The sequence below is a fragment of the Leucoraja erinacea genome, chromosome 3 (assembly GCF_028641065.1).
Source record: "Leucoraja erinacea ecotype New England chromosome 3, Leri_hhj_1, whole genome shotgun sequence".
Classification (NCBI taxonomy): domain Eukaryota; kingdom Metazoa; phylum Chordata; class Chondrichthyes; order Rajiformes; family Rajidae; genus Leucoraja; species Leucoraja erinaceus.
In genome coordinates this window covers 65,198,972-65,775,687 of record NC_073379.1, presented here as the reverse complement: position 1 = coordinate 65,775,687, position 576,716 = coordinate 65,198,972, and the positions used below count along the sequence as shown (strand labels likewise).

At 42.3% G+C, this 576,716-nt stretch overlaps 1 protein-coding gene across 1 annotated transcript; it reads left to right on the top strand.

The window, feature by feature from the left end:
• The first annotated feature begins 223,639 nt into the window (after positions 1 to 223,639).
• LOC129695673 (fibrillin-2-like) lies at positions 223,640 to 519,985 on the top strand. The gene is made up of 65 exons (XM_055632838.1): positions 223,640 to 224,385; positions 225,486 to 225,568; positions 237,593 to 237,691; positions 237,965 to 238,060; positions 243,181 to 243,276; positions 288,619 to 288,816; positions 310,893 to 311,018; positions 343,722 to 343,847; positions 361,485 to 361,637; positions 365,222 to 365,446; positions 367,407 to 367,553; positions 370,214 to 370,333; positions 373,872 to 373,997; positions 378,659 to 378,781; positions 380,890 to 381,012; positions 387,832 to 387,984; positions 391,353 to 391,406; positions 393,706 to 393,831; positions 396,266 to 396,391; positions 399,423 to 399,542; positions 402,019 to 402,156; positions 408,159 to 408,209; positions 411,366 to 411,491; positions 414,119 to 414,346; positions 414,677 to 414,802; positions 417,560 to 417,688; positions 420,713 to 420,838; positions 420,969 to 421,094; positions 424,264 to 424,386; positions 425,676 to 425,801; positions 425,988 to 426,113; positions 427,543 to 427,665; positions 430,597 to 430,719; positions 434,422 to 434,547; positions 439,586 to 439,708; positions 442,858 to 442,980; positions 445,003 to 445,164; positions 447,682 to 447,750; positions 451,269 to 451,394; positions 453,899 to 454,024; positions 455,364 to 455,513; positions 463,352 to 463,423; positions 468,207 to 468,332; positions 469,486 to 469,611; positions 471,279 to 471,404; positions 471,717 to 471,833; positions 472,733 to 472,861; positions 472,953 to 473,072; positions 473,906 to 474,031; positions 475,431 to 475,583; positions 476,593 to 476,658; positions 480,454 to 480,579; positions 480,978 to 481,097; positions 483,248 to 483,370; positions 484,161 to 484,292; positions 485,682 to 485,807; positions 488,768 to 488,974; positions 489,279 to 489,404; positions 495,731 to 495,853; positions 497,420 to 497,536; positions 499,267 to 499,395; positions 503,681 to 503,800; positions 511,162 to 511,393; positions 517,185 to 517,356; positions 518,435 to 519,985. The coding sequence occupies exons 1-65, from the start codon at positions 224,204 to 224,206 to the stop codon at positions 518,807 to 518,809; spliced, it is 8,667 nt and encodes a 2,888-aa protein (XP_055488813.1). The 5' UTR covers positions 223,640 to 224,203; the 3' UTR covers positions 518,810 to 519,985.
• Positions 519,986 to 576,716: the final 56,731 nt, after the last annotated feature.

The window sequence follows — 576,716 nt, the reverse complement described above, 5'->3', positions numbered from 1 at the left end:
CCACAGTCTGTTAGGGTCAATAACCTCACCTCCTCCACTATAACACTGAACACCGGAGTGCCACAGGGCTGTGTGCTCAGCCCTCTCCTCTACTCCCTCTTCACCCACGACTGCATCCCAAAGTACGGATCCAACGCCATTATTAAGTTTGCTGACGATACCACGGTAGTAGGACTGATCAGCGACAACGATGAGTCAGCCTACAGGGATGAGATCCAGCACCTGACCACCTGGTGTGCCGACAATAACCTCATCCTCAACTCCAAAAAGACGAAGGAGATTATTGTCGACTTCAGGCAGACCAGAGGAGGCAGTCATACCGCCATCCATATCAACGGGACTGAGGTGGAGCGCGTCTCCAGCTATAAATTCCTCGGAGTGCATATCTCGGAGGACTTGTCCTGGTCCCTCAACACCTCCAAGCTGATCAAGAAGGCACAGCAGCGCCTTTACTTCCTTAGGAGGCTCAAGAAAGCCCACCTGTCCCCCCAGATCCTGACCAAGTTTTACCGCTGTACCATAGAGAGTATCCTGACCACCTGCTTCACGGTATGGTACAGCAGCTGCACTGCTGCGGACAGGAAGGCACTACAACGGGTGGTGAAAACCGCGCAGCACATCATCGGTGCCCCGCTCCCTGCCATGGATGCCCTCCACCGAAAACGGTGTCTGAGACGGGCTGGGAAGATCATCAAGGACCCCTCACACCCCAACCATGGACTGTTTGCCCTCCTCCCATCAGGGAGGCGGTACAGGAGCCTCAGGTCACGTACCAGCAGGATGAGGAAAAGCTTCTATAACAACACAATCACACTGCTGAACTCGGAGTCCCGATGATAGATTTCTCTGGTCCCTCCGTCCCCCTTTGTTTAATCATTCTGTATTTCCTGATTATTCTGTATCTTCTCTCTTTCTATTTTTTTCTTGTTTTTTTTTTTCTCTTTATGTACAACTACTAGGACTGACGCAAAACTGCATTTCGTTGTACTGATACTTGTATTTGTGCGATGACATTAAAGTTGAATTGAATTGAATTGAAAAAAAAAAAAAACCTCCCTGCACGGATATTTCTTCCCTTCCAAATTAGGTGCAACATGTACTTCTTGTACAAGTCCCACTTACCACTGAGCCAATCCCCATGATCCAAGTAGCTAAAGCCTCCTTCCTGCACCTACTCATTAGCCACACTATCTCTATCCTATCCTCCTATTTCTTTCTTTGGTAGCAAATGGCATTGGGGATTATCCTGAGATTAAGCTTCAGTGGTATCTATATTACTAAAAGTCTGATCTTGACCACATCCTGTTGTTCTGTATATTGATTTTAGAAAAAACATTGCCACTTACTGCTGTGATTTTTGGCCATCTTACTCAGTCCCCCTCCGCTGCGCAGGACAAGAGGATTTTTCCCGTCAATGAAAAATAAGAGTTATTAGTGTTAAAAAAATGTTGAGATTCTCTCTCCTGAAGGCCACGCCTCTTCCGGAGGGACTATAAAACCCGGAAGTGTTGAGTGACTCAGTCAGTCTCTGCAAGATGGGGGAGCGCAAGGGTCATGTCTCTCAGTCTGAGCTGTGAATAACACTGAACACATGTCTACTAAACTGTGCATGGTTTCACTGACCTGTCAGTGCCCTTAATGTGGTTTGAAAATATAGTGTGGAAATACTAAAGCTGTGTTGCCTTTGGTTTGGAAATGCTAAAGTTGTGTTGCCTTATTAAAGTTGCCTTGCCTAATTAAAGTTCCCTTGCCTTCTATATAATTAAAAGTCTAATCTTGACCACTTCCTGTTTGCGCTTTATATTGATTTTAGAAAAAACACTACCACGAACGGCTGTGGTTTTTGGCCATCTTATTCAGAGTCCCCCTCCGCTCATCAGGTGTCAAGGAGTTTTCTCCATCAATGAAAAATAAAAGAGTTATTAATGTTTAAAAAATGTTGAGATTCTCTCTCCTGTCAATCACACCATGAAGACCACGCCCCTTCTGGTGGGAGGGGGAGGGATTATAAAACCCAGAAGTGTGGGCATGGCTCAGTCTGTAAGATGCAGGAGGGAGAGGTCATGACTCGCTGTCTTTAGTTGCCTTGCACCCTGCTTGAAATGGTATGAAACTGCACTTGAATTGGGTGGCCTTGCACCCTGCTTGAAGTGGTAAGAAACTGCACTTGAATTTGATGGCCTTGCACCCTGTTTGAAATGGAATTTCAAGGAATAGCTGTGAGTCAACTGCCAGCCCACCAGCCATGAGTGAGTGAGCTGCCAGCACAATGGGCTTGAGTGACTGAGCCGCTCTTGAAACCAGTCCCTTCAGCCCACAACACCCATAGTAGCGCTCCAGAACCTCCCCCTCCCCCCCAGCCCCCCCACTGGCCACCAACATTGGAATTAGTGGAGATGTGGAATATTGCATTGGGGGACCAGCTGGGGACCAGTTGTGTGATGCTGGGACCCAATGTGTCCCACTTAGTCAAGTACAGTATACATTTATACAGACAGTGAAACTAAACAGGGCGACAGTGAAACTAGTACAAGGACTAGGGTGGGGGAGGGACGGAGAGAGGAGGGATGCAAGGGTTACTTAAAGTTAGAGAAATCAATATTCATACCGCTGGGTCCAGGGCCTCTTCCATTGTCAGAGTGGGCTAGATGCAAATTGGAGGAACAACACCTCATATTTCGCTTGGGCAGCTTACAACCCAGCAGTATGAATCTTGATTTCTCTAACTTCAAGTAACCCTTGCATCCTCTGTCTCTCCGTCCCTCCCCCACCCGAGTGATCAAACTAGTTTCACTGGCTGTGTAACTTACTATATTATCAACTAGCTCACAGCCAACAATGGACCATTGTGGGCTTCACCTTTCGTTGATCATCATTGCTTTTTACGTAGCTTTCATTGATTTGTTTAGTTTAATTTCGAGATACAACGTGGAAACAGGCCCTTCGGCCCATAAAAGGTTCTATTTTTCCCTTCTTTATCTCTCGTTTCCCTTTCACTGAATCTCAGTCTGAAGAAGGGTCTCGACCCGAAACGTCACCTATTTCTTTTCCTCCAGAGATGTTGCCTGATCCGCTGTTACTCCAGCTTTTTATATCTATCCCCTGCAGAAAGAGTTTGAAGGTAATTAAGTGAGAGTAAGCAAAATGCAGATAAAAAATTTTCAAGCTGAAATGTAATCGCTGTTTCTCCTTCCACAAATACAGCCTCACCCGCTGAGCATTTTCTGTTTCATTTCAGATTTCCAACATTTACAGTTGACACAAAAAAATGATGACTCACTGGGTCAGGTTTGGCCAAGACCGTTCTATCCACAAGACAGCTCCTCCTCCGAGTTCCACAGATGAGCAGATCACTAACACACCAGGATGGCATGGTGGCGCAGTGGTAGAGTTACTGCATTACAACACCAGAGACCCGGGTACGATCCTGACTACGGGCGCTGTCTGTATGGAGTTTGTATGTTCTCCCTGTGACCACATGGGTTTTCTCTGGGTGGGTGCTCCGGATCCCTCCCACACTCCAAAGACATACAGGTTTGTAGGTTAATTAGCTTTGGTAAAAATTGTAAAGTTCCCTCTTAAACACAGGTTTGTAGGTTAATTGGCTTTGGTAAAAATTGTAAATTGACACAAGTGTGTAGGATAGTGCCTGGGGATCGCTGGTCGGTGAGCCAAAGGGCCTTTTTCTGTGCTGTATCTCTAAACTAAAATAAACTAAACTAAATTAAACTAAACAATCCCTCACCCCACCCTTTTCTGAGTAGCAGAGCTAGAGAATGATCTTTGGAGTTGGAATCAGATTACTTCCTTTCTTGCTTCAGCCTTCTGCAAATTCTAAATTTGGGCAAATTATTTAGTTGATACAACAGCAGATGTAGCTTTATATTGCCTGTTGTTTCACAAATATCTTCAATCCAGAACTACAATGTTAACAAGGCCTTTAACAAAAACATCAGCAGATTTACTGTCTCCCACACGTTAGTGTAAAGTCACTGCTTCCTATGTTTCAGCTAGTTATTTAAAGTAACTATGTGAAATTGATCCTACACTTGCTGGTATCCACACACCTGAATTCAATGGTCGTATTCAATAGAGAGGGATCAGGAATGGAATTAGAATGGATTTTGTTCTCTCTTTTATCCAGGTGGCACGGGAATTAATTATAGACTTACTAACATACATCCAGCTAAGATCACTTTAATTTAGCGAGAATGGGCAAAAAAGTTGTACTCCAGACACAGTTTAATCAAGACTTATAGACTGAGTCATTCGGGGGATTTATTTAGTACAAAAGTCAAGATTTATTTGGTACAAATAGTACAAAAGGCAAGATTTTCCATGCTTAACCTTTAAGTTGTTATCTGTAGCTAAGTGTTCAGATCATGTCAGTTGTGGGACGATGCCAACAGGACACATTGAGAATGTTGAGCAACTTATTCATGAATAGCAACAAATATAATAACTTGATTATCTCTGCAGGAAAGCTTTGTGCATGGGAAATCAGGTGACACCATTTTTTTCAAGAGACTATGACCACCACCATGCTCACCAAGTGGTGCTGGAACACAAATGTCATCAAAGCTGCCATTGTCACTTCATGATCGCCAATTTTATACTAAATTAGAATAACCACATTTAATATCATAAAGCACTGCTTCTTAAAATGACTGGAACAATGTTTTATAGAAAATACTGAAAAAAAACAAAAGAACATTGTTTACTTTCCCAGTGGTCTAGGAACACCTACGAATACATTGTTTACCAGCTGATTCCTATTTGATGTTTGCACAATGAACATTCCATTCTTTCCTTCTCCATTTTAGCTGTTTTATTATTTAAAGAATAACTGCCAATAATATCAATCATGTATTCACTTGGAAGATTATTCGAGACTTCAACTGCAAGGCAGCTGAAATAATATACTCTAGAAGGCCGAAGATAAAGTACTCTGAGATGTGTAGGGAGGAACTGCAGATGCTGGTTTAAACTGAAGATAGACAAAAAAAGCTGGAGTAACTCAGCAGGACAAGCAGCATCTCTGGAGTGTAATGGGTCAGACTGAAGAAGGGTCTTGACCCGAAATGTCACCCATTCCTTCTCTCCAGAGATGCTGCCTGTCCCGCTGAGTTACTCCAGCTTTTTGTGTCTATCTTCAGTACAAATTTTTAACTTGATCAAACAGGACACTTAAGCATTTTACATTACAGGATTTACTTTCTCTGATGGTTTAATTGTATGAAAAGTAATCTCTTGTGTGGTGTAACTTTATTATACGCTGTTATGTATGTATAATTTTTGATCCATTTCCTTCTTTTACAGTTTAGAATTAACTTTTATGCAAATCATAGAAACAAAGTCATGTTATCCATCTCAGAACACCAGAATTTTAAAGCAATGCACAAGCGATCAGAGACTAAAGTCCCATTTTTAACAATGAAAGTCACCATGATGCTGCTCACGTGAGGATTAGGCCTCATTAATTTGAAGAATGGGTTGTGAGCCATGAACAATTTACTGCACATTTACTGATATTTAACTACCATTGGATTTAGCAGTCTTGCTGATGGTCTGATGGATGAATAAAGTGGTAAGAAAGAGGGACTATTCTCCAGAGCCTGCCAGAACATCTCCAAGGCCACTGACAGGTCGGTCAACATTGATGAACAGTGGGGTTGTTAACAGGACATCTGTCCTGGCCAAAATTTATGTTTCAATGTACATTACAATACAAATTATCTGACATTTATGGTAGCTAGTTATGTATAAATTGGCTTCCAGCTCTCCTATAACAGACCATACAATAGAGTAGTATGGAACGCTCTTCAACCTAAAGCGACAACTCTGTTTCTCATCCCATAGATGCAGCCTGACCTAATGGGCAATTTTAGCATTTCCTGTGTTTTGTTTCAATTTCAGTGTAGAAAAGAGGAGGATAGGACTCAATGTTAGCTCTGCATCGCCAATAACAGCATATTGGAACCTAACGCCTAATCTCGAAACAAGGAACTGCAAATGCCAGTGTGCAAACAAAGGCACAAAATAATTGCAAATGGTGCCAAATTGGCGACTGTATACTGTCTCAGTGTACTCCTGCTATACACTTGTTCTGCATCTGAGATGCTTATCTAAGATGTATCAAACTGCTTATGTATAGTGTGTAAGAAGGAACTGCAGATGCTGGTTCAAACCGAAGATAGACAAAAAAAAGCTGGAGTAACTCAGGCAGCACCTCTGGAGAGAAGGAATGGGTAACGTTTCGGGTTGAGACCCTTCATAGACTCATGTATAGTGATACGTACTGAACTGTATACAAAAATGAATTTCACTGTAACCAGGCACGGAAATTGCTATCAAAATATGGAGGGGACAGGGGGGACACAATTTCTTGGCGGCCGCGCGCGCATGCGCACACTCACACACACACGCGAGGCTTCGGAGGCTCAATCCAGCACTAAATGCAATTCAAATCTGCCTGTATCACCGGGTTAACCTTCAGCCCTGCCTGGACTGATGGGACACCAGCGATGCTTCTCCGCGCTGGCTGTAAACCTGGGCCATATTTCCCGCAAGTCCAGGCAGGGCTGTAGGTTAACCTGGCGGGACAGGCAGAGTTGAGCTGGGTTTTGCACTGCTTCTCTGCGCTGGCTGTGGGCCTGGGGCCGGGCACAGCTCCCGTCTGACTCCCAATGTCTCTGGCCACCCGTGGGGGGTGGGGGCACTCAGGTGGGGACGGGACACACCGGAGAGCCGGGATCGATCCTGGCTGCGGATGAGGCGCAGGTCTGTGCCGAGAGTGTCTTGGCACCTCTCCCTTCTCCAATCCCCGCACTATCCTCAGTCCCAGCCCGCTACTTTTGTCTCTGACCGACACCTCCCTCCTCCAATCATCGCGCTGATTCATCATGTCCCGCCCCCATTGCCTGCTGATCGATGTCCCTCTCGTCCAATCGGCGCCCTCGATCAGTAGTCCCACCCCCACTGTCTCGCAGAAAGCGGAGATTTCACCGGGTTTTAAAATCCTGATTACAAAAAATGGGGGGGATCGTCCCCCACCTCTCAAAACAGGGGGAGGACTCGTCCCCCCTGACCCTCCCAGGATTTCTGCCCCTGACTGTACCTCGGTACATGTGACAAATAAAGTACCACCCCATAGTTTAATTTCCTTCAGTTTTGTTCCATCAGGTGGAATATGTTCAGATCAATATTATATACCTTCAAGAGTCCATATTAAAGATCCTGAGATGTAAATTAATTTCCCACCATGACAGCTGAGGAGTTTAATTTTAATAAAGGCCAGCAGTAGCAACATGCTGGCAGCAGCACCAAATGTGTCTGAACATGATATGCTAACAAGGCAAAACTGCAACAGAAAACCACATGTGAAAAGAACCATTGAACCATTGAATATGTGTGCTAAACAGCACAATCAGCACAAAAGTAGTATCACACACAGTGGTCCGACTACATCTGGTTATGGGTGATGTTAAATAATTAAACAGCTGAGAGGCAGAAGAGAACATCTCCATCTTCAATGAATGTGAAATTCAATGCCAAAGACAGAGCTGACACGAATATGGACACCTTCAATGGTTCATGAAACATTTGCCACCGTCTTCTCAAGAAGTTGGGAGGGCTATAAATGCCAGCTCTCATCTCATAAATGATAATATAGAGTTGTTAGTCCATCAAGCTGAATTGGCCAATCCGATCATTCATGAAAAGCAGTTTTCATTAGGGGTCAATAGACCAGGATCAGATACAAAATTGTTGATTGACCTTCTGTTCTCAAATCCAATTGTGCTGATGTCATTTGCGGAGTCTTGTAGTTTATCCCACACAGAACTGTGCTGATGGGATATTTCCTGTGTTTGAATTGGAAGCTCATTGCTATGCCTGATGTGACCAAGGATTATGTATATTTTACTGAAGATTATTTATTAATCACATAAACATTTTATGCTTGGTGATTAATTTTCCCATATTTAGGATAATCCTTAATTTCAAATAAATAAAAGGTCTCCGATTACTTCTTTCCAATTCATGACACTGCACGCAAGAATTTTAAGCGTTTCCAACATTAACCATTTGCAGAAATTAACAGAAAAATATAAATGATCTCTTTTGTTAATATTTTTAGTACTATTGTATCAAAACTTCACCATTTGTTAGGAATTGTATTTGAAATTCAATGTCGTTAATCAATTTATATTTTAACCAGAACTGTTTATAAATCTGAATCCTATTAAAATAGCAATGTTTAAACAGGTTTGGAAATTCACAACATATTTTCTGATTAAATATTATTATTTAATTATTATAATACTAAACAGGATGAGCATCTGCAAAATGTATTATATTGCATTTTCGTGTTTTAAGAAAAAAAGTTGCCATGGAGTCATTCGGCACCAAAACAGACCCTTTGACACTGCATCCACATTAATCCATTTTTTCTCTTGCATCCCCATTAATTCCTTCCACTCCCAATTCTCCTGCTGCCACCTATTTTAGGTGCCTAGGGGCAATGTATGGTCACCAATTAAGCTATTAACCAGCTAGTGCTTGACATGTCATAGAAAACCAGAACACTGGGAGTAAACGCACAGTCACGGGTTGTAAGTGTGAACTCTGCACATATAGACAATAGGTGCAGGAGTAAGCCATTTGGCCCTTCGAGCCAGCACCGCCAATCAATGTGATCATGGCTGATCATCCCCAATCAGTACCCCGTTCCTGCCTTCTCCCCATATACTTGACCGCTATCTTTAAGAGCCCTATCTAGCTCCCAACAGCAGCACTGATCCCTGTCTCTGGAAATATATAGCAGCAACACACTGTACCACTATCCTGCCATTTTGTCTTTCAACAAGCAAGAAGGTGCTTGGCTTTATTCTCACTCAAAACATTCCAAAAATGAAAGTTTTTCTTAAAATCTGAAGAATCATTTGCAATTCCTCTTAATAGTTCTGTTTATGAGTATAAAGTTGAACACAATTATAACAACAGTCAAAATAGCCATTCCTTTAGCTAGATTGATACTTCTTGGCACATCATCATCACTTAACTTCCTCTATGTTTTACCCTTCCACTCAGGCACCAAACTCAACTTTCCTACTGGCCCCTCTTTTTCCATTGACAACATTCAAGTAGTTGGAGCTGCTAACATAACATAACAGATCAAAAAACAAGTTAAGAATTTATCATTAGTGCAGACTCCTGACCAAACAGATGGAAAAAAGTTGACTACATTTTTTTTCTCCTTAGAGGAATATCCATCATGTTAAGATGGGCGAGAATGTTAGTGGGAAACAGGGGAGATATGAAGTGGTTTTCTAAAGTGAGCTGGGAATATCGAAAGGTATCCAAGTCAAAACTGATGCTGATATTCCACCACATTTGTTCAAGCCAAGGTCGGGGCTTTGTGAAATGCCACCAAAATGGTGGAAGAAATTGACAGGAAATACATCTCAGAGAGACAATAATCGAACCCATTAAATATTCACAGGCAACATTGTGTCAGTGCTAAAACATGATTGGTCCATTTGGAATAATGAAGCTGAATGAATCGATTCTCATTTCAGAAATACTATTTCATTCATAGAAATAGAAGACTTACTTCACTTGCAATTTTGTTTGAAGGCCCAAGGAACTGCAGATGTCTAGTTTAGTTTAGTTTAGTTTAGAGATACAGCATGGAAACAGGCCCTTCAGCCCACCGAGTCCGCACTGACCAGTGATCCCCACATGTTAACACTATCCTATATACTCAAGGGGCAATTTTACATTTAGACCAAATCAGTTAACCTACAAACCTGTACGTCTTTGGAGTGTGGGAGGGAACCAAAGATCTCGGAGGAAACACACGCGGTCCCGGGGAGAATGGACAAACGCAGTACAGACAGCATCTGTAGTCGGGATCATTGCAAAAGGATTTGAGTATAGGAGCAGAGAGGTTCTAGTGCAGTTGTACAGGGTCTTGGTGAGACCACACCTGGAGTATTGCGTACAGTTTTGGTCTCCAAATCTGAGGAAGGACATTACTGCCATAGAGGGAGTGCAGAGACGGCTCACCAGACTGATTCCTGGGCTGCAGGACTGTCTTATGAAGAAAGACTGGATAGACTTGGTTTATACTCTCTAGAATTTAGAAGATTGAGAGGGGATCTTATAGAAACTTACAAAAATTCTTAAGGGGTTGGACAGGCTAGATGCAGGAAGATTGTTCCCGATGTTGGGGAAGTCCAGGACAAGGGGTCAGTCACAGCTTAAGGATAAAGGGGAAATCCTTTAAAACCGAGATGAGAAGAACTTTTTTCACGCAGAGAGTGGTGAATCTCTGGAACTCTCTGCCACAGAGGGTAGTTGAGGCCACTTCATTGGCTATATTTAAGAGGGAGTTAGATGTGGCCCTTGTGGCTAAGGGGATCAGGGGGTATGGAGAGAAGGCAGGTACGGGATACTGAGTTGGATGATCAGCCATGATCATATTGAATGGCGGTGCAGGACGCCGAATCCTGCACCTAATCCATCAAACCCGGTCTCTATGCAAGCTCTGTAAGGCAGCAACTCTATCGCTGCGCCACCGTGCCACCCTTATGCTTGTTTACAAAAAAAGACACAAAATGCTGAGGTCACTCAGCAGGTCAGGCAACATTTCTGGAGAACATGGATAGGTGACGTTAGACGATATGATCCAAAATGTCACATATCCATGTTCTCCACCTGACCTGTTGAGTTACTCCAGCACTGTATCTTTTGTTGTTTGATGGCCAACAGCTCACTAATGTGGATATGACTCGTGCATATCAACAAAAAGTGTCACAGGATCAGCCTAAGAAATGTTTGACTGACTCCACATACAAGGACTTGTTCACAAATGTTCGATTACCTTTTGGAGTCTCAACTGCATCTGCTTTCCACCAGAAAATCATCGAGGGTTTGCTGCAAGACATTCTCGGGGTTGCTGTAAACTTGGGTGATTTCCTACCTAGAGAATCCTCAAGAAATAAATACTCATGTATTCTGTGTATTTCTTGCGCACACAGGAAAAATACACACAACAAGCTACTTTTGTGGCTAATGAAGTACAGTGTAAGGACTAAAGTGTTGCAGCAAGTCAAGAGAAGGTAAAATCAAATGTAACTGAGTTTAAAGAACATTTAGGATTGTAAAATTATTATGGCAAATTCCTGCCAAGTCTAGCAATGTTTTTAGCTTTATTGCACCGATTGTTTTGAAAGGATGTGAAGTAGAGGTAGTTTGAATTTCAAGAAAAAGCAGAATTTGCTTCCATCTGTTGATGTCCATTCGTCATGGAGCGTTAATGTAGCCTTGTGATGCATCGTCGTATGGTGCTGGGACTGTGTTGGCCCTTTGAATGTTATGAGTACTGACAGCATCAGATAAAAAGCACTCTTTGTTGGTACAGAAGTCTCAGCCCCTATATTTGGAGTGTAAGAGTTCAATAATGACATGTGTGGACATCATTTCATCATTTCCACTGATCACAAATCTTTGGTTTCTCTGTTCCATGAAATAAAACCAGAGCCTCATATGGTTTCTCCAGAGTTCAAAGGCGGGCTTTGACCAGGCTGCATAAATATCCTATTGTTTTCAAAGCAAGCAAACACCATGGAAACACAAATTCTCTCTAATTTTCTGATGCCAGAGACGACCGCTGATTAAGGCAAACAGGGCTAAGTGCCAATGCTGAATCATCTGGAGACTTTATCTACGAATGCTGTGCAAAGTAGACAATGGACAGCAACAAATCCTGTTGTGCCTTTGGCAGAGGTCAGACACTACCTGATAGAGGTGACCTCTAGCATAGTTGAAAAATGTTGTTAAATTATGTTGACTTATCTTGGATGGGGATCGCATAGTTCAAGAAACAAAATACTGGAGGAACTCAGCAGGTCGAGTCGACCAGCATCTGTGTGGAGAAAGGAATTGTCAGTGATTTAAGTCAAAACCCAGCAGTGAGTAGAGAGGGAAGATTGGAGCCATCTCCCCATCACCACTCACCTCTTCCTGGTCTACCCATCACCTACTGGCCCATCTCACCCTTCCCTCGCTCCTGTTTATATCAGCTATCTTCCATCCTCACTGTTAGTACCAGGTCTCAGCCTGAAACATGAACAATTCCTTTCCCTCACTGATGCTGCCTGACCCACCAAGTTCCCCAGTAGTTAGTTTTTGCCTCCATATTCCAGCGTCTGCAGTTTAGTTTAGTTTAGTTTAGAGATACAACGCAGAAAAAGGCCCTTTGGCTCAGTGAGTACGCACTGACCAGCGATCCAGTACACTAGCACTGTCCTACACATGAGGGAGAATTTACAATTTTTACCAAAGCCAAATTTCTCACAATCTCACTTTGACATATGTATCCTGTGTTGGCACAACCAAGAGTAATGTCTAAAGTAAAGGGCAGACAAAAATGCTGGAGAAATTCAGCGGGTGAGGCAGCATCTATGGAGCGAAGGAAATAGGCGATGTTTCGGGTCGAGACCCTTCTTCAGACTGATGTGAGGGTGGGGGGTGGGAAGAAGAAAGGAAGAGGCGGAGACATTGGGCTGTGAGAGAGCTGGGAAGGGGAGGAGAAGGAGGAGAAAGCAGGGACTACCTGAAATTGGGGAAGTCAATGTTCATACTGCTAGGGTGTAAAGTACCCAAGCAAAATATGAGGTTCTGCTCCTCCGATTTATGGCGGGCCTCACCCTGGCCATGGAGGAGGCCCAGGACAGAAAGGTCAGATTCGGAATGGCAGGGGGAGTTGAATTGCTGAGCCACCAGGAGATCAGGTTGGTTTTTACGAACCGAGCGGAGGTGGTGGGCGAAGCGATCGCAAGCCTATGTTTGGTCTCACCGATGTAGAGCAGCGGATGCAATAAATGAGATTGGAGGAGGTGAATGTGAACCTCTGCAGCACCTGGAAAGACTGCTTGGGTCCTTGAATGGAATCAAGGGAGAAGGTAAAGCGACAAGTGTTGCATTTCCTGCGGTTGCAAGGGAAAGTGCCAGGAGAGGGGGTGGTTTCGATGGGAAGGGACGAATTGACCAGGGAGTTACGGAGTGAGCGGTCTCTGCGGAAAGCCGAAAGTGGAGAAGATGGGAAGATTTGGCCAGTGGTGGGATCCGGTTGGAGGTGGCGAAAATGTCGGAGGATTATTTGTTATATGTGACAGCTGGTAGGGTGGGAGGTGAGGACAAGGGGGACTCTGCCCTTGTATGAGTGGGAGGGGGATGGGGACTGAGAGTAGAGTTAACCAGTATAGAAGAGACTCTGGTGAGAGCCTCATCTAGAGTAGAAGAGGGGAACCCCCATTCCCTGAAGAATGAGGACATCTCCGATGCCCTGGTTTGGAACACCTCATTCTGGGCGCAGATGCAGCGTAGATGGAGGAATTGGGAGTAGGGGATGGAGTCCTTACAGGAAGCAGGGTGGGAAGAAGTGTAGTCCAGATAGCCATGGGAGTCAGTGGGTTTATAGTGGATGTTGTTCAGTAGTCTGTCACCCACAGCCCACTGTCTTCTTCCCGCCCCACCCCCCCCTCCCCCACCCTCACATCAGTCTGAAGAAGGGTCTCGACCCGAAACGTCGCCTATTTCCTTCACTCCATAGATGCTGCCTCACCCGCTGAGTTTCTCCAGCATTTTTCTACCTTCGGTTTTCCAGCATCTGCAGTTCCCTCTTAAACATCTAAAGTTAAGGCATTTGTTCACTTTCATCACACACTTAACTTGGAGATGGTTGCTCCTTCTATTGCTCCGTCTTGCAGAGATCTTGTTGGCTGTGAACTTATCATATTTTCAGTCGTAGTGTTAAGGCCAGTTTTAGGATGGTTGCATATGGAATTATGTCCAATAACATGTCTCTAAGATGAAGCATTCATAGAAACATAGAAAATAGGTCCAGGAGGAGGCCATTCGGCCCTTCGCGCCAGCACCGCCATTCATTGTGATCATGGCTGATCATCCCCAATCAATAACCAGTGCCTGCCTTCTCCCCATATTTCTTGGTTCCACTAGCCCCTAGAGCTCTATCGAACTCTCTCTTAAATCCATCCAGTGACTTGGCCTCCACTGCCCTCTGTGGGAGGGAATTCCACAAATTCACAACTCTCTGGGTGAAAAAGTTTTTTCTCACCTCAGTCTTAAATGGCTTCCCCTTTATTCTAAGACTGTGGCCCCTGGTTCTGGACTCACCCACATTGGGGACATTTTTCCTGCATCTAGCTTGTCCCGTCCTTTTATAATTTTATATGTTTCTATAAGATCCCCCTCATCCTTCTAAACTCCAGTGAATACCAGCCTAGTTTTTTCAATCATTCATTTCTTCAAATCTTCTGGCAGTCAATTTGGAGCCATTTTTTATATTGCGTTCCATTTTTTAAAATCTAGAAATGCCATTACATCCAGCCAACAGTGCTCGTCAAAACTTTGGTCGGGCATACCCGTTCTCAATTTTAGCCAAACCTGGGTGAAGTACAGCAACCATAAGAGTTGCTCTGCTTTGTGGGACTTCAGAGGTCAAGTAAATTTATGGAGGTTAGGAATATTTAGGGGATTAGAGGGCCTAATGGCACTGGGAGGATTGGAGAGGTTGGCGGACTGGAGGATTGATGGATTGGTGGTTTGTCAGAGGAGGGGAGGGAGGAATGTTTGGTGAATCAAGGGTGGGAGTGGGTACCCCGAGAAACAATGGTAAATAATGACCTTTTCTTTTAAACAAGGGATCCATCCAATAATGTGTCACTAAAATTTGCTATCTTGAGAACATTAAATTATAATAGTTCCCAGGACAATTTAGCCCAAATTTCTCTTAGAACTCTCCAAAAAGAAACTGCCTTCCAAATGATATGGAAATCGCACAAAAAACTGTGAGTGTTGTCATCAAATTTCCCTCTGGGAAATAAAACAAATAATTGCACACGAGCAAGAAACGGCTTTATATAAATGAATTTCCAAGCATCTACAAAAACCCAGTGCACGGTACTTTATCAGAGTTTCTACACGTCCAAGCAAATATTTCACACATTTCTTTCTCAAGCAAGTACCTCCTTAAAAGGTCATATTAAATTTGTTAGACATCATACATTGTTCAAAACCCATGTAGAAAATAAGTAAGAAAATTTGATTTGCAATTGACAAGAAGCCTAGTATCCCCCAAGCTGATGTCAAGAGCAGATTCCCTCCTTAACATTCCCATCAGATTTTTAACAAATACTAGTTCCATTTGAAAACTTTAAGCATGGTCTTATTAACAAATATAGACACCACTGAAGATAATCAATAGTGAACATATATTTCTTGGATCATTTAGCAGGCAAGTGATATCTGAACATAATCATAATAAAAAAAAATTAAATTGAAATTTAAATTCTCTCTGCTTTATTGCCGACTGTTTTGAAAAAGGCTAAATTCTGTATCTCTACTGACCTGTGTGGCAGATATATTTGACTTTCTCTACGTAAACAAGTTCCTTCTAATGCCTGATCCAAATTTATATTCCACTGGTTTATATTTAAGACCTTTGGTCTGACTACCCTGTTCTATTTTGCCTAATGTATTCAGAATGCACATTTTCAAAACTATATAATATTTTGTATACTTCAAAGGTATCCGTGTAACCAATTTTATTTCCAGGCTGTTGAGCCTGGAATTTCTGCAGGGCTGTTCTGGGGGTGAATGGCAGATCTTTCTTTGAAGTTATGGTGAGAGGAAAGAAACATGCCATAAAGATTCAGTGTTTGAGTTTAAAAACAAATTCTTGTGGTTTATTTCTCTTGCATGTTCTACATGTTTTTTTTAATCATCTTCAGTATCTATGTATGCATTTTGTGGTGCGATGAGAACTATATCAGCTCCAGTTTGACCAATGCTTTGCCCAGTCGCCACATAATATCAGTCAATGTGCACTGTTCCTTAATGTTATATATTCCACCGGGTGGCACCAGCAATGGAAGAGCTCCGTGAGTTGACCCCGTGCATCAGTTGTTTCAGGTCACAATGTGCCCTCATGTTGGGGAGGAAAGTGCCATCATTTCCCACACAATATCTCCATGTGGTGAGCTCAAGAGAAAAGATCATCCAGTTTGAATAAAAGTTTGCTTTGTCATTCAGAAGGGGGAGGCTACAATTAGCATTGGCATTTGGCATTTACAATAATATATAGACTAAAATTTCAAAATGAAACCAGATCGTACAGAATTCCATTTCTAAGTAATGAACATTTTGTGGTTCTGTCGGATCTAATTGCCATAAAATCAATAAAAGTTGAAAAAAATCTGCAGAAAATGATTTACAGCTGGCTCTGATCTGAATGATATATGTAAGGCACATTATTAACCATCAAAGAATCCTCAAGTGGTTGACAAGAAAGCACCTACAAATGCTGCATGAATGTGGAATCATTCAATTGAATATAAACTTGTGGCTAGAAATGTATCCTTAGTTCATAATCAAACATATTATCAGTGTATTTCATATTTCAGTGCATATAATGTGGCTCAATTGAAGTCACAATTATTTATCCCTCGGTGGGGCTGGGTAGGGAATGAGAAAGGTGCAGGAGAGAGCGTGTAGGGGGAGAGAATAGAATAGAATAGAATAGAATGCTATTTATTGTCATTCAAACCTAGGTTTGAATGAAATTTCATTTAGAAATTTCAGTAGAAAGAGAGAGAGAAAGAATAGAAAGTGAGTACAAAGAGAGGAGATAGAGAGGAGGTAGAGAGAGGAGAGAGAGGTAAGAGTAAAGGAAAAGAGTAGAGGGGGAGAGTAGAAAGTAGGAGGAGAGAGAGAGAGACAATAGACAATAGTAGGATATTCGGCCCTTCGATCCAACACTGCCATTCAATGTGATGGCTGATCATTCACAATCAGTACCCCGTTCCTGCCTTCTCCCCATATCTCCTGACTCCGCTATTTTTTTTTTTTTTTTTTTTTTTTTTTTTTGTTTATTTTATTAGAAGTTAATACAGCACAAAACAGTACAGTGGCACCTAATTTTAGGTGCCAACTATGTAATACCGTAATCCATTCTATGTACAACCTCTAGTTTTATGTTATAAGAAAGAAGTAAGCAGAACAAGAAAAAGAAAGCAATAGAAAGGGGAAAAAGTGGAAAAATAGATAGTAGAGAGTAGAAAAACGTGAAGTGTGTATATAAAAAATAAAAAAAGGAAGAGAGAAAGAGGAAAGTAGAAATAGAAGAGAAGGCCCCTTAAAAGAGAATTTTTCAAATCTGTATTCGGAGATGTAGCTCTATCCGCGTCATGAACTGAAATCGGCAATCCTTATGGCACCGCTGCATCACATGATTCCAAAAAGTCGATGAAAGGAGACCAACTCTTTAAGAATTGGTCATATTTATCTATTAGTCGGAGTCTCATTTCTTCAAGGCGTGCTATGTCCATCATATTCCTAATCCACATTTTAACAGTTGGTGTGGTTGTATTTTTCCAAAATTTAAGTATCAATTTCTTTCCAATTATTAACCCATAATTAAAAAAAACATTTTGATCTTTATTTAAATTGGTATCTTCTCCTATTATTCCAAATATAATCCATTCCGTTTTGGGTTCTATTCTTGACTTGAAAATCTTTGTAAATATATCAAATATATCACTCCAAAATGTATTCAACTTTGTACATCCAACAAATGAGTGTGTTATATTAGCGTTGTGAAACAAACATTTATCGCATCTGGGAGAGACATTTGGATAAAATTTATTCAACCTCGTTTTTGAATAATATAGTCTATGTAATAATTTGAATTGAATTAAATTATGTCTTGCATTGATAGAGCAGTTATGTGTATTCATCAAATATTTTTCCCATCTATCCTTCGAGATCTTTGTCATTAGCTCTTGTTCCCAATCTTCCCTTAATGCTTCTGTTGAGGGTGATTCTCTATTTAATATATTATTATAAAAGTATGATATTAATTTTTGTGAATCAGCCTTGATATTCATTGCTTCTTCTAAAGGATCTAAAAATATAGTTTGACATCTATGTGTATGTTTCTTCATAAAGTCACATACCTGTATATATTTAAAATATTGATTATCCTTCAATTTAAATTTTAATTTTAATTGTTGAAATGATAACAGTTTGCCCACTTCATACATGTCCCCTACTTTCCTAATCCCCAGTCTATCCCATTGTTGATATGTGTTGTCGATGAGAGAAGGTTTGAATGCGGGGTTGTTCAATAGTGGGGTTAGTACTGATAAATTATTTAATTTCAAGGATGCTTTTATTTGTTTCCAAATTCTTATTATATTGTGAATAATTGGGTTCTTCTTATATATTATACTATTCAATTTTATCGGTGAGAGCAGGATCGTTCCTATATCGTGCGGATAGCACTCCTCTTTCTCCATTCTTATCCACTCCAACTGCTGAGTGGAACTATCTAGCCAGTATATTATGTTCTTAATATGCACTGCCCAGTAGTAATATATAAAGTTAGGTAATGATAAACCCCCCACTTCTTTAGATTTGCACAAATGCTTTCGTTGAATTCTATGTGTTCTGTAGTCCCATATAAAATTAGTGATAGTGGAATCTAATTTTTTGAAAAAATATTTTGGAATATATATTGGGATTGCTTGAAACAAATATATTAATTGTGGTAAGAAAGTCATTTTTATAGCGTTAATTCTACCTATCAATGAGAGTGGAAGCGTTTTCCAAAATTTAATCGTATCATTCAGTTTATTTAATAGTGGTATAAAATTGGCACTAAATAATGATTTGTGTCTTCTCGTAATTTGAATACCCAGGTACTTGAATTTTTCTGTTGCAATTTTGAAGGGGAATTTTAGTAAATGTCTCGAATCCTGTGGTTTTAAAGACATAATTTCGCTTTTATTCCAATTTATTCTGTATCCTGAAAAAGAGCCGAATTCCTCAATTAGTGTTAATAAGGTGGGTATACTCGTTTGTGTATTAGTAATATATAAAAGGATATCATCAGCGTATAATGAAATTTTATTCTTTGAGTCCTTGCTGTTATATCCGTGAATATTCGGGTGATTTCTAATCCTTTCGGCCAGCGGTTCTATCATAAGGGCAAATAGCAATGGTGATAAGGCACACCCTTGCCTATTACCCCTTGATAAGTAAAATTTTGGAGATAGCGTATTGTTAGTTAATATTCTTGCCGTAGGTCTATCATAAAGTAGTTTAATCCATCTGATAAAATTCTCTCCCATATTAAATTTTTGGAGTACCTTGTATAAATACTGCCATTCTACTTGATCAAATGCCTTCTCTGCATCCAACGTGACCACTGAGATATCTTCATTGTCCTTCTTATGAGAGTACATTATATTAAAAAGCCTTCTCAAATTATTAAATGATTGTCTTTTGGGTATAAATCCCGTTTGATCCGTATTTATTAAATTGTTAATATAATTATTTAGCCTTCTAGCTAGAATCTTTGCTAAAATTTTCTGATCCGTATTTAGAAGTGATATAGCTCTATAAGAACCAGGCTCATCTAAATCTTTATCTTTTTTTGGTATAAGCGTTATTGTTGCTTCTGCTAGGGTTTCTGGTAGTAGTTTATTTTCAGTATAAGCCTGCGTGTATAAATTAAATAATCTTGGTACAATAGACTCCTGAAATCTTTTATAAAATTCATTACTAAAGCCATCTGGTCCTGGGGTCTTCCCATTTTTCAATGAGTTTATTATTTGTTTTATTTCTTCACTAGTAATCCGTGCTCCTAATTGCTCTTGTTCTAAACTATCCAATTTTGGGAGCTTGCAATTATCTAAAAAATTTGTAATTTTACTTACATCTGTCTTTATTTTGGATGTGTATAAATTATGATAAAATGGGCAAACCTCTTATTAATATCCTTAGGCAATGTTAGCAACTCACCATTGTCCGCTTTTAATTTTTTTGTAATAGTTTTTTCCTTTTCTCGTTGCTGCAGTTGCCTCGCAAGCAGTTTATGTGGCTTATCCCCATATTCGAAGTGTGCTTGTTTTGTAATTTGGAATAATCTTATTACTCTAGCCGATAATATTCTATTGACTTTATATTTCAGTAAAGTTATCTTATTATGTTTATTTATGGTTGGGTCAGTTGCATTGTCCCGTTCTAGTAATTTTTATCTTCTGTTTCTATCCGCTGAAGTTCTCTTTTTTTTTCCTTTTTTTGAAATCTTTGGTAAGCGATTATGACACCGCGAATATATGCCTTAAAGGTTTCCCATAATAGCGGTGCACAAATACCCGGTGTGTCATTTATTTCGAAAAAAAGTTTTGTTTGTTCTTTTATATACTCATAGCTATTTAATATGTGTGCATTGAACCTCCAAAAAGGCTTTATACTCGGCATTCCCTCAATTTTAAGTATAAAAGTCAATGGTGAGTGATCAGAAATAATACTATTATGATATGATGGTTTATTCGTATACGGGATCAATTTTGTGTCCAGTAAGAAATAGTCAATTCGCGAATAAGTTTTGTGAACTGATGAGTAAAATGAGTATTCCCTACCACTTGGATTTGCTATTCTCCAAACATCAGCTATGTTATTATTTTTTATATAAGTATTTAAAAATTCACAGGTCTTGGTTTTAACAAGACGCTTCCCTAGCTTTATTGATTTATCTAAATATGGATCTATAACACAATTGAAATCTCCCCCCATTATTATATTTTGAAAATTATGCTCTGCGATTAAATCTATTATTTTCCTAAAAAATTGTGGGTTATCAAAATTAGTCGCGTAAATATTTATCATAGTTAATGGTGTATTGTAAATTTCTCCTGTGACTATAACATATCTTCCCTCTTTATCAGATATGGAATTCTTTAATTTAAAAGGTATGCCCTTCCGAATTATAATGGCCGTGCCTCTTGCTTTAGAGGTGAATGAGGAGTAATAGGTTTGACCTATCCAATTTGCCCTTAATCTGATCTGAGTTTGTTGTTTCAAATGTGTCTCTTGTAGGAACGCAATATCCATATTTAATGATTTTAATTGTGCCATAATTTTACCTCTTTTAATTGGCTCATTCGCACCTCTGATGTTCCAACTACAGAAGGTGAGACCTCCGGTATTTATTCGACTATTATCTTGCATTGGCTATTATTACCAGACTGTATGCTTCATGTGATGCAGCCAAGTACCTCAGAATCCCGAATCCAGAGTTGTCTTTCATAATTTCTACAGTAGTTCTACATCTCCTGACATTATTAAACATACTTGAGGGGAAGAGAAAAACATAAAATAAAGTGTACATAAAAATGATTAAATCATGCAACACATAATTGTGAATAAACAAAAAAAGTGAATGTGATTTATCAAAAAAGCGATAAATTACAAAAAAGCCACCTAAGGTAGCTAGATTTGGTTTAAATTTGACCTCCGTCGATGAGATTATGCACTGGGCCCTATCCCCCTGTTAGAATTTGACCCAACGTTAGTCGGTTCCCTCTAATTGTTACCAAATTATCATATCAGGTCATCGCGCTGAAGCAGTTTCCAAATACCTGAATGTTGCCCTCGTCGCTTTTTGGCGTGCTGAATTTAGTCGCTAAAATGCAAAATGAATGATCGTTTCTTTTCGAGTGCTGAAATTTTCGCAACATTTCTCGTTCTGAAATTTCGTCGCTTTATGCGTCCTGATGTTTCATCACTTTACGCATGCAGATGTTTCGTTGATTTTAGTGTGCTGAAATTTCGCCACTTTTCGCATGCTGAATTTCGTTGCTTTTTTTGTGATGAAATTTTGACGCTTTTTGTGAACTGGAATTTCGTCGCTTTTCATGTCCTCAAATTTCGTTGCTCCTTATGTATTCCTGTAATATTCGTCGGTCCATTTTCACAAGCTGAAAATCGCACAAAAAACTGTGAATGTTGACATCAAATTTCCCTCTGGGAAATAAAATGTCGTTGCACAAACGAGCAAGAAACGGCTTTTTTAAATGAATTTCCAAGCATCTACAAAACCCAGTGCACGGTACTTTATCAGAGTTTCTACACGTCCAAGCAAATATTTTCACACATTCTTCTCAAGCAAGTACCTCCTTAAAAGGTCATATTAAATGTGTTAGACATCATACATTGTTCAAAACCCATGTAGAAAATAACTAAGAAAATTTGATTTGCAATTGACAAGAAGCCTAGTATCCCCCAAGCTGATGTCAAGAGCAGATTCCCTCCTTAACATTCCATCAGATTTTAAGCGAATACTAGTTCCATTTGAAAACTTTAAGCATGGTCTTATTAACAAATATAGACACCACTGAAGATAATCAATAGGGAACATATATTTCTTGGATCTCTTTTAGCAGGCAAGTGATATCTGAACATAATAATAATAATAAAAATTTAAATTGAAAATTTAAACTCTCTCTGCGTATTGCCGACTCTGTTTTGAAAAAGGCTCTGAAATCTGTATCTCTACTGACGTGTGTGGCAGATATATTTGACTTTTCTCTACGTAAACAAGTTCCTTCTAATGCCTGATCCAAAATTATATTCCACTGGTTTATATTTAAGACCTTTGGTCTGACTACCCTTTTTTTCTATTTTGCCTAATGTATTCAGAATGCACATTTTCAAAAATATATAATATTTTGTATACTTCAAAGGTATCCGTGTAACAAATTTTATTTCCAGGCTGTTGAGCCTGGAATTTCTGCAGGGCTGTTTCTGGGGGTGAATGGCAGATCTTTCTTTGAAGTTATGGTGAGAGGAAAGAAACATGCCATAAAGATTCAGTGTTTGAGTTTAAAAACAAATTCTTGTGGTTTATTTCTCTTGCATGTTCTACATGTTTTTTTTAATCATCTTCAGTATCTATGTATGCATTTTGTGGTGCGATGAGAACTATATCAGCTCCAGTTTGACCAATGCTTTGCCCAGTCGCCACATAATATCAGTCAATGTGCACTGTTCCTTAATGTTATATATTCCACCGGGTGGCACCAGCAATGGAAGAGCTCCGTGAGTTGACCCCGTGCATCAGTTGTTTCAGGTCACAATGTGCCCTCATGTTGGGGAGGAAAGTGGCATCATTTCCCACACAATATCTCCATGTGGTGAGCTCAAGAGAAAAGATCATCCAGTTTGAATAAAAGTTTGCTTTGTCATTCAGAAGGAGGAGGCTACAATTAGCATTGGCATTCGGCATTTACAATAATATATAGACTAAAATTTCAAAATGAAACCAGATCGTACAGAATTCCATTTCTAAGTAATGAACATTTTGTGGTTCTGTCGGATCTAATTGCCATAAAATCAATAAAACTTGAAAAAAATCTGCAGAAAATGATTTACAGCTGGCTCTGATCTGAATGATATATGTAAGGCACATTATTAACCATCAAAGAATCCTCAAGTGGTTGACAAGAAAGCACCTACAAATGCTGCATGAATGTGGAATCATTCAATTGAATATAAACTTGTGGCTAGAAATGTATCCTTAGATCATAATCAAACATATTATGCATTTTCAGTGCGTATAATGTGGCTCAATTGAAGTCACAATTATTTATCCCTCGGTGGGGCTGGGTAGGGAATGAGAAAGGTGCAGGAGAGAGCGAGTAGGGGGAGAGAATAGAATAGAATAGAATAGAATAGAATGCTATTTATTGTCATTCAAACCTAGGTTTGAATGAAATTTCATTTAGAAATTTCAGTAGAAAGAGAGAGAGAAAGAATAGAAAGTGAGTACAAAGAGAGGAGATAGAGAGGAGGTAGAGAGAGAGAGAGAGAGGTAAGAGTAAAGGAAAAAGAGTAGAGGGGGAGAGTAGAAAGTAGGAGGAGAGGAGAGAGAGAGAATAGACAATAGTAGGATATTCGGCCTTCGATCCAAACACCGCCATTCAATGTGATGGCTGATCATTCACAACAGTACAGTGGCCTTCTCCCCAACCTAATTTTAGGTGCACAAAACTATGTAAATACCGTAATCCATTCTATGTACAACCTCTAGTTTTATGTTATAAGAAAGAAGTAAGCAGAACAAGAAAAAGAAAGCAATAGAAAGGGGAAAAAGTGGAAAAATAGATGGTAGGAGAGTAGAAAAACGTGAAGTGTGTATATAAAAAATAAAAAAAGGAAGAGAGAAAGAGGAAAGTAGAAATAGAAGAGAAGGCCCCTTAAAAGAGAATTTTTCAAATCTGTATTCGGAGATGTAGCTCTATCCGCGTCATGAACTGAAATCGGCAATCCTTACGGCACCGCTGCATCACATGATTCCAAAAAGTCGATGAAAGGAGACCAACTCTTTAAGAATTGGTCATATTTATCTATTAGTCGGAGTCTCATTTCTTCAAGGCGTGCTATGTCCATCATATTCCTAATCCACATTTTAACAGTTGGTGTGGTTGTATTTTTCCAAAATTTAAGTATCAATTTCTTTCCAATTATTAACCCATAATTAAAAAAAAACATTTTGATCTTTATTTAAATTGGTATCTTCTCCTATTATTCCAAATATAATCCATTCCGTTTTGGGTTCTATTCTTGACTTGAAAATCTTTGTAAATATATCAAATATATCACTCCAAAATTTATTCAACTTTGTACATCCAACAAATGAGTGTGTTATATTAGCGTTTTGAAACAAACATTTATCGCATCTGGGAGAGACATTTGGATAAAATTTATTCAACCTCGTTTTTGAATAATATAGTCTATGTAATAATTTGAATTGAATTAAATTATGTCTTGCATTGATAGAACAGTTATGTGTATTCATCAAATATTTTTCCCATCTATCCTTCGAGATCTTTGTCATTAGCTCTTGTTCCCAATCTTCCCTTAATGCTTCTGTTGAGGGTGATTCTCTATTTAATATATTATTATAAAAGTATGATATTAATTTTTGTGAATCAGCCTTGATATTCATTGCTTCTTCTAAAGGATCTAAAAATATAGTTTGAAATCTATGTGTATGTTTCTTCATAAAGTCACATACCTGTATATATTTAAAATATTGATTATCCTTCAATTTAAATTTTAATTTTAATTGTTGAAATGATAACAGTTTGCCCACTTCATACATGTCCCCTACTTTCCTAATCCCCAGTCTATCCCATTGTTGATATGTGTTGTCGATGAGAGAAGGTTTGAATGCGGGGTTGTTCAATAGTGGGGTTAGTACTGATAAATTATTTAATTTCAAGGATGCTTTTATTTGTTTCCAAATTCTTATTATATTGTGAATAATTGGCTTCTTCTTATATATTATACTATTCAATTTTATCGGTGAGAGCAGGATCGTTCCTATATCGTGCGGATAGCACTCCTCTTTCTCCATTCTTATCCACTCCAACTGCTGAGTGGAACTATCTAGCCAGTATATTATGTTCTTAATATGCACTGCCCAGTAGTAATATATAAAGTTAGGTAATGATAAACCCCCCACTTCTTTAGATTTGCACAAATGCTTTCGTTGAATTCTATGTGTTCTGTAGTCCCATATAAAATTAGTGATAGTGGAATCTAATTTTTTGAAAAAATATTTTGGAATATATATTGGGATTGCTTGAAACAAATATATTAATTGTGGTAAGAAAGTCATTTTTATAGCGTTAATTCTACCTATCAATGAGAGTGGAAGCGTTTTCCAAAATTTAATCGTATCATTCAGTTTATTTAATAGTGGTATAAAATTGGCACTAAATAATGATTTGTGTCTTCTCGTAATTTGAATACCCAGGTACTTGAATTTTTCTGTTGCAATTTTGAAGGGGAATTTTAGTAAATGTCTCGAATCCTGTGGTTTTAAAGACATAATTTCGCTTTTATTCCAATTTATTCTGTATCCTGAAAAAGAGCCGAATTCCTCAATTAGTGTTAATAAGGTGGGTATACTCGTTTGTGTATTAGTAATATATAAAAGGATATCATCAGCGTATAATGAAATTTTATTCTTTGAGTCCTTGCTGTTATATCCGTGAATATTCGGGTGATTTCTAATCCTTTCGGCCAGCGGTTCTATCATAAGGGCAAATAGCAATGGTGATAAGGCACACCCTTGCCTATTACCCCTTGATAAGTAAAAATTTGGAGATAGCGTATTGTTAGTTAATATTCTTGCCGTAGGTCTATCATAAAGTAGTTTAATCCATCTGATAAAATTCTCTCCCATATTAAATTTTTGGAGTACCTTGTATAAATACTGCCATTCTACTTGATCAAATGCCTTCTCTGCATCCAACGTGACCACTGAGATATCTTCATTGTCCTTCTTATGAGAGTACATTATATTAAAAAGCCTTCTCAAATTATTAAATGATTGTCTTTTGGGTATAAATCCCGTTTGATCCGTATTTATTAAATTGTTAATATAATTATTTAGCCTTCTAGCTAGAATCTTTGCTAAAATTTTCTGATCCGTATTTAGAAGTGATATAGCTCTATAAGAACCAGGCTCATCTAAATCTTTATCTTTTTTTGGTATAAGCGTTATTGTTGCTTCTGCTAGGGTTTCTGGTAGTTTATTTTCAGTATAAGCCTGCGTGTATAAATTAAATAATCTTGGTACAATAGACTCCTGAAATCTTTTATAAAATTCATTACTAAAGCCATCTGGTCCTGGGGTCTTCCCATTTTTCAATGAGTTTATTATTTGTTTTATTTCTTCACTAGTAATCCGTGCTCCTAATTGCTCTTGTTCTAAACTATCCAATTTTGGGAGCTTGCAATTATCTAAAAAATTTGTAATTTTACTTACATCTGTCTTTATTTTGGATGTGTATAAATTATGATAAAATTGGGCAAACCTCTTATTAATATCCTTAGGCAATGTTAGCAACTCACCATTGTCCGATTTAATTTTTGTAATAGTTTTTTCCTTTTCTCGTTGCTTCAGTTGCCTCGCAAGCAGTTTATGTGGCTTATCCCCAAATTCGAAGTGTTCTTGTTTTGTAATTTGGAATAATCTTATTACTCTAGCCGATAATATTCTATTGACTTTATATTTCAGTAAAGTTATCTTATTATGTTTATTTATGGTTGGGTCAGTTGCATTGTCCCGTTCTAGTAATTTTATCTTCTGTTCTATCCGCTGAAGTTCTCTTTTATTTTCCTTATTTTGAAAACTTTGGTAAGAGATTATGACACCGCGAATATATGCCTTAAAGGTTTCCCATAATAGCGGTGCAGAAATACCCGGTGTGTCATTTATTTCGAAAAAAAAGTTTTGTTTGTTCTTTTATATACTCATAACCCTGCGGGTTATTTAATATGTGTGCATTGAACCTCCAAAAAGGCTTTATACTCGGCATTCCCTCAATTTTAAGTATAAAAGTCAATGGTGAGTGATCAGAAATAATACTATTATGATATGATGGTTTATTCGTATACGGGATCAATTTTGTGTCCAGTAAGAAATAGTCAATTCGCGAATAAGTTTTGTGAACTGATGAATAAAATGAGTATTCCCTACCACTTGGATTTGCTATTCTCCAAACATCAGCTATGTTATTATTTTTTATATAAGTATTTAAAAATTCACAGGTCTTGGTTTTAACAAGACGCTTCCCTAGCTTTATTGATTTATCTAAATATGGATCTATAACACAATTGAAATCTCCCCCCATTATTATATTTTGAAAATTATGCTCTGCGATTAAATCTATTATTTTCCTAAAAAATTGTGGGTTATCAAAATTAGGCGCGTAAATATTTATCATAGTTAATGGTGTATTGTAAATTTCTCCTGTGACTATAACATATCTTCCCTCTTTATCAGATATGGAATTCTTTAATTTAAAAGGTATGCCCTTCCGAATTATAATGGCCGTGCCTCTTGCTTTAGAGGTGAATGAGGAGTAATAGGTTTGACCTATCCAATTTGCCCTTAATCTGATCTGAGTTTGTTGTTTCAAATGTGTCTCTTGTAGGAACGCAATATCCATATTTAATGATTTTAATTGTGCCAGAATTTTACCTCTTTTAATTGGCTCATTCGCACCTCTGATGTTCCAACTACAGAAGGTGAGACCTCCGGTATTTATTCGACTATTATCTTGCATTGGCTATTATTACCAGACTGTATGCTTCATGTGATGCAGCCAAGTACCTCAGAATCCCGAATCCAGAGTTGTCCTTCATAATTTCTACAGTAGTTCTACATCTCCTGACATTATTAAACATAATTGAGGGGAAGAGAAAAACATAAAATAAAGTGTACATAAAAATGATTAAATCATGCAACACATAATTGTGAATAAACAAAAAAAGTGAATGTAATTTATCAAAAAAGCGATAAATTACAAAAAAGCCACCTAAGGTAGCTAGATTTGTTTTAAATTTGACCTCCGTCGATGAAATTATGCACTGGGCCCTATCCCCCTGTTAGAATTTGACCCAACGTTAGTCGGTTCCCTCTAATTGTTACCAAAATTATCATATCAGGTCATCGCTGAGCAGTTTAAAATAGAATAAAATAAAAGGGAAGGTAGAATATTTAGCTTAAAATAAAAATAATGATGGGTAAAAATACCTCATCAAAAATTACACTTTTCATTTACCTGTATGTTAGTTAATTCATTATTAGTATTTAGTAATTAAAATATATGTCTAACCTCCCCCACCCTTCTTGCTATATAGTTAATCGTGTTAGTATAGGACATTACGCCTTTAACGTTGGTTGAGTATATTGTGCGTAATTGGTTAATTAGTTAGTTAGTTATATGTGTAAATAATAGGTCATATAGTGTGAAACAGATGCCTCTTATCATAGCCATTTCAAAAGGCGACAGTCTCATAGTTCTCCGTGCCGTGCTTGCAACCTTGAGAGTTCCTATGTGCTTTCAGTTCAGAAGATTAGTGCCCGTGTTATTAAATAGCACATTCTTTGCAGATAAGACTGTCTGGTAATTGTCTGAAGGTTTCGAGTGGTTTAATTTGAACAGAAAAAACGGTTTCCAGACAAAATGTCAATTCATCTGATCCTGATTGAATTTTGTTTAAAATCTCCTCGGCGTATTTGCAGGCAGCGTCCGGGTCGGTAAATGAGCGTTGCTTGCCCTTAAAAGTAATTAGCATTTTTGCTGGATAGATCACGCCATAACGAACTTCAGAATGTCCATATAAAACACTGCATGCAGTTTTAAACTCGCGTCTTTTTGCCAGAATTTCCCGAGGGTAATCCCTGTAGAATCTTACGATATTATCAGCGAATGTAAGATTTTCTCCACATTTTATCTTCTTTAATAGAGTTTCCACAGTTGAAATATCTAGAAACTTTACAATAATTTGCCTTGGTTTAGCATTATCGTGTTTTTGGAGGCGACCCACTCGATGAGCCAGATCTATCTTTGGTTTTTCAGGAAGTTTGAAAACATCTTTAAGTAGATTAGTAATAAAATCACGCATTTGAAGGCCGTGTTCGGCACCCTCTTTAATTCCTACAAGTCTCAGATTTTGTCTCCTAGACCTGGCCTCTAAATCTTGACATTTCTCATTCAATTTATTTGTTAACTGCCAATTCGTATCGTGTTGTTTTTTCAGACCTGTTATCTCTTGGCTCATCTGTTCCATCTCACCCTCCATTTCTTCCATCAATTTTTCCGTGTCTGTTAATTGCTTCAGCAGGATGTCATGTTTGTTGTTGTACTCTCTCCGCATACTTTCCATTTCCTTCGCTGTGCTGGACTCCAAATCTTTAAACTGTTGCTTCAGAGCTACATAAAGCTCTTTTACTTCACCACAGCTCTTATCAATTTTCATAGAAAGATTGCCCTCCATAGTGGAGAAGTTATTCTGAATTGTAGAATTCATTTTGGCAAATTGCTGCTGAAGATCTTTACTAATCTCTTTAAGAATATTAGCTCTTACCGTTTCTTCCCAGCTTTTCATTTCTTTCTCCTTTGTATCACTTCTCGCAGCCATATCGCTTGTAGGTTGTTGAGGTTCCAGCTCCTCTTCCAAACTTTCAGACGAGAGTTCATGGGAGTCGACTTTAAACGCGATTTGTCTGGAGGAGAGCTCAGTGCAGCTGCCTTCACTGCTTCATAGCAGCCACCGGAAGCCTGACTCTGCTATCTTTAAGAGCCCTATCAAGCTCTCTCTTAAAAGTATCCAGAGAACCGGCCTCCACCGCCCTCGGAGGCAGAGAATTCCACAGACTCACAACTCTCTGTGTGAAAAAAATGTTTCCTCGTCTCTATTCTAAACGCCTTCCCCCTTATTCTTAAACAGTGGCCCCTAGTTTTGGACTCCCCCAACATCAGTAACATGTTTCCTGCCTCTAGCGTGTCCAAACCCTTAATAAATTTATATGTTTCAATAAGATCCCTCTCATGCTAAATTCCAGAGTATACAAGCCCAGCCGCTACATTCTCTCAGCATATGACAGTCCTGCCATCCCGGGAATTAACCTTGTGAACTTACGTTGCACTCCCTCATTAGCAAGAATGTCCTTCCTGAAATTAGGGGACCAAAACTGCGCACAATACTCCAGGTGGGGTCTCACTAGGGCTCTGTACAACTGCAAAAGGATCTCTTTGCTCCTATACTCAACTCCTCTTGTTATGAAGGCCAACATGTCATTCACTTTCTTCACTGCCTGCTGTACCTGCATACTTACTTTCATTGACTGATGAACAAGGACCCCCAGATCCCATTGTACTTCCCCTTTTCCCAACTTTACACCGTTTAGATAATAATCTGCCTTCCTGTTTTTGCTAACAAAGTGGATAACCTCACATTTATCCACATTAAAATGCATCTGCCATGCATCTGCCCACTCCCCCAACCTGTTCAAGTCACCCTGCATTCTCATAGCATCCCCCTCACAGTTCACACTACCACCCAGCTTTGTGTCATCTGCAAATTTGCTAATGTTACTTTGAATCCCTTCATCTAAATAATTGATGTATATTGTAAATAGCTACAGTCTGCCATTCTGAAAGGGACCTGTTAATCCCTACTCTTTGTTTCCTGTCTCCCAACCAATTTTCTATCCATGTCAACACTCTACCCCCAATACCATGTGCCCTAATTTTGACAACTAAGCTCCTAAGTGGGACCTTATCAAATGCTTTCTGAAAGTCCAGGTACACTACATCCACTGGCTCCCCTTTGTCCATTTTCCAAGTTACATCCTCAAAAAATTCCAGAAGATTAGTCAAGCATGATTTCCCCTTCGTAAATCCATGCTGACTCGGACTGATCCTGTTACTGCTATCCAAATGTGCCGTTATTTCATATTTTATGATTGACTACAGCATCTTCCCCACCACCGATGTCAGGCTAACTGGCCTATAATTCCCTGTTTTCTCTCTCCCGCCTTTCTTAAAAAGTGGGATAACATTAGCTACCCTCCAATCCACAGGAACTGATCCTGAATTTATAGAACATTGGAAAATGAACACCAATACGTGCACGATTTCTAGAGCCACTTCCTTAAGTACCCTGGGATGCAGACCATCAGGCCCTGGTGATTTGTCAGCCTTCAGTCCCATCGGTCTACCCAACACCTTTTCCTGCCAAATGTGGATTTCCATCAGTTCCTCCGCCACCCCAGATCCTCTGGCCACTAGTACATTAAGAAGATTGTTTGTCTCCTCCTTAGTGAAGACAGATCCAAAATACTTGTTCAACTCATCTGCCAGAGAGACAGAGAGAGAGCGAGAGAGAGAGAGAGAAGAGAGAGAGAGCGAGAGAGAGAGAGAGAGAGAGAGAGTGACAGAGAGCGAGATAAATAGAGAGTGAGAGCAGATAGATGGATGGACAGATAGAGATGGAAGAACAGACAGAGAGATTCACAGACACAGCGTGGGATAGAGAAACAGAGGTTTAGGTTTATTATTGTTATGTGTAGCGAGGTATAGTTAAAATGTGGATTTCCCCCATCTGTCATAGGTGGATCCCTCTATAGGTTCCTCTGTAGCATAATTTAGTTTACTTTAGATAAACAGTGTGGAAACAGGCCCTTCGGCCCACTGGGATCCCCGCATATTAACAATATCCTACACACACACACACACTAGAGATAATTTTTACATTTTACCATGCCAATTTACCTACATACCTGTACGTCTGGAGTGTGGGAGGAAACCAAAGATCTCGGAGAAAACCCACACGGTCACGGGGAGAACGTTCAAACTCCATACAGACAACACCCGTAGTCAGGATCGAACCTGGGTCTCCGGCGCTGCAAGCGCTGTAAGACTGCAACTACCGCTGTGCCAATGTGCCACCCTGAAAATTATAATTCTTATTTACTCCCAGATCAACAAAATTCCTCTAAACCCACCATTTCATTTGAAACTTTGCTGTTTAAAGATCAGCACTCAGACTGCTCATTGATATCTCTGATCATAAATACAAACTCTCATGTGTCTTGATGCTCTTCCCATTGAGATCTTTGTCACTCACAGATTCATTGCATCATTTCAGTTTGGCGCTAATCCTTGTCACATCGCACACTGCTCCTTAGGGAGATCACCCACACTCAATTTACTTTTCCTTTGGATTCCTGACAATCTAGAAGCAGTGCTGGAAATGATTAGGAACCAACAAATCCATTCCCAATAACTGCATATTGGGGCCTCAGTGTTGAAGCTCTATACCTCCAACACTTACCTAATTACAATCTCTATCACTTGCCTAATGAACGTACTCCATCATGAATATACACATACATTATTATTGAAATTATTATTATCTGAAGAAAGGTCTCGACCCGAAACATCACCCATTCCTTCTTTTCAGAGATGCTGCTTGGCCTGCTGAGTCACTCCAGCATTTTGTGTCTACCTTTAATTTAAACCAGCATTTGCAGTTCTTTCACACACATACTTTATTAGTCGACCATCCAGCAGTCCATGCAGCCTCCCTGCTTGTCAACCATAGTAGAGGCACCATCCACAAATACTTGAAGGTTCATTTCAGTAGTGTAGGTGGTGGGCACCCTTTAGAAAGTCCAAGTGACTGATTGACTTCACTGCTGAATGCTCAATCCTCCATGAATCCTTAACGATTGGCATTAATTGCGCTGCTGAACTCTGGTTTGGTAACCCGGTTTGAACTGGTTTGAACTCTGATTTGGTCAGCTCATGTCAATTGACACTGAGATTTCCCTACGTTTTCATATTTTTGATAGACTGTACTGCCATGTAGTGCCATTCATAAATTGAAACCTGGCAAAACTGGGGTTAAAACATACGGTACCACAGCACTGGACTCCTTAGTGGAAGTAACTTGGCATAAGCCGATCAACCTCAGCCCCCAATCAAAGGGTGAAGCCCAACTTTGTGACTTAAATCATTTAACATCAATAGATAAATATGGCATTTGGCCAATCAGAACATGTCTGCAATAATGGTTGTTTCATTTTTCTCCAGTAAATCACCTCCCAAATTAAACAGTATGAGGTATGAATAATTTTAATGATTGTGCAGTAGCCAAACCTTAGAGGAAATGAGTGAAGTAGTACTGAAGTATGTTTTGAATTTGACAACATTTATAATATCCTGTGAATTTAATTTAGCATTCCGTCTGAAGAGGTGACTACAAAATTCCCTCCAGATTTCAAAAGCTTGGCAATACATCACAGGCAAGGTCAACCAATGTCAGGGCCCAGAAGAAATTAGGAAGGAGTCACAGATTGTGTGATTATTTTTATATTTTCAATATAAATTCCTATGTTCATGTTTGTAGTAGAAACCTCCAGTGCAAACTCGGCAAACTAATTACATTGCTCTGTTTATGCTGGCACTCTAGTTCTTCCACTGAAGAGTGTGTGAGTACAGGGCATAGGGGGAGATGTAATTTCAATGTGTAATTTCAATGTGATAACTTTACATAGGCAGTTTCCATTATCGATATGGAAGCTCTATACAGATCTTGTGCATAAGTTGATGTGCTTTTCCAAGAGTAAACTGGCTTCCCTATCTGCTACTAGCTACAGCTATATTACCTACTTAGGTAATAGTCATTCTCCTGTAAAGCTATTGTAAAAATTCAACCCTTGATCGTTCTTTCAATCCAAATTATAAATCCATCTCCAATTTTGCTTACCTTTCCAAAGCCCTGGTTTGCTTGCTACAGCTTCACAAATTTGACCTTGTTTGAATCCATCCAATCAAGTTATTACCATTTTCATAGGTCTGAGATCATCACCAATAATATCCGATGTGATCGTGGCATAGGAAAAACCATTGTCCTTGATCTGTCTACAGGCTTGGATATAGTTGATTACATCATTGCACTTCATTGCTACACCACCTTTAATCTACTGGGTAAGGCTGCACAGATTGGCTCCACATTTAATCAAAATCACAGCATTACCCAAAATAAATTTCTCACGCCCACACCAATACCTCTGATACTCCCCCAAGCATCTATCTTAGAAACTCTCCTATATTACAACTGCTCATCCTGACTATCGCATCTTCCAAATAAAGCAACAGATTCTATATGAATTCTAATGACTCCCATTGATATTTCATGACTTACAACCAATAAACGAAAGCTGCTTGTTTGATTTCAAGTACTGGATGACATCTCCTGTAACCGAATATAATTTGTCTGAGACCATTTTCCACAGTTTTCTTCTAAAATGTTATTACCTAGTAACAAGGTCCTTATAACCCCGTGGCAACTGTGTTAAACTCACTACACATCTGTGTCAGTACCCAGGCTGTGCATCTACTGTATACTATTGAAAGTCTCATCTTGTATGTATGTGTGTGTGCGTGTGTATGTACGTGTTTTTCTACCTTTGTCAAAACGCTACGTGGTAGCGCTTAAATTTTTAAATATTCTGACTCACATTTTCCCCCTCCACGCAGTAATGAGGTTCACTTAAGATTTCATCCTATATTTCAGAAATTGTTGACAATTCAAGTTTTTAAAAAAGGCAAAAAACTGTTCTCACACACAGCCTTTTTCCAGGACTTTCCACTGACGATGTCACAATGCCACTCACAGTGCACCAATCACAATGGGCTCTCAAGCTGCCGAGTGCCACACACCCCGCCCCCCCCCCCCCCCGGTTATTCACCCCCCCGGTTATTTACACCACCCCCGCCTCCTCCACCCCATGAGTTATCCACACACCCCCGTCCCCCGGGTTATTCACACCCCCCTCCCCCTCCCCCCCAGGGTTATTCACACCCCCCCCCCCCCCCGCAGGGTTATTCACATGCCCCGCCCCTCCCCCCCGGATTTATTCAACCCCCTGCCAACCCCCCCCCCCCAGATTATAAACCCCCCGCTTCCAGTGATGTTTCAAAAAAAAAGTCCAAACCCCTTTTAAAACACCAGCTTCCAGTGATGTTGCAATGCCCCCCCATCCCACCCCACCCCCAATGGTACAGTAAACAGAATATTCCACCACCTTCCAGTGACTGCCTCAGGAGGAGGGCCTCATTTCAAAAAAAGCTTCATCAGCTCCAACGCCCAATGGGTCTGCACACTTAGCCTGGTTGCTACTATAATTGTCTGGCCTGGCCTCTGGCTCCGTTCATCTGCTGCTGAAAGCTTCATCAAGTGCTTTTTTATATCTTTGCTCACTCTTGGTTGGCCTCCCTCAAACCACTCTTCACAAACTTGACCAATCAAAATGCTGATTTACATTTGCTCTCATAAAAGTGAGCTTTGATTTCATACCCTGCAACCTTGTTGTCAAATCCCTCCTGACATTGGCTTGCCTTCTTTCAGCCCTCCATCTTGGAGAAATTTGGAATTCTTAAATTTAGACCCACTGATCGCTCGGACTTTAATCCATGAATCAGGCCTTCTGTGTCTTCAACGGCCAAGGAACCAAGCCCAGGAATCACCCGACAAAAACATTTCCACCTCACCTCCACTTCCTCCTTTGGGATGTTCCTAAGTTTGAGCTCTTTGACCAAAATTCTGGTCATTTTGCTTAAATATCTCATTTGGTGGCGCAGTACTCACTTGGTTTGATAACACCTTGGAACTCGAAGCTGCATTAATAGTATTGAAATATATACAAGGTGCTGGTGGTTTTTTTGGCGAAAGGCAATGAATACTTGGCTTAACAGCAACACACACATCTTGAGGCTGAACTATATTAAAGATCACAAGGCTGATTTTCCGCTAACTAAAATGATGTTACTGGAAAAGAATCTTAGAGAGCCAAAAATGTATCAGGAGATATAGGTCCAACAGTAATAGATAATCATGGCAGAAATGTTTTTTTTTCTGCTTTTGGAAGTGAAAGCCAGACATTTGTGGTTCATTTAGATGTGATAATGGGCAGACCTTAGTTATTTTTGCCAGCTGCATGTGAAGCTGAGCTAAATGTTTTAGTTTGACAATAATTTTTTTGTTTTCATATTATTTATTTGCAGATGTATTAATTGTTGCTAAGGTCAGCATATTTATTTTCAATAATAACAGCAAGTGCTTAAAATATTTAATAAATCAGGCAGCATTTGTGGAGAGAAATAAATTTCAAGAATGTTTTTTTGTGTTAATTAACTTTTATTTAAAACTGGATGTTCTGCCGAAAGATCATTAATCTGCAAATATATGCATAAATACCTAGACAATAGATGCAGGTGTAGGCCATTCGGCCCTTCGAGCTAGCACCGCCATTCAATGTGATCAAAGCTGATCATCCACAATCAGTACCCCGTTCCTGACTTCTCCCCATACCCCATGATTCCTCTAGCCCGAAGAGCGTTATCTAACTCTCTCTCCACAGATGCTTGGTAACTTGCTGTACCATTCTTAGTGGTATAGTTTGGAGTCATAGTCAGAGAGTCCTACAGCAGGGTCTTTGACCCAACTTGCCCATGCCGACCAACATACCTCATCTACAATAGTTCCACCCAAAGATACTTGATCTTTGGTCCCACCTGCTTGCTTTTGTTCCATATCCCTCTAAACATATACAATTAATGTATCTGGAGCCATGGGTGTCAAAGTATCCTTGGTGAATAACTGCAGTATATTATGTAAATAATACACACTGCTGCCAAAGTGAACCAGTGGGAGATGATATGGATTTTAAGGCAGGTGATGGGGTGTCGATCAAGTTGGATGTATTGTTCTGGGTGGCATTGTTGGGTCTGAACATATTTAAGCAGTGGATGCATCACAATTCTGACATATATTGTAGATATCAGAAAACCTTTGGATTCAGTTAGAAATACCGGTAGGCGGCGCGGCTCTGGCCAGCAGCGGCCTCTGCAGCCTGTCCGCGTTTTTATTATTTTTTGTCTGTGTTTTTTTGTAGTTTTTGTTATTTTATGTTGGGGTGTGTGTGTGGGGGGGTGGGGGGTGGGGTGGGAGGGGGGGGGGAAACTTTTTGAATCTCTCCCTGCACTGAGAACCGACCTTTTCTCGTCGGGTCTCAGTCGTCGTTGAGGCCGCAACGAGGAGCGGCCTCCAACAGGAAGAGACCGGGGACTCAGGTGTCGACTCACCGTTGCCGTCGCGGAGCTGGCCGAGTCCGGAGCGGTGGAGGAGCGCTGCTGCTGCTGACGCTGTTGCTGCTGCTGCTGCTGCTGCTGCCGGAGAGTCGGAGGCTCTCTACAGGTCTGCGGACGACGGCGCCGAGCCCATGGCCCCCTGGAGGGAGACCGCTTTTCGGGGCTTCTGCGGCGGCGACTTCTCCCGCCCGAGTTGCGGGGTCGAAGAGCTCCTGGAGCGGGGCCTAGCACCACTGCCCCGCACGGCTGGAATGGCCGCGGACTCTGCGAGCGCACACCGGGGGCTCCAACATCAAGACCCGGTGTGCGACCTCGCACCACCCGGCGTGGCTTTAATGGCCGCGGGACAATCGCCATCGCCAGCCGGGGGCTATGACTTTGACTCTGACATCGGGGGGGGGAGAGTGCAGTGGAGAGATAAGTCTATTTGGCCTTCCATCACAGTTATGTGATGGATGTTTATGTTAAATGTAATTGTGTTGTGTCTGGGGTCTATTTGTGTGTAATGTATGGCTGCAGAAACGGCATTTCGTTTGGACCTCCAGGGGTCCAAATGACAAATAAATTGACTCTGACTCTGACTCTGAAATACCATGATGAATAGACTAAATTTAGCTAATGTATGAGATTCCTTCATAAACTCAATTGTTATCACTCACCACCTTCCAAAGATGCTAATGACTGTTGACGTTTTTCATGCTAATTATTGTAATTCTGCAATCATGAAGCTTCATCTCATTTGCACATCACACAGAATAAATTATGTAATTAAACAATGGGAAACATGATTCTGCTTCCATGGAGCCAGTCTCTAACATTCCTGCCAGTATGTAATGTCTATAGATTGAAGATACATTTGGCTTGAAGCTAAATCATTCTGTCCAAATGCTTGTTGAAAACAAATTGCTTTGACAGTAAGTTGTGTGAAAAAATGGCAGGCTATGATTCAATACAGCTCTATTTATTTTATTTTCTACCTGAGAGATGAATGCTGTTCTATAAAGTCACATAATCACAACAAAACTAGGAATGATTGCATTTCACAATTAACTGAAAGGTCAGCTACTTGCCTTTAAACTTTTGGAATTACATTATTATCCTGGAATCGTAAATTTCAGCATTGCACTGATTCCACTTAGAGCTTTTTATTTGATTGTAAATATTGTCATTAATTGAACATTCATGGTAATGTATTTACCCTTCCAACACATTAATAATGTACATTATTCATGTTACATAAAATAATATGTTTTAAAGCAAAAATCTGTTTATTTTATTTATTTATTTTATGCATCATATGTGCCCACCCCAGAGTATACTTATTGAAGATTAGTCTAAACAGCTCCACAGCCTTGGTGTATGAGTCCAGCCTGGTATAAAGCTAGAAACAAGGAACTGCAAATGCTGCTTCCATTATTCCTTTGTTAAACATTCAAAAAAATGGTTCCCAGTTTATTGCATCAAATGTTTTTCAATCTTTGTATGCTTATATCAAACACCTTTACGATAAAGTGATGACAATTCCAGTATTTTCAGGTTTTTCAAAGTAATTATATCCTCTTTTTCACTGATATGCATATTTTCCAAAGTAACTACGGTACATTTACATGAACCTACCATTAAGACTTCCTCCAGGTTACAAACATTCAATTTATCGAACATACATTATATATAACCTGTATATGAACGTACATACGAGTCAGCAGCAACAATTGTGGGCTGGGTGAAGCTGAGCAGAGCTGGGAGCACTGAGCGAACTCACTCGCTCATTCACTGACGGCGGCTGCTCTGCCCATGGCTGCTCGCTCTCACATTACAGGTGTTTCTGTGATTCTTTCCCTCGCACAGTTTTTAGTACATTTCCGAACAATTTGGGTTACAATCAGTTGTGAGGAACAGAAGCAGATTAGTTTTGGTCTAATTTTGTTCAGTTTAGTTTTGAGATACAGCATGGAAACAGGCCCTTTGGCCCAACGTGTCCATGCCGACCATCAATCACCCATTCATAACCTAAACCAAAACACATTAGTTCTGTCATCCCACATTAATATTCATTCCTGAAATATTGGGGCAATTTACAGCGACCAATTAGTCTACAGACCTGCATGTTTTTGGGATGTGGGATGAAACTGGAGCACGTGGAGGAAACACATGTGCAAACGCACAAAACAAATGTGCAAACTCCACACAGAGAACATCCAAGGTCAGGATTGAACCCGGATCGCTGGCACTCTGAGGCAACTGCTCTACCAACTCAACCACTGTGGCCTATACCCTAATATTTTGATTTGTTATTACATAAACTGGAATAAACTTTCCCTCCAATGTAACACCTTAATTATATACATTATTAATATTACATTAAATAATTTCTGTTTAAAATCAAAGATATGTTAATTATTTTATACACCTTTAGTGGCCAACACAGAGTAAACATATTGAAGATTAGCCCAACTCATCTCCCCAATCTTGATGTATGAATTAAGCAAGGCACAAAGCTAGAGACAAGGAATTGCAGATGTTGGTTTACAAAGAAAGACGCAAAGTATTGGAGTAGCTTAGTGGTCAGGCAACATTTCTGGAGAAAATGGACAGGTGATGTTTTGGGTCGGGACCCTTCTTGAGACGGAAGACCCAAAATATCACCTATCCATGTTCTCCAGAGATGCTGCCAGATCCACTGAGCTACGCCAGCAATTGTATTTTTTACTGGCATAAAACTATACAGATCCGAAGGCTCAAATCCTAGACTGAATTAGCTGGTCCCAACTGGAACATCGTAGTGCATACATAAGTCAAAAAGGAAAGAAAAAAACTAAAATTTATAGCCCCAATCAACATGACCAAGGACTACCACATGAAGCAGTAATCTCTCTTACTTTGTGCAAGCCAATTTGCATTTTCAGAGCCTGACCAATTTATTTTACAAAGTAGTAATAGGAAAACAGGTTGTCTGAAATCAAACTGTAATCCAGAGAGGATATAAAAGTTTCCATTATGAAATGCTGCTGACTATATTCTTAAAATATTATACCCAAGAACAAGGTTTCCAGTTTTTTCTGCTTGCAGCTGTGCTTTTGCAGTATCAATAAAGAACAGAGCATTATTTTTGGCTCCCTGAATATTTACTTAACCACATTTTGAAATGCTGACAAAGTTTCCAATAATCAGAAGGAAAAAAATGGTAGAAGGTATGGTGAAATTATTCTTTGCATATATGAAGTATATTTAACGCAATCAACTATTTCCTATTTGTATAGCATCTTAATCATAGTAAAATATCTCAACATGTACCTATCACTGGCATTACCTATAAAACTTGCTTCCAAGTCACAAGGAGATGTGACTGTATATGACATAAAGTTTGGCTAAAGCAACAAGCTAAAGGAGTAGAATTAGATCCAAAGGTGAAGACGTTTAGGGAGGAAACTCCGGATCCTGGAATCTAGATCATTTAAGGCGTAGCTGCCAGAGGTTAACAAATTACACTTGCAGACACAAGGCCACAATTGGAGCAGATAACCCAAATGGTTGCAGGCTCGGAGGAAATCGTTGAGATAGGGTGAACCCAGAATAGTTTTATATGTTTGTAATTTTATGAGGCATATTGGATTTTAATTCAAACAGCAACAGTATATTATTTAAACTTCAGAAAATAAAATATTGCTATTTTTCACAACAGCTATAATTACATAAAATGCTTTCAGAAATACCTTAGTAGCAGCCTTAGATAAGTCATCCACACGGCCATTCTTTGCATTGTGTAGCATATTGAACACAATTCTACACAAAACCAGGCCAGTAACCTTAAGGATTAAGTGTTTAAGAAGGAGCTGCAGATGCTGGAAAATCGAAGGTGGACAAAAATGCTGGAGAAACTCAGCAGGTGAGGCAGCATCTATGGAGCGAAGTTAATAGGCAACGTTTCGGGTCGAGACCCTTCTTCAGACTGATGCGAGGTTGGGGGGGAGAAGAAAGGAAGAGGTGGAGCCAGTGGGCTGTGGGAGAGCTGAGAAGGGGAGGAGAAAGTAGGGATTACCTGAAATTAGAGAAGTCAATGTTCATACCGCTGGGGTACAAACTGCCCAAGCGAAATATGAAGAGCTGCTCCTCCAATTTACGGTGGTTCTCACTCTGGCCATGGAGGAGGCCCAGGACAGAAAGGTCGGATTCAGAATGGGAGGGGTAGTTGAAGTGCTGAGTCACCAGGAGATCAGGTTGGTTATTGCGAACCGAGCGGAGGTGTTTAGCGAAGCGATCGCCAAGCCTACGCTTGGTCTCAACGATGTAGAACAGCTGACATCTAGAGCAGCGGATGCATTAGATGAGGTTGGAGGAGGTGCAGGTGAACATCTGTCGCACCTGGAAAGACTGCTTGGGTCCTTGGATGGAGTCAGGGGGGGGAGTTAAAGCAACAAGTGTAGCATTTCCTGCAGTTGCAAGGGAAAGTGCCCGGAGAGGGGGTCGTTCGGGAAGGGACAAATTGACCAGGGAGTTACAGAGGGAGCGGGCTCTGCGGAAAGCAGACAGGGGAGGAGATGAGAAGATGTGGCAAGTGGTGGGATCACGTTGGAGGTGGCGAAAATGCCAGAGGATTATCTGTTATATGAGACGGCTGGTGGGGTGGAAGGTGAGGACAAGGGGTCTCTGTCCTTGTTACAAGTGGGGAAATGGGGAGTGAGAGCAGAGTCACGGGGTATAGAAGAGACCCTGGTGCGAGCCTCATCCATAGTGGAAGAGGGGAACCCCCGTTCCCTGAAGAATGAGGACATCTCCGATGCCCTGGTGTGGAACACCTCATCCTGGGTGTAGACGGAGGCGTAGACGGAGGAATTGGGAGTCCTTTCAGGAAGCAGGGTGGGAAGAAGTGTAGTCCAGATAGCCATGAGAGTCAGTGGGTTTATAGTGGATGTTGGTCAGTAGTCTATCACCTGCAATGGAGATAGTGGGGTCAAGAAATGGTAGGGAAATGTCGGAAATGGTCCAGGTGTATTTGAGTGCCGGATGGAAGTTATTTTCTAATTGCACAGTCGATTTCCTTTTCTGATTGATGCATGACCCACAGTAATGCAGCACAAGTACCATAGGACTTTTATTAAGTTCAAAGACTCCTAGTTAATTTTCAAACACACTCATTGAGCCCTGCTTCACTCAGCTGTTTGATGCAGCAATAATGGGAGCTGGACTTAATGAATATAACACCATTGTAATCTGTGTTAATACTTGCATTTATGTTAATGGCACTTGAAAAAGCTAAACAGATCGAGGGAGGACAAGCCTTGTGAATAGAACATAGAACAGTGCAGCACAAAAACAGACCCTTTGGCCTACAATGTCTGTGCTGAACACGATGCCAAGACCATCTCTTATCTACCTGCACATAATCCATATCCCTCCATTCCCTGCATATCCATATGCCTCTGGACATCCGGTGGTGCTGTTGCTAGCTGCCTCTGCCCACGGTCTTGCTGTCTTTTTTTTATTTTTTATGGGTTTTTTTGGTATTTTATGTGGGAGGAAGCAGGTAGGTTAAGGGGGAAACCGTCCTTCAGTCGCTTCCTGGCGAGGGTGCGGCTATTATCCGAGTCGCGCCCACGCCCCCTTGCAGCCTACCAACTGGATTGGCACGGCCTTTCCTGCCGGGACCAGACCAGTGATTCAGCAGCGGCGGCGAAGCGCTGGAAACATCGCGGAGCGGGCGAGACCTTCCTGGGATCACCGCTTTGAGCTCCGGAGTGCTGATTGCGGAGCTGTGGGTGCGGAGCTCCCAACGCAGGCGGCGCTGACTTTAAGAGTCCTGGGACCCTTTGCCGGCGGTCGCCAGTGCGAATCTCCGCCCAGCGTGGCCTGTGGACATGGGGAACCGCTGGTCTCCGCTGGAATGGTGGCGGACGATAGGTTCCCGGCGAGAGGGCCTGAACATCGGGCCACCCGTGGCGGCGACTACGGGGTGCTCGGGAGGCCCCGACCACGGGTGAACATTGGGGAACATCGGCAAGGAAGTTGACTGGACTTTGGTTCCTTCCCTCACAGTGGGGCACTTTGGTGCTGCTGTGGGGATGGATAATTTTGTTGTCTCTTCATTGAAGACAATGACAATAAATTAAATCAAATCAAATCAAAATCAAATCAAATGCCTAGTCACGTCAATAAATCCCACTATTGTATATCTGCCTTAACCACCATCCCCGGCAGCGCGTTCCAGGCGCTCACCACCATCTGAGTAAATTGCTGCCCTACACAGCTCCTTTAAAGTTTGTCCCTCTCACTTTAAGGCTATGCCTCTAGTATTTGATTTCTGTGTCCTAGGAAACATGTTTTCACTGTCTACCCTATCTATGCCTCTCTTAATTTTATATACTGTACTTCTATCAAGTTGTCCCACAAGGTCCAGCGTTCCAGAACAAAACAATCCAAGTCCGTCCAACCTCTTCCTGCACCTAATCCATTCATCATTCTGATAAATCTCCTCTGTACCCTCTTCAAAGACTGCAGATCTTTCCTGAAATGGGGCAACTAGAACTGCACGTAATACTCCAATACAGCCTAACCAAAATCCTATAAAGTGAAATTGTGATTTTCTGTCGCTTATACTCAATGTCCCGAACTATGAAAACCTATGCCTTCTTTATCACTACCTACTTGTGTTGCCACTTTCAAAGAGTTATGGACTTGGACCCCAAGATTCCTCTGTACATCAAAGCAGTTAAAAATCATGCCATTAATTGTATCATTTCCTCTTACATTTGACCTCAGTGCAACACCTCATACTTGCCATCATTGAACTCCATCTGCCATTTCTCCACCCATTTATGTGGCAGATCTATATCCTGCAGATATGCCATGACAACCTTCCTCACAATCTGCAACCCCAGCAATCCTGGTGTCATCTGCAAAACTTACAAACCAACCCGTCTACATTTACATCCAAGACATTTATTTCACAAATCCCTGTGGAACTTCACTGGTCACAGACCACCACTCTGAATTTTGTCCTTCCACCCTCAGTGTTCTATCAGTAAGGCCAGTTCTGATTCCATATGAACAAGTCGGGTTAATCCTGTACATCTTAATCTTCAGGGTCAGCCTACCATGGGGGACTTTATCAAATGCTTTACTAATATCCACATAGACACCATCCACTGCTCCACCCTCATCGATCACCTTTGTCACCTCCTTAAAAAATAATCAAGTTAGTAAAATAAGATCTACCATGTACGAAGGCATGCTGACCATCCCTATTTATCCCATTCTCATCCAAATGGGTGTGAATCCTATCCCAATGAATCTTCTCCAATAGCTTCCTGACCACTGATGTGAATCTCATTGGCCTATAATTCCCAGGATTTTCTCTACTTCCCTTCTTAAAGAAAGAACATCATTAGAAAGTCTCCAGTCCTACAGGACGTTGCCAGTGGCCAGATAAGACCCTTTGCCAAAGCTCCCGCAATCTACTCTTTGCCTCCCCCAATAACCTGGGATAAATCCCATCAGATCGTGGGGGTTTATCCACATTAATGCTCCACAAGAGCACCAACACGTCATTCTTCATTTCAAACTGCCCTTGCCATTAGTGTTGTCCACACTGATCTCATTGTCCTTCATGTTCTTCTCCATCGTGAAAACAGAGGCTAATTATGCATATACTGCCTCACCTACTTTCCTCATGGTTATGCTTGTAACACAGGTATAAAATGCTCTGTTTTCAAACTGATCATCTTCAAATAATTCACAGTAAAAGGAGCTAAGTTTAGTAACATGATAGAGGACTATATCAAGGCTTGATCAAGTGCTAGTGATGAGCTGAGTTGCTAACCTAATATGTTGCTAACCTAAAATTCAGTGAAATGGGGCTATGTGTTGAGGGTTATCTTCCCAATGCAACAGTTTTAAATTACTTTCACAGCAAAGGATCAAATACTGCAGATTATGGATTTTTTTAATACTCACTTTATTCACACCCCATTCATAAATATGTCACCAAATTGTGTAAAACATGACATTTTAATTGGCGATAAGCAGAAATTGTAAAGGGGTCAGGCCGCCTAAGAACTGTGTCTATTCAGTTCCACCATGCTGGGATACAAGGTCATTTCTGGTGCGGTCCCCTTACCAAGGTCTAGAATTAACAATAGAAAACTAAGAAAGGAGGTCAGGAGTGGCACCTGATCTATTTTATGCCAATTATACTACTCAGTAAATTCCACTTTGACTTTAAAAACGTTTCAAAGATTTGGGTTAACATAAAGGCGGTGGATTCACATTTTAGATTTGCATTCACATCCAAATGTCTTCCTTTTTCCTGCCTTTTGCTCCCAAACACCTTGTTTCGTCTTGGGGACAAAAGTCAGGGATAATGGTGCTCCATTGACCCCCAGATTGGTCAATTGGGTTAGACTCCATATTGGAAAGTGTTAACTAAAGGTGAGATTCATGGCACTAAAGCTGTCATTGGCCTGATGATGATTGATAATGTGGTAGAAGATAGAAAGAAAGAACAATGTCCATTTTAAATAGAAGGAAGTGACTTATGGTGTCCCAAAGAGTGTTGTGCTATTTAGCTATTCATTGTATTTGTAGGATGATACCAGTGCGAATATAAATATAAATATAAATTATTAAAATAGAACACTCAGATGCAGAAAAAAAGTGGAAAGGTAGCCTTTATAACTGGAAAGCTAGATTATAAGGGCAACTATAAAGTTTGAAATCTCAATTATCTCTCATTCGGATTGCAAAATGGAAAGAGCTGTTATTATTTTCTGGCATTCTTCACACACTCTTCCCGGCCTGTGTGTTTGATGGGAACTGCAGGGTATATTGACATTCAGTGTTTTCTCAACTCTAACACAGATGAAGTAAACACTGACAAAGTATCCTTATTTGTGTAAAAGCCTTCTCATTTAGGTGTTTGTAGATATAGTCTTCCATTCTATTCCAGGTCAGTATTTGGAGTTTCAATAGAGGCGAGGCATTCTAAGTTTAACAGGTTATTGTGGACTCCACCTCAACATGGTTAAATGGGATTTACCTCAGTTGCTAAAAAATAATACCGATAGGTTATTCTTTAATTTGGTTAATGGTGCTCAAAATTGAACTTGTATATCTTTGATAGGAATTTGATCAGTCTGAAGAAGGGTCTCGACCCGAAACATTACCCATTCCTTCTCGCCAGAGATGCTGCCTGTCTCGCTGAGTTACTCCAGCATTCTGTATCTACCTATCTTTGATAGACATTCTATTTGGAAGCCTATAAAATGAATATTGTCAACAAGAGGCCAACAATCTTGCAACAAGAGGACAAAATAACCATAATGCCTTGCACCAGTGATCATATTCTGTTGCAACATTAAAGAAGAGCCACTGAATGGATTCAATTTTGCTGAAAGAGCATAGTTCAATCCTGACTTCCAGTATCATGTGTGTTGAGTTTGCACATATTCCTCACAGCCTCATGAGTTTCTCCAAGTGCTCCTGTTTCTCCCACATCCCAATGACATGCAGGTTGGCCTGTACATTGGCCACTGTACAGGTCAACCTAGGATTAATGTAGGATTAATGTACTTTGGTGGATGATGGACCTGTAGGGCTGAAGGGTCAGTTTGCATGCTGTATCTCTTCATGACTACAACACTCTCATCCATCGCTTCCTCTCCTAATTGTGTGCCATTCGATATCTTCGATGTATTCAAGAGAGAGTTAGATATACTGTAGTTCTTAGGGCTAACGGAATCAAGGGGTATGGGGAGACAGCCGGAACAGGGTACTGATTTTGGATGATCAGCCATGATCTTATTGAATGGCGGTGCTGGCTCCAATTTCTGAATCCTCTCTCCATTTAGAAAATAGCCTATGCCTTTATTTCTACGACCAAAGTGCGTGGATGCACATTTTGCTATGGAGAATGGCAAAAATGGTCCAGACTTATCTCAATTTAAGATTTAAAAAAAAAATTATGCTAACTCTTTTATACATAATTTTACACATCTACCAAAATGAATGGTTCGCCACTCTCTGCCCAAAGGAATACACTATACCAAGATACCAATAATGCAATTCACTCACCCATTCCAGTTTACAACATTTCAAAGACCTCAACATTTTCCAGGAATGCATCCCTTTCATGACTAGAGGAAAGCATGTATACTCACAGATGTGGTACCTGGAATTCTGAAGTCCCATCTGCAAATGGGTTATTAGAATTTCTATAACCATAAATTTAGGTCCGAGTTAACAACACAAAGAGTGAAAATATAACATGTCTCAACTGAGCTCAAGAAATGTATAATGAAATAACTCCTTTGACAAGTGATAACTGCCAGTGCCAAATAACATTCCCCAGCAGGCTTCATGGCACACACTCAAAGGAGTAGACTTTCAAATTTATACATCTGCCACACAATAAATTATTTTCAGGCAAAACGTCTTGTGTGAGTTCACGTGGGCCAGATCTTCAGGGAACGATAACGTTCCTGTTTTGGAATATGGTAATTTCTCTTTATAACTATAAACGCAATCGCGATAAGATTTATGAACTTCGCGGGTTTTCCTTTGTAAATCTCAACTATAAGCAATTTTGCATCACTCCTCGCATCCAGGCCCCACCCCACGTGGTTCTCACAGTATCATTAATGCCTTGAGGGAAAATGGAGCTCAGCCTTTCCGCTGCATGGAGCTGTCTGTGAGTGGCAATAAGGCACAGGATCCTGAAGCTGTGTAATCTGAGAAATTTAAAACAACAGACGTGGATATAAATTTGCACAATTTATTGGAACTCTTTTGAGAAATAACTTGCACTGTGCAAAAACTGTGAACTGGTGGACATTACATTACTAAGATTTCCAGAGGCAGGTTGGCTATCAGGAAACCGAGAACAGGCATTGAGTGGAGAGGGTTCTCTTTGGCAAGATAAAATGGTTAATACATCACAGGGATCAGTTCTGAAGCCTAACATTTTAGAAGAGTCGGAGGCTTTAACTGCAGGTCTGTTTACTTTTGAAGACTTGAGTTGCGGGGTTAGATGAAGGAACTAAAGACTCTGCGAGCGGGTTGCTCTAATTTTGCTGAATTCACAACTGGGGGCTTTGTAGCTGGAGTGCAGTGGGGATAAATTTCAAAGTGAAGAGAAGGTAGGGGATGGCTGCTACAAAAGGGGAATAATAGATGATTTAAAATCAATGACCAAGAGATTTTGGCAAAATTGTGAATATCGTGAGAATAAAAATCTAACATTATCTATTTTGATAGTAAAAGTTTAAAAAAAAAGGAAATTTAAATAATCTAAATAACTCTATCAGACCATAAGACATAGGAATAGAATTAGGCCATTCAGCCCATCATGTCTACACTGCCATTCATTCACAGCTGATCTATTTTTCCCTCGAAGCCCTATTCCTCTGCCTTTTCCCCTGTAACCTTTGATGCCCTTCCAAATGAAGAGCTATTAATCCCTGCTTTAAAATTACTCAATGTCTTTTCCTCCATAGCTTGTTATGGCAATGAACTCCACGGATTCACCACCCTCTGGCTAAAGAAATTTCTCCTCATCTCCATTCGAAAGTTATGTCCTTTTATTTTGAGGCTGTAACCTCTGTTTCTAGGCTCTCCCATTACTGGGAACATCCTTTCCATGCCCACTCTATCTATGCCTTTAATTATCTGGTAGGTTTGAATGAGATTACCCCCTCATCCTTTATAAACTCCAGCAAGTAGAGTTCTAAGGCCTTCAAATGATCTTCATTCATTAACCCAATCGGTGAGAGGCTGCAGAATTCTGAGCTACAGAGGTATAAAAGTGTTCCCTTGAATGATTCACAAAATGCACTTCCAACTACTAATTAGGAAAGGAAACAGAAACATCATTGTTTATTGCTGGGGAAATGATACAAAAACAGAAAGCCTACACTTCAGATATATGGAGAATTGTTGAGACCACATCGAGAGTACTATCACAGTATTTGTTTCCTCATCCAACAAAGGTAGTTAACATATCAGGGCGGCACAGCGGTAGGCTGGTGCTGGTTTGATACTGACTAGGGGTTTTTACTTTCTCTGCTTGACCTGCATCTGTTTTCTCTGGGAGCTCCAGTTTCCTCTCACCTGCTAAAGACGTGCAGGTTTGTAGGTTAATTGGCTTTGGTAATATTGTAAATTGTCCCAAGTCTAGGATAGTGTTAGTATACAGGATGCTCACTGATCGGCGAGGACCCAGTGGGTTAAAGGGCTTGTTTCCATGCTGCATCTCTAAACTAAACTAAACAATAAGGGTTGTTCAGGAATGTTTACCACAGTAACATCTGGAATAGGCAAGTTATTACACGAGGAAAGGTTGGCAGGTCTATTCTTGCATCTGTTGAAATTTATAAGAGGATTGGAGACTTGACTGAAACTTCCAAGATTCTGAGGGATTGAATGTGGAGTGGATGTTTACTTTCGTGGAAGAATCTAGAACTAGGATTAATGATATAAAATAAAGGATTCCCATTAAAACAGGGGTGAGGCAAAACATCTTCTAATTGACAGCTTTGTGAGCAGTGGTAGACAGCTTCATAACCAGCCAGAGGGTAAAGGAACACGTTGATAGAGGAGTTGGTCGAGCTGTGGATACCACCAATCCGTCACCATTTAATTAAATGGCAGAGCAAGCTTGAAGAGTTGTGATTTCCTACTGTACCCAGTTTGTTATTCATCCCCAAGTTATTTTTTTACATTGGAGGACCTGTTGTTTAAGTGTAAAATAATATTGGGGATGAATTTCAAGTATATCCTGTCCTCGATAACTTCTGTACAACTGTAGGATTCTAGGTTAGTTTCAGCAGTTTTGGTACACTTGCCTCTAAGCATCAGAAGCCTCATTAAAGTAAATCAATAGCAATTTGAAGAATGCATGGAGACCCCATTCTTTTTTGAACAAACACACCCAATTAATAATTAGTTTAAATTTAAGATTTCCCCTTCATCAAGGGATATGGAGATAGGGATATTATCCTCTTGGATATTAGACATAAGGGATATTATCCTCTTAGAATAAAGGAGAGGTCATTTAAGACTGAGGTGAGATAAAACGTTTTCACCCAGAGAGTTGTGAATTTATGGAATTCCCTGCCACAAAGGGCAGTGAAGGCCAAATCACTTGATGGATTTAAGAGAGAGTTAGATAGAGCTCTAGGGGCTAGTGGAGTCAAGGGATATGGGGAGAAGGTAGGCACGGGTTATTGATAGGGGACGATCAGCTATGATCACAATGAATGGTGGTGCTGGCTCGAAGGGCCGAATGGCCTCCTTCTGCACCTATTTTCTATGTTTCTATGAGAGAAAGCAGGAGCAGGTTACTGAATTTGGATGACCAGCTGTGATCATATTGAATGGCGGTGCTGGCTCAAAGGGCCGAACGGCCTACTCCTACACCTATTTTCAATGTTTCTATGTTTTCAAAGAATTTTGGAAAATAAGAAATCAAATAAATTAAATTTGTGGCATTTTGGAAAAAATATGATCCTCCAGAATTTTTTTTAAAGATCATCACTGATTGAACAATAATGTAGCAACCAGCATCATCAAAATAATTTGGCAATTGTAATTTAAAAGATAATAGGGTCATAGAGTTATACAAAATGGCAACAGGCCCTTTTGCCCAATGCATCTATAAATATAATATTCATTGACAAAGAGAGAAATATCATTACAGGTGCACAACCTTTTATCCGAAGATCCAAATAACGAAAACCTCCGAATAGCGGACATTTTTTCGGTCCTTGAAGAAAGGTCCTTGAAAACGTTCACCGGGGGCGGCCCGCAGAGGTGACAGCGGAACCTCCGGTCGGTCCTCGAAGAAAGGGGAACTAAATCCCCATTCATAAAAGAGAAGGTGAGGGTATATTGCGCGGGAGGGTTAATAATTGACAATATGCTGCTACCTGCCCGCTGAGTTAAAAAGTTCCCACGGTAGACTCACGATACACAGTGTATCGTGAGTCTTGCGTGGGAACTTTTTAACTCAGCGTGCAGGCAGCAGCAGATTGTCGCTCCCTTCAGTTTCACCCTACCTACACCCCTCTGCTTCCCGGCCATGTGTGTGACCCCTTCCCTCCCCTCTCCAGCTCCCCGCTCATTGCACCGGTGCGGGGGCTTTGCACTGTCTTCAAGTCGGCGATGCTAGCAGCACAGTGCCAGTCACCGGAGACGTCAGGACCAACGGGACACCGACTCCCAGGCCCACTGCAAGCACGGAGATCCCAGAGACCCACAGCCAGCAGCAGCCCAGCCCCGTTCCAACTCCAGAGGAAAACTGCAAACTGGCCGGAGATGTCAGGACCACCAGAAGCCGTTCCCCGAGCTGCGCCCCCTCATCAGGACACCGACCCCCAGGCCCACTGCAAGCACAGAGATCCCAGATCAGCAACTCCAGCCCAGCCCCGTTCCAACTCCAGAGGAACACGCTGGAGTTGGAACGTTTTCTGGTGTCCACCGTATGGGCAGAAGCTGATGGTGTGCAAGGGGCACGTCTTGTTCTTGGGGTGGCGCAGCTCGGGCTGTGGGTGAACTGCCACTTGTCGCCGTAGCGGCCCATCGGGGAGCGGATTCCTCTGGAGTTGGAGGGGGAGGGGGGTATTGTGCTGTTTGATCGCCCCCTACTATCCCAGGGACAGGGAGACAGGACGTTCACCGAGGGCGGTCCGCAGAGGTGACAGCTGAACCTCCGGTCGGTCCTCGAAGAAAGGGGAACTAAATCCCCATTCATAAAAGAGAAGGTGAGGGTATATTGCGCGGGAGGGTTAATAATTGACAATATGCTGCTACCTGCCCGCTGAGTTAAAAAGTTCCCACGGTAGACTCACGATACACAGTGTATCGTGAGTCTTGCGTGGGAACTTTTTAACTCAGCGTGCAGGCAGCAGCAGATTGTCGCTCCCTTCAGTTTCACCCCACCTACACCCCTCTGCTTCCCGGCCATGTGTGTGACCCCATCCCTCCCCTCTCCAGCTCCCTGCTCATTGCACCGGCGTGGGGCCTTTGCACTGTCTTCAAGTCGGCGATGGCAGCAGGTCAGTGCAGTCACCGGAGACGTCAGGACCAATTGGACGTCGACCACCAGGCCCACCGCAAGCACGGAGAACCCAGAGACCCACAGCCAACAGCAGCCCAGCCCAGCCCCGCTCCAACTACAGAGGAACCTGGGTTGCGGATGACGGGGCGCAGCTCGGGGCGTCGTAGGGGCCCATCGGGGAGCGGGTTCCTGTTGGTCCTGACGTCTCCGGCCACCTGCTATCCTCCGGGAACTGTACCGCCCTTGCAGGAGAGTGGGGTTGTTTGCAGTTGCAGAGGGAGGGGGCAAGGGCGGTACAGTTCCCAGTCTCAGCTCCAGTCCAGGGGGGTGGCCGGAGACGTCAGGACCAACGGGACAGCGACCCCCAGGCCCACTGCAAGCACAGAGATCCCAGAGACCCACAGCCAGCAGCAACTCCAGCCCAGCCCCGCTCCAACTCTAGAAGAACACGTAGGGGCACAAGCTGATGTTGTGCAAGGTACGTCTTGTTCTTGGGGTGGCGCAGCTCGGGCTGTGGGCAAACTGCCACTTGTCGCCGTAGCGGCCCATCGGGGAGAGGATTCTGGAGTTGGAGGGGGAGGGGGGTATTGTGCTGTTTGATCGCCCCCTGCTATCCCAGGGACAGGGAGACACAGCGGCTTTTTAGACTGGTGGGCAATCACTTCCAAAGTTCTGCCCACACAGTCAGTACACCTCTCCTACACTGCATTTCATACAAACATTTATTCTGCAAGAAAAAACTCGATTGAAGACTCAAACTCGCGACTGAGTAACTGCCAGGATCGTGGCGCAAACTCGCGACCTTGCGGATATGAGTCGAGCACTCTACCACTGAGCCAGCCATTAAAATCTACGCTAAAAAATTTCCATTCCGAAGACCGACAAATTCTGAATTACGAAAAGTGTCTGGTCCCAAGGCTTTCGGATAAAAGGTTGTGCACCTGTACTTTCAAAGTAAACTGTAACGCAGTTGTTAGCTGGAAGGTCATGTTTTTGATGGTCACATTTGTGCAATAATACCCAGATAAACATCCTAATGTGTGGAGGAGGTTCTGCACAGAAAGAGGTTCCTCTTTTTACATGCATTACTGGAGAAATGCAATGTCTTTTCTTGGGTGGCTGCAAAAAATACCACAGGAATCTTTCAATGCAGTGAGATATCTTTATGCTCCAGCCAAAATTATCGCCCAATCAACATCATTAAAACTAAACTATCTGTTTATTTGTACATTATTGTTTGTGGAAGTCTGCTGGGTGGAAGCCAGCTGCTGAGCTTCCTGCATTGCACCTCAAAATAAATATTTAAAGCATGAAGGAATCCTGAGATTGTAAAAGGCACTGTAAACGCCTATTCTCACTATCACAAAAAAGTCTGTTACCCTAAACCGCATTTTATATCACTTTTCATTGTTTTGTGCAGAAACAGACTTTTTCAAGGGAACTTTACATGAGCCTATCTTTCTTACAAAAGTTGAAAGTTCTTAGGAAAGTAGAGACATTGGAATGCCTGTGCCAAGACCTGATGTACCTGGCCTTTTCTCCAATGACTGGAATTAATTTGACTAGGCACCAATGAAACACCAGTGCTCTGTATTATCATTGAAACCACACTCAGGTTTAGCTGGATGATTTACTTCCCACAGTGTTGTGACCTGCTCTATAAATAGATAATTGAAGAAAAAAAAAATTGGAAAAAGTCATTGTTATTTTGCAGAGTACATTTTGGGGTCACTAAAGAAAGTATGTTTAACATTCTATTTTGAATATGCATTCCACAGGATATCGCCAATCTGCAATGCGAGACAAGGTGGAATATATATAGTGAGTGTGTGTGTGTGCGAGTGTATGTGCGAGTGTGTGCGTGTGCGCGTGTGTGTGTGTGTGCGTGTGTGTGTGCGTGTGTGTGTGCGTGTGTGTGTGTGTCCTCATGGGTGCAAATTCCTACCCATATGGTAAGAAATGGCATTATTGTTGTATAATGTGCATAAACCATAATTATTAACATTCTCTATCCCACATTGCATATATTACCATACCTTTCTTTGAACTCTCGGGAGCAAACAGTTCTGTTTTATTCATTCATTTTTCACAACTTTGTTAAACGGTTATCTAGGGATCGTCTTTATCCACCAACACTCCAATAGCTCAGTATATTTATCAAAAAGGAACTTTGAATATAAATAATTATGTGCCTTAGAAACATCCTTATGTGATTCAGATGCAATGAGTCATTTTGAAGTGGAATGGTATTTGTTTAATATTATTCTATTCAATCCATTGCCTAAAATGGACACAATAATATTCAACTTTGTAAAGTTGAACCCTACATTAACTCTGCATGGGAATTCAGGCCACTGGTTAAAGGTAGCACTGGCAGTTGCAAGAAAAGAGCACCAAATTTCAATTTAGAAATAAGCATACATTAAAAAAATATTTAGTATGATTAGTTCAGTTTGCTATTTAGTATACATATACAGTTACTCTATAACTCAAGATGGGCTGAGTGACATGATGGAAAGTTGGTAGTTGATTAGAAAAGTTGAGACAGATAATTGTGCATGACCCTGAACATGTCCCTGAACTCCATCAAAATGCTCTGCAGCTTTGTGGTGGGTTAATAAGGTGGGAGAGAGAATAAAACCAAAATATATAGGAAGAAACAAAATTACTGTCAAGGTAATAATAAGGAACTGCAGATACTGGTTTATACCAGCGATAGACACAAAATTATGGAGTAATTCCACGGGTTAGGCAGCATCTCTAGAAAAACAATATTGGGAGATGACGTTGAAGGACTGGACCCAAAACGTCAGCTACCCATTTTCTCTGGAGATACTGCCTGATCCATTGGGTTATTCCAGCATTTGTGTGTATCCTGTCAAGGTAATCCCACTTATTAGCTGTTCTTTTCATAACCTTCGTGCTTGTGAGATTCCAACCACAGGTAACCAAGGCAGGGGTGAAAATGGATGCTGTTACATAGATAAAAACAGGTAGCTTCAGCAAATGGCTAGTTACAAGATCAAAACCTCAGCCTAATTTCAAATGCTAACTGGAAAGATGGCTGGAATTTATGTCAAAGGGATGGTGCTTGAGATTAAAATAGGTGGCTCCAATGGTTGGTGAAATGACGTTGCAGCTCATCCCGCACTCCATGTTTGGTGGGCAGTAGAAGAAGAAAGAGAGGTGGTGGTGGGGACCAAAAGAAAGCCCTGTCACAACTGTAGGATGTCCCAAAGTGACAATAAAGTTTCTTTTGAAGAGTAGGTGCTTTTGTCTTTAGCTCGTCACAGTGCACAGAAATCCTGATGTCATGTTTTCAGGCCATGTAGCCAAGGAACAGCAAGCAAATGAGTAGCAGGGAACAGTGAATAAATCCTTGGAGTACTGCCTTTGTTTTTTTATCCAATAAATTTTGATGGCATAATTTCCTGCACATTCTGATTAATCTTAAGAGAGTGGTGTGGAACTACCTTCTTCAGCTCCAGAATTCAGCTTCTTCAGCTCCAGAATTCACACTGTGCCAATGCCTGCATTGTTAACACAATGGCAATAAAGAATCAGTGATATCTTTCCACTTTGTGGTGGCTTGCAACTTGGAGAGGGACTTGCACCTAGAGCATTCCAACATACTTGCCACTCTTGTTCTGCTCATTTATAATGGCCACAGGTATGAGAAATGTTGTCAGGGAAATCTTGAATGGTGGTTTTTGAGCTTTTCTTAAATGTCACACATTGCAGGGACTGAAACTAATGGTGGAGGGAAGGACGTTTAGGGTCTTGGATGGGGTAGCAACTAAAAAGATTGGTTTGTTTTAGTTGGTGTCAAGTTTCTTTGGTCTTTTGGGAATTGCATTTGTCCAAGCTATCACAATCCTGTCTTATCTATTATAAGTATGGGTAGACTGAGGGGAGTCATGAGGTACAAGTAAACAGTGAGACTCATGCAGGAGAAAGGTCGTCTCCAAAGCTTTAACAAATGAAAGGGGAATGTCTAAGAAATAGAAAAGTCTTTATTTTGGCTTTAGTCAAGCAAAGCGTAAACTAATTAAAGTAGAAGAAATAAGAAGTGTACGAGTAAAACATTAGATCAGAAGATAGATTGGAGTGCATAACCAAATGAACATTCTTCATTTAATGCACAAAATGCATGGAATAATCTCAATAAATTGTAGGCACAGATTTGACTTGACTTCGATGAGAAGCTATTATAAAATATGGTTGCAAGGTTGTGAGGACCAGTGCAATGATTATAAGTGTAAACTTACCATTAATAACTAGTTGTATCACATAACATGCCTTTAATACATTATAATCCCATGTCACAGGCAGTACAAAATTAGTGTTGCCTTCAATAAAAGATGTTTCATTAATAGCTCTGCCTCATTTTATTTTCTTATACCTAAATATTTAACCTCAAAATCTTTTCTTTGAGCTCTACATTTCTGGAGTAAGTTTAGAATAGCATTTGGCAACATATAGCTGGTCGTATTGAGAAGGCAGATTTAGTTAACAATATTATGGTGCATGGCACTTATCTACCAGTGATTATATCATTATATTTAAAGACTTCAAAGCTAGAAATGTAAAATAACTACTATGATTCTAAAATGAAATGTTTGGAGTTTAGAGCACACGGCCCACCAAGTCCACGCCGACCAGCAATCCCCCTACATTAGTGCTATCCTACACACTAGGAACAAATTACAATTCTTACTGAAGGCATTTAACCTACAAACCTGTACGTCTTTGAAACGTGGGAGAAAACCGGAACTCCCAGAAAAATACCATGTGGTCACAGGGAGAATGTAGAAACTTCGTACAGACAGTGCCCACAGGCAGTCGGGAATGAACCTGGGTCTCGGGCACCGTAAAGGCAGCAACTCTACTGCTGTGCCACCCTGCTGCAGGGAAATGAAACAAACATGTTTCTACCCCTCAGATGCAAGAGCTCTTGTTGCCATAAAAGAGCTAACTAGCTATTCTTAATTCATTGAAATAATTCTTCTTTACCCAGCAATGCTCAGTTTATTATGCTGGCAGAATTGATGCTTACATTTATTTTCACACAGACAGCTTTTGCAATGCTTCTTGTAAATGAATTAAAATCAAACATAAATATATCATAAATCCATGAATAATATAATTACATAATATAGTTCACCTTAAATAGGTATGTACCTATGCACGTTGTGTAAATTTACCTGATTGTAATAAAGAATGCTTCAGAATACATTACATTTCTTTCATTTGAATCTGGTGTATTAATCTATAGATTAGTTTTATTCCCAACTCGGCCAACATACAACGGACTTTTGGAAAAGCATTGCTTTTCGAGATTGCGAACAATTTACACTGGTTGTGACTTGTGCCTGGCAAAACTAAGTTAAATGTGGAGCTGAAGACACTTGAAGTGAAAAGATAGGTCAGATTGGATGATTGAATTCTGAGGGATGTAGACATTTGCCCTACAGCAGTACCAGTCATTATTGTAGCCCCGTTTACATATGGAGGTAATTTTTGAACGCATATTCCTGTGCCATTGCATAGTATTCAACATGAAAATTTCCAGCCTCATCAATCTCTGACACACTTTCAGTAGATTTTTATTATTACAGGTTGTTCAGGAAGCTTTGAAAGAAATATTTTATGGCCTGCTTGATATAATTTTTTAATGCTAAAATTGCTCTTTCATGCAACCATTGGTAATTCAAATGATGTCAAGAGTTAAGAGTGTTTAATTGGCATATGTACCGGCAATGGAACAATGAGCTTCTTACTTGCTGCAGCTTAACAGGCCCTAACCTCAATAACACACAGATAAATATATGATAATTATTCCATATTAGTGCAAAACCAAAGTCTGTAGTGCAACCAAAGACACGGTCCATAGAAGATCTTAGTTGTTGAGATTAGTGTGGTGTAGGGTTCAAGAGGCTGATCAGTGTTGTGAAAAAGCTGGGGTGGCAAAGTAGTACAGCAGTCGAGCTAGATATCGGGTTCAAACCTGACTACGGGTGCTGTCTGTACGGAGTTTGTTCATTTTCCCTGTAACGACGTTGGGTTTCTCCGGGTGCTCTCGTTTCCTCCCAAATTCCACATATGTGGTGGTTGGTCAGTTAATCGGTTTCTTTAAATTGTCCCTAGAGTGTAGGATAGAATTAGTGTATGGAATGATTATTGATCAACATGGACCTGGTAGGCTGAAGGGCCTGTTTACACATCAAACCTCTTTTAAAAAAAAATTAAAAACTCATTCTTGAACCCATTTTCTTGTTGATCCTTCATCACCATCTTCAGACTCCTGTACCTTCTTCTTGATTGTAGTAGCGAAATGAGAGTGCGGGAAGGGGGAAGAGAAAGCTGGTAAATCATTGGGACAGGACAAAGCCTGGTAAGTGATAGGTGGATACTGGTGAGGGGGGTTTTGATGGCAGATGGTTGGACAAAGGATAGAAATTAAAAGACAAAAAGTGTGTGATAAGGATAGAAGATGTGTAAATTGTCAAGAAGCGGAAGGAACAGAGGTCATTGGGGAGGGGAGAAATGGATTTGAATCCAGGTGGATCACGGGGAAGGAGAACGGAATGGGGGGGGGGGGGGGTGTTGTAGATTAGTTACATAAAATTGGGGAATTTAAAGTTCATATTATTAGGTGGTAAGCTACCTAAGTTTTGCAAAACTTTATTTTTTCTTATCCAACAGCTGCAGTTCCTTGTGTCTCATCATCAAGGACCCACACCAATCTGGCCACACACTCATCTCCCCGCTACCTTCAGGTAGAAGGTACAGGAGCCTGAAGACTGCAACATCCAGGTTCAGAAACGGCTTCTTCCCCACAGCCATCAGCTATTAAACTCAACTGAAACCAAACTATGAAAAGTAATAGCCCATTATCTGTTTATTTGCACTTTATCTGTTTTATTTATTCATATGTGTATATATTTATACAATGGTATATGAACACACTGATCTGTTCTGTATTCATGCCGTCTATATTCTGTTGTGCTGAAGCAAATCAAGAATTTCATTGTCCTATCTGGGACACCTTGCAATAAACTCTCTTGAATCTTGAAAAGAAAATCATTGGGATGTTTGCATGCTGGTAACACAGCCACCTGATTTTCTTTCCAGTTAATGAATGAAGGGCCGACTGATAATTTTGGTTAGAAAATATTAATTCTTGTCAATAAATGATGTGCTTTGCATAGGTATGTTACAAAACCTACCTGAATCGTCATTGGGAATCTGCCCACAGCCAGGCATGTCCGCGATTTTGGCGCTGTTTGGAGGGGGCGGGTTTAAAACGCGATTTTTACTAGGCTGTACTAATCGCAGATGTTCAGCCTAGTAAATCATTAACGAAAAATCGCTGCAAGACCCGGTCGCAAAAGGTATTATTAGTTTTATAGGCCTCGAATAATAGTTATAATAATTTTAAAATGACTATCTCACTCCGCAACCTCTCGCAGCCCCAGGGTTTTATAAAGCAAACAATTAAAGGTATGTACCTTATTTTTTCATTAAATGGGGCATATATATATAACCCTGAAATTAAAGTTATCTATAGCGAGTAGTTCATTTTGGGCTTTTTATATCCCGCAGTATTTTTCTCGGCATTTGAGGGCACTAATCCAGCGCGATGTCAACGTTCTAAACCAGCGCGTTCACATGAACCCACTAGAAAGCCGATTTAAATGGGCATTTATTTACAGCAATTGAACACTAAATTCCTTCCATTTGGCCTATAAATTAATGTAAATTAGATATAAAAATCATGTTATATTGTGAATTATTTGTGAATAATCTTTGGACACTTAGGCTATTTAAAAATGTTAATCTTTCCTTAAGAAATGGGCTTTTGACTATCCAAGATCACAGCTTTTTTGTAATGTCCATTGAAAATCAATAGGGAACAAGATGCTAATTTCCGAGTATGAAAATGGCCATAACTTTTTTAATACTTGAGATATGAAAGTGAATTTGGTGTCAAATTAAACTTATTGTTATGCTTTATCTGATGGGATAAATTGCAGACTTGATTTTTAAAATCTCAAAATTTTGTAACATTGCTACTTTGCACAGGTTGCAAAAAATTAAGTTCTATTCCTGTCAAACAAATCTACAGTAGATGAGCTTGGATTTCACCCCATTTCCCCCTTCATTAATTTTTTTTTAAAACCACTGTTAGTGGTTCAGTTAAAAACTAACCATGTTAACATAAATACAATACCTTCCTCAGGAGTGTATGACCCAGGTATCACTCAGCAGCCATTAAAGGATAAAGAAGAAAAATAACCAGCTCAGTGCTGATGTCAGTAATACAAAAACATCCTCTGACCTGTAAATATGTCCATGTGCCTGAAAAGTTACATAACATTCCCTGTGGAAATAAACATTTATATTAACCAGAAATATGTACAATGAATGAATATGGTTGGCAACATCTTTGATAAATTACTTAATGTCTAGATTACTAAAGAACTTGTGTTCTAACTGATGGTATGTTCAATGAACCAGATAGTCTTTTAAATGTCACTCCAGCTTAAGTCCTAATGGACAGCTGCAATCATAGTGATTAAAATTAAGGCTGGAATTTTCCTTTCAAAAGCCTCAAGCAATTTCTGCTATTAAATAATTTAAGATGTTTAATTTTGTTTATTTAACAGATTACTGGCTGATATAGAATTGTAATTTAAATACCTGTGCTTTTAAAATTGTTTTCTTTTTATTAAAGTCCATTTGTTGGACTAAAAATCAGACAAAAATTGAATTCTTCAGCACTGAAGCGAGATCATTTAGTGGAATGTGCCGATAGTAATTCTTTGAATTTCCAATTATACACACACTCATAGACGACTCCACAGCCTCTCTCATGTAAACATATTTGGTGATGAAAATTTATTCCTCACAATTTGAAAACACTATTAGTTTGAAAAGAAAATAATATCTGCATCTTTGACCTTTAAAACTGCTGCAAAGGCCAAGATCTAGGTAGTTATAGGCATACTGTGTGGAAATAGGTCCTTTGCCCCAACTTGCCCACTCCAGCCAACATGCCCAATCTACACTCGTCCCACCTGCCTGTGTTTGGCCTATATCCCTCAAAACCTGTCCTATCCCAAAGTTTCTTAAAAGTTGTGATAGTACCTGCCTCACCTGCCTCCTCTGGCAGCTCGTTCCATGTACCCATGTTATACAGTGCCCTCCATACTGTTTGGGACCAAGACCCATCATTTATTTATTTTCCTCCGTGTTCCACAATACATAGCTCGTACATAGTTTGTAATAGCTCAGGTGTATTTAATTGCCTCCTTAATGCAAGTATAAGAGAGCTCTCAGCACCTAGTTTTTCTCCAGTCATTCCATCACCTTTGGAAACTTATATTGCTGTTTATCAACACAAGGACTAAAGTTGTGCCAATGAATGTCAAAGAAGCCATTATGAGACTGAGAAACAAGAATAAAACTGTTAAGAGACATCAGCCAAACCTTAGGCTTACCAAAATCAACAGTTTGGAACACCATTAAGAAGAAAGAGAGCACTGGTGAGCTTATTAATCACAAAGGGACTGGCAGGCCAAGGAAGACCTCCACAGCTGATGTCAGAAGAATTCTCTCTATTATAAAGAAAAATCCCCAAACGCCTGTCCGACAGATCAGAAACACTCTTCAGGCGTCAGGTGTGGGTTTGTCAATATCCACTGTCTGCAGAAGACTTCATGAACAGAAATACAGAGGCTACACTGCAAGATGCAAACCACTGGTTAGCTGGAAAAATAGGATGGCCAGGTTACAGTTTGCCAAAAAGTACCTAAAAGAGCAACCACAGTTCTGGAAAAGGGTATTGTGGACAGATGAGACAAAGATTAACATATCAGATTGATGGCAAGAGCAAAGTTTGGAGGAGAGAAGGAATTGCCCAAAATCTAAAGTATACCACCTCATATGTGAGACACGGTGGCGGGGGTGTTATGGCCTGGGCATGTATGGCTGCTGAAGGTACTGGCTCACTTATCTTCATTGATGATACAACTGCTGATGTATCATAATGAATTCTGAAGTATAAAGACATATCCTATCTGCTCAAGTTCAAACAAGTGCCGCAAAACACATTGGCCGGTGGTTCATTCTACAGCAAGACAATGAGCCCAAACATACTGCTAAAGCAACAAAGGAGTTTTTCAAAGCTAAAAAATTGTCAATTCTTGAGTGGCCAAGTCAATCACCCGATCTGAACCCAATTGAGCATGCCTTTTATATGGTGAAGAGAAAACTGAAGGGGACTAGCCCCCAAAACAACCATTAGCTAAAGATAGCTGCAATACAGGCCTGGCAGAGCATCACCAGAGAAGACACCCAGCAACTGGTGATGTCCATGAATCGCAGACTAAGCGGTCATTGCATGCAAAGGATATGCAACAAAATACAAAACATGACTATTTTCATTTACATGACATTGCTGTGTCCCAAACATTATGGTGCCCTGAAATGGGGAGGACTATGTATAAACACAGCTGTAATTTCTACATGTTGAAACCAAAATGTATAAAAATGGCCTTTATTAAAATATGGCAATGTGCACTTTACCCACATGAGATTTGTTTCTATTACAAATCTCAAATTGTGGAGTAGAGACAAATAAATAAATGATGGGTCTTTGTCCCAAACATTATGGAAGGCAATGTATATGGTACCACATACGTTGAAAACCAATCTACCCTTTATGTACTTATAAAATCCTGAAAGATTATTTTTAGTGCCATCTGACAGAGATATCTCCTGTCCCCTTTTTTCCTTTCGTATTTCCTTTTTTACTTTGCTCCTTAGTTCCAAAGACTCCAGCAGGATCCACTTGATCCCAGCTACCTATATCTGTCCCATACTACCTCCCTATTCCTAACTGAAGCCTCAATTTCCCTTGTCATCCATACTTGCGTTTGCCTGCCTTGCCCTCCACTATAATGGGGACGTGTGTGTTCTGAACTATTGTCAGCACAATTTTAGAAACATCACATTTACCCAATGTCCCTTCCCCTTCAAACAACATACTCCAAATCAACTTAAACAAGCTCCTGCCTCATTCCTTCAAAGTTGGTCTTGCCCCAAATTAGCATTTCAACTCATGGGTCCACTGTGTCATTATCTATAACTACCTTAAACCTGGTCCCAAAAGGTTCATCCACAAACTCTTCATCGCCTTGCCCCTCCCAATTTCCCAAGACAAGATCAAGCGTTGCCCCCTTTCATGTGGGGCCCTCTACATATTGTCGGCAGAAACTCTTGAGCACATTTAACAAATTCCACCCCATCTAAACCTTTCACACTGTGATATTTCCAGTCAATATTGGGAAAGTTAAAATGCCCTACTACAACAAACATAATTAAACCTGCAATTGTCTGCAATCTCCTGGCACATTTGCTCTTTTAATTTCCATTGACTATTTGAGGGTCTCTAATACACGTGCCAAGCTCATCTGCCTTGCCTCTTGCCTGGTAAAATAACCAACATTCCTTTCTCACTCTCTGCCTATTTTGTTCTCTACATTTTTTCTCATCATCCTCTATACCAAATTCTAACTTCTTTCCCGCCTTGGACCCGCCCTGGCTCGAAGGGCCAAATGGCCTACTCCTGCACCTATTGTCTATTAACCTTCACATATCACTTCCTCTCTAGACAGTCTGTCCCAATACAGCTGCTCTTCTATTCCTTGCCTTTTTCGGGGGCTCAATTACTCAAATTGGATGCTGCAATCAATCCAGTTTCAATTGTCTGCCTCTCAGTTTAAATGCCTTCAGATGGCTGGACTAATTTGACTCCTTTCAAACTCTCCTGCTCTTTTCACACTGTGGGGGAAAGGCTTATATCACTTGCCTACCAAAGCACTTCTGCTTTGCTCTTACTTCTCACCTTAACTGCCTTCAGCTGACTGGGCTAATTGGACTCCTTTCAAACTCTCCCACTCTTTTCACACTGAAGTGAAAAGCTTTGCGAGTCAATGTAGATGTCTAACAGACATCATCATCATCATCTTCTTCATGTTAGCCTTTGCTAATATATTTTTTTTAATCCATTTCATTTTTCATTCTTTTTAAGTTTATTATTAAAACCTATTACACCAAGAGCACGCATCCATTTTCATGGGCATGGACATGTGCTGATACTCTTCTTTACAGTCCTCCCCTGGGGTAGGAGATTGCAACCTTCACGTGGTCCATCCTGTTTCGACCAATGCAATCAACCCTGCGTGCACAATCAAATAAGATCAAATAGAACACGTGGTGTCCTGCAACTTTAGGCTGTGCACACCATACGCAAGAAAAAGACAGTCCTCCCCTCACAGCACATTTTCGTCAAACCATGGTGGAACTTCCCCTTTCACAGGTGCAAGAAAGGCATGAATTTACATAGGTTAGTTGGGCTCGCATACAGGACTTCTTATAATCCTGCCCTTAATATGTGCTAATAGAGATTCTGCATGAACACAAAATACATGTGCAAATAACACCTGCCTCCAACTAAACAGGGATGGATTCCTGTACATGCCTCACTCAATGTGATAATTGGAAGTACGTTGAATAATTTTGCTGAACTGGTGTCAAATGCATGTTACAAGAGTTGTGCACTCAGACCTTCATGTGAGTGTATTGTACACACAGACCCACACATCCATAAACTGAAAGGTTCCAGTCACATTCAGGGATCAATTTTATGTTGCAATTCAGTCACGTGGCATAATATAGTATGGAAAAAAATGTCATCATAAATTAGACATCTGAATCCAGGGATCAAGCACATAGTTCTTCACAGCAGAAATTAGGAACATAGTAAAAATAAAACAGTTTTTATGTGAGTTGTTTTTTGTTTTTTTTTGTTAAGTGCCCTGATGTAACTGGAAACTAATTACGGCTTCCAAGTATTGGTTGATTGCCAGATGAGATGTCTCATAACCACTGCTATGTGTCTGCTGGAAATTTTATATTCAAACAAAAGTTGAAATATATATTTTTTAAAACAGAGAGTAGAAACAAGCAACTGCAGATGCTGGTTTACAAAAAAAAGACACAAAGTGCTGGAGTAACTCAGCGGGTTAGGCAGGTCAGGGTGGTGTAACTTAGAAACCCATTGATTTACTTCAGCAGTTTGTATCAATGCTGCCTGACCCATTGAGTTACTTCAGCACCTTATGTCGGAAATATGTAACATTAATAGTGTTCATGGCCATGATCAGCCTTCCCAAATAGTAATTATCTGTGCAAAAGTGCTGCATGGTGGCAAGGTGGCATAGCAGTCGAGCGACTGCCTTACAGCGTCAGAGACCCGGGTCCGATCCTGACTATGATCAGGCAGCATCTGTGAAGATAAAAACAGAGTTAACATTTCAAGTTGATGACATAGAAACATAGAAAATAGGTGCAGGATGAGGTCATTTGGCCCTTCGAGCCATGCACCACCATTCATTGTGATCAAGGCTGATCACCTTTTATTAGAACTCCAGGGATGTTCGAAAACTGCAGGATCCTAGATGGGAGCTGACCAAATATCTGTACAAGCTAAAATTCACAACCTTATATAAATTATAACTTTGTAGGGATAATGTCTAATATTTGATTACTTTTGGTATTCATATACATATATAAAACCACCTAAATAGCAATGCCCCTTTAAATAAATTCTCATGCTGCCTCCTGAGCCTTGGCTTTCCAATTATTGTGGCCTCATTTACTTTTCCACCTCTTCTGAAGGCCATTACCATCCTCCAAGTTTGGCCATTGACACATACCCTATTTTCATCACTTCATCATCGGCTAAATGTTCAGCATAGGTTCTGAAATTCTTCACCTCTCAACCTGTGTTTTTGTTAAAATGTTCTTTCAAACATCTTTATTTGTGCAAATCATTGAATATTCATACCTTATGTTGTATGGTGTCACATTTTGTTTGATATACTATCACATTAAAGATGCTAATTTAAAAAAAGTTATTATTGTAAATATATTAGTTTCTCCTCACTTGTGTAAAATTATGACACCTCTTCCTGACTTGCTATTAGGGAAATGTTTCATAATGAGACACTTCACCTATTGATAGCATCTTTTGCAGATCCAGAGTTTTTCCCCATTAAAGTCATATACCATAATTTTACACACTTGCTTAGTTCGTCCATGTCAGTACTCTCTTCCTGACCCTTCTTATTAACTACCATATCAATGTGCAACATCAACTAGTTTGGACATTAAGCCTCTATTTCTCCATCCATGTTATTTCCATATATGGTGAGATATGCAGACCGCAGCACAAATCCCTGGGAAGATCACTTGTTCCACTGGCCAGTCAGAGAATAATCCCTGTTCTTTGTTTCTTTGTCTGCAACAATGAGAAAACATGTCATAGGTCCACCTTCCTTGAGCTTTCCTATTTGGTAATAATGCTTTGCTAAATGTTAATAGTGTTGTATTAGCAAATACATTCTGAAAAAGCACACAGACAACTGCTTCTTCATAGAGTAACAACCTCATTGCATCATTACATTGCCTACAAAGGATTACCAACATGGTGATATTGAAAGCGCATTATGATTCTCTAAAGTAGAACATAAAAATAGTGTAGTCAAATTATTTAGCTTCTGAAAAAGGTCAATAGTTAGGGTAAAACACTTACCAAGTTTCCTGAATTTCTTATTTCTTTTTGTCCCAACATCATTCTAGTTTGAAAGAAAATGCACTTCCTTTAAATTATGCCTTGGAGTTAATGGAATGGTCATTACTCTGGACTGTAATGAGGATTGGGTTTCTGTTGTGCTAATTCAAATGCTATTTGTGTGTTATCGATTTATCCTTGGGCTGTTTACATTGCTGGAATTCAATCAGATTGGTTCTTTACTGATCCTATGTGATAAGCAGAATGTATTTCTCATTCGTTGGCACATTTCATTGTGTTCCTTAGTTCTTTACTGATACAGGCATAACAGGCATCATTTAAAAAAAACACAAAGTGCTGGAGTAACTCAGAGTCTCAAGCAGCAATTCTGGAGATCATAGATAGGTTTAGTTTAGTTCAAGTTCAAGTGAGTTTATTGTCATGTGTCCCTGTATAGGACAATGAAATTCTTGCTTTGCTTAAGCACACAGAAAAAATAGTAGGCATTTACTACAAAGCGGATAAATGTGTCCATATACCATGATATAAATTTATACACACATGAATAAATAAACTGGTAAAGTGCAAATAACAGAAAGTGGTTATTAATAATCAGAGTTTTGTCCGAGCCAGGTTTAATAGCCTGATGGCTGAGGGGAAGTAGCTATTCCTGAACCTGGTTGCTGCAGTCTTCAGGCTCCTGTACCTTCTACCTGAAGGTAGCAGGGAGATGAGTGTGTGGCCAGGATGGTGTGGGTCTTTGATGATACTGCCAGCTTTTTGAGGCAGCGACTGCGATAAATCCCCTCGATGGAAGGAAGGTCAGAGCCGATGATGGACTGGGCAGTGTTTACTACTTTTTGTAGTCTTTTCCTCTCCAGGGCGCTCAAATTGCCAAACCAAGCCACGATGCAACCGGTCAGCATGCTCTCGACTGTGCACCTGTAGAAGTTAGAGAGAGTCTTCCTTGACAATCCGACTCTCCGTAATCTTCTCAGGAAGTAGAGGCTCTGATGAGCTTTTTTGATAATTACGCTAGTGTTCTCGGACCAGGAAATATCTTCAGAGATGTGCACGCCCAGGAATTTGAAGCTCTTGACCCTTTCAACCATCGACCCGTTGATATAAATGGGGCTGTGGGTCCCCTTCCTTCTCCTTTCAAAGTCCACAATCAGTTCCTTGGTTTTGCTGGTGTTGAGGGCCAGGTTATTGCGCTGGCACCATATGGACAGTTGCTCGATCTCTCTTCTGTACTCTGACTCATCCCCATCAGTGATACGTCCCACAACAGTGGTGTCGTCAGCTAACTTGATGATGGAGTTCGCACTGTGGTTCGCTACGCAGTCATGGGTATAGAGTGAGTACAGCAGGGGGCTGAGCACGCAGCCTTGAGGTGCTCCCGTGCTGATTGTTATCGAGGCTGACACATTTCCACCAATACGAACAGACTGTGGTCTGTGGACGAGGAAGTCGAGGATCCAGTTGCAGAGGGATGCGCAGAGACCCAGTTCTGCGAGTTTGGTAAGCAGTTTGGAAGGGATGATTGTGTTAAATGCCAAGCTGTAATCAATGAATAACAGCCTGACATATGAGTTTTTGTTGTCCAAGTAGTCCAGTGCGGAGTGGAGGGCCAGCGAGATCGCATCCACCGTTGATCTGTTGTGGCAGTATGCGAATTGCAGTGGGTCCAGGTTTTTGTCGAGGTAGGAGTTGATTTGCTCCATGATCAACCTCTCAAAGCACTTCATCACCACCGGCGTTAGTGCCACTGGTCGATAGTCATTGAGGCACGTCACCTTACTCTTCTTGGGCACCGGTATAATTGATGCCCTTTTAAAGCAGGTGGGGACCTCAGACCTCAGAAGTGAGAGGTTGAAAATGTCCGCAAAAACTCCCGCCAGTTGGTCCGCACAGGTTTTTAGAACATGACAAGGTATACCATCAGGACCAGGTGCTTTTCGGGGGTTCACCCCTCTGAAGGATTTCCTGACATCGGCCTCTGTGACTGAGACTGAAATGCCATCACAACGAATGGGGGATCGGGAAGGCACATCAGTATTCTCCCTGTCAAAGCGTGCGTAAAACGCATTGAGCTCGTCAGGGAGTGATGTTACACCGGCATTCGAGCTGCCTCCTGGTTTTGCCTTGTAGGAGGTGGTTGCATTCAGACCCTGCCACAGTTGCCGAACAAACAAAGTTTAGTTTAGTTTAGAGATATAGCATGGAAAGAGGCCTTTCAGCCCATCCAGTCTGCGCCAACCCATACATTAGCACTATCCAATACACCAGGGACAATTTACAATGTTTTAACTGAAGCCAATTAACCTACAAACCTGTACGTCTATGGAGTGTGGGAAGAAACTGGAGTACCGGGAGAAAACCCATGCGGTCACAGGGAGAGTGTACAAACTCTGTACAGACAGCACGCTAGTCTGAATTAAACCCGGGTATCTTGCGTTGTAAGGTAGAAACTCTACCACTGCGCCACCATGCCGCTGTGCCACTATGATGCTTGGGGTGACTAGGGTGGGGGAAGAATGGAAAGAGAAGAAATGCGAGGGTTACTTGAAGTTGGAGAAATCAATATTCATACCGCTGGGTTGTAAGCTGCCTCCTCCACCCTAGCCATCCTACTAGATTCACTGCCATCCTGCTTAGTTTTATTGTTTGTATCCTCTCATTTGCATCTGTTCCAGAGCCAACAATGGACCATTGTGGGCTCCACCTTTCCTTAATAATTTTGCTGGCTTTGATCTGTTCTTTTCATTCCTTTCAATCACTTGTTATTTGAAGGTACACATAACAAATGAATGAAAGGTATGAAAAGAACAGATCAAAGCCAGCCAAATGATATCTCTAGTTTCCCTCTCCCCTGACTCTCGGTCTGAAGAAGGGTCTCCACCCAAAATGTCACCTATTCCCTTTCTCCAGAGATGCTGCCCGACCCGCTGAGTTACTCCAGTATTTTGTGTCTATCTTCTGTGTAAAACAACATCTACAGTTCTTTCCTACACATTATGTTGGACTATCTCAGATTATAAAGGGTTGGTCACCAGTCCTAAAGAAAATGGTGTGGTGTTACTTGCTAAGTATATCCATGATGTCCTATATTATACAATTACAATATCCATCGTATTCCCAGCTTACAACAACACTGTACGTTTCACAAGATCCCAAGTTGCAAACCTCAGCGGGAGACCTGGTGCCCCTACATATATTGTAACAAATTATTATCATGTAAACATCTTATTGTGACTTTCTGCAAACTTTTCTGTGAACTGAGTCAACTGAAATTTAGCGCGGATTTACAGAAAGAATATTCAGCAGCAGAAGGAAAATTTAATACAACTCCAAATCAAAAATGGAATTCGTCCAAACATAATCCAAGCAAAGCTCAAACTAAATGACTGGCATTTATTTAGAAATGGCTTCATATTTTCTTTTGTTAATTTGTCATTGTATGTAAACTACTGACGTGCAAGGCAAAGTGGAAACACTTGTTGCTGAGAGTTCAGTATAAACATTATAAATGAAGGTAATTTAAAGTTCTCCCCATAATTAATCCCAAAGGGTATGGTTAGCACACCAGCAAAGCAATAACATCTGGCAACATCTGTAGAAAGTTGTGTTATTTTCATTATTTGGCAAGATAACCACTGTACTTGATTCAAAATAATTTAGTTTGCAATGAAATCAGTTAATGCAAAAGGGAAGAAGAAATTTAGTTCAGAGGATGCCATTTTATCTGAACACATTCTCAAAAAATTGCCTTTCTCAAGATGTGAAGCATAATTAGTTTGAAATAGATCTCAATGGGATAGCCTGGTAAAATACTTGGAATGGTTTGAGTCAAACTTTGCAGAAACACTTAGCTGCAGGGCACAGTACACCTGAGATCATTTGTTTTATCATAAGAAAGCCAAGATTTGTTACTCACAAAGAGTAGGAAAGCCAACTTGGTGTTGCCAAGAATCTATGGGTATTCATTCCTAAAAGTTATGTTGAAGCCCTGTAGCATGATATAGAGAACGACACTCGGGTGTGGTGCTGATGAAGTGCTCCATTGTGAGAGGTACAGTCCTTCATAGGAAATGCTGCATAAAATCTCAGTTTTCTTTTAATATAAATGCAAAGCACACCATGACATTTAAAGATAAGAGAGGCAATTCCCTTCCCAAGTTTAATATGAAATAGTACTCAGTTAACATAAGGTCTATAGGTCATAAGCGATAGGAACAGAATTAGGCCAGTCGGCACTTCAAGTCTACTCCACCATTCAATCATAGTTGATCTATCTCTCCCACCTCTCCATTCTCCTGCCTTCTCCCCATAATCCCAGTCAAGATAGCAAGGAAAAACACAAAATGCTGGATTAGCTCAGCGGATCAGGCATCATCCCTGAAGAACATGTAGAGGTGACATTTCGGGTCAGGACCCTTCGTCTGAAAGGGCTAACTATGTGTGATTGGTTAACGTCATCGGGGGTTAGAGGAGGTGCAGGTGAACCTCTGTTGCACCTGGAACGATTACTTGGGTCCTTGAATTGAGTCAAGGGGGGAGGTAAAACGACAAGTGTAGCATCTCTTGCGGCTGCAAGGGAAAGTGCCCGGGGAGGGGATGGTTCGGGTGGGAAGGGATGAATTGACCAGGGAGTTACGGAGGGAGCGGTCTCTGCGGAAAGCAGACAGGGGGGGAGATGGGAAGATGTGGCGAGTGGTGGGGTCACGCTGGAGGTGGCGAAAATGACGGAGGATTATTTGTTGTATGTGACAGCTGGCAGGGTGGAAGGTGAGGACTAGGAGGACTCTGCCCTTGTTACGAGTGGGGGGATGGGGAGAGAGAGCAGTGTTACTGGGTATCGAAGAAACCCTGGTGAGAGCCTCATCTATGTTAGGAGAGGGGAACTCCCGTTCCTTGAAGAATTAGGACATTTCTGATGCGCTGGTGTTGAACACCTTATCCTGAGAGCAGATGCGGCGAAGACGGAGGAATTGGGAGTAGGGGATTGAGTCCTTACAGGAAGCAGGGTGGGAAGAAGTGCAGTCCAGATAGCCATGGGAGTCAGTGGGTTTATAGTGGATGTCGGTCATATGTCTATCATCTCCGATGGAGATAGTGAGGTCAAGAAATGGTAGGGAAGTGGCAGAAAAGGTCCAGGTGCATTTGAGTGCCGGATGAAAGTTAGTGATGAAATGGATGAAGTCCGTGAGTTGTGTGTGGGTGCAGGAGGTAGTCCCAATGCAGTCGTCGATGTAGTGGAGGTAGAGGTCGGGGATGGGGCCCTGGTACGCTTCGAACAAGGATTGTTCTACATTCCCTACAAAGAGGCAGGCATAGCTAGGGCCCATGCGTGTGCACATAGCTACGCCTTGTATTTGGAGGAAATGGGAGGAGTCAAACAAAAAGTTATTAAGGGTAAGGACCAGCTCCGCTAGGCGGAGGAGTGTATCTGTAGACGGGGATAGGTTGGTTCTCTGGTCGAGGATGAAACAGAGGGCTTTGAGACCCTCCTGGTGGGGGATGGAGGTGTAGAGTGACTGGACGCCCATGGTGAAGATGAGGGAATGGAGGCCTAGAAAACGGAATTCCCGGAGACGTCCTGTCACCTTATCAATGGAAGAATATAGTGGCAATGCAATAAAGATTAACGAGACAAAACAGTGATAAAAGAAAGTTGCTCTATATGGAGAGGCTGAAAAGGATATATTTTCTGTATTATGTTTTAGTGAGAGGTGAGTTAATTGAAATTCTTGTAGGGTTCATAGCTGGTCAGGTTGCCTTTCCTGGTTGAAAAATCAGAGAGAAGGTGGATGATGTGGATGTAGTTTTGTGTAAAGAGTTGACCATTTAGAACTGTGCTGTGAAGAAAGATTGTGAATCTTCGAAATGTTCTGCATCAGATGATAATGGATGCTCAAACATCAATAGAATTCTGGACCATGTGTGTGGAGATCAGATGTGAAACTGTACCAGATGCAGAAAATAAGTTTTGATCGGAAAGCAGAATAGGATTAAATCCCATACGGTAGACTCCAAATTCGAATTCTGTTGTTCTGCTATGATTACAAGGCCAGGCACAGAAACAAGCCATGCAACTGACATATCCCTGTAGTATGATGCTTAACTAGTGCCTTCTCTCACATCTGTCTGTCTGTCTGTCTGTCTGTCTGTCTGTCTGTCTGTCTGTCTGTCTGTCTGTCTGTCTGTCTGTCTGTCTGTCTGTCTGTCTGTCTGTCTCTGTCTGTCTGTCTGTCTCTCTGTCTGTCTGTCTTTCTATCTATCTATCTATCTATCTATCTATCTATCTAATCAAACTCTGAGCTTGTGCTCCTCCGCCCTGCTGTCTGCCTGTTGGCGAGGAACACTGCGGGTCCTGGGACGGGCAGCACTTCAGCAGCTCCTGCCCGCGGGCGTAGACACCGGGAGGGGCCCTAACGCATGGAGAGAGGGAGTGCTGCAGCCCGGCCCACAGCACAGGGAGAGTGGGGAGAGAAGATGGCAGGGGGGGAGAGAGGGGAGGGGGAGGAGGGGAGGGGGAGAGAGGGGTCAGGGGAGGGGGGGGGGAGAGAGGGAGGGAGGGAGGGAGTGATGAGGGAGAATGGGGAGAGAAGGATGAGGGAGGGAGAGAGAGGGGAGGGAGAGAAGGATGAGGGAGGGAGGGAGGGGTGAGAGGGATGAGGGAGGGAGAGGGGAGAGATGAGGGAGGGAGGGGGTGAGAGGGATGAGGGAGGGAGGGGGAGAGATGAGGGAGGGAGTGGGAGAGATGAAAGAGGGGGCGGAAGGGAGAGGAGAGAGAAATGGGGAGGGAGGGGGGAGAGGGAGGGAGGGAGGGGGGGGGAAAGTGAGGGAGGGAGGGTGGGGTAGAAGGGTAGTGGAGTGCAAGGGGGTAGGGAAGGGGGTAGAAGGGGTCCGGGATGATGGGCAAGGTGGGATAGAGAGGGTAGAGGGATAGGGGGACAGGGAGGGGTGGATTTGGTGGGAGGGGGATAGGCATGAGTGGTGCAATATTGCGTTGGGGGAATGCGTTGCGTTGGGGGAACAGGTTGCGTTGGGGGGGGCAGGCCTCCCGTGTGACAAGAGTCTCGTCCAACAGTAACCTTATCAACATAAACATCTATTCTCTTCTCCATCATGTATTTATAATACATCTATTCCCCTCAAAAACGTTAGTGGTAGCAAGTTTCACATGTTAACCATTCTTTGGGTAAGCAATACTATCAATGATAATTTTGGGGAATTAAATCATGCCTGTTTATTAGTATCAGCGGTCATTTTGAAATAAAAATTCCCAATACAATAGGTGTAAATGGATGGGTTATGATAACGTGACCATTATCAGGTTGGAAATGGTGCATTATTTCTCCACTGACAAATAATTTGAGTGAATTGATTTGGGAATTAAGGATTTAGTTTGATTTATTCTGTTGGACACTAACATGTGCTAAACAGAATTATGCTATAGGATGTTTCCCTATAATGAACGGAACTTTTTTTTGGCTAGAAAATGCATTTCTGTAATAGTAGTGACTATATAGTATCTAGCACATATAATAAAGTTGCTTTTAAAAATGCTTGGGTCATAATATTGTTTAATATGATATTAGTCAGTAAATGTGCAAACTGATCAAAGGGGTTAACATTTGCCTTTGGGAATGACCAGCAAAGCTGAATAAATATTCAGCACAATAACAGAACATGATTGAATAGAAATACAACAATCCTAACAATTCTACATAAAGGGAGATCACAAGATTAGTTATTATGTTGAAGATTATATTGGTGGAAATTGTAGCATAGAAACTCAATATCCCTCTTTCCAACTACAAAGCACAAAATAAATAGGCTGGCATTTCAAAGTAGCATTGATGCAATGCAATCCAGATGGTGTTGCCATCTTTTGGAAAAGAAGAGGTCCTAGGTTTAGGATTATGACTGTCACATGCACCAAGGTAAAGCAACAAGTTGTTTTTTTAATGCAATCTAAACCGATCTGATATATCATACATAAACACAATCAACTCAAACTCAAGTACACTACATAGAGCAAAGGAGAAGATACAGAGTGTAAAATATAGTTCTCAGCATTGTACCACATTGAATCACATCAGTTTAGTGTTTAGTTTAGAAATACAGCATAGAAACCATCCCTTTGGCCTACCAGGTTTGCACTGACCAGGGACCCCCACACACTAACACACACTGTGGACAATTCATAATTTAACCAAGTCAATTAACCTACAAACTTGTACGTCTTTGGTGTGTGGGAGGAAACCAGATATCCAGGGGGAAACCCACGCAGGTCACAGGGAGAACATACAAACTCCATACAGACACACACTCGTCGTCAGGATCAAACCCAGGTCTCTGATGCTGTGAGGCAGTAACTCCACCGCTGTGCCACCATGCTGAGTTCTATAGATAAAGTCTAATGTCCACAGTGGGGCAAGGATGAATCACACAGAACCCTAGCTTATGGAAGGACCATTCATAAGTCTGATAACAGAGGGGAAGAAGCTGTTCCTGAGTCTGGCGGTACCCGCTTTCAAGCTTCTCCACCTTTTGGCCAGACAGGAGTAGGGAGAAGAAGGAATGACTGGATTGGGACAAGTGTTTGGTCACGTTGGCTACTTTTGCTAGACAGCATGAAGTGTGGATGAAGTCAATGATAGACTGGGCTACATCGACAATTCTCTGCAATTTCTTGCGTCTTTGGCAGAGCTGTTCCCAAATGAAGCTGTGATGCAATCCAACACCAAGTGTTATTTTTCCCACTGCGTGGGTTTTCCCTGGGCCTGTGTGGGTTTTCTCTAGGATCTCCGGGTTCAGACACTGCAAATATTTACAGGTTTGCAGGTTAATTGGCTTAGTATAATTGTAAATTGTCCCTAGTGTGTGTGAGATAGTGTTGGTGTGTGGGGGTCGCTGGTCGGCGCAGGATCGGTAGGACAAGTGGCCTGTTTCCATGCTATATCTCTAAACTAACCTAAAAATCTAAACTATTCACTGAGAAAACCAACTCCACAATGTCTGCCACGGGAAGGATTTGTGATTTTGGTAGATAGACTGCAAAGATGAAAATCTGGTCATTTCAAATTGCAGTCGTGAGAACTTCCTATGCATTTGCTGTCTCACATATTACAATAGTAATTACACACCAAAGCGTTTCTTCTGACAGAGTGCCCTGAATGACTCAAGGCTGCAAAAGGTGTCATAGAAAAACAAGACTTTCCCTCCCGGTAAATGAAGAGAATTAACACAGATTCCAAACAGATATTTTGCATCCAAAGCTCACGTATTTCTAGAGATTGAATGATCTTTGCTGAACTAGTACAAATAACTATTCTTTCTAGGCTATCTAACTTTGTATTGCTGATAAAGGCAAATTAATTTACAAATAAATCTTCTACCAACCCTGTTTCTGCACCATAACTTTCAGTTTCATAAATTACCCCACAATTAGATCCAGATCCATAGATGCAACTTCAAAACTATGTTCTCACAGAAAGTACTGGCAACTGGGTGAAAGATAAAATTCCAGGAATTGTACTTTATTATAAACCCAAAGGAATTCAAACCCAATGAGAGTGTTTATCGTTTAACAATCTGCAACCAGAATACCGTTCTTCATCGATGAAAATGACCAAACAAGGAATTCCCATAGTCCTGAAGTGGTTGAAGAAAAACAAATAATATACAGTAAATGTGTAGAAAGGAACTGCAGATGCTGGTTTACACTGAAGATAGACACAAAATGCTGGAGTAACTCAGCGGGACAGGCCGCACCTCTGGGTGACGTTTCGGCTTGAGACCCTTCCTCAGACTTGAAGGACAGTCAATGCCAATCTTTTCATTCATTTTAGTGCTGTTATTAATTTGCAAAAATATGTGAATGACTTGCTTTTTACAGTATTTCTTGCATTATTTTGGTGATACTTTGAAAAATTAGTTGATACTTGATAACTGCAAATCTACTAAAGAACACCCAGTGTTAATAATATTAACATTGATAGTTGACTCTCAATGTTAATATTGTTATCATCAAATCTAATGGCCGCTGTGAACTGGGTGGAGAGAATAATCCCTGCACAGGAACACGAGGACCTGAGGTTTTATACTATTCCGCATGTCCATTCTTTAACAGTGACATGGCATTTAGATTTTAATCATTGCAACCATCATGTGGAAAGTGGGTGAATGATCAGCAATCAGGAATGGTCTTTGGTGTTATATCAAAGTGCCTGAGTCACCCCGGCTCTATTTTCAAATGTGATGGCCTAGAATGCAAAACAGGAGCATTTAGCTTAGCTTAGGGCGATACAGCATGGAAACAGGCTCTTCAGCCCATCGAGTCCACACCGACCATCGATCACCCCTTCACACTCGTTCTACATTATCGCACGTTCTCGTCGACTTCCGACACATTAGCGGGCAATTTACAGAGCCCAATGAACCTGAAAACACGCATGTCTTTGGGATGTGTGAAGAAACCAGAGCACCCGGAGGAAACCCACATGGTCACAGGGAGAATGTGCGAAATTGACACAGACAGCACGTGAGGTCAGGGATCAAACCCGGATCTCTGGTGCTGTGTGGCAGCAGCTCTATCAGCTACACCACTGCGCTACTTACATAAAAACAGCATTGTCTTTTCTCTGAGCACTGATTGAAAAAGTCATTGAAGGACCACACATCAGAAGTATTTGCGTGGTTTTAACACTTTCTTTTCTGGCGGATAGTACAGTGTCATAAAAAGCCTCCAATTAGTTTTATACAGCTGCCAGCACTTGAGTCTGCAGCTGTGACTTGAGCATCCCAGCCCATGACATGCAAGTGACTCAAACCATTGCTACTGCCAGTAAATGATCCTCAATGCCTGAACGAGTGAGTGATTCATTCATTCTGGTATTTTATTGAAGGAGATTCACACGAGGAGAGAAGTCCTTTGTATTGGAAGGTTTAAGTGAATGGGAAGTGGGAGGGGGAGGAGATAAATAGGTTTAGTTTCATTTAGTTTAGAGACAGACCATTCGACCCACCAAGTCTGCGCTGACCAGCAATCCCCGTACACTAACACTATTCTCCCCACCAGGGATAATTTACAATGTTTACCAAAGCCAATTAGCCTACATAGCTGTACGTCTTTGGAATGTGGGAGGAAACTGGAGCCCCTGGAGAAAAACCCACGCAATCATGGGGAGTAAATACAAATTCCGCACATACAGTACCCGTAGTAAGGATTGAACCCAGGTCTCTGACACTGTAAGGCAGCAACTCTACCGCTGCACCACCATGCCATCCCTGGCTATGGCTGAAATGACCTTAGAGTACAAGGTATGTACCACAACATGGAGTAATGCAGGAAGCAGCCTCTTGCTCATGCATGTTTTGTGCAGCTGAAAGTGTCAGGAAAGTAGAATTTTCGGCTTCACGGGTATGGGTCTGAGTCTGAAGAAGGATCCTGGCCTGAATCTTCACCTATCCATGATATCCACGATCATGCCTGACATACAAAGTTCATAAGTGATTGGAGCTGAATTCGTCCATTTGGCCCATCAAGTCTACTCCGCCATTTAACCATGGCTGATCTATCTCTCCCTCCTAACTCCATTCTCCTGCCTTCTCACGATAAACCCTGACACCTGTACTAATCAATAATCTATCTCTGCCATAAAAATATTAATTGACGGTCTCCTCAGCCTTTTGACTTTCTTGTGTCCTTTTTTGTTCGACTTTCCACACGTGTTTCTGAGATGTATCAGCTTAGGCCACGTGGTTTTGACTATTCAGGCACTATGTCGCGCTTCCCACATGCAGACATAGTGAGAAAGAGGCTTCTCTCTGTCTTTCACACTCAGAGTCAGACAGAGACCCATCCACCGTCTCCACAGGCAATGGCACGAACATTGATCAAATACATGGGAAATGCTTTAAAAAGGTCACTTCAGATAGGAAGGTACTTCTTCTTTGGGCTCAGTCTAACCAACTTGGAGTAGGAGGTCTTTGCAGTAACCATTACTGAACCTGAACAATGTAAGATTATAAAAGCAGGAGTAAGCCTTGTGGCTTCCTGTGTCTGTTCAGTCATTCAATAAGATCATGACTCATATTCTATCTCAGTATCTCTTTCCTGCACCAGCCTCAGATTTCTGTAGTGTCTTAATATCCAACCATCTATCCATCTTCATCTTGAATCTACCCTGTGAATGAACTGTACAGTCTTCCTGGGTAGAGAGTTCCGAAGACACAAGAGAATGCAGATGCTGGAATCTGAAGCAAAAAGCAGACTGTGGGAGGAAATTTACAGGTCAAGCAACATCTTAGTTTAGTTTAGTTCAATTTAGAGATACAGCATGGAAACCAGGCACTTCGGCCCACCAAGTCCATACCGATCAGCGATCCCCATACACTAGTACTATCCTACACATTAGGAACAATTTTTACAATTTTGCCGAACAATATTAACCTACAAACATGTACGTCTTTGGTGGAAACCGGAGCACCTGGAAAAAACGCACGTGGTCACGGGGAGTACATACGTCTGGTTGATGAAGTTTCGTTTCATGTCTGTCTTGAATTGCCAAATCCTTACTTGAGATGATGATCTCTGATTGTAATTCTCTGAGATTTGGTCGATGCACAGAATCTCTTGTCCAGAGTAGGGAAATCAAGGACCACAGGACATGGGTTCAAGGTGAAGGGGAAAAGATTTAATCGGAATCTGAGGGGTAACTTTTTCACACAAAGGGTGGTGGGTGTGTGGAACAAGCTGCCAGAGGAGATAGTTGAGGCTGGGACTATCCCAACGTTTAAGAAACAGTTAGACAGGTACAATAAATAGGACAAGTTTGGAGGGATATGGACCAAGCGCAGGCAGGTGGGACTAGTGTAGATGGGACATGTTGGCCGGTGTGGGCAAGTTGGGCCGAAGGGCATGTTTCCACACTGTATCACTCTATGACTCTATGACTCTATAAACATGCCACCCTTGGAAAACAACACCCCCGTATCCCTCCTGGCAAACCCCCTAAGACATTTGCATAATATAATAAGATCAGTTTGCTTGCTTCCAAAATCTGTAAAGTGGAAGTTATTTCAACTCCCTCCATAGGCCACACCCCATAACCCAACCTTAACACCACAATCCAACCCAAAAATCAACCCAGTGAACCTTTGTTGCACTATCCCTTTTGCAAGAATATCCTTCCTTGTGGTAGGAAGACCAAACTTACGTGTGACATTCCAGGTGCATTCTCACTATGCCCACATTTCGATGAAGGTCAACATATTAGTGGCCTTTCTAGTCTCACTTGATGTACCTGTTAACTTCATGTTAGTAATTCATACATACACCAGGGAGCATAGTGCAGTTCAGCACAGGAGCAGGCCCTCCAACCCACAATGTCCATGCCAAACATGATGCCCGGTTCAACAAATCTCTCTACCTGCACACAATCCATATCCTTCTATATCCATGTGTCTGTTTAGAAGCCTTTTAAATGTCAGTAACAGATCTACCTCCACCACCACTCCTGGCAGCACATTACAAGCAACCACCAGTGTAAAAAAGTTGCCCCGCCATCACCTTTAAACTTTGTCTCACTCACATCAAAGCTATGCCCTCTAGTCAACTCAAACAAGCAACCATTTCAACCATGAGAAAAATGTTTGAACTGAATATCATATCTGTGCCTCTCATAATTTTGTATACTGCTATCAGATCTCCCCTCAAACTCAGAAGTTCCAGAGAAAACATTCCAAGTTAGTCCAACTTATTCAAATAGGTATGCCCTCTAATTCGGGCGGAATTCTGGTAAAGCTCTTCTGCACTCTGATCAAAGCCTCCACATCCTTCCTATAATGGGACAACCAGAACTGCACACAATGCTCAAAATGTGGCCTAACCATTATTTTACTCAATGCCCCATTGGATGAAGACAAGCATACCATACACAAGTCTTCTTTACCAATCTATTTGTGTTGCCACTTTCAGGAAGCTATGGACTTGGACCTCAACTTCCACCTGTACATCAATATTGTTCATTGTCTTTCTATTAACTGCATATACAAGGATACCCAGTAAATCTCTCTACATACCAATTCCTTTTGGCCCCTCACCACTTAAAAGTGCTATTTGTTTACCAAAATGAATGACCTCATAATTTTTTCAAATTATATTTCAAATGCCATATCTACGTACATTCTACTTCAATCTTCCTGAAACCTTTATCCATCTTCCTTGTAATCCACACTACCACACTACCACACAACCGAGTATTATCAGCAAACTTGGGTACATTCCACTTGATCTCCTCATCCAAATCAATTATCTTTTATCAGGCTGCAGGTTACTGTCATGATTCTGTTGGTAAATGTCCAGAGAGATTGCTGCTCAGAGAGGCTGTGATTTGTCACAGTAAATCCTGGTATTCATTGAACTACTCTGTGCCTTGGGATACCCATTCATGCTCCTAGATTAATGCTTCAATGGTTCAATGGTTTCTTTAGGTACACTTAAATACTTTTCTTTGCACACAGCTCAAGAGTATCAAGAGAGTCAAGAGAGTCAAGAATGTTTTATTGTCATATGCCCCGGATAGAACAATTAAATTATTAAGCACCATACACAAGCCTAATACCTGGTTAGTACAGAATGTACAGAACAATCCATGTCTATATCCAAGGGTCATCATTTTGGCTGCATTTCGATCCCATTTTACTGTCCTCGCAGCAGCTTGCCACAAAGGATCGTAGCAGCTGTGACCTCCACTCCGGTGATAGACACAAAATGTTGGAGTAACTCAGTGGGACAGGCAGCATTCCTGGAGAGAAGGAATGAGTGACATTTCATGTCGAGACCCTTCTCCATTCCGGTCGTTGCACGAACCGCCATCTCTGTCCCTGCATAACTCTCTTCAGCCTTTGCTACTTTAATTTATGCTACAAAAATAGATCAGAGCAGAAAATAATTTGCTGGATGCCGTGCAGGGAAACCACATGATCATTCAGATATAGCTGAATTCGGAGGAAACCCAGGCTGCAATGGCGGCGGCCCTTGCAGTCCGTCTGTCCTTTTTTAATTTAGTGTAGTTTGCTGTGGTTTTTATATTGTTTTTAATTGGGTATATGTGGGGGGGGGGTGGGGGGGGGGGGGGTTGGGGGAAACTTTTAATCTCTTCCCTGCACGGGAGACCCGACATTTCCCTGTCGGGTCTCCATTGTCGCTGAGGCCTAGTGCCGTGGAGCGGCCTCCAGCCAGAATAGCCTGTGGAGCCTGAAGACTTACCATCCAGCCTTGGAGCATGGGGAGCTGTGGTGGCGCGTGGCTGTGACCAGACTTCGGAACTTCGGAGGCTCCAGCTGCAGGCCCGTGGACGGTGACATCGGGAGCTCGCGGGTCCCTGGTGGGGGACCGCTTTTCGGAGCTCCAATGGCGGCAGATTCTCCTGCCCGAGTTGCAGGGCTGAAAATGACCCGGAGCGGGGCCTGACATCGCCCGGCGCAGCGGGGCCTGACATCGCCCGGCGCAGCTTTAGGAGCAGGGCCTCACATCGCCGGCACGGCCTTATCGGCCGCGGGACTTACCATCGCCCGCCGGGGGCTATAACATCAGTAGAGGATGGAGAGCAGGGGAGAGACAAGACTTTGCCTTCCATCACAGTTAGGAGGAGATTCACTGTGATGGATGTCTGTGTGAATTGAATTGGTCTTGTAAAATTGTTTCTTTTTGTTGTATGGCTGCAGAAACCAAAGTTTAACTTGTTTATTTAACATCAACCTGCCAAAGGAACTAAAGATGGAAATTAGCCACAGGCTATAATCTTGCAAATTTACATGTAAATGGTCATCAGTATGCACTGTCCCTGTTTAAAAAAACCAAAAAAACAAATAAACAAAATTCATCGTGGGAGGAGATGAAAGAAGTCAAATGTATGTATTTTTTTCTTAACTGTATATGGGTTATATACAGGAATACATTCAGAGAAACATAGAAACATATAAAATAGGCGCAGGAGTAGGCTATTCAGCCCTTCAATATGGTCGTGGCTGATCATCCAACTCAGTATCCTGTACCTGCCTTCTCTCCATATCCCCTGATTACTTTTGCTACAAGGGCCACATCTAACTCCCTCTTAAATATAGCCAATGAACTGGCCTCAACTACCTTCTGTGGCAGAGAATTCCAGAGATTCACCACTCTCTGTGTGAAAAATGTTTTTCTCTCCTAAAAGATTTCCCTCTTATCCTTAAACTGTGACCACTTGTTCTGGACTTGTTCTGGACTTCCCCAACATAGGGAACAATCTTCCTGCATCTAGCCTGTCCAACCCCTTAAGAATTTTGTAAGTTTCTATAAGATCCCCCCTCTTCTAAATTCTAGCGTGTACAAGCAAGTTTTTCCAGTCTTTCTTCATATGAAAGTCCTGCCATCCCAGGAATCAGTCTGGTGAACCTTCTCTGTACTCCCTCTATGGCAAGAATGTCTTTCCTTAGATTAGGAGACCAAAACTGTACGCAATACTCCAGGTGTGGTCTCACCAAGACCCTGTACAACTGCAGTAGAACCTCCCTTCTCCTATACTCAAATCCTTTTGCTATGAATGCTAACATACCATTCGCTTTCTTCACTGCCTGCTGCACCTGTACAACTGCAGAAGGACCTCTTTGCTCCGATACCCAACTTCTCTTGTTATGAAGGCCAACATGCCATTTGCTCTCTTCACTGCCTGCTGCACCTGCATGCCCACTTTCAATGACTGGTGCACCATGACACCCAGGTCTTGTTGCATCTCCTCTTTTCCTAATCGGCCACCATTCAAATAATAGTCTACTTTCCTGTTCTTGCCACCAAAGTGGATAACCTCACATTTATCCACATTATACTGCATCTGCCATGCATTTGCCCACTCACCCAACCTATCCAAGTCACCTTGCAGCCTCCTAGCATCCTCCTCACAGTTAACACTGCCCCCCCAGCTTCGTGTCATCCGCAAACTTGGAGATGTTGCATTCAATTCCCTCGTCCAGATCATTAATATATATTGTAAATAGCTGGGGTCCCAGCACTGAGCCTTGCGGTACCCCACTAGTCACTGCCTGCCATTGTGAAAAGGACCCGTTTACTCCTAGTCTTTGCTATCCATTCCTTCTCGCCAAAGAGTTACTCCAGCAATTTGAGCCGTGGATAGACCCCTGTGTAGCTGTGGATAGACCCCTGTGTCTCCCCTTTCCAGGTTTCTCACATCTGGGCGACTGGCTAAAGGTGGCCTATCCACTACTACACAGGGGTCTATCCATTGCTACACAGGGGTCTATCCATTACTACACAGGGGTCTATCCATTGCTACACAGGGGTCTATCCACTGCTACACAGGTGGCCTATCACCCCTGTGAAGCCCTGGATAGACCGCTGTGTAGCCGTGGATAGACCCCTGTGTAGCAGTGTAGCGTAAGGCTGCTGGCCCTGACGGCATCCCCGGGTGCGTCCTCAGGGCCTGTGCTGCGCAGCTGACAGACGTCTGGACTGACACCTTCAACCTGTCACTTGCCCAAGCAGTTGTCCCCACGTGCCTTAAAACCACCTCCATCGTGCCGGTGCCAAAACACTCCACTGCGGCAAGCCTCAACGACTTCCGCCCAGTTGCACTTACCCCCATCATCACCAAGTGCTTCGAGAGGCTGGTCCTGGCACACCCTATCAGTTTGCCTACCGCAAGAACAGGAGTACGGAGGATGCCATCTCAACGGCACTTCACTCCGCCCTCTCCCACCTCGACAACAGAGACACTTATGTAAGAATGCTGTTCATCGATTACAGCTCAGCATTCAACACCATTATACCCTCTAAACTGATCACCAAACTCGGTAACCTGGGCATCGACCCCTCCCTCAGCAACTGGATACTGGACTTTCTAACCAACAGACCCCAGTCTGTTAGGTTAGACAAGCACACCTCTTCAACCCTCACCCTGAACACCGGCGTTCCACAGGGGTGTGTGCTGAGCCCCCTCCTCTACTCCCTCTTCACCTACGACTGCACACCTGTACATAGTACTAACACCATCATCAAGAATGCAGATGATACAACGGTGATTGGCCTCATCAGCAACAACGATGAGTCGGCCTATAGGGCGGAGGTCCAGCTCCTAGCAGCATGGTGCACTGACAACAACCTGGCCCTTAACTCCAAGAAGACCAAGGAGCTCATTGTAGACTTCAGGAAGTCTAGGGGCGGCACGCACACCCCCATCCACATCAACGGGACAGAGGTGGAACGTGTTTCCAGCTTCAGGTTCCTGGGGGTCAACATCTCCGATGACCTCTCTTGGACCCACAATACCTCAATTCACGTCAAGAAGGCTCACCAGCGTCTCTTCTTCCTTAGGAGACTGAAGAAGGTCCATCTGTCTCCTCAGATCCTGGTGAACTTCTACCGCTGCACCATCGAGAGCATCCTTATCAACTGTATCACAGTATGGTATGGCAACTGCTCAGTCTCCGACCGGAAAGCACTGCAGAGGGTGGTGAAAATTGCCCAACGCATCACCGGTTCCTCGCTCCCCTCCAATGAGTCTGTCCAAAGCAAGCGTTGTCTGCGGAGGGCGCTCAGCATCGCCAAGGACTGCTCTCACCCCAACCATGGACTGTTTACCCTCCTACCATCCGGGAGGCGCTACAGGTCTCTCCGTTGCCGGACCAGCAGGTCCAGGAACAGCTTCTTCACTGCGGCTGTCACACTACTCAACTATGTACCTCGGTGACTGCCAATCCACCCCCCCCCCCCCCCCCCCCCCCCCCCCCCCCCCCCCCCCCCCCCCCCCCCCCCCCCCCCCCCCCCCCCCCCCCCCCCCCCCCAACCCTCCCCCGGACACTCCTCCCACTCCTCCCAGGAAAAACACTATGTCTGTATGCATGTAAATAGATTTATTTATTGAAATCATATTCTATGTCGCTCTTCCAGGGAGATGCTAACTGCATTTTGTTGTCTCTGTACTGTACACTGACAATGACAATTAAAGTTGAATCTGAATCTGAATCTGAATCTGATATACCCCTGTGTAGTTGGAGCTAGACCCCATGTGTAGCCGTGGATAGGCCCCTGTGTAACCGTGGATAGGCCCCTGTGTAACCATGGATAGGCCACCTGTAGCCAGTCGCCCAGATGTGAGAAACCTGGATAGAGGAGCCAGTCTCCCAGAAGCGAGAAATAATCTCCCCGAAGGGGCAAGTCCCCAGAAGTCACGATGCGCCGAGATGCAGTGAGAGGCAGGAGCCAGTCTCCTAGTCGCAGCAAAAGGCATCGAGACAAGTCCTTTGTTAGAGTTTCTAGAGTTTGAGGTTAAAGTGAAAAAACTCTTAGTTAACTCCTTATGTGGATATTAGGGGGAGATGTGCTGTAATTAAAGTTAGGGGGAGATGTGATGTAATTAAAGTGAAGGGGGAGATGTATTTGTAATGTACTATCATTGAATGTATTAGAATGGAATTTGTGATGTATTTGTAATGTAATATCTAATGTAAATGCCACTGCCCCTTGAGGCCAAAAGCAGAAGCTGGCAAATGTACCTGTGCCTCATGACTGAGGTCAAGTGACCTTCTGATAAGTAGCAGTCATTGCAGATTAAACTTATCTTACAAGACAGTGGACGTGTAATCATTGTGCTAGTCACAACAGGGCCTTACAGAGAACAATACAGTTGCCTTGCCTAATTAAAATTGCCTTGCCTAATTAAAATTGCCTTGCCTTCTATATAATTAAAAGTCTAATCTTGACCACTTCCTGTTTGTGCTTTATATTGATTTTAGGAAAAATGCTACCACATATGGCTGTGATTTTTGGCCATCTTACTCAGAGTCCCGCTCCACTCATCAGGTGCTGAGGAATTTTCCCATCGATGAAAAATAAAAGAGTTATTAGTGTTTACAAAATGTTGAGATTCTCTCTCCTGCCAATCACGCCATGAAGGCCACGCCACTTCTGGTGGGAGGGGGGAGGGACTATAAAACCCGGAAGTGTGGGTGTGGCTCAGTCTCTGCAAGATGGAGGAGGGAGAGGTCACGACTCGCTGTCTTTAGTGGCCTTGCACCCTGCTTGAAATGGTATGAAACTGCACTTGAATTTGGTGGCCTTGCACTCTGCTTGGTGGTAAGAAACTGCACTTGAATTTGGTGGACTTGCACCCTGCTTGAAATGGAATTTCAAGGAATAGCCGTGAGTCAACTGCCAGCCTACCAGCCATGAGTGAGTGAGCTGCCAGCACAACAGGCGTGAGTGACTGAGCCGCCAGCCCAAGAATCCATTCGGCCCACATTGTCCATACAAGCCCTCTTGAAACCAGTCCCCTCAGCCCACAACATCCATACCAGCGCTCCAGAAAGCTCCACCCCCCCCCCTCCACTGACCACCAACATTGGAATTGGTGGAGAGGTGGGATATTGCGTTGGGGGACCAGCCCTCCTGAGTGATGCTGGGACCCAATGAGTCCCACTTAGTCTAGTAATAATATAAAATTATGATGAACTGAGAAAATACCTTGATGCGAGGAAAGACCTTTTATTAATCCATGCCTGTTATCTTCTTTGCTCCCTCCTGCTTCTCACTTCTATTTTTAGACTCAAATTGCTGGAGTAACTCAGCAGCATCTTTGGAGAGAAGGAATGGGTAGTGTTTCAGGTCAAGACTATTCTTCAGTCTGAGTCTGAGCATTTTGTGTCTATCTTCGTTGTAAACCAGCATCTGCATTTCCTTCCCACACATTTCTATTTTGTTGCCAGTCTATGCTCAGAACATAATCTAAGTAAGAGAATCCTGAACTTTCTTTAGATTTTAGAGACTTTAAAGTAGTTTTATGACTGTGACAATTGTTAATGGAAAACGGAATTACTGTCCCTTTGGGTATCAGGTTTACAACAAATTGCGTGATTTTGGCATTATTGGACCAGTTAACTAGGAAGTACTCAAGATTCCTATGACGGCTGAATATATAAACTTCCAGAACTATCCTGTTGGCCAGCTTCTGAATGAGTAAAGTGCCTAATATTTTCACATCTGGTAAAACTCTTGGTCAAAAATAAATACAATAGATACTTTGTATGTTTGTGTTCAAAACAAACAGAAATGTAATTAGACTGAGGAAAAACAATGTTAATCATTTTCTGCATGAGTGGTTGATATTTATTAGTCTGAAGATTGCTGGGAATTTGCTCGTTGGCATAGATGAGCAGCGTTCACTTGCGCCAAATCTAAAGCAGGCTGCCCCTGTCATATGGCACTGAGTTCTTTGTCCCAGAAGCAAAGTCACTTGGCAGCTCTCTGTTAAAATGCTTTGCTTCCTGAAATGCATCCAAATACACTGAAGTCTTACAGTCTAGACCTTTGATCCCATATGAATCCTTTCTTTGAATCCTGACTGAGTGTGAGTGCAAAATATGGAAACTGCAGCAAGCAATTTCCACAATGCATTTCTCCTGTAGGACAAGGCAGGAGACATTGCCAGGTTATGTCAATATGCACAAGGATAATATGTCAACATCTGGATTTTGACACCAAGTGAAGAAGTATGCCCATAATTAACTCACTGGGCCATGAACAGTGGATATGGAGAAATTCTATGTTAGTGCAAGAGGAGGACCAGAGTGTATTATATAGAAGTGTAGATGCTGGTTTATCCCAAAGACAAGGACAAAGTGCTGGAGTAACTTAGCGGGTCAGGCAGCATCTCTGGGGCAAAAAGGATGGGTAACGTTTTGGGTCATAACCCTTCTTCAGATGGATAATAACATGGTGTTAGTGATTATGTTGTGTAGGTTATTCAAGAACCTGATAGCTGTTGGGAAGTTGCCGTTCCTAAACCTGATGGTGTAAACCTTCTGGCTTCTGGTTGCAGTGAGAAGAGGGCATGGCCCAGATGGTGGGGATTCTTGATGAAAGGCGCTGGCTTCTTGGGGCACATGCAAATACTTTTAATGGAGGGGAGGGTCCGTCTCAACAACATATTGCTTTGTTCTGCGTTAGACTCTTCCTGATCTTCATGGAGAATTTAAGAGAGGAACCACCACTCTCCCAAGATATTTGCAATATTTTCATGTTCTAAATATCACAACCTAGGAATTCTAGTATCTGATACATAGAGGCTGTTTTAAAATAGGGTGGACGAAAATTCACAAATGGTGTCACAATTTATATTATATTTTGAACCCTAACTTGAATCAACAACAAGTAATTTTTAATATATATACAGCCTATTTCAAATTTGGTGTTTGTCCATATCTTAAGATCAACGTTGATCCAAACACTGGCTACGAGAAGTAAGATTAGATCACAGTCGAAGAGACTGATCTTTAATGAGCTTAGATTTTCACGTAATAAAAGTTGTGAAGATGAACCAATTGAATCATCTCTTCGCTGTTCAGCATTTATTGCCGCTGGGCCTGGTTCCTGTTCTTCATCTTGCTTTCTGGAATTCTCTGAGATATCTGGCATTCTTCATCATGTTCACTGGAATTCACTGAGATATCTGACATTAATTATTTTTTGATTGCAGTGTTTCAAAACCAAAATCACATGCAGCACAGATAGTTCCACACAAAGGCATCATGAGCCAAAGGAGTATCCCCCATCCCAACTTAAACTAGTGCACTTATTTAGTCTGGAGCACACGTTAGTTGTTCAAATATTGGCAAAGTATTGTGGTTACCAGCCAACCATGAAAGAACAAACCTAATTATAATGTTCGCGCATTGATTATCATCTGCTGCAGAACATGTGGCACGGTGGCGTAGCGGTAGAGTTGCTGCCTTACAGGTCCAGAGACCCAGGTTCGATCTTGACTACAGGTGCTGTCTGCATGGAGTTTGTACGTTCTCCCCATGTCCTGCGTGGGTTTTCTCCGGGAGCTCCGGTTTCCTCCCACACGCCAAGCACGTACAGGTTTGTAGGTTAATTGGCTTGGCAAAATAGTAAATTGTCCCTAGTATGTGTTGGATAGTGTTAATGTGCGGGGATTGTTGATCGGCAGGGACTTGGTGGGCTGAAGAGCCTGTTTCCGCGCTCCATCTCTAAACTAAACTAAACTAAAATAAAATAAATGAAACAGGCCTAATAGAATCAAAAATGTTTAATTTTATTGCTTCAGGGAAACTCTTCTCAATCGACGTAATAAGTGCAACCATTCTACGTCATTATTTGATGATGAAATGTAACTGGATAAATTGAACTTACATATTGATAAAAGTATCAAAACAACCACTAGTTCCTCATGTAATTACAAAGAAACATAGAAAATAGGTGCAGGAGTAGGCCTTTTGGCCCTTCGAGCCTGCACCGCCATTCAACATGATCATGGCTGATCATCCAACTCAGTATCCTGTACCTGCCTGTATCTCCATGCCCCCTGATCCCTTTAACCACAAGGGCCACATCTAACTCCCTCTTAAATATAGCCAATTAACTGGCCTCAACTACATTCTGTGGCAGAGAATTCCACAGATTCACCACTCTCTGTGTAAAAAATGATTTTCTCATTGGTCCTAAAAGACTTCCCCCTTATCCTTAAACTGTGACCCCTTGTTCTGGACTTCCCCAACATCGGGAACAATCTTCCTGCATCTAGCCTGTCCAACCCCTTAGGAATTTTGTAAGTTTCTATAAGATCCCCCCTCAATCTTCTAGCGAGTACAAGTCGAGTCTGGGATCCTTCGCCGGGAATCGCCGATGAAGAGTGGCGACCGCCAGCATGCGGCCTATAACATTGTGAAGCCACGGTCTCCGGTAGGAAGCGACCGATTCGGGACCTGCTAGCCGCGGAGTGTCTGTCCGATCCGACGTCGGAGTTTCGAGTATCCTGACGAGAGGGCCTGTACATCGGGCCATCCGTAGTGGCGACTGCAGAGGGTTCAAAGGCCCCAACCACAGATGAACAAAGGAGGAGGACTGACTGAACGTTATTGCATTCCGCCACAGTGAAGAATGTTGATTCCACTGTAGTGGATGTTCATGTTATATTCTATTGTGTATTGTGCTCTTTTTGATTGTGTGACTGCACAGTAAATCAAATTCCACTGTACCTTAATTGTGCATGTGGCAATAAATGTGAACCTGAACAAACTTAAATTGAAGCTAAGGATGACATTTTGAGACTTCTGGCTATTGTTAGAGATAACGTTTTGTAGTCCTTGTTTTAAATTCTGACTGAAATCTCATAACTGCCCATTAATTACAAAAGAACAAAAGAAAAATACCGTGCCTGCCGGAAATCAGAAATTAAAATAGAGAATACCAGAAATACTCTGCAAGTCAGGGAGCATCTGAAGAGTAAGAAACACAGCCATTCATCATTATAGGTCAATGATTCATCATCCAAATTTAGATCAATATCTTTCATCAGAAATTAGAAATGTGAAATTAAAAAATAAATATTTAGATGCAGAGAAAATGGGAGGGGTGGAAAGAAAAAAGGGGAAAATAAATAGATGAATGAACAGTAACCTCTTAAAAAAGAACCACTGGAGAAGGCCATGGAAAAATGTGGCTGAATTTATAGATGCTGCTGGATCGCCATTGCTGAGATAATGTGTCTCTCTTCTAGCATTGCCCAATTCATCACATTTCCCTTACAACCTCCTTCTGCGTCTTTTCCTCCAGAATATATATATAACATCTTTTGTATCCAGGGATTGCAGAATGTACAGGCATTTTGTGAGGACGAGTGACTATTTTAATAGAAATATGGTAACAATATCCGTAAGTAACTTCAGTTAGCATCAGTTAACCAAAGATACCCACGTTGATGAACAGCCTATGGATAACGGCACCTTTAAAATAGAGAGGAATGGAACAGGAAGGCCAGAGGACATAGGAGGAGTAACATTGCTCTGCCCAAACTCTACCATATGAACTGGTGGTTTTTGTGTTGCTGGATATTTTTTCAATTGCTTCCAGGCTCCATGTCCTACCTCATAAACTATGAGCTAAATTTTTGTTCCAAAGGCAAAACACCCAAGTTATGCTCTGCTGACCCTTGGACTGGACGAGCAGGATTTCACTGTGACTTATCCATTCAACACTGAAGCTAATTGTTTAAACAATTTTTTATCAAACTAACCAAGTAATATTTGTGACTAATGAACTAAAGCCTACAAGTTCAACGACTGGCTGTCAGGAATTATATGAGGGGTATTGGGCATGTACTTTTGTCTGTTCCTCATTAAACTCAATGGGTTTGGCACCATTAACCTAATGTAAGAACAGAATGTGAGGAGTTCCAGATTTCAAAGGTTTTGTGCGTTGTAACATTTTGTTTGCTTGCAATGAACTAATGTAAATCATGAAGTCCATACTTATAGACAGCTCCTCCAATCCTAATCCCACAACGTACTGTAATTTCAGAGAGTGTGGACCACACTTGGCTGGTTGCTCTGTCAGCTACATCTGTACCTGTCAATATTTTCAATCTGTAAGCTCACAAAATCTAAAGTATGAAGACTAGACTTAAGGATGGACTTGAACGTGGCATATAATTCACTGTGACATTCATAAATACTAAAATTCATCCAAATAAACGTGTCATGCTTCATTTAAACTGAAATCACTGCCAAGGATCAATGATGAGAGAGTTATTTAATGCTGGATTTTTAATATTCAAATAGTTGCTTTTTCAGTTTATTTTTTTCCCCCACCGGAATTTCTGAAACATATTGAAACATACTGGTTGAACAAAAGTGAAATGGAGTGACTTGTACCCCCATTTCTATATTGAGCACATTTTTAACCAGATCTGCAGTGGTTGCAATGGGTTCTTGGCTCAACTCCCATTCCCTTAGTCAATATACTGATTAGCGCCTTCACCAAAATATCTGAGTTCTGCCATTAGCTAACCACAAAGACTGTGATGATCATAAAAGTGTCACAGTCTGATAATTAATTAAGGCCTGAGATATTTTTTCAACTTCAGACGTGTGAGTACCAGATGAGAACAGCATTACTCATGGTTCACAAATAGTAGCTTGTTGAAGCTCAGTGTCAACATTTCAATATTAAATGTAAATGTAAAAATGTAAGATGAGGCTGTCAGAAGTTATAGAGCTGAACTCCAGGATAAATCAGTAACATCAAGAGGAATGAGGAAAGGGATGGGAACTAGAGGTATGAAACTATGGGTCATGTACCACCTTTTGTTAATGCTTACATTCAGTGATGGAAATGGGTTTTAGGAACTAGGGGTACTCTAAGGTCCGTAAAGCTGAGGTTGGGAAGCAGGGGCGGGGGGGAAGGGGGGATTTTTTGTGTGTGGTCATACCCATGTAAGAGTACAAGAATGCATAACTTGTTTATTGTGTATTTATAATATAGTTTATTGTGTATTATATGTCATAGCTGCTTTTGTGCATCTCTCTCTCTCAGACAGACGAAAGCAATGATCATAGAGTGGAATAGATGACATTTCAGGTCGAGACCCTTCTTCAGACTGACAGTCAAGGGAAGGGGAAATGGGAGGTATAGGCATATCTTCCATTCATTTGTCCTTAGTACCGTCTATATCTCTTGTTCCTCTTTCCCCTGACTCAGTCTGAAGAAGGGTCTCGACCCGAAATGTCATCTATTCCACTCCATGATCGTTGCTTTCGGCCGTCTGTCCGCACGTACGCTCGCCCTTGGATTAAGTAGCGCAGGATAAAGCTGTGAATTCACGCCATTCCCCTCCCATTCCCAATCTGACCTTTCTGTCCTGGGTCTCCTCCATTGTCAGAGTGAGGCCCAGCGCAAATTGGAGGATCAGCACCTCATATTTCGCTTGGGTAGCTTACACCCCAGCAGTATGAACATTGACTTCTCTAACTTCAAATAGCCCTTGCTTTCCCTCTCTCTCCATCTCCTCCCCCTTCCCAGTTCTCCCACCAGTCTTACTGTCTCCGACTGCATGCTATCTCTGTCCCACTCATCCCCGACATCAGTATGAAAAAGGATCTTGACCCGAAACTTCACCCATTCCTTCTCTCCAGAGATGCTGCCTGTTCTGTTGAGTTATTCCAGCATTTTACATAGATGCATAGAAAATAGGTGCAGGAGTAGGCCATTCGGCCCTTCGAGCCATTCAATGTGATCATGGCTGATCATCCACAATCAGTACCCCATTCCTGCCTTCTCCCCACATCCCTTGATTCCACTAGACATAAGAGCTCTATCTAACTCTTTTGAATGCATCCAATGAGTCGGCCTCCACTGCCTTTTGAGGCAGATAATTTCACAAATTCACAACACTCTGGGTGAAAAGGTTTTTCCTCTACTCAGTTCTAAATGGCCTACCCCTTATTCTTAAACTGTGGCCCTTGGTTCTGGACTCCTCCAACATCGGGAAAATGTTTCCTGCATCTAGCGTGTCCAATCCCTTAATAATGTTATGCTTCTATAAGATAGATAGATAGTTAGAGATAGATAGATAGATAGATAGATAGATAGATAGATAGATAGATAGATAGATAGATAGATAGATAGATAGATAGATAGATAGATAGATAGATAAATCCTTTATTGTCATTCAGACCTTTTGGTCTGAACCAAATTATGTTGCCTGCAGTCATACACAGAATCAATAATAACAAAACATACAATAAACACAAATTAAACATCCACCACAGTGAGTTCACCAAGCACATCCTCACTGTGATGGAGGCAAAGTCTTAGTCTCCGTCTCTTCCCTCCTTGTTCTCCCTCTGCGCTGAGGCAATCGATCCAGGCCGAAGATGCCGCTCTCCAGTCCAGCGTATCTCTGTAGTGATGTCACCGCCGCCGAAAGCCGGAACGCCGTCTCCGCTCCGAGATGGCCCGCCACAGCATCAGCTCCGGGCAGCCGCCCCAGCTCCAAGTCCCGCAGTCTCCGCTCCGGGCCGCCGCTTCAGCTCCGAGCCCCGCAGTCTCCGCTCCGGGCCACCGCCCCAGCTCCAGGTCCCGCAGTCTCCGCTCCGGGTCCCGCAGTCTCTGCTCCGGGCCGCCGCCCCAGCTCCAGGTCCCGCAGTCTCAGCTCCGAGCCCCGCTGCATCAGCTCCAGGCCGCCGCCGAAAGCCAGAACGCTGCACCAGCAAGTCGGGCCACCGCTGCCTTAGCCCCGAAGATGGCCAGCCTCTCGTTGGTGAGTTCTGGCTGGCTCTGCCTCCGGAGCCTCGTGGTCGGTCGCAGGTTGGAGGCCGCCAACTCCGCCATTAGGCCTCAGCGCAGGCGGAGGCAGAGAAGGGGGATACAACACGAAAAAGTCACATTCCCCCGAAGGAAGAGACAGAGGACATGTTTCACCCCCTCTAATACAACCCAACAAACTAAAACTTAACCAAAACAAGACAAAAAAAACCAACAGAAAAAAGTAAAGACAGACGGACTGCAGGCGAGCCGCAGCTGTTAACAGCGCCGCCACTTCCGGACCCTCTCATCCTTCAAAATTCCAGTGGATACAAGCCCAGTCGTTCCATTCTTTCATCATATGACATTTCAGCCATCCCGGGAATTAACCTCATGAACCGACGTTGCACTCCCTCAATAGCAAGAATGTCCTTCCTCAAATTAGGAGACCAATACTGCACACAATACTCCAGGTGTGGTCTCATCAGGGCACTGTACAACTGCAGAAGGACCTCTTTGCTCCTATATTCAAATCCTATCATTATGAAGACCAGCATGCCATTAGTTTTCTTCACTGGCTGCTGTTTCTTGCAGTAACTGATGTACAAGTACACCCAGGTCTCGTTGCACTTCCCCTTTTCCTAATCTGCCACCATATAGAAGAAGGGTTTCGACCCAAAACATCACCATTCCTTTGCTCCAGAGATGCTGCCTGACCCGCTGAGTTACTCCAGCATTGTGTCTACCTGCCATTCAGATGATAATCTGCCTCTTGTTCTTGCCACTAAAGTGGATAACCTCACATTTATCCACATTATACTGCATCTGCCATGCATCTTCCCACTCACCCAACCTATCCAAGTCACCCTGCATCCTCATAGCATCCTCTTCACAGTTCACACTGCCATCCAGTTTTGCGTCATGTGCAAATTTGCTAATGTTACTTTTAATTCCTTCATCTAAATCGTTAATACATATTGTGAATAGCTGCGGTCCCAGCACCGAGCCTTGAGGCACCCCACTAGTCACTACCTGCCATTATGAAAGGGAACCGTTAATTCCTACTCTTTGTTTCCTGTCTGCCAGCCAATTTTCAATCCATGTCAATAGCCTACCACCAATAGCATATGCTCTAATTTTGCCCACTAATCTCCTGTGTGGGACCTTATCAAAGGCTTTCAATTACACTACATCCACTGGCTCTCCCTATTCCATGTTACTGTCTACCTGAACTTAGTTGTTAGGGATAACATTCATTTCTTTTCATTCAATTTTGAATGACAAATAATTTCAATTCAATTCAAAATGTACAGGTCTATTACCAAGAAGATCTTGGAACATTTCACATTGTTTATCAATGCTCTGCATAGTCTACGCTTCTGCCTCACTTTCCCAGAGTTTACTTAAATTTAGAGCCTTATTTTCTGACTCATCCTTCTTCCTCTTAACTAGTATATCGAATACCCTTCAACGGTGACTGCTAGCCAAGCGTTACTGCACCATGAACTAATTGACTAACTCAGACTAATCATTCATTATTTTTGTTAGCTGAAGGAAATATCGTTCCAGAAAAATTGAACACAATATTCTAACTGTGGCACAACCAATGATTTATACAAGTTTTCTATTACCTTCTTGAGCATTATTTCCCATTTGAAAATGTAGCATATCATTTGCTTTTGAAGATTTGCATATCTGAACCCTGATTTTTTAAATGTGCACATTTTATGCATCTCCTTTCTCCAAAATACCTCCCAAAATACATCATCGAGTTTTTGAGAGCAGGCAGAGCGGGTGAGAGAGCAGAGAGCGGCGGGGAGAGCGCAGAGTGGGGGAGAGGCAGGGAGGCACGGAGGCAGGGAGGCAAATAAAATAAAGTGGAATAATAAAATAACATGACTTTACCTGAGCCCACGGTCCAGTAGCCCCGACAGTGAGTTTAAGAAATTCTCCCTTTAATTTTATTCAAAGGAACGCGGTGTTAAAACACAATTACATTTACTGAGGAATGTGGATCAATGTATTGATAACACATTGTTTAACTACTGTTAACTACTGGCTGTTAACAAGTGCCAACAGTGGCAGTTAACAAATTGTTTTCATCTGAGTTGAATAAAGTGAGAAACAGCTCAAATCTTTCTGCAGTACTCATTAAACCTGACCTGGAAATTGAAAACTAGGGGAACGCCGTACCCATGCGTACCCCCCCATTTCCATCGCTGCTTCCATTAAAGATCCAATAAAGAACTTCTGAAACTTAGTCAGTGTTGCAAGGTGAGAAACACAACAGTAAATCCGTATAAGTATTTGGATGAAAATGACCAGATGATCGGTTTTCCCATGTCAGCTGAGAGAGAGGTAATAGTCAGAACAAAGCAGATAAGGGCCTGTCCCACTGCGATTTTTTTCAGCGACTGCGAACGTCAGTGACTGACACCCGGAGTCACCCTAAAAACTGTAAAGTTATACAACACTCCACGTCACCGTCACGTCAAGCTATAACACTCCACGTCAGCCGCCTTCACAACACAAGAAGGTTACACCAAAGTATAATAATCACATTGGAAATGAACTTATCTACTGTAAATCTAAGGACCAATAACTTTTTAATGGGTAAGTTGGTGTTTTATATACCCGCGTCACCGGCCGTCACCCGCAGGAGAGCATACGTCAGCGTGTGACTGGTGCATGTAAAGAGGAGTCATAACACACTGTGTCTTTACTACTGTTTATTCATGATATATATATGTTGCTGCCCTAGCTGTTCGTGGTCTGTCACCGGAACTAGAGAGAGAGATCAATGGGTGGGAAGGTTGTAATTATACTTGTGATGTGGGGAGTGGTTAGTAGTGGTGAGGTCACTATGTTAAAGATGCACATGTCATCTACATCCTTCCCCTTGGAAATGAAAAGCAATACAGTAGTGACAGGGCGACCACGTGTCATACGCTACGAGCAGGTAAGCAAACAGTTAAGCAAAATCACCATAACGGACAGGCGGCTTGACCACCCGCCCATCTCCTCCCTCTGCAGGAAGAACAGGAGTAGGAGCAGGTGCGGGTGAGCGAACCGGGACCCGGGAGGATAAGGAGAAGACGGAGACGGAGGAGGGGAAGCAGGCGCAACAGCGGGAAGACAGGCAGGCGAGGGAGGACTGGCTGTTGGAGAGCGGGGCTGATAGAGCTGAGAAGGCAGGGACCGAGGTATGCGTGGAGGGGCAGGCAACGTGGCAGACAGCGGGGGGGCAAAGGGGTCGGCAGGCGGTGGTGGGGGCTCGTTGACAAGCCGCAGATGTTGGCGGGACCGGCGGTAAATGGTACCGTCATGGCCGACTAGATAGGACCGCGGCGAACCAGCATCACCGACGACGATGGCAAGCCTGGAATGACCAGAGGGGGGCTGCATCCGGACGACTTGGCCGGGGAATAGACGCGAGAGGGGACGGCAGAACTTGTCGTGGGAGCGCTTTTGGATTTCTTGCTTGAGGGCAATGCGCTCCTGGACGGCAGCGGGCTGGAGAACAGAGGGCACGAGGGACCGCTGGGTCACCGGGATCAGAGGTCTCGTAGTGCGAGACATCAGCCGCTGTACTGGCGAGCCCAAGGCAGGGTCGCGGGAGATGTTTCGAAGGTTGAGGAGGACCAGATAAAAGTCAGAATGGGACAGTCTACAATGTTCCAGCAAGTCCTTAGCACTGCGGACAGCGCGCTCTGCCAGGCCGTTGCTTTGCGGGTACTCTGGGCTGCTGGTATAGTGTCGGAACTTCCAGCTGGCAGCGAAACTCCAAAATTCGGCACTTGAGAACTGGCTGCTGTTGTCCGATTGAAGACTTGCCGGGGAGCCAAAGGTTGCAAAGTGGCGGCGCAGCTTCCCGATAATGGCCGAAGAGGTGAGGGAGTGCAGCTGGTCAACCTCGAACCAGCTGGAGTACGAGTCAACAAGGACCAGGAAGTGCTTGCCACGCCACTCGAAAATGTCAGTGGCGACGGCCATCTAGGGCAGCTCAGGGGCAGGCTGTTGCAGAAGTGGCTGCCGTTGCTGATGGGGAGCGAGGCTATTGCAGATAGAGCAGGCGGAGACCCTCTCCTGGATGTCATGGGCCATGCCGGGCCAGTAGAACAGACTCTGTGCCTGAGACAGAGTGGCCTCGGCCCCAGGATGACCGCGGTGGGCGGTCTGAAAGTATTGATCCCGCAGCGCGGCGGGCACAACGACCTTGTGTCCCTTCACCACCACACCGTCGTGCAGGACAAGCTCGTCATGGACCAGGAAGTAGGGCACGGCACCGGCCGGCAAGGATGAACGACGGTCGGGCCAGCCCCGCCGGATGACGTCGGCAAGCTGCTGCAGGGCAGGATCCTTGGCAGTGTTGCTGACCAGGGACTGCATCTGCTGGGAAGGCACAATGTTAACGTTAAGCACCATCAGGTCAGACGATTCATATGGATGGCGGTTGGTGGACATTAGCGGTGCGCGGGACAGCATGTCGGCCATGAACATGTCCTTGCCCTTGCGATATACAATTCTGAATGTAGAACGCTGGAGCTGCAGCATCATGCGCTGCAAACGGGACAAGGCAACATGGATCGGCTTCTTGAGGATGGAGACTAGCGGCTGGTGGTCGGTCTCGATCGTGAAGCTGTTGCCCAGAATATAGTCCTTGTACTTGGAGCAGGCAAACACCACAGCAAGCAGCTCCTTCTCTATCTGAGCGTAGCGCTGCTCGGCAGGGGTCATGGTGCGGGACGCGTAGGAAACAGGCAGCTGCAGGCCATCGTGGAGCTGCAGGCAAGCAGCACCGAGACCGAACTTGGAGGCATCGCAGGTAAGAACAATGGGACGCTGCAGATCGAAGAATTGGAGAGTGGGGGTACTGGCCAGCCTGGACTTCAGGACGTCAAAAGCTTTCTGGTGATGCGGGAACCAGGCCCAGGCAGTGTCCTTCTTGATCAACTCCCTCAGGGGCGCACTCAGCTCGCTGAGGTCGGGGATGAACTTCCCCAGGTAATTAACCATGCCCAGGAAACGCTGCAGGCTGGGCACGTTGGAGGGTGAAGACATCCCGGAGACCGCAGCCGTCTTCTGCCGGTCAGGCTTCAGCCCCGAGGCAGTAAAGACGTGGCCCACATTGGTGACCTCCAGGACGCGGAAACGGCACTTCTTTGGGTTGAGTTTGAGGTTGATTTCACGGGCCCGATCCAGGACTTGACGGAGGTGGAGGTCGTGCTCAGCAACTTCCTTACCGTAGACCAGGATGTCGTCAACGATGATGGCACACGACAGACCGGCAAACAGCTGCTCCATCGTCCGCTGGAAGACCTCGTTGGCAGAGTTGATCCCGAATGGCATGCGGAGGAATCGAAACCTGCCGAAGGGCGTGCTGAAGGTAGTCAGGTAGGAGGACCGCTCGTTCAGCGGTATCTGCCAGAAGGAGCTCTTGGCATCGAGAACCGAGAAGACAGTGGCCGGGCCAACCTGTGCAGCGATGTCCTCCACTGTTCGCATTGGGTAGTGCGGGCGTCTGATGGCAAGGTTCAGGTCTTTGGGGTTGATGCAAATGCAAATTTCACTTTTGTCCTTTTTCGCAGCAACAACCATGGTGGAGACCCACCGGGTGGGTTCGCTCACCTCCTTCAGGATGCCCATGGTAACCATGTTGAGCAGCGTTGACTCCACCTTGTCCTTCATGGCGAAGGAGACGCGGTGTGGTGGACGGATCACAGGTTCAACACCGAGGTCGACAACGATCTTGTAGCTGCAGGGCAGCTTGCCCAGCTTGTCGTCAAAGCGGTCAGGGTATCCGTGCAGGGGGTCCATAAGGGTCCGCACCTGGTGGATATCACGGTGGAAAGAGACCAAGCCGAGGTCCTGGCACGCCCGGGTGCCCAACAGGGTGATGCTGCTCGTATCCAGTAGATAAAAAGTGAGGGGCCAAGAGGCCTGCAGTACCTTGCAGTGCAGGGTAGCCCTCCCCACCGGAACGAGCACGCCTCCCCGTAGGCATGCAACAGGGAGTTGTCGGGAGTAACTTTCTCATCAGTCCTTATCTTCCTGAAGAGGCTTGTTGACATTACATTGGCCACGGCCCCCGTGTCGAGTTTGGCGGTGAAGGTCGAGCCGTTGACAGTAACGCGAACCGAAGGGTCCGTTATCAGTGCAGGTGCATCCAACAGTGAAAATATGCTGGTCTCCCCTTGGGAGGTACTTGTATCAGACAAAGGGAGTTCGTCAGGCTGGTACTGTGAACCAAGTGCGCTATCAGCTTGAGCAAGGTTGTTTAACATTCGCCGTGGAGCAGGAACTGGTTTCCCACGGGAGCGGCAAGCGGCAGAGAAATGGTTTAATTTCCTGCAAAAGTTACACATTTTGCCCAGTGCAGGGCACACATTAAACTGATGGGAGACAAAGTTGCAGTTGGGGCAACGCTGTGGGTTGCTACCCCCGGGTGCAGGGGAACCCCGTTGCCGTTGCGGGTCAGCGTACCGCCGGCGGCCAGCAACACTGGTAAAGTTAATGTCATGATCAGCAGACGACACCGCCGAGGCGACAGCCTCAGCCATGCGGGAGGCGTGCAGAGCCTCGTCCAAAGACAGGTCTTGCTTCCGCAGAAGTTCAGCCCTTAGTTTTTCATCCTGAAGGCCATACACTAGAATGTCCCGGGTCAGTTGATCGGGGGTCAGCGCGTCCAGGCAGCAACGCCTGGCCAGGTGCCGCAACGCGGCGATATAGTTATCGATTGACTCTCCATTAATCTGACGTCGTTTGAACATTTTAAAATGCTCTAGAATGCAGTTAGTGGGGATGTCGCACATTGCGGTAAACTTAGCCATAAGCCATAAGCCCGAGCATCTTCACCTGCACCATAGACAGACCGTTCCAGGGCATCGGGACCAGCCAGGTTGAGGAGCAGAGAAGCCTGTGTCGCAGGGGTGGCAGCAGGATGGGCGATCGTGACGTAGTGTTGGAAGTCACGTCTAAAGCCACCCCACCGATGGGCAATGTCTGAGTCGAAGACAAGCATATCGGGTTTGCGGCAAGAAGTAGCCATGGCACGGGAGATACAAAAAAAAAACACAATGGAACTGGGTCAAAAGTAAAGAAAACCCGACAAACGGGAGGCACAAAGGTACGATTGTGACACCATGTAAAGAGGAGTCATAACACACTGTGTCTTTACTACTGTTTATTCATGATACACATACGTTGCTGCCCTAGCTGTTCGTGGTCTGTCACCGGAACTAGAGAGAGAGATCAATGGGTGGGAAGGTTGTAATTATACTTGTGATGTGGGGAGTGGTTAGTAGTGGTGAGGTCACTATGTTAAAGGTACATGCACACCCAGATGTCGCCTGAATAAGACACCCAGATGTCGCCTGAAGATTTTGAACATTCCAAAATCCAGGGGTGACAGGGAGACACCGCGCGTTACTACATCCGTCACCCCGTGTCACGACCCGTCCACGCCGCTACAACCTATTTTCAGGCTGTCACCGAAAATGTCACCCAAGTGGGACAGGCCCTTTAATCTGTCTGTTTCCATCATACAATGATGCGGAACGTTTTACACATAGCAAAAGAGAGCAAATGAGGCTTTATTTTAACTGCTCCTTCTTACAAAAGTGCCCCCACAGATGTTATCATTTGCTCCATATTAAACAGGAATGTCACTCTAGATTTTCTGTGTTCAAGTCTGTGAAGTGGGAGATGACTCCACCATCCTTTGACTCAGAGGCAAGAATACTATCAAATGAAGCACAGCTGAGTCAAATTTTCAGATGGAAATGATTAAACCATGAATTGAAACTGAACAATGACAAATTCATGAGAAGAAAAGCAACTGTTTAAAAAATAATACCACAGGATACAGTGTTGGATAAACACTTTTAAGCTTGGCTCACCCAATTTCTGGGCAGCAGGAAGAATATCTACTGAACATGTCTTCAGGAAGTAAAGGGCAATATCAATTGGAAATTATGTGCTTTGGGAATAAGTGAATCCAAAGTAGGAGTACAGTTTTGGCGTTTTGATGCCGATTGGAGCAAATTAAGAAAATACGCAAACTTCTGAAACTGAAAATAAGTCATCTCCTGTCAGCAGTTTTGACAGAAACTGTAATTTCAGGTTTCATCACCATTTGACAATCATATAGCTAGATTTAAACAAGACAGTTGAGCAATCTCTTGACTAAGCAACAAAACAGAAGGCAGACCATCAGCATGCACGAATACAGCCAGCTGATAAAACTATTTACTTTGGCAGCAGAAGACCAGGTTTAAAATGTTTACAACTTCCTCTGGCTTTTGATAAAATTTATAAACATCCTTATAACCGAGGGACTTTCCCAAGGTCTCCATTTTGCTGTTCTCCGCACTATATTATATGTCAGGGACCTTCAGAGACTGCGCAAAAAAGAAATCTCATATAAATCACTTGTTTTCTCGTGTACCTTCCTCATAAACAATGGTTGAATTTCATTTCTGGGAGAAGTTTTCATCTATCTACAGCAATATCTGTGACCTTCCTTTGGGCTTATCTAATGTCTTTTTGCTGTCCAGATCAATAAAGCCACCAGTTTCTAAATGGACCTTAATGGTTTACACGTGGCCTTGCAGCACCGAGTGCTCATTCTGTCTACCTTTATTGAGATTAAAGAGGTCCCCAGACAAAAGACACAAAGATCAGTTATTTGTATCTGCACCACTTCTGCTGAAATTTGAGCAGATGATTTAACCGTCTCGAGGGAGACCATTGGCCAGTTCTCCCAGTTTTCAGTCAGAAAGTGACTTACAATATGTTGATAAAGTTTGGGCTTAAAGGTTGAAGCTTGAACTGAAACTACTGAGACCAGAGCTCTCTGACACTCACCTCAATTTTGGCCCCGTCACGTTTTACAAGACGCGATTTTACTTAATTCAGACCTGTACTTGTTAATATCTTTCTATGTGTCTTAGCTCAAAACGTTCACCAACAAACAAACCAAAACAAATTGGTTTGCCTGTAGCTAATGGCTTATCCTTGTGTTACTTTTCCATTTCCTGAGCTAATGAGAGAATGTGGTCGGTAGCTCTTGCATTATCCAGTAGCATACCGCACTTCTGTGTTCATTTCCACAAAAAGGCCATACTAACACATATCAAGCAGAAAATATAGCCACAGGTTTTGATTAATTAATTAATGGAATTTGCTTTTCTCATAGAAACATTAGTCTAGCTGTGAACATGATTTATTGTCAGAATTGTCTGGTCAAACTCTAGCAGAAGAGCTGCAGAAATAAACAACTGATATTTATATATTTCCTCTGGGGACCACTATAATCTCGATAAATGTAGACAGAATGAGGTAAGGTCACATACAAATCAATGAGATCAGTTACTTCACTGTCAATATCGGTATAAAATGTCCATTTATTTATTCTGCTCAGATTCATGTCGTCTTCACCCCCACACTATTGAACACAGGCTCTCATATAATTTTGACTTTTTATTAGGTTTCTAATAAAATGGTAACTTACTGAATTGGGAAAGATGTTCATTCCTGAATACAGTATATTTTTTCCCCTCCAAATCAAATGCCTGTTATACTACCTTGTCTATCCTGCATCAAATTTCACTTTTTTAGCACTGGTATTGCGGTATTTAAGTTCTCGCGAGTTTGTTTATTATACATTGTCCATGTGTATTGTGTTACAGGTTTGTTAAGCTGTGACAAGTAAGAATTTCATTATTCTGCTTGCCATTGGTTTGTATTTAAACACTCTTGACTCTTGACTTGTTAAGCAATGGTGAGGCAATACAACTGATCATTATTATACTTGAAATCAAAGGGGAACGTTCATAGTGCATGTGCATTGTGTAGTTGAATGCATAGAGATGCCAGTATGCCACACTGCCACAAAAACAGCACGAGATGTGATACTGAATGCTGCATCATGGTAAGAAGTTGTGATACTTATCCACCAGATAAACAATAGACCTATTTATTTATTTTTTAATCTACCTCTAAATGTTGGCTGTTAAAGTGATTGGTACCTTGACTAGTCTGCATTGACATTTCATTGACACTCCCGCAGTTATCTGCATCCAATCCACCTTCCCTGCAACTTATAACTTACTTGCCTTCTCCCTTGTCCAATTTTGATGAAGGGTCCGTAATCCAAAATATCATCTGTTTCTCTGTTTTTGTTGGCCCTTTATTTCCATAGACTGGATGTTACCATTAAAATTACTTAGTTTGCCTCTCAATAAAAGAAAGGCTAATTAGAACGCAGACTAATGTGGAAGATTGGCATCCATACCAAGCACTGAAATACTCTTTGTAAAGGTGCTGTCATGATTCCTGCCCTCTCACAAGAAAATAGAAACTTCAAAACAGGCATACATTAGTTGCATCTTTTTATTTTGTCTTTTAATGAGGGGATCTATGAAGGGATTCTCAAAGTTTGACTATGATTGTAAGGAATGTTTAGTGAAGCAACATGAATGGAAGCACATTCCTGGCTGAGACAGAAAATTCCTCAATAGTGCAGTTAGTTAACCCTCTGTAACATAGATAAATGCAAACATAAAATTGTCTGTCAAAGCTCACAGTCTGCAGTGTAAATCAAAAGCTGGCTTTTTCATTTATGGACACTTTACTGAGCATGAGACCCTGGGGCTTTACTCCAGACATTGTGTGCTTTTTCAGGTGGTCTAAGATCCACAAATATATGACACTAACAAATGCTATTCAGTATTCATTCCAAATATCAGCAAACCTCATTATCACAAACTCTGGATTCCTATTATAAAACCAAACTTAGGGTTCAATCTATGTTTATATTAGTTGATATGCAAACTAAGTGAATTAAAGGTCGATTTGTCAGATTGTATGTTTAGATAAATGAACAAAACACTGGACTGATCAAATTAACAACTATTTCATTAATATGTGTGACTAGTTGAAGAGCATCAATAATGACTGCAACAATTATCTAATTACACCAGCTTAAGAAATGTGTAGACTTTGTTCTTAAGGTGAGCTAGAATTCCACTGTGTGCATAAATATACACATAATGTACTGCCTATTAATCAAGAACTGTTAAAATGGACTGAATTTGACTGCACCAAAACAGTGGTGACATAGGTGGGGACTGCTCAAGGACCTAGAATGTTTTGGAAACCTGGAGATTTGAGAAGCATATTTGTGAGTGAGCTTTGAGCAGAGCCAATGCATTTGATGCATCAATTCTGGATCATTGCAAGCAATGCTCTCACATGGATGTAATGCTGATCCAAAGGAAATTAGTGTTGGAAAGGGGAGGAAGTCCCAGAATGGTTCTTTTGCTTCAGTGATACCTTCCTGGATATGTTTCTGGAGGCTGTGGAAACGAACGCTGGAGGAAGAAACTAGCTGGAGAGACTGTGAGGGCATGTTTTGAGCATGGGGAGGAAAGATATAGCAGGGACATGGTGGATTCAGTGTAGACAGTGTTGCAATGACATGGCAGGAGCATTAAAGGTGCTAGAAATGGTGTACCCTTTTTCAGCTACAGGGAGAGTTTGGATAGACTTGGATTGATTTCTCTGGAATTTAGAGGTTGAGAGAGACTTGATAGAAGTATACAAAATTGTGAGAGGGATAGATAGGGTACATAGGCAGACCCTTTCTCCCAGGATAAAGATGTTCAACACTAGAGGGCATAGCTATAAGAGGGGGAAAGTTTAATGAAATTGTGCGGGTAGGTTTTATACAGAGAGTAGTGTGGGCCTGGAACTCACTGGCAGGGGTGTTGGTGGAGGCTGATACTACAATGTCCTTTAAGAGACTTTTGAATAAGTACATCGAAGTACTGGGAATAAAGAAATATAAATCATGCACAGATGGATGAGATCAGTTTAACTTGGCATCATGTTCGGCACAAACATTGTGAGCCGAAGGGCCCCTTTACTGTGGTGTACTGTTCTATGTTCTACGTCTATGGTCATTTCAATCCTGACGTACATATCACAAGTCTGCTCTTGTACATTAAAATATTTCAGCACACCTCTGTCTATCTATCTATCCCTCACTAACAGCCATGCTCATCCTTAAACAATAAACAATGACATGTCTCGACCTCAACTCTTTGAATCACTTCCCCCTGGAAGGCGACTCCGGACTGTCAAAGCCGCCACAGCCAGACATAAAAACAGCTTTTTTCCACGAGCAGTAGCTCTACTCAACAACCAAAAGTCTGTAGCCTCCTTGTGCTCTGGTATTTTATTTCATTCTTCACATGTTTAAATTATAATGTTTTATTCTTAATTGTTTACTGTATATGGTGTTGTTACTTGCGAGCAAGGAACCAAGGCAAATTCCTTGTATGTATACATACTTGGCTAATAACATTTATTAAATTCAATGCAATTCAAGTCACCACGGCAATGACTCTCCCGCCATCCCTTAACTATTTCCAACATTCTCATTTATAGAACTTCCCTTTTCTTCATTAAGGGAGAAAAAAGTTCAGGACACAAGTGAACCGGAATTCTCCCTCCAGCCATCTCACGATCTCCAAATGCTAAAGAACAGGCAGTGGGAGATGGTGGAGTCTTGGCATGCATGGTCATCGGAAATTGGGAGATAGGGGCCTCTCAACCATCTGGTGACAAAATTAAATATCAGCACTCACAGCCTTTTAACAGTGATTGAAATGTAATCATGTGAAAATTGTTAACTGATGTTTTTTGTCTTGACTGTAATCATTCGTGACTTTTATCTCCCACAGGGCCTTTATGCAGTAAGAGCTGAGCTGTCAATGGTGAAGACAATCCTGAGAAAAGGTCAATCCCTCTGAAGGTGCAATGTGCAGACCATCCAATCTGATACTCGTGCTTCACTGGTCCAGTCAGCCACACAGTTGCTTTTCACCTGGCTGATTCACAGATCTCAGAGCTGGAGCAGGAGCGGGGAGTGGGTCAGCAGTGGAAGGTGCACTCAGCTGTGCAGTGACAGAATGAAGAACTAGTTCAGTTTAGTTTAGAGATACAGCGTGGAAACAGGCTTTTCAGCCCACCGAGTCCGCGCCCACCAAGGTTCGATGTAATCCCACTTTTGCATCCTACACACTCAGAGCAATTTACACAAGCCAACAAACCGGAATGCCTTTGGAATGCGGATGAAAGCGAAGCACCCAGAGAAAACCCGGGTGGTCACAGGCAGAACGTGCAAACTCCATACAGACAACACCCATAGTGAGGAACGGTCCTGGGTCTTTGGCACTGTGAGGCAGCAGCTCTACCATTGCGCGATTGTGCCTCCCATTATGGATCGGAACCCTTGAGAGAGAACCTTTCTTGTTTTTACATAAGAGAACTTTTACTCTCTGTCTGTGACAATATACAATAGGTGCAGGAGGAGGCCATTTGGCCCTTCGAGCCTGCACCGCCATTCAATGTGATCATGGCTGATCATCCCAATCAGTACCCAATTCCTGCCTTCTCCCCATATCCCCTGACTCCACTATCTTTAAGAGCTCTATCTAACTCGCTCTTGAAAGCATCCAGAGAACTGGCCTCCACCGCCTTCTGAGGCATAGAAGTCCACAAACTCACAACTCTCTGTGTGAAAAGGTTTTTCCTCATCTACGTGCTAAATGGCCTACCCGTTATTATTAAACTGTGGCCCCTGGTTCTGGACTCCCCCAACATCGGGAACATGTTTCTTGCATCTAGCGTGTCCAAACCCCTAATAATCTTATATGTTTCAATAAGATTCCCTCTCATCCTTCTAAATTCCAAAGTATACAACCCAGCCACTCCATTCTATCAACATATGACCGTCCCACCATCTCGGGAATTAACCTTGCAAACTTACATTGCACTCCCTCAATAGCAAGAACGTCCTTCCTCAAATTTGGAGACCAAAAATGCACACAATACTCCAGGTGACGCAGAGGTGAACATTAAATCACACCCTGGCACTGCTGCCACTAACAGTGTTCACAGCCTTATTAGTTGAGCACAAATATAGAAAATGGTGGAAAGATTTAGTTGGTCAGCAGCCTCCGTGGAAAGAAAAAGAGAGTTAACATTTCCGATCAAACACCTTCTGTAAGAGCTTGGAAAGAGAGAAAAACTTTAGTTTTAACTAACAGAAATGGAGGGGAGAGGAATGAATCCAGAGTAGTTATGGTGATAAATTGCAGATGTCTTCTAGTCAATGGGCCATTAGGGGTTGGTTAGAAGATGACAAGACAGACAAGAAATTGTAACATGTGAAATGCTGGACTGTGGAATACAGCCGACATGCCAGCTGCTTAATGGACACAGCAGCAACATAGAAACATAGAAACATAGAAATTAGGTGCAGGAGTAGGCCATTCAGCCCTTCGAGCCTGCACCGCCATTCAATATGATCATGGCTGATCATCCAACTCAGTATCCCGTACCTGCCTTCTCTCCATACCCTCTGATCCCCTTAGCCACCAAGACCACATCTAACTCCCTCTTAAATATAGCCAATGAACTGGCCTCAACTACCCTCTGTGGCAGAGAGTTCCAGAGATTCACCACTCTCTGTGTGAAAAAAGTTCTTCTCATCTCGGTTTTAAAGGACTTCCCCCTTATCCTTAAGCTGTGACCCCTTGTCCTGGACTTCCCCAACATCGGGAGCAATCTTCCTGCATCTAGCCTGTCCAACCCCTTAAGAATTTTGTAAGTTTCTATAAGATCCCCTCTCAATCTCCTAAATTCTAGAGAGTATAAACCAAGTCTATCCAGTCTGTCTTCATAAGACAGTCCTGACATCCCAGGAATCAGTCTGGTGAACCTTCTCTGCACACCCTCTATGGCAATAATGTCCTTCCTCAGATTTGGAGACCAAAACTGTACGCAATATTCCAAGTGTGGTCTCACCAAGACCCTGTACAACTGCAGTAGAACCTCCTTGCTCCTATACTCAAATCCTTTTGCTATGAAAGATAACATACCATTCGCTTTCTTCACTGCCTGCTGCACCTGCATGCCTACTTTCAATGACTGGTGTACCATGACACCCAGGTCTCGCTGCATCTCCTCTTTTCCTAGTCGGCCACCATTTAGATAATAGTCTGCTTTCCTGTTTTTGCCACCAAAATGGATAACCTCACATTTATCCACATTATACTGCATCTGCCAAACATTTGCCCACTCACCCAGCCTATCCAAGTCACCTTGCAGTCTCCTAGCATCCTCCTCACAGCTAACACTGCCCCCCAGCTTAGTGTCATCCGCAAACTTGGAGGTAAATTAAACATCCATAGAGGAATGACATGATGGCCAGTTCTGATACAGAGAAAGAAAGCACGTTATCTGAAATTGTAGAATCTGGTACGACCAAAAGGCTGCAAGGTACCCAGGCATGAGATGAGGTGCAATTGCTCAAGCTTGCCTCATAATGTAAAAGGCCACAATCAGATAGGTTGGAGTGAGGGTGGAAAGGTGAATGAAAGTCACAGGTAACAGGAAACTCAGGGTTGCCCAACAGAATAAATGTCGATATTCCACAAAGCAGGTCAGCGAATAGGCACTTGGTTCCTCCAAAGTAGAGGAAACTACATTGTGGCTATTAAATGCAGTAAACTAAATTAGAATAAGAGATGTTTAGAGCAAGATTGTTGTTTTGACGTAGAAACAAAGAACTGCAGCTGCTGGTTTACCAAGGAAAGCCTCAAGGAAAGAGAATCTCAGCAGATCAAGCAGGTTCCCTAGAGAAAATGAATAGGTGAAGTTTCAGGTCAAGACCCTTCTTCAGACACCATTCAACCAGATTTTCTCACTCCTATTCGCTGAGTGGGGAGCAACAGAATGGGCTCTGAAATACTGAAAGGGATGAGGAGGAGAAACATTCCTGGTGGTGAAATCTTGCCGTCGGAAATTACAATCACTGTTCGTTTGAATGCAGAAGCTGTGGGATTGTAAGGTGGGGTTGGCAGGATTCTATTTCTAGCATCTGCAGTTGTTTTTGGTTTTCATTCATTGGATGGATGACTGAGATGCCTATTTACATTCACATACCTCACTCGACCCAGATTTTGAAGCGGTCCATATAAGAAGACTCCAAACTCTGCAAATTTATGAGTTCCGGTATAATCATAAACTTTTTCTTGGTATTATACTGGTGGAAAAAAACAACTAATTTTAATGGAAACTAGATTGGATCATCACATAGATGGTGTTTTCAATTAATTTCTTTGAAAGGAGAGGCTAGTAGATGTTGCTGGTCAAGGGTAGTTGTGAAACAAAACAGGATACAGATGACATCATTCCCTATGTTTCAGTGCATGTTGGGCGGAACTTGGCTACTAGGAAAGGAGCGCTACATTGTGGTTAAAGTGGATGTTGATGAGAATGTAAATTAAAGATTCATTAGGAAAGAAGTTGAGGTGGAAAAAGGGAAAGTGAAATTGCCCGTTGAAGTAATAATATTTCAACAAGAGATGTCTGTTGTCATTGGCACATGCAATACGAATAGTAATGAATATCAATGTCTTTATACATAAAACTGATCTTGGATGTATGTGTATGTGTGTGTGTGTGTGTGTGTATGATGTTCGTGTGCGTTTCACATCTCCTCGAAAACACGACGCACTAACGGTGACATTTTTACATGTTCCGATACCGATTTATGCCATGATGTCAACAATTGCCTTACCTGAAAATTTCATGCATTATTTCTCGAGTTATTTATGAAAATGTTCACAAATCTCAAATAACTTGGAAAATGGATGAGATGGTCTCGCTGATGACGTCACAAACGATCTGCCTGCCTCTGCTCGCACTGCAAGTGACGTCACACCTGTTCTGTCTTCTGTACGTCTTGGCTTCTTAACTTTCACTTCTTTAAATTTGTCACATAGCTTTTTTAAACTGCTGCTTAGGTCATGATGCGCGCTCCACTGAGCTCCTTGAAGTTATAGAACATGGCGGCAGTGGTTGTTATCGCTGCGCAGACACGGGTGAGGGTGCGGGGCAGCATGCTGGGAAGGTGGCCCTGGCGGCCATTACTCCCTCTTGGAGAGGCCGTCTATGGAGACCTGCGATTCCTCCATCGATCACAGGGACACGGGGAATAGTGATGCCTTTACCTCGCTGGTGATCCCGATCCCACCTGGTGATCTTTGGCCATCATGGGGGACGACCCCCTCTCTGTCTGCCCCGCCCGATCGTCTGACACGCGGTGGTTGGGCTTCCCCACGTGGAAGCCATGATCGGCTGGCCCTCCGCTGCATGGAGAGTGGTCCCACCCGCTTAGCGTCTGGTGGAGAGGCTGCTGCCATGGGCCGAGCCCAGCTCGACGCCTGCCCGCAGCCTCGCTCGGGTCCGGTGCCTGGTCAGGATGCTGCTGCTCTACGACCTGGGTAGGTGCTACCTCTACCCCCTCCCCCTCCCTCTCTACCCCCTATCCCTCCCTCTCTACCCCCATCACCCTCTCCCTCTCTACCCCTCCCCCCTCTCTAGCCATGCCTGCGCTGTTGGGGGTTATGCGTGGGTGGATGGGACGGTGAATGGGGTAAAAGGAGCAAATAATTATTAATATAATATCAAGGGGCGGTTAGTGTGTGCGTGACGCCGAAGGCAGTCCATCTCCCTCCACAAGCTGCGTTGAGGGGACGGGACCCAACGGGACCCACTTGGTCTAATAAAATGTAAAGTTTATGTCTCTGTCTTCAGAAGTGGCGGTGGTGCCCTACAGCTGCTGCTCGCCTGCAGTCCGCTTGTCTTTTCTTCTTTTTTTTGTTTTCTTTTTATCCTGTTTTAGTTAATTTTAGTTTACTTAGGTTGTGTATATGTGGGGGGAGAAACATGTTTGTTGTCTCTTCCTTCGGGGGGATGCAACCTTTTCTTGTCATATCCCCATCTCTATCTGCGCTGAGGCCTAATGGCGGAGCTGGCGGCCTCCAACTGGGACCGACCTCAAGGTTCCGGAGGCAGAGCCAGGACTTTCCAACGCAAGGCTGGCCAACTTTGGGGCTGTGGTGGCGTTGCGGCGACCCGACCGGAGCCTCGGAGAGGCTTGGCCGCGGGCCCAGTGGACGACATCGTCAGGAGCTCGCAGGTTCCAGTTTGGTGACCTGTTTTCTGGAGCTGTGTTTATTGTTTGTTTTGTTATTTTATTCTATGTTATGACTGCAAGGCACAAAATTTCATTCAGACTGAAAAGTCTGAATGACAATAAAGGATAGTTTACTTTACTTTACTTTATTCCAAAATTATCTGGTTTCTTTTATATTTCCAGCATCAGAATTCCTTTTTCACCCTTGAACTTTGTCTCAGGAGCTGGTGCGCTACAATGCTGAGAACTGTATTATGCACTTTGTAACTTCCTGTTTATTCTACCTGTTGTATTTAAATTTTCAGTTTATTATGTCTAGTTTTACAATTGCCGTGTGTAGCGAGGTTCAGTGTAAAGCTTTGTTTTGCATAAGATCAAAAGATCATAAGAATTAGGCCATCAAATCTACTCTGTTATTCAATCATGGTTGATCCATCTCTCCCTCTGAACCCCATTCTCCTGCTCTCTCCCCATAACCTCTGGCGCCCATACTAATCAAGAATCTATCTATTTCTGCCTTCAATATACCACTGCTTTTGAATCAAATCAAATAATACTGTACATAAATACAATCAAGCCAAACTCAAGTAGAATATTTAGAGCAGGCATGTGCCATCATGATAGGCAAAGTAGACACTGCCTACCCTGACTAAAATTGTGAAATGGCAATTATTAAATAGAAATAGTAAAGGCATGGGAGAATTATGCCCATCTAAGGGATCGATCTCTTAGGTAGGCATAATTCTCCGTGCCTTTCATCCATAGCACTTGCAACACGCGAAGGTGTTGCAAGTGCTGTCAGCGCTGCTTCAAGCCGTCAATGACACGTGGGGCTGAAGGCAGCTGAAATTCTGCCTTTGCAGTACTGCGCATGCGCAGCAGCCTACTGCACATGCACGGCGCGAGTTTCTTGGCGGGTTTTTCAAATATGGATTGTCATTATTTTAAGAGTGTCTTAGGAAACAAAGAGTGAAGAATGGAGTTTGTGTACCAATAATGTGGTATGTACATTTCTAGGTGCTTTATTTTTTTAAATACCGTATTTCTCGGGGTAGGGGGGGGGGAGAACCTTTCACAGTGTTTGGGGAGTCTGGCCCGGTGTAAAGTTGCGGGGAGAGCAGGAGCGTTGTGAAGGAAGGGATCAGAGCCAGTAACCCACTTGCGACGCTCCGGGCAAGGAGCCACCGCAGTGTGGCTGGGGAGTGAATTAGCTCGGGTGGCTGCGAACAGCCCCTTCTGCCAGTCCCCGCTCACCTCTGGCAGTGCTCTCCGTCTGAAAACCTCTCTCCTGCCGCTCGACGGCCTCACTCATGTCAGCCGCTTCCCGCAAATCCTTAAATTCCAACAGCGCGCTCAAGGGACCAATTGAGGTTACTCGGCTGTGGGAATTTAAGGATTTGCGGGAAGCAGCTGACATGAGCGAAGCCAGCTAGCGGCAGGTGAGACGTGTTCAGACGGAGAGCACTCCCACAGGTGAGCGGGCCGGCAGAAGGCACTGAAATGGCAGCCGGTTCTACTGTCGGTCCCGGCGGCCGCTCACAGTCACCGAAGCTGCTTCCTTCCCCGGAAGTGGCAGCCAGTTCTGCTCTCCGTGCCAGGAGCGCTGCGGCAGCAGTGAGTGAGTCTGACATGATCTCCGACCCCCTCCTTCTCAACACTCCTGCCCTCCCCTCAACTTTACCCCTGGCACAGACTCTGTGAAAGGAACTCTCCCTCCAATTGGTCCCGGGAATTAGTATTGTCATTCAATAAGATGACAACTGATTCAACGTTCCGGTGTGCTCCCGTTTTTCCCACCATCTCTCCACCTGCCTTCATCCTCCATTCCCCACCCATTCAGTAATTAAAAAATGAAGGAGATTTAGAAGCCTTGGGAAAATTGAATTGTTACTTATTTTTATTTTTTACGGAGAGAACAATCTGCGCGTGCACGGTTTAAGATTTTTTTTAAAAGCCGACTGACTGCCTACCTTGAGTAATTACTCACGGCACGTGCCTGATTTAGAGGAAAGGGAAAGATACAAAGTGCATAATATAGTTCTCAGCATTGTAGTACACCAGCTTCAGAGACAACGTCCAAGGGTGAAGAAGTGTCCCAACCCGAAACTTCACCCATCCATTGTCTCCAGAGATAGTACCTGGCCCGCTGGATTACTCCAGCACTTTGTGTCTCTGTGTCATACAATACCCAACCTTATGGAGGGACCATGCAGAAGCCTGATAACAAAGAGGAAGAAACTGTTCCTGAGACTAGTGGTGGATGCTTTCAAGTTTCTGCACCTTTTGGTTGATGGGACCATGGAGAAGAGGGAGTGGTTGGGGTGGAACAAGATTCTGTGCTGGCTCCTTTTCTGTGGCAGCGTGAAATGTAGATGGAGCAGATGGTGGGTTATCTGGTCTGAGTTATGTACTGGGCAACGCCCATAACTCTGCAATTCCTCCAACAAAAATACATGACCTTCCTTCATCCTTGAGGTTTTTGGTAAGGATGTGGCGACTACTGCTAGCCAAACCCCTTGTTTGATAGCCGAACACCCAACTGGGCTCACTGAGCAATAGTTTCAAGTCCAGGATACTTGTTTGACCCCCATCCAACTGTTAGTCCACTCAGCACACAGGCTACCACAGAAACAGTGGCTCCTGACTGGGGTAAACTGACAGGCTCCCAATTCCCCATTACCCCAATCATATTTTTATCTTAGAAGACCAACCAGAAGTTCAGATCACATACAGAGAATTGAAAGATACCCGGCATAATTAATTCACATGACTTTCCTCAACGCCTCATTCACATCACGACTGGTAAAGCTTCTGCAGAAATACAGCCCAATAAACATCACCTCAAATCCATGGACTATTTTTAATTACATGATTTTAGCATCATTTCCCTGCATTATTCTATTGAACATTTAAGGGAAAAGCAGAAATAAAGATATAAACTGTGCTTCTCGCTAACCCAGTTGAATCCTGGCTGCTGCCCCATTTGTTGCCTGTAACTTATGAGAGATGGGCAGCTCCTGGAAGATGGATCAGTGCTCCAGACTTTCATGACTATTACAACTGAATCCAGAACTGATGGCTGTGATAGCTGGTGATAATTCCTGCATCAGTGGCACCTGTAAGTGAAGGCTCAAGTTCTTACCTATTGTTTTAAACCAAAGGCCTGAAAGCCAGTGCTCCTCTGCCGCTTTTAAGTGGTCCCACCTCCGCTGGTGCTTCAGTGTTGGTTCAGCTGCTGCAATGTTAATTTTTTTTCTCTCCCTTCAGCAAAGGGAGGCTATCTCACAGTGGTGGGGATCCTGAAAGCTGTCTCCCTTTCACATCAAATAAAACCTTCCCAAGGAAATCTATCAGGGCGGTGTGAATTTGGAGGGCTAGGTCCTGTCCTGTTAGGAGTATAGGAAAACTGGCCCACACATCTTGAAATTTGTTTATTTGCAATTGCAGAGTTTATAATTTCTAATTATAAACTTGGCAACTGGCATCACACAGCATGCTTTGGTTCAACCCAGGCAACGTTGATTGATTGATGCAAGGCTTGCATATTTAAGCATACATATTGCGATAAACTTTCAGGAATCATTTGTTTATGACGTGTAGAGAAATTCATGTTGTGGAACAAGTTCCTTTTATATTTCGGCAGAGAACCATTCAAGTAATCATGTTGTAGGTGGGGAAAGAAAACTGGGGGAATTCTTTCAGTCCAGCAAGTTTAAATACGGATCTGACTGAATGGCTCTCTCAATAAACAGACCTAATTAAAAACATAATGAACCAGAAAGGTGGAAATCGTGGTGAATGAGAGACAAACCAAAATTGTGCGCCTTTAGTTATGAAGGGAGGATTCAGCCGTAGTCTCCAATTCTAATAGAATCTGGAGAGCCCAGCTGGAATGAGTGTGTGTGGGCCTTGAAATGGGACGGGGTCTGGACTGGCCTCTCAGCACTGTCTGTCTGGTTCACACACAAATCTTTGTATTTTAAGCTAAAATAAAAATAGAGCCACAAGCAAATTAAAAATTGGATTGCCAAAGACTATTCAAGAGTGATGAATGCTGATGTCATCCACTGTCTACTGTCTAACACTGGGACCAGAAGTGCCCATCAGTATCCATTATCTTTAAAGCTATCCTTGTAACATTTTACCACTGAATTCTGAAATGTACATAATTGGACAGCCAAGAAATATTTTGCTTGGATCAGCCTCATGTTTGCATTTGGCTTTCTATAAAGTGCGCCTGGACGATTACTGAGGAATTTTGGGTCCAGATGCAAGGTATGTCTCAACAGGTCCCTATTCACACACTGGAAAAAGAAAGTGACTCTAACTTTTATCTAAACATTCCTTATTTTAATTTGAAACAGGTTAAACAGTATAAACTAAACTTAGAACAGCCCAGTAGCTCAGACAATGAGACACTGGATTCTGTTTGGGGAAACTTGAATCGAATCACAGCTTGATGTATCAACCTTTGAACTCCAGCACTCTTGGTCTCGGAGCTCCGATTGCTACTTTTTCTGCTTTGTGAAATAACATACATGTATAGGCATTATGGAAAGAAGGGTTGTGAACACTGAACATTTGAAATATATTTTAAAAGTTGCTGAAAACGTGGAAGGCAAGTTAGTGCTTCAAGTATAATCTTCCACTAGCGCTGTGGGGAGTCCGAGTACTGAGTCCACGCCGACCAGCGATCCCCAACCATTAACACTATCCTATACACACTAGGGACAATTTGCAAGCTTTACCAAGCCAATTAACCTACCAACCTGTATGTCTTTGGAGTGTGGGAGGAAAACAGGGAACCCAGAGAAAATGCAGATCACAGAAAAAACCTACAAACTCCATACAGACAGCACCCGTAGTCAGGATCGAACCCGGATCGCTGGTGCTGTAAGGCAGCAACTCTACCGCTGCACCACTGTGCTGCCCATAGGCTCAATAGGCATAAATAGCAAATAATAGGCTTAAATAACAAACAAATAAACATCATAGTAACATATTTTACTTCGGAGTCACGTGAGTGACTACATGAAGACCCCGTCCAGTACGCATGCGTGTCATATCGTCTATCGCATTGCGTGACGACTGGCAGGGTGAACGTGATTCTCCTGCCAGCAACAGACACGAGGTAAGTTTTTTTTTAAACTTTCAGGTTTTAAATCTTCTTGCAGGAACCTCTACTTAGAGGTCCTGCTAAAAGTCCGGGGCTAAGTCGGGACGGAGGGGAAACCCCAGTCTCGAACTTCCAGGGAACCCCAGTCACGGGGAATCCCGCCCATGGACCTAGGCACTCGGAACCTTGGAATGTGGATAGCGAGTGGCGGCAAATTCACCTTTGAGCCGCTGTCAGTAGAACCAGCGGCTTCATATTGGTGGAGAACCCGCTCGGAAGACCGCGGGAAGCAGGGAGCGGACGGCGGCGAATTCGCCTTCAAGCCGCTGGTGGTGGTGCCAACGGCTTCATATTGGTGACGGGCAACTGGATAGCCGCTCCGGAGACCGCGGGAAGCGGACAATGGTGGATTCACCTTCGAGCCGCTGGCAGTGGAGCCAGCGGCTTCATATTGGTGCCGGTGGCAACTGAATAGCCACTCCGGAGACCGTGGAATACGGGGAGCGACCTGATATTCCGCTCCATAGACTGCGGGATGCGAGGAGCGGATGGCAGTAAGTACTGTGCCGCTGGCTTAAAACCTGGCATATAAAACCAGATACCCCCCCGGACTTTGTAAATCGCGGGTATATAGGGATATCCCGGCTGCAGTTAAGGCGGGGATACCCAGATCGCGAGTGCGGGAGTTGGAGGGGGGAAGAAAGCCCCGACTGGAGAACACCGTGGAGAAGCCCTGTTATAAGGGACCGTGGAGAAAAAGCTTGGGGGAGAAATGTAAGTGTTTCTACAAGGACCACAGAACCCCACGACCCACCACGAGACAAGGCTCGGGAGGAGCGTTGCCCCACAGCAGAAGGTTTAAAATGGACATGCAGGTAAATTCCTTACTCGAAGGTCGTTTTGTGCTATTTTGTGAGAATATGTTACAGGAATGGACGCCGGCGGGAGCAACTGTGATCGCATATCCCTCATGGAGCGGTTGATGGATCAGAAGCTCCAATGTGACATGCTCCGGTATATGGAGCCTAGTCACCAGGGGGTCCTGGGACGCCCATGGCAGCACCTTATTGAGGGCTGCATAATGCATCTCCCTCGACAGAGGGGAGCATTAGGAGTCACTTCTGGGCTGACTCTGAAGACAGGGGTTTGGCTGAAGAAACCACAAGTGTGCAGGGGGTGCAGGAACAACACTACCAGCAGCAGGAGCTCGACGAGTGGCCGTCGGGTTCAGGAAGGCCACATCATCACGCAAGACCTCACATCTTCGACGGCAGCACCCCTACGCACCCACCAGCAAACCACGATGAACTGAAGCTGGTGAAAGCTTGAAGGCCGTACAACCAGGACAAAGGTCTTTTTTAGGCCACAGCCCAGAACAGCCTTCCTGGAAGATGCGCCAACCTCGTACTCGAGCTCCTCTACCTCCCAGGAGCAGATGTAAAATCATGCACACATGTTTGAGGCAGCTCCTGGGTCGGGTCGCATAAGTCCTCCCATTCAGATGAAGGTATGGAACCTTATAGAAACATAGACATAGAAACATAGAAAATAGGTGCAGGACTAGGCCATTTGGCCCTTCGAGCCTGCAACGCCATTCAATATGATCATGGCTGATCATCCAACTCAGTATCCTGTACCTGCCTTCTCTCCATACCCCCTGATCCCTTTAGCCACAAGGGCCACATCTAACTCCCTCTTAAATATAGCCAATGAACTGGCCTCAACTACCTTCTGTGGGAGAGAATTCCAGAGATTCACCACTCTCCGTGTGAAAAAAGTTTTCCTCATCTCGGCCCTAAAAGATTTCCTCCTTATCCTTAAACTGTGACCCCTTGTTCTGGACTTCCCCAACATCGGGAACAATCTTCCAGCATCTAGCCTATCCAACCCCTTAAGAATTTTGTAAGTTTCTATAAGATCCGCCCTCAATCTTCTAAATTCTAACGAGTACAAACCAAGTCTATCCAGTCTTTCTTCATATGAAAGTCCTGACATCCCAGGAATCAGTCTGGTGAAACTTCTCTGTACTCCCTCTATGGCAAGAATGTCTTTCCTCAGATTAGGAGACCAAAACTGTACGCAATACTCCAGGTGTGGTCTCACCAAGACCCTGTACAACTGCAGTAGAACCTCCCTGCTCCTATACTCAAATCCTTTTGCTATGAATGCTAACATACCATTCGCCTTCTTCACTGCCTGCTGCACCTGCATGCCTACTTTTAATGACTGGTGTACCATGACACCCAGGTCTCGTTGCATCTTCCCCTTTCCTAATCGGCCACCATTCAGATAATAATCTACTTTCCTGTTTTTGCCACCAAAGTGGATAACCTCACATTTATCCACATTATACTGCATCTGCCATGCATTTTCCCACTCACCCAGCCTATCTAAGCCACCTTGCAGCCTCCTAGCATCCTCCTCACAACTAACACTGCCCCCCAGCTTCGTGTCATCCGCAAACTTGGAGATGTTGCATTCAATTCCCTCGTCCAAATCATTAATATATATCGTAAATAGCTGGGGTCCCAGAACTGAGCCTTGCGGTACCCCACTAGTCACTGCCTGCCATTGTGAAAAGGACCCATTTATTCCTACTCTTTGCTTCCTGTCTGCCAGCCAGTTTTCTATCCACATCAATACTGAACCCCCAATACCGTGTGCTTTAAGTTTGTATACTAATCTCTTATGTGGGACCTTGTCGAAAGCCTTCTGAAAGTCCAGATGTAACACATCCACTGGTTCTCCCTTATCCACTCTACTAGTTACATCCTCGAATAATTCTATAAGATTCGTCAGACATGATTTACCCTTCATAAATCCATGCTGACTTTGTCCAATGATTTCACCACTTTCCAAATGTGCTGCTATCCCATCTTTAATAACTGATTCCAGCAGTTTCCCCACTACCGACGTTAGACTAACTGGTCTGTAATTCCCCGTTTTCTCTCTCCCTCCCTTTTTAAAAAGTGGTGTTACATTAGCTACCCTCCAATCCTCAGGAACTACTCCAGAATCTAAAGAGTTTTGAAAAATTATCACTAATGCATCCACTATTTCTGGGGCTACTTCCTTAAGTACTCTGGGATGCAGCCTATCTGGCCCTGGGGATTTATCGGCCTTTAATCCATTCAATTTACCTAACACCACTTCCCGGCTAACCTGGATTTCACTCAGTTCCTCCATCTCATTTGACCCCCGGTCCCCTGCTATTTCCGGCAGATTATTTATGTCTTCCTTAGTGAAGACAGAACCAAAGTAGTTATTCAATTGGTCTGCCATGTCCTTGATCCCCATGATCAATTCAACCGTTTCTGACTGCAAGGGACCTACATTTGTTTTAACTAATCTTTTTCTCTTCACATATCTATAAAAGCTTTTGCAGTCAGTTTTTATGTTCCCTGCCAGTTTTCTTTCATAATCTATTTTCCCTTTCCTAATTAAACCCTTTGTCCTCCTCTGCTGGTCTCTGAATTTCTCCCAGTCCTCTGGTAGGTTGCTTTTTCTGGCTAATTTGTACGCTTTATCGATGATGTCTCCTGTCACGGATACAAGTTGGTAATATTAAACTGGTTTGAATATTTACACTGGTTTGGGATAACACTAGATTAGTTTATACTGCACACAGGTATGGTTGTAGTTGCCTTTCAAAACAAGGCTCACAAGAATGGGATGTGGACTGATCATTGTCAACAGCCTCAACCCGCATGTGCAGTATAGAACTTTTCTGAATAACTTCCATGTGATCATTTCCGCTCACAGAGTTGAAGATATTTGAAATGTAACTGGATGAGGCAACGATACACTCAGAAGCATTACAAAATGGGCTAACTCCAGTTTCCAGATTATTTACCAAATCACTACTATCACCAAACACCTCCCTTCCCCCAAATGCCCTCACCACCTGTCTTCAAGCTATCAGCAACTGGATGTCACTCAACCTTCTAAAACTCAATGGAAATAAAACAGAAATCATGTTAATTGGCTCAAAGTCCACACTCTCCAAAACCCACCCGTTCACCATTTCAGTTGATGGCTCACCCATACCCACCTCCTCCCATGTCAAAAGTCTCGGCGTCATTCTGGACAGTACACTTTCCTTTGGCCCCCACATCAGCAATATCACACGCTCTGCATACTTTAATCTCCGCAACATCTCCAGACTCAGCCCCTCCAAAGACAATACAAAAGTCCTCATCCACACTCTGGTCGATTACTGCAACGCCCTCCTCACTTGCACCTCCAATAAACTTCTTCATCGCCTCCAATGCATTCAGAACTCTGCAGCCCGGATCATCACCCGCACCAGATCATCGGACCACATCACACCCATCCTCACTCAGCTCCACTGGCTCCCTGTGCACCACCGGATTAACTACAAGATTTTACTGCTGACCTTCAAAGCCCTACACCACCTTGCTCCCCAATACCTCTCTGACCTGCTGCTACCATACACTCCTTCCCGGTCACTTCATTCCTCCTCAGCTGCAATTTTATCTGTCCCCACATTTAGACTCAGCACCATGGGTGCCAGAGCCTTCAGCTGCTCTGCCCCACGTCTCTGGAACACTCTCCCACCTCCCATCCGTCACCTGGACACTATCGATCAATTCAAATCACAACTCAAAACACACCTGTTTAGATTAGCATACCCGACATAACTTCCACCATGTTCACCCTAATTTTAATGACTTAAAATGTTTTGTGTATTTTTTGTTATATTTTGTTTTTTGTTTTTAATCAACTTGATTTTAATATTGATAAATGTATTGTGATTTTATGTCCTGTAAGATGTCCTTGGGTGTCCAGATAGGCACCAGCAAATAAAATGCATTATTATTATTATTATTTGTGCTTCGGCTGCACAGAGCTAACAAATAAGTAGCATGGCCAATCTGGATGATATTGAACATACTGTATTTTACTAAATTAGCCTTATCAGCCACATAGCTATATTTGAGGAATTGGTTCTCACCCGTCCAGTTAAATTTAAATTAAGTTGATACCAACTGAAACTATTGATTGTTGGGATACAATCATCCATTTATTGGTCTGGGATCAGCTCTGAGACAAAAAATTAGACCTCTGCTATTTTTTAGCTGAAACAATCAAAGTCACAATGATGGACAACTTTGCTCCACTAAAACCTCTTATCCGTAAATCTTCAGTAATTTCCAAACTGATGATATTGCCCAAAGATGGGTAATTTACTAATACCATCTCTAGTTACGGAGGCAGATGGGATTAGCATGAGTTATCTAGTGTTCAGTCATAGTATCAACTGCCAATGGACACCAGGTGCATTCTGTGCATTAAAGGGTGTATGGATATGCATATACGGCATGCACAAGTCCAAGGTGATACACTTTGGTGGTGGTATATGTTAATCACAAAGGTACAATCAAATCAAAGTATCCGGTGATAGTTTTACCAAACTGCATTTAGCATTGGTGTATTATTATGCAAAATCAATGACAACACAGAATGAATGTGTGATCACAAAGTATTAAATGACAATGTGGATTGATAGAACACTAACTATTGAGTTGCTTGCATCCAGTTTCAATCAACAGTGAACGAGGCATACAGTGGCGAAGGGTGCATTCTCGCTACACTAGGAAGGAATGTTCTTTTATGTCTTCCTCCATTTGGCCTCAATAGACGGGTCTTGCAAAATTCAGCAAGATTCCCGCTTCCGGGTTCACAGTGCCTGCCTGGGTTATACACCTATGGCTCCTGCTGAGGCGAAGAATGAACATAAAACCTTACATGGTTAATTCCGGATAAAAAGATGCTGGTTCAGTTGTGATGTTGAAACCATCCTCTGCATGATATAATCAATCATAGACTTACAGACTCTGAGAGATCGTTTCTGCGGCTTGGGTTGTCAAACCATAAGCGTTAAGAGTGCTCACTACAGATTGCAGGGATAGCATCAAATAGCAGGAATCTGCATAGGAGATGGGAAGCATTGTTTATGCTTCCTTACGTTAACTCGGCACGGATGACTGACACATTAAAATTCAGTTTTATGGGATTCTAACATTAAGTTATTCCATTACTGTGCCTTAAGTACCTCCTAATCATTTGGCTGATGAGTACATAAACCACTCTGTCCGGTCTCACCCTCTGATATCCAGAGAATGAAGGTATCGTCAGCTTAAAACCTCCCAGGCTTAGGGACGCAGAGATATGGGTTGTTAACATTGTACTACGTCACTTCACCGATGGGCACCAGCAACATCCCTGTCCATGGTCATACTCACGTACTAGTGATTATGCCATGGCACTGAGTACAGCGCGATGGGTCCAGTCATTGCAACACTGGATAGGATGATCATATCTGCGGGCTATAATAACATGTTTTGTTTATGATTAATCAAGCAGACTAGACAGGGACACAAGACCAAACTAGAGTTGCATATCCCATGGACCTTGGGTTGCGTGTGATCACGCTTTTACACTAGTATGTCAAGGTTCCTAAGAGCCTTATAGACTGACAGCAATATTATTAGTTACATAAAGTCTTGTTAGAAGGAATCACTACAAACCTTCTCCAGATGGTTATATGGGTCTGGCATATACAGGAGTGTACATTGACATTGAGTCTCACTCCACCAGGACCGCTATACCTCAGCAGCAGGGATGGACCACATCCTAGCGGTTGCAGGATGGTCAAACTATTGATCTGTCCAAATATTCAGAATAAACCTATTGCCAGATCAGGGGTATTTGCCAACTCTATGATGGGTATGGTTCATACTTCCTCCAGGTTGAGGGAGGTTACTATTGCCACTATTATTCATTAATAGCATCAACATGTCTATATCTATGTCATGTCTGAATGCATTCTTAATGTTCACTCATCATTGGCCTACTGATGCAATGTATGACGCCTGGACTCAGTTCCACGGCATGAAATCACAGAGCTTTAAAATCTTCACGTAGTCACTCACGTGACTCTGAAGTAAAATGGTAAGATTAAACAAGAATTTACCAGTTTGAAGTTTGATCTTTATTTTATGAGGAGTAACGTGAGGGATTACGCTCCCAGCCCTCTATCATAAAAGTCAACTGGTATTATGGTTCTCTTATCTTACTATGTTCAGTTCAACAACTGTTTTCTGTGATTTCATACCGCTGCTTTGAAGATTGACACGCATGCGTACTGGACGGGGTCTTCATGTAATCCCTCAACGTTACTCCTCATAAAATAAAGATCAAACTTCAAACTGATAAGTTCTCATTTAATCTTACTATTAAACATCGATCTGTTAATTCTACAACAGGATATCCTACCCATGTTAATAGGGGATTTACATTCTCCTTACCTTTGCACAGAGAGCACATAATGGGAAATTACAATACCTGTCAGTCAATTCACAAACACTGAATGAATAGGTGGAAACATGAGAAGAGATATTTCATTTCCTGATATCAGCTCCTGGCAAACACTAGAAGCATTAAAGCAGCCAATCCTTCACCCCCAACCCCGTACCCACTATGTGGTGACAGTTGTTTGAGGGCAGCACGGTGGCGCAGCGGTAGAACTGCTGCTTTACAGCATTTGCAGCGCCGGAGACCCGGGTTCAATCCCAACAACGGGTGCTGTTTTTGCGGAGTTTGTACGTCCTCCCCATGACCATATAATCATGTAACCATATACCAATTACAGCACGGAAACAGGCCATCTCGGCCCTTCTAGTCCTGTGTTGAACACTTACTATCACCTAGTCCCATCTACCTGCACTCAGACCATAGCCCTCCATTCCTTTCCCGTCCATATACCTATCCAATTTATTTTTAAATGATAAAAATGAACCTGCCTCCACCACTTCCACTGGAAGCTCATTCCACACAGCTACCACTCTCCTAGTAAAGAAGTTCCCCCATGTTGCCCCTAAACTATTGTCCCTTCATACTCAAATCATGTCCTTTTGTTTGAATCTTCCCTACTCTCAATGGAAAAAGCTTATCCACGTCAACTCTGTCTATTCCTCTCATAATTTTAAAGACCCCTATCAAGTTCCCCCCTTAACCTTCTGCACTCCAAAGAATAAAGACCTATCTTGTTCAACCTTTCTCTGTAACTTAGTTGCTGAAACCCAGGCAACATTCTAGTAAATCTCCTCTGTACTCTCTATTTTGTTGACATCTTTCCTATAATTTGGCGACCAAAATTGTACACCATACTCCAGAATTGGCCTCACAAATGCCTTGTACAATTTTAACATTACATCCTAACTTCTATACTCAATGCTCTGATTTATAAAGGCCAACACACCAAAAGCTTTCTTTACCACCCTATCTACATGAGATTCCACCTTCAGGGAACTATGCACAGTTATTCCTAGATCCCTCTGTTCAACTGCATTCCTCAATTCGCTACCATTTACCATATACGTCCTATTTTGATTTGTCCTGCCAAGATGTGGCACCTCACACTTATCAGTATTAAACTCCATCTGCCATCTTTCAGCCCACTCTTCCAAATGGCCTAAATCTCTCTGTAGACTTTGAAAGTCTACTTTATTATCCACAACACCACCTATCTTAGTATCATCTGCATACTTAATAATCCAATTTACCACTTTATCATCCAGATCATTGATGTATATGACAAACAACAGTGGACCCAACAGATCCCTAAGGCACCCCACTAGTCACCGGCCTCCAACCTGACAAACAGTTATCCACCATTACTCTTTGGTATCTCCTATTCAGCCACTGTTGGATCCATCTTGCTACTCAACTATTAATACCCAACAATTGAACCTTCTTAACCAACCTTCCATGTGGAACCTTGTCAAAGGCCTTACTGAAGTCCATATAGACAACATTCACTGATTTACCCTCATCAATTTCCCTAGTAACCTCTTCAAAAAATTCAAGAAGATTAGTCAAACATGACCTTCCAGGCACAAATCCATGTTGATTGTTCCTAATCAGACCCTGTTTATCCAGATGATTATATATATTATTTCTAAGTATCCTTTCCATTAATTTGCCTACCACTGATGTCAATCTACCAGGTCTATAATTGCTAGGTTTACTCTTAGAACCCTTTTTAAACAATGGAACAACATGCGCAATACGCCAATCCTCCGGCACCATTCCAGTTTCTAATGACATTTGAAATATTTCTGTCATAGCCCCGGTTATTTCTACACTAACTTCCCTCAATGTCCTAGGGAATATTCTGTCAGGACCAGGAGACTTATCCACATTTATATTTTTCAAAAGTGTCAGTACTTCCTCTTCTTTGATCCTCATAGTTTCCATAGCTACCCTACTTGTTTCACTGACCTCGCATAATTCAATATCCTTCTCCTTGGTGAATACCGCAGAAAATAAATTGTTCAATATCTCCCCCATCTCTTTTGGCTCTGCAGATAACTGTCCACTCTGACTCTCTAATGGAGCAATTTTATCCCTCGTTATCCTTTTGCTATTAATCTAGCTGTAGAAACCCTTTGGATTTACTTTCACCTTACTTGCCAAAGCAACCTCATATCTTCTTTTAGCTTTTCTAATTTCTTACTTAAGGTTCTTTTTACATTCTTTATACTCCTCAAGCCCCTCATTTACTCCATGCTGCCTATTATTATTGTAGATCTCTCTCTTTTTCCTAGTGTCCAATTTCCCTTGAAAACCATGGCTCTTTCCTTTTTTTTACTCTTTCCTTTCAATCGAACAGGGACATAAATATTCTGTACTCTTGTACTCTTGTCCTCCATTCTTTCAGCCTTTCTCCAATCAAAAATCTCAACCCTTGGTCCAGTTCTGACCTTCTCCATAATTATATTGAAACTAATGGTATGGTGATCACTGGACCCGAAGTGCTCCCCAACACATACCTCTGTCAACTGACCTGTCTCATTTCCTAACAGGAGGTCCAGCACTGCCCCTTCTGTAGTAGGTACCTCTATGTATGATCAGGTTTTCTCCGAGATCTTTGGTTTTCCCCCACACTCCAAAGATGTACAGATATGTAGGTTAATTGGCTTGGTGTAGGTGTAAATAGCCCCTAGTGTGTGTAGGATAGTGTTAGTAGGTTGGCGGCGCGACTCACCCGTTGCAGCGGCCCCTACAGCCTGTCTGTCTTTTTTTTATTTTTTGTCTAGTTAAATGTAGTGTTTTTTAATAGTATTTCTATGTGTATGAACAGTTAAATCTTTCCCTCCGGGAGACCCCGATCTTTCGGGTCTCGTTTTCCCCCACCAGCAGCCTCCAACCTGAAGGATGTCCAGTCCCGGAGATGCGGATGTAGGTTAATTGGCTTGCCTCGGAGCGTGTGTAAACTCGCTGCTGCCCCTAGACTCCTGGGGTGCGGAGGCTCCAGCAACGCAGCCGCAGGTCCGCTGGTCTGGGAGTGCGGAGCTCTCGGTGGGCCAGAAGGGCCTGTTTCCGCAACGCGTATCTGTAAACAACCCGGACCGGGACAAAACTATAGCTTCATGGCCGTGGGACTCACCATCGCCCGTGGGGGTTACCTTGGACTTTCAGACCGTGAGCTAGAGTTAACAACACCATAAAATCATCACCCGCCTGGGGGCTTGGACATCGGCTGGAGCACCAGACTTGCCTTCACCACAGTGGGTCCACTGTGATGGATGTTTGCTGATTGCAATGGCTGTGGCAAACAACATTTCGAGAAGCTCCTCATCTCCAACTTGGCTGTATTACTCTTCTTTCGGTGGGCCAAAGGGCCTGTTTCCACACTGTATCTCTAAACTAAACTAAAACTACAGCTACATAACCAGGGGCTGCTGATTGCAATCCAGGCAAGGAGAAGCTCCTCATCTTCCAACTTGGCTCAACTCTTCTTTACATCTACCTCCATCTATCTCCTGCAGGCAAACGTTTAACTTGAGCCTGTCAGCCACTTATGTCCTTTAATTGCTCATAGTTTTCCCAATTTTTATGAAATGTCTTCGACATGAACTATCAACTTTGTTTTTCTTTCTTCATAGATGATACCTAACCCCCTAACTGTTTCCAACATTTTCTCTTTTTTAAATTTCAGATTTCCAGTCTTTTCAGCCTTGCCTTTGAATAACACTGATGTTGCTTGCTGGTCACATCAGCCAATGCCAGGAATAGCCCACGAGGCTTATATTTAGCCTGTACTACAACCACAGTAGCACTAGCCTGGCCTTCATAGAGGAAGTCCATTGTGATGGGAACAAGCACTGTCTACGATGCAGGAAGTGAATTTGATCAGGACAACAGTATATTGTGGGAGGAACTTTAACCACACCAGATGTTTTACAGGAGAAGGTACAAAATAAGAGTGATAATCCGCACTTACAGAGAGACAAGAAATATGGTCAGAAAGTAGCAGGATTACAGGATTCAAGAGATCAAAGTTAAAAATCAACTCCCACAACTTGAATACAGTGCTACAGTAAGTTGAGTAACTTTAGGTGAGTTGTCAAGATATATCTTCAAGCACTTCTTTCAACTAAATTACCAGCCTCAGATATTGCACAATTCATCTTATCGCACATCTAACAACATCTAACATTCAGGATTTGCACATATTATTCATCTACTCCCACACACCCTCAAACCCCTAACATCACTACAAACATCACAACCTGTTCTGGTGGATTGAAAAATATTGCCAGTTATTTAATAATAACAGCCACAACACCTGATCAGAATCCTCAATGTTCATTGACACACTTCCTCTAACTTGCAGAACAGGATAATGGGAACAGCTAGATGAAGTAAAAACTAGTTGGGAGTAACAAGCACATCTGCATGTCCTAACTCCATGAGAGGAGCTTCTGCTTCCCAGATGTTAGATAGGCCAGATGTTGCTGAGGCCGAGACAAGACGATGATTAATAGCATTGACGATGACAGGGTCATAAAACGTGATCTCTTGCACAATCCCCTTATCCTTAGTTTGCAGGAAGCCTGTTTTAACTTCAATTTCTCCAGTATACTTCCAATGGCGATTGAAAACACATACCAATTCCTCATTAATATGATGACTGTGGATATCACTTTGAAACGTTGAGCACCCTCGCCATCATAGCACCCTAAATGGGCACTGGTAATGACAAAGTCTGGAATATTAGTATATTTATTAATTTATTAGTTTAAGATTGTCACTTGTGCCAAGGTGCAGTAAAAAGCTTTTGTTTGCATGCTATGCTTAATATTTTATCCTTTTCGCCCATGCGTTCAATGTTCCCTGCATATGATGTAAGAAATAGAATGGTGAACATAATTATATGTGTTCATACATAAAGAGAAAGAAGGAACATTATAAAGAATAAGCAAAAAATAACATGCTGAAGGCGGGTTAGGTGGCAGCTGTGGAAGGAATAGACTGATGGTGTTTCAGGTCAGGACCCTTCTGCAGACTGATGATGTAGGGGGAGAGAGCTGGAAAACAGAGGTGGAGGTGTGGCAACATCTGGCAGGTTATAGGTGAACACAGTTGTACTATAGATGAAAAGGTTAAGAGAAGGTTTGGGGAAACTCAGGGGGTTAGGGGCGTCAGGGGAAACTCAGGATGAGAGGTAGTATGGAAAGGAGTGGTCTTCGTGGTGGAGGAGGAGGAGGGGGGATGGGGGTGACAAGGACACCTGGCCAGAAAAACACACTTGACAACATTTGTATTTACATTGCTTGCACCATTCCTCACCACCCAAGCCACCCTCCAGGTCTCCCCGTCTCCATATGTTCATCTCCCATTCCCGAGTCCCAGATTTCATTTTTATCCTCACTCTTTCCTCTTCCCCATCCCTTTCCACTCATATAACTCCCTCAGACTTTAAATCTCACTCCTCCTCTTCCTTCCTCAGCTGACACTCATTTGTCCCCCTTTCACCGCCAGCCTTTGTCACTTACTCCACCCATCTGCCAATCAATTCCCCATCACCTGTATCCACCTATCACTTGTCTGGTTTTGCTCCCCAAACTCACCACCCCACTCATTCTCCCGCGCTCTCTTATACAGCTTCCTCCCCATACTCTGCCAGTCTAAAGAAATCTCCTGAACCTAAATGTTATCTGTATACACCCTCCACAGATGCTGCCTGACCCATTGAATTCCTCTGGCACTTTGGAGCTACTGTTTCTTGTGCCACCATTACAAAGAATTACATTATTATTGTATCCATTTGGCCACATGTTATTTTGCACCTACAAGATTTATATTTCAGGGGACTACCAAATTCAAAGTTAGTAACAGCATTCTTAGTATAGCAGTTCATATTTCCAAAAATATAAACAGTTGTACTCATTGTATTCTATTGAAAAAGCAGATTGTTAACTCTTTGGCTGATAGTTTGCATGGGTTGGATTACTAAAGGAAAAATGACTTAATGGATTATAACTTGTACAACTCCCACAACTGCCATTTACATTCTGGCAAACTGAAAATGCCACATTGTTCCTTTCCATTCTGTCGAATTAAAACAGTTATTTCATTGAGAATGTACAAACATCCTGTAGATAATATTCCTTCTCTCCAGAGGTGCAGCCTGTCCCGCTGAGTTACTCCAGCATTTTGTGTCCACCCTGTAGATAATATGTGTGCATAGAACAGAAATCAATCCCAATGTCCACTAACCTAATGACCTAGAAAGAGCCAAAACAACTTAAAAAAACCCGTTAACTCTTCAAGACAAAATAATTGGATATTTAAACATTGAAGATGGATTAGTACAGCACAGGAACATGCCCTTTGGCCCATGATGTTTATGCCAACCATAATGCAAATTTTAACTCATTCCATCTAGCTGCACTTGCTCTATATCCATCCATTCACGATTCTTTCACATGTCCATCTAAATGAGTCTTAGACAGATACATGAGCATCGCTACCCTGACCCCTTCTACCACTTCACCTGGCAACATGTTCCAGGCACCTCATACCCTCAGTGTAAAAAAAAAAAAACATCCCCTGTAAATCTTCTTTAAACTTATCCTCCCCATTTCCCACCATAAAGGTATGTTCGCCAGTATTTCACATACAGTATCTACACTGTATAGGGAAAAGGCTCTAACTGTTTATCTTAGCTATGCCTTTCATAATTGTATTCACTTATATCATGTCTCTCCAGAGAAGACAATGCACATTTATCGATCCCCTCCCTTAAGTTGACACTCTAATCCAAGCAACATCCTAGCAAACCTCTTCTGCATGGTTCCCAAACCCTCCTCATCTCCCCTTTAATGTGGAGATCTGAACTCTACACAATCCTCCAAATGTGGCCTAATCAATGGTTACACAAAAATGCTGGAGAAACTCAGCGGGTGCAGCAGCATTTATGGAACGAAGGAAATAGGCAACGTTTCGGGCCGAAACCCTTCTTCAGATAAAAGCACCAGCGTGGCCTAATCAATGTTGCATATAGTTAAAACAGTGTGAGGGCAGATGGTAAGTTATTAAATTGGAGCGATCCACTTCAGTAGGGCTCTCAGATCTTTTTAATATCTGATTATTTTGGGAGTGTCGATTGTCAGATGCACCTCGGAACAGAGATCTAATTTCTTCAGCAATGCTGCAAAGGATCAATGCCAACAATTTTCACATTTACCAAGCCAATGAACCTACAAACCTGTACATCTTTGGAATATGGGAGGAAACTGAAGATCTCGGAGAAAATCCATGCAGGTCACAGGGAAAACGTACAAACCCCAAACAGACAGCACCCATAGTCGGGATCGAAAGTAAGTCTCCGGCGCTGCAAGCCGTTGTAAGGCAGCAACTCTACCGCTGCGACATTTCATTCTGCACGCAAAAATATTTCAGCAATGAATGCCTTCTTTTACAGAATGAAACCATGATGTTCACACATTTGTTCGGTTGGTTATATGCGTCATTATATCCTTATGGGATCAGGAATTCCTGAGTTTGCGCAAGCAAAAATCAGCACAATTGGAATTTCTCAATATTGGTCCAAAGACCAACATATTGGAACAGTTTCAATCTCTGGTTTTAATATCAGAGTTTATCCTGTGAGTCAAAGGGAAAGGTAGTTCCACAATGGGATATATTGTAGTGATTTATCCAATTTAAGGTTATGTACCAGAGGATTAAAAGTGTAGTCTTTTTGTAAGAATAAAACCGTTTAATTGCTAGAAATCAAAAATAAATCAGGCTTTGGCTTCCCTGGGTATATTTCTAGGAATCAAGTTGCTTGTGATCTCAGTGTGCCTGTTCGTGAGATGATAACGCTGGGATTAATTTTAACAGAACTTTCCCATTGGGAATGTGATGGGGTCAAGCAAAACGCTGAATGTTGTCCCATTTCAGTCAATTCAGAGTAATTTTGGGCAGTGAAAATAAATATTCAGCCAAATCCCATTACATTCTGCCCACAACTTTTGTTAAAATAGTTTCCAGTCTTCCAAAATCAATAAATTTGAGTATTTGTAAAGACTAAAGTATAACATTATGTGGTTTACGTATTTTTGGGCGTGGAGCCCTTTGAGGATTACATCATATGGTCAACAGGATTCTATCTCAACAATGCTCAGGCATGGAGAATGGACAGGAAATCTCTCTGAACATATAGAAACTAACTGCTGTTTTCAGTGCAGCAGTACACACAACAGAGAAAGGGTCCGTGGCTCTTGGTAATCTCTTTTAGAATCGTAATGTAATGAATGAAGTCATACAGCCGGGAAACAGGCCATTCAGCCCAATGAGCCAACCACAACCAACTATCTAGACTAATCCTACACAAATCACATTTTTTATTCTCCTCACATTCTCATCTACTCTTCCAGATTCGACCGCTCATCTACATGCGAGGGGAAATTTACAGAGGCCAATTAACCTACCAATGTGCATTTCTTTGGTGTGTGGGAGGAAATCAGAACACCCAAAGAAAATCCACATGGATGTAGGGAGAATGTGCAATTCCATACAGAATTCCATACAATTCCAAGGTCAGGATTAAACCTGATTCTTTACATTCTTTGCGAAAAAGTGACTACCAGCTGCACTGCTGTGTCACCATTTATTATAGTGTAACTATGAGCATGCTATCCTAATAGAATCATGCAGTGCAGAAATAGGCCTTTCAAACCACGAGATCACACCAGCTAGCAAGCACCCATTTACAACAATCGTACACTTTTCTCATTTTATTCTTAACAGGTTGTCATCAACTCGCCTCAGATTCTACCACTCACCTACATTAGAGGCAATTTAGAGTGGCTAATTAATTTTGCAACCTGCTGATCATTGGGATGTGGAAGAAAACTGGAGCACCCAGAGGAATCTCATGTGGTCACAGGATGTATGTCCAAACTCAATATTGACAGCAATAGAGGTCAGGATTGAACACAGGTGGCTGGAGATGTGAAGCAGTAGCTCTTTAATCTTGTCGGGAAAAATACAAAGCTTTCCACGCTGCTGTGAAATACTTTCACTCAGCTGAAACAAAAGGAACAAATGGTGAAAGTATGCAGTGCCTGCAAAGAGAAGTGGAAAATTGGTGTGCAATGAATATCTATCAATCTAAAATGACTACGACATTTGTTTGTTGGAATCACTCAGAAAAATAAACACATGATTTACCATTGTCAGGAATTAGACCTCACTCCAAATAGGCCACCAATGAAATCAGACATATTCTACATGGGAAAGTGTTTGGAGACAGAGAAAACATAGAAAATAAGTGCAGAAAGAATGGCTGATCATCCACAATCAGTAATCCGTGCCTGCCTTCTCCCCACATCCCTTGATTCCACTAGTCCCAAGAGCTCTAACTCTCTTTTAAATTCATCCAGTGAATTGGCCTCTACTGCTTTCTGTGACAGAGAATTCCAAGAATTCAAAATTCTCTGGGCGAAAACGTTTTTTTCTCATCTCAGTTTTAAATGGCCTGCCCTTTATTCTTAGACTGTGGCCCCTGGTTCTGGACTCCCTCAACATTGGGAACATTTTTCCTGCATCTAACTTGTCCAGTCCTTTTATAAGTTTCTATGTGCCACTACAGTCCTGCACAGTAGATAAAAGTTATTTTCAAACCTAACACCAAAGTATATTAACTTTTTATTAGTGGAACTACGGCAATGCAACACAGCTGTTTCTTTCAACATCTGGCATGATGCTGTGTATAAGAAATCTGCTCTAGTTGCGCAGATGGACATTTTTTAAAGTGGCATGTGAAGTTAATGAATAGAATAATGCAAATTGACCAGACTAACTATTTACAAATCAATGTATAATGATGCTGCTCAGGTGGTTAAGGAATAAGAATTAATATTCTGTCTGCTTTCTATTCCATGGTTTCAAGTTAAAAGCTCGAGTCACTATTTTACCTCCTCTCAGTTGCCTATTTCACTGAAAGCTTAATGTCTTTTTTGCAAATATTGGAGATGATCGATCTAGTTCTTTAATAAGACTGGAAAGGGTAGTAGATGGGAAAAGGGAAAACTGAGTGAAAAAAAAAAATTGTAATTAGCTAAGATCACACAGGTGTTATATTGTGTAGTAAACGATACATCTTGACATCTGAACTATCAGCTATTCATCACCTTTGTGTCAATTTTACGCATCAAGTTGTGCGAGTTAACTTTGCTGCTTATATTAAACCAATTCAAGAAACCAAGGGATTGAGTGTAACATCACCTTTACACCCAAACGTAGAAAAGTCCTAACTGACTTGAGAATAAAATAGGGTGGGTTGTAAAACATACAATTTCTAGGTTATAAACAACTGACCAATTTAATTCAAAATTTCCAACAGATTAAATTGTTGGAAAAAATCTCGTAGGGTATAATTGTAATGTGATCCAATTATTAACGTTTAAGGTCTGGAGGCAACAGCTGGTCACACGATAGGGTGTAGTGGTAGTTAGGATAATGTTGACATCTGATGTTTAAATATTTGTCAACCAGTGTGTTTATATATATGTGTCTTTGAACCATGTGTTTATACGGCTAGAACAACAGTGAAAACCTCCAGTAATCTTGCTAAACTTCACCCTCTGTGCAACATTTTGTGCCAGCTTGCTAGGTGAATGGAAGGCCACGGGATTATATTCAAGAGTTGCATTGTCCGCAATAGTAAATCTGAGAAAGAGAAAAGGTCCCTCAAACAGGATGAATATCTATCAAGACATTATTGTGTTTATCAAAAGAATGTAATTCTAGACTAACAATCCTGTGAGTGATTAAGAATTTTGATACGAGCACTGACAGAAATCTCCAAAGATAAGGTTTCAGATTGTATTAATGCTGAAAAGATGTGTCTTACAAAATGGAATAATTATCACATTCAAAATTATTTTCATTCCCTACTCAACATGACTGGAAATTTCAATTAATTAACCAGTATTCAAACGTTTAATGAGTTCACATGACAATCGGTGTCATTTTAACATTAGCATACATCTATTACTTTTAAAACAAGTTAATGCTTTTCTTAAATTAATGTTTGGAAAACATATCCTATGTATAATGAAATGGTAATTTCCAAATTTAAACAACATTTATAAATGATAACAAACGTTCATAAAGATCAGAGATTAAATTTGATTGCCTAACTTCTGTAAATAAGCCTATTATCACATTTGGATACATTTTTTTTGTCAATATTCCAATGCAGTCAATGTTTCATAAATAACGCAAAGACGATGAGTGTTCAGTCATCTTTCAAGAACAAATTCCCCCTTCAATCTTTTTCAGTTGTGAGTTCCAATTGTCAAAATCATTACTCAGTACAAAATTTTAACGAAGTCAGTGCAAAAGGTTTTTATTATCAATAAACATATGCATCATATAATATTGCTGGTGTAATTGACTACATAAAAACAAGAAAACTGCAGGGACCCGGTCACTAATGGTGCTTAAGAATTGTTTAAACAATATTAGCAGCACTGACCAACCAAGTTTGCTATTGCTCGATGAAACCGTTCCAACAGAATGTAATGGCTTGCAGCTGAAGTTGGAAGCAAGAAGAAATGCTGTTTTAAGAAATAGTCATGGCTTTGATCAGAGCAATCAGAATCAATTGGTGCCATCATGCCCCTTTCTGAGACGAGTCGCGAATATAGAAAACAACTTAGTTTACTTTAAACAGTGTCTACCTTCAGTTTACATTAGTTTAGTTTAGAGGTACATTGTGGAAACAGACACTTTGGCCCACCGAATCCGTGCCAACCAGTGATCCCCGCACACTACCTTACACACTTGGGACAATTTACAATTACCAAGTCAATTAGCCTACAAACATGTACATCTTTGGAGCATGGGAGGAAACCGGAGCACGCGGGGAAAACCAGGCAGGTCTCGGGGGGAACATATAAACTCCATACAGATAGCACCCGTAGTCATGATCAAACCTGGTCTCTGGCGCTGTAAGGCACAAATGTGCCATCATGCTGCCCAACTCAATTGAATGGAAAGAAGCCGTTCTTAACTGGATATCCGGGCTTCCTGGAACTTCTCCCAAAAAGTAGATGTGCAAAAAGGGAATGGCCTGGGTGTCAGGCATCTTTGACAAGCCTTCCTGATGCAATGCATTGTAAAGATGAACTGGACAGAAGGAAATGATGAGCCTCTGATAGACTGGGCTGTGCTCACCACTCTCTGTAGATTAAGGTGGTCAAGAGCAGAGCAGTTGCCATACCAGGTTGAGATATATCCAATCTGAATACTTTCTTCAGTGCAAAGTTTGAGACAATGCTTGTGGATATGCCTAATCTTCTTAGCCACCCAAGAAAGTAAATATGTCTATGTGTTTTCCTGTTCACTGTATCAGTGAAGGGACTTGGTTGGATAGCTGGTGATATGAATACCTTGGCTCGTGAAGCTGTTGCCCATCTCTGCAGCAGCTCCATCGATGAGGAGAGGGTTGTGTTTGCCATTGCACCTCAACCCACCTCCTTCGCTTCCTCAGATTAACAACCAACTCTTTCATCTTGCTGCCATTAAAGGCTGTGTTGCTTTTCTGATACCATGACACAAGGCTCTTGATCTCTTTCCGGTAATGAGTCTCATCAATGTTGTTGATTGGGCTGCCTGCATTAGTTGGCAGACAATTATCAAATTGGCACTTAGGCCACACGAGCACAGGTGTACAGGGTGTCGAGCTGGGGACTGAGTACACACCATGAGGTGCACCAGTGTTGACGATTAGGTTGGAACAAATGTTATGACCAGTTCAAGTCCAGTCAGGAAGACCTGAAACCAATTACTGATGGAGGCCCCAAGACCAAGGTCCAGAAGTTCATGTTTGAGTTTATTCTGTATAATGCTGTTTAAGACAGAGCTGTAGTCAGTGAATAGCATTCTGATATAGGCGTTCTTATTGTCAATGTGATGCAAAGCTAAACATATTGCAAGAGAGACGGCAACCTTTTTATTCTGTATGTAAATTGTAAAGGATCTAAGTTGTCCAAGTGACTGATGTTGATATGGGCCATCACCAAATGTCCAAAGCACATCATCATGGTCCACATTCTACTATTGGGTTGTGGTCATTGAGCTTACTTGGGGACTGGAATAATGGAGACTTTGTTAAAACAGATGGGGGCAGTAGACTGGAAGTAAGAGTTTGCAGATGTCAGCGAAAACCGTGGCCAATTGATTGGTGGACAATTTCAGAAGCCTTCCAAAGATTCCATCCGGACCAGCAGCTTTCCTAGAGTTGACCCTCACAAAAGCAGATCTGATTTCTGCTACTGAGATATCCGGCACAGAACCGGCAGGGGATGGAATACACGCCTCAGTAGAGCTTAGTTTGTCTGTTTGAAACGGGCGTAAAAGGCATCAAGCTCATCCAGCAGAGGTGTTCATTGCCAGAGATAGCCCCCGTTTTCATCTTTCTGCCTGTGATGGTATTCAGGCCCTGCCACATTTACCTGGCATTTGTTTGATTGCGTTGTGCCTCCAGCTTATTCTAGACATCTCTCGGCATCCTTGACAGTCTTACAAAGATCACACTTAGCCTTCTTGTACATCCATCTTGAAGACCTCAGGTTTGGCATTTGACCTGCTCATCCAAGGTCTCTGGTTAGGGTAGACTTTAATTATCTTTGCAGGAATGCAGTTTCTTTGTGAACACGTTTCTTTGTGAAACTGGTGATGACTGAGGAATATTTATTAAGGCTGGATGAAATGATCCTGAACATGCTCCAATCTATTGCCTCCAGTGGTAGACCTTGGGCCTCCTCAGATCCTTGCTGTACTATTCTCTTCATCGGCACCTCATGCTTCAGTCTCTGTCAGTAAGCCACCAGGAGCAGCACCAACAGATGATCAGTGGCTGAAATGAGAGCGTGGGATGAAACGATGGGCGGACTTGATGGTGTTGTAGCAATGGTTTAATGTGTTAACATCCCAACTGGGGCAGGAAACACGTTGATGATATTCCTGACGTATGCCCCTGGTATGCTTGATTGATGTCACTGGCAATGATGAATAGAGCATCAAGGTTTGCTGACTCTCGAGAGGTGACAACCAAGTAAAATTTAACCATTTTGGCATTTGGCTGGGGCCGTATGTGCAAGATAGCAGTGGTGAATTCCTCTTGTAGACATAAGGAATGGTACTTTATGATCAGGTATTCCAGGATAGAGGAGCAGATTTGACCTATGACCATGGTATCCAGGCACCCTGAAGCATTGATCAAAGAGTAGACACCACCATCTTTACCCTTGCCGATGGATACTGTATGTCCGTACTATCAAAGGAGTAACCTTCAGGTTGTACAGCAGGGTCAGGTGAGTCAGGGGTGGGCCAGTGAAACAAAGAAGACCACAGTCCCTGATCTTCCTTTGAAACAGAAGCTTTGTTCCAAGCTCCTTGTTTGTTTTCGTGTGATTGAATGTTCACTAGACGTCTGCAGGGGAGGGTGGGGCTTAATAAATATGCCCATCATTCCAGCCACAGCTTGAGTCCCCTTCCCACTGACTACCACACTTCTGTGGTTTGTTTGTACTCAGACCTCAGTGGTTGTGAGAGATACTTTGATTTAGCGATGATTAGCAGGAGACATTCTGCGCTGGGACTAATGACTTCCTCAACACTGGATTAAAAAGATAACAAGGGGAAACTATCATAGAAGGCTGTTTCATGAGGACCTTTACGTAAAATGTCACCACTCTCTGGTATCACATCGAGTTGGTAACCACCAACAAGATGGTAGAGATGAAGTTCCATGTGTCCACATTGGAGAAACAATAATTGAAACATACATACCATTTAGTTTAATTTCCTTTATCCAAACATCGTATGATAGTGCCGCTGGCAAAATCAACAATTTTCTTAATTGTCTGAGAAGAAGGTGATGTTCAGGAGTACAGGATATTCAAAGATGAGAGCAAATTAGTGACGTGGGATGCCGTAAGGCTGGATGCTGGGACCCCATTTATTTACAATATATATTAATGATTTAAACAAGGGAAAATGTGACCTCCAAGTTTGCAGATGACACAAAGCTGGGTGGCAGTGTGAGCTGCGAGGAGGATGCTATGAGGCTACAGGATGACTTGGATAGGTTGGATGAGGGGGCAGATGCATGGCCGATACAATATAATGTGGATAAACGCAGTGGTTATCCACTTTGGTCACAAGAACAGGAAGTCAGATTATTATCTGAATGGTGTCAGATGAGGAAAAAGGGGGTGCAACGAGACCTGGGTGTGCTTATACATCAGTCACTGAAAGTAAGCATGCAGGTGCAGCAGGCAGTGAAGAAGGCTAATGACATGTTGGCCTTCATTATGAGAGGATTAATTTCAGGGATGGTGGGACTGACATATGATGAAGGAATGAGTCGACTGGGCTTGTATTCACTGGAATTTAAAAGGATGAGAGGAAATCGTATAGAAACATATAAAATTCTAAAGGATTGGAAGGCTAGTTGCAGGAAAAATGGTCCCGATGTTGGGGGAGTCCAGAACCAGGGGTAACAGTTTAAGAATAAGGGGTAGGCCATTTATGACTGAGATGAGGAAAAATATTTTCACCCAGTGAGTTGTGAATCTGTGGAATTCTCTGCCACAGAAGACAGTGAAGGCCAATTCACTAGATGTTTTCAAGAGAGAGTTAGATTTATCTCTTATGGCTAAAGGAATCAAGGGATATGGGGAAAAACCAGGAACGGGTTACTAATTTTAGATGATCAGCCATCATAGCAAGGCCGGGTCCAGTCGCCTTTGTGGTAGCTCCACGGAGACTGTGCGTATTTCTAACTTGTTTGTTCATTTTTAATTTATTTCTAAGTACTAACACTCTAGCACCAACAACGTATGACTGGGAAACTCTCATAAAACTAAACCTCAACGTAACCGGAGACTTTTTAAACACTATACTCACCGATCCAGCATGGCCAGCAGAGATCAACGGAGCGCACCACGGCAACAACAATGGGAGCACGGCTCTGAGAAAAAGCCCGAGAAAACATCGGGGTAAGCGGGAGCGGGGGGGGGGGGGGGGGGGGGGGGGGGGGGGGGGGGGGGGGGGGGGATTCGGAATAGGCCTTCCGTCCACCTCTGCCCAGCATTCTTCTGTCAAACGTCCAATCCCTGGAGAACAAGCTAGATGACCTCAGGGCGAGGATCAGATTCCAGTGGGATACAAGAGACTGCAACATCCTCTGTCTGACCGAGACATGGCTGACCTCGCTGGTGCCGGATCAGGTAATCTGCCCAACAGAGTCCTTCACTGTTTACCGTGCTGACAGAACAGAAGAGTCTGGGAAATCCAAGAGTGGAGGAGTCTGCTTCATGACCAATAATAACTGGTGCAACCCTGGAAATATTAAGACGCTTTCTGGTTCCTGCTCGCCGGACTTGGAGCACCTGACGATCTCATGCCGTCCATTCTACCTTCCCCATGAGTTCAGCTCAGTGATCGTCACAGCCGTCTACATTCCACCGCATGCAAACACAGAAGTGGCACTATCGGCCCCACACAATGTGCTATGTCGACACCAAAACAAGAACCCTGATGTAGCTATGGTGGTGGCTGAAGATTTTAATAAATCAAATCTCAAAAAGGTCATGCCTAACTTCTGCCAACACATCACGTGTGCCACCGGGGAAAGAACTTTGGACCACTGCTCACGCAGTTCAGGAAAGGCTACAAGGCCGTTTCACTGCCTTCTTTTGGAAAATCTGACCACGCTGCCATTTTCCTGCTGCCAGAGTATAAGCAACGGATAGTACGGGAAGCGGCAGTGACGAGGGACGTAAAGCGTTGATCCGACCAGTCAGAGGCCATGCTACTGGATGCACTGACCGATGTCGACTGGAATATGTTCCAAGCACGTTTCAGTGACGTCAGTAAGTTGGCGGAAGCGGTCAAGGGCTTCATTGCAACAATAGCCGATAACGTCGTCCCCATGGTAAGGGTTAGCATCTTTCCTAATCAAAAACCCTGGGTGGACAGGTCCATTCGCATTGCCTTGAATGCTCGCCATGCTGCTTACAACTCTGGCCTGGCATCCGGAAATATGGACGAATACAAGGTAGAGTCCTACCGACTGCGAAGGGCGGTGAAGGACGCAAAAAGGAGGTACAGGAACAGGATGGAGTCGCAGATGGAGCAGCAGCACACTAGACGCCTGTGGCAGGGGCTACGGACTATAACTAACTACCAGAGCAGCCCCCCCTCAACCGGAGCTGCCGGCACCTCCCTGGCTGATGACCTGAACTCTTTCTATGCACGATTCGAGTCGGGCAACATCACCCCTAGCTTGTCGACTAACGACAACACTGCCAGCGTGCTGGCTAGTGAGGCTGGAGGGATGTACTCCGCTGGGGATGTGCACACATTCTCATTGTCCGAGCACGACGTGAGGAGGGCTCTGACACGTGTGAACACGAGGAAAGCTGTAGGCCCAGATGGTATGGCTGGGCGAGTACTTAAGTCTTGTGCTACGCAGCTGGCTTCAGTGCTCACAACTCTCCCTGGCCAAGTCTGTGGCCCCTGCCTGCTTCAAAAGATCCATCATTGTACCTGTACCAAAGAATGCCTCTCCAGCTTGTTTGAATGACTACTGACCGGTGGCCCTCACCTGAAATGCTTGAAATATCCAGTCATGAGATGCTTTGAGAGGCTGATCAAGAACCACTTCTGCGCCTTCCTCCCTCGCAACATGGACCCGCCACAGTTCGCATACCGTCCAAACAGATCCATGGACGATGCGGTTTCCCAGGTTCTACACACCGCTCTCTCTCACCTTGACACCCATAAGTGGGGCTATGTGAGGATGCTGTTCATTGACTTCAGTTCACCGTTCAATACGATAGTCCCCACCAGACTTGCTGAGAAGCTGCTGGAACTGGGGCTTAACACTCCCCTGTGTGCCTGGGTCCTGGACTTTCTCATTGCCAGGCCCCAGGTAGTCAAGATGGGATGAAATACATTGAGCACCCTCACCCTGAACACGGGATCCCCCCAGGGTTGCGTCCTCAGCCCCTACTGTACTCCCTGTACACGCACGTGACTGTGTGGCCAGGTTCAGCTCCAACTCTATAATCAAGTTTGCTGATGACACTGTGGTGGTGGGCCTGATCTCCGATAACAATGAGAGGGCCTACCGGGAGGAGGTGGCTGATCTGGCACTCTGGTGTCAGGACAACAGCCTCCTCCTGAATGTCACAAAAACGAAAGAGCTGATTGTGGACTTTAGAAGGGCACATCATCCGAGGACGTATATGCCACTGGAGATAAATGGGACTACTGTGGACTGGGTGAGCTGCTTTAAATACCTGGGAGTCCACATCACAGAAGATCTGACATGGACATCACACTCTGCTGCACTGGTGAGTAAGGCAAGGCAGCGCCTTTACCACCTCAGGCAGCTGAGGAAATTCATAGTCTCTCTGAGGAACCTTCAGTGCTTCTACTCTGGGGCTGTAGAAAGCAACATGTCACAAACTGGTTTGGGAACTACTCTGACCAGGACAAGAAGGCTCTGCTGAGAGTAGTGCGTTCAGCCGAACGCACTATGGGAACTACACTCGCTCCCTATACAGGACCCTATACACCAGGAGGTGCAGATCCAGAGCCAGCAAGATAATAAAGGACCCCTACCACCCCAGCAACGGACTGTTCCAGCTGCTACGGTCAGCCAAACGCCTCCGCTGTCATGCTGTGAAAATCGAGAGGATAAGACGGAGTTTCTTCCCACAGGCCATTAGGACTGTAAACTCTTATCTCACCAGGGATTAATTTACTATTGTGTTGTGTCTTTTTAAAATTACTGGGTTTTTTCTAATATGTAAATACTGCCTGTTCTATTCTGTTCTGTAGTTTTTTGCACAATCCGCAGGCATTGCCACTTCATTTCATTGCACATCTTGTATGTGTATGTGACAAATCAACTTGACGACGACCTTATTGAATGGTGGTGCTGTCTCGAGGGGTCCAATGGCCTACTCCTGCACCTATTTTTCAATGTTTCTAAAATAGGAAACAAGGAAGGGCAGGGAAAATAATATCAGGAAATAGCCCATGTGCAGAAGTGGTAGATATTTGTTTGGCATTAAATTAATAATTTGCAACTGTCTTAACAAGAAAGAGGAAAAAGTACAGACATTATTAATTAAATGGAAAGAATATAAAATAGCAGAAAGGATAAAGATAGTGTGAGGAGAATCGTTAAGGACTTGAGCATCTGTTAAGATGAATAAACCACCAGATGAAATATATCACAGATTGCAAAGAGAAAGAAGGGAGGAAATAGCAGAGGCGCTGAGCATTATTTTCCAATCTTCACTGGCTGCAGATACAGTATGGCGTTGGTGACAGGAGCACTGCTAACATTCTGCTATTTAAAAAGGGAGGAAGGGCTGGATCAAGTAATTACTCACCAATCACCCCTAATTTGCATGGTGGGTAAATCAGTGAAAACAATCTGGGAAAACATATTAATCATCATTAGAAAAGGTATACATTTATCAACGACAGTTTTGGTTTTCCATGGAAAAAATGGTCTCAGGGTAACTTAAAGTTTTTGAGGAAGTTAAAAGGAGCATTTACGGGGGCAGCACTTTTGATGCAGTCATTGTGAATTTTAGCTCGGCTTTTTACAAGATTTAACATGGCAAACTGATCAGTAAATCAAAAGCACATGGGATCCAAGGAAAAGTGGCAAGCTCGATCCACAACTGGCTTAGGACCAGGAAACGAGGAATAAAGCTTGACGGGCGTTTATGTATCTGTAAGGCTGTTTCCAGGGTGGGTCTGTGGAGCTCAGCACTTTTTGTGAATAAAGTAAGATAGAGCCTTCAGGAATATATCAATGGAGTACTTACTAGATGAGCGGAAAGCAGCAAGGCAATATATAATGAAAACGGTTTGATACTGAGAAGTCTAGAGGTACAGAGGGAGTTTGATGCCTGCAGATCCCTGAGGATAAACGACCTTGAGATAATTGCGTAAATTGGATAATTTCCATTATTACACAAGGCATAAAATATAAGAGCAGGGAGGTTCTGGTATAACTAAACAAAATATTAGTTATAAAACAACTAGAGTTTTGTATTCGGCTTAGATCACCATTTTATAGGAAGGATGTGATTGCACTCACGAGAACACGGGGGAATCTTGCAAGAATGTTACCAGGACTGGAGAATGAATGTTAGCCAAAATGAAAGATTGAATAGTTTGAACTTGCTTTATCATTGGACAAAAGAAGGTCTGAAGGGACATTTAATTGTAGTGGGTAAAATTGCAAAGTGTCGAAATGTTCAGAAAATAGATTAACAACCAGGTGACGTTGATTAAGCATGATTTAAGGTGATTCAAGTTGATTGACAAAAATATAAAGATAAACTTTTCACCCTCAGCATGGAACGCTCTTTCGGAAAGAATTGCAGAGGCAGAAAAAATTGTGGAATTAAAATCACTTTACTAGCATTTGAAATAACCTACAAGGCTGTGAACCAAGAATAGGCTCAATCACTCCATTGGCACATGCATGAAGGTCATATAATTGCTGTGTTGTAAATGTTCATTTGTCTTTAAAAATATGTAGTAAACCTCATTTGGAGTATTGTGTCCAATTCATGAAGGATATTACGACATTGTAGGGGTTACAGTTGAGATTTACTAAAATGGTATAAGCAACGAGAAACTAAAGATAAATAGGGAAATTCTATTCCCGAGATTAACGGGAGATTAAAGTTCAACATTTAAAATCATTCAAACCAACAAAAATTTGCAAAAAGTGAAATTAAGCAGCAAGTTATTATAACCTATGCCTCACCCCTTCTGTCATCTTTCTGTGTAGCCACAGTCAATGCAATGTCCATTATTTTCTGCCTTATCATCTTCCATAACATAAATTGTCTTCATAAATTAAACAGCAATTTAGTTTACTGCTTAACAACCAAATATACTACATACTGGGTAACTGAAATGCAGACGGTGATCAATACCATCCAGTCCACTGTACGAGCTTGAATTTCTGCTTCCCGTCATTTTAATATTCCATCCCATTTCTCCTCTGAACTTTCTCTTCTCGGTTTTCCACACTCTCACAGTGCCTTGCAGAACAGGTAAAACAGGAAGTTTGCTGTACATGGGCATCACAACAGCAGTAGTGAAACATAGAAACATAGAAATTAGGTGCAGGAGTAGGCCATTCGGCCCTTCGAGCCTGCACCTCCATTCAATATGATCATGGCTGATCATCCAACTCAGTATCCCGTACCTGCCTTCTCTCCATACCCCCTGATCCCCTTAGCCACAAGGGCCACATCTAACTCCCACTTAAATATAGCCAATGAACTGGCCTCAACTACCCTCTGTGGCAGAGAGTTCCAGAGATTCACCACTCTCCGTGTGAAAAAAGTTCTTCTCATCTCGGTTTTAAAGGATTTCCCCCTTATCCTTAAGCTGTGACCCCTTGTTCTGAACTTCCCTAACATCAGGAACAATCTTCCTGCATCTAGCCTGTCCAACCCCTTAAGAATTTTGTAAGTTTCTATAAGATCCCCTCTCAATCTCCTAAATTCTAGAGAGTCTATCCAGCCTTTCTTCATAAGACAGTCCTGACATCCCAGGAATCAGTCTGGTGAACTTAAGGAGGTGGAAGTGGAAAAGAAGAAAAAGCAGTCAAAACTCACCCATTTCTGGCCATTCAGTCAGAGAGCAACAATCTAGACTGTACATTCTATGGATAGTATTCCCGATTCCAGTACATTTCCCAACTTATTTGATGATTATTGCAGGATCCATTTACAGGGAGAGAATAAAACCATTGTGAACACAAACGATACATCTACATTTTATCAATACTAGAGGGCACTGTTTTAGGGTAAGGTGTAAGATTATTAAAGGTGATCTGAGGAAGAACATTTTTCAACCAGAGGATGGTTGCAATCTGCAATGCACTGCCTGAGTGAGTGATGTTTAGTTTAGTTTGGAGATACAGTGTACTAACCTGCACGTCTTTTGAATGTGGGAGGAAACCCAAGCACCAGGAGAAAACCCGTGCAGTCACAGGGAGAAGATACAAACTCCGACAGACAGCATCCATAGTCAGGATCGAACCTGTGCCTCTGGCGCTGTAAGGCAGCAACTCTAATGCTGCGCCATTGTGGAGGCAGGACCTCTCACAACTTTTAATTAGTATCAAGACAAGTACTTGAATGATTAAGGCACAGAGGCTATGGACCTGGGAAATGGGACTCCAATTTCTATGTATCTTTGCTATTTCTAGAGCAGCTGCATACTGTTTCACCAGTGCTGTTATAAGGTTAGTGAGTTAATGGAGGTGGCCGCATATGACCTTAGATGATGACCACAAGCAGCATGGGTCTTAGAAAGCCTTTTTTTTTATTTATTTACTCTTGTCACGAGGAACAGCAGTGTAGGCTGGCTGTCTGACAGACAACAGTGAAGAAATTGTTTTTGTGACTTTAATGAAGAGAGAGGGCAAAAGATTGAAACTCACGGACATATTTCACCGGCTTGGGGCAGTGCCTTCTGCATTATTTGTCATTTGTTGGAGAACAGATTGCTGGAGTTCTAAGAAGTACCATGACAGCCTGAGGCCTCTTTCAGGATTAGTCCACATGATGCCAGCAATACTATACTGACCAGGGTGACTGTGCTTATATGCAGGGATAGTTTTGCTGAACTGTATGCAAAAAGTGTGTGTCATTGTACCTGGTACATGTGACAATAAAGAAACCATTGAACAATGGAACAATATTAACTCTTGCAAACTGATCTCAAATAAGTACAAGAAAGAACTGCAGATGCTGGAAAAATCGAAGGTAGACAAAAATACTGGAGAAACTCAGCGGGTGAGGCAGGATCTCGACCCGAAACGTCGCCTATCCCTTCTCTCCATCGATGCTGCCTCACTCGCTGAGTTTCTCCAACAGTTTTGTCTACCATCAAATAAGTACAATCTCAGTTTGCCTGAAAGCAGTCTGACCTCTCACCACACCACCCAAACATTGTATAACATTTCTCTCTGCTGCAAAGAAAATCAAATCATCAGACATTAAAATAGCTGCACGATTCTTGGATCCAGAACCCTTGAAAAATGTGCTTGTTCTGTCCTGAGACGTTTTGAGGGCTCCTGGTCTGAGAAGAATGAGCCCAGGTTCTGTGCAGTGCCCCATGCAAGGGTGGAAAAGGGCACTTGTCTTCCGAAGGACTGCCTTTGTGGTTCCTTCACACAAAATTTCACGACCTTTTTTCCATGCACACCAGAGCTTTTCTGTTAACCAGCCAAAGTAGTTCTGAAATGTTTGCAGCAGAACCTGTGTGTGACATTCCCCTCCAAGGAGCTCTCTTGGTAAAGTTGGCACTTGGGCTCTTGTAGTACTCCCCCTCCCCCCCCCCCCCCCCCCCCCCCCCCCCCGACACCTCCTCCTTCCCCCCAGAAAAATTGCACTACTTACTACTGTTTGTACATATATATAGATTTTACTGCTCATTATTCTATGTTCGCTCTTCTGGGTGAGATGCTAACTGCATTTCGTTGTCTCTGTACTGTACACTGCACAATGACAATAAAGATTGAATCTGAATCTGAATCGGATATTACTAAAATTATGATAGTGAGCAGGCAGTTCGGAGTTTTAAGACATAAATTCTGCAGATTCTGGAGCAAAACAGCAAGTGCTGGAGAAACTCAGTGCGTCAGGCAGCATCTGTGGAGGGAATGGATAGGTAATTGTTCAGGTCAGGACCTTTTTACAAATATGGAGTTTGTATGCATCTCCTGCATCGTTAAGTGAGCATGAGTTAAACATACGTATGTCACAATCCCAGACCAGGTTTTCCAGACCGATCGTTTATGACTCCAATCTCTAAAATGTGTTCTGAGTGTGAAAAATGTGTACTCGATCAATGTAGAAGAAATCTGAGGTGGAATTCTATTCCAGTATGATTCACTCCCTCCGGAACAGGAGATGTAAGAGAAGAAAATAGGAAGGTGGTGGAAAAGACAAAAATACTTTTTTTACATATTCAGCTGGGTTGTGTCATTTTAAAATGTTCCTACAGGCAACTAAAAGAAAAATAACATTACTTCAACATTCCCAGAAATAATTTGGTTTCATTTAAATTGCATATCATTTTTCTTTTCTGTAACAAGCTGTCTGTAACATATGCTGACGTAATTTTTTCCAGAACATGTGAAGGTAACAAAGGTTCCTTGGAAAAGGATTGTATAACCATATACCAATTACAGCACGGAAACAGGCCATCTCGGCCCTTCTAGTCCGGGCCGAACACTTATTCTCCCCTAGTCCCATCTACCTGCACTCAGACAATAACCCTCCATTCCTTTCCCGTCCATATCTATTCAATTTATTTTTAAATGATAAAATCGAACCTGCCTCCACCACTTCCACTGGAAGCTCATTCTACACAGCCACTACTCTCTGAGTAAAGAAGTTCCCCCTCATGTTACCCCTAAACTTCTGTCCCTTAATTCTCAAATCATGTCCTCTTGTTTGAATCTTCCCTACTCTCTATGGAAAAAGCTTATCCACGTCAACTCTGTCTATCCCTCTCAAAATTTTAAAGACCTCTATCAAGTCCTCCCTTAACCTTCTGCGCTCCAAAGAATAAAGACCTAACTTGTTCAACTTTCTCTGTAACTTAGTTGCTGAAACCCAGGCAACATTCTAGTAAATCTCCTCTGTACTCTCTCTATTTTGTTGACATCTTTCCTATAATTTGGCGACCAAAATTGTACACCATACTCCAGAATTGGCCTCACCAATGACTTGTACAATTTTAACGTTACATCCCAACTTCTATACTTAATGCTCTGATGTATAAAGGCCAGCACGCCAAAAGCTTTCTTTACCACCCTATCTACATGAGATTTCACCTTCAGGGAACTATGCACAGTTATTCCTACATCCCTCTGTTCAACTGCATTCCTCAATTCGCTACCATTTATCATGTACGTCCTATTTTGATTTGTCCTGCCAAAATGTAGCACCTCACACTTATCAGCATTAAACTCCATCTGCCATCTTTCAGCCCAATCTTCCAAATGGCCTAAATCTCTCTGTAAACTTTGAAGATCTACCTCATTATCCACAACACCACCTATCTTGTATGAAAAAGCAGATCATTTTGATGGTCTTTTTCATTAGTTTTCATCATTTTTGTTGGTTTCTAGAACAATTTAATTCAAAGCCAACCTCCGTCAATAATGGCACATGGCACAAACGAGGATAATTAATATCCATCTGTCAATCTATATGTATTACTTCAGAACAGAGGAGCCTCGGTTACCTGGCGGATACCGGAAACTTGCAAATGTTTAATGCTCCAGTGTTCAGACTATCTGGAGCTGACTTTCAATTTTATTCACATAGTAGGTTCATCTCCATAGTGGTTTCAAAGGTTCAGAAATAGTTTACTTCTGAAAATGAATCTTAATTTGTTACAATGTCAGAACATCAAAACAAAACTTGACGTAAAATCATCAAATCCCTATTCTGATCTCAATTTTACTTTTAAGGTAATTTAAGATCTACTTCTTACCCTCTTAAATCATAACACAACTAATCAAATCACTGACTATTGTTTTATTCTCCTTAAAGATTAATTATTCATTTGATAGATTTTAATATTTCATCACGTAAATGAAGTACATTTAAGGAACTGTTTGGGTTATGTAATTGATCATGAGTAGAGTTCTTTCAAACTAGCGATCTTTTACTAAGTGGTGCCAACTGCATTACACAGAAATTAGCTGCAGACTTGATAATGGATTTATACATATAAGCAATCTATATAAAGTATGGATTTATTTTTAACTTTACATCTGATCTTTATTTGGTTAGCTTTCATTGTCAATATCACATATTTCCATTATTGAAGTGTCACCAAATGGCAAGGTCAGTGAGGATTAAACAAAATGTCCTTTCCTCTGAGTCAGTCCCTCAGCATTAAGAATGACTCGCGTCCTCACAGGTTAGACACAAAAAAAGCTGGAGTAACACAGTTACCCTGGAGTTGCAGCATCTCTGGACAAAATGAATAGATGACATTTCGGGTCGAGACCCTTCTTCAGACTGAGTCAGGGGAAAGGGAAACGAGAGATGTAGATGGTGATATTGAAAGATATAAAACAAATGAATGAATGATAGCAAAAAGTAGCATTGATCAAGAAAGTTGTAGCCAACAATGGTCCAATGGTCCAATGGCCCACAATGGTCCAATGGATAAAGAGTTATACAGATTGTGAAATACAACAGGGTGACATGGAAATTAGTATGCTGACGTGCAGGAGGAATGGAAAGAGAGGGGATGCAAGGTTCACTTGAAGTTAGAGAGATCAAAAGTCATACTGCTGGGTTGTAAGCTGCCCAAGCGAAATATGAGGTGCTGTTCCTCCAATTTGCATTTGGCCTCACTCTGACAATGGAGGCCAGGCCCAAGATTGAAAGATCAGTATGAGAATGGGAGGGGAAGTTAAGGTGTTTGGCAACTGGGAGATCACGAAGGCCAAAGGACTAAGCAAAGTTGTTCAGCGAAACGATCGCCTAGACTGCAATTGGTCTCACTGGGTTTGTGGGTCTCAATGTGAATTTGAACTCACAAACACTGGGTTTGTGTTTGTGAATTCCCCTACTCCCAATTCCTCTGTCTACGCCACATCTGCGCCCGGAGACGTCCTCATTCTTTAGGAAACGGGTGTTTCCCTCTTCCATTATAGATGAGGTTCTCACTGGGGTCTCCTCAATATCCCACAGCTCCGCTCTTGCTTCCCCTCCCCCCATTCATAAAAAGTCCCCCTTGCCCTCACCTTCCACCCCATCAGCTGTTGCATACAGCATATAATCCTCTAACATTTTCGCCACCTTCAATGGGATCCCACGACTAGCCTCATCTTCCCATCTCCACCCCTTTCTGCTTTCCGCAGAGACAGTTCCCTCAGCAACTCTCTGGTCAACTCGTCCCTTCCCACCCAAACCACCCCCTCCCCAGGTACTTTCGCTTGTAACCGCAGGAGATGCAACACCTGTCCCTTTACCTCCCCCCTTGCCTCCATCCAAGGACCACGACAGTCTTTCCAGGTGAGGCAGAGGTTCACTTGCACCTCCTCCAACCTCATCTACTGTATTTGCTGTTCCAGGTGTCAACTCCTGTACATCGGCAAGACCAAGCACAGGCTCGGTGATCGTTTCCCTGAACACCTCCGCTCAGTCTGCCTTAACCTACCTGATCTCCCAGTTGCTCAGCACTAACTCCTCCTCCCATTTCCAATCTGATCTTTCTCTCCTGGGCCTCCTCTGTCAGAAGGAGGCCCAGCTAAAATTGGAGGAACAGCACCTCATATTTCGCTTGGGTAGCTTACACCCTAGCGATATGAACATTGACTTCTCTAACTTCAAATAGCCCTTGCTTTCCCTGTCTCTCCATCGCCTCCCCCTTCCCAGTTTTCCCACCAGTCTTACTGTCTCCAACTACATTCTATCTCTGTCCCGCCCACTCCCCTGACATCAGTCTGAAGAAGTGTCTCGACCTGAAACTTCACCCATTCCTTCTCTCCAGAGATGCTGCCTGGCCCGCTGAGTTACTCCAGCATTTTAAGGCTGGAGTAATGCCTGTCTGAAGAAGCTAATTCTGTGTAACATGTACCTTTAGGCTGAGGATACTTGTCTGGTGGGGATGCTGACATGACTTCACATCCACCCAGTGAATTTGGAGGATTTTGCTGGGACAGTATTGATGGCATTGTTCCAGTGCCTGGATATGTGGCCAGTTCAACCATAATGGACCATTGTTGACATTTGTGAATAAAGTCAGTTAGATGTTTCACTCCTCCCCTGCTTACTGATTCACTTGACCGGTCCTGTAGAAAACATATAATCATTCTGTGTCTAATTACACATTTATCTTTCCCACTTTAAGCCAGTGCCAATCTATCAAAAGTGCTTTATTGCCTGCAGATATTATTAAGTCCTTTAAAAAAAAACACTTGGATTTAGGTATCACAATATTTTGTTAAGATACTTTTGCCTGCCATCCTTCTCCCCTTCCCTTCCAAACAAAAAGTTTTGACACCTTGTTAGTTTACAGATCTTTGATTATTCTTTATGGAGAAGCCAATGCAGTGCATGTGGACAGTCTATTCAAATATACAAGGGGTCAGTTATGAGTGCTATCCTGTTCTCACCCAATAGTTGGGTGTACATATTTTTCCACTGAGAGCCTCTGGATAATAATCAGGAATAGGAACCATGAAAATGTTTACCCCTGGAGCACTAATACTAATTGTAACATTCCTGTTGTCATCTCGTCTAAAATCAACTAACTCAACAGAGGCCAAGAATTGAACCTGGGGCCCTCCAGCCTGTATGGCTCAGCTACGTTGTACCTTTGCCAACCAAACCAGCTATAATTTGTTTAGTTGAAATGACCTCTTTGAACCCAAAATAGTCTCAAGAGGCAAAGAACCAAATGCTTGTAAAAACAAAACTTATGGAATTCAAAGGGTGTTCATTGAATCTAGACACGAGGAGTTTTCTGGTCAGAATGGCTGAATATTTCACTGTGCTAGGCTGTTATCGGATAAATCATTAGCTGAGGATTCAAATTTCTTCAGGTTTTCACCTTCCCCTTTATGGAAATCTCTCTAAGCTGCAATTGTCCAAGATACCTGAATTCTTTCAAATCTAGCCTCCAACACTTTCTGGATTTCAATAATTGCATCATTGGTCCCTATCCATTCCTTTAGTTGCTAAGCCCATAAGCTCTGAAACCCCTTCCCTCAGCCTCTCCCCTTTTCTAGATTTATTTTAAGATACATTCTAAAACCTGCTCTATTGACCCAAGTTGTTGGTCATCTACCTCAGACATCCATTTGTGGCTCAGTGCCAAATTTGGTCTGTAAGGATCTCATGAAATATGTTGGAATATATGTAAAATGCCTAATTAAAAAAAAAAATTGCTATTGTTGTTTTATGGGAAGTTAGACACAAAGGAATTTATGGTTTCATAGATATATAGATACATAGACGATAGGTGCAAGAGTAGGCCATTCAGCACTTCGAGCCAGCACCACTTTTCAATGGCTGATCATCCACAATCCGTACCCCGTTCCTGACTTCTCCCCATACCCCTTGATTCCATTAGCCCTAAGAGCTCTATCTAATTCTCTTTAAAATGTAAGGGTAGATGAAGTAAATGTATTCAATAACTAATATGAGAACTGAATGATAAATGTTGACAAAAGTCTAATTTATTTATTTAGCGAATGCAAAGTCCTTTAGCCTCTTGATTTGCTGTATGAAGGGTGACAAGTCATCCTTTGAGTCTTTGTTGAGGGCATGCTTCAATGATGTGTTGCATTGTTTGCTGCTCTCCACAAGCACACCATGGGGTTGGACTGCTGCCCCATTTGTGAAGGCTGGCCAAGCAGGGGCCATGTCCAGTCCTGAATCTATTCAGCGTCGTCCACTGCTTCCTTGGGAGATTGGTGCCAGGGACCGGTAGGGTGGGGTCTGACACCAGATGTTTATTTGGGACGTCCTTGGACTCACATTCCTTTTTCCAAGCTGATTGGATGGTGAAATCAGCTGGTGGTGGGTTCTTCCAAATTGGTCGTCTAGATGTAAGTCGAGCAGTGGGTGGGTTGTAGATGTCCATGTGAATTGGCAGGTGAGGGGAGTTTTTGGTCTTTTGGAGCATCCTTTAAGTGAGGACTACTCGCCGGATGTGTGGAGGGGCTATGTTGGATAGGACAGGGAGCCAGGGGAGTGGTGTTGAGCGGATTGTTCCTGTGATGATCCTCATTGTTGAGTTCAATTGGGTGTCCACATGGTGTGTGTGGGATGACCTGGACCAAACAGGGGCACAATATTCGGTTGAAGAAAATGCAAGGGCTAGTGCTGAAATGCACAGTGTGGGGGCTGCTGCACCCCACTTTGAGCCAGCAAGCTTACTGAGGAGATTGTTTCTGGACTTCACCTTAACTGCTGTTCTTTTGAGATGTTCCTTGAAGAATAGGGTCCTGTCAAAGGTCACTCCGAGGTAGGTTGGAGTGTGGGCATACTTCAGTTTGGTCCTGCTCAGATAGATGTTTGGTTCTCTTGTGGCTTCTGCATTATGGAGGTGGAACACACTGGAGACCGTTTTTTCTGGGCTTGGTTTTAGGCGCCAGGTTTTGCAGTACTTGTCCAGTTTAGCAAGGTCTTCATTGAGCACCTGTTCCAATGTACCAAAATCTGGTGCTTGGAAGGCCAAACAGATGTCATCTGCATAGATGAATTTGCGGGATTTGGTGGTGGGTAGGTCATTTGTGTAAAGGTTGAACAGGGTTGGGGCTGGGCTTGCGGGAGCCCATTCTTCTGCGTTCTCCATGCACTCTTGTTCTGACCAAGGTGAACTCTGAACCTGCGATTGGAGAGCAGAGGTTTGATGGTTTCTGATGCCCAGGCAGGGAGTGCTTTGGTGAGTTTTAGGAGGAGGCCTTTGTGCCACACAGTGTCATAGGCTGCGGTGAGATCAAGGAACACTGCCCCGGTCTTCAGTTTGTTCTCGAAGCCGTTTTCAATGCAGGTGGTTAGGGCCAGAACTTGTTCTCCTGTGCTGCGGTCCTTGCGGAAACCTGCCTGATCCACACTAAGGATCTCTTCTACTCCTGGAGATATACGTTGTAGTATAAGGCGTTCTAAGATTTTGAGTGGGACGCAGAGTAGAGTGATTGGGCGGTAGCTTGCTGGTAGTTTTTCGTCTTTGCCAGGTTTTGGTATAGCAATGACTTTTGCTGTCCGCCATATCTTTGGGATGGAGTTAGTCTGCATGGCCCTAGTGTAGAGTTGGGTCAGCCAGGTTAGAGCTCGGGGGCCCAGGTGTTTCATGAACTCTGGAGAGATGTTATCATAACCTGCTGCCTTTCCACATTTCAGGCCATGCAGGACCTTCTCCAGTTCAGCCACCTCGAAGGGCTCAGGGTTTCTTTCCTTTCCAGATGTTCGTCAAAGTGTCCTTAGCTCTGTTGCGACAGCTCTTCTGGTGGACTTGTCTTGGGATGCTTTTGCAATATTCAGTAGGTGGGATGCAACCTGGTTGGGTGTGACAGAAGGTTGGCTTTGGGTAGGGGGTTTCTGTGCAGCTCCTAGGCGGTGGATGAGGCTCCAGCATTTTCTGCTAGAGTGGGTGAAGTTTAGCTCTGTTACTGTCTCCTCCCATTTCCTTTGCCGGGCTGAAGATAGTGATTCAATGAGATGTTCTGCTATCTCAGGGTCCCCTGATGTTTTGTAGGTTTGTAGGAGGGCAGCGCTTTCTCCATCCAGGCATGGGACGTAGAGGGGATGGTAGCCTCTTGGAATTGTTTTGTGGGCAGCTTTATTGATGGCGCTGCAGAAAAGGTTGTATGCTTCATCTATAGTGATGGTGTGGAGTGGGATGGTAACAACACTCTGGTCTAGAGTTTCACTGTATTTCTTCCAGTTAGCTTTGCGGAAATTCCAGCGCATCTTTCTTGGACTGTTTATGACGGGGAGGTGTAGGCCGATGTGCATGAGTGAGGGGCGGTGTTGACTGTGTGGGAAATCTTCCAGGATGAGGGTCTGGGCAGGGTAATGGGTTCCATTCAAAGAGCACAAGTCAGGAGAGTAGTCCTTGTTCCACCTGGCAGAGTGGAATGTTCCTCTTTGTTTTGGGTCGTGTATGAGAGCAAGGTCATTTCTGGATGCCCAGTCTGAAAGTGCCTCCCATCATGATCTGCTGCTGGGTAACCCCAGTCAGGGTGGTGGCTGTTAAAATCTCCCACATAGATGGCAGGGTGGGGTAGGGTGGGTAGGACTTGCAGATCCCAGTTGGCACTTGGTGGCTTGTACACATTGACAATGTGGAAACCACCAATAGTTATGGTATCCGAGAAACTTGCTATGGTCAGGTGACTTGCTTCAGCTATCTCAGAGCGCACATAGATGGCACGGCCATGTTTGGCATGGGGAGCGTAGCAAAGAAGGTCAAAGCCATTGATGGTGTAACGACCCGCTTCCTCTGTGCCAACGTGAGTCTCTTGGAGACAGATGACGTCAATGGAGTGTTGGTGGGCAAGGACTTCGATGAGGCGTCGCTTGGCTGCAGAGAGGCCTTCAACATTCAGTTGTAGTATTCGGAGAGCAGGTCCAACTGCTAGGTGCTCTTGTGGCTGGTCGTTGTTGCTGCTTTCGGCTTTGGGATAATGACTAGGATTCTTTGACTTGGCTCTCAGGCGTCGTCTTGTAGAATTTAGTCTGCTGGAAGGATCATTGGCTTCCCCAGGCAAGCCTGGGTACTGACGGGGGGCGCGACGAGAACGCTGATCCATTGTCCCCCAAAGTCTAATGTATTGATAGGATCACAGTCTTGATGCACGTGCCCCTGCACATTTGTGTTCTAGGATATAGCAGTAAGATCCAGACATCACGAGGGAGTCAATTCTCTCAGAACATTTGGTAGAAAAGCATGCATGTACATGGGGAAAGACATACTTAAATTCTATTCACCCATCATTAACACAGTAAAGTTCACCATCATAAAGGATGCTTGGATAATTTCTATCCTTTTGGAATAGCAGATATGAGTTAATAAACTTAACGGCAGCTGAGGTTAAGGAGTTGGAATTTTAATTGATTATGGTTGCCCGTGACTAACCCAGAAAAGATCTACAAATAGATTTACATATACGTTTATTTCAAATTGTATAGTCAGCAAATGGAAATGCCTGCTTCCTATTAATTGTGATATTGTGAGGTCAAAGACATTTATATGCATAATCCTCACGTATGCAGCATCTGCAGGCTTCCAGCATTAAGAGGTGCTCTAAAGGACCAACCGTCAGGGCATTGGAGAGAGAGGAAGGATGGCAAAGCCAGAGCGTCACAAATATACAGGCTGCCTTATTACAAACAGGTTACATTTTTACAGACATCCATAAGTTGGTTTTGTCCACGTCAGAGAATATACAAAAACGCTCAATATTGTAACCATTCATCCACATTATTATAATGAATGGCACCAAAACATAAGATTGATTAAAATAAAAAGAACAATTACAAATAGTGGAGGGAGAGGAATCTAATTCCACCACCTGTTAGAACAATGTATGTGTGTTCATCACACTTTTGAATCTAATAATATTATGGAAGGTCATAGGTATGTACAGGTGCCCATAGATGTTACCTAGGGGAGGCCAGTATTTGTATTTACATGATCCTAGAAATTCTACATTAACATTGTAGACACAGAAGTCGATACGAAGATTCACCACGGCTAATGTGCATATATGATAAAGCTATTCATTTAATGTCGTATTCTAGAATCGTTTTCAAGTCATTTCTTAACTAAATATCAATTCCTATGCTTTCTATGAAAGATTGACTACTACATGAAATGTAATGGAAAATTGCCAATGCTTGAGATTGGCTGATATCTTAATTATGAAGAACTGTGAAAACTGATTTGGGCATCCATGCAAGAGAAGAACAAAAGGCCCACTGGAATAAAATAAGAGCAGGTTATGGTTTAGTTCCAAAGAGCCTTGGTCAGAGACAACTCCACATCTGCATTCATTCATCACTTCGGTAAGATTAAATTGATTTTGGAAGGATTCCACTAACTTTTATCAAAATAATGCCCAGTTTAAAGGGTTAAAATATTGAAAAGTTGGTTTATAGCCCCCTTACGTAATAATAATAATAATAATAATAATAATAATACATTTTATTTGTATAGCGTTTTTCAAGGACTCAAAGTCGCTTTACATGGTGAGTCAAGAACAAAACAAAATAGAGCAGTAAGACAGAGATGCAAAGGGGAGGGGGACATGGGACTAAGGGTGTGCAGAGGTGAAGAGATGGGTCTTGAGGCGGGACTGGAAGAGGGACTCAGAAGTTCGGATCAATTGTGGCAGGGAGTTCCAGAGCCTGGGAGCTGCCCTGGAGAAGGCTCTGTCTCCAAAAGTGCAGAGGTTGGATTTCAGAATGGGGAGGAGACCGGCTGAAATGGATCTGAGGGACCGTGAGGGTTGGTAGGGGGAGAGGAGGTCAGTGAGATAAGGGGGGCCCAAGTGGTTGAGGGCTTTGTAGGTGAGGATCAGGATTTTGTAGATGATCCGGTGGGAAATGGGAAGCCAGTGAAGTTCTTTGAGGACTGGGGTGATGTGGTGCCAGGATTTGGTGTGGGTAATGAGTCGGGCGGCTGCATTCTGGACCAGTTGGAGTCGGTTGATGTTGCTGGAATTAATGCCAAAGAGAAGAGAGTTACAGTAGTCCAGTCGGGAGGAGATGAAGGCATGGATGAGTCTTTCAGCAGGGGGTATGAGAGAGAGGGTCTGATTTTGGCAATGTTGCGGAGGTGAAAAAATGATGTTTTGACAACATGGCGCATGTGAGGCTCAAGGGAGAGCGTTGAGTCAAAGATCACGCCAAGGTTGCGGGCCTGAGGTGATGAGGAGACAGTGGTGCCATCAATAGTGAGAGTGGGGTTGTTAATTTTGGTAAGTGTTGATGTGGAGCCAATGAGGAGAAATTCTGTTTTGTTACGTTTAAAAAGTTAAGTGATGATCTAACCAAGATGTTGCAAAAGATTAAAGGATTCAACAGGTTACACACAAAAAAAAATTCCTTCTGGGGGGAGACAGAACAGGGAAGCATAACAAAGTTAGGTCTAAGCCATGTCAAAGGGAAATCAGAAGCTTCTTTTCTCAAAAGATGGTGAAAATCTAGAACTTTTACCCTGTCAGGCTTGTAGATATCTGAGTTAATAAAATTTGAAGACAAAATTCAACATTTTTGTGAGGTACTTTTTCAACACAAATGTAGCAAATAGAGTTAATTAGAATTAGGTATCAGGTAGGTAATGGTTCTTCACCTAACACTAATTATATTAAAATTACCATCAATCTATTTTAAGTAAAGGACAGAAACATTGATTCATTTCTCAACGCCAAAACAGAAATGCTGTGCAAGTCTCTGTCATTGGTCCCTTCAATTTGCATTCAAGACTTTCTGAACAGGATCAGACTTCAGTTTGCCATGACATCAGGCCCCCTGCATGAAAGAGTTACAATGCCAGCAATCCATCTTACGCCTACTAACGATTGCAGAAGTCAGAGGGGCCAGCAAATGATGAATGACCCTTTTATGACTTTGACATTTTCTGACTTTGACATGCCTGTCTGCGCAGGGAAGCACTTCAATCAATCTTCGGGGCGGTACGATGGCGCAGCGGCAGAGTTGCTGTCTTGCAGTGCTTGCAGCACCGGAAACTCGGGTTCGATCCTGACTATGGGTCAATCCCGACTAATATGGGTACTACCTGTACAGAGTTTATATGTTCTCCCCGTGACCGCGTAGGTTTTCTCCGAGATAATAATAATAATAATAATAATGCATTTCAGAACACTCAAAGACGCCTTACAATTAAAACAAGCAAATTACAAATATATAAATAAAATGAAACAAAAACAACATATACAACAATAATACATAATTCGGAGAAAAGTCAGCGGCACGTCACGCCAGCGTTCACTCTCACTTCCGGCAGCCATCTTTTCTGAGCCATTTGCAGCACACCAATAAAAATAAAGAGATTATTGGTTTCTTCCAAACTCCAAAGACGTACAAGTTTGTAAGTTAATTGGCTTGGTATAAGTGTAAATTTTCCATAGTGTGTGTAGGATAGCGTTAATGTGCGGGGATTGCTGGTCGGTGCGGACCCGGTGGGCCGAAGGGCCTGTTTCCGCACTGTGTCTTTAAGCTAAACACTAAACTAGTCAATGATGTTAGGAAGACGAACAGCACCAATATGAGCAATTACTTGGATTAGATTATGACTTTGGCAGGGTGGATGTCAATTGAATGATTTGAAAGTAATTGTCTCAAGCAAGTAAAATAAATGTGGGCTTTAGAAGATGAATTCGGTTGGATAGATCCATGTTTAATATCATTGTTCTAGGTTACAGGTGTTGATTGTGGATGTATCATTGTGCTTTAACTCATCGTGGGCTACCCATTTTATTCTCAATTTATATTTAGTTTGTATTCATCAAGCTCTTTTGATTTTTTTTCATACCACCTGCTGCGGTGAAATTTTATGGATGTTGAATGAGAACATGGTTACAATAACCGCCGTGTTCTCTTCCTGACCCAGACTAATAAATTGATATTTTGGCTGAGGTGAAATATAGTAATTTTAACATTATGTCAAAAAAACTGATAGCACCTGATATTCTAGATAAAATATGAATCCAAGTCATACGGTCTAATCATGCACCAACATTAGAAAAGCACAGGTGAAAAAAAAACACAGTCCATTTTCCTAATTTGGGATTGATGCATAAATAGAAAAAGATCCAATCTATTTAATTTTGGTAGTAGTGCATATCATACACTGTTGGATTTACACCTTAACCTTTAGGTCAGTCCAAAGGACTAAGCTTTTAACCATGTGTATGCATATGTGCATGATGTTACAAATGAATGTGACATTGCGTCCACACTAATATTACAGCCAGAATGTTTAAGAAGGAACTGCAGATGCTGGAAAAATTGAAGGTAGATCAAAATGCTGGAGAAACTCAGCAGGTGAGGCAGCACCTATGGAGCGAAAGAATAGGTGAAGTTTCTGGTCGAGCTAAATCAAGCTAAAAACATAACAAAAAACATGATAATGCAGATAAAATTTTCACCATAATCTTATTTTGACAACAGAGTGGGAGCATCTTAGAGGAAATTTCTTCCGCTAATATGAAGCAAAAGGAGTCTGAATAGAATGTTGCAGCCAGCTCCCATAAATGCTATTAGCCTGGGACTTCCTTTGTGCACAATATGGAGTAAAACTTTAATCCTATAATTTAGCAATGAGGTTCTAACTATATTATGTAGAACAAATACTTCACTTACACGGTGAAAATGTATCAGATGTTTCCCTCTGACATTCTGCGCTGGGTGTTTACAATGTAGTCAAAGCAAATACATTGAAGGAAGTAACAATAAAGGTCTGTACGAAGAATGACTGCTACTAGTACTTGGTCTTTGTTCACTGTCAACATAGCTTTCTTCAGAATGTGATGAAGTGTGACACTTTACAACTAGGGCATTGAGTAACTTACAGCAGTAAATGAAGATACGGTTAGATCAAAATGTCACAATTTATTTGGTCCGAACAGATCCTGACCTCCTGTCAAATCATTTTATTTTGCTAGTTTCCAATTACATTTGCTGCTTCGACTATCAATTTGGAGATTTTTAAACATTTCATAATTGTTTATAGAAACAGATGTCTACAGTCTAAACAGTATTTTGAGAAGAGCTGTTCTGAAACGAGACTTGAGATTGCTTCTTATTTTCACGAATGTGTTACACTAAAGGATAGCATATTAGAACTGATAAGAAAGCTGCAGTTTCAATTCTATCATTTTTAAATATGAAGTTGAATGAAGTCAAATGAAGATCTCCTGTTGAATGAATTGATTAATGCAGTATCTAATCCATTAACTCCACAATGTTTTTTGTTGTATCACTTTCTTCATCGGACTCTATTTCCAACCAATCCAACAAAGTCAACATATCTCCTTGAGTAGCGTCACGCCTCAAACCCACACAATTCATTCTTGACATGTCAGAAAGTTGCAAACATTTCCTTGGCAACATCATATGTGAGCACAAGGTCAACTATTACTTTTATGCTAATGTATCAAATTGTTATAATTAAATAAATACTCAAATTTAGTTAAAAGCTAGTTTTTACTGCCGGACATTTGAAAACGTGCTTGTTGATGATGAGGGGAGGAGTGGGTCAAAACCAAGTTCTTTGGAATTCTGGTACATGACGTGATCAAATTCAGCAAGAGCTAACAGTAGGCCTTTGAAATTGATATATTATTTCTGTGTATTGGGAATAAATTGGCTCCACATTCATTACTTTCTGGCACATGGTCTTGTATCTAATTGGTGCCAACAGTATGATTGCTTCTACAGTGGTGCCTATTATTAATATGTGATTGCATAAAACCAATCTTGGGACAATCAGGATATGTGTCCAGTGCCTGTTTCAAGACTTTCAACCATATGTATAAAAAATCATAGATGGAAATTACTCTGTGCACATTGCGCTTGCCAGTTCCACACTAGCTAAAACTGTAATAGTAAAATGTCTACTACAAGACATTGCATGAAATAGTAGAGAAATTTGGCTTGAAATGAAAACGGGTACTGTCTGATTTTTTAGGTGTTAGCAAGCTCAAATAAATTTTACTTAGAGTAGATTGAATTAGTTATCAATAATTGATGTAATTGTGACAATTGCAAACATTTGATGTGACACTTCCACATGATTCGTTTTTATGCATCTGAACCTTTTCTGACAAGAAGTTAACAACTAATTATGCTGTTCATTCCTCACTGTATATTCTACTAAAAGTGACATAAACTAGAGTTCAAAGCTCCATGCATGATCACAATGGTCTCAGCACAACTAGCAATCTATCATATTAATTTGTGAGATACACTTTTTTAGGCAGTTTCACAGCTGACTGCAGGCTTCTCAGAAACCATTCAAAGATCACAGAGTAATCTTAAGCTAGTAGAGAGCATTCCCTCCAGTAACTAACTGCTAAGATACTCATTACATGCATACTTCAATAGTGATGCTCCATTATCAGAGAAACTGTCATGGCAACATCTAGCTACTTTGGGGTAGATTGGGGACCTTGGGAGAAGAGGCCGAAACCTGACCATCAGTGAAGTGCCTATTCACAGAGAGCCTTCAGTGACACCACATCCTAGTTGAACCTCTCAGTTGAAGAAGGTATTTCCTGCAAATATACTCAAAATGCTGGAATAAATCAGCGAGACTGAAGAAGGGTCTCGAATTATGGTTTTCAGCAGGGAAACACTCCAGATCTTGGGGTTTGCCAACATTGCTGGATTTCAATGATAGTAGGCAGGTACTGACCTCAATAATATGCTCATAGGATTAGAGACTGGCCCTTTGCATTGAAGGACAATTTCCTCCTAATGAATGCCATGCTTCCAAGAAGCACACAGGATAGTGCACAGCCAGACAACTCAGCAGCCCCCTGCTGCCCAACCAATGCATCCTGTTGGTCGTGAACGATCATCGACTTCCCAGGCTCTGCTCACCAGTCACCTCCCCAATCACAGGAGTTGAACATCCATCTCAATCAGAGCAAGTACCAGTTACTAAAATAGAAGCAGAAAATAACATTGCTGTCATACAGGTGAGGTCGACCTGGGGTTTGGGGCCTGGAGAAAACACCTGCAGAGATTTCATTCATCAATGTTCAACATGTTACACACAATCTTGCAAACCACAGGCAGCAGACGGTACCAGAGGAAGAGCCACGGGGAGAATATGTGCTCTGTGATTTACGTGGCAGAACCGGGACAGCAGTAAGTCAAAGAGTAGTAGAAGAAAAACTTTCAAAAAGGGCTACCCAGGGAGGTGTCCCTGCTCAGATTTCATTCACTAATTTTCCAACTCAGCACAGCCATAAGTGGCTTCCTGAATATGTTGTCTCTCCCTCTCCCCCCCTCTCCCCCTCTCCCCCTCTCCCCCCCTTTCCTCCCCTCTCTCCCCCTCCCCTCCCCTCTCCCCCTCTCCCTCTCCCCCTCTCCCCCCTCTCCCTCTCCCTCTCCCTCTCCCTCTCCCTCTCCCTCTCCCTCTCTCCTCTCCCTCCTCTCCCCTCCCCCCTCCCTCCCCCCCTCCCCCTCCTCCCCCTCTCCCCTCTCTTCTCCTCTCCCCTCTCCCTCTCCCTCTCCCTCTCCCTCTCCCCTCCCTTCCCTCGCTCTTTTGGGGCTGGCATAGAGAGCATGATTTTGAAGACTAACACTTTCTCAGATTGCATGGTGTAACTTGTTGGGAAGCCACTGTCTACTTATTTTGAAACTGAAGGAGACCATTCCGTCTATCAAGGCCATGCTGGCTCCCAACAGAGCCATCAATCCCACTCCCCATCTCAACAGAATTTTGTTGCCCTACATTATTCTATCTCAATTTGTTGGTTATTTTTGCGACTTGACTATATGATGGCGCAAAGTACAGTTGTCAATACACCTACCGGCAGCCCAGATACCAAAGCACCTACAAATAAAAACAAAGTGATCACAGGGACAGCACAGGATCAGAGGTGGGTCATTGGAGCCGTGTTGAGGCTTTGACCATCATGCTGAATTGAGTGAAGTTGGTTCAGGAACCAAATACTGCAGACTCTGACTGCTTACGTATTCACCTGCATTGAGTTTAACAACTCAATCGCCCTGAACAGAGGCTATTTTGACAAGAGATCTGAGCTATGTTGATATTCACTGGTCATCAAAATCTATTCGCCAAATTCTATGCTTGAAAAAATGTATTAAATTTATGTACAGAGGGATTTTGGGGCCCAAGTCTGCAGCTCCCTGAAAGTGGCTATACAAGTAGATAAAGTGGTAAAGAAAGTGAATGAGGTATTGGTTTGGTTGAAGTATTGGATATAAGAGGTACAGTTGAGGTATTGGATGTAAGAGTCAGGAAGTCATGTTGCAGCCTTATAGGACGTTGGTTAGGCCGCATTTGAAGTACTGTGTGCAGTTCCGGTTGTCCCATTACAAGAAGGATGTGAAGGCTCTGGAGAGGGTTTACCAAAATGCTGATTGAATTAAAAGGTGTTAGCTATCTGGAGAGGTTGGACAAACTTGTATTGTTTTCTTTGGAGTGTCAGAGGTTGAGTGGAGATGAATAGAAAGTTTCTAAAATTATGAGAGGCATGAATAGGAAAGGGTCAGAATCCATGGAAAGAAATGCTAAGGTAGAACATAAAAATGTTAAAGAGTAGAAGGCAAAGCTGTAAGGTGAGAGTGGAAACGTTTAAAGGCAGGGCCAGTTCTTTGCACAGTGTGGGGCCTGCAACGGGCTGCAACATATGGTGTTGGAAGCAGATACAATAGTGGCATTTTAGAGGCTGTTGAATAGGCGCACGGATATGCAGGGAATCACGTACAGGCAGAACAGTTTATTTTAATCTGGTATCATGTTTGGTTTGAACATTGTGAGCTGAAGGGCCTGTGCTGCACTGTTCTATGTTCTTTGTTCCATGTTATATGTGTAGCATTTCAATCAGTTAAAACCAAATTAATAAATAGAAGAATGAAGAATTCTTCAAAAAGTTACCAAAAATACGTTACTCATATATGTGGAAATAATTCTCGCACCAAACAAGCTGCTCTATCCTCAAAACCTATTGTTTATCTGGTCATGTTATTGTTGATTGGAACCCTAAAGGGCCTGTCCCACTTAGCCGGCATTTGCGCGTAATTTACGTGACATCATTCACGCGTCACGACGCACGACACGCGCGTCGTAACATGCACGTGATGCGCGCATGGTATTACGTGCTCATGGTGTGTGGTGACATAGGCAGTGACGCGCAGTCGCACGCGGGTCCCCAGGATTTTGGTATGTACAAAATCTTCGTGCGCCATCTGCGTGATGCGCAAATGACGGCCAAGTGGGACAGGCCCTTAAGTCAAGCTCTGTTTGTGTAGGAAGGAACTGCAGATGCTGGTGTACACTGAAGATAGACACAAAATGCTGGAGTAACTCAGCGGGTCAGACAGCATCTCTGGACGTTTTGGGTCAAGTCTGAAGCAGAGTCTCGACCTGAAACATCACCTGTTCCTTTTCTCCAGAGATGCTACCTGACCCTGTGAATCACTCCAGCATTTTGTGTCAAGCTCTGATTATCCGTTTTGTCCAATGAAGCTGAATTGGGGCAGGTGGCTATGGGAGGGGATTTTTACCCTCCAAGGGTGTGATCCAGAGAGAGTTTCACACTGAGAGTTGTGAGTCTGTGGAATTCTCTGCGTCAGAGGGCGGTGGAGTTCAGTTCCCTGGATACTCTCAAGAGAGAGCTAGATTGTGCTCTTAAAGATAGCGGAGTCGGGGGATATGGGGAGAAGGCAGGAACGGGTACTGATTTGGAATGATCAGCCATGATCACATTGAATGGTGGTGCTGGTTCAAAGGGCCGAATGGCCTACTCCTGCACCTATTGTCTATTGTCTATTATCTGCATCATGTATTAAATTTGTTCTCTCCAGGGCCATCAGATCCCTGAGAATCCTCAGTAATAGCCTTTGCATTTTTTCCCAATTTATATATCAATCACCATTTATGCTCGGTAAGGTCCGCAGGGTTCTTACAGTTCAGTCATTCGTCCCACTTACTGTGTATCCTACACATCATACAGCTGTTATCACAGCTGCTCCCAGCTCTGCATACCATGCTGGGGAGAAAATTAACTCGCTCCTGAAAACGGGAAAAGGGTTATGACTGTGTGATTAATCCAGTCTTTGCTTTCAATGGAGGCAGCATGGCAATATTCTATTGCCTGCTCATTTCTGTGGTTGCTGAGGGTAGCCAATGCTAACCACATTCTTCATAGACTACACAGTTTGGAAAGCTGCCTGGTTTTGTGGGTGGCTTGCATCACTTAAAAAAAAAAGCCTGCATTACTAAAATCCAGCCTGCATTGGATGCCTTCAGTAACTAACTGCTGAGATTCTCATTACATGCATCCGTCATTAGCGACACTCCACCATCAAAGACAACATCTGGCTACTTCGGGTAGATTGGGGACCTTGTGGCAGAGACCTGACCCTCAGTGAAGTGCCTATTCACAGAGAGCCTTCAGTGACACCACATTCTAGTTGAACCTCTCAGCTGAAGAAGGTAGTTGCTGTTCAGGATTTACAAGGTTATAGTCTCTGAGACATAGCACTGATTAAAGGAGAGGTGCACTGTGGTTGTGGGAGCCTCTGGCAGCTGTTCTGACCTGGGAGAGGGATGTGAATGGCACAAATAGCCAATTGTAAATTCACACATTCACATTTTTTTTTAAGTGAAAACAGTCAAAAGACAAACAGATTAAAATCCAAAAGATGTTTAAATGATATTCCCTTTTGACCAATTTTTATATTGAGCAGAAAAAATAAAGTATACAAAGTGACCCATATTGACTTGGTTGGAGGGTAAACATCAGCAAAAAGTTGCCTTCCATGTTGATTGATCTGATGCATGTATGGTACAATTTTATACCCAATTTTCTGGAATGCACCGTGTTTTCCAGATTTGCATCGATTATTTTGGAAATAAACAAAAATTGATGAGAACAATCAGTCTGCCAGGCAGCATCCACAGAACAAGAGACAGATCTGAATCCCTTCATCAATTCATAATCATATATCAAACCTTGTACATACCTAGAGCTGTGGTCACACAGCACAGAAACAGGCCCTTTGGCCCACCAAGCCCTATTTATAGTAAAATGTAGACATCCCACCCAGCCTGTGATTGTTCCTAATACTTCAGCATCACTCATTAGTCTGGAATGTGTGCTCAGTCCAGAGTGTAAACAGGGTTTGCAGCCAAACCTGGGGATCCAGAATGTAGCCAGGACCAGGACTGGGATCCAGAGCACCAGGGGTCAGGATCATACTGGTCGACACGAAATGCTGGAGTAACTCAGCGGGACAGGCAGCATCTCTGGAGAGAAGGAATGCGTGACGTTTCGGGTCGAGACCCTTCTTCAGACATTCTCTCTTTCTCTCCAGAGATGCTGCCTGTCCCGCTGAGTTACTCCAGTATTTTGTGTCTACCTTCGATTTAAAGCAGCATCTGCAGCTCTTTCCTGCATCATGATCATGCATGGGTTTGTGGCTAGAGCAAGGGTCTGGATTCTCCCATTAGGAGAAGAGTCTGCCAATGATCGTGCAAGGTTCATAGCCAGTGGATTAGGAATAATTGAAAGTAGTCCCATATCCTGTGAACAGCAATGAGCTACACACTGTGACATATGGCAGTGATTAGTCTGCAGTGATCCCGAAGCTAAGAAATGCCCATTTTAAGGACAAGCAATCCAGATGTGAGGGTGTGGTTGGAGCTCACCTTACAGGTTTAGCTTAGGTTGATTATTGTCACGTGTACCGAAGTACAGTGAAAAGCTTTGTTTTGCTTACTATCTAAACTGACCACATAATACTATACATAAACATAATCATGTCAAGATCAAGTACAATAGATAAAGCAAAGGGAAAGATACAGAGTGTAGAATATAGTTCACAGCATTGTAGCATATCATTTCCATAGACAAAGTCCATTTGTACAATGGGGGAAAGGGTGAATCGGAGCCTATTTCTATTATGTGGGGGTGGATGGATGGGGGGGAGGGGTTGGGGGGAAACTTTTTTATCTCTTTCCTCGACGGAGATGCAACCTTTTCATTGTATCTCCATCTGCACTGCGGCTTTAACCCTGGGGCTGGCGGTCCCTTTGTTTGGGATCGACTGCGGGAGCTCCAGCCACAGGAGCTTTGACCGGCCCGATCGCGGGAGCTTCGATCGCCCCAACTGCGGAAGTTTCGATTGTCCCGACCGCGGTAGCAAAGGAGCAAAGAAGGTATAAGTTATTTGTCTTCCATCACAGAATGTGAGGTCGTCAAAAAAACAAGATAGACGTGCTGGCTGCACTGGACTCGGAGGGAGTGCCATGATTGCAGTGATCTTGGTGTTTTGTGGGAACATGGCTCAATGAGGACATCCCGGAGTCCGGTGCGAGTGCAAACGGCTTTCTGACTGTTTGGGCAGACAGGGACTGCAGAGAGAGTGACAGCGGTCAGTACAACTTTGGTCACATAACGGTGAAGGAGCGTGTGTGTGGCCCGGACATTGAACTGATGGCTGTGCGTCTCCACTTACGCTATGTGCCCTGGAGATTCTCACATGCCGTTGCGGTGGCTGTTTAAGTCTATGTTTGATTTTTATGTGGTTATGTATCTTGTTGCTTTGCGTATGACTGTTGGCAAATCAAATTCCTTGTATGTTTGCATACTTGGATAATAAATTAATTACAATTACAATTTTATGGAAGGATCATTCAGAAGACTGATATAACAGTTGATGAAGCAGTTCCCAAGTGCAGAGATGCATGATTTCAAGCTTCTGTACCTTCTGCTGGATGAGGGCGGTGAGAAGAAGGAATGGTTGGGGTGGGACAAGTCTTTATGTTGGTTGCTTTCCAGAGGAATTGTGAAGTGTAGATGGAGTCAATGGTGGGACATCTGGTCTGTTTGATGGACTGCGCTACATCTACTACTCCGCAATTTATTGCAGTCTTGGGCAAAGCTGTTCCTAAACCAAGCTGTGATGCAATCCAACAGTAGGCTTTCAATGGTGCATCTGTAGACATTTGTAACAGTCTTTGGAGACATGCTGAATTTCCCTAGTCGCCTGACGAAGTATACGCATTGAGGTGCCTTCTTGGCTGTTGCATCAATGTTTCGTTTTAGTCTAGTTTAGAGATACAGCACAGAAACAGAGCCTTCGGCCCAGCGAGTCAGCACCAACCAGTGATCCCCACATATTAACACGCCTACACACACTAGGGACAATTTTCACATACCCAAGCCAATTAACCTACAAACCTGCACATCTTTGGAGTGCGGGGGGAAATCGAAGATCTCGGAGAAAACCCGCGTGTTCATGGGGAGAACGTACAAATTCCATACAGCAGCACATGTAGTCGGGATCGAACATGGGTTCTGGTGCTGCAATGACAGTGAAAGGCAGCAACTCAACCGCTGCACCACCGTCCAAATGTGGTTGATCCACATATAGATCATAGACCATAGACCATAGAACAATACAGCAGAAGAACAGGCCATTCCGTTACAAAGTCTGTGCGGAAAAAAGTGACAACACTAAGTCTTTTTTTTTTATTTAATTTTTATTAGAAGTACGGTAAATTACAATAATACACAACACATATGTCTTACTACATTTTTTGTACCGCTTCATTTTTTGAGCTTTGAGAAAAAGATAGAAGTAAAGGAAGTAAGGAAAGTGCGCAAGAGTCGTGAAGGTGTAGGAGAGTGTTGAGAAAAGAAAGCCCCTTAGAAAAGAAGTTAGAGAAGGAAGTAAAGAAAGAAAGTAGACCCTAGAAAAGAAGGAAAAAGAAAGGAGAAACAATCGCTCTATTATAACATTAAACTCAGCAGAAAGGGGACTACCAACCAAGTCTGTTGTTGTTGTTTTGTTTTTTATTACCAGATCCTGGAACCTTTTATTTATTTATTTATTTATTTATTTATTTTTAAAATTACTATTGCACCTTATGCTTGTAATAATTCCAAAAACGTAGACCACGTCTTTTAGAAGTGGTCTGCTTTGCCTGCTAAGAGGAATCTCATCTCTTCCAGATGTAGTGTTTCAGACATATTTGATATCCACATTTTTATTGTTGGTGTAGGCGCATTTTTCCAGAATTTAAGTATAAGCTTTTTTCCCGTTATTAGCCTGTAATTGAGTAAATTCTTCTGAAACACATTTAGTTCAGGGTTACCTTCCGACAACACTAAGTCTTATCTGCCTGCACATAATCCATGTCCCTCCATATCCATATGCCTAACCAAACGTCTCTTAGCTGCCGCTATCATATCTGCCTTGACCATTGACCCCAGCAGGGTGTTCCAGCAATCACCAACTCTTTGTGCAAAAACCATGCCCCACATATTTCCTTTAAACTTTTCCCCTCTCTCCTTAAAGCTCTGGCCTCTGGTATTTGATTGTTCCATCCTGGGAAAAAGGTTCTAATGCCCTGTCCCACTTAGGAAACCTGAACGGAAACCTCTGGATACTTTGCGCCCCACCCAAGGTTTCCGTGCGCTTCCCAGAAGTTCCCGGAGGTTTTTGTCATTCTCCCTACCTGCTTCCACTACCTGCAACTTCCGGCAACCACCTGCAACCTCCGGGAACCGCACAGAAACCTTGGGTGGGGCGCAAAGTCTCCAGAGGTTTCGGTTCAGGTTTCCTAAGTGGGACAAGGGCATAATGTCTGTCCTTTCTATGCCTCTTATTTTATGTACTTCTATTGGGTCTCCTCACAACCTCTGTCATTCCAGAGTAAACAATCCAAGTCTGTCCAATATCCCCCTGAAGGTAATACCCTCTAATCCAGGCATCATTCTGGTAAACCTCCTCCACATCCTTTCCAAAGCCTTCACATCCTTCCTGTAATGGGGTGACCAGAACTACAAACATTACTCCAAATGCCGCCCAACCATAGTCCGGTAAAGATGCATCATAACTTTCTGACTCTAAAACTCAATGCCCTGACATATAAAGGCAACCATACCATATGCCTCCTTTACTACTATATATTCTCGTGCTGCCACTTTCAAGGAGTTATGGACATGGGCCCCAAGATCCCTCTGTCCATCCTTCTGTAAATCATTGGTAATATCATCACCAAGGAACAGAAGGTGAAAGGTTTTGTCACCAATGCCTCAGAATCATTGTCGTTCGTAATGTTGAAAGGAGAAGTTTAACTCCTGGAAGTCTCTTTTCAAGCTGGAGCCATTATAACCTCTGCAAGCAACCAAACAGCAGTTGTTATTCCTATAAAATGAAGTGAACTTTCCTCCAACACAACCTTTGCAAATTTGTTAATTTCTGATACCTCTAAAATGTGCATGCCTAAGGTATTAGGACCTGCTTTGCAGTATGTAATCCATACTCAATGTTAACTGTGTATCCTTGAATCAGCGTCACAGGGGAGCAGTCAATTGAACATTACACATTGACTAAGATCATTCCTGCACGTTCCATGAGGTTAGTGTATTGATATATTAAGCACTTGGCAATATACATCTGAAAACGTGGAGCACTATAAGATTGTGATCAGGTTTCATGATCAACTTTGCATTGGAAATTAACCATGGAATGCTTAAAAAAAAAGATATGTGGTATGTGACTGAATTTCTGTGCCCAGGACTTTTGAGAGTTCTCCTTTCTTCTAAAAATGCACACCTGAATCCCCTAAAGAAACACTAAAATGCAGGTCAGTCTCACAATCATCATCATATCACCCATCAGAAGATTATTTTTGTTTTAATCTGATGCAGCTGGACATTTAAAAGAAAGGACAAAATGCTGAATCCACCTTATTTCTATAGGATGATTTTATTAAAATCTTTGGAAACGATTTGACCAGAAAATCACAAAGAAATAGCAAATATTTTAAATATTAATTAATTGAATCAACTAAATTTTGCTGCACAAAATTATTGTAACCACAACAGAATTTACAGAATTAGAGAAAAAATATCATATTTTCTAACCAGTTGATTTTTCATATTGGAATGATATAAAGCTAGTATCATGTGCCTACTTTGTCAATAAACAAACAAAACAAAGTTGAAAAGGATTACTGCAATACAGATAAACACATCATAGACCCGTTATGACCCTTTACTTCTCTAATATAAAAAAAGGGAGGATTTGCACCATGCAAATTTGATTTTTCTCAGAAGTGCCAAATGCTGTAAAACACACAGATTCACACAGCGCACTTGTGTAAATACTGTGTACTGCCCAAAATTGATTCACACTAGTCTGGCTATTTGTTGCCTTGTGAAAATGCTTTAACTATACACAAAGCACATATGGTTCCCTCTCACATCAGACACATGTGCATTTTTGTCTGAAATATAATTACTGACACGAAAGGGAATTCTTACATTCACATGAACAATCAACTTTGAAGAGCTTCAATTCACTCGCATAACGGGTATTTTTTTTTTGTTTATTTGTGATATTTGTTGCTCGTTTATTATTATTGAGTGAGGATTTAGCTACTGCAGCATACCTAAACATGATTTGGGGTGCAAAACAGATACATGTTGAATGTCCTGACATTATCTAAATGTTTTGGACTTTGCCAAAGACTAACATAATGTGTGATGCCCACGAATAAGGATCTACAAGGTTTAACTATGAGTCCAGAAGTAATTTGAAGCAGTTTTTGAACTTAAGCAATGTTTTTGTTGGTGTTTTTCTGTATAACCTGAAACAATTTAATAGAGTAACTATAGAGTGGGTGGCTGTATATCTGAACATTGCAATAAGCATGCGTTTCCCAAAGAAGTGATCCAATAAGATTGTTGCAAGAAGAGACTTAAGCAGAGCAAGAGAGATAAGATAGATGAGAGAGAGATGAGAGACAGAATGAGAGAGAGAGAGAGATAGAGAAAGAGAGAGAGAGGACTAATGTTGAGGACTTGTGTTGAGGACTCATGTTGACTACTCATTCTGCTCTCTAAGAGTAGTAGGTAAAGGCAATTTGCAATGATGCCACATCATTCACAAGCTCAGGAATCCCCAAATAGTTCACAACCAATTAATTATTTTTGAAGTGTGGTCACAGTTTTGTTGGCAAACTGGGCAGGTAATTGCACTCGAGGTCAGGCAAACAGTAATTGAAGCAAATGACCACTGTGCCGCGTGTCCAGGAGACTGGTGCAGAGACCTACAGCCCACAGAGCCAAGACTGTCTCATGACCCAACGCTTTGCCTGTGTTCTATGTACTCAGCTACTTTTACTGTCACATGACATGAACCAAACTAGTTGAAAGGTTCAAAGGTTTATTTATTAGTCACATACACCTAGGTGTAGTGAAATTCTTGTTGCCAATGCAGCACATAAAAAAAGAATACAAACATGACAATAATAAAGAACATTAACATAAAAAACATCCCCCCACAATGGTTTCCATTATGAGGGAAGGCACTAAGTCCAGTCCCATCCCCATGTCCACCCATAGTCCGGCCTATTGAGGCCTCCGCAGTCGCCGCTACGGAGGCCCGATGTTCCAGGACGTTCTCGCCGGGTGATGGTGCTCCGGCGTCGGGAGAATCCTCTCAGCCGCATGGGACACCTGGAACGGCCGCCTCCTTACTCGAGACCACGGCTTCCGAAGCCAACAAGGCAGCGCCGGATGGAGCTCCACTACTGGCGATCTCATCGAGAGATCCCAGGCTCCCATTGAAAAGTTCAGCGCCGCCGCCCGCAGCTGGCTGCTCCACAGAACCGCAGCTCCGCGATGTTTATCTCGGCAATCTTCAGCTCACCGGAGCTCCAGCGCGGCGACACAGGCAAGGCATCGCCCACTCCGCTCCGCGACAGCGCTCCAGCGCTGTGCCGCCGCCGAAGCTAAGATTCGGGGCGGTCCCGTCAGGAAACGCCGCTCCAGGCCCGTTGGTAGGCCGCAAGGAGGGGTCGAAAGTGCATCTCCGACCAGGTAGTGACCCTGAAAGGTAGTTCCCCCCACCCCCCCCCCCCCCCCCCCCCCCCCCCCCCCCCCCCCCCCCCACACACACATTAGAAAAGGCTAGAACTCCTAAAAAAAAACACTCAACTAACTAAAAATAAGAAAAAAGATAAAAAACAGACAGCAGCAGGCTGGGCAGCCATACTCCACAGGACGGCGCCCCCTTAGTTGACATCTATCTTGAAAGGATCAGTGATTGGTTGAAAGTCCCTGAAAACAATCCAACCCTCTGTATTGTATCAATATGCTGGACAAAACATGGTAGAGGGGTTCACAAAGTCTGATTCTCCATCTCCCTTTTACCTGTGGGATAGTTGTGATTTATCAATTTTGATGTTTAGCGTGAAGATTGATTTCCATGGTAATCACATTAGTGCCAAAAAATGGGGGAGCAACATGAGTAATCTAAAAGTAGGTTGAAACTTGGGAGAGGTTCTATTTTCATTCAGCTGCCATACATCCTGATGAAAGATTCACTTCATTTTTAGTTCAGAGTTGCAGATCTTTCAAGACTGCTTTATAGTCTGATAGTTATCATCGGGCAAGCCTCACAATCTCCAACACTACAACACTCATTCAGTACTACATCGGAATGGCAGACTAGATGTTGCACTCAGGTCTGTGATGTGGACATGAATCCATAACCTTTCAGGAGTCTTTTCTTTAAAGATCCTACAATACTTACATTAGTACCTGTACAATGTCTGATGTCTGTGTTATTATCTGAAATGCAAAGTTGTGGTAGCTAAATTTAATTCACATCAGATACAGTAAGATATTTTGGTTTACATCAGCTAATGACTTCCATTTGTTTTACATTCATTCTCATCAGTGCTCCTAAAGTTGCTCAGTTTCTCATCAGTGCTCAGCTTTCCTTTTTACAGCAGACTTATCAGTAACAGTCCTTTGATGTGAGCAATTCTTCTCTCAACACTGACTACAAACTTATCTCAACACTAACTATGCACATCTTTTGATTCAAACCTGGTCTAGAAATTCGATAGTGGGAGCAAGTTGAGTGAAGAGAATATTTCTGCAAAAGAATGAGTGGGTTCAATGTTGTTACTTTTTCTACCTTTACTTTAGACTTTAGAGATACAGCGTGGAAACAGGCCCTTCGGCCCATTGAGCCCGTGCCACACTAGGAACAATTTACAATTTTACGAAACCCAATTAATGTACAAACATCTTTGGAGTGTGGGAGGAAACTGGAGTACCCGGCCACGAAATCACAGGGAGAACATACAAACTCTGTACATACAGAACCTGTAGTCAGGATCGAACCTGGGTCTCTGGCGCTGTAAGGCAGCAGCTCTACCGCTATGCCACTGTGCCACCCTGTGCAGATATTTTTAATATTTCCGGAATATATCCAGAAAAGTATGCAGCTTCAAAAATTGGTAGATTTGTTTTTGGGTGCACTCGCAATTCAGCATGAAGGGACAGTGCATCTGATGTATGATATTAGTAAAGTAGGAAACTCCTCACCACATTCAATAGACAGAACCTAGGACCAGAATTTTCTTAATTGTTTTATAGAATAAAAAAATGTGGAATATTTATAAACGTGCCAATACATGTAAATACTGATCACGGGTGATGTCTGCATGGAGGTTGCGTATTCTCCCTGTGGCCACCTGGCTTTCTGTTGGAAGCTCCAGTCTCCTGCCACATCACAAATGCATGTGGGTTTGTGGTTTAATTGACCTCTGTAAATTGCCCCTTGTGTGCAGGGAGTGGATACGAAAGTGGGATAACACAGAACTAGTGTGAATGGGGATTGATGTTCAGCATGGACTTGGTCAGTAGAAGGGTCTGTTTCCATGCTGTATATCTACGCTAAACCAAACTAAACGAACATTGATTTTCTGTCTGACTATCATGTTAAATGTCAGGCACACTAAGACTCTGGAGCTTGAAAGGAGATTATTTAATCAGAAGGCTCCTGCTATACAGAGAGCAGAAAGCAGCTGACACTGTACTTTAAAAAGTAGCAATCTTAAAGCAACAAAATAAAGCAACAATGCCTCACTTCATCCATAAGAGTATGGAATGGCCGCAATTGGGTAGGTTGGGAGATTGGGGTTATCCCCCTTATCATACGTCAGGTCTGTTCAGTAGACTGATAATGGCAGGAAAGAAGCTGGTTCTGAATCTGATGTGTGCTTCCAAGCTCCTGAATCTGCTGCCAGAAGGGAGAAGAGGGATTGACGGGTGTAAGTGGTCCTTGATTATGTCGGCTGCGTTTCCAAGGCAGCGTTAAGTGTAGATGGAGTCAAAAGGGGGGAGGAAACTGGTTTGTGTGATGGACTAGATTGCATCCATAATTCTCTGCAACTTCAGGTAGTTAGATGTTAAACCAAGTTGTGATGCATCCTGATAGGATGTTTTCTATGGTGCATTGCGTAGAAATAGGTAAGTGTCATTGGAGATATGCCAAATTTTCCTTTGTTCTCTGAGGGTGTAGAAGCATTCGAGTGCTTTCTTGACTAGTGTCAATATAGTTGGACCCAGACTAATTATTGGAAGTTAAAGTAGATTACTGCCACCTTTTCAATGATAATGATAATAAAGCACACACACCAAAATCCTATACTTCCAGCGGCGGAAGTCCGCAGGAACTGGAGGACAGAGAGTTATGGTGAGTCCGTCACCGTTCTTGTCGGAAACCATCACCACTGCGTCGCTAATGTTTTCAACGATGATGAATTTTCAAAGCCAATTAGGAATGGCAATAAATGCTGACATTATCAGGGATTTCGAGATCCCAGTTTCAGTTAGTTCATAGAAACATAGAAAATAGGTGCAGGAGAATCCAACTCGGTATCCCATCCCTGCCTTCTCTCGATATCCCCTGATCCCTTTAGCCACAAGGGCCACATCTAACTCCCTCTTAAATCTAGCCAATGAACTGGTCTCAACTACCTTCTGCGGCAGAGAATTCCACAGATTCACCACTCTCTGTGTAAAAAATGATTTTCTCATCTCGGTCCTAAAAGACTTCCCTCTTATCCTTAAACTGTGACCCCTAGTTCTGGATTTCCCCAACATCGGGAATAATCTTCCTGCATCTAGCCTGTCCAACCGCTTAAGAATTTTGTAAGTTTCTATAAGATCCCCCCTCAATCTTCTAAATTCTAGCGTGTACAAGCCGAGTCTATCTAGCCTTTCTTCATATGAAAGTCCTCGGGGAAGGCCTTGCTGCCTAGTTCATGCTGGTTCACCTGTGCTTGGCTGTCTAATAATATGATTCTCAGGTTTACAAGGGAGAATGCATTAGCAAAATTGGTCTAATCAAATTGGTATTTGACCCATATTATGTGCATGGAAGCAAATCCTATATAAAATCAAAGCTGAGAACAAATCAAGGTGGGATCAGAATTGTTGTAGAAAGCCATACAATATAATCAAAATGAGTGCTGAAGAGATTTAAAAATGGGGGTGATCATTTTATATTCGCCATGGAATTAGATATCTGAATTGAAGAACTGAGCTAAAAACAATTACTTAATCAGGTCTTAACGTGAAGCAGAATGAAAGTGGGTGCATATTGGATAAGTTTGTGGAAGAAAAAGAGGCATCAAAAGAAAGCATTTAAGAAAGCAAGTCTACAGATGGCTTATATTGTGGTGGCAGCTGCACAGTTCTACAGGAATGTTCTACAGGAACGAAAATTCAATTGGTGGTTTTAGCTGAAACCTATTGCTTGAATATTCATTTGGAAGAAATTTTAACATTCGTGAAACGAGAGATCATCAACTGGGATAATTAGCACAATAATATAAAAACCTATGATGAGACAAGAGTGTATGTATACACTGCCAAAGGCAGACCAGTTTGTGTAATTGAGCTTGAATGTTCATTAGTGCAAATAAGGACAAATCACCTACTGAAATATTGTCTTGAAGATAACCTCTCGTAACTGGAGGCCACAGAATTACAACATTCTTTCTAATGATTCCATGGTAATTAGAAGCATGATCAGCACAGGACATGTTGAAACAGGAGGTGGAGATAGATAGGAAAGACCTATCTAATTGACATATTGTCTCAGGTAGGCAGGCTTCCCCAGCATGCAATAGCTCAGTAAACACCTTTGTAAATATTATGTTGATGACCAAACACGCAACAAACAGGGCTTGACTGATGGAGAAATTATAAAGAAGGATGGCATGTTGGTAAATCAAAACCATGTCAAGGTCGGGGAATATATTTTTCATGTCCATGAATATTTTGGTGCTGTTAATAGAGTGTAAGCTGGACTGGGAATTGAGGCTGGTACTAATGGTTAGTTTTGGGACAGATGGTCCGAATATTTGAAGGCTGGAATTTGTTTAAGGATGTCAAAGAAGAAGGAATAATTAGAGATCACATTGTTTATAGATGACACAGAAAACTAGGCTCTGTTATTTTGACGTTTGGTTGTGTTGTGGTTTTATGTCTGAGAATATTCAACAATAATAACCAATTGGCATGACATCCAGGAAGAATTGTTGAGAATTGTGGAGATTAAAGGAATAGAAAATGTTGTGAAATGGATTTGGTGAAAGTGTGTGGGAAATGCAAAATGAACCGGATTAAATGGAATCAGAGCAGATGTGGATGGATGAATGTGGCAACGGGTGTGGCGAGGAATTCAGATGCAATGAATGGGGAAGCAATTGCATAAATATTCACAACTGAGATTGAATAAATAAATAATTTATTGTGCTTTTATATTGCTGCATTTTATGTTTTGTTGTGGTTTCATGTTGTACTGTATTGTACAGCAAACAATATAACACTACATGTGCATTATCATTTCTTCTGAATGCCCACCAGATCCTACAAATCTAAAATTCACTCCTGTCTTGCAAACATTATGCAACCTTTGTATAACCGGGATTGTTTATCACCCACTAATGTTCCAACCAAGTGAGGTACAGATATTCTAGCATTGTTACAAAATTTTGAGATTTAAAAAATCAAGTTTGCAATTTATCCCATCAGATAAAGCATAAAAATAAGTTTAATTTGACACCTAATTCACTTTCATATCTGCAGTATTAAAAACATTATGGCCATTTTCATACTCGGAAATTAGCATATTGTTCCCTATTGCTTTTCAATTGACTTAACACAAAAGCTGTGATCGAGGACAGTCAAAAACACATAACTTTCTTAAAAATTAAGAGAAGTGAATGAAATTTTCAGTTATTATAGATTGAAGCATTCTGAAACAAATATAAAACATCTTACTTGGAACAAATATAAAACATCTTACTTGGATGACCTGAAATTAAAGCATATAATTAGTTAATTACCTAATTGTAGTTAATTGACATATTGTCTCAGATAGGCAGGCTTCCCCAGCATGCAATAGATCAATCAATGAATACTTCTTTGGTTGATCTCAGTAAACACTTTTGTAAATATTATGTTGATGACCGGAAGTGGCGGCGCTGGTGAACGGCTGCGACTCGCCTGCAGTCCGTTTTTTACTTTTTTGTGTTGTTTTTTTCGTTTTGTCTAGTTAAGTTTTTGGTTTTTAGGTTGTGTTTATGTGGGGGGGGGGGGGGTGGGGGGTTGAAACGGGGCTTGCTGTCTCTCCCTTCGGGGGAATACGACTTTTTTGTCGTATCCTCCTTCTCTGCCTCCGTCTGCGCTGAGGCCTAATGGCGGAGCTGGCGACCTCGAGACTCCGGAGGCAGAGCCAGTCAGGACTTGCCCTGGGCTCGCTCCCGTGAGGGCGGTCCGGCTCGGGGCTGGAACGGCGCTCCCGTGAGGGGCTGTGATGCTCCCGTGAGGGCGGCCTGGCATGGGGCTGAGACTCTCCCGTGAGGGGCTGTGGCGCTCCCGTCGGGGCGGCCCAGCTCGAGGGTGGAACGGCGCTCCCATCGGAGTGGCCCAGCTCGAGGGAGGAACGGCACTCACGTGAGGGCGATCCGGCTCGGGGCTGGAACGGTGCTCCGGTGGCTGGGACGGCGTTCTGGCGGCGGTGACCTGAGTCCGGGGTTCAGCCGCGGGCCAGCGGCTGTGTCCGCTGGACTGGAAGGCGGCAGCTTCGACCACCCCGGGCCGCGGTGTTTGAGCCGGGCCATTTGCGGGGTTCGGTGAGCCGCGGGACTGTTTGTGCCATCACCCAGTGGGGTATCGCCTCAGCGCAGAGGGAGAAGAGGAGGGAAGAGACTGCAGCCCCAAGATTTTTGCCTCCACCACAGTGAGGAGGTGCTTGGAGGATACACTGTGGTGGATGTTAAGTTGTGTTTATTGTTGTTTATTATTGTATTATTGTATGTATGACTGCAGGCACAAAATTTCGTTCAGACCGTTGGGTCTGAATGATAAAAAAGGTAATTCTATTCTATTCTATTCTATTCTATTACAAAATTGACCGTTGTGACGGAAATAGTAGTAAACACCCAGACTGCCTTGAAAATTCAAAAATGTGATATTCTCAAGATCAGAACTTTAATATTATTGTATTATATGCTGTAAGCGTAATAGATTGGTAAATAAATCACAATTTCTAGCAATAGACCAAGTCTTTATGGAGAAAATCAGTTGCTAGCTGGTACAGCTGGTACAGATCAGTTGCTAGCAGATATCATAATCAGTAGCATCATCATACTCCTCAGATTGTAACCAATTTAGATTAAATTAGATTCAACTTTATTGTCATTGCACATAGTACAAGTACAGGTACAACAAAATGCAGTTTTGCATCTAATCAGAGTGCAAAGTAGTAAAGTGCTGATTAAGACGATATATACAAATGAGGATATATTGGTGTAGTGCCGGCCTGTGATTTCAGCAGGTAATTGTGTTGGGGAAGAAGCTGTTCCTTAGCCTGCTGGTGCGAGACCTGAGGCTCCTGTACCGCCTCCCTGATGGGAGGAGGGCAAACAGTCCATGGTTGGGTGTGAAGGGTCCTTAATGATTTTGCCAGCCCATCTCAGACACCCTGTGCGGTGAAGGACAGCCATGGCAGGGAGCGGGGCACCGATGATGCGATGGGCGGTTTTCACCACCCGTTGCAGTGCCTTCCTGTCAGCTGTGGTGCAGCCGCTGTACCATCCCGTGAAGCAGGTGGTCAGGATGTTTTCGATGGTACAGCGGTAGAAGTTGGACATGATCTGAGGGTACAGGTGAGTTTTCTTAAGCCTCCTCAGAAAGTAGAGGCGCTGCTGCGCCTTTATAATCAGCAACTCTGTACACCTTGTTTTCCTCAACTTTTCAATTTTGGCGTTGTAAACTACAAATTTTTGCTCTTCAAACCACGCAACGACATGCCTTTCTGGCCATTAATTTCCAATTAAGAATGTCCTGTAGGATCCATTTCTTAAAAAAAAAGGATATATTTTTTAAATAGCCTAAGTATCCAAATAACAAACTAATCCCATTCACACAAGAATTCACAATATAACATGATTTTTAAATCTCACTGTCATTAATTTATATGCCAGATGGAAGGAATTTAATTCCCATAAATTAATCTAGAAACATCCACTCAATATAATCAAAATTATTATTTTTTTGCGCAATACATGGGACGAAAACTGATATTTAGTATAAAAATATTGACTATGGATAGACAATAACACAAAATGTAGACGATTTAGATGCTCTTATGACATGATTGTCCAAAATAAAAGCATTTAAAATCATCTTGCGAGTGTTTTTTTCTTGAACGCGATCAATTGGAACGTTGCATTTGCGGTGAATTTGAACCCCATATCTGCAGGAGAAACATTGCCAGTTCGTATGGGGCCCAAATCCCATTTTTGCAATGTAAAATTAGATTAAAGCCTTCTCAAGAAGCAAGATTATATGTAAAATAAACGACTTACCCTTTGTTTTGTCCCGTTCTTGCGATCCGTCACATTGTAGGCATTGTGGGCGTTAGAAGTTGCTTTTTATTTTAATCTAATTATTAAATTGTCTCGCGATTAAAAATAAAACGGAAGACGGATCGATTTTTCTTCAGCAGCTAGCAGCCCGAGGAAATCCGCATCCAACAGGCAGTAGAAAACTGGATTTTAATCCCCCCCCCCCCCCCCCTCAAAGGCGCCAAAGTCGCGCACACGGCCAGTCGCAGAACTGCAGCGCTGCTGAAGGTAAGTTTTGTAACATCGCTAGATATTCAGGGTCTAATTTGAAATTTGGCTCGTAATTTATGACATCTATATTACTAAAAGTCTGATCTTGACCACTTCCTGTTGTACTGTATATTGATTTTAGAAAACACGCTGCCACTTACGGCTGTGATTTTTGGCCACCTTACTCAGAGTTCCCCTCCGCTGCGCACGACACGAGGATTTTTCCCATCGATGAAAAATAAAAGAGTTATCAGTGTTTAGAAAATGTTGCGATTCTCTCTCCTGAAGGCCACACCCCTTCCAGAGGGACTATAAAACCCAGAAGTGTTGAATGCCTCCATCAGTCTCTGCAAGATGGGGGAGCGAGAGGATCACGTCTCTCATTCTAAGTTGTGAATAACACTGAACACATGTCTACTAAACTGTGAGTGGTTTTACTGACCTGTCAGTGCTGTTAATGTGGTTTGGAAATGCTAAAGCTGTGTTGCCTTTGCTTTCGAAATGCTAGAGTTGCCTTGCCTAATTAAAGTTGTCTTGCCTAATTAAAGTTGGCTGCCTTGCCTAATTAAAGTTGGCTAGCCTTCTATATAATTAAAAGTCTAATCTTGACCACTTCTGTTTGCGCTTTATATTGATTTTAGAAAAAACGCTACCACTTTTTGGCTGTGATTGTTGGCCATCTTAGTCAGAGTCCCCCTCTGCTCCTCAGGTGCCGAGGATTTTCCCAGCGATGAAAAATAAAAGTTATTAGTGTTTAAAAAATGTTGGGATTCTCTCTCCTGTCAATCGCGCCATGAAGGCCACGCCCCTTCTGGTGGGAGGGGAGAGGGACATTAAAATGCAGAAGTGTGGGCATGGCTCAGTCTCTGCAAGATGCAGGAGAGAGAGGTCACGACTCGCTGTCTTTAGTGGCCTTGCACCCTGTTTGAAGTGGTATGAAACTGCACTTGAATTTGGTGGCCTTGCACCCTGCTTGAAATGGTAAGAAACTGCACTTGAATTTGGTGGCCTTGCACCCTGCTTGAAATGGAATTTCAAGGAATAGCCGTGTCAACTGCCAGTCCACCAGCCGTGAGTGAGTGAGCTGCCAGCATATCAGGCTTGAGTGATTGAGCTGCCAGCCCAAGAATCCATTCGACCCACAATGTCCATACTAGCCCTCTGGAAACCAGTCCCTTCAGCCCACAACACCCAAACTAGCGCTCCAGAATGCCCCCCCACCTCACTGGCCATCAATATTGGAATTGGTGGAGAGGTGGAATATTGCATTTGGTGACCAGCCCTCCCATGTGATGCTTAGTATGGTGTTTTATAAAATTTGGTCAATCTATTTTTGGACAAATATCATCAGTTTCAAAAAATGAATCATTAGTTCCCTGCACTATTAATTATCCACACGACTGACACTTTATGGGTAATGGCCAGTTTAATTACTACTAAGATATAAAACTTCCCATTCATGATATTTCATTTGCAGAGTAAAAAATCGCTGACATTCATGACAGACAGCTCTTCCAACAGATATCCCTGTAACTGGGCAATTCCCAAGAGAAAGCTACATTGTAGACTTCCACTCAGCAGACGGATAGTTGTGGGACATCTCAGCTGCCACGTTAGACCTCATTTGGATGCTGCAAAATCGGTATGGGTAGAACTGCGAAATAGCCAAGGGCAGAAAACGGCTGTTGGAGTTGTATAAAGACTATCAAACAGTAGTAGGGAGGTTGGGGATACCATCAAGCAGGAAATTAAGGATGCGTGCAGCAAAGGTACAGCAGTTATCATGGGTGACTTTAATCTACATATAGATTGGGCCAACCCAATTGGTGGCACCGCTGAGGAGGAAGATTTCCTGGAACGGGATGGTTGTTTAAACCAATATTGTATTTAGAAGAACCGACTAAAGGGCAAGCCATCCTGGACTGGGTATTGTGTACTGAGGATGGATTAGATAGCGATCTTGTTGTGCAGAGCCCCTTGGGCAACAGTGATCATAATATGGTGGAATTCTGCATTAGCATGAGAGTGATATGGTTAATTCAGAGACTAGGGTCCTGAACTTAAAGAAAGGAGACTTCGAAAGTATGAGATGGGAATTGGCTAAGATAGACTGGAAAATTATACTTAAACGGTTGATGGTAGAGATGCAATGGAAAAGATTTAAAGGGCTGCATGGATTTCGGCCCGAAAAATTGCCTATTTCCTGTCGCTGAAAAAATACGGGATGCTGCTGCACCGTGGCTAACGAGTTTCTCAAGCTTTAGTGTCAAACAAGTGATCATAATATGGAAGGAAACCTGAAAAAATTAGAACTCAACAGAGAGGACAAAGGGGTTAATTCAGAGGGGGGGGGGGTCCTGAACTTAACGAAAGAAAGCTTCGGGAATATAAAAACTGACTCTAAAAGCTTGGCTAGGTAGACTAAAAAGGAAAAGATTATACTTAAATGTAGGACCCTTACAATCAGAGTAGAGATTTATAATGGAAAACATTTAAATACAGAGCATGGATGAACTCCAAAAATTGTTCTGTCTTCACTAAGGGTGACAAAAAAAAATCCCGGGGAAATACAAGGGGCTCAGGACTAGTGGTAGGGAGGAACTGAGGGAATTCACATTAGTCAGGAAATGGTGTTAGGTAAATCTGTTGGGAAAAGGCATATAAATGTCCATGGCCTGATGGTCTGAATCCCAGTAAACCGGAAGAAGTGGGAAGAAATTAGAACTCAACAGAGTGATTAATTTCCAATGTTCCCACGACTCTGGAGAGGGGGGGGGGGGGGGGAAAGAAAACCACTTTTTAAGCTTGCGGGGAGATATAAATTATGACTCTAAAAGCTTACATTTAGATATGCTTGAGTTGTTTAAAAGATGAAAAGATTAGTGAAGACAAATGTAGGTCAGTTACAGTCAGTAGAGCATGGGAAGTGAATTTACTAATGGGATCTTTTTGAGGATGAAATGGCAGAACAGTTAAAGGAGAGTCAGTGGGTGTGGTGTATCTGAACTTTCAAAAAGCCTTTCCACAAAATAATCACCCAGTGTGCAAAATACTAGGGCACCAAGGTATCTAGGGTAGGGTATTGACATGGATAGAGAAATTCACATTAGTCAGGAAAGAGTGTTAGGTAAACTTTTGGGATTGAAGGCAGGATAAATGTCCATGGCTGATGGTCTGGGACCCAGTTATTTACTGAATACATTAACGCCCTATACGAGGGAATGGATGCATTGGTGATTAATTTCCAATGTTCCCTCGACTCTGGATCAGTTCCTGTGGAGGGTAGCTAAAACTCCACTTTTTAAGAAAGGAGGGAGAGAGAAAATGGGGAATTATAGACAAGTTAGCCTTACATTGGTAGTAGGGAAGATGCTTGAGTTGTTTATTAAAGATGTTATGAGCAGCGCATTTGGAAAGTAGTGACAGGATTGGTCAAAGTCAGTATGGATAGCAATGGGAAATCATCCTTGACTAATCTTCTGGATTTTTTTGAGGATGAAACAAGTAGAATGCATAAAGGAGTGTCAGTGGGTGTGGTGTATCTGAACTTTCAAAAAGCCTTTGACAAGGTCCCACACAAGGGATTAGTGTGCAAAATTAGCGCACATGGTATTGGGGGTAGGGTATTGACATGGATAGAGAACTGGTTGGCAGGCAGCACGCAAAGAGTAGGAATTAACGGGTCCTTTTCAGAATGGCAGGCAGGGTGCCGCAAGGCTCAGTGCTGGGACCCCAGTTATTTACAATATACATTAACGATTTAGATGAGGGAATTAAATGTAACATCTGTAAGTTTACAGATGCCACACAGCAGGGTGGGAGCGGGAGCTGCGAGGTGGATGCTATGAGGCTGCAGGGTGACTTGGATAGGTTAGGTGAATGGGCAGATGCATGGCAGATGCCGTATAATGTGGATAAATGTGAGATTATTATCAGAATGGTGTCAGATTATGGAAAGCGGGTAGTGCAACGAGACCATGGTGTGCTTGTATATCAGCCACTGAAAGTAAGCATGCAGGTACAACAGGCAATGAAGAAAGCTAATGGCATGTTGGCCTTCATTGCAAGAAGATTTGAGTTTAGGAGCAAGGAGGTCCTACTGCAGTTGTTCAGGGCCCTGGTGAGATCACACCTGGAGAATTGTGTGCAAATTTGGTTTGCTAATTTGAAGAAGGACATTATTGCTATTGAGGGAGTGCAACGTAAGTTCACCAGGTTAATTACCGGGATGGCGGGACTGACATATGATGAAAGAATGGGTCAACTGGGCTTGTATTCACTGGAATTTAGAAGGATGAGAGGGAATTTGATAGAAACATATAACATTCTTAAAGGATTGGACAGGTTAGATGCAGGAAAAATGTTCCCGATGTTGGGGGAGTCCAGAACCAGAGATCACAGTTTAGGAATAAGGGGTAGGCCATTTAGGACAGATGAGGAAAATAAAATTCACCCAGAGAGTTGTGAATCTGTGGAATTCCCTGCCACAGAAGGCAATGGTGGCCAATTCACTGGATGTTTTCAAGAGACAGTTAGATTTAGCTCTTCGGGCTAAAGGAATCAAGGGATATGGGCGAAAAGCAATAAACGGGGTACTGATTTTAGATGATCAGCCATGATCTATGTTTTATGTTTCTATGTTTCTCATGAAATCCACAGGAGGCACATATGTCCCAGCTCTCAGGGAGGCCATACTCCAATTATTCAATTCAATTATACTTTATTATCACATGTACCTCGGTACAGAAACGCTTTGTTTTGCATACAGCCCAGTAATATCATGTAGCAGATCTCAACACAAGTACTTGCTTTCCGATGACCTTCCTCGCTCCTTGATGACCTTCCTCACTCTTTGATGGCCCACCTTGCTTTCTGATGACCATCCTCGTTCCCCAATGGCCCACCTCGCTCTTGGCGGTTGCTTGCAGGTCCCCCCTCGCTCTCACATCAAGGGTCCCATCGACATCCACGGTGGGTGAGCTGGGCCAACTGGAGGTCACCCATACCAACCTCGTGCAGATACGACAAGTCCAGAGAAATTTGCTGACAAGGATAGATTAATAACCTTTTATTTGTTTTAATTATTTCTGTTAACATTTTCTTCAATTGTGTACGTGTGTGTATGTAAAATCAATTGAGTTTTTTTAATGAAAATAATTGTTCAATTTTTTTTATTGGATCCTGATAAGTTTTGAATGTCATAATCATTCGGCAGACAGCAGTTTTGACAGCTGGAGAGCTTGAATGGTATCATGAGCAATCAAAGCTTTTATGTCAAGGAAATTTGTGTCCATCTGTAACCAACCTATCGTTTGCCATGCTTTGTCCCACAATTACCACTCTTTTCTAAGTTCTCTCCTCCATTCTAATCCACCCGAGGGAGGGTTCTGATCTGAAACATCATCCGTCCATTCCCACTACAAATGCTGCCTGCCCCGCTGAGTTCCTCCAGGACTTTGTGTTGTGCTCAGGATTCCATCATCTGCAGTTTCTTGTGTCTCCATTTTAAGTCAAAGGCTGTTGGCATTGGGAGCCCTGCACAGTTCTGGATTCATTAAAGAGCTGGCAGCTGATCTCCTGAAAGAAGAAAACATTTGCAAGAACCAATGTGGTCTTTGACACTGGAATTTGGCAGTTTTAGAGCTGGGTAACATCTGCCCCCAAAATAAGAGTTATTTCACCTTATCTTCCCAACATGGACAAACAAATTTCCTATAATGTGAATCAAGTAATGGCAGAGCTCTGAAACATAACAGAGCTTGAAAGAAACTGTTATTTTCAACTCTATTCAACTCTTTCTGGGGCTCCAAGAAACCTTCATTCTTAAAAAAAGGAACAGTGCATTGACGTAAGCTGGAAGAACAGTGAACCCCATGAGTATTACCCTAATACGTTAGCTGCAAATGCATCAGACCGTTCTCGCCATCAAGTTGACACCAGATTGTTATGTGCATTTAGTTATCAGAAATAAATGGACAAAATAAGAATATTAAAGATTCCATGACACTAATTTGAAGAACGTGAAGTTATCCCTAGGGTTGTGGCTAGTGATTACCCCTCGTTCAACATTTCTGAAACAGATTTCTAATCATTAATATTTTACTATTTGAGGGGGTTTTTTGTTCAGCAGATTTCCCGCTTTAGAATAGGGCCTAAAATGCAAAAGTATTTCAAATGCTTGGGGATGTATTGAAAGGGATGAAAAAGCAGCAGGAAAATGCATACCTTAGTAGGTCTTTCACTGCCTGTTAAAGGCTTTGGGATATGTGACAATTGAAAAATGCTTTATGTGCAACTTCTTTCTTTCTGTGAGGGACTGCAGAAATCAAAAGTGACTGTTTATCAAGGAATCTCATCTCACAATGAACAGATATGCAAAATTTATTTCAAGTCCTCCTAAAAATAATTGAGCAGAATTCCAGAATAGCAGTCTACACATCTATGATGCAGCCCTGGTCCGGATCGACTGTTTTCCCATTTTATTTAATTATCACAATCCTACATAATCCTGTAATATGCAATCAAATGTCGAATCTTATGTTTATTCGACATTATATTAATTGAGGCAAGGTACACGTCTACTTTTGTGAGAACCTGCTTGCTTCATTTATATGCAACCTTTGAGAAAAAGAATATAACTCTGTGCTTCGAATCTGAAGAACTAATTCACACAATATGCTAAAGTCACCATTTAAAATAATACATTTTGATCCAAGACAGAAATTGCTAGCATAAAAAGAATGTGTTGTACGTTAATGCACACAATGTCCTGCTGTACTATACTGCGCTTCTGGTGCGTCAGAGGGTGTGGCCAGCATTTCCTCTCCAGTCTGGTAATTTGCAGGGACCTAACAGCACAGCTGCAAGAAATTATCATGCCATGTTTCCCTGAAGACTTACAATATTCGTGTGTCTGCATTAGCTTGATCTACTGATTTCTCTCATTCCACCGTGCTGGAAAAACTTTACACGCCCATTTCAGAAAATATTATGTGTAAAATATGTTACTTATGGTCTTCATCAAAAAAGATTATTTTTAGTTTTACAAGAATTGTTTTCTAAATGCTCAACAGTACATTATTAAGATAATACCAGCGCAAGTTCAGAGTAAGTGTACATAAGGACCTTATACCATTTGTACAGGAAACTCTGTTATCTGATATAGACAAATGAATAGGGATTTGTTCTTGCCAATTGCTGGTTTCACTCTTAGCTACCAGCTGTTCTAATGAGGTGGGGATTCAACCAACCCATTTTAAAACATTCATGTGCTATGCATATGGAACCCAGAACTATAAAATTTGTGCAAACTGCGCAATACCACATGTGTATGGATTGTTACTTATTACAAGGGTCTTCTATAAACTTGTATGACCATTGAAAGGAAGATAAATTCACATGTGCATCCCAGTTGCAAAGGGCATTCTTTCATCTCAGCCACATAAAATAACTATCTGATGTTCCCCTGATGGCTTAATGCTTTAAAGTATTACACGATGTGATGATATACTATACAAACCTTAAGATCCCAGGATGAGTCCCAGTTGATGCCGAGATAGCTAATCTTAGGAAAGCAGTGACTCAGGTATGACAACTGATTAGAGACGAAGAAAAATCTCCTTTTAAGTGCTATTCAACAAGTTGGAGGGGAATGTGCTGTGCCTGGCCAGATGCCTTTAATGAATGAATCAATACGTTGATGACATGTTCATGTTATTGTCAAATTCTACTTTGCTATGAATAGCTTGCAGAAAACGATAGAGGTAATATCAAATGTCTCATGTGTATACATCCCATCTGATCAAGGCCTGTAAATGTCTGTCCGACCTAAAGCTGTTAACATATCCAAATGAGTTTCTCCAACAATTGATTCTTCTGCTACTGGAGCTACTGGGGCTTAATGAATAACTGATAGCTATGCACTAAAAATATGTCCAAAACTCCTTTGACATTTACAAATACCAGGGTTTTTTATTGCTGGTTCTTTACATATATCTTGAACAATTGCCGATTCATGCTTATGCCCTGCAGGATCACCTCTCCAGTCCATAGTCTTATCATTTAGTTGGTTTTAGATGGAAACCAAATCACTTCTTCCTCTCCGGAAGGCAGTGGTGCAGTGGATTAATGCTGATGCCTAATGGTTACTGATAGCATTCAAATGGTTCATGCCTCCATGTCTCAATTCTGCACCTTCTTCTCAGCAGGTTCAAATATCCTGCCAGAATGTTCATACATAGAAAATCAATTTGGGTGTGATACCGGAAAGCAGGGGGATTTCAGTATCATGAAACATGGTGTCTGCAGAGCTTTAGAAACATAGAAACATAGAAACATAGAAATTAGGTGCAGGAGTAGGCCATTCGGCCCTTCGAGCCTGCACCGCCATTTAATATGATCATGGCTGATCATCCAACTCAGTATCCCGTACCTGCCTTTTCTCCATACCCTCTGATCCCCTTGGCCACAAGGGCCACATCTAACTCCCTCTTAAATATAGCCAATGAACTGGCCTCAACTACCCTCTGTGGCAGAGAGTTCCAGAGATTCACCACTCTCTGTGTGAAAAAAGTTCTCCTCACTCCGTTTTAAAAGATTTCCCCCTTCTCCTTAAGCTGTGACCCCTTGTCCTGTGACTTCCCCAACATCGGAAACAATCTTCCTACATCTAGCCTGTCCAACCCCTTAAGAATTTTGTAAGTTTCTATAAGATCCCCTCTCAATCTCCTAAACTCTAGAGAGTATAAACCAAGTCTATCCAGTCTTTCTTCATAAGACAGTCCTGACATCCCAGGAATCAGTCTGGTGAACCTTCTCTGCACTCCCTCTATGGCAATAATGTCCTTCCTCAGATTTGGAGACCAAAACTGCACGCAATACTCCCGGTGTGGTCTCACCAAGACCCTATACAACTGCAGTAGAACCTCCCTGCTCCTATACTCAAATCCTCTTGCTATGAAAGCCAACATGCCATTCGCTTTCTTTACTGCCTGCTGCACCTGCATGCCTACCTTCAATGACTGGTGTACCATGACACCCAGGTCTCGCTGCATCTCCCCCTTTCCCAATCGGCCACCGTTTAGATAATAATCTGCTTTCCCGTTTTTGCCACCAAAATGGATAACCTCACATTTATCCACATTAAACTGCATCTGCCAAACATTTGCCCACTCACCCAGCCTATCCAAGTCACCTTGCAGTCTCCTAGCATCCTCCTCACACCTAACACTGCCCCCCAGCTTAGTGTCATCCGCAAACTTGGAGATATTGCCTTCAATTCCCTCATCCAGATCATTAATATTTATTGTAAATAGCTGGGGTCCCAGTACTGAGCCTTGCGGTACCCCACTAGTCACTGACTGCCATTGTGAAAAGGACCCGTTTACTCCTACTCTTTGCTTCCTGTTTGCCAGCCAGTTCTCTATCCACATCAATACTGAACCCCCAATGCCATGTGCTTTAAGTTTGTATACTAATCTCTTATGTGGGACCTTGTCGAAAGCCTTCTGGAAGTCCAGATACACCACATCCACTGGTTCTCCCCTATCCACGCTACTAGTTACATCCTCGAAAAATTCTATAAGATTCGTCAGACATGATTTACCTTTCGTAAATCCATGCTGACTTTGTCCAATGATTTCACCACTTTCTAAATGTGCTGCTATCCCATCTTTAATAACTGACTTTGCTGTAGGAAGATGCAATTAAGATATTTCCCATTGATTATCCGACAGGCTATGTAGTTGCATCCACAATCCACCTGCTTAAATAAGTTATAGAAACAAGGAAATGTTGGTTTACAAAAACAGAAACAGAGATGCTGCCTGATCCATCGTGTTACTCCAGAACTTTGTGTCTTCTTTTGCTGAAGCAAGTTGAATAAGACAGCATGGGAAATTGCCGCTTTGGTCTCAATTATTTATTACAAGCAAGTTGCAGCAAGGTTATAGTCTCAAAAACACGTTCACCTTGTAGCACCATGATAGGCTAGTTCCAATTCCAACCAGAACAAACCACAAAATCATAAGATTGGTTGTACCTTTTTCAGCCTTGTTGGCTTCGGAAACCGCAGTCTCCGGTAAGGGAAACGGCCGATCCAGGTGTCCCATGCCGCTGAGAGGATTCTCCTGACGCCGGAGCACCATCACCCGGCGAGAACGGCATGGAACATCGGGTCTCCGTAAAGGCAACTGTGGAGGCCTCAATAGGCGCGACTATGGGTGGACATGGGATGGGGACTGGACATTGTGCCTTCCCTCATAATGGGAACCATTGTGGGGGGATGTTTTTATGTTTAAATTTATTTATTACTGTTATGTCTGTATTCTTTCTTTATGTGCTGCATTGGCAAGAAGCATTTCACTACACCTAGGTTTATGTGACTAATAAAATAACCTTTGAACCTTTGAACCTCCAACAAAACCTCCCAAACACACAATTTGAAGGACAAAGCTGCAAACACTTGAGAATGTGTCATCTGAAAATTAGCTGTACTATCACCACTTAGTCTTCACTGTGTATTCCAATTAGATCTAAATAGTGGCATTTCATATTCACACACAACACACTGATAAGGATTGTTGTGGTTTGTGAAGATAGATCACTATCACTATCACAAAGACAAGATGGTATTGCCACCAATGACCACATCCTAGGAAATTAATTTAGAAGTATGCATTTAGAAGTATAGATTCACAATACGGTGAGTGATAATTTACAACTTGTTTTTTTTGTCAGGCCTGTGGTTAGGTGGAAAATAATTTTGAAAAGGGATCTGAAGTAACCATTTAATATCTATTTGGCCATGCAAAGAAGTAGTATTTTTTTTCAGATTAAGGCCCTAAACATTCTTGCAGGAGCTTTTATTATTAGGATGCCAAGGCCAGAGCACTCTGTAAAAAGAGTGGTTTTTGAATTAATATTCCAAGACTGGGAAGAGAAATTCAGCTATCTGAATGGATGTCATGTTAAAGTTCAAAAAGTTTTTTTTTTAATCAATATTTTATTACTGACACTGGTGTATATGTAGCTTCCCTTTAATCCAATCAAATTTTATATCATTAACTATATAACCATATAACCATATAATCATTATTTTTTTAATAATGGCTAGAAATATTTTGATGATCTATAACAAGTGGCCAAGACCTTTGAAAAGAAAGTTCTTTGGCGAGCTTTCAAGATGAAAAACTTTGGAGTTTTGTGCTGACCTCTTCCCGATGGATATGTTCTGTATTCAAAGACGGGTATGTTGGAGAGAGAAGTGTTATAAAATGAACCACAATGGAGTAAGTTCTGCCCATCAAGTTCCCTTTTCTGAATGCTGCACAGAAGAAACTTTATACTCAGGAGGGTGTTGAAAACCTAACCTAGTTTTTTTTTGTCAGCATCCTCTACAGTTTGAATGTTTCAAGTTCTCAAGTTCTCCCTGCTTCTGTTATTTCGTATGAGTACCTTTTATACTGTGGCTTTTCAGTGTTTAGTAGTGTTCAGTGTTCAGTGACTAGACTGAATGGGACCCGTTGGGTCCCAGTCACACGGAAGGCCTGGTCCCCCAACACAACCCGTTCCCCAACGCAACATTCCACCACTCACCCATAGCCCCTAACTGCGCAGGCGCGGCTCATTTCTCCTCATCCCCGAGCCTTCCATCCCCTCCTCTTCATGTGTGCGAGGGGAGGAGGGGAGGGGGTGTGTGTGTGTACGGGGAGGTGTAGGAGGAGGGGAGGGGGTGGTGTGGGAGGGGGGAGGGAGGGGTGCGGGGGGGGGTGGGGGGTGGGGGGAGGTGAGTATGTGGGCAGGAGGGGTGTGGGAGAGGGATGTGGGAGGGGGGGTGTATGGGGGAGGGTGTGCATGTGGGAGGGGGGATGTGTGTGGGCGGGGTGTGTGTGTGTGTGTGTGTGGGCGGGGTGGGGTTGTGGGGCAGGAGGGGTGTGCAGGCGGAGGGATGTTGGGGGGGGGAGTAGTGTGTGAGTGGGGGAGCAGTGTGTGTGTGGGGGGGGGGGGGGGTGTTTTGGGGTGGTGGGATATTGTGTGGGGGGGGGGGGTTGTGGGAACAGGGGGTTGTGGGGGCAGGGGGTTTGTGGGGGTGGGGGGGGTGTTGGGGGGGGGGGGTGTGGGTGGGGGGGGGTGTGGGTGGGGGGTTGTGGTGTAAATAGCTCATTCTAAGCTCCCCCCAGTCTAGTTTCAGTCAATAGAATATTGAATCAAGCACTTGCGCAACTAAACTTTATTTTGGAGAACACAACACAAATTCCCCTATACAATACCTAACCACCGCGATCCTTGTATCTGCTTGGCCAAGCCCTTCTAGCCTCTGCAAGCAGAGACACTCCAAAAGGTCACGCAGTCGCCAGCGTTCTCCCAGAAGATCGATATCGGACCTCGTGGGAGCTACCTTTTATAAGTCCCCGAACCTTGAGGGGCCGAACCACATGGGGGTGGTCTCTTTACAGTCCAATAACAAATATCGATTAACACAGTACATGATAGACAGTTCCCTAACCCAATAATACAGTAACTAATGCTATGTATCTGGCAAAGTTTCTAGATGGAAGTTAACACAGATGAATAATGCAACTTGTGCTTGGGGACTCAGACAACCCAGACAAAGCTCAGCATCTTAACCAATCAACAACTGTCCAAATGAAGCTTTGCGACATTATTTACACTATGTATATCTGGTTTGCAGTGATCCAATCAGTTCCATGCAATTTACACATTATTGTAAGAAGCTGCAGATATCCCATTCTTTCCCTGCAGCTCGTATCTAGGCTGCAGACAAACTAGCACCATTCAGCAGCTTGTGCAAAAGGCACATTTAACTTGACCAAAATGGCCTAGCAGCACACAAGCCTTTACTCAATGTTAATGTCCTGGCAGCTCCAATTTGGCCAGAATTAACATTCCTTCCTTTTATCATATATGATAAACCAGCGATTGTGATAACTAAATAATCAGATAATCAGATATACATATGTGTGACTATTACATCCTCCGTCTATTAAAAACAACAAGATGATGATGTTTCTTCCCACAATCTTATCAAACTTCCCGAGATTTTGTGGGCATAGCTTCACAATTTCTGTCTGATGAGTCTTCACCTCCCGAGTTTTAGTGGCCGCCAATTCCTATTCTTCCATCCCTTGTCATTGTCGAACCTATAACCTATAATTCCTGAAAAACTTGGGACAAAGCAAGTTACCATTCATGCACTAATGCTTTCCCATACATTCCACTGTAATTCTATTTCATCAGTCACAAGCTCTTTTCTATTTCACTATCACTATTCTGTTCTATAATACACTCTTTACTATCCTAGGATCAACAATAATCAGCTCTCTCCGTATTCATACGATGTTCTTCAATGTATATTGCAGTGAAGAAGGCAAATGGTATGTTAGCATTCATAGCAAAAGGATTTTAGTATAGGAGCAGGGAGGTTCTACTGCAGTTGTACAGGGCCTTGGTGAGACCCCACCTGGAGTATTGCGTACAGTTTTGGCCTCCTAATCTGAGGAAAGACATTCTTGCCAGAGAGGGAGTACAGAGAAGGTTCACCAGACTGACTCCTGGGATGTCAGGACTTTCCTATGAAGAAAGATTGGATAGACTCAGCTTGTACTCGCTACAATTTAGACGATTGAGGGGGGATCTTATAGAAACTTACAAAATTCTTAAGGGGTTGGACAGGCTAGATGCAGGAAGATTGTTCCCGATGTTGGGGAAGTCCAGGACAAGGGACAGTTTAAGAATAAGGGGGAAATAGTTGAGGCCAGTTCATTGGCTATATTTAAGAGGGAGTTAGATGTGGCCCTTTTGGATAAAGGGATCAGGGGGTATGGAGAGAATGCAGGTACAGGATACTGAGTTGGATGATCAGCCATGATCATATTGAATGGCGGTGCAGGCTCGAAGGGCCGAATGGCCTCTACTCCTGCACCTATTGTCTATGTTTCTATGTTTCTATATTTCTATATCTGATGATGGTTTCTCATATAAATTTCAGCTGGGTTCAATCCAGATTTCCCTACAGGCGTGACTCTTATTTAAAGCAAACCATGATGGATGTTTCACTTCAACCAAATTTAGTCTCAGCCTTCAATTTCATATTTTGAGTTTCAGAGTTCGTCACCCTTCACATTCCACAGCTTGTGGTCGATAACACAATTCCATCCAATTCCTGTGGAATTCCAAGCTGTTCAAATTTAATCAATCAAGTTGCATGAGAAATGTTGTCAATTTCATTATAAAGCCAATCAAGAATGCCGAATCTAGGGATAATTTCTTTACACATTGATAATAGAAGCCAAGGGATGTCAAGGGTTAGACAAATTTAGATCTACCGGTCAAATACATCGACTCTAATACCAACACCCACTCTCTTAATACTTCTAATTCAATAGACTTCTCCTCCTGTACCTCGTCCTTAGTATGTTGAATAGGCTCTCAGTCCATAAGGGTTCTTCCTTATAACTAGTTTCCTTTTACCACTGAGGAACTCTTTTAGTATGTTAACTTTGGTCTCTCAAAGGGGAGTCTTGCTGTTCACATTTCCTCTTTCTTACTATTTCCAATGCCAACTCTCATGTTCTCTGAATAACTCTTCCATTTTACCAGATTTTCCCAAGTTTCATCCTTCCCTGATGTTCTCTGAATAATCCTTCCCATCTTTGACTGCCTGTCTGGGGATGAGACAATAAAAATACAAAGTTAATAATCAAATTTTAAATACTCCTAAGCCCAGATCTCATGTCAGTTCCAAATCTCAAACTTTAAAGTTCTTCCAATTGCAGTGTGGCTGCGCCTAACGGCAGCGGCTCGACTGCAGTCTGTCTGTCGTTTTTTTTAAATTTTTGTCTCGTTAAATGTATGTTTTGATTCTAATTTTATTTTATTTTTTTAGCTGTGTATATCTGGGGATGGGGAAACCGTTTAATCTCTTCGCTGTTCGGGGACCCGACATTTTCCCTGTTGGGTCTCCGATGTCGTTGGGCCTAACATCGTGGAGCGGCGGCAGCCTCCGGCGAGAACCAACCTGCGAGCTCCAGTCATGGAGCCTGCGGACCTGCCATCGCGGATCTGGCCGACTTCGGAACGGGAGGAGCTGTGCTGGCGTGTGGCTGCAACCCGTCTTCGGAGCTTCGGAGGCTCTGGCCACAGGCCCTGTGGACGGTAACATCAGGAGCTCGCAGGTCCCTGGTGGGAGACCGCTTTTCGGAGCTCCCGCAATGGCAACTCCTCCCGCTGGAATCGCAGGGTGAAATGACTTGGAGCGGGGTCTAACATCGCCCGCCGGGGGCTTTAACATTGGTAGCCCCAGTTCGCCTCGACGTTGCAGTTGGACTGCTGGACCGCGGGAGAAGAACAAGGGAAGAGATAAGACTTTTGCCTTCCATCACAGTGAGGTGTTGGTTGGTTTGTTGTTGGTCTTTGTCTCTGGGGAGCTACCTGGGTGGAGATAATAACTACACATCCGCCCGTTCTTAAGGGTTCACATACTCTTTACCTCACTCCCCAGATAGTAGTATGTTGTTGGTTATACTGTCTTGGAGGCACAACAACTTTGGAACAAGTTAGTGCAATAGCTCCTTTCCCTACTCCCGTACCTCATGCGCAATAAGTTAATTTCTTCTCTCCCTAGTGCCAGCTTAGTTCCCTATAGTTCTTATTCTCTTTGACATCAGCTACCATGTTTCCCTTTTCGGGTATTCCTTCCTTTTAGTGAGGTTTCTCAATCCCAATCATCTTTTTTGTAACTCTCTTCCTGGGATTTGGAAGGGGCGGTGTTCTTTTTTATTCTTGAATGGGGGCCTCTATCCCTCCATTCTAAGTTCTCAGAATTAGGGGTGCCTCTCACATTCGGGTAGTTTTCACCAAGTAAACCAGGTTCCCGTCTCTCAGTTACTCTTCGTTATCAGGTACTAATCAACAATCGATCAGAGGGTTACTATTCACTGTTGATCAGGCGCTATTCGGAATCAATCTCAAACATGCACAAACTCCAAATTTCTATATACACAGAATTTGAATTCTACCGTACAGGCAAAACCGCAATATGAAGTCCTGTATTTAGGTTTTTGATTCTGCAAATTTAAGTTCGCCCTCGGACCAATTTTAGTCAGCCCCTAGCCTCATTGCGCTGGCAGTCGATGCCTATTTTCGGAACGCATCTTTCTAATCAGCGCTCCCAGCAATGACTGGTCAAATGCTTCACCACTTAGCATGTAAACCAGACTTGTTTTCAATATCCCGCCAATTGGATACCAAATCTGGATAGGGATTTTAACCCAAGTCTGAATTTATGGTTTTCGCCAGCAGCTGCAGTCTGTCAACTACAACCAAGTTTCGGGCCTCTAACCCAGGAAAGGGCCTCTAACCCAATCCCAGCAGGGCCTCTAACCCCACCCTGGTTTTATGGGCCACTAACCCAAAGGAGTGTTATATCACCCCCCCCCCCCCCCCCCCCCCCCCCCCGTGTTTGCTAGACTGTGTTCTATGATCTCGTTGGGACCCTTTCCCAAACCCGTGAATGATCTATCTGCTCCGACGAGCGAAGTGCCGGAAATCAATGGGAAAACCGCACCGTGGTGCCGATTTCTACACTCACGATCGAGACAGCTCAACACCTTTAATCGCAAACTTGTGTTTGGGGTTCCGTTGAGATCCCGGATGAGCCCACAATGCAAATAGATCGATCTAAACTCCTCCCAGCCTAGTATCAGTCAATAGAATAATGAATCGAGCACTTGCACAACTAAACTTTATTTTGGAAAACACAACACAAATTCCCCTACACAATACCTAACCACCGCGGGTTCGATCCTTGAATCTGCTTGGCCAAGCCCTTCTAGCCTCATGCAAGCTGAGACACTCCAAAAGGTCATGCAGTCCCAAGTGTTCATCCAGAAGATCGACATCAGACCTCATGGGAACTACTTTTTATAGGTCCCCGAACCTTGAGGGGCCGAACCACATGGGGGTGGTCTCTATACAGTCCAATAACAAATATTGATTAATACAGTACATGGTAGACAGTTCCCTAACCCAATAATATAGTAACTAATACAATGTATCTGACGAAGTTTCTAGATGGAAGTTAACACAGATGAACTATGCAACTGGGGACTCAGACAACCCAGACAAAGCTCAACATTTTAACCAATCAACAACTGTCCAAATGAAAACTAGGTATATCTGGTTTGCAGTGACCCAATCAGTTCCATGCTATTTGCACCTTATTGTAAGAAACTTCAGATGTCCCATTCTTGCCCTGCAGCTCTTATCTAGGCTCTAGACAAACTGGCACCATTAAGCATCTTGTCCGAATTCTGCTAAAGGCACATTTAACGACCAACATGGCCTAGCAGCACACAAGCCTTTACTCAATTTTAATGTCCTGGCAGCTCCAATTTGCTCTGAATTAATATTGGGTTGTGGGGGAGGGGGGTTTGTGGAGGCAGGAGTGTGTGGGCGTTGGGTGTGTGTGGGGGGAGGGGAGTGTTGTGGGGGTTGGGGGGGGGTTTCGGGCAGGGGGTTGTGGGCTGGGGGTTGTGGGCAGGGGGGTGTGTTGGTGTGTGCAGCGGTTGTTTGTGGGGGGGGGAGTGTGGGGGGTGTGTGTGGGCTGGGGGCTTGCGGGGGGGAGGGGTGTGTAGGCGGGGGGGTGTGTTGTGTGGGGGGGAGCGGGGGTGTGTGTGCGGGGGGGACCAGTGGCTGGAATTGGCGGTGCAATGGGGACTCACAGGGGGCGCTGGTCGCTGGTCGCTGGTCGTTCTCCGCTGGGATCTGAATCTCCGCTTTCCGTTTGGTGACATCTCCGACTCCAGGCAGGGCTGGATCTCCGACTCTGGGCTGCTGCTTGGGGCTGGGCTGCTGCTTGGGACTTGGCTGGTTGGGGTGAGACTGTTTTGGGTCCCTCCAAAAGCCCGGTTGGAAACCTCCGCCGGCCATTCTCAGCTCCACTAAAGACACGATGGTGCAGGAAGGGGCGGACCGTCCCGGGGAGTGACAGGCGAAGAGGCCAATCCACGTGGCGCTGGAAGGCTGGAGAAGAGATCGATCTGCGCATGCGCGGTATTTAAGTTTTTTATACCTCGCTAACTTTTACGACATTTAACCGATCGGAACGAAACTTGGTGCATTCGCAGCATATGGGAATGGTGAGTGAACTGGTGAAAGATCGTAGCGCTATTGTGAACTGTTTTTGAGCAAATAGAATGACTGCCAAACCGGAAGATAACAAGATCAGAGTTTTAGTTATGTATAGAATAGATAATAATAAAATAATAATAATACTGCTTTTAGTTGCATATGGTCCTCTATCCTCATGGGTTTTCTCTAGACAGACTGATACATTCAAAGGCATTTCTTGTATTTTATTTGGATGTAAATCACTGACAATATCTAATTTGCTGTTTATCCTTGTACCACTAAAATAAGAGTCTTCGCCTCAATCCGCTACAGTTTTTTTATAGTATCAGAGCAATCTCACTAGTGTCAGTAACTTTTAAGAAATTGTGATATAGGTCCGTCAGGTGTGTGATTTAGAGAGGCTCATGGAATTACACAATTTCCATCCTTTTCTGTGGTAAGGGTCATAATCAAGGGAGGTGCTATCATTGGTGACTTGCAGCAGCGCATTTTTAAATGAAAAGTGTGAACTATAAGTTCAGTGCACCAATGCTTGAGCTGGTGAATATTATCTCCAAAAGCAGGCGTACTACCAATGTGGACAATCTATCGTAGATATTGTCAGGCTTCTTGAGTGTTGTGGATGTTACATTCATCCAGGGACAATGCGACTACTGCCTCATACTTCTAACTCTATATATGTAGGTGGTGGGGTGAGGAGATGAGGAAGCACCATGCCTTCACTCTTCATTTACACCCAAGGGACAATGGTTGATTCATCACACCTTCTGATCTGATCAAGACTAACCTCCAAAATAATAATGGTGGGAGCATGATGACAATGGTTAAGAGGGAAGATCTAATTATATTTTAGAGCATTTTTCTATATTTCATTGACATTGCTGTCATCGTCATAATATAAGTGGTATTTGCAATTAAATGGTGCACGTTATGCAAATTTGCAGTTGTACAATGTGATGTCTCATATCAGAGCAAAATTCAATGTAACTGAAAGCTAGTTCATCAACAATAGTGAAGAACGATGGAAGGAAAGATGAAAGGAAGATTGAATGTTTTTTTTCCTTTTGCTTTTGTGCTGTCATGTTGTCAAAAGCAGCAGCTTTCATTTGATTTTTGTTAATTTATGAGTTATAAATTTTGTTGGCAATAACAGTATTTAATGTTCACCTCTAATTGCCTTGAGAAGTATGGGAACAGGTTGGGATCCAGGTTCTTCACTTGCTACAGTCCTTGTGGTAAAGTTACTCACATACTGCTGTTGGTAAGGTGTTCATGGATTTTAACACAACAAAGCTGAACGAGCCATAATATATTTCCAAATCATCACAGTGCCAGTCTTGGAGAGAAGTACAGGTTATGACATTCCCCAAAACATTTGGCCCACATCTTTCTGTAAGATAGAGATTGAGAGTTTGGGACTTATTAATAGTGAAATCTTGGCAAGATTTTGTGGTGCATTTTGTCCCATATTCAACACTTCTTCACTTGTCTGGATCTAGGCTGTTATAAGACCAGGTGCTGACAGGCTTTGGCAAAAACAAACTGAACATTTGTAAATAGGCCAATGGTCATGAGATTCTATCCAATTATACCACTGATAGCTACTTTTATTACTCTACTGATGATTGAAAGGAGACTGATGGGACAGTCTGGGTTAGATTTATGCTACTTTTTTGAGATGGCTATGCCATGGCAATTATCCACATTTTCAGGTGTTATGCTTGTTCCAGGATGGAATTTCCCATATATACAAATCCACAGCCCAAGTATTTTGCGTGACATGTGAGTTTAGCTCAATGTAATGTGGAGCAAGCAGAATCATCTGGACACTAACATCTGTTCCAGTGAGAACTTAAGCAAAAGATGAAATAAGATCTTACAAATGTTAAATGAAAGGTCACTGCATCTGTTTCAACCAGGTATCTGTTTCAACCAGGTATACTTTGTTTGCTTGATAATCAATGTTGAAGATGTTGCACTCCTTCATCTTCCAAAAAGTCAGTTTGGTTCATGTCAAACTCCAGGCAAACCTGTCAAACCTAGTTATGAGATTAATCCGGCTTTGTGAGAGGCTTCAATAAGGAAAAGAACTAATGTCTGAGGCAGATGATGCCAAATCCAACTTAAATAATCAAATGGAAAATGACTGTTCGAGGGGAATCTTTCGCCTGGTTGACAGAATTTTAAAGTGGAACAAAGGAAATGCATTTGCATGCATACAGAAATGCCCCGTTCACACCTCCAGGAGATGCCTGCAGCCCCAGAGCAATACATCGCCATCCATTCAAATGCTGGTTCATATGTATGGGGTGTCCATAAGTAATGCATTCATAATCTGGGAGGAGCTGTATTGAGATATTGAGTAATAACTAAGAACTGCAGTACTTATTTATTTTTATTCAACTGGTGTTTCTTGATAAATGTACACATCACACAAGTTCACTTGATGGAAAATGCGATACGAACTGTTTTCAAAGAACACAACACCCCCAAACCTCCAACCCATAACCCCCCTCCCCCCAACACCCTCCAATAATGTGGAAGTCACCCGCACTAAACAATTTATTAGCAACAGTCCTGAAACTTGCTCATTTTTATATCTTTTATTTTATTCATCTTTGGGGTTTGGAGTGTGACTATTAAGACCAGCATTTATTGTACATCCCTAATTGCCTTGAGAAAGTGGTGACAAATTAACTACTCAGACTACTGCATTAATTCTGGTGAAGATACTCCCACTGTGCCAGTGGATAGGGTGTTTCAGTTTTCAGACCCTTTTGTTCGGATTATTGCCGCTCCAACAACACTAGAGAAACTTAAAACTATCCAGACCAAAGCTCTGCTTGATTGGTACCTCATCCATCAACATATACAATCATTCCCACCACCAGTTCAGAGCGCCTGCAGTCTTTACTATGTAAAAATGCATTGCAATCACTTGTATTTTGAAAGCACCTCAAAGTCTTGATATTCTGTGGTGAATAGCTTGCATCCTAATCTTCTAAATCCTTTCCACCATCTACAGGAAATAGTCAGAAGGCTGATGGAATTATGTGGCAGGTCTAGCTGGGTTTGTGGTGATAGTGATCTCCAGAGTGTTAAGGGTGGGAGATTTAGCAAAGGCAGTGCCAGTGAATGTGATGGATAGGCTCTTTCTTGTTGGAAATAAAAACAGGATATGTTGGAAATTTCTGTCGGTCTGGCAGGATTTGTACAGAAGGAGACAGAATAATAAGTAAAAAAAAAATTTTCAGACCCTGCCTGATCGGCCCAGTATTTCCATCATTTTCTGTTTTTAACTCAAACTTCCAGCACTGGCGGTTTCTTTGCTGTGTGATCTATATAGTTGGAGATAGTCATTATCTAATACTTCTGTGGCATTACAAAATTTTAGTTAAGTTTATTTCAGAGATACAGTGCAGAAACAGGTCTTTCGGCCCACCGAGTCTGTACCCTGCAATCCCTGCACACTAATTCTACCCTGCATACAGTAGGGACAATTTACAATTTTACCTAGGCACGTTTTTAACCATATAACCATATAACCATATAACAATTACAGCACGGAAACAGACCATCTCGGCCCTACAAGTCCATGCCGAACAATTTTTTTTCCCCTTAGTCCCACCTGCCTGCACTCGTACCATAACCCTCCATTCCCTTCTCATCCATATGCCTATCCAATTTATTTTTAAATGATACCAACAAACCTGCCTCAACCACTTCCACTGGAAGCTCATTCCACACCGCTACAACTCTCTGAGTAAAGAAGTTTCCCCTCATGTTACCCCTAAACTTCTGTCCCTTAACTCTGAAGTCATGTCCTCTTGTTTGAATCTTCCCTATTCTCAAAGGGAAAAGCTGATCCACATCAACTCTGTCTATCCCTCTCATCATTTTAAAGACCTCTATCAAGTTCCCCCTTAACCTTCTGCGCTCCAGAGAATAAAGACCTAACTTATTCAACCTTTCTCTGTAACTTAGTTGTTGAAACCCAGGCAACATTCTAGTAAATCTCCTCTGTACTCTCTCTATTTTGGTGACATCCTTCCTATAATTGGGCGACAAAATTGTACACCATACTCCAGATTTGGTCTCACCAATGCCTTGTACAATTTTAACATTACATCCCAGCTTCTATACTCAATGCTCTGATTTATAAAGACTAGCATACCAAAAGCTTTCTTTACCACCCTATCTATATGAGATTCCACCTTCAAGGAACTATGCACGGTTATTCCCAGATCCCTCTGTTCAACTGTATTCTTCAATTCCCTACCATTTACCATGTACGTCCTATTTTGATTTGTCCTGCTAAAGTGTAGCACTTCACATTTATCAGCATTAAACTCCATCTGCCATCTTTCAGCCCATTCTTCCAAATGGCCTAAATCACTCTGTAGACTTTTGAAATCCTCTTCATTATCCACAACACCCCCTATCTTGGTATCATCTGCATACTTACTAATCCAATTTACCACACCTTCATCCAGATCATTGATGTACATGATGTACATTTTGATGTGGGTGGAAACCAAAGGTCCCAGAGAAAACCTACGCAGGTGAGAAGGAGAATGTACAAATTCTACATAGACACCGCCTGTAGTCAGGATCGAACCTGGGTCTCTGGCGCTGTAAGGCAGCAACTCTACCGCTGCGCCATCGTGCTGCCCTAGTCTGGTGCAGCTTACTATCAGATGGCATATCCCAAACTTGACAAGTTTCTGATGATATGCCTCTTGATATGTGGTATACCACATGATAAGTGAATGGTCATATTGCTTTTGGATAGGGATTTCCACAATTTTAATTCAGTGCCATAAAGAAAAGAAACTGATTTCTAAATCAGCAGGTGACATAATTCCTGATATTTACCATGTGGACATGGGAAAGTATTTGAAAGATCAGGAGATGAACTGTGCATCACAGAATTCCTAGCCTCTGATAAACTGATGTGTTTTATATGATTTGTGCTGTTAAGCTTCTGGTTCATCAGTTAATTTGTTTAATTTGCATATTTTTAATTATTTACATTCCTTCTTGGTTAGCTTAAAGGGAAATGCCACAATGACTAGTATCTGATGAGAGATAACCTTAGCAGTACATTCTTTATATACCTTTTTCCAATTTAATAATTTGGAAGAGCTGTAAAACACATGCCTGACCCAGATAATTATATTTCCAAGTCATGTCAAATTGCCTCTAGTGATGACCAATTTGTCCTCTGTTCTCAATTTTTTATCCTCCTTCACTTACATTCACAACAGTCCTCCTGTGAACTGTTCAAATGTGTTAGGCTCAGAAAGAACATCCATAGTAATTTTCTGAAATTCCCCATGGTCTTACCTTCTTTGGTCATCAGAAGAGTATGCAGACTCAATTTTTGTCTGACATCAGATGAAGGTCAGCTTGCCTGAACATGGCAATGATGCAAATTTCAAAAGATTGGAATGCACTCCTCTGAAATGGAAGCAAGTTTTAAACAATCCTAACTTATCAAATTTAGTGTTTTGAGTCTAGTATCTGTTGGACAATCCAGACTAAAATGCTCACATCATCAATGCTATAATGTATTTCTTAACATATTTCCAGTTGAATTTATATTTTTTATTTATATTTTTTAGCAGAATCATTAAACTTTTATCTGTTTACTGATTTTTAATTAATGGTCTTTACCTAACATTACAACTTTGGGATTTTACCTTCTACAGTGTTTGTTGTTTTATTGTTCACCATTGGAGCATTTTACTAAAAGCAAGGTCTGCAGTATTTTCAAATCATAACATTGAGAAGATGGCTAATTTTGCCCACACAATAGCATATGCAATTTCTGAAATTATATGACTTATATGGTTTGTCATAAGACTAAGGAGAAAACTTGAATCATAAATTCCTTAAGATTTCCATCTTTAACTTGATCAGCTGAAGAAACATATGCTTTTAGGCTGTACCTCCAGGCATGCACAATGCCCAAACAATCCTGTGAACTGTAATAATCGTGAATCACAGATAATATCAGCACTCGATGATTACAAGCATTTCTGTTTGCTCTTCCCTGTCATTGGTACATTAGCAATAGTAAAAATTCTACTATTTTGTGTAGCATGAAGTTTTCATTTCTTCTTAATCTTTCCAAAACATTGAGGAGTTTCTCTCGTTTGGCCACTGTAATAAATAGACACGTCAAACGTGCATTTTGCCTTAGCTTGACAGGGAGAAGCCCAAGGGGATTCTTGATGCAAGCATTTATCGTTTTTATTTAATAGTTGTTTATAGTTTATTGCATCTGGGATAGAAGCTTCAAAATATGTTATCCTAAGTTGGTTCAAGGCATTTTGTAATCTATTGTAAATATTTACATAAATATTTTTTAGCCACCTTTCAGATGGTGTACGAAATTACAGTCATTCAAGTAGGCAGGTAGTAAGTTCTAACAGCATAAAACAGTAATGAACTTGAGAGAAAAAATATGACAAGCAATTAAGCATATTTGTTTTTATTAGGTTCTTAATTATCTGGTCACTTATTTCTGTTTGGGGGATTCTCTTTAAGTAGCTGTTGCATTTGCCTGCATGGTCCAGATTTCGCAGTCATGATAATGAAAAGCTACTCAATACAAAAAACACAAAGTGCTGGAGTGACTCAGTGGGTCAGGCAGCATCCCTGGAGATGATGGTGGCATTTCAGGTTGAGACCCTTCCTCAGACTGCTGTAAACCAGCATCTGCATTTTCTTGTTTCTATATTTTGACTGCTCCACTGCAAAATCTCCTCAAGGTACGTTTACTTTAACCACTGAAGAAGGGTCCTGACCCAAAATGTCACCTGTCCATGTTCTCCAAGGATGATGACACCCGTTGAGTTACTCCAGCAATATGTGTCTTTTTTTAAAAATAAACTGGCATCTGCAGTTCCTTGTTTCTACCTGAAAACTTATTTGGGAGTTCCATATGTACATTTTCAAGTGCAGAAATCTCGAGGTTGTATTTCACAATTTGCCATAAACCTGCAATCCGTGCTACATCCATGAACACATGCTGAGATAAGCGAGCAATGAGAACATAGATGAATTGTCCACTAAAGATTTTGTGTCATGTCTGAGGAAGTGTAAGTAGACTTTCCCATTCATTTTATTTGAAGAAAAAAGGTACAAGGACCGGATAAAAATTGCCGTATCAATATTTAAAAGTTTGTTTAACATTTTACCAACGTATTTTTAAAGATCATTCATGGATTGTTAATTAACAATATTTTTTTAAAGTTGAACAGTTAAGTACTTCTTAAAATATTTTTGCTTTTATAAGAAGTTTATAAGAAGTTACAGTGTCATTCAAAAAACATTCCAAATATTTTCTAAATATTAAGTTTGAGCAAACCCAGTTAAGTTTAGGCCTCTCATTTAGCCTGTTGCTAGACCTTATCTTTAGTATTGTGGCTGGGTTAGCTCTTGGTCTTGTACGAGACAGATTTAAATATAAGGGTATGAATGTCATCATCTTATTGCTGATGACTAAACCAAGCTGCCGATAGCCACAGTTCAAGAGGCTTTGTCTCCACGGACACTCCCATGGGATTGAACATGACTTGCTCGTGCTCCAGTTCTATGGATTCTGAATGAGCTGATGAGGACGATGTGGAGGCAGCAATTCCCAATACAAATGAGGCGGGAGTTGCTTTACAAGAGTATGCAGAGGGAGGTGCACTCCTTCTACTCACCACACTGGGCTTCATAGTACACCTGATGAATGGAAAAAGAGATTTTCAATGCCATCCTAAATGCTCCTTCTCCATTTTAAATGGTTATGGATGAGTGATTAGTGGAAATGTCACATTTTTTGTAGGTGGTTTAGAGAACATCTTTGATTTTTTTTTTGCTCTGTCCAGCTGGTAATCTTTTGCTGTAACAAAGGTCATAATACAGTGGCTCCATTAGGATTCTGACATTGGGCACATCAGGCACGTGCCGTCAGGGTTGGCAAGGTAGGCGCTGCCTGCCCTGACTAAAATTATAAAATGGTAATTACTAAATATAAATAGTAACGGCACGGGAGAATTATGCCTATCTAAGGGATCGATCTCTTGGGTAGGCATAATTCTCCGTGCCTTTCATCCGCAGCACTGGCAACACGTGAAGGTCTGTGCAGCCCACGTGCCGTCAGCGCTGCTTCAAGCCGTCAATGACAAGCGGGGCTGAAGGCAGCTGAAATTCTGCCTTTGCAGTACTGCACATGCGCAGCAATCTACTGCACATGCACAGCGCAAGTTTCTTGGCGGGTTTTTCTAATATGGATTGCCATTATTTTAAGTGTATCTTAGGAAACAAAGAGAGAAGATTGAGGCCGGGGGGGGGGGGGGGGGGGAGAAGAAGCTCGGGTGACTTCAAGCGACGGCCGGGCCGGACAGCGGGGAAACCAGCCGCCACCTCAGCGCCTTCTGCTAGTGGGACAGGGGCATTGCTGGCATGATCCCCGACCACCACCTCTTCATCACCCTTCACCCCCCACCCATTCAGTAATTCAGAATAAAGGAGGCTTGGAAGCCTTGGGCAAATTGAATTGTTTCTGTCTTTATTTTTATTTTTTATTTTTACGGAGAGAACAATCTGCGCATGCGCGGTTTAAGTTGTTTTTTTAAATGCCGACTGACTTCCTACCCTGAGTAATCACTCACGGCACGTGCCTGGGGCACATGAATTATGTGGTTTGCCCACTGGATCCATCTGGAAGTTGAGGTCCATGCTAGCAATATTGGTTTGCTTATCTCTCACTGCTGAGGGCTGAGGTTCCCACCTTTAAGAGGGCATCAATAATACCAGTGCCCAAGAATAGTAATGTGACGTGCTCAATGACTATCGACCAGTGACACTAACGTCCGTGGTGATTAAGTGCTTTGAGAGGTTGGTTATGGGGCATATCAACTACTCCTCAATAAGAACCCCGACCCACTACAGTTCGTCCACCGTCACAATAGGTCCACGGCGGATGCAAACTCACTGGCTCTCCACTCCGCACTGAACCACTTGGTCAATAAAAACACTTGCGTCAGGCTGTTTATAGACTACAGCTCAGCGTTCAATACCGTCACCCCCTCCAAGCTGGTTACAAGGCTCTACCCGAGCCGACTGCCTGCCCCTTTTCCGGGGATACGTCCGTGCCCGGGTGGGGTTAGAAAGGGAATACGCCCTGTCTACGGGCACCCTGAGGGAGTTCCGAGACCGCTGGGCACCACTGGGTGTTGAATGTATCCTCAATAAGGATTGTAACATAGTTGTATAGTAGTTTATTATGGATACATGTTTGTATTGTATTATGGTGGTGGGTTATGGCTTGTTTTATTGTAGTGTAAATATTATTTTTAATAATTGAATACATTTTTTGATTTAAAAAAATAAAAAATAAAAATAAATAAAAAAGCTGGTTACAAGGCTCTACCCGAGCCGACTGCCTGCCCCTTTTCCGGGGATACGTCCGTGCCCGGGTGCGGATGGAAAGGGAATACGCCCTGTCTACGGGCACCCTGGGGGAGTTCCGCGACCGCTGGGCACCGAGGGGGGTTGAATGTATCCTGGACAAGGATTGCAATATAGTTGTTTAGCAGTTGCTTAGCATATTTGTTTCGTCTTGTATTATGATGCTGTTTTGTTTTATTGTATTGTAAATACTATTTTAATATTTGAATAAATATTTTTGATTAAAAAAAATAAAAAAATGGAACTGGGTCTCTGCACATCCCTCTGCAATTGGATCCTCCACTTCCTCATCCACAGTCCACAGTCTGTTCGAATTGGCAGAAACACTTCCTCCTCAGTGATAATCAGTACGGGAGCACCTCAAGGCTGTGTGCTCAGCCCCCTGCTTTACTCACTTTATACTCATGACTGTGTAGCCGGACATAGTGCAAACTCAATTTTCAAGTTCGCTGACGACACCACTGTTCTGGGACGAACTACAGATGATGATGAGTCAGAGTGTAGAAGTGAGATCGACCGATTGACCATATGGTGCCAGCACAACAACCTGGCTTTCAATATCAGCAAAATCAAAGAAGTGATTGTGGACTTTGGAAGAGGAAGTTTGAGGACCCACAATCCTGCTTACATCAATGGGATGATGGTGGAGAGAGTCAAAAACTTTAAATACCTGGGCATGCATATTTCCGACGATCTTTCCTGGACCCAGCACACTGATGCAATCATAAAGAACGCACGTCAGCACCTCTATTTCCTGAGAAGATTACAGAGATTCGGTATGTCAAAGAGGATTCTCTTGAACCTCTACAGATGCACAGTAGAGAGCATACTGACTGGTTGCATCATGGCCTGGTTCGGCAATTTGAACGTCCAGGAGCGGAAAAGACTGCTAAAAGTTTTAAATATTGCCCAGGCCATCACCAGCTCTGACCTCCCCACCATTGAAGGAATCTATCGCAGTCACTGCCTCAAAAAGGCAGCCAACATCATCAGAGATCCACACCATCCTGGCCACACACTCATCTCACCACTGCCATCGAGAAGAAGATACAAAAGCCTGAGAACTGCAATGTCCAGGTTCAGGAACAGTTTGTTCCCTACAGCCATCAGGCTATTAAACACTACAACCTCATAAGCTATGAACTACAATAGACTATTTTTATTATTATTATTATTATTATTATTATTATTATTATTATTATTTTTATTATTATTATTATTATTGTTATTGCACTTTTATTGTTTGTTCTTTTTTTCCTGAGTTTTTATTTTATTATTTATTATGATTACATATTTCGATATACAGCAGCAAGTAAGAATTTAATTGTTCTATCTAGGACATATCTAGGCAAATGTGGCAGGGGATCCAGTATCTCACCAACTATAAGACCAACCTTGGAGCTGTTGAAGGTGACGCCTCGTTGGCAGAGGAGCTGAACCACTTCTTTGCTCGCAGCCTAACCCTCAAGATAGAGGAGCATGAGGTGAGGCGCACGCTGCGGGCCATCAATCCAAGGAAGGCTACTGGCCTGACGGCGTCTCTGGACGCGTGTTGAAGGACTGCGCAGACCAGCTGGCTGGAGTCTGTACGAGGATTTTTAACCAGTCTCTGGCCCAGTCCACTGTTCCACCCTGTCTGAAGTCCTCCACCATAGTCCCCTTGCCCAAAAAAACCAACATCTCCAGCCTCAACGACTACCGGCCAGTCGCACTCACACCAGTGGTGATGAAGTGTTTTGAAAAACTGGTCCGGGGTCGTATCACATCACTCCTGCCCCGAAGCTTGACCCCCACCAGTTTGCGTACAGAGCAAATAGATCTACAGAGGACGCTGTAGCCACAGCTCTCCATGCTGCACTGTCTCACCTGGAGCAGCGGGGGAGCTACGTGCGGATGCTCTTTGTGGACTACAGCTCTGCTTTTAATACCATCCTTCCCCACAAACTGGTGGACAAACTGGGGGACTTTGGTCTTCCACACTCCACCTGCACGTGGATAAATAGCTTCCTGTCGGGTCGCAGCCAGAGAGTCAGAGTGGGCCATCATACATCCACTGCCCTCAGCCTCAGTACCGGCTCTCCACAGGGCTGCGTACTGAGCCCCCTGCTCTACACCATCTACGCACATGACTGCACCCCCGCCCACCACAGCAACACCATTGTCAAATTTGCGAATGACACTACGGTGGTGGGACTCATCTCCGGGGGGGACGAGTGCGCCTACCGGGATGAGGCGGAGCAGCTGACAGTGTGGTGTGAAGAAAATAACCTGCTCCTCAACACCTTAAAGACAAAGGAATTAATAATAGACTTTAGGAAGAATAAAACGGACATGGTACCATTGATTATCAGAGGGGACTGTGTGGAGAGGGTGGCGGATTTCCGCTTCCTGGGAATCCATATTGAGGAGGACCTGACGTGGAGCGTGAACACCTCTGCGCTGCTGAAAAAGGTCCAGCAGAGACTGCACTTCCTGAGGGTGCTCAGGAAGAATAACATCACTCAGAGACTGCTGCTGTCCTTTTATCGGTGCTCCATTGAGAGCATACTAACATACTGTGTATGCGTGTGGTACACCAGCTGCACAGCGGCTCAGAGGAAAGCACTCCAGAGGGCCATTGACAACGCCCAGAGGATTGTCGGCTGCCCTCTCCTTACCTTGGAGGACTTACACAGTTCCCGCTGCATCAAAAAATCCCAGAGTATTATAAAGGACATTTCCCACGCCGGACACTCCCTGTTTGAACTGTTGCCGTCAGGCAGACAGTACAGATCTACAAGGACAAGGACGAACAGACTAAAAAACAGTTTTTACCCCATTGCTATAAAAGCACTAAATGTAGCCGCCAAGGAATGCAGGGGCGATACATACTAAGGGACTGTGGTACACTGTGAAATCGACAGAAGGATGGAGGGTTGGGTGTTTATGCGTGCTATTTTCATGATATTTATTTTAGTTGTTTATCTTTTAATATTTTATCTTGTATGTATCGTTAGCTTTTAGAAATGTTTGAATGGTGCACTGACTGGCTGACATTTTTAAATTTTGTTGTACATGGTTCATGTTACAATGACAATAAAGAAACTATTCTATTCTATTCTATTCTATTCTAATCATATGACAATAAAACACTCTTGACTCTTGGTTGATCATTTTGGACTACTCACGTCTGGAAGAAGGATATCATCAACATCACCTCAGGAAGGAGACAAATTTGATAAAGGCGACAACAAAAGGTCTCCCTGCTATCTTCCCATGTGCAAAATCATCATCGGGGTCATCCTCAACCACTTCCTTCCAGCTGTTCCCAAAATAGCAGAGTAGACACCATCCACTTAGAAAACCAATGTACATCATCTTAAATGTATAACAACTCAATGAAAAATTTGGGGAACAGGACCAATTACAATACATACAGCGTAAAGCAGGTCTCCCCACTACACACCTACGAACTTTTTATAGGGGGACAATCGAGAGCACATTGACCTACGGCATCACTTCCTGGTTCGGGAGCTGCAAGGCGTACGAACGGCACCAACTAGACAGGATTGTGAAGACCGCCAGCAGGATTATTGGTGCTCCACTCCCTTTCCTGCTGGACATATACAGGAAGAGATGTATCAGCAGAGCCATCTCCATCATCAAAGACCCCTACCACCCATCGCATGACATTTTCTCCATCCTGCCATCTGGGAAGAGGTACAGGAGCATTAGCTGCAAAACCAGCAGGATGCTCCTCATCTTCTTCCCACAGGCTATAAGACTGCTAAATGGACTTTGCCCCATGCCAAAGTATCGCGCACCAACCACCAACCTGGACACACTGCAGCAGAGCCACTGTTGTGCCGCTGCCGATCGGAACGCCTGTTGAATGTTTAGTAGAGTGTTAAATTTGTTCATGATACATGTATTTTTATTTCTATTTATTTTTATTTAATGCACACTGAATGGTTGAGCAACGTTTTTTTGTTTCCTCTGGGTATGTGAATACTCAGGAAATGACAATAAAGATATACAATACAATACCCTACTTTAACCTCACAAAAGCCTTTTCAAATGTTTGGTGTCTTAAGTCTGATACATGGCGACCTACAAATTGTGATATTACCCAGTAGATCCCATGAGAGGAAAAGATCGGGTAAATGCACAGAGTCTCTTGCCCATAGTAAGGGAATCAAGAACCAGGGGACATAGGTTTAAGGTGAGAGGGAGGGAGGGAGGGGGGGGGAAAGACTTTGCACATTGGGTGGAGGGTGTATGGAACGAGCTGTCAGACGAGGTAGTTGAGGCAGGTACTATCGCAACATTTAAGAAACATTTAGACCGGTACATAAATAGGATAGGATTAGGGGACTATGTGCCAATTGTAGGCAGATAGAAGTGTTGATGGGACATGTTGGTCGGTGTGGGCAAGTTGGGCCAAAGGGTCCGTTTCCACGCTGTAAAACTCTATGACACTCTATGACTATCCAAAATCGACCCGATCTCAATGTAGACTGGTGTCAAGATTTGTTTTCATCACGATACTTTTCATTTCTCACCACCCAGTTCCAAGGTTCCAGCTGAGGTAAAGCTAAGCTCAGCCTATATCATGTAGAAACAAGGAACTGCAGATACTGGTTACACACGACGAAACAAAGTGCTGGAGTATCTCAGCTGGTCAGTCGTACATCACATCTACTCTCAGCTCACAGTCACTCCAACTTTGGTCATTGCACCACATTACTCAGAGGAGCATTGCATATGTGTACATTGGAGGCTAAGCTCCAAAACATCATGGAATCATTCACTGAAGAAAATTACAGAATGGATAATAGACAATAGGTGCAGCAGCAGGCCATTCGGCCCTTCGAGTCAACACATCCATTCACTGTGATCATGGCTGATCATCCACGTTCCTGCCTTCTCCCCATATCATAGAAACATAGAAACATAGAAAATAGGTGCAGGAGTAGGCCATTCGGCCCTTCGAGCCTGCACCGCCATTCAATATGATCATGGCTGATCATCCAACTCAGTATCCTGTACCTGACTTCTCTCCATACCCCCTGATCCCTTTAGCCACAAGGGCCACATCTAACTCCGTCTTAAATATAGCCAATGAACTGGCCTCAACTACCTTCTGCGGCAGAGAATTCCAGAGATTCACCACTCTCTGTGTGAAAAAAGTTTTCCTCATCTCGGTCCTAAAAGATTTCCCCCTTATCCTTAAGCTGTGACCCCTTGTTCTGGACTTCCCCAACATCGGGAACAATCTTCCTGCATCTAGCCTGTCCAACCCCTTAAGAATTTTGTAGGTTTCTATAAGATCCCCCCTCAATCTTCTAAATTCTAGCGAGTACAAATCAAGTCTATCCAGTCTTTCTTCATATGAAAGTCCTGACATCCCAGGAATCAGTCAGGTGAACCTTCTCTGTACTCCCTCTATGGTAAGAATGTCTTTCCTCAGATTAGGAGACCAAAACTGTACGCAATACTCCAGGTGTGGTCTCACCAAGACCCAGTGCAACTGCAGTAGAACCTCCCTGCTCCTACACTCAAATCCTTTTGCTATGAATGCTAACATACCATTCGCCTTCTTCACTGCCTGCTGCACCTGCATGCCTACTTTTAATGACTGGTGTACCATGACACCCAGGTCTCGTTGCATCTCCCCCTTTCCTAATTGGCCACCATTCAGATAATAATCTACTTTCCTGTTTTAGCCACCAAAGTGGATAACCTCACATTATACTGCATCTGCCATGCATTTGCCCACTCACCCAGCCTATCCGTCACCTTGCAGCCTCCTAGCATCCTCCTCAGAGCTAACACTGCCCCCCTGACATCAGTTATCTTTAAGAGCTCTATCTAACTCTCTCTTGAAAGTATCCAGAGAATTGGCCTCCACTGCCATCTGAGGCAGAGAATTCCACAGATTCACAACTCCCTGTGTGAAAAAGTTTTTCCGCATCTCTGTTCTAAATGGCTTACCCCTTATTCTTAAACTGTGGCCCCTGGTTCTGGACTCCCTGTACATTTGGGAACAAGTTTCCTGTCTCTAGCCTGTCCAAACCCTTAAAAATCTTATATGTTTCAATTAGATATCCTCTCATCCTTCTAAATTCCAGAGTATACAAGCCCCGCCGCACCATTCTATCAACATATGACAGCCCCGCCATCCCGGGAATTAACCTCATGAACCTACGCTGCACTCCCTCAGTAGCAAGAATGTCCTTCCTCAAATTTGGAGACCAAAACTGCACAGAATACTCCAGATGTTGTCTCACAAGGGCCCTGAACAACTGCAGAAGGACCTCTTTGCTCCGATACCCAACTTCTCTTGTTACGAAGGTCAACATGCCATTTGCTCTCTTCACTGCCTGCTGTATCTGCATGCTTACTTTCAGTGACTGATGCACAAGGACCCACAGATCTCGTTGTACTTCCCCTTTTCCCAATAACACCATTCAGATAATAATCTGTCTTCCTGTTTTTGCCACCAAAGTGGATAACCTCACATTTTTCCACATTAAACTGCATCTGCCATGCATCTGCCCAATCACTGAACCTGTCCAAGTCACCCTGCATCCTCATAGCACCCTCCTCACAGTTCACACTGCCACCCAGCTTTGTGTCATCTGCAAATTTGCGATTGTTACTTTTAATCCCTTTATCTAAATCAATCTGATAGATCTTACATTGAACATCCACAAACTAAAATCGTCGACATGCCCCTGTTGTATTATACAAACCTCTGACAATAAATGTCACTACGGAACCCTGGTAAATTTAGGCCACCTCCCCAATCTCTGGAGCCACCACTCACGAATAAAAGACATTGATGGGAAAATTCACCATCATGTTCAATATGCAATAAAATTCACCATCATCTTCCTTTGTCTTCTTGAGGAAAAGATGAGGGTCAATAACCCAAACCTGACACAAAGCTAAAAGTCTAATGGGCAGCAGCATCCTTGTCCTCTTATGTATTTCTAAGCTCTAGACTCTAAGCTCTAATAGGATTTAATTGTAAATTGATACGGCACATGATGAGGACATAATAGTGTAATGCAAAATAAAGTTTCATAAAGTCATTATCATGAAAGTAGACAACACAGATTGTGCACCCATCTACGCTAATTCAATTTTATTCTTACCACATTCCCCTCAACTCCATCCAGATTCTCACATTCACCAACACACTAAGAGTAATTTATCCTGGCCAATTAACCAACCAATCTACATGTCTTTGTAATGTAGGAGGAAACCAGAGCATCCAGGGGAATGCCTTGAGCCATTGTATATATAAAAGATCCACTATAAGCACAAGTTACAGTTACTGTTAAGCTCTACTTCTATTCAAGCAGAATAAGAGCCACACCTCAGTGTAAGGCAGAATTGTATCACTCAGGAAGTTTTTGATATGCTTGGTTCAATTCAAATTATGCATGCACGTTTGCAATGCAGCAGACCATTTGAACTACTTGCACAGTTCAATGTAAATATTGTAATAGAATAAAAAGTAGATGCTGTTTACAATTGTGGAAAACACGCTTTGCCAAGTTATAATCCAGTTGAAAATTAAATTTACCCAAATGTGGCTGCACTTGATATATCTAAATCGGGCAAAGCGTAGTGCTGTTTTCTGTTTAATCCTTTAATCTCTCTACTTTGTTTCAGACGTTGAGCATGCAAAGGCAATCTTTAGTTGAAAGAGGATATAATGTCTGTTTATGGTAGTGCAGAAACCTAATGAGGGTGTAGACTGCAGCATACAGTATCTCTGCTTTAGCATTCAAAATTTATGATTAACAACATGACCAAACACTTCAAGACAATTTTACCATAATTGTCCAATGATGAACTAAGCCTTGAGGGAATATATTTCCTGAAATTAAATATGATCATTTTAATTTTTGAAGAAAACAAAAAATAAAACAAAAAATTTAAACATTATTGTTAACTGCATTCAATGACAGTTATGGTACTCAATGCCAGTTTCATAAAGCACAGTAGCAGTTCCTGGAAGACTCAAGATGTGATTGACGTTCAGAAAATAACTTCTAAATTTATATCACAATTGGCAAAAAGGCATAATATGGTACCATCCTTGTTTGAGAAAATGCAGAAATGCTTAACATAACAAAAACGTCCTTTTCACTGATAAAGGTCTGAGAATGCTTTACTCTACCAAATACTAACTATGGCTAATTAAGGGTAGACAAAAATGATGGAGAAACTCAGCGGGTGAGGCAGTATCTGTGGAGCAGAGGAATAGATGACATTTCGGGTCGAGACCCTTCTTCAGAATGATGTAGAGGTGGTGGGGGGGGGAGAAGAAAGGAAGAGGCGGAGACAGTGGGCTGTGGGCGAGCTGGGAAGAGGAGGGGAAGGAGGGAGAAAGCAAGGACTACCTGAAATTGGAAAAGTCAATGTTCATACCGCTGGTGTGTAAACTGCCCAAGCGAAATATGAGGTGCTGTTCCTCCAATTTGCAGTGGACTCACTCTGGCCATGGAGGAGGCCCAGGACAGAAAGGTCAGATTCAGAATGGGAGGGGGAGTTGAAGTGCTGAGCCACCGGGAGATTAGGTTGGTTATTGCGAACCGAGCGGAAGTGTTGGGCGAAGCGATCGCCAAGGCTACGCTTGGTCTCGCCGATGTAGAGGAGTTGACACCTAGAGCAGCGGTTGCAATAGATGAGGTTGGAGGAGGTGCAGGTGAACCTCTGCCTCACCTGGAAAGACTGTTTGGGTCCTTGGATGGAGTCAAGGGTGGAGGTAAAGTGACAAGTGTAGCATTTCCTGCAGTTGCAAGGGAAAGTACCAGGAGAGGGGATGGTTTGGGTGGGAAGGGACAAATTGATCAGGGACTTACGGAGGGAACAGTCTCTGCGGAAAGCCGAAAGGGGAGGAGATGGGTAGATGTGGCCAGTGGTGGAATCCTGTTGGAGGTGGCGAAAATATTGGAGGATTATCTGCTGTATGTGACGGCTGGTGGGGTGGAAGGTGAATACAAGGGGGTCTCTGTCCTTGTTACGAGAGGGGGGATGGGGAGTGAAAGCGGAGCTACGGGATACAGAGAAGACCCTGGTGAGAGCCTCATCTATAGTCGAAGAGGGGAACTCCCGTTCCCTAAAGAATGAAGATCTCCAATGCCCTTGCTTGGAACACCTCATCCTGGGTGCAGATGCGGCGTAGACGGAGGAATTGGCAGTAGGGGATAGAGTCCTTACAGGAAGCAGGGTGGGAAGAAGTGTAGTCCAGATACCCATGGGAGTCAGTGGGTTTGTAGGGAGAAACGGTAGGGAAATGTTGAAAATAGTCCATATGACATATGACAGTCCCGCCATCCCGGGAATTAACCTTGTAAACCTACGCTGCACTCCCTCAATAGCAAGAATGTCCTTCCTCAAATTAGAGGACCAAAACTGCACACAATACTCCAGGTGTGGTCTCACTAGGGCCCTGTACAACTGCAGAAGGATGTCTTTGCTTCTATATTTGATTCCTCTGTACCTGCATGCTTACTTTCATAGACTGATGTACAAGGACCCCCAGATCCCGTTGTACTTCCCCTTTTCCCAACTTGACGCCATTTAGATAGTAATCTGCTTTCCTGTTTTTGCTACCAAAGTGGATAACCTCACATTTATCCGCATTAAACTGCATCTGCCATGCATCTGTCCACTCCCCCAACCTGTTCAAGTCACCCTGCATTTTCATAGCATCCTCCTCACAGTTCACACTACCACCCAGCTTTGTGTCATCTGAAAATTTGCTAATGTTACTTTGAATCCATTCATCCAAATCATTGATTTATATTGTAAATAGCTACGGTCCCAGCACCGAGCCTTGCGGTACCCCACTAGTCACTGCCTGCCATTCTGAAAGGGACCCGTTAATCCCTACTCTTTGTTTCCTGTATGCCAACCACTTCTCTATCCATGTCAACACTCTACCCCCAATAACATGTGCCCTAATTTTGCCCACTAATCTCCTATGTGGGACCTTATCAAATGCTTTCTGGAAGTCCAGGTACACTACGTCCACTGGCTCCCCCTTGTCCATTTTCCTGGTTACATCTTCAAAAAATTCCAGAAGATTAGTCAAGCATGATTTCCCCTTCGTAAATCCATGCTGACTCGGACTGATCCTGTTACTGCTATCCAAATGTGCGGCTATCTCACCTTTTATAATTGACTCCAGCATCTTCCCCACCACCGATGTCAAGCTAACTGGTCTATAATTCCCTGTTTTCCCTCTCCCGCCTTTCTTAAAAAGTGTATACAGTATTACAATGTGTGTAATGCTCTCTTCGAATATGATGCATTGAATCAAGTGTACTGATATAATTTTCTTGGTAATAGCTCAGAAAGATGTCAAAACATTGTATGTTCTTAACCTGAATTTCAACATTAAATTGCTTTCAGTGTTTGGTTTGTCATTTGAGATTTATTTTATAGTTCTTCAATGGGTTCACTTTATTGTAAAGTAATTATTTGAATTAGTTCTGTATTATTGAAACAAAAATAAATTTAAATTTAATTTATCTTATTTGGTACCCAAGTTCCTTTAATTCAGTTAAATGTTGCAGGGGCAGGGGCAGTTTCAGAGATCAACGGTGCCAGCATGCCAGACTCAGCAAAATAAGAGGCAGTCAAGGCTGATACAAAACAAGGGTGTAACTTATAGAGGAAGGAAACCTGTTTGTATGGTAGTAAGTGGTCTTATTAACAGTTATGATTTAACTTTAGCATTTCTAATGCTATGTTCAAATTAAGCTGTTTCTCTGGTCAATTGCTTTGCTGGAATTCCACTTCTCCTGATCACGAGGATTTTGGGGATATGTGGTTAAACGCGTGTCTTAAAAGTTAAACGTTAAACATGCAAAGAAAAAATAGCATTTGGCTAATGCCTTTCATGACCCTGTGACCTCAAACAGTGCCAATGTGCATGGGTGACAGCATCTGCACTATTTAACATTTAAATTAACTCCAGAACTTGTTTTGAAAGAATCTAGAAGTTAGTTAAGAATGCCCTGGGCAGTGTTTAAATTTGACAACATCACACTGGAACTGTATTCCTTGTGATGTCAAATCTAACTGATGGAAGATTGCATAACTCATAGAATCTCATATGGTTCACTTCAGTCAAGTTGACTCCCAACTAAATTTGAAGTGTTAGCTAAAATATTATCAGCCATGCAGTGGAAACTGATTTGAGATGGAATTTGCACTCAATTCATCTAACTGAATTTTCTATGGTGTTGTTAATAATAAGACCAATTGCATGTTTCACCAATAATTTGATAACTGTTTTCTTGTATGTGGTTTGGGATTCAGGAAGATGCTATTTATGTAGAGATTAACAACGATGTTAAACTGGAAATCAAACGCGAAAATTATTAATGCAAATCGAAGATCTGCAGTTCCCTCCTACACATAATGTAAGAAAGATGCGAGTTGCGGCGTTAAGTTCCCTAATGTTTTTGCAAACTTTCGCATTTCGCTTGTAAATGTGTTTTTTTTTTCGTGTGTGAGCGGTTCCCCTCTTGGAAGGATGCAGTACAAGTTCACATGATAAAATTCAAAAGAAAGTGAAGGGGTCGCCGATTTAAATTAGAAGGGTTTTTTTTCACAATGACCCTGGGAACTGTTAAGACTTGCAGAGAGGCGCGGAGTCCACACTGGTCTCTGGGATCTGACGCTAGCAGCCGAGCCAAAGGGCGACCCTTGCCCGGGATCACAAACCCAGGTGTGGGAGCAGCCCGTGATTAACCTGCCCGTGAATAACCTGCAGCCGGTGATTCAGCAGCGTCGCCGCCGCCGCCGCCGCCGCATTCCCGGGGCTGGCGGAATCCGCGGCCGCCAAGTGGCATCGCCTCCTTTTTACAAGCGGAAAATTGCCAATTCAAAGGGAGATTGGGAGGGGGTAAAGAAAGTTGAGATGTACCATTGGCTTTATTTTTCAGATCATTTACGGTAACTTGCACTGATTGCAACACAAAAATTAATCTGGGACAGCGGGAGAAAGGAATTTGCTCTCTCCCTCATTTCGTTTGCACCACCCAGTGGAGCTGATGCGAGAACGAGTTACTCGCCTCTGTCGCTGAGTCCTCCCCTCAACCCACGTGCTTACACCCGCTCCTCATTGACAGGAGCCAGTGAAAAGCCTCTGGTCGCTGCGCAGTCTTTCAGTCTCAGCTCGCCTGGCTTGGCGGTTTTTTTGTGAAGTTCTTAGGCACGTTTTGCATCCCTGCAACTGGACACGTTCCCCCTTCTCCGGCTTTATATCCTTGCGTTCCCCCTCTTCCCAAACGTTGGATTGGGGGGTCCTAGTATTACTCTACATTGTCCTTTCAGCTGCTAAGGCAAAGTGTTTCCCTCCCACTACCCCCCTCTGCATTTTCCTCCACTCCTCCACATAACAATCATACCGTTCACCAGAGTTTTGCAACAGTTAAGAGGAGCTCGAGCCATAACGTGACTGCTAATTTGATCAACAGACTTCTGAACTTGTTCTTTAAAAAAAATTGATCTGGAAGTTCCTTCAAAAAGCCAAGGAGCGAGTGTGTTCTCGTGATGGGGATACGATGCTGTTGGAAATTTCTGCTGGGATGTATAGTAATAACAGGCATCGCGCTGGAAAAAGTGACGGCCCAACAATATCCAAGAGGATTTGAAGCACAAAGATTCAATCCAACTGAAATGAGGGAAGCAACCAACAGAATGAGGCGGAGAGGCCAGCATGATATGCTCAGAGGGTATACACCTGATTTTTTGTTTGTTTTTAATATTAAAATGCATAGATTTGAATATGTTTTAATTCAAGCTAATGTGGGGTGGAATATTAAGATAAATCATTGTAAATATTGTATTTTAATACTATTGCATTTTAATGTAAAGCCAGGCTTTCGCCTGTACTGTCACCAACCTGGATTTTACAGTATTTGAGCATTGGGTCAGTTCTTGGGTTTCCTGGATTTCTATGCAGAAATTCCCCTCGGGATATGTTTATATGTAACAATGATCAGATGCGTGTAGAATCAGTATTTAGCAGAAGTAAAGATGAAGGGAAATATAGAAAAGCTATAGATTAGTTGGCGAGTGTTCAGGTTTTATGTTTTTGGTGCTCAACTTTCGCAAGTGAGGATCATTTTCATCATGATACTAGACTTTCAACTACATTATAAATCAATTACAAGTTCATGGGCCAAGTCGGGTTTTAACTGTTACTGTCGTCAAAATTCTGAAATGAATGATACTTTTTTTTGCAATTGGAGTATGATTATTTAATTCACAGAATATACTTTATAGATTCAAGAAATACGATCCTCAACTGTGGGTTATCTCTGAGGAGTTGATCAGAGCAGATTGATTTCCAAGGTTTATACAGATGTGGAAGTTTACAATCATGGAAGAAAGTTGGGATTCGTTTAAACTTAAAAAATGTTTCTCAACGAAGAACGATTCCTTAAGATGAAAACTCTGTAGAACAAGTTTAATAATTCAAGTAATTGATTAACGTTTTGTACTCGGAATTGCCAGATTTATATAATAGGATAGCAGAAACCAGAAAACAATATTGTTTTTTGTCTTCAAAAAGTGGAACTTGTTTAATTTGCCAAGTTTCCATTCTTCCACCTACTACGTGCGTGATAGAGAGTTTTATTTAGGAAAATCAGTTTATTTTTATGAGTAAAATTGTGTATGAATTTATTCTTTGTTTCTCTGTTGGCTGTAATTAAATTAGAGTTCGGCATGCTGTGTTGACCGTGAAGTTGGTATGCTGTGCTGTTGAAAGTGGTTTGTTTAAAGTGTAACTTTTTTTGAATGGTTTTGATTTTCCATATGTGCATCATAGGCCAAATGTCTGTGGATCTCGATTTCACTCCTACTGCTGCCCGGGGTGGAAAACGTTACCTGGCGGAAATCAGTGCATTGTCCGTAAGTGCAGTTGTACCTAATCACGTGACACGTTTTTTCATTATAAACTGGGATGTGATATATGGTGCAATGCAATAGTTTGAACATATGGAAATGTTTAAGTAAAATATATGCAGCTTGTATAAAACATCTGAACACAAACGTGCAAAAGTCATGATGATCTGTTCATGTATTATCTTTGTTATCATAAGGCTTTTAATTTCTCGTAAGCCATTATTTTCACCATAGAGCTTGGGTTAAGTTTTCGGTGCAGATGGGAAATTATAATTTGTAGTTGAACAGCCACAGCAAACGTTCTCCAATGTCAAATAGAATCAAAGGAAGACAAGGAACCCAAACTAAAATTTGAGCACCTGGATGTTGAGACATCAGTTTTGGGAATTGCATTAGCCAGACTGTGCTTGTGTTTGGAATGCAGACAGCCAGAAATGTGTATCAATCAGGATAACCAAATACTGTAGTTGGGTGGAACTGCACTTTTGTCATCTATATGGCGTTGCAACAGTTAAATTATTGGACAAGTAAACCACAGACCCTGATAAATAATTGAAGAACAGAGTTCAGATCCCACTACGACAATTTTTTTTTTTTTTTTAAACAATCTGGTCATTGGTAATTATGACCACAAAGATACATTGTTCTAAAAACTGACTATTCATTGATGTCCTTCCAGGGAGGAAGTCTACCATTCCTTTCTAATCTGGCCTATATTTAAATCAAAATTCACCATTAATTGCCCGAAAAGGCATGCTGATTCAGGAGGCAATTGAGGAAGGGAATAAATTCAGGTAGTCCCAGAAACTTGGTGATGTTCAAAATTAAACGTCAGAAGCAACTACATAAATAAAAATTCAGGTTCATTTTTATAGGTCACTAGACCAAGTGCAGAACCATTGGGTCTGTTCTCCCAACGTGTGGGTTGGGGGGGGGGGGGGGGGGGGGGGGGGGCGGCATGTGGTGTCACACATACTAACTACCCCCCCGCACACATGCAAACTACCTCCCTTGATATTATATTAATATTATTAATTTGCTCCTTTCGCCCCATAACCACCATATCCACTGACGCCTAGCCCCCAACTCGCAGGCGCATCAAGAAAGGGAGGGGGGTAAAGAGAGAATGGGGAGAGACAGAGAGAAAGGGGCAGAGACAGAAGGGCAAGAGGTGGGTGGGAGGAGAGGGATGGTGGGGGAGGAGGGGTGAGAGGGCGCCTAGGAGAGGGGGGGGGGAGGGGAGGGGGAAGGGGGGAGGGGGGGAGGGAGTTTAGGGGAGGGAGGGGGGGGGAGAGGGTTATGGAACAATGGAATCAAGAACCTGGGGGGGGGGGGGGCAGGAGGCAGTTGGGCCAGATGCAAAGGCATTGTGAGGTCAGCAGCTGGGCAACCTTCATATTTAAAAAAAAAAAGTCAGTTTGTTTATAAATTTTAGAAAATATCTTGGGAGATAATTGACCAAATGTCTAGAGGGTTGGATTTTTGAAATCATAAGGAAATTTTCTATCAGAAGATGTAATAATTTAACTGTTATTGTAACGTCAGCAGCTGGGCAGCGATGGCGTGAGATGGCACTGTGACTCATGCAGCAGTTTGATTTTAGTGGGATCACGTGAATGTTCCAATCCCCCACCCCTGTCCCATTGTGATGTCATATATGTAAATGAGATCCATTGTGATTGAACATCTGTGAGGTGGCACTGTGACTCGTACAGGTTTCATTTTAATTTTTTTTAATGTTTTGTGAACAATTTAATTCAAAATATGGGGAAATAATTCACCAAATCTAGAGAGGAGTGGATTTCTGAAATCATAAGTTAAATCCCTACAGAAATATGTAAAAATCTCTGGGTTTTGGCGCCTGGTTTTCGAGGAAATACGTTTCAAAGGCAAAAACACACGCACACGCACACGCACACGCACACACTCTTAAAAGTATACTAGACCAAGTGCAGACCAGTTGGGTCTGTTTCCACAACGCGGGGGGGAGGGGGTGAACTGCGGCACACACACACACACACACACACACACTTAAAAGTATACTAGACCAAGTGCAGACCAGTTGGGTCTGTTTCCAGGGGATGGGGGGGGGGGGGGGGGGGGGGGGGGGCGGGGGGATAGAGGTAGGGGGGGGTAGTGGGGGGGGGAGATAGTTAAGGGGGGGGGGGGGGGGGGGAGGGGAGGGGGGAGGGCAGGAAGGGGGGGAGAGAGGAAGGGTAGGGGGGGGGGAGGGGATTAGAGGGGCGAGACAGAGGTGGATAGAGAGGGGGATGGGGGGGAGGAGAGGGGGGGGGGGAAAGGGAGGGGAAGAGGAGAGAGGGGTAGCGGGGAGTGGTGCAAGAGAGGAGAAGGGGGGCGGGGGGGGGAGATGGGGTAGGGGGGGGGGGTGAGGAGGGAGGGGAGAGGAGGGAGGGGAAGGGGAGAGAGGGGGAAGAGTGGAGGGAGGGGGATAGTGGTAGGGGAGGGAGGTAGGAGGGGTAGGGGGATAGAGGTACAGAGGGGTAGTGTTGGGAGAGAGAGGGGGGGAAGGGATGGGAGAGGAGGGGGGGAAGAATGGGGAGGGGGGAGAGAGGGGGAAGAATGGGAAGAGGGGTGGGGGGAAGAGGGGGAAGAGTGGGGAAGGAGGGGAGAGGGGTAGGGGGAGAGAGGTGAAGAGGGGGAGTGGGTGGAGAGAGACGGGGAAGGGATGGGAGAGGGGAGAAGGGGGAAGAATGGGGAGGGAGGTGGAGAGGGGTAGGACGAAGAGTGGGGAGGGAGCGGATGGGGGGGGGGTGGGTGGAGAGAAAGGGGGGGAGAGGAGGGGGGGAGAGGAAGGGAGGGGGGGGGAGGGGGGGGGTGAGGGGGAGAGAGGAAGCGTGAGGGGCGGAGAGGGAGCAGATGGGAAGAGGGAGTGAGGAGAATTTGAGAGGGGGGTGCGCATCGTCAGAGGTGAGGGCTGGTTATCGAACGCAATAATCTGCTCACTGTGCCTGGGAGAGAGAAAGGGAGAGCGAGGACAGGGCAGCCGATGGAGAGAAGAAGGGGGGGGAGAACTCTGCACTTCAGACGCCGAGTATGGGGAGGGTTGGAGCGGGGGCGGAGTGGGGGAGAGAGGTGAAGGGGGGGGGTTGGAGCGGGTGTGCATGAGTCGAGCAGCGGGCTGTGAACGCTCGTTCTCTCAAAAGAACCTTTAGCCGCTATGGGATCTTTGGTTATTGTAGATCAGTGCATGTTCCTTTAACCATAGTGACCTCCCGTATTACTAACCACTCCCCATTGTCTCCAGTATAATTGTAGTGTCCCCACCGACAGTCATTTTACAGTTATTTCTGCGCAATTTGAACAACGGGGAGGGTTGGAGCAGGGGGGAGTGTGAGGGCAGAGAGAGAGAGAGGGAGAGAGACAGAGAGAGAGAGAGACAGAGAGAGGGAGAGACAGAGAGGGGAGAGACAGAGAGACTGCTGGCGGGCGTGGGGCGGCTTCTTTTTGGACCCGGTCAAGGCCCCATCCAAAACCCCATGAAAAATGGCAGCGTCCTTGAGGCAGAGGTGGGCGTCAGCAGCCGTTATGGTCGCTGGCCAGCAGGAGGCGACAAAATGAGTGAGTGGGGGGGGTGGAGGATTTTATTAAAAAATGGGTACATAAAAAGAACAAATGTTTTGAGGAGTACAAAATTGGATGTAAAAGTGAATGAGCTAGCGACATGGAAAAAATGATGTGCTGGTGTAGCATGGAATCAAAGGCCGAATCTGGCGCCCACACAAGCCCACACACACGCCCACACCCACACACACACACTTTTAATATATAACTAGACCAAGTGCAGACCAGTTGGGTCTGCTCCCCCAACGCAGCCGTTCCCTACCCGTAGCCCCCATGGGAGACGTGGTCCTCAAACTCAAGCGGCTCAGGAATCGGCAGTGCGGCTGTTTTTAAATGCCGTCTTTGAGGCAAGATGCGGGCGCCAGCAGCCGTTATGGTCGCTGGCCAGCAGGAGGCGACAAAATGAGTGCATGGGGGGGGGGGGGGGGGGGGGGGGAGAAGGATTTGATTAAAAATGTGTACATAAAGACGCATTTGGAATGAAAAGTGAAATCTCTACCGAAATGGAAAAAATCAGGGCGTTTGTGGGTCGGGTGTTGACGTAGCAACAAATCAAAGGCTGTCAGCCACAAGTCAGAAACACACACAGCCAGACACACACACAGTTTTAAATATAGATAGATAAATAGATATGATAAAATTCCCTTTGCGGAGTTTGGGTATTGGAAGAGCTAAATTGGTTCTAAAATGCATTCGCATTTGCTGCCCAAGTTGTGCAATTCACCTTATCGATAAAGTACATGAAGTTGATAGATTGTGATTTCAACCAACAATACGCAGTAAACAAGCCAGTGCCATTTATTAATCTTGCACAGCTGTACATGCATTCAGCGATAGAACACCTGCCAACTCTAGTTTAAAAAAGGATTATCACCTACTTATAAATTAGTTTATGATTGATATTGACTAGCTTATGAGTTGGTACTCTCTATGGTTCTTTTATTGTGTCTAGAGTATGGTATGTCAGATTTTGAATTTGACCAGTTTTCTACATTAACCAATAACTTCTAAACAAGCAAGTATTCGTGGAAATTCCATTTGAAAGGCAAAATTATTGGGAGAATAAGTAGAAGACACACAACAGTATATGTTTACTAGACGAAGTGGGACCCGTCGGGTCCCAGTTACAGGGGGGGGGCTGGTCCCCCAACGCAACCCATTCCCCTAAGCAATATTCCACCACTCACCGGTTCCCCCAATGCAATATTCCACCACTCACCCATAACCCCTAACTGCGCAGGCACGGCTCATTTCCCCTCATCTCTCAGCACTCCCTCCCTCTCCTCTTCATGTGTGGGAGGAGGGGAGGGAAGTGGGGTGTGCGTGTCTGGGTGGGCGAGTGTAGGAGGTGGGAGAGGGTGGCGTGTGTGGCGGGGGGCGTGTGTGGCGGGTGGTTTGTGTGTGTGTGGGGGGGGGGGGGTGTGTTATGTGAGAGGGGTGTGTGGGTGGGGTGTATGTGGTGGGGGGAGGGAGGGGGGGAGCAGCGAGCATTGTGGAGTCGGAGGGTGGGGGCAGGGGGGTTGTTGGGGGGAGGGGTGTGAGGGTGGGGAGGGGGGGTGTGGGGGAAGGGGGGTTTCGGGGGCGGGGGGCGGTGGTTGGGGCGGGGGCAGTTGTGAGGGGGGAGTGTTGTGGCAGGTGGGGGGGTGAGTGGTGTGGCAGCAGGGGGTTGTGGGGGAGAGGGGCGTGTGGGTGGGGGTAGAGGGGAAGGGGCTGGTGCTGGTGGTGTAATGGGGACTCACAGCGGGCGCTGATCGCTGGTCGTTCTCCTCCACTGAAATCAGAGCCTCCGCTTTCCGTTTGGCGACATCTCCGACTCCACACCGGGCTGGGCTGCTTCCAGTCCCTCCAAAAATTGTGTCCAGTTAGAGACCTCTGCTGGCCACCTACAGTGCCCCTCGGCTCCAATAAAGGTTCGATGGCGCAGGAGGGGCGGACCATCCTGGGGAGTGATAGGATAAGAGACCAATCCGTGCGGCGCTGACTGGCAGGAAAGGAGATCGATCTGTGCATGTGTGGTTTTTCGGATTTTTAAACCTCGCTAACGTTTACAATACGCCATCAATCGGAACGAAACTTGTTGCACTTGCAGCACTGCAGAACGGGGAGTGAGCTGGCGAAAAATCATAGTGCTATCGTGTACCGTTTTTACGCAAATAGAAAAACGTTTCCACCTGGGGAGTGAAAGGTATAATTCTGTATCTGAGAAACAGTGCAGAACAGTATGTAAACCTCAGATGCACCATCAAAAGCATTTTATTGAGATGCATCACAGCATGGTTTAGGCAGAGAATTGTGGATGCAGCCCAGACCATCACAAAAACCAACCTCCCTCCATCAACACTTCAGGCTGTCTTTGACCCCGGTCACTCCCTCTTCTCCCATCAGGAGAAAATGTTCTTTACCCCCTTTTGATCCACCGGCTTCTATAAACTTATACTGCTTCGTGCGTCTTCTACTTATTCTCCCAATAATTTTGCCTTTCAAATAGAATTTACATTATTTAGAAGTTATTGGTTAATGTAGAAAACGGGTCAAATTCAAAATCTGACACCATACTCTAGAAACAATAAAACAATATTGCAGTTTGCATACCGGGCCAATTGATCAGTGGATGATGCAGTCAACCTAGGCCTGCACTTCATCCTCCAGCACATAGACTGCTAGGGGACCTATGCAAGCATTTTGTTTGTTGATTTTTGCTGTGCATTCAACACCATTGTGCCAGAGCTACTACACTTCAAACTCTCCAAGTTAACTGTGCCTGAACCCCTCTGTCAGTGGATTACCAACTTCCTGACAGACAGGAAGCAGCATGTGAGTCTGGGAAAGCACATCTTGGACCCGCAGACCCTCAGTATAGGAGCACTGCAAGGCTGCGTACTCTCTCCCCTCTACTCTTTCTACACCAATGACTGACCTCCACTGACTCCTCTGACAAGCTTCTCAAGGTTGCGGATGACACAACCCTGATTGGACTGATCCAGGATGGGGAGGAATCTGCCTATAGACAGGAAGTGACACAGCTGGCGTCTTAGTGCCTTTGTAACAACCTGGAGCTCAATACTCTTAAGACAGTGGAATTGATAGTAGACTTTAGGAGAGCTCCCCCTCCCCTCCCCCCACTCACCATCAACAACACCACAGTCACATCTGTGGAGTCTTTTAAGTTCCTTGGAACCATCATCTCCAAGGACCTGAAATGGGGGGCCACCATCGACTCCACAGTCAAAGAGGATGTACTTCCTGCGGCTGCTGAGGAAATGATGGTCCAATTCTATACTGCCATCATAGAGTCTGTCCTCACCTTCTCCATCATGGTCTGGTTTGGCCCAGCCTCCCCCCCCCCCCCCCCCCCCCCCCCCCCCCCCCACCCCCCTCCTCCTCCCCCTCTATATCATAACATAGTTTGCCGTTCTCTATATCATAAGGAAGTGTCTGGTGATTTCCATTTATAAAGTTTATGCATTTCTTATGTCTTGTTGGAAAGTAATATGTGGAGCGTACACACGGTTTCTTGAAGATTGCAATTTACCCCATGGTTTTTGGATGGCATTTTGCCACACCTGTCTCTGTGTGGTTACCATCTGTAAAATTGTAAGTGTTGGACTGAGATAATTATGGTCACTTATTGTCCGCTGTTGTGGCGATGTACAGTGCTTCATGCATACCCATACCTAGCATTAGAACATAGAATTGTACAGCATTGGAATGGGCCCTTGATGCTAAACATGATGCCAAAATGAACTGATCTCATCTCCCTGTACATGATCCATATCCCTCTATTCCCCGCACATGCCTATCTAAAAGCCTCCACAACCAACTGGCAAAGCATTCCAGGCCCCTCATTATTCTCTATGAGGGGGAAAAAAAAACTTGCCCTGCTAATCTCCGCTAAACTTTCTTCCTCTCACCTTATACCTATGCCTTCTAGTGTTGGACATTTCCATCTTAGTATTCTGGGAGTAGTCATTATGCCTTCATTATTTGACAACTCTAGTGTGATTTGCATTGGAGCTACCATGACAAGCAAAAGTGTGGCTGCTGAGAAAGAAGGACATTTTGCATGTGGTATGGTTCTTTAGTCTGGTGCATCACTAACACGTGGATAGAACGAATGTTGTGTTACCAGATAGTGTGATTGGGCAGATAAATGGTCTGCTCTGGCAAGATGCAGAGTAAATATCAGTAACCTTTGGAGTGCTGAGGCATCTTGTGGTTGAAAATGGCAAAGTGGTAAATAGGGAGGTAAGGTGGCATTTCTTATGTCTGCTTACATGGGCCAAGGCATTGAGTATAAGAGTTGGGATCTCGTATTGCATCTGTGGAAAAAAAAAACATTGGATGAATCACTCTTGGAGTATTGTGCACACAACAGAAATGATGTGTAGGCAGAAGAGATCATCGGTTTGTAAAGGTTTATAATATTATGAGGGGCAATAAATGAGGTTGTTTTCTCAGGGCATTCAAGTCTAGAACTGGAGGGCACAACCTTAGGGTGAAAGATGAGTTATTTAGAGGAGCATAGAGGGATGCAGACCTAATATAGGCAAATAGGATTAGTCTAGATAGACATTATAGTCACACGGTGGGCCAAAAGGTCCTGTTTTTATGCTGTACCATTCTATATTTCTATGGGTTTTTTTCTGTCTGGCCGATTCTAGAGTAGCCTGGATGAGCATCTCAAGATTTGTAATGGCCTCTTGTACACTGTACAACCTTGTCATCTTGAGGGTTTACTCTTTACCATCAATTATATTCCAATCAGCTGCTGGGAAAGAAGAGGTGGAAAAGGAGGTTCCTAAATATTTCCTTTCTATTCTAGTTATCTTGTGTTTGACTGCAATTATAATAATTACAACTCCAATTCATTCTTTATCAATTGTCCTTGTACTTTCTGGTTGGCCATAATGTCAAAGTAAAGGACAGCACAAAATTAACAAAGCAAATCAAATTTATAATCTTACAATGTATGACTGTGGTTTTGTTGAACCGGGTGTTCCTACACAGTTATCCCAGTGGTCTTGACATGGGTGGTAGAAAGCTGCTGACTTTCAGTGCAAGCAATTGCAGATGGCCTTGGCGATTGGGTTACTGGTGTACTTGCTGGGATGTGACATTTGAAGATTCATTCACTGATGTTGACCAGGGATGTGAGGTAATTGAATTTCTTGCATCAGATCCCTGGGACTTGAAAACTGCCTATCTCATGTCGCAGATTTTTGAATGTATGTCACTGATACAATATGGGAAATCTTCTGATCCAACATAAGTACTAATGCCCTGACATCCTGCATTGTCCCCATGGAAGTCCTGCTATTCTGTGCAGATTTGAACTTAAGCTTATGATGTTGCCACTAGTTTAACAACTTGGGCTATACTGGGGAACACAAACTTCTCAGTCAGTTTATTTCTATTAATGTTAGATAAGCTTTATTTTAAAAAGTGAAAGAGTGATAAAAGTGGGTGGAGATACCACAGGGAAGCAGAAATAAGTGGTTGATGCAAATATCTGTTGTGAAGGTTATCTTGCAGTCAGACATGACATCAAGTTTGTGGCAATTTGGTTCTGTTTCAGGTAGTTGATAATAAATCAATAGACTAATGGAGTTTATAGCAGGATAACAAGTTGAGAGGGGAAATGTTTAAATGAGAAGTGTAGGAGAAGTCTTGTTTTCATAGTTGGAATATACAGGAATTAGAATGTTGGACAAGCAGTCTGATTAAATAGAAACTTTGGGGTGTCAATATAGGTGCTGTTGAAATGTAGTCAAGTGTCATAATCGTGGATGTACAAAATGAAGATGTTTTTAGATGTTTCCGAGGAGCAGGAAGAGGGAACTGGTGAGGGATGGCAGAGGAATGTTGCATTGGTATGGTGTTTGGGGTCATCGGGTGCAAAAATAGATTGCTGTGACAGCAGATGTAGTGGTGTTGGTGTGTGACTGAAAGTGAGTAGAGATGATTATTTGTAAATAAAATTGGAACCGGGTGATAAAGTCTTGCATAGCTGGTTGACAGAGGAGCTTTGTCAATCATGTCAAAAGCCAAGCACAAGTCAAGAAGGGAGGGATTCTTTGTTTTCATAATCACAGACTGTGTATTTAATGACTATGATAAGAGATGGGATGTGGGCAGAAACCTAGTTCTATGTTTATATTCTAATAATGTTTGGGCATGGGTTTGGAAGGAAAAAAACATTCAAGGACTTTGGGTATCTGGAGATAAGATTCTAGTTTGTGATGACACATGATCCTTGTAGACTGTTAATGAAGATAGATTTAAAGGAGTGCTGCAGAGTGCTAGATCTTTGAAAATATGAGTCCAGTGGGAGATCTGGAAGGGATGGACAAAAAGATTAACAGGGTCAAAGGGGCATGATGCCATGATCCACATATTATGTGGCCAACAAATTATCAGAAATTTACATTTGTAAACATATACTCCTTACTTCAAGTAAAATGTCAACATACTAACATTAATATCAATTTCTCGTGTGGGCTGTGGAATAAAGGGCCTGTCAAGCACGACCACATGTATTTCAATTTGGCTTTAGACTTTCAATGTAGTTCAACACATTGAATGAAAATGTTTGTTTTCTGTAGAGGCTCTCAAGTATTTTGGAAAGTCTCATGCCAGTTCCAAGTGGCTCAAGGCCACAAAACAATCTATTGCCTTGGTGCTCATTTGTTAGAGTCAGTGAACATGATGAGAAGGGTTTTAAAAAAAAAAAATGTTTTTATACCTGGCTGATATAGTGGATGGAGTTCAGGGCTGGCATAAGTTACCTGTGCAGTTTTATAGGACCTGAATGTGATGTTTGCTCAGGTGTGAATTAACTTTTTTTTCTCTTTCCTTGCATAATTTTTTAAGCATAGTTTTTACTGAATAGGTTATTGGGCATATTTGTGTCAATTTTTGTTGGCTTTTCAAAGGTTGAATATGTCAAATTTAAATTATGAACTAAAAGCAGAGAGATTAAGGTGAAAATGAGGCAAAGGATTAACATAATTAGTGAACAGTTGTGATATTCAGCGAAATGCTCACCTAATCTGCATTTGGATTCCTTAAGGCAAAAGTAATAGAATGTAGAAGTAATACTCAATACATAGTATACTACATAAAAGTATCACAATTTATTACTCTCAGATGGAGAATATGCGAGCCCCAGGCAATGGAGAGGGAGAACATGAAAATAGTTGAATCTCTTAGGCTCGTACAAAGAGGTGTCATGGAATGTTATGAACAGTCTTTCCACAGATATTTAGAAAATATTTAAGGTACTGCAATTTCAATATTTTATGCAGCACCAGGAGGAAACCCATGTGGTCACAGGGAAAATGTGCAAACTCCACATACAGCATCCAAGGTCAGGATCAAACCTGGGTCTCTAGTGCTGTGCGACAGCAGCTCTATCAGCTGTGCCACTGTCGCTAGTGTGAACAGAACAAATAATGGGGTGTCCCTTATCCATGCTGAGATATGTCTGGGGGAGAGATTTATTGTCTGCTTGGTATTGATAGATGAGAGAGATGTTGACTGCTTTGGAGCTGAATTTTTAAACCAGATTGCAGTATTGCTGATATTACTACTATTACTTGTCCAACATTCTAATTACAGCTATATTACTGATATTGAGTAGCACATTTATTGCTACTCAACAAGAGAATAACTTATTTCAAAACATGAATTGTCTGGTGCAATACAATGCAAATTATGTATATCAAGTAAAAGAAAGAGATTTGGGGGAAAGTGAGAATGTCTTGGGTGTAAAGGTTAGAACAAAGCTTGTTTGTTTTACTACCTCATCATAATTAAAATTGATTTATTTTTAATGCCAGAGATTGGTTTGCAGTAATCAAGATTGCTTTCCTTAAATTTTCATTTATATTGTAATGCCTAAAGGGCCTGTTCCACTTAGGTGTCATTTACGCGGCATCATTTACGTGTCACGACGCTTGCATCATGTGCTGCGTATGGTGCGCATATGGCGCGCATGGTGCGTGGTGACGTAGGCAGTGTCGCGCATGGCGCCCCAGGATTTTGGGATGTACAAAATCTTTGCGTGCCATCTGCGTGACGCACAAATGATGCTCAAGTGGGACAGGCCCTTAAGTCTTTAATTTTCTTGCATGTCTAAAGCCATTTAGTGGTGAAATGCCACAGTGTCATAACCTTTTAATGTGGAATTTCCGTGGAAAGGTCTAGTGCAGCACACCGTCTGGAGCAGTAAGATAACAGCTTATGTATGAGACTGCTATTAAACAGAAGCTATATATTGCTGTATAAATTGCTTCTTAATAATGGTGAGCAACAATACCCTCCCTGCCAGTTACTTTACCATCAAATCTGAACCAATATATAATCAAATTCAAGAAACATTCTTTCATTTATGTAAAAACATCAAATTTGAAATGTTCTTCATGCGTATCCATTGCTTCTGACCTGCAGCTATTTGTCGAAACACCTGTGGTGATGGATTCTGCTCGCGCCCCAATATGTGCACCTGCTCCAACGGACAGATCTCTCCGAACTGTGGGACTAAATCACGTAGGTTTCCAAACATTATTTTACTTTCCAATGCTGTGCTAGTTGGTTAAAACATTAGATTGTGTAATACTAAATAAGTGTTTTTGTGATTCACTTAATTGAGTATGAATCCATCGTGGCTTGATCTATATTGTTAGAGATTTTTAATCTGATATTGCATAAAACTTCACGATAAAGGAATGCATGATATTTTCTAATTCCGTTCTATGATTATAACCATTTCTACTTCGGTACGAGTGGAAGATTAATGGTAAATTAATACCTTTTTTGTAGTTCAACAATGCAACATCAGATGCATGAATGGAGGGAATTGTGCAGAAAACCATTGCCAGTGCCAGAAAGGATACACAGGAACCCACTGTGGACAGCGTAAGTAGATGTTACTGATGGATATGTGATAGAAGTGATAGTTTAACTGTAATATTAGAATGCATCACTGGCCTAGTGCTAGAAAAGCCTTGACATCAAATTCCACACTCAAATTTAATCAGTATTAACCATTAGATAATGTTGTTGCTGTGTGTAGCTTTTTATAAGATTACAATGGAATTTCACTATTTGCAAAGGCGTTGAAAATGTATTTAAAATATATTGTCTGATCAGCATTTTAGAAACAAAATTGTTGATAGGACTTTTAAAAAAAATTAATAGAATTAATTTGCAATACCCTGGATCACCTTCAGAATTGCTTGACGTTCTGTATGGTGCTGTCGGCAGTTCCCACATCACAATTTAGAAGCTTTTACATAATTTCAGAAGTCACAAACATTAGCAGGTTCTCACGGGCGACTTCCCAATTGTAAAGTTATTCATGGAATCCCAGGTGAGCTTGGAAATCTGCTTGCTGTATCTCAGTGACTATTAATTTCAAAGGAAAGGAATGACCTAGAAAGAGAGAAGTATTTCTGGTATTTTACTTTTTAATTAATTGAAGTAGGGTAAATGTATTAGTTTATTGTAACCTTTAGTGCTTTACATTTATTTGTTTTCAATATATACAATCGTCTCTCATTTGAATATTTTTGATTTTGATCATTTTTTTGCATGTGTTTGAATGTTTGTGAAACCAAAGATTTTTGTAAAAATTCTAAAATCAATGTTAGTTTTATCAGTTGGTAAATCTGTGATGCGGGTTAGCTGTTGTTGCTGTACTTAGACCCTACAAGAAAATTTGTTCTTTTATGTATTCATCAGAACAGTAGGTTAGATACAGCATGGAAAAGGTTCTCCAAGTCCACGACCTGATAGTTCTATGTTGTCCCACTTTCTCATCCAGCAATTTACAGAGACCAATTGACCTACAAATCCACGCGACTTTGGGATGTGGGCGGAAACCATAGGGAACCCACAATGCAAACTCCGTACAGACAGCACCCAGGGTCAGAATCGAACATGGGTCTCTGACACAGTGAAGCAGCAGTTCTACCAGCTGCGCCACTCTGCGCCCCTAATTGATAGGGCTAACCCTAGCAATACTACGATTAAAAAATGGAAATTTCAATCCTTATCATTAGTCGATTACACAACTAAACTTTCTGTATGTGGGTTTCTGTAAACATCTCCATAGCCAAAGATGGAGTAGTCGCTACCTCCAAGAGAGCAGCAGACTTATGTAGCAATATATTACAATGAAGTAAAATTAAGATAATATTAAACAGAAGGAAATGTGATGTATTTTAAAAAAAGTCCAAGACAAATTTGATCAACCTGTATTTTCTGAGATTTTTCAGGTTCAGAGCTTATGTGAGAAAATCCATGACAAAGTTTTGTTTTTGAAGGCAGGTAGGAAGAGCAGATATCACGATTAGCATTTTTTTTCTCTTCAGGATAACACATGATTTTTTTTTTTTCCATGCTGGACAGAGCTTTGGTGGAAGTGTTCATGGGGAATTTGGTTTGCAAAGGTCAGTGAGCCAGTTTCACAACCATTAGTTTCCCAGGTGTCTTCCTCTGCACCCGCAGGAGATGCAATACCTGTCCCTATACTTCCTCCCTTGACTCTGTCCAGGGACCCCGTCAGTCTGAAGAAGGGTCTCGACCTGAAATGTCACCCAATCCTTCTCTCCAGAGATGCTGCCTGTCCCGCTGAGTTACTCTAGCTTTTTGCATCTATCTTCGGTTTCAGCATCTGAAGTTCTTTCTTATACAGACCCCGACAGTCCTTTCAGGTTAGGCAGATGTTTACTTGTACCTCCTCCAACCTCAACTACTGTATCTGTTGTTCAAAGTGTGGACTCTTGTACATTGGCGAGACCATACGTAGACTGGGCTGATCGTTTCGCTGAACACCTTCACTCAGTCTGCCTGGACCTACCTGATCTCCCAGTTGCCAAACACTTTAATTCCCCTTCCCACACTGACCTTTCTGTCCTGGGCCTCCTCCATTGTCAGGTGAGGCAAAACACAAATTGGAGGAACAGCACTTTATGTTGTGCTTGGGCAACTTACAACCCAGGGTTATGAATATTGTTTTCTCTAACTTCAAGTAACCCTTACATTCCTCTTCTCTCCATCCCTCCCCCACCCAAATTGCACTAGGTTCAAAGTTGAGCCTCATTGTCTGCATCTCGTTTTCACATAGACCCTAGCTAACAGTGACCCGTTTCCTTTATTATCATTACTTTTAAGAATATCTTTCATTCATTTGTTCTATAGCACCATCTGTATCTCTCATTTCCCTCTCCCCTGAGTCTGAAGAATGGTCTCGATTTAAAAACATCATCTATTCCTTTTATCCAGAGATGCCGTCTGACCTGCTTAGTTACTCCAGATTTTTATGTCCATTATTGGTTTAAACCAGCATGTGCCGTTCCTTCCTATGCACCACAGCCATTAATTTCAATAGATCTAAGGAGATGGATGTGTGAATCAATCTTAACACTGGGAGTTCTATTTTGAGCGCTGCTCTTTCTGTGTTTATATGAATTGGGACATGTAGAACTTTATCCTTTTTGAGTTCAGTTCTTTATTCATATTAAGACAAATTGGTCAAATTGAACAGGTAATGACAGATCTCTAGATATTAAGGACATCAATGTTAGTGCTAGAAATTGGCACTGATGTAAAATATTACCCATGACTTAATTGAATGGTGGGACAGGTACAAGAACCTGAATGGCCATTTTATGCTTCTAATTCGTATGATCTTATGCTGAGATTGAATGTTATTAACATACCTAATTATCTACATATTATTAAGCTTTTATTGATCAAGATAAATCCATGTATTTTTCATAGCTTTCTACTAATTAGCCATGGATGTCAAAGATGCTCATTGTCATCCAGTGTTCTACAGTTCTTAAAGTGATCATTTAAGTAAAGTATCAGTTGCTTTCATGTTAACACGTTAAGCCTATAACTGTTTTATATATCTAATCCATTCCTAATTTTCTGCCAATAATCTGTTGAAGTTACTTCTCTCATTGGACACAATTTTATTTATTTTAAAATCACTTCAACATAATGGTACAGCTTCTTGGATATAACTGAATCCATTCTGTAGTTGCATTTTCCCTGACCCTACTACTAAATTGTTGTGGGTATTCCACAGTTTGTGGGACAAGCACCCAAATCGACCTTTCCCCTCATGGACACTCCTATTTCTCCTTCACGCTTGTAAACCTTCCTTCAGTCAGGAGAACTTTTATTGTATTCTGGGGATTTATCTTTGCCTCCTCCCAATGTCATTCTGTTCTTACTGCTGCAAAGTGTGTTTTTGAGGAACATGGAAGGCTGAACATTTATTAAAGAAATATTTCATGAGGTTTGCAAAGAATATAACAGACAGCAGGCCCCGTGCAAAGCTTTTCATAAAGGGGGGGGGGGGTGATGACAGGATTACAAAAATTTAATGTGAAGCCCCCCTTTTAGATTATCTCTGTTGCATTCTAAGCATTTTAGAACATTTCTGCACCAAATTTATGACCAATATTTCAGAAATAATTTTGGCGGAGTCAAGATCGGTGGGTGGGGGGGGGGGGGGGGGGGGGGGGAGATGTGGGGTAGATGGGGAGGGGAGCACAGGGGATGTCTGAGGACTGATTAGAGGCGGGAATGGGGATCAGCGGGTGGTGGGGGGGGGGGGCGAAGAAGAAGAGAGAGAGAGGGGAAGGAGCAGAGGAGGTGGGGAGGAAGGAAGGTCAGTGCTCCTCGGACAACACCGGATTCATCGCCCCGCTGCCTTGGCCACCCCTGTCCACCACTAAGTGCCGCCGCCGAAGAGGGTGGCAGTTGGGATCTCTTCGCCACTGCCTCCCCTCCAGAGTGGCACACAGCAACTGCTATGAGGGCAGGTGGGGCCCGACATTCGCTCCGACCCTCGGTCACCCCGCACTACAGCCTCTGCCGCCGCCAACCAAAGCGAGGTGGGGGGAACGAGGGATCAACGGAGATGCGAGGGACCGGCGGCAGGGGGCGATGGACCGGCGGGGATCGGGGGGTGAGGGACCGACGGGGGCCCGGCACCTGGTGTCGGGTCATGGCCGCTGCCAGTATTGTCAGTCCTGCTTCCCGCCCGGCGACGGGAGAATCGCTGGCAGCGGACCCGCTCCATGGCTGCCAGGTTGACCAGCAGCGAGGCCCCGACTCCGCAGATGGAGGCGATGTTCCGTGCTGGGAGATACCGTAGCCCCAGGCACGGAGAAGCGAGCACTCCTTTTTTTCCCAAATCATCCCACGGGTCGGATTAAACCATTCGCGGGCAGTTGAACAAACAGCCAGATTCCACTTCCCACAATGCAACATTTCACGGTCCCACTCACCCAAACTAGGCCCAGGGCATTTAATCCCGCCCACTGCGCGCGGGCAGAGAGACGGAGTCACTTTATGTCGCTACCGAGTCGCCAGCTTCTCCCAACTGCGCAGGTCGGAAATATTTTTTTTCAAATCATCCCACGGGCCAGAACCAGAATTTCCCGAATTCCCAATATTTTATTTATTTTTTCTCAGGATTTTATTCTAGAAAAAGAGACCGCACCCAACGCACCCCCGCTTCGGATGGCCATGCACAGCTACAAGATTGGTGGAAGTTGCTGTTATACAGTTTAATTTGGTGCTTTCATAGAACATAGGAACTTGAAAACATTGCCCCTAGTGCCAAGATTCTATATTTACCTCAATTGGTTTTCAATTTGACCTATGTTGAAATGTTCCCAAATTTACATGCCATCCCTTAATAGGAACCAAATTTGTGTTTGTTGTAGATCTATTAATGTGGAGACTCATTAACCCTTGTATATCACACACTGCACAGTATGGCTCTTCAAATGAAAAAACATTCAAAGTCAATTAACTTTCATATGATGGGTTCATAAAGAGCTTTTAGTTAAATTGGTTACAGATGGACATCTGCCGGAGCCATTGAATGTTATACTAAAATATTTCCTTGTGGTGCACAGCATTTTATTGTACACATTTCTCTGTGTTACACCAGCACTTTGGTACTTTAAGTATAGATCGTTGTATAACATTCTAATTTTGCCATGTTACAGCTGTCTGTGAAAATGGGTGCCAAAATGGTGGTCGTTGTATAGGACCTAATCGTTGTGCCTGTGTTTATGGATTTACTGGTCCTCAGTGTGAGAGAGGTAAGAACAAGTCATCTTTACTTTCTGCAGATAGATTCAATGCATTGAGTAAGCATTGCTTTTTTTGAAAGATGCATTCAATTACAGAAATGTTATTACTGTATTGGATATACTGACCTTATGAAAACTGATGGCAAGCTCTGCTTCAAGCATTATTTCACATTACAATTTGAAAGGAAGCATTAAAGTTGGTATTGGAATGAAGTAAATTAATGACAAACTCATCTGACAGAAACAAACGTCAGATTTGGAATAAGCATATGTATCGTTTAGAATTTAATCATTATTAATAGTACATGGTTTGTTCGTGCTGATTTTTACTGTTCTTGAGTATTGCAATCTGTCCTCAAATCTGTCATTTTGGTTTTGCTGATAATGATATTTATGAATACACTTCTTTTAAAAGAAATGTATGTATTTTGTCCAGAATTGACCAAACATAATTTTTATTATATTGTCAGGGTCCCACCAAAACTGTAGCGTGACATCCAAACCTTTACAGATGATAAAGACAAAGTTGCAGAAAGTAATACTGACTTTTATGGTAATTTGCAAAAATCAGTAGACAAAATTCTGACAGAAGTTTGAGGGATGCTACTTGAGCTAGGTAAATGCTCCTTATAGTTTTCAAATGAACATGTGAGTACTGGAGTGACTGAGCACCGTTGCCTCATGATAGAGACTGCTTCACTTTCTAACTCAAACTAGGGATAGTCCCAATATTCTGCTCCATCCATACCCTTTAGAGAATCCACCAGCTAGCTGTTTGGTGACGGTACAGCCTGAGTGTCTGGAAACGCAACATGTCTGCACCGAATCCACCATATTTCTCACTTTCTGACAGTCGCTGAGATCTGACCCAGGCTTATGCACGCTATCCCAATGTCTGCAGTCTCTCTGGCATTTATCTCTCCTTTGTGGGCTATGTGTTTGAAAATGAGCTATTTAGAGTGTGAGGAAGAGACTCGGAGAGTCTTGTGCGTGAGACAGTGGGGACACTATAGGGACAGAAGATGATACTTGACATGATGGTCTTAGCCACGAAATTGGTGATAGAGACATAATGTTGCAGGGTGGGCATTTTCCAAAGAAGTTGAAATACAGGGAGGGCTTAGAAATTGTTATCAGATAATTTAGTGATTTTTATTTGCCTTGAAAAGTTGAATTAACATTTGAATGTTTCTTCATACTTAATTGTGTCAGTGAGCATTGCTCTCCATCCTTGCATTCAAGAGCAGAACTCGCTATCAAAACATGGAGGGGACGGGGGACACCATTTTTTGGCGGTCACACGCACGCGCAAGGCTTCGGAGGCTCAATCCAGCGCTAAATGCAGCTCAACTGCCTGTCTCACTGGGTTAACTACAGCCCTGCCTGGACTGACGGGACACCAGCGCTGCTCCTCCGCGCTGGCCATATTTCCCACAAGTCCAGGAAGGGTTGTAAGCTCACCTGGCAGGACAGGCAGAGTTAGCTGGTTTAGCGCTGTTTCTCTGCCCTGGCCCGTCTGTCAACCAAAGATCCTATAGCGGAGGATCTTTGCTGCCGACCTCTCTGGGCACCCACACAGGGGGTGGGGGGGGGTACTCAGATGGGGACAGGACAGCGCCAGAGACCCGGCCGGGATCGTTCCTGACTGTGGATGAAGCGCACGTCTGTGCCACGTCTCCCTCCTCCAATCACCCACTCTATCCTCAGTACCACCACCTCCCCCTCACTCCTCCCTCCTCCAATCATCGTGCTGAATCGTGTCCCACCCCCATTGCATGCCGACCGACGTCTCTCTCCTCCATTCGGCGCCTTCCATCACCGGATTTTAAAATCCGGATTACAAATACTTGGGGGGGATGACCCCCACCTCTCAAAACATGGAGGGGACGTATCCCCCTCTGCCCCCCCCCCCCCCCCCCCCCCCCCCCCCCCCCCCCCCCCCCCCCCCCCCCCCCCCCCCCCCCCCCCCCCCCCCCCCCCCCCCCGGGTTTTCCGCCCCTGCTTGCACTCATGGGGAATTGTCCCTTATAAAGGATCATTGTGAAATAAACCCTTATTGGGCTCTACTCAATCGAATGCTGGTATGACTTGTTGCATTTATCAAATGTACACTGACATCACTGACTGAATATTGGAGTGGGTGTAGGAAATGTGACCCTGAAGTGGAGAGGGAGACTACACATTTTCTCAAAAATTTAATTCCTATGACAATTCCAAAGGGATTGGAATAAAGCTGCTAAACATTTGGGGAAAAAAAAATCTCCATGTGGAGACCACAAGATTCCCTGCTTTGCATCAAAAATTATTTTTCTTTGGGATGGATGATGGAGATCTTGCCCTTGGCCCTTTCAGAAGTTGTTTGGGACTTGGCACATTTGTATCCTATAATAGTATCTCACTTACACTTGTGTCCCCGTCAACCCAAGCCAGAAATGCATCATGAGGTGCGGTGAATTCTGGAATTCATCACATTTGCTGCAAGATTTGGGTCTGAAATTGGCTGAATCCATGAGGTAAATTAGTTCGCAACTGCCTGAAAAAATATGCAAAATAAATATAGTTGAAAATGTATGTTAAAATCCATTCCAAATTAGCAGTATGATGCTTGGCTCGGTCTACAGTCCAAACTAGCTGCCTGATGTCCCACTAGACCTACCCACTCTAATTTTCCTGGTTGTGTTCAGCTGAATAAGTGGCAGCATCCTGCATCTCCTTATGGGAATGGGTTCCAAGCAACAATAGGATGTAGGTGCCATATCCCAAGACCATGCCTCTTTACAAGCCATAAATGTCTCTGAAAGAGATATGAAAATAATTTAAATAAATATAAATATAAAAAAATAAACCCTCACTAAAACTCTTAACAAGCAATTAAAGTTAAATAAGACAAAACTTGTATTTTGCCAAAGGTGGAATTACCTTTCTTACAGTATGCTACCCCTTCATGGTATAGAGCTAAGGGTCAGAAAGGAAATGCATCTGACCTCTCTCCTGCTTGTCACTGCTGGGCTCAACACTGTCCAATAGCAGAACTGGTGGTCTGCCAGATTGGTATCTAATTCATCATTAGAACGTTTCAAACCTACATTTGCTGGTATGTACACGGAAATCCAAACTGTTTTGTGGCCAAAATGGCTGCTTTTTGCAATTTTCTTTGGAACCGCCTGCTATCAGTCAGTCAAAATAATTCAGCCCAATATTTATAAGCCTTGATGGCTTGGCTTTGCTGCTGATTTTACGTATTTCGTAACTGAGAAACTGCTTCCATTTATTTGGTACATTTTCAGAGTCACAGGATGGCCCCAAAATGCTTTGTATTCAAGTCTTACTTGGCTAGTCATTACAAGAGCAGAAGCACCAGCTTGTTTGCATGCAGGAAGGTTTCTCCACCAACAAATGAATGACCAGATCACCTAATCAATTTTTAATGATGCAAACTGATGAAGGAATCTTGGACCAGAGGACGCACTACAAATATTGTTTTCAGATTTGGTCACCCTGCTATAGAAAATCTGCTATAAAGCTGGAAAGGGTACAGAGAAGATTGATGAGGATGTTGTCAGGACTTGTGGATCTCGGCACTAGGGAGAGGTTGGCAGGACCATGACCCTATTACTTGGAGCACAGGAGACTGAGGGATGATCTTAGATGTGTGTGAAATGCTGAGGAGGAATAGATAGGGTGAATGCACAGTCTTTTTTTTCCCAAAGTAGGGAGATCAATAAGTGGATGGCAAAGGTTTAAGGTGAAAGGGAAAAGGTTTAACAGGAACCTGAGGGGCACTTTTTTCACAGAGGGTGGTGGCTATATGGAGCAACCTTTAAAAGACATTTGGACAGGTACATGAATAGTTGGTTTATGGGCCAAAAAGCAGATAAATGGGACTAGCTTGAATGAGTTGGACCAAAGGATTTTTCTGGACTGAATGACTCAATGATTCATTGATCATGGCACAAGAAAATTGGTTGCAAGGAATATTTTATTTCTTCTTCTACATGTTATCAGAGGTTTTGATTATAGACTCTTTCAAACACATCACCTCCTAACAATTTTCGGTATAAATCTCTATCTTTGGTATAAACCAGCATCTGAAGTTCCTTTCTACACATTTTGTCACTCATCCTTTTTCTCCTGGGATGTTGGCTGACGCCATAAGTTAGTCCAGCACTGTGTCTATCTTTGGTATAAACCTGCATCTGCAGTTCCCTTCTACACATCCTAACAATGCAGTGTTCCCTAAATGGTGAACAAAGTATAATCTTTGGTATACAGTGTTTAATTTTCCAATCGGACTTGAACCCAGATCTTTCTAATTTGAGTTTGGTCGGCTGGTGCATAAATTGCTTGCGATGTTGGTTACAGTTCCTTCTAATCAGCCTTCCTCCACATTGTGATTGCTGCTGAGGATGGCTTTCCCCCCCAAAAAATCAAATGCTCCCTGATGGAATACATCATGTATGTACTGAAGGAGTAGTCTAAATACTAGATTCTGTGGCTGAAGTAGGCACATGATTGCAAGACAAACCCTACACTAGGAATTAGAAAGCAGGTTGTCTTTGATTTGACTTTTAAAGGAAAATGAACAAGTCCTTTGATCTAGTTTCTTTCATGTTTCCTTGGTTTGTGTTTCAAAGCTGGTTCCAGCACTCAACATCGGTTTCTCACAAGAATGGCATACATCATGAGCAAAAAGAAGAAAATAGAAAAGAATACTTTTCTGAAGTAGTAATAAGCTAGGTTGTCAATGACACCTACAATAAGAAAACAAAGTCTAGTTACTGTCACTTTAGTGAAGATATAATTTGGCATTAATCCCATTACTTTTCCTGCATTGTGAAGACAGCAGATGGCAACTTTATTGTAGCTGTTCAGAGCGGATGCAGACTGCAGCAAGCAAAATGATAACAGCAGAGTGTATATTACTCAGAGAAACCACATCAAAGGATATAACCTTCAGTGGGGCAAATGTTGCCTAATCCATTTGCTCATCCTTACTGCACTGTGCTGCAGATGTCTCTCCAGCTGTTTTATTACTTCCCTGATTTAAACTATGGGGAAACACAGAACCAAGCATAAAATACAAGTTTGTATGCATTTTGGACTGTTAAAGCAAATCACTTGAGATTTTGGGTCACTTTTGTGTTCAAAAGAAAAAAGCTCTTGCCCAAATGAACACGTGGGTGTCCTAGAAAACTACTTCAGTTTTTCCTTCAATATTTAAGTGGATGAAAGGGTCTTTGTGCACACAGCTGCAGTGTTAGAGAACATTTAACTGTTAAGATGGGAAAAAGAAGTAACCTGATGCATCTGCTTAAAATGAGTCATTGTTACTGAGCATATCATCAGAAAAGGGAATTAAAAAGCATTTGTGTCTCCTGCTTAGTTACTGACTGATTTACGTGGTATCTCAAAGCCATGGCTTAGAAATTCCATCATATAGTGTTGTTTATTTCAATCTTATGTGAATGAAATTGACCACTTCAAGAGTGCAATGCAATAAAGACCTTTTCCAGAAATATTTCCATACTTGATACTTTTAGAGTTGTAATTTTTTTTTATCTTTGCCAATTCGATGCAATCGGCCCATTCAGTGACGTTTTGCCAAAGTAAGACTATCATTGTCCACTCGCAGATCAAGTTGGAAATTGCAATGATGCATCTTTGGAGAGAGAAAGAGAAAGGTCCTCAACTTAGAAACATAGAAACATAGAAATTAGGTGCAGGAGTAGGCCATTCAGCCCTTCGAGCCTGCACCGCCATTCAATATGATCATGGCTGATCATCCAATTCGGTATCCCGTACCTGCCATCTCTCCATACCCCCTGATCCCCTTAGCCACAAGGGCCACATCTAACTCCCTTAAATATAGCCAATGAACTGACCTCAACTACCCTCTGTGGCAGAGAGTTCCAGAGATTCACCACTCTCTGTGTGAAAAAAGTTCTTCTCATCTCGGTTTTAAAGGATTTCCCCCTTATTCTTAAGCTGTGACCCCTTGTCCTGGAAACATAAAACATAAAACATTAACTCTGAGATAGTTGTGGTGACTGAGTGATGTGGGTGGAAGCAGGACACCCCTTGTGCAAATCTAGAGTCTGTAACTCTCACCTTCACAACACATGTGAGGTTATGATACTCCTTTCTGCGGTGCTCGTGTTCCAATATGTTCCACCTCGGAGATTGAATGTGATACCACTTCCTGCCAGGCATGCCTGGTTGTGGGTGTAGATAACTTCCCTCCTGTCTTAAAGTATAAGTTATGGATCCCTTCAATTAAAATGGCCAGGCTTTAGTCGGTGAGAAGGCATGCATGTTCCCTCACTGTCTTCCATCTCTCTCTTCGTTTTATGATTTGCAACACTTGTAGTAGTAATCCTATGAGTTGCACAGCTGCTTTTCAGGGCTAGAGCCAGGATTTCAACGCAGCATGGATTCATGTTGGTAGTTTTACATATTTCAATTTGAGTAGGACATACTACTTGCCAACCAAATGTGCTGTTTGACATTGTAATGTTAAACAAGTTGTTTTCAAATACAAAGTTCTTTTTGAAAAGCTAAAAATGTATTTCTGTTATTGCAAGCTAAAACTACTAAAGGCTATTTGTTATATTGATTAATAGAGCATCATTGCACAAGTGTCAATTGTTTAATAGATCGTGTTATATTGTTTAATAGAGCATCATTGCACAAGTATCAATTGAAGCAATTGCATGTCAATTTCAATGACCTCCAGCAGTGTAACTAGCAGCTTGTGTTCTTAAAGAAACATTACTGTACGGACCTTCAGTCCGCTATAACCAAAATTTGTTTTATAGAGGTCTGTCATAACAAGCGTAGACTGTATTAACCATTAACCATATACTCTATATACAGAACATCCACATTTGAATATATCCTGGTAAATACTTCATTGGCAATCCTCTTTAATAAATTACTTTGATCCCCTATCATCTTTCAGACGGGTCTGTTATCTTACAGATTTATAGCAGATCAGAGCAGCTATTATTATATGCTAGCAAAAATTATAGGTTCTGTTTAAGTTGCTGGAATTTCCTACAGATGGGTGCTTTGCAATACACCTTACACACTGGGCCAATTTTACACCACTGAAATTCCAGGCACATTTAACATGTGCCATTATTTGTAGTGAGCAATAATCTTTCGGGAATTTGTATTGCTCTCGGCTGGTGCACCAGCACTTGGTAGGTCTTGGGAGATAGGCGAGATGTGAAAGGGAGGAGTATGCATGTCGGTTGTTTGTTAAGTTCTGCTTGAAACAGAAATCTTTGCCTTTATGTTGATGGTTGTGAGCACTACCTTCCAACACTCAGTTATGCCAATTTTCATAGCAAGATTGTTAAATTGTTGTTAGGCTCCTTTTTATAGGACAAAGCCTATATTTTTGGATACCCTGAGGGAAACAGTAAAACAAAAAGTAGTGTTTACGTTACAAAGTAAATAGAAATTAGAAATAAAAATGTATTTCTTTGGGAAATAAAAGATCTGTACTTTATATTTATTGTCGAGTGTACTGATATACAGTGAAAAACAATGTGTGCTATCCAGTCAAATCATACTATATGAGTACAATCAAGCCATTGCACGTACAACAGGTAGTGCAAAGGGAAAAATACCTGAGTACAGTATTAGTGCTGTGGTGTTAAACTTGCAGATTTTAAAATAAGTGCAAGGACTGCAATGAGGTAGGTTGGGAGATTGAGACCAACACTTAACTTATGAGAAGATTATTTAGTAGTACGATGACAATGGGGAAGAAGCTATTCTGGAATTTGAAGTGAATAGTAATTTATGTATAAATATTGATTATAGTCTGATTTACACGTGAACCAAGGCGTCGGTTGAACAATTTTTGTGGTCACTAATTCCTCATTATGTTTTCAGTGGCATATTAACCTTGCTTGGCCAGTAGATTTGGTAATAAATTTGAAACAGAATGATCAACACACAAGAGGATGCAACTTGAGCACAAATCAAAGATTGCATTGTTCCTGTAAATTCTGGGCTATTATATACTAAAGTCGAAGCTGGAGGCTTTTAGGAATTATGCTTCAATGCACTTGGGTTTGCAAAGCTCTCATCTAAAGAAACGGCTAACTCGTTGCATGTTTTACAGATTGTGACCGTGATATACAAAGGTCATTGCTTTTAAATTAGCTATAAATGAGAGATTTGAAAGGGTTCTTTTTTAACTAGGGTAAATGGGGCCTCTTGAACTTCTCTGAAGCGAACACTGCAACTTAATCGTAATCCTTGTTTCGCACAAAAGCCTTTCTCTACACACTGCACAATCCAACCAGTATCGAGAGATTGACTACAAAAGAGCATGCAGTGTTTGCTTTGTTTAACATTTAGAATGCAAACGGTGATTAATTCATGACAAAGTAAGTTGTTTTGTTTTTGACATTGATAACTGCAGCTTTTAAATCTTGCCACTTATTTCAGATTGTGCTATTGGTTTTGTTTTGATAATATGCAAATTGCTGATTACATTTTGCTGATGTTAAATTATTTAAATTGGAGCTCCCCATACCTAACCGATTTTAGAAAGGTATTTTCAATTTAAAGCATGATGTGTATTTAACAATTTCCAATGTGTCTTAATTACACAGTAACAGTGAAATTTGTAAAATATGAATTCAACTATCTTCAAGTACATAATGAGAATCTGGATCGATTCAATTCACTAATATATCAAAACAAAAGCCAGAACAATTTATTCCATGCGGAGATTGTTGTGAAGTTTAACTATAGTAATTGTTTGGAAGAAAATATTATCTCAAGGAGAACAAAAAATTCTGCTTTCAGACCCACCTTTGACCAAAAAAACACTGCCTTCATGTTAAAGGAGCTCTCATATTAAAATTGATCAGTGTTGGGATTACAGGTCAATAAATACTTGTTAAATTGGTCTTTCTTTATGTTGATAGTTTCGAGCATCGTATTCCAACACTCAGTTCTAACCATTGTTGCAAAGACATTGTTAACTTGGGGTGTAGATATCTCAATAGCACTGGATATATTTCATGCTTTCTTGTGATATATATTAAAATAGTATGTCTTCAAATAGTAAATAAATAAATTGACTAACAAAAAATTATATTTGTGCTCCAGAATGTTAATTCAAATATAAGTATAAACTAGGCTTAGCACAGGGGACACAAAAATATATGGAATTGGGGTAACATTCCTGGTCAACTCCACAATGTAATTAAGTATTAACAGACTGGGTGTGAATAGAGATCAGGCTTGTCAATACATACTTAAGGAGTTCAAAATCTGTTTCAGACTGTTCCTGGCACACTTGAGAAATATTATTTAGAAGATGATAATTTATAATATTACATCGGTCCTTAGAACAAATGTTTCTTATGATTGGATGTGAGGGAAGGAGGAACCTTCTGTGTAATGCAACTGTGTGGGTGTAGCCCAGCCCATCGCAGAAACAAATGAACCTCTTCCCCTCCCCCGCATTATCAACTATATTTACACTTAATGCAGCCTCAGCATAGCAACTAGCATAATCAAGGGCCGTTTATATCCGAGTCATTTCTTCTCCTGTCGGGTAGAAGATACAAAAGCTAAAAGCTTGTACCACCAGATTCAACAACAGCTTCTTCCTGCTATCACACAACTGAACAGACATCTCATAAGGTGTAGTCTTGATCTCCCATTCTATCCCAGTGCATGTTAGCACTTTTTTTGCACTTTCTCTGTTGTAATGCTATAATGCTGTATCGCTATATTTTGTACACTGGTACTTTTCTCCTTGCACTACCTGTTGTATGTGGGTTAATTGTACTTGTAAAGTACGATTGAATAGAGAGCACACACAGTTTTTGACTATCTCAGTTCATGTAAAAATATGCCCAAACTGAGGTAGTCTTAACGCCACTGACAATCGGAATAGCAAGCAAGGAAATGCTTCTGAGGAAATCTTAATGTTTGTCATGTCACTTTTGCATCTAACGTCACCATGTTGATGCATCCACCTGAGGGAATGCTGCATGTTTCTAGTACTTAATCCCGACAAAGGGGTGGAATTTGTGAACCTGGTGAGGACTGGATATTTTCTGTCTACGGATTTGAGCTTTTATTTTGGTCTTTGTGGCAATTTTGAGATTTTTGTTCTCCGTTGTTTTCCTGTCAGTTGAGGGCTATACCTACCAGCTTCCTTTAGACTTCATGATGTATGTCAACAAAGTGATTTCAAGAAATTGTGGACGCATCCCGGACAATCACATAAATCAACCTCCCTTCCATTGACTCCATTTATACTTCGGCAAGGCCAGCAGCATATTCAAGGACAAGTTACACCATGGCCACTATCTCTTCTCCCCTTTCCCATAGGGCAAAAGGTATAGAAATGTGAAAACACATACTTCCAGATTCAGGGACGTTTCTTCCCAGCTGTTATTGGGCAACTGAATCATACTACCACAACTAGAGAGCAGTCCTGAACTACTGTCTACCTCATTGGTGACTCTTGGAATATCTTTGATCAAACTTTACTGGCTTTACTTTGCACTAAATATTATTCCCTTATAATGTATCTATCCACTGTAAAATGGTTTGATTTTAATTGTGATTGGTTAGTATGCAATAAAAGCTTTTCACTGTACCTCTGTGCTCCTGACAATAAACTAAACTAAATTGATTTCCCGAGGATCACTTTTGCATGAGGTTGTTTATTTTTAAAGGCAAAGTTTTCAAAGCCTATGTCATGTTACTGACTTATAGATGTGTAAAATAGAAAGTCTGGTTGGATAGGTGTGTTAGTTCCTGAAAGGGCTACATCTCCTCCTATGTGTAGTTGCTAGACAAGCCTTTCAATTCATCCATTCCAAATGCTGTATTTTAGATTTCTTTATTGTGAGACAGTTGGCATATCAGATGGTATCTTTAACAGATAGATAGGTAAATATTATTTGTATGTGTTGGGTGTTTTTTCAACCCTTTGCCTTCATCTATAGTATGTTCTTCATCCATGGTGTGCAGAAGAAAGATAAGGTGGATAGAATTGTACATCTCAAACCTAAGTACTAGGTTCTGCTTCATGTCATTATGGGATCAGTTTAATCAGTAGACAATAAACAGTAGGTGCAGGAGTAGGCTATTCGGCCCTTTGTGCAAGCACCGTCATTCAATGTGATCATGGCTGATCATCCCCAATCAATACCCCGTTCCTGCCTTCTCCTCATATCCCCTGACTCCGCTATTTTTAAGAGCCCTATCTAGCTCTCTCTTGAAAGCATCCAGAGAACCTGCCTCCACCGCCCTCTGAGGCAGAGAATTCCACAGACTACAGTGTACCGTCAACTATATTCTTCAGATGTACAGTTTGTTGGAGAAATCTCACTCCTGAGCTATTTATTGTCAGCCATTTTCTTCATTTGGCATTACTACACTTGGGAGGTAGCGAGTGCTGTTTATCATCATGGTATTGAGAAGACATGTTTTAGGGTGGCAACATATCCTGTTGATTCCCCTTTCAATTCATCCATTCCAAATGCTCTCTTTTACATTTCTTTATTGTAAAACGGTTGGCATATATTATATATAAATCAACTTTGGGGAAAATGTGCTAATAAGTAATTAACAGTGCAAAGAAATAACTGCATTTTAGAAGTGAACAGTTCTCTGTAATTACCCATAAAATGAATATGCATTCATGTATAGTGTGGTAATGATCTGAGATACTAGTGTTCTCTTAGTAGATTTTATCACACTGCATTTATCACTCTATGTACTAATGTAATTTTCTACAAATGTATCCAGAGGCAATGGAAAATTTATAATATTCAGGAAATGGGAGTAGAGGTTTCTTATCCCCATGTTTATTGGAATGGCTTAACACAGAAATGAAAAATGGGATCAACAAAATTGTTTTAACATCACTATAAATCTGATTTGTTTCCTGGTATGTTTTTTTATCATCTATATCATTTTTTTTGTCAGATTGCAGAATTTGAATCATTAATGACCTTTTGCATATTTTGAAATAATCCAACTCTTTAAATATTTATTTCCAATTATTAGCTATATAATTTATTATTTTATTTTAGCTATGTAATTTGCGTACAACATTTTTACTGCATTTTAATTTGACCCACTTTATAAATTTGGATTAGAATAACCATATTAAAAGAAAACTGGTGAGAAACACATTTTTAAACTGAGAAATTGCTTCTTTGTATCATTTGTGCAAATGGGGCCATATATAGCTGCCCAGGGTCACAGAGCTGTTGAGCACAGAAACAAGTATTTAAGCCTACCTTGTCATTGTCACCCATGTTGGTATATTGGGCCAGTCCACCTTGCCTGCATTTGGCCCATAATCCCTCAAACCCTTCCTATCCATATATCTGTACAAATATACAATTGTAAAAATGTATTTTAAATGTTACAATTGTCTCTAATTTTATAGTTTTCGCTGGCAGATTATTTCCAGAAATGGACTATTCTCTGAGTGAAGAGGTTACCCTGAGGTCATTCTTAAATATTTATTCTCTCACTTTTAGTCAGTGCTTTTGGAAACTATACCCCTCATGATCTTGTACACATTAATAAGGGTACCCCCAACCTTCTACACACCAAAGGAAAAGACAAAAAGAAGAAAAATTGGAAGAAGAAAAATCCCAGCAGGCCTGCTCTAGTTTTCATCCAATGTCCATATTACCGGAAGAATGACTGGATAATAATTTGAATCTTTGGTTAATGTACTCCTGAACTCTCCAGTGATCATTGTGCTGCCACACAGAGTTGGGGTTCTCCCAGTCGATCAGATTATAACTTCCTAAGATCCTGACAAGCGGCATAGTCCTGGAAAGTATATCAGTGACTCGTGCAATGTCATGCTCTCTTTAAACTAGCGGAGTTCCATCTGTAATTCTGCACATTGTTGAAGAACTCTCCAAGCCTTTTATTTTTAATAATATGTATCTCTGTTCTCTGGGATTAAGTAAAGGGCTTGCATGTTCTATGAAGAGTGAGTATTTTACTTCTGGCAAATGGAAAATATTTTAAAGGATTTTTTTCTGTGAGTTTAATTTGATATTTGTTTAGAATAGCTATTGCTATCTGCACATTTCAAGCTGACCAAAAACAGTAGTACTACTTGACTGAGTTGTTACCCAGGATTCAATGACTAACAAACTAGTTAAAATTACCAACTCTCTTGCAGCTTTGTATCATCTGAACCGTTAGTTGGTCCAGAGTGAAGATATAGGAATAAACATGGTGGGGTAAAATGCACAGTTGATTAGCCAATGCTTTTTCTTTGTTTTACAAGAATAGGAATAGATGTTCCTTCGATAATTTCCTTCGACTGCATTTTTCAGAGAAATATCCTGTTATTTAATTATTGACCTGCCATTAGGCTTTTGTGAGATTTTGGTCAACTCACCAAATCATAATGACATTATCCGAGTCGTCAAATTTGATGACAACGTTAGAATTGGTCATTAGTTTTCAGAGGTTCTCGCCTCTTACTCCTTGTATGTTCATTCCTCCTGTACCACACTCAATCTAATCAATATTATGTCAGGACTTGAAACAAATATTCCTCGGGGTACACATCTCGGAGGATCTGTCCTGGTCCCTCAATACCACCAAACTGATCAAAAAGGCGCAGCAGCGCCTTTACTTCCTGAAGAGGCTCAAGAAAGCTCACCTGTCCCCCCAGATCCTGACCAACTTTTACCGCTGTACCATCGAACGCATCCTGACCACCTGCTTCACGGTATGGTACAGCAGTTGTACCGTAGCGGACAGGAAGGCACTACAATGGGTGGTGAAAACCGCTCAGTACATCATCAGTGCCCCGCTCCCTGCCATGGATGCCCTCCACCGAAAACGGTGTCTGAGGCGGGCCAGGAAGATCATCAAGGACCCCTCTCACCCTAACCATGGACTGTTTGCCCTCCTCCCATCAGGGAGGCGGTACAGGAGCCTCAGGTCTCGAACAAGCAGGATGAGGAACAGCTTTTTCAACAACACACTTGCATTGCTGAACTCAGAGTCCCGTCGCTAGATATCTTTGGTCTCTCCATCCACATTGTTAACCAGTACTCTTCTTACTCTAATGTATGCTTGTTCTGTATTTTTTTTTATTTTATTCCTATCTTGCACTATGACTATGACCAGACGCTAAACTGCATTTTGTTGTACCTATACTTGTATCTGTGCAATGGCAATAAAGTTGAATTGAATTGAAAAAAATATTGCGATGAAGACAAATTGTGACAGTCTCCAAACTCTAGTGAGACTGTCACAATTTGTCGTCTTCGCAATATTGACACTCAAGATGCAAGGGAGGAAATTTAAGACAATTAATTCGCTAAGGTAGATTTTCAGCTGTAATATCTGAGCAGGAAACAAAATTGAAAAGCAAAAATTTGCTGACACTGGAAATCTGAAATAAACACAGAAAAAGCTAGAATTAATGCGCGGGTCAGGCAGCATCTAAGCGGAAATAAATGACTAATGTCTCAGATCAGTGATCTTTCATCAAAATTCAACGCATTCAGGACCATGCATCAATGCATTAAGTTCTATGGGGGTAAATTTATGTTCAGTTATGTGGCTGTAACTCATTTGATTTTCATATTCATTTTTGATAATTAACATTCAGACGGATTGATTGGCAGATGAGTCTGTTTGGGGAGGGGGGGAAAGGGAGAGAGAGAGAGAGAGAAGGTTGACGTTAGTAACCGAGGCTGTAGAGGATAAGTGGAGGACGAAAGGGTGTAAATAGGGAATCTAATAAAGTATAGTGAGGAATGAAATGTAAAATCAGGAAATGATGTTTGGTAAAAGGGAACAGAGAGGGGGGCAATGAGACATCGTGAGTCGAGCAGAGTGATCAGCAGATTGAGTAGGAGAAAGGAACTGAGGGGTAGGAGAAGTGGAAAAAGGGATGTGGGAGAAAGCTGAGTTGATGAGGAGAGCAGGGGAGGTTTTCCTGAATTTGGTCAATTCTGTGCTCTTGCCATTGGGCTGCAGTGTACTCTGGTGAAATGTGAGTTACTGTCCTTCCACTTGCATTTGTCCTCAGTCTCACAGTGGAGGAGGCTGAGAATGTGTGTTTTAGTATGGGAAAAGGTGCTCCTGTTTGTCTTGGTGGGCAGAGTGCAAGTGTTCTGTGAAGCGGTTGCCAAGCCCACTCTTGGTCTCACTGACATGTCAGTGAACGTAACAGAACTCTTTTAAAATCAAAGCTTCAAGTGGAAGGGTAAAGGGCCTGTCCCACTTTCACGAGGTAAATTTCACAAATTCTCCCAATTTTACCCTTGATTCAAACTCGCAGAATGTTCATAAAGAGTTCGTAGATATATCGTAGCAGCTCGTTATGCTAGCTGTAGGTACTCGTGGCATCAGATAAGTCGGGACGTTTTTTCCAGCCTGATAAAAAATGTCCACAGTAAAAAAAAATGGTCGGGATGAAAGAAATTGCAACTTTTTACTCGTAAGGAGGGCATCGAAATAGTCGTGGGAATTTGTAGACATACTCATAGGAGTTTGTGCACATAGTCGTGCAAGGTCGAAGGAGTTCGTAGTTACCACGATCTTGATTTTTTTTTTTTTAGGTCCTTTATACTCAGCAGAGATTTTGAATTAAGTCGTGAAAGTGGGACAGGCCCTTTAGATAGTGAGTGAAGATTGCCTGGTTTTCAGCAGACATTACTTCTTTCTCACTAGTTTTCTGTCTGCTGCTCTTCAAAATGTTGCTTCCTATTGGGCATTATTGACATTAAAAACACTTGGAGATATCGCATTGAAAGTCCTGCAACATGCCTAAAGGTTATGACTGTTGATCTCTGTCACAGATATGACTATTTTTAAGTAAACATGCACAACTAGACTTAAGGCTGTTGTTTGAAAATTGGGAATTTAAAAATTATTTAGTGTGGATTTATGTGCATCAACAAAATTAAGTCATTCTAAAAATAATCTGTAGACCTTACATACCTTAAAAATATTTATTTTTGGAGCTTAAAGATTATATTCTGACAACCAGATATTTTTTTTAAAATGGCATTATGTCACGTAAGTTGATTAACCCCGCTCAGAATAATGGGTTCAAATCTGGGCCACATTAGTTTGATGGTTGTGCATGGAAGGTATTTCAGTTTCGAAGGGGCAGACATGTTGTGGCATTAAACGTAAATGACAAATTGAGTAGGGTCTTGCAATTCACTGTAATACTGGCTCTAAATTGCTATAATTGGATAATCTAAAATAATTATAGCATGTGTAAATAAAATTCAAACGTTCTGAGGAACTGCAATAAAAAATGCAAGAATTCAAATGAATTTACTAGGTCTTTTACATCTTTAGTGATTTCAATTGGAGCTTTCGTTTTTGACCATGGTAGAGTAAATTGATTAATACTTGAGGTTGGTGTATCATACATCATACACTAATACATAATACTTGAGGTTGGTGTATCATACATCCAATTAATTATCAGTTGAAGTGATGGTCTTAAAAAGTAGAGTTGAGAGGGAAAACATTTAATGGGGACCAGAGTGATAAGTTTTCCACACTGAGGATGTTGTGCATACGGAACAAGGTGCGAGATGAAGTGGTAGAGGGAAATACAGCACAGTGTTTATAAGATGTTTGAACATGTTCATAGGTAGGAAAGATTGATAGGGATACTGGCCAAATTCAGGAAAATGAGATGAGCTCAGGAAGGTATCGTAGTCGGGGACGAGTTGGGTAGATGGGCCTTTTCTCATGCAATATTACTCTTTGACTGCTCTGGTTCAAGTGTAATTTTTTTTTAATAGAGTGCAGGGATTTTACATTGCATGCCTGGTGTGCACCTCAGCTCCTCGCATTGAAAATCATCCATCCAAATGTATCCTTTTATACCCTGACACAGATCAAATTTTACAAAGCTAATGACTGGCTTTCAAACCCTTTTCATCTAGCATGAACACAGTGTGCTTGCCTGCTCAGAGTTTGATCCCTAATTCAGTGTTTGACTGTTGGAGTCGTTTATCAGCATGGCTGCAGACCGGCCAGCCAGCCTGGCTCTGTGAACTAGATACCGCAATCCTGTTGATTAACAATATGGAGCTGGTACACTCCTCATTTTCAGGATAGAAAACTACACTTCCTCTGTGTCTACACTTCTTCTGTGTATGTTTCTAGATTTTTTGTTTTTTTGGAATGTGTTACAGATTATTTATGATAGAAAATCAAAAACATAATTCACCGAATTAAAGATTAAGTGAAGTTTAAATGATCATAAGGGGGGAGATTTTTATCACATTGAAACATAAAAGAACTTGCCTTTGCAATTCTTTCTTTCCCAGTTACGACATGTCATTAAACATTTTATTGACTGCAATGGTATTCAGCAACACTGCAAATCTCTCAGCCAACATCATCCAATGGCTTTCTTCCCTGTCACTGCAAGAGGTGCTCTTTCCTCATTGCTGGGTTGGAATTGCATCTGCAATTGAGACAAAATAGACCTCTCATCTTGCAAAACATTCATGCCTTGTAATCTTCTCTGAAATTGACATTATTCTTTTTGATTCAAGTTATAGGAGCAGAATTATGCCTTTTGGTCCATCAAGTCTACTCTGCCATTCAATCATGGATGATCTATCTTTCCCTCTCAACCCCATTCTCCTGCCTTCTCCCCATAACCCCTGACACCCTAACTAATCAAGAATCTGTGAATCTGCGCACAGATTCACTACCTTCTGACTAAAGAAATTCCCCCTCATCCACATTCTAAAGCACATCCTTTTATTCTGAGGCTGTGGCCTCTGGTCCTAGACTCTCCCACTAGCGGAAACATCCTCTCCACATCCACACTATCCAGTCCTTTCACTATTCGGTAAGTTTCAATGAGATCCCCCCTTATTCTTCTAAACCCCAGCGAGTACAGTCCTGGTGCCGTCAAACGCTGATCAGATATTAACCCAATCACTCCTGGGATCATTCTCATAAACCTCCAATGCCAGCACATCCTTCCTCAGATATGGGATCCAAAATTGCTTACAATACTCCAAATGCAGTCTGACTAGTGCCTTATAAAGCCTCAGCATTACATCCTTGTTTTTATATTGTAGTCCTCTCGAAATAAATGGAGATGTGTCATTCCATTTCTGTTCAATATGGAAGCTAGCTGTGAGATGCTTTGTTATTCAAGCACAATAGAATTCCAAGAAATGTATTAACAACTGTGGCTGCAGCATGTTTAAGAAGGAACTGCAGATGCTGGAAAATCGAAGGTACACAAAAATGCTGGAGAAACTCAGCGGGTGCAGCAGCATCTATGGAGCGAAGGAAATAGGCAACGTTTCTGGCCAAAACCCTTCTTCAGACTGATAGGGGGTGGGGGTGGGGAGAAGAAAGGAAAAAGGAGGAGGAGCCCGAGGGCTGAGGGAGAGCTGGGAAGGGGAGGAGACAGCAAGGGCTAACAGGATTGTGAGAATTCAATGTTCATGCCACCAGGATGCAATACTTCCAAAGACTCACCTAGCGGGACATGAGGTGCTGTTCCTCCAATTTCCGGTGGTGCTCACTCTGGCCATGGAGGAGGCCCAGGACCGAGAGGTCGTTTATGGAATGGGAGGGGGAGTTGAAGTGCTGAGCCACCGGGAGATTAGGTTGATTAATGCGGACCGAGCGGAGGTGTTCAGCGAAACGATCGCCAAGCCTACGCTTGGTCTCACCGATGTAGATCAGCTGACATCTAGAGCAGCGGATGCAATAGATGAGGTTGGAGGAGATGCAGGTGAACCTCTGTCGCACCTGGAATGACTACTTGGGACCTTGAATGGAGTCGAGGGAGGAGGTAAAGCAACAAGTATAGCATCTCTTGCGGTTGCAAGGGAAAGTGCCCAGGGAGGGGGTGGTGCGGGAGGGAAGGGAAGAATTGACAAGGGAGTTATGGAGGGAGCAGTCTTTGCGGAAGGCAGACGGGGGGAGATGGAAAGATGTGGCGAGTGGTGGGGTCACGTTGGAGGTGGTGAAACTGATGGAAGACTATTTGTTGTATGTGACGGCTAGTGGGGTGAAAGGTGAGGACTAGCGGGACTCTGCCCTTGTTGCGAATGGGAGGGATGGGGAGAGAGAGCAGTGTTACAGGGTATGGAAGAGACCCTGGTGCGAGCCTCATCTATAGTGGCGGAGGGAAACCCCCGTTCCCTAAAGAATGAGGACATTTCCGATGCCCTGGTATGGAACACCTCATCCTGGGAGCAGATGCGGCGTGGACGGCTGCAGCATTCCTATTCTAGGTTTATTGTGAAGTAATCTGGAGTTGATTATCAAAAATCCAATGTGCATTTAGGAAGTTGAATAATGGCATAATGATTCGTTAATAAATGCAGGAAAATTCCTATTGAATATACCTACTTATTATAAAGACAATTCTAACTTGAAATAAATAAATTCTACAGCAGCTATTACTATGTACATCGGGTTTTTTTGTCAAAAGTATACTGTGAATTGGACCTGGGCTGTGTTTTCGTTCCCGTGACTCCTGCAGAAGGATTTTGCTTGTGCAGATTCTCTTGTACTTTATTTTGGCCTTCTACTCGGTCACTTATCAAACAAAGGCTTTGAATTTTTTGAATTATTTTTTCAAACCTGCATAACAATGACATTAAATATGTTAAAGCACATTAGAGAACCATATGTGTGTAACGCCATGATGTAAATTATGTATTGCACCTCTGGCATGATGCACTGCATTAACTGTGACTAATGTTTGATCCAAATATCATTAGAACAATCTTCTGTAGATAAGCATCAACAGCCCTCCTGGGTAAGAATTTCAAACATTCATTACATGCTGTGTGAAGAGGTTTTGTCTCAATTCAGTCCTGAATGCCTACCCTTTACTTTAGACTGTAACTCTTGGTTCAGGGCAGTCCGTCAAAGGGAATCTCATTTCTCCACTCATTCTGTCAAGCTCTGTAAACACATTTTGTGTTAATGCAACATAATATTTGGGTGTAATGTTCAAGTATTGTAAGATTGATCTGCCAGGTGAAAATATATATAAAAATACCATGGTTTCCATTTGCAAACATGAGCTTATACTAAATCCACCACTTCATCCTTTTCTCTTCAATATCACGTACTTTCTCCAAAAGTCTGAAATACCAAAAACATTGGTACAGGTCGTCCCTGGTTAACAAATGGGTTCTGTTTTTACAGACGCCAAGAAGTTGGGGTTTATTTATAAGTTGATGCATACATCAAACACTCACTAAATTATGGGAACCACACTTCCACAGCATTGAAATGAATGGCATCAAAAATATATGGGACTGATAAGGATGAACAATGAATAAAAGCAGAGAGAAGGGAAACTAGTTATGCTGTTTGGACAGAGTGTATATATGCAAGTTAGTTTTTTTAAATTTAATAATATTATGGGAACTTGTCAATATATATGTGTGCCCACAATTTGGGCATTTGTAACGCAGGGATGGCCGATGCTTATCAAGTGCTCCAGGCCATCTGGATGTAAGATTTTGCCAATCTCCCCAGTGTTCTTTTAAGTTTCCCTTGAAGTGTGTTTTCAAAATACTGTAAAAAGTTACCACGATGTAACCTCATTGGATAATCTTGTAATTGGTGAAGAAGTCCTCTCGCAGAGATTAATTCTTAACTGCTGCCTCAGTTCAGGGCGATTGCAAATTGAGACCAAATGCTGACATTGCCAGTAAAGCTCATGTGAATGAATAAAATCAAACCTAATTGGGAGCACCAATTTAGGGATATGTTTTTGTACTAACATTCTTGTGGCATTTAAGATTACTTGTTAACCCTTACCTTAAGCTGAAATGTTGACAGTTCCTTCTCCACCCCTCCACCCACAGTGGATAGTTGACCCGCTTGATTCCCACAGTTTATTTTTTTGCTTGTTGGTAATATTTGCTATAATTCTGTGAGGCTTTGTAAACATCTCCTAGGCCATTGTATAGCGCTAATTATGAATATTTAATAAAGGTACTTAAAAATATTCACCAGAAAGGCAGAAGTTCTTGATTAGGAAGGGTGTCGGGTTATGGCACGAAGGCAGGAGAATGGGGTTGAGAAGGAAAAATCAGCCTTGATTGAATGGCAGTGTAGATTTGATGAGCCGAATCTGCACCTACAACTTATGAAATAAACTGAAATTGGTCCAAGATAAAGAGGTATGAGACTGCATATGCTGGAATCTGATGCAAAAAAGAACTGCTGGAGGAAGTTGGTGGGTTAAGCAATATCTATGGAGGGAAATGGATAGTTGATGTTTTAGGTCAAGATCCTTTAGGTCAAGACACTGGAGGAAAAGTGTTGATCCAAAACGTCATCCTGCATAGATACTGCCTGATCCGCTGACTTCCTCCAGCAGTCTCCTTTATTTTGCTAAAGTTGATAATAGTTTCTGACATGGTTTGTTCTTTATAAAAGTGTATTAAATGTTCCAATTGTTTTGTAATTAAAGCTGTGTTATGTACCTCCAGCTATCGGCTGCAATGATTTTGTACTGTGCATATAAGTCAGCTGGCTGTTTCCTGAAAAATTAGAATTGAATTGAGCTTTCAGGTTTCCTTTTTTTCTCCAATGGGTTTTAATTTCAGCAATCTAGGAATATAAGTTGTCCCACAGTGGCATGATAGAACATTGGTTTCAGATGTTGTTGGTGAGTAGTTTGGATTTCACTTCATTGAGAGATGACAGTACATTAGCTCGCCCTCAAAACAATCATTATGACTTTAGTCTCATTTAATTAACATGCCTACATCTTGCAGTTAATGGCAAAGTAGCACACAAAAATATTGCATGACATCAGAGAAAGTTTAAGTCAAGGTGTCCAAGCTGGATTTTCCTCTGAAATGTATTGGGATCACAGGCTGAAATATACATTCACACAGAATTTCAGTGACCAATGTATTTATTATTTTTAAAATGCAAGAGGAGTTTACTGTGTACCAAACACTCTAAAATGGTTGCCCACCTTGGTAGATGTAGATGCAGGAATCTAATCCTACACCTGCTGTCTTGGAAAACTGGGGTTGATCTTGCTCTAGATTTCCAAAACAGTTCTCAGAAAATGATGGTCTTCAAGTTGGAAATTCATTGGCATTAGTTTGGCCTTCACTATCTTTCTCTGTTGCAAAACCATTGATAAAGGTATTACTGGTGGAAGACCTCCTTGGTTCCGTTCATCTATTCTTTTGGCTTTCTACCTCTACAGTTACAGGAAGTGTACTGGTAATTTGCAAAGACCTTTGGTTGATTGAAGTGGTTCTTGGCTTTGTTGTATTCAATTTCCTCCAACAAAAGAGTAAAGGAAGGAGATGCAAACTAGTTTTGGGGGTGCATTTTTTAATGTGGAGTGATGGCCCTCTCTACTGGCACTCTGTTTGCATTCAACTGCTAGATGCATTATGCATCCCCTGAAACAATTAGGAATGAGCATCTTGGCTAATTTTCTTTTTGACCCTAAAGTAGCAGTTCTGTGGCTGACTTGGCTAAAATTTGCTAACATACCAGGATCCAGGGAACAAATCTGGATTCTGTTTAGGCTATATTGGATCAGTTGTTTTTTAAATTTGAGCCATTCAGACGTGCCTTCAATTTATCAATAAAATATGAAGGTCTGTTTTGAGTTGCTAAAAGGGAACTGCGCCTATTCTTATAATATACTAGACCAAGTGCAGATCTGCCAGGACTGTTCCCCCCAACGCGCGCGCGGGGGGGGGGGGAGGCGTGCTGCGCTTCACATGCACACTAACCCCCCCCACACACACACACAGGTGGGGGGGGGGGTAGAGGGGGATGTGGGGGAGGTAGGGGGACGACGAGGTGGGGAGACGGTTGCGGGGGGGGGCTGCCGCTTCACACGCACACTAACTACCTCCCATACACACGGGGGAGGAGGAGATGGGGGGTGGGAGAGAGGGGAAGGGGGTGGATAGGGAAGGGGGGGGGGGGGGAGAGAGAAGAGGGGGGGGGAGAGGGAAGGGGGGAAAGAGTGTGGGGGGGGGGAGAGAGGGGTTGGTGGGGGGTAGTGGAGGGTTGGAGGAAGGGAGAAGGAGGGAGGAAGAGGGGAGATGGAGGAGGGGAGAGGAGGGGGGAGGGGGAGGGGGAGGAGGGCAGAGAGGGAGGGGGAGGGGAGAGGGGTAGGAGGGAGGGAGGCGGGAGGGGGAGGGGGGGGCAGAGAGAGGAGGAGAGGAGAGAGGGGAGGGAGAGGGAGAGGTAGGGAGGGATGGGGAGAGATGGGGGGGAGGAGGGGAGGGGGGGGAAGAGAGGGGGATGAGGGGAGAGGGGGAGGGAGAGGGAGAGGGGAGGGTGGGGGGGGGGAGATTGGGGGGGGGGAGGGGGGAGCGAGGGGGGGAGGGGGGGGGAGGAGGGAGAGAGGGATAGGGAAGGAGGAGGAGAGATGGGATGGGGGGGGGGGAGAGGGGGAGGAGGAAAGAGGGAGAGTGGGGGAGAGGGGGAGAGGGGGAGGGGAGAGGGGGAGGAGGTGGGGGGAGAGGAGAGGGAGGAGGGATGTGAGAGGGGCGGGGCAGAGGGGGGAGAGGAGGGATGAGGGGAAGGGTGGGGGAGAGGGGAGGGGGTGTGGTGGGGGAGTGGGGGGGGAGGGAGAGGGGAAGAGTGGGGAATGAGGGTAGTGGTGCAAGATGGAGGGGAGACGGGGGTAGATGGGGAGGAGAGAGGGTTGAGGAGAGAGGGACGATCATACTCTCGACACAGGCTGCGGGGGACGGGGTTGGTGCAAAAACATATGTAAATGGGTTCCATTGAGATTGGCCATCTGTGAGGGATGGCATTGCGACATCAAACAGTAGAACGTGCTGCAACATCAGACGGGTGAGGGGGGCTGGGGCTGGAGCAAAGGCATATGTAAATGAGATCCATTGCGATTGGACATCTGTGAGCATTGTGACATCACACGATGGAACGTTCGTCAACGTTCTAAGGGCGAGGAGCAGTTTGATATTTTTACCACAGGCTGCGGGGACGGGGTTGGTGCAAAAACATATGTAAATGGGTTCCATTTTCTAATTTTACAAACATTAAGAGGAGGAAAACCCTCCGGGAATATGTAAAAATTGTTTAGTTTTTGCAAATTTCGGAGGAGGAGATTCACAAACGCCTAAAACGAATATTCGGGGTATAGAACCCGGACAAACCAACACGAGAGTTTTAAATAAATACTAGACCAAGTGCAGACCCGTTGGGTCTTTTCCCGCAACGCGCGGTTGTGAGGGGAGGGGGCAGTCTGACGTCATCGCGCAACGCCACACGCTATCCCGAAGTTACGGATCTGACTAGCCGACTTCCCTTACCAACATTGTTCCAACATGCCAGAGGCAGTTCACCTTGGACGCTGTCAAGATGCCACGCGCTAGGTGTATGTTGTCAAGACGCTGCGTACTCCAGTCGAGACGCTGCGTACACCCGTCAATACGCTACGTACACCCGTCGAGACACTGTGTACGCCCTCAATGCACCTGCGGGCCGACAGGCCGTAGACGCGCGTGATTTTCGGACAGTGCAAGCCTGCGGGGACAGCGAAAAGCAGCGGGGAGGGCAAGGCGATCAACTGATTCAACTTGTCCCGGTGTGCTCCAGTTTTTTCCACCATCTCTTCACTGCCGTCACCCTCCACCCCCCCCCCCCCCCCCCCCCCCCCATCAATTCAGTCATTCAGAATCGAGGAGATCTGGAAGCCTTGGGAAAATTGAATTGTTACTATCTTCATTTGTATTTACTTATTTATTTTAGCATGGGGAAATTTTGTCCCGCCGGTCTTTTTTCAAAATTTAGCAACTCAAAATGGGAGTCTTCATTGCCGGGAAATAAGGTAATAGTTTGAGAAGAAAGTGGCAGAGGATGCACATGCATTACAGTGCAGATCCCAAAAATCTGTCGGGTCCTGTCAATGTAATTTTAGTGGAGATGAGAGTAGAATTAATTCAAGATCAAAAGCTTCAGGAAAGGTTCAGGCAAATTAGAAAGAGTCTGTCAGAGCTAAAGCAATCAACCCATGTTGGCAATGTGGTGCCACAAAAATCATTGTGGCCTAGTTTATTAACCAAGGAATATAAATTCATAGGTACCAAGCAAAAGTGTCAGTGACTAAGATGGTTTAGTTGGAGAAATGATCATGTCAGGGTTTAGGTAATTAGAGGAGAGTTGATACTTGGAAACTTATTCCGGACCTGTGGGACATTAAAAGTAGGAGGGTTGGCACATTTGGAGAGAAGACAAAGTAATGTGCTGAGAATCCCCTGCCCTGGGGCAGGATAAACCATGCCCCTTACATTAGTTCAGAATCAAGGCTTCTCTTCAGTAAAGACCAACTCTACAGTTATATATTCCGAGTCATTCATACATTTTAGATGCTAAATTATATTTTGCGTGATTGACTTCATAGTGTGCATTATGTGCTGTTTAAACCCAACATGCAGAACTCTCAACAAAAATTTGTGAAATTACACAAACATAACAAAAGATTCAACTGCATTTAACGATTTTATAGATTACAATTTATTTTGTAATACACAGCACCATATAGAGAATTTATAGCCAACTAGTAATAGTATTATGTGAGATGGGAGAAAAGGGAAAGCAGGAGTCCTGAAAGGTCAACTTTGTGTGGTGTGTTTGTGTGGTGTGTACATTTTACATGTATGATTGAACGTTACAAAAGATGTATGACACAGGATGTCAATGAACCTCTCTGGGCTCCTTTGTGTGTCAGCCAGTCGGGTGCAAGAATGATCGAGTAGGAACATTGCAGACTTTGTATGACGTAATAACTGCCTGATTTCCATAACAATTTTCTTCTCTGAATTATGTTTCAAGCAGTGTTGTGGCATTACACAATACAAATTCTGGAAAATGTGTTTGTACAAAGTTAAACAAGATGTTATTTTCTTCATAATAAATATCAAAGAAATGTCTATGAATATGAATGTTTTACACATGCAGAAAATATCTATTGATTTTTTTTTAAATTTTAAATATTAATCTGTGATATTTGTCATTTAAATGCCAATACTTGCCAGTTTGTTAGTAAGGGAAAGCATGATGCAATTGTTAAGTAAATATTTGTTTTGTGCAGACTATTTAATTGTATTTTTTAGCGAGATGGTGCTGTAATTTGATAATTTCCTCCTAATTGACTGGCTTTCTGGTGAAATTTAAGCTCGGGCATGTTAAATTTTAATAGGACAAGAATAATTTTATATTTTCATGATTATAATTATCATTTTTTATGAGGTCTTTTTAAAAAAAAAAAAGAAAAAAAAAAGAATCATGATCAGCTTGGAGTGTGGGAGATTTCACTGCAACACTGCTGTCTGGGGAGTGCATTTCACAACAGGTCTTGCTATCACTGTGGGAAAAACTGCCAGTTGTTGAAGTGGTTTGTAGTTCAGATATTATTCTGCATTTTCAGTCTCTGCTTCTCTGCATGTTATTCTGAGATTCTTCTATTAGTTAGGAGGCATGCAGTGCCCTTCATAATGTTTGGGCCAAAGACACATCATTTATTTATTTGCCTCTGTACTCCACAATTTAAGATTTGTAATAGAAAAAAATCACATGTGAAAGGTCGGATTCAGAATGGGAGGGGGAGTTGAAGTGCTGAGCCACCGGGAGATCGGGTTGGTTATTGTGAACTGAGTGGAGGTGTTATGCAAAGTGATCGCCAAGCCTGCGCTTGGCCTCACTGAGGTTGATCATATGCTGAATAATCCAACCACATTTTTGTTTGGAAGTGGAAAGAAATTGCATTCATTGCAACGTGTAAAAAGAGTTGAGATACTGTATGTACTGTATTATAATTTAGCTGCATGTCATTGTGGTATATATCATGTCTTGATTGGTGAATATGTTTAGTTTGCCTTTATTTGAAGCAGCAATAATATGTGAATGCTTCATTGAGCATAATTCTGACTGGTAACTACGCACTTCGTCCAAGCACATTATCGCACGCGTCATGCAAGCCGTCTTAAATGACCACCTAAGCTGTCATTTGGCAATCTAAAAAACTGCCTAGGTTGCCCGGCTGGCAACAGGGAAAAAAAGTTAAGTGAGAGCCCTGATATGCCAACATGGTCTACACAGAAATACTGGACCAAAGGACCGATCCTGTGCTGTAATGCTAGTTGTTCTAATATCTCAAGAACAAATATATTCAATGCTTAAAGAGTAGGCATTCTGTTATAGATTGATTGCATGCTTTTAAGTTTACCAGGAAAAATGCTTGATGGTAATTGGAATTATAAGCCAAAACTGATTTATTTTTAATCTTTGGACATAGCCGACAATTGAAATCAATGCAATGGTTTAAATTTGTTTCCTTGGCAAAATTTGGATTCAGATCTGTCGGGTTAAATGTTGCACCGCGTGATGTTTTATCCATTCAACCAGTTTGGGAGCTTGCATTTTCTTGGGGTCTTTTGTGAGAATCGGATGAGGACCAGGAACCTAAGTAATTTTGCCCTAAAACAAACAATATAATAATACTGAGATAAGATTATAGTATTCTGACCACAATTAATTTAACACAGATTAGATCTGAATATTTTTAGTCCATGTACTCGCCATTTATTGGCAAACTGAGGTTTATATAATTAAAATTTAAAAATTATTCATCCTTCTCAGAAATTATCCTTATGAAAATATATATTTTATGAACTCATCCTCCTGAAATAAAGTTCTGATAGGAAACTACATTATGAAATTGAACATGGAGGTTATGGAAGTTTGATTTTTAATTCATTTAGTACATTCCTGATTCTCCCATCCATCCATGCTGCTTGACTCGCTGAGTTACTCCAGCTTTTTGTGTCTGTCTTCGTTTTAAACCAGCATGTGCAGTTCACTCCTTTACACGGGTATCTGGAGAACATTGATTGGTAGCGTTCCGGACCCTGCTTCGGAAAGGCATCGATCGCTGGTTGGCGAGGACTCCGAGCTGTATCTCTCAAAGAAGTACATGTGAAAAATTTCTCACGGACCATAAAAATGCGGGACCTTTCAGTAAAGTCCCTTTTAAAGATTATAGTTATTTTCTTGAATCACATTAACATAACTCATGAATAAGTTGATGTCCATATGCGGAATCAAATCTTTATTTTTTAAATTCAATCCCACAGAAGACAATTTTTGCTCACCTTCTGTCCCCTCTGTCCAGCTTCCGGGTTCACCATTCGCAGGAGTTCCCATGGTACACGCAAGAGTCAGTACGGATATCGCACTGGCCACTACGTGCATATAATGTTGCAATATTTAACCACAAGTGTACAAGTCACTCTTGGAGAAATTCAAGCTTGTTTGAATTTTCTCCCGAGTCACTAAGTTACACGAGTACCTGCCGTTAGCGCCACGGTGGTCCCCGAATGCCGTACGGTTATCGCAAGAGGTTCCCACGATGTTCAACTTTGGTTAACTCTTGTATCAAGTCGCCCCGTGAAAAGGGGGTTTGACATCGGTGGTGGGGAAAATTCTGGAGTCAATTATTAAAGATGGGATGGCAGCACATTTGGAAAGTGGTGAATTCAATGGACAAAGTCAGCATGGATTTATGAAAGGTAAATCATGTGTGACGAATCTTATAGAATTTTTTCGAGGATGTAACTAGTAGAGTGGATAAGGGAGAACACGTGGATGTGTTATATCTGGACTTTCAGAAGGCATTCGACAAGATCCCACATAAGAGATTAGTATACAAACTTAAAGCACACGGTATTGGGGGTTCAGTATTGATGTGGATAGAGAACTGGCTGGCAGACAGGAAGCAAAGAGTAGGAGTAAACTGATCCTTTTCAGAATGGCAGGCAGTGACTAGTGGGGTACCACAAGGCTCAGTGCTGGGACCCCAGCTATTTACAATATATATTAATGATCTGGATGAGCCAAGAGCTTATTGATTGCAAGAAAAAGTTTGATGGGTCAAAACACTTCATTTATATTACATCGCAATAGCGTCTCCAAATTTAGTCCTGACCCTGGTTGAATTCTGAATGCAGTTTACACTTTCTACCTATGTCTGTACGGATTTCCTCCTGGTGCTCCAGTTTTCTCACCTGTCCAAAAGTTGGTTGGTGGGTTAATTTCCCAGTCCACAGACTTCTTTCTGTGTCATAAGGAATAGGGAAAATATGGAATTTTAAGAATCGTAGCTGAATTATGCTCTTTTTTTGACGTGTGAAATTACTTAATTCATTGGAGACTGAAAGTCATGCTTTCTAGTTTGTGCTTGAATGAATTTGTTTATTTATTATTTTTCATGGAATGTTATTTGTTTGTAAAATGAATTCCGAAAATTCATTATTGTTTCTTTCAAAGGGGCTTGTTTCTTTCATGTTTGTTTTCTCTGCCTTGGTTTGAAGATGGAAATGATTGAAGAAATATACTTATTGCACTCCATTTTCAGCCTCGCTCTCTGAGGATACATACCAGGAAATGAAACTTGTGCAACCCACAAAAATATCCATTGATTTAAATAAATGGAAAATGTTAACCTGTGCCGGTGTGATTTCCTGACGTTTGGCATTGCTTAATACAAATTCCTGATGGAGCTGTGCTGAACGAAACTTACATAGAAGTGATCTAAAGGTGAGGGTGAAACCTGGGCTAATATTCAATTCATTAAAAGGGTTACATGTCTTCTTGAAGAGATGATCTGCTCTCTGCATGTTGGGTTTGTTGGTGTAGTTGCAACTGAAACACAAGCAAGCTACTTGGTGGTTGGTTTTGACTCCCAGCAGTGTTGCCGGAAAACTATAATTTTACAGCTGTGATGGGATCGGCTGTGCTCCCTCTCAATTACATTCAGATCCTTAATTTAATTTTCAATATTTGAGGAAATAATCAGCAAAAGTGTTACCTTTTTAATGTGCTTCATGGGTTCCAATCAATGCAGTCCAGGAGCTTATTCTTTAATTGCTGGGCAGTCCACAACAATACTGAAGGGTAGGAAACCCTCATGAAAAGCACAACCAGCATATCTCCGGTAAGAGCTCAGGAACAGAGTAGTACGTGTAGGCCATTCCTCCCCTCAAGCCTGCCTCCCATTCAATATGACCTTGGCTGATCTGCAATGCCCTCCATAATGTTTGGGACAAAGACTCATCATTTATTATTTCCTGCTATATTCCTCAATTTGAGATTTGTAATAGAAAAAAATCACATGTGGTTAAAATGCACATTGTCAGATTTTAATAAAGGCCATTTTTATACATTTTGGTTTGACCATGTAGAAATGTCAGCTGTGTTTATGCATAGTCCCCTCATTTCAAGGCACATAATGTTTGGGGCACAGCAATGTCATGTAAATGAAAATAGTCATGTTTAGTATTTTGTTGCATATCCTTTGCATGCAATAACTCCTTGAAGTCTGCGATTCATGGACAGTTGCTGGTTGTCTTCGCTGGTGATGCTCTGCCAGGCCGGTATTGCAACCATCTTTAGCTTATGCTTGTTTTGGGGGCTAGTCTCCTGCAGTTTTTTCTTGAGCATATAAAATGCATGCTCAATTGGGTTCCGATCGAGTGTTTGGCTTGGCCACTCAAGAATTGACCATTTTTTAGCTTTGAAAAACTCCTTTGTTGCTTTAGCAGTATGTTTGGGATCAATATCAGCCAGCCAATGAGTTTTGATGCATTTGATTGAACGAGCCAATAGGATGTGTCTATATACGTCAGAATTAATTGTGCCATCAGCGGTTGTATCATCAATGAAGATAAGTGATCCAGTACCTTCAGCAGCCATACATGCCCAGGCCATAACACCCCCACCATCGTGCTTCACAGGTGAGGTGGTATGCTTTGGATCTTGGACAGTTCCTTCTCTCCTCCATACTTTGCTAATGCCATTACTCTGATATAAATTAATCTTCGTATCATCTGTTCACGACCCTTTTCCAGAACTGTGGTTGCTCTTTTAAGTATTTCTTGGCAAACTAACCTGGCCATCCGATTTTTGCATTATTCAGGGGTTTGCATCTTGCAGTGCAACCTCTGTATTTCTGTTCATGAAGTCTTCAGCGGACAGTGGTCATTGATAAATCCACACCTGGCTCTTGAAGAGTGTTTCTGATTTGTTGGACAGGTGTGTGGGGATTTTTCTTTATTATAGAGAGAATTTTTCTGTCATCAGCTGTGGAGGTCTTCCTTGGCCTGCCAGTCCCTTTGTGATTAGTAAGCTCACCAGTGCTCTCTTTCTCCTTAATGATGTTCCAAACAGTTGATTTTGGTAAGCCTAAGGTCTAGCTGATGCCTCTAACAGTTTTATTCTTGTTTCTCATGTGCCCTAAACATGGTGCCCTGAAATGATGGTGGGGGGGGGGGGCAATGTGTAAACACAGCTGTAATGTTTACATGGTGAAACCAAAATGTATAAAAATGGCCTTTAATAAAATCTGACAATGTGCACTTTAACCACATGTGATTTTTTTTTCTGTTACAAATCTCAAATTGTGGCATATAGAGGCAAATAAATAAATGATAGGTCCTTGTGTCAAACATAAGCCGTGTTGACAAGGTTTGATTATATTCGGCTTTCCCAAATGTTTAGCTATTTGCACGTTTGGTTACTGACACCTTGCCAATAATAGTCGTGCAGAACGGGAAGAAGGCTTTCGGCTCAACTTGTCTATGGCAACAAAGATACTCAGCTAAGCTAGTCCCATTTGGCCCATATCCTTCTAAACGTTTCCCATCCTTCACCTTATCCAAATGTCTGTTAATTGTTGGTACTGTTCCTGCCTCAACCACCTCCTCTGGCAGTTTGTTCATATACCCACCTACTCGGGTTCCCTTAAAATCTTTTCTCTCTCACCTTCGACTTATACCCTCTCATTTTTTATTATCTTTCCCTGAGAAAAGTAATGTGTGAATTTACTCTATGTACGCCCCTCATAAATTTATACACAATAAGGTCACCTCTCAGTCTCCTATGCTCCAAGCAAGAAGTGCAAGCCTACCTAACCTCTCTCTATAACTTGAGTACTCTGGTCCTGGCAATAGTCTCATAACTTTTCTTTGCACTCTTTCCTGCATAATGTCATCTTTCCTGCAGTAGAATAACCAAATCTATTCATAATATTTAAAGTGTAACTTCACCAACTCCTGAACACAATGCTCTGATTGATGACGGCCAAAGTAGCAAACATCTTCATCAATACCAGTCTACTTGTAATGCCACTTTCAGGAAAGTATGTACTTATGCTCCTCAGTCCTCTGTGTTGTATAACATTTCCAGGGCTCTACTATTCACTGTGAAAGTCCTACCCTAACTTGAGTGCCCAAAATACAACATGCCACACTTTTCCGAATTGAGCTCCTTTTCACATTCCTGGGTCACTTGGATAGCTGATCAAGATGCCGGGGTATTTTTTGGCAACCACCTTCACTGTCTGCAAGACCTCTTAATGTAGTCTCATCTACAAACTTACTATATATTCTCATCCAAATCATTTAAATAAATGATGAATAACAATGAGCCCAGTGTTAATCCTTGTGGCACACAACTAATCACAGGGCTCCAGTGTAAAATACATAATGTTCCACCATCACGCACTGCTTCCCAAATCAAACCACAACCACTCTCCATTCCTTCTCTCCAGAGTTGCTGCCTGTCCTGCGGAGTTACTCCAGCATTTTGTGTCTATCTTCACTTATGTATCCAATTAGCTAGCTCTCCCTGAGATCTAAAATGTTTAACCAGTCTACCAGATGGGACTTTTTTTAAGACCTTGCTAAAATCCATACAGACAATGTTATAAAAACATAACCCTGCCCTCCTCCATCTTCTTTGTTACCTCTTCAAAAAAAACTCTTAACATATTTGAGAGACAATTTCTCACACATCTGTGCTGGCTATCCCTAACTATCAGTCCTTGTCTATTCAATTGCTGATGGACCCTGTCTCTTGGAATCCCAAATACTTGCAAAACTGACTGGGTTTTTGCTTCACTACCTTCTGACCTATTTTTCAACAAGGGAATCGCATTGATTGGTCTTCCAGTAAATCTTCCAGTCTTCTGGTTATCATCCCTCAACCAATGGGTCCCCCAAATCTGCAGCCACGTTCTTTGGGTGCAGCTTTAAGGTTCCAGCATTTTGTTCTCCTTAAGCCCCATGAGTATCTCTTGCACATTATCCCTTTTGATTTGGGATTTTTACAAGTTTGTCTGATATTTGAATGAGCCCATCTGTTATTTTGTGTATGTGTTGGGGGGGGGGGTCCAACTCACTTGGACAGGCATCATCTCTGGAGCACATGGATAAAGGTTAGGATCCTTCAGACTCGTAGTCATAGAACTGTGCAGCACAGAAACAGATCCTTTTGCCCACCTTGTCCATGCCGACCAAATTGGCATATTGGGGTGGTAGCATTTGGCACATGGTAGTCTCAGCCATTCCTATTCCTATCTGTATATTTGTCAAAATGTATTTTAACAGTCATAATAGTATCTGCTTCTTTAGCTTCCACTGCAGTTCGTTCCAGATGAGGACTAGTCTCTGAGTGAAAAAGTTGTCCCTGGGGTTACTCTTAAATATCTGCCTTCTCCCTTTAAACCTGTGTTAGAATTGTTTATCTTGGAAAAAGGATTTTGAGCATTTACTTTATCCATGTTCCTCATCTAACACTTTTCAGTAAGGTCACCACTTAGCCTCTTACAGTCCAAAACAGTCTCAGGCTATCCAATCTATCCCTATAACTCAAGCTTGCAAGTCCAGGTAATATCCTGGTGAATTTCTTTTGCACCCTTTCCAACTTAATAAAATCCACCCGATAACTGGGTGCCCACAACCGCATACAGTGCTCTAAATATGGTCTCACCAATTACCTATACAGCTGCATAATGAAGCCACAAATTATGTGCTTAACACACTTTTCAATGAAGTCAAGTGTGCCAAATACCACCTTCACCATGTCCACTTCTCTCACCAACGTTCGGAACCCATGCGCCCATATATCAAGATCTCTCTGATCTGCATCGCTTTCCAGGGCTCTATGATTTATTGTGCAAGTCCTGTGTTGGTTTGACCGACCAAAGTGCAACATCACATGCTTATCAAAGTTAAATTCCATTTGTTATTTCTTGATGCACGTTCCAATCTGATCTTGATCTTGATGTAAACTTGGATAACCTTCCTCACCGTCTGCTATATCATCAATTTTTATGCCATCTGCAAATTTGCCAACAATGATGACCACATTTTCATCCAAATTGTTAATAGATATGACATTATCTGTGGACACAGATGTATCATCTGTGTGTGCTGTTGACTCTTAAACTACATGTGAAATTATATCATACTGTAGTCACTGCCTCCTAGCGGTTCTTTGGCCACAGATTAATCCTTGCTCATTACATGTGACCAATAAAAACAGTTAGGTTTTTAAATAAAGACTGTTAACATGCTTTGCCACATGTAATAAAGGGCTTTCAGTAGGTATGGGTAGGTTAAGTGAGTAGCCAATGAGATGTTAGATAGTTTGATGTGGGAAATGCGCAATTATCGTTTTTTTGATGAATGATGAATGAATGAATGAATGAATGGATGAATGAATGAATGACAAAGCAAATGATTATTTAAGGGGAATGAGAATATAAAATGCAGTCATGAAAAAGGAGCTCCACAAAATGTTTGTCTGTAGCATGGCAAGTAATTGGGAAAGCGAATGGAATGTTGGTATTTATTGCAATAGATATGGTGTATATAAAAGTTTTGATGCAATTTTACAGAGTGTTGGTGAGACTGTGGCTTGAATACTGCATATTGCTTTGGTCTCTATATTGAAACAAGCAAATGTTGGCACTGGAGGCAGTACACAGAAGGTGCACTGGGTTGATTCCTAGAATGTTGGAGTTGATAAAATGGGATCAAGCAAATTGGCCCTAAATTCATAGGAATACAGAAGAAAAATGAGGGGTGATCATATTGAAGCATGTAAGATTCAGGGAGGGATTGAAAAGCAGGATGTTCAGAGGATGCTTCCTCTAATGGCGTTGTCTGGGACTAGTGAACAACTTCGGAATCATGGAATATATTTTTAAGAAGCAGATCTGATGGAATTTCTGTTTTTTGACTGGAAATTTCAACTTCAGAGGTAGAATCACTGACTATATTTAGTGCAGAGATTGACAGGCAAACAATTGAACTGTGAAGGTGTGGGGACAAAGTGGTGAAATGGTGTTGGGGTCAAGGATGATCTTAATTAATGGCAGGACAAGCTTGAGAGATTGCTATAGCAAAAGAATAAACCCATTTTGTGCTTTGGAAATATTTATATTACAGCAAAGACTGCGTTGCACCCTACCTCCACTCTGCCAATCAAGGCTGTACGTATTGGATGATGAAATATTATTTTAAAAAATGATTGGTTTAGTTTTAATGATTGGAGGTGCTAGGCTCAACAAATAAATTGCACTGTGGATGAGGAAATGTCTGCCATTTGAGCATGGTTCAAGAGCACACTTAGGAATGATTTCTCATTAATGGTTTCTAAGACAACATGTAATTCATTCATCTGTGAAAATGTCTTTTATTCTCAGGAAAGGGAGGGACTGCTTTGCATCCAAAGTTAACAATCCCTCGGCAAATATCTTGATAATTTGCAAGGTCATAATGCATTCCAGATGTTTTTCTACTCTATTTTTCTTATTTCAGGTCTTTGGCGCCTTGGTTAAGTTAGCTAAATTATTTATCTCCAACAGTAAATGGAGTGTTGTTGTTAAATATTTCACAGTACAAAGAATCAATTGCAACACAGAGCATCTTAATCACGACTGAAGCCTTTAATGATATGTAAAGTCCTGCTGAAGGCAGCTGAGTCCAAACAAGTTGCACTGTGAAATTCTGAATATCCATTTGCCTTCAGTCTGATGTCGGGGGGGGGGGGGGGGGGGGGGGGGGGGGGGGGGGGGGGGGGGGGGGGGGGGGGGGAGAAAGGAAGGAAGATGCGGAGACAGTAGGCTTGTGGGGGAGCTGGGAAGGGGGACGGGAAGGTGGGAGAAAGCCAGGACTATCTGAAATTAGAAGTCAATGTTCATATCGCTGGAGTGTATACTACCTAAGCAAAATATGGGGTGCTGTACCTCCAATTTGCGCTGGGCCTTGCTCTGGCAATGGAGGAGGCTTAGGACAGAAAGGTCCAATTCGAAATGGGAGGGGGAGTTGAAGTTCAAGAGTTAAAATTGGCGTGTCGTAAAGGTAATGCTACGGTTGTTATGTGAGATTACGGTCAACATGAGGTAGACTGGGAAAATCAGGTTGGTACTGGACCCCAAGAAAGTGAGTTTATGGAGTGCTTCCATGATGGATTCTTAGAGCAGCTTGTACTGGAGCCCACCCGGGAGCAGGCAATTCTGGATTTAGTTGTTTAATGAACTGGATTTGATAAAGGGAACTTGCGGTAAAGGAGACATTAGGAGGTAGTGACCATAATATGATGTTTTAATCTACAATTTGAGAGGGAGAAGGGTAAATCGGAGGTGTCAGTATTAAAGTTGAACAAAGAGGACTATGGAGCCATGAGGGAGGAGCTGGCCAAAGTTGACTGGAAAGATAGCCTAGCAGGGATGACAGTGGAACAACAATGGCAGGTATTTTGGGAATAATACAGAAGGTGCAGGATCAGTTCATTCCAAAGAAAGAAAGTAAGGCACAACTGTGGCTGACATGGGAAGTCAGGGGCAGTATTAAAATAAAAGAGAAGAAGTATAACATAGCAAAGATGGGGAAGCCAGAGGATTGCGTAACTTTTAAAGAGCAATGGAAGATAACTAAAAAGGCAATACAGGGAGATAAGATGAGGTATGAAGGTAAGCTAGCTAAGAATATAAAGGAGGATACTAAAAGCTTATTTAGGTATGTGAAGAGGAAAAAAATTGTTAAGACCAAAATTGGACCCTTGGAGACTGAAAAGGAAGAATTTATTATCTAAATGGTGTCAAGTTGGGAAAAGAGCAAGTACAACAGGGTCTGGGGGTCCTTGTTCATCAGTCTTTGAAAGTAAGCATGCAGTTACAGCAGGCAGTGAAGAAAGTGAATGGCATGTTGGCCTTCATTACAAGAGGAGTTGAGTATAGGAGCAACGAGGTCCTTCTGCAATTGTATAGGGCCCTAGTGAGACCACACCTGGAGTATTGTGTGCAGTTTTGGTCTCCAAATTTGAGGAAAGACATTATTGCTATTGAGGGAGTGCAGCGTAGGTTCACAAGGTTAATCCCGGGATGGTGGGACTGTCATATGTTGATAGAATGGAGTGGCTGAGCTTGTTTACTCTGGAATTTAGAAGGATGAGAGGGAATCTTATTGAAACATATAAGATTATTAAGGGTTTGGATACGCTAGAGGCAGGAAACATGTTCCCGATGTTGGGGGAGTCCAGAATCAGGGGCCACAGTTTAAGAATAAGGGGTAAGCCATTTAGAACGGACATGAGGAAAAACGTTTTCACACAGTTGTGAGTGTGGAATTCTCTGCCTCAGCGGATGGTGGAGGCCGGTTCTCTGGATGCTTTTAAGAGAGTTAGATAGAGCTCTTAAAGATAGCGGAATCAGGGGAAATGGGGAGAAGGCAGGAACAGGGTACTGATTGTGGATGATCAGCCATGATCACATTGAATGGCGGTGCTGGCCCGGTGCCAAATGGCCTACTTCTGCACCTATTGTCTATTGCTGAGCCACTGGGAGATCGAGTTGGTTTATGCGAACTGAGCAGAGGTGTCGGGTGAAGTGATCGTCGAAGGGGTGGTTTGGGTGGGAAGGGGCGAATTGACCAGGGAGTTAAAGAGGGAACGGTCTCGGCGGAAAGCAGAAAGGGGAGGAGATGGGAAGAAGTGGCCAGTGGTAGGATCCCGTTGGAGGTGACGAAAATATCTGAGGATTATATGTTGTTTGTGACGGCTGATTGGGTGGAAGGTGAGGACTAGGGGGGCTCTGTCCTTGTTGCTAGTAGGGGGATGGGGAGTAAGAGGGGAGCTGCGGGATATAGAGGAGGCCTTGGTGAGAGCCTGATCTATAATAGAAGAGGGGAACCACCGTTCCATAAAGAATGAGGACAATACTCTGATGCCCTGGTCTGGAACATCTCATCCTGGGTGCAGATACGGCGTAGAGAAAGGAATTGGGAGTAGGGGGTGGGGGGGGGGGGGGGGGGGGGGGGGGGGTAGAGTTCTCTCAGGAAGCAGGGTGGGAAGAAGTGTAGTCCAGATAGCTATGGGTGTCAGTGGGTTCATAGTAGATGTCGGTCAGTAGTCTGTTGCAGCATCCAGGCATGGAAATTGCTATCAAAATATGTAGGGGACAGGGGGGACACACAATTTTTTGGTGCCCTGGCACGCATGCGCACACTCACACACGCGCGAGGCTTCGGAGGCTCAATCCAGTGCTAAATGCAGCTCAACTCTGCCTGTCTCGCCAGGTTAACCTACAGCCCTGCCTGGACTGACGGGACACCAGAGCTGCTTCTCCATGCTGGCTGTAAACCTGGGCCATATTTCCCGCAAGTCCAGGCAGGGCTGTAGGTTAACCTGGTGGAACAGGCATAGTTGAGCTGGGTTTTGCGCTGCTTCTCCGCGCTGACTGTGGGCCGGGGGGCACAGCACCCGTCTGACACCCGACCTCCCTGGCCACCCATGGGGATGGGGGAACTCGGGTGGGGACGGGACAGCGCCGGAGAGCCGAGATCGATGAGGCGCAGGTCTGTGCCAAGAGTGTTTTGGCACGTCTCCCTCCTCCAATTACCGCGCTATATCCTCAGTCCCCACTCCTCCCTCCTCCAATGATCGCGCTGAATCATCATGTCCCACTGCCGTTGCCTGCTGACTGATGTCTCTCTCGTCCAATCGGCGCCCTCGATCAGCAGTCCCAACCCCACTGTCTCGCGGAAAGCGGAGATTTCACCGGGTTTTAAAATATGGATTACAAAAACTGGGAGGGATGTCCCCCAAAACAGAAGGGGAACGTGTCCTCTTGGCCCCCCCAGGATTTCCGCCCCTGCTGTTGCCTGCGATGGGGATGGCGAGATCTAGAAACGGTAGGGAGATGTCAGAAATGGTCCAGGTGAATTTGAGTGCCGGATGGCAATTAATGGTGAAATGGATGAAGTCAGCAAGGTCTGCATGGGTACAGAAGGTAGCACCGATGCAGTCATCAATGTAGCAGAGGTAGAGTTCGGGGATAGGGCCACGGTACACCTCGAACAGGGATTGTTCGGCGTACCCAACAAAGAGGCAGGCATAGCTGGGACCCAGTACGAACCCATAGTTACGCCTTGGATTTGGAGGATATAGGAGGAGTCAAAGGAAAAGTTGTTGAGGGTAAGGACCAGCTCCGCTAGGCGGAGAAGGGTATTAGTAGATGGAGATTGGTTGGTTCCGCGGTCAAGGATGAAATGGAGGGCTTTAAGACCCTCCTGGTAGGGGATGAAGGTGTAGAGTGACTGGACATACATATTGGAGATGAAGGAATGAGGGCCTGGAAAACGGGGACAAAAGGTAGATACAAAATGCTGGCGTAGCTCAGCGGTCAGGCAGCATCTCTGGAGAAAAGGAATAGTGACATTTTAGCGAGCCCCTACAGAATGCGAATCGTATCACTTTCAGGAGTTTACAGACATTGGTATCACTGATATGCTGCAGGTACAAATGGTTCTCCCCAGGCATCAAAATGGCCTTGCTCTTAGAATCTGGGTGAAATTACGGATTTCAGTACAGTATTTTCTCCAAAAAACTGTACTGTCCGAAGGTTCAGGACTTGACTAATTCTTGCATTTTAAACTCTGCCGTTGCTCTGCAGATACCAGATGACAATCATATGGACATTTAGAGGCACCCTACAAACATAAGATGACTATTAAAGCACATATAAGACAAATTTAAGGGTAAACTGCAATGTTTGTAATGTTTTTGGGCAAGACAACATTTTTAACCTATTTAGGTTAAAGGGAAACTCTACAAAGCATACCAGTATGGATTTGCTCTTGATATGTGTGGTTCAATGTATTGATTTACAGTTTTATCTTCATATCTCTGAAGCAAGCACTTAGCAAAAGCAAGTAATCGTCAAGTTAACAGTTGAAAGCTATTTTTTGACATTTTGGGAATTACTTTATTTTGGATGAAAATCACATTGTTTTACAGTTACTTAAAATTATTATCTACTTGATTCTCGTAATTATAGAAAAACAGTAGATGATGTGACACCACAGGATACAAACTACGATAATTCCATGTTATGTCCCTAGTTACTTCAGTTGGGAGATTGCAGTGGATGTTGCATTGATTTCACACTTCATATTCTCGTTTAAGACTCCTGTTATTATTGTGTGCCTGGAGCTCCTGACAAGAGTAGCATAAGATATGTCTGCATAACCTGTGTTTGATACTGCTCTGTAACCTAGCTTTATTTACCAACCTTTGCTGCATATTTCTTAACTCTTTTGAATAATAAAATATCAATCTCAGACATAAAAGTAATAGTTCTTGTCACTTTAATTATTGTCTTTGGAAGTGAATTACCATTTTTGCCTGACTTCGCATGTTGGAGTCTATACTCCTAAAATGTTTAATTTTTAGACTCTGGTCATGGTCCCAGACACTCCAGTGTTAATAGTTTTTCTCTGAACAGTTCCCCTTAATACCCTGAAAAATCTTCAATCAAAACATCTCACTAAATTAGGCAAAACAAGTAATTGAGAATAAGAGTGTTAGGGACTGGTCTGTGACCTAGCTTCATTTACCAAAATGCATTGCATATTATCTGAACTACTTTGCAGAATAAAATTCTTTTTTGGACTCTAGAGTTTTGGACCCTGCTACAGTGTAACATGGTCTTGTAATTTAATCCTGGTGTCTAGATATTGATGTATTTTTCTATGGTTTAGTCCCTGAACTCATCCTGAAGCATGGTGCAACAAAGAGCATGCGGTGCTGCAGGTGTGGCTAGAAAATGGTTCAAGTAGTTGTGGTGTGACTTCTGTTCCCTTCTACTGTAGTCCTGTTAATGTAAAGGTCAGCTGCCCATAGATTTGATTACAAAAAAAATCTAATACATGAGACTTTAATGAGCCATATAGATGGTAACCTAATACTACTTAGATTGCTGCTATTTCTAGCTTTTTGCCTCGCAGAGAGTTGTGGTGCTTTAGGGTCCAAAATGAATTATCTCCTTGTAGCCTTCTATGCAGTATCCATGTAGTATCCATTAACATGCAATTGAGAGAGGTATAAGTCATGTATAAAAACACGTTTCTTGTTAATCTTTGCAAAAGTTAACCTAAATGTGAAGAGAAGACATTTTATACTTGAGGCTAACTTTTCTAAAATATGAGAAAAAAGGAATTATTAGATTATTGAACATTTTTAATGACTGTTAGTTACAGAGGTAGATGAGGTGACACTGAGTTTATTGTAACCATTGCTTCCATTGTTCATTAACATAGAAACATAGAAAATAGTTGCAGGAGTAGGCCATTCAACCCTTCGAGCCTGCACCGCCATTCAATATGATCATGGCTGATCATCCAACTCAGTATCCTATACCTGCCTTCACTCCATACCCCCTGATCCCTTTAGCCACAAGGGCCACATCTAACTCACTCTTAAATATAGCCAATGAACTGGCCTCAACTACCTTCTGTGGCAGAGAATTCCAGAGATTCACCACTCTCTGTGTGAAAAATGTTTTTCTCATCTCAGTCCTAAAAGATTTCCCCTTTATCCTTAAACTGTGACCCCTTGTCCTGGACTTCCCCAACATTGGGATTTAACAATATACACAGATGTATTTTGTCTAATGTCCTCTAACAGATGACCTGCTTAGGAAGATAAAGTTGTTCTCTTTTATAAACAGATGTACTAAGTTGCTTGGTCGCAGTAAAAATCATTAACCACGCAGATCTGAAGGTAAAGATATAAAGGAATGTTACTGATTTTTATCCATTATTAGTTGTTGGCATATATCTTCACAGGATTAGACCCAGCTGATTTTATGATATTCACTGCACTGTGGGGACAGACCCAGGAAAAAATCTCCTTGCATCTGATCCTTTTAGTTTTAATGGTCCTAGAAGTTGTTTCAGGGAAAATAGTTCTTTTGGGCCATTTTTATTAAATTAGTAAATTGTAATTCTTAGTTAAACAGATGGCTAGCTATGTTCTGCACGGCTGTTTCTTGGTCTTTAATGTGATCTATTTTCTTGCCTAATTTGCAACAAAGATGTAATTGATTTTGCTATGAAAAGCTGTATATTATTTCCTTGAAGCTCCAGAACACCTGCATAAATTCAGTGGGAATTAGTTAATAAAGCCGTATGTAAAGATTTCCACATCACAGACTGTTGAAAGTTCTCTGTGGCTCAGCTTGTTATTGTTTGGTTCTTTAAAACATACAATCATGACGTTTAATTGAAGTTAAGACTTGCCCTTCACTAACTTTTCCAAATGTTAACATATGATTGTGTGTGCATATACTTAGTGCATGTCGATAAATAGCTGGAACCAAGAACGAGTTGCGATTACTTTAATTATTTGCCCATAGGGCAAAGAAGGATATGTGCCATTATTCTTAATCAGCTTAAAATGCATTTCCTGATAACTGGAAGTCGTATAATGCAGTGTTTTTCTCTCCACTTTTAATAAATGCATTTTTCTTATCAGCATTATATGTTTTTGTGCCATTTTTTTACAATACTGTGGTGGCATGATTACCATATGGAGTGATTCTGTGTATTTTCCGACTGATGGACTAAATCAACTTATGGATATCTGAGAAAAACGGTCCCCATTCATTACCCGGGGACTTTAAATTAAGCAACATGAACTGTTGGCATTATAAATTAAGCAACACACACAGTGCTAAAAAAAAAAAAAAGATTTCTTGGTTCGTTTGAAATGATCAGTAAACTATTTTGTAGCTTTTGGAATCTGCAGAGAATAGAGGTTGATAGTAATAATAAGCACAAAAATTCATAAGAAGGAACTTCATTCTATTCAAATGCAACTGTACTTATAACTCAAAATTCTTCCTTAAACTACATGCTGCAGTATTATAGAAAATGTAACGGATTAGTTTTAATATTTTTTGGCTTCTTAATAATATTGAATGTTTGAAATTACGGTTTGCATGCATTATTTTAATGGACATGATTTCCAGGAAATTTGACTCGTAATGCACATTTACTATGTTTACGAGTCAAAATACTGTGAGTATGTTTTATGGTTTAAACTGAAGGCTCATATTGGTGTGATTTTTTTTCTTTTGCCAAACGACTTCATTTCCAATGCTGAAAATGTGATGAAAGGTTTCAGTAAATAAAGTTAAATCTGTTTATTAAAATATTGTAAATAAAAGTTATGCTATAAATGTTTGCACAGAGGAAATTATCTTCAGTGCCCACAGCTTCCAATTCCAACAGTCCTCGAGAGCATGGATTAAAATGATTAACTGTTAATAAAGTAAGGTGTTGTGGTGCTTATGTTACTGTTTGAGCTATTCGGTAATCCAGATTTATAATTCAACTTGGGTTTAGAAGTTCTTTGACAGGATGAAATTGGGGGATTCATTTCTGCAAGCCAGATTGTCAATTAAGATGTCAAGACCTTGATCAGGTGCAGGTTTATGGGATAATTTGAGGATCTGGAACTCCCTGGTGGTTTCCAGGAGATGCAATCAGTGGGGTGAAGGGGTCAGTACCATATTGCAAGCAAAGAAGATTAGGCAAGTGAGCCAAATAATGCTCTTGGTCAAACAAAGCAATAAATACTTGGATATTAAGAGGTCTGGAGAAACGAGTGGATCCCATTTGAGTATTTTGAAGTTAGTGAACTAGGTCAACAAGAAAAGTGGAACAAGGCATCTACACTTATTCTGGCACCAAATTCAAAGAAGTATGTGTTTGCATGACAAAAAAAAAAATAATTTGGCACAATTTGAATTTAATTAACACTACTTAAAGCAGGAAAAGTTTTAGTTTAGAGATACAGCGTGGAAAAAGGCCTTTTGGCCCACTGAGTCCATGCCGACCAGTAGTCCCTGCACACTAACGTTATCGTAACACATTAGGGACAATTTACAATTATACCAAACCAATTAACCTACAAACCTGTACGTCAATGGAGTGTGGGAGGAAGCTGGAGATCCTGGAGAAAACCTACACGGGTCATGTGCAGAATGTGCAAACTTTGTACAAATGGAGTAAAAATATTAAGAAGAAAGAAAGCCTGTCCTCCCCCCTGGCTGGATCTTTTGGTGTATCCACCCCTTAAATAAGCAAAAAGCTCACTGAGGAGGTTCAAAATTGTTTTCAATATCAGACGATAACCACCATACTCTGAGAGCATTAAACACCTTTCTTGCTGGTGGCATTCATAGCTTGAGGATGAATACATTTAAGAAAACTATGAGTAACTGAGGTTGAAATATGCTGTTGGCTAAAAGTAGCACACACCATAGCTTCACTGGGAATATTGTCAAAACCTGTATATGTACCCATAGCAGATTAATGATAAATGATAAGCAACTTTATAGGACTTTGGTTGGACCACATTTGGAGTATTGCTTGCAGTCCCAATACAGGAAGGATGTGAATGCTTTAGAAAGGGTTCAGAGGAGGTTTACCAGAATGATGCCTGAATCCCATAATCCAGGCATCATTCTGGTAAACCACTGCACCCTGTCTAAAGCATCTACATCCTTCCTGTATTGGGACTGCAAGCAATACTCCAAATGTGGTAGCTAATACCACGTAGTATTAGCTACAAGGAGCAGTTGGAGAGACTTTAATTGTCTTCTCTGGAATGCCGTAGGTTGAGGGAAAAACCCTATAGAAGTATGCAAAATTATGAAAGACATAGATAGGGTAGACAGTCAGAACCTTTTTCCCAATATGGAAATATCAAATACTAGAGGCGATAGCTTTAAGGCGAGAGGAGCAAAGTTGAAAGGAGATGTGCGGGCACTTTTTATACACAGTGGGTGGTGAGTACCTAGAATACGCTGCTGGGAGTGGTGGTGGTGGAACCATATTTGATTGTCGATTTTAAAAGACCTTTGGACAGGCGCATGGCGATAGGCACATGGATATACGGGGAATGGAGGGATAGGGATTATGAGCAGGCAGATTGAAGTGGTTTTGGCTTTATGTTCGGCAAAAAAGTTGTGGGCCGAGGGGTCTTTTTGCGCTGTACTATTCTATGTTCTATAAAAGAGGTCTACTCAATCAGCAAGTATTCTTAATTCATATTATCCTTGTAAAGTAGAAAGTCAGCTTTACATTATAAAAATGAATTTGTGGCTGAATATTCTTTTTTTCTTTCTTGCACTGACAGATTACCGGACTGGTCCTTGCTTTACACAAGTGAATAATGATATGTGCCAAGGCCAGATCAGTGGAATCATCTGCACCAAAACACTCTGCTGTGCGACTGTCGGCCGTGCTTGGGGCCATCCCTGTGAAATTTGTCCAGCTCAGCCACATCCCTGTCGCCGTGGATTCATCCCAAATATTCGCTCTGGTGCTTGCCAAGGTAATTTCACTGCAATAATCACCTCTGTCATTGTATTAAATATCTATACATAGCATGGTTGAAGATAATAAATATCTGATATTTATTGTAATGCTCTGGAACGCATTGTTTAAAGAAATTTATAACTGGACTGAATGCCAACATTAAATGCCGACATGTTGCCTTGATGTTCTTGATGGTGATATTAACGGTTTAAAGACCAGAATCGAGGGATCCCAATTTTACTCGGTTATAGTTCCATTATGCTGGGATTCCTAGGATTTATGTGAGTGAATCAGTTCAGAGATCCTCTATGAGATTAGAGTGGCAATCCCATGAATCCCAATGTGAATCGTTTGTTCTATCTTATACATTGATAGATGATTTTAAAAATTCACTAATTTTTAAATAATTCCCAAAAGTTATGATATTTATTACATTTTTAATAGTTTTATTTTTTTCTGAATATCTGGCAAGTAAGAAATGTCCTCTATATCTAGGTCGGCTGAGTTTGGGAATGGAATGACTGCAATCAACGGGCCTGTGCCATTGTGATTGAGTGTAATTTAATGTTTACCAAATGGTTATTTTCTTTTTTAGGTGTGATATTATACTATATTTCTTTATAGAGCTGCTTTCAATCAATTGTTCTGTTCAGCTGATGTTTTAAATTTCCAGATGAAATGGAATAATGCACATCAGAAGTAACAGAAAAATAACAGTCTCTGAAATGTAAAAGATGTTTCACTTCCATGACTTTGTTTGAACTCTTTATAATGGACAATCCTGATGCTTGATTTGATATGGCGCCACATATTTTTAAGGCCATGGCCCTGTTAAAAACAAAAATCTTGCTTGCACTGTCAAATTACCACAAGCAGCCATAGTGCAGTAATTCTGAAAAATTAAGAACCAGTTTCTCATTATTTATTTTCCTATCCGATACTTCCAGTGCCTTTCAGGAAGACACCACTTTCTGGACTTGTATCAACTTGAGTCAGATTGTGTTAGAGCTCCTTTTTCCACATTTAAAATATTACCAATCTTGATGGGCCTGTTGTATATTTCAACAGTTCATGTTGTCAGTTCAAATGTTAAAATGTTATTACTTTTTCTTTTGAATCCTCTAGACTGGATCAAAATTTAGATTTTTTTCGTAATTCAGTCAGAGCAGTTAGATTGTTTTGGGTTTTGATCCTTCTGGATCTAATGCATATCATCGAAATATGATCATTTAAACACGTTAAAAAAGAAACTAAAAGTCTAACTACACAAAGTCAAAGATAATATCTTTCTTTGAACTTTTCGGACAAAGGGTTTTCACCCAAAACATTAGTCTCTCTCCATTCCAAATGTCGATGGTCTGTTGATTATTTGGAGAATTTTCTGTTGAAAAGGCAGCTTTGTATTGTTGAAATTTGATGAGAAATTCAAGTGAAATGAAAGATGCCTGAGATGTCTCAGATGGCAGCAGAGCCTACTGAAGAAGAGAACATTAAATCCATTAAAATGGACTGAAAACAATTACAGTCCTAAATTAAATCGGTTAGTACTTAATATGGATTTTGAATATTTATGTTTTTAATGTCAGTATTAAATATTTCAGCAAACATGGTATTTTTGTACCAGGCATATTTCCCAGCAAATCACTTTGTTGCTGGTGAAGTTCTTAAAGAAATAGGAACATCATTTTTCTGAGTAGGCTGAAAATGTTTTGCAGGGCACCGCCAAGAGATGGAAGTGAAGAAACTAGCCACAACATTTTATTATTGCTAGAGATCGTTATCATTTTTCTGAAATTCAATAATGACGTGGGCTGCCATTCAAAACTTGTGTAAAGTGCATTGAGAAAGCTCTTGATCTCCAAAGGGGAATAAAGATGCCAGAGGGTGTAAGGGGCGACCGTGACTGACAAGGGATGCCAGGGACTGTATAAAAATAAAAGAGAAGAAATACAATGTAGCAAAGATGAGCGGGAAGCGAGGATTGGGTAATGTTTAAAGAGCAACAGAAAAATAACTAAAAAGGCAATACGGGGAGAAAAGGTGAGGTACGAAGGTAAGCTAGCCAAGAATATAAAGGAGGATAGTAAAAGCTTCTTTAGGTATTTGAAGAGGAAAAAATTAGTTAAGACACTAGTTGGACACTTGAAGACTGAAGACTGAAAAAGGTGAATTTATAATGGGGACACAATAAAGGAAATGGCAGTGAAGCAAAGCCCAGTACTTTGGATCCGTAGCTTTCCATAAGGAGGGACACACAAATAATCTTAGACATGATGTCCACTAGTGGCCCTAAAAGATCTATCTGGGAACAAGGGATGGGAGGAACTTGAAGGAAATCCAAATAATTAGGCAAGAAATGGTGTTGAATGGTAGATCTGTATGGGATGATGGCTTACTTGGTGATCATTTTCCAATGTTCTATAGATTTAGGATCAGTTCCTGTGGATTGGACGGTAGCTAATGTTATCCCACTTTTTAAGAAAGGCGGGAGAGAGATAACAGGGAAGTATTGACCAGTTAGCTTGATATTGGTGATGCGGAAGATGCTGGAGTCAATTATAAAAGATGAAATAGCGGCCTATTTGGATAGCAGTAACAGGATCGGTCCTAGTCAGCATGGATTTACGAAGGGGAAATCATGCTTGACTAATCTTCTGGAATTTTTTTGAGGATGTAACTAGGAAAATGGACAAGGGAGAGCCAGTGGATGTCGTGTACCTGGACTTTTCAAAAGCATTTGAACGGTCTCACCACAGGAACATTAGTGGGCATAACTTAGGGGCACATGCTCCTTGGCGCTTGAATGCTGACATGGCCATAGGACAAATGGGGTGGCCCCCAGACAGGCAAACAAAGAGTTAGGTGTAGACGGGTCCACTTTTTATATCATGCGCAGGCTCAATGCCTGCTGCGGACCTGCCAATCCTATTTACCCCAATATATTCACAATGATTTCGTGATGACAGCGGATTCAAGATTACATTCGAGCCACACATCCAATTTCGTCGTCCCCACGATGACACAAAGCTGTAGGTTGGCAGTGCTCTTTCTCGTGACTCGTGAGGATGTGTATGCTAGTGAGCATTGAGGAGTGTCTTGGACGCGCTTTTAGGGTGATTGGGCAGGCATGCATGGCAGATGCAGTTTAATGTGAGTTATCCACGTTGGTGGCAAAAAACACGGAAGGCAGATTATCTTTATCGTGCCCAATCGGACATGTCAATTGGGGAGCAAGAAGAGATTCGAAAAGTACAATCGACGTCTTGCGGCTTCCTTTTTTCGAGAGGAGTCGATGGTTACATTTCTGCTTCACTTTTTTTGGCTGTCAAGCAAAAGTAAGCAGGTCAGTAGACGAAAATTGGCCTTGTCCCCAATAGCATTGCTTCGCCCTCCACCTCCTTGCCATATACCCCAGGGAGAGTAGCTGCTGTGCCATATGACGGCAGCCAGAACCACTCCTAGTAAGAATAGGGGGCAGGAGTACGGCCCATGAGCGACCTTCTCGGAGCCCTTGAATTACAATATTCGAGTCACCTGGCTGGATCATCCAACAGTTATCCCGTATCCTATCCTTCTCTCCCCCACTACCCCCTCTGATTCCTCTTACCGCACAAGGCGCATACTTCTAACTCCCCCTCTTAAATACTAGCCAAGCCACTCGGACCCTCTCCAACTACCTTCTCTCGTTCGGCGATCGAGAGAATTTCAGAGATTCAACCACTCTGCTGGGTAGTTGTGTACATTGATAAAATGGGAACTTGTTCTCATGCATCTAAGAGTCCTAAAAGGATATTAGTACCCCCCCTCTATCCTTAACTTTGAACCCTGGTTCTGCGGATTGTCCCGAACATTCACCCCACCGGAACAATATTCTGCCATCAGCACTGTCCCCAGAACCCTTAAGAAATTTTTGTAAGTTTTTGTAAATTCTTTAGCGATCGGTACAAGACGTCAGCTGGATCCATTGTCTGTTTTCATATGAAAGTCCTCGACATGCTCATGGAATTCAGTAGGGAAGAACCCTGTTCTCGTGGTACTATGCAAAGAAGTTCCTTTCCTCGGATTAGCGAGACCAAAATGTACGCAAACTCCTAGGTGTCGGTCTCACCAAGACCCTGTACAAACTGCCCGGTAGAACATCCATGCTACCTATACTCAAACATTTTGATATGAATGCTATAAAATAAACATTGCTTTTTTTTCACTGCCTTGCGGACCTGAGGCCTATTTAAATGACTGCGTGCTACAATGATCCCCCACCCGGGCTGGGTGCCATCTCCCCTTTTCCTAATCGGACCAACCCACACTCAGACGATCATAGATTCACACACTTCCCGCGTCTTGCAACCAAAGAGGAATAAATTGTAACATTGTCCACGTTTTATACTGCCATCTGCGATGCAAGTTGCCCATTCACCAGCCTATCTATTGTCCATCAGCCCTGCGAAGCCTTCCTAGCATCCTTCTCAACAACGCTAACACTGCCCCCTAGCTTCCATGTCTATCCGCAAACTTGCGCAGTGCGAGCATTGTTCGCGATTCAATTCCCTCGATTCAAATCCATTAATGCATTATATTGTAATAGTTGGTTGGTTTCTCCCTAGCATCTCCGATGCCATTGTGCTCGGTTTCGTCCTCACACAAATACTGGGCTCCCCTAAAAACCACTACTGCTCCGCATGTGAAACAGGACCTGTGTATCCCTACCCCTCTATTGCCCTCTGTTTGGCCAGCTCAGGTTCTCTATTCCCATCAATACTGAAACCCCCAATACCGGTGAGCTTTAAGTTTGTTACTAACTCTTAGTGGGGACCTGTCCAAAAGCCCTTTGAAAGTCCAGATATACACATTTACTATACACTTTCCCACGCAAACACCCCCCAGAGAATTTCATTTGCCCCTACACCCTGCAGGAGATCGTAAAATCACCTGTACTTCTCTCTTACATCCACCCAGCGACCCTAGCAGTCCTTACCAGATGAGACAGACTTCACTAGCACACCTCCAGTCTGGCCTGCCATTTCGGTGAGCGCAACAAGGCTATCCCCTCCTTGTGGTGACGGAGATCCAAGCGTCACGAATCATCACTAGGCTCTACTGTTTTGCAGAACTCTTGACAATCACGTCTCCACCACAGTGCCCTCTCGTGTACTATCTGGATCTTCGTTGGTTGTTAAATGATTTTCACACTCCCCCCTCCACACATTTAGGCCCATACAGTGGCTCTTGTCTGTCCGTGGCCTCCTTATTGTTCAACGGGCACGGGGGGCTGTGTCATCCCGGAGGAACACTCTCCTACCTTACCTACCGCTTGGGTGGCTTTACAACACATAGAAACATAGAAAATAGGGCAGGAGGCCATTCGGCCATTCGACGCCCAGCACTGCCATTCATTGTGGTCAGGCCGGACGTTCCCTATCAATACCTGCCTTCTCTCCCCTCAGATCCCTGACCCACTAGCCCTGGAGCACTATCTCATATCTGCTCACTATTTATACATCCAATCCTTGAGCACACGCCTGGCCTCCACTGCCAGCTGTGGAGAGGGAATTCCATAAATTCACAACAGCTCTGGTTGACAGGTTTGCTCATTCCGTCTTAAAGCACCTCCCCATTTATTTTTAACGCCTGTGCTCCCCTACGTTCTGGACTGCACAGCACACTCTGGGAATTCTTCTCTTTTAGGGATCTAGCCTTGTTCCACGTCCTTGTTTAGATTCTTTATATGTTTCGTGATTAAACTGACATTCCCCAACAATCTTGTTCCATCTAAGAGTGACCGGTGTGTGCAACTCCAGCCTGAGGTGTTTGTTCAATAGTGATCCTTGAATGATAGTACACAGCACATCCCAGCCGCGCCATCATTTCTGTGAACTACGCCTTGACATACTTTTTTCGCAGATCAATACACATAGTGATGTCCTTCCTCATCTAACACATTAGGAGACCCACGAAAATTGTATCCACCCCCTAGCCCCTACAGACTGTGTGGCATCACAGAGCCCTATACTAATCTGCACCGATAAAACTCTCAGGATCACGCCCTATGTACTGAAGTGATCCTCTTGCTTTATTGTTATTTTAGGGCTCAACACATCACTGATACTTAGCTTTTACACTTGCTGCTTTTCGTCTGGTTTACCATGTACAGCCCCCAAACAAGTTTTCTAGTCGGAACGGTTTCAAATGTACGCACACTGTCTACAGACATGCCAACCTCCGTGTATACCGTTCTCCTTCCTTCCCCCCTCTCTACCTAAACCCATTGAGATAATAATCTGCCCTACTTGTTTGCGCCAAAGTGGATAACGCTCATTTATCTATATTATACTGCATCTGCCACACATCTGCCACTCACTCAAACCTGTCAGGATCATCCTGCAACCTCCTAAAAACATCCTTCTTCACAGTCACACTCCCCCAAGCTTTGGTGTCAGCTGACAAACTTGCTAATGTTGCTCCTATTCCCTCTTCCAATCATTAATAAATGCACACAATGCTTAAACCATTTGAACATTCTCAAATTTTAAGACAAGTACCACACCCAATCTCTTTTGCCCGCCCTCATCATCAGTTGTCCCACCATCTTTTAACCACTGTCACCCTGATTCTTTCCCTACTTTTACTAGAATCCCCATACCCTCAAATAATTCCTTTTGTCACCGCGTATTATCTGTCACACCTCTCTGCTTCCTTGCTGAACACTTTTGTTCTTTATCATCTCTATGCATTATCAATTACTCCACCCATCTGCCACGACCCTCATATGCCTGCACTCACCTATCCATTGCCAGAAATCCACACTTTTTTCCGCATTCCGCACGGGACTACTCTACAATCACAGTCCTGAAGAACTGTGAGCGCGCCAGCCTGGCAATAAAACTATCTGCCAGTTTTGCCTTCCACACATGCCTTGCCGGACGCTGTTTGATTGATTTTAGTTTCTACAGATGTCGCTTTCACTGCAAGATTCCCAGACATATGAAGTAACTTGTGATCTCCGAGACAATGCAGAGTGATACATATTGAGTTAATGGAGGTATGACATTTGCCTGATCAACATGCATTGCACCTGAACGCACTCACCATCAAGAAGCGATGAGGTTGTGATCTAGTAGCTCAACTACAAATTGATGTGTCAATAGTGGTTGCACAACTCAGGTCGCTTAACTATACGTCCTGTCCGTTTTTAAGAGTAGCGAACTTCGCAGAATTGCGACCGAACGCTATAGATGTACCCATGGAGTTTAGTCATACGAGCCTATGTATGTATACTCGTTAAATCTTCCTCAAGACGACTAATACATCTCCTTGTATACTCACTTATAACTTAGCTGCCAAGACTTGTTACGCATGGTACATAAGTGTACCAGATAGTGCCAAGGAAACTTCTTAGCGTTTGCTGCCAATGGGGATTCAGACTAACATGATGTTGTATTGTGACGCATAATACAGATAGTCACGCTGTCATAGCATGTGTCTATTATAGGACATATCCTACATCACATAACTAAACAGATAAGCGTGCAATAGGCTGTTATAGTGCAGAGATCTTGGTGCGTTGCGCGAGGGGGGGTTTAATGGTAGCATGAGTGGACAGCTCAGTGAGGACTGACTATCCACGTTGGCCTCGTGTTGTTGGCAGTACGCCCGACTGCACGGTTTGAGCTCAGTGTCGACTATGTCGTGGTAGTTCAGATTTGCACGCATATCAACCTCCAACAGCACCTCAATGACCTCACAGATCGTAGATGGCCAAATGGTAGCGGTACGCACTTGACCGGCACGTTCACTCCTTTCCTTGGGTAGTATGACCTGCCCCGGCCGCCTGCCTTGCTTTAAAGCAGGGTGGGACATCTCCGAACCCAGTATTGAAGCATTAGTGGACACTTCTACTACAGGTGCGTACAGAATAATGATCTCTGCCGCTCATCATGAATTCTGCATAGGTAGTTAAGAAGCAAGGCGGCCTGAACCCATGCATTCAAACTCTATTTCAAGTCCGTTTGCTCTGGCAGTCTGTCCTTATCAGCTGATAACGCGTCTTCCCGGTGAGTCTGCTGCGTAGTCGCAATACAGTGTGAGTTCCAACCTAAATCAGGGGCAAGAATTCCTGGCTCTGGTTAAAAGCACAAAAATGGGACATGGGCTGCAGGACAAGTACATCAATGGAACGCATGCCACTGAGAATTACGATCTAGGTCTTGCCGAAGTAGGCCTGTATGCGCTCCTAAAAGTTGTTCCCCGTCCAACGGCCTTTGCAGTAGCGTAACTGTACATCGATGCACGCCTCTCCCGTTACGTGTCTCTAGTAACATTTGTGGTAGATTCAACAGACTTACTGTTCTGACCCTTGATGTACCTGCTAGTTTATGTATACTGCTGTGCTGACTTTTCGTACCTTTTCAGACACGACCTCCGATCCAGTGGGAAACTCTGGAGGTACTAACGCTTCTCTTGCGCGAAGATGGACACCTGTCCACAGTGGGACAGGATCAAGAAAGGCTCACGGGCCGGATTCTGGACTATCTCGCATACTTATACACGTCTAAATCAGCCGGCCCGCAGGCGTTTTTTTTTTTTGTTTCAATATAAGTAATTCTGCTCTCGACTGGCGTACTCTACTAACAGACAGTCTGGCGACCAGCGCAGTATCCACTGCGCACTGTGCCGCCTATCTAGCTGTACCTGCCGGTCTCACAGATGCTGAACCCTGGCGGTCTGATTCATAGCTAACCCGTCCGGGACAAGGTGGAGACCGCCTGAGGAGCGACACTCTTGATACCGTGGGCCAATGGCGGATGCGAACACTGCAGTGTCCTTGGCCGTCAGCACAGTCGTCCGTCGCCACTTACCAAGACAAGACTGCAATTCACCGCCTCAGCGCACTCGCTTAAATTGCCTAACTCGGACAGCGCGGTAGGGACAATTTCACAAAAGCACATACCTGACAGCACATGCCGACGTCTGTGCTGGCTTTTCCAGTGCTGGGGCTGGCGAGCCGACGGAACTGGCGGCCTCCGCATAATAGCCCAGGCTGAGCCATGCAATGGGGTCGTCTGGCCGCAGGCTACAGACAAGTCCCAGGCAAAAGCGAGCCGACCTGGAGTGGCTGTAGCCGCTAAGGGTCGACAAACAGGGGGGAGGGATGTCCCCTATCTCTCCACAAACTTTGTGGGGGGGGGGGGGGCGCGGGGAGGGGAGAAAACAGGGCTAGTAGGTCCCCCCCTCCCTCCGCCCCCTCCCCCCCCGGTTTCCGCCCATCGGATCCAACCATTGTGCAAGTTCCGGTCTTACGTCACAGCGCAAGCAAGACACCAATTTACATGAAGGCTGCACGGGAAGTAGCACTGACGATGCGAATATCCGTTCTGGCCATCAGCCAGCTGATGTAAGAAGTGATTTGGCTGTTGGATCATTGGAAAAGCACCCGATTGCACTGGATCTAGGTCCCTTGAACTAGATTTGCTCGCACCACGTGTGTGTCTTGACAGTTGGTAAATTTATCACTGCAGGTCCTACACAAGCTAGTGATGAATATGCTGTCCCTTCTCCAAGTGCTGACTATCCGTGACGTATGGGATTCCAGGACCTACCAAACTCATTGCCCAGATACCTAGTAGTTCTCTGTATAATCAAACCAAGCTACGACAGCACTGTCTCATGGCAATGAGGTAAACTCACTCTAATCCTTGTTGTATGACACAATAGGCTTAGCCAGGTTTCAACATCAATATCATAAACGCCAATAGGTCCATTTAAAGTTGGCGGGCGCAGCGACATCCGGCACTAAGGGATTTTCAATATTTAACTACACAAACCAAAATATTCTAATCTTTGTCCTTGAGGATGTTCTGCATCACAGCAAAAGAAAATCTAACTGCGGAGGAGGGTATACAGTTACAGGGAGCCACTTCAGCAGCTATAGGGGGTTGTTTCACTCCAGCGAGCTTTGCATATCATTGACTCGTAGATTAGTAGCTAGGATCGGCTACGACCTCTCTTATGCTCTCCAACATTCACAGTCTGCTTTGTCATATGTGAGAAAACACATCGGGAGCATAGCATGACATCGTCTGAAAAGCTCAGAATACTCTAGATTGACATGACAAGCAACGGTGTTTATTAGCGGGGATGCTGTTTATATAAATAGCTCACACCGATACCGGATTTCATAATGCCCCTTGTGAATATCAGATCAAGATGTCGCGAGCAGGCTTTATGCCTATCTCTCATGGAAACTCCAAGACAGAAACTGTTTAGCCAGGTGTATCAATGTAAACATGACAGAATCTGGGCATATACCTTGTGCTGACGTTCCGGTAGTTTACTTTTAGTGATAGACAATATCGCACATTGCACCTCCACATGACATTATACGATACGTCATGCGTAAGTGGCAGAGACGATGAAGCTGGTCATAGTGCGCATACAATCCATTATTCCCAGCAACGGTCGACTTAGTTCGGCATGGAATCGCGCCAGCTGGTGCATAAAACCTGCCCATCGTCTCTGGCCTCTCCTTTTCAGTGAAAAGGGCACTGAAAACCATGCCACTAATTAAATCCCACTAGCATTGTGAAGCGCTATAAACTATACCAAGGCGGATCTGATGTCCTTAGAATCTGTAATCGCCGTTTGCCTCCTTGGCGAAGAGACTGAACATTATCCAATAGTTTTTCTGTATTGATCACCCAAAAGAGTCTGGAACATGTAATAACCTCGTGTACTGCCGAAGATCCCGTATAACTTTAATAATCATGACATCAAACTTCGCATACTGGGATCCTGAATTTTGATGCTTTACGCCCTATTTTGCTTATTTTTAAATAGAGTAAATACGTGCAGTATTATTTTTCGCCCTAGAACAGTTCCAAGTCTTTATGAACACTTGTGTCCTCAGAAACGGTGGTTTAACAATAAAGCACCCTGTGAACTTGTTTTTTTTACTAGTAAAAACCCACACAGCTAGAACATTTGAAAACCTTCCACTCTTGCAAAATGTATTTAAGGCTTATGACCGTTAATAATAATTGTTTGGTCTTTGAATGCGGCTTCTCTTCTCTGGGTGAAAATGTGCGCGTGTCGGCAATGAGGGTGGTTTCTATGAATGTACCTGCATCCTGATAGTGCTTGTTGCGGATTCTCAATGTGGCAATACGTTAAATTGACACCAGCAGTAAGCTATGTGAGTGAGGGGGGGTAAGGGGACATTTCACATTGGGCTGTAGAGGACAATGCATTCCAGTATAGCAAAGTGCGCGTCATGCCATTTATTGGTATATAAGAAGATTCTGGTAGATATGTGTTCTAACTGAAGGGGACTGTATCCAGAATTGAGAGGTCGCAGAAGCGGAGCCTGGGAGTGATGGTTTGCAGGCCTCCAAAGATTAAGTTCTGCTCATATCGTCGCTAGATAACACGAACGCAAATCATTGATAACATTATATAAAAATGAGGAACTGACGTACAAACAGAGACGGACTGATAGCATAGCCCAATGCCTCTACAGCTCTATGATGCCTGGTCATGCAGCTGCATTTGGTAGGGTTATAACTGGTGGCCAGATCCGTAAACTGTTTGGCCACCGTATCTGAGTGTGAAAGGATAGTGCTGCTTCATATGGAGAGGGCATCAAGATGGAGGTTTATAACGTAGAGTACATTCAGGACGATGAGTGGGTGCAAATGATGAGGTTTGACAGCATGGGCTATACTCGCGGGGAGATATGTAGTAGGTTGAGCGGGGTCATCTTGGAATCTTAAGAAATAGTGACGGCATAGAGTTATGATGTGGAGTGGACAAGAAGTATTCACTGGTGGAGATGTCAGGAACCAAGATGGTCATAGCCCTCGGAGAACTTAAAGGCCACCTTACCGAGGCGAGAGGTGTCGGACCTAGAACTTTCTTCTCGTCACAAGGACAGGATGTCATCTGTATGAAGCTCATTGCAAAGACGTTGGATGGCCCACTGTAATGATGTGGCCTATTATTAACGATGGATTAGGGAGCCCAGACCTACTTGAATTAGCACCGGGTGTCAGAGGGTTGGCATTCTGGTGTGAATATGTACATATATTGGGGCAGAGCAGGAGCATTTAGGGCTAAGGAAACATTGGTATTGGGTGGCTAGAGATCAGCCAGATTGAATGACAGAAGACTCAATGGGCTGTATGGCCTAATCACTCCTGTAATTTTGAAGCTAGGTCAGGAGCACACAATGGTTAAACATACCATGATGCGCTTAGAGGAAGAAGTGACGGTATACTGGTATATTATATTGCAGATTATTACAGCTTGCATACATAAAATTTTGGGATATTTGCAGTATTACCATAAATGATATGTGCCAAAAGGTGGCTATCAGTGATAACGTGTATTTTGCCCGAACTGTGATAAATAAGATAAAGAAATAGTTTTAATATGGTGAAAACTGGCAAGTATACAGCGGATGTGTAAGGGTGCTTCTTGAACGCATTTAGACAACTCAAGCGGCGAAATGCAGTAATACTGATCTTGATCGATGAAAACAATGGGCGTTACGGATTCAAGAGGGTTTGGTAGATTCGGGAAGGAATTAAGCTAGAGGGATGTGTTCTCCAACTTGTCGTACCATCGACATTAGGTTCTCGCGTGTAGTGATGATGCGCCAGCAACTTTAATACTCCTCGTTGCTTTGGACTGTACAATCACTAGATTAGAAGATTCACAGAAGATGTCGTGCATTGAAGCCCTCCCCGCTCGAGTGCAGAGATGTAAGATAGCTTGCGGACCTGACGTTTGACACGTGTTTACTCTCCCTAGGATTCAGAGATTGAGGGCCTATGCCTTGTTGCAAAACTGCACGTTATACACCGGGCGCCCCCTGAATTCAGCGGTAAGATACGGATGGAGACACAAGACAACTGCACGGCTGGTACGCGATTACAGAATAGAGAAAGGATGAGTTGTTAGACATTAGAACACGGAGTCTAGTTTCCGAGCAGTCCACTGCACCACTCACCTCTGCCCCCCCCTCGTGGAGGATCGTGGCCTGGTTGATCGGTCCGAGTCGCATTCGGAGCTTCCTCAGATTGGATCGTCGGTATGATTCACAAAGTGGAAGTTCTTACTTAGCTGCAGCACTGTCAGAACCCTCCGACGGCATGCGTTCCGTACAAACCCTTTTAAGCAAATCGAGCATTATTAAGAAGAATACCTTCAACAAGAACGATCTGGGATGTCGTAGAAGCGTCATCAATATCTGTAGGGCCAGAGTTGGTGGGATATTCAAGCAAGAGATAGACTTTATTAGTTGGCGGGGCATCAAAAGTGTACCCTGTGGAGAAATGAGCAGGGACAATTTGACGAGGTTTATGGGATCAGGCCTCATGCTATGTGTAACGACTTGTCGTCGAAACTGGCTCCCCAGGCATCTAACAGTAAATCGCCGTCTTAATGCCTCCGGTTCCCATTGTACGTATTGTGTAGTTTAGTTAAAAAATACACGCATTGGAACATGGCCTTCGACCATACAAGGAAAAAGCTGGGGGTAAGCGGGCAGGGAGTCGCGTACTGCTCAACCATGATCATCCGTTCAACAGCTATTCGTCTATGTTATCTCAACTTTTGCAGTCCAAGTGCGTCAAGATGACACTGGGGCCTTCATTAGTATGCCACTTTTATCGTTTAGCTAGCCATTTAAGATTACTGTATATTTATACAGAGGTTCATCCAAACAACACCGGTCTGGTATTTGAGGAACTCCGATGCGGCCGCCGGCGAGAAAACTGCCGATAGATGGTCCACATGTGGGGGTGGAGAACATTGCTAGTTCATTCGTTAGGAACACCGTCGGATCGTTGCTATATTGTATATTTATCGGAACAGGTAACTAGGCTCTCGTCCAAGACTGGATGATGACGGCCCCGCAGCCTATACAGCGTGTATGGATTGTCTGATCGACTTACATCAGAGCGCTTATGTGGATTGTACTCCTAGAACATTCCTCGGGGCCTTCACCGGGGAGAACATTATCAAGCCTCCACGTGATTCTGCTGCAACGTTTTTTCGAGCTTTTACAACGCGATTACATACTTTTTTTGCGTCGGATATGATCCTAAGACACCACCCTCCCTGCCCAGCCCCCTGTTTCTTATCTACTGTTGCTTTATATCTGTTCAGGGATCAGGTACACTACTTTTGTTATTTTGTTGCGCGTTTGATCGTCTAGGTGTGCTTGGACTCTTCCCCCCCACACGGCTGAGTTGCTGAACATCCCGAAGTCGCCAGAAAGTGTCGATTTCTGAAGATCGTGGAGATAGAATGCTCACTCCTTAAGTTCAAACTTCGTGGTCTACTAATTACTGCTATTAGAGACGTGTTTCATGGCCGCAGCTCTAGCATAGAGTGAGATCGTCAAGAACGACGAATGAACTTGACTGCCTCGCTTGGAACTGGTCACGAGCTCAGCGATAAGTTGACAGATGAATTGATCTTTGCCCAGTCCTGTGGTTGCGTTCATTTTTTATATTTCCTGAGCGTCTCGGGAATCCAATTTGGACTCTTGGTTTATACTGTTCTTCTGAAATGATCATAATCTTCTCCTGGTTCAAATTGCCAGAGGAGTCTGTGTCTCACAAATGTAGGGCATGGTCTGGCCGGAATCGTGCATAGGTAAGGTATGCAATATACTGCCAAGTGAGCATGTGGCTTATAAGGAGCATTTGAAATGTGGAGTTAGCTAGGTGTCATAATCATTAATTTATTCGTTTGCAGAGGTGGTTGGTTGGCTGCTAGTATATTTACCGCCCAAAACAGCAGGATTGGGTTACTTATTGGATGCGTGTGCTGAACGTGTAGAGTTATAGAAGTAGCGCAGACCCGCTGTTCTTCACTCAGCTATTGCAGCCCATACCACCAGCACTCACGATGTTTAGTAGTGTAAATGGATCCGTCATTTCCCTCCTCACAGCCCTAAACTTTATCCAGCTCGCAGAATATTCTTTAATGGCCAGTCTGCCGCCTACTCACTAATACATTGAGTATTATCCACTAATTATATTAAGCACCAGGCAAACAGGGCAACAACTTGCACTGAATATTACGCGGTTCGTCAAGGTTACGTAAACATTTAATGACAATCAGGTCATGTGGACGGTGATCTTTGTCCTCTCAGTGTCGCCGAAGTCACCGCTCTACAAAATTCTTCAAGGCCTCAGGACTAGAAGTGCCATTTTACCGATACTGAACGGCTTTTACTCCTCCCAGTGGCGTCGTATAGTCCTGTCGGTAGTGTGTTCCACTCATTTAGACCGAACCCAGAGCATCTATCTGGGCACCTGTTTTTGAGTTGCACTGTGTTCACACTGAGGCAGGCGAATGGGGGATTAGATGATGTCAATGTGTAAGCAGATTAAATCTTGATATAAGCTGTGCACAAACCTCGCTGCTTCACCTCGGACTGTACTATCTAGAAGTACCCCATAGGAAATTTGTATCTTTGCTAATTTACCTCGTGAACATGAACAGTGACAACTTGGTGTATTTATTTCCACCCCCCCCCCCAATCAGTAGATTAATTGAGAAACGGTAGTCATGTAGGCTTTGTTATGTGATAACTTACATTGTCACTGCGGGACAATTAAATATCGTGTCTCGCCGTTGTATTGCGTGGGTTGGTTGTTTCCCCCCCCCCCCCCCTTTCTTTTCCTTTTTTTCCCCCTGCCCCCCCTTTTCTGGCCCCTCCTGTGCCCGTTGACTATAGTCTATAAGGTGTATCTATAGAACTCTCTCCTCCTTTTGTGACTCCCACTGTAATATGTCCCCACCACATCACGCGTGGCTTTCTCTGGTGCAATGATTCGTTCAAAATCGGAGGGGAAAGGAACATCAGGATTGCCACTGCTACCTCTAGTCCCTTCTTGGGAGCATGCAGAAGTCCAATGTAAGTGGCGAAGGAGCACATCACCTTCCCTAACTTCCCTGTGCCACCTCTGCCAAGTGGCCATGTTCATCTGACTAAGCAGGTCCCTTTGGGTTCCAGCCACCCTTAGAATAGATGTGGAAACAAGTCACGTTCCGACCACAGAATGCTTAAGAAGAAAGATGGATGAGATTAAACTTGAATCAGGCGATTGAAACAGTTGATTTGAATGAAAGTAGCTAACTGTTCGTTAAATTCTTTTTTTTAAGGGTGGCAACCTGCTAACACTGAAGATCTCTCATCCCTGAAAGCAGTCACGTTTCTACCCAGAGCAGGAGAGAGGGAGGGGTTTGGTGAAGGAGAGGTCAGGGAATTCTTGTCCCTGAACAATATGGTGGAAGATATGATGGTTTAGAGGGCTAATACCTACCTTCCACCTGCTTAAAACACAATAGGGGGAACATTCCATGGTAAAGATTCCTTTCATCACTGGGGGAGAAAAGGAAAGTTTTAAATAAGTATTTACCGTAGCATTTAATGAGGGCGCTAGCTGATTGTCCTTCTTCTAATTTGTTGTCCGAATACTTTTCCCGTGTTCTGCTGGTTGGGAAAATTATATTGGAACCTTAGTGAACATTAACAAAATTAGACGATAAATGTAGAAATAAGTGACATTTTGATCAAGTCCTGAAGAAGAGCCTCGACCCAAAACTATTCCTTTTCTCCAAAGATGCTGCCTGACCCATTGAGTTACTCCCACATTTTGTGTTTATCTTTGGTGTAAACCAGCATCTGCAATTCATTCCTACACATTAACAAAATTCAGATCCCCTGCAAAGCCTCCCACCCCCGCGATCCCCACATATGCACACGCAATCCCTGGACTTTGAGGGTGAGCTAGAGAATCCATTCCTTCCAGGGTTTTCACTCGGCTTTGGGACTATGCCAATTAACAGTTCAGTTGTACGTGAACATCTCGGATGAGCTGCATTGCGGCATAGCAGTGGATAACCAACGAGCAGAATTTGTGAGAGTCTTATATCCCGTGACAAAGGAGGGTCGCTGCACTAAGAGTTATGTTGTCCAATTTTGGTATAGCATGTCCAACGAATCTATCAATACACACACTGCGGGAACGGTGGTAAGTACGGGCAATATCCTTAGACTCACATCCGCAGATTGGATCACTCAACATTATCTCTTTATTTGGTGATAATTGAAAGTGCAGGGTGAAATATTTAAAAATGAGAACATGCACGAAGTGATAAACAGATGATGTTACTATTGACTGATTGTTCATTGCATTGGTGTCTGAAAATGTCAGTTAAACTGGCAGGGGCGAGGTAAGCGTTGGGCTCTATCTTCAATTAATTTTATCACTGCAGACAATGAAGGTACCCTGAATCCGTGGCTATGAGCAAGCCGTGAAGGAAAGCATCATATTTTATCACCAACAGGCCCAGAAGGGGGTCATCTTTTGCAGTCTAGAATGCGCCAAAGTGTCTTCTTCTTTCAGACTTTCGGAGCATAATTTATCCGTGCGACCCACGATCTGCCTCCCAATTCTAAGCACGCTGTTTCCTTTGCTCGAACTGTTTCTGAAACTGAATTATTGATAAAATTTTTAAGAGATTTTTGTCTTCACTTTTGGGTTAGAACCGGAAGGAGTAACCTATTGAGCAGCCCAGTCGTTTATAAACCATACACTTTGATGCAAAATATGGCAAAGTAATACAGCATAGCATTTATTAAGGCGAGCTATGATTCAAGACATCTAGGCATTATATTGAAATCAGATTGTAACAGTTCGGCTAAAAGAGCGAAAGTCAGCACTTTCCTGTTGGGGTGTTACCCTGACGCTAGAAACTAGCTACTTTAAACATGCTATAATTAAACCCGTCAGTGTTTACCACTGGCTTAATTTTCCCCAAGATTAAGATCCCCTCAAGAGCATGGTACCCCCCCCCCCCCCACCACCCCCGGGCAAGTTAACGTGTCAAAGTCATGATTAACATTTCTCGAAGCATATACCATTATACACGGTGTGTGTGTGTGTGGTGTGCTTTTGCTTCCCCCCCTCTTTACCGCGACACTGAACCACTCCTATGTCTGCTGTTCTTCTAATTTAAGGCCCACGCCTGCAGTAATGTCTGACGATTTGTTGAGCGTTTGGAATTAGTTACGTTTCAGCTTGGTTTTGTGGCTGTTTGTTATTACGTTCTCATGCTCGCAGGCCACATCTTGGTTCCTCACCGGTCTGCTCCACCGTTAATGGTACGCTATTACCTTCGCATCCTCTCCGTCCTGTGCTGCTCAATGAAGTAGACTGTCTTTTTTGTCTTTTCTCCCTTTTGAGTTCCCTCTGTACTTCCCGCCCTTTCTTCTTTAACCCCCCCTGTCCCAACCTCCCAGTCCACCCCCTCCCCCTTCTGGTGCGACGGCCATCACCATGGCTCAAGTACTTGCAACTGGTGGTAAGCCCCCATTAGATCTCGCCCTGCCATATAAAGGGCCCTTGAAGTGGCCAACAACAGCCCCGGGCGACATTGCAAGCATTTTTTACACCAACACCATCCCTCACCACCAACAACAAAACCACCTAGCAGCTCCTTAGTTGAGTCCCCCTCTGACACGACGCAACTTCGCGCCCTTTTTTTTTTCCTCTAGTTCACCTGTGGGTACTGCTCACCTGTACGATCTCCCACCTTTTTCCTCTTAATCACATCTACTACTTGCCTTTATCGTGATTCTATTTGGTTCTTCCTTGCGCTTGCTTCCCGATGACTCCTACCCATTCCACGTTTCGCGCGCGCGTCCCAATACGAGAGCAGTGTACTTCGGCCTTCGATCGCTGGTGGCCCTAGTCGGTTCGCCTGGCTGCTGCTCAGCGGGCCCGTTTCAGCGGAGAACGACCTCCGAAAGGCCGTGACTGAGAGTTGCCATCTGCGGGCGGACTTGGGCCGAAAGCCCGTTGTTACTGGGTCATCTTGGTGAAAAGGAACTGCCATACTGGGGACATGTGTACTCCGGTCGTGGGTGCTTCGTGGCCCAGTCGTGACCGCGCCGCCGGGGTCCCTTGATGCGTCGCGCTCTCGCTCTTCTGGGCCCTCGTCGCTCGGCCGCGGAGGAGCCTTAACCGTGCTTTGTGTTCCGAGGTGCGTTCGATAGATCGATCCTTTTTTTTACATGCGTTTCACTTCTAGGCCCGTAGAAGCCGGGGTGCTTGCTTTGAGTCTTAGCCGTCTGATTTTTGGGTGGACCGGCGGCGTGCTGGACCATGTACTCACAATTCCTTTTCGTTTTACTCCGGGTTCAGAGTCCCTCCAGAGTCAACTTCGCCTTAACCCGCCTGGTCCTTTGCCGCTTCACATTTGTGTATGGTTGCCGAATGCAGCCTATCTCTAATCATCACTCCGAGCCTCACCTATCTAACGTTGATCCCTGACTCTTCTAATTTTTTTTGCCACCCCACTGTTGCCCCCCATTCTCTATTTCGTTCTTCTGTCTGTCGCCATCTCCCCGCGGCGACTCTTCTCGCGCTCTGCTCGCTCCGTTCCCTTCAATACTCAATATTGGCTCGTTGCCGTGTCCTTTCGAGTAATCGTGTATTAGCGCACCTTTGTACGCTATTGCATCACACTCTATCCCTCTTCCGGTTGATGGTTTGAGTAGCCCGCATAACATCTCTAGCGCACCTGCCCCCCCCCAGCGTTCGCTGTCAATTACCTTTACTTCTGACACATGTCGTAAAACGACCACAAAGGGCCCCCAAACCACCCAAGACCCCCCGCCGGATGGATAGCGGTTTTGTGTGTAGAACTGTGCGAAATGGTCCTGCTCGATCAATTGCACGGACGTACGTGGACCATTCTCCCAGCGTTTGAGCCACACTTCGATGTGTGCCACAAGGAACGGGCCCACACTTCACTAGTTGACTAAGAGATGTTGCAACGGTGCGCATGGAGGAGCACACTTCAAAGGTACAGCGGCGTCAAAGCATTTTGAAACTCGACAATCTACTGCGTAGCAAGGTATGGGTTACTGGAAGGAACGCATGCACCCCCCCCCGCCGTGCCCACCCCCCCACCACCGGCAAACAAGCGACAGTACCCTCTAGTTGATTTCTGTGGTGCATTATTGTAGCTGGTTCAAAGCTTGACCCGTTGGTGGAGACACCACCTTCAATTTTGCTGCAGCAGATTTTTCACACATCAGAACCTGAAAAGTGTTACATGGAGTCTTTTGCAGAATGAAAGGATTTGATTGGTGCATCATCAGTTTACTGCACACCAAGGTGATGTATCCAAGTGACGTGAAGTTAAATATCAAATTAGTGATGATCTGTGGGCTCTGGAGGAAACACAGAGGTTTGGATTGATTCAACAAACCAAGAGACTCATTGCTTATACCACAATCAGTGAGGATAGGTAACAAATCATCCTCTATGATAATCCTCAACACTGGTGCCCTGCAATGATGCATTCTCAGCCCCTTCTTTACTCCTTGTACACACATGACTGTGCAGCCTAATACAAATCCAACAATACATATAGAAATTCACAGACAACACCACCACAGTGGGCTGGATATCAAATAATGACAAGATAGATATAGGAAGGAGATTGAGAACCTCATAACCTGGTGTCATGATGACAAGATTTCCCTCAGTCAACAAGACAAAATAGATTGTAATCGACTTTAGGAAGCGAAACGGTACACGTACCCCATTGGTTTCGCTGAAGATTGGTTTTGCCGAAAGCTTCAAGTTTTTTTGTTTTTTTTTGTCAACTAGTCCAATTTTTTGAAAAACTTTTTTGGGAGATATATAGGTATTGATTGAAATAGGTATAGAATTTGTGGTAAGAAAACCATTTTAATAGCATTTATTCTGCCTATTAAGGACATCGGAAGTGTTTTCCAGAATTTAATCAGATTATTCAATTTCTTAAGTAAGGGATTATAATTGGCTTTAAACATATCCTGGTAATTTCTAGTAATTTCAATTCCCAAATATTTGAATTTTTCTGTAGCTATTTTAAAGGGAAATTTCCGAAGATGTGTTGAGTCTTTTGGTTTTATCGACATAATTTCACAGCTTCAAGTTAATCAGAGTAAATATCACCAGCAATTTGTCGTGGACCAGCTATATTGAAGCAATGGCCAAGAAAGCACCCAAATGCCTCCACTTCCTTAGAAGGCTTAGGAAGTTTGACATGTCCCCAACAACATCTCTACAGATGCGCTGCAAAATTATCGGATGCATCACAGCATATTGTGAACAGTTTCATCCAAGACAGCAATAAATTGCAGATAATTGTGGACACAGACCTGACCATCATGCAAACCAGCCTCTCTTCCATGAACTCCATCTACTCTTGCTGCCTCAGCATGACTACCAACATAATCAAGGACGTCTTCTCCCTCTTCTCCCCTCTCCCATTAGGCAAGAGGTACAGAAGTTTGAAAATACATACCTCCAGATTCAGGTACAGTTTATTCCCAGCTGTTATCAGGCAACTGAACCATCTTATCATGCACTAGAGAGTGGTCCTGACCTCCTATCTACCTCATTTGGAGACCCTCAGATTATCTTTAATCGGACTTTGCTGGACTTCTTGCCCTAAACATTACTCCTTTTATCCTGTATCTGTACACTGTGGGCAGCTTGATTGTAATCATGTATAGTCTTTCTGCTAACTGGATAGCACGCCACAAAAACAGCTTGTCACTGTACCTCGGAAAACGTGACAATAAACTAAGCTAAACTATATTCTTCGTACATTGCGTGCAAAGAAGCACTCAAAGTATTGGATGCCAATTAGAAAAGGCATGTTAGTGATGGGTATATTTGAAAAGATGGAAAACATTATGAATGGTGTAGGATTTCCACAAAAGGGTGTACTTTATCCTAAAATGGAAGCAAAGCACACTTTACATAAATCATTTTGTACATTAATTGAAAAGTTCTATTAATGTTAAACTTGAAACAGTTCCAAAAGCTGTTGAGACAAAATCCTAGAGAAGTCCTGCAGTTTGATAATCTCACATAAGACACTTTACACTTTTTTTTTAGTTTTGACTGGGCAGCTGGTTTGCTTGTTAGCAATGTTTACTGAAGACAGATGCAACTAGTATTTGGAGTTTGACTGATTTTCAGTTTACTTAACAGAAGTGTTGCTTTCTTCCAGATGTTGATGAATGTCAGGCCATCCCAGGCATGTGCCAAGGTGGAAACTGTATCAACACTGTTGGGTCCTATGAGTGCAAATGTCCTGCGGGTCACAAACAGAGTGAAGTATCGCAGAAATGTGAAGGTAAGAAGCTTACGTCATGTGTCTTATGTGGTGTGTTTATTACTGCAGTTCAGCAGGTGGCATGAATTGAATGTAGTTTACATGTGACTGATTGCAGAGCTTTTTTGCAATGATTAATTACCAGTTTATATAACTGGTAAAAAGAATTAACATTATTTTCCAGTTGTGCTAGACTTCATTTTATTAAGATGGAACAATGGATTGTCAGATATGAATTACAGATATGTACATTCAAGTCCGAGCTGGTTCTGGTGCAGTACAATTGGCACAATCAAGTGTGTTATTGCAATGCCAAAAACAATGAGACCTCATATATGCATCTGTAGTATATCTTTGTTCTATTTTCTCATATCATACTTGGAATTTGCTTTACTCCATTGTTGATTTCAATCAATTGACTGTATATTTGAGGATGTCATTGCTAATGGAAAAAATATGGTTCTATCGTCTCAAAAATGCAATGTAATTGAAGGAGAATAACTGGCAAAACTGATGAGAAAATATCCAGATTGATATAATCATCTGATCTAGAAAGTAAACATGGATTAGAGGAACCCACGCACTGAAAGTTAGAAAAAATGGATGGCTGATTGAATTGTTTGGTAATTGAAGTCTGCTCATGATCTGATAGAGATTTATTTCATAAATTTACTGAAGTTTGTGAGGGCATCAAAATGACATAATTAAAGAAGTGTCTCAAATTATTGTGCATGCCACAAATACTAAGGCATCAACTAGCCTTAAATATCAACTAGCCACAAGTATGAAATATCAACTAGCAACAAGTTAATGAACCCTAATGTGGTTAACTATTTTGAAGCTGGAGAATTCACAAAAGGAAGAATTCTCAAAAGGAAGAAAATAAACTAACTTATTCTAAACGAACTTCCCTTAAATAAAATTGTGGAGTTTAACCTGGGGCACTGGAGCCATCTGCACCCAGTGGTCTTCCACCCACTATGTTTGCTTTTACCTGGAAGTATATTTGAGCAGCATCTTGGTTATTGAAATTGTAGATAAGAGGTTGAGTGCAAGCCTTCCCATGAATGCTTTGACAGTTGATGAAGCCAGGCCTTCATGTTTACTTGCAGTCAAAATTGTTAAGATTCTGAATATTTACAAGCGTTCAAATTAAACCACAGTGAACATCATTGCAGAGTGGCAATGCAGATCAGGAGATTATTTATCATTTGCACGTTTTCATTTTGTAGGTGGATTACTACATTAAATTTTAGTTTGGCTGACTTTTGCTAAGGTGGCATAGTGGCAGAGCAGGGTGGTACAGGATGGTGGTACCCTCACAGCTCCAGTGAACCAGGATTGATCCTGACCTTGGGGAATGCTTGTGCAGAGTTTATATGTTTATCCATTGACTTCATGGGTTTCCTGTGGGTGCTCTTGTTTCCTCCCACTTGCTAAAAACGTGCTGGTTAGTTGGATAAATGATTGCTGTAAATTACTCCATTGTGAAGGTCTGTAGCAGGAGAATGGGGGGGGACAAGATGGGAAATAAGAGAGAAGAGGTTACCAGGAAATAAGTTGGTTTAAGAGAAAGCTGAAATTGCTCCTAGAGCCAGCATAGATTTAAAAAGCTGAATGGCCTTCTATGGTGGTTTATGAAACATGAAAATGTAATTTGTTTTTATTAGTTAAAGTATTTTGTCAAGTTTTATCAGTAACTTTAGCATTATTAGATAACCAGCACGAGTTACCATTAAATGGTTCTGATGCTGGGAGAAGATCGGGATCGGAATGTTTGAAATTGTTCAAGCGTTCTGATTGCAACATGCGCCTTAATTTAATTCAACAAAGAAACTGACAAGTTACTAAAGAACCTTGGAAACAGTGGAAACAGCTCACCACTATATTATGTTTCCCAAAATACTTTAAGATCACACAAGCCTTTAATCATATTTCCAGATCTTGTAAGAAACCTTTCTGGATTCAAATTATCCTCATATTTTCTTTGTTTGTTTCTCATTAGATAAATTTGAAATTGAATAGTTTGCTAAGTAAACAGATCCCGGATTAGGTTTCCTCTCTTTCACAGCTGAGGCGTCAAACCTTGTTTAACTCTCAGCTAAAACAAACATGTATTTCCCCAGTATCAGTGACAAATGAGTTTTTTTTAATGAGGGAGTCTGAAGAAACTACCCAACTGACAGAAAAAAATGTCTTTGCAGGGCTAATAGCAATTGAAACAGTGTTCCACTGAACACTTTTAGTACAATGTTACGCACCTTAATTTCCATTCCCATATGAGTTAAAGTGAGAACTAGAACTCTCCAAACAGGGGTAATTTACAGAATAAACACATCCTATTGTCAAAGGTCGTGTAGTATTTATTGACCACGTTAATCATATAAATCCCTTGCCTCAGTGGTGAATTAGGTTATTCTTTCTCGCAGTTATTATGATCTACATAGAGATCAGAAATTGAAATTAGTGGAAAAATGATCACTGACAGTATATCACATGAGGAAATTAGTTTCTGTTACTTGAATGTTATATGGATTGCACAGTGGTAGAGTTGCTGCCTTATGGCGTCAGAGACCCAGGTTTGCTCCTGACTACGGGTGCAGTTTGTATGGAGTATGACCGTGTGGGTTTTCTCCGGTTGCTCTAGTTTATTCCCATGTTCCAAAGACGTGCGGGTTTGTAGTTTAATTGGCAGCTGTAAATTGTCCTCAGTGTGTCGGATAGAACTAGCGTATGGGTGATCGTTGGTGGGCCGAAGGACAAGTTTCCACGCTGTATCTCTTAAAAACTGAAAATTAAAACTGCATGTAAACTAATTATTAACATTCTTTGCCTGTTTACACTTTTTTAGGCAAAATATTATAAATTGGGATTGGATTGCACCGCTACTTGTAGTTTGCTTACCATTTCCTATTAGAACCATGCATTCTTCCATGTTATTCCAATCTTGAGATACTTGTCCACTGAGAATCCTCTGTGCATAAACAAAATGTGCTGAATGACTGGCATGATGACCAATGGTTATTTAGAGTCATCAAATGTCAACAGCTTGTGCATGCTCAGATTTTTTTTAATTGATGCTGGAAATTTGGATGTTCCCAGTATTATCTGCTTCTACATCCCTGCTGGGATAGCAACATCGATACGCGAAGAGCTGTTGCCAATCAGTTAGAAAGTAAATAGCCAGCAGAGCCGGACATGTTCTACCTGATTACACCATTGCAGAAAAATGCCTAAAGTCACTTTGGAACTCCTTCACACGGTACTAAAATCCAGCACTACTCTTGCATTCACTTACATGGCATTGTAACAGGTGTCACTCTCGCGTCAATATTGGCATTAGGGCGACAAAACAGCTTCTCAAACGAGCAGGGGAGAAGTGGACCACCAAGGAAGACTTTAAACTGCTTTGTTGAAGAAGGCTGTTCAAGCACTGACTTTGTGAGGTAAGGCAGTGCCATTTGATCTAGGTCCAGCTATTGCAAATAGTCCACCAATTTGTCGGCTATATTGCTGAAGGATGTGTTAGTGTGCTGCATTCTGGTGAATGTACTCTCACAATGCTGAAGAGGTCCCAGAATTTAGAACTAGCAATGATTTCGAAGTCAGGGTGATGCTTGATTTGGAGAGGAATCTGCATGTGGTGGTGCTCTCATCCACTAATGCCCTTGTCCTCCTTGGTGGTAGAGGTTGTCTGGGAGGTGTAAATTGGATGATTCCCTGCAGTGCATTTGTAGAAAGTACACACTGTGTACTAATGGTGTGTCAATGGTGGAACAAAAGTTTAGGTGGATTGGCGAAATGCCAGTGAAGTGAGCTGTTTTGGTCCTGGCTCGTGTTGAGCTGTTTGTGAGTTGTTGGCACTGAACATCCATATCGAATGGCGGTGCAGGCTCGAAGGGCCGAATGGCCTGCTCCTGCACCTAATTTCTATGTTTCTATAATGGGGGAATCAGCAATGGCAATGCCATCGAATGTCAAAGCTGGGCGGCTTGATCCTATTGAATGGCGGTGCAGGCTCGAAGGGATGAATGGCCTACTCCTGCACCTAATTTCTATGTTTCTATAATGGGAGAATCAGCAATGGCAATGCCATCGAATGTCAAAGCTTGGCGGCTTGATCCTTTCTTACAAGATACAAGATACAAGATAAATTTAATTGTCACGGGCACAGTGAAATGAATTCCCATACAGCCATACAATAAAAATAAACAGGACTCAACACACTATAGAATTCAACACAAAACATCCCCACACAGCAGAACCAAAGTTTCCCACTGTGTGGGAAGGCACCAAAGTCAGTCTTCTTCCTCCACGGTTCCCCGTGGTTAGGGTCTCCCCAAACCCTCCGCAGTTGCAGCTACGGGCGGCCCGATGTCCAGGACCGCTCGCCGGGATGGTACCAGTCCGACGTCGGGGCTGCGGGACGTCGTCAGCGGCGTGGACACCAGAGTCGGCCCTCTCCTACCGGAGTCGGTGGCCTCCAAAGTCCGCAGGCCGCGCTGGGTGGAAACTGCTGCTGTAGGCCCTCTGCAAGGCGCCCCAGGACCACGATGTTGTTCAGCGCCGCCCGCGTTGGAAGCTCTCTGCACCAGAGCTCCACGATGTTGGAGCAACGGCCCAACGCTCCGGAGCTCCAAACGGCGACCCAGGTAGGCATCGCCCGCTCCGAGGTGACTCCAGCGCTGCGCCGCCGCTGTAGCAGCCCTGGTCCGGTACTCGGTCCCCGGCAGGAAAGGCCGCTCCGATCCAGCTGGTAGGCCGCGAGGAGGGGGGCGAGGACGCAACTCGGATAAATAGTCGCGTCCCCGCCAGGAAGAGACTTGAAGACGGTTTCCCACTTACCCTGTCCCCCTCCCCCACATAGAAAAGTAAAAGTTTCCCCCTAAAACAGACTTTAGACTAACTAAAAATAATAAAAAAGATAGAAATTACATACAGGCTGTAGGTAGAGGCTGCTGCCAGTGCAGCGCCTCTAGAGGCTTCTTGTGGAGGTGATCAGTAGTATGAATGTTATTTTTTACTTAAGAGCCCACGCCTTAATGCTATCTAGATGTTTAGGTGTAGCTGCAAGCAGGCATAGACAGCTTGGTGGACACAAAATGCTGGAGTAACTCAGCGGGACAGGCAGCATCTCTGGAGAGAAAGAGTGGGTGAAGTTTCTGGTTGAGGCCGTTCTTCAGACTGATGTCAGGGGAGCGGGCAGGACAGAGATAGAATGTAGGCGGAGACAGTAAGATTGGTGGGAGAACTGGGAAGGGGAGGGGATAAAGAGGGAGGGAAAGCAAGTGCTATTTGAAGTTAGAGGTCAATGTTCATACTGCTGGGGTGTAAGCTACCCAAGCAAAATATGACGTGCTGTTCCTCCAATTTGCGCTGGGCTCCACTCTGACAATGGAGGAAGCCCAGACAGAAAGGTCAGATTGTGAATGGAAGGGGAGTTAAAGTGTTGAGCAACCGGGAGATCAGGAAGGTTAAGGCGGACCGAGCAGAGGTGTTCAGCGAAACGATCGCCGAGCCTGCACTTGATCTCGCCGATGTACAGGAATTGACACCTGGAACAGTAGATGAGGTTGGAGTTGCAAGTGAATCTCTGCCTCGCCTGGAAAGACTGTTGGGGCCCTTGGATGTAGTCGAGGGGGGAGGTAAAGAGACAGGTGTTGCATCTCGTGCGGTTGCAGGGGAAAGTACCCGGGGAGGGGATGGTTTGGGTGGGAAGGGATGAGTTGACCAGGGAGTTGCGGAGGGAATGGTCTCTGTGGAAAGCAGAAAAGAGTGGAGATGGGAAGATGTGGCCAGCAGTGGGATCCGGTTGGAGGTGGCAAAAATGTTGGAGGATTATATGCTGTATGCGATGGCTGATGGGGTGGAAGGTGATGACAAGAGGGACTCTGTCCTTATTGCGAATGGGGGGGAAGGGGAGCAAGAGCAGAGGTATGGGATATCGAGGAGACCCTAGTGAGAGCCTCATCTATAATGGAAGAGGGGATCACCCATTTCCTAAAGAATGAGGATATCTCCAATGACCTGGTATGGAAAACCTCATCTTAGGTGCAGATGCGGCATAGACGGAGGAATTGGGAGTAGGGGATAGAGTCTTTACAAGAAGCAGGGTGGGAAGAAGTGTAGAGTAGATAGCTATGGGAGTCAGTTAGTTTGTAATAGATGTCGGTCAATAGTCTCTGTGATGGAGACGGTAAGATCTAGAAACGGTAGGGAGATGTTGGAGATCCTGCACTCAAAAGTGAATTTGAGTGCAGGATGGAAATTAGTCATAAACATGAAGCATAGACAGTTTGTTTGGTGTGGAATTGTAAATGCAATTAAACATTCCGCAATCATGAGCAAAAGTCTTTAGTTTTATTGCTCCTTTGTTTAGGTATAGTGATATAATGGAATTACTTGCTAGACCATTTCAGAGGACATTTAAGTGTCACCCACATGGAGTGAGTCTTGACATAGACCAGATAAGGATGCTACTTTTGTCTCCAAAAATACATTGGTAAACTAGATGGGTTTTCATGACAATCTGATCGGTTTTGCCTTCATTGTTACTGAGAAGATTTGGTAGGTTTTTTCACTCCCAAAATTTCAGAATATTAACCAAATTTCTATTCCCCATCTGGGGTTTGAAATTGGGTTTGTTAGTGCATCTCTCTGATTTATAATATGATAATATAACTTTTGCAGCACCATCATCAATGATGTATATGGTCTTGTTATTGTGCAGCTGACTTTTTGTTGAATATTTAGTGTTGATCCATACCTATGGAGCAAAGTCCATGGGTTTTGAGCAGTTACAGTTCTGCACAAATTGTTTAAGTTAATTATTTTGTACAGTCTGGGATATTCAGTAGAATTATTGACATTGGGAATGAAATCGGTTTATATTTTGCTCCTGAGCCCTTATTATGAGGTTGATAGTTAGCAGATGAAAAGAGGATTGACTGAATGTTCTCGGTCCAAGCACCATCCTGTCAAAATGTTTATTCAGGCTGCCACCTGGACTTCCTCAGATCCTTAGCTCTCTGAGGATCCAAGCTGCAAGGTCCATCATAAAGCTGTTGAAGCCAACTTTCCATTTAGTGTTTCTTAAACAGAAAAAATGAATACACTCCTCACTACAGTTTTATTCCAAGGAGACAGACCTAATTGTATTATTTTAAAGGAAAGTCTCAGAAACTGAAGTGTCTTTGGGAGGGTGAATGTGTGTGACACAAGACAGAATACAGGGTGTGTTGATTTATGAGGGACTACTTTCATTACAACATTGCCCCCTTTTATATTTTGCTTCTCTTGGCAAATGAATATTCCCCATGTTTTATATTTAGAACAATATTGAAGGTGGCCATTTGGTCCATTGTGTCCATGCCTTCTCCCAGGGAAACAGTCCCATTCATTCCATACCCCTCCCCCCATTTCCCTGTATGCTTGAAAATTTATTTTATCTCATGTAACTTTTGATTCAATTTTGGTTCTTTTAACCATAAACCTACAATGAACAGTCATCTACAGTGCCCTCAATAATGTTTGGGACAAAGACCCATCATTTATTTATCTGCCTCTGCACTCCACAATTTAACATTTGTAATAAGAAAAGTCACATGTGGTTAAAGTGCACATTGTCAAATTTTAATAAAGGCCATTTTTATACATTTTGGTTTAACCATGTAGAAATTACAGCAGTGTTTATACATAGTTCCATGGGGCGGTATGCTTTGGATCTTGGGCAGTTCCATCTTTCCTCCATACTTTGCTCTTGCCATCACTCCGATATGTTAATCTTCATCCACAGGACCTTTTTCCAGAACTGTAGTTGCTCTTTTAAGTACTTCTTGGCAAACTGTAACTTGGTCATCCTATTTTTGCGGCTAACCAGTGGTTTACATCTTGCAGTGGAGCCGCTGTTTTACTGTTCATTAAGTCTTCTGCGGACAATGGTCATTGACAATTCCACACAGGGATGATCAGCCATAATCACATTGAATGGTGGTGCTGGCTTGGAGGGCCGAATGGCCTACTCCTGCAACTATTGTCTATTGTCACACCTGACTCCTGAAGAGTGTTTATCATCTGTCGGACAGGTGTTTGGGGATTTTTCTTTATTATTGAGAGAACTCCTCTATCATCAGCTGTGGAGGTCTTCCTTGACCTGCCAGTCCCTTTGCGATTAGTAAGCTCACCAGTGCTCTCTTTCTTCTTAATGATGTTCCACACAGTTGATTTTGGTAAGCCTAAGGTTTGGCTGATGTCTCCAACAGTTTTATTCTTGTTTCTCAGTCTCATAATGGCCGCTTTGACTTTCATTGGCACAACTTTGGTCCTCGTTGATAAACAGCAATAAAAGTTTCCAAAGGTGATGGAGGAAAGACTTGGAGCTGAGAGCTCTCTTATACCTGCATTAAGGAGGCAATTAAACACACCTGAGTAATTCCCACTTGGTGAAACCAAAATGTATAAAAATGGCCTTTAATAAAATCTGACATTGTGCACTTTGACCACATGTAATTTTTTTCTATTACAAATCTCAAATTGTGGAATATCGAGGCAAATAAAGAAATGATGGGTCTTTGTTCCAAACATTATGGAGGGTACTGTACATTAGCCAATCAACAAGGTTACATGGAGCATGTCAGGATTCAGGACTGCCAACATTGGGTGAGAGTTGAGAGTGAGAAATTGGGAGGCAGCGCAACTTTCGCATTTTTCAGCTTGAAATTGCGCAATCTGGCGCATATTGTAGCGAGTCTTTTAACTTACACTTGAATGCAACATTTATGCTTTAAATTGGATTAGGTATGAATAAGGTTAGGCTAAATTACATTCCTAATTATATTCCACAATAGAGCCAGGCTGTGATCAATAGGTGCAGCACATGAATGACTATATTCATGTATGGGAATCAGATTATATTCATGCTGTTGTGCATATATAGGGAGAAAAACACAGAGAAACAAAGCAAGAGTCGGACTTCCATCACTGTTCTGCACAAATAAATCAATCAACCTTACCCTTTCAATATAGAAACAAGACGAAAATGATGCCACATATTCAATCATATATGGTTCAATAAAATTAAGATATATTTGTAAAAAATATATATGGAAACAGGCTCTTCAGCCCACCAAGTCCACACCGACCAGCAATCTATCATATACCAGTTCCATCCATCACTCCAGGGACAATTTACAGAAGCCAATTAACCTACAAACCGGCACTTCTTTCGGGTGTGGGAGAAACCAGAATATCCAGAGAAAACCCATGTGGTAGTAAGGCAGCAACTCGACTGCTGCGCCACCGTGCCACCCCATTAAATTAATTTTTCTATAATATATTTCTTATGGTGTCATGTCAATAAAGATGATCACATGATTCTGATTACTGCCCTTAGTTGGATAACACACATCTCCAGTCATTGTGTTTTATGGCTGGTTTTCAACCTCTTCAGTCTGAAGGCCTCGACCCGAAACATCACCCATTCTTTCTCTCCAGAGATGCTGCCTGTCCTGCTGAGTTTTTCTAGTTTTTAGTGTCTATCTTAAGTTTAAACCAGCATCTGCAATTCCTTCCTACACTATTTATTAATCAAAACAGGTCCTATTCTCATAATATTATTCACCTCAACTAAGTTTTTCCTTCACCTCCATTGCTGCAGAGAATACAATCCCAGTTATCAAATCTTTCTTCAAAATGAAAAAAAAAAATCCTGCCCTGCCAACGTCTTCCTAAATTGCCCCTGGATCCTCTCCAGAGCAATTGCACCCTTTTTACAATGTGTCATAGTCTTACAGCATGGAAACAGGCCCTTGAGCCGAATTTGTTCATGCAGATCAAGATGCCCCATCTAAACTAGTCCCATTTATCCGCATATGGCCTATATCCCAGTAAACCTTGTGTGTGCCAGTGTGTGTGTGTGTGTGTGTGTGTGTGTGTGTGTGTGTGTGTGTGTCAGTGTCAGTGTCAGTGAACCGGTGACAACATCCAGAGTGAGCGGAGACTTGCCGATGCCCGGTGGTTTTTACTCACCTCAAACAATTTTAGCTTTATTTTGAACTTCCAGCACCTGCAGATTTTTGAGCATGAGAAATTTGTGGTCAGATTCAGATTCAGATTCAATTTTAATTGTCATTGTCAGTGTACAGTACAGAGACAACGGAATGCATTTAGCATCTCCCTGGAAGAGCGACATAGCAAACGATTTGAATAAATAATAATAAGTGTCCGGGGGGGGGGGTGGTGATTGGCAGTCACCGAGGTACGTTGTTGAGTAGAGTGACAGCCGCCGGAAAGAAGCTGTTCCTCGACCTGCTGGTTCGGCAACGGAGAGACCTGTAGCGCCTCCCGGATGGTAGGAGGGTAAACAGTCCATGGTTGGGGTGAGAGCAGTCCTTGGCGATGCTGAGCGCCCTCCACAGACAGCGCTTGCTTTGGACAGACTCAATGGAGGGGAGCGTGGAAACGGTGATGCGTTGGGCAATTTTCACCACCCTCTGCAATGCCTTCCGGTCGGAGACAGAGCAGTTGCCATACCATACTGTGATGCAGTTGGTAAGGATGCCCTCGATGGTGCAGCGGTAGAAGTCAGCATGCGGCATGCGGTCAGCATGGGAGCGTGAGAATTTTGTGAAATGCGTGAGGCTAACGCTCAATGCGTGAGAGTTGGAAGCCCTGCTAATAATGCAAACATTTTATGCAAGTTCCAATTGTTTGGACAAAAATCACTTATTACTGCTTTATAACAGTTAAGTTATTTTAAGACCATTTCAGAAATTATGGCAGTCAACAAACATCAACTAACAAATTAAAGCAAACTAAAAAAAAAATAACATGTTCCCTTTCCTGACTCTACCTCACAAGTACTTTAACGCTGTTCACAGAGCAAAGGGAAATTAATCTCAAGAATCAAAATCGGGAAAGTGGGGGCAATTTTGCTTAAATGGTCATTCTAAGCCCATTCAGATCTGCATAGTCAGAATTACACAACGTACACGGCTGGCCCAATTTGTCCATAATGATCAAGTTGGCATTCTGCGTACCCCGTTGCTGGCTGCCGTTCCCGGATCAGCTCGCGTCCCAGGGACTGGCTGCAGTTCTCAGGTCGGCTCGCCTGCCCCGATCTCGCGAAAATGAATTGAAAAAAAACCCCCACCTTTTTTCTGGTTACAGGCCAGATTCGGCCCGTGTGCCATAGGTTGCCAAACTTGGTCCTAGATGTTTGGCCTCATTGTGGTCCCCCCCCATGTTTTACAACCGATTCACCTGGTTAGTTCTGTCTCCGGCTGCTTCATGTTGTCAGCGGCTGCACATCCAACCAAGAAAGAAGAGGAGAGACGCTATGTCTTAAGGGGTTGGACAGGCTAGATGCAGGAAGATTGTTCCCGATGTTGGGGAAGTCCAGAACAAGGGATCACAGTTTAAGGCTAAGGGGGAAGTCTTTTAGGACAGAGATGAGAAGAACATTTTTCACACAGAGAGTGGAGAATCTGTGGAATTCTCTGCCACAGAAGGTAGTTGAGGCCAGTTCATTGGCTATATTTAAGAGGGAGTTGGATGTGGCCCTTGTGGCTAAGGGGATCAGGGGGTATGGAGAGAAGGCAGGTATGGGATACCGAGTTGGATGATCAGCCATGATCATATTGAATGGCGGTGCAGGCTCGAAGGGCCGAATAGCCTACTCCTGCACCTATTTTCTATGTTTCTATGTCACTCACAGCCGCCATCTGATGCGCTTCCCCAGACCATACAAATCGCTCTGATGTGGCGCAAAGAGACAAACTGCAGGGACTGAAGACAGCGTGAGAATTCTGTCATCAGCGTGAGAATTGGCTGTAATGCGTGACTCTCACGCTCAAAGCGTGAAAGTTGGCAGCCCTCTCTAAGGCCAGGATGTGACAACACATACACAGGGGCTCGCTCTCTCTCTCTCTCTCTCTCCCCCCCCCCCCCCTCCCCCCCTCCCTCTCCCCCTCCCCCCTCTTTCTCTCTCTCTCCCCCCCCACCCTCCCCCTCCCCCTCCTCCTGAAGACAGGGACCGAAGACAGCATAAGAATTCTGTTATCAGCGTGAGGGCGTGAGAATTTGCTCAAATGCGTGACTCTCACGCTCAAAGGGTGAGAGTTAGCAGCCCTGGGATTTAACCCAGATCTTTGGAGGTCAAAGAGTCATACAGCATTGAAAAATACCCTTTGTCCCAGCTTGTCCATGCCGACCAAGGTGCTCCATGTACAGTAGTTGCACATGCCCCTGTTGGGTGCACTATCCTATCCATGTGCCTGTCCAAATGTCTCTTAAATGTTGTTATAAATGTGCGAGGCAGTAACATGAACTGCTGCAGTACTTAACTTGCAATGTATAAGAAAGTCTGCTATAAGCTGCCAACAGAGGAAGGCTTGCACCCAAGTGTTTGCCTGCCTTTTCTAGCCCAACTACCTGGTAATTTAATGCACATTAAATGTAATAAGTTGGAAGATCACAAGCTGGGGAGCAGTAAGGAGAACACCATTAGTTCATGAATATGTAGATATTTTTACCTTCACAGATCAAAAGAAAACTTGCTTATTTTATTACAGGTTAGAAATATATTTGCTAAAGTAAAAGTGAAAATAATATATCTAGCATGGCTAGATAAATTGCATGTATGATCGACTTTTAAGAAAGGCTAAATTATTGGTTTAAAATAAAGATCATTATCAGAAACTAGGCAGGGCAATTACTTTTTTATATTAATTAACTTGGGGTGAAATCCAACTACGACAGTAGAATAAACATTTCCTCTTTCTTCCGATTTAAGGCTCTAACTGCAGTGAGATAAGGCAGTTTTAATACTGTTCTGAGGTCCTATGTCCAAGAATTATCAACAATTTGGCCCACGGCAATCATACTCAGAATGGCCAAAATAGTAATTGGTATGTAAAATTAAACAATTTATGTTGGCATGGTGCTTGCTGAGATTAGTTAAACCATATAATTGAAATGGGGTGGAGAGAGCTATGTTAAGCTAGTTCTAAACATTGAGTGCCAAAACTGGCCCCATTCAGCACCACCAGAAGATCTGAACCTAATTTTAAAATAATCTTATACACCTATGAAATATAATCATTACTATTAAGCCAATGATTATTTAGTTAAAACATAGCTGAATCAACAAAGGTTTAAAGTTAAGCGACCATCCCAGTGGCTTGGTTGTAGGACAGAATTGGTGTCCAGATTACTACTAATCTGAGAGGGAGAATTTTGTCATTGAGACATGGATCTGTGCCTACACTGCTGTTCGGAAAGAGCATAGTTAATCTTTTACTTTGTTACCATTTTTTAGTACAAACCCCATAACCCTTGATTCTCTTATTATTCCAAAATCATTGTCCAGTTTTTGATTCGAGCAGCAGGATTGGGAGCTGTTTACACTCAGGGATTCCCTTCACAGGTGCTCTGGGCATGGAAAGCACTTTTTTCTCTACAGACTGCACAAATTTTACATTTACAATGACATAGCTCTTGGAATATTTCACCTGGAGTGGCTACAGAGGCCTAACTTATGCACACTAAATCACAAAATGCCACCTTTGTTTGCCTCAAGGACTATAATCTTTCATGTGTGAGACTGTACAAAAAGTATTGGCAAACAATCAAAAATAGTATATGTGGCAACTTACGCCAAGCTTGTTGTAAACCAACCCATGTTCTTCCAAAAAGGGCTGTTGTTCACGATGGAAAATCTTCCAAATTTGTCCCACCAACCAAAATCCAACTCCGAATGAGATCATCTAATTGACCCCTGGCGGTAAATTGAGCTTATGTTCTCTTTGTTCTATGTAGCAGAGAGGTTGGTGAGCTATAAGGACATTTTGAGACTAGATTAAAGCTGAAATGGCAATTATGTTTTAAATAGAAAATTCCAGTAATTTCCTTGACAAAATCTGAACAAAATGTATTTTTGCTTTCCAATTTATTTGAGAGGAATAGTGAATAGGTGTTCAAAAGTAAAGCATACAGCCAAAATTCATAACTGCTCGTGGCAGTAAAGAAAATTAAATTCTGATAGAATCTTTGACGTTTATAATTAAACTAGACTAAGTGGACCCTTTGGGTCCCAGCTTCACATGGGAGGGGTGGTCTCCCAACGCAATATTCCACCTTTCCACCAATTCAAATATTGGTGGCCAGTGGGGGAGGGGCTTTCTGGAGCACTAGTATGAGTGTTATGGACTGAAGGGACTGGTTTCCAGAGGGCTAGTATGGACATTGTGGGCCGATTGGATTATTGGGCTGGCGGCTCAGTCACTCAAGCCTGGTGTGCTGACAGCTCACTCACTGAAGGCTGGTGGGCTGGCAGTTGACTTACGGCTATTCATTGAAATGCCACTTCAAGCAGGGTGCAAGGCCACCAAATTCAAGTGCAGTTTCATACCACTTCAAGCAGGGTGCAAGGCCACTAAATTCAAATGCCGTTTCACACCATTTCAAGCAGGGTGCAAGTCCACTAAAGAAAGAGTCATGACCTCTCCCTCCCCCTTCTGGCAGAGACTGAGCCACGCCCACACTTCCAGGTTTTATAGTCCCTCCCACAAGAAGGGGCGTGGCCTTAATTGCGTGATTGATAGGAAAGAGAATCTCAACATTTTTTAAACATTAATAACTCTTTTATATTTCATCAATGGGAAAACTCCTCGGCACACGATGAACGGAGGGGGATTCTGAGTAAGATGGCCAAACATCACAGCCATATGCCGTAGTGTTTTTCCTAAAACCAATATACAGTGCAAACAAGACGTGATCAAGATTAGACTTAATTGTATAGACGGCAAGGCAACTTTAGCATTCTCAAACCAACTTTTCAATTAGGCAAGGCAACTTTAGCATTCTCAAACCAACTTTTCAATTAGGCAAGGCATTCTCAAACCATATTTTCAATTAGGCAAGGCATTCTCAAATCAACTTTTCAATTAGGAAAGGCATTCTCAAATCAACTTTTCAATAAGGCAAGGCATTCTCAAATCAACTTTTCAATAATGCAAGGCATTCTCAAATCAACTTTTCAATTAGGCAAGGCATTTTCAAATCAACTTTTCAATTAGGCAAGGCAACTTTAGCATTCTCAAACCAACTTTTTAATTAGGCAAGACAACTTTCGCATTCTCAAACCAACTTTTCAATTAGGCAAGGCAACTTTTGTATTCTCAAGCCAATAAACACTTTTGCATTTTCACACTACATTTTCAAACCACATTAAGGGCACTGACAGGTCAGTAAAACCACTCACAATTTAGTAGACATGTGTTCAGTGTTATTCACACCTCAGACTGAGAATTGCGACCTCTCGCTCCCCTATCCTGCAGAGAACTGAGGCACCTCCACACTTCCAGGTTTTATAGTCCCTCCGGAAGGGGTGTGGCCTTCAGGAGAGCGAATCTCAACATTTTTAAAACATTAAAAAGTATTTTATTTTTAATCAATGGGGAAAATCCTCTTGTCCTGACCAGCAGAGGGGGACTCTGAGTAAGATGGCCAAAATTCACAGCTGTAAGTGGCAGCGTTTTTTATAAAATCAATATACAGTGCCAAGATCAGACTTTTAGTAATATAGATGCAGCAATGGGATAACAAGGAACTTTTGATTTTATTGAGAATTTGCCAATCATATTTTCAAGACAATGACTGAAAAATTTACGGTATATAGATTTAAATATATATCTGCTCAAAATTAATCATTCAAATTCTGAACCCACAAATTAAATATTGTGTAACTGTTTAAATTATGCTTTTATGCAAACAATTAACCAAAGAACTTAAGATGAACTTTTCACATTACATCGCAACTTTCACATTTTTAATCTTTGCCATTAGCAATTACCTTAGGAATGAAAGGCTCATTGTTCTTAGCGATGGAGTATGATGCCCATGATAATCATATTTCATGCTTCAAAATATTACAGAAATGGAAGAGCTTTAGAACAACTTGCATTTAAACTTTAACCTACTAGAAATGCTGCAAGGTTCTTTAGGGGTAGAGGAAAGAAAAATGAATGAACCTAGAGGTAGAGTTAGGTGAAATTATTGCTGGCATATTTCAAGATGTCAATTTGGAAGTGCTGCAGAATGAAGTAAGATGGAGAGGTTTAAGATGTGGTTTAAGATAGTGTTTGTAGAGGTGTGATCTTACTGTGAATTTGTATATAGCCTCCCTTCATGAGGAAGTTTGATGCAATACAGTGCAACATCATTGTGACTATGCAGAAACATTAGTCATTAATTTTTATTTTAATAATTAAATTAGAATATTAGATTATTTGTGGTTATTGTTTTCCTTCGGTCAGAACCTATTTCTTGGGTAAATGTCAAATACTTGAGGACATTGCTATAAGGTTAGAGGGAGAAAGTTTAAAGGAGATGTGCATGGAAGGGTTTTCTTTTACAAATAGGGGTAGAAACAGATATGATAATGGGGTTTCAAAGGCTTTTTGATATACGCATAATATGTAGGGAATGGAAGGATATGGAGCATTAGGGCAGCACTGTGGTGCAGCAGTAGAGTTGCTGCCTTACAGCGCTTAGGGTGCCAGAGACCCGGGTTCGGTCCCGACTATGGGTGATATCTGTATGTAGTTTGTACGTTCGTTCTCCCTGTGACCGCGTGGGTTTTTTTCCGAGATCTTCGTTTTCCTCCAAAGACGTACAGGTTTGTAGGTTAATTGGCTTGGTATAAGTGTCCCTAGTGTGTATAGGATAGTGATAGTGTGTGGGGATCACTGGTTGGAGTGGACTCAGTGGGCCGAAGGGCCTGTTTCTGCTCAGTACCTCTAAAACTAAAAAAGCTAACATTTGTAGGCAGATGGTTAGTTTAAGTAGGTATAATATTCGGCACAGACGTTGTGGGTCGAAGAGACTTTTCATGTGTTGTATTTTTCTATGTTGGATGTTTGTCCGATTCAAGTCAGCAAAGCACATTCTTGTGCAACCTTTGCTTACACTGGGGTTGGCTGCAGTTCAGTTTGCTACCAGGATGCAATTTGATTCCATCCAAATTGCCATTGCTGGGATATTTCATTTACTCATATTTCATTATGACAATAATTATTCAACTCAACAAGTGCAAGTTCTCTAGTCTGCACTTTTGTGCAGTATTTGTAAATGGCTGTGATCAGTCTTTCCACCTCCAGTAATCTTGTGTCTGAAGTCAATAAAAAAAATGTAAATGACATAGCATGCAAAATTGATCACCTGCGATTAATTATAGAACTTGTCTGGAATGCTAGTTTTTAATTCTTTCCATTTGCTGATATAAGTACTGAAGCCATTCATGCTTAATTCTAATTATCTCCTTTGGCAATTACATGTATGATATTATTATATGCCCGTGTTATTTCTAATGGTATTGAGGCCAGTTACATTGTCTTCACTCTTGTCAGACGAGAATTCACTTCATTCACAATATTAGAATAAAACCTATATTTTTCTCAACAATAACTTTAAATGTAGTTTTTAAATGTAGTTTTAAAATGTAGTTTTCCTGACCTATGAGGAGGGTCCTTTTTTTGGAACATTCAGGTGAATTTCAAGTGATGTTATAATTAATTTGATGTTCTCCAATTTGCGTTGGGCCACACTTCGACAGTGGAGGAGGCCCAGGACAGAAAGATCGGTATGGGAATTGGAAGGTGAGTTAAAGTCTTTAGCAATCAGGATGCGTACTGAACGGAATGGTTCAGTGAAACGATCACCGAGCCTAAACCGAATATTGGTCTTGCCAATATATAGGAATCCACATCTGGAATAACGGGTACAGTTGAAGAGGTTGGAGGAAGTGCAATTGAACCTCTGCCTCACCTGAAAGGACTTTTGGGGTCCTTGGATGGAGTCAAGGGGGGAGGTATAGCGACAGGTGTTGCATCGCCTGCTGTTGCAGTGGAAAGTACCTGGGAAGGGGATGGTTTAGATGGGAAGGGATGAGTTAACCAGGGAGTTGAGGAGGGAGCGGTCTCTGCAGAAAGAGGTGAAGATGAGAGGATGTGGCGTAGTGTGATCCTGTTGGAGGTGGCAAAAATGATGGAGGATTATTTGTTGTATGCGACGGCTGATGGGATGAAAGGTGACTCAATTTTCCAGTCACCTTTCTGGAACTCTGTCCCTGTTGCGACTAGGGGGAGGGGGAGCATGGGCGGAGCTGCGGGGTACCGAGGAGACCTGTGTGAGGGCCTCATCTATGATGGAAGAGGAGAATCCCCCATTCCCTAAAGAATGAGGACACATCATCTTGGGTGCAGATGTGGCGTAAACGGAGGAATTGGGAGTAAGGGACAGAGTCTTTACAGGAGACGGTGGGAAGAAGTGTAGTCTAGATAGCTGTGGGAGTCATTAGGCTTATAATAGATGCAGATATAATTGATCTATAATGGTGCATTGTCTGCTTTGATCTGTCATTTTTACACCTTACCCTACCATATCTCTTGTCTCCCCCTCCCCTGACTGTCAGAAGAAAGGTCTCAACCCAAAAGGACACAACAATCAATACAATATAATACAATCAGTTTTATTCGTCACTTGCATATAAAGTGCAAGTGAAATGAATTTGCCAGCAGCGGTACAATGAAAAAGAACACACAATACACAATAAAAATTTAACACAAACATCCACCACAGAATTCAATCCAAATCACTTCAAGAATATATCAGACAAAAATGACTGAATTATTCAAGGGCATAATGGTACATGTAATTAAATGCATGTTCAATAGACAAAAGACAATTGGTGCAGGAGTAGGCCATTCGGCTCTTCGATCCAGCATCGCCATTCAATGTGATCATGGCTGATCATCCCCAATCAGTACTGCAATTCAATGAGAAAGGTATAAGGAATATTTCAAGGAAGAGACAAGGATATCCCAGAGATTAGAACGTAGATTGCCACGGGCACAGCCACAAATAATAGAAAACAGGAGTGCATACAATACTAAGTTCGGAAGTGAGTGATTTTCAGGAAGGTTTGTAGGACTGGAAGAGGATACAATGATTGGGAAAGGAAACGTAAGAAAGGCCAGAACTGAAAAGTTCAAATTTGTCTCTCCAGATGCTAAACTTCTGTAAATCTCATTTAACTTTCCTCTTCCTAAAAAAATATTGTGCATGAAATTGATCATGCGTGGGATCGTAAAATGTATAGTGTTAAATCAATCACCCACTTACCATAATTTTCTTTATTTCCATTAAGTGCAGAGCATAAAATGGGCTGTGAATTCCATCCCTTTTGCATTTGCCTGTAAATTCAGACGTCTGCTGTAAAGACTATACAATTATTACATTGGCTAAGATCATTTTAAAATACTTTTCACCACAAGAGTAGGCATTGGTCCAAGTTGAACTGCAATTAGAGTTACAATACGTCATCTTGGTCTCCCATTGTTAGAGCACAATCCCTCATTTTAGTTACCGGTCTCACGTCAAATAATCTGGAAAATCAAGATAGACTTATCCTGTAAGAGTACCTTCAACAGTCAACTCTGTCACCTTCAAAGAACTTAAAAAATGTTATTTGACCTGCTTATCATGGACATTGAATTACAGCCATTCTTTTTAACTAAGATTGAATTTGTTTTATTTGGAAATACAGAAAAGGAAAAAAGCCGTGCAGTACTTAATGTTATGGTAGTTTCTATGGAGTGTTTCTTTGATGTTGGTATATGGATATGGTATGGTATGGAAAGTGGGGGTAGACGCAAAATGTTGGAGTAACTCGGCGGGTCAGGCAGCATATCTGGAGAGAAGGGATGGGTGATGTTTTGCGTTGAGACACTTCTTCAGACTGATGTTTGAAAAGTGATATGAAAAGTAAGCATAGGTTGTGACTAATTATTTCCAGATAAAATTCATCTGTCCTGTGATGGCATTCTGAAGTGTTCTAAATGACAAATTAAACCAAAATAAAAGAAAAGCAGCACCTCAATTCTGCATCACCAAAATATTTTCAGTTGCAAAAATCATCATATCTTCGGCATAAAAAGCAACATAGTAAAATGAGTGGAGAAAGGACATTTCTGCATTATGTTGGAGTTATAGATTCTGCAATTCCAATAATCTGAAATATGATTATTTCCAAAATAGCATGAGATTATGATCAAAACCAAAATAAATTGTGTGCCACACTAGAAATTTGACTGGCATTGCTGGCTCTGATCTGCTTTTCAATTTCTATATCAGTTGCAGACAGTCAGGATAAAATCCTTTTTGAACATTGCACAGGAAATTAGGTCAGTTTCTTCCGAGGTTCACTATTTGTTGAATATAAGAATACTTCTCAGAATGTTATACAAAGTCCCGAATATTATTCCTTAGTTGACTTAATGAGAATAAGAAAACCATGAACTCTGGCAGTATAAACAAAATAAATGCTGCTTCCGCTGACTTTTGCATGTCTGTTTAATAGGGTAATGACAATGGTGGACATCGAAACAAACATCTAGTATTGAAGGATGATAACTCTCGAGTAACAGTGGTTGCTGTGACAATATTTTAGCAAATGTCATACCATGTGGTACACATAATTCTTAAATATAAATACATTAGTTTTGTTAAATTCAATCTGATGCCTCTGCTGAATTAAATTAGAAGAGCAAATATCAACTTGTATCCCTGGTCCTGAGTGCTCTTATGGCCCCTACCAAATAAATAAATATTATTACCCATATATCTATATTATTAAAAGTCTGATCTTGATCACTTCCTGTTGTTCTGTATATTGATTTTAGAAAAAAACGCTGCCACTGTGATTTTTGGCCATCTTACTCAGAGTCCCCCCTCCACTGCGCAGGACAAGAGGATTTTTCCCATCGATGAAAAATAAAAGCGTTATTAGTGTTTAAAAAATGGTGAGATTCTCTCTCCTAAAGGCCACGCCCCTTCGGGAGGGTCTATAAAACCCAGAAGTGTTGAGTGCCTCAATCAGTCTCTGCAAGATGGGGGGAACGAGAGGGTCACGTCTCTTAGTCTGAGCTGTGAATAACACCGAACACATGTCTACTAGACTGTGAGTGGATTTACTGACCTGTCGGTGCCCTTAATGTGGTTTGAAAATATAGTTTGGAAATGCTAAAGCTGTGTTGCCTTTGGTTTGGAAATGCTAAAGATGTGTTGCCTTTGGTTTGGAAATGCTAAAGCTGTGTTGCCTTTGGTTTGGAAATGCCAAAGCTGTGTTGCCCAATTAAAGTTGCCTTGCCCAATTAAAGTTGACTTGCCCAATTAAAGTTGCCTTGCCCAATTAAAGTTGCCTTGCCCAATTAAAGTCGATTGCCTAATTAAAGTCGCCTTGCCCTCTATATAATTAAAAGTTTAATCTTGACCACTTCCTGTTTGCGTTTTATATTGATTTTAGAAAATATATATACGGATGTTGGATAAACCCACGTTAAGCTGTGTAAAGTCAGGCAAACCATAATGCCCCTGATCCTTGCTCTGGGCTGAGTTGCCCCATCTCAATCAGGCCAGCAATTAAAAGCTTTTAATTTGCCATACATCTCCATAGCTAGAAAGGTAAAAATCTATAATATCATTAGTACGTACAGAATATATAACAATGGCATCTGTTTTTATTAGTACGTACAGAATATATAACAATGGCATCTCTTTTTATGTCTCAAAGCATGATAAATGCAATTTATCACTTTTTAAGCATTGTGACTATTGTATGAAAATAACAAAGCAATCTCGCTATGAAGATAAATGTCCAGAAAACATTTTTGTTTTCGAGATCTTAAATTAATAAGAACTGACCCATCTCTAACTTCCCTCCAAAATGTAGGTGAGCATCTGTCTTAAACTAGCCTTCTGGTGGAGGTATTCTAGGGAGCTCCCAAATCGGTTAGAGGATGGCAAAATATTTGTATGTCGGAATGATGTGTGGTTTGAAAAAAAACATGCAAGTGACAGTATTTCCATGTACCTTCTGCCCTTGCTCAGCTGATGGTAGATATTGTGGGTTTAGAAGGTCCTATCAAAGACGCTGTGGTGAAATGGTGCAGAGCATGTTACAGTTCCTACACACCATTGCAACAGTTTGGTTGTGGCATAGAGAGTGAACCACAAACAAAAATACTGCAGGTTCTGTCAATCTGAAATAAAAGCAGAAAGCGCTGGAGAAATTCTGCAGGTAAGCGGCATCTGTGGAGAGAAAAACAAAGTTGACATTTCATGTCACTGGCCTTTCCCCATTATATGGATCTGGAAAATATCTGAGCAATGTTTTCCAGAGCCAGATATTTATGAGGGGAAAAGTGTTATCCAATAAACAGGAAGGCAGACAAAGCTGGAGAAACTCAGCGGGTGAGGCAGCATCCATGGAGCGAAGGAATACGCAACACTAAACGTCGCCTATTTCCTTTGCTCCATAGATGCTGCCTCACCAGCTGAGTTTCTCCAGCTTTTTTGTCTAACATCAATTTTTCCAGCATCTGCAGTTCCTTCTTAAACATCCATTAAACAAGAGTACCCTCTTGTACTATTTTCCATTGCCACAGACCCTTTTACATTTTACCAAGCGGGAAGATATTAGACTCGCTTTAATGTCTTCTCTTTAGCAATCACTACACTGATACATTAGCTCATGTTCCTACAATAAACAAATTCATCTATTCAGCGGGCCAGGGAGCATCCTGACTAATCCGCAGCCTGAACTACTGTGTATTTCTCACATTTTCTGTCATTATTTCAGATATCCTGCATTTGCAGTTTTGACATGTTTCTGAAGGGGCTTAAATCCATTTTGTTTGAGTTAGAGTTTATTGATTGAGGCAAGACTTCAATGAGATATCAAAATATAAAAAGTAACAGTTTACTGTAAAATACCATTGTTACTTTGCATTCCCACCAGATTTTCTAGTCTTTTGTACAAAGTGCAACCATAATAGTGTTCCATAATACAACGTATTGCATTTAAAAATACAATAACGTTAAACATGATTTAATGAACCAAGTTCACCTACTGGTGCAATTAGTTAAGTCATTAATGAGATTGTTCCCTGTTTTTTTCAAAGAATCTTTCAAATAATATTTCAGTTTTTCCCCAATTTCTCCCTTACTTCGATGAACAGTGAATCAACGACTTTTGGATGAATACTCTTAGCATATTCATATTCCTAACCTAACTGCTAGATAAACCTCTTGCAGTTTTATAGGATTTACAATACCTTTATAGCATATGTATCCCTAATTTTGTTTGTCGTTCTTAATACTGAAATTGTGCTCCTCTTCCAGGTCTACTGAGCTTTACATTTAAACGTGAGCTTTCTTTTTTCTTAGTCCATTGTGCAACCAAGCATCATGGAAAGATCCATCAGACTCTTGTGTCTCCAATGCATTCTTACCCAGCTAAAAATATATATTTTTTACCTTTCAAAACATCTTTAGCCAATTGTTTTTCATGACTCCAATCAGGAATTGAAGGATGCCAGCAGGTCATTGATCAACTTGGACCCTATATAAAAAACAAAAAAAAACAAGCCTAATTTGCTTGAAATAGACTGAAATAATGCAGGGCAACAAATGTATATCTGGGTACTGATCAAATTAAATGGATGTATATAATGGGGAAGATGATCGTATTCCATGAACACTGGCTGCCTGCACTTGTATCAGATTGTTTCTTGTGCCATGTTCCAGGTGCAATGTTCCTGAATTTCAGCTCATTGTTAAGATCCAGTCAGCATTGGTCTACATCGGGGCTCACTCAGTGTAATACCTAAAGGGGCTGACCCTCTACGGCGACCTAACCCGCGAGTTCACAAGAGTTTGCCCTCGACTCATACTCGCAGCATGTTTGACACGAGGTCATTGAAAAATAGTTGCAGGAGTAGGCCATTCGGCCCTTCGAGCCTGCACCGCCATTCAATATGATCATGGCTGATCATCCATCTCAGTATCCTGTACCTGCCTTCTCTCCATACCCCCTGATCCCTTTAGTCACAAGGGCCACATCTAACTCCCTCTTAAATATAGCCAATGAACTGGCCTCAACTACCTTCTGTGGCAGGGAGTTCCAGAGACACACCACTCTCTGTGTGAAAAATGTTTTTCTCATCTCGGTCCTAAAGGATTTCCCCCTTATCCTTAAACTGTGACCCCTTGTCCTGGACTTCCCCAACATCGGAAACAATCTTCCTGCATCTAGCCTGTCCAACCCCCTAAGAATTTGGTACGTTTCTATAAGATCCCTCCCTCAATCTTCTAAATTCTAGCGAGTACAAGCCGAGTCTATCCAGTCTTTCTTCATACGAAAGTCCTGACATCCCAGGAATCAGTCTGGTGAACCTTCTCTGTAAGAATGTCTTTCCTCAGATTTGGAGACCAAAACTGTACACAATACTCCAGGTGTGGTCTCACCAATACCCTGTACAACTGCAGTAGAACCTCCCTGCTCCTATACTCAAATCCTAGGAGGTCTTTGTAACTCTCCTTCATGCTCAAGAGTAGTCCCCGCTTACTCGAGGCCTCAGCTAGATTGCGGCGTATTTTTTAACATGCTGAAAAATGCCCGCGAGTAAAAAAAGGTCGCCATGGAAAAAATCGATATTTATGCTTACTCGTAGGTTTAGTCGAGGTAGATCATAGTATGTCGGCATGTTTTTCGTAAGTAATCGAGGGTAGTCGTAGGCAATCAAAGGTAGTTGAAGATAGTCATAGATAGTCTTCAACATAGTCGAAGGGAGATCGAAGGAGGTCATCTTCACTCTCCATTATTTGGTCCAATTTTCCCAAAGCTAGTCGAAGCTAGTCTTCAACATAGTCGAAGGAGGTCGAAGGTGGTCTTCCACATAGCCAAAGGAGGTCATCAATAGGACACTTTTTCAAACTCTCCTAAACTCTTCTAAACTCGCCAATTAGGTCGCCTCAGTGGGACAACCCCTTATGCCCCTGTCCCACTTAGGAAACCTGAACGGAAACCTCTGGAGACTTTGCACCCCACCCAAGGTTTCCGTGCGGTTCCCGGAGGTTTTTGTCAGTCTCCCTACCTGCTTCCACTACCTGCAACCTCCGGCAACCACCTGCAACCTCCGGGAACTGCACGGAAACCTTGGGTGGGGCGCAAAGTCTCCAGAGGTTTCCTAAGTGGGACAGGGGCATTAACCTACTGATGGCATTGGTAGTAATTGAGACTCTGCCACCAGGTTCATTGGGTGTTAAAACTTGTTATTGGGTGTATGAAAAGGTATTTGAGCTGCTTTATAAATGTTGAAAACATAAATTTAAAGTATTGAAATACATGTGTGCATACACACATGGTGTTGAAAATTAATTTTAAAATACTTCATTTTAATTGAATCAAATAATAATCTCTCCTCTCTGCTGGCAGCTGATTTCTCCTATTTGTTTTAATGCCAGGTTTAATCTGGCATAGACTCAATGGGCAGAATTCCCAGCCCGAGACCTGGAAACTGCAAACTTGGCGGAGATTCTTTGGGCTCCATGAGTCTACCAGTGCACTATTTATGTCTTGGGGCCAATGCTCTCCTGAGCAGAAGCCCACGCTGTTCAGGTTGTTCTACTGTCCAACCGAGTTATGGGCTTGGCTGCTCAGCAGAAGATCTGCACTGACGTATAAATATTTGTTATTTGTAAATGAATGTTAAATACAGCTGCTTTTGCAGGTATCCATTGGAAGTATGTACATATGTATCTATTACTGATTCGTCTCACAGGATAGATTTAGACACATTAAGATACTTTAGTAAGTTTTAAATAATCTTGCCTAAGCAAGTTAGAAAGCATCCTTTCATGCTTTGAGCAACATTCGTCAAGCTGAGTTTGGCTAAGAATTTCAGATAATATCAGTTGCACTATGTGACATTAATTTTAAAATAAATGCTTTATAGCACATTCCATACAGTGGTTTGTTGGATCACAACTGAGGTGTGTTTTCCAAATGCTAGCAAGGTCTAGACAAAATCAAATTTTACTTAATTTGTGACCCTTCAACCATATAACCATACAATAATTACAGTACGGAAACAGGCCATCTCAGCCCTGCAAGTCCGTGCTGAACACTTATTCTCTCCTGGTCCCATCTACCTGCACTCAGACCATAACCCTCCATTCCTTTCCCGTCCATATACCTATCCAATTTATTTTTAAATGATAAAATCGAACCTGCCTCCACAACTTCCACTGGAAACTCATTCCACACAGCTACTACTCTCTGAGTAAAGAAGTTCCCCCTCATGTTACCCCTAAACTTCAAATTACCTTTTGTATGTAATTGGCTTGATTGAATTTCCCTTGCCTTGCTCCTAAGATTAGTTTTTATGACACCAAAGAAAAAAGGAACTTACATTTTTATAGAGGTAGTAATGGCCACAGGACATCCCGATGAGCTTCACAGCCGCTACTGAAATACAGCCGCAATTGTAATGCAGGGAATTGTTAAATTCCCTTTAGTTTAATTGAGAGATACCACATTAGAATGGGCCCTTCAGACCACAGAGTCCACTCCCATCGATCACCCGTACACGAGTTCTACGTTATCCCACTTTTGTACCATACATGCTAAGGGCAATTTACCAATTAGCCAATTAACTTACAAACCTGCACGTCTTTGTGATGTGGGAGGAACCAGAGCACCTGGAAAAAACCCACATGGTCACAAGGAGAACCTCCAAACTCTACACAGACAGCACTCATAGATAGGTTTGAACACAGGTCACTGGCGCTGTGAGATAGCAGCTCTTCCACTGCGCCACTGTAATGCCCCTTGTTAAGCAATCTCATAAATGGACAGCCAATGCAACAGATTTGTTGATGGACAATGCCATTGTTCAACAGTTTTCTTGAAATAGTGGAATAAAGCAAGGATTTCTGTAGAAAATAGTCCCATGTATTAAAAGTGGGGTTTAATTTATTCTGTTGCCATTGGCTCTGGAAATACCCAAGATATGGGCTGGCACAGTGATGCAATTAGTTTTGCTGCACCTTCACAGCTCTAGCCATCTGAGTGCAGTCTAGACCTTTGGTTCTGTCTAAGTCCAGTTTGCACATCCTCCCTCGTGAGATTCCCTCCACTCACCAAAATTGAACAATTTCCTAGGTTAAATGGCCACTGTACATTGCTACTAGAACAGTAAAATGTGGGCAATCTGATGGGAATGTGTAGAGAGTAAAATGGGATTACTGTAAATGAATGTTTTGGCAGTGTGCAAATTGGCCTGGTTCCAAGCTGTATGACTATGAGATAACATAGAAACTGAATCTTATTGCTGCTGAATCCTGTTAGACTTCATAATGCATCTTAAGATGTAATTAAATTTTACAAAAACATGATGGTTGTGCAGAAATGCAGTTCTTGTTTAGTTTCCCATGTTTTCTAGTTAACTCAAGTGGGAGAAATAGATTTTTATTTTACTTCTGTCAGTAGTTGCAATGAAGAGCAGAAAACCATGTCCACGTCATGGAAAATGTTACTCCCTATGTTTCTGAGTGTTGATACATGGACATATTCAATCAAGTTTTATAATTAGTGACCAGAAAATTGACCACAGCTTGTGTTATTGTTTGAACATCAAGCTGTTTAAGTGGAAGCAGTTATTGACCAATTTTGTTAAAATGAAAGCCATTTCATTAAAATATACATCACAGGCTAAAGTTCATTGGTATTCTGGCGAATGGAAGAATGTCCATGATCAAATGAAGGAACTTATATTTGCAAACATCAGATCACATTCTCAGTGTGAGCTAAAGCTATCATTAAAATAACTTGTGGAGTCACAGTTATTAATCAGAGTTGCCAGCTATTTTGCACGCAGTAAGATGTCAAAAAAAAAAATCAGATATATGATCATTTGAGATCGTACTGCAAGCCATTTGGCTCATCAAGCCCATGTCTGCTTTTCATAGAGTAACTTAGTCTTGCTTCCATTGTGCTTTCTCTATAACTCTGAAAATTAGTTTTACCTTAAGATAACCCTGATCATCTTTCAGGCAGTGAATTCCTAATCACAATTATTCTACATAAGCAATTTTCCTCACGATCCCCAGATCCTTTTGCCCTTTACTTTGATCCTTGAAACCTTGGGCAGTTTGGATCTGATTCTCTCTGTAGTGGACTGTCCACTCCAACAGATAGTGCTGGATTCGTAGATTTCTGTTAGGATTGTATTTTACTCCTACCCAAACGCTTTTATTTCACATTTGTTATATGTTACACAATGGTAATCCAGTGAATCCAATGAGTTTAAAGGGAGGGGAAATTACATAAGCTGTCCAAATAATGGCTCCAGCTGCAAACCTATCCACTGTCCTGACCTCCAGTGTTCCCAATCTCAACTACAGCTCCAAAGGCACATCCAGCCCAAAGTGTGATGTCGGCCTCTCAGTCGACTGAAGTCGGTGTTTAGCCTGCATATTTCTCGGTGTGACTGTTGAGACGCTGCAAGACCCAAGTGGGATTCAACGTTGAAAGGCATTTGGAATTCATTCTCATCCACTTGCTCTCTGGCCCCCTGCTACACATTCTGGAGTAATGAGTGAGCCAGATGTCAGACCGTCAGAATATCCAAACAATCAGATCCCAGATTATTGGAGTCTTGCAAAAGATTGTGTAATCTGGCCCCATTGGATGAGTTGTGATGATTTTTGCTGATCTCTTTAATTTTCTTGGTTCAGATTTAATTAAATAAAAACTATTACAATTAGTTGTCCTATTTAAAAGTTATTAAAATATTAAAAATAAAACTGAAATATAGTTTGAAAGAGATTAATACAAAACAAAACTTTTAGTTAAAAAATATAAATTTCCTGAAACTTTTCAAATCTCCCTCTTGGTTTCATCCTCTCCACTGAAATGAATGAAGTCAATATACAGCCTGCAGATTTCTCATTATATTGAGGAATCAGGCTGCATTAAGTTGGTGCTGTACCTCTAAATCCACAAGGGAGCAAATGTTAGTGTAGCTGGAATGCATCCTCACCTTCTGCTGAATTTGTCACGAAGATCCCTGATGCGCTGAGCTTAGAGACTGAACGTACTTTACATCTGGTAACTTAGCATGATCCTATCCATAAATAAAAAGCAAATGTTTTTTTTTAAATTTATATTTAAATTAATATCTAATTTGTTATTTTTAACAAGTATATTTCTAAACCTGTTTTTAAATTTAAATATACCTTTTAAACTATTTTAAAAGTCTCCGTACATCAGTGAGATTTAAGAGTTAAAAATTCCATGGCTAGCGGCGACCTGTTAAAAGGCATTTTAGACGTGCGAGGATTGAGCTTCTCCACCTAAGACCAGCGGGACTGACATATGACGAAAGAATAGGTCGACTGGGCTTATATTCACTGGAATTTAGAAGGATGACAGGGGATCTCATAGAACCATATACAATTCTTAAGGGATTGGACAGGCTAGATGCAGGAACAATGTTCCTGATGTTGGTGAAGTCCAGAACCAGGGGTCACAGTTTAGGAATAAGAGGTAGGTCATTTAGGACTGAGATGAGGAAAAACATTTTCACCCGAGAGTTGTGAATCTGTGGAATTATCTCCAAAAAGGCAGTGGAGGCCAATTCACTGGATGTTTTCAAGAGAGAGTTAGAGTTAGCTCTTAGGGCTAAAGCAGGAATAGGGTACAGATTCTGGATGATCAGCCATGATCATATTGAATGGCGGTGCTGGCACGAAAGGCCGAATGGCCTACTTCTGCACCTATTTTCTATGTTTCTATGAGACCTAATGGCTGCTCGTTGCTCACGCTGCCTCAGGGGAATCAGGATTTAAATGTTCAACAATTTCACAGAGCCACATAAAGTCATTATGGCTACAGGAATTGTACAAATGGCAAGATTAAGATAATTGTGTACGTGATTCTTCATACCAAAATATAATACTTGATACAAGGAAATGCAGTGCTGGTGTACAAAGGATGTACAAAAATAATTGTCACTTAACTATATTTCATCTGTCATTTGTCTGCTCATTCTGCTACATTATCCATGTTGTCCTCTGCAATGATTGCCATGCCTTCTAGTTTGGTGGTGTCTGCTGAATTGAAAATTTTACACTGCGCACTCAATTCCTAGTCATTGATGTACAAGACCAAAAAATAAATAGTCCCAGCACTGAATCTACCATTTGATTTTCTGATTTTAGGCTAAATTGTTGGAAGCTTTTATATTGGATTTTGACCATTTTTTAAATAAAGGTTCATATAGATGGCATTAACTTAATTCTCTTCATCAACCGTTCATGTTACCTCATGATACAAATTCATTTGTTTAAATATTACCACTGGCTGGCCATTAATTAATGGGATCCTTAACAATCTTTTGGAGGTTTTCTTCTTCAATTTTTTTTATCACTCCTCTTGGCATCTCTGAAATATTACTATAATACCATTTATTTGTCATTTGAACCTCACATGAGGTTCAAACGAAATTTGGTTTCTGCAGTCATACAAGAAAAGAACCAAGACACACACCAACACAATTTACACAAACATCCATCACAGTGAATCAAAGTCAAAGCCCCCGGTAGGCGCTAGCAAATCCGCGGTCATTTAAAGCCGCGCCGGTCTTGATGTTGGAGCCCCCGGCGGGCGCTAGCAAGTCCCGCGGCTGTTTAAGCCGTGCAGGGCGATGTAAGGCCCCGCTCCAGGCCACTTTCAACCCCGCAATTCAGGCGGGAGAAGTTACCGTTGCTGGTGCTCCGTGAAGCAGTCTCTCACCGGGGACCCACTAGCTCCCGGTGTCACCATCCACCGGAGTCGGGTTGCAGCAACGCACCATCACAGCTCTCCACGCTCTGAAGGTGGCCTGCTCCACGATGGTAGGTCCGCAGCTCCGCCGGCTCCGTGACTTGAGCTGTCGTTCCGGTTGGAGGCCGCTCCACGGCGCTAGGCCCCAACGGCAACGGAGACCCGACAGGGAAAGGTCGGGTCCCCGTACAGGGAAGAGATTTAATAGTTTCCCCCACCCACCCCATCCCCCCACTACAAACTATACCCTCAACGGGACCAATGTTTTTTAAAAAAAGACAGACGGACTGCAGAGGCCGCTGCGACATTGGTGTCAAGTGGTCCTCCCTTTAGACATTACCACAAAGTTATGACAATTGGAAATCACAGCTGCCAAGCTTGCACCGTTTCACTTGGCATGTGCAATGGAATATTAGCATAAAAGTTAATTTGACGACGTTTCACTTTTTCTGCTTCAACGTTTGTAGGGCAGGCAGTTTCCAAGTGTATCTGTTTCTACCCTGCAGTGAAGGAGGCAAACACTTGTACTCACTTTATCATATGGGTATTATAGGCATCTCCATTCAACCTTTTTCCATTCAACATATATTTTAGATCTTTTCACACATTGTCCGCTGCCTTTAGGCAGTTGTTGCAATGTAATCTAAATTGTGTTTTCTTGGTGAGAACCTAGTGATGGAGCATAGACTATTGGATATTTTTAAAGTGGGATATATTAATGAATAATTAACTTGAATAATTGTAATAATGGGTTCAATTGCCCATCCTTCCTATTGGTAACGGCAACATTTGCAATTTTCTGTGTCCATCAGGTTTATTTGTGTGTAAGATGTCTAATATACTAAGTCCTTCATTGAAGTTCACTTTTAAGAAATAAAGTGCATGTAAAATTATATATCTGCTATCTGTATACAAAATGGGTCATTAATCTTTGTCAATTCAAAGGAGTAGGCCATTCGGCCCTTCGAACCGCACCACCACTCAATATGATCATGACTGATCATCCAAAATCAACAGCCCAATCCTGCTTCTCCCCATATCCCTTGATTCCGTTAGCCCTAGGAGCTAAATCTAACTCAATATATCAAACCCAGTAATATTTGAGGATGTGGAAATTCAGAGCTGAGAGCACACTGGGAGATTGTTGTTTACAGACACGAAAAGAATAAGAAGGTTCCAAGAAGAATGTTCAAATGTATGAGGATATTTCTTACAATCAGTAAGAAAGCATTGTTCCCATTCCAGAGGGTATTGACCATTCGATAAATATTTAAATTAACTGGCAAAAGAATCATAGAGGAGATGGGAAGATTTATTTTTTAATACTATCTGCGATCAGGAAGGGGTGGTAGCAATAGATTCAATAGAAAGTTTGAAAATCAAGTTAGATAAGTTACAGAAGGGGCAACATTTGATGGAAAGAGCAAAGGAAGGAACTAATTAGATAGCACCTTTAAAAAAAAATAGCATACACTCTGGGCCATGTGGCCGTCATTGCTGATGATTCTAAAACAGCTGGCTGGTGCCATTAAAAACTCTCTGACAACACAGAACCATGCAGCACGGAAACCAGGCCTTACTACCCAACTTGTCCATTCTGCCCAAAATGTCCTTTTTAGGCTTAGTCCATTTGCTGCATTTAGCCCATCCACCTCTCAACCTTGCTTGTCCAAATATCTTGTAAATGTTTATTGTGAGGGAGTTTTGTCTACATTTCATCTATAATAGAGCGGGTGAAGAACTGGTGAAGCCTAATGTTCCATATGGGGCCTGGGTGACTGTAGGCAATACACTGAAAACATTGAGTCCAAGTTAAGTTGTGACATGCCCCTGAATATTGCTGTTGATAATGATTCTTTGCTGCGATTAAATTTTAGATTTTCAAAGGAATTAAATGTTCAGGTAAACATTTATAACAATTGCAAATGTATCTCTAATAGCCCATATGGATATATTTTTAATCATACTCTATATATTGTTCCCTTCCTCCTCCCCCCCAGATATTGATGAATGTCAAATTATCCTTGGTGCCTGTGATGGAGGCGAATGTACGAACACTATTGGAAGCTTTTACTGTACCTGCCCCCGTGGCTATGTAACATCTCCAGATGGCTCTCGATGCATTGGTGAGTATAAAGTACAGACTTGCAAGATATCGATTTTAAAAGTGAAAGCAAAGATCTGCCAAATATAACAAAAATCCTACATTCTATTATTCTACTTGCTTTGGGCAGCCTTCTGATGGTGTATTATGTGAAGGAAATAGTTCTGGATGAATTACTCCATGGAATGTTACTTTGAGAATTATCTTCTGTGACCAGTTGATTTCATCTGCTGCTGTTTCAGTAAAATTGTAGGATTGGTAATGAGAGCTGTTGAAACTGAAGAAGGTATTAAAATCATTTGAAAAATATCAACTATGTGGCATCAAATCATAACTTTTATTAGTCATGTAAATAATTAATTTTGGTCATCAACTCTTTATGGTAAATGCCTATTGATTAGTTACCATTAGTCTCATGCAATACAGTGATTTAAAAAGTGGAAGTACTGGATTTTAGGTTCCAAACTTTTGATCAGTTTTTCCTTTTCCAAGCCAATTCTACATAGATACAAAGACAATAGGCACAGTAGGCCATTCGGCCCTTCGAGCTAGCACCACCACTCATTGTGATCATGGTTGATCATTCACAATCAGTACCCCATTCCTGCCTTCTCCCCATACCCCTTGATTCCGCTAGCCCTAAGAGCTCTAACACTCTTGAATGCATCCAGTGAATCGGCCTCCACTGCACTTCTGTGGCAGAGAATTCCACAAATTCACAACTCTCTGTGTGAAAAAGTGTTTCCACATCTCAGTTCTAAATGGCCTACTCCTTATTCTTAAACTGTGGCCCCTGATTCTGGACACCCCCAACATCTGGAACATTTTTCTTGCATCTAGCGTGTCCAATCCCTTAATAATTTTATGTTTCTATAAGATACCCTCTCATCCTTCTAAATTCCATTGAATACAAGCCCAATCACTTAATTCTTTCATTATATGACAGTCCCGCCATCCCGGGAATTAACCTTGTGAACCTACACTGCTCTCCCTCAATAGCAAGAATATCGTTCCTCAAATTAGGAGACCAAAACTGCACGCAACACTCCACGTGTGGTCTCACCATGGCCCTGTACAACTGTCCTCTTTGCTCCTATACTCAACTCCTCTCGTTATGAAGGCCAACATGCCATTAGCTTTCTTCACTGCCTGTTGTACCTGAAAGCTTACTTTCAGTGACTGAAATACAAGGACACCCAGGTCTCGTAGTATTTCCCTTTTCCTAACCTGACACCATTCAATAATCTGCCTTCCAAAAAGAATGAATTATTGATTGATTTAATACAGAGATGTTATTCTCTGTTGTTCAGTAACACTTCTGGTATCTCTTCCCCCCCCCCCCCCCCCCCCCCCCCTTCCACCTCTGAAGAGCTACTTTCATGTTTGACGTTGGGCGAATAGTATTGAATATCAGATTGCCAGTACTTTTACTAAATACACAATGAAGTCTAATTTTTATCCTTAAGATAGACACAAAGTGCTGGAAAAAAAGGATAGGTTACATTTCGGATCGGGACCCTTCTTCAGATCCTTTCTCCAGAGATGCTGCCTGATTTGTTGAGTAACTCCTGAACTTTATGTTTATCTTTGGTATAAACCAGCATCTGTGGTTCTTTGTTTCTATTAATTTTATCCTTGTCATTATCACTTTCATTAACTATCCTCAAGAGATGAATACTGACATTTCCATATGCATTGCAGTCAAATGTATCAAAGAAGTATACAAAGAAGCAGCCCTTTAACTCTCTGGGTGAAAAAGTTTTTCTCATGCCAGTCTTAAATGACTTCCCCTTTATTCTAAGACTGGGGCACCTGGTTCTGGACTTGCCCAACGTTGGGAATATTTTTCCTGCGTCCAGCTTGTCCAGTCCTTTTATAATTTTATATGTTTCTATAAGAACCCCCTCATCCTTCTAAACTGCAGTGAATACTGCAATGAAAATTGTGTTTTTTCTTGAAAATAACACGAACACAATGTTAGCTGTTAATTAATGAAAATGTAAGAATTTGATTATAACGGATATTTTTTTTAAATCGCGATTTAAAAAAATGTAAACGAGGTTCATGATCCCATTGCGACGTTGAACGCTGCTGACGATCAGGGCGTGGAAAAGTGGTTTAAAAAGTGTTTTTTGTAAAGTTTTAAATGTCAATAACTTGTAAAATATAACATAAATCCGAAAGAAACTTGTTTCTTTTACATCCCAGGACAATGGTGAGTAAGATGGGCCAAAACTTGCAGCGCTATCGTGTACGATAGCGGGGTTTTGGAATATCGCACACACGCACTCACGCATACATACAGACAAAATGAGAGTTTTGGCCTCTTGAATGAAAAACAACCTTCCACCATCTTCCTCTGCTCCCTTCTATGAAGCCAATTTTCTTTAATAAATATCAGTGGTCCAAGTACAAATGCGGACCAGCACAGTGAGGAATTGTCACCAATGTGCCTATTTTTCACATGGAAAATTGGGCAAAACACATTCATTTTTACCCCAAATGTGCCTCATGCCACGATTTACATATATGTGCCTGCCTCTAGCTGTCATGGAGCTTTGTTTGGTGACTATTCATTTTTGAAATTTGAATACTAAGCTTCAAGAAGTTCATACAACTTTTTACCATGGATGGAAACTGAATTTACAACACATGCTACCATCACTAGAAGCTCTATGCTTGGAGTGTTAATTTGCAAAATCTACTTCATCTACTTTACTCTCAGAAGAATATTTTGTTGTACACCAGTGATACATTTTCTTTTCCCACATGAGGCAATTTCATAACTTCGATGAAGAATCACTGCCAAATCACTGACCGTGTGTCATGAATTATGAGATGTGTTGTGCTATGGACCAATGCCTGCTCAGAATAGTGTCGTACTCTTTAGTTTTCAGCTAACAGAAATAAATATATTAAATATTCTTTTTTATATTCTTTCTCTTTCCTCTGACCTCTCTATCCTCTGCAATTCAACTCTAGTTTGATCTTGTTTTATCCCTAGAATGTCCTCCACTAATTCCTCTACTAATTTTGTATATACCTACTTTTTGTTTTTTTTGTTGCTAAGTATCCAGCTTATCATTATCTGGATTTTCTTTTCACAGATACTAACTGACCTCCTTTCTATTTCCATCATTCATTGTTTATATATTTTGTTTTATTTAACTTTTTTCCCATTTTGTCATTTATTCAAATAAATTGGACTGATTTTGTCTCCCATGATGTTTCAATAATACACATCGTGCCATTCATTGCAGCCTGGCGAGGGATTTCAGTCCCTTGAATGTGCAGCTGGACTACAGCCATAAACCATACACGTGTCTGACTGTGCCTCATTCAATTGATTTAAATGGAAATCAAAATTAAGTTACATAAACCAAGGGCAGAGAGGGAGGGGATAGAGATGGAGAGGGAGAGTGTAGAGAGGGAGTAGAGGGAGAGGGGAAGATAGAGAGGGGGAGAGAGGAAGGGGGGAGATGGAGGGGGGAGAGTGGGGGGGGAGGGAGGATAGAGAGGGCGAGGGAGGAGATAGAGAGGGTGGGAGTGAGGGTAGATAGGGAGGGGGCATCTCCCTCCTCCACCTCTTCCCATCTCCCCCTCCCTTTTTCCCATCTCCCTCCTCCCCATCTCCCTCTACCAACCCATTCCCCACCCCATCTCCTTCCTCCTCATTTCCTTCATCCTCCTCCCCTCACTCCCATTCCCTGCCCCAGGACCTACTCGGGTCGTAGAGCAGCGCCAGGGCCTGGAACTCGGTCTGGTTCTCGTATTCGGCCCGGCCCTGACTGTAGACTCCAGCCATCAGATTGGCCGCTGCATGGGCTCCACTGCAGGCCCCGACTTAATCTCTGGACTCGTCCCTGACCCCGGACCCAGGCTCGTCCTTGGTTCCAGCGGCGGCTTCTTTCTCGGCCCTGGTCACTACCCCATCCCAAGCTCCAGGCTCTGCTCTCACTCCAGCTCGAGCACCAGGCTTGGCTCCAGCCAGGGCCCACGGCACCACCCTCGCCACCAGGTGTCGGCAGCTGCCTCACGGAGTGTCCCGTCCTGCCTTGCGAGTGCATTGTGACGTCACTCGGATTTATTTTTCAGAAATGGGTGAGTTTTTGGGGCTGTTTATAAAATTTAAAGGTTTAATATCATCCGAAATATAGGTGGGAATGCGACGGAACGATGTTTATCGCCGCAAAGGGAAAATGAGTAGGATATGTGAAAATGGGAAGGCTGCGGCCTAATGTTTGGAAAAAGATAGGAAAAGCAGATTGACACATTGTCGGTACAGGTGCACAACCTTTTATCCGGTGTTCCAGAAACCGAAAAGCTCCGAAAACCGGCCATTTTTTCCAGATGTCGTCTGAGCACCAAAGCTCGCGTTTGGCGCCAAACTTGACCCAAAACGACCCACGGTCAACCCAGGTCTGTACTACTGTAGCGGCTGCCTCCTCCCTGGAGACCGGGAGACGCTTAAACATCTGTAAATCATTGCTTAAATGTTAGTCAGTTAGTTTGGAGGGCTTTTATGTGAAGGGGGGGTGAAGGGGTAAACTTTAATTCTTAGTCCCCTACCTGGTCGGAGAGGCGGGGAGCGGTCAATGCCTTACCGGGTCGCCGTGCAGTAAGCTCCGCAGCGCTGTGGCCGTTGGGGCTGCGGGCGGCGCCAGGTGTAGCTCCGACCCCGGCAACTCTACCCCTGGCTGCGAGGCGCTCCAAATCCAGCGCGGCCCGCGGCCAGACGCCCCAGCTCCGCAAATGTCGGGAGTCGGCAGCGTCGCAGCGCTGGGAAACCAGCGGGGAGCGGGCAATGCCTTACCGGGTCGCCGTGCGGCAAGCTCCGGAGCGCTGTGGCCGCCGACACACAACATCGCGGAGCGTCGCTGGATTTGGAGCCGCGCAGCCAGGGGTAGAGTTGCCGGGGTTGGAGCTCCAACCGGCGCCGCCCGCGGCCGGACGGAGCCCCCAACTCCGCGGCTCCAAATCCAGCGACGCTCTGTTGTGTGTCGGCGGCCACAGCGTTCCGGAGCTTGCCGCACGGCGACCCGGTAAGGCATTGCCCGCTCCCCGCTGGTTTCCCAGCGCTGCGACGCTGCCGACTCCCGACATTCCCGGAGCTGGGACGTCCGACCGCGGGCGGCGCTGGATTTGGAGCGCCTCGCAGCCAGGGGTAGAGTTGCCGGGGTCGGAGCTACAACCGGCGCCGCCCGCGGCCGGACGGAGCCCCCCAGCTCCACGAGGTTGGGAGTCGCCGACCAGGTAGGGGACTAAGAATTAAAGTTTCCCCCTTCACCCCGACTCCACCACCACCACATAAAATCCCTCCAAACTAACTGACTAACATTTATGCAATGAGTCTCCCGGTCACCCGGGAGGAGGCAGCAGCTCCAGACTTTTCAAGCCGCCCGCGCTACCTACCTAATCTACGCTAAAAATCTTCCATTCTGAAATCCGAAAATGTCCGAAATCCGACAAGTGTCTGGTCCCAAGGCTTTCGGATAAAAGGTTGTGCACCTGTACATACAATAGGAAGAGTTTTAGTATTATAGAGGTTAACATGATTATAGTACATTTTGTAACATTTCAAAGAAGATAGTCAGTTGAACACTAGAAGGTTTGCAATGCCTTGCAAGCGTACAGTACGATTTTAATTAGGACAAGGTGAAGTATTCATGAGGGAAAGTATCTCTTTGATTAGTTAGCAATTCTGCGCAAATAAATATTGCTTTGTGTTAGCCAGGTTCTGTGTCTGTAAATATATATTTTTAAGGTTGTTTAGCAAGTGAGCATTTAAGTCTGTTCGGATATCTCCATCAATCCGAGATAAATGGGGGAGCAGCTTTTCAGCTTGTCTTGTAGCAGCTTATTTCAGTGGAACGATTGTTAATCCATGTTGTTTCCAAATTGTGAGGCAACATGCACTTAAAGGTAATTTAGTTTATGTAGAGTGTTAAAATATTTGGAAATAGACACAAAATACTGGAGTAATTCAGCAGGACCGGCAGCATCTCTGGTGACTTTTCGAGGCCCTTCTTTGGACTCTGAAGTCAGTTTGAAGAAGGGTCTCAACTCGAAACGCCACACATTTCATTTCTCCAGAGATTCTCCAGAAAAAAAAAGTTGTTCGGCACGGACTTGTAGGGCCGAGATGGCCTGTTTCCGTGCTGTAATTGTTATATGGTTATATGCTGCCTGTCCTGCTGAGTTAATCCAGCATTTTGTGTCTTTCTTCCGTTTAAACCAGCACCTACAGTTCCTTCCTGCATGGTAAATTAAAACAAAATATTGTACAAAAGAAGAGGTTGACTTGCAGCACTGATTATTGTTATTTCCTGTTTGTTTGAGTACTGTAATTGAGTCCAGGGGTCACAGTTTAAGAATAGGCCATTTAGGACTAAGATGAGGAAAAACCTTTTCGCCCAGAGAGCTGTGAATCTGTGGAATTCTCTGCCACAGAAGGCAGTGGAGGCTAATTCACTGGATGTTTTCAAGGGAGAGTTAGATTTAGCTCTTAGATTTGGACGAGGGAATTGAATGCAACATCTCCAAGTTTGCGGATGACACAAAGCTGGGGGCAGTGTTAGCTGTGAGGATGATGCTAAGGAGGCTGCAAGGTGACTTGGATAGGCTGGGTGAGTGGGCAAATGCATGGCAGATGCAGTATAATGTGAGGTTATCCACTTTGGTGGAAAAACAGGAAAGTAGACTATTATCTGAATGGTGGATGATTAGGAAAAGGGGAGATGCAACGAGACCTGGGTGCCATGGTACACCAGTCATTGAAAGTAGGCATGCAGGTGCAGCAGGCAGTGAAGAAAGCGAATGGTATGTTCAGAGTCAGAGTCAGAGTCAATTTAATTGTCATTTGGACCCCTTGAGGTCCAAACGAAATGCCGTTTCTGCAGCCATACATTACACACAAATAGACCCCAGACACAACATAATTTACATTTTACATAAACATCCATCACATAGCTGTGATGGAAGGCCAAAAAAAAACTTATCTCTCCACTGCACTCTCTCCCCCCCGATGTCAGAGTCAAAGTCAAAGCCCCCGGCTGGCGATGGCAATTGTCCCGCGGCCATTAAAGCCACGCCGGGTGGTGCGAGGTCGCACACCGGGTCTTGGTGTTAAAGACCCCGGTGTGCGCTAGCAGTGTCCCGCGGCCATTCCAAGCCGCGCGGGGCAGTGGTGCTGTAAAGGCCCCGCTCCAGGAGCTCTTCAACCCCGCAACTCGGGCGGGAGAAGTCGCCGTTGCAGGAGCCCTGAAAAGCGGTCTCCCTCCAGGGACCCGCGGGCTCCCGGTGCCGCCGTCCACAGACCTGCCGTTGGAGCCTCCGACTCTCCGGTAGCAGCAGCAGCAGCAGCAGCAGCATCAGCGCTCCTCCACCGCTCCACCCGCTCCGGACTCGGCCAGCCCCGCGACGGCAACGGTGAGTCGGCACCTGAGTCCCCGGCTTCTTCCTGTTGGAGGCCGCTCCTCGTTGCGGCCTCAACGACAACTGAGACCCGACGAAAAAAAGGTCGGGTCTCCAGTGCAGGGAGAAATTTAAAAGTTTTCCCCCCCCCCCCCTCCCACCCCACCCCCACCCCCCCACACACACACCCCAACATAAAATAACAAAAACTACATATAAACATAAACATGTTAACATTCATAGCAAAAGGATTTGAGTATAGGAACAGGGAGGTTTTACTGCAGTTGTACAGGGTATTGGTGAGGCCACACCTGGAGTATTGCATACAGTTTTGGTCTCCTAATCTGAGGAAGGACATTCTTGCCATAGAGGAAGTACAGAGCCTACTCCTACACCTATTTTCTATGTTTCTAAGGAATCAAGGGATATGGGGGGGAAAGCCTGAATTGGTACTGATTTTGGATGATCATATTTAATGGCTCGAAGGGCCGAATGGCCTACTCCTGCATCTATTCTCCATGTTTCTATGTTTCTAATCTGGAATCCAGCATTTGGAGACTGTTCCTCTTGGGACAGTAAGCTCAACAGAAGTACAGCTGTCTTCACAATTTGCATTACATTATTATGGCCCACAACCGCAGGCTATAGGTCAGTTAGTCTGACCCGATCTGGAAGTGCCTGGTGATTAGTATGCTATGCATGTGTTGATTTCAAAAAGTTGATCTGTTTGTTTTGGTTCTTGGAGGTTTTCCAATACTAATAGTTATGGAGTGTTAAGTATACTGTTATGTGAAAATGATGAAATCAGTTAGTGACATGGCAATTTATTCCATTTCTAATTGAAGGCAGAGTGCTTTTAATATCAATAGCAATGTAGTTGTCTTTTAACCACCATTCAAATTAGTCTAGCACCACCCAAATCTATTAAATAGTAATTCCATTGTGGGACTGCCTGTATTGCCAACAATAAAATTCAAGAACGAAGCTTGTTACAACCTCCACAAGGATAAGTAATAATTAGCCTTATCATTCATATAAATAAAAAAGTAAAATAAATATCAAGTGCAAGCACCACTCATTCTTGAAATGGTTTTCTTAAAATTAAATATTACAGACAGTGCATAATTCTATATTTTCATTATACTTACCTTTTCATACATCTATGCAATTTCCACTCAAATTCAAGAGGACAACATCCAACAGTGTTGTTAATGCAGAAAAAAACCCTCTGATTTTCCATTCCAACCTTTCAGGGATGATGTTCTTTCCAGCCAAAAAGGTTCCAAATTGAGATTCCCCCTACTTATCCTGTGAGCAGTTCACCCATAGGGAGCCCAGATTAATTTAATCTCCAACAAGTTGTTTTATTGGGAGAAATATCATAGTTAGCCATAGAATTTAAGGTTGTACTAGACCAAGTGCAGACCTGTTGGATCTGCTCCCCAACGCAAGATTCCACCACTCACCCTTTCCCCCAATGCAAGCCATTCCCCCAACGCAATATTGCACCACTCACTCATAACCCCCAACTGCGCGGGTGTGATAATTTCTCCTCATCCCCCAGCATTCCCTCCTCCTCCTCTTCACCCTCTTCAAGCCCTAAAGAGGGAGGGGGGATAGTGAGGGAGGGGGAATAGTGAGGGAGGGGAGTATAGAGGGAAGGGGGGCAGAGAGGGATGGGGGTAGAGAGGGAGGGTGATGGAGGTAGAGGGAGAGACGCAGAGAGGGAGGGGTGTAGAGAGGGTGGGAGTGAGGGTAGATAGGGAGGGGGTAGCGTGGGAGGGGAGAGAGAGGTAGAGGGGGTGGAAGGGTAGAGAGGGAGAGGGGAAGAGAGAGTGGAAGTGAGGGCGGATAGGGAGGGGGTAGAGAGGGGGATTGAGGGTATACAGGGGGGGGGGTAGAGGGGTGGGAGTGAGGTGCATCTCCCTCCTCCACCCCCCCATCTCCCTCTACACCCCACCCCCCCCCCCCCCCACCTCCACCTCCCCCCCCCATCCCCTCTCCCCCACACCACACACCCCCCCCCCCCCCCCCATCTCCCACCTCCACCACCCCCCCCCATCTCCCTCCACAACCCCACTCTCCCCACCCCATCTAATTTCTCTCATCCTCCTCCCCCTCACTCCCATCCTCTGCCCCATGACCTACCCAGGTTGTAGAGCAGCGCCATGGCCTGGAACTCGTTTCACGTACTCAGCCCGGCCCTGGCTGTAGACTCCAGCCATCAGCTTAGACGCCGCCTGAACTCCAGTAGGCTCGTCCCTGACCTCGAACCCAGGCTTGTCCTTGGTTCCAGTGGCGGATTCTTTTTCCGCCCCGGCTCTCACTCCAGTTCCAGCACAACCCTCCCCGTCGGGCGCCTGTGGCGGCTGGCACACGAGTATGCTGGAGTGCCCCTTCCTCCCGGAGTGTCCCGTCCTGCCTTGCAGGGGTGGGGGGGGGGGGGGGGGGGGGGGGGGGGGGGGGGGGAAGAGAAGGTGAAGAGTGGGGAGGGAGGGGGAGAAGGGTAGGGGGAGGGGTGGGGGGGGGAGAGGGGGGGGGGGGGGGGTTATGGGAGGGGGGTGATGAGAGTGGCGTGGGGGAGAGAGGGGTGAGGAGAGTGGTGGGGAGAGAGGGGGGAGAGGGGGTGAGGGGGTGAGGGCAATAGGGAAAGAGGGGGGAGGAGAGAGAGGGGGAGGGGAAGAGGGGTGAGGAGAGAGGGAGAGAGCAGGAGCAGAGAGGGGTAAGATGGGGAGAGAGTGGGGAGGGGAAGGGGAGGGGGGAAGGGAGAGAGAGGAGGATGAGGATGGGGAGGGGAGGAGAGCGGGGAGGGTGAAGGGGGAGACAGGGGTAGATGGGGATAGTGTTGAGGAGAGGGGGATGGGGAGGAGGAGGAGAGAGGGGTAATGAGAGAGGGGTGGGGAGAGAGGTGTGAGGAGAGGGGTGACGAGAGAGGGGTGAGGAGAGAGGGGTGAGGAGAGGGGGAGAGAGGAGTGAGGGGAATGGGGAATGGGGGGAGAGAGGTTGGAGGAGAGAGGGGTGAGGAGAGAGGGGTGAGGAGAGAGGGGTGAGGAGAGAGGGGTGAGGAGAGAAGGGTGAGGTGAGGAGAGAGGGGTTATCACGCGCTTCGACACGGATGGCAGGGGGCGGGGCTGAGGCTCGTGCAAAGGCATATGTAAATGAGATCCATTGCGATTGGCCATCTGTGAGAGATGGCAATATGACAACACACAATGGAACGTGCTGCTACATCAGGTGGGGGGGCGGGGCTGAAGCTGGAGCAAAGGCATATGCAAATGAGGTCGATTGCGATTGGCCATATGTGAGCATTGGGTATTGTAACATCACACGACGGAACGTTCGTCAACATTCTATGGCTGAGAAACAGTTTGATTTTTTTAACATTTTGAAATATTTTATGTATTTTACCAAAAAAGCAGGGAAAGGATCAACCGAATGTTCTAATTTTACAAACATTAAGAAGGGGAGGGAAAACCCTACCGGAATATGTAAAAATTGTTTAGTTTTTGCAAATTTTGGAGGAGGAGATTCACAAACGCCTAAAACGAATATTCGCGGAATAGAACCCAGACAAACCAACACGAGAGTTTTAAATATATACTAAACCAAGTGCAGACCCGTTGGGTCTGTTCCCGCAATGCGCGGTTGCAAGGGGAGGGGGCGGCCTGACGTCATCACGCAACACCACGAGCTAGGCGTACGCCTTCAAGGCGCTGCGAACGGCGTGGAGACACTGCGTACAACGTCGAGACGCTGAGTACGACGTCGAGACGCTGCGTACGATGTTGAGATGCTGCTTACGCCCGTCGACACGCTGCGTACGCCCTCAAAGGGCCGACAGGCCGTTGACGCGCGGGATTTTTGGACCGGGCTAGCCAGTGAGGACGGCGAAAAGCAGCCGGGGGGAGCAGGCGATCTTTGGCTTCGGCCAGCGTGACAGAGCCGGGCCGGGGGGGGGGTGGGGGGGGGGGGGAGTGGAGGAAGTAAAATCGCAAGCGAAATGGGAAATTGGTCAGCGTTTATCGTGCAGAGCCGGGCGTCAGCAGCCGTTATGGTCACTGGCCAGCAGGAGGCGACAAAATGAGTGGGGGGGTGAGAGGGGATATAGATATATATATATAGATAGATATAGATATAGATATAGATAGACATAGATATAGATGGTGAAAAGTTTGAAGTATTCTCCATCTGCTCTTTATCTTCTGAATTCACATTTACTCTACACCTTGAACCTAAATAAATAATCCAATTCATTACGTCTGTTTTTCCCTTTCTTCTAAAAACTCTGGCAATAAACTTGATATTGGGTGTTTTCTAAACATACACATTTACTAAGATCTCCAGCTACGTTATTGAATGTTCAAGGCCATATGGAAACAAATATTTGCTAAACATTGACAATTTTGATAAATAATAAATACAGGCATTTTCCAAAAAGATAAAAAGTAATTGTAACGTAAACAGGAAACACTAGATTTCTTGCACAGGCAGCAATTGTGTGGAATAACCAAGATTCAACTTTTGAAATTTTATTCCATTTGAGGATACATGTATAACAATTGTTCTGTTGTTCTGGTTGACATGTGTTTAGAGGTTGTCAGTGTGACTGTTGACAGTGCAAAACTGAATAGGTCAGTTTGCAGATGTGCCTTGAAGTTGTTTGGACACATGAAGGACACAGATCCATGAATGCCTATGGCCCCAGGAGTGGTAAATTGAGTCACACATATGGCCTAAGTATCTGCAAAGCTTAAGACATTTTCTTGTGGCACGCAAAGTAATTGGGTCTACGCCTAGAAAAGAGGAATGAGGGGGAGATTTGGTGATTCATACGGGGTCAGTGACAGTCTTTGGCTGGTAGGCTCTTGGCAAGCATTGCTGCAGGGATCATGAAGTTGGGTTGAAGTTGGAAGGGATGGGATCATTAATTTTGCATTGGATTTGTATCAGTTTGGCAGATCAATCAATTAGTTGAGAGGTTGTCTGCTAATTTGTTGGCAGGGGTGGGGGGTGGAGTAGAAAGGAGAGCCATGTAGGAACATTATTGAAATGAGAATAAAAAGCAAAATATGCTTGTGTCTTTCATGGATCCAAATATGCTGGAATTGCTCAACAGATCAGGCAGCTTCTTTGGAATGAGACACACTTTTCAGGCCAAAGGCTCTTTAATTACTGATACAGATGTGTGAAGAATTTGTCCAAAATAACTAAAAATTAGCTCATTTATTCAGCCAGTGAAGAAATTATTGAGCTTACTTCCCTCAAATCTGAGTTCTGTATTTGTCCTGGTTGAATCCGCATCATTGCATTTTAGATTACTTCTATGAAATATTTTCAAGAGAACCAATTTTATTGTTCTTTTTCTTTTTTGCAATATTGTTTAAAAGAAAAGAAGATTGGGCCACTAAAAAAAGCGACCAATATTTCTTGGGATAAACAAAATATAATAAATAGGAATCTAAAATTTTGTAAATCACCCGTTCAAAACATTTCAAAATGTGCTTAAGATTACAAATAACGCAAAAAAGATATTCATCTCGGTTTTTCCTTGGGCCAATTACAGGGTTACATGGCCTAAAGTGGTCATGGGTTCATTTACATTTATTTCACTGTCTCCTACCCAAAACTGGCAGAGTTGAAGGGAAGAAGGCTTGGGATGGATTGAAGCTATAGAAATGGTGGGTTGTGGGAAGTATCCCAAAGCAAATGAAGCGTCTTTTCATGTCGAGCCCACAGGCCCACTGCAGCAACTCTACTTCCCCTGGGACATAAGGCAACTTTAAAAAAATGTGAACCTTTACTGAGTTTCTTATGGCATACTGTTCGTGGCCTGTGGTAAGTTAGTACTGATGTAAAAATTATTGCTGGGATCTAAATGTTGTCATCTGATAACAACAATGCGGCCTCCACTGTGCAAGACTTTTGAACTAGAATGTTAACGGAAGGGGAACTGAGGGGCAAAGGAGGGAATTCAGCAGCCTGTCACTTAAACTCGCCTGTCCATACTGACCAATGTAGTTAATATTGTTAGTAAATTTGCAGATGACACCAAAATTGGCAGTACAGTGGGCAGTGATGAAGGACATTGAAGTTATGATAAAGGCACGGAGTTTCGTTGTCTCTACTACATTTCGATGTCTCTGTACTGTACACTGACAATGACAATTAAAGTTGAATCTGAATCTGTTTGAAGGCTCTGGGCTGGAGTTTAGAAGAATGAGGGAGGATCTCATTGAAAGCTACTGAATAATGATAGCTACACTATCCTTCATTTTTGTCCCCTTTTAATTATGTGCTGCTAGCATAGATTACTTTTTTTTGTATTCTTTGCTAGTTTAATTATTAGCTTAAAATATTGTAGCTTTCTTTTTTATCATCTTTCCTAATCGTTTCATATTCTAACTTGCATCATAAATCATTAAAACTCTTCTCTGTGAACTCATAAATAAAATCAGTCTAATCTGGATTCAAATAGCTGGGAAGCTCTGGATTTGTTTTCAAATAACTTGAGAATGGTGTTTTCAAGTAACTTGGAATTTTATTGTTAAATTTAGTGCCTACAAATGTATATTTCTGGACATGGATTCACAAAGTGTTGTATAGCTTTCCAATTATGGACTAACAGTTGCAGGAAAATCCACCGTTCTTCTTGGGCAAGTGGATAGAACAAGTCTCTGCAACGTTGGTGTTATTTTAGAAATGACACATGAAGCAGGGCATTACTATTATTTCTGCACAAAAAACACGAGAATGCGATTTGGTGTAGAAGTAGATGATACTTGGCAGGTCACATTAGCCTAAATAATCAACCAATTACTTCACAAATGCAGTCAAATTCTGAGATCCATTCTAAACACTCTATTTTATAATAAAATAATGAAGATATCCAAAATGTGAAATAAAAACAAAAATGCTGGAAATATTCAATAGGTCAGGCAATATCTGTGGTGTTAACATTTCAGACCAATAATTTATGAAGAGACCTGGAAAAGTGTAGAAATGCAGCATATTTTGAACACTGAATATCACAAAAAAAGGGCAGAATAAGTCTCCTATTCTGTGGGAGACAGGAGAGATTGCATTTCAGGAGAGATGGTGATTTAGTTTAGATTGAAGGTAGACACAAAATGCTGGAGTAACTCAGCGGGATATGGGGCATCTCTGAAGAAAAGGAATGAGTGGCTTTTCCGGTCGAGACCCTTCTTCAGTTTAGGCTTAGTTTAGTTTAGATACAGTGCGGAAACAGGCCCTTCGGCCCACCGAGTCCGCAACGACCAGTGTTCCCCACACATTAACATTATCCTACACACACTAGGGGCAATTTACATTTATACCAAGCCAATTAACCTACAAACCTCTATGTCTTTGGAGTGTGGGAGGAAACCGAAGATCTCTGAGAAAACCACGCAGGCCACGGGGCGAACGTACAAACTCTGTACAGACAGCACCCGTAGTCAGGATTGAACCCAGGGCTCTGGCGGCGTAAACCGGCAACTCTACCGCTGTGCCACTGTACTGCCCCATCTGGCAAACTATGTTAATGGTACAATGCAAGGAATCAAATGGTGGAACTATTGGATAATTTTATAAAATCATTTGTAAAAAATGTCTTAGAGAACTGGATGATTGTTGAGTGTAGAAATGTATAAGGATTCTGATCAAAAGACAAGGTACTGTTCCTCATACTTGCATTGAATGTCTTTGGGACAGTAGGAAGATTATGTTAGAGTAGTACTGGAGTGTAAATTAATATGATGCCAAATGCTTGTGAATGCTCAAATGTTTGGGGCCATTTATGCTGGAACATGAATAAATAAAAGGGTAGCTGCTGTACATTTGGTAGCTTGGGAAAATGCTATGAGAAGGGAAGAGAAGGTGGAGGTGAATGAGATGCGAACCACAATGTTATTGGAGGAATGGTGAAAGAAAAATAACATGTTTGGAGATGCCATCATGCTGGAGATACTGGGAATGATAGACATCCACTTTGAATGTAGAAGGTGAAAGCAGGAGCAGTGGAAATGGAATGGATATAATCCCTGTTGAAGTAACAAACCAGTTGAAGTTAAGTCCTTTGAGAAACTCTGATTGAGTGTGCAATTGTCAACACAGGTACAATGGAAACTGAGGGAAAGTTATGAAATTGTACAACATGGCAGCAGACCCTTCACCCAACCAAGTTGTAATGTAAGGATAAAAACATGCGATTTAGTTAATAATGAGTTGTCTGCTAACAGTTCCCATGTCAAGAAAGCAGGCTCACTTGGATATGCAGCGGCAAGAACATAGCAGGCTCATTTGGACATGCAGCTGCTCGGCATCCAGTGCAATGAAAATTCTTTGTTTTCAGTATTAAGAAGGATAGCCAGTTTTAAAATATAGCTATTGTTTGTAGATTAGGAAACAAGCACCAGCTTATTGATTACATAAATGCATGCTGCATGTGAGCTCATGGGACTTCTTCTCAGGCCCAACGCGCAAACGGTGCCAGGACCACTGTATACTATTAGTCACCACATGTACCTAGCGAGCCCCCAGTGAGCAGAAGGGCATGAGACCCGTTGTTTGATTGATCTTTTAATACTTTTTGATTTTATTTTACATTGTTGAGGTGTTCTTTCTCCATCATTGATTTGAAACCTCAAAACTCATTTGTAACATTACATTGTGGCATATTCAGCAGGAAAAGTTGGACAAACTAGAATTATTATCTCTGGAACATCGGAGGATGAGGGGAGACCTGATAGAAGTAGGTAAAGTTATAAGAGGCGTAGATAGGGTAGATAAAACCTTTTCCTGAAGGTGAAAATGTTCAGAGGCATAGCTGTAAGATGAGAGGATCAAAACTTAAAGGAGTTTTGTTTTACATAAAGAGCGATGGGTACCTGGGATATGCTGCCACGACTGGTGGTGGAGGCAGATATGATAGTGACTTTTAAGACATTTTTAGATACGGTTGGTTATGGATCATGCGCAGGCAGAGATTAGTTTAACTACAGATGTTTGGCTAGCACGTTATGGGCTGAAGGGCCCCTTACCTGTGCTGTACTGTTCTATACACATAATGTACCAGGAAAAGAAAGTGATAGAGGTGGGAACTTGTGATTGTTTGACACCAAATTGTACCACATACCACATGAACAAAAAGTATTACTTGGCTGTGTGGTCTATATATTCGATTAGGATCCAGCACAGTTCTCCCCGGTTAAACAAAATGAGTGGAGTCAAAAGTGAATTTCTTTACTGTGAGAACATGTTGAGTCAAGAAATGGAGTGTGGTAGAAAGTGCGGACTAGTTGGCACTCCAGTCAAAGAGAAAGCAAAAGGCCCTTGACATTCATGATTTGTGGACAAAAGGGTATAGACCTTCCAAGTACATGATGAAAAGAAGATGGGTATGTGGTGGAATTAGAAACTATTAAAATTATGAAAATTGGAAGAAATACTGGCATAGGAAGAAGTGACTGGATGAAAGAAGAAAATATGGGAGTCAATATCAGATGAAATTAGTTCCATGAGACAACAATTGCCCTATGCAGTAAGTTAGGTTTATGTTAAAATCATAAGATTGCTCTATATCTCTTAACAGGTCAAAAGGTTATAGGATTCGCAATCTCGTCTGAAAAAGGTGAATAACTGGTTCACCGCTTACAGCTAAATTGGGAGCTAAACCTAATAAATAATAAACTAAAAACTAGCTGTGTGAATTTTTTTTTAAATTCCTTCATCGCGATGTAGCACAAAAGCGTACTAACTTCAAATCCTATCCTACATTCGTTACTCTGAACCCAGGCACAAAGTCACCAGACTGGAGATAGGTGAAGAACGAGAAACAGTTCTTCTGCTGTTTGTTTTTAATCAACCTTTGCATAAAGTAAGTTGCCAACGACAGTTTAAAACAGAATCAGGCTTGGCAGTTTGTTCAGTATACTTGAAAAGTCTGGCAAGTTGCACCGTAAAAGCTCACATGTTAAGAATGTCTATTTGGAATGAGGCAGTGAAGAGTTTAAAATAATGTGAGACTGCACATAAATGGGGTTCAAGACAGGAAGAGAGTTATGGGTGTGAATGGGTGATCAGTCATCAGCATGGACTCAGTGGGCCAAATAGCTTGGAATAATGCTTGGAATTATCTCTAAAAATAAACAGAAAAAAATGCTCTTTGAAGGTTTTTTGAATGTACATCAAGAATGTTGAAATATTGTGAAATAAGTACCGGTAATCAATCTCTTTGTTTCTTTCTCAGATCAGCGAGCTGGTACTTGTTTTTCCAGCCTGGTTAATGGCCGTTGTGCCCAGGAGTTAACCAGGTATTACACTAAGATGCAGTGCTGCTGTGATTCTGGACGTTGTTGGGCCCTCGGTTCTGTTCCAGAGATGTGCCCCATCAGAGGTTCTGGTAAGAAGAAATATGGGAATTCCAAATTTAAGTTGACAAGTTGGCAGGAAACAAGTTTTCATTAAGATCTACATTCCATACAACATAGGACTCAGCAAGTTGATAGTAGACCAGCTCATTCTTTCAACAACCACTACTGATAGTTCTTTAATCAGAGCACAGGTAGACAACCAGAATCTCCTTGTCAGCATCGCCAGCTACTTCCTTCATGGTGCATGCTTTTGGGGTGTTTAAAACATAAATTTCAGAGCTCTGCACTTGTGAAAAGTGGAATGATACTGGAGTGGTGGCGCTATCGAATGAGGCTGCCTCGTCTGCAGCTGTCTGTCCTCTCATCCTTTTTGTTATTTTTAGTCTGTTTTAATTTAAATCTTTTTATTTGAATTTTGAATTTGACAGCAATTTGCATACATACAATGATAACAGACAGTGATAGTCAGGACATAATTGTACAACAGTATGTAAACAACCCTCAAAACCCTTACCCTTACCCTTACCCACCCTCGCCACCCGGGGACAAACAACACTCACATACGTACACATCCACACAGATACGATAAGATAAACAAAATGAAAATGAAAAAAAAAAGGTGTGGGGAGGGAGGGGGCGGGGGGGTTGAGGGGATAGCAGCTGCAATAAGACAGATCAGTGATAGAGAGCACTCAGTCCTCTTCCGAGTCCGGAAACAAGTTAAGAGAGTTAACAAGTTCCAGGGAAGGGTTCCATGTATCTAGGAATGTCTTGGTAGAGCCTTTGAGAGAGAACCTAAGTTTTTCAAGCTTTAAGTTGTAGAGCACCTCCTTGATCCAACGGGCATGTGTCGGGGGACAGGTAAGCCTCCAGTTAAGCAAGATCAGTCTCCGGGCTAACAAGGTTGTAAAAGCCAGGACCCGCTTCAACGCAACAGAGAGGTTGGTGTTGGGAGGAATACCAAAAATAGCTGACAGTGGGTTTGGAGGAATAGCCTGGCCTGAGGCTCTGCTTAGCACGTCGAAAGCACTCCTCCAAAAGGTTTCTAGCTTAGAGCAAGACCAAAACATATGACTATGGTTGGCAGGGGATTGATTGCATCTGTTGCAGGTGTCTTTAACAGCGGGGTATATTCTAGATAATCTTGCGTTTGTGTAGTGGACTTTGTGAAGGACTTTGCATTGGATTAGACCATGACGGGCACATATGGAGGAAGAATGGATCAAATCCAAGGCAGAGTTCCATTGCTGGTCTGTTAGTTTCGTATTCAGCTCGCCCTCCCATACAGCTTTTAATGAGGTATGAGGTTTCAATATAACCGACCCTAACAAGTTGTACAAAAAAGAGATGCATTTTTAGTCTATTTTAAAGTTTGTTTTTGGAGGTCTTTAGTATTTTTTATGTGGGGGTAGGGGGAAACCATTTTCTCAGTCACTACCTGGTCGATAATGTGACTATCCTCCGAGCCGCATCTTCGCCCCTTCCTCACGGCCTACCATTTGGTTTGGATTGGATTGGATTGGATTGCCGGAGACCGCCCAGAGCTTCAGCTTCAGCAGTGGTGCAGCACTGGATACCGTCTCGGAGCGAACGTTGCCTTACTGGGAATCGCCGTGTTGGAGCTCTGGAGTACTGGGACTGCCAACTTTAACACCTTGGAGCTGTAGTCCTCGGAGCTTCCAGATGCGGGCGGCGCTGACTTTGACATCGCGGAGCCTGGGACCTTTTGCCGAGGGTCGCTTGTGTTGGATCTCTGCCCAGCTGGTCTGTGGACTTCGGGAGCCGCGGTCTCCGGTAGGAAGCAGCCGATTCGGAGGCTCCGGGTTGCTGAGATGTTCTTCCGTTTGAGGGTCTGAAAACATTGGGCCTCCGTAGCAACGACTGCGGAGACCTCAATAGGCCCCATGGAAGAGGAGTGAACTTTGGTGCCTTCCCTCACAGTAGGAAATGCTGATTCTGCTGTGGGGGGGATGTTTTTTAAGTTTTATGTTAAATTTAAAGTGTTGTGTTTATCTTATTTGTGTGCTGCATGGTAACTCAAATTTCACTGCCCACAATGGAATTGCATTGTTTGACAAAAGTAGAAAATATTTTCAATGTTCAACAACTCAGAAATGTGATTGGAATTGGCAATTCACAAATTCCATTATGATTAATGTTTGGCTTTAGCATTTGGAACACCCACTGATTGTACTAACAAGTCATGTCATATCCAGCATCCAAGTGTTCATTGTTTCCTTGATTAAGAAAATATATACCAGCAATGCAGATAGTCCAGAAGATATTCATTATTCTAATTTCTGGGATGAGGTGGGCTGTCACCAACAATGAATGAGGTTGGATTTGTATCCTTTGGGAATTCAAAGAATGAGGGAAGATATTATTGAAACATGCAAGAAACTAAGGGGGCATGAGGAGGTACCTGTTGAGATGTCTCCGTAACCTTAAACAAGTGTACGTAGTTATAAGATATGGAGGGTTGGGGGGGGGGGGGGGGGGGGGGGGGGGTAGTGCACAGGGTAGTGAATGCACAGGGTAGTGAATGTCTATAATTCATTCTCTCAAGTTTGTAGAGGCACAAATGCAGAGTATTTAAGGAGAAGGTGGATACATGTTTGAAAGGTTAGGGAATTAAGGGTTATGTGGAACTGATGCAAAAGAGGAATGGACACCTGGGGCAAAGTGGCTATTTCATGCATGATTGCTCCCTCCTTCCTGTAACTATGAAAGAGTTTCTTTTGTCCTCAGTTTCCATTCCAGAAGTTCTGTTTTCAATGGAATATGTGCAGTTTCCAACACCTCCACAGTCAAAGAATCGTCTCACCCCTTCATTTGAGCAATTCAAAGGCACTGTTTTCTCCATGAAACCCTAGTTCACCCCACAATTATCCCTCTACTCCTTTCCCAGAAGAAATTTGTAATTTATGTTATGCCATTCATAACCAAAAGGCATACCAACAGCTTCACAGCCAATGAGAATTATGTTGTAGGTACTGTTGAAAGTAGGCAACAAAGCTGCCACTTTGTGCACACACTCTTTAAGAAAGCATTGTGATAATAAAAACAGAAAATGCTGCAAGCACTCTGAAGGTCAGACTGCATATGTGGTAATAGAAACAAGGTTAATGTTTCAGGTTGAAAACCCTTTTCTCCAAACAGATACTGCCTAAGCTTGTTGGGTGCTTACAGCATTTCTGTTTTATTTCAGTTTTCCTATATCTACAGATTTCATTTTTTGATTTTCAGCATTGTGATAATGGCTAAATTATCTGCTGCAGTGGTGCAGGAAAAGACACAATTATTGGCCAGGAAACAGCATTGAACTCCTGAGGTAGTGCCGTAGCTAAATCACATTTACCTGTCGTACAAATGGGCCTTATCTTTGAAGGGAATGGAGGGTTATGGTATGAGTGCAGGCATGTGGGACCAAGGGAAAAACGTTGTTCGGCACGGACTTGTAGGGCCGAGATGGCCTGTTTCCATGCTGTAATTGTTATATGTTATATGTTATATCTTAACATCTTACGTGAAAGAAAGAGTTATAACTATTTGAGTATGAAAGTTACAAATGGATTAACCAATGTAATGCTGAGCACATTTCTTTTTAACACAGATGAATATCGTAGACTTTGCATTGAAGGTGTCCCAGTTGTTCAGGGCATTCCACACTATGATCCAAATTATAGACCAGGCTTCCCTGACACGGCTGGCCTTCCTAGATTTGATTTTAATGGAGAAGGATATCCACCTGCTGTTCCTGTGACGCATCCTTCCATTGTTAATGGCGGCTCAGGTGGAAATGGTAATGGAAATGGACGACATAGACAGCCAGATATCGGTAAGGTTTTATTTTATGCCTTTCTATGCCTTTCTATTTAACAACTAGTTAAGAACCGAAAATATAAAGAAAGGGGAACAAAACCAAAGTTTGCAGTACTGAAATTTACCAAGACCCATTCTGCGCTGCCACCTTTATACAGTTTACTGCTTATTGCTATTCATGTATGATGGCCACTTTATACAATGGTTTCAATCTGTTTGTTTAGTGACTTCATATCAATATGCTAAGGAAGATAACTTTTAAAGTATTGTGTGCTATTGTGCGTAATTCTCTAAATTAATTGTCTTAAATTGTTGCCATGATTGCTGATACTAAACAAACATTAAAAAAACATAATTTCAAAAAAAATCTGTAACTGGAAGAACACATACCTAAAGTTACAAGTGTATATATATACCTGGAAGTTTGATCACATATAATTTCTTGAGAAATGTTTTCTTGGTCGAATCCTGCCATTCCTCAAGTGTATAGGAAGGAACTGCAGATGCTGGTTTAAAACAAAGATAGACAAAAAAAGCTGGAGTAATTCAGCGGGACAGGCAACATCTCTGGAGAGAAGGAATGGGTGACGTTTTGGGTCGAGACCATTCTTCAGACCCATTCCTTCTTTCCAGAGATGTTGCCTGTCCTGCCGAGTTGCTCCAGCTTTTTGTGTCATTCCTCAAGTGCATGTTCTCTTCAAAAGCCCTCAGCAATGCTCCTCACATCCATGATCCCATCCATTTTGATGTTGCTCTTCCGGTTGTGTCCCACAATCAGATCAGCCCTTGACCTCCCATCCTCAATCTCATCCTAAAAAACACATCTGCATGCCAGATTGCAGAAAACTCCCTGAATTACATTCTCTTCAGCCCCAAGAGCTCTTTTCAACGTCTTGGATATTATCACTGCCAGTAGTGTTGGGCGGATCCCATCACAACTCCAATTTTCATCCACTCATCAACCTGCCATATCAAAATGACTGCACTAAAGTGCTACTGGTACTGATGAATAACTGATTCTAACATGATTATATGAGGAGGCAGCAGGAGAACAACCCAAGTAGTTGTTGGCCCACCAAACCTGTGCATTCCGGCATATCATCTTGGGAACAATGGAATTTCTAGATGGGATTTCTGCTGGCTGGACGGTTTTTATAAGTCTGTTCAAATGATATATTCTGTAAAGCTATGATTTATCATATCAAACATGAATTGAAAAATACATGATTGTGATGGTATCAGAATGCTGGGAAATGGAACGATGGTGGCACAGTGACGCAGCGGTAGTGTTGCTGCCTTACAGCACCAGAGGCCTGGATTCGATCCTGACTGTACGGAGTTTGTACTTTCTTGCTGTGACCGTGTGGGTTTTCCCCAGGTGCTTCAGTTTCCTCCCACACTCCAAACTCGTACAGATTTGTAGGTTAATTGACTTTGGTAAAAATTATAAATGGTCCCTAGTGTGTAGCATAGGGTTAGGGTTCGTGGTGATCACTGGTCAGGTGGACTTTGTGGGCCAAAGGGCCTTCTTCAGCATGTATCTCTAGAGTCTAAAGATAGAAACCTAACAAGTTTCTTGTAAAAGTTAAAATTAAACTTATGAATAAAAGTAGTATATTTAAAGGTTTAAAATGGAATAGCTGTGAACAGTTTGATAACAACTAGGCTGCAACAATGGTAGGACTCTAAAAGCCTGTTACCTTGATGTTCCCACAAGAAAACAGGAATAAAAGTCAGTTTATCAAGCTCTTTTCTTGCAGACCGTACATAATTACCATTGTTAAACTCTCTTTCGTCCATTTAATTTTTGAGATCGTTCCAACTTCCTCTTGGCTAGCACGTGATGTGAAATATCCTCTTGTCTCCTCCACAAAGCAATGATTGGAAAACTGCCGGGCAAAATCCAATCCACTTTGGAATCTGTGTTGAGGTTGCGAAGTGCTTTATTTATGTGTTACGATGGGAATTTGTTCCAGGTACTTTTACCATTAATCAAACAAAACTGGACATCTGTAAGCACTTCATCAATCTCTGCAAGAATGGACGGTGTATTCTCACACCCACTGGTCACCGCTGTGAATGTAACATGGGCTTTAAGCAAGATGTACCTGGAGAATGTGTTGGTAAGATTTAACAATGTATTTAAAATAGCTTTCTAAATGATTGTCATCTTATCTGTTCAGTAGAAGTTTGTAATCAGTATAAAATGGCACATTGTACAAAAGGACAAAGCTTTAAACTATTCTCTGTCTGTACTCTAACCTATCTTCCTCACAGATAGAAAAGAGCATTCATTAATTTCAAATTCTTCCATGCACTGTGGCTTTCCAATTACTGTGCAATGATGCAAATTAGGTTAGTATGCTTCAATTTCCTGTAATAAGTAACACAGGAGTAAAGGCCATGGATTTTTCCCCCTCCCATATCCTTCAATCTGTATCGGTAATTCTTGTTACTTACTCATTCTCAGTGCTCAGCTGATTTGTTCCAGTGAAGCAGGCAATTGTGGCTTGAAAGTCTGTAGTCATAGATCAAATAATACAGATCTGTTACTATCATATTAAAAAAGATATTTGTTTCTAAAAAGTTATGAATGTAAATATTGTGTTAAAATTTAAATTATAATTTAGGCACCAGATGTTACTGCAATATAAATTTGAGACCATCATACTGATAGAAGAATCGTTCTCCCTGTGGATTCTTTTACTCTCCCAACCCTCTACCTGTCTGATAGATGCAGGCCATCTCCGTGTAATGACACGGGGATGTCCATCAGTCTATTTTATCCATGTCAGAAAATGCACAAAAATCCTTTGATGTATCAACCAGACCTCAGCAATATTTTAATGAATAACATCAAAAGCATAAGAAAATAACAATGCCTAAATGTGGAAAGATAGGAGAAACTAGTTCTGCAATTTGTAGGAATAAATGTAGGTACATACGTTAGACTTTTGAATTTACCTATATTGTGGGAGCTACTTCGTATGTATGGATGGATGTCCATGAATTGGGCATTCATAACATGGAGCTGGCCTGTACCATCATATTGGCAAAGTTAACTGTCCATGGACAGGAAGCTCAAATATGCATTAGACCCACTGAATATATCAACAAGGGGTCCATTGCCAATTGTCAGGTCTGCACTATTCAGGATTCCCAAGCTTATCATTGCATTTTTGTCAATAGGCAAGCTATTCTGTAAAAACAAAGAATAAAGAGCTGTGGAGCTACATGAGCAGACTTTTCAAATGTCTTCACTGTTAACATCCTTAATGCATTCTGAGGTGAAATACACCAGCTCCTAATGGAAGAGCATCAGGTTCAAGCACTTCAAAGCAGAAAACCTGCCAAAGAAGCCAGGTCGCACTGCTGGTTCTGTCATAGAGTTCCCACTGTTATCTGCCAAGATTAGAATATAAACCATATTTACACGATGCAATTGATCGTAAAATGCTCTAGCATGAAACTTTCCCAACTACTTCACCAGGTCTGATCATAAATCTTACAGAATGGTTAACAGAAAGGCAGGACCTGGATTGAGTTTCCCCAAGTTAGTTTGGAAAATGCTGCTTGTTCTTGCAAGATTTGGCATCTCAACACAAACCTTGTGTTGTTGAACTTGGAATTGGTCTGAAACGTTGCCTATTTCCTTCGCTCCATAAATGCTGCTGCACCCGCTGAGTTTCTCCAGCATTCTTGTGTACCTGCGACATTCTCCACATTGACGTAAAGCACTCTTTTTACCTTCTGATAGAAAAGATTTTTACTCATCTCTGAATAAATAGAGCAACCCCTTATTTTTACATAGTGACAACTAGTTCTAGATTCTCTCACACAAGGAAATATCCTTTCCATATCCTTCTTGTCACGATCCTTCTGAATAGTTTGTTGCAATCAAATTCCCCCATCTCTCTTCTTAACCCCAGTGTCTACAAGCCTCATCTGTGATTCTTCGTGTCCGAATTGCTTCCAAAGCATTTACATTGATATTTTGATAGTTATTTAACATTTAAATATTTAAATATGCTTCAAATAGAAAAATAAACACTGTATACAATACTCCAGGTGTGTTCTCCCTTCTGACCTATATTACTGATGCATAACCTCTCCTTTTGTATTAAATTCCCCAAACTCTGTAATTTAAAAAAAATGTCTGTACTCCATCTGGTGCCAGGTTCTTCCATGGATTAAGAATTACTTAAATAAAAACGGAAATTGCAGGAAATATTTGAACATTTCAGATTCATAGATTAAGAAAGCATGTTTCAGGTCAAAGGCTCTCCAGTTTTTAAGTTTTTGCTTACTCAATTAGAAGAATAATTGTCTTATCTTGTTGCACCTCATACCTGATGTCCTCATGAGGTTAAATTCCAGATTTCTCTGGGCTTTCATTTCTGCAACTTTCAATGACAGATTTTGTTTTGTGCAAAATGTGATTTGGAGCAATTTGCAGAGTTGTGCTCATTCTCCATTGAACAATTAAAACATTTAAAATCATGTATCTTATTTTACTGAGCCCAGCAATATTTAACAGCAAAGAAGAACATTTTATTGCAACTCAAATTGCTCAAAATAAGAGTTATTGAAAGCAACAGACTGCACAAGAATTGGTCAAACGTTACATTAAATAATGATTGTTAAGATTTGTATGCGTAACAATATAAAATGTTTTAGATGAGTTAGTCTTTTTTTCCTCCATTTAAGACAAGATCAAATATTTGAGCGATGAGGGGGGCTTCCTCTAAATTTTCACTAATATCTCATTTATTGATCTCTGTAGATTTTGATGAGTGTACTTCAAGCCCCTGTACAAATGGTGATTGTATTAACACTCCAGGCTCCTACCATTGTAAATGCCACACTGGTTTCCAGAGCACCCCCACCAAACAATCCTGCATTGGTAAGTGAAAGAACAGCCAAACCTCTAAATATCAAAGAAAGTAATGGTGAATGAAAATGTACAATAGGTGTCACAGCATTTCTGAAAAATACAGGTTTATGTTTTGGATGTTGACAGAATTAATATGACTCATTTACCCAAGAACAGTCAAATCAGAAGAAAGTAAACATATTGCTGTTGATGAATTGGTTAATTGTATGCTGTTACCTTTGGAAGCATTTAGGATGCTCTCAATCATTTGAAGTTAATTATAATGTAGAGATGTACAGTTGTAATCATATTAATTAGTTGCATCATGGTCTGGTTCGGCAACTCAAATGCCCAGGAACAAAGAAGATTGCAATAAGTGGTGAAAGCTGCCCAGTCCAGCACGGGTACTGATTTCCCCTACATCAAAGGGATCCACAGGGGGGAGGCAGTCTGGAAAGGCTCAGTGTGGTCTTACGACATTGAAACACATTGTGCCAATGTAAGTAAAGTAAAATAATTTGAAAGGGCTTATTGGACATTTGTTTAATACAATCACACAGCAGGAATTTTATTTACAATTTCTTCAATACATAACTGTTTCTGTCGAATCTCAATGTGTCATTGCTTGAAAGCATGGCTCTGCAAGTGATTTGAAAAAAAACATATAAGCTGTTGAAAAATAGATTCTGAACTGGAAGGATGCTTATTTGTGCTGTGTTAAAATAGACAAAGGAAAAGTGAAGAAAAAGAAAGCAACAAAGAAAAATAAGAAAAAAATAAGTTGCTGGGACTATGAGAGTAAGGAAAAAATCTGAAAGCGATCATCCTTCCTTTCCTCCACTTTATTGTGAGTGCAAGGACTAGATTCTGGAGGAGTGTTTTCTTAGCAAAAAGAAGCAAACATATTAATTTATCCCTGATCACAAATAAGGATAATTGGCTCAAGGTTTCATTATATAAATTGAAATAGAATAATACCAACACTTATATGAATGTTGGACGTGCATCCTTAGGTATTACAGTTGAATTACATCTACATAGAACATGGAACTGCACAGAACAGGAACAGGCTCTTTGGCCCATAATGTTTGTGCCGAACATGATACCAACTTAAACTAATCTCCTCTGCCTGCATATCCCTCCATTCATTGCATATCCATATGTCTATCTAAAAGCCTCTTAATCACCACTTTCGTGTCTGCTTCCACCACCATCTCTGGCTTTGTGTTCCAGGGACCCACCACTTCCTCATGAATGTATGGAGATAGATAGGCATATGAAGGTAGATAAATCTCTTGGATTTGATCAAATATATCTGAGGGCACTGGAAAGCTTGAGAAAAAATTGCAGATGCCCTGGATGAGATGTATGAATCACCTTTACACACAAATGAGGTGCTGGAAGATGGGAGGGTGGCTCATGTTGAGCCTCTATTTAAGAAGGGCTGCAAGCCTAGGAACTATAGACCAATGAATCTAACATCTATGGTAGGCAAGTTACTGGAAATAATTCTGAGGGTTAAGATATAGATGCATTTGGATAGACAGGGGCTGATTAGGGATCGTTTTGTACATGAGAGACTGCATCTTGCAAATCTGAGTTTTGTGAACAAGTAATCAAAAAGATTGATGAAGGCAAAGCCATAGACGTTGTCTATGGGGACTTCAGCAAGCCATTTGACAAGCTAGTCTGCTCTGGAAGGTTGGATTGCATGGGATCCAGATAGAGCTAGATGATTGGATAGCTCCATGTAAGAAAGCAGAGAGTGATGGCAGAAGGTTGTTTTTCAGACTTAAGGCCTGTGACTAGTAGTGTATGTCAGGGATAGGTGCTGGGCCCATTGCTGTTTGTGCTTTATATCAATAATTTGGATTAAAATGTAGAAGGCATAATTAATAAGTTTGCAGATGGCACTAAAGTGGATGGTATTGTATATAGCGAAGATGGTTATCAAAATTTTCTGAAGGATCTTGATCCGATGGGTAAGTGGGCTGAGGAATGGTTAATGGGGTTTAGTGCAGATAAGTGTGAGGTGTTGCATTTTGCAAAGTCAAACCTAGGCAGGATCTTAACAGTAAATGGCGGATCCCTGGAGAGTGTTGTAGAACAGAAGAATCTCGGAGTGCAGATAATTTCCTTGAAAGTGGCACCATAGGTAGATAAATAGGCTTTTAGTGTATTTGGCCTTCACCAGTCAACGTATTGAGTATTGGGATATTATGTCACAGTCATACAAGATGTTGGCGAGGCAGCATTTGGATTATTGTGTTCATTTTTAGTCACCCTGCTATAGGATGGATGTTGTTAAGCTGGAAAGAGTGCAGAGAAGATTTACGAAGATGTTGCTAGACTTGAGGGCCTGAGCTGAAGGGAAAGGTGGGACAGGCTAGGACTTTATTCATTAGAGCGCAAAAGGATGAGTGATGATTTCAAATATATTCATAAGATCATGAGGGGAATAGACAGGGTAAATGCACAAGGTAATTTATCCAGAGTATGGGAATCAAAAACAAGGGCTCGTAGGCTTAAGGTGAGAGGGGAAAGATTTAATAAGAACCTGAGGGGCAACTCTTTCTGAACAGGGGGTGGTGAGTATATGGAATGAGCTGCCAGAGGAGCTATTTGAGGCAGGTACTATAACAGCATTTAAAAGTATATGGATGGGAAAGGTTTAGAGAGCTAAATGCAGGTATGTGGGATGGGGCATCTTGGTTGGCATGGGCAAGTTGAGCCGAAGAGCCTTTTTTAAATGCTCTATGACTCTGTGACTATGACATATGTCCTTCAAACCTTTTCTCTCTCAACTTAAAGCTATGTTGCTAGTCTTTGACATTTCCACCCTGGGAAAATTAGTATTGTAGGCTTAAGTTACATTGAGTCTTTGATGCAGAATTTAATGAAAAGCTCAATATTCCCTGTGGATATAGAGAGGCAGCTTTCTACATAACAAAATTCAACTTCATTCTCATTTCCAGAAGTAATGTCTAAAATATGATCTTTGAAACAACAGAATCTTCATTAAATTGTACAGTACATAACAGAGGAGTTTGATATTGTCTTCGCTAGTCCTTTCTGTTGAAACTCTTGGGTATTAAGGGACAGAAGTTTAAGAAAATTAAGGGACAGAAAATTAAGGGGACAGAAGTTTAGGGGTAATATGAGGGGGAACTTCTTTACTCAGAGAGTGTTAGCGGTGTGGAATGAGCTTCCAGTGGAAGTGGTGGAGGCAGGTTCATTGGTATCATTTAAAAATAAATTGGATAGGCATATGGATGAGAAGGGAATGGAGGGTTATGGTATGAGTGCAGGCAGGTGGGACTAAGGGGAAAAAAATTTGTTCGGCACGGACTTGTAGGGCCGAGATGGCCTGTTTCCGTGCTGTAATTGTTATATGGTTATATGGTAACATGAAATTAATGTGTTACAAAAGAATATCACAAAGGTGAACTCATTCAGCTTTGCATTATGTTTGGTATAGTTGCAGTGGTTGAAAGGTGTATTTGCAGTGATTTTTGTGAGTTTCACACATTTACAAGTTTATGTCTTGCTCTGTACCGTCTCTTTTCAGATATTGATGAGTGCATTCACAATGGACTTCTTTGCAAAAATGGTCGTTGTGTGAACACAGATGGAAGTTTCCAATGTATTTGTCATGCTGGCTTTGAACTGACTCCAGATGGAAAAAATTGCATTGGTAAAAAGATGATTTCAGTTCAATGATAGATATAGTTTTAAATCAAAATCTTTTTAATTTAGTTTTCAAGACATAACAAAGTGCAAAGTTGGCCATTTGTTACAGACAGTGTACGAAAAGAATAAATAAAAAACAACTTATGCCCAACATATAACAAGACAACAACAATTAAAAAAAAAACAAGATACTAAAAATAATCCCTCCCCAGTCACTGCCAGTGAGAATATGCAAATATCAGCCTGTCCCAACAATAATCCACGATAAGTGAATGGGTAGACTGTTAAGCTATTAAACTGTACTTGATGATCAAGCATTTACAAAGCCTGGAATGCATTTAAAGGTCCCCACGCTTTCTGAAACCTTCCATTTGAATGTTGAAGTGAGTACCTGATTTTCTCGAGCTTTAGGCAGAACATAATATCTGTCAGCCATTGTGTATGAGTGGACGGGGTAGGTTCCGTCCACCTGAGCAGGATTGTTCGTCGAGCCAGAAGAGAAGCAAAAGTGTGGCGTTTATCTGTAGTTAATCTAACCTCACCAGTGACCCCAAAAAGAGCGATTAGAGGCTTTGGTTCCAATTTGATGTTTTAACACCTGGGATAATGTATGAAAAACCTCTAGCCAGAACATGTTAAGGCTGGGGCATGACCAATACATATGGATAAGAGAGGCTTCAGAAATTTTACATTCAACACAGAATGGACTAACCTTAGGGTAAATAGTAGATAATTTGGCTTTTGAGATATGGGCCCTATGTACCACTTTGAATTGGATCAGACAGTGACGAGCACATAGAGAGGTGGAATTAACCAGTTTAAGAATGGAACTCCATGTATCTTCCGAGAGAGAGGAGCCCAAGTCTTCCTCCCATGCTGCCTTGAGCTTGTCCATGGGAGCGCGCCTTAGATCCAACATCCTGCCATATAAAGCTGAGACAAGTCTATTCTGAGACGGGTTTAAAGAAAGAACTGCATCAACAAGGGCCGTGTCTGTTGGTATAAAAGAGCTGGGCAATTTATAGAACACATAATGTCTTGTTTGCATGTATCGAAAAAAAACGACTTTGGAAGATTGAATTTGTTGCTTAATTGTTCAAATGATGCTACAGTGTTACCCATAAGCACGTCCTTGGAGCGCACAATACCCTTCCTATGCCATTCTTTAAAGCCAGGGTCCTGAGTTGATGGTTTCAAAAGGTGGTTTGATGCAATAGGGCTCAGTAGAGAAAAGTTATACAACCCAAAACATTTCCTGAATTGAACCCATATCATCAAAGAGTGTTTAACCACTGGGTTTTTACAGATTTAATTGAGGGGAGTAGAAGTGAGGAACCAAGTAGTGCAGGTATGGACATATTATCATCTGTGTGTAATTCCATGGCTACCCAGTCAGGGCAATCGGGCTGGCTGTGAAAGAAAGACCAAAATGCAAGGCAGCGCAGGTTAGCAGCCCAATAATAAAAGTGAAAATTTAGGAGAGCCAGGCCACCAGCAGCCTTGGATTTTTTGAACCAAGCTTAGCTTCAACCATTTCTGCCTGTGATATGGATTCATCCAATCTTTCCCTAAAATCTAATGAGAGTTTGGGAATATTTAAACTGCTCAGAAAGTCCTGCATTACCTTATGATCCGGTTGACCTTAACCAGTGAGTCGTCGACCTTGAGAACATTTGTTCCACTCTGAATGGTGACAATACTAAGCTAAATGCTAAAGTGGCCGACTTGGAGGGCTGAAGTCGGCGACAAAACATACGCATCCTCGGTCTACCGGAATGCACTGAAAGCAGACGACCCACTGAGTTTTTCTCAAGTTTGCTGCGAGAGGTTTTCGGGAGCGAGGCGTTGACATCCCCTCCAGATGTCGACAGAGCCCATCGCTCCTTAAACGCTAAACCAGCCCCTGGCCAGAGACCGCGGCCAGTCATTCTCCGCCTGCAGTGGTACCAGATGAAGGATCTCCTCATCAGAGAGGCACGTCGGAGAGGGAAACTCAAATTTCACTGCAAACCAATTCGGATCGTGGAGGATTATAGCCATGAAGTTCAGAGCCAGTGGGCAGAGTACAGAGGCGTCATGGCAGAACTTTACAAACTGGGACGAAAGCCTGCTCTGCTATATCCAGCTCGACTCCGTCTCCGGTGGAGACAGAAAGTGGATAAACTCAGCTGAAGAGGCACAGAAATACATCAACAGCCTCCCTAGGCCACCTAAACCCCCATAAAGGATCTGTTTAGGAACTTTAAACCCACTGGATGAGAGGTAATACTGAATAGCTCTACCTATTGGCACGACGTGCAGCATATCAGCTAACGTCTGTGGTTCGTTTACATGGCTGAACGTGTTCATTCATCCGGGTGTGCTGCTTGTTCACTAAGATACATATAAAATGGCTACAGCCAAATGTCACTATATGTGCACTGTAATTTAGAAATGATTTCCAGCTGTTTTTTTTTTCTCTTGTTTGCTGTTACCACATATGGCCTGGCCCTATATCTGTGTGCTGTTGTGTTCTAACTTCGGCTTTTTAAAAGCTTTTATGGGCCAGTAAGTAACTTTCAAGCTGCAATCATATTTTTAAGTTTTCGGTTACATATAACCATTTAGTTCACTGTTGACACAGTTCAGTGTTTGCACTGTTCAGCTATTCCAAAGTTGATATTCAGTCTTCATAGCCATATTTTATTTTTTTTGGGGGGCTATTTGGATAAGCCAAAATGTTATTATAGAATGTAATAATGTATTACATTAAATGTGCTTAAATGTATTTTTTAGTACATAATACTGGAGAAATAGTTTAGTGTTAGACAGGAAGATTCAATTTGTAAAATGTTTGTTTGGAAGAACTTGCTGCTTCTTTCTATAGCAGCTTTCTTGGGTGGAGAGGGGAGTTATGTAACTGCCAGTAACATTTTTGCAATTTATGTAAACACATCATTACACACTAGTCATTTTCAACCTGCAATGATTCGCTGCTTCGTTTTCAGCCTGCCATTTGGTTCATTGTATTTACATTATATCTTAATGTTTTTCTTTATTATGACACATAAAGCTAGTGAGCTGGAATGTCAAAGGTTTAAACCATCCTGTTAAAAGAAGAAAGGATTTTTCGCATCTTAAACAACTCAAAACAGAAATAGCCTTCATGCAAGAAACTCATATCCGTTGCTCAGACAATGGCCGTCTCTTGTCAGGTTGGGTGGGGCAGGGGTTCCACTCTTCCTTTCAGGCTAAAGCCAGAGGAGTTTCAATCCTTATCAGCCAGAACATTTCCTTCGAGCCACATAATGTGATCTCTGACAAGTTTGGTCGGTATGTAATTGTGACTGGAAAATTATACAATACATTAGTATTTGTCAACATGTATGCCCCTAATGTAGACGATATAGGTTTTTTCGAGCGGTATATTTTCATTACTTCCAGACCTGAACACATACTCTCTTGTACTTGGTGGAGATTTCAATTGTTGTTTAGATCCTCTTTTAGACCGATCCTCTACTAACCCCAGTACAGTAAGTAAATCAGCTTGTTTCATCCAAGCCTTTCTCTCCCATTACGGTGTTTGTGATGTGTGGCGCTCTTTACATCCACAAGTTAAGGAATACTAATTTTTCTCACATGTTCATCATACGTATTCTAGAATTGACTATTTCTTTCTTGATAACCAACTTGTACCCCTGGTTCATTCCTGTGACTATGAGAGTATTGTCATTTCTGACCATGTCCCTTTGCTCTGGCCTTGTCCCTTCCAGATCTCCCTCAAAAGAATAGGCAGTGGCGATTCAATTCAACTTTGCTCTCGGATGATAAGTTTGTAAAGTTTATGGAAAGAGAGATAGCCTTTTTTCTTTCCACTAATATATCCCCTGAAATCTCTACCCTGATCGTATGAGATGCCCTTAAGGCTTACCTTAGGGGACAGATCATATCTTACACTGCTCAAATGAAGCGTAAATCCAATAAAGAGCATTTAGATCTGGCTCATCAAATTGGAGAAATTGACAAGCAATATGCGCAGACTCAAAATCCAACTGTTTATAAAAGACGATTGGAACTCAAAACCAAATTTGACCTTCTCACTACTCACTCAATTGAACACATACTTTTATAAAATAAAGCCATGTTTTATACATATGGTGATAAAACTGACAAATTACTTGCAAATCAACTTAAAGGTGCTAAAGTGAGACAGAATATTTCTAAAATTTGCATGCTTAACTTCGGATCACTTACAAATTAATGACGCTTTCAGAGACTTTTATTCCCAGCTTTATACTTAGAGTTCAATGTAATATTAATGAAAATGCATACTTGTTTCCTATCAGATACAGCAATGATAAATAATTTTTTTAAATTGCTATTTTTAATAAATTACTGTTAGAAATTACATTACAATACATGTGGCATTAATCATTTCTAAAATTAATTAATATGAGGAAATTAAGTGAACCACTTCCCATCATTTAACTACCACCCAGGTCAGTGACACCATTCAAATGAGTATTGCTGCTCAAAATATACCAAATGCAGCCAATATTGAGTTGAGGGACAGGTATGAAATTTATCCAGCCCTTCAATTCAGTAAGAAGGAAGTTTAAACAAAATAATCACTGTGATATCATTAAATGCTATTGAGAACTAATGATTGCTTTTCATTTTCTTTAGATCATGATGAGTGTGCCACCACCAACATGTGTCTAAATGGCATGTGCATCAATGAAGATGGGAGTTTCAAGTGCATTTGCAAGCCTGGTTTTGTGCTGGCACCAAATGGACGATATTGTGTTGGTAAGAAGCAAAATTAAGTAAAAACATTTGTTTATGATTCAGGGGATGGATTTCAATTATTAGGTAATCACAAAAGAAATAAGGTGCAAAGAAGTCCAGATAAAGAGCAAAACAGGAATTTTCAACTTAAAATAGAAGATCATTTCCGATTTGTCCTACCAATGCCAGGGGGTACAAATTCATAGCTTTACAATTTTCTCAATGTAGGTATGTTACAATAATTACCTTCAGCGGCGCTGCAGTTCTGCCACTGACCGTGTGCGCGACTTTGAGGGGTAGGGGGGGTGGCGGGATTAAAATGCCGTTTTCTCCTGCCTGTCCGAGATATATTTTCTCGGGCTGCTAGCTGATGCTGAAAAATCGTTCCGACTTGCGTTCTTGGAAATTAAAAAAAAAAATCGTGGGACAATTTAATCGCTGGAGTAAAATAAAAAAGCAACTTTCAACGCCGACAACGGGACGGAACTCACGTAGGGGACAAAACATAAGTTAAGTCGTCTATTTTAAATATATAAACTTGTTTCTTCAGATGACTTTAATCAAAATTTCCCTGGCGAAAATGTGATTATGGCCCCATACGAACCAGCAGTGTTTTTCCTGCCGTTAAGGGGTTCAAATTCACCGCAAATGCAACTTTCCAATCGATCGCAAGATGAATTAAATGGCCATTAATTTACGGGAATTAAACATTAATTCCTTCCATTTGGCCTATAAATTCATGACAATAAGATTTAAAAATCATGTTATATTGTGAATTCTTGTGTGAATGTTAGTTGGAATGCTATTTAAAAATATTTTCTTAAGAAATGGATAGATGTTTAGATCTGGTAATTGAATTTTGTAATTAGCTACAATTAGGTAACTAACTACTTGTATGCTTTAATTTCAGGTCATCTAAGTAAGATTGTTTCATATTTGTTTCAGAATGCTTCAATCTATAATAACTGAACATTTCTTTCAGTTCTCTTAGTTTTTAAGAAAGTTATGGGCTTTTGACTGTCCTTGATCACAGCTTTTGTGTTAAGTCAATGGACAAGCAATAGGGAACAAGATGCTAATTTCCGAATATGAAAATGGCCATAACTTTTTAAATACTGAAGATATGAAAGTCAATTAGGTGTCAAATTAAACTTCTTTTTAGGCTTTATTTGATGAGATAAATTGCAGACTTGATTTTTTAAATCTCAAAATTTTGTAACATCGCTACACAATGGCTACTGGTGAGATATGGTGGAATGGACGCTATTGTTCAAGTTCAAGTCATCCAATTGTATGTGGAAATACAATATTCATTGTATGTGGAAATACAAAATATGTTTCGCAAGTGACAGTAATGAGTCAATGTGAGGATAGTTTTTAAATATACTAATAATAATAAAGCTTAACATTATGCAAACTGTATGAGATAATGCTAGCAAGTTGTAATAAAGGTCCTGTTTACAATGAATTATAAAAATCAAAAATTAAAAAACAAAGTTAGAAAGTTTAAGTGAATGGCATAGTAGAATGAAAAAAATGAAAAAAAATAATTTGAGTTACAATTAAAAGTGGTAAGAATGAAACTCCAGAATCTTAGAACTCAAATCTCAATACTAGAATGGTTGTTTGTCACTATTTAAGAGAAAGCATACTTTAATGTAGGTAATTGGAACAAAATGGACAATGCATAACTTTCTATGATGCAATTAACTCATTTTTACAATACAAACACAGATACTTAAGTATTGCAAACTATTACCTTGTGTATCCTCAATAAATAAATTGTAGGTTTGCCTCTATTACAAAAAGGTTTGGAATATTATTGAGAAACTTCACTCAGGAAGGCAAAGGTAAAAATCGAGCACATCTGAAGAATACTGCCACACTTCCAATTTACATGTATATAGATTATGCATTCATTTTTTTTTCAAATAGTGTAAGAGCGAAATGTGCCTGACTTTTATTTGAAAACTATTGTTTAACTAAAAGGGAATAGAACATCCTGGGATTAAGGAAGGAAATCTTTTTTTAATGTAAGGAATAGAACACCTGCTACCATACTGTTATTGTTGTGTCAGCTAAAATAATGACATTGTAAATTAGATGACATTTCATATTTCTCTGTTCAGACATTGATGAATGCCAGAAACCTGGAATCTGTATGAACGGCCGATGCCTCAACACTGAAGGCTCTTTCAGGTGTGAGTGCCCCCCAGGCCTGGCTGTTGGTGTAGATGGGCGGGTTTGTGTCGGTAAGAAATACTTTATAATTCCAGACAGAGACCTGAGGAAGAACAGTTATAACACATCTGGTTGTCATTCTCTATTTATTCTTTCATGGGATGCCGGAATTCATGTTTCAGATATTCTGGGAATTCAAATCGCTTTGGAAATGGGAAATCCTTTAAATTTAGGCTTAAACTATTTGAATGCAATCAGACCTACACATCAGAGAAATCCAAATGTTTGAATTAAAAAGCTCCGTCAGTCTGATGTAAGCATAATTGAACCTTTTGGCATGCCGAATAATTTACTTATTTGTAGATTATCATCACAGATAAAGCGAACAAAATGAACTATTAATTATTTATAGTCCGCTTACCTTCATTGCATTTTAGTTATGAATAGAAAACTCAAGACTGGCCATTTAACTTGCATTCTAAATCAATAATGAAAACTAAATTGCATGTTAGTTTTGTTCTGTACTGCTATATAATCATATTAGATTTGCATACCATGTCACAAATTAGTTAGTGCCCAAGATATGATTTAAATTATGTTATAATCTAAATCTTGTAATTCAACATGTGGTATCAAATATTTAAGAACATCTCAGGGGTCTTGCCACCAGATTCTTGGAAACAATGATTTTGTATGAGTGATAGAAAAATCAAGGTTGGCAGATGGAATCAAGCACACTGGATTATATTAATTCATACTTTAGGAATAGCACCATAACCAAACTTCCTGAGCTTAGACATTGGACAAATCTGTACTTAGCCTGCAAAAGTCCTATCCTTTATCAAACTGAACTAAGCATTTCTGGATGCAGTTATTCTTCGCATTTCCTGAATGTCATTCATGCTCATTTGTTAATTAATCAAAATACACAATACTTTTAGAAATACAGGTGCACAATCTTTTATCCAAAATTCCAGAAACCGAAAAGCTCAGAAAATCGGACATTTTCAGTCCTGGAAAAAAGGGAGGGTATATTGCCCGGGAGAGTAGGAACTAAGTTCCGCATTCACCTCTCCAGGTGACCCTCAGTGGACGCTCACTGAACTAGGTCTAGGGATTCACAAAAATGCTGGAGAAACTCCGCGGGTGCAGCAGCATCTATGGAGCGAAGGAAATAGGTAACGCTTTGGGCCGAAACCCTTCCTCAGACTGCCCTATGAGTCCCCCTCTATCAGTCTGAGGAAGGGTTTCAGCAAAGGGAGGGGAGAGAAGGGAAAAGAGAGAGGAAGGATCTGCCGGACATGCTGTGTGTGTGTGTGTGTGAGTGTGTTTGTTTGTTTGTTTGGCGGAGTCTGAGGGGAGAAGAAGAGAAGGGAGAGGGGAAGGGAGGGAGAGGTCCAGAGGCGGGAACGGATGCCTGGGTCCGGGCGTGAGCTGAGTCCGAGGTTTGTAAACGTTGCTGCAACTCCCGGCCCGTCCCTCCGTGTATTGTTCACCGCGTCTTCCTGGAGAGAGGGGGGAGGGCGGGAGCCGGGGCTGTGTGAGTGAAGCACGGTGACTAGAGGGACGGGAGAGCTGCCCCGGGAGTGTGAGGGCACCTCCCCCTTCTCCATTCCCCCTCACACCCCCCTCCCCATCTACCCCTTTCTTCCCCCTCTACCTCTCTTCTCTCTCTCGGCCCGCAGCGATCTGCCGGACATGCTGTGTGTGTGTGTGTGTGTGTTTGTTTGGCGGAGTCTGAGGGGAGAAACGCCGGCACTAAGAGCGAGCGAACGCGCGGACAGAACGGACAAAAGCAACGATCATAGGTCGGAATAGGTGACCAAAGATCTTTGTAGGTGACATTTCGGGTCGAGACCCCTCTTCTGACTGACTCAGGGGAAAGAGGAGCAAGAGCTATGGACGGTACTAAGGACAAGTGAATGGAAGATATGCCGATATCTCCCGTTTCCCTTTCCCTTGACTATCAGTCTGAAGAAGGGTCTCGACCCGAAATGTCTACCAACGCCGCTCTATGAACGTTGCTTTCGTCCGTCTGTCCACGCTTTCGCTCGCTCTTGGTGCCGGCGCTTCTCCCCTCATGGCAGCTGTTGAAAAAGTCGACCCGAAATATCACCTATTTCCTCCTATTATCACGTATTCCTCATCAGAGATGCAGCCTGATCCGCTGATTTACTCCAGCCTTTTGTGTCTGTCTTCGGTTTAATCAGCATCTGCAGTATGTGCCGTTTAAAAAGTACAAGGCATGTGCCGTTTAAAAAGGAAGTGATAAAAAACATTTAAAACATTTAACAACACCTAAACTGTTCCCCCGCAACGCTGCGAGAGGCATAACTGGTCGGGTCGGGGTTACTGAAATGACGGAGGTTCTCGGGAGGAGCAAATTACGGAAAAAATGCACAGGCAGACATTATTGTGGTGTCCCCATCGGACAGCAGTTTTATGCTTTCTCATTATGTCTGCTTGAATGAACAATGACGGCAATGACGGAGATGCCCCCTTTAAAGTATGATGGGTGCATGTCCGTGTGCGCTTAGTCTCCAACAGCAAGACTGGTTTAATGAACTAGGACTCTGCAGGGTAGGTGCCAATAGCTTATGCCTATTCTCTTCCATAGAGATGCCTCTTTTTAAGGTTCTGACCTACTTTCCTTTAGACTTGGCAGCAATGATGCAGATGCTTCAATTCTGTGGGGAGGTGCTGTTCTGAACCACATGTTATGGGCATCAACATGGGCAGGCGAGGGAGGTGAATTATCCCAGTTTTGTTTTGAGGTAAATTTCACCAAAGGTACATTTCACCAATTTATCAATTTTTTGCATGGTCTCTTTTTGCCTTAAGAGCAAAACATATCCATGAATTTACTGAGCCAAATATGGGTGAAATGCAAATTCTCCCTTTTTGGGAAGTAATTTGGCTTCTCTAATTTCCCACAATGCCACATAAAACTCCCCTTTGATATTACATTTTTTATAGTCTGCTGTGTGAGGTAGAGCACTAAAGTTAACTAGTGCAAGGAACTTCTCTCTCCACTTCTAGCTCAAGATGGCGCCTGCCTACGGCGACTTTTGCGGAGCACCAGAACAGAAAAGGTTCACCTACAACTTCTATCAACTCAACTGGATCAGGGAAACGGCAGTTATCGGTGCCGTTTCGGACAAGCTGCTTGGGCACCTGAAGGGGCTGGCAATTTTGCGATCTCCCGCAGCTGCTGGAGCCCCGGACTTTAAACTTTCCCACGCTGGCTGTAAAACTCCCGAACAGACGGAGGAACACAGGTACGGTACCTCTCCCTACTATCCTACTGGCCAATGTACAGTCCCTTGAAAACAAAGTGGAGGACTTAAGGGCAAGGCTGCTTTATCAAAGGGAGCTGAGGGAATGCTCAGTGTTCTGTTTTACAGAGACATGGCTCACCCCCAGCTCCCCAGACTCAGCGGTCCAGCCTGAATGGTTCTTCATCCACCGTATGGATCTTACACTGGTATCTGGGAAAGGGAAAGGAGGGGGCGTCTGCCTCATGGTCAACTCTGCGTGGTGCTCAGACGTGGCCGTCCTGTCCAACTCCTGCTCTCCACACCTCGAACATCTGGCGGTGAAGTGCCGTCCCTTCTACCTCCCAAGGGAATTCACCTCCGTTATCCTGACCGCGGTCTACATCCCACCCCAGGCAGACGTCCGTCTGGCACTGGAGGAGCTGCACGCCGTGGTCAACAAACACCAGACATCTTACCCCGAGGCGTTTACCACCATTGCTGGGGACTTCAATAAGGCAAACCTCAAGAAATCATTCCCGAACTTCCACCAACATGTCTCCTGCTGCACCAGAGGACCCAACACCCTCGACCACTGCTACACCACCATCAAGAATGCCTATCGCTCTATCCCTCGCCCACACTTCAGTAAATCCAACCATACCGCAGTGCTGTTTCTTCCTGCCTACAGGCAGCAATTGAAGAGCACACCCCCAGTACAGAGCTGGTCGGGGTGGGCGGAGGAACAACTACTGGACTGGATGGAGTTTGTAGACTGTTCAATGTTCAAGGACTCAGCAACTGACTTGAACGAATACGCCACAGTTGTTACAGGCTTCATTAAGAAATGTGTGGAGGACTGCATCCCTACAAAAACCTTCCGAGTGTTTCCCAATCAGAAACCTTGGATGAACTTTGTGATCCACACTCTTCTGAAGACCAGACATCGGGCATTCATGTCTGATGATACAGTGGCCTACATGAAGTCCAGATACGACCTTGGTAAGGCCATCAAAAAGGCCAAAAGGGACTTCTGCTCCAAACTGGAGGATGAGACAGATGTTCGGCAGCTGTGGCAGGGCCTGAATGCAATCATCTCCTACAAGGAGAAACCAGGAGGCAGCTCTAATGTTGGCGAAACATCACTCCCTGATGAGCCCTAGGGAGAATACTGATGTGCCTTCCCGAGCCCCCATTCGCTGTGATGGTATTTCAGTCACAGTACCAGAGGCCGATGTCAGGAAATCCTTCAGAGGGGTGAACCCCCGAAAAGTGCCTGGACCTGATGGTATACCCAGGTCGTTTTCTAAAAACATGTGCGGACCAACTGGCTGGAGTTTTTACGGACATTTTCAACCTCTCACTTCTGAGGTCTGAGGTCCCCACCTGCTTTGAAAGGGCATCAATTATACCAGTGCCCAAGAGGAACATGGTGACGTGCCTCAACGACTATCGACCAGTGGCACTAACGCCGGTGGTGATGAAGTGCTTTGAGAGGTTGATCATGGCGCAAATCGACTCGTACCTCGACAAAAACCTGGACCCACTGCAGTTCGCTTACAGCCACAACAGATCAACGGTGGATGCGATCTCGCTGGCCCTCCACTCCGCTCTGGACCACTTGGACAACAAAAACTCATATGTCAGGCTGTTATTCATTGATTACAGCTCGGCATTTAACACAATCATCCCCTCCAAACTGGTTACCAAACTCTCAGAACTGGGTCTCTGCGCATCCCTCTGAAATTCAATCCTCGACTTCCTCATTCACAGACCACAGTCTGTTCGTATTGGTGGAAATGTGTCAGCCTCGATAACAATCAGCACGGGAGCACCTCAAGGCTGTGTGCTCAGCCCCCTGCTGTACTCACTCTATACTCATGACTGCGTAGCCGGTCATAGTGCGAACTCCATCATCAAGTTCGCTGACGACGCCACTGTTGTGGGATGTATCACTGATGGGGATGTCGAGTATAGAAGAGAGATCGAGCAACTGTCCATATGGTGCCAGCACAATAACCTGGCCCTCAACACCAGCAAAACCAAGGAACTGATTGTGGACTTTGGAAGAAGTAGGATGGGGACCCACAGCCCCATTTATATCAATGGGTTGATGGTTGAAAGGGTCAAGAGCTTCAATTCCTGGACGTGCACATCTCTGAAGATCTCTCCTGGTCCGAGAACACCAATGCTATTATAAAGAAAGCACATCAGCGCCTCTACTTCCTGAGAAGATTATGGAGAGTCGGTTTGTCAAGGAGGACTCTCTCTAACTTCTACAGATGCACAGGCTTGGTTCGGCAACTTGAGCGCCCTGGAGAGGAAAAGAGTACAAAACGTAGTAAACACTGCCCAGTCCATCATCGGCTCTGACCTCCCTTCCAGTGAGGGGATCTATCGCAGTCGCTGCCTCAAAAAGGCTGGCAACATCATCAAGGACCCACATCATCCTGGCCACAAACTCAAATCCCCGCTACCTTCAGGTAGAAGGTACAGGAGCCTGAAGACTGCAACGACCAGGTTCAGGAATAGCTACTTCCCCACAGCCATCAGGTTATTAAACTTGGCTCAGACAAAACTTTGGTTATTAATAACCCATTATCTGTTAATTGCACTTTATCAGTTTAATTATTCATGTGTGCATATATTTATACAATGGTATATGGACACACTGATCTGTTCTGTAGTCATGCCCACTATGTTCTGTTGTGCTGAAGCAAAGCAAGAATTTCATTGTCCTATCAGGGACACATGACAATAAACTCACTTGAATCTTGAACTTCTGGCTTGACAATGTGAGGCCAGAAAACAAGCACAGCGTATGAAGTGCGAGGAGTTACTGGAATTGTAACGCTTAATGGGTTGTAGCAATATTTGGAGGATGTCTTAATTTTCCCCAACGTGTTTCTTGGAGCTGTAAAAGTTGAACCAGATGTCTAATGGCTGCAAAAGGTCAGACTCCCATGGGAGACTTCAGTATCTGTCATATGTGGTTTAACATTCTCCTGTTTTACTCTTTGGGAATTTGTTAAAGGCTTGTTTTGACTCGTTCTGTTTAACCTGTAATGTTTTACACAAACTTTAAAAATAAATCCGTTAATATTCACAGCTTGTTTTCAGTATATTTTTTAAAATGCCAGCGAGATCTAGGGTTCTCTGCATGTATTTCCATCAGTATGAACGTTTTCCACTGTTCCTCAAAGATATCGTGATCTCAATCTTTTCTAAAAAAAAATAAGAATAAAATAGAACCAAGTGCCAACTCTGTTTAAGTGATCAATAGTTATGGAACGGTTGAAGTCTGGAGTTATAATAATACTGTAAGCTCAGCAATGTTTTCACTATCAGTTCAGAGGGAGAACAGTGAATTATAGCGCAGGAAAGTATTTGTGTTTCCGATACATTGTTTGCACAAGTGCTGTGTGTTTGAAGCTTCTCATTTGTCCTTTTGACACTACTTGGATGCTCCCTGTCTCCAGCGCCATAGTTATGTCTTGACAACTAGTGCATTGAACAGGGCTTTGATAAACATTTTTAACTTCAAAAGGAGAGGTTTCTAACTTGAATTCCAGACATAATGAGGAGCATCCAAGGTCTTTGAATGCCTCTTTATAGTGTTTTTTTTTATCGTTTTAGATACCCACATGCGCAGCACATGTTATGGAGGAATTAAGAAAGGACTGTGTATCCGCCCATTCTCTGGAGCAGTGACAAAATCAGAATGCTGCTGCGCAAGTCTGGATAATGGATTTGGAGAGCCTTGTCTGCCCTGCCCAGCGAAAAACTCAGGTATCTTTTCATTTTGGCAGGATACCAAAAAAACAGGGATTTAAATAAAGGTGGAAATATTGCACCAGTGCCTAATTCCACTATCTATGAATATACTCAGAAAGCGTTTCAATGGTCACAGTATATTAAACATTGGGTTCCAGGCATGATAGCACCAAGTGCTGCTAACCTTACACCATTAGCTCAACTCGGTGATGCACATAGAAACCTTGAATGCTAATCCAAGTTGGAAGGACTGCCTTAGTCCACACAAATATTTATTGCACTCTCTTTGTGTTGAGTATGAATAAACACACTATGCAAATCAATGTATATTTAAAACCTCCATTTAGTTTTAGTTTGTTCTGAATCTTGAAGCAACCTGGAAATCAGAAAATAATGACTTTATGGAGAGAAATTTTGTTCTCAGTTATATTAATAAATAACTTTTAAACGTTTTTACTAGATTAACCAGAGATGATAATATAACATTGAAGTGTGGATTGTAATTTATTTTTCCATTAAATGGCTCCTGAAATCTTTGCAGATTATTTACCAATGCTCATGGCCCAATCTCTTGTCACCAAGGCATATCTGTAAATATTCACCCTAAATATTCCATTTTTTTTCCCTTCATCTTCATTAATTAATAAAGCTTGTTCAAGGTTATTTTAGGAAATAGCTATATTAGTCCTGCGTTTAAGAGTGCACCTTTTCCTGACGGATCCATTAAAACATACCGTGCAAGGGGAATGCTACAGGCTGGTTTATTACTTGATTAACTTAATCAAGGTATCCCCTACTAATTCTTGATAAACTGCCCACATAGAGTTCCTTTCACAGCCAGAAGTGGCCCTGAGCCTGTTCAACTAAAGAGCTTCTGTAAAGATTATGGCAATACTGCAAACCTAGGGACCATTCCTGGATAATGAACAGTTTCTGTTTTTACAGAAGTCCATGTCTCGTTTTGTCTAGGTCGGAAAGTGCACAAAAATCACGATAAGATACCGATATGATAAGCAAATGCCAACATTGTCATAATGACAGGCATCAATAGTGCGTAAGAGTAATAAGGAAGAACAGTTACTAACAGTGGAGAGAGACAAGAAACTAATTCTGCCATTCATAGCAATAAGCAAATGTATATACGTCTGATTTTTTTAATTTAAAAATATTATGTGAGTTTGTTTATATGCCGGGGTGTCATGTCAGGTGTCATAACCCGAATAAGGCCAAGATAGTCACTGGTGCAGTTTTATTATGTATTCTAGCTCCATGTAAGGATACAGTGCTCATGTTAGGTTAAAGACAGAATGAAGGTTGTCAATAATGTTACATAGTTCTGTAAATTCTTAGAAAAGACTTCTAAGGTAAGTCCCGATTCAGGACTTACCTTGTCTGCACATCTGGCCGCCTGCAGCAGCAACTGCGGAGGGTTGTGGTCCCGACCGCGGGGGGGGAATGGAGGATGAATGCTGTGGTGGATGTTTGTGTTAAATTTTTACTGTGTATTGTGTGTTTTTTTTATTGTATCGCTGCTGGCAAATTCATTTCACTGCACTTTATGTGCATGTGACGAATAAATCTGACTTGACTTGTGACATAGTCTTATAGAAACTTACAAAATTCTTAAGGGGTTGGACAGGCTAGATGCAGGAAGATTGTTCCCGATGTTGGGGAAGTCCAGGACAAGGGGTCGCAGCTTAAGGATAAGGGGGAAATCCTTTAAAACCGAGATGAGAAGAACTTTTTTCACGCAGAGAGTGGTGAATCTCTGGAATTCTCTGCCACAGAGGGTAGTTGAGGCCAGTTCATTGGCTATATTTAAGAGGGAGTTAGATGTGGCCCTTGTGGCTAAGGGGATCAGGGGGTATGGAGAGAAGGCAGGTACGAGATACTGAGTTGGATGATCAGCCATGATCATATTGAATGGCGGTGCAGGCTCGAAGGGCCGAATGGCCTACTCCTGCACCTAATTTCTATGTTTCTATGACATAACAAATATTCCCAATAATATCAATGCTTTTGATAGTCTCTGAAATTTAAAAAAATCCCTGATTTATGGTTATTTCCACATTTTCATTTAGCATAAATATAACTGTTTGTCCATATTGCAGCTCCATCATTGTTACTCATACATCTGGGTCTGTTTATTGATTATTGTTTACTGTGGTTCTTTCTGTGTATTATCCATTTATTGCATATTTAAAAGACAATGACACATAATGGTTACTGAGTCATTCAGCTTGTAAACAAGCCATCGGTCACAATTTGTGTGACCTGCGTGGGTTTTCTCCAAGATCTTTGGTTTCCTCCCACACTCCAAAGACGTACCGGTTTGCAAGTTAATTGGCTTGGTATAAATGTAAATTACCCCTAGTGTGTATAGTATGTGGGGATTGCTGGTTGGTGCGGACTCAGAGGACCAAAGGCCTGTTTCCGCGCTGTATCTCTAAACTAAACTAAATTAAAAAAACTAAAAGGACATGGGAGACATAAGCAGACATAACCCAAGACCAAATTATCACCAAGAAGAGGACACTGAAACTAGCTCTCAGAGATGAGCAGTTACCCTCAGAGTGAACATGGCCAGTTTCTAGATTGGGTAACATCTGGGACATCATCCCTGTGATCAAGTCAAGTCAAGTTTATTCGTCACATACACATACGAGATGTGCAGTGAAATGAAAAGTGGCAATACTCGCGGACTTTGTGCAAAAATACAAACAAACAAACAACCAAACAAACTACAACAGAATGGAACAGAATCACATATTATTTTACATATTAAACATTGTGGGCAGAAGGAAAAAGGGAAAAAAAAACAGCAATTTTAAAAAAAAAGCGGTAGAGTGGTACAGTAAAGTTAGTCCCTGGTGAGATAGGAGTTTATAGTCCTAATGGCCTCTGGGAAGAAACTCCTTCTCAACCTCTCCATTCTCACAGAATGGCAACGGAGGCGTTTGCCTGACCGTAGCAGCTGGAACAGTCCATTGCAGGGGTGGAAGGGGTCTCCCATGATTTTATTGGCTCTGGAGTTGCACCTCCTGATGTATAGTTCCTGCAGGGGGGGGAGTGGTAGTTGCTAAATTGTACAAAGTTGTGGAAATGTTTAAGTTAAGTAGTGAGTAGTAATAAAGTATATTTGAGCAGTGTAAGTGCTCCTTTGTCCAACATTTTAGTTAACCAGGTAAGTGGGGTCACCATGTACATTTGGTTTAGTTTACAGTAGCATTTTATGCTTGTGTTTCGCAGTTATTATCAGCGTGGCCATCTTTGAAAAGCCTTTTGTCTCTCAAATATTGCTATCAAGTGAGGGGAGTTGTCAATTTGTGTAGTAGTTGTTTAAATCAAGGATTATTAACCAAATCCTTGTTTGTTTTTTATAGCTGAATTCCAAGCCCTGTGCAGCAGCGGAATTGGTATCACTGCAGATGGAAGAGGTACATTAGGAACCATTCGTGTATCAAATTGGAATCAATTCCTGTTCTCTTTTATCTCCATCTTTGTAATTCCCCATCCTGTTTTCTTTTCAATTGTTGTTTCTGAATTTGGACACCTCATGTTGTCATGTTCATCCCAAAGAGAAGTTGTCTATCTTTTTAGTCAACATAAGAAATATTCCCTTTCCCTGATATTCATTGTTGGTCAGTGGAACTTCTATCCCGTTGCTAAAGCTGAGGTTTCCAAATGGAACCATAATTGTTTAATTATGTAACAGCTAAAAGTTGATGCTTCATTAAATGGGCTGATTTGGAAGCCCAAATCAATCCTCAAGGTACAAGAATCCAACCCAGCCGTGTTGCTGGACCCCATGTGGATTCCTGCACCTTAGATCTTGCACAGATAGAGTCATAGAGCTGCACAGAAGGAAACAGGCCCACCTAATCCATGCTGACCAAGTTGGCATTTTGGGCTAGTTCTAGTTGTCTGGCCGTAACCCTCTAAACTCTTCCTGTGCATATATCGATCCAAATGTCTTTTACAAGGAGTAATTGTATGCCGTTCCATAGCTTCCTCTGGCAGCTCTTTCCAGATACATACTATCCTCTGAGTGAAAAAAGCTGCTCCTGAGGGCCCTCTTAAACCTTCCCCTCTCATCTTAAGTCTATGGCCTTCAGTTTCTGAATCCTCTACCTTGGCGGGAAAAACTGTAAATGTTCACCTTATCCATGCACCTCATGATCTTGTACACTTCAATAAGTTCACCCTAAATAAATTGAATTTCCCGCACCCACCACCCCCACAAACAACCTGCCCCGCCCTGGGACAAATGATTATAGACAGTGTCCTGGCGCACAAACCCCTCCCTCAGAATCTCATTCCTGCCTGAGTCTTATCTGTTATGCTTCAAGCAATTTGCATGAACAAAGATTGCAAAAAAATACTTTATTTTGTATTATACTGGACACTGGACGATGTGTACTGTTTGGTGCACATTTTACGGGGGCACCTGTTTACAAGTGGATCTGTAGAGTGTTTGACAATACAGTTAAGTGCATTATTTCTTATGTTTGGAGAAACTCAGCGGGTGCAGCAGCATCTTTAGGCAACGTTTCGGGCCGAAACCCCTTGTTTACAAGTGGGGGATCAGTAGAGACTGAGGAAGGGGAGGAGGAGACCAGCAAGGAATAGTGCGATGTTAAGTGCAGACTCCCCAAACAAGGTGCTGCAATTATTTCTTATCATGTGTTTGTAAATTCTACAAATTGTGAATTAGTACCCTATTTCAAAATACTAAGGTCTTCACAAACTTAGTGGCAATGCAAACATGTGCTCTGTTACTACCATACAGATCTAAAGGCCCGAGGCTCCATCTTCAGGTCATGCAGAGTTAGCAAATTTGAACTGAAACTGAATGCAGGCTCTATAATTAGGTTCAGTGACTGTGGAAACATTCTGTGCTTTTTACCAATTCCTACCATGTGGGTCCAATGGTGGCCAATAATTCAATCAACTTACCATTTAATTGAACATTGTGCTTGTACAGTAACATGCTGAGCTACTGGGCTGCACACAGTGAAAATATTGATGCAAAGGTTTTGTGATAACTGTGTTGCATGCTGACAGCATCAAAGTGCCTGCCGTCGAAGGCTGTGGTCCCATTGACTTTGGGATATTAATATCACTCCAATTTATACTGTGGGCTGGCCAGCATGAAAGGTTATGGAAGTTGTGGTTCTTAAAATATTTGTCAACTCGTTTACCTTTCATTGTAAGAGCTTTACTACTCAAAACAAACTTTAAAGCTGATTTTCACAAATGCAGTGTTGCCTCAAATTTCATGGGAATTCAGTGGCACTAGATGTCGTGTACAACAGTACATCAAGGCCAAATTATCAGCTTTGGCTTTCCACAGAAGCTGCCTGACTTGTTGAATGTTTCAGTGTTCCTCTGTTTTCATTTTAGATTCACAATAGCTGTAGTTTTTTTTTTAAACTTTCATTGGGGGACAATCATTGTAGTAGGCATGTGCATGTAGAATAATTAATACGATTCATATCAGTAAATTGTAGAAATAATGAACAGGAAATTTAAGTTCCTGGACTTTTGATTCTCTAAATGCACAGCCTTCAGATATAAGGGTTTTCACAGGAACACCAGATATTCAAATTAATCTTGTGGTTCATGTTTAGAAACCCATATCACCTTATCATAATTAAAATTCTCTGAACACATTTAAACAAAAATCTATTACCTTAGTAAGGAACATTTATTTGTGCTTTTTTGTTTGATGAATAGACATTAATGAATGTGCTCTGGACCCGGATATCTGCCCCAATGGAATATGTGAAAATCTTCGGGCCAGCTACCGCTGTATCTGTAACATTGGTTATGAGTCAGACATTAGTGGAAAGAATTGTGTGGGTAAGTATGACAATGGATGTTTATTTTTGAGTGATATAGCAAATTTCACATTTTCACTTTGCTTTCTGCTTCCTTTAAAAAAAAAACTGATTTCTCAAAGCAGTGTTTGAGCACCAAAACTAAACGAATGACATTTACTGAAGACTAAGAAATATATTTATTCCAATTGTAACTTAGTTCCTTTGTTCACATTTTTTTTATAGGTTAGTGAAGATGAAAATGAACCAGAACTCACCTTACAAATCTGATAAATTTGATGAGCTGATTACATGTTGAAGTTTTAAAAAAAAAAATCATATTCACACCTCCTTCACCAACCAGTCATCTTACTGTATTATTAGCTTGCTTCTCCTGTTAAACTCTCAGTAACCACACTGTCACTTTCTAGAATAGGGAACTCACTGAATGCTGGCTGCCAGTGATGCCAAAATACCAAATGAAATGGTGTGAGTTTTTTTGAGTGTATTTAAAATTTGATAACACTGAAAAAGATTTTTATCCAAGTCTTAAAATGAATACGCTATCAGAGCATCTTAGACCAGACATAAATTGGTACATATTCAGCTGAGCTACCAGCAGGGCTGTTGTACCATAGTTGAATGCTGGGTGGTCCTTATGAATTGTGTATTCCCAGAGTTGTCTTTGAGCTGCTGGAAGTTTATTCTTTTAGCTTAGAAGATGCTAGGATAGGGTGACCACAAGTTCTGATAGACAAAAGGAATAACACAGTCATTAAATATTATTTACAGATTTAAATTCAGAAAACTTCACATCTTGTTTATGAGAAGAAAGGTCACCTTTAGTAATTTAACTGGAGTTATTTTTGATAGCACATTTCTATGTAATGAGGTAAGGGAAGCATTACTGAAAGACTTTTCTTCCCCTGTGCATGTTCAACTCAAAGGAATTCTACATCTGTTTACCATGGAGTCTTGTGAGCCAAAGATCATTTGTGCTTTTGGCAAAAAAAAAACTCATTTCCACTCACATTTGTAAGAAATGTTGTTTCTTCAAATGTTTCTCAAACTTTGCCTTTCTTTTTGTATTTGTTTAATGCACTGCACAGTGAGGCAGCTGCCAATGTGAAAATAGCCAGCATGCTGTAATGTCTACTACATGATTACAAGGGTACAGGGTATTTTGTTGGCTTTTTAATCAGAGACTTGCAGGTTTCCTCTCGGTTTAACCCTTTCACAGGCATATCCCATGACTTAAGTCACTGAAAGAACTCCAATATTTTGTGAGATGTGTTATACCAGTCTTCTTCCAAATCCAGTGACTTTGGCTATGAATGATAAAGGGCTGTCATTTTCTGAAAATAAATAGTAAAATATAGGTAGAATTTTTTATTTTTTTTAAAACAGCAATCTGATTCTTCTGTTTGAAGATCACACTGTGATATTATTCATTTTTTTAAATCATTATCATGCCCATAAAAAGCTTGTTTTGTATTCCTTAGTGCTGATGTTGCTGTTATTACTTTGCTGCCTATGTTTCTCCTTGTGGAAATTGGTGATACAATTGTTTATTTGACTGCTAGATGGCAATTCCTTGAAAGTGCTTGGAGCAATGTATTTTATTAAGGATGCTTTCTCTATGCAAACTGCTGTTCTCCTTTCTGATTATTCAATTTAAACATTCCAATAAAGTAGAATAATCCATCTCAATGGCAGTTCAGACTGGCAGTGACTCATACTCTCTCAAATCAATGTCCAGGGATTTTTGGTTCAGTAAAAAGGTCATTAGTCACATTCTACTGGAAAATTAATGACATTCCTTTCTTGACATTTTTTTCTTGATTGAAGTTTATCTGTGGTATGTAGTGGGAGTGTTATTTTTGTATTCAGTGTAACATTGATGCCATGGTTATAGAAACTACCAAAGGGGATGTTCTGTGAGTCATTTTATACCATGTACATGATGTGACAGTCATTTTATATCATGTACTTCTGTGAGTAATTTTATATCATGGCTTTCATAATATTCTTGGAAACAAGTTATCTGTTTCATATTGTACATGGTGTCATATAACTTGGCAATCATGATAGTACAATTAGTGGAATAATTGGTTTTGGCATCTGAGCATTATACCCTGAAAAGGATTAAATCTTCTATTAACTTTATTTCTCTTTAGAATATATTACTCAAGCTTCAAATTGTAGCATGATTATAGCACATCACAGTGAGCAGCAAGCAATTATGTATGGTTCTCAGTGTAACCGCTATTGTTAAATAATACATAAACTACTGACCGATGCAGAAATTTGGTGTGATTAAAAAAAGTAATGCTACTAATAGTAGCCAAGCCAAATAGGAGAGTAAATAACCTTTATATGCATTTGTGAGTAATAATTCTGTTATGAAATTCTCTAATTCTTATGAGAATACCTCCTCTCACTGTGATGTTATTTTTTAAATTGCTCTTGTCTTCTAGACATTGACGAATGCGCAGATAACAGGCTCCTGTGTGATAATGGGCTTTGCCGCAACACACCTGGTGGCTACACCTGCAGTTGCCCAAAAGGTTACCTCTTCAAACCAGACTCCGAAACATGTGAAGGTGAATGCGCCCAGTCAAACAAACAAATGTAATATTTATAGTCATTCAGCATGACAAAATATCAAGCATATTCTTTATATGGAATATCTGCACAAATTACAAAGATGCTTCTTGTATTGCAGTATCAGCAGGCATTTCAAAATATCAAATGAAGTATTTGAAAACTCAAATTCCATGTTTTTGGTTAATTTTTTTTCCAAACAAGATTTTGTTTTGGGCACTTCAAATACTACAGGCAGAAACAATGCTAACAGGCAACAGACCAATCTTAATACGTGTTCTCATTCCTCTACTAGACTTTTGTTGATTGTGTCTTTTCCACTGGTCATACAAATGACAAAAGGGAATAAAAAGCAGCAGAAATTGACCATAACTGCTCTTAATCATAGGCAGTGAGGAAAGTCACGCCAGTCAGCAATCAAGCCTGACAGATAGATTTGATGATTTCTCAGTGACGTCACTATCAGTGTTGCATTAGTACTTTTGCAGTTTAGTCATGTAATTGTCAATTTGTTTGCAAACATAATATTTGAGATGATAAATGTAATTTTTCCATCATTGTCAAACTGTTCTCCATTCTCACAGAGAAGCCAATCATTAAACATTAAAATGTCCCTCTCAAGTTTTTAATTGCAGTAAAACTGTACAGTGAGGACATACTCATTAATGGCTTGTTGTTTAACTGCAACACCTGGTTTCCAGCGTTGCCCTTTCAGACCATAATGGGTTCATATTCCATCCTTGCTATAGGGTGAATTAGCTGCTTTCAGCCAGTCTAAGCTCCTCAGTTTCACTAGGTGGATGCACATTCAGTCAGCATATTGCTTTCAGATTCCGATTGAACATTGTTTCAAGAAATTGCACCTGGTATTCTGCAAAGGATGCACTCAAAATTAGAAATTTCTGGGGAGCATTGGAGGTCGGGAGGGAAGATTTGATTAAAAAATTATAAAATTATGAGAGGCATAGATTGGATAAATAGTCAGTCTTTTTCCCAGGATGGAAATGTCTAATACTAGCGCGCATAACTTTAGGGAGAGAGGGGGTACATTTTTTTTAAAAGCGAGAGACAAATTTTTATATAGTGATAGGTACCTGGAACATGCTGCCTGAGGAAATGGTAGAAGCAAATACGAGAGCGACATTTGAGAACCATTTAAACAGGCACACATATGTGCAGGGAAGGGGGTGGGTGAAGATATGGATCATCTGCAGGCATTAATTTGGCATCTTGGTTGGCACAGACATCATGGGCTGAAGGACCTGTTCCTGTGCTATATCTCACAATCTCTCATTTCATTTAGCCTGCCAAGATTCTGAGCTAATTTTAATACATAAAAATGGGCATTAGAGTGAACGGTAGTGGACAATATCGCCCCACATCAGGAGACAACCCTGTTTATGCAATCTTCCTTCACATACATCAGCAATAGTGTGAGCCAAGTATATATATATTTTTCTATCTTTCTCCATATAAATGGATCCTAAGTACCTGGCTGGCATTCCTGGCTCCTGCTGCCGCTGCCGCCGCCACAGGGCTGGCAAGTGAGGCATGGTTAAATGCTTGCTGAAAGTTGTTTTGGAGAGTGACGCTTCATGTTAAACTACAGCTCAAAAGTTAATCAACTTCTGGAGAAGCGGATGTTATAGACTGGACCTACACTCAAAATACTGAATAGAATATTGTTGTAACTGACAGATGCTGTTTGTTTTCTTAAGAATTTTCTCAATCTCCTCAAAACCTTGTTTCCCATGTGGTTGACTCACTGGAGCTGAATCAGGATGCTGTGGTTTACAGCATTTTAGCCCGGACAGTAAAAATTCTCCCAAATGGCATAACAGGGCTGATGTAAAACAGGTTTCCCTTAATGTCTATTTCCAGGTTATCCAGCATTTTGTAAGTGGTAAACCAAAAGGTACTTTCCTTTGTTTCTCTAATGTAACCCACACTTGTAACAAGAGGGCTTATGCAAACACTAAAACCACAAAGTGAATTCCTAATTTGAAACAGATATATATAGTCATAAGACATGCCTGCCTGAGGAAACTTAGAAACCTCAATCTTGCTGTGGTTCTGAGATTTGGTACACTTGAATGGTAAATGATGTTTACGTTTGTTTTTGAGGATTCCAACAGGAACTAAAGCCATTTGTATTTTTCTTAGTTATCTTAATCCTTTGATAAAAGTCCCAGAGCATGCTGAGACAGTAGTGCTAATAACCTCTCAAAATCTCTCTTTGGTTATGCTTTTTGTTTGAATCGTCTTTGTTCCACAATCTCAAAGTTGCAAGACTGTCTCGGTTTTCCATTCTTTTCAAGGTGGAAATTCTCTTGATTATGCCATCATGTCATTACACATTTTCTCCAGCTGCAACTTCTCTCGGAAATGTTGACTGCTGAATATGAGAAGCTAGACACTGAAACTCATTTACCTACACTTGAAGTTTAATCAGTGAACCTATTTGTCCTATATTCCCAGTGTGTGGACAATTAGGGCAATTAAAAAATGGTCACATTTATGCTCATTGGACAGGTTTTCAGCATAACTAAAAAACCCCAGTAATTATTGACTTGCAAATTTCATTTTTTTCAAACTTATTCCCTCTAGAATGAGATCAGATTTATGGCTTACAAGGATAGACAGTCTAACATCTGTCAGAATTGATGATAATCATAATTATTGCTTACACAGTTTTCAGATGAATTTAGCTAAGACACAACATAAAATGCGAAGTAGATCATGAACTACCACAGTGTTTAAGGGCTCGGATCTCATGTCAGAAAGTATAGAGTAAGACCTCCTCTGGTTACAATGATAGACCATTTGTTTTCACTTAAAGCACAATCCCATTTGAAAATTAACTAGCTTAGATAGAGTTGAGCTTTGCTTTACAATAAATTTCCCTTTATTGTTTGTAGAAGTAATTCTGAGAGCTATTTTTAATTAACATTTATCTTTTTTGTGTGTGTGTTGCCTACCTGATGCTATCAATTGGTAACCTTATTTAAAATGGCTATTCTATTTCCCCAGATGTGAATGAATGTGAGAACAGTCCTTGTGTTAACGGAGAATGTAGGAATACGGCAGGTTCATTCTCCTGTGAGTGCTCCACTGGTAGCAAACTGGATTCAAGCAGAACTGTCTGCATTGGTAAGGCAGAAAATTTCACTTGTTGTTCAGTAACAAAACTTGTAGGATTCTAGACCTGATAAAACAAATATTTCATTCAAGCCCCTTCTACAACAGCGTGGTGCTGCTTTCCTTCTCAAATAATTTAATTGAAATGTCTCATGATGGAAATAATTAAACTACTCTTGTCTAGCACTGATGTATACAGTATTTAAAGATTACACCACCATCAGACCGTTATTCTGCAATGTCTACAATTGACAAATTTCAATATTTCCTGAATATCATATTCTTTGATATATCAGATCTTCAAATTAATTTAAATGATCTGTCTGGGGGAATTGGTTTGGACCCTTATTTTATGATGTTAATTTGAAATTAAACAAATTAATCAGATTTATGTTTTAGAAATCAATTAATGATTCTGGTCATATCCAACAAAGGAGAAATTGTTCACCGATTATGATTATCCATCATTCCAATGCCCTGTGTAGTCAGGTTAATTTTCTTGAATACGTCCTCGGTTGGTCACATTGAGAACCTAAAACAGAATAGTACCACTAAGGAACAGTCCTTTGTCCCACAATGTATGCGCTGAACTATGGTCCTTCGCTCCATAGATGCTGCCTCGCCCACTGAGTTTCTCCAGCTTTTTTTGTCTACCTACAATACCAAATTAAATTCCTTTGCCTGCATATCTTTCCATTCCTTGCATATCCATTTTCCTCTTAAACCCCACACAATTTTCTCTGCTTCCACCACAACCTCTGGCAATCTTTTTGAGATAGTCTTTGGAATAATTGACTCCACATAGATGAGAGTCGTTTCACATAGGCACAACTCTGAAACTCATTAGAGGGGTGGTCTTTCTTATTTTTTTACTTCTGCACAGAAAGCCAAAGATGTGTTATATGAATGTCTGGAATACATTTAAGGCTGACTCGGATTGTATTGCCAGATCACAATGGATCTTTTAGAAGCTCCAGGTACTGTTTTAATTATAGTCGAGCAATTCTCAGCACAATGATGCAGTGTATTAAAATACCAATCCACTAAAATTAAATTATAAAATCTTTGATAACTACTTCATGGGACAGAATCACCAAAGATTAGGAATAGGATAACCTAACTTCATAAAGCTGCCAAAGGCTTATAGACATCTGAGAAGGGTAATTAAGCTGAAACATTAACTTTGTTTCTTTCCCCATGGAATGCTGCCTGACCTGCTGGATATTTCCATCACATTCTCATTTTATTTCAGTGGCTTCTAGACTCCTTTGTCTCCCTTCATAAAAAAAAATTAAGAAAATCCAGCTGAGGTTGGACTTTTTTCTAAAATCATTATATTACCATAGGAGGCTATTCATTCCATTGAGTCCATGCCAGTTCTTTGTTGTCAAGCCAGTCAGTCCCATTCCCCTACTCTGTCCTTGCAATAGAACCAATTATTTTCCCTCGAGGCCTATCCAATTCCATTTCGAAAACCTGATTGAATTGCTGCTACCACTCTTACAGACAGTTTCAGACCATATTTCAGTGTTTTAAAAAGTTGATTACATCCTCATTTCTTTTGCCCATCATATCACATGTGTGTTCTATCTTCCATCTGCAAATGCAAACAGTGTCTCACTGTTAACTCCTTTTGCATTCACTTCTCAATTCTGTTAACTCCAGGTTATCCCTTGTAAAACTGTAGCTGAACTGTTTCATCCATAGCCCTCCGAGTACTGTGATAAGAACAAAAACATTTACAATTATAAAAACTTACTGGCAATTGAATAGTTCAGAATTTTAAAATGAAGGCTACTTCCATAAACTAATTTCTTGGATTACATTAACAACCATTTGAAATCATTCCTTGTGCTTTTGGCACCATCTCAAAATGCTTAAGTTTGAGTTTACTCTGGTGCCCATGCTAATACATTTTCTGTCGGCCTTTTACATGCTTCCTATATGATGGTGATCACAACTGAGTATGATACTGCAAGGGCAGGCTATGAGGCAATTGCAGGGAGAAAAAAAAAAGAAAGCCTGAATATTACTTTAAGATAAGGCAAGAAAGACAAAACATGAAATAAGTAGAGTTAAAATATGAAATCATTAACTGAATTGTCACCAATATTATACTAGTTGATAGCTTTGCTGTTGAGGGAAGTTGATAACCAGAAACTTTATACTTCCCAGAGAAGTATGTTTGAGTCTGTCTTGTGCAGTTCCTTGTGGTTAAATTACAAACGGCTGGGAAAGCTCAGTGATCCTTATACAAACAAGCCTTTATGAAAAAACAATTCTTCAGATTAAGACAGGGCCAGCCCAGAAATATTGCAAACACATATATTGCCAGGAGAGCAACATAGCCTCATCCTAAACTCTGGGAAAGCTATGTTAAGTACCCACTTATACATGGGTTCAAGTGCAGGACATTCTGAGATATTTGTCAGTAGAAAATTCTCAAGATTTCGTGTAATTATTTGGATTTTCCCACAATTTCCAACAGACAGCGTGAAAGGAACTTGTTGGTTGAACATTCAAAACAGTCGTTGTGAAGTAAACATCAATGGAGCAACGTTGAAGTCAGAATGTTGTGCTACGCTGGGAGCTGCATGGGGAAGTCCTTGTGAGCGCTGTGAACTAGGTAATGAAAACAATGGATTAGAGCAACGGCATTTACTGCATTGAAAATGTGATGAAAATTGAACTGTGCAAGATTTGTAAATTGAAGAATACTAATTTGGAATTAACCTTTGTATTTTGGCACCACTCCTTTGAGTCGTATTCCTATGCCCTCTGCTCTCAGACTTCTATATCCTGGGGAAAATACTTTTTACAATTCACCTTACCTATGCTTCACATAACTTAATAAACCTTTACATGATAAGCCCTCAGCCACCTCTGCTCCAGAAAATAAAAATCTACCCTCCTTAACTCATACCCTGCAGACCCAGTAATGTTTACAAATACACAGGACTAGATGTTAAAAGTTCAAAGTGCCAAATATCAATTTATTCCCGATGGTGATGGGAGCCTTCTGCACCCACCTATGCTCCTCCGACGTTGAGAAAGGCTAGGCAGACATGTCATTGGGGTTATCAAGTGGGCACCTACTTTCATCGATGTTTCGCTGATTGAACCCACGACGTCTCCAGTAGGCTCAGCGGTGCATTCTGGCGTCCCAGAACCATCTGTCTAGTCGGTTATGTGGAAGACCAAATGGGGTCTTTCCTCTTCAGCCAGAGCCACTGGCTGCTCCGCTATGCCACCCGTGATGTTTCTTTGATGGCCTGGCGTAGGGCTTGTCCGCTGATCCCCAGGTCCTTCATCAGTCTTAAGGTAGATGTTGCCAGGAATCCTCGACATCCAACTTCTACCGGGCAGATCTTAGCTCTCCAGCCCCGCTGTTCTGCCTCCGCTGCAAGCTCTGTATATCGCAGTTTCTTTCTTTCGAAGGCTTCCTGCACAGCATCCTCCCAAGGGACTGTGAGCTGCACAAAATACACCATGTGCTGAGAGTTCGACTAGAGCACAAGATCAAGCCTCAAGTTGGTGATGGCTATCTCTGATGCAACTGTAAGCCGTTGGTCCACATCCACCAGCATCTGCCAATCCCGGGCTGCCTCCAGCTGTCCAAACCTGGTCCTTGGTGGAATTTTCCATTGCCTTTGTTCTCCCCCTCCCGAACAAAGGCAATTGTCTAAACTGGGTGGGTTGTTCTGGGCGGCAGGGCATTGTTGGTTGTTCTCCTGCATTCCAGAGTCGCTGCCAGGCATTTGAGCACTTGATTATGTCTCCAGGTGTGCCGTCCTTGGGAGAGGCTTAACTCTCCACCCAGTGAGGATGTGCCTAAATGTGGCTGGTGTTGAATCTTTGCCCATTGGTTGAGATTTTTTGGGCTAGGAAGGATATCATAGGTTGCCCGAATGAGGAAACTTATCCTGCTCGCCTCCATCTCCCACTGTATAAGATATAAGATCTCCCTGTATAAGATATAATAAAATCTTTTTTGCACCAGTTTATTGCCATCCTTCCTATCGGAGGGTGACCAGAACTTGCGTAGTACTTCAAATGTGACCTTCCTATTGTTGTCTTCAACTATAACATGATGTCACAACTCTTGCACTCAATAGCCTGACAGACAAAGGCAACTGTCCCGAATGCCATCCTTGCCCATTCAGTCGGGGTTGCCACTTTTATGGAACTATTAAACTGCATCCCTAGGTGTTTCTGTTCTCCAATACTCCCCAGGGCCCTACCATTTATTGTGCAAGTCTTTCCCTGAGTTTGTCCTACCAAAAAGCAACACCTCCCAAAATTAAATTCAACCTACCATTCTTTGGCTCAGTTGATCAGGGTCCCATTGTAATCATAGATAAGTCTCTTCATTCTTCGCTACACTGCCAAGTTTGTATTACCCACAAACTTACTGTCAATGTCACTTATATTCACATTCAAATCACTAATATGCATAATGAACAATGGACCCAGCACCGATACTGTGGCACTCCAGCCTGAAAAACATCCCTCTACCACCATTGTCCAGCTCTTACCTTCAAACCTGAAACTTAGAATTCTATTTGCAATGTATTCTTACCAATAATAAAACCAGGATTTGGTAAATTGACCTGAATAGTTAGTTCCCCTTGTTTTATTTTAAACTCTTAAACATTTTTTTCACCTATTCGAGCTTTTTAATACTACTTTTTATGGGAAAATGGTGTATGTTCTGATGCCACGCGTTCTTCTATTAGTAATAAATATGTTAGCTATTTTGTATAAAATGTCTCTGCTAACTCAATTTAGTGCATTGATACCACTAATGAATTTTCCTTAATGGTAATGTACACCATGTTAGTAAGACAGAATTGTTTAATGTGTGTTAGATTTTCTGTTCTTTGTTCTCACAGAAATGTTGAATCATGAGATTGTTAGTGAAGACTGGAAAGTTATTCTTGATCTTGTGCAACTTTATTTTAAAAAGTATACATGCTGTTTGCCTCCATATTGGTTGAGTATACTTAATGACTCTCTTGTAGCTATGGTGACTTGTTTTATATCCCATTTTTACATCTACCTAATCAAAGTGCCTTCATAATTTTAAGTATCCTCTCTTACCAAGCAAGAAAGTCCCATGCAATCTGATAACCAAAATGGTAATAAGTTTCAATTCGATTCAATTCAACAAACACACACACACACACACACACACACACACACACACACACACATTCAACACACACACACACACACACACACACACACACACACCAAAGGCGGGGGCCAGGGCAAGCGGGGGAGCGCTGTCTGAAATTCACACGGTGCTAAGCCAAGGTGATACAGACACACACCGCGATGAACAGGAAGGTTAAGATGGCTAGCATAGCGTACAGTAAGTCCTTTAAAAGAGTGAGGAGCTGAGAAGGGGAAGAAGGAGTGGAGACACTTTTAAGAAGCCAGACATCTTTTAATAAGCCAGCGATACACAGCTGTGCAGTTCGACGGGCATTTAACATTACCGGTCGGTTATCCTTGGTTCTGAAAACTCGTGCTTACGTTTTCTTTTCCCCAGTAAGCCAGTGAAAATGCCCGGTCAGCAAAGGCAATTAACTAAAACTACCTACGACTACCTCGACTACCCATAACTACATGGCGACCCCACTACAACTGCATCTACTACGACAGGATTATCGATTTTCTGCATGGCGATCAATTTTTGGCTACAGAAAAATGTTCAACATTTTGAAAAATCTGCGGCGACCATACTGAGGCCGTGAATAGTTCCCAGAATGTGGGAACACCTTGCGACCATGAACGAGACTCACCAGAGAACACCAGTGAATATGTGGCGACCATGTGGTGATCATGAGGCAAGCGCAGAGTCTCCTGCACTCGCCTAAAAAATCGCCTAAGTGGGACAGGCCCTTAAAACACAAAGTGCTGGAGGAACCTATCAGGCCGCATCTGTGGAGGGAATATTCCGGTTGATGTTTCAGGTCAGAAACCTTCTTCAGACTCGAGTCTGAATAAGGGTCCTGATCTAAATCTTCGCCTTTCCATTCCCTCTTTCAATGCTGCCTGAACCACTGAGTTCCTCCAGCACTTTATGTTTTGCTCCAGATTGCGACATCTGCAGTTTCTTGTGTTGCCAATTTAATCTGTTCCTTTAGGTCCCTTTGCACCTTTACGGCTGTTCGGCTATTCATTTCTGATTCCTTCTCCCGAGAAGCCACCTCACAGTTATTGACATTGAAATTCATTTGCTCCATTTATAGGTCAGAGTAGGAACTTGTTGGACACCTGTTAAACTACTATCCCTGTCCTCAATGAAAGAGTGAAAATGCGTACTTGTTTGGGCCCTTCCTGGCTCAACATTTTCTTGCTGCCATATTCACTTTAGCGTGGAACCACAACCTTCCCTTACTTGTCTTCAGTCTGTCGCCCGTTGTTAACTTCAAATCCTAACTTGCTATCGGAAGAAAACTTCCAAATTAAGTTGAAATCTTCACCATCTATTCGAAGTGCGAGCTTAATTTGAAGAGAGGGTGGACAGTGGTAAATCTCAGCAGGTCTCTACCCTGCTTTTGATTACCTGCTCAAACAATGTGCACTATGCAGGTATGTTAATAGGCCCTTCTGTTGTACATTAAGGAATATTGTACCAAATGAACAAAAATGTTATTGGAAAGTTATTTTCTTTATTCATATATATTTAGTATTCAAATATGTTTGCCACTGGCAAGCAGCATTTATTGCCTTTGGGAAGGATTTGGTGAGCAGCCTTCTTGAATCGCTGCAGTCCTTCCTGAGAGCTTTTAGGGTGGCATGGTGGCGCTGCGGTTGAATTGTCGCCTGAAGCCGCCAGATACCTGGGTTCGATCTTCACTACGGGTGCTGCCTGTATGGAGTTTGTATATTCTCCCCGTGATCTGCGTTGGTTTTCTGTGGGACCTCGGGTTTCCTCCCACATTCCAAATACGTACAGGTTTGTCAGTTAATTGCCTTGGTATAATTGTAAATTGTCCCTAGTTTGTGTAGGACGGTGTTAATATGTGGGGATTTGCTGGTCGGCGCTGACTCAGTGGGACGAAGCACCTGTTTCCCCACTGTAAACTAAACTCATCTCTAAATTAAATTAAACTTACAATGCTATTGTGTCAAACTTTGTAGGAGCTGTGCTTATCCAGGCCATCATTTTGCTGTTGTGCTTTGGAGAAGGGCTAGGGATGTCAGGTGGTGGATCACTTGCCACAGAATACCCAGCTTTGATTTGCTGATTTGTCCACAATATTTATGAGGTTGGTCTGATTGATATTCGGGTCAGTGGTGAACCCCAGGATGTAAATGGTAGAAGATTTAGCTATTGAAATTCAAGGCTTGCTGGGTAGGTAATCTTTCTTTCATTGGGGTTCAGTATCACTTGGCTCTTCTGCGGTATGACAGTCAGACAGTACGGAAATAGACACCGGCCAAACGATGCCTCATCTAAGCTTGTCCCATTTGTCCCATTTTGCCCATATACTTCTAAACCTACCTGTTACTTGCCACAAATCAACCCAAGCAGGCATGGACAACTTCATTCGATAAGGAGCTGTGAAATCATCAACAAACATTCCCACATCATTGTTCAATCCCTGAAAATGTAGGACTTGCAATACTACCCAGAGGAACACCCGTAGTGAAATCCCTATAGTGAAATTCATCCCAGGGCTGAAAAAATTATCCTCCAACCGTCATAATTTTTTTTTCTTTACGTGGAATATGACTTCTACCAATAGAGGTGGTTTTCCTATGGTGCCCGGTGACATTAGTTTTACCAGGACTCGTTGATGCCACATTTGGTCAGAACCTGCCTTGTGCCAGGGTCAGTCACTCTGACCTCATTTGGAATTCAGCCAAGTGATCCATTCATTTGGAATTCTGCTAAGTGATCCATGCTTAGACCAATGATGTTTAGTTTAGAGTTTATGCACGGAAACAGGCCCTTCGGCCCACCGGGTCCATGCCGACCAGTCATGGTCACTAGGGACAATTTTTTACATTTATCAAGCCAATTAACTTACAAACCTGTACATCTTTGGAGTGTGGGAGAAAAGCGAGAATTTGGAGAAAGCCCACACAGGACACGGGGAGAACGTACAAACTCCGTACAGACAGCATCCATAGTCAGGATCGAACCAGAGTCTCCGGCACAGCAAGCACTGTAAAGCAGCAACTTTACTGCTGTGCCACCATGCCACCCTTGATGTGAAGAATTCCGGAACTGATTAGTCGTATCAATACCCAAACTGGGCATCAATGAACAGATTATTGATGAATAAATGCCACTTGATATTATGGTTGAAATGACATCTTTCACTTTTCTGATGACTGTAGGTAGACTGATGAAGGTAGGTGGTCGTTTGCTGGGCAGAGTTTGTCCTGCACTGTACATGGGCAGTGTCCCCAATATTCAGATTAATAGTTATGAATGGCAGCTTCCCTTGAGAAATGTGATTTCATTTGCCAAAAACGTTCTTATTAATTGTAGAATTTTTATTCTCTGCAGTGTTTTGCTTTTGTCAGAACATTAAACTAATTGTTCTTCAACAATTCAATGCAAAATCAAAGGGGATTTTGAACTTGGATGTGTATCTTTCCTTACAGATAGTGCCTGTCCAAGAGGTTATGCAAGGGTTAAGGGTGTGTCCTGTGAAGGTAAGAAAATGACAAACCTTTAAGATGATTTGACTTAGAAACACATACTAGAGCAATAGAAAAAATTCAGACCTTTCATTTATGTGACAAATTAGATAGATTAAACACATCATAAATGCAATAAAGGGTCTCGAAACGTCGTCTGTCAATTTTGTCTCAACTGATCCAGCTTGACCTGCTGCGATCCTCCAGCAATTTTTTTGTTACAGATTCCAGTATCTGCAATTCTTGTATCACCATCATAAATGGTTCCTTCCCATGAAGTATCTTTGAAATAGTGTTGCTGTATCAGTCTGTGTGGACACAAGAAGGTTTCAGATGAGAAGGTAAACACAAAATGCTGGAGTAACTCAGCGGGTCAGGCAGCATCTCTGGAGAGAAGGAATGGGGGATGTTTCGGGACGAGGCCCTTCTTCAGACTGATGGTTTCAAGGTGGTGAAACAAGGTTTCAGATGATTTGCCATTTGGTCTGTTCTTGCATTTAGAAAAGAATCAACCAAATTCAGGCAGCTATTGTTACCCTGCTTCCGCAGAGTTGGTTAAAATTGAAACTCAACAATTGTTCGCTGGGCAGCCACCTAATTTTTACAGGATGCTTATGTGGTTCAGAACAATAAAAATCACTGTGTTTAACATCGAAAAATGTTCTGGAATGGATTTCAGTAGTTGCAAATGTAACTCTTACATTTTCATGACATCGTAAAAAGCCTCATAGGTAATCTATGTTCAGGATGTTATGAGAAAAAATCCAGCCGGCTTTTCCTCAGAAGCTGTCATGGGATGTTATATGAGAGAGAAGATTATGTTTCATTTTAACATCACAAATGCGACATGGCAATGAAAATGTTGAACTTCGTCAGTACTTCTCTGAAGTTTCATTGTAGATTATATTGCAGGATCTGAAATGCAAAATGAATGCAATGTGTAATGAAAATTCTGAGACAAATGGAATTAATAAAACCATTTTTGCCATCATATTTCATTGAGCCGTGGGAGAAAGCAGAAATGGACTTATCTGGCAAATGTTTAAGCCGATTCATTTTGAGGACCACCAGGTTTCACATTTCTTAATAGATTTTCCACCGTTTTGACACAAGCGTGGAAAAAATAACTGATGCTGCAGATAAATTCTTTCAGACGTGTTGAAATGGTTATGTATCATTTCTTGAAAAAGTAGAAGAAAGTAACTAAAGCAGACAATCCTAGCCACCCATATCAGCACACCCATGCCCCCAACCCCAACAAATGTGGCAGCCCCATGATGTTCTGCTGTGCCAGAATGTCACTTTATTCCCAATGAATCATGTCAGTGTGATTGGCACAAAGAACAGAGCTTAATTGGCACAAAGAACTGGCAGAAAAAAATTACCACCTGGCAGAAACATTAAAAATCTCTTCTTTTTCTGTGTAAGAAGTATCCACAGATGCCGGTTTACATTGAAGATAGACACAACATGCTGGAGGAAGGCAATGGATCAGGCAGCGTTTCTGGAGAAAAGGAATAGGTAATGGGAAGAAATGGGTGACATTTCAGGTCGAGACCCTTCTTCAGACTGAAGAAAGGTCTTGACCTGAAACGTCACACATTTCTTTTCTTATTCCTTATTCTTACTCCAGCGTTTTTTGGTGTATCTTTTCTGTTTTATTTGGTATTGTGTGAAAAAGAAGGCAGTTGATTCTAGAATTACAGCTAGCTGCATAGTACCTCAAATACAAGGCAGTAACAAGCAAACTGTCAAATCCATCAATGTTCTGAATAGCCATAGATTTAATATTATTTTTTTAATTTTACGATGTTTAAATGAATACAAACATTACAAACAGGATCATAAACAAAACTCAAACCTAACCTTGTTGCGACCCAACTCCTCTTTGAAGAAGAATCAAAATAAACACCTTCCTCGTCTATTAGATTGCTATCATACCGCAGGGAATATTTCACCCACTGAACTTTTGAAAGAACAAATCTTTTATTAAATATTCATAAGGAGTCAAATATATTTTATGGCCTTGCATGCAATGCAAATTCTGTTAACAGTTAATTGGCCTCTGTAAAATTGCCCCTAGTGTGTAGGGAGTGGATGAGAAAGTGGAATAACCTCGAACTAGTGTGGATAGGTGGACTGAAGGGGCCTGTTACCATGCTCTATTTTTCAATCAATCCTGTGAATCATCATAGGCAGAAAAAAATGCTGGAGAAACTCAGCGGGTGAGGCAGCATCTATGGAGAGAAGGAATAGGTGAAGTTTCGAGTCGAGACCCTTCTTGGCGGACTGATGTGGGGGTGGGGGTGGCAGGAAGAAGAGGCAGAGACAGTGGGCTGTGGGCGAGCTGGGAAGGAGGGAGAAAGCAAGGACTACCTGAAATTGAAGAAGTCAATGTTCATACTGCTGGGGTGTAAACTACCCAAGTGAAATATGAGGTGCTGCTCCTCCAATTTGTGATTGGACTCACTCTAGCCATGGAGGAGGCCCAGGACAGAAAGGGCGGATTCGGAATGGGAGGGGGAGTTGAAGTGCTGAGCCACCGGGACTTCAGGTTGATTAATGCAAACTGTGGAGATGTGTTGGGCGAAGCGATCGCCAAGCCTCCACTTGGTCTCATCGATGTAGAGCAGTTGACACCTAGAGCAGCAAGATGCAATAGATGAGGTTGGAGGAGGTGTAGGTGAACCTCTACCAAACCTGAAAAGACTGCTTAGGTCCTTGGATGTTGTCAAGGGGGGAGGTAAAGCGACAAGTGTAGCATAGAAGAGACCCTGGTGAGAGCCTCATCTATAGTCGAAGAGGAGAACCCCCGTTCCGTAAAGAATGAGGACATCTCCGATTCCCTGGTTTGGAACACCTCATCCTGGGTGCAGATGTGGCGTAGATGGAAGAATTGGGAGGTGGGGAAAGAGTCCTTACAGGAAGCAGGGTGGGAAGAAGTGTAGTCCAGATGGCCATGGGAGTCAGTGGGTTTGTAGTAGATGTGAATCATCATCCACATTGAGCTCCATTTCTGACAATTGCTCCCATTGAAGACATGGGATTATTAACACATTTCTATACCACTAATATGTTTGTGCATTTGCTTTGACTATCTTTTTTAAATTATGTGTAATAAGCCAGAAGAAAGAAGCATCAAGTTTTTCACTCTCTTTCTTCTTTGGACAGATGTGAATGAATGCACAATCTTTCCTGGTATTTGCCCAAATGGGAGATGTGTCAATACTCAAGGGTCCTTCCAATGTGAGTGTCCTGAAGGATTGACCAGAGACAGCACAGGTCGTGTTTGTGTGGGTAAGAAATAAATTATATACCATCATTTAAATATAATAGAGGTTTGTGTAACTTGAATTTTTTACTTGTTAATTTCTGTATGCCAAAATTTGATAAGCAAAGCACACATTGTTCTCATAGTGTACATAGTTCATTTTCTACTCAAGCTTAAACCCTATGATTAGTGATTTGACTGTAAAACATATGGATTAGGTTATCTATTTTATACATGTAGGCTGTTGCCAGAGGCACGGTTACTGCTTTAGTTCATAGAAATGTGTGGAAGACATAATTCAAGGAATAGAACGCTACACATTGCATCCAACATTTATAACAAATATTTTAATGCAGGAGTTGGTTTGCTGGTTTCCTAGGTAGTCTGTACCCTTGCTCCTGTGGAGATGGACATTAACCTTTCCAGAATTCAAAAATCACAACCCAAACATTTGAGATACAAATTAAAATGTTCTCTTTTTTTGTGGAAAAAATAACTTTAATTTTTTCTACTCTTATTTCTTGACAGAAGTGTAAGTGACCCTTTTTCACATTATTGAAAGTCATGATATGGACAAATTTCTAGGAACATAACCCCATCCCACATAGTACAAGGGTTGCCAACATTATAATTCAAGTGGGAACCTGGTAGTAGCATTACATTCTGTAGCAAAGCCAATGTGCAGGAATTGTTTCAGGTGGCCAGCTTCATCAAAAGATGGATGTTAACCCCTGGATTTTCATTTATCTGTAATTATAGTATATAAAAGAGCATCAAGCCAGCCAGAATGTCAATCCATGCTGTTGTATTTAGAGTACAGAAGAAGATGTAGGAAAAACAAATCATTTTCTACTCTAATATAAACATTTTTTATTTGGATATCTACTATTGTAGTTTTATAATGCCCTATTCCAGTTTAACAGATTTTTTTGTGGGCTCTAAAGCTCCAAAATAAACCCGTGTGCACAATTTCAAAGCTACAAACTTTCGACAGAGAGGGAGATGTTGGGTTAACTCTTGGTAGCTTTTGAAATTGATAGCTATCAGCAGTCGACTGGGGCTTAGACTTGCTTTTTCATTCCAGAACATCACTTTGTGCTGGTCCTAGGAATAGAATGCACTTTCAATCTTCAGCACCGAGTTCATTCGCAGATGAAGCAGTAAAATGGTTTAGGGTAAAGGAACATGTTGTGTGAAGGTGGTGGTGGGGATTTTTGGAGAGGGAGCAAGACTTTTGTTGAAGTGAGTGGAGTATTGCGATGGCCTATTGTCTGGCTGAAGATTAATAGGCACCTGTTAGTATATTTTTCCGGAGAAATAATGAGTCATATACATAAAACAGGGCACTAAAATGAACGTATGTGCCAGGGTAATGTTCCGAATATGTACCACTTTGGAGCGCATTTAAACTTCATACCCATTGATTTTCCCATCTATTTTATGAAAGTGAGTGAAGTAATTTCTGTTTTCAACTCGGTGGAAGTTGATATTTGTGTGTATGCCAAATTATTTTCACTCTGTTGACATATATATCATCAGTGCACAATGTTCACCTCTAGTTTTATGTTGCTCCATAAAGCAAAATTAACCAGAAATAACCATGATATCTTATTTGTTTCTCATCTCTTCAACTTTGTTGTCTGGGCATGGCAATGCATAATTCCTTTGGGATCGGTACATTGCTCTGAAGGCCAAGATAACTTTAGAACAAGCAGGGTACTTCCTACATTAGTAGATAAATTAGTAGACAGAAGCTGATGTGAAAAGTAGATGTTTCATTTTTAAACAGAAGTGAAAAATGGAGAATGACAAAGTGGACAGGTAGAAGCGCTGGAAATGGTACAGAAAACTGATGCAGTTCAGAGACGTAAACTGGGAATCCATCTCAGCCCAATTCTGTCAGCTAACTGACCATTTCTGGAATTATGACAAATTTCTATAGGAGGAAATGAACTTTCACCTGTAGTTCTTACCTGATGTTTTACCAAGAACTTTAGGAGTTTAATTCCTTCAAACTACACTTAATAGCACCTGAACTGTGCAACCAAACTAAGTGCACCCACATTGAAGAAACATTGAAACTGTATACAACTGTAAATGTATGCTATGTTTTAACTACAAAATGGGAGAAGCAATAAATCAGCGGCACAGTGGCTCCTGTAGATCTGCTGCGTCAGAGATCCAGGTCCTGACCTCGGCGCTATCTGTGAAGTTCGCACGTTCTCCCTGTGACCATGTGTGTTTCCTCTGGGTGCTCCTGTTTCCTCACACATCCCAAAGACATGAGTGTTTGTATGTTAATTCCCTCTGTAAAATTGCCCCGAGTGTGTAGTGAGTGGATGTGAAAGTGGTATAACTTAGAACTAGTATAAATGGATGATTGATGGTCGTTGTGGACTCAGTCAACGAAAGAATGTTCCAATGCAGTATCTTCTATTTAGAAATAGAAGTAATTCTCTGGCCATTTATACTTCACATTCAAAATTCAAGTCAATTCTGAATTATGCTGGTTTGTCCTTCACCTCCAAATACAGATGAGAGCAAATCTACTGTACTCGAAAATAACTTCAAATGCTGTCAGAATTTTGGTTCAGGAGGATATTATGGGTCCTGTGTGGGACAATACTCTTATTGGTTTGTAATATCTTTGCAGATATCCGCCTTGAACATTGCTACCTGAAGTGGGATGAAGATGAATGTACAGTGCCAGTTCCTGGAAGATTCCGAATGGATGCCTGCTGTTGCTCAATTGGATCTGCCTGGGGTTTGGACTGTGACGAATGCCCTAATCCTGGCACTAAGGAGTATGAGCTTATTTGTCCAAGAGGTCCAGGGTTTGCCAATAGAGGTGACATTCTAACAGGAAGACCATTTCATAAAGGTATGGACAAAAGGCACTACTTCTCCCAATAAAGGTCATGTCTGGAAAAGAAAACATAATTAATTCTTAAATTTAAATAAAAGAGAGATTAAAGTGAAAAAGATAAAATTAAAAAGTACACTCTATATAACGTTCAATGGTCTGACCTCATGTTCAATATCTTTATGTCAAAATATAGCAATTTTAATGTTATAAAATTACTACATTACAAAAGCACAGAATATTTATCTGCTGATGTAAACTACTATGAATCCAGTTATTATCCAGAATCGTCATATACTATTCACTACAACTTTGTGCTCTTCAAATTATTCATTGTTGTTCTTCTAGATGTCAATGAATGCAAAATGTTCCACAGCCTCTGCGTTAATGGAAAATGCAGGAACACCATTGGCAGTTTTAGGTGTAAATGTGACAGTGGATTTGCTCTGGATATGGAGGAAAGGAACTGCACAGGTAAGATAACATGAGCCATATGACCAGTGTTAACAATATGAACACTACAAATATAATAAATAACATAAACCCAACTGACAGCATATGCAGAGCATACACAAATAACATTAGGCAGGAGGTACAGAAATCCAAAAGACGAACAGTTTACCTCAAATATCAGTTTCTCAATTCAACCCACACAGTCTTCATCCTCCCTTGATGATGTTACACTGTGGTCCACTACAGTGGACTTTTTTTCCAATTGTGTTTTGCACTGTCTTGTTTTTTTTGCATACTTTGTTTTCTTTTTACTGTCCTGCAGAATTTTATGTAAAATGTATTTATGTATAATTTTTTTTGTGTGTGTATTTTTCTGAGTTCTGCTAGTGATGCTGCTGCACGCAATATTTTCATTATATGAGCATCTCATCGTATGTATGCCTATGGCAATAGACTCAACTTTGACTCTGAGCAACACGAGTAGGAAATTGTCACAACTAAAATACCTTTTAGGCACATCGCAAATTCAAACAACAGAAATTGGTTAAAAATTAAATGGGTAGAACACACTGCAAACAGTGCAATTCATTGGCGATGTAAGGACATTATCACAATATTACATCTATAAATGTAATCAAGTGCACATTTTAAACATTTATTATACATGGTCTTATGAGTTGTGATTTCAGACAATTTAATTAATATTTAAATGATATGATTTGAAAATAATTTTATATTAATACATTAAATAATTAAATTTAATTAAAATTGTCTAATTTTACTTGATGAAAATTAACGTGTAATTTTAAGTCTTTTCATTGTTATGCTCCACACAGAATTTACAATGATAAGATATGTTATAGCATGAATGAAGATTGTAACAAAATCCAGCAAGATGAATTTGAATATCAAGCTTGTTTTTCCCCATCTTGCTTTTCAAAATATTCAATGTGGTGCATTGCTGAGATTTGTTTGAAATGCCTTCTGGAGTGCCTCATACAGACTTTCCAACTAAAGAAGGCTGCATACTTATAGTGTTTAAGAAGGAACTGCAGATGCTGGAAAATCGAAGGTAGACAAAAGTGCTGGAGAAACTTAGTGGGTGCAGCAGCATCTATGGAGCGAAAGAAATAGGCAACGTTTCGGGCCAAACCCCTTCTTCAGACCGATGTAGGGGGGGGGGGGGGGGGGGGGTTTGGGGGCGGGGAGAAGAAAGGAAAAAGGAAGAGGAGGAGCCCGAGGGCTGAGGGAGAGCTGAGAAGGGGAGGAGACAGCAAGGGCTACTGGAAATTGGAGAATTCAATGTTTATGCCGCTAGGGTGCGGACTGCCCAAGCGGAATATGAGGTGCTGCACTTCCTATTACTCACTCTGGCCATGGAGGAGGCCCAGGAGAGAGAGATCGGATTCGGAATGGGAGGGGGAGTTGAAGTGCTGAGCCACCGGGAGATCAGGTTGGTTAATGCGGACCGAGCGGAGGTGTTCGGCGACACGATCGCCAAGCCTACGCTTGGTCTCACCGATGTAGATCAGCTGACATCTAGAGCAGCGGATGCAATAGATGAGGTTGGAGGAGATGCAGGTGAACCTCTGTTGCACCTGGAACGACTGCTTGGGTCCTTGAATGGAGTCGAGGGGGGAGGTAAAGCGACAAGTGTAGCATCTCTTGCGGTTGCAAGGGAAAGTGCCCAGGGAGGGGGTGGTACGGGTGGGAAGGGAAGAATTGACCAGGGAGTTACGGATGGAGCGTTCTTTGCGGAAGCAGACGGGGGGAGATGGGAAGATGTGGCGAGTGGTGGGGCCACGTTGGAGGTGGCGAAAATGACGGAGGAGGATGGGAAGAGAGAGCAGTGTTACAGGGTATGGAAGAGACCCTGGTGAGAGCCTCATCTATAGTAGGGGAGGGGAATCCCCTTTCCCCGAAGAATGAGGACATTTCCGATGCCCTGGTGTGGAACACCTCATCCTGGGAACAGATGCGGCGTAGATGGAGGAATTGGGAGTAGGGGATGGAGTCCTTACGGGAAGCAGGGTGGGAAGAAGAGTAGCCTAGATAGCCATGAGAGTCAGTGGGTTTATAGTGGATGGTGGGTTTATGTTGGATAGTGGATGATAGACTTCATCACCAGCGATGGAGATAGTGAGGTCAAGAAATGGTAGGGAAGTGTCGGAAATGGTCCAGGTGTCTTTGAGTGCCTCAAATACACTTTTGTCTACCTGCATCCTTATAGCACTGTTCCACGGTACGAGTTCATTCCAAGAGCTCTCCCGAGTTAAAAAAAAAAATCAAACTTGTGGTAAGCACGGAGAATGAACGTAGTGGGTACGTCGGAGCTCGGGGACGTCTCTTAGCAGCTTGTAACGCTAACGGCAGGTACTCGGGCAGACTCGCTAAAGGCTGGTAAGCACGGGAAGACTCGTGAAGATTTTTCAACATGTTGAAAAATGTCCATGAGAGCCCCGAGTACCAACGAGTGGCCATTACCGTAAATCTCCGAGTTCGAATCAGGGCAAACTCGGCAGAGCTCTTGGAATGAACTCGTACCGTGGGACAGGGCTTTAATTGCTAATTATATTATTTCATATGGTTTCACTGACCTGCGATATGTTCAACCACTGGACGTACCTTTTGTTGTAATTTACTTTTCTCCCGCGGAGATGCAGGAGTTATGTTAAAACAAAAAATATATAAAGATTGTGCAGCAGTGAAACAAATTCTTATTGATTTTCATTATTTCGTTATAATTCCTGAATATGTTTTATTTTCTACTTTAATAAGACATTGATGAATGTCGCATCTCTCCTGACCTCTGTGGGAATGGAACTTGTGTCAATACCCCTGGAAGCTTTGAGTGTGAGTGCTTTGAAGGCTTTGAGAGTGGATTTATGATGATGAAGAATTGTATGGGTAAGTCTATTTATGCTTTACTTTAACAATTTTATTCGCTGAAAGTGTCTAATAATGTAGTAATAGAACATACTAGACTAAATGGGACCAGTTGGGTCCTAGCATTACACTGGAAGGCTGGTCACCCAACGCAATATTCCACCTCTCCACCAATTCCAATATTGCTGGCCAGTGGGGGTGGGCTTTCTGTTGCGCTAGTATGGGTGTTGTGGGCCGAAGGGACTGGTTTGCAGAGGGCTAGTATGGACATTGTGGGCCGAATGGATTCTTGGGCTGGCAGCACAGTCACTGAGACAAGGCAGCTCAGTCACTGAGGCCTGGCAGTACAGTCACTCTGACCTGGCAGACTGGCAGCTGAGAAACTGCCAGAAATTCTGCCCAAAACAGGTGACAGACTCTGTGAGAGAGAGATGGGGGAGAGGATGGACTGAATGGATTATTGGGCTGGCTCTTCAGTCACTTACAGCTGGTGGGCTGGCAGTTCACTTACTCACGGCTGATGGGCTGGCAGTTCAGTCACTCATGGCTGGTGGGCTGGCAGTCAGTCAGTGACAGCTGGTGGGTTGGCAGTGCAGTCACTCACGGCTGGTGGGCTGGCAGTGCAGTCACTTACGGCTGGTGGGCTGGCAGTGCAGTCGCTCACGGCTGGTGGGCTGGCAGTTCAGTAACTCGGAGCTGAAGGGCTGGCAGTATCCTTAAAAAAAATCGCAAACAGTACATGGGCTTTGAATTACATTTTACTCTGATGAAAGCCAAGGAATTGCATAATTGTTAGCTGTTAATTGGACATAATCAACCTCAGCAAATTAACAATATCCTATTGAAAGGGAGTGGGTGTTTAAGCTGTCAGGACATTTTATTATTTGCCAAAATATACATCTCAATACCATAATGATAGAAAACTCACTTTTCCACACACCACTCGTAAGTCTGGAGATTTTTTAATGATAAATTTAGCTTCAGAAGCGTTTTTTTCTTTTTGCATGTAAAAACCCACTTCAGAACCATGGGCGATTTAAAAATTTTACAGCCAGATTTATCACTTCTGAAACTTTTTAGATACCCAAGGAATCAAGAAAAAACACAAATAATGCCTTACTGTTGATGAAATGCAGTGAGCAAACGCGATAATTCCCAATATTTTCAATCTCGATATCTGCACGGCCAATGTTCGCCAAGCACTTTAGCTGTTGTTGTCCATTCAGCTTTCGCTGCTCTTTACCTTCATTTCTCTTCACTTTTGGAATTCTGAAGTAGTATAGATGTCTCTCAAGGTTACCCTGACTTCCACAATTATTTACAGTGCAAAAATGCACCATTTTGGCGGTTTTTAACAGGTAGGAAAGTACGCGTTTTGTGTATTAACAACACATACCGGAAGCTGCGATGTCCTCCAGATGGATTGTGCGGTTTCGTTCGTCAAGCCCTTTCACCCGGAGACCTTATGTGCAACCCCCATACACACACGCAGACTCTCACACACACACACACACACACACACACACACACACGCACACTCACAGACTCACACACACACACTCAGACACACACACACAGACACACACACACTCACTCACAGCCACACACACACACTCACTCACACACTCAATCACTCACACACAACCAATACTAAAATGCCAAGTAACTTCAGAACGTGATGAACATACAGTGTGTAAATCGAATGATTCAAACGTTTAAAGCCTCCTGCCGTGGCTGCTGCTGAAGCAAAAACGTGCTTTAAATAACGTCCAACAAACACACTCACCATAGACAGAGCAGTCAGCTCTCTTGAATTATTCAACGACTTCACTCTGTGCCTTCTGCAGTCAGCGCCATCTTGGAGGAATAGCTGCTGAGGGAAGATCTATCCCAGTAGCTCCATACTTTAATGCTCTTTTATAGTCAGCCATTTGTTCAATGTGCATTGGTCATTGAAGCAAATATTTTATAGCTACTGGTAATCATCAATTTAGAAAATGTATTTATGTTGACAACCTCAACTAGTTTTAGTATGGATCTGAACATAAGTTTGAGCTTTAAATGGTTTAGGGAGGAGATGTGGACATTTTTTCAACTAATGTGGTGGACTCAATTCCTGAAAAGATGGTGGAGGCAAAACCTCTTATCAGGGTACTTGGGCATGTATAGGAAGAGCTGCAACAGCAGACCAAATACTGGAAGGTGTGTTTGGGCTTGGATAGCCCCTTTCAACTGCCTCATGCCCGTGTCAACAATTCTATGGTCTTCTATGCTGCATATAGTAGCAACTTAATTATGATGGGTTCCTGTGAAACATATTGTAACAATCATTTGTTGTATTCTTTTCATTTTTATTGGCTTCTGTTGGTAAATGACAGTAAGAATGACTGTCATACAGGACGGAAACAGACCCTTTGGCTCAACTCATCTATTACGTCCAAGATGCCCAATCTATGCTAGACCCATTTGCCAGTGTTTGGCCCCATATCACTCTCAACCTTTTCTACCTTTGTACCTCCCCAGTGCCTTAAATGCTGTTACAGTACCTGCCTCACCTGGCAGCTCATTCTATGCACCATTCACCCTCTAAGTGAAAACGTTGTCCCTCAGGTTCATGTTCTATTTAGCCCCTCTCATCTTATACTGGTGTCCTAACATTTTTGATCCCCTTACCCTGGGTAAAAGAATCTATCTGTACCCTTCATTGTTTTATACTCTGTAAGATCACCACTCGGGCCTGCTGCAATCCAAGGAATAAAGTCCTAGCCTGCCCATCCTCACCCTATAGCTCAGGCCCTCAAGTCCTGACCTCATCTCGTAAATTTTCTCTGCACTCTTAGCAGCTTAATGACATCCTTCCTATAGCAGGGTGACCAAAGGCGAGCACAATACTCCAAATGTGGCCTCAGCTACTCCTTGTACAACTGTAACATAAGACTTATGGCAATTGAATAATGCAGTGGGCCAGGAGATTGTACATTTTGATTCAACTGCTTTGGCATCTCAAGCACATTTCATGATATTATCTTTTCTTTCCTTCCACAGATATTGATGAATGTGAGAGAAACCCACTGCTGTGCCGAGGTGGCACTTGTATAAATACAGAAGGCAGCTATAGGTGCATTTGCCCTCCAGGGCACGAGCTTACTCCAGATGGCAGTGGCTGTGTTGGTAAGATAAATATAACACAATACTCATAGGAGATAATTCTGACTTTTGGCCAGAATTTAGTTTCAAAATCTCATTTTGAACTTGAACACTTCTCTGCTATATGTGAAATTTTCTACTTCCTTTTTTTCAGATATTGATGAGTGTTCCCTCAGTGACAACCTTTGCAGAAATGGCAAGTGTGTCAATATGATTGGAACCTATCAGTGTGCTTGCATCTCTGGATATCAGGCTACCCCAGACAGGCAAGGCTGTGTAGGTAAGAGGTGTACTCAATTTTTGTTAGATTATACCGTTTTACCATCCAATATATCAGCAACTGCTTTTTCATTGCTGTGTCTTGTTACTTTAAAAATGCTGAATGAGTTGCTTAAAATTAAAGTTATTTGTTGCTATCCTGATATTGCTTTCCGAGGAACAAATTCACCTGCACCTCCCTAATTTCTGGTTGCAAAAATCTTTGCAGTCAAATCAAATTCTTATTTCTTGAACAATAAATACATGTGCCAGCCTATGGTTTTAATGTGCAAATGGAGCCATATTCAGATTGGTCCATTTTAGAAATAAACTCCAAAATTGGCAGCATGTGGCCATCCCATGTCAGATCATACACAGGTCTTATTTTTCTTTTGCTGTACACAGATGGGCTCTGCTTGTGCTTAGTTGAGTTTCGGAGCAAAGAGGTCCTTCTGTAGTTGTTCAGGGCCCTAATGAGAGCACACCTGCAGTATTGTGTGCAGTTTTGGTCTCCAAATTTGAGGAAGGACATTCTTGCTATTGAGGGAGTGCAGCGTAGGTTCACAAGGTTAATTCCCGGGATGGTGGGACTGTCTGTCATTTGCTGAGTGAATGGAGTGGCTGGGCTTGTATACTCTGGAATTTAGAAGGATGAGGGGATATTATTGAAACAAGATGATTAAGGGTTTGGACACGCTAGAGGCAGGAAACATGTTCCAGACGTTGGGGAAGTCCAGAACCAGGGGCCACAGTTTAAGAATAAGGGGCAAGCCATTTAGAACGGAGATGAGGAAACACGTTTTCACACAGAGAGTTGTGAGTCTGTGGAATTCTCTGCCTCAGAGAAGGTGGAGGCTAGTTCTCTGGACACTTTCATGAGAGAGCTAGATAGGGTTCTTAAAGATAGTGGTGTCAGGGGATATGGAGAGAAGGCAGGAACATGGTACTGATTGTGGATGATCAGCCATGATCACATCGCATGGCGGTGCTGGCTCAAAGGGCCGAAGGGCCTACTCCTGCACCTATTGTCTTTTTTGATTTTCTTTTTTTTAAATTATTTATTAGAAGTAAGTACAATACAGTGGTACATATTACATTCTCTGTACAACTTCCTTTTTTCTTTAAAGAGAAAAGTAAAAGGAGAAAAAGGAAAAAGAGGTTGTAGAAAGTGAAGGATAGACTAGTGAGCGTGAGTGAAAGACAGGTAAAGAGAATAGTGAAGGAAAGAAATGTGAAGAGGGAGAGCAGGAGGGAGTTTATTCAATCGCCACAAGGAGATGAATTTTTAATATTCTGAATCGTCTTTCACCCACACCTGGAACTCTTAATTTTCACGATACTGTGGCACCACATGAATCCAAGACATCCTGTACCTATTGTCTATTGACTATTATCAGCTACGTCCTAGGAATTTCATAAGTCACAGCAGGCTTGAGGGATTGCACCTTTTCTCTCATTTCAGTTTCCAATCCTTCTCTCTTAATTCTCATTCTCAGGAAAGTAAATGAGGTATAGACAAGGGGACAATTTGTATTCTGCCACACCATCTCACATGGTAGTTTTTAAGTGTGCTACTGTCACAACCAGGCTTTTCCTTTACACTCGAAGCAGTCGTTATGATTTGAGAAATACCTAGGACCCTGCTGTGTGCATGTTCAATGGACCTAGGCTGTGGATTATACTTGTATGGATGGCTAGATGTTCTGCTCTGTCAAAACATTGCTCCAGAGAGGAAAATTTCCAGAGGGAACTTTATTTTGAATAAGTATCTATCGATCATAAAATATTCAGTTTGACTTTAGATTAAATGTATCTCATTTTCCTATCAAACATTAGCAACGGTAGAACGACAAACCTGCTCTGCCTCTATTAATGCCTCTCCATCTGATTATGATGGACAATCTTAATTTAACGTGATTAAAAATGCAGAACTCTCCACTCCCTATTTAACTATCACCACAGCTGAGAATTTGAATACAATAAACTAAATCATTTAGATTTTTTAAGTTCAATAGGGTTTATGTCCTAATTATTAGACTGGTGTCTGTTGGATTGTTGAAAAATAATTGCTGCTCTTACTTTTCTGGCCTATATGTGACTCCTGATCCATATTCGTAATCTCTGAAACTCTAGCAAGCTAGTTACTTGTATCAAGAAGTATTCTCTTAAATAAGAGGAGTACCTGGTATCAAATTCTGGGTTTGAAGCTAAAATTGCTACTAACCCACTGACCTTGCCACAGAGTATATATTTGGGGACCGCTGACTGGTTATCAAGAGTCATGGGTCTGTCCCACTTACGCGACTTTTTCGGCGACTGCCGGCATAGGTCGTTGCAGGACGCCGAAAATTTTGATAATCCAGCGGCGACCCGAACAAGGTACGACTCTTTGGGCAACTACTCACGACCATACAGGCTTCACCCCACGACATGTCGCCAGGGTGTCGCCTGTGTGGTAGTGAGTCGTCTCCTCAGTCGCCCAATGAGTCGTAGCGTCTTTTTGGTCGCCGCTGGATTTTCGACACGTTGAATTTTTTTGGCAACTTGCAACGACCTATGAGGGATGCTGGCAGTCGCTGAAAAAGTTGCGTAAGTGGGACAGGCCCATAAGGCACTCAATTAGTGTTTGCCAGATTCTCGTCAAAATCTCCTGGATATATCTCATCGTACTGGCAGCACGAATGAACTGGGACTGGCAGCGCAATGATGTACAGATAGGAACGATTGGCAGTCCTCAGCATTGACTCTGTTCACATCAGGTCAAACACCGACCAGCAAACAAATGTCACCACTCCTTTGTTATCAATGTTTCATATGTAAATACTCTATCCAGTAATCTATAAATGAACAAAATATTTTGTAGATACTTTAACGTGCTCTTTCCCATTCTTTAAATGTACCTTCTCAAAATGTAACTTTGGTATCAACCAGGGTCACCTTCTCTTTTATAAATGGCTTGTCCCACTCTGCTTTGGAATTAGGCATTCCTGCTGAAGTTCAAGAAGAGAATCTGGAAATGTTGACCCTACCTTTTTCAATTTTGATGTTGTAAAGCACTCTGGGGTTTACCCCTTTATACAACTATTTAATATAATGAAATAAGTATATACACTGTATTCTGAATGTCTAATGTATATCATTCAAAAATCCTAATTGTGGCTTTTTTTGTAATCACTTGCTTCATATTATAGATATTGATGAATGTACAATCATGTATGGAGGCTGTGACACACATTGTACGAATTCAGAAGGCAGCTATGAATGCAGTTGTATTGAAGGTTATGCTCTGATGCCAGATAAAAGAACATGTGCAGGTAAATGGAGAGGGTATTTTATTTTAGTCTGTCATGATGAACTCTTAGTGGGTTTAAATGATTCGGAGATGACCCACAAAAAGTGCCTGAATTTTATTGAAGGTAGACAAGAATGCTGGAGAAACTCAGCGGGTGAGGCAGCATCTATGGAGCGAAGGAAATAGGCAAGGTTTCGGGTCGAAACCCTTCTTCAGACTGATGTGAGGGTGGAGGGGGCAGGAAGAAGAAAGGAAGAGGTGAATCCAGAGGGCTGAGGGAGAGCTGGGAAGGGGAGAAGAAAGTAAGGACTATCTGAAATTAGAGAGGTCAATGTTCATATCGCTGGGGTGCAAACTGTCCAAGCAAAATATGAGGTGTTGCTCCTCCAATTTACGGTGGTCCTCACTCTGGCCATGGAGGAGGCTCAGGACAGAAAGGTCGGATTCGGAATGGGAGGGTGAGTTGAAGTGCTGAGCCATCGGGAGATCAATTTTATTGACATGTGATTGTTTACACTGAGCACTCACCCAAACGTAACTCAGTGAAACGTAGGAGATCAGGTTTGTTTGTAAATACAAATATTAAATTATTAACTTTAATTATTAAAATATAAAAATGGAAAGAGTCAAATCAACTAATATAAATAATGATACCCTAGAACAAACAATGTATTCTTATTTAAAGCTGTATCTTGCATTGTTTGATGTCTGCTGCTTCATATTTCCACTGTAGCCAGTGGGCAATGCTGAAACCCAGGCAGGTTAGATGGTGCAGGATTGAAGAGTTGGCCACCCAGTGTAAATCCCAACAAGCTTCTGTTCTGCTTTTGGACTCCAGCAGCAGAGCACAGCCAGGGGATGGCTGATGGTGCTTAGCCTGTAGGTTATGACTTTCCTGTTTGCATGGGAGTCCTGCAATGTACCTGCATTTAACATAGTAAAGTTCTGGCAATTGAGTGCAGAGTTTCAAGTATTTCACATCATAAGATAGGCTACTATTTCTGCTGTTAATCTCCAAGGGTCTGATTAAGTACTAAAAATCATTAAGGTTACGACTTGTCTCAATAAATTTTACTGCCTTTGAAAATTAGAATCTTTGAGCAACAGAGTTTTTTAGAGATGTAGAAACAAGGAACTGCAGATGATGGTTTACAAAAAAAACAGTGCTGGAGTAATTCAGTAAGTCATGCAGCTCTCCAGCGATACTACCCGTTAAGTAACTTCAGCAATTTGTGAGTTTGTAGTGAAGTTATTTTGCAAATTCGTCAAATTAATGCATTTCACTTGACATTTCTTGTGTTACTTCACTAGACATTGATGAATGTGAGGATAATCCTGATATCTGTGATGGTGGACAATGCACTAACATCCCTGGAGAATACCGTTGCCTGTGTTTTGATGGATTCATGGCTTCAATGGACATGAAGACATGCATTGGTAATACAAAGAAGACAACTTTTTTTTTTCCTAAAATTTGTAAAAAAACCTTGTGTACGTCCAATACAACATAAGCAAATCTTACCATTTGCATATTAGTTATCCGGGATATAATTAAAGCACTATTAACACTACCATAACAGAGTTAATTGTTGCAGATAGTGACACAAGGATGTATCATTTCAGATGTGAATGAATGTGACTTGAACGAGAACATCTGTCTCTATGGTGACTGTGAGAATACCAAAGGTTCCTTCATTTGCCATTGCCAGCTTGGATACTTTGTGAAGAAGGGATCAACCGGATGTTCAGGTAGGGTTTAAACAACTGCTGCAAGATGTGTCTTATTAAAGATCTTCCTATATGTTTTCTTTTAAAATGTTTATATCATGAAATATAAAACACATCTGCGTAATTTTAAGAGAATACTCTGACGATAGGAACTCATTGCTGGTAATGCATTTGAAAAATCAAGGAAATGCTTGCCATTATATGCCGGCAGTGAGCAAAGTTCTGTTCCCCAGTGCATTCAGAAATTTACCCAAGGTGTTTTTTTAAGATGGCACTGCAGTCATTCATAATCCTAAACTATAAAAAATCATTGTTGAATGCAAAGAATGTAGCTTTCGTTAAATGAGTCAGATTGGGAAAATCTCATCATAGCCTCAGATACATCAGATATTTTCTATCAGAGTTTTGCAGCAAAACAATTAAAAGACCATAAAATAACAAATGAAACAAATGACCATACTGAATGTTGTTCAAGATACTCAGCAAAGATTTATTTTAATTAATCTCATATTTAAATTAAACCTTGTTTAAATTAATCTCACACTTAAATTAAATCCTCGTGGAATAAATTTAGTAAAACTTGGTAATTTGGGAGGGTCAATATTTAAACGATTTAGCCCTCATTGATGTTGAGATTTCTTCACTTTTAATCTGGTACTTTCTTTAATTATATCACCAGTTAGTTTCTCTTTATGCTGTATCCATTTTTAAAAATACATTAATCTAAGTTACTTTCGAAATTTGCATTTCACCGATTAATGAACATTCATTAAGAAGACGGGTGCTTCCATGAATTGGATAGAAAGGCTTAAAGGAGTGATTCACAAGATATTGTTTTCAGCAATAAAATAGAAAAAGAACCCCATGAATATCAAATAATAAGGAAAACTGAAAGGCCACTTTCAATGTCTGTTTACAGAACAAAATTGTCACTGAGATTCTGAGAACAGGTCATTCATTTATTAGGAAATTAAAATTCCTCAGGAAAATTATGGAAAGCAGTGCCAAAGCAAGTAAACAATGAAAGAAATAATGAAATCCGGACAAACATTTACTTTCCAAATCACTTCCATGGCTGAAGGAGGAACATTATTGTCAGCACAAGAGGAAAGCTTCCTGTTGTTAATGGGGATACTTCTTCTCCGTATGGTGTTGGAGATGTTGGCAATTGCACAAGGTTTGCAAACCTGCTGCATTGTCCAGAAACCAAGGAAGATATACTGATTAATAGTGCTTATTGTGAGGTGCCCTAAGCTTTGTCACAACCTGCTTGTTTTTGCTTGCATCTAATGTTTGAAGTATATTTATTATGGATATAGATATTACTTTCCACTAGAAGTAACAGAGAGATAACTAATTAATTTATATTTAAAAGTTTATTCTGCAGAGCAAGTTATAAATCAGTAGCTGATTTATCAGTTCTATGATTCCCTTGTTTATATGTTTTCAGATGTTGATGAATGTGAAATTGGGGCTCACAATTGTGACATGCATGCATCGTGTGCCAATGTTCCTGGAAACTTCCAGTGCAGCTGCCGTGAGGGATGGATTGGTGATGGTACCTCTTGTGTTGGTGAGTTCACCATGGTCAAGGGATAATGAACAATTTTGTATTTACAAAGCAGAACTGAATTGATTTGATTTCATGTTGCAAAGGAATAGTAAGACAAAAAAATGCATTACCTGCAAATGTGGATAAATAAATGGCTTCCAAAAGTAATTTGCGAAATGCATTTGCAAATATGTTTTCAGATAATTTTGCACCGTTTTGCATGGCTAAATATTAGATCTAGCAGATTACATTAGTGTATTCTGTTGAGAAGAATTGCATTATTATTATTATGGGAAAACAACTGTGTTTGAATTAAAAACAGCATTTAAATAATATACATAGAAACATAGAAATTAGGTGTAGGAGTAGGCCATTCGGCCCTTCGAGCCTGCACCGCCATTCAATATGATCATGGCTGATCATCCAACTCAGTATCCCGTACCTAACTTCTCTCCATACCCTCTGATCCCCTTGGCCACAAGGGCCACATCTAACTCCCTCTTAAATATAGCCAATGAACTGGCCTCAACTACCCTCTGTGGCAGAGAGTTCCAGAGATTCACCACTCTCTGTGTGAATACATAATTAGAAATTCATCCCAAGATATTTTGAAAATGCCCATTTTAATAAAAATTGAATAAGCAATGACCAAAATAGTAGGAAGGCATTTGGAGAGTTTTAAAAAAGAGAGAGAAACAAAGTAACAGGGAGGCTTTGGGTGTGAACAGCAGCTGATAGTACATTCACCAGTGGCAAGACAAAGAAACTGGAGGTTAGGCAGGAGACCAAAGTTAGTGGAATACAGAGTTAATGCAAGGCCTTTGGGCAACTTTTAGAACAGAGCCAGGAAAAACTAAATACTATTTTTTTCTCTCTTCAGGTTTATGATACCAAGACTGGTTTCAATTACATTTTTTCAAATGAAATACAAAGTTAAAAAGTCTAATTTGTAATGTGAATTTCTGAGAGTAATTACCAACGGGATGTGGAGTGTACGACTCCATGGAAAATCATGGCTGAATATTGGTAGTTTCCAATGTAATTTGGAAATAACCACCCGAGCTATTTCAGAAAAGAAATATCATATTCTGAATCTATTTCTACACTGCACTACACAGAACACATAAAACGGCACAACTATCAGCCATAACAAACCGATGAAAGATCCATTCCTTCAAACTCCAGTTCACTTTGAGATTTTGTTTTTTCTGCCCTGAATTTATATGATGGATTGACTTTTGAAGGTATTAGATCTGAATTAAAAACCATTGAGCGGACAAAGGAATCTGATGAAAAGCAGGTTTAATTTTTAACTACGCTTGTTTGAAGCACTTGATTCTTCTGATCATCAATTCTATTATTATTTAAAGTAAAGAAAGTTTGTATTTTGTTAATTGAGATTATTTCATGAAGTTATATTGAGCACACAAATTAAAAATCAAATCATTTAGCATTAAAGTGCATATTTCCTAAAGGCTCTTAATAATAGGTGCTGGAAGGCTGCAGCTGCTACAAGGGTGAAACTTTAGGAGGTTAATAATTGACCCGGTACCAAGAATTATTTATTTCAAAGAACAAAGGGTTTGAGGGAGGGTGACACAACCTGATTGATGTAGATATTCAGACAGGTTAAAAAGTGTCTGTATAATCTCAGAACACTACATTGCATGTGTGGAGCAACATTGGCAAACTGCACAAACTGACACATATTCAGAGTTACATTTTCTTGCATTCCGAAGGAATTTAATTTGGTTGCGGTATTGTGTGCCTTGGGAGGCTCTGCTTTAATACATTCACTAAAGTTCCTAAGTGCCAGTGGTATGAGGCTTATCTAGATCATGATCTTGAGCTAATGCTGTAGCAATGGAAGACTTGCATGAGGAAACTGATCTCCCATCTTGAGATTGCAATTACTGATGAGAGTCACCCATGCCAATATTTCACCATTTTGTCCATCAATTCTGCTACCTTTTCCTATTACGTCAAAAAAATGCAAGTGATTGTAAAGTTCCTTCATTTGTATAAGTGAACAGTTCATGAAAAAGGAGCTTGTAATTTTCACTGGATCCTGACCGCTATTGTGTGGATGTTGAATGAGCATTTATGGACAACTTAAATACTAGAGGAATGCTGGGAGAACATTGCCTTTCATTCCACTCTTTTTCCTTGACTGGAAATACTTAATTTGTTTTCTCCTCAGTTTTATGATTGTTGTTGGTTGAAATTTCAATTTGAACAGAATGAAACATTCTAACAACCAATTTTGGAGTGTTTGGCATTACCCCAGAAATGTAACTGGGCTCTTTCCAGCATCAGTCATTACTGGCATTGCAATGTCACACCCCATAAATATGCTCCTTTCTAGCAAGCCAGAGAAATAATCCAAAAACGTTGAAGGAACTCAGTACGTCAGGTACCAACCCTGGTGTGAAATAGGTGATGTTTGGGGTCAATCCAAAGATACTTTCAATAGTACAATTTCCCCTTTAATGCCCGTTAACTGTGAGGCTAGCAATAACGGCTCCAATAGGTGTCTGGTGACATTTTCCCATGTTTCCACCCACCCCCCATCCCCCACTCCTCCCAGAACAAGATCTTGGTGCATTTTTCTTTGTGCACGCCAGAAGGGAAAAAATATTCCTGAAGTTTGTGGTGGCAGGCCGGTGAACATGAACATATACAGTGTCTGCAAAGCCCCTCTGTATTTTCTTGCACAATTATACAGACCTCAGTATATAGTTTACAGGATATATCGTGGTTCAACCACTGCCAGTTATAAATTACCTTCTGTGGCTACCAAGCCAGATTATTTCTACAATTTAAACTTGATGCTTTTGACTTGTTTGCACTAATGGCATTTTTTTGTTCTGTATGGTTTTCCAATTATGTTAAAGAAGAATAATGCGCTGTATATTTCATTCAACTAATGTGTTGCCCTTTTTGATTTGATAGATCTCGATGAGTGCAACAATGAAACGCACCAGTGTAACCTCAATGCTGAGTGTATGAACACACCTGGCTCGTATCGCTGCCTCTGCTCTGAAGGCTTCAGTGGTGATGGCTTCACATGTTCAGGTATGATGAAGGAATGAAACTGAAGCTCTTTTTGTTTAGAAAAATGTGTCCGTAGACGAGGACAGAAACAACACAATTCCACTTTTCAATGAGGTTGAAACGTAACATGTTAAAAGGACTTTGCTTAATGCTGCCCATGTGCTGCCCTCATCCCCTGCCACAAATCCACTCATTCCTTCAGCAAAATGGCAATCAAGACCAGGAACACTAGCCAACTGAAATTTTACCCTTTCCTTTGTCTTGCCGCATCTCTACTGATTGCCAAGATGAGATTACTTATGTCCTGTGGCTTGGCACAAAATTGTCTGCTGTTATATTAAAAGAGCAACAGTTATTTTACAGATTGATAGCTGAGTAATACTTAAAAACAGATTTTTGGTTCTGGTGCGCTGACACATCTGCAATTGTAATGTGCAGCACATTAGAATGTTGTCTCACGCACTCCAGTAGCAATGTAGCCAGCTGCATTGCTGCCATGCTAAGATTGCAACATTGCAATTTACTCTAAACTTTGGAAAATTACTGTGCTCAATCAAAGTAATCTCAAAGTTAATAACATACTGCCAACGTGTCAGATTCACATATATTATGTGTATTTCAGCCAATGAAACAAATCTAAACTTATATAATAATTCACATCACCTGGTCTGAAATTAATAAATGAAATCCAGAATTGTTATGATGTCACATTACAGTGTGTTACGGACTCGCGGGAGTTGTGATAGCATCAGTTACAGTCAAGAATCCACAAAGACTACATCACACTCTGCTGTATTTGCTGGTAGAAGTGCTGTAAATAAGTAACCTACACAATCCGTAGTTGAAGATCATCTTTAATTAGTACCCATATTATAACGGTACAGCAGGTCGTTAGTTGTTGGTTCATCGTTACTGCTTCCAAGACTGACTAGTGTAGGAAGTGGGTGTTAGTATGAATCATACAGTAGGGTGGGGTTAGTGATGCTATTCTACTATGATTGGTTCACATGCAATAACCAATCTACATCCTTCCCCGTAATGAGTGAATATAGTTAAACACACATGCAGCTAGAATTCAAACATACTCGCCATATCTGTCAGGCAGTCTACTAATACGGCCGAACACGTACAGACCAAGCCCTCTCCCCCTTCGCCAGAATAATTAGAGGGAGGCGGTGAACCCGGAAGTGAGAAAGCAGCAGGGGACACTCGTGGTGACCGACGGGGAGAGCATGCGGTAGAGGTAGTTTTGTTGTTAGTCATAGCCGCCGGTCATGGTGGAGGAGTAAGGGACATGCTGGGACTGGTGGTGGAAGTGGCAGCAGACGGCTGGAACAGTAGAGGTGGAGCAAAAGGATCAGCTGGTGGGGGACGTGGTTCCTTCACAGCCAGCAAGTGTTGGCGGCTCCGACGGTACAAGGCGCCATCGATGGCGACAAGGTAAGATCGGGGTTCTTCAGACGGGCCAATAACGCAACCTAGATGGGAATGTCCCACAGTAGTTTGCAAACGGACGACTTGGCCCGGTAATAGTGGTTTAAGTGGTTTGCTGGACTTGCCATGAGATTGTTTCTGTGTCGTGTTTCTCCTGGATGCGCTTCTGGACCGTAGCTGGCTTCTGCACCTGTGGCACCAGTTTCTGCTGGGCAATTGGTATCTGAGGTCTTGTTGGCCTGGACATCAGTCGTTGGGCCGGTGAGCCCAGGATCCCGTCTCTAGCAATGTTCCTGAGGTTTAAGAGGTCGAGATACACATCTGACTTGGTTAAGTGGGCGTGTTCCATTAGCTGTTTAGCGCTTCTGACGGCTCGTTCTGCGAGCCCGTTACTTTGTGGGTATTCGAGGCTGCTCGTGACGTGGTGGAAATTCCATCGGTTAGCAAAGTGTTTGAAGGCGTGACTGGTAAACTGTGTTCCGTTGTCGGTCTGCAAGCGGATAGGTGCACCGAATGTGGAGAAGTGTTTCTGTAGCTTTTGAATGACCATCTCTGATGTTATAGAAGGCAGTAAATCAAGTTCGAACCAGTTAGAATAGGAGTCAACTAGGACTAGATAATGTTTACCGTGCCACTCGAAAATGTCTGCCGCCAGCGAGGTCCAGGGCAGTGCTGGTGGAGATTGTTGCAGCAGGGGCTGTCTCCGTTGGTGCGGCGCCAGGCTGTTGCAGATGGGGCAAGAGGCTATCTTGTCCCATATGTACTTGGCCATGCCGGGCCAGTAAAACATATTCTGTGCGTGGGCCAGCGTGGCATCGGTGCCTGGGTGGCCGCTGTGTGCCTCTTTGTAGTATTCGTCACGTAGGGATGAAGGGATCACGACTTTGTGGCCCTTAACTATGACACCGTTCTGTATAACCAGTTCATCACGGACTAAGAAGAATGGCTGCACCTCCAGTGTTGTGCTAGATTGTCTGTCTGTCCAACCTCTTTTGATTACGGATGAAAGTAGCTGGAGGGTGGCGTCAGCAGCAGTGTGTTCTGCTAGGGAACAAAGTCAATGCTGAGAACCGTAAACTCGTCCCGTTCGTAGGGGTGCCGTTCGTTGGATGCCCGTGGTGCACGAGAGAGGGTGTCAGCCACGAGCATATCCTTACCCTTTTTGTAAACAATTTTGAAATCAAATCGCTGGAGTTGCATCATCATACGCTGCAGACGTGCAGGTGCTGCGTGGATAGGTTTGTTGAGGATGGTCACCAGAGGTTGGTGGTCTGTCTCGATCGTGAAAACATTCCCAAAGACAAAGTCCTTGAATTTAGAACGAGCGAAGACCACAGCCAGCAGCTCTTTCTGAAGCGTAGCGCTGTTCGGTGTCGGTCATGGTGCGGGAAGCATAGGAGACAGGGCGTAAAGTCCCATCGGCAGATGATTGTAGGCAGGCGGTGCCTAGTCCGTATCGTGAGGCATCGTAGGTAACTGTCACAGGGCGCTTCAGGTCGAAAAATGTCAAGGTGGGAGCGCTGGTCATCCTGGATTTTAAAGCGTCAAATGCTTTTTGGTGTTGCTGGAACCTGGACCAGGCAGTATCCTTTCGAGTTAGTTGTCTCAGAGGCGAACTCAGTTCACTGAGGTTCGGTATGAACTTTCCCAGATAGTTCACCATACCCAGCAATCGCTGCAGGCTAAACACGTCGGTGAGTTACTACAAGCTTACTGACACCGTGTAAATAAGTAACCTACGCAATCTGTAGTTCAAAATCATCTTTAATCAGTAAGCATAATATAACGGTACAGCAGGTCGTTAGTTGTTAGTTCATCGTTACCGCTTCCAAAACTGACTAGTGTAGGAAGTGGGTTTTAGTATGAATCATACAGTAAGGTGGGGTTAGTGATGCTATTCTAGTATGATTGGTTCACATGCAATAACCAATCTACAGGTGCCAATTTTGCATTTCATCAATTATATAATATAAACTCGGTGTCACTTCATTCCAACCTCCAAAAAGTTCTGTCATAATGAGCATTCTGTTAAAGTTTAACATGATTAAAGATTGATTTCATCTCATCAAATAACCTTGTCTGATATAAAACAGAAAAGGCATATGTGCTAAAGATGCATGTTTATTTATTTAAAATAATCAAACTGAAATTTATTTGTCAAAAGGAAAATATATATTTTTTACACCACTCACTTCTAGGTAAGAGTATGAAAACATTCGCTCTGTTGAACATAGGAAATTGATTTTTGTGAGGTGATAACAGTCTTACTTTATGCACTATTATTTACAGATGTGGATGAATGCGCAGAAAATGTGAATCTGTGTGAAAATGGCCAGTGCCTCAACACACCTGGAGGATACCGATGTGACTGTGAGATGGGATTCACACCAGCTTCTGATACCAGATCCTGTCAAGGTAAATTCATGTGCTTATTCAGACCCGTCTGAAGAAGGGTCTCGATCCGAAACGTCACCCATTCCTTCTCTCCAGAAATTCTGCCTGTCCCGATGAGTTACTCCAGCTTATTGTGCCTATCTTTGGTTTAAACCAGCAGTAGCAGTTCCTTCCTGTACAAGTTCACGTGCTTCTTGATTTGTGATTAAATCTGAAAAGGCATGGTGGAAAAAGAGAGTGCAGAAGGTGGATTCTGCAGCAAGGAAATGAGAGCAGCAGGCGAAACGTAGCAGGTCGGGCTGCTGAAGGATCTCGATTCAAAACTTTGACACTTTCATTTCCCTGCACAGATGCTGCTTGACACACTGAGCTCCTCCAGCTGTTCTCCTTTTATTGCAAAGACATGCTGTTCTTTTCACTAAATGTAAATATTGGAAAAAAAAAACATTTAATCAGTGGACAAATGGCAGGGCAACTGCTGACAAAAGGCCAAGCTTCCACAAAAGTGAGGTGTGGCTACATTTTCAACATTTGGCATTGTAATCAAGAATAATTATATTAATAAATAACAGTAAATGTGCAACAGCAAAATGAAAAAGGGATTGAGCACATTGCGAACTGATAATTAAATGCACACATTATGAACACAAATAATGAAATAATAGAAATCCTTTTATTATTAGAATGTTAAAGTTGCCTTTTACCTTTTGTGAATATATGTAATTTTTTCTGAATATGATCCTGTTTGTGTTGCGTGAACCCTCACAGCAGCAATGCTGAAACGGAGCCTTCTTCCCTAACAGTAGAAGCAAACCAGTTTATCTTTTGACATTGAAATTATCTCATTTTTACACTTCCCAAGAGATAGATAAATGTCATATCTATATCTCTATTATTTCTTATCACAAGTTCCACTGGTGATAGTATAGTAATAATACAGTGAAAATCACAGAGTGGGCATTAGTATGCTCCTCCTGCAGGATGTGTGTGGGAGATCAGGGAGACTTCCAGTTGCCCTGAGATGACACCTGTGGGAAGTGCATTTAGCTGCAGTTCCTACATGACCAAGTGAAGGCACTGGAGTTGCAGCTGGATAACCGCACGATCTGTAAGTGACATAGATCGGAGTTATAGTGAGGTGGTCACACCTGAGGTACAAGCAGAACTATATGGGGTGACCACCGGGAAAGTGAGTAGGTAGAGTGTGCAGGAATCCCCTGTGGCCATTTCCCTCCAAGACGAGTATACACTTTTGATATTGTTGTTGGGGGAAGATCGGTCAGGGGAGAGCAACAGCACTAGTCGGTTCTGTGGCATCTGACCTAGCTCTAAGGCACAGCGGGCATGGGTGAAGTCAGGCAGAGCAGGGATACTACACATAAACTTGCATGATTCACTGTAAACGGTCATATACCAGTTGTGTATTAGGGCCAGAGATCACTTTTGATTCTCCAGTAGATGGATGTGTGGAGATGGAAAACATTGTACATGCAACAGATGGCATAGTGCACCATGTGAAAACATGCAATCTTAATGAAGCAACCTGGTCTCTCCATCAGAAAGATTATTGAAATTGCAATGACCCTTTTTCAAGCAGGAGTCACTTTGACCCCGTTTCCTTATGACATAGTGGACAGCAAACTGTGAAATAGGACAAACGTTTCCAACATATACCTGGAAGGAGCTCGATGCTCATCTTGATTAGCACTGAAACCCGAAACATCACCCATTCCTTTTCTCAAGAAATGCTGCCTGTCCCGCTGAGTTACTCCAGCATTTTGTGTCGATCTTCTGTGTAAACTAGCATCTGCAGTTCCTTCCTGCACACTGAAAAACGATGTCTTGACTGACTTCTCTTGAATGGTCAGCTAGCTAATATTGAAAGTTACTGTTCTCTAATGGCAATTGGTATCCATGACCGAGAATAACGTGGTTATTCTAAAAGGGTTGACGGTGGATATGCAATGGAAGACATTTAAAGACTGCATGGATGAACTACAAAAATTGTTCATCCCAGTTTGGCAAAAGAATAAATCAGGGAAGGTAGTACATCCGTGGATAACAAGGGAAATCAGGGATAGTATCAAAGCGAAGGATGATGCGTACAAATTAGCCAGAAAAAGCAGCATACCGGAGGACTGGGAGAAATTCAAAGACCAGCAGAGGAGGACAAAGGGCTTAATTAGGAAAGGGAAAATAGATTATGAAAGAAAACTGGCAGGGAACATAAAAACTGACTGCAAAAGTTTTTATAGATATGTGAAAAGAAAGAGATTAGTTAAAACAAATGTAGGTCCCTTGCAGTCAGAAACAGGTGAGTTGATCATGGGGAACAAGGATATGGCGGACCAATTGAATAACTACTTTGGTTCCGTCTTCACTAAGGAAGACATAAATAATTTGCCGGAAATAGCAGGGGACCGCGGGTCAAAGGAGTTGGAGGAATTGAATGAAATCCAGGTTAGCCGGGAAGTGGTGTTGGGTAAATTGAATGGATTAAAGGCCGATAAATCCCCAGGGCCAGATAGGCTGCATCCCAGAGTACTTAAGGAAGTAGCTCCAGAAATAGTGGATGCATTAGTAATAATCTTTCAAAACTCTTTAGATTCTGGAGTAGTTCCTGAAGATTGGCAGGTAGCAAACGTAACCCCACTTTTTAAGAAGGGAGGGAGAGAGAAAATGGGGAATTACAGACCAGTTAGTCTAACATCGGCAGTGGGGAAACTGCTAGAGTCAGTTATTAAAGATGGGATAGCAGCACATTTGGAAAGTGGTGAAATCATTGGACAAAGTCAGCATGGATTTACGAAAGGTAAATCATGTCTGACGAATCTTATAGAATTTTTCGAGGATGTAACTAGTAGCGTGGATAGGGGAGAACCAGTGGATGTGGTGTATCTGGACTTCCAGAAGGCTTTCAACAAGGTTCCACATAAGAGATTAGTATACAAACCTAAAGCACACGGCATTGGGGGTTCAGTATTGATGTGGATAGAGAACTGGCTGGCAAACAGGAAGCAAAGAGTAGGAGTAAACGGGTCCTTTTCACAATGGCAGGCAGTGACTAGTGGGGTACCGCAAGGCTCAGTGTTGGGACCCCAGCTATTTACAATATATATTAATGATCTGGATGAGGGAATTGAAGGCAATATCTCCAAGTTTGCGGATGACACTAAGCTGGGGGGCAGTGTTAGCTGTGAGGAGGATGCTAGGAGACTGCAAGGTGACTTGGATAGGCTGGGTGAGTGGGCAAATGTTTGGAAGATGCAGTATAATGTGGATAAATGTGAGGTTATCCATTTGGGTGGCAAAAACGGGAAAGCAGACTATTATCTAAATGGTGGCCGGTTGGGAACGGGGGAGATGCAGCGAGACCTGGGTGTCATGGTACACCAGTCATTGAAGGTAGGCATGCAGGTGCAGCAGGCAGTAAAGAAAGCGAATGGTATGTTAGCTTTCATTGCAAAAGGATTTGAGTATAGGAGCAGGGAGGTTCTACTGCAGTTGTACAGGGTCTTGGTGAGACCACACCTGGAGTATTGCGTACAATTTTGGTCTCCAAATCTGAGGAAGGACATTATTGCCATAGAGGGAGTGCAGAGACGGTTCACCAGACTGATTCCTGGGATGTCAGGACTGTCTTATGAAGAAAGACTGGATAGACTTGGTTTATACTCTCTAGAATTTAGGAGATTGAGAGGGGATCTTATAGAAACTTACAAAATTCTTAAGGGGTTGGACAGGCTAGATGCAGGAAGATTGTTCCCGATGTTAGGGAAGTCCAGGACCAGGGGTCACAGCTTAAGGATAAGGGGAAAATCCTTTAAAACCGAGATGAGAAGAACTTTTTTCACGCAGAGAGTGGTGAATCTCTGGAACTCTCTGCCACATAGGGTAGTTGAGGCCAGTTCATTGGCTATATTTAAGAGGGAGTTAGATGTGGCCCTTGTGGCAAAGGGGATTAGGGGGTATGGAGAGAAGGCAGGTACGGGATACTGAGTTGGATGATCAACCATGATCATATTGAATGGCGGTGCAGGCTCGAAGGGCCGAATGGCCTACTCCTGCACCTAATTTCTATGTTTCTATTCTGTATGTGGTTGACTCCGGCAAGGGTCCTGGCTTTTGAGAAAAAGGCCTGGGGATTACTATTGAGGTCAGAGCAAGTTATACCTCACTTTTTTTTAAATCTTGTTCGCATTTAAGAGGTGGGTACAAAATCATCCACATTATCTTCATGAAAGTGGGCAACATAACATCTTAGTGAAGGTTGAATGCAGTTGCTTTTAGTTCAATAAATTTTTCATTTGATCGATTTCTTGTAGGAGAACAGTTTGGACTGCTTATTAAACTGTGAAGTACACTAATATTGAAACAATTTGTTTATCTTCCACAGAAGATTACAATATGAATTAATAAGAAAATATTGATAAAGATTAAACTACAAAAATACATGCATAGGGATGGGTGGGAATTGAAAATACAAGCCTTGTTGCAATTATAATAGATGAATGTAAGGAGCCAGCTTGCAATCCATCCACTGGAGAGTCAGTCATTGAAATGTTTTAAAGAGGATGTGTTTCTCTGTCTTATTGTGATATCTATTAAATGCTGGTGACCAGGCTCCTTGGCTGCAGAAATCCAGCAGCCAAAAAGAGGTGAGAGAGCCTGGATCTATAAGATCTTCTCAACATTACAACCTCTCCAAATTTCTGGGATCTCTGAAGCCTGCTTCTACATCCCATTTTCACTGATCTCACCAATGTTATTGTTTCCATTTTCCCACATTATCACCGCTGGTTTTCCCAAGCATGACACCCACTGCAAACTCCGCAGGCATTTCCACTTCTCAAGGTTAAAATCAGGGTATGAATTTCTAAAATTGCTTTGAAAATGAGTGCTTTCCAAGAAAGCAAATAGTTGGATCAGAAATTTTACAGGTCCCATTGAAATGCACTTTAAGACCAGACAATTTAAGAACGTGACATTTCTGCTTTCATAATAAAATAAAAGAATTGTTATTTTATAATTAAAGATGCACTGTCTTTTTCTCTTCTAGATATTGATGAATGTGCATTTGATAATATCTGTGTCTTTGGCACCTGCCTGAACTTTCAGGGTGTGTTCAGGTGTGTATGTGATGATGGCTACGAACTGGACAGAAGTGGAGGCAACTGTACAGGTAGGAACAGGACAGTTACAGAGTTAATTTTTTGAAGGTTTTGTGCATCATTTACCGTATTTATTAGGGTACAGTATTACAGTTGGATTGAATTGGTTTACAGTTCCCATTGAAATAGCTACATCTGCAGTAGTCACAAATGTTATTTTAAAATTTTATCTGGATACTGTTATATTTTTGTAAAGATCTCTGAATAATTTGTGAAAATCCACCAACCCATCAAACATATAATGATTTTCAATGAAAATGTAACCTTAACATTTTGTAAAAATTTTAAAATACAAGCAATCAATAGTACAATATAACTTGAGCTTAAATTATATTAACAGGGTTCTTACCTTTGTTATCATGAAATACAGGGTCATTTGTCATCTTAGTGTCCATAAGAGATTATCACAAAATTCTCGATACAAACAAATATTTGAATCAGGAGCAGGAATAAGCCAATATAAACCTCAGCCTGCTCTGCCCTTCAAAAATGGAATGGCTGCTCTTATATAATGTCAGCTCTGCATACTACATACATTTTCAGCCCCTGGATGACCAAGAATTTACCATCTCCTGCCTTAAAGATATAGATTCCTTGGCCTTTTGAGGAAGAGTGTTCGAAGGACACATGTCCTCTCCACATCACCTGTCAAGACACCTCAAAGTTCTGTGTGGTTCACTCAAACTCCTTCAACCTTTTTGGACAAGTCCAATCTTTTTGCTATACTTGTTCCAAGTATCAGTCTAATAAATCCCTGAACACCATCCAACATATTAACATTTTTCATTAAATACAGCACTCCAGATGAAGTCCTGTCAATGCCCCCAAAAAGCTAAAAGATGGCCTGCCTCTCTTTGTATTGAGTTCCCCTCACAATGAATAATAATATTTATTGTGATTACCTTTTTTATTACTTGCTGGATCTGTACACTAGTTTTTTTTGTGATTATACACTAGGGCACCCATATCCCCCTGTAACTCAGAGCTCTGCAGGCTCTTGCCTATAGGATGTGAACTATATGGAGAGGTTGAGTAGGCTGGGTTTCTATTCCATGGAGCGCAGGAGGATGAGGGGTGATCTTATAGAGGTGTACAAAATCATGAGCGGAACAGATCGGGTAGATATACAGAGTCTCTTCTCCAAGGGGAATCGAGGACCAAAGGACATAGGTTCAAGGTGAAGAGGAAAAGATTTAATAGGAATCCGAGGGGTAACTTTTTTACACAAAGGGTGGTGGGTGTATGGAACAAGCTGCCAGAGGAGGTAGTTGAGTCTGTGACTATCCCATCGTTTAAGAAACAGTTAGGTACATGGATAGGACAGGTTTGGAGGGATATGGACCAAGCACAGGCAAGTGGTACTAGTGTAGCTGGGACATTGTTGGTTGGTGTGGGCAAGTTGGGCCGAAAGGCCTGTTTCCACAGTATCGCTCTATGGCCCTATGACTCCATTTAGATAACAATTTTTTTAATGGATAATTTCATAGACATTTGCCAGATGGTTCCTCGCCCATTTTGCCTATGTATTCTATATAACTTATTTGTGTCTCCTTCAAAACTTACTTTCCAATGATCTTTGTGTGATGAACAACTTTAACAACCATAACTCTGCTAGCTTTCATCCAAGTCACATATATCTGAGGCCCCTGTACTAATCCATTCATTTTATCAATTAATGCCCAAGGTCTTATGTCTTCTGTCTTTTTCCTGTTAGCCAATCAAACTTCAATCCACACCAATGTATTGCAATCTAATGGGACCTTCTCCAAATTGGAGAGATTTGTTTTCAAAATTAAAACCAATGCATCAACTTTCTAATTGCCCATTTCTTTTAAGACCCAAGTGGAAGTCCATCAGGATCCAGGGATTTGTCAGTCCACAGCTTAGCAATTTGCAAAATACCATGGGTTTCAATCAAATCCCTGAGTTTCTCTTTCCATTCTAGTTCACAGCTATTACTGGGATGTATCTTGAAAAATTACTCTTAAACTTAATGTGATCATATGACTACATTAGGGATGTCTTATGATCATATACCTAGGGACATTACTGAGTAGCTATATTAATATATGTGCTAGTTTAGTTTCAGGAGGAAACATCTGCAAAATTCACTAATTTTCTTCCCTGGAAATACCTTAAGAGAACCTTGCGAACCCTTCTTGAGCTTGACCCCATTGATATCTGTCTATGATTTTCGGACAATCTGAGTTTAAAGTAGTAAGTAATAAAGACACTTTATAATAGGTCTTCAACTCCCAACTTTCCATGTGATAGGCTTGCCAACTTTCTCACTCCCAAATAAGGGACAAAAAGGTCAAAATAATAATAATAATAAATTTTATTTGCGGGCGCCTTTCAAAGTCTCAAGGACACCTTACAGAAATTAACAAAAGAGAAAAAACATATAGTCGGAGTAAAATAAATAATAAGGACATCACCAATACACAAATTAAAGACAGAAATCGCTCCAAAGACAAAAATTCATAAAACACAATGTGAATGGGACAAATTCCCAATGGCAATTCGTTGACCAACTTGGCCGTGGCTGGGTGAATGATGAGATGACCCGGGTGCTGGACTGCACACAAAGGCCAGCTGAGGAGGTTTGGCCCACACGACATTGAGCATAAAGTTTGGCACCCCATCCAACTCATGAACCGATGATCGGTCATGAGAAGGAGGGGTGGTGGTGTCCGCTGTAAGCAAAGGTCCGAAGGTCGGAAAGCTGGCCATGCTGCCGACCGACAGGGCCATGGGCGGGGCGCTGTTGCTGCACTCCATGGGCTGCACTACGTCGTGACGGGTGAGGCGGGACCAGAAGCGGCGCTCCGACCCAACAGTCCCCTCGCCCCGAGTACTAGCAGTCAAATACGGGACAAGGGCGATCCCGTACGGGACAAACCAATTTAGTTGGCAACCCTACCATGTGGATGCATGCCTTTCTCCATGGTAAACACAGCTGAAAAATAAACATTAATGCCTTGCCCATTAAATGTTAATGGGCCCCACACATAGACAACCAACACAAAGGAAATGAAGATTGCTTTACGATAATTTAATTATATTATTGCTCACTAACTTTCGTAATTACTGAAATAGAAAACATGTATCATAACGTGCATCAGTCCAAGGTAAAACATTATTTTCCTTGAATCTGCAGATATTAATGAGTGTGCTGATCCAGTAAATTGTATCAATGGTTTATGCGTCAATATGCCTGGCAATTACCTGTGCAACTGCCCTGCAGATTTTGAGCTTAATCCAAGTGGAATTGGCTGTGTTGGTAAGTTATTATTTTGTGAAAACTTGAGCAATGGCTTATGTTAACATATAAAGTATATCCTTTGTTCATGTTATAATCTACAGTAAATAATTTCTGAGAGAGAATGCTAATAATAATGGTGCACTAAGTAATCATTAGGAACGGCATTGTGCAATCCAGCTGTTTGCAAAATAAAGCACAACTAAATTCAGTGTTTCTATAAAATAAATGACATTTGTATCGATAAATTTACGCTATCTGATTTTCATGAAATCTTAGATACATAAAAGTGGGAAGCAATTATTGCTGTGCTTCAGTTGGTCATAGCTATCCCATTATATGTGAAACTGTTGAATAAAATCAGTCTTGAAGCTGTTTTTCATCCGTAACATTTATATCATGAATATTAAATCTACTTATTTATTTCTCTGTGTTTGAAGCAGAGCATTCTCTATGAGCTGCCATTTAAGGTAGAACTCACGTCATGTACAGACATCATGACTAGGGAATTCCTCTGTCCTGTTCTGCTTCACCATCTTTGCTCTTCTCAAAGTATGATTGAAATAACATTTGATGATGTTATCAGAATACACTGCACTCTGGATGAAGTCACCGGCAAAATGGTTGTCAACAGTTATGAAGACTTGCTTTCTTACGATTGTACCCTAGAGTCCGAATCAAAATAGCTACTTTTGGACACAAACTGCTGGAGCAACTCAGCGGGACTGGCAGCATCTCTGGAGAAAAGGAATGGGTGACGTTTCAGGTCGAGACCCTTCTTCAGACTTGATGTTTCGGATCGAGACCCTCCCTCAAACTGAAACATCACCCATTCCTTCTCCCCAGAGATGCTGCCTGTCCCGCCGAATTATCCAGAATTTTGTGTCTATCTTCGGTTTAAACCAGCATCTGTAGTTCCTTCCTACACATTGCTACTTTTAGACATTTTTCTTTTCCTATTTGCTTCCTTCCTACAGCTGATTCCTCTGGAAATTAAATATTTTGTGTGCTATAGTTCCATTTGTATCATTTAACTTTCCAGTTCTTACCCATGATTCATTCTTAATCTGTGACCTTCAGCAATGCTTGGTGGCAATTAAAGTGGGCATAGCAGCATTGTATTTTAGTCCGTTGCTGCGCTAAAGGTAGCTTTTCAACAGACATCATCGGTTCAATATCATAAATGGTAACAATGTTCACATGTCCTCTTTGCAAGTCCTAAAAACAGATCAATTTTCATTACCCTTACAGTTACCTTAGCTGATATCAAGTAACTGCAAGTAAGACAATAAAATCAGACTTCTCCGTTCTTTGTATCTCGGTAAAATCCCCGTCAATAACGAGCACCAATAGTGATTGTGCAAAAACTTTTTTTCTGAAACAGAGCTTTAATGCTTTCCATTCAGCACAATAGACTGGAAATGTATAACTAATGAATCAATTTCAATTTGCATTTAAATTTAATTTTGCATTTAAATTGAAAAAAGTTGTTAAGAAACTGTAGTATCTGCAAACAGACATTTTGTCATTATTCAAACTCTGCACTAAAAAACTACATATTACAAGCTTACTGCTATTCATGCTATTGTATCAAACAAAGCTTAGTGTTAGGAACTTTGTCTGAAATAATGTGTTTGATCAAATCCCCTAATAATATACATCATCGCATCCAGATAATGTAAGTGCATTGCTCATGATTGGACGTTTTAGGTTCAATCTTTAACATTCTTTAAAATTTGATTAAACAGGCCAAAATGTTACTCAAATCATAAGGGAATATAGACCAGAAAATTGATTCAGATGTCTTGCAGCATTCCATATTTAATTGTGATTAAGTTTAAGAATTAGACATTGGAGAACATAATACATCAGCTGCACAGATGTCTCTGACCAGTGCTCCTGTTCATAATTCTGTCATTTGAAACTTTACCTCATAAATTATGTCTAAAATTAAGTATTTCATCAAATGTCTGAAACAATGTACATCACTTCCACTCAATGCAACGATTCCCTCAATGTTATTTCTCTATTTGTTTGGCGCAGATACTCGTGTGGGGAATTGTTTTTTGGAGTATGGCCAGCGGGGTGACGGAGGCCTGTCCTGCAGTGTCGACATTGGTGTTGGTGTCACTCGTGCTTCATGCTGTTGCTCTCTGGGAAGTGCCTGGGGTAACCCTTGTGAAATCTGCCCTGATGTCAATTCAAGTATGTATACTCTTTCATAGAACAGGTGTGGATCGTAAACATGTTTTCCTTAGAAGCAAAACATATATTCTAATGTGAATAAGGGATTGATAAAGATGAGAAACAACTATTTCTTACTTGTATTCGCAGTAGAAGACTCAAAGAAAAATACTTAATGTAGTGAGGAACTAGGAGTTCAGTATCCTTGGCTGTGTCATTGTGCTTTTTCCTAACTGAAGAGTCTGGAACAATTCTCAGGGTGATGGGTCAGCCATTTAGGGCCAAGGTAAAGGTGCAGAGTTTTGTGAATCATTGAAAGTGTGAAGGGCCAGTCCCACTTGGGCTTCATTTGCGCGCAAAGATTTTGTGAATCCCAAAATCCTGGGGAGCCGCGCGCAACCGTCTACGCCACCACGCCTCACCACGCGCCATGCGTGCATAATGCACGCCATGCGCGCATCACGTGCGCGACACGCGTAAATCATGTCTCATAAATGACGGGCAACTGACGCCCAAGTGGGACAGGCTGTGGATGGTAATCTGACACAGAGCATTTCAGAACATTGGTGGAGTACTGGTTTTGATGATTTGCAATTGCACTCTTTAGTCTGTTGGCCAGTTTCCGAGGGATTTATTCTCTGCATTTGAATGGTCAACGGAAGTCTTGCCTATTCCCTGAATACCATCAGGGAATCATTGACCTGCTGCCTATGATTTTACATCAAATAAAATGAATTAGTACAGCTAATAAACGAAAAATAACTTCTGCTATATCATGCTCATTAAAAAATAAGTAATCCTCATGCCAGAATTTATTTCCACTAAAATGATGTATTCCTATATACTCACACACACACACACACTCGCACACGCACATGCACTCGCACACACACACACACACACACACTCGCACTTGCACTCACACACACTCACTCACACACATATATATATATATATATATACACATTATATTTATATAGTTATATACATATATGTATATATATATGCATATATACATATATATATATATATATATATATCGTATACAGGAATATATCATTTTTATCATTTATATATATTAGGAAAATATCATTTTGTAGTGTGTGTGTGTATATATATATATATATACACACACACTACAAAATGATATTTTCCTAATATATATAAATGATAAATATATATATATATATGAATCATCAATGCATAATATGCTATAACAAATATCCATGTATTTGATGCTGTTATAGTTCACTGTTATATATTTCACTTCAATGAGAGAGGCTCGCATTGAGACATATAAGATTGTTAAGGGCTTGGACACACTAGAGGCAGGAAACATGTTCCCGATGTTGGGGGATAGCGGAACCAGGGGTCACAGATTAAGAATAAGTAAGCCATTTAGAACGGAGACGAGGAAACATTTTTTCTCACAGAGAGTGGTGAGTCTGTAAAATTCTCTGCCTCAGTGAGGGGGAGGCAGGTTCTCTGGATGCTTTCAAGAGAGAGCTAGACAGGGCTCTTATAAATAGCGGAGTCAGGGGATATGGGGAGAAGGCAGGAACAGGGTACTGATTGGGGTAATCAGCCATGATCACATTGAATGGTGGTGCTGGCTCGAAGGGCTGAATGGCCTACTCCTGCACCTATTGTCTATTATATTAGTCTATGATTGTAAGCCAGTCTTTGTTGATTTTATAGAAATAAAAAATGTAACAGCCTCATTAATTAAAGCATCTGGATATACAAAATCAACTAAGGTTACATCAGAGCCATCTTCTGGTTCTGGGCCCATTTACTTAAGATCTTCTGGCATCTTCTGCATATAAACAGTTCCAAGAATCCAAGATTGAATAACATTAGGAACGTGGGAATTATAGAACGAGGGGAAAAAACACAAAGTTGTTCTTGTTTGCTTTCTGCCATCATTCACTATGATGATGATGATTAGGAAACAGATATCTTTCATTTGAAAGGATATCACCATATAGTGAATCAAACAGATCTGTGTTCTAACAAAGTTGTAGGCATATTTAATTTTGTGTTAATTTGGTGGCTAACTCAGAACATTGTAGGTTAAAATCCACTCCAAACCAATAGCTATATTCCTCATTGCTGCACTGCTGCATTCTCCAAACAACAATTTACAACAATTTACTGGCTATCAATAGAGCACTGTGGGGATGGTGAATAGAAGAGCAGTTGAAGGCTATAAATAGATCCGGGTATTTTTTTCATTGAGAAAATATTAATTGAAAGTAATGATATGATTGAACAAAATAAAATTGATGAGCAAATGTTTGAATTAACACAAATTGGGACTACAGAGTGCAATAGTGTTTAAAATCAGCTATGAAGTATTATGTCTGGCAGGCAGAGGATTCATATTGTAATAATATACTCAAGAACTGAAATATTGCATGTGTGGACGAGAAGACCTCATTTTTTTGTTATGCAAATAACAGGGTCAACCATTCGTAACAAAATTCCATAGTTTGCTGAAATAACAACTTTGAATGTCTCTGGTGTTTATATTCACAGCTGAATACAAGATACTTTGTCCAGGAGGTGAAGGATTTAAGCCCAATGCTATCACTGTCATTTTAGAGGGTAAGTGGATAATTACCATCCTGAGGAACATTCTAATCCATTGACAAAGCATTCAAGACTTGGAAATTTCTTCTAATCATGGTTTACATCCCGCCATAAATGACTAAATGTCACATGACTGCAACAAAAGTAAATGAGTGCAGATGTTGGAAATGAAAAAAAAAAGCAGAAAAACAATAAATGGATGATTAAAGGAAGAACATAAAGGGCAGTCACCTCAAACAGCCCAATTCGAATAAATGACTAGAACAGCAACATGGGTCACTTAAGTGGAAAGAGAACTGTAATGTTTCATGTCCGGGACAGGTAGCACTCTGCCTTCCTAAGAATGACAATTTATTACTATTCTTTCCTTAATAATTTTTCTATCCAGGCTAATATATGACTGTTATAAGTTATAAGTTAAAATATATTACATAAGTCTCAGAAAGGGTCCCTGATCAGGAACATCAATTGTCTATGTTCTCCAGAGGTGTCCCCTGACCCGTTGAGTTACTCCAGCACTTTGTGTCCTTTTGTGTAAACTGTTAAAGAAAACTTTAATACACAACACAAATATCGGAAAAGACAGTCAATACTTTATTCAAGAGCGCCAAATACAGTGATCACTGGGGGAAATCTAGGAGATTGCTCAACGAAGAAAGATTCATCCGCTCCTAATATGCAGACATTCCTTTTGATGTTCTGTTTACCATCATGTACTGTGGCTGCTTCTTTGCAGATATGATCTGCCAGGTTGGTGATGTTTTCACTTGCATCAGGGATATACGTGCAACATTCTGATCCTATTACATGTTCCCCCTCTTTCTGCCAGGAGGGAATCCAAAACCATTCGATTCTGCAGGGCAACTGGCCGGATGACCACAATCTCAGCATTTATTTCTTTAATAGTTATGGAGGTATCATTGGCAACCTTTTCTAACACAGAGGCTAGATTGATGCTGCCTCTCTCCACCTTTCCCACTCCACACCATGGGAATGCAATAGCAACAAACCTTTCAGCGTCAGCGATATCCCTTTTTATCCATGTTGACTGATTCATATCCATAATTATAAGCCATATATAAAAACATATGAACATTATCTCCATTTTAAGTGTTATGTCGTTCACCGCCTCTCCTTTCCCGCCTCCTATACCTTAAACTAATCTGGCATGTCTTGTCACCACAGCGTATGTAAGAACCATTACTTCAAACACCGTTATCTCAATTTTATGAAAAACTGTATATGTCTCGTTAATTGTGTTAGCATCCATTTGCATGCATCAGACATTAGCAAAGCATTGTTACATGTTACCACTTTGCCAAAACATAAATACACATTTTGGTTAATTGATTCTTCATATATTTTCTGGACAGTTTCATTCTGGTCGACCAAGATCATACAGGTAGCAGTTATCGCTACCAACTGGTACTTCATGTTTCACCGTCCTGATTCTTCACCTGTTTACAATGCGAAGCATGAATTCAGTTAGTTTTTCCTGCATATTTGACTGCAGTATTTATTACCAGAAGCACCTTGCCCATATTGGAGCTAGGGCATGTTTCTGTTTATGGTCTTTAACTATTATCCAATATAACCCGGACTTGTACTGTAACATGGCTCCGATGTGACTTGCCTTTGCACCTCCTGTACGCATTCCCTATTTTCCTTTTGGGCCGTCACAATTCTTCTACAATATTCTACCATTTGTCTCACTCCTCGTAAAGTAACATCCTCTCTACCATCCCATCCTAGTGGTGTTCTCATTACTCTTCCCCTGATTACTTCATATGGGCTTAGGCCAGTCTGGGGGTCAGCAGTCATTCTCACACTCGTTAGCACAAAGGACAGTGCATCAGGCCATTTCAGTCCAGTTTCGTGACAACATTTTGCCAATTTGGTCTTGATCCTCCCATTATGTCTTCAACCATGCCTGATGATTGTGTGCGATACAGGCAATGTAATTTCTGTTTAACTCCCTGTGCCATGCAAACTTCTTGCATTATTTCCCTGTATAATGCGATTCTCTGTCACTTTCTAAGTATCCTGGTGATCCATACCACCAAATTATTTCTCTTAACAATAATTGAACTACAGTGGTGGTGTCAGCTTTTCTAGTAACCATATAATAATTACAGCACGGAAACAGGCCATCTCGACCCTTCTAGTCTGTGCCGAACACATAATCTAGTAGTCCCATATACCCTGCGCTCAGACCATAACCCTCCATTCCCTTCCCATCCATATAACTATCCAATTTATTTTTAAATGATAGAAGGTACCTGTCCACCACCTTCACTGGAAGCTCATATTCCTTCTCTGAGTAAAAGAAGTTTCTTCTTTCGGTAATTGTATAACATCTATCGGTAATCGTTCCAAAGGTTCCTCTCCCTTCATCACATGAGTCTGGCGCATTTGTACTCTTTTTCCCTGCGCTGTACTTGTGACATACTGCACATCCTCCTGCGTAGTACCAAATATTGCTGTGCAAGAAAATCCCGGTGCATACCAGTGTTCGTATAGTAATTTAATCATCCCCCCTTTGCTCACGTGACCTTGTCCGTGAGCAACAGCTGCTAAATGGTGGAACATCTGTTTAAAGGCAATTTCCTGAATGTCCCTCAATAAATATGCCATGATTCTAAAAGAAATGATAAGATGGTAAAGGGAAGTGTAAGTGATAAAGGGCCTCATGGAAGCATCTTTGGCTACCTTATCAGCCATATCATTACCTTATGAGACCATATCTATAGCACCTGTATGGGCAGCACACTCTATCATAGCTATTTACTCCGCTTTGTAGAGCTTGGAGAAGGGTATTAACGAAAAGGACTTTTACAAATGGGGGTTCCTGCAGAAGTGAGGTAACCCCTCATTCCCACTAATGTACGTTTCTCCTGCCGCTATAACACTATTTAATTTCACACACTGGGGCTGAAGACCAGCCGTATCTGACAGGATTTTAACCATTACTTGATCTCCATTGCTTGGCATTTTAATTTCAGTACTTTCTTTTTCCAAATCATTGATCCTCTAACGATCAATTACTTCATTTAGTGCAAAGTTTGTGCAATGTTTTTCCCGATGCGTCTGCAATCTCTTTCCCTTCCATTACAGACCTGCTCACCTTTCTTTCAAAATTTAGATAAATTAGGCCAGATTGTGCTGCTTACGAGGTGACAGTTTCATTCAGAGCTGTTTCCTGCACCGCTGCTGTACTCCCTATTTTCTAGTCAATGGTGTTGCATTTCTTACCCTCCAATCCTGATATCCTGACAAAATTTAGATGATTTTAGAAACCCTTCAGTAATACATGTGCAATTATCTTGTCTAGAATCCTGGGATTGGGGTCATTTGTTCTGGGTTTTGTGTACTCTTAGTCTCCCTGGTATATTATTTCTGCTCTATTTAATATGACCAGATATGAAGATTATTTTTAATGTAATACTTCCGTTAATATCTTTGGCTATGCAATTCTGTACACGGAGATTGGGTCATTTGTCATGGTAATTCTCTGTATGTACTTTGCTTCTCAGATATTGATGAATGCCAGGAGCTGCCAGGCCTGTGTCAAGGTGGCAACTGTGTCAACACTTTTGGCAGTTTTCAGTGTGAATGCCCAGCTGGCTATTACTTAAATGAAGACACTCGTATTTGCGAAGGTGAGTTAAGTACATTTTTGGAAAAGGATAGCTGAATGCATGGAACTTTTCTGTAAAGGATGATTGCCGAGAAGTGTGGGGATGCAAAGACCTGAGTATTAATGTTCATCCCAGGCCAATCTATAATCTGTGTAATTGTCTTCTTGAGAGAGTGCAGAACGTAGGAGAGTTACTTGCAGTGTGTTCAGATGATGTAGCCACCACAGTGAATAATGGCAAAGTGCGAAAACTTGGAGGAAAGTACATTGGTGGAATGATAGGTGTGAAATGATTCATGTGAATGTTAGGTTTGAGTCCTGATTGATAGAGGTTGTTGGTCAGTGGGTGCTGGAAATGTTTAGGACTAATGATGAAAATTGGAACAATCCATCTTATTCATCTATATATTACTAAAAGTCTGTTCTTGACCGGTTTTGGCCATCTGTGCTGCGATTTCCGAGAGAACGCCGCCACCTACGGCCGTCATTTTTGGCCACCTCGCTCCGAGCCCCCCTCCGCCACATGTGTGCCAAGGATTTTTCCCGTCGATGAAAATTGACAGAGAAATTAATGTTTTTACAAAATTCCCCATTCTCTCTGCTGCCCTTGCTGGAGGGAGGGGGAGGGACTATAAAACCAGGAAGTGGTGTGCCTCAATCAGTCTCTGCAAGTGGTGTGCCTCAATCAGAGCTATGAATGAAACTGAACAAATGTCTACAGCACTGTGAGTACCCTTAATGAAAATGAAAATATGGTTAGAGGTAAAAAAGCGCTGCCTACAAATGGTTGTTTGGGTTTGGGTTGAAGTAAAAAGGCACTCTCTCTCTCTCTCTCTCTCTCCCCTCCTCTCTCTCCCCACCTCTCTCTCTCTCTCTCTTTATCCCCTCTCTTTCTCTCCCCCCCCCCCCCCCCCTCTCTCCCCCCCCCCCTCCCCCCCCCCCCCCCCTCCCCCTCTCCCCCCCCCCCCCTCCCCCCCCCTCCTCTCCCCCCTCTCCTCTCTCTCCCCCCCCTTCCCTCTCCCCCCTTCTCACCCCCCTTCCCTTCCTCTCCCCCCTCCTCTCTCCCCCCCCTCCTCTCTCCCCCCTCTCTCCTCTCTCTCTCCCCCTCATCTCACCCCCCTCATCTCACCCCCCCTCTCTCTCAGCCCCCCTCTCCCCCCTCTCTCCCCCTCTCTCTCCCCCCGGTCTCTCCATCTCTCTCTCTTTCCCTCTCTCTCTCCATTTCTCTCCCCATCTCACTCTCCCACCTCTCTCTCTGTCCCCTCTCCTCTTTCTCTCCACTCTCTCCCTCTCTCCCTCTCCCCCCCCCTCTCGCCTCCCCCCTCTCTTTCCCCTCTCCCCCCCCCCCCCCCCCCCCCCCCCCCCCCCCCCCCCCCCCCCCCCCACAACCGCACATTGGGGGAACAGACCCAACGGGTCTGCACTTGGTCTAGTGGTTATATAAACGTCTAAGCTCATCCTTCATTCCAGAGAAAGCAATCCAAACCTATCCAGCCATTCTTTATCCCTCAAGCCACCCTAAGCCGGCGAGATCCTTGTGAATCTTTTCTGCACCGTCACTAGCTTAATCACCACTTTCTTTTTTCAGACTCGGTCTCGACCCAAAAAGTCACCTATCCATATTCTTCAGGGATGCCGTCTGACCTGCTGAGTAACTCCAGCACCTTTTGTGTATTAACCAACATCTACAGTTCTTAGTTTCTGCACTCTAATCCTTAACAAAAATCTAGTTACCCTTTTGTTCATAATATCTTTATAGAATCTCTTTGAATTCACCATTACCTTGTCTGTCAAGGATATCTAGGGTCTACTATTTGCTCTCATGGTTTCCTTTTTGGTATCTGTACAGCACCTGTACACCAGAACATTGAACTGCCAGTCCTGTCCATCCTTCACCATGTAATAGCTATAATATCACAATTCAATGTGCCTATCAATGCCATGACCTCAACTTCCCAATGTCAGGCTTCTTTCCTGAAGATAAATCCAGTTTAATCTGTCAGTGCCAACTTATTCCTTGAGTTCAAAGCTGGTCTTTCCTCATGCCGCAAAACTGGCTGTTGTTGCTGCTGCTGCTGCTGTCCACTGAGAGGATCCCTACCTTCCCCACCCCCAACAGCATCCAAAACACCTCCGCACCCCCAACAGTATCCAAAACACCTCCGCACCCCTAACTGTATCCAAAACAATACACCTTACTGAGGAGAACCTTGAGTTCAAAACAAGAATCTTTTTAAAATCAAAGAGACATAGATTAATATCTCAGCGCATGTTTTTCATTGTGATCCAAATGAGTCTCCAGTCAGTTAAAACAGCTATGAGACATCTAGGGCAGGAATACACCTTTGTTTGAACAATTGTTCATGCAATAAAATAATGTCTGTGAAATCAATGGAACCATATCAGGGTTGTGAACTTCAATATGTTTTGCTCACTACATTACATTTTTAAGGCAAATTCATATCTCCCACTGAATAATGCTTCCTGTTCTGAAAATAAAGAAATCTGTTGTGTATGTTTTCACAGATATTGATGAATGCATCACCTACCTTGGCATCTGTGGACCAGGCACATGCTACAACACACTAGGCAACTACACCTGTGTCTGTCCTCCAGAGTACATGCAGATAAATGGTGGAAACAACTGTATGGGTGAGTCCTGCTGATTATTACTCAACATTATTTAATACAAAATGTAGCTCCATGACAAATAATAATTCTCCTTTCATACTTTTCATTGAGGAAAGACTGTAAAGGGTATGCAAACCAAAATTTCCATCTGCAATTCAATACATCAGGATGAGGGTTTAGTATTGTGGTTGTCATAGGGATAATCAGTCATCCTTGTTTTAAGTTCATGGCCTTTAATTTCAAGGGCTTCCATCTGTGAAATAATGTTTTGATTACAGTGATTTTGTTGGCAATCATATGAAGCTGGATGAATGTCACTCCAGGAAATAGTCAGGGCATAAAATTGTTCGGGAAATTGGCACTTCAGATCTCTTCCTAGAATACTTTCAATGAGTGCATCTATTGATTGCAGCTGAACTTGACACACAGTGTCAGCAGTATGCTAAAGTGAAACAGTGATGTGTAGAAAATGCATGCTTTAAATGTCAAAAATGTTAGATGTTCATTATTAATGAACTTTGCATTTAAATTGGAGGAATATGAGGAGGATATTTCATTCTGAAATTCCATAAGTAGTAAAGTTTAATTGAGACTGTTTCATTTGTGAATGTACAAGGGAAAGATGTGCATATGAAAATAAGGGCCATTATGTACCTTTACAGCTATAAAACGGAAACCAACTAATGCCGTTAAAAATCGTCGTCATAGTGTTTACACAAGTGTACGAATTGATTAATTTTTATTTCCTTTGGCATTCATCATGGTTGGCCACCTATTTTGGGCAAATGGCAATAACCATTATGTGTAATCAGTTACGCTGGCTCCTTTTATAAATATGGTCTGGCTATTTCAAGCAGTCATTTAGATCATTCATTAAATAGGCACCACATTAATCATTTTCATCCGTGAAATCAGTCATTTGTCCTAGTAATCTGTTTCATAATGACATGAAAGTGAAAATATGAAGAGTGATAGAAGAAAAATGAAATTTGCTATTTTGATCTTTAAAACCTGAATATTATTTTATTTTAGACTCATTAATACATTAGCTAGCTCTATTTCTTATAGCTACAGAATAAGGAAATTGTACTGGGCTAAATATGAGCAATCTTGCCACAGAGCTCCAAATTAGGAAGCTTTATGTGCCCACTGTGTCATTTGCCTACCTGTAGAATTAGGAGCCCTTTAAGTATCACATGTAATTCAAATTCAAGTGCCAATTAATAGAAGAATGGCAGTACTTGATTGAATTTTTGATTGGAAAGAGCAAATCAGTATTGTGCTAGTCTAAAATATCTTAACTAAAAACAGAAATGATGCCAAATTTGGATTCACTTACTAACTATGTTTTATATTTCAGACATGAGGAAAAGCCTATGCTACCGGCACTACAACGAAACCTGTGAGAATGAGCTTGGCTTCAACCTAACCAAAAAAATGTGTTGCTGTTCCTATAATGTTGGTAAAGGCTGGAACAAACCTTGTGAGCCCTGTCCGACCCCTGCAACATGTGAGTCACCAACCTCTCTTATCAACTGCTTTGCACATGTAACACTTATGTGTCCTTGGCACGCAAATTACACAAACCCATCGTCGCGTTGAGGCGCGCGGACATCGCGTGGCCGCGCGGGGCTGGTCCCACTGAGAAGCGCGGAGGGGTATGGAGTTGTGCGCGGTATCGCACGGTGCTCTGAAATTTTGTAGCAAATGAAATTGTTGCATGCCACTGGCCTGTCGCGTAACTGACTGCCAAAGTGGGACAGGCCCAAGACCCTGGCGCGACGCAACGTCTCGCCTCCAAAAGCAGCAGAAGCAATCAAACAATCACCGAGCTCGGCCTGGGGCTCACGGCCGTTGCGTATCCGGTTCACCCCCACTTCTACTCCCAGAGCGGGGCCAAGAAAATTGAAGATAGACACACAATGCTGGAGTAACTCAGCCGGACCGGCAGCATCTCTGGAGAGAAGCAATGGGTGATGTTTTGGGTCAAGAACCTTTTTTCAACTGAAGAAGAGTCTCGACCTGAAACATCACCCACTGCTTCTCTCCAGAGATGCTGCCGGTCTCGCTGAGTTACTCCTGCATTTTGTGTCCATCTTCAAATGACGTCACGCGCTCCAGAAGGCTGTGTGGGCACATGAAGTCACGCGCGACCTTCGCAGGACCATCGCGCCTCAACGTGACCACGAGGTAGCGCATTTAGCGTGCCAAGGACACGTAAGTGGAACAGGGGCTTTAGTTAATGAAAGCCAAATATTTAGCTAGAAAATTTATCTTTTCAAGCAAATAAATTGATGGCTTTATTAAAATACTTATTTAAAACCTCTATATGCAAGGCATTCCCAATACTGGGAAAACTGAGACAAGGAAATAATGCAAGAATAAATTTCATTTGACCCTATGGTGTTTAATAGGCATTGTGACTGGAAAATACTGTATGAGTTGAAAGTGGAAGTTAGTTACATTAGCTGTTTTTTATAAGTACATTTATTTGCCCACCTGAATGGAATTGAATGAAATATTTAGTCTCTCCGACCCTACAATTCCAAGTAATACCCCACTCACTGGAATTCAATACCCGCACAAATAAGTAGTTGAGGAATTGGTGGCAGGCAATCATTTTATTCTTGCCGTCTCAGAATTGCAACGACTCTTAAAGTCTTGGAATGCAAAGAACAATTATTTCGTAACCAGTTGAGTTTTTAATTATCATATTCCGCAACGAGGAACATAAAATGACTATGTGTGCATATAAAGCAAATAAAGTTGTTTTCACTGAGGTAATCCATGGGATATCTGGTAGTGTGTATATTGAGATGTGATCATTTGAAATTTCAGTGGCTAATCTCCCATACAGTTATTTTGTTCCCACAAATTTCTATTGCCACCAGTACACGTTGGTTCGATTTTCAAATTTGCATTGTCCTCAAAAGTGAATTCATTAAAGTCGACACAATAGAAAAGGTCGAGGAAGCAATACACACAGAATGAAACTGAAACAAAGCATTCACTTCAAACTTGTATGAAACAGCTGAATTCATCTGAATTGCTCTTTATTCAAAAGAGAAGAGGACATTGTATTAATAGTTCAGTGTATCCTTTGTGATCAGTGTTTACTTTGAAACTGAAGCTACCCAAAATACAGTACTTAATTTAAGGTGCAATCCGTCCCTTTTGTACCGTTCCCCCTTACTCCAAAACAGATCCCAGTGGACTAAGAATCTAATTCCCAGCCACACATTCAGGTCCTGTATCTCCCTGTTCCTGCTCTCGCCAGCACGAGGAACTGGAAGCAAACCGGAGATAACCCACCCTGGAGGTCCTGCTTTTCAGCACTTTTCCGAGCTCCGTAAAGCCACGCTTCAGACTGTTCATCCCCTTCTTTCCAACATCGTTTGTGCCAACATGCACTACAACATCTGGCTGTTCACCTTCGCCCTTGAGGATTTTCTGCACTCTGTCCGTGACATCCTGGATCCGGGCACCCGGGAGGCAGCACACCATCCTCGCATCCCGTCTGTTGCCGCAGAAACTCCTGTCCGTACCCCTCACAATGGAGTCTCCAACCACCACTGATGACGTCAGCCTCTTTGGCTTTGGCTCAACAGCACTTTTTGCCTCGCAAGCCAGTGCGCCGCTCAGTGCGTCAACGTCTTCTGTCCCGACAGCTTTTAAGTGGCTGAACCTGTTCACAACAGGCACAACACCCAGGGACCTGTGCATTCCATGTTTACTTCCCTTTCTCACTGTTATCCACCTTCTCTCTTCCAGTACCTTAGGTGTAACAATCTTGCTACGACTCGGCCTCTCAGACGAACCTGAGGTAATCCAATTGCTTCTCCAGTTCCCCAACTCGGTCCTTCAGGAGCTCTACCTGGATGCGCTTCTCACACTTGTAGCAGCCAGAGGCACCAGCAGTGTCCGTGAACTCCCACATATTGCAAGCATCGCACTGAATCAGCTTTCCTGACATCTCCTTCTTTCGTCTCTCCCTCTCCAGCGATTTGCATAGCCTCCTCTCTGAAGACTCCCGAACCAAAGACTCACACTTTACTCACAAGGCCACTCCCCTAGAGCAGCCTTGCTTATATTGACTGATAAATTGCCTAATTAACCAATTTACAGACCAAATTCCTCAGTTTTCAACTTTCCCCTCTGACTCACCTTTCTCTCCTCCCACATGGGCTTCAGCTTCTTTCTGCTTCTCCTTGTTGCTGCTTCTTCAAAATCCACATAAGCTCTTTGTTAAGTCTGTCTGAGTCAGATGTGGAATTGTCAATGACCACTGTCCGCAGAAGACTTCATGAACAGAAATACAGAGGCTACACTGCAAGATGCAAACCACTGGTTAGCCGCAAAAATAGAATGGCCAGGTTACAGTTTGCCAAGAAATACTTAAAAGAGCAGCCGCAGTTCTGAAAAAAAGTCTTGTGGTCAGATGAGATGAAGATGAAATACCAGAGTGATGGCAGGAGCAAAGTATGGAGGATAGAAGGAACTGCCCAAGATCCAAAGCATACCACCTCATCTGTGAAACACGGTGGTGGGGGTGTTATTGCCTGGGCATGTGTGGCTTCTGAAAGTATTGGCTCATTTATCTTCATTGATGATACAACCGCTGATGGTAGTAGCATAATGAATTCTGAAGTGTATAGACACATCCTATCTGCTCGTTCAAACAAATGCCTCAAAACTCGTTGGCCGGCAGTTCATTCTACAGCAAGACAATGATCCCAAACATACTGCTAAAGCAACAAAGGAGTTTTTCAAAGCTAAAAAATGGTCAAGTCTTGAGTGGCCAAGTCAATCACCTGATCTGAACCCAATTAAGCATGCCTTTTATATGCTGAAGAGAAAACTGAAGGGGACTAGCCCCCAAAACAAGCATAAGCTAAAGATGGCTGCAATACAGGCCTGGCAGAGCATCACCAGAGAAGACATCCAGCAACTGGTGATGTCCATGAATCGCAGACTTCAAGCGGTCATTGCATGCAAATAATATGCAACAAAATACTAAACATGACTATTTTCATTTACATTTCATTGCTGTGTTCCAAACATTATGGTGCCCTGAAATGGGAGGACTATGTATAAACACTGCTGTAATTTCTACATGGTGAAATCAAAATGTATAAAAATGGCCTTTATTAAAATCTGACAATGTACACTTTAACCACATGTGATTTTTTTCAATTACAAATCTCAAATTGTGGAGTACAGAGCTAAATAAATAAATGATGGGTCTTTGGCCCAAACATTATTGAGGGCACTGTATCTTATTTGGGATCCACTCAATTCTCTTATTACAACTGGTTAAATCACCCTTCCTGTTTTATTCTTATCCCAGATAGGACTGAAGAATTGTGGTAGATCATCCATTTGTTCCTCAGTTGCCATTGATAATCTACCATCATTGCATAAATGACATTCTCCAATGTAATCTTGCCAGCAATTTCCTCGTATCAATATAGTTTTATATTCAGGATCGTATTCTCACAATCCACTGCGCCACTCTCCATTTGAATGTAGAATCCCATCATATTCTGATCATTGCTCCCCATTCAAGCGTCTAGGATTGCTTGCTCACTAGTTTGTTCCTCAAGATTTTGGTCCAGATATCCATTATGTGTGCATTCCGGGAATTCACCCTCCTTCCTCCTCCACAGTATTGGTATTAATCTGGTTAGCCCAATTCACGTGTAGATTAAAGTCACGCATAATTACATTTGTAGGCTTACTGCATACATTTCTAATTTCTTGTTTATTGACATCATCAAAAATCACCAAAAATAATTTGCATCTGTGAATATAACCCCCATTGGAGTTTTCTGCCCATTGGTATTTCTTAGCATTGCCCGTACAGATTTCACATTATCAAAACTGATATCCTTTCTCACTAGTGTGTTCATCTCCTCTCTGAACATCAATAGTAAGTCACTTCCTCTTCTTGATTGCTTGTATTTTGTAAAGGCAGTACACCCATGGCGGAATGGTACCATTAGGCACCGCTGTTTCGCCTTTAGGTGGTGTTAGGGTTTTCGTGGTGTTAGGGTTAGGGTTTCGTGGTGTTAGGGTTAGGGTTTCGTGGTGTTAGGGTTAGGGTTTCGGAGTGTTAGGGATAGGGTTTTGGGGTGTTAGGTTTAGGGTTTCAGGTGTTAGGGTTTCGGGGTGTTAGGGTTAGGGTTAGGGTTCTGATGAGTATCGATATTATAAACAGAGGCGCCGAAAAGTACCCGCCCCACCCATGGATGTTCAGTTCCTTATTCCTTCTGCTGCTTTATCCCGTAATCCCATTCACAATATATTAATGGTTCTTTATTGTCATTTATGCACAGCACAGTGAAATTCCTTTGCACAATCACAAACGCACAGTCGACACAATTTTGGCAGTGGTTAAAATAAACAAAAACATAGAAAACACGAACAGTCCAAAGTCTAATCCACATGTTCGAAGTCCTGGAGCGCCCCTGATCCAGGAAGCCAGCAGGTCTGCGACCTGACGTCCCTCTCTGCTGACTACCCTGTGCAGCGGGAGGGCGTATCCTGCAGCTGACCTTGACGATGCTGGTAGTAATACCCTGGTCTCTCTCTTGCCAGTCCACTTCTCGCATCCATGAAACCAGAGGCTTCCTCTTTGACTCTCTGATCTTCGGTCATCGAAACTCTTGATTTTTTATTTGTGCAATTAATTCCTCCATCATATTGCAAATGTTTTTCACATAAAACATAGTGCCTACATTGTTGACTTTGTGACATCCTCAGTCCCCATAGCATTATATTGTACTGCAGCCTCATTTGCATTTCCAACCCTTGTTTCTCTGTTTTTTTCTAATTTCTTCTTTCTCTTGACTGTACACAAAGTTTTCCTTACCGTGCAGACATTAATGCTTTATGAATTCTGCGTGCCCTGTTCCAAATTATTTATTCTATCACTTCATCTAGATAAAACCATAACGTTTTTTTCATTCCAGTGTTCAGCAAGCTTTCCCAGACAAGCACCTTTTTTTTTTTTTTAATATTTTATTTTATTACAAGTACAGTCATATGGCACCAAAGTGTCTAATATATATTTTCATAATACATTTTAGGTACAACTTTTTTTTTTGTTACATTGAAAAAAAGATGAGAATAAGAAAAATAAGTTAGATAGTAAAGGATAGAAAGATGTGAAATATATAGTGTGTGAAGAAAGAAAACGAGTAAATGAAGAAAGTTGAGAGAGAAAATAGAGAAAAGAAAATAAAATAAAAAAGAGAAGATCATTATTTATAATCTTGACCAACCCTCGTCCAGTCCTGAAACAGTTATTTTTTACAATTGTGTTGCACCATATGATTCCAAAAAAACGACGAATGGAGACCAACTCGTTATGAATTGGTCTGATTTATCCATTAGGAGGAATTGCATTTCCTCAAGATGAGCGGTGTCCAACATACTTGCAATCCACATTTTAAGCGTTGGTATTCAATCAATCAATCAACCTTTATTGTCATCTTGCAAGCAACAGTTGTACAGTGCAAAATGAAAAGACGTTTCCCAGTGAATAGCGGAGCATCGCACATGAAATTTAAAACATTTCACACATAATAACACTAAAAACAATCCAGTCCCTGATGGAACAGTATAAATAGTTAAAAGCAGGTAAAAACACAATGTTAAAATACAATAAACCAATCATAAAAAATGTCCGGGGCAGCTGATTTGAGTGGCCAGTGCCAGTTATTAAAGTGTCCGTGCCAGCCACAGAATCAAGTGACTGTGAGTACAGAGTGACTGTTTAGCAGCCTCACAGCCTGTGGTAGGAAGCTGTTTAGCAGTCTTGTAGTCCGGGCTTTGATGCTTCGATATCTCTTGCCTGATGGCAGGAGATCCAGGTGTATGTGGAGGGGGTGCAGTTTGTCCTTAGCAATTCTCTGAGCTTTTTTCAGACAGCGGCTCTGGAACAGTTCTTGTACCGAGGGTAGGGAGACGCCAATGATCCTCTCTGCTCCCCTCACTACCCTCTGCAGAGCCTTCCTGTCCGAGCAGTTGCAGGTGGAGTACCACGTATTTATGCAGTACGTGAGTACAGACTCCACCGTGCCCCTGTAGAAAGTCCTGATTTTGATGTACCCTTCCAAAATTTAAGTATTAATTTTTTTGCTATTATTAAACCATAGTTAAGGAATAGATTTTAAGATGTGTTCAATTTATTCCCACCTTCCATTACGCCAAATATAATCATTTCGGTATTAGGTTCCATTCTTGTCTTGAATAATTTTGGAAATATTTCAAAAATATCATTCCAAAATCTATAAAGTTTTATGCAGGAAACCCAGACAAGCACCTTTGGTCCATTTATTTTTATACTGTGAAATGAATTTTATATTTTCCAAGGCCGATGGTCTCTTACCATGCTAAATATCTGTGATTTAAACAAATTTGTACAGCAACTGAATTTGGACCACGTCTAGGATAAATTTCCAGGCCTGACTATTTCCTATATATAATCCCAAGCACTAAAAGTGACAGAGGTTTACACTTTATAAAATGTCTGGTCTTCATCTGTTCACCTTTCATCTTTCTCAAAATATTCTATCCTTTGTCTGAAGACATGAGAATTTATTTTCTTTGGGAGGAAAGTAATGGGCAAGGTTAAGCAAGAATTTTGTCTGCAGCTGTAAGTGACCGAGACAGGATAAAAATCTAGTTTGTGGTTAAGTTGGCAAATGTTTCAATGAATTATGTGTTCCAACCTGGCATATGCTCAGCCTGTCAGCTGGGAAGCCTGTGGAAGTTCATACTGCTCTCTTGATTCCACAAGGACTTCATAGACAAGTACTCCCAACTTAGTCTTGTGCCAGCCGTGAAACCCAGGCCTTCACAGATATATCCTGGAAAGTATTAAATTATGATTTCAGAAATAAAACCTGAACAGAAATAACAGTGCTTTACCAGTGATGTATATTCAATTTGTATTCTTTCCCATGTCAGAATAATTTCATTTTATTTTGCTGTTGGCTTTTTTACTCTGGTCTCTATGTTAAAACAAGTGGATTAAATGCCTTTCAGTTTCTAACTAAACCTAATCTCACTTATACTTCCTGATTCTTAAATATATTTACTAATTCTGGAGAATTCTAGTGACTTTGAGTCATGAACAAAAAGCATTTATATCCGTAAAATTATTAATCGAATCATCTGTAGATAAATATCAAAAGTGCTTAGTTCGAACAAGGAATTCCACAAATAAGCAAATACTTAAAACAATTTGCAGGTTGGATTTCAGAAATATTTGTGTTAAAATTGAATGAAATTTCATGAATGTGTAATTAATGTGTCATTTGTTGATATGATTTCATATTTTAGCTGAATACCAGTTGCTGTGTGGAAATCAAGGTCCTGGCTATACCATTGACTTTGGAACTGGAAAACCAATTGGTAAGTAGAGAGATTCCTTTGTCCTGCCACTCCCCTTTTCCAGTTTTCTTCTCCCTCCCTAGAATCAGTCCAAAGAAAGATCTCAGCCCAAAATGTCACCAATCCATGTTCTCCAGAGATGCAGCATGCAGTTCATTGGCATTTCTTTGTTTCTACATTCTTCCATATTACATGTGCCCAAAGGTCCTTTTAAAATATTTTACGTTGCACAAAATATATTTCAGGGGAATCTATGGTTAATTGTAAATCAAGAACACATACAACATGTAATTCCCTCTTCACCTATGACTGCACACCTGTACATGGTACTAACACCATCATCAAGTATGCAGATGATACAACGGTGATTGGCCTCATCAGCAACAACGATGAGCTGGCCTACAGGGAGGAGGTCCAGCACTTAGCAGCATGGTGCGCTGACAACAACCTGGCCCTTAACTCCAAGAAGACCAAGGAGTTCATTGTAGACTTCAGGAAGTCCAGAGGCGGCACGCACACCCCCATCCACATTAACGGGACGGAGGTGGAACGTGTTTCTAGCTTCAGGTTCCTGGGAGTCAACATCTCCGATGACCTCTCTTGGACCCACAATACCTCTACTCTGATCAAGAAGGCTCATCAGCGTCTCTTCTTCCTGAGGAGACTGAAGAAGGTCCATCTGTCTCCTCAGATCCTGGTGAACTTCTACCGCTGCACCATCGAGAGCATCCTTACCAACTGCATCACAGTATGGTATGGCAACTGCTCTGTCTCCGACCGGAAGGCATTGCAGAGGGTGGTGAAAATTGCCCAACGCATCACCGGTTCCTCGCTCCCCTCCATTGAGTCTGTCCAAAGCAAGCGCTGTCTGCGGAGGGCGCTCAGCATCGCCAAGGACTGCTCTCACCCCAACCATGGACTGTTTACCCTCCTACCATCCGGGAGGTGCTACAGGTCTCTCCGTTGCCGAACCAGCAGGTCGAGGAACAGCTTCTTTCCGGCGGCTGTCACTCTACTCAACAACGTACCTCGGTGACGGCCAATCACCACCCCCCCCCCCCGGACACTTATTATTATTTATTCAAATCGTTTGCTATGTCGCTCTTCCAGGGAGATGCTAAATGCATTTCGTTGTCTCTGTACTGTACACTGACAATGACAATTAAAATTGAATCTGAATCTGAATCTGAACACATACAACATGTAATTCCCACACCAATAGTCACAGAATGCTTCTCTGTTGTTATATCAATATCCCAGTGATGAGGTAGGAGGATAAATTACAGGAAGTGAACACTCCAAACATCAAAGCACAGGAAAGTCGTAAACCCAAATTTTATTAAATTAGGCACAGTATAAAACCAAATGTTCAATAAGAGGTCAAGTGCTGGCTCCATGTATGAGGTTGAAACTTGGGCTTCTAATATCTGTGACCACTGCTAATAGGACTTGTCTGAAGTGGATTTTAAAAGATTATGTTGAAGTACCTTGTTTTAGGGTTTAACTTATTTCTCCTTGTTTCATTTTTGTTTCATTTTAATTATGTAATCAATAATGCTCTAAACATGAATATCTGTGTAAGTATAATCCTTGATAATTGTTTGAGATTATTTACTTGGAGCAAAATGACTGAAATTGTTTGTAAAGATTGTAGAGCAGTCTTGTAATATGTCCTTTGTCTGCCTTGCTGCCTTCAACGTGGCAGCACAGTCTTTGCCCGGTTGAGGGGCAAAGATTTAAAGATCAAGTCCTCAGTCCAAAATCAAAACTCATTCCCTACTTGTGGACTCTCCTTTATACTTCTGCAACCTACAATACCTACAGCAGGCATCTCACGGCACCAGAAACATATCATCAATGCAATGGAGTATAAGTGAACCATCATCGATGTTCTACATAGAACATAGTATAGCACAGGAATAGGCTCTTTGGCTCTTTGGCCTACAATATCTGTGCCAAACATGATGCCAAGACCAACTCTTATCTGCCTGCACATTATCCATATCCCTCCATTCCCTACATATACTTCTTTCCCAGTGTTGAGACCCTACTTACACAGACAGCGATGTTGGGAACACCATGTCATTCACAGGTACGTGGACAAAAAGGTCTGGAGGTATGTAGGCCAATTGCAAGCAAGTGGGACTGGCTTGGATGGGCATCTTGATTGCAATGGAATAGCTGGACCCAAAGCGACTTTTCCATACTCTGTGGATAAAGAGTAGATAGAACATAGAACAGTACAGCGCAGGAAAAGGCCCTCAGACTCACAATGTCTGTGCCAAACATGGTTAATCACCTCTGCCTGCACATGATCCATGTACACATCCCTCCACTCCCTGCATATCCCACCTGGATACTTCTTAAATGCCACTGTTGGATCCTAATTCAGGATGGTATTGGGAACATTGAGACCATGTATCAAAGGCATGCAGAAACAGCCTTAAGTGGTGGAATGAGTAGACCACCCCCCAAGCTCCCAAACCACCTGCCTCATCAGTGATAGGGTCTGCAGTTTCTAGATTGTCTTCAATAACCACATTAGAAACAAAAATAGGGTAGTAGAAGCAAGTCATCCATGATCCTGATCAAGATTACACTGAGGAGATTACACAGAAGGCTGACTATTGTGTTGCACAACACAAATAGTAATTTACACTTAAAGGCATGGAAACATAGAAACATAGAAATTAGGTGCAGGAGTAGGCCATTCGGCCCTTCGAGCCTGCACCGCCATTTAATATGATCATGGCTGATCATCCAACTCAGTACCCCGTACCTGCCTTCTCTCCATACCCTCTGATCCCCTTGGCCACAAGGGCCACATCTAACTCCCTCTTAGTTGGAGAGTTGGTTTCATTTATTTTAGAATTAGAGCAGCATGAGCTAAGTGAAATAAAGAAACATTTTTAAGCTGTACTAGACCAATTGCAGACCTGTTGGGTCTACTCCCCCAACGCACCAGTCCCCTACTCGTAGCCCTCACAGGAGGCATGGTCCTCCAATTCAACCCGTTGCCGAAGGTAAGATTCGAGCACTCCTCAGCAAAGATCATAGCTTGTGAGCCTCGCCCGGCACTAGAGTTGAAACAAATATCCCAATTGCAATACCAATTGACCATCCCCCTCCTGTCCTGCCAGGAGCTATGATGGCAGCATTGCTGCAAATGTGCACTTGCTGTGAGATGCCATTGAGCTGAAAAGTTCAGAGTGTTCCTGCCAGGTTTCCTGCCTTGCAACTTTGTATCGAAGCATGTTGGAAGCTCTGAGAAATGCTTTTTATTGGAAAACCATTTTAAATCCAAAGTTTTGTCAGATCTGGGGGAGAGGGAGGGGGAGAGGAGAGGGAGGGGGAGGAGGAGAGGAGAGGGAGGGGGGGGGGAGGGGGAGGGAGGGGAGGGGGAGGGGGGAGGGGGGGGGAGGGGGGGAGAGAGAGAGAGGTGGTCGCAAGGTTTTTATCAAAGGACTTGCGAGAGGCACGACTGGAAGCACGTTGGGTTTGCAGCGGGAGGGAGGGAAGGAGGATGGGGTAGAGAGAGGAAGGGGGCAGACCTGAACTCAGTGAGCGGGCAGCTCGGACGGTGCCAACCTCGGGCGGCGTGGAAAGTCTCGGCAGCTCTCGCGTGACGATTCCCCGTGTCCCTGCGATCAACGGAGGAATTTCAGGTTTCCCAGAGGGAGTAATGCCCCGCGCGACAATAACTGCTGCCGCCATGTTCTATCATTGGGTGGAGGAGACGGAGTGGTTTACCTCCCGATCTGCAGAGAATTTTGAGAACGGAGGAGGAAGGGAGGGGGGGGGGGCGGTTGGAGTTGGAAGGCGGGCGGGCGTAGGAGTCCAGCTACGGGAGGCGTGGCGCAAGCGTACTTGTGCTGGGCGGGGACTTTAGTTCACAGTGGCAGGGGGGCGGCGCCTGGAGGCAGATGGGCCTTGATTGGTGGGAATGTGGGCATTGTGACATCAGCAGCTCAAGCGACGATTATATATTTTTTAAAGTGAGTTTATGATCAATTTTATTCAAAATCTGGGGAAATAATTGACCAAGGAGTGGATTTCTGAACTCATAAGATAAATCCCTACCAAAATTGTAAAAATCTCCGCGTTTTTTTGCGTCAGGTTTTTGAGGAAATACGTTTCAAAGGCAAAATGCCGTACACCCACACACACACACACAAAGTTTTTTAAGTATATAGATATGATATTTGTTTCATTACACATCAACAACGTAAAAAACTTTGCATAACTTGTATATACAATTATTCTTGACTGCAATAGATTTTATTTGTTCAGATTCTTTCCAACACGAAAATAAATCAGGTACTACATTTTGGAAACATGTGATATCATGAAGCATATATTAATTAATCCGTTTTAGTAAAATGGGAATAAGTGCAGACTCCAATGTCCCTTGATGCAATTCTGTGTTTCACTGAGATTGTGTGTGATCTGTGATTTAACTCCATGTTCCCAGGTTTGATCTAAAATAAAACGTTTCAGACATAAAATTAACAATAACACATCAATTGACTTTGAAAAAAATAACCTTTTGGGAATCCTGCACCAGCACTCTCAAGTCCCTTTGCACCTCTGATTTCTGAATTCTCTCCCCAATTAGAAAATAGTCTAAGCCTTTATTCCTACTACCAGAATCCATGACTTCCCACTGTATTCCATCTGTCACTTCTCTGCCAGCTCTCCCAAGCTATCTTTCTGCAGAATCCCTGCTTTATCTACTCTTGCTGCTCCTCCACCTATGTTTGTGTCAATCACAATGTGATTCTAATGATAGATTTCTTATCTCTAGATATTGATGAATGCAGAGAAATCCCAGGAATTTGTGCAAATGGTGTCTGTATTAATCAGATTGGTAGCTTCCGTTGTGAGTGTCCGATGGGATTTAGTTATAACGACTTACTTCTCATCTGTGAAGGTATTGTGTTACATTATAAATCATTCTGCTTACGTTTTTGCGACGTGATGTTTTGACTTTAATATCACAAACCATGGAGTTTCACAATGAGTTGAAGCTTGACATAAAAGCATTGTTGAATATCAATTTGTTTATTAACTGTAAAATAAAGATACTACTTTATTACTTAATATTTTCAAAATCTCACCAGGATTTTTGATCCATTTAATAATTGGTTTTGAGGTTTTGATAGTTTTCCCATGTGACATTCTGTTTGCACACTGTGAAAATCCCACAAACTGCTTTGTTGGTTTGTTCAACAATTTGTTCTGAATGTTCATTTATTCTCAACATCTACTCCATAATGAATGGCACTCCTGAAAACGAACGATATTAAGAACATGAGTTGATTTTTTGAAAACAAAATAAGGGTAAAATGTGCATCATTGCATGTGGAAATTCAGCAGCCATTGTTTCTGCATTGGCAACACAAAAAAATCAGCTGCCCAGTCCAAACTGTACGATAGCCTCGATCCATGAGAAATAAGGATCCAGATGCCAGTTTGGTGCCTCCTGCTGGTTCCATTTAGGAAACGCATCCTTTCTGATTTCCTTTCTTATTGGTTTTGCCCCTTATTGCCAATATACGCTGGCAACTACCTTTTCATTTGCCCCCAATAGCTACTCACCAATATTCCTATTTGAACCATCACAGTATCAATCGAAGGGCCAAATGGCCTACTCCTGCACCTATTGTCTATTGTCTTTCAAGCTACACAGCAACTTCTGAATTTACATCTCTTTACTGATGAGTTGCTGGGGTTGCCTGGCAGCCTGCTCTCTGCAGCAACTAAACCCACAGACCCAATATCAAATGTGTTCACAAACTATCATCTGGGGCTCATGTTCAGGTTTCATAGACCCAAGTTTACACCAATGGGTTTGTTTAGGCTGGATCTCCAATATTTGCTCCCTTTCGTGTAATGTTGCTTTACTCTTGCTGGTTTAAGTCAAAGGAGTAATGTGGAAATGTAATTGCAAATCAGTTTAATGTCTGTGATTCCAGCTATAATTCTTTGATACAATTTAAGTACAGCTTGCAGTTTTAACTTTTAAATATCATCACTTGTCAGTGATCGTTATATAATCTCTGATGCCAATAATTTTATTTTAGATATTGATGAATGCAGTAATGGTGACATCCTTTGCCAAAGAAATGCAGATTGTATTAATATTCCTGGCAGTTACCGCTGTGAATGTTCAGCTGGATACAAACTAGCACCGAATGGAGCTTGCATTGGTAAGAATTTACTTCAGCAAAGCAGCATATTTTGTTGAAAATTAAGTTTATTAGCAAGCATCTTTAATGGTATATCAGCAAGCAAATTGGCAAACATGACTATTACAATAGTTATGACTTGCACTTATAAAATCCCAATCACTGAAAATACATCCCAAGATGCTTCACGCGCATATTTAAAAAACTAAACACTGAATGAACGCAAGTATTAATAAAGGTGACCAAAAGCTTTGGTTATTGAGGGAGTTCCAAAAGCTTGGGCTGAAGCAGTTGATGCTGTCGTGGAACTCAAGTGAGTTGCACAAGGATTACAATTTTTGTAGCTTGTAGAAGACTTCAGAAATGGAGAGAAATAAAGCAAAAACGGAACTTAAACATGCATATCAGAATTTTCATTTAGGACTATTGATTGACTGGGTCAGCCAGGGAAAAAGAGATGGGTTAGTAAAATGTATATGTGAGGCAACTTTTTAGATGAATTGAAACTGATAAGAGACCTGGGCAATGTTACATAGAAATAATGAACGCCCAGATTACGATTCACTGGCAGGTAGCGTGAAGGTCATTGCAAAGGCAAGTGACGTTACAAATCTGGTGTAGATGCAGTTGTGCCCTTTTTCCTTATAATATTTTTCTCCTGGTTGTTGTATTTCTGGTAGTATTAGGTGCAAGAGATAATATAAGGTCATAAACTCAATACATGATTGAACATTATCTCAAGCCCATGGTTGTTTGCAGCATTTTCTAGGAAAAATATGAAATTGGTGATGATTTTGAGATGCAGGCTTAAGATGAAGGTTTCAATCTTGCCCATGTCTAACTGGATGAAATTGTGAAGCCCAAAACTGATCTCAAACAAGCAATGAAGTGACAAGGAGAATGGTGAAGAAGTTGAATTGGGTGTCAGAAATGTAGATGTAGAAGCTGACCCAATATCTGTAGTTGATATATCATTTCAATGAGGGGAAAGATGGGGCAATGGAGAGAATGCAGTGCTAATGTGGGGTGTGGAAAGATATGACTGCGCTCTGATTATGAGCAGATAGTTAGCAGTAACATTGAGTCATATAGTCTTACAGAGTGGAAACTGGCCCTTCAGCCCAACTTGCCCTCACCAGCCAACATGTCCCATCTACACTAGTTCCACCTGCCTGCTTTTGACCCATATCTCTGGAATTCTCTGGAATTCTGAATCTCTGGAATTCTCTGCCGCAGAAGGTAGTTGAGGCCAGTTCATTGGCTATATTTAAGAGGGAGTTAGATGTGGCCCTTGTGGCTAAAGGGATCAGGGGTTATGGAGAGAAGGCAGGAACAGGATACTGAGTTGGATGATCAGCCATGATCATATTGAATGGCGGTGCAGGCTCGAAGGGCCGAATGGCCTACTCCTACAACTATTTTCTATGTTTCTATGTTTCTATCCCTCTAAACCTGGCCCATCCATGTAACCATAGCACTAACATAAAACGTTACAGCACAAGAACAGCCCATTGACCCAAAATATCTGTATCAAACGTGATGCCAAGGCCTTCACTTATCTACCAGAGTTTATAAACCAGAGTTTATTCTTTAATGGATATAATAGACATTCAATTACTTAGAATTTAATAATGTCTCAAAATGTTCTGTTTCCCATTACCAAAAATTGTTCTACATGATTCTCTTAGATCGCAATGAGTGCCTGGAAATTCCAAATGTCTGCAGCCACGGTGATTGCATTGATCTGAGAGGAGGTTATCGGTGTATATGTCATAATGGCTTCAAGCCAACTCCTGATCAGACCATGTGCATGGGTAAGTGAGACTATTGGCAGTCAGCATAATGGTTAACATTGTTGTCAGTATCTGTGTAAATGGAGAGTCAGTGCTGTTCCAACTAAAACAGTCAGCAGAACACATAGATATTTTAATATTAAATGAAGAAACTAATATTGCACAATAAATTGGTACATCATGTTTGTAAAATAAAAGGTGTGTTATATCCAAGAACAACGGTTTGTTCTTTCACTTTTAAAGTATCCCTCAGATATTTAGTTATGCAAATGCTTATATCAGTGATTATGCATTATCTAATAATATGTTAACAGAATAATTTAACATTTGCAGATGTCGACGAATGTGAACGGCAGCCTTGTGGGAATGGAACCTGCAAGAACACTGTGGGATCCTACAATTGTCTCTGTTTCCCAGGATTTGAGTTAACTCACAATAATGACTGCATGGGTAAGGCACAGACATATATAATAAAACATCTGATGAGATTGCTTTCCTGGCAAAGTGTAGTTATTTTAGTCTTGCGTAATTTATAACATTTAAAACACAAGTTGCTTGGCACAATCTATAACATTTAAAACACAAGTTGCTTGGCACTGTTTGGCAAATTTAAATTTCAACGTAGGAATCCATAAATTTACGGTGCTTAATACAAAAATAGCACACAATCTACTTTTGATGTGCTTTTACATTAATCGCATTTTGCCAGTGAATAATAAAAGTTATATAATGCAATGTAACAGGACATAGAATAGGTAATCAAAACCATGATGAGCTATTTCATTCCGTCAAGAACAAGCATGCACCTCTTGCCTTTTGGATGTTGCTGTGTGCCAACCTCACAGCCTGCCACATTGTCACACGGAATTATATTGGTACTGGCTTTAAAAGTAATTCTCAACACATTTTTGGTCTCAAACTGCAAACTTTGTCAGGGATTTCTTGTTTTATTCACCTTGATGATAAAACAATACCTAAAAAGTTATTAGCTCTGTTACATGGCATTAAAATTTCAATTGTGCATCCTTCTCTTCAAATGTTTAACTTTCCTCCAATAGTTCATGCTATTAGAATCTGACACCACGTTTTCTCTTTGGGTTGGTAGGGAAAGTGAAAATAACAAACTTTGCAGTCAATATATTTAATGATGCCATGTCAAAAATCTTATTTACATTTCTGGTTCGTAAATGTTACTTTTCTACTGTTATTTGGGATTCTTGTGTCCTAACATTGAATTTGTGTTTCATCTTTTATTCTGAATAAATAACATATGTTTTTTGGAAGTTACTTGTTGAATAAGAGTGAACCCACATTATTTTCATTGAATGTATTCTCCGTCATTTCCTCAGATGTCGATGAATGTACAATCCTCTCTGGCCAAGTCTGTAGAAATGGACAATGTTTCAATAGCATTGGCTCTTTCCAGTGTCTATGTCAGGAAGGCTATGAGCTTACACCTGATAGGAAGAACTGCATGGGTGAGTGTATCAATTATTGACTTGCAGGAAGCTTTGGAAATGTTATTCTGCACATGATTTATGCATCAGTTTTGCTTTATTTCCTGGACAGATATCAACGAATGTGTGTTGTCTCCCACATCGTGTGCCCCTGGAACCTGCCAGAACCTTGATGGTGCTTACAGATGTATCTGCCCTTCAGGATATGAGGTGCAGAATGAAAATTGTATAGGTGAGGATCTCAGTGCTTCCTATTGTTCTGAATCCTTGAGGTTTCTAGTTAACCATTTGAGCTAATATATCTATGCACTGTTAATCTATTTCAAATGCTGTACACGAATGAATAAAATATTAAACATTTTCAGCTGTGTAATTATAAAAGTGTTTGGTGAAAATAGCCAGTTTTGATAAAGAAATACACTCCACAAAAATACACGCTGACCTAATTTTAATGGAAGTTGATAGCATTGCAAGTTTTCTGGGAAACCTTTTCTCGCCATACTCCTGATCGTATCAAAAAATATCTGATATTTGTGAGCTTAAGTCAAAAAGGCACAACAGAGGATATACTTCCTGCGGCAGCTGAGGAAGCACAATCTGCCACAGGCAATGATGGTCCAATTCTACACAGCCATCGTAGAGTCTGTTCTCACCTTCTCCATCATGGTCTGGTTTCGCTCAGCCACCAAGCACGACACCTGGAGGCTGCAGCGAATCGTCCGATCATCAGAGAAGATTATTGGCTGCAACCTTCCCTCCATTGATGAATTATACACTGCAAGGGTCAGGAAGCGAGCGGGCAAGATCATCTCTGACCCCTCTCACCCTGGCCCCAAACTCTTTGAATCATTTCCCTCTGGAATGCGACTCCGGACTGTCAAAGCTGCCACAGCCAGACAGTTTTTATCCATGAGTAGTTGCTCTACTCAACAGCCAAAAATCTGTAGCCTCCCTTTGATCTGGTATTTTGTTGGTTCACATGCTTGATCAATGGTGTTTTATCATTAATGTTTCACTACAATGCTTGTACCATTATTTAGCTAAATAACCTTCCCTGTTCTGTAGATATAAATGAATGTGAAGAAGATCCTAATATTTGTCAGTTTGGTGATTGTGTGAATGCTGCTGGCAGTTTCCAGTGTGATTGCCGTACAGGCTTCATCCTCTCAGAGAATGGGCGTCGGTGCTTTGGTAAGTCTGCATTTCCTTCCACTTCAGCAAGACTATTGTGTGAAAGTTATGTGTTCAATTTTGTCTTTTTTTAGCATGTTCTTTGAAATATAATATATAAGGATTAGGTCATGCATTATACCCAAGAGTGATTTTCACAGAGATCATTGAAAATTGGAATAGAGTAAATAATTTGCTTTGCACCTTGAATTTCCATAATTGTTTTGTAATTGCCAACTATAGTTTCAAGTCTGGAAAAGCTCTATAAATAGTCATCTTCAGCTTTTGCTTTCCAGAAGTTCAATAGAATGACGTTAATCTGATTATATATATCTGTTTCCGTAAATAAGAGTACCAACCTGTGACATGGGTGGCCAAATTTGAAAGTTATTAAATTATAATGAAAATACCACAGGATTAAAAATGGGCCAACCTATGATCCTTTTGAGCTAATATGTGATCAAAATCGACCAAAATTTGATCTAGTTTTAAATCTTACAAAATTTGAAAGAAAAACAAGAATTAAAAAAAAATAAAACATATAAGACATATGGACACTTACTGAATTTAAAGCTCCCTTACAAAATGTCGGCACCTAACCCACCACGTGGCCCGTAGTTCACCCCAAGGTAATTATAACCGTGTTGTTTGAATTTTATAAACAAGCGCGACGAGTGCAAAAAAACCCAGTTATAGCGCGATAAATAGCATTGACATTGGGAGGATCTACAGAATGAGACATTGTTAAAAATAGGTGAGCAAACTAGATTTTTATTTCATGATTTTAAGCTATTCATTATTAAGTATTTCAATGGAAAGTTTAAACACAAAATATAAACAATAAAAAGAGAAACAATAAATATATAAACGTTTCACACGTGAGACATTTCACACGTGACCAAATGGCCACCGCTACTCGTGTTCTGCTACAAAAACTTGGGACATCAGAAAATCTAATCAGGTGATAAATGATTAAAATCGTAAGCATAATCAGAATTTGGCTTATATAGTTATTTAATTGCAAATTTAATGTAATCTTTCTGGTATAAATTAGCCTAAGGATTTAAAATCCTGCTTGAAAAATGTCACCAAAAAAGGCAAGAAAACCAGGGGCATATCTGATATTTTATTGTAAAATCAGATTTATTTATTTTTGCCTCATTTCATTATTTTGGCTCTGCACCATGATCTATACTGCTTATAATACAGGATAAGAAACAATGGGAATATTACATAAAAAACAGGAAAATAACCTGGATGTTTGGAGACCTTCGGTTTCACTACTGAGTGCTGTATTTAAGGAAACACCCATATATTAGCAAAGTTTTGATTGGACAGTGATTGTTTTTGCTTGATATTTGAAATGTACCTTGTTAAAAGTCTATGCTGAAAGTTATGTTGATCTAATGTTATTCCCCAGATACACGTCAAAGTTTCTGCTTCACCAAGTTTGATAGTGGAAAGTGTTCAATGGCAAAACCTTTCAACACAACTAAAGCAAAATGCTGTTGCAGTAAAATGCCAGGAGAAGGTTGGGGAGACCCTTGTGAGCTCTGCCCCAAAGATGGGGAAGGTAAAGTATCTGACGTTGGACTTATCCAGTACAACTTTTAAACTTAAAATAAAATGTGAATTGTAAAAATGCAATGACTTGTTTGGGTAAATGGTTTCCTGGTCTGCTCTCATATATAGTTTGTTTGCAATATAATTTTGGATTAAAAAAAAAGACCAATAGGCCTTTTCCAGAAATACAACTATCCACTACTTTCTTAAATTATTCCAGGGGTTTTGCTTCCACTGTCCCAATTAAACCCCTAATCATTTATAGATCACTTTTTGTATGTTCTTTGTGGTTAACTTTCCTTGTGTTCATTTGACCTTGTGTCTGCCATTTAACTTCATGCATTGCAATTGCCCTTTTCCACTTGGTACTGTTCCTGATCTGGTCACACAAATAGTATTTCTCAAAACCATGCAATTGAAAATTGTGACTATTCTAGGTCAAATCAGGGAAATAGTGCAACTTACATCCGGTCGTCATTAGCCCTCTGATGCATTTTCTGCATCGGGGACAAATGTATGATGTTGTTCTTGGTTCAGCCCTAATATTAGAAGTGTTAGGACAGTTGAACTATGTTGTCCAAGAGGAGTCTGTTATTGGGCAAACCCAGGAAGATGTGGTCTTAGTCCCTCAACAATGCACTGGGAGACCAGCAATTAAATGCAATACACCCCATCTAAGATCATCCCCCAAAATGTCTCAAAATCTGTCAACCTTCCTTAAACCCTTTACCAAATGGTTTGATTTTCCACATATCCTGCTAGCAATATGCCATTCCTGATTCCTCCTCTCAACCTTATACATCTGCTTCTCAGTATTCAACCCGCGCGATTTAAAGTTCCTCCTGCTCCTTAAACTCAACCCAAACTCAAGTGCCTTCTTGATCTCCACACTCCTGACTTCATATTTTGGTTGATTTCCCCTTCAGCGCTCCACCTAACCCTTTAAATCCCTGGTCACCGCTGAGACCTCAAGCTGCCAAAGGGTGTCCGTTATAAAATAAATTTGATCTCTTTTGCAGTTGCATTCCTGGATCTGTGTCCATATGGTCATGGAATTATCCCTGGCTTTGGAGAGACTCGTGAAGGTAAGAAAAGCTGAATGTAACTGCAGTGTTTTATTTAACAAAGTGACTATGGACACTCCAGCTAAATATTTGATATGATTAAGAATTTCTACAAGAAAGAACTTTCATTTATATGGCATCATGCAAGCCCTTTTCAGGAGATCAGTGCATTTTATAGCAAATGAAGTGCTTCTGGAGAGTAGTCGCAGTTGTAAAGTTGGCCACACAGCACCAAATATGCACAAAGCAGTTGTTGGAGTTGGTTATAAACGGCCTCAGCAGGCTCAGGAGTAAAACATGTGGCATAATTGATCCGTCTGAGCAGTATGCATTTTGACATGCGCTCAGCCAAACAATGCTGTTACCATTCCAGACTGTCCAGGCAGCAGAATTGGAGACACGAGATAATGCAGATGCTGGAATCTTGAGTAAAATATAAAGTGCTGGAGGAACTCAGTGGGTCAGGCAGCACCTGGGGAGGATATGGACATGCAACATTTTGGGTCGAGATCCTTCTACAGACTCAATGATCCCAATCCGAAAAGTCACTTGCCCATTCTCTCCTTGCACAGCGGAATTATAGTTCGTAAATGCAAAGCGGCTGCTTGCTCTGCTACATTTTCTGTGGGAATGCTTGTAGTTGCTCAGTCAGCCAACACCCTTTGGTTTGTCGTAGTGCTTTAGTTGCAGGTGGCACATCAGGCAAAGGCATCATGGCTGCTTCTGACCTATCTGGTGTCAAGCAATGCACTACCATGATACTTTTCTCTTTTCTGTCTGCAATGTTGCACATCACTCTGAACAAACATACTGGGATAAAAAATACTGACCGACATCTACTATAAACCCACTGACTACCATGGCTATCTGGACTACACTTCTTCCCACCCTGTTTCCTGTAAGGACCATCCCCTACTCCCAATTCCTCCATCTACGCAGCATCTGCACCCAGGATGAGGTGTTCCAAACCATAGTCCCCCTTGTCCTCACCTTCCACCCTACCAGCCTAACATACAACAAAAATAATCCTCTGACATTTTCGCCACCTCCAACGGGATCCCACCACTGGCCACATCTTCCCATCTCCTCCCCTTTCGGCTTTCCGCAGAGACTGCTCCCTCCGTAACTCCCTGGTCAATTTGTCCCTTCCCATCCAAACCACCCCCTGTTCCGGCACTTTCCCTTGCAACCACAGGAAATGCTACACTTGTCGCCTTGACTCCATCCAAGGACCCAAGCAGACTTTCCAGGTATGACAGAGGTTCACCTGCACCTCCTCCAACCTCATCTATTTCATCTGCTGCTCTAGGTGTCAGCTGCTCTACATCGGTGAGACCAAGCGTAGGCTTGGCGATCGCTTTGCCCAACACCTCCGTTCGGTTCGCAATAACCAACCTGATCTCCCGGTGGCTCAGCACTTCAACTCCCTCTCCCATTCCGAATCCAACCTTTCTGTCCTGGGCCTCCTCCATGGCCAGAGTGAGGCCCACCGTAAATTGGAGGAGCAGCATCTGATATTTTGCTTGGGTAGTTTACACCCCAGCGGTATGAACATTGACTTCTCTAATTTTAGGTAGTCCCTGCTTTCCCCTCCCATTCCCAGCTTTCCCACAGTCCACCGTCTCCACCTCTTCCTTTTTTCTTCCCGCTCCCCCACCCCCACCCCCGCATCAGTCTGGAGAAGGGTCTCGACCCGAAACGTCACCTATTTCCTTCGCTCCATGGATGCTGTCTCACCCGCTGAGTTTCTCCAGCATTTTTGTCTACTGTGATAATGGAATAACTTTCAGAAATAATGCGGAACAGTTCGACCTATGGTGACTTGACTCATGGGGTAGCTGTGACTAGTGAAGTGCCGCAAGGCTCGGTGCTGGGACCCCAGTTATTTACAATATATATTAACAATTTAGACGAGGGAATTAAATGTGACATCTCCAAGTTTGCGGATGGCACAAAGGTGGGTGGCAGTGTGAGCTGCGATGAGGCTGTGGGGTGACATGGATAGGTTGGTTGAGTGGGCAGATTCATGGCAGATGCAGTATAATGTGGATAAATGTGAGGTGGTAAGAACAGAAAGACAGATTATTATCTGAATGGTGTCAGATTAGAAAACGGAAGGTGCAACAAGACCTGGGCGTGCTTGTACATCAGTCATTGAAAGTAAGCATGCACGTACAGCAGGCAGTGAAGAAAGCTAATGGCATGTTGGCCTTCATTGCAAGAGGATTTAAGTTTAAGAGCAAGGAGGAACATGGCGGGACTGATATGTGAAAGAATGGGTCGACTGGGCTTGTATTCACTGGAATTAAGAAGGATGAGATCTCATAGAAACATATAAAATCTTTAAAGGATTGGAGAGGCTAGATGCAGGAAAAATGTTCCCAATGTTGGGGGAGTTGAGGAAACCTGGGGTCACAGTTTAAGAATAAGGGGTAGGCCATTTAGGACTGAGATGAGGAAAATCTTATTCACCAAGAGAGTTGTGAATCTGTGGAATTATCTGCCATAGAAGGCAGTGGAGGCCAATTCACTGGATGTTTCAAGAGGGAGTAAGATTTAGCTCTTAGGTCTCAAGGAATCAAATATGGAGAAAAAGCAGCAAAGGAGTATTGATTTTAGATGATCAGCCATGGTCATATTGAATGGCGGTGCTGACTCGAAGGGCTGAATGGCCTACTCCTGCACCTATTTTTCTATGTTTCTATGACTCCAGGACCAATGTCATCTGGACTTCAGAGGTCCAGCTCAGAGGATGCTTGTAAATGCATGTGCTTGAAGGTCGAGCTGAAAATTATAGTTGACTGGTTTACTGATTAAACAAGAGGGTGTGAATATCACTCAACCTTTCAAAAGTCCACTGTCCACCTGGCCCCACGGCACAACAGTGTAATCCTATAATAGAAATTCATAAGATTCTCAAAAATGTGGATCACTTTCCACATCTTGCAAGTCGTTAGATGCCAATGGCAGCCATTAATAATTAAATTAATCATTGTGTGCTCAAAGCTTCCTTGAAACATGTCCAAAACCTCTGGATTTAAAAAAAAACACCTCTGGATAATGATTATTTTCCCCTTCTGGATGAGCACAACTCCTATTCACAAGAATCTGACATCCACCCTGTGCAAAGCAGCCTGCTGGATTTGTACACCCCATGATTTCAGATGCTTAGTCCCTGCAGTGATTGACATTGACAAAATGGTCAGCAGTTGTCTCCTAGGCTACTCTAACAGTATCTCCTAAATCCGTAACTTCTATCAACAGGAAGTCTAAAGGCAATAGGTACACATGAAAATACCAGCTGCTTGTTCCCTCCAAGTACCTTACCTTACCTACTTATGGAAGATACTCGTGTTTCTTCAATGCTGCTGGGTCCAAATCTTGGAATTCCCTACCCCACAGCTTTTTAAGAGTACCTTCACCTGTCAGACAGCATTGGCTCTCCACCATCTTCTCAAGGTCAATTAGTAATGGGCAATAAATGTTGGCCTTGACACCGATAATTTAATATTAAAGAAAGGCTTGAATTATTGAAAATAATTTATATTTTGAATTTACTGGATAGACAATTATGCAATAGACAATAGGTGCAGGAGTAGGCCATTCTACCCTTCATGCCAGCACCACCATTCAATGTGATCATGGCTGATCATAATAGCTAGATAGGGCTTTTAAAGATGGCTCGAAGGGCCTCCTGCACCTATTTTCTATGTTTCTATGTTTCTCTCTTGAAAGCTTTTAGAAAGCATTTAGAATGAAGCTGTTTAATCACGATGGTTGATTTATCCTGATCTGATTTATTGTTCTGCAATGTAGATGTTAACGAATGCTTTGAAAACCCTGGAATTTGTTCAAATGGCCATTGTATCAACACGGATGGATCATTCCGATGCGAGTGTCCCATGGGATACAACCTGGACTACAGTGGAGTTAATTGTGCTGGTAGGAAAACTGTTGTTGGTCATTATAGAATGAATGGCTTAGAATCACTATGGTGGTGGATATTGGTTACAATGGCTTACCCCCCGTTTATATTCTAATTTAATTTCTATTTAGTTGAATTATTTGCAAAGGAAAAATGGCATGCTGATTTCCTATTATATATTTTAATATTCTCTCTGAAAGTACAAATTAGACCTAAAAGGTAATATTATTTTCCACCATTAATATAATGTAGGTATACATTAATCCTGAACATTCTTAAATTTATTTGCATACTTTACCGGTGAATGTTCAGAATGTATATTTGTTATGATAGTCTAATGTTACATGTTTTTAGTGCAGAGTTGTTCAAAACAGTAGAACTAAAAATGCCAATAATTCTTCGTGTTCTAAAACAGACACTGATGAATGTTCAATTGGTAACCCCTGTGGCAATGGCACTTGCACTAATGTGGTTGGAGGATTTGAATGCACTTGTGATGAAGGATTTGAGCCTGGTCCAATGATGACTTGTGAAGGTAACTCTTTCTGATCATTATACAAGTTGCTGGCTATATGTGGTAAATTTGACCATGGTTTCCTGCTATGTGACCCAGGCAGATTATGAGATAAAAGCCATTTGAATTTACTCCATGCCTCTCGTGCCCTTGATGAGGAAAGGGGTGTTGGGGGAGCGGTGTAGAGAAAAAGAGCTGCAGGAAGATGACATTTACAGGTCTTCACTTTCAAAATGTGTTTTTAAAGTATGTGCCCAGAGCCTGTATAAATTACTTATTTACTGATCAATTACGCACACATTCTGGCTATTTGATTTTTTAATTTAATGGAAAGTACATCCATTATACCACGTGCAGATTCTGACAACGGCCTTCTGATTCAAGCTGGCAAGCAATAATCCATCACCCTGTCCCTGAACGTAGGAGATCATCACCCTGGGGAGCACAAGGTGTCATAGATTCCCTGCAGGTCTAAAATGCCCCAATGACCTTGGGCAGAATCTCATAATCGCCAATTTACGGGTGAGTTGGGTAAACAGTTTCTGAGTTCCTGCCTTTCCCATTTTTGTGAGCAGAAGTGAATGATGATGTCCTTCCTCATGGATTCTGAGATGTTGCCAGCCAGCTTCATAGTAGGTTTGGGCCTCCCCTGTGCCACTGAACCAAGTGTAAATCAGTTGTTAAGCCATCACCTCCAGAAGTTTTAATTTGTCTCAAAAGAACAAATAGACCTTTAACTTTAATTTAGTTTATTATTGTCACATGTACCGAGGTATAGTGAAAAACATTTGTTTGCAAGCTATCCAGTCAAAGCAAAAACTATACATGATTAAAATCAAGCCGTACATTGCACAGAAAAAAGGATAAATAGGCTGTGGGCCGAGCATCAAAAATGTGTCTAGAAATCGATTTTCGTGACCCACGTCACGGAACTACTTGAACTTCTCCACAGATTTAGATGAAATATAATTGAGAAAGATGTCATAACTCGTCAGTGCCAAACGTTGCACATTAATTAATTAAATGAGATCGGGAAAGAAAGCGCCATCTAGTGGCCAATGCCCATATTACACCATGGGCAGCCTATTTCCGTGTTGCAGTCCATTTAAACTATATATTATTATACATATATATATATATATATATATGACTTGTAAATATGACTGTAATCATATATAATTAAGTAAGTGTTGTATATATAATTAAGTAATCATATATAATTAAGTAGTTTTTTTTAATGACACTGTCGCAGAGGTCCTGCTCCTGAACCAGCCTAATTAATGGGTGAGGGCAGTTCTTGTGGGTTCCTCCCTTTACTGAACCCCACTGACTGCCAGTGTGCAGAGTGGGGGTGACGGCCATAGTGGGACTGGGGCAGTTCCAGGCTGGGGGACAGTCCTGCAAGGCATCTTCCAGTCGCTTTAATGGGAAATTTAATGAGACTGCAGCAGAGCCCAGGTTTTAAGGGCTCATGAACCTGGCTAATTAAAGGGTCAGGACAGATACTCTGGGTTCCCCCATTTACTGAACCCCACTGACTGCCATAGTGGGGGTAATGGCCATAGTGGGACTGGGGCAGTGCCAGGCTGGGTGGCAGACCTGCAAGAGACCTGTCTTATTTCTGATGTAAATGTCACATCCTGACCAAGAATCGAATGCTCTGATGTTTACTCGATGAGTATTCATTTTAAGCTTCTTTCTGTGGAGTGTAGAAAGCTAAGGGGTGAACAAATTATGAGATGCATTGATAAAGTGAATGGCCTCAGCCTTTCCCCCAGACTTCAGGAGAAGCTTTCATTCTCTTTACATCCAGTCACCTTCTGCCTTCCTCTTAACCTGATCAATGAAATATGAAGGTGATAGATTGGTGTTTGGTTCTTAGGTTTGGGATTTACATGATGTGGTTGTTCGTAATCTTCATTTAACCCCTCCTTCCCCACACCCAGCGCCATTTAAACCCAAGGACTCAGTCATGTTAAAATCCCTTGTCCACTCACAGTCACTTTGGGAACTCACAATTCTTTAGGATTATTTTATTTTTTCTTCCACCTTTTTCATTTTGACATTGAGTGAACTTTGTGATATTGATCTCTTTAAGTCCAACACAGGGATTCCTGAATAAAGAAAAATGTATAGGAAACATTCTCATTTCTAACTTTTTAACTTTTCAGATATAAACGAATGTGCGTTGAACCCACTGCTGTGTGCATTCCGCTGCATCAACACCTTTGGCTCTTTTGAATGCACATGTCCCAATGGTTACTCTTTAAGAGAAGATGGAAAGATGTGCAGAGGTGAGGTCAAATAATCAAGAAAAATGCCAGTTCCAACCTTTGCAAATTGAAAGACATTTGGGACTCTTGCAATACGTGACCACCAGAACACGTGGCTGAGACTCAAGTCACAGGCTCAGCCTTGCTTGTCAATGCATTTTGTCCCATAATGTTCACTCTTTAATCACCTTTAGACAGGAAATGTATTGTTGCTGCTGAGCAAATGTATTGCCAAAGAAAATGGTGAAGTCACATAGCAGGGTTTTTTCACCATGGCAAATCGTCAGAAAAATCCTTTAAAATGAAGTGCAAATGGCTGAATGATACAATAGGGTGTGATATTGCTCTAAAAAGCAATTAAGTTGTATGCAAGGAAAGTCGATTGGGTGGCTGGCACGATATAAAAAGAGCCGACTTATGGCCTGTATCTGTGTTTTTCCTAGTTTCATGCATTGTAAGCCTTGTGTCTGTAATGTAGTTTACATGGGATTGAAATGTAATCCTGCCATCAGGACATATGCCAGCTAAACAAGCACCAAAATGTGGTTTTCAGTCAATAGCTGAGATATCCATATATTATCTGAACAGTTATGGTCACAATGCACTGTCTGATTTTACTGTTTTAAATTTTTGTGCAATTACAGATGGCAAAAATAATCCTGAGAGGAATATTCAGATCTTTTTTTTCTTTGACTTTGTTATTTCGAGCTACATTTAATTATGATGCGGTGTGTAAAAAGGATCAAAGTCTGTACATCTATTTATTATTGTTTGTTATGTAAACTACCTTTCTATTTTGTGTTTGTCACAGACCTTGATGAATGTGCACAGGAACTCCATGACTGTGAATCCAGGGGCATGATGTGCAAAAACCTGATTGGTACCTTCATGTGTATTTGCCCGTCAGGAATGGTCCGCAGGCCTGATGGAGATGGTTGCACTGGTAAGGTGTTTCTTGACCACCTACAAACGCGATGCAATGTGGATTGAATTACTCACTTTGCAAATTAATGACATTAAGTCTCTGAATCCTGATTATCGGGAGACTTCACTACAGCAGGAAATTAATAGCCCTCCATGACTGACATCACAGTTCTGGGACTACTGCTGTATTCAGTCAAGAGAACATGAGCATTTAGTCAAAATCCATGGACTTCATAGATGTAGCTATCTGTGAAGTGGTGCGGGGCAAATATTTGGCAGAAGAACTTGGCTCAAGGAAAGGAAACACTTGTGCGTCTCCTGACCAATAGATAAGTCGACATGCTTTTAGTTGTTGTGACGCCTCAAATTTCTGGTTTCTGTGCTGCAGAAATTTGGCAACATGAGATGAGGTAGAGGGATGTGGAAAATGTCTTCACTTCTATGGAGATGTTAGAACAAGCAATGCACGTTAGGCTAATACATGCTCTGTGCACCCCACCCCTCCACTGCCATACTGCAATATTCTAAAGCATTTTATGTCATTATTCAACCTTGGACATGTGTGCAAAGGCTCTTGTGCAGACAAGTACAGCTCAGATCATGGCTCGCCAGGAAGATATCTAATGAGAATGGAGATTTGAGGTGTTAGGGAGGGTTGAAGCTTCATTCATCAGGAATTAGGATCCTGGGTAAGATTTGCATTGGTAGAAAAGTATTTAGTTGAATTATTCAATTAATTATTTATTATTTTATTTTGACTAAGAATTTAAAGTGTGTTCTTGGAAAATGTACACACTTTAATGTTTTATTAATGGGTAGGTCTAGAGTCATTATTTCCAGACAGTATGATTCTGACTCTTTTATAACTTTTCAAAGAAGATCCGGAGTAACTCAATGCAATACATTGAGTTTATACTCTAGAATTTAGGAGATTGAGAGGGGATCTTATAGAAACTTAAAAATTCTTAAGGGGTTGGACAGGCTAGATGCAGGAAGATTGTTCCCGATGTTAGGGAAGTCCAGGACAAGGGGTCACAGCTTAAGGATAAGGGGGAAATCCTTTAAAACCGAGATGAGAAGAACTTTTTTCACACAGAGAGTGGTGAATCTCTGGAACTCTCTGCCACAGAGGGTAGTTGAGGCCAGTTCATTGGCTATATTTAAGAGGGAGTTAGATGTGGCCCTTGTGGCTAAGGGGATCAGGGGGTATGGAGAGAAGGCAGGTACGGGATACTGAGTTAGATGATCAGCCATGATCATATTGAATGGCGGTGCAGGCTCGAAGGGCCGAATGGCCTACTCCTGCACCTAATTTCTATGTTTACAGTATACGATAAAGAATCAAAGTTGTTATGGTTTGTTGATGTTTCTTTAACTTTATGAATTGCCTTTAATCTTCTCATTCTAGATGATAATGAGTGCTGGAGCAAACCGGGAATCTGTGAAAATGGACGTTGTTTAAATATTGTTGGTAGTTACAAATGCGACTGTGGTGATGGATTTCGAGCAACGCCCTCAGGCACAGAGTGCATTGGTAAATTCAAATAGAATGACAGAGGAGCCCATTGGGCTTATCTGATCCTTACTGCCTCCCAGAGGGATATTCCCATCAGTTTAATTCCTCTTTATATTTTTCTCTTGCATTCCTGCAACCTATTCTGTACCCTCAGGTTCTCATCCATTCCTCTTTGATTCCTTTTGCAATAAGGGATAATTTACTACAGCCAATTAATCTACAATATCTCAATCGATGTGGGAAGAAACCCATTCATGCAAACACAGAGCATACCCGAGGTCAGAATTAAACCTGGGTACATGGAGCTGCAAGGCAGCAACACTAACTGATTTTCCACCATGTTACCTTGAGACTGCCTAGTCCAGGCCAAGTGGATACATTAATCCAGGTGTATAAATTTCTCTCGCATCTACCATGGATCATTCCTAGGTTTGTCATACCTAAAGTGATAATCTTTATGCTGTTTAAGAAAGAACTGCAGATGTTGGAAAAATCGAAGGTAGTCAAAAATGCTGGAGGAACTCAGCGGGTGAGCCAGCATCGATGGAGAGAAGGAATAGGCGATGTTTCGGGTCGAGACCCTTCTTTAGACTGAAGTCGGAGGGGGGGTGGGAAAAAGAAAGGAAGAGGCGGCGACAGTAAGCCTAGGGGAGAGGAAGGAGGGAGAAAGCAAGGACTATCTGAAATTGGAGACGTCAATGTTCATACCCCTGGGGTGTAAACTACCTAAGCGAAATATGAGGTGCTGTTCCTCCAATTTGCACTGGGCCTCACTCTGGCAATGGAGGATTCAGAATGAGAGGGGGAGTTGAAGAGCTGAGCCACCGGGAGATCAGGTTGGTTCATGCGAACTGGGCGAAGTAGGGGGATGGGGAGTAAGAGCGAAGCTACGGGGTATAGAAGAGACCCTAGTGAGAGCCTCATCTATAATAGAAGAGGGAAAACCCCTGTTCCCTAAAGAATGAGGACATCTCCGATGCCCTGGTCTGGAATACCTCATCCTGGGTGCAGATGCGGCGTAGGCGGAGGAATTGGGAATAGGCGATAGAGTCCTTACAGGAAGCAGGGTGGGAAGAAGTGTAGTCAAGAAAGCTGAGTCAGTGGGTTTATAGTAGAAGTTTTATGCTGTAATCTGAGAACAATTCTCAAACTAGCAGCTCAGTGGGAAATACCAAGAAAGGACTATGAGTGAGATCATTACACACAATTGGGAATAGTAAATGAATTGATCATCCTGAAAGAATGATGGCAGAGTGTGCATTTGGAGCAGTTGGACAAAATGTACCTCATTAATTTAAAAAGCTGTGTGTTTAACCCATCTGGACTAATTTTTCAAACTTTGATGAGCAGTTTCAACTCTCTAAAGTATGCATATGACTGTAGAGATGTTTGTGCATTAAATATCGATTTCTCACATTCTATGAAAGCCCTCATTCTCAGTTTCAGAGAATTTTTTATTACTTGTAACTCTCAACTGCTATGTAGAATCCAATTTACAAACAAAGATGTTAACTCTTTAGTGCCAATGTATTGCTCCAGTAGTCTGAATTTTCTTTTGATTAGATGATATTTCTGAGGGTAGGGGAAAAAAGTTTATGTCCCAAACAAATCATAAGTTTGAATGTCCTGAAATATGACCGAGCCTTTAACACTTTCCCCAGTTACAGTTTGATTTACTGAATATTTCCAGCATTAATTTTTTTTCATATTTCTTGCATCTGTTATATGTAGTGACTGACTAGATTTTCTTTTGTTATTTTCTCCAGCTATTATATGGAAAATGGGGTGATGTGACTCAATCTCTTCACTCAATACTAGCTCGCTTCCCTGAATCTTCACTAGAATAGCTGCAACCTTCTAATTCCCAACCCAATACATGTTAAGGAAGGAACTGCAGATGCTGGTTTAAACTGAAGATAGACACAAAAAGCTGGAGTAACTCAGCGGAACAGGCAGCATCTCTGGAGAGAAGGAATGGGTGACGTTTCGGGTTGAGACGTCATTGGAGCAAGAGTCTGAAGAAGGATCTCGACCCAAAAAGTCACCCATTCCATCTCTCCAGAGATACTGCCTGTCCCATTGAATTACTCCAGCTTTTTGTGTCTATCTCCATTACATGTTAACCCTAGTTGTGGCATGAAGTTTAACATTCTGCCCCTCCTTCCTCTTGCACACCCATTGTAAGCACTGACTGGGACTCACTGATGGATAACTTTGGTAGGTTCAGGTTAATTATGTTAATCCTTTTGAAATGCAGCAGGAGCAAATGAGGGTCTTTAGAGGCCTCCCTCCCTCCAGTCTTATCCCTTTCATTCAATGACCTAGATTTTGGTCTGTGCTAAAGCCTACAGATGGTAACTCTTAAGTCGTCTGCCCCTTTATTGGCTCTTATTTTGTGTCACTATTGGGCTCCCACATTGAAAATAATTCAGAAGCAGAGATGAAATAAATCACTTTGGATGGGGCTCAGAGGTCTGTATTGTTTTGTGGATGTAGCCAGTGGTGCTATGAAAAGAATGTACAGTCATGTGGAATTTTTCTCGATTTCCTCAGTCCCAACGCATAGCCTAAGATTGTCTTAAAAGCCTCATAAACTGATTGTGTTGGGTGCATTCTGAGAGTGACAGCTGTATGTTGTCTCCAGTGATGTGTCTCATGTAAATGGAGGCAACACCCATGAAAACACTCCCAATTACACAAAGGGTGAAACCATTGCTCCCAGTAACTAACAGTGAACCAGGGATCTTTCTTTAGTAATATTAGGCAGATTGGTACTAGTGGGCTGGATCAGTAACAGAGCAGTTCAAATTATCTTTCTCAACAGTAAAAAGGCAGTTCACTCATTCTTTAGCTTATTGATTTAAGACAGACTACATTTATATTGACTCAATTTATTTGAATAAACAGCACAAATACTTGGTTTTAAACTTTAATATCTAGTTGATATTCAGATTTTAATCCCAAATTTCATGCCGCAGACAATCGCCAAGCCTTCTGCTTTGCAGAGGTGCTGCAGACCATGTGTCAGATGTCTTCCAGCAGTCGCAATATGGTCACCAAGTCTGAGTGTTGTTGCGACGGTGGTCGTGGCTGGGGTAATCAATGTGAACTCTGCCCACTACCTGGAACTACCCAGTACAGAAAGTTATGTCCACATGGTCCAGGCTATACGACTGATGGACAAGGTAAAGCAAATATTTACTCACAAATTGTATCTTAAAAGATTAAAAGAAGTTTAATTTCTAAATAGTTTGTGAGGACGGCAATAAAGTATGGACATTTTGATTAATAAGCAAATTAATTGTTTTTAGACATAGTATACATGATTGATAAGTGGTAAGCGGTAACTTTAATAAAATTACTTCTTATTCATTCTTGTGTAAAATAATTACTTTCAATTGAATAAAGTACCAAAAAATTCTTTACTTCTCTTTTTCTTAGTATCTTTTTTCATAAATATGTGTTTAATATAGATGTTTTAAATTACAGACATTGATGAGTGTAAGGTGCTACCCAACCTATGTCAGAATGGGCAGTGCATCAATACATTGGGTTCTTACCGCTGTCTCTGTAAGCTTGGTTACACTACACACCTTATTGATACAACATGCACTGGTAAGTAGGTTTAAATCCTTTTTGCGTCATTACTAATACTTTTATGCATGTCAACGACAATTTTGTAACATTAAAAAAAAGCACTGGGGTATAAACATTTACATGTGAAAACTTGCATTTAACTGCTTTGCAAGGAGGTCCCATGGCAATGTGTTCCAGTGCCGGTGAGGAGAGGTTTTCAATGGTGCAGTGATGCAAGGTTGGTTTGCATCAGCTGCTTAGTTCACAACTTTCTCCGAGGTTGTACATATTAACCAAGTATAACACACAATCCATTTTTGGTTCTCTTAATGTGGCCAGACTAAACTGCAAGGGCTTCAATAAGTTAGTAAAGTCTTGATGATAAACACTTGGAAAGGTGACCAGTCAGACACAGGGATGGACAACCAATTGCCAGATGATGAGTGCCCCCCCCACTGACAGAAGGTTCAGGAATCAAGGGGAATTAAGTGAAGGTGATTGGCTAAATAAACTAAAGTAACATGAAGCATGGATCACTGGAGTCTGAAATACATGGTTAAGGTAATAGTGGAGGTTAATTTATTTGTAGCGTTTTTGAAAAGGAAACTGGATGAAGGGAAGATGTTGAACTATAGCAAGAGGGTAAGCGAGTGTGACAAACTGTGATGGGATTTCATAGACTGGTACAAAATCAGTGAACAAAATGGCCCTTTTCCATGTAATGACCATTTTGTGATTCTTCAATTGTATTGCTCTAAAGGGCCTGTCCCACTTACGCAACTTTTTTGGCGACTGCCGGCTCCTGTCATTGGTCGCCGAAAATGATCAACATGTTGAAAATTTAGCGGCGACCAGAAAGACGCTACGACTCTATAGGTGACTAGGAGACGACTCACGACCATGTCGCGGGGTGAAGCCTGTATGGTCATGAGTAGCCGCCCAAAGTGTTGTACCTTGTTCTGGTCGCCGCTGAATTTGCAATATGTTGAAAATTTTCAGTGACCTGTGATGACCTATGACGGGTACCGGTAGTCGTCGAAAAAGTCACGTAAGTGGGACATGCCCTTAAAGAGCAGCAATTTATGTTAGCTTAATATAACTTTAAATTAAAGACGATTGTGATATTACTTGTTGGAACATTTGTTAGCTTAGAGCAGAGTTATATCCACAAGGGTACAATATTTTTAATATTGGCCATATCTGCTGCCTAAACATGAGCTGAATGCAGCTATAGGCAGAAACCGGGTGAAGAAGAGTCAGAATTAAAATCACATTCAACAAAGATCAGGAGCAAGCTGTAGCCACAAACTCTTCTCAATAGTGACTTCCATCTCAGTCGTGAAAACAGAAAATAGTGCAAGCAATCGGCAGGTCAGGCAGCATTCTGTGGAAAAGGAAAGAGTTAACGTTTCGTGTAAAAGACATTTCATTAGAACTGGGAAAGAGAATGTTATCCCACTCCCATTTTAGAGTATTGTGGTCATAAATCCCCCAATTTAGAGTATTGTTTTCAGTTCTGGGCACCATGTTATAGGAAATATATTGTCAAGCCTGAAAAGTTCAGAGAATGTTTACGAGGATGTTGCCAGGACTAGAGGGTCTGAGCCACAGGGAGAGGTTGAGTAGACTGGGTCTCTTCCTTGGAGCGCAGGAGGATGAGGGGTGATCATGAGAGGAATAGATTGGGTAGATGCACAGAATCTCTTGCCCAGAGTAGGGGAATCGAGGACCAAAGGACATACAATAGGTTCAAGGTGAAGGGCAAAAGATTTAATAGGAATCTGAGTGGTAACTTTTTCACACAGAGGGTGGTGGGTGTATGGAACACGCTGCCAGAGGAGGTAGTTGAGGCTGGGACTATCCCAACGCTTAAGAAACAGTTAGACGGGTACATGGATAGGACAGGTTTTGAGGGATATGGACCAAGCGCAGGCAGGTTGGACAGGTGTAGCTGGGACATGTTGGCCGGTGTGGGAAAGTTGGGCCCACGAGGTGGCTCTAGAAATTGTGGACACATTGGTGATCATTTTTCAATGTTCTATTGATTCAAGATCAGTTCCTGTGGATTGGAGAATAGCTAATGTTATCCTACTTTTTAAGAAAGGAGAGAGATGGAAAACGGGGAATTATAGAGGTTGGCCTCCCCTTTATTCTTAGACTATGGCCCCTGGTTCTGGACTCCCCCAACATTGGGGAAAAACATCTTGCACCTAGCTTGTCCAGTCCTTTTATAGTTTTATACACTTCTATAAGATACCCTCTCATCCTTTTAAATTCCAGTGAATACAAGCCCAGTCTTTCCAATCTTTCATCATATGACAGTCCTGCCATCTCGGGGATTCACCTCGTGGACCTATGCTGCACTGCCTCAATAGCAAGGATGTCCTTCCTCAAATTAGGAGACCAAAATTGCACACAATACTCCAGATGTGGTCTCACTAGGGCCCTGTACAACTGCAGAAGGACCTCTTTACTCCTATAAACAAATTATCTCGTTATGAAGGCCAACACGCCATTAGCTTTCTTCATTGCCTGCTGTACCTGCATGTTTACTTTCAGTAACTGGTGTACAAGGACACCCAGGTCTCGTTGCAATTCAATTTTTCCTTATCAGACACCATTGAGATAATAATCTGCCTCCTTATTCTTGCCACCAAAGTGTATAACCTCACATTTATCTACATTATACAGCAGCTGCCATGCATCTGCCCACTCACTCAACCTGTCCAAGTCACCCTGCAACCTCCTAGCATCCTCTTCGCAGTTCACACTGCCATCCAGCTATGTGTCATTTGCAAATCTGCTCGTGTTATTTTTAATTCCATCATCTAAATCATTAATATATATTGTAAATATGTGCAGCCCCAGAACCGAGCCTTGCGCCACTCAACTCGCCGCTGCCTGCCATTCTGACAGGGACCCATTTATTCCTACTCTTTGTTTCCTGTCTGCCAACCAATTCCCTATCCATGTCAATACCCCAATACCATGTGCGCTAATTTTTGCCCACTAATCTCCTGTGGGACCTTATCAAAGGCTTTCTGAAAGTCCAGATACACTACATCCACTGGCTCTCCTTCATCCATTTTACTTGTCACATCCTCAAAAAATTCCAGAAGACTAGTCAAGCAGGATTTTCCCTTCATAAATCCATGCTGACTTGGACTAATCCTTTTACTGCTATACAAATGCGCCGTTAATACTCCTTTAATAATTGACTCCAGCATCTTCCCCACCACCAATGTCAGGCTAACTGGTCTATAGTTCCCCATTTTCTCTCTCGCTCCTTTCTTGAAAAGTGGGATAACAAATGCTACCCTCCAATCCACAGGAACTGATCCTGAATCTACAGAACTTTAGAAAATGATCACCTATGCATCCACGATTTCAGACCATCAGGCCCTGGGGATTTATCAGCCTTCACTCCCATCAGTCTACCCAATACTATTTCTCGCCTAATGCAAATTTATTTCAGTTCCTCTGTCTCCCGAGACCCTCTGTCCTCTAGTACAGCTGTGAGATTATTTGTGTCTTCCTTAGTCAAGTCAAGTCAAGTTTATTCATCACATACACACACGAGATGTGCAGTGAAATGAAAAGTGGCAATGCTCGCGGACTTTGTGCAAAAAAACAAACAAACAAATAAACTTCGAACAGAATGGAACAGAATCACATATTGTGGGCGGAAGGAAAAAGGGGGGGGAAAATAAAACTGCAATTAAAAAAAAAAAACAGTAGAGTGGTACAGTAAAGTTAGTCCCTGGTGAGGTAGGGGTTTACAGTCCTAATGGCCTCTGGGAAGAAACTCCTTCTCAACCTCTCCGTTCTCACAGCATGGCAACTGAGGCGTTTGCCTGACCGTAGCATCTGGAACAGTCTGTTGCAGGGGTGGATCCCATGATCTTATTGGCTCTGGAGTTGCACCTCCTGATGTCTAGTTCCTGCAGAGGGACGAGTGAAGTTCCCATAGTGCATTCGGCCGAACACACTACTGTCTGCAGAGCCTTCTTGTCCTGGGCAGAGCAATTCCCAAACCAGATTGTAATATTTCCGGACTAGATGCTTTCCACAGCCGCTGAGTAAAAGCACTGGAGGATCCTCAGAGACACTCTGAATTTCCTCAATTGCCTGAGGTGGTAACGGCGCTGCCTTGCCTTACTCACGAGTGCTGCAGCGTGTGATGTCCATGTCATATCCTCAGAGATGTGGACTCCCAGGTATTTAAAACAGCTCACCCTATCCACAGTATCCCCATTTATCCTCAATGGTGTGTACGTCCTCGGTTGATGTGCTCTCCTAAAGTCCACGAACAGCTACTTATTTTTTGTGATGTTCAAGAGTAAAGGCAGTACCAAAGTACCTGTTCAACTCTTCTGCCATTTCCTTGTTCACCATAATAATTTCACCTGTTTTTGCCTTCAAGGGACCCACATTTGTCTTTACTAATCTTTTTCTCTTAACATACCTAAAGAAGCTTTTATGGGCCTGTCCCACGAGGTGATTTTTTAGGCAACTGCCGGCAATTGTTATAGTCATAGCAGATCGCCGAAAAACCGGCGAGTGCCTGTCCCACAGGCAATTTTTTAGGCAACTGCCGGCAACTATGACAATGGAATTCACCAAAGAAAGCACCAGCGACAACCTATGTCATCTGGCGACAACCTACGTTAACCTGACGACAACCTAAGACTGTACCTACGTCAGGAGAAGACAAGCTACGCTCTTTGGGGACAAGCCCATTAGTCATGTTTTTCAACATATTGAAAATTTTCCTACGAACAGAAAGATGCTACAACTCTTTGGGCAAAAGAGGAAACTACTCACGACCATACAGGCAACACCCCGGCAACCACCGGCGACCATGTGGCGACCGCATATTTTCCTGTAGTCGCCTAAAAAGTCGCCTAAGTGGGACAGGCCCATTACTATCCTTCTTTATATTCTTGCCGAGCGTACCTTCGTACTCCATCTTTTCACTACGTATTGCCCTTTTAGTTACCTACTGATGTCCTTTGAAAGTTTTCCAATCCTCTGGTGTCCCGCTACTCTTTGCAATGTTTAACACATTTTATTTTAGTTTTATACTGTCCCTAACTTCCCTTGTCAGCCACAGTTGCCTCTTACCCACTCTTCCTCTTTGGAATGAAATGATCCTGCATCTTCTGGATTATGCCCAGAAATTCCTGCCATTGCTGTTCCATCGTCATTCCTGCTAGGATCCTTTTCCAGTCGACCTTGGCCAGCTCCTCTCTCATACCTCCATGGTTTCCTTTGTTCCACTGCAACACTGACACTTCTGATTTAACCATCTCCCTCTCAAATTGCCAATTGAAACTTATTATTATGATCACTACCTCCTAACGGTTCCTTTACCTTGAGTTTCCTTATTAATTCTGGTTCATTAGACAACACTAAATCCAGAATTGCCTTCTCTCTGGTCGGCTCCATTACAAGCTGCTCTAAGAATCCATCTCGGCGGCATCATACAAACTCCCTTTCTTGAGGTCCACAACCAACCTGATTTTCCCAGTCTACCTGCATATTGAAATCTCCCATAATCACAGTGGCATTACCTTTGTTGCATGTTAACTCCTGCTACAACTTGCACCCTATATCCAGGCTACTGTTTGGGGGTCTGTCGATAACTCCCATTAGTGTCTTCTTGCCTTTACAATTCCTCAATTCTATCTACAGCAACTCAACATCATCAGTCCCTATGTCACCTCTCGCAAGGGACTGAATTTCATCCCTCACCAACAGAGCTACCCCATCTCTTCTGCCCACCTGCCTGTCCTTTCTATAGCACATTCAGGTAGAGAGTTCAAGTCAATAGGGGCATTATGAATAAAATAATATCTGTAAATGAGAGAGCAGGAGGCCCATGGCACCCTATTGAATGTTCAATGCAACAATGCATTAAAATCAGTGTTGACAGCTCATCAATTATTACAACCAATTCTTCTGTCTGAGATCAGTCTTAAGAAGGGTTTTGGCCCGAAACGTTGCCTAGTTCCTTCGCTCCATGGATGCTGCTGCACCCGCTGAGTTTCTCCAGCTTTTTTGTGCACCTTCTGTCTGAGAACTTGATTACAATTCTTGGATAATAAAACATTTAAAGACGATATCTAACTTCATCCACATTTTTGATTTTATTGATTGATTTATTGAAATCAGTGAATTACCACCTGTGTTTAAATGGCATTGAATAGAAAACTCAGTCTATTAAGTCATACCACATAAGATGAGATAGAGCTAGCAGGGAATATGCCATAATAATATTCATTAAGACCTAAACATTCCAAGTATTTCCAATAAATCTCTGAGGAATTTTCAAATAATTCACTGTTATTACTTCACATTAACAGATCTTGACGAGTGTGCTCAGTCTCCAAAACCTTGCAACTTTATCTGTAAGAATACAGAAGGAAGCTTCCACTGCTCATGTCCAAGAGGCTACATTCTACAGGAGGATGGGAAGACGTGCAGAGGTAAATAAAAGGCACTTTACATGTAGACAGCACTCTCAGTACAGGTGCATAAACTTTTATCCAGAGTTCCGGAAACCGAAAAGCTCCGAAAACCGGACATTTTTTCCAGGATATCGTCTGCACACCAAAGCTCGCGTTTGGCACCAAACTTGACCCAAAACGACCCACGGTCAACCCAGATCTGTACTACTGTAGCGGCTGCCTCCTCCCCGGAGACCAGGGAGACACTTAAACATCTGTAAATCATTGCTTAAATGTTAGTCAGTTAGTTTGGAGGGCTTTTATGTGAAGGGGGGGGGGGGGGGGGGGGTGAAGGGGGAAACTTTAATTCTTAGTTTGCTACCTGGTCGGAGAGGCGGAGAGCGGGCAATGCCTTACCAGGTCGCCGTGCGGTAAGCTCCGGAGCGCTGTGGCCGCTGACTCCCAACATCGCGGAGCTGGGGCTGCGGGGCGTCCGGGCGTCGGGCCGCGCTGGATTTGGAGCACCGCGCAGCCAGGGGTAGAGTTCGCCGGGGTCGGAGCTCCAACCGGCGCCGCCTGCGGCCGAACGCCCGCAGCCCCCAGCTCCGCGATGTTGGGAGTCGGCGGCCACAGCGCACCGGAGCTTACTGCATGGCGACCCAGTAAAGCATTGCCCGCTCCCGCCTCTCCGACCAGGTAGGAGACTAAGAATTAAAGTTTCCCCCTTCACCCCCCCCACCACATAAAATCCCTCCAAACTAACTGACTAACATTTAAGCAATGATTCCCCGGTCTCCGGGGAGGAGGCAGTCGCTCCAGACTTTTCAAGCCGCCCGCGCTGCGCTACCTAATCTACGCTAAAAATCTTCCTTCCGAAATCCGAAAAATTCCGAAATCCGAGAAGTGTCTGGTCCCAAGGCTTTCGGATAAAAGGTTGTGTACCTGTACTTGTTTTGCATCTAGTAACGTTTTGAGTTATTAGTCCACATGTTGCTTTATTCACATAGTGAATCCAGCTGAGAGAATAGAATTTGCTGAATCAGTGGTCATTGCCTTCAAAGAACCTTTAAACTAGGAGAGAATAAAGTGGGTTTCACCGCATGGGAAATAAGAAGTGGAGAGTGAAGGAGATGGTTAGACAAAGGTTTAAAGAAGTTTAAAAATTCAACACAGAGAATTAATAGTTTGATTGATTTGAAATTCCGGATGTTATAGTAAGCAACTAAGATAATACAATGTGAATAATAAATAACTTAATTACATTTTGGATAACAAATCATATTTTAGGTAGACCTCCATGGAGTCACAAAATCAATCCTTAATTTGCTGAATGAAACCAAGGCACAGACCCAGTCCATTAACGATCTTGTTTGCATGAATTAATATTGTTACATCTTTGGCTGACACATGACTGAATATCTCGTGCCTTAAATTTGCCCAGAGTTTAAATAATTCTGGTATTCAACAATCTGCAGCCATGTAAATCCTCTATATGGGCAAAATATATGTGGTTTTAAGGTACCAATTTAGTGTTTAATATAGATGATGCTGTTACTTTGGGACATCTTACCTGTTCACTATCGTCATTTTTTTCTTAAATCTCAGATCTTGATGAATGTTCAACGAAGCAGCACAACTGTCAGTTCCTGTGTGTCAACACCATTGGAGGATTTACGTGCAAGTGCCCACCCGGTTTCACACAACATCACACTGCTTGCATTGGTAAGAATAATAAATACCTGCTCAAAGATCTTATTTGCATTATTACACTTGGAGCCTTTACAGTGAATGTCCAGAGGTGTGATATTTAACACACACATGGAATACAGCAAATATTTCTGTCACATTGCCAGTATTTCCTGCTATTTTCAACTGCTTTTTTTATTAATTGAACTCTTGTGCTTTGCCCCAAGGTCAAAATAGAATTTATGATATACCACACATACAAAAAAGATGCCCCATGGTGTCATGCTGCCAAACATGTGACCTGCCACTTTAGTAATCAAATATATCACACAACTCCAAAGTAAATAGTTACTCATGACAAAGATGGAGACTATTTGCCCCATCCCTTAATTTCCATCCCCCTGTAACCCGGCAATTTAATCTCTTATTTTCTATTAAATTGCCTTTTTATTCTTTGTCACTAAGAGGTACTTTTCAGTAATCTATCAGCACAACTTTGGGAGGTGGAAGGAAACTGGAGCAGAAATGCACATTGTCAGTTGAGAAGATGCAGGCACAACGCACACAGCACCTAAGTTCAGGATCAAACAATGGTCACAGGACTTGTGAGGTAGCAGCACTAATTGTTGAACTAACATGCTACACTTGTATGTCCACTATGTTAATCTGCACTTGGGCGTCAAATTTCAAACCATGTGACTTAGTGATGTTCTTATCACTTCAACCTTATGCCTGGTTCCACAGGCAGAAAAAATAATCATGTGTTAAAAGGAGTGTGCAGAGGTACCCAGTCAAGTCTCATAATTATAACATTAAAAATGACCCCAAAACATTGGGTTTGTAAAAATTTTGAAGGTAGACAATTGAGAAACAAGCTTACAAAAGTATACAAGTTAGCAGCAGTGTGTGCAAGGTGAGACAAGCCAAAGCAGACATTCCCACTAATCATCCCGAAAATGGAAACTTAAGACAATAGAGACTTGGTACCCATGTTTACCTAATAATATGAAGGGTATGCCTATCCCTATTCCATTTATCAGGCCTTCTAGAGTAGACAGATGTAAATTCCTGCATGCGTCTCCTGTGAGCTAGTAAATGATATGGTAAAAAGTCCAGAAAGTTAACCTAGATTACATTTTTGCATTTAAAACAAGCAGACACCAATTCCAACCAATAAAAAGCAAACTGGGTTCTGAAGGCTTCACACAACCTTAAAAAAGAAAATGAATGAAAGCTACAACTAATAACTAACAAGATTTTCTAGATAGTTTAAGAAGCACACTCAATATATGAAGAGTTTACAAATACTTCCAGTTGTCTGGGTGTCTCTATATTCCAACCTGTCTTCATTTTGCCATATTCCCATAAATTGTAGTTGACTAAAAATTTCCAGGTTAAAAACCGCTTTGGAATGTTCCTTAACCCAGGGCCACTCTCCTGTTCTCACTGATTTCCAGTGAACATTCAAGATGGTCAAAGATAAAGGGTCTTGCCTTATATCAGCAGCAGGTAGACAAAAGTGCTGGAGAAACTCAGCTGGTGCAGCAGCATCAATGGAGCGAAGGAAATAGGCAACGTTTCGGGCCGAGACCTTCAGACTTATATCAGCAGCATTTGGCTTCTGTTAGGACAACCCGGCTCCTTAGAGCAAGTTGTTTTACCACGAGATATGAGAATTCTGGCTGTATAAATTATTTTGTCGTGTTGCATTTCAATTATGGGGTTTCCTTCAACAATCAGGTTACATCTACCTTTTATTTTTGTAGATAACAATGAATGTGCATCACAACTTTCACTCTGTGGATCAAAGGGACTTTGTCAGAACTCACCTGGAAGTTTCAGCTGTGATTGTCAGCGCGGATTTTCTCTTGATCAAACCGGTTTGAACTGCGAAGGTATGGATCTTCAAGTCTATATTCTCCAATGCAGCCATCTGTTTGGGATGCTATATATTAACCATAACTTATGGTAGTGTTTAAAATCATTATATTGCATTAGTATGATTGTTATTAATATCAACTTAACTTTTGTCATGTGAACTACGTTACAAGAAAATGCTTTATTTACTTGCCATCCAGTTAAATTGTATTCTACAAGAGTAAAATTAACCCATATACATGTACCCAAGAGAAGAACACCACAGTGCAGAATATAGTGTTACAGCATTATAGCATTACAGAGGACATGCAGACTTTTTAAATGTGCAAGGTTCACAATGGGATAGGTTGGAAGTTAAGGATTACATCCTTAGCATATCAGAAGATTGATCAGTAATCAGCATGAAATAATCTGTTCCTGAATCAGGTCGTTCATGCCTTTAAAATGTTGCATTACGGGAGGGGGGAGTAGAGGGAATGACTGGATTGAGAATGGTCTTTCATTATGTTGGCTGCTTTCCCAAGGTAGTGTGAACCGTGGATGAAGTCGATAGTATGGAGGCTGGTTCATGAGATGGACTGGGCTATGTCCACAACACTGCAATTTCTTGCAGTGGGTCATAGAACCATTCAGTGTGGAAACGGGCTATTTGGCCCACACAATCTGTGCCACCATCAAGCATCCATGCACACTAATGTGAGGAGAATAAAAGAAAGGGATTGGTGAACTGACTGCACCATTGTGCTTGTTCTCCACACATTTACATCAACTCCCCCCCAGATTCTAGCATTCACCCACACACCTGGGGCAATATACTGAAGCCAATTAAATTATCAACTCTTACATCTTGCATATGTGGGCGGAAGCCTGAGCATGCAGAGGAAACCAGCATGGTTACAAGGAGAAACTCCACACAGGCAACACTGCAGGTCAGGAATGTGCCTTGGCCACTGGAGCTGTGAGGCAGTAGCTCCATTAGTTGTGGATCTATGCTGTTACATTGGGAGTTACAGCTAATGCTAATGCTAATATTGAAGAATTCTCTTAATTTTGAAGAATTCTGCAAAATATACTTTTTGATATATTAAATGACCAGCTGTTCCCTTTCAATATGTTATTTCAAAATGCATGAGTGCCAATGACAACCCTCAAGAATAATTTTGGCTTGTTATGTTTACAATATATTAACTTTCTATTGACAAGTTTGTGAAGTGATTCACAAAAGCTGTTTCTGGAAATCCTTCAGCTTTCCTGTCAATCTGATATAAAAACCTAGACAGCTGGATACTCATCAGATGGCAATGTTTCCTCAACATGCATTAGACTTTTCATTATTGTTCCAACTGGCAACTGTATTTGGCCCATTTATCTCAAATACAGTTATTATCCCCCAAAGACAGTTTAATTTTTTATTTCATTTGACATTTTAACGAATTATAACAAAAACTGATGGTACATAAGGGAAAAATTATCCACTGTCTTGATTTGACTGACATTCCCATTATCACATCACAGCTAAACGATAATTAGCTAGGCCCTGGTTTCAAGATTTTTATCTTTATTGATCTGATGAAATGAAGAATCCATGTAAAATAGCATACTGTAATTATTCATTCCCTCACTAGTTTTCTATTGACCCCATGCTTAAAGGTATTCTATCAAAAAGGAATTGGATAGTCATGGGAAAATTACTCATGGAGCTGTGGTGAAGGCGAGGGGGAATGGGGCTGACAGCATTGCTCTGCAACGAGCACACGGATTCAGTGTGCTGAGTGCCTGCTTCAGTCAAAATAATTCTTTGTTTCAATGCTATGAATTTCTAATTGCTTGAATATTTTCCTGCACAGCTTGATAAGTGCAATATGGCGAGGAAAGATTCAGAGAGATATGGGTCAAACGTAGATAAATTGCACCAGCTTAGATGGGGCATCTTGGTTGGCAGGTGGATTGGTTCAGGGACTGGAATATTACAGCCATATCAGAAACACGGTTGAGAGAATGGCAGGACTGGCAGCTCAGTGGCGCAGCGGTAGAGTTGCTGCCTCACAGCACCAGAGATTGGAGTTCAATTCGAACTACGGGTGCTGTCTTGTTATACATTCTTTCTGTGACCGCGCGGGTTTTCTCCAGATGCTCAGGTTACCTCGCACATTCCAAATACATGCAGGTTTGTAGGTTACTTGGCTTCTGTTAATTGTCCCTAGTGTGTAGGATAGAACTTGTGTGCAGGTGATCGCTGGTAAGTGCAGAGTCGGTTGGCCGAAGGGGCCTATTTCCACACTGTTTCACTAAATTAAAACTAAAGAAGCAGGAGTGATAATAGAGGGGGGGGGGCAAGTTGCCTTTTTGATCAGGAAGGACATAACTACAGTGCTCAGAGAGGATATGCTTGGTCCAAGAAGGCTGTACGGGGAGAATGAACAAGTAGGAGTGGAGTGATCACTTTGATGGAGCTTTCATTGCGTCCCACCACCACCAATAGTCAAAATGAATTAGAGGAGGAATAGAGAAGGGAAATTACACATGTCTGTAAAAAAAACAATAGGGTATTATTAGTGAAAGATTTAAACTTCTTTATATTGACTGGGTGTCGCAGAGTATAAAGAACTTGGACTGGGTGGAACTTGTTTTATAAGTCCAAGAAAGCTTCCTTAATTCATTTATAGAAGGTCCTTGTAGAGAGCTTGCAAAAGTAAATGACAGGATAAGTGACTGAAGTGTGGGAGCACTTTTGTGTTCTGGTTTGGAATACTGGTTTAAAGTGAGCATAATTTTATGCAGGGAAATAGCACTGGCCCACAAGTTAAGGTCCTAAATTGGAGCAAGGCTGATTTTGGAGGCATCAAGTGAGAGTGTACAAAGGTGGATTGAGAGAAATTGTCTGCGGGTAAGGAAGCTGCTGGTTAGTAGGAGGCTTTCAAAGCCAGAGTACAGGGGCAGTATGTTTCTGTTAGGATGAAGGGTAGTGTTGTCAGGTTTAAGAAACCCTGATTAATCTGACAAGATGGTGAGATTCAAATTAGGTAGAAGGCAGCACACTTCAGATTTGGACAGACAGGATCAAGCAAATACCTCCTTGAGTATAGGAAGTGTGGAAGTATACCTTGATAGTTTTAAAGGGAGTAAATCGTTGGGACCTCACCAACTGCATCCACAGACCTTGTGCAACCTAAGAGCGGAAATTGCAGAGGACCTTGTTCAGATCTTTCCATTATCTCCAGCCACAGGTGAAGTTTTGGAACATTGGAGGGTGGATAATATTGTAGCATTATTTAAGAAGGATGACAAAGATAAGTCAGGGAATTACAGGTTGGTGAGCATGCCATCAGTGGTGGGAAAGTTGTTAGAGGGGATTCTTAGGAACAGGATTTACCAACATTTGGATAGGCACGGACTAATTAGGAATAATTAGTATGACTTGAATAGACCAATATGCCAACTTGGTCAGCGTAGACAAGGTGGGCCGAAGGAACTGTTTCCGTGCTGTACAGTTCTATGACTCAATAAATTTCCTGCAGTCCAGTGCAGCAAGTATTTAAGAAGGCAAACCGCAAATTGGTCTTTGAGGCAAAGAGACGGGAGTTTTGAAAACAAAAGAGGCTTTGTTACAGTTGAGTGTGGGTGAGGCCATATCTGAAGAACTGCAGTTTCGGTTCTCTAACCTGAGAAGGGATATAGTAGCAATAGAGGCAGTCCAGGTGGGATTCACCAGGATTCACCAGGCTAATGCCTGGGATGAGAGGATTGTCCTATCATGAGTGTCTAAATAGTTTGGGTCTGTACTCTTCGAAATTTAGATGAATGAGGGGTGATCACCTGCACCTATTGTCTATTGCGGCTACTCCTACACCTCTTGTCTATTGATCTTACTGAAGCATTTAACCCACGCGGTCCATACAGACAGCACCCATAGCCAGGATCAAGCCTAGGTCTCTGGGGCTGTAAGTGCTGCAACTTTCCCACTGCGCCACAGTGACCTGCAGCTGGTCACAATACCATTTGGCTCTATAGGGGGAAATGATAGGAAGGGCACCCACACTTCCTTGCTTTCCAGTGACCCATGCTGAAAAGTATGCAAGTTAAGTTTGGATGGAATCAGACGACTTTGATGTGGTAGCCAGCACACAGAGTCTAGACTCAACCATTAAAATGGTCACTTGGGATAGATACTGGAGGTCTGCCAGCACTTTGTGAATCATACCCTGGAATGTGTCAGCACTTACAGGAAAGAAAGGAATAAATGGGAACTTTTTTTTTTAAAAGCACTTCTTCATTTATCATAATTACCCTTCCTTGTTGCAGATGTCAATGAATGTGATGGAAGCCACAGATGTCAGCATGGTTGTCAAAACATGCTTGGAGGTTACAGGTGCAGCTGCCCTCATGGCTATATGCAGCACTATCAGTGGAATCAATGTGTTGGTGAGTAATGCCAGGAGTGCTAATATTCATTTTTATTTTAGTAGGTTCAGGAAGTCTGTACTTTAATTGTGTGACTTTTAACTATCAAAGTCAGCAGAAGAAACCTGACCTTGAACTTAAAATTAAAAACAAGAGGATGAATTTATGTTTCTAGAAATCAAATGCAATGGTTTCTTCAGAAATAAAACAGAAGCTGAATTCCTAATTTCTAAGTAGTTATGCAAATTGATGATTTTCATCATATCAAAATAGGGGTAAGAAGACTATTAATAAGAATTCTGCCTTCACAAAACTTGTGGAAGGGACTATGCAGCACTGACCATTTCTGCTATATTATGGAATAGATTCATTTATTCTAGAGACTTCTTCGTTTTACATTCAGATCATAAGATGATTTGATCAGTTATGTAAGACGAGTAAAAAAAATGTTAACTTTATTTCTGCACAGTCAAAGCAAGAATAAACAAAATCTTCAGATGATGCAACTTTTATAAACATGATCAACACGACTTTCTAATTCTTCATTTTCCCACTAATTTCCTTGATTTTTACAAATTTTGTTTTTCAAGTGGCTTGTTTCAGGTCGTTGGAGTGAATTCCAGCATCTTTATGAAAAGTTATTCTTGGAACTGAAAGACCAAAAAAAAAATATTTTTAAATGTAGAAACCACTAAAGTAAAGATCACTGATATTTTTACTGGTGGGGGAATTATTTGTGTATGCCTTTTCCCTTAATGCCTGCGAATTGGAAGGTCAGAGGCAAGTGGGTGAGTAAAGAGGGATTTAGGTTGATAGTTAGTAAAATGAAAACAGAAAATTATGGATTGTAAATTTCATGCTGAGAACACAGCTGAAATTAGAATCATAAGGGCCCTCCCAGCACGCCTGGTAAAGTGACTCTGCACCAGTTCACAGGTCTACTCTACAATCTGAGCTCTGAAACCCCAACTGATAGATTTATTTGATTTGCCTTCTGGTGCTAGCCTGCTAAATTTTCACTACATAAAATCAGTTAGATCAAACAAATGTTCTAATTTTACTGAACAAACCGACACAGGTAATCTAAATGGAAAGTACACTGTCCGGTTTTAATGCATTACCATGCACTATGGCAAGAGTATGTCTAGCTTGATCTCCACTTCACACCTACACTTTAACAGTGTTATCAAACAGCACTACTCACTGAGTTTCACCAGAACCACTCCCCCTGCAGAACTTATCACAGCTTTGATCAAGACATTGATCAAAGGGCTATATTACAGAATTTGGATGTGTGTGAGTGCTCCTGATTCAAATGAACACTTTGCATCAAGGAACCCCAGTAAAACTTATATCATTGAGCATGAAGGAGAAAACATTCCACTGATTAGAATCAAATTTCACACAAAGGTTGTCAGAAGTCATGAGAGGCTAGAAGTTGGTATGGAGGGTGGTGTGGGTAAGGTTAGTGGACAGAATAGGCAGTTGAAAGGCGGAGAGCGAGGAAGGAGGGTTGGTTTAAACTGCACGTGTTTTAATGCAAGGAGCCTGACGGGTAAGATTGATGAGCTCAGGGTATGGATAGGTACGAGTGACTGGGGCGTTGTAGCCATGACTGAAACCTAGTTAAGGAACGGGCAGGACTGGCAGCTCCATGTTCCGGGATACATGGGCTTCAGAAAAGACAGGGGTGAGGGAAAAAGAGGAGGGGGGAATTGCATTGTTGGTATAGGAGGATGTCACGGTTGTGTTCAGAGGTGATATTATGGAGGGTTCGTCTAGTGAGGCTATATGGGTGGAGCTGAGGAACGTGAAAGGGATGGTCACCTTGTTGGGGGTGCACCACATACCCCAAATAGTCAACGGGAATTTGAAGAACTAATGTGCTGGGAAATTGCAGGCAGCCGCAGGTCAAATAAGGTTGTTGCAGTAGGGGAGTTTATTTTTCCCAATATAGACTGGGTAAATAATAGCATGAAGGGTTTAGATGGTGTGCAATACCTCAAAAGTGTTCTGGAGAGTTTTCTTAAGCAGTATGTGGAGGCCCCCACATGTGAGAGGGCAACGCTGGATCTAGTAATGGGAAATTAGGATGGGCAAGTTAATGAAGTGTGTGTGGAGGAGCCTTTTAGGACTAGTGACCACAGTTTGATTAGGTTTAAGATAGTTATGGTTAGGGATGGGGAGGGTCCACGTGTTAAAATGCTCAACTGGGGTAAGGCCAACTTTGAGGGTATGAGAGAATCTCTCGCTCAAGTTGACTGGAGCAGGTTATTTGAGGGGAAAGGAACATCGGCCAAGTGGGATGTTTTTAAAAGTGTACTGAAAAAAGCTCAGGATGTGTACATCCCCGTTAGAGTGAACGACAAAGCAGGCAAATGTAAGGAAGCTTGGCTGACGAGGGAAATTGAGATGCTGGTCAAAAACAAGAAGGATGTGTGGGACTGGTGTAGGGATCAAGTGCATCCATGGAGTAGTTTTGGGAACTAAGGAGTAAACTAAATAAGGAAATCAGAAGGGCTATAAAGGGGCCAGGAGATAGCTCTGACGGACAGCATTAAGGACAATCACAAAAGTCAAGTCAAGTCACTTTTATTTCTATAGCACATTTAAAAAACAACTCTCGTTGACCAAAGTGCTTTACATTGGTGAAGGTACTAACGTTATACAACATTGGTTCATAGATTAAGTACATAAATAAATACATACATATAGCCCTCCCTTAGAGGACGTCAAGAAAGGCTTGGGAGTAAAGATGAGTTTTAAGTCTCGACTTAAAAGAGTCGATGGAGGGGGCAGTTCTGATGGGAAGAGGGATGCTGTTCCACAGTCTAGGAGCTGCAACTGCAAAAGAGCGGTTGCCTCTGAGCTTATGCCTAGACTTAAACGATTTTATAAATACATAAGGGGAAAAGGGGAACTAGAGAAAGAGTGGGACCTCTCTGGAATCAAAGCAGCCACCTCTGTGTGGAGCCACAGGAGATGGGCAAGGTACTAAATGCGTATTTCTCTGTCTGTATTTACCGAGGAGAAAGACAGTAGGACAGAGGAAATTGGAACAGTCACTGGAAGTGTCTTGAGAGCAGTCAGGGTTACTGTAGAAGAAGTACTGAAGGTACTGATGTGTTTGAAGGTAGACAAATCTCCAAGGTCTGATCAGACATGTCCAAGGACATTGCGGGAAACTAGAGTGGAAATTGCAGGAGCCCTGGTTGAAATTTACTAGTTGTCCTTAAATGCAGGAGAGTGTTATATACAGGAGAGCATGCTGGAAGACTGGAGGGAGGCAAATGTTGTGACTGGAGGGAGGAAAATGCTGGGAACTGACATCTGTACTTGGTAAGTTACTGGAGAGTTTTCTGAGGGATAGGTTAAACATGCATTTGGATGGGCAAGGGTTCATTAGGGATAGTCAGCATGGTTTTATATGTGGAAGTTCATGTCTCACAAATCTGATTGATTTTTTTGAAGACGTGACCAAAATGATTGATGAGGGCTGAGCTGTAGATGTTGTTTACATGGACTTCAGTAAGGCGTTCGACAAGGTTCCACATGGTAGGCTGCTCTGGAAGGTTAGATCGCATGGGATCCAAGAAGAGATAGCTGAAAGGATAACAAATTGGCTCCATGGAAGGAAGCAGAGGGTGATGGTGGAAGGTTGCTTCTCAGACTGGCCTGTGACTAGTGATGTGCCTCAGGGTTTGGTGCAGGGCCCGTTATTGTTTGTCATCTATATCAATGACTTGGTTGAGAACATGCAGGGCAAGATTAGCAAGTTTGCTGATGATACAAAATTTAGTGGTTTTGCAGATGGTGAAGATGGTTGTGAAAGATTGGAACAGGATCTGGATCGATTGGCCAGATGGGCGGAGGAATGATTGATGAAGTGTGAGTTGTTGCATTTTGGGATGTCGAACAAGGGCAGGACCTACACAGTAAATGGTAGGCCTCTGGGTAGTGTTGTAGAGCAGAGGGATCTAGGAGTACAGGTGAATGGTTCATTGAAGGTTGTGTCGCAGGTAGAAAAGGTGGCCAAAAAGGCTTTTGGCACTTTGGCCTTCATCAGTCAGCGTATTGAGTATAGAAGTTAGGAGGTCATGTTGCAGCTGTATAAGGCCGCATTTAGAATATTGTGTACAGTTCTGGGCACCATGTTATAGGATAGATATTGTCAAGCTTGAAAGGATTCAGAAAAGACTTACGAGAATGTTCCAGGACTAGACATTCCAGGGATACTGAGTTGGATGATCAGGGGATACTGAGTTGGATGATCAGCCATGATCATATTGAATGGCGGTGCAGGCTCGAAGGGCCGAATGGCCTACTCCTGCACCTAATTTCTATGTTTCTAGACGGTGTGAGCTATAGGGAGAGGTTGAGTAGGCTGGGACTCTATTCCTTGGAGGGCAGGAGGATGAGGGGTGATCTTATAGAGTTGTAAAAGATTATGAGAGGAATAGATCAGGTAACTGCAGTGTTTTACCCAGAGTTGGTGAATCGAGGACCAGAGGACATAAGTTTAAGGGGAAATGATCTAATAGGAATCTGAGAGGTAACATTTTCACACAAAGGGTGGTGGGTGTATGGAACAAGCTGCCAGAGGGGTTAGTTGAGAGTGGGACTATCCCATTGTTTAGAAACAGTTAGACAGGACCATGGATAGGACAGGTTTGGAGGGATATGAACCAAGCGCAGGTAATTGGGATTAGTACAACTGTGACATTGTTGGCAAGTTGAGCCGAAGGGCCTGTTTCCACACTGTATCACTATAACTCTATGTCAATCTTCCCAGCCCCAGCTGCAGAGCTTCCTCAGTACAGTGCCCTACGTCCAACCATCTTTAAATTCTTTATCAATGACCTTCCTTCTGTCAAGGGTTATGGGAAGAAGGCAGGAAAATGGGATCCAATCAGCCACGATTGAATGGCCGAGTAGACTTGATGGGCCAAATGGCCCAATTCTGCTCCTATAACCTGTGAACTTGTCAATAGTGGCAATGTTCATTTATAATTACACAATATTCAATTACATTTGTGATTCCTCAGCAAATAAAAATCCCCATGGCTGGCTCTATACAGCAAGATCAAAAGGGCAACTATACCTTGATGTTCAGTGGCATTAACATCACTTGAGAGTCCCAATGGACCAGTGATTCAACTGAATCAGCTACATAAATACCATAGGCACAAGACGTCAGTGGCTGCGTATCCTACAGTGAGTGACTCGTCCCTAATACCACAAATCACTTCCACTATCTGCAATGCACCAGAACGGATGTGTGATGGTATACATTCCACTTCCTAACACAAGCACAGTGTTAGAACTCAATAAATACGACACTTTGAAGCATAGAGCAGCCAATGCCATTAAATCAACAACTAAACATTTATTCAATTTGTACATTAGTTACAATGTGTACAAAATACAATGCAGTTACTAGCCCAGGCTTCTCCAAAACTTTTCTAAAACCAGTGAACTATGCTGCCAAGACAAGGGGACCAGGGCATGGGAACACTGCCATCTGCAGATAACTCTCAAAGTTGCACATTTGGAAATATAATACTGTTCCTTCAGCATAACTAGGTTTAAGTTGTGGATTAAACCTAGCTCAGCAGCATTGCCAGAGTACCATCACCAGAAAGAATGCAGCACTTTAAGAAGGCAGCTCACCATCACCTGCCTAATGCAAAAAGGATAGCAATCAATACCAGTGACAACCAGATCATGAAAAGTGAAGAAGTAAATTTTTCAGCAACCATGTAAAACACGATGTTTGGAAGATCGATGTAGCAATTTTGTTTGTTATACTATGAAAAATAATACCTCTAGTCGTACAGTGTGAAAACAAGCCCTTCGACCCAATTTGCCCACACTGGCCAATATGTCCCAGCCACACTAGTCCCACCTGCCCGAATTTGGTCCATATCCCATTCCAGTTTGACAACATCTTTCCTATAACACAATGCCCAGAACTGAACACAATGCTCTAAATGCGACCTCACCTACATCTTGTACAACTGCAACACGACCTCCCAACTTCTATACTTAATACTATGGCTGATGAAGGCCAATGTGCCAAAAGCCTTTTTGGCCACCTGATCTATCTGTGACCACCTTCAAGGAACACCTGCACTCCTAGATCCCTCTGCTCTAGAACACTTCCCTATGTGAATATTCTCCAACATTTTCAAAGTTATTGGCTACTGCTTTTTTTTTTTTTAGCCCACTTTTTGACATTTATGGATTCCTGCATATCTGATTAAAGGAGGATACAAATTGCGGTTTGTTAGTATAATTGCACATCTGACTGTGAATGTGCTATTGAACTATGTTGAGAATGGCATGAGGTCAGAAAAGCAGCAGTGCCTTGGAAGAATTAGAGGGCATATAAATTATGAGAGGCGTAGATATGCTAAACATTCAGAACCTTTTTCCCAAAGATGAACATGTGAAAGAATGGAGGGCACAACTTTTGGGTCAGAAGACGAAAAGTCTGAAGGAGATGTTTTGGGCCAGTTTTTTTGGGTTTTTTTTACATGGTGAGTGGTGGGTGCTTGGTGCTGGTACAAGTGAATATGATGGTGGTGTCCAAGAGGCGTTCAGATAAGCACATGGTTGTACAGAGAAGGAGGGATATGCAAGCAGAGATTAGTTCAACTCAACGTCATGCTTGGCAGTCGAACATTGTGGGCCGAAGGGCCAGTTCCGTACTGCCGTACCATTCCCTGTTCAATAGCAGATCACTTAGAGCAGGGGTTCCCAGATTTTTTTGTCTGGTTTACCCCTGGCAACTTTAATAGCACATAACAATGTTATTTCACTTATTCATGAACAACTAATGATGAACAGATACCGGTATACCAGAACCAAATACAGTCAGTCAATGAGAAAAAATATGTACAAATCCAGAATCAACACATTTACCCCCTGGGTAGGAGAAATTTACCCCCTAGTAAATTTGGTAAGGTTGGGAACCCTTGGTTTAGGGGTTCACAGGAGCATAATCAGAAATATGGTATTGAGCTGAAGAATTAACCTTTGGGACAGGTAGATTTTGAAGTCTGGAAAGACCCTCAGTGAAGTTCCTAAAAATTAGACTGAGAAACCCAAAAATGCTGGGGTTATAAAAAAAATATAGAGAAATGCACGAGGCCAGAGTGGGAACACTACTCTGTCCCAACAGAGCCTTGGAGAACAACAGGGCTGGAAGATACCATATATCTCAATATAATGAAGCTTGTGAGCAATGGGAACCTTTGATTCTGGTATTGTAGGGTGAATCTTGTCCTGGTTTTTGCCTGTGGGCTGGGTTGCAACAACATAGCAGACAAATTTAGGCTACACATTACAGCTTTTCTAAATATCATCATTCCTTCCTTTAGATGAGAATGAATGCTCCAACCCAACTTCTTGTGGATCCGCAACCTGCCACAACACCCTCGGGAGCTTCAAATGTGCCTGCCCTTCAGGCTTCAATTTTGATGAATTTGCCACCACTTGTCACGATGTGAATGAATGTTCATCTTATAAGAACCCATGTTCATATGGCTGCTCAAACACAGAAGGAGGCTATCTCTGTGGCTGTCCAACTGGATATTACAGAGTGGGGCAAGGGTAAGTCTTCTGTACTAAAATTGCCCGTCTTTTCCACAGCGACCCGGAAATGGAGTTTCGAGAAGTAAGGGAAGCAATGTGAACTTGGAGAGAAGGAGACTATAGTTGCGGGTCTGGGTGAAGACGTGGTCGTAGAGTCGGAGGGAAGGAGCTGTAGTGACGGGTCTGAGCTAAGACGTGGTCGCTGTAGTAACGAGTCTGGGCTAAGGCGTCGTCGCTGTAGTAACGGGTCTGGATTAAGACGTGGGAGGTGCCGTGGTAGTCTGGCGCGCTGACCTCTAACAGGCTGAGGCCAGGCGACAACTCTCAGACACCACCTCTTACTTATCCTTGGACCATGACCCCACAGATGAGCACCAGACCTTAATATTACACACCATTTCTGATGTTATTACTTCCAGCTCTCTGCCCTCTAAAGCTGTGGTTCTTAACCTGTGGGTCAGTTGGGGGTTTGCCGATGGTCATGAATGGGACACAAATAACATATCAATTTGTTGAGCCCATGTTTAGGAGCCTAACAAAGGTACATATCACATAAGGTGTTTTGTTCGCGTAGGAGTGTACTGGTGCCAAAAAAGGTTAAGAACCGCTGTTCTAAAGCCTCCAACTATATCGTTCACCAGCCCGATTTTATCTTCTCCCCAAAATCTACAAACAGAACTGTCCTGCAGACCCATTGTTTCTGCTTGTTCATATCCCACCAAAATAATTTCCACATACCTCGACTCAATCGTATCCTCCCTGGTCCAATCCCTCCCTACCTATCCAAGACACCTCACACACCCTTCACTTGGACCATCTCCGACATCGTACCGTTTCTGGATCTCACCGTCTCCATCACAGGACACAGACTATTGACCGACATCTACTACAAAACCTACTCTCCCATAGCTATTTAGACAACACTTCTTCCCACCCTGCTTCCTGTAAAGATGCTATCCCCCTAATCTAAATTCCAGCATCTACGCCGCATCTGCGCCCAGGATGAAGTTTTCCATACTAGATCATCGGAGATGTCCTCATTCTGAAGGAACGGGGTTCCCCTCCTCCATTATAGATGAGGCTCTCACTAGGGTCTCCTCAATGTCCCTCAGCTCCGCTCTTGCTCCCCCCTCCCCCCATTCACAACAAGGACACGGTCCCCCTTGTCCTCACCTTCCACCCCATCAGCCGTCACGTACCGCAAGGCTCAGTGCTGAGACCCCAGCTATTTACAATATATATTCATGATTTGGACGAGGGAATTGAATGTAACATCTCCAAGTTTTCGGATGACACAAAGCTGGGGGGGCAGTGTTAGCTGTGAGGAGGATGCTAGGAGGCTGCAAGATGACTTGGATGGGCTGGGTGAGTGGGCAAATGCATGCAGTATAATGTGGATAAATGTGAGGTTATTCAATTTAGTGGCAAAAACAGGATAGTAGACTATTACCTGAATTGTGGCCGATTAGGAAAAGGGGAAATGCAACGAGACCTGGGTGTCATGGTACACCAGTCATTGAAAGTAGGCATGCAGGTGCAGCAGGCAGTGAAGAAAGCGAATGGTATGTTAGCATTCATAGCAAAAGGATTTGAGTATAGGAGCATGGAGGTTCTACAGCAGTTGTACAGGGTCTTGGTGAGACCACACCTGGAGTATTGCGTACAGTTTTGGTCTCCTAATCTGAGGAAAGACATTCTTGCCATAGAGGGAGTACAGAGAAGGTTCACCAGACTGATTCCTGGGATGGCAGGACTTTCATATGAAGAAAGACTGGATAGACTCGGCTTGTACTCGCTAGAATCTAGAAGATCGAGGGGGGATCTTATAGAAACTTACAAAATTCTTAAGGGGTTGGACAGGCTAAATGCAGGAAGATTGTTCCCGATGTTGGGGAAGTCCAGAACAAGGGGTCCCAGTTTTAGGATAAAGGGGAAATCTTTTAGGACTGAGATGAGAAAAACATTTTTTACACAGAGAGCGGTGAATCTCTGGAATTCTCTGCCACAGAATGTAGTTGAGGCCAGTTCATTTGCTATATTTAAGAGGGAGTTAGATGTGACCCTTGTGGCTAAAGGGATCAGGGGGTATGTAGAGAAAGCAGGTACAGGATACTGAGGTGGATGATCAGCCATGATCATATTGAATGGCGGTGCAGGCTCGGAGGGCCGAATGGCCTACTTCTGCACCTATTTTCTATGTTTCTATACAGCATATAACCCTCCAACACTTTCGCCACCTCCAACCGGATCCCACTACTGGCCACATCTTCCAATCTCCACTCCTTTCTGCTTTCCACAGAGACCGTTCCCTCCTCAACTCCCTGGTCAACTCGTCCCTTCCCACCCAAACCACCCCCTCTCCAGGTACTTTCCCCTGCAACACCTGTCCCTTTACCTCCCCTCTCAACTCCGTCCAAGGACCCCGACAGTCTTTTCAGGTGAGGTAGAGGTTCTATTGCACCTCCTCCAACCTCATCGACTGTATCCGCTGCTCCAGGTGTCAACTTCTGTACATCAGCGAGACCAAGCATAGGCTTAGCGATCGTTTCGCTGAACACCTCCGCTCAGTCCGCCTTAACCTACCTCTCTCCTGCTTGCTCAGCACATTAATTCCACCCCCCAATCCCAATCTGACCTTTCTGCCCTGGGCCTCCTCCATTGTCAGAGTGAGGCCCAGCGCAAATTGGAGGAACAGCACCTCATATTTCGCTTGGGTAGCTTACACCCCAGCGGTATGAACATTGACTTCTCTAACTTAAAATAGCCCTTGCTTTCCCTCTCTCTCCATCCCCTCCCCTTTCCAGTTCTCCTACGTTTTACTGTCTCCGACTACATTCTATCTCTGTCCCGCCCACTCCCCTGACATCAGTCTGAAGAAGGGACTTGACCCGAAACATCACCCATTCCTTCTCTCCAGAGATGCTGCCTGTCCCGCTGAATTACTCCAACATTTTGTGTCTACCTTCAATGTGAACTTGCAGTTGTCCTTATCATATTTGACTTTGTCATACCTGTTTTCTATCAACCTATGTTTACATATGTCTTTTCATAATTAATTCTCCTGCTGTTTTGCTCTTTTATTGACATCATTTTTTTTTCTCTAGCTTGGTATATATAACATTTTCATTAATTTAAATTTATTTTTGTTCACAATTATGGCATCTTTGTTGTGTGACATAATGATGTTGCCCATACTGTTTTATAATGAGCGTGATGAGTCATTTCAAAAGTGAATATTGTTAATTCTTCACAGTCAATAGTTGAAATAATATTAGAAGAGAATGGAAGAAAGGAACTGCAGGTGCTGGTTTACAAGTAAAGGTGCAAGTGCTAGAGTAAACCAGCAGGTCAGGCAGCATCTCTGGAGAACATGGATGTGATGATTTTGGGTCTGGACCCTTCTTCGGACCCCTGAATATGGATGCATAATGCATCATTATGCAGAATTAGTATATGGAACAAAGGACTCCGGAGCCACCAGAGAATATCCCACTTTTGATCTCATGATGGTGGATGGATCTTGAACCTGGCTAATTTTAATAATAATAAAAATACATTTTATTTATGGGCGCCTTTCAAGAGTCTCAAGGACACCTTACAAAAATTTGGCAGGTAGAGGAAAAACATGTAAGGGGAATGAAATAAATAGTAGAGACATGACTAGTACACAAAGTAAAGACAGAATTCAATACAAAACACAGTATGAGGCAATTAATGCACAGATGAAAAGGGACGGCACGTGGGGCTAAGGAAAGGCAGAGGTGAAGAGATGGGTCTTGAGGCGGGACTGGAAGATGGTGAGGGACACGGAATTGCGGATCAGTTGGGGGAGGGAGTTCCAGAGCCTGGGAGCTGCCCTGGAGAAGGCTCTGTCCCCAAAACTGCGGAGGTTGGACTTGTGGATGGAGAGGAGACCGGCTGATGTGGATCTGAGGGACCGTGAGGGTTGGTAGGGGGAGAGGAGGTCAGTGAGATATGGGGGGGCCAGATGGTAGAGGGCTTTGTAGGTGAGGATCAGGATTTTGTAGGTGATCTGGTGGGAGATGGGAAGCCAGTGAAGTTGTTTGAGGACTGGAGTGATGTGATGCCAGGATTTGGTATGGGTGATGAGTCGGGCGGCTGTGTTCTGGACCAGTTGGAGTCGGTTGATGTAGATGGAGCTGATGCCAAGGAGAAGTGAGTTGCAATCGTCCAGTCGAGAGGAGATGAAGGCATGGATGAGTATTTCAGCAGCGGGCGGTGTGAGAGAGGTGAGTTTGGCGATGTTGCGGAGATGAAAGAAGGAGGTTTTAATGACATGGCGGATGTGAGGCTCAAGGGAGAGGGTGGAATCAAAGATCACGCCAAGGTTGCGGGCCTGGGGAGATGGGGAGACAGTGGTGCCGTCGATGGTGAGAGTAGGGTTATTGATTTTGTTGAGTGTGGCTTTGGAGCCTATGAGGAGGAATTCTGTCTTATCGCTGTTGAGTTTGAGGAAATTATGTTGCATCCAGGTTTTTATAGCTGCCAAACAGGAGTTGATATGGGGGGGGGGGGGGGGGGGGGGGGGGGGGGGTTGTGGGGGGATTTGGTACCAAGGGGGAGGATGTAGATGATGAAGAGGAGGGGCCCGAGTACGGAGCCTTGGGGAACGCCTTGAGTGACTGTGGCTGTAGCAGAGGTGTGGTTGTGGAGAGAGATGAAGTGGGATCTGTTGGAAAGGTAGAAACGGAGCCAGCTGAGTGCAGAGCCTTCAATGCCGAGGTCTTTGAGTCTGGTGAGCAGGATGTTATGGTTATGATAATTTTAACATTATCTTTCAAATTGTATTTTATTCCCCAGTTTCTTTGTTCCTTTACCTGTAGTTTCTGACCCAGCTTGAAGTAGTAAATTGTCTTTTTACTTCTAATAAAATAAACCACCATACAATCTATTATTTTAAATTTAATTTGCTTTTCATCAACCAGTTCTGTAAGCTTTTTACTTTTTAGTGCAGTCTTTCATGTTATTGGCAACAACTAACATTATTTTCTCCTGTATTCATACTGTAATTCAAATTAGTCGCATTCTGAGGCTTGCTAATATTTTCAATTTAATCATATTACGTAAGCAAGACATCTAAATAGTACATTCATTCAGTTTTAAAACTAAGTGTTACTATGCCTTCATCTGGAATCTAATTTGGTAGACACATGCCAGGTGAACATAGAAATTCACTGTTCATTTGTTACGTCAGTTTCCTAATTAACATATTTTTGTATGTTTAAGAGATTGCACATAGATTTGCCAATTTCAAGTACCAAATTCACCACATCATCATTCCTTTTGAGTTGCAAAGTCTGGTTCTAAGTCCAGCAATGTTCCTGAGACAGAAGCCATATGAGCATGCGGTCTCCAGTGCACCATTTATTTAATTATTTTTAGGGTCTGGGTATCAGTAGCAAGACCAGCATTTTATGGTCCATTGTTCATGGTGTTTGAGTTGAAATGTCGAAGGCGTGAGCTACGGAATTAATTAACCAATTGGCCAATATTTGTAAATGTGATAACAATCCCAATGCTGAAATTTTGTGTTGTCAGCAGCAATTCAAAATTGAGTCTGTTAACATTGTTTAAAAGTTGTTAAAAAATTATCCACTCAGCATTATAATGGAAATTCTTTCAAAAAACAGTTCCAAATAGAGCGAGTTTTTTGAAGAAAGTGAAGGTATCTAAAACAGATTTAAGGTAGACATTTGTTAATTCAGGAATATTCTGATAAATAATAATTTTATTTTTTCTATTCTATCATTTATTTTATATTCCAATTCCCTCTTTCTTTATTCTATAGCCATTGTGTGTCTGGAATGGGATTCAATAAAGGGCAATACATGCCTTATGATGGTGAGCCTGATGATGAAAATCTTTTATCCCATGAAACCTGCTATGAATGTAAAATCAATGGCTATTCCAAGGCAGGTGGCAGAAAAAGAAGAAATGCCAATGGTACCCAGTCTGGACAGGTAACAATCCCCTGTTTAATTCCTTAGATGATGTTTCAATCTGCAGTAAATCTATACTTTTTACAATGCTTGCCCAGAAAACTTATACTAATGACATGTGCAACACACAAACAGTTGTGTGCTAATTTGACACAATTGTTAACAATTGATAATAAATTAATTTAAATTGTAACAATTATATTAATGATTTAGAGATAGATACTTCTTCAGAAGTGCTGATCCAGATGCTAGCTGCACTGCTGAATTGTATTGTACTTCAGATTTTCAGCAATTTCTGTATTGCTTTCCCTTGAGGTGCAATTGCAAAATGTGTTCATTTTTGTTCAAGAACAGATTTAACTACAGAGATGACATACAAACAAAAGTTAGGTCTCATCAATAAATAACTGACATACGAATTATGTTACAAAACAGTATGAATTGTGCCCTTGCTACGTATATTTTGTTTTTGACTATATATCATGTACAAAAGATATATGGGCACATTGAGTGTCCAAATTCTGGTTGATTAACTGTGCTCTACACTGTGCTCTATATAAGAAAATCTTGATCAACAATTGGTGCAAGGAAAATTACAACAAAAATATTTGACTTTGTAAAAGTTAGAACTTTCCTTTGAACAGCAAAGAAATTAGCCTAATGTTAACATATCTTTAATTTAAAGAACTATTTTATTTCTTAGCATAAATACAGCATTTTATTTGGGAGAAAAATATATTTAAATATCTGGTGAAGTAATTGATCTGAAAGATTAACTTTCCTCTCTGAGATTTTGCATGACCAACTGACTTTTTGCAGCATTCTCTGGTTTTATTTCAGATTTCCTCCACCAGTTTTAATTTTATATTTATAAATAAGGATTCGTATTTTGCCCACATATCCAAAAGTAATATATGAGATAAGATAGATATTCACTGGTCTATCATAAAAATTCCATGAACAAGGTTTGCTCATATCATACAAATTGTCTATGCACCTTATTTTGAGGTATTCCAATGGTTAAAAGGGATGCTGAAATATTGAAATATTTCATGAATTTAATTATTAATGCTACTTTCCTATTTATTTTTGATGATAGAATGAACATATTAGCTTGGCCAGCCTGGATACGGATACCCCGATCAAAATGAATCTAAATATCTCAGAACTGAACTACAAGGAGCACATTCTGGAACTTGTCCCAGCTATTGAACCACTCAACCATCATGTCCGTTATGTTATCTCTCACGGAAATGATAACAGCTTTTTTCGTATCCACCAGAAGGATGGCTTAAGCTACTTGCACATGACAAAGAAGAGACCTCTGGAAGGTGTTTACACACTGGAAATCACCAGTATTCCTCTGTATAAGAAAAAAGCATTGCAGAAACTGGAAGACAAAAAAGACAGTGACTACCTCCTTGGTGAGCTGGGAGAAGCTCTCAAAATGAGACTACAGATCCAGCTTCATTAAACTAGCTGAGACTTGCATTATTTCTGTTTAGAATTATTTGTTCAATTATCACAAACATGTCTGCATTCAAAAAGCTTTTTACAGTCAACAGCTTTGAGTCTCCACTGAACATCTTGACTTCATATTCTGGTCTTGACTGCATGACTGTTCTTTACATAAATGAGTTTTACGCACTGCAGTATTAACGATACTGCATATAACCTCAGTCATGGTTACTGTATATTTAATATCACCTCATCCGTCTCAGTCAGTGAGCTCATATTTTACATGAGAGTCTGTGAGAGAGAATTGTAAATGGCTTCTTATAGCTTAGACCAATATCAAAATAATGAGCCATTTCTCTGGATTGCAGATAATATTATGTAGCTGTTCATATTATATTAATATCAGTAAGCAATGCGAAGTCAGACTGTACTGTATACCAAGGGCATTCTCAGAGGAACCAATTCATTCACCACATTCCTTTTCCTTCAAGTGGTGCAATATATGATAGATAACTGGTACCAGAGCCCAGAACAAAATGGGTTATATTTCTTCACTTTCATGTTTATAGACTGCAGTAAGCCTGTACTTTTATGATGCTTGTACAGAAAACTGGTGCTATTGATATTTATTCTATCAGGGTCAGCGTACTGTACAACCATAATTCGATCTTGTCAGGAGGAAACTGGCATGAGAATTTCTGTTTCAGACCATCATGATCTCGGCAGCATTTTACTGTATGTTTTACATTTTCAAAAGCATGTCATGTACTACAAGATAATTGTGCACATTGAATGCCTGATCGTTGCTGACGAGAAGATTGTAAAGTCTTTTTATATACTGTACAAATGTGTTCTATAACAGGGGTATATTGGTCAACAATTGAGACGTGGAAAAATTCAGTAAAAATATTTGACTTTGTAAACTTTGGTACCTCCCTGCTTGTAATAGCAAGGAAATGAGCCTAATTTTAATACATATCTGTTTTGTCAAAAGATCTATTTTCCTTCCGCATTGAAGATTTCTTAGCACAAATATGGCATTTTATTTAGGAGAAGAAAGATTTGTATAAGATTCTTTTTTTTTTAAACTGATAAAATGAACATTTTGTAATGGGGGTGCTTAATTCTGTAGATTTAAGTGTGTCAGTACGCCAACAACCTTTCTTACAATAAAGCTTATTATTTTGGGATATATCGATTTTAGATGACTGAATGTGTTACTTGCGAGCATATTTAAAACCAAGAGCAATTAATACTTGCTTACAGAGTATACCAAATAATAAGTGTAGCATGTGCAGTCAACTTAAATTTGTTGATCTTATCCACACAAAAATAGCATGACCCTGCTCTCACCAATAAGCAGTGTGCCCTACCGCTACCACCTCTATTACACAAAACTGCAAATTTTGGTTTTCATTTTACTTTTTTACCTATTTTTATTTTGTCCGTAGATCTATCTAATATCCCACAAAATAAAATGTTGATAGTTTCCCATTTGTATAGAAGTTAAATTATTTCAAATTCCTCCAATTCCTGCACAGTAAAAAGGGGCAAGTTTGTTTGTGCCACTCTTGCACCATAATCCTGATTTTGTTCAGTGGAACTCCCGCACATCTTTCATTGATACCCAGGTTCATTTGAGACCCTCATGTGATGGAGCATTAACATCAGCTCTACTATAACCATAGAAGCTATCTTTTGTCAATATGGTTTAAAGTGTTCACTTATCAGTTGCCTTATTTTCCAATGTTACAAAACAGCCATAAGTATAAAAATTTCTGAAAGTTAGTGAGAACAACACTTGTTTTTTAACGATTCTGGCTTCAATTGTGACAAAGCCAAGAAAAACTGGGCAGCCTACTATTAAAGCAAACAGTACAAGAAGGAACTGTTTATTGGATGATTCCTATTAGATTCATCATAGATATTTCACATCTTATGCAAGGGGGTAAAAAAAAATGTTTTTAATTGAGTTACATTCAATAAACCTATTCTGTAAATTTGTGTTCTAGTTTAATTTTAGTGCCAATGATCAAAAGTGTAAAGCCCAAGCAAAAATCTGATTTTCTAACATTAATCTTCATTTCCCAAAAGAAGTTACAAAGGGAAACATGAAAATCCTTTGATTTAGTGTTACAGTTGCAGACATGGAACTTTGTTTTATCATATGTATACTCAGCTTCATCAAAATGGCCCAATGCCTTCTCTTCAATTCACTCAGCCAGGTTACACAAGATCTTATCAGGACCCCTTCTCTTCAGACTGGGAATCGGCCTCAGTTGATAGTTGGACAGCTTGACTGTTGCCCAGTTCCTGTACACTTACTTGAATAGGCAAATGGGTACTCGCTAAAAATATACAAATAATTTCTACAAAGAGAGATGAAGATGATGCATGGACAATACTCGTTTCAACTCCAGGAGTTTCATTAACCTATATTTGGTACTAATCCATGTCAGAGCAAGACATGCAGTTGAAACATAAATGATTTTGATTGTGAAGAGAATGGCCAAAATAGGTTGTTTTCTTTCTATCTGAGGGAACTATTTAACTGGTGTACACAATTAAGAGAGTCTGAGGCAGTATGAACAGCGCTGACCTATTTCCCTTATTAGATAAATCAATAACAAAGAAGCATGGATTTAAGATCATTGAGCTGAGCAACCATTTATTCTCACTCAAGTGTTGGAAGTCTGAAACTAGCTGGTAGAGAGAGAAACCTTCATCACTCTGAACACAAACCTGGATGAGAACTTGAACAATCGTGAACTGCATGATGACTGAATTGAGAACTTGGGAAGTGAGATCGATCTAAACAGCTCTTGTTCTGTATAGCATGGACACAGTGGATCGAATGGCATTGTTTCCCTGCCACAAATTCCCTCAATTAAAGCAGAAAATAATGTGGGATGAAGTCAGGAAGGTGAGCAAAGGATTAGACTGGGCCTACTATCATCACATAACTGGCATGTTGTGTCATCTGGATTCTCCTGATCTCCTCCCTATCAGTCTTTGTGTTCTCTCCACTTCTTCTCCTTCTCTGCAAAATTAAGACATGTTTGGTTTCTCATTTGACCTGTTTTGATGAAAGCTTATTTAACTGGAATATTAACCTTGTTTTTCTCTCCACCAGAGGCTGTCTGACGTTCAGAGTAACACTATGATTTTCTGTTTGTATTTCAGATTTCCAGCATCTGTAGGTCTTTTGCCTTTAGAATATCGCCAAACCATGGGCTGAGTGGCAGCTACTAGTTACTTTGAATGCTCCCCAACCTATACAGTGGTATGAGAATGAGTCACGTAAGTGAAAATGAAAGGGTTAAAGCCTGTGGGTCAAACACTTGAATGGGCATCTTGGTCAGCATGGATGAGTTGGGGTGAAGGGTCTGTTTCTGTGTTGTGTGTTAAAAACATTAAAAAAATCATGAAGTACAAAAACAGGCACTTCTGCCCACCACATCTAAATCAGCCATGGTCTATATCTGAGGTACACAAAAATGCTGGAGAAACTCAGCGGGTGCAGCAGCAACTATGGAGCGAAGGGAAATAGGCAACGTTTCGGGCCGAAACCCTTCTTCAGACTGGTAGAGGGTGGCGGGGAGAAGGAAGAAAAAAGGAGGAGGAGGAGCCCGAGGGCTGAGGGATGGGAGGAGCTGTCTATATCTGTCCTTACAAATCTTATTTAACTGCATTTGGACCCTGCCTTGGAGAATCAAATGCTCATCCTGATGCTTCTCAAATGTTGCGAGAGTAAAATATGTGAATTACATTTTCTATGAATCCAATTAATCTTATGAGCAGGCAAAGCATATAGCCAGGCTGGAGAATCGCTTCAGATATGGAAAACAGTTGGCAATATTTGTGTTTCTTCTTGTGATTTAATATCACACAGGGGAATAGTTATATAAAATACGATAGTTACTAGTCAATATTTTCATGCTTGCTATTCAAAAAACGCAAATGAATAAGCAATATTATTATTTCCAGACGAATGGCATTACAAAGTCAAACATCAAGGAATGCACCAACAATGGAATCCCTAGGCAGCGACAAGGAAATAATGATTGTTGATAAACTGGTAAAATTCCAGGTTTTTATGTGGCAGTGGATATATTGCCATGATAGATTTATAGACAGAAGCTAATCTACCATTTAAAGACATATGATAAGTCTATTAAAAAACATATCTACTATAATCCACATGTGTGGAAAAATCATTGTTTGGGCTTTTCCTTGACAGAAAGCAGCTGGGGAAGGGAATTAAAAGATATATAAAAGAAAATAAAACAAAAATATGGACATATTGATTTTGCTCTGGCGAGATCGGCAAGTGATGAAACCAAAAGACGATATAAAACTCAGCTCGATCACGGCCAAAAGCTGGAAATCCAATCAGATTAAAACACCAAGGAAGGCGAGAGCTGAACCATAATCAGTATATTCTCTTCATGCTAAAGACTAGAAGACATTCAGAAAATGATGATCATGCAAACATAAGCTGCCAAAAAAAGGTAGGATTAAATAAGATGTTGGATCGAACAGTGGAAGAATTGAGCAATACATTATGCAGAATTTGAAATCAAAAGGAGGAAAACCAATATAGTGTATAAGCTACATGCTGTCAGATGAAAATCCCAGACATGAGGGGGAAGGTTTAAGCAGGATAAAAGCATCTAATAAAACTACTCATAAAGGCTGAGGGTCTATAAATTAATGTAATGTAACATGAGAGTAAAGGAGAAGGAGAAACGTTTCAAATACATAACTCAACAGTGCCACAAGACAAAACTAAGTAAACTAAGAGGGCTTGTAGAAAGGGAATCAATAGAAGTGTTCCAGTCCAGCACTTTATTAAACATTGCAAATAGAGTTGAGGAAAGACAGTAAATTTAGGAATAAAAATCCCAAAACAAAAGTAAAAAATGATGGAACTCAGGTAATCACATCAACTTACCTTGATCTACCGATCACTTGCCAGCTCTTGCCTCACCCCTTTCCCTTCACATCTTTCTACCTGTTGTCACTCTCTACACCATTGTTCTAAATAAAGAAGGCTCCCGAATGGTCACATTCTGTCCATGTCTCTCCAGAGGTGCTGCCTTGAAGTTCCTCCAGCAGTTTGTTTTTTGATCTTTAAGCCTGAGTCACTGCGCAAATACAGTGGCCTAAATGCAGCTAATACGCTTTCATCCCTCTCAAGTGAAATGAAATAGAGAACACATTTAGATATGCTATTAAAGTAAATAAGAGAAATCTGTTCCAGACACAGTACGAGTTGATAGGTAAAATATACACTATAAAATAAACATATCACTATATATTTTGGATTGGGACCCTTCGTCAGATTAATGAAGTAAGGTGGGGAGAGTGAGATGCAGTGATATCTGGCAGAGAGGTGAGATGAAGAGGCGGGGCAAGAACTGAGATATGATAGGTGGATCAGGTAAGATTGTTTTTTATTTGATAACGCTCGGGGAACTGAGTCACTGCATGTTCCTATGTAAAGGTATACACATAATGCTGGAGTAACTCAGCGGGACAGGCAGCATCTCTGGAACAAAGGAATGGGTGATGTTTCAGGTCAAGATCCTTCTTCAGACTGGTTAGGGATAAGTGAAACGAGAGATATAGACCAATGAATTAAAGATATGCAAAAAAGTACCGATGATAAAGGAAACAGGCCATTGTTGGCTGTTTGTAGGGTGAAATTGGGAAGCTTGTGCGACTTAGGTGAGGAAGGGATAGAGAGAGAGGGAATGCCGGGGTTACCTGAAGTGAGAGAAATCAATATTCCTACCACTGGGCTGTAAGTTGCTCAAGCGAAATATGAGATGCTGTTCCTCCAATTTGCGTTTAACCTCACTGTGACAATGGAGGAGACCTAGGAGAGAAAGATCTGTGGAGGAATGGAAAGGAGAATTAAAGTGTCCATCCACTGGAAGATCAGGTAGATTCAGGCGGGCTGAGCGAAGGTGTTCCGGGATACAAATGCCCAGTCTGCGTTTGGTCTTGCCGATGTATTAGAGTCCACATCTGGAACAACGGATACAGTAGATGAGGTTGGAGGAGGTGCAAGTGAACCTCTGCCTAACCTGAAAGGACTGTCGGGTTCCCTGGACAGAGTTGAGGGAGTAGGTATAGGGACAGGTGTTGCATCTTCTGCGGTTGCAGGGGAAGGTACCTGGGGGAGGGAGTGGTTTGGGAGGGAAGGGATGAGTTAACCAGGGAATTGTGGAGAGAACGGTCTCTGCTGAAGGCAGAAAGCGGTGGAGATGGGAAAATGTAACGAGTGGTGGGATCCCGTTGGAGGTGGCGGAAATTTTGGAGGATTATGTGTTGTATGCGACGGTTGATGGGGTGGAAGGCAAGGACAAGGGGGTCTCTGTTGCATATAAGGGGAGCGGGAGCAAGGGCAGAGCTGCAGGGTATCGAGGAGACATGAGTGAGGACCTCACCTATGCTCGGAGAGGGGAACCCCCGTTCCCTAAAGAATGAGGACATCTCGGATGTTCTAGTATGGAATGGTTCATCTAGGGCGCAGATGCGGCGTAGACCTTTAGGTCCCAGGTCTCCTCCATTGTCAGTGTGGCTAAACGCAAATTGGAGGAACAGCATCTCATATTTCGCTTGGGCAGATCACAGCCCAGTGGTATGAATATTGATTTCTCTCACTTCAGGTAGCCCCGTCATTCCCTCTCTCTCTCTCTCTCCCCCACCCAAGTCGCACCAGCTTCTCATTTTCACCCTACAAACAACTAACAATGGCCCGTTTCCTTTATCGTCGTTACTTTTTTGCATATCTTTAATTAATTGTTCTTTATCTCTCCACATCAACGTCTATATTTCTTGTTTCCCTTATACCTAATCAGTCTGAAGAAGGATCTCAACCCAAAACCTCACCCATTCCTTCTCTCCAGAGATGCTGCCTGTCCCACTGAGTTACTCCAGCTTTTTGTGTTTTTCTCAAATTGCCCTGGATTCCATAGAATCTTACCTGTTGGACCAATCCCCCTTGTGGGGTCTAGTCAAAGACCTTTATGGTCCATATAGAATGCATCAAATATCAAAGATAGACACAAAAAACTGGTGTAACACAGGCAGCATCTCAGACAACGTCACGGGAAAGGGAAACGAGAGATATAGACGATGATGTAGAGAGATATAGAACAATGAATTAAAGATATGCAAAAAAGTAATGACGATAAAGGAAACAGGCCATTGGTGGCTGTCTTTTGTGTGTAACTGAGAAGCTAGGTGGGGGAAGGGATGGAGAGAGAGGGAATGCCAGGGGTTAATTGACGTTAACTAAGTAAGTTAAATAAGTAAGTTTATTGGCCAAGTATTCACATACAAGGAATTTGCCTTGGTCCTCCGCCCACAAGTAACAACATGACATACAGTGACAGTTACGAATGACTCAGAAAACACTAAACATTAATAATAATAATAACACATTAATGATAAAACACCATTGATCAAGCATGTGAACCAACAAAATACCAGATCAAAGGGAGGCTACAGATTTTTGGCTGTTGAGTAGAGCAACTACTCATGGATAAAAACTGTCTGGCTGTGGCAGCTTTGACAGTCCGGAGTCGCCTTCCAGAGGGAAATGATTCAAAGAGTTTGGGGCCAGGGTGAGAGGGGTTAGAGATGATCTTACCCGCTCGCTTCCTGGCCCTTGCAGTGTATAGTTCATCAATGGAGGGAAGGTTGCAGCCAATAATCTTCTCTGCTGATCGGACGATTCGCTGCAACCTCCAGGTGTCGTGCTTGGTGGCTGAGCCAAACCAGACCATGAGGGAGAAGGTGAGAACAGACTCTATGATGGCCGTGTAGAATTGGACCATCATTGCCTGTGGCAGATTGTGCTTCCTCAGCTGCCGCAGGAAGTACATCCTCTGTTGTGCCTTTTTGACTGTGGAGTCGATGGTAGCCCCCCACTTAAGGTCCTTGGTGATGATGGTTCCCAGGAACTTAAAAGACTACACAGATGTGACTGTGGTGTCGTTGATGGTGAGAGGAGGGGGAGCTCTCTTAAAGTTTATAATCAATTCCACGTGTCTTTAGAGCATTGAGCTCTAGATTGTTGCTATGGCACCAGGACTCCAGCTGTGACACTTCCTGTCTGTAGGCAGATTCCTCCCCATCCTGGGTCAGTCCAATCAGGGTTGTGTCGTCTGCAAACTTTAGAAGCTTGACAGAGGTGTCTGTGGAGGTGCAATCGTTGGTGTAGAGAGAGTAGAGGAGAGGAGAGAGTACACAGCCTCGCGGTGCTCCTATGCTGAGTGTTTGCGGGTTCGAGATGTGCTTTCCCAGCCTCACATGCTGCTTCCTGCCTGTCAGGAAGTTGGTGATCCACTGACAAAGTGGGTTCAGGCACAGTCAACTCGGAAAGTTTGTAGTGTAGTAGCTCTGGCACAATGGTGTTGAATGCAGAGCTAAAATCAACAAACAGGATCCTCGCATAGGTCCCCTGGCGGTCTAGGTGCTGTAGGATGAAGTGCAGGCCCAGGTTGACTGTGTCATCCACAGATCTATTGGCCTGATATGCAAACTGCAGAGGGTCCAGCAGGGAGTTTGTGATATTTTTCAGCTTGGCCAGCACAAGCCTTTCAAGAGTCTTCATGACTACAGAGGTCAGTGTGACAGGCCTGTAGTCATTAAGACAAGTAATCCTTGCCTTTTTGGGTACAGGGACAATAGTGGAGACTTTGAAGCAGGCAGGGACAGTACATGTTTGCAGGGACTGGTTAAAAATGTCTGTATAGACCAGTGCCAGCTGTTTGGCACAGAGCTTGAGAGTAGAGGGGGAAACATTGTCAGGTCCTGGAGATTTCCGTTTTTTTTGTCCTCTGAAAAGCCTCTCCATCTCTATTCTTATTGTTGATATTGGATAAGTTATGTTGTGCAGCACAGAGGATGTGGATGATTGGGTGTGAAGTGGTGATTGGAGGGGGGTGGGTGTAGAAAGGCACAGTCTTTGCAGACTGAGGCCAGGCTGTGAGTGGGTGTGAAGTGTTGGTTGGGGTAGGAAATGGTCCAGTCTTTTCATACTGGAGTCTTGCCTTAAGTATGTGTGAAGTGGTGAATGGGAAGGAGAGGGTGCAGGGTCGATTCTTTGCAGACTGGGGTCTGGCTGTGTTGGTTGGGGAGGGCGGGGAGGGGGAGTGGTGGAGTGAGGGAGAGGGTACCAGGGTTACGTTTATGATTTTCAAACCTGCAGTAAAACTCATTCAGGTCGTTGGTCAGCTGACGATTGTCCAAAGAGCGGAGGGCCTTCCTCTTGTAGCTGTTAATTTCTTGCAAGCGCTTCCAAACTGAAGAAGAGTCACTAGCTGAGAACTTGCTCCTCAACTTCTCAGACTACCTTTCCTTGGCAGTTCTGATTCCTCTTCTCAGCTTGTACTTAGGCCTGCCTGTAGATGTCTGCATCCCCGCTCCTGTAGGCCTCCTCTTTAGACCGTCGGAGCTGTCTGAGTTCTGCAGTGAACCTGGGCTTGATGTTGTTGAACCATGTCAGGGTCTTAGTTGGAATGCAACTGTCCTCGCAAAAGCTGACAAATGATGATACAGTGTCCGTATACTCATCGAGGCTTGTGGTCGCTTCGATGAACACATTCCAATCCGTGGTCAAAGCAGGGTTGTAGGTTTTCAATGCCCTCGCTTGTCCACCTTTTCGTTGTTCTGACCACAGGATTAGCAGCTTTTAGTTTCTGCCTGTAGGTCGGAATAAGGTGAACTATGCAATAGAGAAATCAATATTCATACCACTGGACTTTAAGCTGCCCAAGTGAAATATGAGACTGCAACAATCATGCCACCCTCATCAACATACCAACTCGAAAAATGGAATCAAATTAGTCGGTCTTGTGTAACCCAGAGCTGCCTTGCAAATATTTTGCCACAGTCCCCACCATTGCATGATTAACCATCTGCTCCATTTAACATTGTACTGGAACACTGATGAAATCAGGTGGACATTGAGTCCTTGACTAACAGCGATGAACCATTTTAACACTTGCTTATAACTGTCACTGAATCAGAATCAAATGTTAGAAAACCAAGAAGATGAGGTTAGGTAGTTGTCACAACAAAGACCTGGAGTGAAATGAACAGAAAAAATACTGATCTATGTTCATTAGATTTCAAGACATTTAAAAAGAGCTTGTTTATAAAGTTTTTGGGTCAATCCATTGTTCTCAAATACATTAGGTCTTGATGAGAGCAAACTAATCTCCACTGCTGCACCATAGAAACATTGGAAAAATGATGATAACACCTTTATTTTAATGTAGAACATTTATGTGAAACACAATACAGTAATGTGAGTTGTTAGTACCATTAAACTTACTGTTTGAGAAATAGTTCACATGTGAATGATAGGAAAGGAAACTGCCTCTGGGCTAACTACCTTAACTTATCCATAGAGGATTTATTTAAAGGTGGCCGCTCAAGAACCCCCCTGTAGTGTGGGGGATGACACCAGGTTGATAATGACTGGACTGACACACTACGTGGTAGGGTGAACTCATGTCATGAGGTTTATATATAGTGAAAATACTTCTATAACAACACAATCACACTGCTGAACTCGGAGTCCCGACGATAGACTTCTCTGGTCCCTCCGTCCCCCTTTGTTTAATCATTCTGTATTTCCTGATTATTCTGTATCTTCTCTCTTTCTATTTTTTTCTTGTTTTTTCTCTTTATGTACAACTACTACGGACTGACGCAAAACTGCATTTCGTTGTACTGATACTTGTATTTTGTGCGATGACATTAAAGTTGAATTGAATTGAATTGAATTGAATTGAAAAACAATGGAGTCAAGAAGGTCCGGATCTATGTGGGATGCAATCCCTTGTCATCTACGGCCAGGTGAGGAGGACCTAGTGGTCTCAGCCTTGCCCTGGTGGCTCAATCTTGGCCTCAAAGAGGTTGCGCTGCTGGTCTCGGGTTCACCCCGGCAACTCAGCCTTCCTCCAAGCCTGGAAATGAGAAACACAATTGATAGGGAGATTCCTCACAAGCTCTCTCTTTCTTTCTCTCCTCTTTTCTCTCAATTCTTTCTCTACTTTATTTCATTTCTTTCTCTCCTCATTTATTTCAATTATTTCTCTCCTTTCTTTCTTTCTCACTTTCTCTTTCTCTTCCTCTTCCTCTTCATCTTTTTCAATCCTCATTTCTCCTTTCTCACTTTCTCTCTTTCTTTTTCACACAGAGAGTTGTGAGTGTGGAATTCTCTGCGTGTCGGTGGAGGCCGGTTCTCTGGATAATTTCAAGAGAGAGCTAGAAGGGTTGTATGGCTGTATGGGAATTTCATTTCACTGTACCATCTGGCACATGTGATGAATAAATCTATCTTGTTGTATCTTGTTAGGGCTCTCAAAGATAGGGGAGTCAGAGGATATGGGGAGAAGGCAGGAACGGGGTACTGATTATGGATGATCAGCTATGATCACATTGAATGGCGAGTGCTGGCTCGAAAGGCCGAATAGCTTACTCCTGCACCTATTGTCTATTGTCTCTCCTGCTTTTTCACTCTCCCTTCCTTGCTGGAACTCCCCTGGTCTTTAAGGAGTACGGCTGAGAAAGTGCATGTGAGTTGATCCATTTATGGCTAGTTAGACACAGCCTCTGCTCAGTCCAGAGCCAGTGTTTTTCGGCAGCTGAGCACTGTTTGTGGTGTTTCCAGGCCTGTTTGCTGGTGACGGGGATCAGAGAAGCCTTAAGGGAGGACACATCATCACATCCCCAACCAACAAAAAGTCAGGCACAATGTGAAAAGGAGAGAGTTTGGCGAGTCGAGACAGTCGGGTACAACAAAGTTCTTTATTTTTAAACGAAAATAAAGTGATTACCCGAGTCTATATGATAAACCAAAATAAACGATGCTCACTGCAGCTCGAATGAATGGTTTTACAGAAAACCCGCAAAACGCTCCCCCGCTCACGCGACCGGGCCAGCCAATAGCGAGGGTTTGGCATTACTAGGGCCACCACTAGGTGCCGCTACAGGACCACCCCCAGAACCCAAGGTACGGAACCGAGCAGGAGGCTGGACACGGCGAGTGCAACGCATGGTAACAACAGACTAGGCGGGCAATACAGGTGGGGCTGGCAGAACAAAGCCAGGGAACAGTAACGGTGCATGAGGAACAGAAACAACAGGTGAGAGGGGAACAGATGTGACCGGACCGGCCAGTGGACGGCCCCTATGCCGAGGCTGTCGACCTCCAGGTGGGGCGGCTTAAGTCGATGGACAGACACGATCTCCTCTCTGGCCCCGACGTCCACCAGGAAAGTGGTGATGCCAGGGCACAACAGCTGGAACGGACCCTCGTAGATTCGCTGCAGTGGGGCCCGATGCGAATCCCTGCGGATAAACACAAATAGGCAGTGCTTGAGGTCCAGCGGCACGTGCACTGTGGCGGTCCCATGCCGCGAGGTAGGAACAGGGGCCAGGCCACCCATTCTCTCCCGGAAACTTGCCAAAACAGCCGGGGTAGACTCCGGCTGCCCTCGAACCGCAGGGAGGAAAATCCCGGGCACCCGCAAAGTCGAGCCATATATCCTCAGCAGACGATGTATCCAAGTCCGCTTTAGGGACCGTGCGGATGCGTATTAGCACCCAAGGCAACTGGTCGACCCAGTCCGGACCAGTGAGCCGTACCTTCAGTGCCGTTTTCAGGTGGCGGTGGAATCATTCCACTAACCCGTTGGCCTGGGGGTGATAGGCGGTGGTGTGGTGCAGCTGTGTCTCGTATAATTTTGCCAGTGAAGCCCACAATGAGGACGTAAACGGAGCCCCCCGGTCAGCCGGAACCCCGAACCTCGCAATCCAATGGACCGCAAGAGCCCGTGAACAAGACGCGGCGGAGTTGTTCGATAGCGGAATAACCTCAGGCCACGACCGTGAGGAGATACGTGGCACCGTGGGACGGCGGTAACAGGCCCACTAGATCCACATGGATGTGTTGGAATCGGCCAGAGGGAACCACAAAGTCTTGCACTGGTGCCTGTACCTTACGCTGAACCTTGGATGTCTGGCAGGGGATGCAGGCTCTAGCCCAAGCCATGACCCACTTGCGGGGGCCCTGCCACATTTATCCGCCACCAGTGCAGATGATGCCCGGATTGAAGGGTGGGCCAGGCCATGGATGGCGTCGAAAATCCGGTGGTGCCAACCCGCGGGAACAATGGGGCGTGGGCGCCCGGTGGAAACATCGCACAGTACCAACGCTCCCATGGGACTGAACGGAACGTCGGCCAACCACAACTCTGAAGCGGCCGTCCTGTAGCTGTCCATCCCGTGGTCCGAGCGCTGTGCTGCAGCAAACTCCACCTAACCCACACCGTGGGCCACGGCCACTACAGCCGGCAGGACCGGGCAGGACAGGGCATTGGCGAACTTGTTGAACCTCCCGGCCACGTGTTGTACGTCCGTCGTGAACTCTCGCACGAATGCCAGGTGTCGCTGCTGTCGAGCAGACCAGGGCTCTGACACCTTGGCCAAGGCAAACGTTAAGGACTTGTGGTCAGTAAAGTAACATGGTGCCCCAGGAATGATATTGTGCGGAGGCCAAACTGGCATTTGGCGGGATTGACTACGAGTCCATGGTCCTGGAGCCGCTGCAACAGCGCCCGCAGGTGCGTAAAGTGTTCATGTTGGGAGTGGCTCGTAACCAGGATGTCATCTTAGTAGATGAAAACAATGTCCAATCCCCTACCCACCATGTCCATCAGTCTCTGGAACGCCTGCGTGCCTTTTTTTAAACCGTAAGGCATACGGAGCAACTCGAACAGCCCAAATGGGGTGATGGTGGCGGTCTTTGGGACATCGTCTGGGTGAACAGGGATCTGTTGATAACGGCGCACCAGGTCCACCTTCGAATAAAACGGGAGGTGAGTAGCTCTGGGAGGCATACGTGCCCTAGACCTCAGCCACCGCGTTCAGATGCCGGCGGCTGGGGGGTTCCGCGGGTCGCGGGGTCATGGGGCTGGGGCCCGCCGGTGGAACGAGGCGCCCGCCCCGTAGTCCACCATGAGTGAAAAGGCCCGAAGAAAGTCGGCACCCAGGAGCGGCTGCACCACGTCAGCAGCGGTAAAGGTCCAGTCGTATGGGCGGGAGTCAAAGTTGAGGGATAGGGTCCGCGTGCCATAGGTGCGGATAGTATTACGGTTGACGGCAGTCAGGACGAGGCCTCGCTTACCAGCACGGGGAAGGAGGCTGACGATGGCCCCTGAGTCGACGAGGAAACGAATGACGGTCTCGCACGTAGAGGCGGTTGTTTTGGCCGATCGTGACAGCCCCTATTGACGACCAGCCGAGGCGTTTCCAGCAAACATTCGGGGGGGTGGGGCACCGTCAGGCCTCAGCATCCTAGCGTTGGTGGTAGTAACACCACTGGCACTTACCCCGGTCTCCAGCGTGCGGCTGCAGCGAGGCGACAGCAGCAGAGGGCTGGGTATCTCTGTGGGGTTGCTGGCGTACGGGCGCGGACACCCGGTTGATGGACCCGCCGTCCTGCTGTTTCGCGAGTCACAATTCGTCGGCCCGCTCGGCGAGCTGCATAGGATCTGTGAAGTCCGACCCGGCGAGCGGCAGGCGGACGTCGTCAGGCATTTGCTCTAGAAACGCCTGCTCAAAAAGCAGGCAGGGTCAATGGCCATCCATCAACGTGACCATCTCGCTCATCAAGGCGGACAGCTTCCGATCGCCTAGGCTGTCCATGTGGAGTAGGCGGGCGGCGCGATCTCGGCGGCTGAGCCCGAAGGTACGGAGCAGGAGGGCCTTGAGGCCCTCGTACTTGCCGATGGCTGGCGGGTCTTGTATGTAGGGCAGCAACCGTGTGGCCATCTCTTGGCTGAGCGCCCCGACCACGTAGAAATATTGGGTGGCGTCGGCAATGATGTTTCGAAGGCAGAACTGGGCCTCTATGCTATGCTCTGCCCAGAAAACGGGCAGTTTCAGGCCCACGGTGTTTTGCTGGCCGTCGGCGATGGTGGCGGCTTGCATGTTGAGTATCGATCAGACTAACGGGGCACCAGTTTGGTGAGTCGAGACAGTCGGGTACAAAAAAGTTCTTTATTTTTTAAACGAAAATAAAGTGATTACCCGAGTAGATATTGACAGCGAAAATAAACGATGCTCACTCAAACCGCGTGGAGCAGTTACAGAAAACCCGCGACAATGCTCCCCCGCTCACGTGACCGCTTCAGCCAATAGCGTGGGTTCGACATTACCAGGGCCACCACTAGGTGCCGCTACAAGAGCGTGGTTAGCCTTTGACATATAGATCTTTCCATGAAAGGATCTACATTTAAAATATAAATGGTAACTAGATTCTATTCAGTAATTTCCACAAATAAACTTCCTGACCATCATTGTTTATATAGAATTAAATATAGAACAAAATAGGTTGTTATTTTAGAGCAGCCTCTTTCGAAGGATAAGATACCAACAATCAACCATTTTGCTAATCAACTTCCAACCTTTTCATTAATTGGAATTCATCAAGTACCGTATAAACATCTAATAGCTTTATTAACTAATCTTTTTTCTATATAGTAGGTCACAAAACAGGATAACTATTAAGCATACAAAGGGTTGAAGGTAGGAAATAGTGAATGGTATTTTTGAAATAGCTATTTAACAGTAATGGTACATTCTGTTCCAGTGCATTAAAACAATTGTTGCCTTTTTACTTGATTATGAATAAGTGGTGTACCTAAAAGGAATTGCCCACAAGCATTTCATAGCTTTAAAAGAAAGTACACAAGAACTAATTTCTGCTTCGGTGCTCACAAATTTGGTACATTAGCTGAGTGAATGAAAAAGATTTGGAACATATTACAATCTTGACAATGTCAGTAAATTGTTTAAGACCTGCGAGGCATTTAGCAACATTCTGAGTTTGCAAAAGGTGCCAAGTAATGTGGTAATTATTTCTGTACATTGATCAGGGTAAGGGGTAAAAAATAAATCAGTCCCACATTTACATTTTGGTCATTGAACAGTTTTCCTGTTGAGCACAGCCTCCAACTTAGCTATACCATCCAAAAAACAAATCATTCATGCAATTCTGCTCTAACTGTGTTTCATAGCCTTGATAATTGAATAACTCTCAAAACTAAATCATCAATGGCTTTGAAAATATACCTCTGGGGGGAACATCAATCAAAGATTTATGGATTACTATATAAAAACCAGACGTGAAACTGAAAAACGTCATTCAACCACATCAGAAGAAGGTAATTATCTTCCTGGCAAATTCAAATGTTTTTCTTGGATAGAACATTATTATTGCTGGAAATTACAAAATTCATTATGTTAATGTTATGCACAGCATTTTATGTAATTGCAATTCCTAAGAAAACATGGTTTAGATTGTTCCCATAACATTAGTGACTTACTTAAAGAACACAGATTCATATTCTGAATGAGAGCATTATAAAATACAAGAGGTGTTAGTGGTGAAAATAGTAACAATGCTGGTCAAATACTGGGGGAAATATAATTCAAATGTGAGCACGAATACTGAGTTTTTATTGGATTCTTGCATTTTGTTTTGATCTTAGCATTCACAAAATGATTGATCAGCTCTAAGTGTTTGCCAGTAAGTATGAGAACATGGGGTGTTTAACTGAATTTACCATCTACTTGATCTTTTTTCACGGAAATTGTTTGGGTTAAATTTCAAGACATAATGGAGACTTTTGGTGCAAATTAAAGCCCAAAACTAAACAAACTGAGTCTGAATTGGTTTAGATCCAATAAGTTGCTCACCAAATTGAAATGTGAACATACAAGAAAGTTGCTTATTTGAATGCCTCTTTTTTGATTGCATTAGATCATTACAGACATACTTCAGTGGTTTCATTTTTGAGCTGTAGAACTATTTAATATATACCAATCTCATGAGATCAATTAAGCTTGCCAACTCTTAACTTTTCTCCCTTGTGATTTTTCTCTTGCTATAGTAATTACTCAATGCTGTGTTGGTGATAAGTTTATGAGACTGCTTGCGAACTTGTTTGGATAAGAATAGATTTGGCATGAGTTACTGTGCCTCTTTTTGTTAATCACCATGTGGTTGGTTTTGAACTTGGGAATCGTTGCTGGATATCCCCATTTATATTGAAGGGATTCACATAAATGTACTTAGCACTCCACCTTTGACCCAAGACTGAACAAATTTACTTTTACTATTATATTTGGTACATCTGTTTGTAAGGTCAAACATCTTGCTGGTCCCTATTAATACATTTATCTTTCTATACACATATATATACTTCATTGTTCCCAGCAAAGAAAGCCAGAAAAATATTCAGCTTCTAAATCACTAATAACAGTCCAGTTTAGTTTATTGTCATGTGTACAGTGAAAAGCTTTAATTGCGTGCTAACCAGTCAGCAGAAAGATAATATATGATTACAATCAATCCATTTATAGTGCATGGATACATTATCAGAAAATGACGTTTAGTGCAAGGTAATGTCTGATCAAGGATAGTCCGTGTGTCACCAGAGTGGTAGATAGTAGTTCAGCACTGCTCTCTGGTTGTGGTAGGTTGATTCAATTGCCTGGTATCAGCTGGGAAGAAACAGTCCCTGAATCTGGTTTCGTGCGTTTTCACACTACTATACCTTTTGCCTGGTGGGAGGGGAGAAGAGGGAGTGGCCAGGGTTGCAATCCATCCTTCATTATGCTGCTGGCCTTGACGAGGCAGCATGAGGTACAAGGAGTCAATGGAAGGGAGGTTGGTTTGTGTGATGGTCTGGGCTGCGTCCACAATTCACTGCAATTTCTTGCAGTTTTGGATGGAGCTGTTCCCAAACGAAGCTGTGATGCATCCTGATAAAATGCTTTCTATGTTTCTAAATAAAATGCTGTATTTATGCCAAGAAAGAAAATAGTTCTTTACGTAAATGAAAGATATGTTAACATTAAGCAAATTTATTTGCTGTTCAAAGGAATGTTCTAACTTTTATAAAGTCAATTATTTTTGTTGTAATTTTCCTTGCACCAATTGTTGATCAAGATGTCCTTATATAGACAATAAGCACAGGAGTAGGCCATGATCATGACTGATCATCCCCAATCAGTACCTTGTTCCTGCCTTCTCCCCATATCCCCTGACTCCGCTGTCTTTAAGAGCCCTATCTAGCTCTCTCTTGAAAGTATCCAGAGAACCGGCCTCCACCGCCCTCTGAGGCAGATAATTCCACAGACTCACAACTCTCTGTGAGGAAAAAGTGTTTCCTCGTCTCTGTTCTAAATGGCTTACCCCTTATTCTTAAACTGTGGCTCCTGGTTCTGGACTCCCCCAAAATCGGGAACATGTTTCCTGCCTCTAGCGTGCCCAAACCCTTAATAATCTTATATGTTTCAATAAGATCCTCCCATGCTTCTAAACTCTAGAATATCCAAGCCCAGCCGCTCCATTCTCTCAGCATATGACAGTCCCGTCATCCTGGGAATTAACCTTATAAACCAACGCTGCACTCCCTCAATAGCAAGAATGTCCTTCCTCAAATTAGGGGACCAAAACTGCACACAATACTCCAGGTGTGGTCTCACTAGGGCCCTATATAACTGCAGAAGGACCTCGTTGCTCCTTGTTGGCAGAGGTGCATTGTGCAGCGATTCTTGCAGCCTACCCAGTGCTAGACCAAAGATAATTCAGAGCAGTAAAAAACACAGTGGGGCATCCATCTTGTTCAAACTGGAAGAAAAACTTTATTAACACACTTGCTCACACATCAATTACAGTACCTCTCATTGGCTGTCAGTAACAGCACCTCTCTTTGGCTTTATCATTGTCAGTTACTATTGGCTGCTATCATTGTCAGTCATTCACCACCTGCACCAATATTGTCTGAGTAACAATACTACATTAAGATTAACTTCTTTACAATTGAGAGCATATTTTTCATATATGTCAACACCCCCACTTGCTCTCGCATTGTTATCTTAACTAAAAATAAAACATCCTAAGGTTTTCTACCTTACATCATGTAGACTTTTACATACATGGTTACTCTCCAAACATAAATTTTGCAAACTCCATCAACTTAAATTTTGTTGCAGGTTTTGTCATCACATCTGCTACCATCTGGTCTGTTGGACAATACTCCAAACTTATTTTGCCATGATTCACAGTGGACCTCACAAAATGATATTTTATGTCCACATGCTTACACCTCTGTCTACTTACAGGATTCTTTGCTAACGCAATTGTACCCTGGTTATCCTCATAAACCTTGGGTGTTGGGTACTGATGTCCATCAATACCTTCTAGTAATTGTACTAGGTACATACACTCTTGTAGTGTTGCGGCTAACGCCATATACTCAGCCTCACAAGTTGACAGTGCAACGGTGGGCTGCTTTTTGGTTTTCCATGAAATCTCGCAATCTATTGGTGCATGTAGGTAGGCAGTTTTGACATCCATCTGATGTAAAATCAGGTTTTCCTGTGCTGCTTTTTGCATCATCACTCTGATACTGGTCAGGTTAGCAGTAGGAGAAAATGTCTCCTCATAGTCTACACCCAATATTTGACTGTATCCTTTGGCTACATACCGTGCCTTGTATTTATCAGATCCATCCTCATCGTTCTTGATTGCATATACCCATCTACCCCCCACTGCTTTCTTACCCTCAGGCAATTTGGTTAGGGTAAATGTGTCATTTTCTCTCAGCGACTGCATTTCCTCATGCATTGCGTTAACCCATTCCTTTGAGTTAGTTGAGGTTACAGCTTCCCTGAATGTTAGGGGGATGTTACACATCAATCTGTAGCAATAATCTATGTTAATCATTACATGATCATCACTCGCCTTGCCAGTTACATATTCACTTAAGTAACCTGGTTTCTTCCTCAATCTAGAAGGGTAACGTGCAGGCTCATGCTTGGTTTCACCTGGCTGTGCTTGGCTATTCACCTCAGGCCTAGTTACTGGATCTTGGCCCTGAGTATGTCCTGGACTCTCATCAGTATTTTTTCTCATCCTACTAGCCCTATTCTGCACCTCAAAGTCATCGTCACTGGGGGTCATGTCAGTCTGTGTCTGCCTCTCTATAATTGTTTTGGTCACAAACTTCACCAGTCTGTGCTTCTTTACTTTCCCATTGTCAGGATAGTAAACCATGTAAGCTGGGCTATTCTTGTCGTACCCGACAAAGATTCCCTTCTCACGCTTTGAGTCCAGTTTTCTCTTGTCCTGTTTATAGGCATAACACTCAGACCCAAACTTTTGCATCCTAGACAGGTTGGGCCGTTTTCTTGTCAGCATCAAGTAAGGAGTCTGCTTTGTGCGCTTGTTAAAGCATCTGTTCCTCACTACAGCTGCTGTCTGCACTGCATAGGTCCAAAACTGTTTAGGTAACTCACTCTCTATTAGCATACACCTGGCCATGTCAAACAGGGTGCGCCAATTTTGCTCAGCAGTACCATTCTGGTGTGGTGAGTATGGCGCTGAGGTCTCATGTCTAATGCAATTTCTGCTGAGTAGTGCCTGGTAATTCTTTCCCATGAATTCAGTACCATTGTCAGACCTCATACATTTAATCTTCCCGTATGGGGCTGTGTCAGCAAGAAACCTCTCGGTGGCTTGCACTGTGTCACTCTTATTCTTTAGAAAGTACACAAACACTGCACTGGAATAATCATCAGTGAATGATAGCGCATACCTGTACCCCTCTCTGGACTCTGGGTCTATCGGTCCCGCTAAATCTGTGTGTACCAACTTCAAAGCTGCTTTGGCTCTTACATCAGGGTCCCTGTTCCTAGTTTGGATAAACTTTCCCTGAGTACACACTTCACAGTGTAGAGCAGGTTTGCCTGTTTTGCCCTTAATGGCCACACCTTCAACAACACTTGGTAATTTTTGAATATCTTCATAATTACAGTGCCCTAGAATCTCATGCCATGTCTGGATATCATAACTGCTCTTACATTGGTCATCACATTCAACGTTTACCGTGTGCAAGTAGTACAGTCTGTTGTACTCATGAATGTGGAATTTTGTACCGTCCTTGTGTTGTAGGACGTCTTCCCGGTCCCTGAAGATTACGGTTGCTCCGCTGGAAGTAGCTGCTTTTACAGAGAAGATGTCCTGCGGGTATGAGGGGATGTACAATGCCTGCCTCAGTGTTGTGTTGTGGCGACGCCCTTGGCTGTCGACCAAGCAAACCTCCGCGTCTCCTCTGCGCTCCGCGACTCCATCACACCTTGTTCCGTCAGCCAACTCCACGCAGTGTGTCTCGGACTGGAACATATCGTCGAACTTCTTGAACCTTGCTATATCAGTGATGATATGCGAAGTTGCCCCCGTATCGACCATCAGCCCTTTCAACTCGACTCCACGCTCTGACTGGATCTTCGCGTCCCTTTCACTCACCAGGAATGCATATTCCTTGTTGTTAGTCTCCCCGGAAACTTGTCGTGCGTCGTCCCGCCGCTGTTTCCGTCTGCAGGTTGCGTCCCGATGTGTGGTGCTTTTACAGTGACTACACCACTGCTTGCGTTGACATGCTCTGGCTTTATGTCCTTTTAGGCCACACCTGAAACACACGATGTCCGCTCTCTCCGCACTTGTACTTGTCGTGTCGGGTCTCACACTCGGTTGCACACGTGCCTTCATGACATTGTCGTCGGATGCTGCTGCACGCATCTTTTCCGTGTCTTCATAGCTCCGTAATTTAGTTTTAAATTCGGCAAAAGGCATTGCCTGCTCACTTTGCGTGACATGGATAGCAAATGGTTTGAAAGATTCAGGCAGTCCCTTCAGAATCATTGCAATTAACAGTCCGTCACTCAATACCTCACCAGCGTTTCTCAATGCTGTGATGGCTGTCTCTGCCCTTATAACATATTCAGTTACACTCTCGCTGCTCAACTTTTGAAGTGAAGTCAGTTCTGTATACAGGCTTATTACACGTGGCTTTCCCTTACCCGCATAATAATCTCTCAAAATAGTTAGCGCTTTCCGCCCATCGTCTGCTGCTTCTCGCATTACCAGCGACAAACTCTTGTCATCCAGAAACTGGATTAGCTCAGCATATGCCTCTGCATTTTTGGCCTCGTCTCCTTCTTCATTGTCGGTAGGCACTTCCAAGATAGTATCCTTTAGCCCTTGCAACCGAAGATGGCCCAAAAATTTAGTCTCCCACAGCTCATAGTTCTTTTCATCTCCGTCAAAAACTAGCCGAGACCAGCGGCTACTCGACTGGGCGCTCCGTCTACTCATGGTGCTAGCTTAACTCTCACCGGACATTTCCCTCGGTGGTAAATCCCTGGGTAACTGTCTCTGGGTAACTCTAGGTAAAGCTGGGTAAAGCTGGGCCCATAACCTGTTGGCAGAGGTGCATTGTGCAGCGATTCTTGCAGCCTACCCAGTGCTAGACCAAAGGTAATTCAGAGCAGTAAAAAACACAGTGGGGCATCCATCTTGTTCAAACTGGAAGAAAAACTTTATTAACACACTTGCTCACACATCAATTACAGTACCTCTCATTGGCTGTCAGTAACAGCACCTCTCTTTGGCTTTATCATTGTCAGTTACTATTGGCTGCTATCATTGTCAGTCATTCACCACCTGCACCAATATTGTCTGAGTAACAATACTACATTAAGATTAACTTCTTTACAATTGAGAGCATATTTTCATATATGTCAACACTCCTATACTCAACTCCTCTTGTTATAAAGGCCAAGATGCCACTTGCTTTCTTCACTGCCATGCTTACTTTCATTGACTGATGAACAAGGACCCCCAGACCCTGTTGTACTTCCCCTTTTCCAAACTTGACACCATTTAGATAGTAATCTGCTTTCCTGATTTTGTTACCAAAGTGGATAACCTCACATTTGTCACCATTAAACTTCATCTGCCATGCTTCTGCCCACTCCCCCAACCTGTCCAAGTCACCCTGCATTCTCATAGCATCCTCCTCACAGTTCACATTGCCACCCAGCTTTGTGTCTTCTGAAAATTTGCTAATGTTACTTTGAATCCCTTCATCTAAATCATTGATGTATATTTTAAATAGCTGTGGTCCCAGCACCGAGCCTTGCGGTACCCCACTAGTCACTGCCTGCCATTCTGAAAAGGACCCATTAATCCTACTCTTTGTTTCCTCTCTGCCAACCAATTTTCTATCCATGTCAACACTCTACCCCCAATACCATGTGCCCTAATTTTGCCCACTAATCTCCTATATGGGACCTTATCAAATGCTTTCAGAAAGTCCAGGTAAACTAAATCCACTGGCACTCCCTTGTCCATTTTCCTAGTTAAATTCCAGAATATTAGTCAAGCATGATTTCCCCTTCGTAAATCCATGCAGACTCGGACCGATCCTGTTACTGCTAACCAAATGTGCCACTATTTCATGTGTTATAATTGACTCCAGTATCTTCCCCACCACTGATGTCAGGCTAACTGGTCTATAATTCCCCGTTTTCTCTCTCCTGCCTTTCTCAAAAAGTGGGATAACATTAGCTACCCTCCAATCTACAGGAACTGATCCTGAATCTATGGAACATTGGAAAATTATCACAAATGTATCCACGATTTTTAGAGCCACTTCCTTAAGTACCCATGGATGCAGACCATCAGGCCCTGGGGATTTATCAGCCTTCAGTCCTATCAGTCTACCCAACACCATTTCTGCCTAATGTGGATTTCCTTCAGTTCCTCCGTCACCCCAGATCCTCCTGATTCAACTTGCACCCCATATCCAGACTACTGTTTGGGAGAATGTGGATAAGTCCCATTCGTGTCTTTTTACCCCTACAATTCCTTAGTTCTATCCATACTGACTCCACATCGCCTGTTTCAATGTCACCCCTTTCATTCCTCACCAACAGTTCTACCCAACCCCCTCTGCCTACCTGTCGGTCTTTTCGATAAGAGGTATACCCTTGAATATTCAGTTCCCAGCCCTGGCCCTCTTGCAGCTATGTCTCAGTAATTACCACAACATTATACTTACCAATTTCCAACTGAGCCTCAAGCTCGTCCACTTTATTTCTTATACTTTGTGCATTTATATACAACACTTTGACCTCGGTATTCACCTCCCATCTCACACCGATCGCAATTGGCCTTGAACCTACTCTTTTTCCCTTCTCGAACTTTCCTTCCCATTAATTCGAGAATCTTTTGTAACTTTTCCTGTACTCACTTCCCCTTCAACCACCTTTATACTCCCAAATTTGTCAATCCCTCCCCCCCCCCACACCATTTGCTAGTCCTAGCAAACCTGCCTGCCAGAACATCGGTACCCCTCCAGTTAAGGTGTAACCCGTCCCTTTTGTACAGGTCACCCCTACCCCAGAAGAGATCCCAGTGGTCTATAAATCTAAATCCTTGCTCCCTGCACCAGCCCCACACATTCAGATCCCCTATCTCCGTGTTCCTGTCCTCCCTAGCATGAGGTATTGGAAGCAAACCAGAGATAACCACCCCAGAAGTCCTGCTATATAGAGCACAGTGTATGGTTAATGAACCAGGATTTGGACACTTAATGTGCACATATATCTTTTGTACATGATATATAGTCAAAAACAAAATATACATAGAAAGGGCACAATTTATGCTGTTTTGTATCATTCGTATGTCAGTTATTTATACTAACTTTTGTTTGTATGTCATCTCTGTAGTTAAATCTGTTCTTTCGAATTAACAAATTTTGCAATTACTCCTCTAGGGATAAGCAATACAGAAATTGCTAAAAATCTGAAGTACAATACAATTCAGCAGTTCAGCTAACATCTGGAAAAAAATATGTTGTTGATCAGCACATCTACATAGAAACATAGAAAATAGGTGCAGGAGGAGGCTATTCGGCCCTTCGAGCCTGCACTGCCATTCATTGTGATCATGGCTGATCATCCCCAAACAATAACCTGTGCCTGCCTTCTGAAGAAGTATCTATCTCAAAATTATTAATAGAATTATTGCAATTTAATCTATCAACAATTGTTAACAATTGTGCCAAATTATCACATAATCATTCATATTAGAAATATTCCAATGAGTAAATTTGCACTGAGACACATCAATTTACAATGAATTATAGAAATTCCATCTGTTTCATAATAATTTAGCAAGGAATGGTCTTGAAATTGCAGTCATTGGCAATAACCCTCACTATTCACATTGCTGACAAATGTGTAAAACAGTGTTTCTATCGCAGAGTAGAGATTCACAGTGGCACAGGCAGTGCTGTTGCCTCACAGCTGTAGGAATCTAGGTTTCATTTAGACTTTTGGAGCTGTTAGTTTGGACCCAGCATTATCTCCCATGACTGCATTGGTTTTGGTCAGGTTTCCTCCCACATTGCAAAGATGTGCTGACCGTGTGCAGCTAATAGAGCCACTGCCTCACAACTCCAAAGGTCCCAGTTCAATCCTGATCTTAGCTGCTGTCTGCGTGGAGTCTGACATTCTCAATGTGACTGTGTGGGTTTCTACCTTTGTACGGAAGGTGTACCGGTCAGTAGGCTAATTAGTTCAAGTTCAAGTGAGTTTATTGTCATGTGTCCCTGTATAGGACAATGAAATTCTTGCTTTGCTTAAGCACACAGATAAAAAAAAGGAAAAAAAAAATAGTAGGCATTTACTACAAAACAGATAAATGTGTCCATATACCATGATATAAATATATACACACATGAATAAATAAACTGGTAAAGTGCAAATAACAGAAAGTGGTTATTAATAATCAGAGTTTTGTCCGAGCCAGGTTTAATAGCCTGATGGCTGAGGGGAAGTAGCTATTCCTGAACCTGGTTGTTGCAGTCTTCAGGCTCCTGTACCTTCTACCTGAAAGTAGCAGGGAGATGAGTGTGTGGCCAGGATGGTGTGGGTCTTTGATGATACTGCCAGCCTTTTTGAGGCAGCGACTGCGATAAATCCCCTCGATGGAAGGAAGGTCAGAGACGATGATGGACTGGGCAGTTTACTACTTTTTGTAGCCTTTCCCTCTCCAGGGCGCTCAAATTGCCGAACCAAGCCACGATGCAACCGGTCAGCATGCTCTCGACTGTGCACCTGTAGAAGTTAGAGAGAGTCTTCCTTGACAATCCGACTCTCCGTAATCTTCTCAGGAAGTAGAGGCGCTGATGAGCTTTTTTGATAATTGCGTTAGTGTTCTCGGACCAGGAAAGATCTTCAGAGATGTGCACGCCCAGGAATTTGAAGTTCTTGACCTTCAACCATCGACCCGTTGATATAAATGGGGCTGTGGGTCCCCCTCCTACTCCTTCCAAAGTCCACAATCAGTTCCTTGGCGATTAGCCATGGCAAACTACCTCTAGTGTGTTAGTAAACAGTGAATTCTTGAACCATTATGTTTTGAATAATCTTCCAGGATCAGAATACTCGTAATTACATTTTTTGCCCTCTTAAAAATGGACTTGCTCGTGAATCCATTAATTTCTCAGATATTTTTTAGTGGGGAACAGGTGAACAAGTATTCTACAGTCATTACTTTGCACTGATTTCAATACCAAGTTGATCGCCCAAGGCCTCTGACAGAGTAAGCCGAGCCATACATCAGCCGTTGTATATCTCAAGAGTCAAGTCAAGAGTATTTAAGAGTATATGTACTGAAAAGGGTACAATGAAATTCTTACTTTCAGCAGCATAACAGGGCTGTGAACCTGTGAACCTGCAAACCTGTACGTCTTTGGAGTGTGGGTGGAAACCAGAGCACCTGGAGAAAACCCACACAGTCACAGGGAGCACGTACAAACTCCATATAGACAGCACCCATAGCCTGGATTGACACCAGGTGTCCGGTGCTGTAAGGCAGCAACTCTACTGCTGAGCCATGGTGCTTTCCTAGAGTTGAAGGATATCTTGATTGGGGTGGGAGGTGGTGTTGGGATGGGCTTTATTTGACAGTGCAGCAGGACACATGGTCTTTCCAAATCGGGATGGACACATTCGAGGATTAATTGAGTTGGGTGAGAAGAGAATGAAAAGTAGGCAGCTTCAGAAATGAAAGATAGGATCAACTGAGGTTGGGGAAATCCAGGAGTCTTTACATCTGAGGCAGCAATGACGGGAAAGAACTAAAAGCTAAATAAAAACTAGTCACATTTATCTAATAATTACATGAACGTTCAAAAACAGACTATATTGAAATTTCTTGAAGGAACTACAGCACCACGCAGTGTCGAGAGAACTGAAGGACAGGCATTACAACAAAATTGGCATGATGGAAGATAGCTAAATTGAGAACATGCATATGCAAGGACAAAAAACAGGAAAAATAGGTGAAATTATAGAGAAATTGTGTTGGTATATTCTATAATATAGACAGATTCATGCCAGTCAAATTGGGCCATACAGCATAAAATATATGATTAAGTGCTTCAATAATTTGTTCTGAACAAATCATACATCACAACTTTATATTCTGTGGTTAATAGAACATCAAATAAAAAGTTATACCTGTGATTTACTGCTTTGGTGGTTTTAATTTCTGACATGAATTACCCACCTATAATTTTCTCCACATATATTGCCAAACATGTTTTAACCAAAACATGTTTATTATGGGGCAGGCATCAACTTGTCAAGGATGTTAACAATCATTTCATTATAATTTTTAAAGACCTAGAATTTTGAAGAAGCTAACTGTGGGGCACCCATCCACTTCAGAAGAAAATAGTAGCAGCATAGATTTGTCCAAACAAATCAATGTTGCTGGTTATGAAATAAATTACCTCTTCTTACATGCTGTAACTTGTTGTTAGCTACAGGTCTGGAAGCAAAGTTAAGGGCCTGTCCCACTTTCACGTCCTAATTCACGACCTCTGCCGAGTTTGCCCTTGACTCATACTCGCAGCATGGTCATCACGAGTCGTTGTAGGTAGGTCGGAGCAGGCCGTGATGCTCGTGGCATCAAGTACGTCTGGGCGTTTTTCTAGCCTGATGAAAAATGTCCATGAGTAAAAAAGGTTGTGAATTAGGTCGTGAAAGTGGGACAGGCCCTTTAGTAATATAACGATGTCTTCACAAAGAGAGCTTCCAGGTAGCTATTTATTGACAAGTTAAACATCATCCATACCTTTCAGCATAATATTACTTAGACGTTGGGGTGAAATTATGTAGGATTCACTCAAGACTGTTGGTCCATGCCTCCCTCTGTAGCCAGGAGACAAGAAGGTGCTGGAAAAGTGGAGACCCTTGTGGAGGCTCAGTATTCTTACTCTTGTACTTAGCTATGAATGTGCTTCTGGATAGTAAGATTTTACTGCATTGTATGCAATTAAAATAATTTTACTGCATCTAGTAAGTGCAAATCGGGCCAAAACCCTTCTTCAAGTATCATCGAACCATTGATTTTCCAAAACACTGATTTCCATTGAAAATGAGGCAGCATAGGCATCTCATTTGGTAGCTGTTAGCTCTTGGAAAATCTATTTAATTCCAATATTGAAGACAAGATTCAGACCTAGCTCTTAAAGTACCATCCCAATTAGGATCAAGAAATAACTCTCAGTTTTTCGATGATAGGTTCTTTAACGTGTTACACACCTTAAAGCACCAGACATTATTAGATTTTAATTTTGCTTCAGATTTGAAAGGTGGTGATTCAGAAACTCCCTGACGGATCTGCTGCACAGCTCGCTGTTTCCCAAAGCTAATGTTACGGGTCCCAGGAATGGGCACCGTACGGCAGATAGATAACCTGTATAAAAGCAGGTGTGAGATAGCAAATGAGGACACGGTGCATCATAGTTCATCCCCAGCTTGCTTCTGCCGAGATGGGGGAAGTGCCTTGCTGTTTCCAGTCCCCGCAGACACAGACGTTCTGCCTCACTGCTGCACATTATAAACTGCCAATGCACCATCAAATAAATTAAATCGAGGTGGTCACACCGTCTTAGGTGCACCACACGAACATTCAAAGGTGTTTCCAGTGAGATGACGAGCAGGTGGGAATCGGGCTCTGGTGAGCATGGACTCAGCAGTGGCCAGGTGAGCCCTGGAATCAGGGTCCCAACCTTCTCGGTGACAAATCGCCTTCATGCCACCAAATATTTGATGCTTATTCTCAAAACAGGGATTGCTTGATTTTTGTTGACTCTGGACCACAGATATAACGGAAGAAACTGGGACTGAGTTACAACACGGTCAATGATCTTAATGAATAATGGGGCAGATTTGAGGGTATCAGCATCCTATTCCTACCCGATTTCTTCCGTGTTCAAATGTCATTTTGTGCATCTACCAAGAATCCTCAGACCACAGGCATTGAGCACTCATGTGACAAACCGAACCAGCTTCTCTCTACAACTTTCAAACAAGCTACAATGGGGAGCACCCGAGTCTCTCCTGCAGCCTCGTTCAGCTCTTACCCATGGAGAAAGTTGAAGCTAAAAAAGGATCCATTATGAAGGTCTTAACTTCGCCCTCATCCTCTCACTGACAGTCACCAGTTACCTCACAGCTAAGGGGAGGGGCTGTGTGGGTGGGGAAGAAAGAACGGGGTACAAATGCCAAGTGAGCAGGAGGTTGAAGATAGAATATAATGTGGAAAAGTGTGAGAATACCTCCTTTTTTACATCAAGAAACAGAAATTTGGAGTACTTTTAAACGGCGAGAGAATGAATGGTGTTAATATTCAGAGGAAACGCGGGGTGTCCTTGTACATGAATCACTAAGATATTGTTCAGATTCAGATTCAGCAAGTAATTTGGACGGCATAGCATGAAGCCCTGAAAACCCCCCCAGAAAATACTGGAGATACTCAACAGGTCAGGCAGTACATATGGGGAGAAAAGCAAAGTTAACAGTCATAGAGCTATGCAGCAAGGAAACAGGCCCTTCAGCCCAACTCGTCCATATCGACCAAGTTGACCAACCAAGCTAGATACACTTGACTGCACCTGGCCAATATCCCTCTGAATCTTTGCTATCCAGGTATCTCTCCAAGGGTCTTTTAAATGTCGCAGCCTTAATCTTTCTCTGTCATGAGAATTGTAAACACAAGTTTTCCATCAACGCTACCTGACCTGGCCGACAAACAACATGGTTTAATAGGTAAGCTTCCCTTTGCCTTCTTGTTCTTTTGACTTGCCTTCTTGTTCTTTGTGTCTTGTTCTTGGACTTCCTTGCTTATTTTGTCTCCCATTAATGTGATTAGCTCCCAGGTTCCTGCCCCATTGGTTATGCCCTATATGGGATGTAGTTAATCTACTTTTGTTGGTAGCATTGGAGTTGCTCAATATAAACCAGTTATTCTTGGCAAGACTTTTGCCAGGTGTTTTTAATGGATATTGTTCAAGTTGATATGTATGGCAGGAGGATTGGCAGGTGATGGCTTATTTGTTCTGGGAAGATTTATATGGGATCGTTAATGTACGGAACATATGTACAAAAATAAGCATGAAGTCACGAAAGAAGCATGAATAGCTGTGACAGCCAGCAGTGCTTTACCCCGATGTTTTCCTTGGACAGCTCCTCTTCCACTCGCAGATTTCCCTGCTGCTTTTGAAAGTTTTCCTGCTTTGGGGCATCTCCGTAAGTCAGCACACAGCCACAATCCTCAGCTTGTAACTGTGCCGTATGACAGAGCACCCTGTCTGGGCCAAGCCTGGCTCCTGGAACCAGCCCCCAGCGTAATAATCATGTGATGGCTCTGAAAGAGGAATCAAGTTAGTTCCATTGGATTAGTCAGCAGTCATCATCAGAAAGCCCACATGTCTGTTCGGCGTGACTGTTAAAGTCATAAATTTCATTTGATCCTCCAACAGTGGCTTGCCTTTCTGTGTGACCAAAATTGGACACAATGCTGCAGTTCTGGCCTAAGCAATGTTTTGTAAAGGTTCAACCTAATCTCCCTGTTTTTACACTTTCTGTTTACTTAAGAAGCCCAGGCTCCTACCTCTATTAATGCATAATCCCTCAACGTAGTCTGTCACTTCTGTCCCTGGTCTCCATTTATTATCACACACTTAACTAATTTTGCCTCACAGCTTGCATTTTTCTGTATAAAATAATATCCACTGTTGTCTGATACATCTGGCAGCCTCTCTTCAATCTCTAACAGCTGTTGTACACCTCCAGGATTGATGGAAGCTGCAAACTGAAATGTCACTCTTTACACCCCATTCCAAGCAACCGCAGTGCCTACCATCCTCCCTTGTAAAATACATATTCACCACAATGTTGTGCTTTTTGCATCAAAGATAATTTTACATAATTTTAAATATAATGGCAATTACTTCCCTCCAATCCATCTGTTTCATGGTCTCAAATTAATTTTGCTCACAAGCCTTTTGATCACGTTTTGCTCAGAATGTTGTCAAAAACACTTCTGAAACTGAATGTTGATAACACCTGCTCCATTCTTTACCTCACCCTTCTCTATCACCTTGTGTTTCTAGTCAAGAGCTTGCTTTCTATGGGGTTCTAATTTTAGAAAGAGCGCACACACACACACACACACACACACACACACACACACACACACACACACACACACACACACACACACACACACACACACACACACACACACACACACACACACACACACACACACACACACACACACACACACACACACACACACACACACACACACACACACACACACCCCTAGGATATGGATGCATGATGTTTCTGGTTGGGACCCTTCATCACACTGATTTTAAAAGAGAAGAGAAAACTAGAAAATCTGGGAGTCCAGGTGCATGGTTACCTTAAAGTGGAAGTCAGGTGGACAGTGCAATGAAGTAGACTTGGCGTGTTTTCCATCATTGGGAAGAATATTGAGTACAATACTTGGGCCATTGCAATGCAGCTGTATAAATCATTGGTGAGACCACACTTGGTATACAGTATGTAGTCCATTATTGGACTGGTGTCGTAAAGTTGGAAAGAATACAGAAGAGATCCACTAGGATGTTACTTGGATTTGCGAACTTGAGTTATAGAGAGAGGTTGAATCATTTTTCGGACATTTTTCTTTGGAATGTGAAGGGTGACTTTATTGAGGTGTACAAGATCATGAGGAGCATGCACAGAGTGAGCCTTCATAGTCTTTTTTTCCAGGGTAGAGGATTCTAAAACTAGAGGGCATTGGCTTAAGTTCAGAGGGGGGAGATTTAAGAAGGACCTCACAGGCAATTCCTTCATTCAGAGTACAGTCTATATCTGGAATGAGCTGCCTGTGGAGCTATAGTAAAGGATACCATTACAACTTTTTTTAAAAGACATTTGGACAGATCTATGGATAGGAAGCATTTAGAGGGCTATGGGCCAAATGCAGGCAAATGGGACTAGCCCAGTGCAAGGTGGCTGAAAGACCTGTTCCCGTGCTGTACATGACTCTATAACTCTGTATTACTGTTTAATAAACAATAGGTGCAGGAGTAGGCCATTCGGCCCTTCGAGCCAGCACCGCCATTCAATGTGATCATAGCTGATCATCCTCAATGAGTACACTGTTCCTGCCTTCTCCCCATATCTTCTGACTCCGCTATCTTTAAGAGCCCTATCTAGCTCTCTCTTGAAAGTATCCAGAGAACCAGCCTCCACCGTCCTCTGAGGCAGAGAATTCCACAGACTCACAACTCACTGTGAGAAAAAGTGTTTCCTCGTCTCCGTTCTAAATGGCTTACCCCTTATTCTTAAACTGTGGCCCCTGGTTCTGGATTCCCCCAACATTGGGTACATGTTTCCTGCCTCTAGCGTGTCCAAACCCTTTACAATCTTATATGTTTCAATAAGTTTCCCTCTCATCCTTCTAAACTCCAGAGTGTACAAGCCCAGACGCTCCATTCTCTCAGCATATGACAGTCCCGCCATCCCGGGAATTAAACTTGTAAACCAACGCTGCACTCCCTCAATAGCAAGAATGCCCTACCTCAAATTAGGGGACCAAAACTGCCCACAATACTCCAAGTGTGGTCTCACTAGGGCCCTGTACAGCTGCGGAAAGACCTCTTTGCTCCTATACTCGACACAGAAAGTCATGAATCGTTCGAACTCTGCCTCAAAGAATGGCAAAAGCAGAATATCTGAATATTTTTAAAGCTGGGATTCATAGATATTTAATTAAAAAAGGAGATGAAAGATTAGCACGAGTAGATAGAAGTGTGTTGATGGGCATTGAAATATGTGTCTGCCCACACCACTCATGGAATCTCCCCTGACTGACTAATGCATTTTATGCCTCACTGTTCCCTGATGCAGCTCTTAGACCACTGCTGCCATGCTGCGGGTCACACACACCTTCAAGGCACCTCCAGATGTATTGTCCCTAATGCAGGGTACAGACTGAGGTAGTGAAGCAGCCTGAATGTTCCTGAACTTCCGGCTCTTCCAGCTCTGGGTCTCAGCTATCTATCTTTGATTTATGACCTCTCGTATTTCTTCTGTATTTTCTTTTTGCTTACACTTATCATTAGATTGTTCCCCTGAGGAAAAGACTCCTGTCTTTTTTTTTTTAACCTTATCGAGTGAAAGCTGGAAAGTTTGTTAACTTTATTTAAATTAGAGAGATCACATTTTTTAATTTAATGAGAAATTGTAATAATGTAAAGAGATAATGTGTCATTTAAAAGGTTATGCTCTATGTTTATATCCTTGCCCTAGATTGTTATGTCATGAATCAGCTGATGATCTGCAACCAATCATCTAGCAGTTCTCCCACATGCTACTTTTAATTTTACTTCTACTTATTCTGGAGTCGCGGAGAAGCTTGTGTGTGTGTCTATTCTCTGGCCTGTTCTTTAGCTAAGACACTTTAACTTACAAAGTGATCTTAACAGATAAATTAAATGTAAAACATTTTGAAAAAAATGTATTCTACTGTAGGAAAATGTGAAGGAGTCTACTTTCGGCTAAAATAGGATGGAACAGAGTACCTCCGAAACGATGGAAAGCTGGAAGCAACAATGATAGAAATTGATGAGGGTCAGTGTACAATATTAAAGTGGTTATTAAAATGATGGGATGGGCAATGATCAAAAGAACTAGTGGAGTGCAATAACTTGGAGATATTGCTGCAGCTTCATGAAACATGGTGTAACGGCAATTTCTAAACTTTTCAATGTCCAATTTTTAATTACCGTTACTACTCGGGGATGTGGTGGAGATATAGTTTACACACTAACAGATAGCAAAAACAAATTTTCCAGTCGTTTCCTGATTAATTGGTCTTTTATTGAAGTAATATAAAACAAAAAAATAGTTCATAACTTTTTGTTCTTACTAACTGCTTCTTCCGTGTGGCGTCTCATGAACATGAAGGTTGTCGTGAACGTGATTGCGGTAAAAACTGTTGTCCTCACGATCCATCAAGGCAAACTATATAAACTCTAAATCTCTGAGTGCTTTAGCGTCTCCAGATGTAGACATACCCCTCTACGCATCAAATACCACCTACCAGCATACATACAGATAAGAACTAGAAATATCTAGACATGACTATAATATACTGACTTAAGCATAAATGGCTCCTACACATGGCATCTATGTTCACATGTTCAAAACTGTGAACATTTCTCAGTGCTGTGCCTTGAGAGAGTGGGAGTAAAAATTTGACTCATCAGAATGATACTAGGACTCTAAGGGTAAATTAGCAAGAAAAGATTACACAAACTGGGGTGGTTGTCCCAGGAATTTTAAAGAATAAATGGTGCTTTGATTTAAGTTTACAAGCTGGTAAAGAAGTTGATAAGATTGCATAGAAAACATTCCTGCCAATTGGGGAGCCCAAGACTCGGGGGCACAATCATACCAATAGATTAGTGGAGTTAGTAGAGACTGCAGATGTTGGATTTGTGAGTAAGAAACAAACTGCTAGTTTGTTTTCTACAGGCGTCACTTGTTAGTTCCTGCCGCCACCTCTTTCCCCTCAACTTTTTCTAGAAGGCATCTCCGTTCGACTACAACAGTCTTGAAATATCATCCATCCATTTCCATCCACAATTGCTATCTGACCTACTGACCTATCTGGCTCCAATCATGTGATTCTGTGATTTGTCCTGGTTTATTCCTGCAGTGTTGGGTAATCTAATTTGCTGACCTACCATCATTTGGAACTGAGATTGTGAGTATGATCTTACTTGCACTGGTGGAGAAATGGAGAATTTCCCCGTTCCTCCTTTGTAAATTGTTATCCAGGGTTTAAAAACTACGTAGTCACCCTAGAGTTTGGATAATGTAGCACTATAATATTTTAGTTGAGTTCAGCGTAGAAATACAGCATTGTTTGTCATATTTAAATGACTTGGATGAGAATGTCTCTATTCTGACAAGTTTGCTGGGGACCTGAAGATTGGAGAGTAGTGGATGGCAAGGATGGTTGCATAAAGGGCCTGTCCCACATGGGAGACGTCCCCCGCGATCTCTGGTGACCTTAAACGACTAAAATTAAATCAAGGTCGCGGTGACCTACGACTATGTTGAAGACCTCATTCAACTATGAAGATGACCTCCTTCGACATACTTCAACTATGTTGAAGACTGGCTTCGACCATGTACGTTTTACTCAAGGATGGTCTCTGGCAAATTGGTCCGTGAATGCGCACGACCCCCTTCCACCTCAGAGGACCACACCGAAAACCAACAACGACCAGTGACGAGTGTCTACAGCTCAAATGATCACCTGATAAAATTATGTCACATCTGCATTTTTTTCTCACTAAAAAATGCCTCACAGGTTTAAAAAAAAAAAAATCATTCTGAACCATGCAAGCAAGGAAAGAACTAGTTTGGAGGATGTTAGTAAAAATACTACTGCTGTTTGCAGTAGCCCTTTTGCTTCATTTTAAGAAAAGCAGAAGGGGAAGAGCAAGGCTGAAGAGGAAGCACATGAAGAGGTCTCAATGGATGAATTAAGATGATGTGATGGTCTATCCCAGTGCACCAGATGACTGGAGGAGAGTGGCGCTGGGCTTTGACAAAAGAGGGAACTTTAAGCACACGTGGGGCAGTGGATGGCCAGCATGCCATTCTTGTCCGTCCCTGTACCCCTCATTTTCCTTTTTGTGTAGGATGGCATTCTGCTGGAACCATTCCTCAAGGTCCCCCTCCTGCTGCCTGGTGAAGGTGTGGGGCATAATCTTCCTCCAGCCCCCCCCCCCCCCCACCTCACCACCAATGGGGCACCTGCCTCTGAAACTGTGTCAGACACAGGAGAAAGGGCTGCTTTATAACATATAACCATATAACCATATAACAATTACAGCACGGAAACAGGGCTTCTCGGCCCTACAAGTCCGTGCCGACACAATTTTTTTTCCCTTAGTCCCACCTGCCTGCACTCATACCATAACCCTCCATTCCCTTCTCATCCATATGCCTATCCAATTTATTTTTAAATGATACCAACGAACCTGCCTCCACCACTTCCACTGGAAGCTCATTCCACACCGCTACCACTCTCTGAGTAAAGAAGTTCCCCCTCATGTTATCCCTAAACTTCTGTCCCTTAATTCTGAAGTCATGTCCTCTTGTTTGAATCTTCCCTATTCTCAAAGGGAAAAGCTGATCCACATCAACTCTGTCTATCCCTCTCATCATTTTAAAGACCTCTATCAAGTCCCCCCTTAACCTTCTGCGCTCCAGAGAATAAAGACCTAACTTATTCAACCTTTCTCTGTAACTTAGTTGTTGAAACCCAGGCAACATTCTAGTAAATCTCCTCTGTACTCTCTCTATTTTGTTGACATCCTTCCTATAATTGGGCGACCAAAATTGTACACCATACTCCTGATTTGGTCTCACCAATGCCTTGTACAATTTTAACATTACATCCCAGCTTCTATACTCAGTGCTCTGATTTATAAAGGCTAGCATACCAAAAGTTTTCTTTACCACCCTATCTATATGAGATTCCACCTTCAAGGAACTATGCATGGTTATTCCCAGATCCCTCTGTTCAACTGTATTCTTCAATTCCCTACCATTTACCATGTACGTCCTATTTTGATTTGTCCTGCCAAGGTGTAGCACCTCACATTTATCAGCATTAAACTCCATCTGCCATCTTTCAGCCCATTCTTCCAAATGGCCTAATGATTTAGGTTCTGTAGACTTTGGAAATTCTATTCATTATCCACAACACCCCCTATCTTGGTATCATCTGCATACTTACTAATCCAATTTATCACACCTTCATCCAGATCATTGATGTACATGACAAAACAACAAAGGACCCAACACAGCTTTGCTGCCTTCAAATGAGGCAGTGAAGGATGGGGTGGTGGTGGGGACATATACTACCACCCTGGTCTCCTCCTCCAGGAGTCTCTCATGCAGGGCCAAAGATCTTATAGCGAAGCAAGATAGGCTACTCCTGCTAAATGCAATGGACTGACGTGTAGTACGCTATGGAGGGGATCATGGGCAGTTTTCCACGCCCATTTTAGCAACCTGAGCCTACCTAACCCGACCCGACTCGCACTGTAATCAATGTTGCGGGGCAACAGTTTGTGTGGGTCAGATTCATAAATCTGTCAGTTCAAACTTCTTGTCAAGAGTAAAATTTGATTCTGGTAATTGTCTTTTTTAATGTTTTTTAAATCATTTCTTTTTAAATGGCTCACAAACAGTGTTTGAGTTGATTTTGTAGTAACCGGAACCGACCCAACTCGCAGGGTGATTGACAGGGGGGGACTTTTTGTACGTGATATAGGGTTAGATTCATAATTCTGTTAGTTCATAATTCTGTTGATTCTTGTTAAGGAATAAAATGTTTATAAACACACATAGATGAAAATTATATAAATGTATATAACACACACAATTATATTTCTTCTAATCCAATAATGAACTTTATTTCAGACTAGACAAGGGACATTAAATAAGAAACATTGTCTTGGGACACTCTCTCTCCCCGCTGCCCCGGGCCCCGCACTCTCTCTCCCCGCTGCCCCAGGCCCCGCACTCTCTCTCCTCGCTGCCCCGGACCCCTCTCCTCGCTGCCCCTGCCCCGGGCCCCGCACTCCCTCTCCCCGCTGCCCCGGACCCCGCACTCTCTCTCCTCGCTGCCCCGCACTCTCTCTCCCCGCTGCCCCGGGCCCCGCACTCCTCTCTCCCCGCTGCGGATCCAATCTTTGGCCGGAAGCAAGAAGGCGGGAGCAAGAAAGCGGAACAAGATGATTGCGGAACAAGATGGCGGAGTCAGGTTGCTAAAATGTGTCCTATAATCACCCATGAATCCGCCCATGAGCGTACCTCACGTTTGCGTGAGAGTAATCCATCTTGCTTCGCTATAAGATCTTTGTGCAGGGCTACCTCCTCCTGCACTATCACCTCCTGTGACATCATATCCTGCCACTCCTCCTCCTGGGTGGGCAACACCTGCATGGCAGGTTTTTTTGAGAGTTGTTCCCTCCCCCTGCGCTGCTGCCTTCTTGGTGCCATCTCTAAAACACGTCTCCTCTCCAAAAAACTCTCCAGCTATGAATGAACATGCCTTGGAGTGAAAGAGGCGACGTTCTGCTGTGTAAATTACCTTTTTTTTTCTACTGACCTTTTTTTCACCCTGGAGCTATTACCTTCGACCACCTTTGACTACCTACGACTAGCATCACGACCTACTATGACTGGCTTCGACTAGACCTACGACTAAAAAAAAATAGCTGGATAGGATTCTTAAAAATAGCGGAGTCAGGGGATATGGGGAGAAGGCAGGAACGGGGTACTGATTGGGGATGATCAGCCATGATCACATTAAATGGCGGTGCTGGCTCGAAGGGCCGAATGCACCTATTGTCTAAAGGGAGGGAGAGAGAAAACGGGGAATTACAGACCAGTTAGTCTAACATCGGTAGTGGGGAAACTGCTATAGTCAGTTATTAAAGATGGGATAGCAGCACATTTAGAAAGTGGTGAAATCATTGGACAAAGTCAGCATGGATTTACGAAAGGTAAATCATGTCTGACATCTTATAGAATTTTTCGAGGATGTAACTAGTAGAGTGTATAAGGGAGAACCAGTGGATGTGTTATATCTGGACTTTCAGAAGGCTTTCGACAAGGTCCCACGTAAGAGATTAGTATACAAACTTAAAGCACATGATATTAGGGATTCAGTATTGATGTGGATAGAGAACTGGCTGGCAGACAGGAAGCAAACAGTAGGAGTAACCGGGTCATTTTCAGAATGGCAGGCAGTGAGTAGTGGGGTACCGCAAGGCTCAGTGCTGGGACCCCAGCTATTTACAATATATATTAATGATCTGGACGAGGGAATTGAATGCAACATCTCCAAGTCTGCAGATGACACGAAGCTGGGGGGCAGTGTTAGCTGTGAGGAGGATGCTAGGAGGCTGCAAGGTGACTTGGATAGGCTGGGTGCAAATGCATGGCAGATGCAGTATAATGTGGATAAATGTGAGGTTATCCACTTTTGTGGCAAAAACAGGAAAGTAGACTATTATCTGAATGGTGGCCGATTAGGAAAAGAGGAGAAGCATCGAGACCTGGGTGTGTGGTACACGTCATTGAAAGTAGGCATGCAGGTGCAGCAGGCAGTGAAGAAAGCGAATGGTATGTTAGCATTCATAGCAAAAGGATTTGAGTATAGGAGCAGGGAGGTTCTACTGCAGTTATACAGGGTCTTGGTGAGACTACACCTGGAGTATTGTGTCTCCAAATCTGAGGAAAGACATTCTTGCCATTGAGGGAGTGCAGAGAAGGTTCACTAGACTGATTCCTGGGATGTCAGTACTTTCATATAAAGAAAGACTGGATAGACTTGGCTTGTACTCGCTAGAATTTAGAAGATTGAGGGGGGATCTTATAGAAACTTACAAAATTCTTAAGGGGTTGGACAGGCTAGATGCAGGAAGATTGTTCCCGATGTTGGGGAAGTCCAGAACAAGGGGTCACAGTTTAAGGATAAGGGGGAAATCTTTTAGAACAGAGAGTGGTGAATCTCTGGAATTCTCTGCCACAGAAGATAGTTGAGGCCAGTTCATTGGCTATATTTAAGAGGGAGTTAGATCACGGATCAGGGGGTATGTAAAGAAGGCAAGTACAGGACACCGAGTTGGATGATCAGCCATGATCATATTGAATGACGGTGCAGGCTCGAAGGGCCGAATGGCCTACTCCTGCACCTATTTTCTATGTTTCTATGTCTATTGTGAGCAGGATACGTTTACAGGAGATTGGTGGGACAAGGTAAGTGCCTGGAGTGCACTGCCGGAAGTGGTGGCGAAGGTAGATATGACAGTGGCATTTAAGAGACTTTTGGATTGGCACATGAATATGCAGGAAACGGTGGAATATGTATTATTTGCAGACAGATAAGAGTTGATCTTGGCATCATGTCCACCACAGACATTGTCGGCTAACGGGCCTGTCCCTGTACTGTACTATTTTATGTTCTATAATAGAGGGGATTAGTTACAAGGAGAGATAATAGGTGAGTGGGTGCGCTGCAGGTGGGCAGCCCTGCAAACAGCGCATAAGTTCTTTCTACTCTTTTTGTTTTTTTAGTATGTCCAAATGTGTGTTTTTAATGTTTCTCGGTGTGTCTTGTGTGGGGGGTGGGGGCATTGTAGGGGGGTAAGGGTGAAACCGCTTCGGTCGCCTCCTCCATGGAGAGGCGACTTTTTCCATGTCGCCTCCCCCGTGGCCTAACTTCGAGGATCGGTGCGGCCTTTCCCGGAGACGCGCCCGGGGCTTCAGCTTGCGGGCACAGCGTGGACTCTCGTCGCAGATCGTGCAGGCCCTCGCTGGGGGTCGCCGGAGGGGAGCACTCCGTTCGCAGGCCCACGGCAGCCTGAAGCCGCGGTCTGTGGAGCTCCAGCTGGTACAGCGTCCGCAGCTTGGGATCCCTCGTTGGGGACCCGGGAGGAGAAGAGCTCCGACCGCCGGCCCGCGGCCAACTTCTACCGCGAGTGCGGCGGGGACTTACCATCCTGAGCGGGGTCCCTCGCCGGGGACCCCTGGAGAGGAGCTTCCGACTGCTGGCCCTGCGGTCTGCGGTGCTTCTGGCTGCAGCGCGGCGGGGACTTCAACTCTTCAACCGCCGGCCTGCGGCCTACACCAACTTGAAGCCGCGGTCTCCGGTGGGGAGGCACCGATTCAGGACTTACCTGGACTTTACCTGTCTACTCATCTGGACACCTGCAGCGGCGGCTGCGGAGGGTTGAGGTCCCGACCACGGGCGAAATGGAGGAGGACTGGCCAAATTTTGTGCCTTCCACCACAGTGATGAATGCTGTGGTGGATGTTTGTGTTAAATTTTTATAGTGTTTTTGTGTGTTCTTTTTTCATTGTACCGCTGCCGGCAAATTCAAATTAACAAATAAAACTGATTGATTGATTGATTGATTTTAGATAAGCTTTGATTGGTTGTTTGGAATTGTTCTGAATTGAGTGCAGGTGGCTGAGTGGGAACCTTGCAGAGGTTTATATAAATTACTAGACCAAGTGCAGACCCGTTGGGTCTGTTCCCCCAACGTGCGATTGTTGGGGGGGGAGGCAGCATGCAGCGCCACACACTATCTATCCCCCCCCCACCCCCGCACTCACACTAATTAACCCCTTGATATTATAATAATATTATTAATTTGCTCCTTTTACCCCATAACCACCCTATCTACTGACGCACAGCCCCCAACTTGCAGTCACATCTAGAGAGCGGGGGGGGGGAGCGGGGGTAGAGAGTGAGGGCCGAGAGAGAAGGGGCAGAGGCAGAGAGAGAGAGACAGAGACACAGAGAGAGGGGCAAGAGGGATAGGGGGGTGGAGAGGAGGATAAGAGAGGGGGGTGGGGAGGATGGTAGGGGGAAAGGGTGAGGTGAGGGGGGAGGAGGGAGGAGAGAGGGTGCTGCGAGAGGGGTGTGGGGGGTGAGGGGGGGGAGGGAGAGGGAGGGGGGAGGGGAGAGGAGGGGGGGAGAGGGGGAGAGGGGAGAGAGGGAGGAGGGAGGGGGGGGGAGAGGAGAGGGGGGAGGGGGGGGGGGGAGGAGGGGGGAGGGGGGAGGGGGATGGAGGGGGAGAGGGGGAGGGGGGGGGGAGAGGGGGGGGGGGGGGGAGAGAACCTAAAAAACATTTTAGAACCAAAAAAGACACATTCTGCAAGCATTGTAGAACCAAAAGAGACACTTTTTGCAAACATTTTAGAACCAATAGACACTTTTTGCAAACATTTTAGAACCAATAGACACATTCTGCAAGCGTTTTAGAACCAATAAGGCCACTTACGTTTGAGTAGACATGTGTTCAGTGTTATTCACAGTTCAGAGAAACGTGACCCTCTGCTTTCCTCCATCTTGACGAGACTATGAGGCACACCACTTCTTGGTTTTATAGTCCCTCCCCCCTGCCGCCAGCAGGGGCAGCAGGGAGAATGGGAAATTTTGTAAAATCATTAATATCTCTGTCATTTTTCATCGACGGGAAAAATCCTCGGCACACATACGGCGGAGGGGGGCTCTGAGCAAGATGGCCAAAAATGACGGCCGTAGGTGGCGCCGTTCTCTCGGAAATTGCAGCACAGATGGCCAAAACCGGTCAAGAACAGACTTTTAGTAATATAGATGAGGGGCATACAGATGGTAGATAGACTGTTTTTCTAAGGGCAGGGAAGTCATAGAGGACATAAGATGAGAGGGGAAGTATTCAATGGAGATATGAAGGCAGATTTTTCACAGAGGTTTGTGGGTACCCGAGGAGAGGGGATGGTAAATGGTAGGGAATTGAAGAATGTAGGTGAACAGAGGGATCTGGGAATAACTGTGCACAGTTCCCTGAAAGTGGAATCTCATGTAGATAGGGTGGTCAAGAAAACTTTTGGTGTGCTGGCCTTTATAAATCAGAGCATTGAGTATAGAAGTTGGGATGTCATTGTACAAGGCCTTGGTGAGGCCAATTCTGGTATGGTGTACAATTTTGGTCGCTTAATTATAGGAAGGATGTCAACAAAATAGAGAGAGTACAGAGGAGATTTACTAGAATGTTGCCTGGGTTTCAGCAACTAGGTTACAGAGAAAGGTTGAACAAGTTAGGGCTTTATTCTTTGGAGGCAGAAGGTTAAGGGGGGACTTGATAGAGGTTTTTAAAATGATGAGAGGAATAGACAGAGTTGACGTGGAAAAGCTTTTCCCACTGAGAGTAGGGAAGATTCAAACAAGGGGACATGACTTGAGAATTAAGGGACTGAAGTTTAGGGGTAACATGAGGGGGAACTTCTTTACTCAGAGAGTGGTAGCTGTGTGGAATGAGCTTTCCAGTGAAGGTGGTGGAGGCAGGTTCGTTTTTATCATTTAAAAATAAATTGGATAGTTATATGGATGGGAAGGGAATGGAGGGTTATGGTCTGAGTGCAGGTATATGGGACTAGGGGAGAATATGTGTTCGGCACGGACTAGAAGGGTCGAGATGGCCTGTTTCCGTGCTGTCATTGTTATATGGTTATATGGAGATGACAAAGGTGGATACAATCACAGCACTTCAAAAGCATTTGGACAGTTCAGGGAAAGGAAAGGAATTGAGGGATAAGAGCCAAATGTAGGAAAATAGAACTAATGCAGATGAGCATGTTAGTTGGCCTGGATGTGTGAGACTGAAAGGCCTATTTTTGAATGCTGCACAGCTCTGACTCCAGCACTCCAACTGCTTGTCACGGCTTCAGCCCATATATGAAGGTGCAAACATGGAAATAAGGAATTGAACGCTCATCCCTTTAGACCTGTTCAACTCTTCAATAAGATGACAGCCGATCCAGTTGCAACCTTGACTGCACATCCCGATCCACCTCCAGTAAGCTTCACACCTGCTCCCACATCAAGAATCGTTGCACCCATGTATAAAATGGTGTTGAGAAGGCCCTGTATTAAAAAGGCATTCCTTCCACCAGCCAAAGACCGATGACCATTTGAGAGCAATTTTATCTCATCAGTCTTGCTTTCAAACAGTAACCATGGAATTGAAACCTGAAAGGATATTTGGGATCCTGAATAGTCTAATTTGGCTCACAATTTTATTCTGTTTGGATAAATTATATGACAGAATCGCTAGTTTTGTAAGGAAAATGAATTTAATGTGGACCTCAAAAAAAATGTAATTGTTCAATTTAAAAAACAAATATCAGGTAGAATAATCCAGGAACTCGAATGCAGCATTTGCAACATGTGGACAAAAATACACTTCACCACTGTGTGGCGCTAGAGCTCCAATGAAACTTCATACCATGAACTTCAGAGTAAAAGGAAACCAATCATTTTCTTGTGCCGAAGATAGACACAAAATGCTGAAGTAACTCAGCGGGACAAGCAGCATCTCTGGAGAGAAGGAATAGGTGACATTTCGGGTCGACACCCTTCCTCCGTCGGTGTAAACCAGCAGCTGCAGTTCCTTCCTACACATTTTCGTGTGCTAGTATTTGTACTGCCAATAGCTATTTTAAGGTTTAGGGATCGGCTCATTTGCATTTCCAATTATGGAACACTCCAGTGAATAAACCGTATATAAGCAAATTACCTGCAGCATTGCACTGTCAATGTTCAGCCTGTGCTATAGCAACAGACCATGTGATGTGTTAATACAGTAGCTTGTCTCTTTCACTTTATTGGATGTTCTGGCAAATTTGTTATACTTGTACAGAAATATAACTAAGTATAAATATAGATCAGCAGATGTATATAAATATAATATAGATATAAATATCGATCACAGAAAGAAGTCTTTGAACAGGCACATGTGGGTCATGAGCTTGAAATGCCTGTTCAAAGAGTCATGAGCGGCCTGTCGAGAGGGACAGGATCGGTCAAAGTCAGCATGGATTTATGAAGGGGAAATCATGCTTGACCAATCTTCTGGAATTTTTTGAGGATGTAACAAGTAGAATGGATAAGGGAGAGCCAGTGAGTGTAGTGTATCTGGACTGTCAAAAAAAAAAACTTTGACAAGGTCCCACACAAGAGATTAGTGTGCAAAATTAGAGCACGGTATTGTGGGTAGAGTATTGACATGGATAGAGAACTGGTTGGCAGACAGGAAGCAAAGAGTAGGAATTAACGGGTCCTTTTCAGAATGGCAGGTAGTAACTAGTGAGGTGTTGCAAGGCTCGGTGCTGGGACCCCATGTTATTTACAATATATATTAACGAATTAGACAAGGGAATTAAATGTGACGTCTCCAAGTTTGTTGCACTGTCAGAGGTGGGATATTACAGATAAAACATTACACCAAGGTTCTTCCCTTCTTTAGACTGAAAGTAGAGGGAGGAGGGGGTGGGGGGTGAGGGGTGGGAGGCGAGATTACGTTGACAAATGTTTATCATGTGCAACTTATAAATTTCACTACACCAATTGGTGTCTGTGACAATAAATGTCCTTTGTAATAAAATGCGTGTATATTTTATTTTTTACATTGTGTGCAACCGGGCACTAGGAAGGCAGTTGTGAATGGTTCACAGAGGCCTCAGAAGCCACTTAAATCTGGCAACCTAATTCTAACTGAGTGCAACACAGATTCTAAGTTGTTAGTGAATGTTACAGGGGGTTGTGAGGAGAAACCTTTAATGATCATGATCTGGAACTCACATTGGCTGTAGGAGTGGAAACTAAGCTAACCAGAGTTTTCTGTGTGTATATGCATGAATAGACAATAGACAATAGGTGCAGGAGCAGGCTATTCGGCCCTTCGAGCCAGCACTGCCATACAACGTTATCATGGCTGATCATCCCCAATCAGTACCCCGTTCCTGCCTTCTCCCCATATCCCCTGACTCCGAAATCTTTAAGAGCCCTATCTAGCTCTCTCTTGAAAGTATCCAGAGAACCGGCCTCCACCGCCCTCGGAGGCAGAGAATTCCACACTCACACTCTAAACTCCAGAGTATACAAGCCCAGCCGCTCCATTACATGAAGGAATGTAATTGTCAGGGTCTCTGGGAAAGGATGGGGTCTATGGGGTAAATGGTCATATTGCTTCATTCTGTGATATCTACCCTTGCCAATCGGAGATCCGACGTACTTTTCTGCTGTAAAGCTAGGTCATGATCTTTGTGAGGCATCCAGCCAATAAACTGCAGAAGCACTTCCAACAAGTTGACCTCTTTGGCTTGCACAATGATATTTGGATTGGTAAAATATGTCTTTCAGAGTGCAGGTCATATTCTTTTGAAGTGAGCAAAGAGAACAACGCGCTCTGTGAAAGACATGAACATTATTTCTCCATGGTGTTTATGCATCCCATATGGTATGTGAATATTTATTTATTGTCTTTTTAAACCGTACCCTTCAGAAACGTTTAAGTCTAATGGGTCTTTGATACAAAATCATCCATTGGCAATTTATTGGGACGTATTCTTTGGGTGCTGAGAGGTTGATTAGTTTGCAAAGATCAAATAAACTTAGTTTATTTGCATTATTAATCTGGAATTAATTTAAATCTAGGTCCAAGAGGTGAACAATGTGTACTAACCCTCTGCACCACATGCAGAAATCTAATTGAGTGTGAGTAAAGTACAATTGGAAAGGATACAATTTCAGGGATTAAAATGTGTCATAATTTGGCAGTATTGAACAGAAGTCTTGACAAGGGCCATGTTTGAAAATAGTTGTCTAGGTTCCAATCCATTTTCTGGTTTCCTGAGTGTAACAAAGACTTATACATTTTAATAAAAACCTGTTGCCTTAAGAAGTCCATACTAGCTTTAATGTTTTATGGCTTCAGTTCCAAGCCAACAATCCACCACTGGATTAGTTGATGGAAAATTTGTTACTGAAAGAGTTAAATTTTCATATGATTAAGTGAATTGTTTAATCATTTCTTATGAACCTTAATCATTTTCCCTACAACAGTGGAACATAGAACAGTACAGCACAAGAACGGGCCCTTCGGCCCAACGTCTGTGCTGAACATGATAACAAGGCCAACTCTTAACTACCTGATACAATAGACAATAGGTACAGGAGTAGGTCTTTTGGCCTTTCAAGCCATTCACTGTGATCATGGCTGATCATCCACAATCAGTACCCCGTTCCTGCCTCCTCCCCATATCTCTTGACTCCGCTCTTTAAGAACTCTTATCTAACTCTCTCCTGAACGCATCCAGAGAATTGGCCTCCACTGCCTTCTGAGGCAGAGACTTCCACAGATTCACAACTTTCTGGGTGAAAAGGTTTTTCCTCATCTCCGTTCAAAATGGCCTACCCCTTATAAACTGAAATGCTTCCGTTTGGTGAAAGTGGAGCAAAACTACAAAGCAATTGGATGGTAATTTGGAAAGGCAAGAAGAGCCTTGGTATAATGTTTTATCTGAAATATCCCACCTCTGACAGTGCAACACCTCAATGAAGAACCGGAATCCACATTCTTATGAAAATGATTGTAAGTGCAATGGTAGTTTAATACTCATTTACTTGAACATCAAAGTCTGCACGTACTGTTGAAGATCAGTGCATCAATATAAACCACTGGTATTCCTTAGTATGAAGATTTTGATGAGTAATATGAATATTAAACAACTGTATACCAAGGCCCTTCCTTGCCTTTCCAAGTTGCCATGCAATTGCTTTGTAGCTTGGTTCTACTTCCACCAAAATCCTAAATCCTCTTTACTATGAGGTCCCGCACAATATTCTCTCTTCCTGTCGTTACTTTTCAGTTAGCTCTGTGTGTTGCTATATGTGCGATGGAAGTGCTGTCTGCATTGTCTGTATCTGCTTCTGCCTCTCCCACCATGAAGGCTGATCTTCCGAGCCTTCCAGCTGAATGCGTGCTGTTCCTTAGCACTTATGCAAATGGTGATTGTTTTTGCATAAAGTTAACAGGAAAAGCTAGAAATACTCTGTACATCAGGCTGCATCTGAGGACAGAGACATGGAATTATTGAGCTGGCTCACCAAATTAAATGTTGATAATTTATTGACATTATATGCCACTGACTGACAGATTTCAGTAGAATGGCTTAATCACCGTAGGGGGCGCCATCGAGTATGGCTGCCTGCCAGCAGCTGTTAGTCTTTTCACCATTTTTTAAATTTTTAATGAGTTAAAGTATTTGTTTTGGAGGTCTTTTAGTCTTTTATGTGGTGGGTGGGGAGGAGGGGAAGGGGGAAACTTTATTTCCCAGTCCCTACCTGGTCGGAGAGGCGGCTTCCCTCCAAGCTGCTTCTGCGCCCCTTCCTCGTGGCCTACCATCTGGATCGGCCTTTCCTGTTGGGACCGGCCGGGACTGCAGCTTCAGCGGTGGCACAGCGCGGGGACGCCATCGTGGAGCGGTCGATGCCTTACCGGGTCGCCGTGCGGTGGGCTCCGGAGTGCTATGGCCGCCGACTTCAACGTTTCAGGAGCTGTGGCTGCGGGCGTCCAGCCGCGGGCGGCACTGGATTTAAAACACTGCAGAGCCTGGGATCCTAGATCGCCAGAGTCGGGGCTCCAGCCAGCGCGGCCTGAGGACTTCGGATACCGCTGTCTCCGGGGAGGAAACCGCCGCTCCAGACATTTCCAAGCCGCCGAGGAGTGTTCACCCGACGCCGGAGTTCCAGCTTTCCGGCAAGAGGGCCTGAAAACATCGGGCTGGCTGCGGAGGCCACAATAGGCCCGACTATGGGTGAACAGGGTATGGGACTGGATTTTGCTGCCTTCCCCCACAGTGGGAACCATTGTGGGGGGATGTTTTTGTGTTTATTGTTAAATTCTTTAATGTTGTGTCTTATCTTTATTCGTGTGCTGCATTGGCAAGTCAAATTTCACTACACCAATTGGTGTATGTGATAATAAATGTCCTTTGTAAGTGAAATCTGCAGCAGTTTAGTTTAGTTTGGAGATACAGCGCGAAAACAGGCCCTTCGGCTTAGCGAGTCCGTGCCGACCAGCAACATTAACACCATCCTACACATACACATACACCATCATGAAATCAAAACTCTGTGCTCTAAACCTGGCCAGACAGTCCCAAGTCACTGAGGTCACTGGAGACCCTATCTCTTCCCACCAGGGTCTCATTAAGTCAAGGTTTTTCTCCTTGCTCAGCAGTCCCAGTACATCATTAAATCCAGGCAAACCCTTGATCACTAAAAGAGGAGACTACCTACTTACCAACAGACAGACTGGAGATTAAGCTCTCAATGCCATAATCAAGTCTTTCATTTGCTGTCGGATAGCATGTTGGTCATTCATTGATTACCTTCTGACTGGAAATGAGGTAAATGCTGGTGAGCTAAACAAGCTGAAAAAGCTTTGCAAAATGCTGCTGAATGTTTTCTAACATGGTCATTCTTATTCAGATTTTTAGCATCCATAGTATTTAGCTGTTTTTCTGCATTTACGGCAATGAGATGATATTCTTAACTTCTAGTTTACTGACTGAACTCTTTAACAAAAAGTATAATCCATTGGAATTATCAGCACTCTGGGATCGGCAGTGTGCTTTATGTTACATATTTGATGGTGAGATTGAAAAAGGCACCAAATGGGCCTGGATGTGGAGAGGTTGTTTCCACTAGTGGGAGATTCTAGGACTAGAGGTCATAACCTTAAAATTAAAGGACGTTCTTTTAGGAAGGAGATGAGGAGAAATGTCTTTAATCAGAGGGTGGTGAATCTGTGGAATTCTTTGCCACAGAAGGCTGTGGAGGCCAAGTCAGTGGATATTTTTAAGGCAGTGGAGGCTAAGTCAGTGGATATATTTTTGATTAGTGCAGGTGTCAGAGGTTATGGGGAGAAGAAGGTAGGAGAATGAGGTTAGGAGGAAGAGATAGATCAGCCATGATTGAATGGCGGAGTAGACTTGATGGGCCGAATGGCCTAATTCTACTCCTATCACATGATCTTATGATAAATGTGTCTGATCACAGAAACATCTCCATTAGTTTAACTTGGTATCTTGTTCGACACAGACATGTTGGGCCAAAGGGCCTGTTCCTGGACTGCACTGTGTGATTGGAACTATTTGATGGAGGCGAGTTACAACATAGCTCCAAGAAAGAGATCAAGAAACGTGACACTGCCTTGCCCAATACTAGACTGGTTGCACAAACATTGGTTAATAGCACAGTATCCATAGTCCTTAGCTTTACGTGTCATCATAGAGCAAGCATAGGTTTAGAAATTTGTACAAAGTAATTAAAAAGAAATATCTGAAATATCACATTTACATAAATATTCAGACCCTTTGCTATGATACTCAAAATTGAGCTTAGGTTCATCCCATTTCCATTGGTTATCCTTGATATGTTTCTACAACTTGACTGGAGTCCACCAGTGGTAAATTAAATTGACATGATTTGGTAAGGCACACACCTGTCTATATAAGGTCCCACAGTTCACAATGCACGTCAGAGCAAAAAACAAGCCATGAAAGCTGATGGTTGTTTATCGGGTTGGAGGCAGGTGACTAGTGGGGTGCCTCAGGGATCGGTGTTAGGTCCTTTGTTGTTTGTCATGTACATCAATGATCTGGATGAAAGTGTGTGGTAAATTGGATTAGTAAGTATGCAGATGATACCAAGATAGTGGGGTGTTGGGGATAATGAAGAGGATTTCCAAAGTCTACAGAGTGATTTAGGCCATTTGGAAGAATGGGCTGAAAGTTGGCAGATGGAGTTTAATGCTGCTAAATGTGAGGTGCTACACCTTGGCAGGACAAATCAAAATAGGACGTACATGGTAAATGGTAGGGAATTGAAGAATACAGTTGAACAGAGGGATCTGGGAATAACCGTGCATAGTTCCTTGAAGGTGGAATCTCATATAGATAGGGTGATAAAGAAAGCTTTTGGTATGCTAGCCTTTATAAATCAGAGCATTGAGTATAGAAGCTGGGATGTAATGTTAAAATTGTACAAGGCATTGGTGTGACCAAATCTGGAGTATGGTGTACAATTTTGGTCGCCCAATTATAGGAAGGATGTCAACAAAATAGAGAGAGTACAGAGGAGATTTACTACTAGAATGTTGCCTGGGTTTAAACAACTAAGTTACAGAGAAAGGTTGAATAAGTTAGGTCTTTATTCTCTGGAGCGCAGAAGGTTAAGGGGGGACTTGATAGAGGTCTTTAAAATGATGAGAGGGATAGACAGAGTTGATGTGGATCAGCTTTTCCCTTTGAGAATAGGGAAGATTCAAACAAGAGGACATGACTTCAGAATTAAGGGACAGAAGTTTAGGGGTAACATGAGGGGGAACCTCTTTACTCAGAGAGTGGTAGCAGTGTGGAATGAGCTTCCAGTGGAAGTGGTGGAGGCAGGTTCGTTGGTATAATTTAAAAATAAATTGGATATGCATATGGATGAGAAGGGAATGGAGGGTTATGGTATGAGTGCAGGCAGGTGGGACTAAGGGAAAAAAAGTTGTTCGGCACGGACTTGTAGGGCCGAGATGGCTTGTTTCCGTGCTGTAATTGTTATATGGTTATATGGAAAGCAAGGGAATTGTCCGTAGACCTCTGAGTTAGGATTGTGTTGAGACACAGATCTGGGGAAGGGTATAAAACAATTTCTGCAGCATTGCATGTCCCAAACAGCACAGAGCCTCCGTCATTCTTAAATGGAAGTTCTTTGGAACATCTAGGACTCTTCATAGAGCTGGCCGCCTGGCCAAACTGAGCAATCGGTGGAGAAGGGCCTTGGTCAGGGATGTGACCAAGAACCTGATGGTGACTCGAACAGAGCTCCAGAGTTCCTCTATGGAGATGGGAGTACCTTCCGGAAGGACAATTATATCTGCAGCACTCCACCAATCAGGCCTTTGCGGTAGAGTGGCCAGACGGAAGCCACTCCTCAGTAAAAGGCACATGACAGTCCATTTGGAGTTTGCAAAAGGCACCTAAAAGACTCTCAGACCATGAGAAAGAAGATTATCTGGTTTGATGAAACCAAGATTAAACTCTTTGGCCTGAATGCCAAGCGTCACGTCTGGAGGAAACCAGGCACCACTCATCACCTGGACAATACCATACCTATGGTGAAGCATGGTGGTGGCAGCAGCAGGAACTTTGAGACTAGTCAGGATTGAGGGAAAGATGAACGGAGCAATGTACAGAGAGATCCTTGATGAAAACCTGCTCCAGAGCGTTCTGGACCTCAGACTGGGGCGGATGTTCACATTCCAACAGGACAACGACCCTAATCACACAGCCAATACAACACAGGAGTGGCTTTGTGACAAGTCTGTGAATGTCCTTTGGTGGCCCAGCCAGAGCCCGGACTTGAACGCGATCGAACATCTCTGGAGGGACCTGAATATAGCTGTGCATCGACGCTTCCCATCCAACCTGACAGAGCTTGAGAGGATTTGCAGAGAAAAATGGGAGAAATTACACAAATACAGGTGTGCCAAGCTTGTAGTGTCATACCCAAGAAGACTTGAGGCTGTAACCGCTGCCAAAGGTGCCTCAACAAAGTACTGAGTAAAGGGTCTGAATATTTATGTAAATGTGATATTTCAGTTATTTCTTTTTAATTATTTTGCAAACATTTCTAAACACCTATTTCCACTTTTATATTATGGGGTATTGCGTGTAGATTGATAATACTTTTTTTTTTTTAATCCATTTAGAATAAGGCTGTAATGTAACAAAATGTGGAAAAAGTGATGGGTTCTGAATACAGGTGCACAACCTTTTATCCGAAAGCCTTGGGACCAGACACTTTTCGTAATTCAGAATTTTTCGGCTTTCGGAATGGAAGATTTTTAGCGTAGATTTTAACGGCTGGCTCAGTGGTAGAGTGCTCGGCTCGTATCCGCAAGGTCGCGAGTTTGCGCCTTGATCCCGGCAGTTACTCGATCGCGAGTTTGAGTCTTCAATGTAGTTTTTTCTTGCAGAATAGGAGAGAATAGGGAGGTTTAGGCTGGGATCATTCTCTGCGAGATAATCTTAGTGCGGGAGACAAGTGTAGGAGAGGTGTACTGACTGTGTGGGCAGAACTCTGGAAGTGATTGCCCACCATTCTCAAAAGCCGCTGTGTCTCCCTGTCCCTCCAACTCCAGAGGAATCCGCTCCCCGATGGGCCGCTACGGCGACAAGTGGCAGTTCGCCCACAGCCCGAGCTGCGCCCCCTCATCCGCAACCCGGGTTCCTCTGGAGTTGGAGCGGGGCTGGGCTAGAGTTGTTGCTGGCTGTGAGTCTCTGGGATCTCCGTGCTTGCAGTGGGCCTGGGGGTCGGTGTCCCGATGAGGGGCGCAGCTCGGGCTGTGGGCGAACTGCCACTTGTCGCTGTAGCGGCCCATCGGGGAGCGGCTTCTGGTGGTCCTGACGTCTCTCAGTTCCTGTCCAGGGGGATGGCCGGAGACGTCAGGACCAACAGGAACCCGCTCCCCGATGGGCCGCTACAGCGACAAGTGGCAGTTCGCCCACAGCCCGAGCTGCGCCCCCTCATCCGCAACCCGGGTTCCTCTGGAGTTGGAGCGGGGCTGGGCTAGAGTTGCTGCTGGCTGTGAGTCTATGGGATCTCCGTGCTTGCAGTCGGTGTCCCGTTGGTCCTGACGTCTCCGGTCACCCCCCTGGAATGGAGCTGAGACTGGGAACTTTACCGCCCTTGCCCCCTCCCTCTGCAACTGCAAACAACCCCACAGTTCCCAGTCTCAGCTCCTGTACAGCGGGTGTTCCCAGTCACAGCCCGAGCTGCGCCCCCTCATCCGCAACCTCAAGACCAAGACGTACCTTGCATACCATCAGCTTCGGTCCCTACGGGGAGCGTGTTCCTCTGGAATTGGAACGTGGCTGGGCTGCTGCTGGCTGTGGGTCTCTGGGATCTCCGTGCTTGCAGTGGGCCTGGGGGCCGGTGTCCCATTGGTCCTGACGTCTCCGGTGACTGGCACTAGCTCCGACGTGAAGACAGTGCAAACCCCCGCGCCGGTGCAATGAGCGGGGAGCTGGAGAGGGGAGGGAAGGAGTCACACACATGGCCGGGAAGCAGAGGGGTGTAGGTGGGGTGAAACTTAAGGGAGCGACAATTTGCTGCTGCCTGCCCGCTGAGTTAAAAAGTTCTCATGCAAGACTCACGATCCACTGTGTATCGTGAGTCTACCGTGGGAACTTTTTAACTGAGCGGGCAGGCAGCAGCAGATTGTCAATTATTAACCCTCCCGCGCAATATACCCTCACCTCTTTTATGAATGGGGATTTAGTTCCCCTTTCTTCAAGGACCGACCGGAGGTTCCGCTGTCACCTCTGCGGGCCGCCCTCGGTGAACGTTTTCAAGGACCTTTTTTCAAGGACTGAAAAAATGTCGCTATTCGGAGGTTTTTGTTATTTGGAACTTCGGATAAAAGGTTGTGCACCTGTACTTTCCAAATGCACTGTAGAGCAAAATTGCCATTGAGGTTTTATGTATTAGGAGGTCAACTGGAGATGATTCTGTTGTGGGGAGACAAGTGGTTAAAAAGCTATTTGACATTTGTTTTCATGCTTTATGCTTTGTTTTTGGCCTTCATTGTAGCACCATCAAAGTATTACCGCCAGCAGCACAAAGGAAGATCAGTTTCTAATTTTAAATGTATGAAACATTGTTATTGCATGATTTGAATGATATCCAAACCAGTGACTATCTTCCCATAATATGTGTATATTTTTCTACCTTGACATCTCGAATACACTGCATTCCAAGCACAAGCATCCAACCAGACTTCAACTTTTATGGTTCTTTAATCCTCTGCTGCCAATAGTTGCCAAAAATATTTTATCCACTTTTATACTAGTTTGCTTGTGACATATCAATCAATGGTTCTGGTTGTGCATGCTATCAGTTTATTGGTGTAATTGACACAATTCTGAAAGATTATATGTTTAAGAAGGAACTGCAGATGCTGGAAAATCGAAGGTAGACAAAAGTGCTGGAGAAACTCAGCGGTGCGGCAGCATCAATGGCGCGAAGGAAATAGGCAACGTTTCGGGCTGAAACCCTTCTTCAGGCTGATGTAGGGTGGGGAGTGGGGGGGGTGGGAAGAAGAAAGGAAGAGGAGGAGCCAGGGGGCTGAGGGAGAACTGAGAAGGGAAGGAGACAATAAGGGCTACCGGAAATTGGAGAAGTCAATGTTCAGGTCGCTGGGGTATAAACTGCCCAAGCGGAATATGAGGTGCTGCTCCTCCAATTTCCGGTGGTGCTCACTCTGGCCATGGAGGAGGCCCAGGACAGAAAGGTAGGATTCGGAATGGGAGGGGGAGTTGAAGTGCTGAGCCACCGGGAGATCAGGTTGGTTATTGCGGACCGAGCGGAGGTGTTTGGCGAAACTATCGCAAAGCCTACGCTTGGTCTCACTGATGTAGATCAGCTGACATCTAGAGCAGCGGATGCAATAGATGAGGTTGGAGGAGGTGCAGGTGAACCTCTGTCTCACCTGGAACGACTGCTTGAGTCCTTGAATGGAGTCGAGGGGGGAGGTAAAGCGACAAGTGTAGCATTTCTTGCGGTTGCAAGGGAAAGTGCCCGGGGAGGGGGTGGTATGGGTGGGAAGGGAAGAATTGACCAGGGAGTTACGGAGGGAGCGGTCTTTGCGGAAAGCAGACGGGGTGAGATGGGAAGATGTGGCGAGTGGTGGGGTCACGTTGGAGGTGCCAAATTGATGGAGGACTATTTGTTGTATGTGACGGCTAATAGGGTGGAAGGTGAGGACAAGGGGGACTCTGCCCTTGTTACTAGTGGGGGCATGGGGAGAGAGAACAGTGTTACAGGGTATTGAAGAAACCCTGGTGAGAGCCTCATTTATAGTAGGGGAGAGAAACCCTCATCCCCTGAAGAATGAGGACATTTACGATGCCCTGGTATGGCACACGTCATCCTGGGAGCAGATGCGGCGTAGACAGAGGAATTGGGAGTAGGGGATGGAGTCCTTACAGGAAGCAGGGTCTAGATAGCCATGGGAGTCAGTGGGTTTACAGTGGGTGATGGTCAGGATCACCTGCGATGGAGATAGTGAGGTCAAGAAATGGTAGGGAAGTGTCGGAAATGGTCCAGGTGTATTTGAGTGCCGGATGGAAATTAGTGGTGATCTGAAAGATTATAGTTTGCTGTTTAAATTGGCACTATTTATTCCAACTACAATCCCATTCCTTTACAATCTTTTAAAAATATTTGTCCGTCTCTATCACAAATAATTTTGTAACTTCAGAATTTGACGCCATTGTGCGTTGATGCAGCTATCTAATTTCTATTGATATATCTAAACATTTTCTTTTTGAAATCCTTTTATTTTTTTTGCCAAAGCAAGGTTACCATCAACGATATCCTCTTGTCAGTGTCTACACTTGTTGAACATCATCTACAAATTGCTACATAATTTCCTGGCACTCGCATGAACCTGTGTTAAGCAACACTTCCTAACTTGTAAGTATGAAAATGGATCTAGAACTGAATAGCAATCAAAATCATAATGCCTGTACTTCTGAAACTTCAAAGATTTTGCATCTGTTTCCATCTGTGTCACTGATAATTGAGAGGTGAAACTTTTAATTTGGTTCCCCTATTATGCAATTTAAAAGATAAAATCTTAAAATAGTGCTCAGGTTAGCAGTGAATGCAACATCTATATAACTAAAAGTCTCATCTTGACCAGTTACTCTCTGCGCTTTATATTGATTTTAGAAAAAACGCTACCCTATATAGCTATGATTTTTGGCCATCTTACTCACAGTCCTCCTCCGCTGAGGCAGCCCCTAAGATTTTTCCAATTGATGAAAAAATAAAAAGGTTATGAGTGTTTTAAAAATCTTGAGATCAGCTGATTGGTCCTCTCGCCTGTCAATAAACATAATGAAGGTTACGCCCCTCTGGGGGGAGGGGGGGGGGGGGGGGCAACAGGACTATAAAACCCTGCATGCTTGGATGTGAGTCAGTCACTCTGGAAGATCGCGAGAGAGAGGGCATTGTGATTCTAAGCTGTGAATCAACTGAACTGTGAGTCTGCAATGTACTTGCAATAAATTATTTGTTAGCCCTTACTGACAATGCAATGAGTTGTCTGGCCTGCCCTGTGCTTGAAACGGCAATGCAAAATGGAAATGGAAATGAAATGGAGTTGTTTGGCCTTCCCTGTGCTTGAAATTGAAATGAAAATGAAATGAAATGAGTTGTTTGGCCTGCCTGAAACCACTAATTTCGGCTAACAAGGCCTCTATTAGCCGAGAAACCAGTCCCTTTTTCCCCAAAATGCCCGTATTAGCCCAGGAGGAGCATTTCGGCCTAAAAGGCCCGTGTCAGGCCAGGAAAGGTCCAGAAAAAGTGCCTTTCACTGACATTTCACAGATTTTATTTCTCTAAAGAGTCCATTCGACCCATCTGGCCTGTACTAGCCCAGGAGGAGTCCCTTTGGCCCATCAGTAAGTAAACCCCCTGCAAGTATTAAACCTCACCCCAGTATTTTTCTCCCTCCCTTCAAGATTGGCTCCCTGTGAGATCCAGGCCAGGATAGACTTTCCTCCTTCATTGCTGTGATCTGCAGAAAAAGATGAAAAATTGTCTAAAATTGATTCTCCCCCTTCTCTCTCACCTGTCTCTCACCTGTCCCCCGCCTGTTTTGGGCAGAATTTCTGGCAGTTTCTGAGCTGCCAGCCCACCAGGCCTGAGTGACTGAACTGCCAGCCCAATAATCTATTCCGCCCACAATGTCCATACTAGCCCTCTGGAAACCAGTCCCTTTGGCCCACAACACCCATGCTAGCACTCCAGAACCCCCCTCCTCCCCACTGGCCACCAATATTGGAATTGGTGGAGAGGTGGAATATTGCGTTGGGGGTCCAGCCCTCCCGTGTGAACATGGGACCCAACGAGTCCCACTTAGTCTAGTAATTATAGTATACGAAGTTACACTTTGTGGTTTTAACGAAATTTGCGAATGCTAGACTTATGAGCACCCCACACTTGCGAATGAGTGTTTGGGAGCCTGGCAGGGTGGCTGAGGACAGATATGCTGGCGGGGGGGGGGGGGGGGGGGATGTAAACAAAGCATCTTGGCATGACTATTCCCTATTCC

Excerpts from the sequence above, each read along its gene's own strand:
- LOC129695673 (XM_055632838.1), top strand. The coding sequence starts at position 224,204 with ATGGGGATACGATGCTGTTGGAAATTTCTGCTGGGATGTATAGTAATA. Across the intron at positions 399,543-402,018 it reads AAGCAGAACTGTCTGCATTG|ACAGCGTGAAAGGAACTTGT; the intron begins GTAAGGCAGAAA and ends AATTTCCAACAG. Across the intron at positions 489,405-495,730 it reads TATTGATACAACATGCACTG|ATCTTGACGAGTGTGCTCAG; the intron begins GTAAGTAGGTTT and ends TCACATTAACAG.